The sequence below is a fragment of the Hyla sarda genome, chromosome 13, assembly GCF_029499605.1.
Source record: "Hyla sarda isolate aHylSar1 chromosome 13, aHylSar1.hap1, whole genome shotgun sequence".
Taxonomy (NCBI): domain Eukaryota; kingdom Metazoa; phylum Chordata; class Amphibia; order Anura; family Hylidae; genus Hyla; species Hyla sarda.
In genome coordinates, this window is record NC_079201.1 from 47131858 (window position 1) to 47708573 (window position 576716).

General features: G+C 43.4%; 1 protein-coding gene and 2 long non-coding RNA genes across 10 annotated transcripts; 1 reads left to right on the plus strand and 2 right to left on the minus strand.

Annotated features, from left to right (window-relative positions):
* Window positions 1–79596: 79596 nt before the first annotated feature.
* LOC130297576 (uncharacterized) lies at window positions 79597–90750 on the minus strand. Its single transcript, XR_008849596.1, has 5 exons — window positions 90662–90750; window positions 81577–81668; window positions 81274–81454; window positions 80803–80874; window positions 79597–79705 (listed from the first exon to the last, which is right to left on the minus strand). It is a non-coding gene; the product is annotated as an uncharacterized LOC130297576 (long non-coding RNA).
* Window positions 90751–91662: 912 nt separating this feature from the next.
* SEPTIN9 (septin 9) lies at window positions 91663–458098 on the plus strand. 8 transcript variants are annotated; one of them, XM_056549571.1, is made up of 13 exons: window positions 91663–91712; window positions 96924–97011; window positions 194290–194349; window positions 302462–303070; window positions 411129–411326; window positions 426069–426197; window positions 427203–427284; window positions 429358–429495; window positions 435869–435986; window positions 438452–438547; window positions 439576–439672; window positions 448365–448416; window positions 456491–458098. In XM_056549571.1, exons 2-13 carry the CDS (start codon window positions 96990–96992, stop codon window positions 456621–456623), a joined length of 1734 nt encoding a protein of 577 aa, XP_056405546.1. In that variant the 5' UTR covers window positions 91663–91712; window positions 96924–96989; the 3' UTR covers window positions 456624–458098. The 8 variants fall into 8 exon arrangements, with proteins under 8 accessions (XP_056405546.1, XP_056405549.1, XP_056405547.1 ...); XM_056549574.1 differs by lacking the exons at window positions 91663–91712; window positions 96924–97011; window positions 194290–194349 and adding an exon at window positions 217536–217572 and having other exon boundaries at window positions 456491–458096; XM_056549572.1 differs by lacking the exons at window positions 91663–91712; window positions 96924–97011; window positions 194290–194349 and adding an exon at window positions 260939–261236 and having other exon boundaries at window positions 456491–458096.
* On the minus strand, window positions 370315–375141 carry LOC130297277 (uncharacterized). Its single transcript, XR_008849462.1, has 4 exons — window positions 375118–375141; window positions 373977–374063; window positions 372960–373132; window positions 370315–370422 (listed from the first exon to the last, which is right to left on the minus strand). It is a non-coding gene; the product is annotated as an uncharacterized LOC130297277 (long non-coding RNA).
* Window positions 458099–576716: the final 118618 nt, after the last annotated feature.

Below are 576716 nucleotides of genomic sequence, written 5' to 3' on the forward strand. Positions count from 1 at the left end.
GACATAATCAGTGGCGTCTCCAGCTTTAAATTATTATTATTTTTTTTTTTTTTTTTGGGGGGGGGAGACAATATTAATACTACATCTATACACTACGAGCGCAAATTATCTATGAGCTGCGGGAAGCATGGGGGGAGCTTGACTCTGAAGCTACCATTGACTTGAAAGGCAGCTTCAGCATGTGTTTCCACGTTCAAAAAAAGTGATGTCACTTATTTTCTGTGCAGTGTCTTTTCAAACATTAGCATAGGTTAGACCATTTCCCAAAATAGACACATGTACCTGTAAAGAAAACCATAGAGGGAGAGATTCACCAAGTGTGCTGAGGAAAAGTTGACCAGTTCCCCATAGCAACCAATTTTTATTTTTTATTTTTTTGCTTTTTTTCTCTATTTTTCAGTGGCCTTTTCTATTTTCTAAAATAAAAGAAGCACTCTGATTGGATGCTATGGGAAGCTGGTCAACTTTATGCACAAGTTTTGGTAAATCTCCCCTGTAGTTACCAAATAACACCATTATAGGGAGGAATATTATCACCATACATATTACCATCATATTGTTTCTGACCAAATCCTGTATACTGAGACCAATATTACCAATAATACTAGTATACAAGGAGGAATATTATCACCATACAGTGACCATATAATGATAGATATCAGCTCTACACAGACCATATCAGTGATTACATACAGCTATATCAGGTGACTTGCAGGTGATGGGAGTCATTCACTTTCCTTTTTCTTTTCCATCTGATCCAGATGGTCATGACCATTTTTTCCAGTCACAATTTGTCTCACCAGAGCCTTCCAGATAAACATGCTAGGCTCCACACTTTTTCAACACCTATAAAGCTCAAAACTAGAGATGAGCGAATCGAAGCTGATGAACTCGAATTCGTTATGAATTTCATGAAATATAAATTGCTTCATTAAACTGCATTTTACAGCGTTCCAGGCTAAAGGAGACCTAAAATGGCGGATCCACATGTCACTACATGGGGCAGAGGATTATGGGAGGGCGGGAAAGTACGGCAGGAAGGGAGGTAGGCAGGATGACCCTGAATCACATGCGAGATGCATCCTTTCATCATTCATTGACCCCTGTGATGTCACAGCCCTATATAATTGGCAGCCATCTTGTGGCTGCTCTTTTCATGTCATATACACTGCAGAGATAGGACGGACTGTGTGTCTGTGTGTTACACAGACACGCTAAATTGCTTATACCACAGCATTCCACTGCCAACTGCTATTTACCTCAGCGTTGAGGACAGAGAGAAGTGCAGTGCTTTGCTTATTCTGACTGAGAAGGATTTTTACACCTCATTGCCTCATACAGATCAACAAGCTGCCTGAACTTCACGCAGTAGACGGTATAAAAACAAGTTCACACCATTTTTAATACTCTATGACAGAGTGCAATTTAGGATTTAATCCCCGTTTTTTTTTTTTTTGTTTTTGTTTTTTTGTGGTGCTGCACTGTTGTGTCCTGCTGCTGTGCAAAAATAAGTTTTTTCAGCGGACTGTAGTGCATTTGTCTGCCCTGATACGTGCATACCACATACCTACATCAAAGCAGTCTACTATTTTGTATCTGTAACAAGTCTAGATACATGGAAAGTCCAGGCAAAAGTAATCACCGGCTGGTGTTTTACAAAAAATACAGAGTTTTTTTGCGTATTGTAGTGCATTTTTCTGCCCTCATCAGTGCATACCGCATACGTACATCTAATTAGTCTACCATTTTGTACCTGTTAATCTGTCAAGGGTCTACATACTGTGAAAGTCCAAGCAACAGTACTCACTGGCTGGTGTTTTACAAATATACAGAGTTTTTAGGCATATTGTAACACATTTTTCTGCCCTCATCAGTGCATACCGCATACGTACATCTAAGTAGTGTACCATTTTGTACCTGTTAATCTGTCAAGGGTCTACATACTGTGAAAGTCCAAGCAACAGTACTCACTGGCTGGTGTTTTACAAATATACAGAGTTTTTAGGCATATTGTAACACATTTTTCTGCCCTCATCAGTGCATACCGCATACGTACATCTAAGTAGTGTACCATTTTGTACCTGTTAATCTGTCAAGGGCCTACACCCTGAGTTTTTAGGTTGTGGTGCATTTTTCTGCCCTCATAAGTGCATACCACATATCTACATCAAAGCAGCCTACTATTTTGTATCTGTAAATCTGTAACAAGTCTAGATACTGGGAAAGTCCAGGCAAAAGTAATCACCGGTTGGTGTTTTACGAAAATAAGTTTTCCAAGTGTACTATAGAGCCTTTTTTTCTGTAATATGTGCATACCACATAGCTATATCTAAGTAGTGTACTTTTTTGAACCTGTTAATTTGCAACAAGCCCACATACAGTGAAAGGTGTGTAGTGAAGCGTATTTTACTCCCCTTGTATAAGTATGTCAGGCAGAAAAGTGCCAGGACGTGCTTAGAGGAGTGGCAGAGGCCTCAATTTATCAGGCAGAGGTTGCAGCAGACTAGTGGCGAGTGGCGGCAGGAGTCGCAGCAAGAGGCCTGAGCTCCTGGTATCAGCTACCGGCCGTGTCTCTACCGACAACCCATCTGTCGTTGTCGATTGGTTGACGCGGTCATCCACTTCATCACAAGTAACATCTAACACCCCCAGTCAACAGTCCGTGGGTTCCTCATACACAACCCTCAGTTGGCATGGCCCGGGAGCAGTCCCTGTCCTTCCATTGCCTCTGTCCTATGCTGTTCCCACCCCTAAAGTATTATCTTACGCAGTGGGTTCAGCTCCACTATTCAGTGAGGAACATGTATTTGACGACAGTCAGCAGCTACTGCCCAGCCAAGAAGTGGAGGAGACATCTTCCGCTTCCTACGCTAGGTGGGCAATTATTGATGAGGAGGGTGACGTGGGAGATGGTGTTTGTAGCATTCAGGGTCCTGAATCATACACTATTGAGAAACCTGAGGAGGACATCAGTGATGTGCAGACAGAACTCGATGATGATGAAGCCAATCGCACTTGGTAGCCAGGTGCAGAGGGGGCTTCATCATCATCAGCAGAAGATCATCGGCATGGTTGCCAGTCAGCATAGTGGCAGAAGTGGAAATTCAGGAGCCAAACGTGCCCGGGGTAGGCCACCGGCTTCGCGGCAGTAGCAGTCAATTATTGCGCACTGTTGGTGTTAAAATTAGATACTCGACGGTCTGGCAATTTTTCATCAAGCATCCAAAGCAAGTTAACACAGCCACATGCAAGATATGTCGGCAGAAGGTGAAGCGTGGACAGGGTAGCAATGTTGGCACCACAGCCCTGCGTCAACATATTATGCGCCACTATAAAGCGGCCTGGGACAACCGTTGCTCAGATGTGGTGGTCCAGCCTGCGGCATCACCAAGTGGCATGCCACTCCCTCCTTCATCCAGCACCACCACCACCACCTCAGGTGAAGGGAGCTGTGTGTCATATCCTCTTTCTGTCACTACAGATGCTTCTGCTCCTCCTACTTGTAGTCAGCAATTCTGCCAACAATCCATAGGCGAAGCCATGTCCAAGAGACAACAGTATGCACCCACTCATCCAATGGCGTAGAAGATGAATGTCCTCCTGTCCAAGTTGCTGGTGCTGCAGTCCCTCCCATTAAAAGTGGTGGACTCTGCACCTTTCAGAGAATTGATGGCTTGTGCCGAGCCAAGGTGGAGAGTCCCAAGCCGTCATTTCTTTGCGAAGAAGGCAGTACCAGCCCTGCATAAGTTTGTACAAGAGAAGGTGTGCCAGTCCTTGAGCATGTCTGTGTGTTCAAAAGCGCATGGCAGAGCCGACGTGTGGAGCTGTAACTACGGGCAGGGACAATACATGTCTTTTACGGCCCACTGGGTAAATGTGGTTCCTGCCCAGCCACAACAGCAACTTGGACAGGTCACACCGCTTTCTCCTCCACGCCCTCGCTCTCAGGCAGTTGGTACTGTGACAGTGTACAACTCCGTCCCCTCATCCTCCACCGTGTCCTCGACCTCTACTGCATGTACAAATCTCAGTGGCCCTTCATCGTACCATGTGTGTAGGGCACGGCGGTGTCCTGCTGTTCTTCACATGGTTTGCCTTGGAGAACGGAGACACACAGGGAAGGAACTGCTAAAATTCATTCATCAAGAAATTGGAGTACGGCTTACTCCATGAAAACTGGAAATGGGAACCATGGTGACCAACAACGGTAAGAACATTGTGTCCGCGCTGCGACAAGGAAGTGTGAAACATGCGCCATGCATGGCACACGTGTTGAATCTGGTTGTCAAGCACTTCCTGAAGTCTTCACCCCATTTGAAAGACATCCTAACAATGGGAAGGAAACTGTTCATGCACTTCAGCCACTCGTACACCGCAAAGCACACCCTCCTTGAGCTGCAGCATCAGAACGATATCCCACAACATAGTCTTATTTGTGACATTGCCACACGTTGGAATTCCAACCTCCATATGTTGGACAGACTATACGAAACCGACAAGGATGGGATACAGACTATACGAACAAAGAAAAGCCATCACCGATTTCTTGATGATCCAAGCAGATAGGGGTACTCCTATGTAACTGTGTAACTTCAATGTGAACCAGTGGCAGCTCATACGTGACACCTGCCGTTTACTGAGGCCCTTTGAGGAAGCCACATTATTTGTAAATCGCCTGGATTACGGGATGAACAACGTAATTACACTCCTACATTGCCTACAACAAATGATTGAAACGATGGCTGGTCTTGGCAATGGACATGTTGCGCCTACATCTTAAGGCTACATGAGCCCTGTGGGGGCTGAACTGGAGGAGGAGGATGAGGGGCAGAGTGGAGCACAGTTTAGGTTTGATGAGATGGGCGGTGTTTATAGTCATCGGACAGGAGAGGAGGAGCATGATCTGCTAGAGGAGCTAGAGGGTTATTATGAGGAAGGCGAGACATGGGACCCAGACGGAGATGGAGGCAGGGAGTCCCTCTGAGTCACTGGCCAAATGGCACAATGCATGCTCAGTTGCTTGCGTAGTGACCCCCGAATCATAATAATTCGTCAGCGGGATGACTTCTGACTCTCCACCTTATTGGACCCTCGCTACCGTCACAGAATGGGGGCCTTTTTTACACCCACTGAGAGGGAGGACAAACTGACCTACTACAGAAAGATCCTATGTAGTTAGTTGGCCGATGCCTATCGGCGACATGGTCCATCCACTCGCAGGTCTGACTCGGGAGGCCCTCTGCGCTCACCTTTCACTGCCATGGCTGCTGGGGAGGTGAGGGGTGGCAGGAGCAGTACCAGCTCCAATATCAACAGCCTAAGTCTACAGTCGCATAGTGAAGCAACTCGTCAGCAGCAGGTAGACATAGAGCAGGACCTGAACCAGCAGGTGGTGGCATACCTTGACATGGCCATGCCAACAAACCTTGAAGATCCACTGGACTTCTGGGCAGCCAAACTTGATTTATGACAGCAACTAGCAGAGTTTGCTTTGGAAAAGCTGTCCTGCCCGGCCAGTAATGTGCCATCAGAGCGGGTGTTTAGTGCCGGGGCCATAGTCACCCCAAGGCGAACTCGTCTGTCCACGAAAAATGTGGAGATACTGAACTTTGTGAATATGAATCAGGCATGGATCAGCCAGGATTTCCAACCACCAATGCCAGATGCCTCAGAGTAGATTGACCATGCTGCTACACCAACACTTCACAATTATGGTTATGAAACCCTCTTGGGTTATCAATTAGGGTTATGAAACCCTCTTGGGTACTGTGAATGCCTGCTCCTGACTGATCCTCGGTCTTTTAGGAAGTACTTGCCTCACTGATGCTTCTGGCCTTGGGCCTTAAATTTTTGGATGTTTAGCAGTAGCTAAATACATGCTTAATGCAAATTTCAACATTGATCTTTAAATCTAAGGGGTTATGAAACCCTCTTGGGGACTGTGAATGCCTGCTCCTGACTGATCCTGTGTCTTTCAGGAACTACTTGCCTCACTGATGCTTCGGGCCTTGGGCCTTTAATTTTTGGATGTTTACCAGTAGCTAAATACATGCTTTATGCAAATTTCAACATTGATCTTTAAATGTAAGGGGTTATGAAACCCTCTTGGGGACTGTGAATGCCTGCTCCTGACTGATCCTGTGTCTTTCAGGAACTACTTGCCTCACTGATGCTTCTGGCCTTTAATTTTTGGATGTTTGCACTAGCTTCATACATGCTTTATTGAAATTTCAAAATTGATTGTGCAATGTAAGGGGTTATGAAAGCCTCTTGGGTACTGCTGATGCCGGCTCCTGACTGCTCCTGTGTCTTTCAGGAACTACTTGCCTTCATGATGCTTCTGGGATTGGGCCTTTAATTTTTGGATGTCTAGCAGTAGCTAAATACATGCTTAATGCAAATTTAAACATTGATTTTTAAATGTAAGGGGTTTACTTTCTATTAAAATTGGAGTGTCTGTCTGAATTTCTGAGATAGAATCTGCTATCTGGTGATCTCGAGTTCAATAATTAAAATCCTCGAATGAATTACTTGTTGCTTCTTTGGATGGACCTATTTCCTATGTATGTGATCCATAGTGGCTTCCCATTGCTTCAGCCACCTCAAGGATGTGGCATTCAGACACCGTATAGTCTAGAATCTGCTATCAGTTAATCTTGAGTTAAATAATTAAAATCCTCAAATGAATTAATTGTTGCTTCTTTGGATGCACCTATTTCCTATGTGTGTGATGCATAGTGGCTTCCCATTGCTTCAGCCACCTCAAGGATGTGGCATTCAGACACCATATAGTCTCCTCATACTGATGCCACATCCAGGCTCTGTCATTGTGCCACCATGTGACATGTGGCTCCTTGTTCGATTTGGTCCTTCGTAGCCACATGCTGGGTCCCGGGACACTTAACCTCTTCAGGACATAGGGCGTATGGATACGCCCTGCATTCCGAGTCCTTAAGGACCGAGAGCGTATCCATACGCCCGTGGGAATTCCGGTCCCCACCGCTAGCCGGTTGGGGACCGGAGCCGGATGCCTGCTGAAATCGTTCAGCAGGCATCCCGGCATATCGCCCAGGGGGGTCATTATGCCCCCCCATGTCGGCGATCACCGCAGATCGCTGGACAATTCAGTCCAGCGATCTGCGGCGATTCTGGGTCAATCGGGTCTCCAGTGACCCGGTGACCCGGAATTACTGGCTGTTCGGGGCCGTCTCTGACGGCCCTAAACAGCCAGAGCCTGCAGGGGTGAGGTGGCACTGGTGCCACCTCACGATTGCCCTGATTCATCGGCCGGATTACCGGCCGACCAATCAGGGCGCCTGCTGTGGGTGTCACTCCCGCACCCGCTCCGCCCCTCTTCCGGAGGACGTGAGCGGGTGCGGGACGTGCACCCCGTGTGCTGGGGACCCCGATCCCCGGAGTCAATGTTGGGATCAGGGCCCCAGGAGCAGCGGCGGCGGCGGTGACTACGAGGGACTGACCTGCGTGGCGAGGATCGTTGGAGGTGAGTGACAGCCTCCTGCTGTTGCTTAGAAACAGCTCCCAGCATGCAAAAAGGGCATGCTGGGAGCTGTAGTTATGCAGCAGCAGGAGGCAGACCCCCACAACTCCCAGCATTCCCTTATGGGCATGCTGGGACTTATGGTTTTGCAACAGCTGGAGGCACATTTTTTCTATGGAAAAGTGTACCTTCAGCTGTTGTATAACTACAACTCCCAGCTTGCACAAACAGCTAAAGTGCATGCTGGGAGTTGTAGTGGTGCATCTGCTGGTTGCATAACTACAACTCCCAGCATGCCCGTTGGCTGTCGGTGACTGCTGAGAGTTGTAGTTTTGCAACAGCTGAAGGCACACTGGTTGTGAAACTTAGAGTTTTTTTTATTTTTACCTAACTCAGTGTTTCACGACCGGTGTGCCTCCAGCTGTTGCAAACTCCAACTCTCAGCAGTCAATGTACACCATGCACCGTACATGCTGAGAGTTGTAGTTTTGCAACAGCTTGAGGCACACTGGTTGTGAAACACTGAGTTAGGTCACAAACTCAGTGATACATAACCAGTGTGCCTACAGCTGTTGCAAAACTAAAACTCTCAGCATGTACAGTCTGTCAGCGCATGCTGGGAGTTGCAGTTTTGCAACAGCTGGATGTCCCCCCCCCCCCCCCCCCCCCCAATGTGAATGTACAGGGTACACTCACATGGGCGGAGGATTACAGTAAGTATCTGGCTGCAAGTTTGAGCTGCCGCAAATTTTCTGCCGTAGCTCTAACTGCCAGCGAGAAACTACTGTGAACCCCCGCCCGTGCGACTGTACCCTAAAATCACTACACTAACAAAAAATAAAATAAAAAGTAAAAAAACACTACATATACACATACCCCTACACAGCCCCCCTCCTCTCCCCAATAAAAATTAAAACGTCTGGTACGCCACTGTTTCCAAAACGGAGCCTCCAGCTGTTGCAAAACAACAACTCCCAGTATTGTCGGACAGCCGTTGACTGTCCAGGCATGCTGGGAGTTTTGCAACAGCTGGAGGCACCCTGTTTGGGAATCACTGGCGTAGAATTCCCCTATGTCCACCCCTATGCAAGTCCCTAATTTAGGCCTCAAATGCGCATGGCGCTCTCACTTTGGAGCCCTGTCGTATTTCAAGGCAACAGTTTAGGGTCACATATGGGTTATCGCCGTACTCGGGAGAAATTGTGTTACAAATTTTGGGGGGTATTTTCTGCTTTTACCCTTTTTAAAAATGTAAAGTTTTTGGAAAAACAAGCATTTTAGGTAAAAAAAATGTTTTCTTTTTTTTACATATGCAAAAGTCGTGAAACACCTGTGGGGTATAAAGGTTCACTTAACCTCTTGTTACGTTCGCCGAAGGGTCTAGTTTCCAAAATGGTATGCCATGTGTTTTTTTTTGCTGTCCTGGCACCATAGGGGCTTCCTAAATGCGGCATGCCCCCAGAGCAAAATTTGCTTTCAAAAAGCCAAATGTGACTTCCGAGACCTGTAGTGCGCCAGCAGAGCACTTTTCACCCCCATATGGGGTGTTTTCTGAATCGGGAGAAATTGGGCTTCAAATTTTTAGGGGTATTTTCTGCTATTACCCTTTTTAAAAATTTAAAATTTTTTGGAAAGCAAGCATTTAAGGTAAAAATTATTATTATTTTTTTACATTTGCAAAAGTCGTGAAACACCTGTGGGGTATAAAGACTCACTTTATCCCATGTTACATTCCCCGAGGGGTCTAGTTTCCAAAATGGTATGCCATGTGTTTTTTTTTTTTGCTGTTCTGGCACCATAAGGGCTTCCTAAATGCAACATGCCCCCCAAAAACCATTTCAGAAAAACGTACACTCCAAAATCCCCTTGTCGCTCCTTCCATACTGAGCCCTCTACTGCGCCCACCGAACACTTTACATAGACATATGAGGTATGTGCTTACTCAAGAGAAATTGGGCTACAAATACAAGTAAAAATTTTGTCCTTTTACCTCCTGTAAAAATTCAAAAATTGGGTCTACAAGAACATGTGAGAGTAAAAAATGAAGATTGTGAATTTTCTCCTTCACTTTGCTGCTATTCGTGTGAAACACCTAAAGGGTTAAAACGCTGACTGAATGTCATTTTGAATACTTTGGGGGGTGTAGTTTTTATAATGGGGTCATTTATGGGGTATTTCTAATATGAAGACCCTTCAAATCCACTTCAAACCTGAACTGGTCCCTGAAAAATACCGAGTTTGAAAATTTTGTGAAAAATCGGAAAATTGATGCTGAACTTTGAAGCCCTCTGGTGTCTTCCAAAAGTAAAAACATGTCAATTTTATGATGCAAACATAAAGTAGACATATTGTATATGTGAACCAAAAAAAAATGTATTCGTAATATCCATTTACCTTACAAGCAGAAAGCTTCAAATTTAGAAAAATGCAAAATTTTCAAATTTTTCATCAAATTTACGGATTTTTCACCAAGAAAGGATGCAAGTATCGACAAAAATTTAACACTATGTTAAAGTAGAATATGTCACGAAAAAACAATCTCGGAATCAGAATGATAACTAAAAGCATTCCAGAGTTATTAATGTTTAAAGTGACAGTGGTCAGATGTGCAAAAAACGCTCCGGTCCTTAAGGCCAAAATGGGCTCCGTCCTGAAGGGGTTAAACTTGATATTTTTAAATTAAAGCTCTCTTATGTACGAATCCTCCTGCCAGATCCAGGCTGTGTCTTTCAGCAACTAGATTGTTTTGGGATGCAGCTGGGCCTGTGCCTAATATGTTTGAATGTTAGCACTACCTAACGTGAGTGCTTAATAGAAATTTCAACATTGATAGTTCAATCTTATTGCTTATTAAATACCCCGATGTACTGCAGATGTTTTTTCCTGACTTTTTGTTTCAGGAACTAATTTACTGGAGAAGAAAAGGTTTAGTCTAAAGGGGCGACACACCTTCTTTACCGTGAGGACTGTGAATTTATGGAACGGTCTACCTCAGGAACTGGTCACAGCAGGAACAATTAACAGCTTTAAAACAGGGTTAGATACATTCCTGGAACAAAATAACATTAATGCTTATGCAGAATTATAAAACTACATCCCTTTCCCTTATCCCCTTACACCCTTCACTTCAATTCCCTGGTTGGACCTGATGGACGTATGTCTTTTTTTCATCCATACTATGTAATGCTGTTTCTGGCCTTGGCCCTCAAATTTTGGGATAGTTAGCACTAGCTAAATATATGCTTAATTGAAATTTCGACATTGATCTTGCAATGTTAATGGGTTATGAAACCTTGTGAAGAACAGCGTGACACTTCCATGCCCTGCACAAATGGTATGCTGGAGGGGCACTGAGAATTGTCCATGCAGTGGAGGTTGAGGACACAGTGGAGGATGAGGAGGCGGAGTCGGAGTCGGACACTGTCAAAGGACCAAAGGCCTGAGGGCGAGGAGGCGGAAGCGGCTTGACCTTGAATGGAAGTTGCTGTTGTGGCTGTGCAGGAACCACATTTACCCAGTGGGCCGTAAAGGACATGTATTGTCCCTGACCGTAGTTACAGCTCCACACCTTGGCACTGCAGTGCACTTTGGTAAACACCGACAGGCTCAAGGACTGGCCCACAAAGTTGTGCAGGGCTGCTACTGCCTTTTTCGCAAAGAAATTACGGCTTGGGACTCTACACCTCGGCTCGACACAAGCCATCAGTTCTCTGAAAGGTGTAGAGTCCACCACTTGAAAAGAGAGGGACTGCAGCACCAGCAACTTGGACAGGCACATATTCAGCTTCTGTGCCGTTGGATGAGTGGGCTTCGCTGATAAATTGCTGGCAGAATGACTGACTCGAAGTAGGAGGAGCAGGAGCATCTGATGTGACAGAAGATGGGTATGACAGACAGCTCCCTTCGGATGAGGTGGTGGAGCCTTGGCTGGCTGAAACAGGGAGTGGCGTGCCATTGGGTGATGCAGCAGGCTGGACCACCGCATAGAGGCTACGGTTCTCCTAGGCTGCTTCATGGTGACACTGCAAATGTTGACGTAGGACCGTGGTGCAAACATTGGGACCAGGTTAACATCCTCTGGATACTTTATGAAAAACTGCCACACCGTCGAGTAGCAGATTTTCTCCCTAACAGTCCGCACTGATCGACTCCAGGAACCCCTGTTCCACTACCTCCCCAAAAGGTAGGCTGCCGCAAAACAGGTGGTCTACTCCGGGCATGTTTGGCTCCAGACTTTCCACTTCTTCCACCATGCTGACCAACCATGCTACCACATTTCTGGCTCAGCTGCTGCCTCACGGGCAATATGCAACCCTCTTCTCCTGATGATGATGAAGACCCTCCTGCACCCAGCTCCCAAGAGTGATCGGCTTCATCATCATCGAGTTGTGTCTGCACATCACTGATGTCCTCCTCAGGTTCCTCAACAATGTCTGCTTCAGGAGGCTGAACACTCACTACACCACCTTCCACGCCACTCTCCTCATCACTACTTGCCTGCCTAGTGGAGGAAGTGGTGGATGTCTCCTCTACTTCTTGGCTGGGCAGTGGGTGCTGACTGTTCTCTAGTAGAGCGTCCTCACTAAATAGCGGAGCTGAACCCACAGCATACGATACTTCAGTGGGGGAGGGAAAAGCATAGGACAGAGGCAATGGGAGGACAGGGACTGCTCCCAGGCCATGCCAACTGAGGGTTGTGTCTGAGGAACCCACCTACTGTTGACTGGGGTGTCAGACATCACTTGTGATGAAGTGGATGACCGAGTTAACCAATCGATGGTTGCTGGTCGAGACACGACTGCTAGCTGATACCGGGAGCTCAGGCTTCTGGCTGCTACTCCTGCTGCCACTCGCCACTAGTCTGCTGCGGCCTCTGCCTGATGATTCATTCCTTTGTCCACGTCCTGGCACTTCTCTGCCTGACATAGTTATACACCAACTGAATGCGTATATGTTACACTTATAAGACTACAGAAACAAGTGTGTAGCTTTGGCTGGCCTTTCACAGTAACTAGGCTGAAATTAGTTTAACAGGAAAATATATTAAGGACACCACGTAGGTGTATGTACAATTTACACTCATGAGAAGTGGACAATACGCTCCACTACAAACTGTATAAGGCTACAGAAACAAGTGTGTAGCTTTGGCTGGCCTTTCACAGTAACTAGGCCCAAATTAGTTTAACAGGAAAATATATAAAGGACACCACGTAAGTGTTACACTCTGCACTCCGGTCAGACACGCCCGCATGCGAATCTCAGCCCGTCACTCACCTACGTCCTCTGCTGCTTTCTCTGTCTCTCAGCTCTGGCGCACGTTCCCCCGCCTCCTAGGGCACGCGCGTGCTTGAGCTCTAAGATTTAAAGGGCCAGTACGCCCATAATTATGGTTTTCACCTGTTCCACTGTTATAGTTTCTGCACCTCCCACTCACCCCTGCCGGATCTTTGTTGCCCTAGTGTGTGAGAGAAAGCGTTATTTTCTCTTGCCTTGCTGTGTTTCTGACCTTTGTTCCGTGACCTGACATTTGCTCCTGTGCCGCCTGCCTACTGACCTCCTGCCATGATCTTGACTACACCTGTGCTGCCTGCCCTGACCTTCTGCTATCCTGACCACAAGTTGCCATATCCTTCCTGTACCTTGCATCACCTCAGCCACCTTTGTGGTTGAGTCATGCCAGGGGTAGCGACTTGATGCAGCAAGACCATACCGTTTTGCGGTGGGCTCGGGTGAAAACCAGCGGCACCTTAAACTCTGCTCCTTGGCATGGCCCGCATCATCTGCCACACAAGTCCAGCAGATCCACTACCTCACGAGAGTACAGTCACTTGCAGTAAGTCATTACAGTAAGATCCGGCCATGGATCCCACTGAGGGGCCTCTGCCTGAAGTCATTATCCTCTTCGACCGTCTCCGGGTACCCAAGATCTTTTCTAAGTTGGATTTGCGGGGGAGCATATAACCTAATCTGTATCCACGAGTGAGAGGAATGGAAAACGGCCTTCAATACCCGTGATGGACATTTTGAGTATCTAGTGATGCCTTTTGGCCTCTGCAATGCTCCAGCTGTTTTTCAGTAGTTTGTCAATTATATCTTCCGAGATCTTCTCTACACCTGTGTTGTCGTGTACCCAGATGACATCTTGATCTTCTCTACCAATTTAGAGGAACATCGTCCCCATGTTCATCTAGTTCTACAGCGCCTCTGGAAGAATCATCTCTAAGCCAAACTGGAGAAATGCCTATTCGAGAAATCGAATCTCCTGTTTCTCTGTTACATTGTTTGTCATCTAGGCCTGCAGATGGACCCAGAAAAACTGACTGCAGTATTAGATTGGCCCCGCCCTACTGGACTTCAGGCTATTCAACGGTTTCTGGGATTCGCCAATTATTATCATCAATTTATCCCCCATTTCTCTTCTTTGGTTGCTCCGATAGTGGCTAAAAAAGGGTTCTAACCCCAAGTCATGGCCTCCTGAGGCTGGACTGGCCTTCTCTCGCTTAAAGACTGCGTTTGCCTCTGCTCCCATGCTTACAAGACCTGATCCGGAGAAACCTTTTGCTTTGGAAGTTGATGCTTCATCCGTAAGAGCTGGTGCCGTACTTACCCAGAAAAACACCCAGGGCAAGACTGTAACTTGTGGTTTCTTCTCCAAGACTCTCTTACCAGCTGAGAAGAACTACTCTATTGGAGATCGAAAACTCTTGCTATTAAGCTAGCCTTGGAAGAATGGCAACATTTATTGGAAGGGTCTTCCCATCCGGTCAGCATCTATTCAGGGGATATGATAGAGACTTTTAAATACATAAAGGGAATCAACACAGTAAAGGAGAAAATACACAAGAGGACATAGTTTTAAATTAGAGGGGCAAAGGTTTAAAAGTAATATCAGGAATTATTACTTTACTGAGAGAGTAGTGGATGCATGGAATTGCCTTCCTACAGAAGTGGTCGCTGCAAATACAGTTAAGGAGTTTAACCATGCATGGGATAAGCATAAGGCTTCCCTTTATATAAGTTAGGGCCAGGGACTATTGATAGGATTCAGACTATTGGGCAGACTAGATGGGCCAAATGGTTCTTATCTGCCGACACATTCTATGTTTCTATGTTTCTATTCAGACCACAAGAATCTTCTGTATCTTCAGACTGCTCAGTGATTGAATCCCCGCCAGGCAATGTGGTCATTATTCTTTTCCAGATTTAATTTCTTCATTCACTTCCGTCCAGCTAACAAGAACATAAGAGCAGATGCTCTTTCCAGGTCCTCTGACGTCGTAGGTCCTCTGATGTCGTAGGCATATTATTCCTCCAGATTGTTTAATTTCTGCAGCTCCTGCCATACTTCAGCAAGTTTCTCCTGGAAAATCCTTTTTGTGTGCCAGATTGAGACGCAAGGTACTGAGTTGGGGGTCATGCTTCTTTGTTGCCAGGTCATCCTGGAGTACGAAAGACTTTACTTCTTGTGTTCCGGCATTACTGGTGACCGCATCTTGAATGCATTTTGTCTCCGATTTTGTCCGTTCCTGTGTTACCTGTGCCTGTGACAAATCTCCTCGGCAGAATCCTGTGGGACTCTTACAGCCATTGCCCATCCCGGAGACTCCCTGGTCTCATATTGCCATGGACTTTATTACCGATCTGCTTCATCCCGTAATAACACGGTCATCTGGGTCGTGGTTGATAGGTTTTCCAAGATTGCTCATTTCATCCCTCTACCTGGCACTTCTTACAACATATCTTTTGCCTACATGGTCTACCTAGTCATATCGTCTCGGATCGCGGAGTTCAGTCTGTTTCCAAGTTCTGGTGAGCTCTCTGTACACATCTTGACATCAATCTGCCTATCACACTCAGTCAAACGGTCAGGTGGAGAGGGTAAATTAGATTCTGGAGGCTCATCGTCGCCATTTTTTTTCAGCTCGTCAGAACAACTGGGTAAATCTTCTTCCTTGGGCCGAATTCTCCTATAATCATAAGGATTCTGAGTCCACGAGGTCTTCTCTGTTTTTTATTGTCATCATCTCCGTGCTCTTCTTCCAGTTTCAGTTTCCTCCAGAGTTCCAGCTGTTGATGAACTTGTCCGTGACTTCTCTTCCATTTGGCAACAGACTCGGCACTCTTTATCTCTAGCCTCTTCCCGCATGAAAACCCAGGCAGATAAGAAAAGAAGACCTTCTCCATCTTTCTCTCCCGGTGATAAGGTTACATTCGCTTCAAGATTCCCAGCTATAAGTTGGGTTCTTGTTTCCTGGGTCCATTCGAGGTCTTACAGAAAATCAATCCAGTCTCATATAAACTTTGTTTACCTTCTTCTCTAGCAAGGACCTCCAAACCACTAAGGGATTCTCCAGGTGCAAACAGCGGATAGCAGGAGTAGGTATGGCAGCAATAGGTATATGAAACAATCAGCAGTAATAAAAACCAAGGTGATTTATTAAGAACAAGAACAACGCATTTCAACGCAGGGACAGGCGTCTTCCTCAGGTTCACACAAAGTAATGAAACATATCAGATATATATACAAAAACATACCGTATTACAAAACACAATTGGCTCCAGGAGAGGGGCAGAAGTGAACCACAAGTCAGACGGACAGGAAGGAATCCGTCATCAAGACAAAAGGTAAGTAATATAAAATATACAAAAAACTTATAAGAATTAAAATAATATATTGATATATAGTGTGAGAAACGGTATAATTATGGTCCATAGGAAAAATGTTCACATTATGCAGTATACAGTAGGAAATACTCGCATTTCCTAACATATTCCTATTATATACTGCATAATGTGAACATTTTTCCTATGGACTTTAATTATACCATTTCTCACACTATATATCAATATATTATTTCAATTATTATAATTTTTTGTATGTTTTATATTACTTACCTTTTGTCTTGATGAAGGCTTCCTTCCTGTCCGTCTGACTTGTGGTTCACTTCCGCCCGTCTCCTGGAACCCGGTCTCATGGCGTGACGCGAGCCAATTGTATTTTGTAATACGGTATGTTTCTGTATATATATCTGATATGTTTCATTACTTTGTGTGAACCTGAGGAAGACGCCTGTCCCGGTGTTGAAACGCATTGTTCTTGTTCTTAATAAACCACCTTGGTTTTTATTACTGCTGATTGTTTCATATACCTATTGCTGCCATAACTACTGCTGCTATCCGCTGTTTGCGCCTGGAGAATCCCTTAGTGGTTTGGAGGTCCTTGCTGGAGAATTGAACACCACGAGGTGGTGGAAGGGATTGGCTGCACGTTGGATTCTAATATACACCTTCACCAGTGTTGTGCCTGCCTTGCTAGCACAACCATCTGGGTAAGCGCACCATATTAGCCTATGCGTGGTTTACTCTGTTAATTGCATTATGGAGCGCTCTTTTTGTGTTTTTTACTTCTTCTCTACACATTCCTAACTCTTTTCATGTGTCACTCATCAAGCCTGTGGTAATCAACAGTTACTCTCATAGTAAGACCACAGTATCCTCAAGAAATGTTTGAGCCTCAAAAAGAGGATGAGACCAAAGGAGGGGGTACTGTTACACTCTGCGCTTTTGCCAGACATGTTGGCCGTGAGCGCATTCCCCCTCTCTCGTCCCCAGCTGGCGGGGCTGGGATTCGCATCACAGGACATGCCCGAATGCGAATCTCAGCCCATCTTTCACCTGCTTCCTCTGTCTCTCAGCCCCAGCGCACGGCCCCCGACTTCTAGGGCGTGCAAGCTGGAGCTCTAAGATTTAAAGGGCCAGTGTGCCCAAAATTATGTTTTACACTGTTATAGTTCCTGCACCTTCCACTCACCCCTGCTGGATCTTTGTTGCCTTAGTGCCTGAGAAAAAGCATTACTTTGTCTTGCCTTGCTGTGTTTCTGACCTTTGTTCCGTGACCTGATCTTTGCTCCTGTGCCGCCTGCCTACTGACCTCCTGCCATGATCCTGACTATGCACCTGTGCTGCCTGCACTGACCTTCTGCTATCCTGACCACGAGTTGCCGTATTCTTCCTGTACCTTCCATCACCTCAGGCGCCTGTGTGGTCGAGTCATGTCAGGGGTGCCAGGGGTAGCCGCAGCAAGACCATCCCGCTTTATGGCGCACTCTGGTGAAAACCAGTGGCACCTTAGACTCTACTCCCTGCCACGGCCAACGTCATCTGCCACACAGGTTCAGCGGATCCACTACCTCCTGAGAGTCCAGTCACTTGCTGTAAGTCATTACAGTAGGTGTACGTACAGTTTAAACTTATGAGAGGAGAACTATGTGCTCCACTACAAACTGTATGAGGCTACAGAAACAAATGGGTAGCTTTGGCTGGCCTTTCACAGTAACTAGGACAAAATTAGTTTTTCAGGAAGAAAAAAAACCTACACCACTTAGGTATATCTACAGTTTACAACTATGAGAGCTGGACAATATGCTCAGCTTAAAACTGTATAAGGCCACAGAAACAAGAGTGTAGCTTTGACTGGCCTTTCACAGTAACTAGGCTAAAATTAGTTTTACAGGAAGAAAACGTACACCACTTAGGTGTACATAGAGTTTACACTTATGAGAGGAGGACAATAAGCTCCGCTTAAAACTGTATAAGGTTACAGAAACAAGGGTGTAGCTTTGGTTGGCCTTTCACAGCAACTAGGCAAAAGAAATTCAGGAAAAAAAATAACATACACCACGTAGGTGTATCTACAGTTTAAGCTTATGAGAGGAGGACTATGTGCTCCACTACAAACTGTATCAGGCTAAAGAAACAAGTGGGTAGCTTTGGCTGGCCATTTAACAGTAACACGTAGGTGTACATACAGTTTAAAGTTATGAGAGGAGGACTATGCGCTCCACTACAAACTGTATAAGGCTACAGAAACAAGTGGGTAGCTTTGGCTGGCCTTTCACAGTAACTAGGCCAAAATTCGTTTTTCAGGGAAAAAAAACCCTACACCACGTAGGTGTACGTACAGTTTACAACTATGAGAGCTGGACAATATGCTTAGTTTAAAACTGTTTGAGGCTACAGAAACAAGGGTGTAGCTTTGGTTGGCCTTTCACAGTAACTTGGCAAAAAAAAAATTTCAGGAAAAAAATTAACATACACCATGTAGGTGTACCTACAGTTTACACTTATGAGAGCTGTACAATACACTCAGCTTAAAACTGTATAAGGCTACAGAAACAAGGGTGTAGCTTTGGCTGGCATTTCACAGTAACTAGGCCAAAATTAGTTTTTCAGGGGAATTTTTTGCACCAGGCCCTGTGGTTTCTAGCTATGCCCTTACCCACAAGTGACACCTTTTTAAAAACTACACCCCCTAAAGTGTTCAATTGTATAATAGTGCATTCTTTGAGGCCATATTGTGTTAATGGCATTGCATAAATCAGTGTAAAATATTTAAATTTGCTTTTTTTTCCCTGTATGCACCATTTAGAAATAGCTTCTGCAATGAATAACATGCACCCCGAATTTTATTTTGCTGCCTGTCCCATGATAGGGAGTACTGTCGATTAAGCCATATTTGGTTACATGGCCACATGATGGGACCCAAAAGGAGAGGAGTGCCATTTGGCTTTCAGGATATCATTATACAAATTACAGGCCACACTTCATCTTGCAAAGCATTCTAGCTGTCAGAACAATATTGCACCCCCAGAAGTGACCGCATTTTCAAAACTACACTCCCTAAAGTATTTACCTAGGGCAGTAGTGAGTACATTGAGCCCTTATTGCGTGGCTGGAATTATTTCAAAGTCAGTGGAAAAAATCTGAAATTAGGTTTTTTTCACAAATGCTTAAAGGGGTATTCCAGGCAAAACCTTTTTTTTTATATATATATCAACTGGCTCTAGAAAGTTAATAGATTTGTAAATTACTTCTATAAAAAAAATCTTAATCCTTCCAATAGTTATTAGCTTCTGAAGTTTTCTGTCTAACTGCTCAATGATGATGTCACGTCCCGGGAGCTGTGCATGATGGGAGAATATCCCCATAGGAACTGCACAGCTCCCGGGACGTGAGTCATCAGAGAGCAGTTAGACAGAAAACAACAACTCAACTTCAGAAGCTAATAACTATTGGAAGGATTAAGATTTTTTAATAGAAGTAATTTACAAATCTGTTTATCTTTCCGGAGCCAGTTGATATATAAAAAAAAGATTTGGCCTGGAATACCCCTTTAATTTGTGGGACATCATTTTGATACATCGCATTTCCTCCATCCCCACTGAAATGGAGGAAATGCACCCATATTTTATTACGCTGTTTGTCCCGGGCTGAGCAGTACCTCCACTTAGGCCATATTTGGTTGCCTGACCGCCTGGTAGGACCAAGAAGGAGAGGAGCCCCCTTTGGCTTTCAGAACATCATTATTTATAGACCCCACTCCATGCCTGCAAAGGATCGGAGCAGGCAGTATGACACCACACCCCTACAAGTGACTCCATGTGGACTTCAAGATTTTTGTTTCAGAAAGAAATATGTGTTAACTGGACCAGGGACCGCTTTGAAGTTTCTCATGGATATATCCATCATGTTGTGGAAATAAGCACTCTCCATGTAATATGCTGCAGATGCGCTCCATATGATCCTACTTATTTTTATTTATTTACATATTTAATAAATGTATTTTTATTTTTTATTGTATATTTTTTTACTCTTTTTTTTTCAAAAACTTTTTTTTTAACACCCTGCATGTGAGACAAAGGGAGCTCCCTTCCTCTGTCAAACCACTTACAGCCCGTGGTCAGTAGCGTTGGGGTTAAAACTGCCAGTGCGGCAGGTTCCCGGCTTAATGATGAGCGGCATAGGCCATATTAGAATTTGAGATATTCTGCGAATATATGGACAAATATTCGTCATATATTTGCGAAATTCGCATATTCGTTATATTTGTTTTTTTATGCGCATATGCGCAAATATATGCGCATATGCAAAAATCGATATGCATATGTGCATATTCGCGCATATTGAGCCCTCCCTAATCTTTATAGGGAACTCATGGGCTAGTGCATTAACTCTGTGATTTTTTTGCCCATTAAAACCAATAGGCCTATTGTGGTCTATGGGGATCTCACGGTATGTAAAACTGTGAGATAAGCAGGAGGGTCTTGGCAGTATAGTGTATGGGAGACTTCTGGTGGTTCGAGTCCTCGGGTGGGACATAGTGCTGTGGTTAAACTTTACTTTCCTGGAAAATCTGCTGAGTTGCCCATGGCAACCAATCAGATCGCTTCTTTCATTTTTCACAAAATGAAAGAAGTGATCTGATTGGTTGCTATGGGCAACTGGACAACCTTTCCTTTGCACAGGTTTTGATAAATCTCCACTGTACTGCTGAGGCCATCCTGCTTATATTACAGTTTTACATACCGTGAGATCCCCATAGACCACAGTGGGCCTATTGGTTTCAATGGGCAAAAAAATCACAGAGTTAATGCACTAGTGCGGTGGTCTCAAACCTGCGGACCTCCAGATGTTGCAAAACTACAACTCCCAGCATGCATGGACAGCCAACGCCAGAGGTCTGCAGGTTAGACCACTACACTAGTCCATTAGTTCCCTATACCATTAAAGAAGGGAGGGCACAATATTCGTGAATATAGTATTGGAGCCTTCTTTAGACCACACAAGCTGGAAGCAGAGAGGGATGATCAGTGATCACTGTGATGTGTACTGTGAAAAAAAACGAATATTCTTCATTGCGAATATATAGTGTTATATTTGCAATATTAGTGAGCAACACTATCCCGGCTGTGTGTTACAGCCGAGACCCTGTTGCGATCTCGTGGGTACACTGGGCAGTACCCACAAGATCCAAGGATGAAAAATAAGGAAAAATAAGATTTATTTTGTCTAATCAGATATATTAGAACTAGAGATGAGCGAACTTACAGTAAATTTGATTCATCACTAACTTCTCGGCTCGGCAGTTGATGGCTTTTCTTCCTTAAATTAGTTCAGCCTTCAGGTGCTCCGGTGGGCTGAAAAAGGTGGATACATTCCTAGGAAAGAGTCTCCTAGGACTGTATCCACCTTTTCCAGCCCACTGGAGCACCTGAAAGCTGAACTAATTTATGCAGGAAAAGTCATCAACTGGCGAGCCGAGAAGTTTGTGACGAATCGAATTTACTGTAAGTTCGCTCATCTCAAATTAGAACCTTTCTTCTATCCGCTTGTACAACTGGTCTATGCAAAGTTTGTTGAAATGAGAGTCATCATCTAAACTTATAAAGACAATCATTTTTGTAAAGATAAATTGGCTTCAATAATCTGATGGGTCCAACTTGTAGTCATCAGCAGTTTTCACCATGGACGCTGTGGCTGGACCTACAGTATTTTGCAGCCATATTACATGCCCTCCATTAAAATGTAATACATGGGTGGGCCAGGTTCGTAACATGGAAAGGGCCCCTATGTAATGTATATATGCCCAGCTAAAAACTATAGCTGTCATCACAAGATAATCCTTTTAAAAGCAGTAAAATGAAATAATCTTCTGTTGTGTTGAGATACAGAGAATGAGAGCTAGTATAGACAGGAAGTAGAAATGTGTTTTTGAAGTATACCCTCATAGACCACAGTGTGAGAAACGACTTACATCAATATGCAAAGAATAATTTGTTTGCAACTCTGTAACCCTAACTGCATTTTCACATCTTTTTTTTTTTAACAATTAGGCATGAAGGTCAGTGGCCTATGTACCTCGTGGTTAGTGTGATATGGTTCATTATCTTGAAAAGAAAACCTCATGCTATGTGTGTTAGTAATAGCAAACATCTGGCCACAGCAGGAAAGAAACACTAAAAATGACCTTACCACTGTGGCTTTATGCACACTCAATTTTTGGTCTATATTTTCAGCCTTTTGAAAGCCTTTTTTTTACTACAGCTAATGCTACTGTACAATTGGTAAAATTAAAAAAGGCCAAAAAAAATTCCATAAAAAATATAGATTTTGAAAAGTTTGTATCGGCCAGAATTCATGTGCCGAGACCCCAAACTTATTGCTAAAATGAAGGGGCAGAAGTGAGCTCCTGCACACCATGGACTTCTATCGTAATTTTGTATGCAGCTCGCATTAGCTGAGAAAAGTGGAAATGAAGGGGCACAGGACATGCAGCCGTACGGTCTGTGATTCTAGTGATTGTGGGAGTCTTAGTGCCCAGACCCTTGCAGTGAAAAACTTCTGACATGTCACTATGACAAGTTGGTTGAAATGATAGGTACCCTTTAACTTTACAACAGCAAAATTTTACTGAATGGGAATTACCAGCTGTTTTTACCAATGAGTTTAAAGGAACTCAGCATTTAAAAAAAGTTAAATATTTTTTTGGCTAAACCGGGGTCGTTTTACGGCTAAAAACACAGGACAGTTTAGTGTTTGTATACATGAAGCCTGAGTATGAATCCAATATGGTTTCAAAGAATCATGTAGTATTGTCAAGTATTGAAGGCTAGGCTCAGCACCATGATCAGTGATGCTCGCGAATATTCGCAATGCAAATTTTTTTCACGAATCTCGCGTATTCGCAAATTCGCGAATATTCGCGAATATAGCACTATATATTCATAATTACGAATATTCGTTTTTTGTTTTTTTTTCCCCCACAGTACACATCACAGTGATCACCCCTCTGCTTCCAGCTTGTGTGGTGTAAAAAAGGCTCTAATACTACTGTGTGAGACTGGCGTGCAAATTTTTGCTTATGCAAATTTTTGTATATGCTAATTTTCGCATATGTTAATTTTCGCATACGCGAAAATAAAACGAGAATATTACGAATATGCAAATTTAGCGAATATATGACGAATATTCGTCCATATATTCGCGAATATTCGCGAATTCGAATATGGCCTATGCCGCTCAACACTAACCATGATGTGTATCAGCACAAGAATTAGACGGCAAAAATAACTGGTCTGCGTTATTATTTTGGGGTGTAGAATAACTGCAGGATCGATAACTGTGTGTGAAAATTGATTATTATTCTGGTTTTAGTAAAACACAGCAATTTAGCAGTTTGCAGTGACATTGCTGACATCTCTAGTCTCAGGTCAGCTTAATGTGGCTATAAATAAATAAATAACCAGTTATAAAACCTTTAACATGCATTATTAACTACTACAGTCATGGCCGTAAATGTTGGCACCCCTGAAATTTTTCAAGAAAATGAAGTATTTCTCACAGAAAAGGATTGCTGTAACACATGTTTGGCTATACACATGTTTATTCCCTTTGTGTGTATTGGAACTAAACCAAAAAAAGAGAGGAAAAAAAGCAAATTGGACATAATTTCACACCAAACTCCAAAAATGTGCTTGACAAAATTATTGGCACCCTTTCAAAATTATGGAAAAATAAGATTGTTTCAAGCAGATGAGGCTCCATTAAACTCCCCTGGGGCAAGTAACAGGTGTGGGCAATATAAAAATCACACCTGAAAGCAGATAAAAAGGAGAGAAGTCCACTTAGTCGTTGTGTTGTGTGTCTGTGTGTGCCACACTGAGCATGAACAACAGAAAGAGAAGAGAACTGTCTGAGGACTTAAGAACCTCCAGAGAGCTAGATTTGCCTTTGTCCACAATGCGCAACATTATCAAGAAGTTTGCAACCCATGGCACTGTAGCTAATCTCCCTGGGTGTGGATGGAAGAGAAAAGCTGATGAAAGGTGTTAACACAGGATAGTCGGATGGTGGATAAGCAGCCTCAAACAAGTTCCAAAGATATTCAAGCTGTCCTGCAGGTTCAGGTAGCATCAGTGTCAGCGCGAACTATCCATCGACATTTAAATGAAATGAAATGCTAGGGCAGGAGACCCAGGAGGACCCCACTACTGACACAGAGACATATAAAAGCAAGACTACATTTTGCCAAAATGAACTTGAGTAAGCCAAAGTCCTTCTGGGAAAATGTCTTGTGGACAGATGAGACCATGATAGAGCTTTTTGGTGAAGCACATCATTCTAGTGTTTTACGAAGGAGGCCTACAAATAAAAGAGCACAGTACCTACAGTGAAATATGGACGAGGTTCAATTATGTTTTGGGGTTGTTTTGCTGCCTCTGGCACTGGGTGCCATGAATGTATGCAAGGCATCATGAAAGCTGAGGATTACCAATGGATTTTGGGTCGCACTGTACAGCCCAGTGTCAGAAAGCTGGGTGTGCATCCAAGATCTTGGGTCTTCCAGCAGGACAATGACCCCAAACATACATGAAAAAGCACCCAGAAATGGATGTCAACAAAGCGCTGGAGAGTTCTGAAGTGGCCAGCCTGGTGAGAAGCACCACAAATCTCAAAACGTTAACAAGGCTTGAAAGGAGGATGCTGCACTCTCACACTAAGGCCAGCTGTTTGTGTTATACCAACTTCACAAGCTCAGTAAAGTGACGTGCTTCTGGCTGGCGGCCAATTTGGGGGAGCCTGCTATAAAGCCTGCAGCAGGACTCCACCCCTCAGATTTGTCTTGTGAGGAGAGAAGGAGGAGCAAGATGGAGCGCTCATGTGAGCAACTGCCACGAGGAAGCCCACAGCAAGTGGCGGCAACTGCCGCTGAAGCGTTCTCGGGCATTGCCATCGGCCTGAAGGACCATGTCGGCGATGCTAGTAAGCCACCGGGGACTCCACCGCCTGCCGGCAGTCCTGAAGTGAGCCCTCCTGCATAATCCCAGGTGCCATTGTGGATGAGACTTTCACCTCATTTCGCCTCGTGGGCGGAGCTATGCAGCAAAGCCTCCGAGGTCATGACCCCTTTCGGAATAGGTTCACCTCACCCTGTTCTAGTCCCGAACCGGTGTCAGCCACGATACCGGAACCTGAACGAGAGCTGGAATCCCCATTAAGGCCCAAGTTGCCTCCACTACCAAAATGGGTCTTCAGGGATGAGTCACAGTTCCTCCATTACATGGCATGCAGGAAGCCCTGGCTCTCTTGCCTGGGAAGAAGGAGTTGGCGAAAGCTCCCTTACCGGAAGCCACGGCAATGCAAAGGGAAAAGTTATGTTCCCCGACCACTACTCCACGGCCCCCTTGACTGAAGGTCTGGCCAGAAAAGCAGGCGCCAACTGTTTCAACTGCAGCCCCAGCAGTGGGTGCCGCATCCATCCAGGTGGTGGTCACCATGAGTCCCCACATTTCTGTCTCACGAATGTCAAGGGTCTCCTGGATCCAGAGCATTGTGACTCCGCTGGAGGCTCCTCATCTACCTCACCACCTGATGAAAAGAGAGAAGGAAGAGAGAGGTTGTCCACCCAAGTGGGAACCTCATCCTCCACCTTATTAAGAGAAATCTGCTATGGTGAAGGAAGGTGAGACACAATAACGCTCACCCCTTCATGTGCCTTATCTGCTTATTTGTTTTGTTTACCATCCTTTTGGTGACAAAGCCTAAGTTTTTAGTTCCTACTTTTGTCTACTACCTTATACCAGCCTGAGTAGGACATTTGGCATCAATGCCCCAAGACTGCTTTATGTTCTGTTCCAAGTTCTGCAATGTTCAAGTACTGTGCCTAGCCTTGGGCCATGAAGTAACCAAAATGCTTACATGTGCCTGACTTATGTCGAGAACTCTATTACATATCCTAATGCCTTCCTTGTTGGTAGCCACAAATGCTAGAGTGCCATTTAAAAAAATAGCATTTTTCTAGTTAGGATTGTCTAGTGGAGAAAATTTGTATAACCTGGATAGTCTTTAACTGTGTGTGACGAACAGTCTTGGGGATTAGCTCTGGGATCGTCCTGGTCACTTGCCACGGGACACGTTCCTCACAATAACACCACAGAAAGCAGTTCTGCATACAAGTCTGGCTCCTCGCCAGCTTTATTTCCACAGGTTGCAGGTAAAACAAAACATAAACAGGAACAAAATAAAGTCCTAGACCGTCTGGTCACTGACTACACATATCAGCATGCCCTGACTACGAACTGGTGAGCTACCCTCAGCCAGTTAAACATGTGTCTCCTGCAACCTGTTACTTACAGTTCACACCACTTCTTGGACCACTCGCAGCGCCTTCTGCGTGTTACCTAAACAGGGTCTGTGTGTCTCCCCCTCTAACAGCCAGCATACTGTTTCCCAGGGAGAGCCCCAACTATTCTGTTTCCTTTCCTTTTCAACACACTTTCCCTTCCTGATACCTCATTAATCAGGCCACAGGTGGAGCATTCTCCAGGGTTAGCAAGGGAAATACACCCTTTCCTTGCCACACTGCCACATGTGCTTATTCCAATGTCTCCTTTTATTGTACTTTCTTTAATTTATTGTCAGGAATAATGCTGAGTAGCCAGACAATTAGTAAAATGTCTTTTCATAATTAGTCAGAATGCATATCCTTTTCTCTATGTTTCATGTTGTCTTTCTTAAGTGTCTTCTGAAGCACATGAGGGCCCATAAATTCAAGGCAGCACCTTGGTAGTAAATTGCTGTGGACTCTATGGGGGAGATTTATCACAACCTGTCCAGAGGAAAAGTTCCCCAGTTGCCCATAGCAACCAATCAGATTACTTCTTTCATTTTGTAGAGGCTTTGTTAAAAATGAAAGAAGCGAGCTGATTGGTTGCTATAGGCAACTGGGCAACTTTTCCTCTGGACAGGTTTTGATAAATCTCCCCCTATGTTGTCTTTGTTTGTCCCAGGGTGTGGCCCCAGAAGAGGACTCAAATCTTTTCACGGGGAGAAGAGCTAGAAGCTAGTTCCCACAGAATTGTCCCGTTGAAGCCTGTGGAGTATAGCAAAGTCACATTTTATGTTTGTTTGTTTTGTGTATTTATCAGTCAGAGTGCAGTTACAAGGACATTAAACCCTACCACATACACCAGTTGGCACAACAGAAAAAAACACAACAAAAGCATTTGGCTTCATCATAGGCACCAACTGTACCAACGCAAGGAAGAATCTCCAATTCGCACTTTCTCCTACTTCAGGTCTGCCATTCACCATCCCTCAACTGCCGGGACTGGGCACCAAGGGCGACTGTGTTTTAGAGGGGGAGTTTGGGGTGTCCCAGCGCAAGTGGCTGTCCCGTGGTTGTGGACTGACTCGGGCAGCCTGGAGTGTTGGGCCCGCTGACGTTCTTTTGTATATTAATTATGTGGACAATGTAAATTAAGAGTAATGTATTTTCTTTAACCCCTTAAGGACTAATGTCATTTTGGACTTAAAGGGGTACTCCGGTGCTTAGACATCTTATCCCCTATCCAAAGGATAAGGGATAAGATGCCTGATCGTGGGAGTCCTGCCGCTGGGGACCCCTGTGATCTTCCATGCGGCACCCCGTTTGTAATCAGTCCCCGGAGCGTGTTCGTCCCCGTGTGACATCACGCTCCGCCCCTCAATGCAAGCCTACGGGAGGGGGCATGATAGCCGTCACGCCCTCTCCCGTAGGCTTGCATTGTGCGTGCAAGATCACTGGGGTCCCCATCGGCAGGACTCCCGCGATCAGGCATCTTATCCCCTATCCTTTGGATAGGGGATAAGATGTCTAAGCACCGGAGTACCCCTTTAAGGAGTCCAAGGAGAATTTTTTTGCACATCTGACCACTTTAAGCATTAATAACTCTGGGATGCTTTTACTTATGAATTTGATTACGAGAATGTTTTTTCGTGACATATTCTACTTTATCATAGTGGTAAATTTTCGTTGATAATTGCATAATTTCATTGAAAAATTCCATAATTTCAGGAAAAATTTGAAAATTTAGCATTTTTCTAACTTTGAAGCTCTCTGCTTGTGAGGAAAATAGACATACCAAATACATTATGTATTGATTCACATTTACAAATATGTCTACTTCATGTTTCCATCATAAAGTTGACTTGTTTTTACTTTTGGAAGATATCAGAGGGCTTCAAAGTTCAGCAGCAATTTTCCAATTTTTCACAAAATTTTCAAACAATTCCTCATAAATTACCACATTATAAAAACTGCACCCCTCAAAGTATACAAAATGATATTTAGAATGTTTGTTAACCCTTTAGGTGTTTCACAGAAATAGCAGCAAAGTGAAGGAGAAAATTTAAAATCTCAATTTTTTACACCAACATGTTCTTGTAGACCCAGTTTTTGAATTTTTACAAGGGGTAAAAGAAGAAAATGTCCCAAAATGTCTAACCCAATTTCTCTTGAGTAAGGAAATACCTCATATGTGAATGTAAAGGGCTATGTGGGTGCACTAGAGGGCTCAGAAGCAAAGGAGTGACAATGGTATTTTAGAGAGTGAATTTTGCTGAAATGGTTTTTAGGGGGCATGTCACATTTAGGAAGCCCATATGGTTCCGTAACAGCAAAAAAAAAAAAAAACACAGGGCATACTATTTTGGAAACTACACCCTTCAAGGCACGTAACAAGGGGTACAGTGGGCCTTAACAACCCACAGGTGTGTGTCGACTTTTTGTTAAAGTCGGATGTGTAAATAAAATTTTTTTCTTCTTTCACTAAAATGCATTTTTCCCAAATTTACCATTTTAACAAGAGGTAATAGGAGAAAATGCCCCCCAAAATGTGTAACCCCATTTCTTCCGAGTATGGAAATACCCCATATGTGGACATCAAGTGCTCTGCTGGTGCACTACAATGCTCAGAAGAGAAGGAGGCACATTTGGTTTTTTGAAAGCAAATTTTGCTGAAGTGGTTTTTGGGGGCATGTCGCATTTGTTTGGAATGGAAGTCGGGGGGCCATGTGTGTATACAAAGTCCCCATGCTACCATTACAGTGGACCCCCCCACACACATGTGACCCCATTTTGGAAAATACACCCCTCACGGAATGTAATAAGGGGTGCAGTGAGCATTTACACCCCACTGGTGTTTGACAGACTTTTGGAACAGTGGGCTGTGCAAATGAAAAAAAAAAAATTGTTATTTTCATGGACCACTGTTCTAAAAATCTGTCCGACACCTGTGGGGTGTAAATGCTCACTGTACCCCTTATTACATTATGTGAGGCGTGTAGTTTCCAAAATGGGGTCACATGTGGGAGGGGGGGGGGGGGATTCCACCACTCTGGCACCATGTGGCTTTGTAAACGCACATGGCCTTCAATTCTAGCCAAATTCTCTCTCCAAAAGCCCAATGGTGCTCCTTCTCTTCTGAGCCCTGTAGTATGCCAGCAGAGCATTTTACATCCACAAATAGGGTATTTATATACCCAGAATAAATGATGTTACAAGTATTGGGGGGGGGGGGCTTTTTTCCTATTACCCCTTGTGAAAAGGAAAAATTTGGGATAACAAAAGCATTTTAGTGAAACAAATACCAATTTTTCATCTTCAACGAAAATTCTTCAAACGCCTGTGGGTAGTTAAGGCTCATTATACCCCTTGTTACTTTCCTTAAGGGGTGTAGTTTCCAAAATGGAGTAACATGTGGGTGTTTTTTTTCCGTTTATGTCAGAACCGCTGTAACCATCAGCCACCCCCTGTGCAAATCACCTTAAATGTACATGGTGCGCTCTCACTCCTGAGCCTTGTTGTGCGTCCGCAGAGCATTTTACGTCCACATATGGGGTATTTCCATACTCAGGAGAAACTGAGTTACAAATTTTGGGGGTCTTTTTTCCTTTTGCCTCTTGTGAAAATGAAAAGTATGGGGCAACACCAGCATGTTAGTGTAAAAAATAAAAAATTTTACAATATCATGCTGGAGTAGGCCCCAACTTTACCTTTTCATAAGGCTTAAAAGGAGGAAAAGCCCCCATAATTTGTTAGGCAATTTCTCCCGTGTACGGAAATACCCCATATGTGGCCCTTAACTGTTGCCTTGAAAAATGACAGGGCTCCGAAGTGAGAGAGCTCCATGCGCATTTGAGGCCTAAACTAGGGATTTGCATAGGGGTGGATATAGGGGTATTCTATGCCAGTGATTCCCAAACTGGGTGCCTCCAGCTGTTGCACAACTCCCAGCATGCCTAGACAGTCAATGGCTGTCCGGCAATACTGGGAATTGTTATTTTGCAACAGCTAGATGCTCTGTTTTGGAAACAATGCCATACCTGATGTTTTTCATTTTTATTGGGTGGGGGGGGGGGGGGGACGGTAAACTGTAGGGGTATATTTAGTGTTTTACTCTTTATTTTGTGTAGAGTAGTGTAGTGTAGTATTTTTAGGGTACATTCACACGGATGGGGGTTCGCAGCCAGTTTCCCGCTGGGAGTTTGAGCTGCACAGCTGTTGCAAAACTATAACTGCTGGGACTTGTAATTATGCAACAGCTGGAGGCAAAACACTGATAGTTTGTTACTTAACTCATTGTTTCCCAACCTATGTGCCTTAAGCTGTTGCAAAACTACAACTTCCAGCATTCTGTCAGTGCATGCTGGGAGTTATAGTTTTGCAGCAGCTGGAGGCACACGGGTTGGGAAACACTGATTTAGGAAACAAACAATGTTTCCCAACATTATGCCTCCAGTTGTTGCAAAACTACAACTCCCAGCATGCCCAGACAGCTGAAGAGCATGCTGGGAGTTGTAGTTTTGCAACAACTGGAGGAGAACAGTTTAGAGACCAGATGTTGCAAAACTACAACTCCCAGGATGACCGGACAGCCAAAGTCTGTCTGGGCATGCTGGGAGTTGTAGTTTTGAAACTCCTAGAAGCAGCAGTAAAGATCCCTTTACAGCGATCTTCACTGCTGCCTCTGATGCCAACACCACCACTGCCTCCTGCACTTGCCTGCCGCAGCTGCCTCCTCCACTTGCCTGCTGCCGGTCCCGGGTCCCTGCTGCCTGCACGGCCATGCGGTATGTACCCCCCACAGCACCTGACTTCTAGGGGCGGGCAGAAATTAACTTTCACCCCCCAGTCAGCTGAGACACTGTGATTGGTCCACAGGGACCAATCACAGTGATCGCTGACCAGGACCATTCACAAATGGTTCTGGGGGGCTTGCAGAAGTTGTCTCCCGCTGGTAACAGTGGGACTTCTGCCTGTTAACCCGTGCAATGCCATGCATCACCGGGTTAACTTAATGACTTATATAAATGTCATGATGCGCGAACTACCAGCATAACATGACTTTTATATAAGTCATTCTGCAAGAAGGGGTTAAAGTAATTTTGTTATTGTTCCATGTATGTAAGTTTAATGTGAACCCATGTGACTATGTGAGCCAATGAGACCCCATAATGGGGTACAGGGGAGGAGTTAGTCAGTCTAGTACTGGACATTAGCCTGTCTAGTTCCATCCAGGCTCCTAAGCAACAGCTAAGCTCAGGGGTGCTGTGTCATGGCCGCAACAACCCTTTTTGGCACCACAAACAGGATAATTCCCTCATCGTGCACCGACGCCACAAGTATAGCCATAAAACAACTTTAAAAATACAAAAGGTAACACTTCATGCATGGATAGTACTTTATCATAAAACCATTACCCATCCATATAGTACACCAGCCCTGCTCTCAAACAATGTGCCACATTATCAAAACATATATTTACATATATATATATATATATATATATATATATATATATAGTGACACAAATGGTGCCTGTTGTATGTGGATACCAGGTTTCAGAAAGTGAGGAAGAGCATATTTCATTCAGAAACAGTGAAATCCCCAGAGATTTGAGACTTAACTTGCTAGAGACTTTGGTACGTCCTGCTATTGGGCCTGGAATTTGATGTAATGAAAGGCAGGTTTGGTAGTGGGTTCTTTTACACCCTCCCTGGGCCACTCCATGTTTTCAGACAAGCCCACATCAAGACAAAGGCAGCTCGTCACTGGCTTTAAAACTAGATGAGGGTCAGCCTGAAATGGTTTTTTTTTTTGTTTTGTTTTATGTTTTAAAGGGGAATTCCACCTTAGACATCTTATCCCCTATCCTTTGGATAGGGGATAAGATGTCTGCTGCTGGGGAACCCGCAATCTCTCCTGCAGCACACTGTGTCATCAGCCTCACGGAGCAAAGATCGCTCCGTTTCTTATGACTCACGATACCGGGGCCGGAGTATTGTGATGTCACGGCTCCGCCCCCTCGTGACATCATATCCCACCCTCTCAATGCAAGTCTATGGGCGGAGCCGTGATGTCACGATACTCTGGCTCCTGTATCATGAGTCATCAGACACGGAGCAATCTTCGCTCCATGAGGCTCATGACAAGTGGGCACTGCGGGAAAGATTAGGAGGGTCCCCAGCAGTGGGACCCTCGCGATCAGACATTTTATCCCCTATGCTTTGGATAGGGGATAAGATGTCTAGGGCCGGAGTACCCCTTTAACTTTCCTCCTAAAAGTGTTATTGTTCCCTGGCAGGAAGTAAAATGAGTGGGATGCATACAATGTACACATGACTACAGGAAGATCCAGGGCCTGTGCTTCAGATACAGCAGGGAGTGAGAAAAGGGATTGAACATCTACTGTATTTCCCTGCCTGACTTACACTGCAGCTGCCATATGAATTGAAGTGAGCGCCCCCTCCCCTGACTGGTGGAAGTGTTCACGACTGTGAATAAGAAGGAAGCACTCACTGAAACAGGAGGCTCGGACGCTGTGACAACCTGGCTGGATTGGAAGCACTAGGGGAATTCAGCATCTCTGGCTCTTTCTGTCCGCACCTGTACTGTATAGAGGTCTAAAGGCAGCTATGGCTTAAAGGGGTACTCCGGTGAAAATAATTTTTTTTTTTAAATCAACTGGTGCCAGAACGTTAAACAGATTTGCAATTATCTGGTGACCCCAATAACAGTAAATGGGAGTCACCGGGATCCATTGTTGCCTGTTGCTCCCTGTCATGAGAATGGCTGTTAAAGTCACCCAAAGAAGAAAAGAAAAAGAGACTTCAATGGCTGTTCTCAACGGGGAGCAATGACAGTGTGAAAGGGGCCTGAGACAGGGATCCCAGCTCTGCACAGATCCTCCTGTCAGTCCCGACACTGCAACAGAGACTACAAGTGAGGAGCATGGAAGGTGGTCTGTGTACAGTATTTTTTATTCAGTATCAGCATGCTGGTATTATCCAGTCACTATGTGGTCTTAGTGGTAGTGGTCAGGGTGTAGCACAATTTATCCCTTGTATAGTGGTGTTGTTGGTGATATTGGGCTGTGTATAGTGGTTTCTTTTCCCTTACAGTATGATGGTATTATTAGTCACTGCAGTAGTGAAATGTCACCTCAATCTATGATAAAATCCAGTGTTCTCCCCTGGTGAGCTACACTTCATGCATTGCATGCATCGCCACTTAATAGGGCAGTAGGTTATTGGGGGCGACTGGGCAATACTGGGCAGTGGGGCATCATTATGTTGCCATTGAAATAAAAAATTATGAGAAGTGCCCTTTTTTTTCCACCTCAGCCCCTCTTGTCCTTTTACCAAAACTGATTTCTGGAGAAACCTCATAGAACTTAATTGTAAAAGCTAAATAAAAACGTGAAGGCTTTTGCCTTCTCAGCTTAGTAATATTCGAATTCTACCCACTATAAAGCAGATATCTTCCAGATATCATAACAAAACCTACATTTTCTAGTGAATATTCCTCCACTCTATGTCAATGCACAACAACAGCCTAGAATAATAGGACATAGCAGCATTTCACAAGGTAAACCCTTTTAAAACAATATATCATATACAATAATAGATATTAAATGGATAACATGCCCTTTAACCTCTTCAAGACACAGAGCGTATGGATACGCCCTGCATACCGAGTCCTTAAGGACCGAGGACGTATCCATACACCAGTGGGAAATCCGGTCCCCACCGCTAGCCGGTTGGGGACCGGAGCCGGATGCCTGCTGAAATCATTCAGCAGGCACCCCGGCACATCGCCCCCCCCCCCCCATGTCGGCGATCGGAGAAAATTGCATGTCAATTCAGACATGCGATTTTCTCCAATTCCAGGCTGATCGGGTCTCTGGTGACACGATCACACAGAAAATAGGGCTGATCGGAGCTGTCAGCAACAGCCCCGATCAGCCTAAAGGATAGGAGTGAGGTCGCAAAGCTGCGATCTCCTCCTATCCCCTGCCATTACTCAGAACGGAGTTCTGACCAATGGCAGCGCAGGACAGGGGGTTGCCATGGCAACCCCCGTTCTGCCCGCCCCTGGATGTCGAGGGGATCTGGGAAGAAGATGGAGGCCGTACCTGCAGGAGAAGATGCCTGGGGACCTGGGATCTTCGCTGGAGCCTGCTGGATCTTTGCTCAGGTAGGGAATCGACAGTGGGGGGGGAATTGAAAGTGAAAGTAAATCGATCTTTACTGTGGCAACCACTAGAGGGGCCAAACTGCAACTCCCAGCATGCCCAGACAGCCAAAGGCTGTCTGGGCATGCTGGGAGTTGTAGTTTTGCAACATCTGGAGGGTCACAGTTTGGAGACCACAGTGTACTGTTACAGTGGTGCCCAAACAGTAGCCATCCAGATGTTGCCAAACTACAACTCTCAGCATGCCTCAACTGCCCAGGCATGCTGGGAGTTGTAGTTCTGTAACATCTGTCCCTTCAGATTTAGCAATTTTCATGACATTTTTGAAAATTGCTGCTCTACTTTGAAGCCCTCTAATTTTTCCAAAAAGCAAAAATATGTCCATTTTATGATGCCAACATAAAGTGGACATATTGTGTTTGTGAAGAAAAATAAAATGTATTTGGAATATCCATTTTCCTTACAATTAGGGAGCTTCAAAGTTAGAAAAATGCAAAATTTTCAAAATTGTCATGAAATTTTGGGATTTTTCACCAAAAAAGGATGCAATTAACGCTGACAATTTACCACCAAAATAAAGTAGAATATGTCACGAAAAAACTCTCAGAATCAGAATATTCGGTAAAAGCGATTTCGCGTTATTAATTCGTAAAGTGACGGTGGTCATAATTGCGAAAAAGGCCTCACACCTTAAGGTGAAAAAGGGCTGCGTCCTTAAGGGGTTAAGGGAGCCCGGGCACTGGGCAGGAGTCCTGTGGATAGTGGATAAATAGTTTTTTGTTGGACTACCCCATCCAGATTGCTGGACGTTTGACTCCTGCCAATCTGCTGACAAAAGGAGAGTGCAGTGTCTGCATTGTTTATCAGGCACTGTACAGAACACTGGTTATTACTTATATCTCAGATCAATTCTGATCACTTGTCTGGGATTGAGCTGCAACAGTTTATATCAAATGAAGTGCTGTGCATATAAAAAATATGGGGCAGTGCATACCTGACAGGTCAGGCACTCGGGCAGGGGTGGACTACCAGACCCATTTTTTTCTAAAGTTTAGGTTTAGCTATCGGCTGCTGACCTAGCATCCCCCCCCCCCACCCTGCCCGCTCAGCTCAACCGCCCACTCAACCATCCACTCAACCGTCCACTTGCTTCCTCACAAGTCTAGGCCGCTCACTCACATGTCTATAAAATGCCTTAAACAGGGCAGGGGCTGCTGGTAAAAAAAAAAAGTGCATACCGTGCACAGGCACGTCTGTTACCAGGAAAACATCAGTTACGTCACAAGGCTCAACCAGAGGGGAGCGCAGCAGAGTTTGCGCCTCTCTGCATCCTCTCTGCAACATTGCAACTTCAGACTGGCAGGCGTAACAGCCGTACAGCATATGCACCAAATGTTTTGGTTACGGTGCCTCACGGAAACTGGGGAACACTGATCAATACTGTGTTATAGCAAAGCATTGTTTAGTGTTTGCAATCAAAACACCTTATATAATAATCCCCTATGGAGACTTAAAAAAAAAAGTGAATAAAATATTTTTAAAAATGTTAGTAACTGTGAATAAGCCTCTTCCCTTTTCCTGTTTATCAAATAAAATGATGTAAACAAAAATAAACGTAAACATATTTGGTATCGCCACATGTGGAAATGTCCGAACTATTAAAGGGGTACTCCGGTGAAAAACCTTTTTTTTTTTTTAAATCAACTGGTGCCAGAAAGTTAAACAGATTTGTAAATTAATTCTATAAAAAAATCTTAATCCTTCGTGTACTTATTAGCTGCTGAATACTACAGTGGAAATTATTTTCCGTTTGAAACACAGAGCTGTCTGCTGACATCACGAGCACAGTGCTCTCTGCTGACATCTCTGTCCATTTTAGGAACTATGGAGGATGAGAAGAAAGGCTTCGGTGGAATGCCGGCTTTCAAATGGCGCAGGACATAGTCAAACCAACAGGTGGGTAAAGTGCTCGAGTCGTTTATTCTCCCAACATGCAACGCGTTTCACTGCTACAGCAGCTTCATCAGGCATCAATCACGATGCCTGATGAAGCTGCTGTAGCAGTGAAAAGCGTTGCATGTTAGGAGAATACACGACTCTAGCACTTTACCCACCTGTTGGTTCGACTATGTCCTGCGCCATTTGAAAGCTGGCATTCCACCGAAGCCTGTCTTCTCATCCTCCATTGTTTAGGATGAGAAGACAGGCTGCTGACATTACATGCGCTCACCATTGTTGTGTATGTGGTTACACAACTTCACCAGGTGAGCCTCTTTGCTACTTGCACTTATACCCCACGGGTCTCTCTTTTATTACACCATGGAGCTCTATATTTCTTATTTTTTATAGCCATTTTAGGAACTGTCCAGGGTAAAAGGAAATCCCCACAGATATGTCAGCAGAGAGCACTGTGCTCATGATGTCAGCAGAGAGCTCTGTGTTACAAAAAGAAAAGAATTTCCGCTGTAGTATTCAGCAGCTAATAAGTACAGGAAGGATTAAGATATTTTAATAGAAGTAATTTACAAATCTGTTTAACTTTCTGGCACCAGTTGATTTAAAAAAAAAAAAGTTTTTCACCGGAGTACCCCTTTAAAATATAAGGTTAATGAAACCCCGCAGTGAATGGAGTAAATGTAAAAATTGAAACAGCCTGTTGTCTCTACACTCCCCCCCGCATGCCTCTACCCTCCCACTGCACCACTAGTACTGTTTGAGGATCCCGTCCTCTGCCTAGGAGGGATGTACAGTTTTTTCCCTCAATAAAGTTAGAAGCCTGCATAATGGTGTGTGCACTGCGACTTTATTTTCTCCCTGTGTATGCAGGCCAAATGCAGAGGCCATATTCGAATTTGCGATATTTCACGAATATATGGACGAATATTTGTCCTATGTTCGCGGATTTTGCATATTCACTCCCTTTTTTTTCCATGCAAAAATTTGTGATAAAAGTCGCATAGTGTGCATGCATCATTATATCTTTCACACTACCCTGAGACAACTCAGCATATACAGAAGTGCAGGGAAAAAATACATATGTAATGGGGACATGGGGGTGTGATGTCAGACAAGTGTTAGGTAGCGCTGTTTCAGCAGTGTCTAGGTCTGTGATGGGAGTGAGCGGTCACATTAATACAAGTGGGGCTTACAGAGATACACATCAACTCAAAGGGTTACTTTGAATCAGCTGGTGCAAGAAAGTTAAACAGATTTGTGAAGTATTTCTGTAAAAAAAATCTTCATCCTTCCAGTACTTATTAGCTGCTGTATGCTCCACAGGAGGTTGTGTTGTTCTTTTCAGTTTGACCACAGTGCTCTCTGCTGCCACCTCTGGCCATGTCAGGAACTGTCCAGAGCGCTTGCAAATCCCCATAGCAAACCTGTACTGCTCTGGACAATTCCTGACATGGACAGAGGTGGCAGCAGAGAGCACTGCGGTCAGACTGAAAATAACTACACAACTTCCTGTGCAGCATACAGCAGCAGTACTGGAAGGACCAGGATTTTTTTAATAGTAGCAATTTACAAATCTGTATAATTTTCTGTTTTCCACCAGAGGACCCCTTTCAGATTTTACTTGGCAAACTTACAGCAGGCCAGACAAACAGTAGCAGATCTATCCAAACACAATACTTGAACAGTTGCAAACAGACTTCAAACAGAATGTGAATTCAAGTAGAGAAAAAAAAAGAAAGAAAAAAACAGACATGGTCGCACATCTACAACATGCACAATGATCTAAGACTTCTCAGCAACATACTTTATGATCATGAAGTGGAAGCCCGCTAGCCACGTCATGGCCACCTGTAAGTAGCGGGTCCCTAACATCCCTTGCATAAAATGGCACCAAACTGATTGGCGACCACCACTGCCGCAAAACACCAGTGCCCACAGGGGGAACGGCCAACTGGCAGAGCAGCCCCAATGCTGCCTGAACCAGTCCCTGGGCCGCGCCTTCCCAAAGACTTGGTGCCGTGGAAAAAATGGATGCCGCAACGTGCAGCACCAGTGTGAACAAGTGTAAAAGCTTACTTACCGTGTGCTCCCAGTCAAAAATGTGTTTGTTTGTTTTCTTTCTCTACTTGAATTCACATTGTGTTTTCTATCCCCATCTTTTTTGTTTTTGTTTTACTTGGTCAGCACTCTTCACCTCTCCCTCAGCCCTGGCCTATATAAATTGGCAGAAAGCCACAAAGGGCCCTATTCTTTCTGGCAGTCTCCCAGTCTATGCCTGGCAGCACATGGTAGGTGAGCTTTTACACCTGTTCACCCTGGTGCTGTGCGGTGTCCATTGCTGCCGCGGCACTGTGTCTGGGGGGAGGCACGGCCCAGGTACTGGTTCGGGCAGCATTGGGGCTGCTCTGCCAGTTGGCAGTTTCCCCTGTGGGCACTGGTTTTGCAGCAGTGCTGGTCACCGCTCAGTGCTGCGCCATTTTATGCTAGTAATGTTAGGGACCCAATACTTACAGGTGGCCGTGACGTGGCTTGCAGGCTTGCACTTCATGATCATGAAGTACACGAATGACCTGTTAGCGTAATAAATGTTGCTGAGAAGCCTTAGACCAAGGTGCATGTTGTAGATGTGCGACCATGTCTGTTTTTCTTTCTCTACTTGAATTTACAGACTTCAAACAGATCTCTTGGGCTGCTGTCCACTTGCTCAGGCCACTGAGCTTTAGGCCGCACTCTCTGTATAGCCAACTCTTGGCAGCTAAGATGTTATCCAACGATGCCCAAGTATCATCTTCCCTGATACAACAGAATCCAAAACAGTTCAAGGCTATAGTCAAATTTTCACTTTGCAGCTCAGCCAATTAATGGCTGAAGCAGGACACCACTAAGGGCAGTGATTGGCTGAGCGGCAACGTAATGTTTTGTAAAACAGCACTAAGAGATTGAACACGGCAGAGGCTATGGATATCTGTTCCCGTCCAGATCAATTATTATTTGATGCAAGCATCAAAGTAAGTGAATAACACACTGACACGTTGTTCAGTACAGAAATTCTTCCTTCCTTTTATTACAGTATTTCACAGGGGTTAATATAGACTTAAGAATTAACTTAAATTACCACTCACATTATTGATTCATTATTAGTGACGTGTGTGTGTTTAAGATACGTGTACATAGATTTTGTCATGCGCAATTTGACTTGTTTTGCTTTTAAGCACTAAGCAATTATTAACCTTGTTCTTCTACCCAAATATCCAAATGTCATTTTGACATTACTTTATCTCTCTGCAAACAGTTCAAACTTGATTGTCATGCTGCACTGGTGGGGAGAGGCTGATTTCTGTCCGGGCAGCTAATATTGAGCAAAGAACTATGCAGATGTAAAAGAAGTCATTTTATCAATTAAAATATATATGATTATATATATTAAATCCATTACAGTTCAAGGCTATGGTCAAATTGTCACTTTGCCGCTCAGCCAATTAATGGCTGAAGCAGGACACCACTAAGGGCAGTGATTGGCTGAACGGCAATGCAATGTTTTCACAGCACGTTTTGAGTATACGGCAGCCGCATCTGGCAGGAGAATTTCAAAACAGGCCCTGCCATATGCCATTAATTTCAATGAGCCGGGCAGAGTCAGCTAGTCACTCCGGTCGGCTAATTTTTGGACTGTATTTGGTTTTGTTGCCAGACAAGGAAATCGTGGCTGTAACTATAACATTGTGCAGAATCAAAGATGCTGTTGGTATTAGATCAATCACATGTAAAAAGGAATTTCCAGGACTATAATATTGCTCATCTTACCTTAGGATTGGTCAGCAGTATCAGACTCTTTGCACCACTGCCAATCAGCCAGGGAACGTTGCATCATCAACCAATGAAGAGGCTGATGCTGGTGGTGGTGTCTCCTCATTGGCTGATCCAGGCGGTAGGGAATCTCAAGATACAACTTGGGAAGGTGAGGCCGGTGCTAACCAAGTTGGAGACTTTAGGGGAGTTCTGAGCATTATGTGGCCACAGCCATAACTCACCAGCTTTGAAGCGAGCTCAGCTCCTGAAGTCCAGTAGCGTCCTCTAGGGGTTCAAAAAGATATGCTTGTTAAAACAGAAAATGAATTATAGAAATTACATTACAAATAGACTGAAAGCTGTCGTGCTATCACTTCACAGGTAACACTGTCATGAATACCTCCAAATATCTGCTGCAGCTTTACGGTCTCTGACTACATATTATCGAACATTAGTTTCCTGAACACTAGCATTGAGTCCACACTGTGGCATTAGTTAGTATTGTCGTTTGTACATTATTACTTTCGGTACCTTTTAGAAAGCATTAGTCCAGAAGAACCAAAACACACGATCACGTAGTATCTCTGTCTTTCTAATGGATTCATGTTGAAAAGTAACTAACTACTAATAGGAGTTTTTTTTTTTATTTTTTTTTATATATGATCACATTCTTTCCACTGTATCATGAAAAACAATATTCAAAATGCTGTACTGTATACTGTATCAATATAGGCTGGGATTTTTTCTGTACTGTAAATTGGCATAACATCCGTTCAAGCAGCCAGACTGAATGATTTTACTGACACCTACCTGCATTACACATAACAAGACTTGTGTGGGAGTCTTAAAAACATTTATTTTCCAATTATATAAATGTGATACTTCAAATTAAAGCTCTAAATCGGATACTGCACCATGGCCACTGGTGATGCGTTGTCCTTAACCAGGCAATGACATAAGGAATATTCATGTCAGTCATTGGCCTCAGCATGCATATGGACATGACAAAGTGGTACAGACTGAAACATAGTGGCAAAGTCAGCAATGGCCATGTAGGAATTGACTCCAGGCTTCCACAATATGTGAGAACAATGCAATGAGAATTACCTGTGTCTTGCCGAAACAAAGTAATAAATGAACAAAATAAAGGAAACCAAACTAGGTCTGTGAGTTCCTATTTAATTGCCATAAGCTTTATATCTATGTAAATACTGGTTACTGTCTGGAGCACGGTGGAACTGAAGGTGGAGTTGGCTGATTTGATTAGCAACACATATAGAAACTAGTGCACTAGTGGCATAGTTGTATAAGGCCTCAGCATTAATATACTGTAATATACATGCACCCAGAAACCAGTGATTGGCTGCAGTGCCATATGAACAATTATAATGAATGATAATTGCCGATAGGTCTTTGGTGTCCTAGAACGTAGTCATGTGACTGTGTTTCGGATGGTTCCTGTCCACTCATGTATTATCTAAGTGTTTTACAACTTTACATGTAGTGTTACTGTATTTTGCAATGTTTAAAGGGATTATCCAGGATTAAGAAAAAACAACACTACACCTATCGTCCGGATGTGTGTGGTTTTGTAGCTCATTTACATTGAGGTTAACAGAGCCAAGTTGTAATGCCACTCATAACCTGAGGACAGGTGTGGTGCTCTTTTTGGAAGAAATTAGCTCAGTTTTTTATTTCCTTTAAAGAGTACCTTTAACCAAACTTAACTTTTCATATACATTGACTAGTTTTAACTCTACTGTTGCCTAGTACTGGCCACTCTGCTACCTTTGTTTACCTCCCTGCACTGACATGCCTTTATACCAAGCAATCTCTGGCCTCAGCAATAAAATGCACGAGCCCAGAAGCCAATGATTGGTTGTTGGGTATATGGACAAAGGTTGAGTGGAGGACCAGAGAGACAGTACTAAGACACAGCAAGGTGAGTATAGTATATTTAAGTACCACTGAAGTCACTGTGACCTCTTTATTCATTTAATGATGCCACTGTGCCACTGACCACTATTGCACTGTGCCACCATACCCTAAAGAACTGTGTCTCAACCCTTAATGATTTGTGCCTATGTGCACTAATGAACTGTACCACTGTCCTGTAATAATCTGTGTCACAATGCTTTAAAGGGGTTATCCAGCAAAAAACGTTTTTTTTATATATCAACTGGCTCCAGAAAGTTAAACAGATTTGTAAATTACTTCTATTAAAAAATCTTAATCCTTTCAGTACTTATGAGCTTCTGAAGTTTAGGTTGTTCTTTTCTGTCTAAGTAATCTCTGATGACACGTGTCTCGGAAACCGCCCAGTTTAGAAGAGGTTTGCTATGGGAATTTGCTTCTAAACTGGGCGTTTACCGAGACACGTGTCATCAGAGATTACTTAGACAGAAAAGAACAACCTTAACTTCAGAAGCTCATAAGTACTGAAAGGATTAAGATTTTTTAATAGAAATAATTTACAAATCTGTTTAACTTTCTGGAACCAGTTGATATATATAAAAAAAGTTTTTTCCTGGAATACCCCTTTAATGATCTCTGCCACTGTGCTCTAATGAACTGTGCTGCTTCTGTCCTCAAATGATCTGTGCCACCCTAATGATCTTGGCCACTGTACTCCTAATGAACTGTGCCATCATGCTCTAATGATCTGTACCACTGTCAGTTTATAATCTGTACCCCTAATGAACTTCACCACCATGCCCAGATGAACTGTACCACCATGCCCTAATGAACTGTGCTGTAATGCCTATAATGATCTGTGTATGCCGCCATGCCCTAATGAACTTTGCCACTATGATACGCTACTCAATGGGGTCTGTCATGTTCCACAGGTATCTGATGTAGGATGAATCCAGCAATGTACCATCAATAAAAAAGTGTAACATGTTGTATTTATGATTTTATTACAAGACTGTAGGCTCACATTATGCTCAATCTTTTCTTTTTACTACTCCAGCAGCAAATATAGAACAATAATAGATATAAAGAAAAAATGAATCTGGACATGTGACATGTTTAGACAGGTATATCAAACTGACCAATCAGCAAGCAGTACAGGTAACATAACATATGATCAGTTAAACCGCGCCCTCTTTTCTTTGCTGCTCCGCAGGGATAAGTACACTATTAATTTACAATTCAGCATTAGACATATTATTATTATTGTTTATTACTTGTCTTTTATTTATTTAATTTATTGTTACATACTGTGTATCATAAACTGTTTAACTCATTTATTCTCATTATTTAACTTTTTCAGCAAATTATTTTTTTCTCATTACCAAATAGTTTTATTACTTCTCCCATATTTTTCCTTAATAAATTATCTTTATCTTATAAATTCTCTAGTATTTTATTTCATCTATATACACTTTTTCTCATCCTTCCCCGTTGCAGCGTTCCTGACATTTTAACTGGCTGTCCACCATCTTCTTACCTGTCACTATCCGTTTCTTTTATTCCAACCATCATTCTCCTTGCGCTGTGCACTGAAATATCGCGTGACGCGGGAACAGCTGGTTCTCTGCTGTCTTCCCGTGTCATTGAAAATCTCCTCACAGCGTCAGAGAGCTCAGTGACAGCAATCCTGTACTCTGTGTATGTTTATTCCTCCTCCGTCTTCTTCTCCCCTCTAGACGGTCTCCTAGCGCCACCTTCTGGCCATTTCCCTTTACTCCACCAAATAAAAAAATTCTCTATACAGTATAGATAGATATAATGGGGTATATATATCTATTGACATGCTCTCCTATATTGCCCTGTTTAATTTTTATTATCCATACCTAATAGTATAATACTGAATTTTATATTGCAATATTTTTCAATATTTATTTATATATATTTATCCATACCCCTCTGCCTTAATTATCATGGCTAATGAGGAGGCTGACATAATTCCCACTCCACAGAGCTTTGAAATTGTGGATAAATCCCTGATTCAATCCATGGTGGATCAATCAGTATCTAAATCTTTTCAAGCTGCCATGCTTTCAGCTATATCCAGCATACCTGAGGTGGTTGCAAAAACAGTTGCAAGGGCTATGACTCGCTGTTGCGCTATGCGCTCCGGCCTCACACGCTGAGTGCATGGTCCAATTACCTTCTGCTGATGCTGGGGCTGGGACTCGCATCGTGGGACGCGCCCTCTCCGGGTTCGTCACTCTCTGGGTGTTTCTCCTGCCTCTGCCTCCCCCTCTCTGCTCTGCACCACGTGTCTCTCCTCTGCCTCCGCCTCTCTGCTCCACACTGCGTTTCCCCGTCCCTTAGGGCGTGCACGTACCGGAGCTTTAAAATTTAAAGGGCCAGTACACTCATTAGTGTAATCCACCTGTGGCTTATTTATAAATTCCTCCACCCTCCGTCCTCAGTTCTCTGCTGGGTCTTTGTTGCCTTGTACCCTAGAGAAAGTGTTCCATTGTATTGCCTTGTGTGCTCCGCCTGCCTACTGAACTCCTGCTACATCCTGACTACGCTACTGTGCCGCCTGCCCTGACCTACTGCTATCCAGACCACGAGTTGCCTCATCCCTCCTGTGCCTCGCATATCCTCAGCTGCCTGTGTGGTCGAGCCGTGCCAGGGGTTGCGACATAGGCAGTGGCGTAGCTATACAGGTCGCAACGGTCGCAACGGTCGCCTTGGCATTATGGCCGGAACCGCCATTAATTAATCAGTATGACTGCAGCCGCTGCTACCAGACCTGTCCATCTGGCAGCAGCGCAGTCTACATGAGGAGGACCTGGGGTGGGACCTGAGTGACTATCCCACCCCTGCCTTTCCGCCGCATTGAGTGGAGGAGGAGGGGCATGGCACGTACGGCGCCAACAGGAAGCCCTGCCTCTCTCCTTCCGCAGTGACTGCCCGTAATCTCACCTAGTCACACCGCCTGCAGGACCGTCAGTCACAGCCCAGTAATCCGCCAGCAGGACCGTCTGTCTGACTGCTTCCCTTTCCTCCGCCCAGTATGAGTAAACCCTGCGCATTATAAATGAACGGCGCTGCAGCGCACAGCGCCATTCATTTATGGTAGTGTTCTTTAACCTGCGGACCTCCAGATGTTGCAAAACTACAACTCCCAGCATGCCCGGACAGCCGTTGGCGGTCCGGGCATGCTGGGAATTGTAGTTTTGCAACATCTAGAGGTCCGCAGGTTGGAGACCACTGATTTAAGGCATGCCTATGAAGTTAGCGCAGGAACTCCTGCGCTCTCTTCATAGTAGTTGCGCATAGTGACATCCTCTGATGTCAGAAGCCAGTGTTTTCCAACCATGGAGCCTTCAGCTGTTGTAAAACTGCAACTCCCAGCATGCCCAGACAGCCTTTGGCTTTCTGGGCATGCTGGGAGTTGTAGTTTTGCAACAGCAGGAGACACAAAGCTACAAATCCCAGCATGCCCAAACAACCTTTGGCTTTTTGGGCATGCTGGGATTTGTAGTTTTGTGTCTCCTGCTGTTGCAAAACTACAACTCAAGCCAAAGGCTGTCTGGGCATGCTGGGAGTTGTAGTTTTGCAACAGCTGGAGGTGCCATGGTTGGAAAACACTGGCTTACAGTAAATGTCTTAAAGGAGTACTCCAGGATGCAAAAATTGTCATTCAGACTGCCAACAGTAAAATAATAAATATACATACCTGCTCCCCCGGTGCGTCGGTGAGTCACACTGCCGCTCACAACAGCAATCTGCCACTAACAAGCAGCCACACAGGGACCTGCGAGTCACCGCGGGCACATGCTGTGTACTGGGAAACATCATGGAGCGGCTCGTAGCGGTGGATTGCTGCTGTATGCAGGACACTGGGGAAAACAGCTGGAGGCACACTATAGGGTCAAGTCATTGACGGATCAGCAGAGTAACATACACTACTGATCTGTTACATGTGACCCTAACCTAAGGGTGCATTCACATGTACGTATTTTTGCTGCAGATTTGCTGCTGTAGATTTGCTTCAGCAGATTTTGCTGCCCATTGACTTCAATGGGTAGCAAAATCTTCCACAGCAAATCTGCAGCAGAAAATTTATTGAATCTTTGGGGGGAGGCGATTTGTGGGCTGCACACTTTCAGCCATCCTGAATAATGGTATCTGCTTGTTCATGAGGTGATCATAGAATTTGGGGTCCGGAGACAGCGTGTGTATGTACTGTATGTATGATGTATGAATGATGTGTGTGTATAAATGATGTGTGGGTATGTACTGTATGTATGATGTATGAATGATGTGTGTGTATGAATGATAGATGTGTGTAAACAAGATGTATGTATGATGTGTGGAGATGTATTATGCGGGGGGGATCTGGAGGCGGCGGGTGTATGTATGATATGTGTATGCATGATGTGTATGTATGTATTATGCATGTGTGGGGTGGGGGGCGGAGGCGGCGTGTCTCTGATGGGTGTGTATGTACTATATGTATGAATGGTGTGTGTGTATGTACTGTATGTGGCAGTATTATATTTAGGGGGTACATTGGGTGGCAGGATTATATTCAGGGGGTACATTGGGTGGCAGGATTATATTCAGGGGGTACAGTATTTAGCAGAATAATACTGATTATTGTCTTTATACAGAGGATGAGGAGCCTATGATGTCCGGGCGTCAGACTCTGCAGAGAAGATAGAGCTGGAAGACGTCCTGACGTCTGAACCAGATGAAGAAGAAAAGAAAAGACAACGGAGAAGACATCACTAAGATTTTGCTACCCATGTGGGAACCAACGACAGAATACATGGTAGGTGGAGGTCCTTGAAGAATAATTACAAGGAACTAGGTGCCAAGCTGAAGGGAAGGACCTCTAAGGTTGTGTTCTCTGGAATACTTCCTGTACCATGCGCATCGCAGGAAAGACAGCGGGAGCTTAGGGAGTTAAATGCATGGCTTAAGTCGTGGTGTGAGGGGGAAGGGTTTGGGTTTTTAGAGCACTGGGCTGACTTTTCATTGGGGTACAAACTCTATTCTACGGATAATTTGCACCTGAATGGAAGGGGGTCTGCTGTGCTGGGGGAGAGAATCCTGGAAGGGGTGGCTGAGTATTTAAACTAGGTGAGTGGGGGGAGGATAATAAAGCAAAGAAAGCAGACAGTGGGATGGATAGGTTAGAGAGGGGTCAGGACATAATGGCGGGTGGAGAGGAGTCCTGTGGGGGGAGGTTAAGAGCAGTGGATAAGGAGATTCATGCGTTACAAACCAGCTGTAAAAATAAATGTAGCCCGAAAAATTGTAATCCCAATAATTCAAAAAATTCCATTAGCCCCAATAACTCAATAACTACAATAAGCCCCATTAACTCAAAAAATACCGTTAGCCCCAATAACTTAAATAACAATATTAGACGCAATAACTCAAAAAATCCCATTAGCCCCAATAACTTAAATAATAACGTTAGACCCAATAACTCAAAAAATCCCATTAGCCCCAATAACTTAAATAGTACAATTAGCCCTTATAACTCAAAAAATGACATTAACCCCAATAACTCTGAAAATCCCATTAGTGAGACTATATGTGTAAAACTTAATGGAAATGTAAAGTGTATGTTCACAAATGCCAGAAGCCTAGCAAATAAAATGGGGGAGCTTGAGGCCTTGATACTGGAGGAACATATTGATATAGTTGGGGTCACTGAGACATGGCTGGACTCCTCGCATGACTGGGCCGTTAATCTGCAGGGGTTTACATTGTTTCGCAAGGATAGAATGAACAGAAAAGGTGGTGGAGTCTGTCTGTATGTAAGAAGTGGTATGAAAGTCAATGTGAACGATGCCATAGTGTGTGATGATTCTGAGGAGGTGGAATCACTGTGGGTAGAATTACAAAAGGAGGGAAATACTGACAAAATAATATTTGGTGTAATCTACAGACCCCCTAATATCACTGAAGAGATAGAAGGTCGGCTGTATAAACAAATAGAGAGGGCCGCCCGGGCAGGTACAGTGGTAATAATGGGAGATTTTAACTATCCAGATATAGATTGGGGCCGGGGGTTGGCTAAAACTACAAAGGGGAGAAAATTCCTAAATTTATTGCAGGATAATTTTATGGGCCAGTTTGTGGAGGACCCAACAAGAAGTGATGCCTTGTTGGATCTGATCATTTCCAACAACGCAGAGCTGGTTGGTAATGTAACTGTGAGGGAAAACCTTGGTAATAGCGACCACAATATAGTTACTTTTGACTTAAAATGTAGAAAACAAAGACAGACGGGGAAAGCAAAAACATATAACTTTAAAAAGGCAAACTTCCCTGGGTTGAGGGCTGCACTACAGGACATAGACTGGGGGGAGGTGTTCTCAAATACTGATACAGAAGGTAAATGGGACATCTTTAAATCAACTCTAAATAACTATACAGCTAAATATATACCAAAGGGGAACAAATATAAACGATTAAAACTAAATCCTACATGGCTGACAAATGATGTTAAAAGAGCAATAAACAACAAAAAAATAGCCTTCAAAAAATACAAATCTGATGGGTCAGCTATAACATTTAAACAGTACAAGGAGCTTAATAAAATCTGTAAAAATGTAATAAAAACAGCAAAAATTCAAAATGAGAGACAGGTGGCCGAAGAAAGCAAAACTAATCCTAAATATTTTTTTAGATATATAAATACAAAAAAACCAAGGACAGAGCATGTAGGACCCCTTAATAATGATAATGGGGAGGTTGTCACGGGCGATCAAGAGAAGGCGGAGCTACTGAATGGGTTCTTTAGTTCTGTATATACTATGGAAGAAGGAGCTGACATTGGCCAGGTCAGTGCTGGTAACACATCATATAATGTATTGAACTGGCTTAATGTAGAGATGGTACAAGGTAAGTTAAGTAAAGTAAATGTAAGCAAATCTCCAGGGCCGGATGGACTACACCCAAGAGTTCTTAGAGAGGTAAGTTCAGTAATATCTGTACCCTTGTTCATGATATTTAGAGATTCTCTGGTGTCTGGTATTGTGCCAAGGGACTGGCGCAAGGCTAATGTGGTACCAATCTTCAAGAAGGGCTCTAGGTCTTCGCCAGGCAATTATAGACCGGTAAGTCTAACGTGCATTGTGGGTAAATTGTTTGAAGGACTTATAAGGGATTACATACAGGAATACATAGGGGATAATAGTATTATAAGTGATAGCCAGCATGGGTTTACTAAGGATAGAAGTTGTCAAACCAATCTAATTTGCTTTTATGAAGAGGTGAGTAGAAGCCTTGACAGAGGAATGGCTGTGGATATAGTGTTTCTGGATTTTGCCAAAGCGTTTGATACTGTCCCTCACAGACATCTGACAGGTAAGTTAAGGTCCTTGGGCTTGGAAACTTTAGTTTGTAACTGGATTGAACACTGGCTCATGGATCGTACCCAGAGAGTGGTGGTAAATGATTCGTACTCTGATTGGTCCCCGGTTATTAGTGGTGTACCCCAAGGTTCAGTACTGGGCCCGCTGCTGTTTAATTTATTTATCAATGATATAGAGGATGGTATTAACAGCTCTGTTTCTATCTTTGCAGATGACACCAAGCTTTGTAGCACGGTACAGTCTATAGAGGATGTGCATAAGTTACAAGATGACTTGGATAGACTAAGTGTCTGGGCATCCACTTGGCAAATGAGGTTCAATGTGGATAAATGTAAAGTTATGCATCTGGGTACTAATAACCTGCATGCGTCGTATGTCTTAGGGGGGATTAAACTGGCAGAGTCACTGGTAGAGAAGGATCTGGGTGTACTTGTAGATCACAGACTACAAAATAGCATGCAATGTCAGGCTGCTGCTTCCAAAGCCAGCAGGATATTGTCATGTATCAAAAGAGGCATGGACTCAAGGGACAGGGACATAATACTCCCCCTTTATAAAGCATTGGTACGGCCTCACCTGGAATATGCTGTTCAGTTTTGGTCGCCTGTTCATAAAAGGGACACTGCGGAGTTGGAAAGGGTGCAGAGACGCGCGACTAAACTAATATGGGGCATGGAACATCTTAGCTATGAGGAGCGATTAAAGGAGTTACAATTGTTTAGTCTTGAGAAGAGACGTTTAAGGGGGGATATGATAAACGTATATAAGTATATTAATGGCCCATACAAAAAATATGGAGAAAAACTGTTCCAGGTTAAACCCCCCCAAAGGACGAGGGGGCACTCCCTCCGTCTTGAGAAGAAAAGGTTTAGTCTAAAGGGGCGGCACGCCTTCTTTACCGTGAGGACTGTGAATTTATGGAACGGTCTACCTCAGGAACTGGTCACAGCAGGAACAATTAACAGCTTTAAAACAGGGTTAGATACATTCCTGGAACAAAATAACATTAAAGCTTATGCAGAATTATAAAACTACATCCCTTTCCCTTATCCCCTTACATCCTTCCCTTCAATCCCCTGGTTGGACTTGATGGACGTATGTCTTTTTTCAACCATACTAACTATGTAACTATGTAACTCAGGTCACTGATATCGTTGTGTGTTCTCCTGACTGTCCTATCAGCTGGAGTCACTTGTAAGTTCCACAGTGATGATGGGTGATGCTGTACCCTAATCTGGGGCTCTCCAGCTGGGGCTCTCCTATAATGCCGGAGGCTCTCCAGACATGATGGGAGTTATAGCTTTATAACAGCTGGAGAGCAACTGGAACGAGGGTGATTGGGTGATTGGTGGGGGTCCCAGCAGTTGGACCCCCACTAGAAAAATGGGCTGCTTATTCTTAAATGCCTGGGCATATGTTTTGTCTGTCTGGCCCTGCCTGTTAGTCCCTTATATAGTTGTGTATTCTCCTGACTGTGTCCCATCAGTGCTGTAGTCACTGATATGTTTGTGCGGCCGAGTAAGGGGTCCTTTGAGATTGGGGAAGCGGGTCGTCAGGTGGTAGGGGGGCCCAAGGCAATTTTTCGCACCCGGGCCCTTGGGTTTCTAGCTGTGCCCCTGGACCTGGGTGTCACCTGCAAGCCCATCCCGCTTTGCAGTGGGCTCTGGTGAAAACCAGCGGCACCTTAGACTCCGCTCCCTGGTACGGTCCGAGTCCTATGCCACACAGGTCCAGCGGATTCACATACACCGGAGTTCCTGTCTTTAGAAACGTGAGTGTTACACTCGCCCTCCTAATAACATCTTCCCTCACCCTGACCCTACTACCCCCTCAGACCAATTCTGCTCTGCAGAAGATTCTACCACTAAATTGGCTGGATGGAAACATATGGGCAAAGCCTCCCATAAAAGGGGTTTTTACTTCTACCGATCCTTCCACCTCCAAACATCACAAAAAACCCAAACGGGTTAAGGACCAGATTTCCAAAAATTATCATGATGCTGAAAAATTGCACCCCATACTCTCCGCCCGTAAGTAGGTCACTTTAAAACGGGCTTCTAAATTGTCTGTTAGACAAAAACCAGACTCTTATGACACCTCACCAGACCAATCTTCTGATGAAGATTTATATTTTTCTAACCATGAGGCCAGTTCTGGTTATGAGGATGTGTCAGATGGTGAGGAGGATGATACATTTCTTAATATAGATAATCCTGAATCAGTGATCTTGGATCGTTTTGGCAAACCCTTCTTTGTTCCAAGGAGCATAAAACACCCGAGATCGGGTGAGTGGATACCCATCCACAAGTCACAAAATTCTTTAAAATGTGGATCAAAAAACCCATGCACAAGGCTACGAGGAATAAATTTCACTCAGAATGTCCTCGTCCTACCCTCCTTGATAAATTGGCTAATACCCCTTACCTTGATCCAATCTTGGTCTCAAATCTCAATAAATCGGGGAAAAACCACAAAAAGGGAGTTGACCGAAGTGAGGTCCTTCCTCAACCCCCTGGTTTCGTAAGCAACCTGTTTTTAGTAAAGAAGAAAGACAGAGGCTTCAGACCTGTGATAAATCTGAGGACTCTAAACAATTTTATTTTATACCACCATTTCAAGATGGAAGGTATTCACATCCTCAGAGGCTTATTGTTACAAGACGATTTTTCAACCAAGATAGATCTTAAAGACGCCTACCTCATGGTGCCTATGCATAATCAATTTACCTCCAATTTTTATGGAAAGGTCAAAAATGACAGTTCACCAGCCTACCATTCGGTCTATTTTCAGCTCCGTGGTGTTTCACAAAACTCCTCAAACCTGTAGTAGCCCTTCTAAGAGCTTGTGGTGTTTGTCTCATCATATATCTAGACAACATCCTCATTATGGCTGAAACCTCTTCTCTAAGTCTTCTTCACACTCATTGGACACTCTCTTTACTATCCAACCTAGGTTTTCTAATCAACACAGACAAATCTATTTTAACTCCATCTATTGAGATAAAATTTCTCGGTTTCCTGATAAATACTCAATCAACTTTGAGTCTTCCTTCCAAGAAACTGAAAACTATCAGAAGAGAGATCCGATCATTACTAAACAAACATTTAGTTTCCCTTCGATCGATCGTTCGGATAGTGGGTTTACAATAGGCATCCATTAAAGCCATTTTCCCAGCTCCACTCCATTACAGAGCTCTACAACATCTAAAAGCACAACACCTCAGAAATGGACTGGGTAATACAGACAAAGTATTTCTTACTCCTGATACCAAAGAAGAACGTGTTTGGTGGCTTCAACACGTCAACAGGCACCCCGTGCAAACCCCTGGGTCTGTCGGGTTTCTGGTGACCCGGAAAAAAAGGGTGAATTGGGGCTGTCCGAGGTTTGTCCCCCCTTCCCCCCCCCCCCCCCCCCCGTGTGAATGTACAAGACGTTTTTTTTGTTTTTTTAATGGGGGGGGGGGGGGGCTGTGTAGGGGTATATGTAGTGTTTTACTTTTTATTTTGTGCAGTGTAGTGTTTTTAGGGTACATTCACACGGGCGGGTTTACAGCGAGTTCTGCTGCAAGTTTGGGATGCAGCAAATTTTCCACCGGAGCTCAAACTCCCATCGAGAAACTCACTGTAAACCCAACCATGTGAATGTACCCTAAAAAAACTATACTACATTACACTACACAAAATAAAAAGTAAGACACTACACTACACAGCCCCCCCCCCCCCCCCCAATAAAAAAACAAATAAGACGTCTTTTACGGCACTGTTTCCAAAACGGAGCATCCAGCTGTTGAAAAACAACTCACAGTATTGCCGGACAGCCACTGACTGTCAAGGCATGCTGGGAGTTCTGCAACAGCTGGAGACACCCTGTTTGGGAAACACTGCCATAGGGTATTTTTGTGGCGGATTCAAATCCCCAATTTAGGCCTCAAATGCGCATGGTGCTCTCTCACTTCAGAGCCCTGTCGTATTTCAAGGAAACAGTTTAGGGCCACATATGGGGTATCTCCGTACTCGGGAGAAATTGCGTTACAAAGTTTGGGGGGCTTTTTCTCCTTTTACCCCTTATGAAAAGGTAAAGTTGGGGTCTACACCAGCATGTTAGTGTAAAAAAAATAATTTTTACACTAACATGCTGGTGTGGCCCCATACTTTTAATTTTCACAAGCGGTAAAAGGAAAAAAAGGCCTCCAAAATTTGTAACACAATTTCTCCTGAGTACAGAACTACCCCATATGTGGGCGCACAACATGGCTCAGAAGTGAGAGCCTGCCATGTACATTTGACTTCTAAATTGGTGATTTGCACAGGGGTGGCTGATTTTACAGCGGTTCTGACATAAATGCAAAACAATAAATACCTAGATGTAACCCCATTTTGGAAACTACACCCCTCACGGAATGTAACAAGGGGTATAGTGAGCCTTAACACCCCACAGGTGTTTGACAAATTTCCGTTAAAATTGGATGGGAAAATGAAAAAAAACCTTTATTTTCACTAAAATGCTGGTGTTACCCTACATTTTTCAAAATGTGTAGGCCCATTTCCTCTGAGTAAGAACATACCCTATATATAAATGTAAAGTGCTCTGCGGGCGAACTACAATGCTCAGAAGAGGAGTGCCATTGGGCTTCTGGAGATGTGTCTGAAATTGAAGGACATGTGTTTACAAAGCCCCCATAGTGCCAGAACAGTGGACGCCCCCCCACATGTGACCCCATTTTGGAAACTACACCCCTCACATATTGTAATAAGGGGTACAGTGAGCATTTACACCCCACAGGTGTCTGATAAATTTTTGGAACAGTGGTCCGTGAAAATGAAATATTCAATTTTTCATTTGCACAGCCCACTGTTCCAAAGATCTGTCAAACGCCAGTTGGGTGTAAATACTCACTGCACCCCTAATTAAATTCTGTGAGAGATGTAGTTTCCAAAATAGGGGTCACAGGCTGGGGGTCCACTGTACTGGCACCACGGGGGGCTTTGTAAATGCACATGGCCTCCCACTTCTATTCCAATCAAATTCTCTCACCAAAAGCTCAATGGCGCTCCTTCTCTTCTCAGCATTTTAGTTTTTCCCGCAGTGCACTGTACATCCACAAATGGGGTATTTCCATACTCAGAAGAAATGGGGTTACAAATAAGGGGAAGCTTTTTCTCCAATTACCCCTTTTGAAAATGAAAAAGTTGGGGTAAAACCAGCATTTTAGTGAAAAAAAATCAAATTTTTCATTTTTACGTCCAAATTTAGCGGAAATTTGTCAAGCACCTGCGGGGTGTTAACGCTCACTGTACCCCTTGTTACATTCCTTGAGGGGTGTAGTTTCCAAAATAGTATGCCATGTTTTTTTTTTTTTTTTTTTTTTTTTTGCTGTTCTGGCACCATAGGGGCTTCCTAAATGCCACATGCCCCCCCAAAAACCATTTCAGCAAAATTTGCTTTCCAAAAGCCAAATGTGACTTTTTCTCTTCTGAGCATTGTAGTGCGCCCGCAGTGCACTTGACGTCCACACATGGGGTATTTCCACACTCAGAAGAGATGGGGTTAAACATTTTGGGGGGCATTTTCTCCTATAACCCCTTGTAAAAATGTAAAATTTGGGGGAAAACCAGCATTTTAGTGAAAAAAATAAATAAATTCATTAACACATCCAACTTTAACAAAAAGTTGTCAAACACCTGTGGGGTGTTAAGGCTCAGTGGACCTCTAGTTACATTCCTTGAGGGTGTAGTTTCCAAAATGGTATGCCATGTTGGTTTTATTTACTGTTCTGTCACCATAGGGGCTTCCTAAATGGGACATGCCGCCCAAAAAGCCATTTAAAAAAAACAAATTCTCCAAAATCCCATTGACGCTCCTTCCCTTCTGAGGCCTCTAATGCACCCACAGAGAACTTGACATTAACATATGAGGTATTTCCTTACTCGAGAGAAATTTTGGGGGTCTTTTTCTCATTTTACCCCTTGTAAAATTTCAAAAACTGGGTCTACAAGAACATGCGAGTGTAAAAAATGAAGATTTTGAATTTTCTCCTTTATCTTGCTGCTATTCCTGTGAAACACCTAAAAGGTTAACACACTTTCTGAATGTCATTTTGAATACTTGGGGTCATATATGGGGTATTTCTAATATGAAGACCCCTCAAATCCACTTCAAATCTGAACTGGTCCATGAAAAATTCAGATTTTGAAAATTTTGGGAAAAATTGAAAAATTGCTGCTGAACTTTGAAGCCCTCTGATGTCTTCCAAAAGTAAAAACATGTCAACTTTATGATGCAAATATAAAGTAGACATATTGTATATGTAAATCAATATATCATTTATTTGGAATGTCCATTTTCCTTACAAGCAGAGAGTTTCAAAGTTGGAAAAATTCTACATTTTCAAAATTTTCATGAAATTTGGGGATTTTTCACCAAGAAAGGGTGCAAGTAATGACAAAAATTTACCACTGTGTTAAAGTAGAATGTGGCACGAAAAAACATTCTCGGAATCACAATAATCGGTAAAAGCATGCCAGAGTTATTAATGCATAAAGTAACAGTGGTCAGAATAAAAAAAAAAGGGCTCAGTCCTTAAGGTAAAAAAAGGCTCAGTCCATAAGGGGTTAAACTCCATTTTACAGCATTTCAGGCTCCAGGACACCTAAAATGGCGGATCCACATGTCAGTACATGGGGCATGGGATGCTGGGAAGGTGGGAATAGTAGATATCTTTTCGTTGCCTCATACATATCAACAAGCCGCCTTAACTTCATGAACCATATCACAGGAGGCAGGAATGAGTTTTCATTGCAATTCTGTGTATTTTTTCCACAAGAAATCATCAGGTGCTTATACTGGTCTGTAGACGGTATAATAACCAGCAGTTCACTCCATTCTTAATACTCTTTGACAGAGTGCAATTTTGGGTTTCTTGCACATTTATTTATTTTTTTTTGTTGTGGTGCTTCACTGTTGTGTACTGCTGATGTTGTGCAAAAATAAGTTTTTCCAGCGGACTGTAGTGTATTTTCCTGTTCTCATACATGCACACCACATACCTACATCAAAGCAATGTACTATTTTGTAGCTGTAAATCTGTAACAAGTATAGATAATGGGAAAGTCCAGGCAAAAGTAATAACCGGCTGGTGTTTTATGAAAATACGTTTTCCAGGTGTACTGTAGCACATTTTTTTTGCCCTCATACGTGCATACCACATACCTACATCTAAGTAGTGCACTTTTTTGTGTACCTGTTAATCTGTAACAAGCCTACATAACATAAAAGGCCAGGGAAAAGTAATCACTGGCTGTTGTTTTATGAAAATATGTTTTCCAAGTGTACTGTAGTGCATTTTTTGCCCTCATACATGCATACCACATACGTACATCTAAGTAGCATACCATTTTGCACCTGTCAATCTGTCAAGAGCCTACATACTGTGAAAGTCCAAGCAAAAGTACTCATCGACTGGTGTTGTACTTTTTTAAAGTGTACTGTAGAGCATTTTTCTGCCCTCATCAGTGCATACCACATACCTACATCTAAGTAGGCAGTAGCTGACCCAGCAAGGCGGTAGCATGGTTGGCAGCCAGTGTGGTGGCAGAAGTGGAAATTCTGGAGCCAAACGTGCCCGGGGGAGACCACCTGCTTCGCGGCAGCCTACCTTCCCGGGAGGTAGTGGAACAGGGGTTCTTGGAGACGGCGGCAGTAGCAGTCAATTAGTGCGGACGCACCACGGCCCTTGCGTCAACATATGCTTCGCCACCATAAAGCAGCCTGGGAGAACCGTGGCTCCGATGTAGTGGTCCAACCTGCTGCATCACCCAGTGGCATGCCACATCCTCTTTCAGCCAGCCAAGGCTCCACCACCTCAGCCGAAGGGAGCTGTTTGTCATACCGTCCTTCTCTCACTCCAGATGCTCCTGCTTCTCCCACTTTTAGTCAGCCATTCCACCAACAATCCATCACCGAAGCCATGTCCAAGAGATAACATTATGCGCCCACTCATCCAACGGTGCAGAAGCTGAATGTGCTCCTGTCTAAGTTGCTGGTGCTGCAGTCCCTCCCTTTTCAAGTGGTGGACTCTGCACCTTTCAGAGAACTGATGGCTTGTGCCGAGCCGAGTTGGAGAGTGCCAAGCTGTCATTTCTTTGCAAAGAGGGCAGTACCAGCCCTGCACAATTTTGTGGAAGAGAAGGTGGGCCAGTCCTTGAGCCTGTCTGTGTGCACCAAAGTGCACGGCATGGCAGACGTATGGAGCTGTAACTACGGCCAAGGAAAATACATGTCCTTTACGGCTCACTGGGTGAATGTTGCTCCTGCTCAGCCCCAACCCCAACTTGGACAGTCACGTCGCTTCCTCCTCCATGCTGTCAGCCCGTTGGTCCTGTGACAGTGTGCGACTCTGCCTCCTCATCCTCCACCATGTTCTCAGCCTCCACTGCCCGGACAAGTCTCAGTGTCCTTTCAGCAGGGCACGGCAGTGTCACGCTGTTCACATGGTTTGCCTTGGCAAAAAGAGTCACACAGGGGAGGAACTGCTAAAAGTAATTCGTAAAGAAATCAGAGCATGGCTTACTCCACGAAAACTAAAAATGGCTTACTCTACGAAAAAAAAAAAAAATGGGAACCATGGTGACTGACAACAGGAAGAACATTTTGGCCGCGCTGCGACAAAGAAGGGGGAAACATGCTCCCTGCATAGCACACGTGTTAAATCTGGTTATCAAGCAGTTCCTGAAGTGTTCCCCCTATTTGCGAGACATCCTAAGAATGGCAAGGAAACTCTGCATGCACTTCAGCCACTCGTACACCGCAAAGCACACCCTCCTTGAACTGCAGCGTCAGAATGGTATCCCCCAACATAGTCTGATTTATGACGTTGCCACACGTTGGAATTCCACCCTCCATATGTTGGACCGACTGTACAAACAGAGAAAAGCCATCACCGATTTCTTGATGATCCAAGCAGATAGGGGTACTCTTCTGTGTAACTTCAATGTGAAGCAGTGGCATCTCATGCGTGACACCTGCCATTTGCTCAGGCCCTTTGAGGAAGCCACATTATTTGTAAGTCGCTAGGATTTCGGGATGAACAACATCATTCCACTGCTTCATTTCCTACAACAAGTGTTGGAAACGATGGCTGGTCAGGGCAATGGAGACGTTGCACCTACATCTCACGGCCACATGAGCCCTTTGGGGGCTGAACTGGAGAAGGAGGAGGAGGAGCACAGTGGAGCACAGTTTAGGTTTGATGAGATGAGCGGTGTTTCTGGTCATCGGACAGGAGAGGAGGAGCATAATTAACTAGAGGAGCTAGAGGGTTATGAGGAAGGCGAGGCAGAGGACCCAGACACACCGTGGCAGTATGCAGTGGAGATGGAGGCAGTGAGTCCCTCCGAGTCACTTGCACAAATGGCACGATGTATGCTCATTTGCTTGCTTAGTGACATCTGAATTGTCACTATTCGGCAGCGGGATGACTTCTGGCTCTCCACTTATTTGATTATCTCAAATTCCGATTCAGGCTTACGCCTTCCTGGGACTAAATTCCCAAAGCTCAGGAACCCTAACAAATTTTATTAAATTAAAATGTAACTTTTAAAAGTCTGAATTAGTGAGAAATCTAAAAATTGTGAATTAAAACTACAGATCTTGGGTCAGATTGCGGTTGTTATAAATCATTCCCCTTTCTCCTTTCCAGTTACCTGAATATATATTGTTCATTACATTAGCCGCCTTTATTATGATGGGATAGATCCCTATTGTTTCAGCTCTGGTGATTGTTAGTATGCTCTGGCCCAATTCTGCTGTTAAAATTGTACACACAACACCCCAACACCCCCACCCGAATTTTTCGCCGGCCGTAACCGGCTTTATCTAGGGTCGGAGTGCTAATGGTGTCCCCTGTCTGGATGTACAGGTTCAAAAAGCCTCTGTTTGTGGGTGGGAGCTCACTTCCACACTTCCGCTACCAATAAATTTCCACCACATCACAATCATGTTGCCTGCTCCTGACTGTGTGTTTCAGGAATTACTTGGCTTACTGATGCTGCTTGGCTTGGGCCTCACATTTTTGGATGTTAGCACTAGCTTACATGCATGCTTAATTGAGATTTTAACATTGATCTTTAAATGTAAGGGGTTTTGAAACCCTCTTCAGTACTGCTGATGTCTGCTCCTGACAGTGTGTTTCAGGAACTACTTGGCTTACTAATGCTGCTGGGCTTGGGCCTTAAATTTTGGGATGGTAGCCCCAGCTAACATGCATCTTAAATAGAGGTTTCAACATTCACCTTTTAATGTTAGGGGTTGTTAACCCCTCTTGTGTACTCATGCTGCTGCCTGCTCCTGTCTGTGTCATTAAGCAACTACATGGTTTAGCGATGCTGCTGGGCCTAGGACATTACCTATATATGTTTATGGTAGCACTAGGTTCCATACATCTTCAATGGAAATTTCAAAATTAATCTTTTATTCTTAGAGATTGATAGGCCCTGTTGTCTCCTCATCTGCCGCCAACTCCAGGCTGTGTCATTCAGCCACTATAGGGTCTTATCTCATGCTTTTTCCAACTCCAGGCTGTATCATTCAGCCACTATATGGTCTCCTCCTACTGATGCCACCTCCAGGCTCTGTCATTGTGCTTCCATTTGACATGTGACTCCTTGTTAGATTTGGTCCTTTGTACCCACACGCCGGAGCCCGGGACACTAAAACTTAGGAGTTTAAAGTTCAATTTCAAAACCCTCAATTTCAATTTAAAAATCTAAAATTTCTATTTAAAATTCTTAAATTTCAATGGTCTCTTCATGCTTCTGCCAACTCCCAGCTGTGTCATTCACACACCATATGGTCTCCTCATGCGTCAGCCACCTCCAGGCTGTGCCATTCAGCCATTATTGGTCTCTTTTCTCATGCTTTAGCCAACTCCAGCCTGTGCCATTCAGCCACTACTGTATATGGTCTCCTCCTACTGATGCCACTTCCAGGCTCTGTCATTGTGCTTCCATGTAACATGTGACTCCTTGTTAGATTTGGCCCTTTGTACCCACATGCCGGGGCCCAGGACACTAAAACTTGGGAATTAAAAGTTCAATTTCAAAATCCTTAATTTAAATTTCAAAATCTTAAATTTAAATCTAAATATCATACATTTAAATGGTCTCCTCATGCTTCTGCCAACTCCAAGCTGTGTCATTCAGCCAATATATGGTTTACTGATACTGCTGCTTGGCCTGGGTCTCGGAATAAAAATGTTCTTATGGTAGCACTAGCTTCCCCAAATCTTTGGTTTAAATTTCAAACTTACTCTGCTTTTTCTTAGGAATTGTGATTCCCTGGGGTCTCCTCATGCTTCAGCCAACTCCAGGCTGTGTCATTCAGGCAATATATGGTTTACTGATACTGCTGCTGGGCCTGTGTCTGGGAATAAAAATGTTCTTGTGGTAGCATTAGCTACCCAAAATCTTCGGTTTAAATTTCAAAATCCATCTGTTTTTTCTTTGGGATTTTGAAGCCCTGGTGTCTGCTCATGCTTCAGCCAACTCCAGGCTGTGACATCCAGGCAATATATGGTTTACTCATACTGCTGCTGTGCCTGGGTATAAAAATGTTGTTATGGTAGCACTAGCTATCCAAAATTTTCAGTTTAAATTTCAGAATTCATTTTATAATCTTAGGGATTGTGAAGGCCTAGTGTCTACTCATGCTATGGCCAACTCCTGGCTGTGCCATTCAGCCACTATATGGTCTCCTCATGCTGCCAACACCTCCACACTGTGTCATTCAGCCACTATATGGTTTCCTCATGCTGCCAATACCTCCACACTGTGTCATTCAGCCACTATATGGTCTTCTAATGCTTAAGCCTCATCCAAGCTGTGTCATTCAGCCACTATATGGTCTCCTCATGCTGGAAACACATACACGCTGTGTCATTAAGCCACTATATGGTCTCCTCATGCTGCCAACACCTCCACACTGTGTCATTTAGCCACTATATAGTCTATTCATGCTGCCAACATCACCACTCTGTGTCATTCAGCCCCTATATGATCTCCTCATACTGATACCACCTCCAGGCTCTGTCATTGTGCAGCTCTGCGGCAGTGATTCTAAAAGGGATGCTGGTAATCTGCATGTTATAACAGTATTATTTCACTACCCCAGCACACTCCATATGCGTGTTAGAACACAGCAACATGTTCTACACCACCAATTGAGGCTCTCTGTGGGCTAGAAATAGCCATTTTTAATATAGATTCACCGCAAATAAATTCGGATCATAACAAATTTTTCCGAAAAATTCGGCGAATCAGCCGAATCAAATTTTTTCAAAGGTTCGCTCATCTCTAGTGTTCACCATTGTTACCTCTGTAATGACTTTTATGAGACTTTGTTACCTTATCTACCAAAGAAAAGGGCGTGGTTTAACTGATCACATGTTATGTTATCTGTACTGCTTGCTGATTGGTCAGTTTGATATACCTGTCTAAACATGTCGCATGTCCAAATTAATTTTTTTCTATATATCTGTTATTGTTATAAATTTCTGCTGGAGTAGTAAAAAGAAAAGATTAAGCATAATGTTCGCCTCCTGTCTTTAATAAAAATCCATATTTTCCGTCATCAAAATTAGGAAAATCTCCAATTTTCTTGTCTTTTTTTTTTTTACTCTGCTTCTGATTGCAGTTGGGGTTGTAGTATCCCAATATATATTTGCCAAATAGATGGCTGAAAACAAACACAATTTTTTTGTCCACAAATGCACAAAACAACACCATACTCGCAGCATGGCATTTCTTAAGGCCAAAAGTGCTGCGGCCATATGTAAGATGGAAGTCAATAGGGAAATATAACACGCCATACCCTCATGGCTTTTTTATTTATGGTTGGCAATTTTTCAAATTTTTTGCATGCTCTGGATATGGCATTTTGTTCAGGAAATTGTGGCATTTTCCTCAAATAGAACTCAATATAAGGAAAAAAAGACAAAAAAAAAAACTAAATAAATATGAAGGTCTACATATATTACGCTGGGTTCACATTCCGTTTTCTCCCATACGGGGGCGCATACAGCAGGGGGGAGCTAAAACCTCTCGCTCCCCTATGCATTCATATGTACTCCTGTATGTAATTCATTTCAATGAGCCGGCCGGAGTGAAACGTTCAGTCCGGTAGGCTCATTTTTGCGCTGTATGCGCTTTTCCCCCTGATCTAAAACTGTGGTCAACCAGTTTTAGGTCAGGTTGTAAAAGCGCATACGACAACAAAAATGAGCCGACCGGACCGAACGTTTCACTCCGGCCGGCTCATTGAAATGAATTACATACGGGAGCACATACGAAAGCATACGGGAGCGCGAGGTTATAGCTCCCCCCTGCCGTATGCGCACCCGTATGGGAGAAAACGTGATGTGAACCAGCCCTAAATATGATTCTTTCAGATTTTTTTCTCTCTCCCAATTCTTCAATAGAAATCCTTAAGTCACATGATATAAGAATCACATGACTTGTAAGGAGCTGCTTAAGAGCATGGTCACATTTTGATAAACAATGAAAAGTGGTGGATAAAATCCAGGAAAACAGGAATTACCATACGGCGCTTTTACTCCTTGTTCAGATGCAGGCAACAGTCCATATGACAGGTTAATTCTTTATTGTGCAACTTCAAGTTTCGAGCTCGTGCTGAGCTCTTCGTCAGGCATATGATCCATGAGGATCCATGAGGATCATATGCCTGACAAAGAGCTCAGCACGAGCTCGAAACTTGAAGTTGCACAATAAAGAATTAACCTGTCATATGGACTGTTGCCTGCATCTGTCCAAGGAGTAAAAGCGCCGTATGGTAATTCCTGTTTTCCTTGATTTTATCCACCACTTTTCATTGCCCATCCAGTGACCGAGAGGAACCTGGAAAGGAAACCGTGGCTGCTGACCTCCATTTCTTCCTGCGAGTCTATATGCTTGAGGTGTTGTGCTCTTAGCACAACACGAATTGGTAAGCCTTCAATTTTTGTGCACATTGAAGCCACTCTGCTATACCGTCCACACTAGGAGCGCACCTTGTTGTTTTTCTGTCTTTTTCACATACATTTTGATAAACAGGCCGCTTGTTTCCCGCTGCATGAAATCCATTTACTATTGTGTTACTAATCAATTTAATGAGTACCTAGAAAATCAGCGATAGCGTCAGATTTGTAAATTGCCGGTGGACCCATTGAAGTGAATGGCAGCAAAACTTGCAGCGAATCTCCTGTAGCGGGAAACCCACTGCGAGTTATGAACGCATTACTCTTATAATGCTTGTAATAAAACACAGATCACAAAACTGCATAATGAAGGAAAAAAAAAGAAGGGGCAATGTTTTGTGGCTTTATTTTTGAGGCCCCAAAAAAAAAAAAAAAACCTAAAGGACATGTTTTTTGGGATACGTTGGGTAATAATAATAATTTATGGTCATTCCCTTGTTTATGTTAAGAGAGTTTCCAGTGTATATACACTAATCATGCACCTGATATATGATGAATTAAGCCTCGGTTGTTTTCTTTAAGGCACATTTTAACATAATTCTGAATTTCCCATGTGAAGTGTCCACAAAATGATCACATGCTGATATTTAGCCAATGATCAATAATGTTTTATATAAAGCATGGTAGGAATTAAGCAAGAACATCTCACACGCTGAGTGGTGTAGTCTCTTGTAGAACTACAAAGAGAACACGTAAGTGCTTCTAGAGATAACATGCAGTAATACATAGCAGTTGGACAGTCAGTCTTCTAGTAAGGGCAGGATGTAGAGACAGCTGCTGAAAACAGATATATCTCATTAACTGACCACACACCTACAAGAAACCACGATCACATCCGTCACATGGTTCCATATTCTCTTTCTTCAGCTTCCAGTTCTCACAGATATGAATGCAGGTGGATCACATCTGATGAAAGATTCCTAAGAGCTGATGACAAATACATCCGATAACATCAGAGGTTATACGGAAAAAGTGTAGGCAATTGATGAACAAATTCTGTCACATTGGACTTGTATACAATTTCAACTTTCCTAAGACCTCATTCACATCAAACTTTTGGGATATGTTGCTAGTTTAGTAGATTATGCTATAAAAGTAAAATCAAAAATAAAATCAATGAAAATATACGGTATGTTCAAGAATCAAGAAATAGGCTGAACATAGTCACTAGTTCAGCCCTTCTAAAGTCAATGGACCATCCATGGTATATGGGGGTATATGTTGTGCCGATATCCTGATATATTTAAGCGGTGCACAATGAAAACGTGAAGTGAATGGGGTCCTATATGTAGAATTTTTGTAATTTAGTTTGGAGTTGAATCCAAAGTAAATCAAACCAGATTTCATTTTTCTGTCCTTTGAAGCCTCATGGACCCTAGTGTTTATGACAAAAGAATTAACAAAGATGGTTCTCGAGTTTTTTTCTGGCATTTTTCAGCCAAAGTCAGAAGTGGATCCAGTAGGAATGAGAAATATAAGTATTTTCTTTGTATTTCCAATTACTTCTGAATACACTTTGGCTTTGGCTCAAAAACTTCAGTGGCAAAAAAAACCTGTATGGAAACCTAGCCTAACATTTGTCTAAAAACGTTGTCTCATGAATATTCCTATTGGTCTGACTGGATAGGGTCCCATGCTTACTGCAGTCCACATACCGCCTTCAGCTGAAAGCACAGATGTACGTTGTTTTTATTGTTTTATACACAGATATATACAGTACGTGTGTGTGTATATATATAATATTACATACAAGTTATGGTGGATAAGAGGTATGATTCATTGAGACTTCTAGCCTCAGTGACATAAGACGAGTTTGGGTCCAGGTTTTGGGAGTAACTGAAGGTTATACTCCAGTTCTATGATGTGTTGCAGTCTTGAAGCTGATCTCTCACAGGTGTGTGAGCATTACCAGAAAGCAGCAGACAGAAGCGAGTCTAAAGCAAGATAAGCTTGCCTTATGTTGAGTATGTTGGATAATGCTACACTGCACCCAAAAGGCTGACTTTGGGATTGGACCTGCCATATTTGGGAGAGAAGTTTATGTTTGTAAAGAGGACCCAATGTAAAGATTTTTTTACTTTTCTATTTTACTGTATGATGCAAGCAAAACCCATTGCGGTATGTTGCTTATTGCAATAAACCCAGGACTACTGAGCTGTAACACCTGCCTGTTTGGGTCTCTTTACTTGTTGGCAAGACTGTTTGAAGGGTCCCGCTGTACAATATATATATGTACATACTGTATTTTTTTTAATAAAAAAAACATAGGTAAAGTATATACCAGAAGTTCTCAACTGGCAGACCGTGGTCTAGATCCAGTCTTCCATAGTGCCAGCCGGCTCTGCCTGCAGCCTGGAGCAAGGGAGAACTCTGTTCCCTGCCAAGGGCTTCTTTTGTGATCCAGGCCACATGATTAGTGCTGCCTGCATAATTCTGCTCTGTCCAGGCCTGACTAGAAGAAGCCAGAGCAGAGGATCAACATGGGACCTGGGACTGGGAGCCTGTTGAGTGAATAGTTGTGTTCCCCCCCACCCGTGACTCTCCAGTTGTTGCAGAACTACAGCTCCCATCATGACCTTATATCTGTGCATGATGAGAGTTGTAGTTTGCAACAGCTGGAGAGTAACAGGAAATTAACTGGACAGTACATGTTGGGGCATAGTGGAACAGTTCATGTGGAGGCATAATGGCATCATTCATTGAGGAGGCACAGTGTTTGGTAACATTATATTTGGGACCAAAGCATGTGGCAGCATCAGCGTGTGACAGTATTATTCTCAGGGGCACAGCATGTGGCAGCATTATTTTCAGGGGCACAGCGTGTGGCAGTATAATTCTATGGGGCACAGTGTGTGGCAGTATTATTCTCAGGGGCACAGTGTGTGGCAGTATTATTCTCAGGGGCACAGTGTGTGGCAGTATTATTCTAAGGGGCACAGCGTGTGGCAGTATAATTCTTTGGTTTGGTGAATGATTTTTGGCAGCAGAAAACTCCACCTCTGAAATTCTGTAGTGTGCACTCTGCAGCAGAATCCCATTGATTGCACTGAAATTTTCTGCTGAGAATTTCTATAGTGTGCATGGGTCCTAAGTCTGTGTCCACACAATAGAATATTTGGGCGAAATTCTCCAGGAATATTCCCCACCGTCATTTCGTTGCAGCAGAGTCCCATTGATTTCAATAGGTTTCTGCTGCACAGGGCACACTGCGGAATTTCCACAGCAGATGTTCCTGCCACGAAAATGCCAATTTTGGTGTCTGTAAAAATAAGAGACTTGTCTATCCTTTCTGCTGATTGTGCTCAGAAATGCATTGCTGTCTATGAGAAGTGCGTTTCTAAGCAGTCCTAGAGCCTACCAGATCGTCAAATGCGCAGAATTCCACACATTTTTGGCCTATAAACCTGGTCTCAGGAGGACCTGTGGTATCTTAAGACCCTCTAGATGTCAAGTCATATATCCCCCCTGATCTACTGATATCAATCTTTTATTTTTCAATTTGATTATGCATGTGGTCACACAATTATGTTGTTTGCCTACAGCAACCACTTGGAGGAGCTCACTGCATGCTCACATAAATTGTACAGCTCCTTTTCAGTTGAACACTAGAGGCATACATTTGCCAACTATTTACTGAATACTATCTAGCTTTATAACTGTATAATACCGTGTTTTCCAACCAGTGTACAACATGCTGTTGCAAAACTGCAACTTCATGCTGCATGCTGGAAGTTGTAGTTTTGCAACTGCTGGAGGCCCATTGTTTGGAAAACACTGATGTAATAGATGATAATGGACATGTACTTTAAAGGGCTAGTCTCATTTTATAAAGTCACAGCAGATCAAGAAAACAATCCTGCACTCACCGCAATAGTACGAGTCACATGGCTCCTCATGGGACCTCCAGCAGACAGGCAGACTAAATCAGCGTGGGGCGCTCAGAGGTGACTGCCGGTGGTTTCACATACAAAGGTAATGCACTTCTTCAAGCCTCGAGGCCGGAGGCTCGTACTATTGGGGTGAGTGCAGGATTGCTGTCTTGGTCTGCTGTAATTTATTCCTGATTGTTCTTAATATTTGATGTCCTAGCACCACCGTTAGACGAGTATTGCCTATTACCTGCAGTGTGGATCCTTTATTCAGAAACGCAAACTATCGGTTGTCTATTTAATGGCAGTGCCGCTCTGATATCTACTGTTTGTTTATCATTTTATAAAGTGATGGCATGTTGCTTTATGGCATATCTCTTGTAGGGCAGTGCGATCAGTGGCTCGGACTGCTGTGCCCTTCCAAGTTATTGATATTCTCCCCTTTCCCATGACAGATAAGGGGCATGTGCCAGCTTGCAATGTAATGGCAGAACCTGCTATGCATGTTGGATGTCCTGTTTATGTATTGGTTTCTCCGCCAGAAAATCTTAAACATGTTATTGTTGGACCATATTGGCTTTTGGATTAGAATTTTTGGAAGAGAAATGGGCTGTCATGCAGACAGTCTTTTGGGAAGGTGTAGGACCTTTGTAGACGCACTGTACAGTAACATTCCACACAAAGATGGAATTGCTGCCTGCTTTCTGTTCCTTTCAGCCTAAGCCCACAACCGGAAATACAGCCCTCAAATCCTTACCAAACGCTTATTCATCCTCATACACAACTACTTCAGCTTTAACAGAAACATAGGTTTACAAATGATGGGCACTGCAATGGAGGCTAGGATGGCACAACTTCAAAAACCCCACAGATACTACCTCTACATTGATAATATTTTCATTATTTGGACAGAAGGAAAAGAAAAACTCAGAAAGTTTCAAGGAGCCTTTAACACATTTAATTCATTTATGAAGCTCAAAGTAGACTTTAAGGATGAGCGAACGATTGCGAATATTGCCGCGATTTGATTGTGCAAATCGCTTCATTAAACTCCTTTTAGTGCGGTCCAGGCTCCATGGCATCTAAAATGGCGGATCCACATGTGAGGGCATGGGGCAAGGAATCCTGGGAAGGTGGGAACAAGGGTAGGCAGGATGACCCTGAATCCCATGCAACATGCAGCTTATCAACAGCAATCCAGCAGCCCTATATAATCGGCAGCCATCTTATGGTCTGTCACTTTAGTTTTTCATTGCAGAGAGATAGAGAGGGACAGACAGCGTTGTGTGTTGCACAGAAAAGCATTTTTCCAGCAGCGATTCACCTCCCAGTCATATCAGTGTTGTGTTGCAAAGAGAGAGAGGGAGAGAGAGGGAGCACAGTGTGTTGCACAGAAAAGCATTTTTACAGCAGCGATTCACCTCCCAGTCACTACAGCATTCTATTACAGAGAGGGACAAAGAGCAGTGTGGTGCACAGTGGGTTGCACAGAACAGCAGCAATTCACCTCAAGCCCAAATCCTGCCTAGAAGCACTGATATGGAAGGGAGTGAGACTGAGAGAGAGAGTGCAATTTTGGGTGTAGTACACAGCCACCGTGTGCTGCAGCACTGGTGTGTTCTGTTGGTGTTGTACACAAATACTGTTTTAAGCATCCTGGGGTGCATTGTCCTCCCCTCATAAGTGCATACCACATACGTACATCTCAGTGGTGTACTATTTTGTACATCTCAGTGGTGTACTATTTTGTTTCTGTTAAAGTCTTAAGGGCCTAGATACTATGAAAGGCCAGGAAAAAGTACACACCGGCTGGTGTTGTACACAAATAATTTTTAAAGCATACTGGAGTGCATTGTCCTCCACTCATAAGTGCATACCACATATATACATCTTAGGGGTGTACTGATTTGTTCCTGTTAAACTCTTAAGGGCCTTGAGAATGTGAAAGGCCAAACAAAAGTACACACAGGCTGGTGTTGTGCACAAATACTTTTTTAAGCATACTGGAGTGCATTGTCCTCCCCTCATAAGTACATACCACATACGTTCATCGAAGTGGTGTACTATTTTGTTCCTGTTAAAGTTTTAAGGGCCTAGATACTGTGAAAGGCCAGGCAAACGTACACACCGGCTGATGTTGTACAGAAATACTTTTTTAAGCGTACTGGAGCACATTGTCCTCCCCTTATAAGTGCATACCACAAACGCACATCTAAGTGGTGTACTATTTTGTTCCTGTTAATGTCTTAAGGGTCTAAATACTGTGAAAGGCCAGGCAAAAGTACACACCTGCTGGTGTTGTACACAAATCCTTTTATAAGTGTACTGGAGCGCATTTTCCTCCCCTTATAAGTGCATATAACATACATGGGCTGTGTCTTTAAGGGGTTAAATGGGTACTCCTGAATACAACAGAATGCCAGCATGTGAAAAAGAAACAACAACAAAAAAACTGGACCTCCTGCCAGTGCCTTCAGTGTTCTGCTCCCGGCCTCCGCAGTGATTGCCTTCTTGCTTCTTGTTGTGACAATGCGGCTCAGCTAATCGCTATACGATACGATGTCCGGCCTCAACCTGGTGCCTGGGCCCAGGCACCAGGAAGAAGACTAGGGCCAGGGCTCAATACATCACACTGCCGCCAGGAAATCATCAGCCGAGATGGGACATCGCGGTGGCTGGCAATTAGCTGAGTTGCAGTGTGCTGAGAAGAGAACACACTGGAGGCACCAGGGGAGTTACAGGAGTTTTTTTTTTTTCTTACATGCCAGCATTCTCGGCTAAGTAAGCTTACAAGTGTATTCTGGAGCTAACAAGTTTATTCTTAAAGGATTAGATACCACAAGACACTTTAAGTGGTGTTTTAGGGTCCATGACTCAATGGGTCAGAGCTGTTATGAGAGCATAAAGGGGCATACACAATATTATGCAGGTGGCTTACTGGTGTAGGACTAGAGGCGTTATAGACAGAGCAATAGGCAAACAACTAACAGTTGTATAATAGTGGATGTACACTCTTCCTCTAAGTTAATGGAGATGCCTTTCCTAGAGATCAGCCAGTGTCATTTGGATCAGTGTTCACTAACAGTGTGTATATTGTACAGTGAGTGACCTTCTGTCATGTTCTTACCTGTGAACTTATAGTGTATGTAATTAGCTTGTATATACCTTGTAAGAAAAATAGGCCCCTACCTAAAGCAGCATCATTTTACATGATACCTCTCAGTAATAAGTATTATTACTGTGAATAAGCTACCCTGTGTGTTCAATGAGGTTTGGAGATGGGGCCATTGCACCAGTGTAACTGTGTCATGTGGGTCCAAAGCTCACTGCACACACAGGGATGCCGCCGGGTAGAATACACAGTAGATTTTGCACATCATGAAATGTGATGCGTACACACTGTGTGTGACCCTACCCTAAAGTTGCTAGTGGACAAAGTTTGCACATCATGAAATGCGATGCGTACGCGCTGTGTGTGACCCTACCCTAAAGTTGCTAGTGGACAAAGTTTGCACATCATGAAATGCGATGCGTACGCGCTGTGTGTGACCCTACCCTAAATTTGCTAGTGGACAAAGTTTGCACATCATGAAATGCGTACGCGCTGTGTGTGACCCTACCCTAAAGTTGCTAGTGGACAAAGTTTGCATATCATGAAATGCGATGCGTACACGCTGTGGGTGTGACTCTATCCTAAAGTTGCTAGTGGACAAAAAAGTTTTACTAGTTTTGAGATTAGCAGTAGGGTGTTTTCAAGGTAAACATCGATAACAAATTTTTAGATTTTTATTTTGCTAAACCGACCAGCCAGTCAGGAATTTAACATCATAGTAAAAATGACTCCCCCTTATAAAAGTCAGTATAATTAAGGAAATAATACTATTATATAATAAAAAGATCAAAATACAAAGTATGGTACTAATGTGCAAGGTCTCATTTTGAGAAAATGTAAGGCTCAAGTGGGATCAGATATGAAAAGGGAAGAATTATTTAATCTTCCTTCCTTCATTTTCTTTTTATTTACTTATTGCATTAAGGTTATCCGATGGGACTTTTTTTCTCTTTTTTTTAAACTATGCCTATTGTGCAGTATATAAAAAATAAACCTTTACTCACTACCATTGCTCCTGCAGTCTCCTGCTTCTGTCCCTGATGCAATTTTCTTCCTGCTTCTGGGGGGTGGACACTTCATGCTGCAGCTCAGCTTTCTACCGGCGGCAGCGATGTCCCGCCTTGGCTGGTGATAGGCTCGGCTGGTGAGCTGCAGATGGATGTATTAATCCCCAGAAGCTGGAAGAATATTACACCAGGGACTGGAGCAGGACATCGGATGCACCGTGTAGGTGCTGGAGATGAGTAGAGGTTTAACTTTTTTTAATACATACTACACAATGGGTATAGTTAAAAATAAAAATTAAACTCCCACCAAATAACACTTTTAATAACGCCTAATGGAAATCCTGCGCCTTCAGGAGGCTTTAAAGGGGTTATCCACCATAAGTCAATTTTAGTACGTACCTGCAGACAGTAATAAACATGCTAAGAAAGGATCTGCGCTTGTCTTGGGGCTACATGGCTATGTTGTGAGATTACCATAACATTGTGGCTAGCTTTTTGTGTACTGGTATTTCCTGTCCGACTTTTCTTTTTTTGACTACAAATCCCATAATTCCATTTTCCTCCCTCCCACACGTCAGCCACCCCACCCATTGAAACATAACTGAGCTGCATCCATTCAAAAGACCTGTGGTTTTCAATCAGGGTGCCTACAGCTGTTGCAATCCCTCCACCCATTGAAGCAGACAGGCTCCCTGTCATCAGCTGACTAGTGAGTCAGGTCTCGGCTGCATTGCAAGCTGGGAAAAATCTGAAACAGTCATTTTGTATGCTGTTAAAAATAAATAGTGGGGTAAAAACCACTTAAGAATCGTGAGAAAACCGTCACACACAGGTACAGACACTATATTATGAACTACATTAACTTTACAGCCCCTGTAGCACAGGAAAAAAAATAAAAAATCCTGGAATACCCCTTTAACTTTCCATTCTTTATTTTTAAGAACACAGCAGCATAAACAAGTTTTCAATTGGCTTAATTTAGCAAATGTTCCTGGTTCAGTAAATATCTCTTCTCCCCTCTTGTTGACAGCTGGTAGTTGTGGTTTCTATCCACCAGCTCTGCTTTAGAAACAGTGATGATGTCGCTACCTGTGGCCGAAGCTCCTGAGTTGAGCACACATCCGGCAATCCCAGGATTGTGAGCAGATGTCAGCAGAGTGAAAGTAATAAGGGGAGATGAGACAACCCCTTTAACTTATCACAGTTTGACCCTTTCACAAAATCATGGACAACCATTCATAGTTTAAATTCTGAGTAAACAGGGCCACTGCATGGCTGGAACCTAAGGGCCCATTCAGAAGGCAAAATATGTTTTCAGAATATGTTAGGCGTCACTCAGTTGGGGCTAGGACCACTCAGACATGTGTTGTCTCTATTTGACGGCAATTCACATCCAAGCGGATTCTGCTGAAAAAATTAATATGTCCGGAATTTTTCTTTCTGCAGCAGAATTTTCCACAGTGTACACGATCCAGCAGAATCCTATTGTGGTGTCCCCGTACCGTATTTCATACCGTACCTTGTGGTGAGGTCCCCAAAGTCAGAGTCCCTAGGAACAGTGGGGGTCCTCTTCTTTAGTTAACCACTCGTCACCCCTCAGTTAGCTAAAATTTGTATAAATAAAAGTGTAAATATGTATATTTAAGATGCCTACCTTGTTAGCGTTGCAGGACCTGCAGGTCATGTGACTTGGTTCACAGAACTCTATGGTTTGCTAAAGGACCTTTGGTGGTTCTTGTGTCAGGTGTTCACCCACAATGCAATGTAATGGTGAGTGACAGCTGTATGGATCAATCCAAAACCGCTCAGCCCCTGCCAATATCAGGGAGCTGCAGCCAATAATCGCTCTCTTGGGTTGCTGACTCTGGATGAGGTAGGACCTCCACAACTTCCAAAGACAATTACTAGGCCTAAGCCTTACGGCCTCAGCCTACGCTAAAGACTGTAAGTTCTTCTCATTCCCCGCTATATCCGCAAGATCACTGGACCTAAACCTACCCCTAAATCCAGCAGATCTATGCTACAAAAATCCTCCTAAACTAAAGAGAACTTACAAGATCCCAACCACCTGTCAATCGCTACTTCAGCTGTATATAGACTCTGTAAGGCTGGGTTCACACTACGTTTTTCAACTACGGTTCCCGCATACGTTTTCTATCAAAAACCGTATGGGGAAAAAACGGATGGAACAGTATAGGAAAAAGTAAACCGTATGAGTTTTTAAACAGTATACTGTTTTTAAAAGTACACCCTGTTCCATCTGTTTTTATAGAAAAAAAAAACATACGTTTTTAAAAATGTTGTCCATTTTTAATGGGAGGGGTCTTGGGTGGGGACTTTAGGATTCAAATGCGCATGTGCAAAGTAAAAACGTATACGTTTTTCCCGTATGGAACCGTATACATGTGCGTTTTCCCATTGACGTCCATGTTAAAAAAAAAGTATGCGGTTGCAGTACGGTTTTTAAACCGGAGTCAAAACCGTGGTTGACCACGATTTTGTCTCCGGTTTAAAAACCGTACTGCAACCGCATACGTTTTTTTTAACATGGACGTCAATGGAAAACGCACATGTATACGGTTCCATATGGGAAAAACGTATACGTTTTTACTTTGCACATGCGCATTTGAATCCTAAAGTCCCCACCCAAGACCCCTTCCATTAAAAATTGACAAAATTTTCAAAAACGTATGTTTTTTTTTTCTATAAAAACGGACGGAACAGTGTGCACTTTTAAAAACAGTATACTGTTTAAAAACGAATACGGTTTACTTTTTCCCATACTGTTCCATCCGTTTTTTCCCCATACGGTTTTTGATAGAAAAAGTATGCGAGAACCGTAGTTGAAAAACGTAGTGTGAACCCAGCCTTATCTGGACTGTTGTTACTGCTGCATGTTACAGAAAATCTTCAGTAAAGTTTCTACAAGTTTTCAGCTAAGTACTGGTTGTGGACAATCCATTATTCTACACTCACCTATCGCTCTTGGGAAGGGTGGCGATAGGCCCAGCATTACCTCAGAGTTTTAACCCTCACCCTGACAAGGGTTAAATTAACCCCTCATATACTACAGCAACACCCCCAACTACCCCCCCCCCCCTCCCCCCCAAGGCATACCACACTATTTAAAAAGTTTTTTTACTGGATTTTGCTCGGAAGTTCTGCCACGTGAATACAGGATTTTTTATCAAAATTCAGTAATGCAAAGTATAATTGGGGATATTTACTTAGCTGCAACAGCACTGCAACTCCTCCAAAGCTGCACATTTTTTGGGCAGAAATTGTAATTTTTGCACAAATATTGCCTTTTCTGCACAAAAATTTACGACTTATGAGGATTTGGCTGCTTGCTCCAAGGCTGATGGAAGGAGGCAGAGATGGGGCTGCAAGCAGGCATGGCTTTGCATGGAGGTGGCGTGTAGGGGGCGCACCCTCCTCACATGCGACCTGGGGGCTGACTTGTGACACCTAAAGTTGCAGCAGTATACATCAGCTCATGACTGGGCACCATGGTAGCCATGAGTCTGCTGAGTTTTATAATGGTGTGGCCTACCAAAACACTGCAGATGATAAATCCCTCCCAATATGTCTAGATGATGTAAGACTATATTTAGTCACTAGTAGGTTCATGCAATAAAAGTTTTCATAATTACTATTTGTAAATTTATCCAAGACCCTAAGACAGTGTTTCCCAACCAGGATGCCACCAGCTGTTGCAAAACTACAACTCCCAGCATGTCTGGACAGCCAAAGCCCATGGTTGGGAAACCTCTTGCCCACCAGTTGTTCTTCTCAAAGCTTCAGTTTTCATTTCCTTTTGTTCCTATAATGACTGTGATAACTCAGCAGCGTTCTATTTACAGTATACACATGACCTCAGATATTACTAGATCTCAGGGAACCGAATTTACAAAGTGTCCTCCTATTCCAGGAATACGGCTTCTTTATAGTTAATATTTTCCTTTAGACACATATACTGTATAGTTTTGTTTTCAAAGTTATTTTTTTGTTGAAATTCATCAGGCACTGAACAGGTTAGTAGCCATAGATCTCCGATTTTTTTCAGGAACACAGATTAAACTGTGTGCATCTCATCTACATAAATATATATATAATATGCACACACAACACTTGGCCTTTGACCCTATATGTAAACATAGAGTGTGTAGTACAGGAGACTGGCCAGGCAAATGCCAAGCACATGTGCAGACACTGCATAGCACAGTATACACAGAATTCCTCCTCCTCCGCAGATATTCTTTTTCAGACATCCTATTTCATGCGGTTCCTTTCTCACATCACTTCTTTTGTCCATGTGGCTTATTGAAGGATAGTGTGTAAATGTCAGGGTGTTATTTTATCTTAAAATATAGGAATGTGGGACAATTTACATAGGTCAAAGTTTGATGAAAACATTCATAATACATTCCGCATGGTACAGATACCATTGTAACAGGTGCTGACTTCATAAACTTTAGCTGCGTTGCAACTATCTAGCTGCAAAACAAAGATTCAATCAAATAAACTTGCAATAAAATGAAAAGTAAAAAGAGGAGGCTTAAATAAACAAAGCCTTCTGCAGCCATAGTAGCAGAGATCTATGGATATATATATATATACAACATTTTTAGATGAAACATTGGGGCGCGCTCTATCTCTAAGGCTCCTTTCACACTATGAATTTCTCCATTTACAAACTTCCGTCACATGTTCCGTCACTACAGCTTCAAAACCCGGCCATTACAAAACCCCTGACGGCCGTGACTAAATTGCATTGCAGCCTATGGGGTTTTGTAACTGCCCGTTTGCACCCGTATATGCCCATAATTCATTACGGGCGTTATAAATTGACGGGACATCGTGGACGCATGCAGTAATTTTTCCGCCACGATGTCCCGTCACTGTATAACGCCCGTAATGAATTACGGTAATATACGGGTGCAAACGGGCAGTTACAAAAAAAAACATAGGCTGCAATGCAATTTAGTCACGGCCGTCAGGGGTTTTGTAACGGTCAGGTTTTGCAGCTGTAGTGACGGAACATGTGACGGAAGTTTGTAAACAGAGAAATTCATAGTGTGAAAGGAGCCTAAGATGAGCATTCCACATTCATTGGTGACAATGCATAATCCAAGAGATTTTTCAAATGGGTTTGCGCCACGACCTAAAATGTTCCAACATTTGGTGCATTTCTTGTACAAAATGTTGAATCACATTTTAGACACAGTTATATAGTAAATGTACCAAAAAGAATAATCAATTGTGCCTATCTTGCCTGTTTTAGTTTCCTATGTCGGCAGGGAGCATGGCTTGGGGAGAAGGGTTATGGCTTGAAATGCAGCAATGTGCACTAAAATTGCATTAATATTTAACAAACACTGTTGGCATGAAGTAAGCAAACTAGTAAGCAATAGGCTGTGTAAAGTTAGATAAAGACTCTAACATATCTAGTAAGATGCACAAGTCACTGTATTCTTGGCACACCTTCACTCAACTCTAAGAGTCTCCTTAGTTGGATGCTTTGCCTTGGGTGCCAAACCTTGTTCCCCTCTTAGGGAACGTTTACATGGGTGTATTTCTCGCTGCGAGTTTAAAAATGGGTGGGGTCTCTGCGTGTTACCTGCATCAGATTTTCGCGGAATCTCTGCTGTTGAAAATCTACCACAGACTCTATTGACTTTAATATTGATTTCCCACGGCAAATTTGAAAAGAAATACGCCCGTGTGAACGTACCCTTACTCAAGATACATGAATACCATGTGGACCATATTCAGATGATGTCAGGACCCAGAGCGTCATACTGCCCCACAGCCAACCACTGGCTGTGGTGATGTTATTTTCCATCCAAATTATACTGTGTGGCTATTGTATCTTATTGTATCTTGTAGCAAAAGGATAATACAGAATAGTTCAAAATCGGATATGCCTTTTATAGGGTGACATGCCTGCTTTGGCTTTACAATTGTGAATATATCTAAATCATTATTGAATATACTACACTTTTTGCAGTTGTTTTATTCTCTTTTTCCTTCAATAAGCCCTTAGGATCTTCTCTTAGGTTCCAATTTATATGGCAACAATCTCACCAGTCATATATAAACACGAGCTGTTAAAAAAATACTTTATTTGTGTTTCTTGCACTTAGCAAATTGTTCTAAATTGGTGAAATCAGTGAAATTGGTGAATAATACCAGTATACAATACCATGTATATGTAATTTATTGTAATTTTTATATATATATATATATATATATATATATGCAAAGCAGCTCATCATACCACCTTATCAGGTAGCATACCCTAAGATCAGCTCTGGCTCATGTTACGATGTCTCAGAAAGCCCACGGAGTGCTAATGGCCTTTTTGAATCTTCGTTCTACACTGGAAGTGGTGATCCCCCCCTAAGGAGAATAATTAATATGTAATAACAGAATATATATGTAATAACGGTACCCACCAGGGAACCCTAGGCAGTTGCCAATTTCATCTACCACTTATCGTACTCTATTGGAAAAAGCACAAGATTCCACATCCTTAAAGCTTAGCCGCTTTTATAGTCCTGAATTGTATTTTGTATTAAGCCTATAAGGCTGTATTTGTGCGAGGGGTGCGAGTATTTATGGGCACAAATCTGACCGCCTTGTTAAGTTTAATGTCTTTCATTCAGGTAGGTATGTATTGTTGTAATCACGAGCACGAGTGTGAAGCCCCGAGCACAGGTATTAAGCCTATAAAGCTGTATTTGTGTGAGGGGCATGAGTTTTTTCGCCCCTGCACTTCTAGGCAGGGCGTTAAGGAGTTGTGGGTAGGGGTATATAACGCCCCTGCACCTACTGGTGGGGCGTACGTGGTGTTTTGCGGACCCCTCCCAACCCTCCCCTTTTTTCAAATTATTTCATTACAGGGTATGCTTGCCCTCTGTCGCAGTTATGGGCACAAGTCTGACCGCCCTGTTAAGTTTAATGTCTTTCACACAGGTAGGTATGTATCGTTTTAATCACGAGGACGAGTGTGAAGCCCCGAGCACAAATATATGTTCCACATTCCTGAAAATGCTAGACTAATGGTGGACCATGAGATCGTGTCCCCACTGATTCCCTTTGAGCTCCAAAGAATTGCATGAAAATTAATAAGCAGTGGTCTATTGAGTATACAGCTATAAGTAGACATGCAGACACAGTTAGTAGTCAATGCAGACAGTCCCAAATGTAAAGAGTAAAAGTAAAATCCCAATTACATAAAAAACCCTAGGATAGGACTACACTTGTAAGGCTGCATTCACACCACGATTTGAGTGTCCGAGGCACAGATACGTTCACAGAAGCTTAAATCGGCTGAAATGGTATCTGTGCATGGGCATGTACGGGGTCCATTAACTATTATGGGGCTGCGGACCTGATCGTAGTCTGCTAGTGACTACGATCTAATCATTTTGGTCTGCCATGATTTTCAGTCCGTGTGAAAAATCTGACATGCTGAGAAAATGACCAGATCGTAGTCACTAGCAGACTACGATCGGGTCCGCAGCACCATAATAGTTAATGGACCCATACATGCCCATGCACAGATACGATTTCAGCCATTTTCAGCTTCTAAAATCATATTTGTGCAGCGGACATTGAAATTGTGGTGTGAATGCAGCCTAACAAGTGTCACAAACAGAAACATTCAGGACTGGTATAATCAGCAATGTTAAAGGACACTATACTGACCACTCCAAGGGTTTCGCTGACGAAATCACAGCTCAGCAAAAGGATATCTGTAAGAGGCTCTGTTAGCAGCATTTTAGTTTATCTTGGTCATTATCCATATGTGTCTAGTTTAAGTTAAATTCAAGGTTTATCTTTATTGCCAGGGTTCTCGAGCTTCATACTGCAAACTTAAAATATTACAGATACCTTCAGGTCAGTACAGCACCACTGGGGCGGTGGCGGGTTAAATAACATCTTGCAGTACTACATCAGGGATCGCCCCATTGTTTTTTCTTTTTCCTTTTCTCTGAAGATCCCAGCACCTACTGGGTGAAACATGTTGGAACATGTACATGTGCTTGTTTTTGGTATTTTAGATGCCAAGTTATTTTTCTTTTCTATACTGGATGAATCATAGCTTTTTCCATGCTCCTACCATGTATTGGTCCACACTATAGATTACCTGATATTTGTCAGTGGTTATTTTGTTACATATATACAGTACCTATACATTCCAGGGCAGTGGGGCATTTGGTGTACTGTGCTGTGTTATTATTATTATATTATATATTATATTTATATTTTATTTTTATATATTTTTTATATATATAATATATATTTTTTTTATATATTTATAAATGTATATATTATTATATATTATTATTATTGTAATCCATTGCATATTACTTGGTTACTTTAGATAATATACCCAGTCCCCTTTGATATTTCCATTTTAGGAGCAGTGGAAAAAGTCCGGGATCTTCGGCGCGTACCGTACAAGGATGATCCTTGTACGGTACGCGCCGAAGATCCCGGACTTTTTCCCCTGCTCCAGAGACGTCCACAAGTCGGCAGGGTGTGATCCCAGCCAAACTCCCAGGAGGCAGCTCCGTCATAATTACTGAACTACGCTTCATGGTGGTTGTGTCTGGTACACAACCCCCTCAGGTTAGTACACATCCGCGTGGTGTGCATCTATTTTATCTGTGTATAATATACAGAATACTGTCCTTAGAGGAAGCTCTGCTCTATTTTTCCTACACCAGATTCTATTCTTTCCATTTTAGTGAGTACACTTAGTTTCTCTATTGAGGGTTTATTTCTTTTGTAATATTTTGAGTAATTCATTAGGAGATATATGTTTTAGGGCTGTGTTACAGTAATTTCTTTCTTCCTTGGCAGAGTATTCGCCTATTGGACCATTGCATAACCTTCTTATCTTTGTATGTAGGCTGAATGTAGGCTTTGTATGTAGGCATTCGAGTAGGATGCTAAAAAACGGACTAATTTGATTACTCTTTGCCAATATTGATAACCTAGTGAACAAATCTGCTGCCAATGGTTTAGTCCTTACAAACTACTTTTGCTCTACATCCTGAACACCAGTAAGAAGACACAAGGACTAAGATGAATAACTCACACAGTCATCAAGCTGAACTGCTGACAGAAAGGTGATTCCAGGGCCTAGATTCTGACTTCTGTGTCCACACCCCTGAAATTATTAGGACACAATGACAATAATTATCATGTTTAGTCTTTGCTTCAGGGGAACTTCTCTACTACACAGAAGATATATATGACAGAAGAATCCTACCTAAAGTTTAAGAATTTACCATAAGCAGATCAAAAACAGAAACAAGACTGCAACGTAGCACATGAAAAGGCAGTATATAAAGTACATTCTGAAAGTCTTATTTCACATTTTGGTATGTTACGCCTTTGTGCTAAAATAAAATAAAAAATCTAATCTTCCCCCATCATTTTGCACTCAATACCCCATAATGACAAAGTGAAAACAGATTGTTTGAAATCTTGTTGTTGAAAAGAAAAAACTAAAGAATTGCATTGACATAAGTATTCAGACCCTTTACTTAGTACTTAGTTAAAGCACCTTTGAAAGCCATTACAGCCCCCAGTGTTTTTGGGGATGAGGCCACAACGTCTGCACATCTGGATTTGTGTGGACCTTGACCTTCTGGAAGTTTCCATCTGCAGACAGGATTGGGTTCTTGGTCACCTCTCTTACCAAGGCATTTTCCACCCGATAAATTAATGTGGTGGGAAGGCCATGCCTGGAAGAGTTTTAAGTATTTAATTTAAGTATTAAATATTTCATACAATTCTAAGTATTTTATATATATATATTAAAAAAAAAGAGATATTAGCTGGAAGTCAATGTATAAAAAAGCTATACCGTTGCAAAGTCCTATGGCTGCATGGAGCTGACAGGTTAATGACTCGCTACGGAGTGTACAACAGTTTTTCAACTCTTCCAGGAGGTTGCATCTGGGTTTATAAAAGAAAGAAAATGTAGAACGAGCATGTTAGGTATAAGCTAATGCTTGAGTCACGCTGCCAGCCAAAAGCCAACATAGAGAGAAACAAAAGAGACTGAAGCTTATGTGAAAGCCACCAGAGTGAAGTTAAGGCCATTTTTCATTCTATTAAAAGGTGCATTAATCTGTATATCATACATGCATTTGGAAGGAAGCACTCAATTACTGTATGTGGTCCATAGACATGTTAGTAGAATAAATCCAACAGTTATGTATATATTTTATGGGTGGGTGTAGAATTTAAGAGGCCATGGTCAAAATTAAGAAGCATGTTTTTAATGGCCATGCAGGTGTGATATCCCTATGCAGAACACACCTGTCTACCTGCCCTGTCAGGTAGATGTTACTTTGCAGTGTCTGCTTTGGCCCACAGCTCCAAGTTTAAATGTTTTGTAATGTGCCAAGTATTTTCCTTTATTAAATGAACGACCTGCGCCGTAAATATATGGCACGGCTGTGTGGCAGGTCCATGAAGCAAGCTCAGGAGCTGAACTCGCTTCATATCCATTCGATCCGAGCTGCTATCAGCAGCCAGGAACCACGGCTAATGCTGGACACCGGCGATCGGACCGATGCCCAGCAAAAAGTTGATTGTGCCATCTAAAAAGCCGAAAATACACTGCAGGTAGCTCAGCAAAGCTGATCGAGATCATCGCGAGGAAATCGTGATGTCCTGATCAGCTGAGAGGATGGCGGGAGGGCCCTTACCTGCTTCCTCACCGGCCGATCGGTTATTCAAGGCTCCAGTCAGCCTCAGCAGGCTAGAGCAATGGAGCACTGATAACACTGATCAATGCTATGCTATGGCATGGCATTGAACAATGTATGCAATCTAATGATTGCATGTAATAGTCCCCTATGGGGACTAAAAAATTGTGTAAAAAAATAAGTTAATAAATGTGGTTCACCCTATTTTTATTCTCAGCCAGATACCAAGAAAGCAGCAACAGCCTGAGGTTACCAGAGTGGTTGAGGACCATTGTTATTTGCACTCCGCAGCCTAAATAATGGCAGCCTGTTACCGCCTAGGTCCAGGACCGCCATTGTTAACGCTCCAGGCTTGTTTGTACCGGGGGAATAATTGGGGGTTTGTGCTAGCTGTAATTGGGGCTAACGCTAAGCCCTGGCCTAGTAATGGACTCCGTCTATAAGACAGCTTCCACTACTAAGCCTGTAAAGTAAATTAAAACAAAACACAACACGTTTTAAAAACTTATTAAAAAAACACTCCCCCACAAGCCCTAATTAACCATTTTATTAATAGTAAACCAAAAAAGTGCAGGTCATCATCGTAGTCCACCGAATCTGAAGTAGTCCTCTGCATACATGGATCCAAAATGAGAAGAAGAAAAAAACAAAAAAAAATTGGTTAATACATTTATGGCACTCTCCCCTGGCGAGTACACCCATAAAGCAGGGTTTCCAAACAGGGAGTCTTCAGCTGTTGCTAAACTACACCCTCCATCATTTCCAGAAGCTTTTGGCTGTCTGGGAATCATGGGAGTTGTCATTTATCAACAGCGAGCCTCCAGTTAAGCACCAGCTGGAGTCTCACTGTTCTTAAACTACAACTCCCGTGATGGGAGTTGTATTTTAGCTGCAGCTGGAGGTACCCTGGTGTTAAAATGGCTCCCCGGCCACCCGCCCACATCTCCCACTTGCCCGCTAGCTGTTTCAAGACTACAACTCCCATCATGCCATTACAGTGAGGACCTGCTGGGAGTTAAAGTTGCAACAATTGGCGGGCAGTCGGGAGATGCAGGCAGGTGGTAGATGGGGGCAGGTGGGAGAGGTGGCTCACAGAAATATGAAAGTATGGCACTGTAATTTCACATTTATTTATATTTTTATTTAATTATATTTATTTAATTATGAAATTACAGCGGCCACGACTTTACAAAGAGTAGCACATAAGTCACAGTTTTTTGGGCAACTTTTTAAAAATTCTGTCAAAAGCAAGTTTTGTAATTCAGGTCTGACCTGGCTTTGACTTGCGACTTTTATTTGCTTACGTGCAACACTCACACATATGACATTGCTTACGTACGACATTCCCGACCACTGCAAAGTGAAAACTGAAACTTGCTTAAGCAGGGCTATTTGCAATTTATGTGTACTTAGTGGCACAAAAATTTGCTTTGGCGCACCTGCGACTTTTTGTGCGACTTTTGTAAGCAAAAACCCTCTATATCCCTTGATAAATGACCCCCAATGTGAATTTATCATCAAGTGTATGGTTATGCATGACTGTAACTGTTACGCCGAGCACTCCGGGTTCCCGCTCCTCCCCGGAGCGCTCGCTACACTCTCGCTACTGCAGCGCTCCGGTCAGATCCACTGACCCGGGGCGCTGCGATACCACCTCCAGCCGGGATGCGATTCGCGATGCGGGTGGCGCCCGCTCGCGATGCGCACCCCGGCTCCCGTACCTGACTCGCTCTCCGTTGGTCCTGTCCCGGCGCGCGCGGCCCCGCTCCCTAGGGCGCGCGCGCGCCGGGTCTCTGCGATTTAAAGGGCCACTGCGCCGCTGATTGGCGCAGTGGTTCTAATTAGTGTGTTCACCTGTGCACTCCTTATTTATACCTCACTTCCCCTGCACTCCCACGCCGGATCTTGTTGCCATTGTGCCAGTGAAAGCGTTTCCTTGTGTGTTCCTAGCCTGTGTTCCAGACCTCCTGCCGTTGCCCCTGACTACGATCCTTGCTGCCTGCCCCGACCTTCTGCTACGTCCGACCTTGCTTCTGTCTACTCCCTTGTACCGCGCCTATCTTCAGCAGTCAGAGAGGTTGAGCCGTTGCTAGTGGATACGACCTGGTCACTACCGCCGCAGCAAGACCATCCCGCTTTGCGGCGGGCTCTGGTGAAAACCAGTAGTGACTTAGAACCGATCCACTAGCACGGTCCACGCCAATCCCTCTCTGGCACAGAGGATCCACCTCCTGCCAGCCGGCATCGTGACAGTAGATCCGGCCATGGATTCCGCTGAAGTTCCTCTGCCAGTTGTCGCCGACCTCACCACGGTGGTCGCCCAGCAGTCACAACAGATAGCGCAACAAGGCCAACAGCTGTCTCAACTGACCGTGATGCTACAGCAGCTACTACCACAGCTTCAGCAATCATCTCCTCCGCCAGCTCCTGCACCTCCTCCGCAGCGAGTGGCCGCTTCTGGCCTACGACTATCCTTGCCGGATAAATTTGATGGGGACTCTAAATTTTGCCGTGGCTTTCTTTCCCAATGTTCCCTGCACTTGGAGATGATGTCGGACCAGTTTCCTACTGAAAGGTCTAAGGTGGCTTTTGTAGTCAGCCTTCTGTCTGGAAAAGCTCTGTCATGGGCCACACCGCTCTGGGACCGCAATGACCCCGTCACTGCCTCTATACACTCCTTCTTCTCGGAAATTCGAAGTGTCTTTGAGGAACCTGCCCGAGCCTCTTCTGCTGAGACTGCCCTGTTGAACCTGGTCCAGGGTAATTCTTCCGTTGGCGAGTACGCCGTACAATTCCGTACTCTTGCTTCAGAACTATCCTGGAATAATGAGGCCCTCTGCGCGACCTTTAAAAAAGGCCTATCCAGCAACATTAAAGATGTTCTGGCCGCACGAGAAATCCCTGCTAACCTACATGAACTCATTCATCTAGCCACTCGCATTGACATGCGTTTTTCCGAAAGGCGTCAGGAGCTCCGCCAGGATATGGACTTTGTTCGCACGAGGCGTTTTTTCTCCCCGGCTCCTCTCTCCTCTGGTCCCCTGCAATCCGTTCCTGTGCCTCCCGCCGTGGAGGCTATGCAGGTCGACCGGTCTCGCCTGACACCTCAAGAGAGGACACGACGCCGCATGGAGAATCTCTGCCTGTACTGTGCCGGTACCGAACACTTCCTGAAGGATTGTCCTATCCGTCCTCCCCGCCTGGAAAGACGTACGCTGACTCCGCACAAAGGTGAGACAGTCCTTGATGTCAACTCTGCTTCTCCACGTCTTACTGTGCCTGTGCGGATATCTGCCTCTACCTTCTCCTTCTCTACTATGGCCTTCTTGGATTCCGGATCTGCAGGAAATTTTATTTTGGCCTCTCTCGTCAACAGGTTCAACATCCCGGTGACCAGTCTCGCCAGACCCCTCTACATCAATTGTGTTAACAATGAAAGATTGGACTGTACCATACGTTTCCGCACGGAGCCCCTTCTAATGTGCATCGGACCTCATCACGAGAAAATTTAATTTTTGGTCCTCCCCAATTGCACTTCCGAAATTCTCCTTGGACTACCCTGGCTTCAACTCCATTCCCCAACCCTGGATTGGTCCACTGGGGAGATCAAGAGTTGGGGTCCCTCTTGTTTCAAGGACTGCCTTAAACCGGTTCCCAGTACCCCTTGCCGTGACTCTGTGGTTCCCCCTGTAACCGGTCTCCCTAAGGCCTATATGGACTTTGCGGATGTTTTTTGCAAAAAACAAGCTGAGACTCTACCTCCTCACAGGCCTTATGATTGTCCTATCGACCTCCTCCCGGGCACTACTCCACCCCGGGGCAGAATTTATCCTCTGTCCGCCCCAGAGACTCTTGCCATGTCTGAATACGTCCAGGAAAATTTAAAAAAGGGCTTTATCCGTAAATCCTCCTCTCCTGCCGGAGCCGGATTTTTCTTTGTGTCCAAAAAAGATGGCTCCCTACGTCCTTGCATTGACTACCGCGGTCTTAATAAAATCACGGTTAAGAACCGCTACCCCCTACCCCTCATCTCTGAACTCTTTGATCGCCTCCAAGGTGCCCACATCTTTACCAAACTGGACTTAAGAGGTGCTTATAATCTCATCCGCATCAGAGAGGGGGATGAATGGAAAACGGCATTTAACACCAGAGATGGACACTTTGAGTATCTGGTCATGCCCTTTGGCCTGTGCAACGCCCCTGCCGTCTTCCAAGACTTTGTTAATGAAATTTTTCGTGATCTCTTATACTCCTGTGTTGTTGTATATCTGGACGATATCCTGATTTTTTCTGCCAATCTAGAAGAACACCGCCAGCATGTCCGTATGGTTCTTCAGAGACTTCGTGACAATCAACTCTATGCCAAAATAGAGAAATGTCTGTTTGAATGCCAATCTCTTCCTTTCCTAGGATACTTGGTCTCTGGCCAGGGACTACAAATGGATCCAGACAAACTCTCTGCCGTCTTAGATTGGCCACGCCCCTCCGGACTCCGTGCTATCCAACGTTTTTTGGGGTTCGCCAATTATTACAGGCAATTTATTCCACATTTTTCTACCGTTGTGGCTCCTATCGTGGCTTTAACCAAAAAAAATGCCGATCCCAAGTCTTGGCCTCCTCAAGCGGAAGACGCCTTTAAACGGCTCAAGTCTGCCTTTTCTTCGGCTCCCGTGCTCTCCAGACCTGACCCATCTAAACCCTTCCTATTGGAGGTTGATGCCTCCTCAGTAGGAGCGGGAGCGGTCCTTCTACAAAAAAATTCTTCCGGGCATGCTGTTACTTGTGGTTTTTTTTCTAGGACCTTCTCTCCGGCGGAGAGGAACTACTCCATCGGGGATCGAGAGCTTCTAGCCATTAAATTAGCACTTGAGGAATGGAGGCATCTGCTGGAGGGATCAAGATTTCCAGTTATTATTTACACCGATCACAAGAACCTCTCCTATCTCCAGTCTGCCCAACGGCTGAATCCTCGCCAGGCCAGGTGGTCTTTGTTCTTTGCCCGATTTAATTTTGAAATTCACTTTCGGCCTGCCGATAAGAACATTAGGGCCGATGCTCTCTCTCGTTCCTCGGATGCCTCGGAAGTAGAACTCTCTCCGCAACACATCATTCCTCCTGACTGCCTGATCTCCACTTCTCCAGCCTCCATCAGGCAAACTCCTCCAGGGAAGACCTTCGTCTCTCCACGCCAACGCCTCGGAATCCTCAAATGGGGTCACTCCTCCCATCTCGCAGGTCATGCGGGCATCAAGAAATCCGTGCAACTCATCTCTCGCTTCTATTGGTGGCCGACTCTGGAGACGGATGTCGTGGACTTTGTGCGAGCCTGCACTGTCTGTGCCCGGGATAAGACTCCTCGCCAGAAGCCCGCTGGTCTTCTTCATCCTCTGCCTGTCCCCGAACAGCCTTGGTCTCTGATTGGTATGGACTTTATTACAGACTTACCCCCATCCCGTGGCAACACTGTTGTTTGGGTGGTCGTTGATCGATTCTCCAAAATGGCACATTTCATCCCTCTTCCTGGTCTTCCTTCTGCGCCTCAGTTGGCAAAACAATTTTTTGTACACATTTTTCGTCTTCACGGGTTGCCCACGCAGATCGTCTCGGATAGAGGCGTCCAATTTGTGTCAAAATTCTGGAGGGCTCTCTGTAAACAACTCAAGATTAAATTAAACTTTTCTTCTGCATATCATCCTCAATCCAATGGACAAGTAGAAAGAATTAACCAGGTCTTGGGTGATTATTTACGACATTTTGTTTCCTCCCGCCAGGATGACTGGGCAGATCTTCTACCATGGGCCGAATTCTCGTATAACTTCAGAGTCTCTGAATCTTCCTCCAAATCCCCATTTTTCGTGGTGTACGGCCGTCACCCTCTTCCCCCCCTCCCTACCCCCTTGCCCTCTGGTTTGCCCGCTGTGGATGAAATATCTCGTGATCTTTCCACCATATGGAAAGAAACCCAAAATTCTCTCTTACAGGCTTCATCACGCATGAAGAAGTTTGCTGATAAGAAAAGAAGAGCTCCCCCCATTTTTTCTCCTGGAGACAAGGTATGGCTCTCCGCTAAATATGTCCGCTTCCGTGTCCCTAGCTACAAGTTGGGACCACGCTATCTTGGTCCTTTCAAAATTTTGTGCCAGATTAATCCTGTCTCTTACAAACTTCTTCTTCCTCCTTCTCTTCGTATTCCTAATGCCTTTCACGTTTCTCTTCTTAAACCACTCATCATCAACCGTTTCTCTCCCAAACTTGTTTCCCCCACTCCTGTTTCCGGCTCCTCGGACATCTTCTCCGTCAAAGAGATACTGGCATCCAAGAAGGTCAGAGGGAAAACTTTTTTTTTAGTTGATTGGGAGGGTTGTGGTCCAGAAGAGAGATCCTGGGAACCTGAGGACAATATCCTAGACAAAAGTCTGCTCCTCAGGTTCTCAGGCTCTAAGAAGAGGGGGAGACCCAAGGGGGGGGGGGTACTGTTACGCCGAGCGCTCCGGGTTCCCGCTCCTCCCCGGAGCGCTCGCTACACTCTCGCTACACTCTCGCTACTGCAGCGCTCCGGTCAGATCCACTGACCCGGGGCGCTGCGATACCACCTCCAGCCGGGATGCGATTCGCGATGCGGGTGGCGCCCGCTCGCGATGCGCACCCCGGCTCCCGTACCTGACTCGCTCTCCGTCGGTCCTGTCCCGGCGCGCGCGGCCCCGCTCCCTAGGGCGCGCGCGTGCCGGGTTTCTGCGATTTAAAGGGCCACTGCGCCGCTGATTGGCGCAGTGGTTCTAATTAGTGTGTTCACCTGTGCACTCCTTATTTATACCTCACTTCCCCTGCACTCCCTCGCCGGATCTTGTTGCCATTGTGCCAGTGAAAGCGTTTCCTTGTGTGTTCCTAGTCTGTGTTCCAGACCTCCTGCCGTTGCCCCTGACTACGATCCTTGCTGCCTGCCCCGACCTTCTGCTACGTCCGACCTTGCTTCTGTCTACTCCCTTGTACCGCGCCTATCTTCAGCAGTCAGAGAGGTTGAGCCGTTGCTAGTGGATACGACCTGGTCACTACCGCCGCAGCAAGACCATCCCGCTTTGCGGCGGGCTCTGGTGAAAACCAGTAGTGACTTAGAACCGATCCACTAGCACGGTCCACGCCAATCCCTCTCTGGCACAGAGGATCCACCTCCTGCCAGCCGGCATCGTGACAGTAGATCCGGCCATGGATTCCGCTGAAGTTCCTCTGCCAGTTGTCGCCGACCTCACCACGGTGGTCGCCCAGCAGTCACAACAGATAGCGCAACAAGGCCAACAGCTGTCTCAACTGACCGTGATGCTACAGCAGCTACTACCACAGCTTCAGCAATCATCTCCTCCGCCAGCTCCTGCACCTCCTCCGCAGCGAGTGGCCGCTTCTGGCCTACGACTATCCTTGCCGGATAAATTTGATGGGGACTCTAAATTTTGCCGTGGCTTTCTTTCTCCTGCCAGCCGGCATCGTGACAGTAAGAAGTATAAGCATTATATTAGATTTCCCAGAAGGCCATGAGGTACCATCAGGATGACACAAAACAGACGTAGGCCATTTACATGCTAGTACCATGCCCATTAGTGTTGAGACTGCTACACAGTGAGGATTTAACCAACTATATGCTGGGTGAGTCCCAAGAAGCCTATTTGAACTATTCAAGTTGTAATAGTCCAGAAAAGGTGCTGGTATATAGAGAATAACCAGGCTCTTCATGTTTCTAGTTTTCTTTAACCAGGTCAAGTAATTTATCTGACCTCTTAAACTGGTAGCGGTCATTGTTTTTGTCTGAACTAAGACTAACACTGGAACTGTATGAGAAATCGTGCAGGAATTTTTTTCACTTCTGGATTTCCGTAAATGCAAGGGTTGAGGGTCAATAGGCCATGTCTTTACTAAACATTAACCTGGCCTTGAAGATATAAGGAAGTTTGTCCACAGCAAACAATTGAAATTCACTTGTAGAATCATCACAGATTCATGTATGTGGTAGTATACCATGAAACAGGAACGAAGAAGAGGGAAGTGGAGATAGATAGATATGCGATGGATTGATAGATATGTGGTGGATTGATAGATAGATAGATATTAAATAGATAGATATGAGATAGATAGATAGATATGAGATAGATAGATAGATATGAGATAGATAGATGTGAGATAGATAGAGATAGAGATAGATAGATAGATGGATAGATAGATATGAGATATTCCCAAAATACCAACAGAGCATCCAAAAGGGTAAATAAATAAGAGCGGTGCCAGCAGCAATATAGCCCGGTCCAGGCAGTCACACATCCAGGGTAGTAATCCGCAGCACTCCAGGGGTAGGTGCAAAAATAAAGGTGCTTTATTCCATACTAATACAGAGCAAGATATGAGATATATATGATATATGAGATAGATAGATAGATAGATAGATAGATAGATAGATAGATAGATAGATAGAGAAAGATAGATTTGAGATAGATAGAGAAAGATATAGATATATAGATATGAGATAGATAGATAGAGAAAGATATAGATAGATAGATAGATAGATAAAGATAGATAGATATGAGATAGATAGAGAAAGATATAGATAGATAGATATGAGATAGATAGATAGATAGATAGAGAAAGATATAGATAGATAGATAAAGATAGATAGATATGAGATAGATAGAGAAAGATATAGATAGATAGATATGAGATAGATAGACAACGATATAGATAGATAGATTGATAGATAGAGAAAGATATAGATAGATAGATAGATTGATAGAGAAAGATATAGATAGATAGATAGATAGATAGAGAAAGATAGATTGATATGAGATAGATAGAGATAGATAGATAGATAGATAGATAGAGAAAGATATAGATAGATAGATAGATAGATAGATAGATATGAGATAGAGAAAGATATAGATAGATATGAGATAGATAGAGATAGATAGATAGATAGAGAAAGATATAGATAGATAGATAGATAGATAGATAGATAGATAGATAGATAGATAGATAGATAGAGAAAGATATAGATAGATAGATATGAGATAGAGAAAGATATAGATAGATAGATAGATATGAGATAGAGAAAGATATAGATAGATAGATATGAGTTAGTGAAAGATATAGGGGGAGATTTATGAAAACCTGTGCAGAGGAAAAGTTGACCAGTTGCCCATAGCAACCAATCAGATCACTTCTTTCATTTTTCAGAGGCCTTTTCAAAAATGAAAGAAGCGAGCTGATTGGTTGCTATGGGCAACTGGTCAACTTTTCCTCTGCACAGGTTTTGATAAATCTCCCCCATAGTTAGATATGAGATAGATAGATAGAAGATATTGCAGATTGTGTTTTTCGTGTTTAACCCGATAACGACCACGGACGAGTATAGACGTCCAGGTTGGCGGCCGTTCCCGCACCTGGACGTCTATACTCGTCCATTATTCTCGTGGGTGCTGCCCAGTGCACCCACGAGATCGCGGCAGGGACTCGGCTGTATCACACAGCCGGGACCCTGCTGCACTGCCAGGACCGAAGTAAACTTCGGTCCCGGCAGTTTTAACCCTTACAGCCGCGGTCGGAAGTGACCACGGGCTGTAAGTGTTATGACAGAGGGATCGCATCGCGATCGCGGGGTGCTGTGTGTGTCCGCAGCTGGCCGGGACCTGCCGCACTGCCGGGAGTGAAGTTCACTTCACTCCCGGCAGTTTAACCCTTACAGCCGCGGTCAGAAGTGACCGCGCGCTGTAAGGAGTTCTGACAGAGGGAGGGGGCTCCCTCTGTCTCCTCTGCAGCACCCCGCAGCGCGATCGCGGGGTGCTGCTGCATACCTGGGCAGCCGGTGGTCCTACAAAGACCCCCAGGTCTGCCCTGGGTATTGCCTGAAAGGACGTGCCAAAAAACTATGGTGTTAAAATACTCACTGTACCCCCTAGCGAATACCTTAAGGGGTCTAGTTTTTAAAATGGGGTCATTTGGGGGGGGTTTCCTATGTTCTACTACCTTTTAATTTCTGCAAACCTTGCATAGCACACAAAAAAAGATGTACTTTTCAAATTTTCTAAATTTTCAAAATTTCAAGTTAAATTGTTAGGCTTCTAACTAATTTAAAATGTTAATTAAAAACAAAAAAAATGACGTCAAAATAAAGTAGACATCTGAAAGTATAAGTTTCATAAACTATTTGGTCAGTATGTATAAATATATGCAACCTATTAGTGTTAAAATAGCAAAAAATCGTAATTTTTTGTAAAAATTTCATGATTTTTTGCATTATAAAAAAAAACTACAAATGATATCGGCTTACTTTTACTATGTACATGAAGGACAACTTGTGACAAAAAAACAATGTCAGAATTATCGTGATTGGCAAAACGTTACCAGAGTTATTCTCTAATAAAGACAGACATCCCCGATTTGAAAAAATCCTGGTCTTTCAGGGGCGTACAGGTTTATTTGTATTGGTCCTTAAGGGGTTAATAGATAGATAGATAGCAATAAATATAGATACTGTGGTCCCTCAACATACGATGGTAATCCGTTCCAAATGAACCATCGTTTGTTGAAACCATTGTATGTTGAGGGATCCGTGCAATGTAAAGTATAGGACAGTGGTCTACAACCTGCGGACCTGCAGATGTTGCAAAACTACAACACCCAGCTGGCCCGGACAGCAAACAGCTGCCCGGGCATGCTGGGAGTTGTAGTTTTGCAACATCTGGAGGTCCGCAGGTTGAAGACCACTGGTATTGGAGGTTGTACTCACGTGTCCCCGCCGCTCCGGATTGTTGCCGCTCATCAATCGATGTCGGCGCGTCCACGGGGTGTCCCGGATGCTCCAGCAAGGCCGCTGCTTCCCCGGCATCCTCGCTCTCCGTCGCCGCCTTCACGGCGCTACGCTCGCCGCTCCTATTGGATGACGGGATGGCGTGCGCAGCGACGTGATGATGACAATGGAGAGCGCCGGTGATGCAGGGGATCCTGAAGAGGACGCACCGGAGCCCCGAGGACATGTAAGTGATCGACGGGACACACGGGGCACCGTAAACGGCTATCCGGTGGCAGCTGAAGCAGTCTGCGCTGCCGGATAGCCGTTTATGCGATGGCCCCGACATAAAAAAAGCATTGTATGTTTATGCTACCTTCAACATGCGATGGCCTCTGAGAAGCCATCGTATCTGGAAATGATCGTATGTCGGGGCCATCGTAGGTCGGGGGGGTCACTGTACTGTAGATATGAGTTAGATAGTTATCAGTCAGTACCAAGAAAACGGAATCATTATTGCATCTTATGGACACTGTAATAAGATCCTACAATGGGAATCTTTGTAATCTACCTGCTGTATGATATGCGCAGTCTCATCTTTGGTAATAAATCACAGTAAACCAGGTGGGTTAAGGGTTTCTTGTAGAACATTCCTTGTCCTATCCCCTGTCAGAATAAAGGAAACATATTGATGTCTTATGTCTGCAGAGTTAAAGGATTTCTCTTCATCTTGAATGACTGGCGGTCCTGAATGTGCATGTTTAGTTGGCGTCACCCCCTCCCCTTTACTTGGCTGAAATTGGATATGTTTACCCTCACAACTGCCTGGAAAGGAAAAAAAAGTTCCTTTTTGACAGAGAGCAGCACTTTGTACTGATAGAGATTACCTTGCTTGGACTATCCCCAACCAGCTGTACCATTGCTGGTAACATGGGGTGGAAAGGAAGAGCTGTTCTGCTATTCTGATATATTAGAAAGTACAGACCGTACTGACTAGTCGGCAACAATTGTCAGGACAGCTAACAAAATGTATGCAGGTGGTGTATGAACTCATAATACTGTCCAATCAGAAATAACAAGGACATGTTGTAGAAGAGGATATTTAAACGTAGCGTATTTGCTGTTGATTTATCCCTATAGGTGAACCCCTTCTGTGGGCATAGATGACATCTGGTACTTCCATTATGTCTAGAGAGTCATTTGATCTATAAATTGGTTAATGTCAGTGTGGTGTCCCGGTACCGTATTGCATACCGTACCATGTATGGTGGTCCCCAAAGTCAGAGTAACTTCGCTCAGGTAGACAGCCCCTAGTCACCTCTCTTCTATTCTATTTCTGTGATGTACACATGTACATATTTAATAATAATGTGTATATTTAATATAATGTATAGTGTGCTTACCTTGTTAGCATCACAGGACCTTCGGTCATGTGACCATGTTAATTCCTTTATGGTATGTTAGAGGACCTTTGGAGGTCCTTGGGTCCCATGTTACCCATAATCCTATGTAAAGGTGATTGACAGCAGTATTGGACTAATTAGCACTAGTCCAGCCCCTGCCCATATAAGGAAGCTGTAGACAATGATCGCTCTCTTGGGTTGCTGCTCTCGTGGATGCCGGACTAGCAGGACGGATCTGCGCAACTTTCAAAGACAATCTAGGCCAGAAAACCTGCCGGCTTCAGCTAAACTAAACCGTGAGTTCTAAACTAATCCCTGCTAAAGCTAGCGTTACTACTGGACCGCAACTAAATCCCCTAAATCCAGTGGAACAGAGCCTATCAGTCTAAGGATTCCAAATTGCTTAAGGTCCCAACCTTTGTCAATCTCCAAGAGACTCTGCATTTGTAGAGAATGTTCCTGTTATGAAGCTTGCATAAAACCTTCAGTAAAAGTTCCAACTGTTTTCAGCAAACTCTCCGGTTGTGGACTTTCAATTATTGCATACCTCCCTATCGCTCTTGGGAAGGGTGGCGGTAGGACAAGCATTACAGAGGAGCACTCACCCTGGCGTCACGAATAGAAAGGGTTAACCAGACACCCTTTAGTCACCGTACAGCTACAGCCCCATATACCCTACTCCCCCAGACTATCACATCAGGTTCAATATGTCCCATTGTCTACATATAACAAAATGTAATACACCCCCCTTTCCAGTCATTCCCACATTGTTGCTACCGTAGTTCCAGAGCCCTTTTGTTTCATAATGTATCAGTTTAGTTACTGTCAAGTGTTTCCTGCACTGGAAGCAATGTGGGTAATGGGGGATACAGCAATCTATAACTAAGCAGTCTAGGAAAGTTTTAAAGACGCTAAGCAGATGTGTCATTCAGCAGTCTAGGAAAGTTGAGTGGAAACACTTTAGTAACTTTTACACTGTTTGATTTGACACTGACAAACAAATGTAGCCACTATCAAGGTTTAGAAAAACAGACATGCTTACTTTTGAAAAGAGTGCCACATCTGTACTTAGGTTGTGTGTGGTATAACCACTCAGCTCCGTTCACTTCAATGGAACAGATCTGCAGTACTACCCACAAACTGAGGACAAAAGTGGCACTGTTTCTGGAAGAAGGCAACTATGTTTTTCTTTTCATGGATAAGCCCTTTTGACCCTTATTGCAGCATATTTACATTAATCCCCTAGTATAAACGCTATCCTGCAGACACAAAGAAATACAAAGTTTCCAATAAAATACAGTGGTCCCTCAACATACAATGGTAATCCGTTTCAAACGGACCATCGTTTGTTGAAACCATCGTATGTTGAGGGATCCATGCAATGTAAAGTATAGGACAGTGGTCTACAACCTGCGGACCTCCAGATGTTGCAAAACTACAACACCCAGCATGCCCGGACAGCCAACGGCTGTCCGGGCATGCTGGGTGTTGTAGTTTTGCAATATCTGGAGGTCCGCAGGTTGTAGACCACTGTTAGAGAAAGTTGTACTCACCTGTCCCCGCCGCTCCGGACCGTCACCACTGCCCGGGATGTCGCCGTCCATCGCTGTCGCCGCGTCCCCGAGGTGTCTCCGACGCTCCGGCAAGGCCTCTGCTTCCACGGCAACCGCGCTCTCCGTCGCCGCCATCACGTCACTACGCGCGCCGCTCCTATTGGATGACGGGACGGCGTGCGCAGCGACATGATGACGACGATGGAGAGCGCCGACGATGCAGGGGAGCCCCGAGGACAGGTAAGTGATCGTCAGCGGACCACATGGGGCACCGTAAACGGCTATCCGGTGGCAGCTGAAGCAGTCTGCGCTACCGGATAGCCGTTTATGCGATGGCCCCGATGTAAAAAAGCATCGTATGTTGATGCTGCCTCTGAGAGGCCATCGCATGTTGAAATTATCGTATGTCGGGGCCATCGTAGGTCGAGGGGTCACTGTATTATATGACTATTGGGAAGATGTGAACAGCAGCTGAACCTCTGTGCCAATGAACTTCAACTACAGCAACAAAACAAACAGAATATGAGGACATAGGACTCATTGTTTCTCAATCCTCAGATTTTCACCCTTTCAAGGGTTAACACTTTGCATGCTTGCAAATCGTGTTAAAGGGTTAAAAATGATGTCAGGTTTGAGATGCCAGTAGTGCCCTCTGCCTCCCAGCGCATTGGTGCATTCCAGAAGTGTGCACAAGTTCAGTAAAGGTGTGTTCCTGGGAACAAATGGGAGTGTACTGATGTGTATGTGTAATGTGCTCCCTTCTCTGCCCTCCACAGTCTGCACTTGTGTCTCCTGGGAGGTCAGAATTCCCTGAGGAAACGGCAGAAGAACCTTGGGGTGCCATGAGGAAGACATCTAGCACCGGTAAGGGGACCACATATCTCTTGCTTATTTGCTGTCACCCCCCAGTAGTGACTATTATGTATACAAAGCTCCATTTTAATATGTATTGTAATCAAAAAGACACTTAGAATTGTGACATAGAATAGTACAGTGTCCGAAAATAAAAAAGTCAACACTAAAACTATGAACAGACACATAAAATGTGCAGCCGACCTGCTACAGAGTGAAGGGAAAGTAGAAGAATCGGATTGTTTGCCCTCATTGTTTCCCAAGGGAAGAGACATATTAAGTGACCATTGTCAGTCAGAAATACCAAACAGGTATCCGTGTGACCTTACGGCTTTGTGGTTTGTAAATATCGGACGTAGCTACAAGAGCTTGGAGCAAAGAAAGCTGAAGGAACTTTGACCCACATTACGTCATCTAAGCAGCGCGCGCCAGTATATACCGTATACTCCAGCAGTATCATTCAGCAGTATATACCGTATACTTCAGCAGTATCATTCAGCAGTATATACCGTATACTTCAGCAGTATCATTCAGCAGTGTATAGTGTTTACTTCAGCAGTATCATTCAGCAGTGTATACCGTATACTTCAGCATTATCATTCAGCAGTATATAGTGTATACTTCAGCAGTATCATTCAGCAGTATATACTGTATACTTCAGCAGTATCATTCAGCAGTATATACTGTATACTTCAGCAGTATCATTCAGCAGTATATACTGTATACTTCAGCAGTATCATTCAGCAGTATATACCGTATACTTCAGCAGTATCATTCAGCAGTACATACCGTATACTTCAGCAGTATCATTCAGCAATATATACTGTATACTTCAGCAGTATCATTCAGCAGTATATACTGTATACTTCAGCAGTATCATTCAGCAGTATATACTGTATACTTCAGCAGTATCATTCAGCAGTATATACTGTATACGTCAGCAGTATCATTCAGCAGTATATACTGTATACTTCAGCAGTATCATTCAGCAGTATATACTGTATACTTCAGCAGTATCATTCAGCAGTATATACCGTATACTTCAGCAGTATCATTCAGCAGTATATACCGTATACTTCAGCAGTATCATTCAGCAGTATATACCGTATACTTCAGCAGTATCATTCAGCAGTGTATAGTGTTTACTTCAGCAGTATCATTCAGCAGTGTATACCGTATACTTCAGCATTATCATTCAGCAGTATATAGTGTATACTTCAGCAGTATCATTCAGCAGTATATACTGTATACTTCAGCAGTATCATTCAGCAGTATATACTGTATACTTCAGCAGTATCATTCAGCAGTATATACTGTATACTTCAGCAGTATCATTCAGCAGTATATACCGTATACTTCAGCAGTATCATTCAGCAGTACATACCGTATACTTCAGCAGTATCATTCAGCAATATATACTGTATACTTCAGCAGTATCATTCAGCAGTATATACTGTATACTTCAGCAGTATCATTCAGCAGTATATACTGTATACTTCAGCAGTATCATTCAGCAGTATATACTGTATACGTCAGCAGTATCATTTAGCAGTATATACTGTATACTTCAGCAGTATCATTCAGCAGTATATACTGTATACTTCAGCAGTATCATTCAGCAGTATATACCGTATACTTCAGCAGTATCATTCAGCAGTATATAGTGTATACTTCAGCATTATCATTCAGCAGTATATACCGTATATTTCAGCATTATCATTCAGCAGTATATACCGTATACTTCATCAGTATCATTCAGCAGTATATACCGTATACTTCAGCAGTATCATTCAGCAGTATATACCGTATACTTCAGCAGTATCATTCAGCAGTATATAGTGTATACTTCAGCATTATCATTCAGCAGTATATACTGTATACTTCAGCAGTATCATTCAGCAGTATATACCGTATACTTCAGCAGTATCATTCAGCAGTATATACTGTATACTTCAGCAGTATCATTCAGCAGTATATACCGTATACTTCATCAGTATCATTCAGCAGTATATACCGTATACTTCAGCAGTATCATTCAGCAGTATATACCGTATACTTCAGCAGTATCATTCAGCAGTATATACTGTATACTTCAGCAGTATCATTCAGCAGTATATACTGTATACTTCAGCAGTATCATTCAGCAATATATACCGTATACTTCAGCAATATCATTCAGCAGTATATACCATATATTTCAGCAGTATCATTCAGCAGTATATACCGTATACTTCAGCAGTATCATTCGGCAGTATATACTGTATACTTCAGCAGTATCATTCAGCAGTATATACTGTATACTTCAGCAGTATCATTCAGCAGTATATACTGTATACTTCAGCAGTATCATTCAGCAGTATATACCGTATACTTCAGCAGTATCATTCAGCAGTATATACCGTATACTTCAGCAGTATCATTCAACAGTATATAGTGTATATTTCAGCATTATCATTCAGCAGTATATACCGTATACTTCATCAGTATCATTCAGCAGTATATACCGTATACTTCAGCAGTATCATTCAGCAGTATATAGTGTATATTTCAGCATTATCAGTCAGCAGTATATACTGTATACTTCAGCAGTATCGTTCAGCAGTATATACCGTATACTTCATCAGTATCATTCAGCAGTATATACCGTATACTTCAGCAGTATCATTCAGCAGTATATACTGTATACTTCAGCAGTATCATTCAGCAGTATGTACCGTATACTTCAGCAGTATCATTCAGCAGTATATAGTGTATATTTCAGCATTATCATTCAGCAGTATATACTGTATACTTCAGCAGTATCATTCAACAGTTTATAGTGTATATTTCAGCATTATCATTCAGCAGTATATACCGTATACTTCATCAGTATCATTCAGCAGTATATAGTGTATACTTCAGCATTATCATTCAGCAGTAAATACTGTATACTTCATCAGTATCATTCAGCAGTATATACCGCATACTTCAGCAGTATCATTCAGCAGTATATACCGTATACTTCAGCAGTATCATTCAGCAGTAAATACTGTATACTTCATCAGTATCATTCAGCAGTATATACCGTATACTTCAGCAGTATCATTCAGCAGTATATACTGTATACTCCAGCAGTATCATTCAGCAGTATATACCGTATACTTCAGCAGTATCATTCAGCAGTATATACTGTATACTCCAGCAGTATCATTCAGCAGTATATACCGTATACTTCAGCAGTATCATTCAGCAGTATATACTGTATACTTCAGCAGTATCATTCAGCAGTATATACTGTATACTTCAGCAGTATCATTCAGCAGTATATACTGTATACTTCAGCAGTATCATTCAGCTGTATATACCGTATACTTCAGCAGTATCATTCAGCAGTATATACTGTATACTTCAGCAGTATCATCCAGCAGTATATAGTGTATACTTCAGCAGTATCATTCAGCAGTATATACTGTGTACTTCAGCAGTATCATTCAGCAGTATATAGTGTATACTTCAGCAGTATCATTCAGCAGTATTTACTGTATACTTCAGCAGTATCATTCAGCAGTATATACTGTATACTTCAGCAGTATACTGTATACTGTACCTTAGTGACAGACAGATATAGACCGAGCTATCAATATGCAAGACCTTATGAAGCAGAGTATATACCCATGTTATGCCTATATACTGACACCTGCAGATAACTTTTTTTTTGCTTTACAAACTGGTAACAAATTCCCGATGCAATCCATAATGTCCATTGTAATTTCTTGTTAGGACACCACTATTTGATGTGGCCAGACCCTGTATTGTTCCTTATAGACTCTCTAAATGTCAAAAATGCTATCCAATCTGCTTGTTATAGACTCTGAGAAGCATAGTAGATTAGTAAACATATATTTGGGAAGAGATTCAGCATAATTTGTAATTTATTCATCTAAACTTATTTTGGGGTTCAGTCCGAAAAAGTGATTGACAGTTATCTTTGTATACACACTCATTCAGGGAAGGCTGCATTTAAAGGGGTACTCCCGTGGAAAACTTTTTTTTTTTTTTAATCAACTGGTGCCAGAAAGTTAAACAGATTTGTAAATCCCTTTTATTAAAAAAATCTTAATCCTTCCAGTACTTTTTAGTGGCTATATACTAAAGAGAAATCCAAAAAAGAAATGCATTTCCTCTGATGTCATGACCACAGTGCTCTCTGCTGTCCTCTGCTGTCCATTTTAGGAACTGTCCAGAGCAGGAGAAAATCCCCATAGCAAACATATGCTGCTCTGGACAATTCCTAAAAATCCCCAAATTTCATGAAAATTTTGAAAATGTAGCATTTTTCTAACTTTGAAGCTCTTTACTTGTAAGAAAAATGGATATTCCCAATAAATGGTATTTTTATTCACAAATACAATATGTCCACTTTATGTTGGCATCATAAAATGGACATATTTTTGCTTTTTGAAAACGTTAGAGGGCTTCAAAGTAGAGCAACAATTTTCAAAAATGTCATGAAAATTGCTAAATCTGAAGGGACACATGTTACAGAACTACAACTCCCAGCATGCATGGGCAGTCTAGACATGCTGAGAGTTGTAGTTTGGCAACATCTGGAGGGCTACCATTTGGGCAGCACTGTAACGGTGGTCTCCAAACTGTGACTCTCCAGATGTTGGAAAACTACAACTCCCAGCATGCCCAGACAGCCTTTGGCTGTCTGGGCATGCTGGGAGTTGCAGTTTGGCCTTCCTAGTGGTTGCCACAGTAAAGATCACTTTACTTTCACTTTCAATCCCCCCCCACCGTCGCTTCCCTACCTGAGCCAGGATCCAGCAGTCTCCAGCAAAGACCGGGGGTTCCCAGGCATCTTCTCCTCCAGGTACCGGCCTCCACCTTCTGTCCATGTTCCCCTCGACATCCAGGGGTGGGCAGAATGGGGGATTGCCATTGCAACCCACTGTCCTGCTCTGCCATTGGTCAGAATCAGTTCTGACCAATGGCAGGGGATAGGAGGAGATCGCAGCACTGCGACCTCACTCCTATCCCTCAGGATGATCGACAGCTCCGATCATCGCTATTTTCCGGATTATCTGGAGACCCGATCAGCCCGGAATAGCAGAAGATCGCATGTCTGAATTGATATGCTATTTTCTGCAATCGCTGACATGGGGTGGGGGGGGGTCTCAGGACCCCCCTGGGCGATGTGCTGGGATGCCTGCTGAATGATTTCAGCAGGCATCCCGATCCGGTCCCCAACTGGCTAGCGGCGGGGACCGTAATTCCCATAGGCATATGCATACGCCCCATGTCCTTAAGGACTCGGGATGCAGGGCGTATGCATACGCCCAGCATCCTGAACAGGTTAAAGAAGTTATCCACCATAAGGTGATTTTAGTATGTACCTGGCAGACAGTAATGGACATGCTTAGGAAGGATCTGAACTTGTCTTGGGGCTAAATGTCATGAGATTACCATAACACGGTGGCAATCTTTTTGTGAACTTGTATTTCCTGTTTGACTTATGTTTTTTTTTACTACAAATCCCACAATTCCATTTTCCTCCCTCTCACACATGAGCCACCCTACCCATTGAAACAAAAGACCTGTGGTTTTCAATCAGGGTGCCTACAGCTGTTGCATTAGTTGCAGATTGATCTCTCCACCCATTGAAGTAGACAGGTTCCCTGTCATCAGCTGACTAGTGAGTCAGGTCTCGGCCGCATTGCAAGCTGGGAAAAATATGAAACAACAGTAATTTTGTATGCTGATAAAAATAAATAGTGGGGTGAAAATCACAGAAGAATTGTGAGAAAACCATCACACACAGGTACAGACACTATATTATGAACTACACTAACTTTACAGCCCCTGTAGCATAGACAAATAAAAAAAATCCTGGAATACCCCTTTAAGAGCTTATTGTAGGATGTGCCATCTTTGAATCAGGCAATATAAATGAGTATGATGTAATACAAACTACCCAAGTGTATCAGAGATATTCAACTAAACCTTTAAAGGTATGTTTGATGCCAGAAATGCTGACTGTGCGGACTGTTACCAATAACAACAAGCAGAATTCGGAATCTGGTTAGCAATAGTTTCTATTGTAGAATAAAACAATATAAAGTTCCTTTATTCTGCTCAGCAAATGTGTAGTTTTCAAAAATTGTCAGGCTTCAATCTGAGGCTAATATCAGTGGCACTTCTATCAGTGCAGGTGGAGCTATATAGCTGGCATCATATTTGTGGTTAAAGTGCAAGCCTGCAAAGGCGAAGGCATCATCAGCTAGGGCACAGGGAGATGTAAGAGGCCATACGTATGTAGGAAATTTGTTCCTCACCTGAAATTTCCTTTTCCTGGAGTCCATAGGCGGCACACCATGGGTTAACTTTCCTTCTAACCCCAGAAACAGAAGAGTTAGTAAGCAGTATGCTAATACAGAAACAAGGTAATTAGGCATAATTAGTAATTAGACAACTCCTAGCTAGGATACAAAAGACCCCACAAAACAGGGAACACTCGTATAGTTTGCAGCAATAAAGAAAAATTTATTTGGGAGGGATAAAGTTGTGCCGCCTATGGACTCCAGGAAAAGGAAATTTCAGGTGAGGAACAAATTTCCTATTTCCTGATCGTCCTACGGCGGCACACCATGGGACTTGTAAAGCAGTCCAGGTAACCAAAGATAACAGGGAGGGAACTAAATACTACCAGCTCCTTGAATCACACTTGTACCAAAAGCTGACCCCTCAGAGGCAGAGATGTCCAGCCGATAATGCTTCATGAAGGTCGTCGGTGACGCCCAGGTTGCTGCCCGGCAAATTTGATCTAAAGGAACGTGGAACTTCTCCGCCCAGGAGGTTGCAGTTGAGCGCGTTGAGTGAGCTCTTAGACAAAGAGGTGATGTTGAACCTTCAAACTCGTAGCAACACCGAATCGTGTCTCTGACCCATCTGGCCAAGGAGGCTTTACTAGCTTTCCTTCCTTTCTTCTCTCCTTGATATAGGACGAAGAAGGCTTCGGATGATCTGAACGAAGAGGTCCTTTCTAGGTACATCAGAACCGCTCTTCTCACATCCAGGAGATGTAGATCTTCACCATCCTTTTCCAGCAATGCTGATAGCACCAACTCCTGATTCAGGTTTTGGGCTGACGGAACCTTGGGAAGAAAACCTGGCATTGTTCTGAGGATTACCGCATTGGGTAGGACTCTCAAGTATGGCTCTCTACATGATAAGGCTTGTAGTTCGCCAATCCGCCTGGCTGAGGTGATTGCAATCAAAAAGAGTGTTTTCAGGGAAAGCCACTTCAGGGATGTGGAATGTAGTGGTTCAAACGGATCTCTACACAGTCCTTTTAGGACCAACGGTAAATCCCAAGATGGTAATGGGTGACAATACGGTGGTCGTAATTTCTTCAGAGCCCTGAAGAATCTGGAGACGATGCTGGAGTTTGAGAAAAGACCATTCAGATGTGCATTGATCGCTGTAACCTGCACCTTTAGAGTGTTGGGTTTCAGGCCTTTTTCAAACCCTTCCTGAAGGAAGAGTAAAAGAGTGGTTGTTTCGGAAGGAGGCAGCTGTTTCCTAGAACACCAACCTGAATAGAGGTGCCATATTCTTGCATAGATTTTAATCGTAGACGGTTTTCTGGAAGCCATCAATGTATCGATCACGCTGGAGGCAAAGCCTTGCTCTTCTAACCCTAGGCGTTCAAATTCCATGCCGTCAGGTCTAGGCTGCCTGGGTCTGGGTGAAGGAGGCCTCCTTGTAGGAGGAGATCTTCTATCGGAGGAAGCTTGAGGAAGTCTCCTTTCGATGTTTCCCAGGCGAGTTGAAACCATGCCCGTCGTGGCCAGAAGGGCATGATCACTATCGCATGGACTTGCTCGTCGAGGATCTTCCTGAGCACCCGAGGAATTAACGGGAGGGGAGGGAAGGCATAGATAAACTTCCCCCTCCAAGTTACCGACAGGCCGTCTACTGCGAAGGGGTGACCCACTGGAGAGAGAGAGCAGAACTTTGGCAGTTTCTTGTTCTCTTGAGAGGCGAAGACATCCATCGTCGGCGATCCCCATTTCATCACCAACGAACGGAAGACCTTCGGGTTGAGACCCCATTCTCCCGGCAAGATTTTCTTCCTGCTTAGCCAATCTGCCCTGCAGTTCTGTACACCTCTTATGTGGACTGCTGAGATGGAGAGCAGATTCTTCTCTGCCCAGCTCATCATTCGTGCACATAACTTCTGAAGTTCTCTGCTTCTGGTGCCACCTTGCTTGTTTATATAGAAAACAGTTGGAAGATTGTCTGTCTGAACTTGCACATGATGGTTCTTCAGGGTGTCTCTGAAGTTTTTCAATGCCAGGAAGACTGCTTTCATCTCCTTGAAATTGGAGGATTTCGCTGCTTCTTCCCTTTTCCAGACTCTTTGCACCCACAGGCTTCTGACATGGGCACCCCAACCGTAAGCGGAGGCATCCGTAGTGAGGACTATCGGTTGGGGACATATCAGACTCCTGCCCTGGAGGAAACGCAGAGGATTCAGCCACCACAGAAGATCTTTCTTGAGTCTCCTCGGAAGATGAATAGTAGAATCCAGGGACGATTGAGACTTGTCCCACCTGGACAGGATGTGTGACTGGAGACTCCTGATGTGTGACTTTGCCCACAAGACAGCCTCTATTGATGATGTTAAGAGACCCAGTATCTTCATAGCATGGCGAATTGTGCATGTCTGGAGACCTAACAGAGCTTGGAGACTCTGGGAGATGTTGGTTGACCTCTCTTCCGATAAAAACAACCTCATGCGGCTGGAGTCCACTATAAATCCCAGAAAGGTAATTCTCTGAGTGGGTATTAAGTGTGACTTGTTGTAGTTTATGAGAAACCCATGATCGTTCAGGACTTCTATCACTACCTGAAGATGGCTGATGAGGAGTTGTTTCGACCGGGCTTTGATAAGCCAGTCGTCCAGGTACGGTGTCACATGAATGCCCAATAGTCTCAGATGGGCTACCAGGACCACGACGACTTTCGTGAAGACTCTGGGTGCTGACGTTATCCCGAAGGGAATACAAGTAAATTGAAGGTGTCTGACATGACCTTGACCCTTCACTGCTATGCGAAGAAACCTGCGGTGAGATGGTCGGACTGGAATATGCAGATATGCATCCTGGAGGTCCAGTGATGCCATATAGTCCCCTTTCTGGATGTCTAGGACAGCCGACTTTATCGATTCCATTTTGAACCGCTTCTTCACAAAGAATTTGTTGAGATCTGACAAGTCTATGACTAACCTCCAATCGCCGCTGGACTTGGGTACCGCAAAGATGGGGGAGTAGAACCCCTTCCTTTGCTCGGCTACTGGAACTTCTTCTAAGGCTCTTTTGAGAAGAAATTGATGAATTAAATCCGAGACTATTGGAGAAGCTCGATTCACCATGTACTTGTCTGGAGGGATTGACCGGAGTTCTAGAGTATATCCGTTTTCCACTGTATCTGACACCCAGGCATCTGAGGAGGTTTGGGACCAGATATTCGCAAAGGCTTGAAGTCTGCCTCCCACTGGGTGCAACTGAATCCTGGCGTCATTGGTCCTTGTCTTTCCGCAGAAATGGCTTCTTCTTTGACGCTGCGGACTCCTGCCTTTTGGGGTACTGACGTCTTGCCCCGGTCTGACGAAAATTCCCCCTTTTCCTGTATGGACTCGAGTATCGACTCCTTCTACGTGAATTACCATATTTACCAGATCTTTTATCTTCATATGGAAAATATTCTCCCTTGTCTTTTCTCAGGGATTTTAATATGCCCTTTAATTGAGGACCAAATAAAGAGGAAGGGTGAAAAGGAAGCTTCACAAAGCTGTACTTGGAAGATATATCTCCCCCCCAGTTCTTAATCCACAGTGCCCTTCTTGTCGCGTTGGACAGCGCTAAGGTCCTAGAAGAAAACTTCATGACGTCCAGCAGGGCGTCACATAGAAACTCTGTTGCAGACTTGATCAGTGGGAAGCTTTTTAGGAGGTCCTTTCGGGACACCCCATCTTTAATATCCCGGGCCAGATCTGACACCCAGATCCGTAGAGCTCTAGCGACTGGTAGTGATGACGCTGCTACCTTAGCTGCTGCGGCTGCTGATCCATATGATTTCTTGCAAAGGAGGTCTGCCTTCCTCTCCATTGGGTCCGACAGTAAGGTCGATTCTTCGGACGGAAAGATGGCTTTCTTTGTCAAGCGGGCTGCTGCTAGGTCCACTTTGGGTGGATTTTCCCATTCTTCATAAGCCGCTGGAGAGAGCCTATAGGTGGAGCGTAGTCTTGAACCAGGATCAGTATACTTTTCTGGTTTTGACCAGTCCTTCCGAAACCAGTCTTTAATAATGGGGTGTGATGGTAGCAACCTATCATTAGATGGCGGAAAATAATATAGCTGGTCTCTCTGTAATTTTTGAGAGACATCCTCACTGCTCTCAAGGACCTCTTTAGTCGCCGCTATCAGTGTGTGCACCTTATCCTTATCCAACAGATAAAGGTCTTCTGGAATCTCAACCTCCTTAACTTCTACCAGCTCAGAGCTGCTTGAATCATTGGAGTCAGATGATGAGGATGAGGAGGGAGACGGCTGCTTATGAGATGTTTTGTGCTTTTTAACACCCAAAGATGCCTTAACTTCGGAAAAGGTGGAGAACAACTCTGTCCTAAACCATCCCAGAAAGGCTTTAGGATCCACTGAGGCTGAGGCGTGCGGGGGTGTGGCGCATAATGAACAGATGTCATCCTGCCACTCATCAGGTAAGGGCTGCTTGCACTTTGTACATTCCCTATGGTGGGATTTTCTGGATCTTTTCCTCCTAGATTGGGACATCTAAGGGAGAAAAAAACTTTATTAGGCTAAGAAGAAAGGTATAGGTACTCAGGGAGCTTTTGGACAAGCTTTGGAATACTCCTTACCTCTGCCAACTGAGAAGTCTGCTGCTTAGGCTAAGCGCAGCTTCCCAGTGGCAGGGTAGCGCTTTTATGCGCAGAAGGGATCGCACATGCACCGTGCGCACCGCCGCCGCGAGCTGTGCACTGACAGCCTATCGCAATTGCAGCCGGAAGTTCCCCTCCGCGCGCACGTCCGACATAGAAAACCTAGCAGGGAAGACACGTGGGACGCGCTGCGCAATGCCGGCATGAACCTTCGAGCGCTTACTTACGAATCACCGGGTGACCGGAGACCACAAACTCACCCCCACCGGCAGTTGACAGCCCTGGACATCTAGCGCTGGCGATCGGCATGAAGGAGGCAGGTACCGGAGGAGGGGGAGATAGTCGGAGAACTAGGGGAGCCCCCAGTACGCGACCTTATTTCACCCCAGGGACCCCAGAAGCCTGAGGGTTTGGGGCCTTGCTTCTGTAGGCTCTTCTGTCTTCTTTCAGAAGAAAATTAAATACGAGTGTTCCCTGTTTTGTGGGGTCTTTTGTATCCTAGCTAGGAGTTGTCTAATTACTAATTATGCCTAATTACCTTGTTTCTGTATTAGCATACTGCTTACTAACTCTTCTGTTTCTGGGGTTAGAAGGAAAGTTAACCCATGGTGTGCCGCCGTAGGACGATCAGGAAGTTTCATTTGCCCAGTTTGTAAACTCTTTGCACTCTTTTGAATTGCGGCCGAACAGACAAAGAGGCTTGCCGATTTGCAGCTAAACACAGCTTTTTTCTTCTCCAAGCAGACATCACTGCTTTGATGACTTCTCCTTTAGACTGCAGAGTGTACTACAAAAAACTTTGCTTCTAAAGGTATTTCTAGTCTCTATTGCAACACAAATAAATACAGCGTCTAGGCCAAACTACAAAATTAATTCAGACTCCAAACCAGACCCTTAAGTTATTTCAGTCCCCAGAACATACTCATATTGATAAGGATACCAAATCACATAACTAGATCAATTTACCATAAAGTTTTTTTTAAACCTGAATGGATTGGTTAAATTAACCCTTAAGCCTGATGACAGAGTCATTTTTGACTTACGTCCTCTTTGGCCAATTACAGGATAGCACCTCCTCATAAGCCCACCCTCCTCACTGCCATGCCATGACATTGTTTTGTACAGAATGATAAAGACTTAATTGGAGCAGAAAGGAGACGAGCAAGGAAGGGGTTACATGATAATGATAATATGATTACAAGCTACCAGACTAAAGGGATGGGAAGATTGAGGCTGCAAGAGATGGAATTCCCCTAACATCAGGCATTCCAACAGCAGTTTGTGGAGAACTGAGAAAACTAGTGGTGAAAATCTCAGTGCTTTTTTAGAGGGGTAAGTAATGTAACTTAAAAATATGTTAGAAGTCACCTAGGCCATCAAATGGAGGGAAGCTGTTTGAAGGGGTGATCATTTAAATATTTTTCTGTTTGTATTTGGACAAGGCTTAAGTACATAAAAAAAAAAGATACAATGATATTCTCTTACACCAAGGAATGATGAAGAAAGAACTTGGGCACTTTCACCAGTTAAATTGCATTAGTTCTACGACACAAAAAAATCCTTCAGGGTAGACTTTGGTAAAAAGTAATAATAAAGAAGAATATTCTCACTCTTTAAGTCACCACCACTCAAGTGCTAGTGCCACTCCAGTGTTCAATGCTGGAGGTCCTCAATGGTAGGTAGTAAACCCTATATTCAGGGCCACGCCATCCATGGGTAACTGTTCATTGTAGTTAAGTGGTGGTTTTTGCAACGAAAAAAAACACAAATCCGGCATGCACAATAATTGAGTCATATGTGGAGTAGCCAGATTGCAAAGGGGAAGACTAAGAGAGATGTAAGTACTGTGTAGGCGTGTGTGTAAGTCAAAGCATGTCCCCACCTTTAAAAGTCAGTAAACATTTGAACCACTTTGGCTATTATTTGGCTATTTCTCTAGACTTGATTGCCATTCTGTGCTATAATAGTGTATCTAAAGATATCATGCATGATACACGTACGTGTGATAAGCCATCCTATGTGATTATAGTGTATCTAAGTCAATCATATCTTACAACAGTGTTTCAAAACCAATCACATGTGATACCTAAGTCTGTCATATTTTATTCTCATGTACCCAATTCTATAGATGATGACACTGGTGTATCTAAACCATTCTGTGTAAAACTACTGTATAGATCGATCATGTGTGCATTTAGTATATCTAAGTTAATCGTATGGCAAGAGTGCCTGATTTTGATACTAGTACATTTTAGCATATCATGTGTGTTGCTAGTGTATCTAAACCTATCATGTGTCATACATTCCAAGATAGCAGTTTTGTAAGAAAAAAACAGAAATAGACCAATGCGCATCTAAGCGCGATTATCCTTTTATAGAAAAAAATATGGAAGATACAGGTGTAAAGTGTGCTAACCTTTAGGTGTTGTACTTTGAACAGAACACCATTGAGGGCTTGATACCACAATCTGTGGCGTAATGGAGGAGTGCAGCCTGCACCGTTCCCGTTCTCAGCTGGCAGAGGACGGTTTTAGAAAATGCAGATGGAGGAGAGAAAATTCTCCTGGAAAGTGGTGTCCTCTATGGCGCTCTCCTCTTAGAAGGTCTGAAGTATAATTCGAGCAACTAACCGGCAAAATGCGGACTTAAAAATAAAAAATATTTATTTAGAGCATGCAGATAAAATAACACGTTTCGAGGGGCGGGACCCCCTCTTCGTCAGGTTTTCTGATGAGAAAACCTGACAAAGAGGGGGTCCTGCCCCTCGAAATGCGTCATTTTATCTGCATGCTCTAAATAAATATTTTTTTTTAAAGTCTGCATTTTGCCGGTTAATTGCTCAAATTATATTTCAGACCTTCCAAGGGGAAAGCGCCGTAGAGGACACCACTTTCAAGGAGAATTTTCTCTCCTCCATCTGCATACATTCCAAGATAATATAACAACCTGACTCCTCATTCTTTTGCAGTGCTAGCAACTGTGTACAACAGCAAAGCACATTAGGGTCCCAACACACAGGAGTATTATAGCCTTATTTGTGCAACCATGTGCTGACCACGTATCTGTTGACTCAAATGTTGTTTAACAAAATCAGTTGGTGACCTATTTTTATCGTCTTGTTTCTACTTTCATTATACTTTATTTATGTTGACAACAATAGAAAAGTATGTGGCACTCACCCCCTGTGTATTCTTTATTAAGTCATCCGATCCTTTATTAAGTCATCCAAATCCAACAGAGTACGTGAACACTTGCATTCTGGTTGACATTTGTTGGATTCAGTTGACCGAGTAAAGGATTTATTTTAGGAATGCAAAAGGGGAATACAAAGGGTATAACTTAATTTTCTAGACGCTAACACTGGACCAAACTTTATTTTTACTTTAATGTTGTCATAGACTACAACAGAGACATGTTAATGATCTAACAGATTGGATTGATGTAGAATAGAAGCCAATTGGCTAAATGCTTTACAATACTACATACATTGTAGCCTATGACCAGTAGTGTGTCCTAATGATTTTACTCAATGAAACAAGAAAAAACAGAGCAACATTTCGTGACAACCGCGATTTTATTGGAATGCACCTGCCTGTGTATGACAATCCCCATGTTTCTAAGAAATAAAGCACCAATGGATATTTCTGATATTTTCTTTTTCTTCATCTATTGAGTTATTGTGGCATTGATCTGTTTGGGCAGAGCACCACCAGCCAGTGTATGGGGACTTTCGTTTGATTTTGGTGTCGTAGACTAGTGGCCATTGCAGCTTATCACCAGCACTCATTGCATGTAGTTGTGCGAGCTATATTCCTCTTCTTGGGACATAATGATTTTACTGTCTTTGTTACTACTATTTGTTGCGTTACATCATTTATAGGAAGCTTCCGAGTTTGAGAAAGTGTGGGCCTTATGGACAACAGTTGTGTTCTTTTGCCTCAATGGCATTTAACATGTTTCTGAAGGATTCATGAACACACACACACACATTTTCTAAGCCTTCCCCCACACTGTGCAATCATCGCCGTTATCCCTCCACTAAGATGTCAGGCAAGAGCTGGCATGCTGTGATGACACAATGTATAAGAAGAAAGGCTTTACTTGCACACCCTGAAGCGACTCCACCTCTGTGTCAGGAACGTGTCAGACCTGACAAAACTCATTGACCCAAAGAACAACGGGCCAGCTGAACTAGTTCGTATGGACTCACCTCCCAACCTACTGATACTGAGTTCAGAAGATCATCGAGTCACTTACTTGCGTTGGTGTTACTTTTCTCTAAACCTATATATCCATGTTTACTTTACCCTATTAGCCCATTGTCATATTTCCTGTATTATTATTCAGTCATTGCATAGCAATATATAATCATGAGGTCATGCTAGCAATTAAAGGATTCAATGGTATATTATATCAGCTTTAATAGTTTTCTCGGTAGTTTATCGTTGCTTAAGGATAGGATGATATGAGTATATTTTAATGCAGGACCATAGTTGTGTGTGCATGTAGTTTGGCCACATATAACTAAGAAGACATTTTAAGAGTGCAGTCATAACCACACCCGAAAACCGGAGGTACACTAGAGGCAAAGTCTATAGGATCAATGTGAAAATAGGAAGAAAGTTTAGGACTTTGGCCTTGATGAAACATTACTTTGTAATTGATTTATTCTCTATACTAGTGCTGTGCTTGTAGCTTAGAGAAAGGTGAAATGTGAAGCTTTCCCATAGGAATTAGTGAAACATTCTCACCTTGTATGGACAGCTATATATTGATGTGTAAGATGTTCATCTTCTAAGAAAGTGATTATCCTTTATCTCATTCCTACTGCCATAGACTATACACATGCAACATATAATTGGTTAAATATTATTGTGTAATCAACAATCATACCTAAGGCTGGGTTCACACCACGTTTTGTTAAATACGGCTCCCGTATATGGTTGGGAGGAGGGGGGTGGGGCTTAATCGCGGCACCCGCACTCAGCCGTATTCGGGAACCGTATTTAACGTATGTCTATGAGCCGACCGGAGTGAACCGCAGCCTCCGGTCGGCTTCGTTTTCGGCCGTATGCGGTTTCCCGACCGCAGGCAAAAACGTGGTCGGCTCATAGACATACATTAAATATGGTTCCCGAATATGGCTGAGTGCGGGCGCCGCGATTAAGCAACGCCCCCCCCTCCTCCCAACCGTATACGGGAGCCATATTTAACAAAACGTGGTGTGAACCCAGCCTAATACATGTTTCACAACAGTTATGTTTGTGTTGTAACCCTATAAATCTCTCTTTACTAATAGCTAGTAATAAAAATGATACATAGGAGAATGCTTGTGTCCCTCATGTGCATTCTGTTAGTGGGCCACACCTGTCACCCTGTCAACACCTTACCTGTAGAGGATTGAAGGGCTCATGATATCAAGATACTGACTCACTGCACACGGCTACATTAAAAATGTGTTTTGTACAGGTCCATAATATGCACACATAGAAGTCCCACCCCCGAGAGTTCTTGTAAATGCCTTCAGATATCCTCTTTTGTGACATGGTTCGAGATTTGTTTGAGACTGAATTACCAGAAAGCTGGATACAAACGCTATGAGACCTATATTTCCATCCATTCTTTACAGAAACAGATATCAGACATTGTTTATGGCTTCACGTGAGAACTAGACAAAACTATATTAATAGGAATATGCTTTTGTACATGACTGATGTAGGGTTATAAAAAGTATGGGGTGTTGCTAGACCCTCAATGCATGTCCCAACACCATTCGTCATTACACTTTCACTCTTGACTTTAAAGATCTTTTTCTCATACTCCACCCATGTCCTTGCTTTCTTAAGATGTAGTACAACCCTTTCACAAGCAGCTAAGGTGATGAGTGACAGAAAAGGGGTGACACATGGGTCACATTCCAAAATTATCAGTCCACAAAAATGCCAGTACAGTCCAGACAGGGTAACCTTGTCACCTCTGTGTGACCCAGACTGTGAATAAGAGAAGTGTTATTGTCATCTTTTGCTCTATTACCCACCCAAATACCAGGTCATACAGGAGATTATATAGAGTCAGGTCATTGGGATATTAGGTATTTGAGTTGAAAATAGAGCAAAAGATGACAATGACGTTTCTCTTATTCACCAGAGATTATCAGAGAATGTACCTCTCCTTGCAAGGGAAGAATCATAGAAAGCTATTTTATTTTTTTATTTTAACAAAGCAATTACAAGTATGGATAAAAAGAACCTCTATAAGGAGAAATGGGGTACATTCTATGTCTGAGAATGTAATATATGAATTGGATACCCAAGTTATGTTATATTATGATATAAAGATACCTAATTGTGCACCTTCCTCATTTTTGTGTTTTAAAATTAGTTTATAATTGTATTTTTGTTGGAATCATGCCTTGTAGGCCTTTGGTCTATGTCATACATATGCATAGGGCTAAGGGCCTAAGGGCCTAAGGGCCTATGCTGTACATTAGTAATCTGCCACTATATAAGGTCAATGCACTAGTAGTACCAAGTACATAAAAAATAAACAAAAATAACAGTAATAAAAAATAAACATTTAAAAAAAAAATGAAACCTATTTCATTCACCCTTTCGGGGAATACCGTCTACAGACTGTCCAGGATTGTTTTCTCTTGGCTAGAGTGGAAAGTAGTTACATACTGCATTTAGGGGATCTTGTCCTATCCTGTATGACACTGACAACCCATTTAGTTAAATAGGCACTGTGTAATGCTTAATTTTTACTGTGTTGGTACTGTACGGAACTTAAACAATTTTTGCCATGTTTCTCCTCACATGGTCCAAGCAAGGACAACAACTTATTATTTGGAGACCCTTCTAAGAAGTAGGGATTATCAAAAGAGAAGAACCCCTTTAGGATCAAGAATGTTGCCTTGCAAGTTACCATAACGGTTTTCCAATATGTTATGACATTGGGAAACATGGAACACTATCTTTGGAATTAAAGGGGTTCTCCGGTGAAAACCTTTTTTTCTTTTATATCAACTGGTGGCAGAAAGTTAAACATATTTGTAAATTACTTCTATTAAAAAATATTAATCCTTCCTGTGCTTATTAGCTGCTGAATACTACAGAGGAAATTATTTTCTTTTTGGAATGCTCTCTGATGACACCACGAGCACAGTTCTCTCTGCTGACGTTATTATGATAATAATAACGCTTTATTTATTGTTGTCCTTAGTGGAATTTGAACCCAAATCCCCAGCACTGCAAGGCAGCAGTGCTAACCACTGAGCCACCATGCTGCCCTTAGCATACATCTGCTATGCACGGTTGCTAAAATGGACAGAGATGTCAGCAGAGAGCACTGTGCTCGTGATGTCATCAGTGTTCCAAAAAGAAAGGAATTTCCTCTGTAGCATTCAGCAGTTAATAAGTACTGGAAGGATTAAGATTTTTTAATAGAAGTAATTTACAAATTTGTTTAACTTTCTGCCCCCAGTTGATTTAAAAGAAAAAAGGTTTTCACCGGAGTACCCCTTTAAACTGGTTTTCATTTGAAGAACTTTCTTTATAGTTTGGGAACCTCAACAACTTTGTGGCATCTGTCCGCACAGATGTTAAAGAGGTTACCCATCTGGTTATCCATCTGGTCATGGAATGGTGGGCATATGTGTTAATCTGGGTGTCTTTCAAAGGTACTGAGAGGCTGCTGTGGCCCTCCCAGATCCATACGATAACTGATAATGGAGCATTTCACAATTTCAAAACCTCTGGATGGCTCTGTATAAAAACAGAGGCACAAAAAGGTAAAGTATGAGTTCCTTGCATGTAAGAGTGGCTCCCATTTTACAATGACACAGACCTTTGCAGCTGAACAAATTACATTTATGTTCTTACTATGGCATGACCCCCTTGTGATACTTGAGAAGTTTGGGTGGCATTCAAAGTGACTGTTGACTTTGTACTATCCAGCAGCACCACCATAGGTTAGTGGGAGGCTACATTCTACCACTGTGTTTCAAGCAAGGTTGTATCAGTCATTCAGTTAACAAATTCACTATGCTTCTGTTAGTCCTCACAGACACAATGACACTGCCTTTAATGGATTGCCTGACTTCCCAGAGATGGGATTAATCAGCGAGCACATCACATAGTACTCAGTGTACACTAGAGTACAGACCCAAACTACAAAGTGGCTCACAAAATGTTAATCCTAGCCCTTGATAGAAAGGGGGTACTGTTTCATTAAGAACGACTCCAGTTAATGTATAATAGCAATTATAGCAGTAATAACAGTAGTGACTTCACAAAGGTCAACTTAAACTTGCAATATACAGTGCAACACTTGAACCTTATGTTAAGCAGGAGGAATGATGTACTATCTATAATTTGTTCTCTCCTTCTAGCCCACTGTGCCATGCTGAACCACTCCATCACTCCAATCATGATTTCTGTCACTCTGTCTCATCTTCAATCTACAGGGAGTACCTGCTTACTCAGCTCACACTAAGCAGACTTCTGTAGTACTACACACTCCATGCTCATTGCTCCTGTAAATGGCACCACGTCCATCTAGTCTCACCACCTGCCACAAGAAGGCTCCGGCTCCCATGGCATCACTCGTGGCTTGCACACTACACACTGTGATGCCGCTAACCTCCTCCTTTTCATACAGCATTGCTCCACAGAGAGCCATCATACACTATATTCCTCCTATCCTTACCAATACAGTGGGGATCAAAAGTTTGGGCACCCCAGGTAAAAATTTGTATTAATGTGCATAAAGAAGCCAAGGAAAGATGGAAAAATGTCCAAAAGGCATCAAATTACAGATTAGACATTCTTATAATATGTCAACAAAAGTTATATTTTATTTCCATAATTTACACTTTCAAAATAACAGAAAACAAAAAAATGGCATCTGCAAAAGTTTGGGCACCCTGCAGAGTTAATATATTGTACTGCCCCCTTTGGCAAGTATCACATCTTGTAAACGCTTTTTGTAGCCAGCCAATAGTGTTGCTCGCGAATATTCGCAATTCGAATATTATTTGCGAATATCGCATATTCGCGAATTCGCGAATTTCGCGAATATAGCGCTATATATTCGTAATTACGAATATTCTTTTTTTTTTTCTTCACAGTACACATCACAGTGATCATCCCTCTCTGCTTCCAGCTTGTGTGGTGTAAAGAAGGCTGTAATACTACTGTGTGAGACTGGTGTGCGAAAATTCGCATATGCGAAAATTAGCATATGCTACTTTTCGCATATGCGCATTTTCGCATATGCTAATTTTCGCATACGCGAAAATGAAACGATGAGATAACGAATATGCGAATATTCGCGAATATATGACGAATATTCGACCATATATTCGCGAATATTCGCGAATTCGAATATGGCCTATGCCGCTCAACACTACCAGCCAAGAGGCTTTCAATTCTTGTTTGAGGTATCTTTGTCCATTCTTCCTTACAAAAGTCTTCCAGTTCTTTGAGATTTCTGGGCTGTCTGTCAAGCACTGCTCTTTTAAGGTCTATCCATAGATTTTCAATTATGTTGAGATGGCATCAAGTTAGCATCCAAAATTTGCTGAAATTTTATTGAATCCATTTTCCTTCTAGTCGTGAGATGTTCCCTGTGCCACTGGCTGCAATACAACCCCAAAGCATGATTGATCCACCCCCATGCTTAACAGTTGGACAGAGGTTCTTTTCATTAAATTCTGTTCCCCTTCTTCTCCAAACGTACCTTTGCTCATTCCGGACAAAAAGTTAAATTTTAACCTCATCGGTCCACAGAACTTGTTTCCAAAATGCATCAGGCTTGTCTATATGTTAATTTGCAAAGTTCAAACGCTGATTTTTGTGGTGAGGACGTAGAAGAGGTTTTCTTCTGATGACTCTTCAATGAAGACCATATTTGTAAAAGTATCTCTTTATAGTGGAATAATGTACCACAACTCCAGTGTTTGCCAGATCTTTCTGGAGGGATTCTGCAGTCAAACGTGGGTTTAGAATAGTTTTTCTCACAATCCTGCGAGCTGTTCTGTCTGATATTTTTCTTGGTCTTCCAGATCTTGCTTTAACTTCCACTGTTCCTGATGACTGCCATTTCTTAACTACATTCCGAACAGAGGATATTGACATCTGAAAAGTTTTGCAATCTTCTTATAGCCTTCTCCAGCTTTGGGAGTGTCAACTATTTTCAGTTTCAGATTTCTAGACAACTGCTTAGAAGAACCCATGGTGCTGATTGTTGGGGCAAAGTCAGATGAGTCTGGGCATTTAAAACCTTTGAGATTGACATCACCTGGTCTTCCCAGATGATGATTGAGAACAATCCAGGACACTGGCAGGTCTCAGCTTTGCAAAGGAAGCAGTACATGCTATAAATTCTGCAGGGTGCCCAAACTTTTGCAGATGCCATTTTTTTGTTTTCTGTTATTTTGAAAGTGTAAATGATGGAAATAAAATCTAACTTTTGTTGACATATTATAAGAATGTCTAATCTGTAATTTGATGCCTTTTGGAGATTTTTCCATCTTTCCTTGGCTTCTTTATGCACATTAATACAAATTTGTACCTGGGGTGCCAAAACTTTTGATCCCCACTGTAGGTCTGGACTTATCTTTTTGTCCAGGTAGAGAAAGCGCTGACAATAAGGATGCTCCAACAGCTCGGAAGCTAACACTGCCCTACATATAAACCCAATATACACATAGTAGTACAAGCACAGGTGATCACTAGTGTCCATATGCAATATTGCTAGCCCAAGGCATAAAACCCACCAATGGAACCTTTATAATTTTAAGGGGCCCTTATCATTTCTAAGAGGCACTGTCAGCTCCTTGCAAGCATGTGTCACGATGCCGGCTGGCAGGTAGTGGATCCTCTGTGCCAGAGAGGGATTGGCGTGGACCGTGCTAGTGGACCGGTTCTAAGCCACTACTGGTTTTCACCAGAGCCCGCCGCAAAGCGGGATGGTCTTGCTGCGGCGGTAGTGACCAGGTCGTATCCACTAGCAACGGCTCACCTCTCTGGCTGCTGAAGATAGGCGCGGTACAAGGGAGTAGGCAAAAGCAAGGTCGGACGTAGCAGAAGGTCGGGGCAGGCAGCAAGGATCGTAGTCAGGGGCAACGGCAGAAGGTCTGGAAACACAGGCAAGGAACACACAAGGAACGCTTTCACTGGCACTAAGGCAACAAGATCCGGCAAGGGAGTGCAGGGGAAGTGAGGTGATATAGGGAAGTGCACAGGTGAACACACTGATTGGAACCACTGCGCCAATCAGCGGCGCAGTGGCCCTTTAAATCGCAGAGACCCGGCGCGCGCGCGCCCTAGGGAGCGGGGCCGTGCGCGCCGGGACAGAACAGACGGAGAGCGAGTCAGGTAGGGGAGCCGGGGTGCGCATCGCGAGCGGGCGCTACCCGCATCGCGAATCGCATCCCGGCTGGCAGCGGAATCGCAGCGCCCCGGGTCAGAGGACGTGACCGGAGCGCTGCCGCGGGGAGAGTGAAGCGAGCGCTCCGGGGAGGAGCGGGGACCCGGAGCGCTCGGCGTAACAGTACCCCCCCCCTTGGGTCTCCCCCTCTTCTTAGAGCCTGAGAACCTGAGGAGCAGACTTTTGTCTAGGATGTTGTCCTCAGGTTCCCAGGATCTCTCTTCAGGACCACAACCCTCCCAGTCCACTAAAAAAAAATTTTTTCCTCTGACCTTTTTGGCAGCTAAAATTTCTTTGACCGAGAAGATGTCCGAGGAGCCGGAAACAGGAGTGGGAGGAACAGATTTGGGAGAAAAACGGTTGAGGATGAGTGGTTTGAGAAGAGAGACGTGAAAGGCATTAGGGATACGAAGAGAGGGAGGAAGAAGAAGTTTATAAGAGACAGGATTAATTTGACACAAAATTTTGAAAGGACCAAGATAGCGTGGTCCCAACTTGTAGCTAGGGACACGGAAGCGGACATATTTAGCGGAGAGCCATACCTTGTCTCCAGGGGAAAAAACGGGGGGAGCTCTTCTTTTCTTATCCGCGAACTTCTTCATGCGTGATGAAGCCTGTAAGAGAGAATTTTGGGTCTCTCTCCATATGATGGAAAGGTCACGAGAAATTTCATCCACAGCGGGCAGACCAGAGGGCAAGGGAGTAGGGAGGGGGGGAAGAGGGTGACGGCCGTACACCACGAAAAATGGGGATTTGGAGGAAGACTCAGAGACCCTGAAGTTATACGAGAATTCGGCCCATGGGAGGAGATCTGCCCAGTCATCCTGGCGGGAGGAAACAAAATGTCGCAAATAATCACCCAAGATCTGGTTAATCCTTTCTACTTGTCCATTGGACTGGGGATGATATGCAGAAGAAAAATTTAATTTAATCTTGAGTTGTTTACAGAGAGCCCTCCAGAATTTAGACACGAATTGGACGCCTCTATCCGAGACAATCTGCGTAGGCAACCCGTGAAGACGAAAAATGTGTACAAAAAATTGTTTAGCCAACTGAGGCGCAGAAGGAAGACCAGGAAGAGGGATGAAATGTGCCATTTTGGAGAATCGATCAACGACCACCCAAATAACAGTGTTGCCACGGGAAGGGGGTAAATCAGTAATAAAATCCATACCAATCAGAGACCAAGGCTGTTCGGGGACAGGCAGAGGATGAAGAAAACCAGCGGGCTTCTGGCGAGGAGTCTTATCCCGGGCACAGATAGTGCAGGCTCGCACAAAGTCCACAACATCCGTCTCCAGAGTCGGCCACCAATAGAAGCGGGAGATGAGTTGCACAGATTTCTTGATGCCCACATGACCTGCGAGATGGGAGGAGTGACCCCATTTGAGGATTCCGAGGCGTTGGCGAGGAGAAACAAAGGTCTTTCCTGGAGGAGTCTGCCTGATGGAGGCAGGAGAAGTGGAGATCAGGCAGTCAGGTGGAATGATGTGTTGCGGAGAGAGTTCAACTTCTGAGGCATCCGAGGAACGAGAGAGAGCATCGGCCCTAATGTTCTTATCGGCAGGACGAAAGTGAATCTCAAAATTAAATCGGGCAAAGAACAGAGACCACCGGGCCTGGCGAGGATTCAGCCGTTGGGCAGACTGGAGGTAGGAGAGGTTCTTGTGGTTGGTGTAGATAATAACAGGAGAACTTGATCCCTCCAGCAGATGCCTCCATTCCTCAAGTGCTAATTTAATGGCTAGAAGCTCTCGATCCCCGATGGAGTAGTTCCTCTCCGCTGGAGAGAAGGTCCTAGAGAAAAAACCACAAGTGACAGCATGCCCGGAAGAATTTTTTTGTAGAAGAACAGCTCCAGCTCCCACTGAGGAGGCATCAACCTCCAATAGGAAGGGTTTGGAAGGGTCAGGTCTGGAGAGGACGGGAGCCGAAGAAAAGGCAGACTTGAGTCGTTTAAAGGCGTCTTCTGCTTGAGGGGGCCAGGACTTGGGATCAGCATTTTTTTTGGTTAAAGCCACGATAGGAGCCACAATGGTAGAAAAATGTGGAATAAATTGCCTGTAATAATTGGCGAACCCCAAAAAGCGTTGGATAGCACGGAGTCCGGAGGGGCGTGGCCAATCTAAGACGGCAGAGAGTTTGTCTGGATCCATCTGTAGTCCCTGGCCAGAGACCAAATATCCTAGAAAAGGAAGAGATTGGCATTCAAACAGACATTTCTCAAATTTGGCATAGAGTTGGTTGTCACGAAGTCTCTGAAGAACCATACGGACATGCTGGCGGTGTTCTTCTAGATTGGCAGAAAAAATTAGGATATCGTCCAGATATACAACAACACAGGAGTATAACAGATCACGAAAAATTTCATTGACAAAGTCTTGGAAGACGGCAGGGGCGTTGCACAGTCCAAAGGGCATGACCAGATACTCAAAGTGTCCATCTCTGGTGTTAAATGCCGTTTTCCACTCGTCCCCCTCTCTGATGCGGATGAGGTTATAGGCGCCTCTTAAGTCCAATTTAGTGAAGATGTGGGCACCTTGGAGGCGATCAAAGAGTTCAGAGATGAGGGGTAAGGGGTAGCGGTTCTTAACCGTGATTTTATTAAGACCGCGGTAGTCAATGCATGGACGTAGGGAGCCATCTTTTTTGGACACAAAGAAAAATCCGGCTCCGGCAGGAGAGGAGGATTTACGGATAAAGCCCTTTTTTAGATTCTCCTGGACGTATTCGGACATGGCAAGAGTCTCTGGGGCAGAGAGAGGATAAATTCTGCCCCGGGGTGGAGTAGTGCCCGGGAGGAGGTCGATAGGGCAATCATAAGGCCTGTGAGGAGGTAGAGTCTCAGCTTGTTTTTTGCAGAAAACATCCGCGAAGTCCATATAGGCCTTAGGGAGACCGGTTACTGGAGGAAGCACAGAGTTACGGCAAGGGTTACTGGGAACCGGTTTTAGACAGTTCTTGGAACAAGAGGACCCCCAACTCTTGATCTCCCCAGTGGACCAATCCAGGGTAGGGGAATGAAGTTGAAGCCAGGGAAGTCCAAGGAGAATTTCCGAGGTGCAATTGGGGAGGACCAAAAGTTCAATCCTCTCATGATGAGATCCGATGCTCATAAGAAGGGGCTCCGTGCGGAAACGTATGGTACAGTCCAATCTTTCATTATTTACACAATTGATGTAGAGGGGTCTGGCGAGACTGGTCACCGGGATGTTGAACCTGTTGACGAGAGAGGCCAAAATAAAATTTCCTGCAGATCCAGAGTCCAAGAAGGCCACTGTAGAGAAGGAGAAGGCAGAGGCAGACATCCGCACAGGCACAGTAAGACGTGGAGAAGCAGAGTAGACATCAAGGACTGTCTCATCTTTGTGCGGAGTCAGCGTACGTCTTTCCAGGCGGGGAGGACGGATAGGACAATCTCTCAGGAAGTGTTCGGTACTAGCACAGTACAGGCAGAGGTTCTCCATACGGCGTCGTGTCCTCTCTTGAGGTGTCAGGCGAGACCGGTCGACCTGCATAGCCTCCACGGCGGGAGGCACAGGAACAGATTGCAGGGGACCAGAGGAGAGAGGAGCCGAGGAGAAGAAACGCCTCGTGCGAACAGAGTCCATATCTTGGCGGAGTTCCTGACGCCTTTCGGAAAAACGCATGTCAATGCGAGTGGCTAGGTGAATAAGTTCATGTAGATTAGCAGGAATTTCTCGTGCGGACAAAACATCTTTAATGTTGCTGGATAGGCCTTTTTTGAAGGTCGCGCAGAGGGCCTCATTATTCCAGGACAATTCTGAAGCTAGAGTACGGAATTGTACGGCATACTCGCCAACGGAAGAATTACCCTGGACCAGGTTCAACAGGGCAGTCTCAGCAGAAGAGGCTCGGGCAGGTTCCTCAAAGACACTTCGGATTTCCGAGAAGAAGGAGTGTACAGAGGCAGTGACGGGGTCATTGCGGTCCCAGAGCGGTGTGGCCCATGACAGGGCTTTTCCGGACAGAAGGCTGACTACGAAAGCCACCTTAGACCTTTCAGTGGGAAACAGGTCCGACATCATCTCCAGATGCAGGGAACATTGGGAAAGAAAGCCACGGCAAAACTTAGAGTCCCCATCAAATTTATCCGGCAAGGATAAGCGTATCCCAGGAGCGGCCACTCGCTGCGGAGGAGGTGCAGGAGCTGGCGGAGGAGATGACTGCTGAAGCTGTGGTAGTAACTGTTGTAGCATAACGGTCAGTTGAGACAGCTGTTGGCCTTGTTGCGCTATCTGTTGTGACTGCTGGGCGACCACCGTGGTGAGGTCAGCGACAACTGGCAGAGGAACTTCAGCGGGATCCATGGCCGGATCTACTGTCACGATGCCGGCTGGCAGGTAGTGGATCCTCTGTGCCAGAGAGGGATTGGCGTGGACCGTGCTAGTGGACCGGTTCTAAGCCACTACTGGTTTTCACCAGAGCCCGCCGCAAAGCGGGATGGTCTTGCTGCGGCGGTAGTGACCAGGTCGTATCCACTAGCAACGGCTCACCTCTCTGGCTGCTGAAGATAGGCGCGGTACAAGGGAGTAGGCAAAAGCAAGGTCGGACGTAGCAGAAGGTCGGGGCAGGCAGCAAGGATCGTAGTCAGGGGCAACGGCAGAAGGTCTGGAAACACAGGCAAGGAACACACAAGGAACGCTTTCACTGGCACTAAGGCAACAAGATCCGGCAAGGGAGTGCAGGGGAAGTGAGGTGATATAGGGAAGTGCACAGGTGAACACACTGATTGGAACCACTGCGCCAATCAGCGGCGCAGTGGCCCTTTAAATCGCAGAGACCCGGCGCGCGCGCGCCCTAGGGAGCGGGGCCGCGCGCGCCGGGACAGAACAGACGGAGAGCGAGTCAGGTAGGGGAGCCGGGGTGCGCATCGCGAGCGGGCGCTACCCGCATCGCGAATCGCATCCCGGCTGGCAGCGGAATCGCAGCGCCCCGGGTCAGAGGACGTGACCGGAGCGCTGCCGCGGGGAGAGTGAAGCGAGCGCTCCGGGGAGGAGCGGGGACCCGGAGCGCTCGGCGTAACAGCATGCTTAAGCCATGGTATTATAAATACATATTCTTTACCTGTCTTTGCAGTTAACAATCTATTTTTATAGTATTACATTTCCTTGCTTCTTTTTTTGAGTTTTGGATTAGTTTTGTCCAGTTACACTGGAACATGACATATAGGCGCTGAGGCTGAAAGTTACATGTCATGCTTATGTTTATTAGCTTATTGTGTGGTAAATGACTGGTATGGCTTGCATATACTGTACATGCTAGATTTAGTGGTTTGCTGCCTACTAGGGCTATATATTGTGCCCATATTTGGCTATTAAATTGCAGAAAGTGTCAGCTGGGTTCTGTTTTAAGTGTTCCCTCCCTGCTGGGCTTTTTTGTTTAGCACAGTTCAGCTGTTGTATCTGGTTCTGGTTGGGATCTGTTTAATGGTTAAATTGTTGTCTGCCAGGGCAATATATTGTGCTAAAGTCTGACAATGAAAGGTTTATGATCATCCCATGAGTAACACATTTGTCTCCCACTTAAATTCATTTCTTCTTTGTAACTTAACGTGTAAAGTCTTCAGTGCCATGTTCTCATACGCAAACTACAAATATAAAGGTTCTATTCATTTTAGTTTGTCATTTCAGAAAAAAGGTTTCATTATTTCCTCTAATAAAATATTACAGAATATATATAAAGACGTTGTCTTTATAAAGAACATTTCCCCAATCTCTCCTGTTGTACAAAATAACATGATATTTATACTGAATATGTGTTTTTTGTTATGCATACAGTGGCCCTCATTTACTAAGAAAATCGGGTTGTAAGTCTATCTTGCTTTCTTACCCGACTGCTTTTTTCCCCTGGTATTTATTATTATGTTGCATCCTGTTTGTCGCACGTGGGTTTTGTTGGTTTTGGTTTCCAACTCCTCTGAGCTGTCGGGAAAAAATCCACAACAATACAACAAATTCGGGTTGGAAACCTTTATAAATACGTGGGAAAGCTCAGAAATGTCGGGTAACGCCCCTTTTTCGGGTTTGGGAGAATCCACATCGGGTCCGTCGGGAAAAAATGTTGCATCGTGTCGCAGACTGGCGCACGATGTCTGCAACATGGCGCAGACAAAGATGCGACAAAAAAACCCGACAAAAGAGGTCGGGTTTAGAATAGTAAATGAGGGCCAGTATGTTGCGCCAATGAGGAACCCTGTGGGCAGACTAGGCCTTGTAATGCCACAAGGGCTGTCCAGTCCCTTGATCTTAGGAGCTAGAGTAAGATTTCTGAAGCACTTACACTGTTGTGCAAAGTAAATAGTAGTGATGAGCAGCAGGTGCTAAATTCGAATTCGCGATATTTCACGAATATATGGACGAATATTCATCCTATGTTTGCAAAATTTGCATAATCGCTATGTTCATTCACTTTTTCATTAATGAAATTCGTATAGCGCGCATGCGCAATTATATCTTTCAACTAACTAACACTATACCCTACTCTAGAACCTACCCTATCTAAAGCTAAAAGAAGGGAGGGATCAGTGTCCTCTGAAAGTGTCGATAATCGCAATATATGCACATTCGCATATATGAAATATTTGCGCTCCACACCGACTCACACAGTGAATAATATTGGAGCCTTCTTTGGACCACAAGCTGGAAGCATGGAGGGATATTCATCATTCATCATATTCGAATATTCATCATTATGAATATATAGCGCTATATTCTAAATATTCACGAAATCGCAATGTGCCAATATTTGTGGCAAAAATTAGCATTTCGAATATTCGCGCTCAACACTAGTAAACAGCTGGACTCGAGGGCTGAGGATAAATAGAAGTAGTCTCTCTCCTTGTGTGGTGTCATGTCGGGCTGGGGTTATTGTATACTTGTGTGTGATATGACTGAGGTGAATGTTCCTGATGCCAGGAGTGTTAACCCACCACACTCGAAGGTAAAGTGGTTGCCGATGCCAAGCGGCAGGTAAAGAATACCTCAAATGCAAGGTTAGGGAAACCACTTTACTTTACTTCAGTAATTGCAGCAAGATGGTACAGACAGTACAGTTCAATAATATTTAAATTTGGCTGAAAGATGGAGTAGGAAACCACAGTTGCATCAATGGGCACTCTGGGACTTGTAGTCCTTTTCAATGAAAACGTGACTTATATTTGCATAGACTTGAGCTGGACAAACTTGACTTAGCCAGCCTTGACGTGACTAGATTTGACTGACTTAGACTTGACTGAATTAGACTTGACTTGACTTGGGAAATGACTAACACTGCCTTGTGGTGCTTCACAGTATGGAATCCAGACAGGATCCCTATCGCCAGGGTGGACTATAGTGGACAGTAGTGTCCGGAGGATCTTCACTCACTTTATCCACAGTTTGGCTATGGGGCCTGTAAGAATCTTCTATTCTCCCCAAAGCTTAGACTTGACAAGACTGATGACCTGATCAGCGGAATCCTAGTTAAGAGTGATGTTGCTTTGGAACAGGAATCGTTGCAACTGGGTCTTTGGGCCTGTCCTCATGTGGTGAGGAACAGGTCACACAGCAGTGGTCTTGACAGGACCTCCTACACTACTCTACTGACAAACTAACTCCTCCCCGTCTTGAAGGACCTGGGTGAAAAGGTGCGCATGTGATTCCCCATACATCCTCTTACAAATTTACAGTTAATTCTTAACAGAAAAAATAAAAGTACATTAACCCCTTAACGACGCAGGACCTATATTTACGTCCTGCGCCGGGACCCGCGGCTAATACCACACATCGCCGATCGCGGCAATGTGCGGTATTAACCCTTTAGAAGCGGCGGTCAAAGCTGACCGCCGCTTCTAAAGTGAAAGTGAAAGTATCCCGGCTAGTCAGTCGGGCTGTTCTGGACCGCCGCGGTGACAGCTTACAGGACACCGGGAGGGCCCTTACCTGCCTCCTCGGTGTCCGATCGACGAATGACTGCTCCGTGCCTGAGATCCAGGCAGGAGCAGTCAAGCGCCGATAACACTGATCACAGGCGTGTTAATACACGCCAGTGATCAGCATAGGAGATCAGTGTGTACAGTGTTATAGGTGCCTATGGGACCTATAACACTGCAAAAAACATGACATTTGACATTTTTAAACGTATACATTTTTCTGCATGTAGTTATGATTTTTTCCAGAAGTACTACAAAATCAAACCTATATAAGTAGGGTATCATTTTAACCATATGGACCTACAGAATAATTATAAGGTGTCATTTTTACCGAAATTTGCACTGCGTAGAAACAGAAGCCCCCAAAAGTTACAAAATGGCATTTTTTCTTCGATTTTGTCGCACAATGATTTTTTTTCCGTTTCGCCGTGAATTTTTGGGCAAAATGACTAATGTCACTGGAAAGTAGAATTGGTGACGCAAAAAATAAGCCATAATATGGATTTTTAGGTGGAAAATTGAGAGGGTTATGATTTTTAAAAGGTAAGGAGGAAAAAACAAAAGTGCAAAAACGGAAAAACCCTGAGGGGTTTAACAATTAAGAATACATTCAGAATACATCACAAAATACATGACAATGTAACCTGGAGGTGTGGGCCAGAACAGACAACAAAAAGTGACATCCACCTGACAGGGCAGGTGGACAAGAGTGTTCCACTCTGAGACACCAAACTTTCACTTAAGGCATGTCTAACAGTAGACAAATCACTTGAGGCATGGTAAAAAGTTGATTTGGTTTCTAGAGGTAGCTGATCAAGGTAACGTTGAGGTTCTCCAGGGAAAGCTGTCATCTCTGGTTGGCTATGGTCTTATCCGACCAAGGGTGGTCTCTGAAGAATAAACTCCTCCACGATCACGATATCCTCTCTAACCCTGAAAGGGGACTGGACTGAGCAGTGACTCTCCTACTTTCCATATTATTGTACAGTGCCTTGCATAAATATTCACCCATCTTGGACCCGTCTAGTAATAGTAGCACCCTTTAGGTGATAATAATTGTAACTACCTTTAGGTAGTGGTAGTAGTGAAGTACAAGAGTAAAGAAAACAAACAAACAAACTCATAGTCTGGGCATGGCCGCTTCTCTCCTCTTAACCTCCAGCGCATGATAATGTCACTCATACACTGGAGCATAAAGTGCAGAGAAAGGATGCTCAGGCCTCTTGTGGCTGCCTGCATATTGCAGACACTCACAAAAGTGATTGACAGGGCAAGCAACCAATGGCTCTTTGCAATGTCAAACAGCCAAGCCTGAGCACTGCTTTTAAAGGGGTATTCCCATGGAAAACACCTTTTTCATATCAACTGGCTCCAGAAAGTTAAATAGATTTGTTAATTATTTCTATTAAAAAATCTTAATCCTTCCAGTACTTATCATCTTATGTTTACTACAGAAGAAGTTGAATTGTTCTTTTCTGTCTGATAACAGTGCTTTCTCAGTGCTCTGGACAGTTCCTGACACGGACAGAGGTGTCAGCAGAGAGCAATTGTGGTCATACTGAAAAGAATAACTCAACTTCCTGTAGAGCATACAGCAGCTGATAAGTATACTGGAAGGCTTAAGATGTTTAATAGAAGTAATTTACAAATCTGTTTAACTTTCTCGCACCAGTTGATTTGAATAAAAGAGTACCCCTTTAACTATGGGCGCATCATTAAGATGTGCTTGTAATTATATGTAACCCGGACCTGGAACTGCGATGCATACATTATACCCATTGCCACTCATTTAGGGGGGCAAGTTAGGTGGCTGTTACGCCGAGCGCTCTGGGTCCCCGCTCCTCCCCGGAGCGCTCGCGGCGTTCACCTTGTCGCAGCGCCCCGGTCAGACCCGCTGACCGGGAGCGCTGCATTAATGTCACCGCTCGCGGTTCGCATCCCAGTCTCCTTACCCGTCCTGTCCTCTGTCGGCTCAGTCCCGGCGCGCGAGGCGCCGCTCCCTAGGGCGCGCGGGCGCTGGCTCTCTGCGATTTAAAGGGCCAGTGCGCCTCTGATTGGCGCCTGGTCCAATTAGTGATTACACCTGTGCCCTCTCTATATAAACTCACATCCCCTTCCCAGCATTGCCGGATCTTGTTGCCCTTGTGCCAGTGAAAGCGTTCCTTGTATGTCCCAAGCCAGTGTTCCAGACCCTCTGCCGTTACCCCAGTCTACGATCCTTGCTGCCTGCCCTGACCTTCTGCTACGTCCGACCTTGCTCTTGCCTAATCCCTTGTACCGCGCCTATCTCAGCTGTCAGTTGGGGTTTGAGTCGCTATCGGGTGGAACGACCTGGGGGTTACCTGCCGCTGTAAGTCCATCCCGCTTTGCGGCGGGCTCTGGTGAAAAGCAGTAACCCCTTAGACTCCATTCCCCTGGTACGGCCCACGTCATCACCCCACTGACACAGAGGATCCACCACCAGTATCCTCACAGTATCCGGATCCTGACAGTGGCAGCCATGCTCCCTGGAAGGCGAGGCCTTAGGTGGCCGCCTAACATGCCTAATAGGAGAGCCACTTGTGACTGACAGGCTGTTCACCAGCTCTGCTCCTCACAATAGCAAAGCACTTACGAGACTGCAGACTCTTACGTCGCTAGAACGTGAGAGTGAATATAAATAAATATTAAATAATGGATGCAATGCATACAGGAAGAGGCAGAGAAGCACTGCATAAAGGAGGAGGGAGGCTCAATTGCACAGCAAAGCTGCTCTGCATTTAAGCTATGGGTGGACCATAACTTCTAAAGTACTGGACAAATTTAAGTAAGTGATTCCTCATTTTGCTCCTGTTCACCCACACTATAATCCAGTGTATTGGGTTTAGTGCGGGTGACTAGCCTATCAGTTTCCCTTTAAAGGGGTATTCCGGTGGAAATTTTTTTTTTTATTCAACTACTGCCAGAAAGATAGACAGATTTGTAAATTACTTCTATTTAAAAATCGTAATCCTTCCAGTACAAATAAGCTGCTGTATGCTACACAGGAAGTTCTTTTCTTTTTGAATTTATTTTCTGACTGACCACAGTGCTCTCTGCTGACACCTCTGTCCATGTCAGTAACTGTCCAGAGCAGGATAGGTTTGCTATGGGGATTTGTTCCTGCTCTGGATAGATCCTGACATGGACAGTGGTGTCAGCAGAGAGCACTGTGGTCAGGCAGAAAAGAAATTCAAAAAGAAAAGAACTTCCGGTGTAGCATACAGCAGCTCATAAGTAGTGGAAGGGATAAGATTTTTAAATAGAAGTAATTTACAAATCTGTTTAACTTTCTGGCACCAGTTTAATAAAATTGTTTTCCACTGGAGTACCCCTTTAAAGGACCTTAAAATGTATAGCTTGTAAAAAAAGACCAGACAGAGGGGATATAAAAGAAACTCAATACAGAAAGGGAATGAACACGTAAAAAAGGAGAAAATATTTTTAAGAAGAAAAACTACCACAAGAGGACATAGTTTTAAGTTAAAGGGGCAAAGGTTTCTGCAGTAATATCAGAAAGTATGAGTAGTGGATGCATGGAATAACCTTTCAGTAGAAATGGTAGCTGTAAATACAGTGAGGGGGTAGAAGCGTGCATGGGATAAGCATAAGGATATCCTTCATACAAAAGAATTGTGGAGGAACTAGGGTGAGTGCATTATTGGAGAGAGAGAAACCCAGAATTGGGAGTATATTCATGTTATAACAAATCCAAGAAAACACTATCCTATATAATATATCCTATATCAGAGAGACTATAGTGCTTCAGTTCACCCCAGGTGCGCACGGACAGGGCGTGGACCTCGCCCAAAATTGCAGCAAGAAGAGAAAGGAGTCCAGCGTCCGATAACTCAGAGGATGATATTTATTTCACCAGATGGTCATAAATAGGAACACAAGGTACAGTGACACGTTTCGGCCTTAAAACAAGGCTAAGGCCTTGTTTTAAGGCCGAAGCGCGCCACTGTACCTTGTGTTCCTGTTTATGACCATCTGGGGAAATAAATATCATCCTCTGAGTTATCGGACGCTGGACTCCTTTCTCTTCTTGCTGAAATATATCATATCTCTATATCTCTATATATATAGAGAGAGAGAGAGAGAGAGAGAGAGATAGATAGATAGAGATGAGAGATAGAGAGATAGAGATATATATAGATATAAATATAGATATAGATAGATATAGATAGATATAGATATATGATAATTGGTGATAAGGAGATTATCCCATGGATAGAGGGTATAAAATACGAACCTTGCAGCATATCTGATCATACACCGCTAATGTTCCAAATGGTAAACACAAGAATACGCCAGACAAATATGAGAATAGACCCATTTTGGATAGAAGTATGGGGGGAAGATAGTGAGGTAGGGGGATAAAATAAAAGCATATTTTGAGATTAATGATGGAACAGCTTCAGAGGGGATGGTCTGGGATGCTTTTAAGGCAGTATTGCGAGGCATCTACAAAGAGAAAATTGTAAGGATGAAGAAAAAAATCTAAGATAGAGGAAGAAGAGATGAGAAGGGAAGTAGAGGAGGCAAAACAGCACTTCGTAGAAACAGGACTAGAAACATATAATGTTTCAGTCAGAGCAGAAGATATATTTAGAAGGGGGAAAGCCAGGAAGATGGTTGGCTAAGCTTATAAAAGAAGAAAAAGAAATAACATTAATATCAGCCGTCAAAGATAAAGGGGGACGGATTGTAAGAGAACAGGAAGAAATTACAAAAGTCTTTCTGGAATTGTATAAAGAGCTATATACCTCACAAATAAAAGTAGAACAAGAAGACATACAAAAAGATGTTGGTGAATATCAACTACCAAAATTAAAAAAGGAAGCTGATGAGATGCTGGAGAGCGAGATCTTAGAAAGTGAGATGTGGAAGGTGGTAAAAGAAGCACCCAGATCAAAAGCCCCAGGCCCGGATGGGATAGCATTCGAACTGTATAAATATATAATGTATAAACATATATAGTTTAAAATGATTTAAAAAAAAATTACAAAAAACAATCACATGAACAGCTTATTTAGTTTGACACCATTTAGTTTGACAGCCAAACTAAATAAGCTTTTCATGTGATTGTTTTTTGTAATTATTTTTTAAAATCATTTTAAACTATACAGTGATCCCTCAACTTACAATGGCCTCAACATACAATAGTTTCAACATACAATGGTCTTTTCTGGACCATTGTAACGTGAAACCAGACTCAACATGCAATGCTATGGGATCTGCGAAACGTGTCATTGGCTGGAATTACCGACCAGTCAGAATGGATATTTTTACTGGTAAAACCCCTGTATTCCTGAAGTGCATGCACTGACTGGTGTCTGGTAGCGCCCCCTACAGTACAAGGAGGTACTACATGTTCTGTACTCTTTACCTGTGCCAGGGATAGCTGCTCCTTTGGACATCAGGTGAGGGCGGCTCCATGTTACTTTTTTTAGGACACTGTGTGCTCTGTACAGGACCCTGAAGAAGCTCCTGTCCTCTACATAGACCAGTATTTCCCAAAGAGGGTGCCTCCAGCTGTTGCAAAACTACAACGCCGAAGGCTGTCCGGGCATGCTGGGAGTTGTAGTTTTGTAACAGCTGGAGGTACCCTTGTTTGGAAACACTGAAATAGACAGTGATTTACAGCTCCCAGCAGATCTTTCTGTGTAAGGACTTGCTTTATCTATATTAGTTATTTATTACTTATTTTTCTTCAATTCTCACTTTTTCCTATTTTTGGATGACATTTTGGTGGCTTCAGAGCCAATTACCAGGTTTCCATAGAGTTATGGTCTCAACATACAATGGTTTCAACATACAATGGTCATCCCAGAACCAATTAATATTGTAACTTGAGGGACCACTGTATATGGAAAGTGGAAGGATCCTGCTCTTCCATTTGATTGTTACTTTGTATTTAGTCAAATAAAACATTGTTGTACCTTGGACATAGACACTGTTTGATTCATTTGTTACAAACCTATACACTACATTATTAGTTAGACAGTGTATCCAGCTTTTCATTTACCCAGCTGCACCCTTATCTAACTACACCAAACAGACATATACCACATCTTTAACATTAGACCTACACCACATCTTCCAACAGTATTTTCATTTACTCTTATCCCATTATATCATCTTACATTTCCATCCCTGCACATTTCTCTTCTCATCCATCTCTATTCCCACTGACATTACTATCACATTTACATTTATTTCTAGCATATCTAGTCCTTGAAAAGAAGCCAAAACTGCAGTTTTTTATTTAAAGAATTACCCCGAGTGTTGAGAGGATACCACTCCTTGGCTAAATTCTCAGTCAGATTTTGTGGTAGATAGAGAACCTCCATATTCTAGTGGTTTTTAATTTACAAATCTGTTTAAATTTCTGGCACCAGTTGATTTAAAAAAAAAAGTTTTTCACCGGAGTACCCCTTTAAGGCCTTTGACAGGGTGGAGGGGACCTACCTCTGGCATGCGATGAGGGGATATGGATTTGGTGAAGATTTTATGAAATGGATGAGAATACTGTATGACGACCCCAGGGCAGTGGTTCTGGTAAATGGGGTTCAGTCAGAGGGATTTCAGTTAACCAGGGGAGCTAGACAAGGCGGTCCTCTGTCCCCTCATATCTTCGCCCCATTGGCAACAAGAATTAGAAACATGAAGATAGCGGAGGGGTTTGGATGTCGGGGGACAGGGGACAGAATATGACTTTTCGCAGACGATATTTAGCTTTATATCCGGAATACACAACAGGCGTTAGAGGGGATTATAGAGGAAATTGAGGAGTTTGGGAATAAATCGGGATTGAGTATAAACTGGAACAAAACTGTATTAAAGGGGTAGTCCAGTGGTGAAAAACGTATCCCCTATCCTAAGGATAGGGGATAAGTTTGAGATCGCGGGGGGTCCGACCGCTGGGGCCCCCTGCGATCTCTCTGTACGGGGCCCCATCTCTCCGGCCAGATAGCTGGTGTCGACCACCGCACGAAGCGGCGGCCGACACGCCCCCTCAATACATCTCAATGGCAGAGCCGGAGATTGCCGAAGGCAGCGCCCCAGCGGTCCACCCCCCCCGCGATCTGCAACTTATCCCCTATCCTTAGGATAGGGGATAAGTTGTTCACCACTGAGTCACCACTGGACTACTCCTTTAATGTCACTAGATAAACAAATATCCCAATGGGAGACTCAAGATAATAGGAGATGGAAAAAGTTTTAAGTATTTGGGCATAAATGTTGATGCAAATCAAAAAATGTTGCAGTATCTTGTAATACCTTTTTTTATTGGACTAACAGCATTTTGTAGAGAGAAGCTTTCGGGATGCCTCCCTTTATCAAGTCCAAAGCAAATCAAAGCTCACAAGTAGTGAGCAGGGGTTAAGAGTGCAGGGGTTAAGACAATAGATGCGGAGAATTCACACTAAGATGGGCCATAAATTGCTCTGTTATAGGAACACAGACTAAAATGTTGGAAGGCAAGTTTTAAAATATCTGGAATTAAATGTTTGGTCCACTTTGAGAAAGATAAAGGCAAAAATTTAAATTTGGATAGGTTTACGACTTAGCATGGCAGATAGGATTAGTCTATTAAAGATAATAATCCTGCCTCAGATCTTGTTTGTATTGACCAATAGTCTGGTATGGTTAGGAGAACAATTTTTTAAAGAAATCGGAGCTATGGAAAGAGAACTGGTCTGGTAAAGGAAAAAACCAAGAACGAAATTAGGTCATTTATGTAGGGAAATGAAGAATGGAGGACTAGCTGTTCCAGACTTCAGATTATATTACATAGCAGCACAGTTGAGGTACATAAAGAAATGGAAGGAAACATGGTAAAAGAAAAAAAGGATGCGTGTGAAGATATGGGAGAATTTTTAGAATCCAAGTTGGGTGGAAATTAGCCTATAGGGGAGATGATGAATAAAGTATGGGCGCAAATGAAAAAAAATAATGAAGGTTCACTAGATTGCACAAGACTATTTAATAACACAAAATGTAACCCCTTAAGGACCAAGCCCATTTTGGCCTTAAGGACCAGAGCGTTTCTTGCACATCTGACCACTGTCACTTTAAACATTAATAACTCTGGAATACTTTTAGTTATCATTCTGATTCTAACTTTGAAGCTTTCTGCTTGTAAGGAAAATGAATATTACAAATACATTTTTTTAAATTCACATATACAATATGTCTACTTTATGTTTTCATCATAAAATTGATGAGTTTTTACTTTTGGAAGACACCGGAGGGCTTCAAAGTTCAGCAGCAATTTTCCAATTTTTCACAAAATTTTCAATCTTGATATTTTTCAGGGACCAGTTCAGTTTGGAAGTGGATTTGAAGGGTCTTCATATTAGAAATACCCCATAAATGACCCCATTATAAAAACTACACCCCCCAAAGTATTCAAAATGACATTCAGTCAGTGTTTTAACCCTTTAGGTGTTTCACAGGAATAGCAGCAAAGTGAAGGAGAAAATTCACAATCTTCATTTTTTTACACTCGCATGTTCTTGTAGACCCAATTTTTGAATTTTTGCAAGTGGTAAAAGGAGAAAATTTTACTTGTATTTGTAGCCCAATTTCTCTCGAGTAAGCACATACCTCATATGTCTATGTAAAGTGTTCGGCGGGCGCAGTAGAGGGCTCAGAAGGGAAGGAACGACAAGGGGATTTTGGAGAGAACATTTTTCTGAAATGGTTTTTGGGGGGCATGTCACCTTTAGGAAGCCCCTAGGATGTCAAAACAGCAAAAAAAAAAAAAAAATGGCATACCATTTTGGAAACTAGATCCCTCGGGGAATGTAACATGGGATAAAGTGAGCCTTAATACCCCACAGGTGTTTCATGACTTTTGCAAATGTAAAAAAATAAAAATAAATTGGACCTAAAATGCTTGTTTTCCCAAAAATTTTACATTTTTAAAAAGGGTAATAGCTGAAAATACCCCCCAAAATTTGAAGCCCAATTTCTCCCAATTCAGAAAACACCCCACATGGGGGTGAAAAATGCTCTGCTGGCGCACTACAGGTCTCAGAAGAGGAGTAGTCACATTTGGCTTTTTGGAAGTAAATTTTGCTCTGGGGGCATGCCGCATATAGGAAGCCCCTATGGTGGCAAGACAGCAAAAAATTAAACACATGGCATACTATTTTGGAAACTAGACCCCTAAGGGAACGTAACAAGGGGTTAAGTGAACCTTTATACCCCACAGGTGTTTCACGACTTTTGCATATGTAAAAAAAAAATTTTTTTTGCCTAAAATGCTTGTTTTCCCAAAAATTTTACATTTTTAAAAAGGGTAAAAGCAGAAAATAGCCCCCAAAATTTGAAGCCCAATTTCTCCTGAGTACGGCAATACCCCATATGTGACCCTAAACTGTTGCCTTGAAATACGACAGGGCTCCAAAATGAGAGCGCCATGCCCATTTGAGGCATAAATTAGGGACTTGCATAGGGGTGGACATAGGGGTATTCTACGCCAGTGATTCCCAAACAGGGGGCCTCCAGCTGTTGTAAAACTCCCAGCATGCCTGCACAGTCAGTGGCTGTCTGGTAATACTGGGAGTAGTTGTTTTGCAACAGCTGGAGGCTCCGTTTTGGAAACAGTGGCGTACCAGACGTTTTTCATTTTTATTGGGGAGGGGAGGGGGGCTGTGTAGGGGTATGTGTATATGTGGTGTTTTTTACTTTTTCTTTTATTTTGTGGCAGTGTAGTGTAGTGTATTTAGGGTACAGTCGCACGGGCGTAGGTTCACAGTAGTTTCTCGCTGGCAGCTCAAACTTCCAGCCGGATACTTACTGTAAACCTCCGCCCATGTGAGTGTACCCTGTACGTTCACATTGGGGGGGGGGGGACATCCAGCTGTTGCAAAACTACAACTCCCAGGATGCGCTGACAGACTGTACATGCTGAGAGTTTTAGTTTTGCAACAGCTGTAGGCACACTGGTTATGTATGACTGAGTTTGTGACCTAACTCAGTGTTTCACAACCAGTGTACCTCCAGCTGTTGAAAAAGTACAACTCCCAGCATGTACGGTGCATGCTGGGAGTTGTAGTTTGCAACAGCTGGAGGCACACCGGTCGTGAAACACTGAGTTAGGTAAAAAAAAAAACTCTGAGTTTCACAACCAGTGTGCCTTCAGCTGTTTCAAAACTACAACTCTCAGCAGTCACCGACAGCCAACGGGCATGCTGGGAGTTGTAGTTATGCAACCAGCAGATGCACCACTACAACTCCCAGCATGCACTTTAGCTGATTGTGCAAGCTGGGATTTGTAGTTATACAACAGCTGAAGGTACACTTTTCCATAGAAAAAATGTGCCTCCAGCTGTTGCAAAAACTATAAGTCCCAGCATGCCCATAAGGGAATGCTGGGAGTTGTGGTGGTCTGCCTCCTGCTGTTGCATAACTACAGCTCCCAGCATGCCCTTTTTGCATGCTGGGAGCTGTTGCTAAGCAACTGCAGGAGGCTGTCACTCAGCTCCAGCTGCTGCTCCCCAGGTCAGTCCCTCGCCGCTGCCGCTGCTCCTGGGGCCCCGATCCCAACAGGGACGCCGGGGATCGGGGTCCCCAGCTGCCGGGGTTCTCTTCCCGCATCCGATCACGTCCTCCGGAAGAGGGGCGGAGAGGGTTGCGGGAGTGACACCCACAGCAGGTGCCCTGATTGGTGGGCCGGTAAACCACCTGTAATTCCGGGTCACTGGAGACCTGATTGACCCGGAATCTGCCGCAGACCGCTGGGCTGAATTGTCCAGCGATCTGCGGCCATCGCCGACATGGGGGGACATAATGACCCCCCTGGGTGATATGCCGCGATGCCTGCTGAACGATTTCAGCAGGCATCCGACTCCGGTCCCCAACCGGCTAGCGGTGGGGACCGGATTTCCCACGGGTGTATGAATACGCCCTGCGTCCTTAAGGACTCGGAATGCAGGGCGTATCCATATGCCCTGTGTCCTGAAGAGGTTAAAGAACATGAGGGACAAGAGTGGTGATTTAGGGGTAAATACAATTTAAAATATGTTGCACAATTTTTTGAAGGGGAGAAACTCAGATCATTTGAGGAGCTGAGTGCACAATATAAAATTCCTAATAATATGATGTCGCTGTTAAGATATGCACAGTTAAGGGAGGCAGTGAAAAAAATAGATAAGAAAGTGGAGGTAAGAATTCACAAGTGTTTGATAATGAAGGTTTTAAGGGAAGGCACGGATAAAAAAAATTATTTTTAAGATGTGTAAAATAATAGTGGATGTTAAAAATTAGGGAGTGAGGCACTTCAGTACAAGGAATAGAAAAAGGAGAAGGTAACAGAGAAGGAATGGAGGGGGATTTGGGAAGAGAGTTTGAACACCATTAAAAATAGTTCACATAGGATTACACAATTTTTTATAACACATAGATTAGATTAAATGCCACAACTATTGGCAAAAATAGATAAATCCTAAAAATCTAAGTGCCCAAGATGTGAGAGCGAAGGAACGCTTCAGTATTAGGACAGTATTATGACTGTCCGATGCTTAAGGAATTTTGGTTGAAGGTGATAAGGATGACGGAGGGAAGGCTGGAGTTGGAGGAGGGAGATAAATTGGTAACCTGGTAATTAGGGGGAGGAAGAACGTAAGGAAGAAGGTTGGATAAGATTTTACGAGGGAAAGTGCAATTTGTAACCAGACTATTGGTAGCAAGAAACTGGAATGCCAAAGAAGTTCCAAAAATTGATGAATTTAACGCTATAGTATGTAAGATGATGAATTTTGAGTTTTTTGTTGGGCAGCTAAGGCTGGATGTTTGTAAACATTCCATGCAATTTGGGATAAGTGGATTAAAGGTACGGCGGGGAGAGAGATTGTGTCTAGTGGAGAGTCTAAGATAACAGTTTTTTCTCTCCCTTCTGCCATGGGGTGGGGTGAGGGGGGTGATGGTAGGTGATTATGTCTCTGTAAGGGGAGGTGCTCTGTCCAACTAAAACCAGAAATAATCTTAATTATATGATATAGTGGAATGGAGAGGCTGTAAGAAGATGGGGAGGGATTATTATTGGTTTTTTTTTTCTTATTTTTTATCATTTTATTTTTCTTTTCTCTCTATTTTTTTTCTTTTCTCTTTCTGATCTCTCTCCCTTCTTCTTTCTCCTCCTCTCTTTGGTTACTTCTTCCCTTCCCTCTCTCCCACCTCTCCTCTCCCTCATGTTAGAATGGACGTTGAGTGATTGTGGCCCGTCCCCCTTGATTTAGTGAATGAATGAAAGATGAAGAGTCTCCATTCAAGGGAAAAAGAAGAAAAAAAAAGGGCCTATAACAGTTAAGTCTGTAAAATAACATGAGTTGACTAAAGAATGAGTAATGGCTACTCCTCGAACTTGTTGATCCTGGAGGGTGCCTAGTAAAGGCACCGGCAGTAGAACACGAGATAGACAGGGAGGAATGGGGCGCGGAAGCTCAGCATCCCTTGCTGGCAAGGAGAGTAGGCCAAGAAAGAAAAAAAGATGGAAATATAAAGGATGATATATACCTTAAAAATAATAGGCAGCAAAGAATGGGAGGAAGAGAATGGTTGAATAAATGAGAGGAAGAAAAATGAGAGATGTGGCAGGGCTGAGACTGCAAGTTGGAATTGGGTGATGGGGGGTGTGGGGTGGTCGGGGGGGGAGTTGGAGGAGTTAATATCAATTCTTTTAGTATAGACAGGTGGTGTTCTTTTTAATTTCTTTTGTCCAACAATTGGGGGGGGGGGGGATATGGTAGGGGGAGGGGATTATTGAAAATAGTAATAAGAATGGATGTGGGTGATGTGGGTCAGACAGGGCACTGGAACCAGACTTGAGAAGTGTATAGGGGTATAAGGTTCTTATCTTCACACATTCTATGTTCTATGTTTCTATGACTACATTTTGTATAGGCCAAGGGTCCATACACTTTTCTGTTTGGATGTGTTGTGTACACATAGCTATTTTTTCATAAAATCAGTAACAGTTTTGTGACATTATTGCAATTTACAACTTAAATGACACATTTTTAATTACAGTTTATTTAGTTTGCTTCATCAGCAAATATAGCTGTTATATAAATGTACATATTCCATATACAGTTTTAAGGTTTTTGTGAGTACAAATGTAGGGAACATTCACTACCTTCTTTGTACTGATTAAACACAACTTCCAGCTCAGAGGATACAATGACACTGGCAGGTATTGTATAGATAGTGGAAGGACAAGATATTCTGCCGCCCAAGGCAAAAGTGGAGAGTTGCTGCCATAAGTATGTGTGCCAACTACCATTGAAAATGTTCTATTTTACTTCATACATAAGGCTTTTTTCAGAAACACTATTTTCCAGCAGATATAACCCCTTCCATTCCCAGGACAGTGTATGTTCCTGCAAATGGATGTATGCATACATCCTGCTGATCTCCTGCTCACTGCAACGCGCTGTCAATCACAGCTGGGATCCCGCCACAGCTGCGCAATGTTTTTGCATAATTCAGTGTGAACATTCCGCCGTGTGAGCATGTCGCTGTCTGCACAGAAACGTGGACGCTTAGCCGATCACTGATGGCAGGAGTCAGAAGAAGCTAGTCAGCAAGGACTGCCAGTCCCATAGTGCCTAAATGCAAGCGAGCTTTGCACTAAATACTGAACTGTTCCTGATTAACCTGCAAGTCCTTGAGTAAAGTAAAATCAGTTTCCGTAACCCTGCATCTGTGGTTGTTATTGTCTCAGTGCTTGGCTCAAGAAGCTGCTACCCTTTGAGTGTAGAGGTTAACACTGCCCTGGTGTCACATACGGTGTCTGTTTGTTACCCACAATGACCGCCAGCACACTTCACAATAGTGATCACCACACATATACTTGACATCAGCCCTGCTTATTATCACACAGTATATATATATATATATATATATATATATATATATATATATATATATATTCAAAATTGTATTGTTCCCCTCAAAAAATGTGATTTGTAGAAAATTGAAAAAATGCTCATAGTAATATAAGCCTTCTAATGTCATAAAAAAAAAAGTTAAAGAATGTTTAACAAATGATGCCAATGTCAGGATCCGGGTACTGAGAGTATACTGGTGGTGGATCCTCTGTGTCAGTGGGGTGATGACGTGGGCCATACCAGGGGAACGGAGTCTAAGGGGTTACTGGTATTCACCAGAGCCCGCCGCAAAGCGGGATGGACTTGCTGCGGCAGGTAACCCCCAGGTCGTTCCACCCGATAGCGACTCAACCCCGACTGACTGGTGAGATAGGCGCGGTACAAGGGATTAGGCAAGAGCAAGGTCGGGCGTAGCAGAAGGTCAAGGCAGGCAGCAAGGATCGTAGTCAGGGGCAACGGCAGGAGGTCTGGAACACTGGCTTGGGACATACAAGGAACGCTTTCACTGGCACAATGGCAACAAGATCCGGCCATGCAGGGAAGGGGAAGTGATGTTATAAAGGCGTGGAGCAGGTGGGAGTTAATTACAGTGATTGGGCCAGGCACCAATCAGTGGTGCACTGGCCCTTTAAATCTTAGAGAGCTGGCGCACGCGCGCCCTAGAGAGCGGACCCACGCGCGCCAGGACGTGACAGCCGGGGACCGGGACAGGAAAGTAGCTTGGGATGCGATTCGCGAGCGGGCGCGTCCTGCTTTGCGAATCGCATCCCCGCCGGCAGTGTCAGTGCAGCGATCCCGGTCAGCGGGTCTGACCGGGGCGCTGTAGAGAGGAGAACGCCGCGAGCGCTCCGGGGAGGAGCAGGGACCTGGAACGCTCGGCGTAACAGTACCCCCCCCCCCCTTAGGTCTCCCCCTCTTTTTGTCTGCTTGTCCCTTCAAATGAGACGAGAACATTGGAAACGCACAGTGCAGTCCAATTTTACTCCGTTGACCGAAGAAATGTAGAGCGGCTTGAAGAGACGGGTCATTGGGATGCTGAACCTATTAATAAAAGAGGCCAAAATAAAATTTCCCGCAGAACCAGAGTCCAAGAAGGCCACAGCTGAGAAGGAGGAATTGGCAGAAGGAGAAATCCGCACGGGCACAGTGAGACGTGGAGAAGCAGACTTCACACCAAGAGACGCCACTCCCACGTGAGCTGGGTGCGTGCGTGCGTTTCCCAGACGTGGAGGACGAATAGGGCAATCCACTAGGAAATGTTCGGTACTAGCGCAGTACAGACATAGGTTCTCATTGCGGCGGCGTGTCCTCTCTTGTAGGGTCAGACGAGACTGGTCTACTTGCATAGCCTCCACGGCAGAAGGCACAGGAACAGATTGCAGTGGACCAGAGAAGAGAGGAGCCGGGGAGAGAAATCGCCTAGTGCGAACAAAGTCCATATCCTGACGGAGCTCCTGGTGTCTTTCGGAAAAACACATGTCAATGCGGGTGGCCAAATGGATAAGTTCATGCAGGTTGGCAGGAATTTCTCGTGCGGCCAGCATATCCTTGATGTTACTGGATAGGCCTTTTTTAAAGGTCGCGCAGAGGGCCTCGTTGTTCCAAGATAATTCAGAGGCGAGGGTACGAAATTGGATGGCGTATTCGCCTACAGAAGAATTTCCTTGGACCAGGTTCAGCAAGGCAGTTTCGGCAGAAGAGGCTCGGGCTGGTTCCTCGAAGACACTACGAACCTCAGCGAAGAAGGACTGAACAGTGGCAGTGACAGGATCATTGCGGTCCCAGAGTGGTGTGGCCCATGACAAGGCCTTCCCAGACAGGAGACTAACCACGAAAGCCACCTTTGACCGTTCAGTGGGAAATTGGTCCGACATCATCTCCAAATACATGGAACATTGCGAGAGAAAACCACGGCATAGTTTAGAGTCCCCATCAAATTTGTCCAGCAGGGACAAGCGGAGGCTGGAAGCGGCCACTCGCTGCGTAGGATGTGCAGGAGCTGACGGAGGAGATGGTTGCTGTAGCTGTGGTAAAAGCTGTTGTAGCATAACAGTCAGTTGAGACAGCTGATGGCCTTGTTGCGACTGCTGGGCGACCACCGTGGTAAGGTCAGCGACAACTGGCAGCGGGACCTCAGCGGGATCCAGGGCCGGATCTACTGTCAGGATCCGGGTACTGAGAGGATACTGATGGTGGATCCTCTGTGTCAGTGGGGTGATGACGTGGGCCGTACCAGGGGAACGGAGTCTAAGGGGTTACTGGTATTCACCAGAGCCCGCCGCAAAGCGGGATGGACTTGCTGTGGCAGGTAACCCCCAGGTCGTTCCACCCGATAGCGACTCAACCCCGACTGACTGCTGAGATAGGCGCGGTACAAGGGATTAGGCAAGAGCAAGGTCGGACGTAGCAGAAGGTCAGGGCAGGCAGCAAGGATCGTAGTCAGGGGCAACGGCAGGAGGTCTAGAACACTGGCTTGGGACATACAAGGAACGCTTTCACTGGCACAATGGCAACAAGATCCGACCATGCAGGGAAGGGGAAGTGATGTGATAAAGGCATGGAGCAGGTGGGAGTTAATTACAGTGATTGGGCCAGGCACCAATCAGTGGTGCACTGGCCCTTTAAATCTTAGAGAGCTGGCGCGCGCGCGCCCTAGAGAGCGGAGCCGCGCGTGCCAGGACGTGACAGCCGGGGACCGGGACAGGTAAGTAGCTTGGGATGCGATTCGCGAGCGGGCGCGTCCCTCTATGCGAATCGCATCCCCCCCGGCAGTGTCAGTGCAGCGCTCCCGGACAGCGGGTCTGACCGGGGCGCTGGAGAGAGGAGAACACCGCGAGCGCTCCGGGGAGGAGCAGGGACCCGGAGCGCTCGGCGTAACAGCCAACATAAAGTAGATGTCAGGATCTGGACTGATATGCGGGGAGGACACGGGTGGCGGATCCTCTGTGTCGGTGAGGTGATGGCGTGGGCCGTACCAGGGGAATGGAATCTAAGGGGTTACTGGTTTTCACCAGAGCCCGCCGCAAAGTGGGATGGACTTGCAGCGGCAGGTAACCCCCAGGTCGTTCCACCCGATAGCGACTTAACCTCACTGACGGCTGAGACAGGCGCGGTACACAAGGACAAGGCAAGAGCTAGGTCGGACGTAGCAGAAGGTCTGGGCAGGCAGCAACGGTTCGTAGTCAGGGGCAACGGCAAGGGTCTGGATACACAGGCAATGGAACACACAGAAACGCTTTCTCAGGGCACAAGGCAACAAGATCCGGCAGGGACAGAAAGGGGAAGTGGGTTTATATAGTGTAGGGAGTGCTTGGAACTAATTGGACCAGGCACCAATTAATGGTGCACTGGCCCTTTAAATCTGAGACACCCGGCGCGCGCGCCCTTGAGAGCCGGGCCGCGCGCACCGGGACTGAGCAGGAGGACGGGGCAGGTGAGAGACACGGGGCGCGATCCAAGAGCGGGCACGTCCCGTACCTCGGATCGCGTCCCCTCCGGAGACATGGAAGCAGCGCTCGCGGTCAGCGGTGCCGACCGGAGCGCTGCATATGGAGCATGCGCTGCGGGGAAACAGCGGGACCCGGAGCGCTCGGTGTGACAGTAGACATGTTGTAGATGTGAATTAATAACTAAATTTATTTGACATGATTATTTATCTTACAAGTAGAGAGTTTCAAACATGGAGAAGAGAACATTTTTCCAATTTTTCACAATATTTTTGAGTTTTTCACAAAAATCGCTTCATGTATCAACAAAAATGTTACCGCTAATATAAAGTACAATATGTCTCGAAAAAACTATCTCTGAATCACCTTGCCAGGTAAAAGCAGTTCAAAGTTATTACCACTTAAAGAGACACATGTCAGATTTGAAGAAACGGACTGGGTCATGAAGGCCAAAACTAGCTGGGTCATGAAGGGGTTAAACTAACAGGCCTATGTAGTATCAGAGTAAATGTTCAGCGTGGCAGGCGATGCCGTTACCCTTAAGTGAGCCAGATTGTTTGCCAGCAAGGTAGGAAATTTTATTGTTGCTAAAATTAATAAGGCATGGATCAGTAAGGAGTTTAAAACTTCAGTGCCAGATGCCTGATTACAGTACTACCACCCCACTGGCTACTATAACTCCCACCAGTCCTCCATTGCCTGCTGTCCACTGGCTACTACAACCCCAACCAGTCCACCACTACATGCTCTCCGCTGGATAGGTAGTCCTCCACAGCCTGTTGTCTGTTGGCTACAACCACCATTCCATCACTCTTGCTGCAGCTACTACCTGCCAGGCCTACACATACACAAACCATGATCCCATGAAAAGGGATCATTTTTTGGCTTTTCTTACAAAAACTAAGAGAGAATTGTTGGGAAAAAGTAATTGCCTCTTCCAATAAGCGTATGCATTTTAACACTTGCAGGTATCTGCCAACAAAATGGGATACTTTTATTTTCATTTTATTTATTTTGTTTATTTTAGTGTTTAAAAGGCACCACTAGTGCAGTGTGTTTTTACATTGTTACCATGTGTGACCACAGTTTGCCGTAACTTTGACATTAACTTAGCCCTCAAACCACTTTAAAGCTACTTAAATATATTACTTGGTGACCTTAGCCGTGTTATACAAACTGCATAAATAACATAAGATAAATTAAAACAATTGTGCAAAACAGACAGCTGTACAGACTCAAAGAATAAGGATTGAGCCAGGGGGTGGGTAGCTTCAGGGTGCAGGTAAGCTACAAAATGTGGGAGAAGGGGAGGGTAAGGGGTCTATATGCAGGGAGGTGAAGTGCCCCCACCTACAGCACCACCACCTTTCACAACTACCCAACCCTGCAGCCAACCCACCATCCCAATCCCCTGACCCCTTATAATAAGAAAAGTGTGTGTGTGGGAGTTAACCCAAGGGACCATGACCAGGTTGGGTCCTTAACCCCTTACTCCCTGCACCTACTGTCTCCCTACCTGTCCACACAGGTCACAGTCAATACCGGGGCCTAAACAGCCAGGTATTGTGCAGAACTTTAGAGCTCTTAGACAATGTAATACATGTGGTTTGGGGCTTATTGAATTACAGCCGCAAGCCTGTACACCTTGAACCCAAATATTTCTAAAAGTTCAGTGAGCCTGGCAAGCCAAACTTTTAAAAAGCATTATCAAAGAGGCATATACTTTACACCAGTCGTCATTATCAAAGGGGCATATACTTGACACCAATTGTCATTATTAAAGGGGCATATACTTGACACCAGTCCTTATTATCAAAGGGGCATATATCAACACCAATCCTCAAAGGACTTCAGAGGAAGACAAGATCAACCGGCGCTGTCTGGAACAGGAGAACAGGAAAAGCGGAGCCACGGATACTTCAGGTGAGTAGCTTTATTATAGAAAACCCGAAGTATCTGTGGCTCCGTTTCTCCTGTTCTCCTGTTCCAGACACCACTGGTTGATCCTGTCGTCCTCTGAAGTCCTTTTCTACTCGATACTACCTCTTGACAGGACGGCTGCAGTCAGAATCTGTTGTATATGTGCTTTCCATTGTTGTGTATGTTACACAACCAACTTTGGTAAAAGGCCATCTTCCTCCTTCCCCTCCTCCTTGTGGGATTACTTGGAGTCCTGCACATGAGAGCGCCTCCTCCCCTTTCTATTTTCATTATCAAAGGGGCATATATCAGCACCAGTCCTCATTATCAAAGAGGCATATACTTGACACCAGTCGTCATTATCAATGGGGCACATATATCGACACCAGTCCTCATTATCAAAGAGGCATATACAGTGGGGCTAAAAAGTATTTAGTCAGCCATCAATCGTGCAAGTTCAGATGTTGGCCCTTTAGATGTTGTCGAACTACAACTCCCAGCATGCCTGGACAGTCTGAGCATGATTGAAGTTGAAGTATTGCAACATCTGGAGGGCTACAGTTTGGAGACCACTACACAGTGGCCTCCAAACTGTTCACCTCCAGTTGTTGCATAACTACAACTCCCAACATGCCCTTTGGCTATCTGGGCATGCTGTGAGTTGTAGTTTTGTAGTCATTTTCATGTCCAACTTTATTGAAAATTCGTCAAACACCTGTGGGGTTTTAAGGCTCACTGTTCCCCTTGTTATGTTCATCGAGGGGTGTAGTTTCCCAAATAGTATGCCATGTGGGGTGTTTTTCTTCCTAAATGCAACATGCCCCAAACAAAACAATTCATCCACATATGAGGTATTTCCTTACTCGAGAGAAATTGGGTTACAAATTTTGGGGGGCTTTTCCTCCTTTTACCCCTTGTAAAAATAAAAAGTATGGGTCTACAAGAGCATGTTAGTGTAAAAAATTAAGATTTTGAATTTTCGCCTCAATTTTGCTGCTATTCCTGTGAAACAGCTAAAGGGTTAACAAACTTTCTGAATGTAATTTTGAATACATTGAGGGTGCAGTTTTCATAATGGGGTCCATTATGGAGAATTTCTCACATAAAGACCCTCAAATTCCCTTCAAAACTGAACTGGTCCCTGAAAATTTCAGATTTTGAAATTTACTTGAAAAATCGGAGAATTGCTGCTATACTTTGAAGCCCTCTAATGTCTTCAAAAAGTAAAAACATGTCAACTTTATGATGTCAACATAAAGTAGACTTATTGTATATGTGAATCAATATATCATTTATTTGGTATGTCCACTTTCCTTACCCAGCAGAGAGCTTCAAAGTTATAAAAATGCAACATTTTCAAATTATTCATGAAATTTTGGAATTTTTCACCAAGAAATGATGCAAATATCGACAAAAATTTACCACTATCATAAAGTAGAATATGTCACAAAAAAACTCTCTTGGAATTAAATTCATAAGTAAAAGCATCCCATAGTTATTAATGCTTAAATTGACAGTGGTCAGATGTGCAAAGAATGCTCTAGTCCTTAAGGTAAAAATGGGCTTTGTCCTTAAAGGGTTAAAAATGGGTATTTCTGGCCTATAGAGAGCCTCAATAGGGGTGTAGAACACTTTGCGTTGCTGTAAAATACATAGGGTGTGTGCTCAGTTAGTGAAATAATACTGTTATTCAGTATGACATGCAGATCAGAGGAGTCACTATTAGATTCACTGTCGCAGAGCAGCACAATGACAGAGCTGGGAGGTGGCGGCAGCATGAGGAGACCATATAGTGGCTGAATGACACAGCGTAGAGGTGACAGCAGCATGGGGAGACCATTTAGTGCCTGAATGACACAGCGTGGAGGGTGCAGCAGCATGAAGAGACCATATAGTGGCTGAATGGCATAGCCTGGAGGTAGCAGAAACATGAGGAGACCATATAGTGACTGAATGACACAGCCTGGAGATGCTGGCAGCATGAGGAGACAATATAGTGGATGAATGACACAGCCTGGAGTTGGCGGCAGCATGAGGAGAGTATATAGTGGCTGAATGACACAGCCTGAAGTTGGCGGCAGCATGAGGAGACCATATAGTGGCTTAATGACACAGCCTGGAGTCGGCGGTAGCATGAGGAGAACATATAGTGGCTGAATGACACAGCCTGGAGTTGGCGGCAGCATGAGGAGACCATATAGTGGCTTAATGACACAACCTAGAGTTGGCGGCAGCATAAGGAAAACATGTAGTGGCTAGATGACACAGCGTAGAGATGGCGGCAGCATGAGAAGACCATGTAGTGGCTGAATCCCACAGCCTGGGGTTGGAGGCAGCATTAGGAGACCATATAGTGCCTTAATGACAGTCTGGAGTTAGCATCAGCATGAGACCATATAGTGGCTGAATGACACAGCGTGAATGTGGGACCCGCATGAGGAAACCATATAGTGGCTGAATGACACAGCCTTGAGTTGGCAGCAGCATGAGGAGACCATTTAGTCGCTGATTGACACAGCGCAGAGTTGGCTGCAGCATGAGGAGACCATATAGTGGCTGAAAACTCCATCCAGGAGTTGGTGGCAGCATGAAGAGACCATATAGTGGCTGAATGACATAGCGTGGAGGTGTCGGCAGCATGAGGATATCATATAGTGGCTGAATAACACAGCCTGGAGGTGGCGGAAGCATGAAGAGACCATATAGTGGCTCAATGACACAGCCTGGAGTTGGCGGTAGCATGAGGAGACTATATAGTGGTTGAATGACACAGCCTGGAGTTGGCGGCAGCAGGAGGAGCCCATATAGTGGCTTAATGACATAGCCTGGGGCTGGCGGCAGCATGAGGTGAACATATAGTGGCTGAATGACACAGCGTGTGTCACGATGCCGGCTGGCAGGTAGTGGATCCTCTGTGCCAGAGAGGGATTGGCGTGGACCGTGCTAGTGGACCGGTTCTAAGCCACTACTGGTTTTCACCAGAGCCCGCCGCAAAGCGGGATGGTCTTGCTGCGGCGGTAGTGACCAGGTCGTATCCACTAGCAACGGCTCACCTCTCTGGCTGCTGAAGATAGGCGCGGTACAAGGGAGTAGGCAAAAGCAAGGTCGGACATAGCAGAAGGTCGGGGCAGGCAGCAAGGATCGTAGTCAGGGGCAACGGCAGAAGGTCTGGAAACACAGGCAAGGAACACACAAGGAACGCTTTCACTGGCACTAAGGCAACAAGATCCGGCAAGGGAGTGCAGGGGAAGTGAGGTGATATAGGGAAGTGTACAGGTGAACACACTGATTGGAACCACTGCGCCAATCAGCGGCGCAGTGGCCCTTTAAATCGCAGAGACCCGGCGCGCGCGCGCCCTAGGGAGCGGGGCCGCGCGCGCCGGGACAAAACAGACGGAGAGCGAGTCAGGTAGGGGAGCCGGGGTGCGCATCGCGAGCGGGCGCTACCCGCATCGCGAATCGCATCCCGGCTGGCAGCGGAATCGCAGCGCCCCGGGTCAGAGGACGTGACCGGAGCGCTGCCGCGGGGAGAGTGAAGCGAGCGCTCCGGGGAGGAGCGGGGACCCGGAGCGCTCGGCGTAACAGTACCCCCCCCCTTGGGTCTCCCCCTCTTCTTAGAGCCTGAGAACCTGAGGAGCAGACTTTTGTCTAGGATGTTGTCCTCAGGTTCCCAGGATCTCTCTTCAGGACCACAACCCTCCCAGTCCACTAAAAAAAAATTTTTCCCTCTGACCTTTTTGGCAGCTAAAATTTCTTTGACCGAGAAGATGTCCGAGGAGCCGGAAACAGGAGTGGGAGGAACAGATTTGGGAGAAAAACGGTTGAGGATGAGTGGTTTGAGAAGAGAGACGTGAAAGGCATTAGGGATACGAAGAGAGGGAGGAAGAAGAAGTTTATAAGAGACAGGATTAATTTGACACAAAATTTTGAAAGGACCAAGATAGCGTGGTCCCAACTTGTAGCTAGGGACACGGAAGCGGACATATTTAGCGGAGAGCCATACCTTGTCTCCAGGGGAAAAAACGGGGGGAGCTCTTCTTTTCTTATCCGCGAACTTCTTCATGCGTGATGAAGCCTGTAAGAGAGAATTTTGGGTCTCTCTCCATATGATGGAAAGGTCACGAGAAATTTCATCCACAGCGGGCAGACCAGAGGGCAAGGGAGTAGGGAGGGGGGGAAGAGGGTGACGGCCGTACACCACGAAAAATGGGGATTTGGAGGAAGACTCAGAGACCCTGAAGTTATACGAGAATTCGGCCCATGGGAGGAGATCTGCCCAGTCATCCTGGCGGGAGGAAACAAAATGTCGCAAATAATCACCCAAGATCTGGTTAATCCTTTCTACTTGTCCATTGGACTGGGGATGATATGCAGAAGAAAAATTTAATTTAATCTTGAGTTGTTTACAGAGAGCCCTCCAGAATTTAGACACGAATTGGACGCCTCTATCCGAGACAATCTGCGTAGGCAACCCGTGAAGACGAAAAATGTGTACAAAAAATTGTTTAGCCAACTGAGGCGCAGAAGGAAGACCAGGAAGAGGGATGAAATGTGCCATTTTGGAGAATCGATCAACGACCACCCAAATAACAGTGTTGCCATGGGATGGGGGTAAGTCAGTAATAAAATCCATACCAATCAGAGACCAAGGCTGTTCGGGGACAGGCAGAGGATGAAGAAAACCAGCGGGCTTCTGGCGAGGAGTCTTATCCCGGGCACAGATAGTGCAGGCTCGCACAAAGTCCACAACATCCGTCTCCAGAGTCGGCCACCAATAGAAGCGGGAGATGAGTTGCACAGATTTCTTGATACCCGCATGACCTGCGAGATGGGAGGAGTGACCCCATTTGAGGATTCCGAGGCGTTGGCGAGGAGAAACAAAGGTCTTTCCTGGAGGAGTCTGCCTGATGGAGGCAGGAGAAGTGGAGATCAGGCAGTCAGGTGGAATGATGTGTTGCGGAGAGAGTTCAACTTCTGAGGCATCCGAGGAACGAGAGAGAGCATCGGCCCTAATGTTCTTATCGGCAGGACGAAAGTGAATCTCAAAATTAAATCGGGCAAAGAACAGAGACCACCGGGCCTGGCGAGGATTCAGCCGTTGGGCAGACTGGAGGTAGGAGAGGTTCTTGTGGTCGGTGTAGATAATAACAGGAGAACTTGATCCCTCCAGCAGATGCCTCCATTCCTCAAGTGCTAATTTAATGGCTAGAAGCTCTCGATCCCCGATGGAGTAGTTCCTCTCCGCTGGAGAGAAGGTCCTAGAGAAAAAACCACAAGTGACAGCATGCCCGGAAGAATTTTTTTGTAGAAGAACAGCTCCAGCTCCCACTGAGGAGGCATCAACCTCCAATAGGAAGGGTTTGGAAGGGTCAGGTCTGGAGAGGACGGGAGCCGAAGAAAAGGCAGACTTGAGTCGTTTAAAGGCGTCTTCTGCTTGAGGGGGCCAGGACTTGGGATCAGCATTTTTTTTGGTTAAAGCCACGATAGGAGCCACAATGGTAGAAAAATGTGGAATAAATTGCCTGTAATAATTGGCGAACCCCAAAAAGCGTTGGATAGCACGGAGTCCGGAGGGGCGTGGCCAATCTAAGACGGCAGAGAGTTTGTCTGGATCCATCTGTAGTCCCTGGCCAGAGACCAAATATCCTAGAAAAGGAAGAGATTGGCATTCAAACAGACATTTCTCTATTTTGGCATAGAGTTGGTTGTCACGAAGTCTCTGAAGAACCATACGGACATGCTGGCGGTGTTCTTCTAGATTGGCAGAAAAAATTAGGATATCGTCCAGATATACAACAACACAGGAGTATAACAGATCACGAAAAATTTCATTGACAAAGTCTTGGAAGACGGCAGGGGCGTTGCACAGTCCAAAGGGCATGACCAGATACTCAAAGTGTCCATCTCTGGTGTTAAATGCCGTTTTCCACTCGTCCCCCTCTCTGATGCGGATGAGGTTATAGGCGCCTCTTAAGTCCAATTTAGTGAAGATGTGGGCACCTTGGAGGCGATCAAAGAGTTCAGAGATGAGGGGTAAGGGGTAGCGGTTCTTAACCGTGATTTTATTAAGACCGCGGTAGTCAATGCATGGACGTAGGGAGCCATCTTTTTTGGACACAAAGAAAAATCCGGCTCCGGCAGGAGAGGAGGATTTACGGATAAAGCCCTTTTTTAGATTCTCCTGGACATATTCGGACATGGCAAGAGTCTCTGGGGCAGAGAGAGGATAAATTCTGCTCCGGGGTGGAGTAGTGCCCGGGAGGAGGTCGATAGGGCAATCATAAGGCCTGTGAGGAGGTAGAGTCTCAGCTTGTTTTTTGCAGAAAACATCCGCGAAGTCCATATAGGCCTTAGGGAGACCGGTTACTGGAGGAACCACAGAGTTACGGCAAGGGTTACTGGGAACCGGTTTTAGACAGTTCTTGGAACAAGAGGACCCCCAACTCTTGATCTCCCCAGTGGACCAATCCAGGGTAGGGGAATGAAGTTGAAGCCAGGGAAGACCAAGGAGAATTTCCGAGGTGCAATTGGGGAGGACCAAAAGTTCAATCCTCTCATGATGAGATCCGATGCTCATAAGAAGGGGCTCCGTGCGGAAACGTATGGTACAGTCCAATCTTTCATTATTTACACAATTGATGTAGAGGGGTCTGGCGAGACTGGTCACCGGGATGTTGAACCTGTTGACGAGAGAGGCCAAAATAAAATTTCCTGCAGATCCAGAGTCCAAGAAGGCCACTGTAGAGAAGGAGAAGGCAGAGGCAGACATCCGCACAGGCACAGTAAGACGTGGAGAAGCAGAGTAGACATCAAGGACTGTCTCATCTTTGTGCGGAGTCAGCGTACGTCTTTCCAGGCGGGAAGGACGGATAGGACAATCTCTCAGGAAGTGTTCGGTACTAGCACAGTACAGGCAGAGGTTCTCCATACGGCGTCGTGTCCTCTCTTGAGGTGTCAGGCGAGACCGGTCGACCTGCATAGCCTCCACGGCGGGAGGCACAGGAACAGATTGCAGGGGACCAGAGGAGAGAGGAGCCGAGGAGAAGAAACGCCTCGTGCGAACAGAGTCCATATCTTGGCGGAGTTCCTGACGCCTTTCGGAAAAACGCATGTCAATGCGAGTGGCTAGGTGAATAAGTTCATGTAGATTAGCAGGAATTTCTCGTGCGGCCAGAACATCTTTAATGTTGCTGGATAGGCCTTTTTTGAAGGTCGCGCAGAGGGCCTCATTATTCCAGGACAATTCTGAAGCAAGAGTACGGAATTGTACGGCATACTCGCCAACGGAAGAATTACCCTGGACCAGGTTCAACAGGGCAGTCTCAGCAGAAGAGGCTCGGGCAGGTTCCTCAAAGACACTTCGGATTTCCGAGAAGAAGGAGTGTACAGAGGCAGTGACGGGGTCATTGCGGTCCCAGAGCGGTGTGGCCCATGACAGGGCTTTTCCGGACAGAAGGCTGACTACGAAAGCCACCTTAGACCTTTCGGTGGGAAACAGGTCCGACATCATCTCCAGATGCAGGGAACATTGGGAAAGAAAGCCACGGCAAAACTTAGAGTCCCCATCAAATTTATCCGGCAAGGATAAGCGTATCCCAGGAGCGGCCACTCGCTGCGGAGGAGGTGCAGGAGCTGGCGGAGGAGATGACTGCTGAAGCTGTGGTAGTAACTGTTGTAGCATAACGGTCAGTTGAGACAGCTGTTGGCCTTGTTGCGCTATCTGTTGTGACTGCTGGGCGACCACCGTGGGGAGGTCAGCGACAACTGGCAGAGGAACTTCAGCGGGATCCATGGCCGGATCTACTGTCACGATGCCGGCTGGCAGGTAGTGGATCCTCTGTGCCAGAGAGGGATTGGCGTGGACCGTGCTAGTGGACCGGTTCTAAGCCACTACTGGTTTTCACCAGAGCCCGCCGCAAAGCGGGATGGTCTTGCTGCGGCGGTAGTGACCAGGTCGTATCCACTAGCAACGGCTCACCTCTCTGGCTGCTGAAGATAGGCGCGGTACAAGGGAGTAGGCAAAAGCAAGGTCGGACGTAGCAGAAGGTCGGGGCAGGCAGCAAGGATCGTAGTCAGGGGCAACGGCAGAAGGTCTGGAAACACAGGCAAGGAACACACAAGGAACGCTTTCACTGGCACTAAGGCAACAAGATCCGGCAAGGGAGTGCAGGGGAAGTGAGGTGATATAGGGAAGTGTACAGGTGAACACACTGATTGGAACCACTGCGCCAATCAGCGGCGCAGTGGCCCTTTAAATCGCAGAGACCCGGCGCGCGCGCGCCCTAGGGAGCGGGGCCGCGCGCGCCGGGACAAAACAGACGGAGAGCGAGTCAGGTAGGGGAGCCGGGGTGCGCATCGCGAGCGGGCGCTACCCGCATCGCGAATCGCATCCCGGCTGGCAGCGGAATCGCAGCGCCCCGGGTCAGAGGACGTGACCGGAGCGCTGCCGCGGGGAGAGTGAAGCGAGCGCTCCGGGGAGGAGCGGGGACCCGGAGCGCTCGGCGTAACAGCGTGGAGGTGGCGGCAGCATGAGGAGACCATATAGTGGCTAAATGACACAGCCTGGAGTTGGCGGCAGCATGAGGAGACCATATAGTGACTGAATGACACAGCCTGGTGTTGGAGGCAGCATGAGGATGCAGGTAGCCAGAAGAAAATGGTCTCTTTTGTAAAAGTGTTAGTGTGCTCAAGTAAGTATTGAGAATATGCATTGCATAAAACTTATCTTTTAACAATATGCTTAGGATAAAATATATGAGCCCCAAATTTTTTTGAAATCAAACAAAAGGAAACGTGTGCAAAAAACACCATGTGCCATCTACACCACCAAGTATTGATTTGATGCAAAGAACTCTAAAAGGTGGAAGGAAACAACGTATGGTCCATTGTAACCGTTGGTAAAAACTTCCCCTGTAAGGCCCTACTCTCGCATTATTAATTCCCTTCTTGGCAAGTGTTACTCGCCCTAAAAAGGGCAGCCCCACACAGGAACCTCTCCCTATTTCAACCTACAAACACTGCCATTTCTCAGGGTTTTTAGTTGGAAATAGGGATTGGTTCCTGTGTGGGGCCGCCCTTTTCAAGACAAGTAAAACTTTCCTCAAAAACTTGGAACAACGTCTTGTCCATTGTAGCCGGTGGGGGTAAAAACTTCCCCTGTACGGCCCTATTAATTCTCTTTTTGGCAAGTGTTACTAACCCTAAAAAGGGCGGCCCCCAACACAGGAAACTCTCTCTATTTCCACCTAAAAACCCTGTGAAATGGCAGTGTTTGTAGGGGGAAATAGGGAGAGGTTCCTGTGTGGGGCTTGCCAAGAAGGGAATTAATAATGCGAGAGTTGGGCCATACAGGGGAAGTTTTTACCCCCACTTGTTACAATGAACCATACGTTTTTCCCTTCCACTTTTTAGAGGTCTTTGCATCACAATACTTGGTGGTGTAGGTGGCACATGGTGTTTTTTGCACTTTTGGCTGCCCAGGAGTCCAGCGGATCTTCAAGGTGTGTTGGCATGGTCATGTCAAGGTATGCCATCACCTGCTGGTTCAGTTCCTACTCCAGGTCTACCTGTTGCTGATGAGTTGCCTCACTATTCGGGTGAAGAAAGCTACTCATCAATGACTGTAGACACAGGCTGCTGTTGATGGAGCTGGTACTGCTCCTGCCACCCCTCCCCAGAAGCCATGGCAGTAGAAGGTGAGTGCAGAGGGCCCCGAGTCAGACCTGCGAGAGGATGGATGTTGGCACAGATAGGCATCGGCCAACTGACTACGTTGCATATCTTTGTAGTAGGTCAGTTTGTCCTCCCTCTCAGTGGGTGTAAAAGATTCCCCCATTTTATGCCGGTAGTGAGGGTCCAATAAGATGGAGAGCCAGAAGTCATCCCGCTGCCAAATGGTGACAATTCGGCGGTCACTACGCAAGCAAGTGAGCATGCATCGTGCCATTTGCAAGTGACTCGGAGGGACTCCTTGTTTCCATCTCCACTGCATACTGCCACTGTGTGCCTGGGTCCTCTGTCTCGCCTTTCTCATAACCCTCCAGCTCCTCTCGCTGCTCCTGCTCCTCTACTCCTGTCAGATGACTGCCCATATTGCAAAACCTAAACTGTGCTCCACTGTGCCCCTCCCCCCATCCTCCTCCTCCAGTTCAGCCCCCACAGGGCTCATATATCCGTGAGATGTAGGCACCATGTCTCCAGTGCCCTGACTAGCCATCGTTTCCAACACGTGTTGTAGTAGATGAAGCAGTGGAATGACGTTGTTCGTCCCGTAATCCTGGTGACTGACTAATAATGTAATAATGAGCAAACGGCAGGTGTCACGTATGAGCTGCTACTGGTTCACATTGAAGTTACACAGGGGAGTACCCCTATCCGTTTGGATCATCAAGAAATCGGTGATGGCTTTTCTCTGTTCGTATAGTCGGTCCAACATATGGAGGGTGGAATTCAAATGTGTGGAAACGTCGCAAATCAGATTATGTTGGGGGCTACCGTTCTGACGCTGCAGCTCAAAGAAGGTGTGCTTCGTGGTGTATGAGTGGCTGAAGTGTATGTAAAGTTTTCCTTCCATTGTTAGGATGTCTTGCAGATGGGGGGAACACTTCAGGAACCGCTTGACAAGCCAAATTAAACACGTGTCCCATGCAGGGCATATTGCTCAGGATTCCTTGTCACAGTGGAGACAAGCTGTTCTTCCCGTTGTCGGTCACCATGTTTCCCATTTCCAGTTTTCGTGGAGTAAGCCATGATTCGATTTCTTGATGAATGACTTTTAGCAGTTCGCCAAGGCAAACCATCTGAAGAACAGCGTGACACCGCCGTGCCCTGCACACATGGTATGCTGGAGGGGCACTGAGACTTGTCCATGTAGTGGTGGCTGAGGACATGGTGGAGGATGAGGAGGCAGAGGCGCACACTGTCACAGGACCAACGGCCTGAGAGCATGAAGGAGGAAGCAGGCGTGACCTTTCTAAGTGCTGTTGTGGCTGTGAAGGAACCACATTCACCCAGTGAGCCATAAAGGACATGTATTGTCCCTGGCCTTAGTTACAGCTCGACACGTCAGTGCTTTGGTACACTTTCCAGGCTTAAGGACTGGCCCACCTTCTCTTCCACAAAATTGTGCAGGGCTGGTACTGCCTTCTTCGCAAAGAAATGATGGCTTGGGACCATCCACCTCAGCTTGGCACAAGCCATCAGTTCTCTGAAAGGTGCAGAGTCCATCACTTGAAAAGGGAGGGACTGCAGCACCGGCAACTTGGACAGGAGCACATTCAGTTTCTGCGCCATTGGATGAGTGGGCGCATACTGTTGTCTCTTGGACTTGGCTTCGCTGATGGATTGCTGGCAGAATTACTGACTTGAAGTAGGAGGAGTAGTAGGAGCATCTGGAGCGACAGATGATGGGTATGACACACAGCTCCCTTCGGCTGAGGAGGTGGAGAACTTGGCTGGCTGAAACAAGGAGAGGCGTGCCACTGGGTGATGCAGCAGGCTGGACCACCACATCAGAGACACGGTTCTCCCTGGCCGCTGTTGGGTGACGCTGCATATGTTGACGCAGGGCCGTGGTGCCAACATTGGGATCCTGACCACGCTTCACCTTCTGCCGGCACAGCTTACATGTGGTCATGTTAACCTCCTCCGGATGCTTTATGAAAAACTGCCACACCTCCGAGTAGCTGATTTTCCCCTCAACAGTCCGCACTGATTGACTGCTACTGCCGCCGACTCCAGGAACCCCTGTTCCACTACCTCCCAGAAAGGTGGTCTACCCTGGGCATGTTTGGCTCCAGACTTTCCACTTTTTCCACCATTCTGACTTCCAACCATGCTACCACCTTGCTGGCTCAGCTGCTGCCTCACGGGCAACCTGAAACCCTCTTCTCCGGATGATGATGAAGCCCCTTCTGCACCCGGCTCCCAAGTATGGTCGGCTTCATCATCATCAATTTGTGTCTGCACATCACTGATGTCCTCTTCAGGTTCCTCAACAGTGTCTGCTTCAGGAGCCTGAACTCTCGCAACACCACCTCCCACGCCACTCTCCTCATCACTACTTGCCCACCTAGCGGAGGAAGCGGTAGATGTCTCCTCCACTTCTTGGTTGGGCAGTAGCTGCTGGCTGTCCTCTATTGGATCGTCCTCACTAATAAATAGTGGAGCTGAACCCACAGCATAAGATATTATTTGACCACAGTCCATATACTAGCTACATAGTAGCCACATTTAACTGATTACTGGATCCACATTGGATTATAATTATTGAGTCTTTAGCGGTATTAGATGGATTGCCTTAGTGGGACATTTTTTATGGACTCATTTTAGAATTGTTTCATCATTTATCGTTGTTGGTGTTATTTTTCTTACTACTACTGAATTTAATATTTTATCCAGCATATGTACTAACTATAGCATTAGTTGGACTGGGATAGTATCCAATGAAAATGAATAGGAATTGCGTGGTTACACACTATGAGAATGAACGCTGTTTACAAGGTACTGAGTTGCACCCTACCCAAAGTTTCCAAGGAAATAGAAGTGCTCAAAAATAAGTGGAATCAGCCTTCTAGGTGTGGACAGGAATTAAATGTTGTGAGTACAGGGTTTAAAAAATGTTTTGTTTTTTTTTTATTAAATTTTCTCCAAAAAATGTTTTTTTAAATTCTCTAAAAAAATGTAATTTTTTTTTAGAAAAAATTAGGATATAGCTGGTTCTCTGTCATAAAAGGCATATTTAGTAAATATAATTGAACAGATTTATAAAATAAGCATATAAGACTAGAATTTGAGCAGGGCCCTTGCTACAGATTCAAATTGTTAATATCACAATAAAACATATAATAAAATGCAATGAATATGCTGTTTAGTGAATGCAATCTGCTGCCTTACTGAACTTAAATCCAAATGGTAATTCTGGTACTAGGATCGTAACATGGGATGTGTATATGTTGTTAAAACCGGTATAATTACAATATAAGGGCGTCTTTGAAGGAAAAACAATGGGCCTCATTTACTAAGCTGAAACCGACCAGTTTTTGTCTGGTTATTTTGGCGCAGAGTGTCTGCGACATGTCTGCGCCAGTGTGTGCCTGGAAAATCCGACAAACCCGACATTGCACTGTGAAAAGCCGAAAATGGGGCATGGCCTGTTGCAAAGGGGGAGTGACCGGTCCAAAAATGGGTGTGGTTTCACAACCCGGCTGATTTACTATTGAATTCACAGAAAATCCTGTGGTTAAATGGCTGGAAATATCGACCTAGAAAAAGCTGGTCAGAAAATGTTTCCAACTTTTCCCAATAGTAAATAGAGAGGAATCCTGCAAGTCTGAAACAACTTTTCCCACTAGTAAAAACCAGACACTCTTAGTAAATGAGGCCCAATATCTTAGATAGTGCCGAGTGCTGATTTGGAACAGTTTATGGCAGTCTGTTAGTACTACAGTACAAGCAATTTTAGATAGCAATAAATCCAGTTGGAAAGAAAATCGTTATGACAAACTACTCATCTGTAATAGTTATACCCCACAGGTTGGCACAGGCTGCTCCCTGCCCAAAGTTGTCTTTTACCTGTGGTCCCAAAGTAGAGATCATAGCTGTATACGGGTGATGCGAAGATCGTAGCTGTGAGAAGATAACAGTGAGAAGTGCTGTTTGTGTTGTACAGCGTGCAGGTGCCAGCTCCCTAGGCTGCTCTGTGACACGGAGCGGCGACCGGCTCAGGATGATGGTAGTTGAGTAGCACAAGTAGCGCTGGCAAACCTGATCAGAGAACTATCCTTGAGCAGCAGTTAAAGGGGTACTCCGGCCCTGAGACATCTTATCCCCTATGGGGGTCCCGCCGCTGGGGACCATAAGAGTTCTGATCAGAAGAATTTGCAGAAGCTGTAGGGTGGCAATGGGAGATTGTTTATATGAGTGTCACAATAGTGTATGATAAATGTATATCATACATGAATAACCTGGATACTAATCTTGATGTTCATATAGTGAAGTGTACATCAGAATAGAAAAATAAGTAAATATGAAGATATAAATACGTGGAATATAGATTATTGAAAATAAATAAATATAATATGGTAGAATAGGATGGACATGGTAAAAATTAGCATAGAAATAAAATAATGAAAATAAAAATATTAATAAAAATAGAATAAGTTAAGAAAAAAATAATAAATATAAAAAAAATATATATAAGTAAAACTAAAAATCAAACTGCGGTAAGAAAAATGGACATAAAATGTACACTGCTGATAAATGATAGTGAAACTTGCTAAAAGGAAAGTCCTGTGTGCCAGGGTCTGGACACGTCCAAGAGCTGGGTGACAGCCTGGCATGGGATGGGGAACAGATCTGAGCCCAACAGGAGTTCTAAAGGAATCCAAATAACTCCAACTCTGAATTCAGACCTTTGGGTTCTAATGATTCTAATTCGTAGATCTTGCGTGATTCGGATCTTGACATTTTTGCTAAGAAATTGCCTCCCCTCCCGTCTTTCCTGATGATCTGTATACCATAAAATTTTAGTTGTGACGGATCCTGATTGTGATGTCTGAGAAAGTGAGCAGAAAGTGGGTGTTTTTCATTGCCTTTTTTAATATTGTATATGTGCTCTGATATTTGTGTTTTTAATGATCTTTTGGTCCTCCCTACATATTGTTTGTGGCATGTGCACTGCAGGATATAGATAACGTGTTTTGTGTTGCATGTAATGGTTTCTTTTATAACCCACTTAAAACTGTTTGATGTGGGTTGAATGTCTGTGGCAGTTCTTGAAAAATTTGTTAGTTTGCAATTAGGACAGGTTCCACATCGGTGGAAACCTTTGATGGCTAACAAAGAATAATTTCTTTCTGTGTGTGAATTTTGAATGGTTGGAGCAACTGGGAGACCTAAATTTGAGGCTTTAGTGAATATGATTTTCGGGACAGGTGGTATAATATGATGTAGTGATTTATCTTGATGTAAAAGGTACCAATTGTTGCATATGATTGTTTCAACTTTCTTATGTGCCTTATTATAAGGTAATTGTAACGCCGAGCACTCCGGGTCCCGCTGCTTCCCCGGAGCGCTCGCGGCGTTACTCTGCTTGCAGCGCTCCGGTCGGCGCTGCTGACCGAGAGCGCTGCTACCCTGTCACCGGAGGGGATGCGATCCGCGGGATGGGACGTGCCCGCTCACGGATCGCATCCCATGTCTCTTCTCACCCGCTCCGTCCTTCCTCTGTCTCTGCCCGGTGCGCGTGGCACCGCTCTCTAGGGCGCGCGCGCTGGCTCTCTGAAATTTAAAGGGCCAGTGCACCACTAATTGGTGCCTGGCCCAATCTAATCCAATCACTGTTCCCTATAAAACATCACTTCCCCTTCCTGTCCCTGCCGGATCTTGTTGCCTAGTGCCTAGTGAAAGCGTTCCAGTGTGTCCTTGCCTGTGTTTCCAGAATCTCTGCTGTTGCCCCTGACTACGAACCTTGCCGCCTGCCCTGACCTCTCTGCTACGTCTGACCTTGCCTTGCCTTGTCCTTTTGTACCGCACCATCTCAGCCGCCAGAGAGGTTGAGTCGCTACTGGGAGGAACGACCTGGGGGTTACCTGCTGCAGCAAGTCCATCCCGCTTTGCGGCGGGCTCTGGTGAATACCAGTAACCCCTTAGACTCCGTTCCCCTGGTACGGCCCACGCCATCACCTCTCTGGTACAGAGGATCCACTTCCAGTGTCCTCACCCTCCGCCAACCCGGATCCTGACAGTAATATGAGGCAAATCTCGTTATCAGTGTGATCTTTGATTTTTGGGATGTCTTCGAAATATGAAGATCTCTCTTGTGAAATCTTGGACATTGAATTCTGGAGGATTCTATATGGATCACCTCGTTCTTGAAATTTGGTAGTGAAGTCTTGCGCTTCCATTACAAATTGCGCAGTTTCAGTGCAATTCCTTTTGATTATTCTATATTGTCCCTCCAGAATATTAAGAAGCCCTCTGGGTAAATGACAACTGAAAAATAATATAAAATGGTTTGTAGAAGTGGGCTTGTTTCTCTGTTTCTCCCTTGGCCATGCCCCCTTTTCAGGTTTTTCTTGCAAAATGGAGGAAATGTATGGTTTTGGGTTTTTTTGGTCGCAAATTGTGTCGCATGGAAAGTGTGACACAATTTGGGTGCAAAACCAGTCAAAAGGTCGGGATCACGTTAGTAAATAAACCCCAATATGTAGGGAGGACCAAAAGATCATTAAAAACACGAATATCAGAGCACATATCAGATAGAGGATAAGTTATTTTACACTACCAATGTCCTTTAACTGCAGCAGCAGCTGGTTCTTAGAAGACTAAGATCAGCTCTGCAATGAGTGTCTGCAGTGAGTGTCATGGGTTGTATTCCCCTCGTAACTGTGGCTTATACTGTATGTTGGCTAAAGTTACAAAGGAAATCTGTAGCGTTGTGTGCATAATTGTCTAAACTATAAAATATTACGTATATTTAACCCCTTAAGGACCGGGGCTTTTTCCATTTTTTCATTTTCAATTTTTTCTCCTTAACTTTAAAAAATCATAACTCTTAAAAATTTTCACCTAAAATTCTATGTGATGGCAAATTTTTTGCGCCACCAATTCTACTTTGTAATGACATCAGTCATTTTACCCAAAAATCTATGGTGAAACGGAAAACAAAATCATTGTGCGACAAAATTTGAAAAAAAATGCAATTTTTTAACTTTTAGGGGCTTCTGTTTCTGCGTAGTACATTTTTCGGTAAAAATGACACCTTATCTTTATTCTCTAGGTCCATACGGTTAAAATGATACCCTACTTATGTAGGTTTGATTTTGTATTACTACTGAAAAAAAATCATAAATATATGCAGGAAAATTTATACGTTTAAAATTGTCATTTTCTGAGCCCTATAACTTTTTTATTTTTCCATGTTCAGGGGGCTATGAGGGCTCATTTTTGGTGCCGTGATCTGAAGTTTTTGTTGGTTCCATATTTGCATTGATCGGACTTTTTGATCGCTTTTTATTCATCTTTTCATGATATAAAAAGTGACAAAAAATACGCTATTTTGGACTTTGGAATTTTTTTGCGCGTACACCATTGAACGTGTGGTTTAAAAAGTGGTATATTTTTATAATTCGGACATTTCCACACGCGACGATACCACATATGTTTATTTTTATTTACACAGTTTTTTTTTATTCTTGGAAATGCCGGGTGATGTAATTTTTACCATAAAGTGCACTGTGTAAAAAGAAAACCCCCTCAAAAGTTGCACAATTGTGGTTTTCTCTTCAATTTCCCCACACAAATAAAAAAAAATTTCAATAGAAATATGAAACGCTGGCAACTCACCGATTCTTCTCAAATCTTCTTTATTGACGTAAATACTCACATACAAGTGACTATCGGGGGGGACACATACCGGGGGGGGTACAAAAGGCGACAGCTGCAGCCGAAACATCGGCTGCTGCTGTCGCCTTTTGTAACCCCCCCGGTATGTGCCCCCCCCACCCCCGATAGTCACTTGTATGTGAGTATTTTGGTCAATAAAGAAGATTTGAGAAGAATCGGTGAGTTGCCAGTGTTTCATATTTCTATTGAATAATGCTTTCATCTGCTTGCTAAGCTAGAGCACCACCACATCTCGTTACGTGAATACCTTCCGCACAGAAAAATTGACATCTCTATATACACAGAGCTAGCAGTGCCAGTTCTATCTTGTGCTTTTTGAATATTTTTTTTTGTTTAGCTGTAAATTTTATGGTAAAACATCATGGTCATTAAAAAGTACAACTGATCGCATGAAAAACAAGGCCTCACATTGGTCTGTAGATGAAAAATTAAAAGCACTATGGCAAGGAGGAAAAACAAAAATACAAAAATTTGACCTTAAAGGGGTACTCCACTGGAATTTTTTTTTTATTAACTGGTGCCAGAAAGTTAGACAGATTTGTAAATTACTTCTTTTAAAAAAGAAGCAGGATAGGCTTGCTATGGGGATTTGCTCTGGAGAGTTCCTGACATGGATAGAGGTGTCAGCAGAGAGCATTGTGGACAGACAGAAAGGAAATTCAAAAAGAAAATAACTTTTTGTGGAACATACAGCAGCTAATAAGTACTGGAAAGATTAAGATTTTCTAATAAAAGTAATTTACAAATCTGTTTAACTTTCTGGCATCAGTTGAAATAAAAAAAAAGTTTTCCAGCGGAGTACCCCTTTAACCTCTTGGGGACACAGCTGTACGGACATGAGGAGGGTCCCTACCTGCCTCCTCGTTGTCTGGTCGTCGAATGAATGCTCTGTGCCTGAGATCCAGGCAGGAGCAGTCGAGCGCCGTAAACACTCAGTGTGGGCAATCAGTGTAATGCATGTTATAGCCCCTTATGGGAGCTATAACATTGCAAAAATAAAGAGAAAAAAAGTTAATAAAAATGATTTAACCGCTTCCCTAATAAAAGTTTGAATCATTCCCCCTTTTTCCATAAAAAAAAACCTGTGTAAATAAAATTAAATATAAACCTATGTGGTATCGCCGTGTGTGCAAATGTCTGAACTATAAAAATATATTGTTAATTAAACCACACAATCAATGGCGTACACGTAAAAAAAATTCCAAAGTCCAAAATAGCTTATTTTTGGTAACTTTTTATACCATAAAAAAAATAAAGAAAAAGTGTCCAAAAAGTCTGATAAAAACAAAAATGGTACTGATAAAAACTTCAGACCAGGGCACAAAAAATTAGCCCTCATGCATCCTCGTATTCAGAAAAAAAATAATTATACGAGTCAGAAAAGGACATTTTTAAACGTATTCATTTTCGTGCAGGTAGTTATGATTTTTTTCAGAAGTAAGACAAAATCAAACCTATATCAGTAGGTTATCATTTTAATTGTATGGACTTACAGAATAAAGAGAAGGTGTCATTTTTACTGAAAGATGCATTGCGTAGAAACGGAAGACCCCAAAATTTACAAATTTTTTATTTTTTTTATTTTGTCACACAATGATTTTATTTTTTGTTTTGCCACAGATTTTTGGGTAAAATGACAGATGTTATTACAAAGTAGAATTAGTGGTGCAAAAAAAAAAAAGCCATCATATGTGTCTGTAGGTGAAAAATTGAAAGCGTTAAAAGCTGAGGAGGAAAAGCGAAAGAGCAAAAACGGAAAAACACTGAGTCCCCAAGGAACTTAAGGGGTTAAATGATTGCAGCATATAAGAGGTAGGTGAGCCTTCACTCGCCATCTACAAAGCGAGCATAGCTCCTTTGCTTGCTTCATAGACTCACTGTACAGGGCGCAATATATGTACATCGCTAAGCGCCAGGTTTGTCTTTGATCGTAAGTAGCATGGGAACAGATCAGATCATTTGTTTGTATATTCAAGGAACTTTACAAGTTGTGTCTTGTAGCTGTAATGAAAGGATGGATAGTTATTCAAGAGCATCATACATTAGAGCAAGATCTTTTAAAACTTTAATTGACTCAAGACACTCATATAGACAAGCGTATTCTGATCTTCCATCTTTAGAATGTTTGGGTATAAGGCAGGATGTTACATACAGCCTGTACTGTTCCAAAGCTGCTTGATACCTTTCAAATGTCTGAAATACAACCACATTTTGTCAGCTGAACACTTAACGAAGCTGCAAACTTTTGGAAGTGATTTGTTTTTTCGAGATTGACTGTAACCTATGTATATGCCTTTGATAAAAGCCTTAAAATGGTTTATTCCATTTATATATACAATAGTGGCACGACATGACAATTATAATATGTCAATCAAAGGGGTACTCCAGGGTAGTTAAAGTGTACCCATCAGATCCAACAAAAAAACATTTTTTTTATTTATCACTCAGTACCTAATTCTGACCATGTACATGTAATTTTTATGTGTGTAGCACCTTTATTTATTTTTTCTATTACACTTTTAATTTAGCTTACTCGCCTGAATTCCTCTCAAAGGGAGGGGCGTGGCCTCACTGTGCAGGTCTCCGCCCCCTCCCTCAGTATGCTGTCTTCTCACATCTCCCCTAGCATTAGCAAAACTACAACTCCCAGCTTGTCCTCACTGACAGTAGCGGGACACAAGCTGACAGTGAGAGGATTTTTCCTCAGCTGTGAGCCCTGCGCTCACAGCTGTCAATCAAGGAAGTGTGTCCATGACATAGGTGATGACGCATGGACACAGCAGTACTAGCATGTGTCCAAGCAGGCAGGGGGGCAGTTGTTTGACTGGCTTTTTCAGCATGAAATACTGAAAATTTTCTAATGAAAGCAATTTCAAAACCTATTGGTTTTGCATGCTTTACAACATATGAAAAGTTTTTGTATCTGACAGTGCCTATTTAACTTATCCCCTATCCACAGGATAGGGGATAAATGTCTAATCGGGGGAGTAGGAGGGGGGGGGGATCCAGTGTCCAGATTCCCCGTGATCTCCTGCACAGGGCCCAGCAACTGACCTATCCTGGGAGTGATGGCCCATTACTACACTCCTGCTTTGACCAATTGACTCGACTTGTAAAGTTGTTACTGTTTGCGGGAGTAGGCTAAGCTTACAGATTCTGCGGCCTCTGATCTAAGATTCAGACAACTGTAGATCCATTACTTTTTTCCTGCACCTGTACTAAGAGCAAATATGGCCCCCACCAGATCAGCTTCCTGACTTCCTTAAGCATTTTTCTCTCTTTTGAACTCACAAGCTCTCTGGCTTTTTCCAGTGATGTCTTATAAGGACCCACTGTGCTCTCCCTAACAATTCCCCAAGATGCACTGGTCCCAACAGCATACACAGGACTTTACCACAACAGTTTTATGCTCGCAGCTTTTCCCAGGCTCTCCATCACTCTCTCAACCGAATGGCATGTTTTTCTATGGCTGACTGACCCAAACCTCCGTGCAATCCCATAGTTGGTCTCTCTATTTTGCCTCTGCATTTCTGCTCACAAACTTACTCATAGTGCAACAACAACAACAAAAACTCCTATGGTTGCGTCTAATCCATACCCACAAATGTTATTGTGCAATGGTCTCAGTGCACCAACATTCACTGTCACATCAGTACAGGCAACCAAGACAATGGACACCAACTAAATGACACCATCCGACTCTATCAGGATGACCCCAGGAAACCTTGTTCCTACTGTCATTACCTTAAAAAGTAGGCGTTGATATTAATGATGCCAAAGGTTCTTCAGATGTTCCCCAGAAAAGTTGCCTGGACTCTGTGAAGTGCAATTTCCCATCAACATACAGTAAAACATAATATGATATGGCACATAAGGAAACCATCAATAAACATTCGAAGAAGTTCATATCCCTTGCAGAGGGAGCAATAATTTACACAGCAGGTGGCCCAGGTGCTTACACAACACTAAAGAGGGGTTTCATATTGTGGCCTTCCACATTGTGGGTTAAATTGCAAAGGTGAAACAGTAAAGATTAAGAAGGATAAGCATTTTTTTCTGTATTGTACTCCTTGGTAAGTTGCAGGTCTCAGCCTGTAACAGATGTTAAAATCAATATTTGAAGCACATACTGGGCTTACATTCCAAAAACCTGTGGATAAATAGCATAGGGTTTTGTTAAAGAGGGTGTGTAAAATGTGCCAAGGTAATAATAACAAACTATTTCAAGGGTTTCTTTACACAAAAGAAATAGACAAAGTAATAACCTTTAGGGATATTTCAACGAGCTGGTATAACCAGCAATGTGCAATCCAATTACCAGATTTAGAGGTAGATGAAGCAGCATGCGGAGCTTCAGAGACTAAAAGGATACTTTGTGGCGCCAAGCTGGTGGGATATTATGATGTACTAAAATTGTCAAAGTGAAATAATAAAAGGATATTTTTATTTCAGGTGGTGGACGATGCGTTTCAAGGGGGACTCCCCTCTTCATCAGGTCATATTAGTAGATTTAGAAGCCCTAATGTTTCCTAATAGCAGTTAAATGGATTTTTAGCTGTAGTTTGGTCATCCATACAGTGTCGGAATGAGGTGCCAAGGTCCCAACTGTAGAATTGATTCTGGGGTCCCACCCCCAAAATGACCATACATGAAAATATTATCTTATCACTTTTAGGTATCAAGCACATAAACACATATTCCTGCTATCATTGATTGCATGAGCTCAGTGGTAACCATGACCAGGCGATAATAGCAAGTCATGGTGAGCTTACTATCTATGGAACTTGTGATACTGTTATGTCAAGGTGTGGTTAGGAGTTACCCCCTTAATGATGCAGCCAATTTTTGGAAAACTGCCACTGCAGTTTTTGAGCCAAAGCCAGAAGTGTATTTAAAAGGAATAGGACATATAAAGGAAGGACTTATACTTCTCCTGCCTTATGGATCCACTTATGACTTTGGCTCAAAAACTACAGTGACAGTTTTCCAAAAACGGCCATAAAATATCCAAAAGGAAACTTAGCCTAAGAGCCATGGCTCTTAGAACTCACCACGGTCTCTTTCTCATGCTTTATTACAAAAACGGGTGCAGGTTTACATTCAGCATCTTGCTAGACGTGGTTCAGATGCTAGTGTGCTACGCTTTACAGGTAACAATTGTTTTGCATGAGATTGTGCCTCAACAGGGTGTAGCACACTAGCATCTGAACCACGTCTGGTAAGATGCTGAATGTAAACCTGCACCCGTTTTTGCAATAAAGTGGGAGAAAGAGACTGAGGTGAGTGCCTTTTATATTTTTTTATCCTATCTATGTGGATTTACAGGGCTAGCAGTGCCGGACAGCTGACTCTGAATTTGTGTCTTTAATTTTTCTGTCGATTTTTCTGTCAATACTGTCTGAACTCACAGTGACACCAGTGAGTTAATTGCATGTCACTGTGAGTACAGGAGAGGGGCCCAAGAACATGAACCAGCTGGTATGCTAGCAGGACTCAAATGGCAAGATAACCACTTACCACTAGAGACTAGCCACAGAGACACAGTGAGTGAAAAACTAAGCCCAAGAGGGCCCCATTCTAGGTCAGGGGCCCCTCATATATGTGGAAAAGAATAAAGGGACAAAAAGTGTACGGATACTGTAGATGGGGATGCGCTCACCTCTGGTGTTGTACTGCGAGCACAACACCATAGATAGCCTTATGCCACAATATGTGGTAATTTACTGCGGGGGGCTGCCAGCATCACCCCCGTCTCCTCAATCGCAGGGACGGTGGAAAAACATGTAGTAAAGGCAAGTCTTCTTCTTAGAATATAATAATGTAATCATTATTTATTATTTTGCTGTTTTAACCCGTTACTTCTAATTTATGTTCACAAATGGGTGAACGCAGTTTTAGCATCTCCATTCTTTTCTTCTGGAGAAGAAGACTTGCCTTTACTACAGGGGCCCACCAAAGGCAGTCAACTGCTCCCTAATGGGCGTATCGTATTTGGTGCAGATTTAACCAAGCTTACACAAGTGGGGTTGGTTATCATGGTATATGGGTTTACAGCTGGGTCCTGGAGACTTAAAAGTTCTGGTTTTGTTCTGTCATTTAAAGGGACATATAGTGAACAGATCGACAATCGTATCACATGACATAGGCTTCATCTTGGCTGGAGCTGCTGGTTGTTCACAGGCATCTTGGTAGTCCAGGGTGGTCCAGGGAGTGGTATCTAAGTTCATAAAAAAAGGTAGAACAATGTATGAGACAGGCAGGGTCCTAAGGTGACAAGAGACTCAGACACATGAGATGCCACCAGACCAGAAGCGGCTTATTGGAGACAACGCACCAGGAAATTCTCCATTGTTATGTATATTTTATTGAGACCAGAGATCCATGAAAGAAGTGCCCAGGGAACCCTTAAGCGGTGAAGGCCGCTTGAGAGCTCCTTTTTCTTTTCAGTGATTGAAAGATATTGGCCCTCATTTACTAAGAGTGGAGTGTAGTTTTCTTTGGGGATTTTAATTCCCTACAAGTATTTTTCTACGGTATTTACTAATGTTTCCCTATGTTTTGTACTTTTACCTACATTTTGCTTTTTTACACATGCTCTGATCTGTTGGGGTTTCCTCAGCTCAAATCCACCCCATTTTCTGTGGAAACCTTAGTAAATATGTTTTTTTTTTTTTTAAATGTCCAGGACACACCCCTATTCAGTGGCCTCACACCCCTTTTCCCGGCAGTCATGACCCTTTTTCGGGTTTTCTTTGTAAAATGGAGAGTTGTTCGGGTTTTCACATTTTTGGGTGAAAATTCTGGCACAAATTCTGGCGCAGACACAATTTGTGGCACAATGTACCAAATTCTGGCACACAAGGTTTACAATAGAAAATCAGGGCCATTGTCTTTGATAACATATTTGACTTGTGCACAGAGCAGGTAGGCAAGAATAGCAGTAATGTTTGGGGAACATTTATGTTTGCCACCTATTTGTCCAGTTGAAGTTCTACGGTAACAACTCTTGTGGCACTTTGTGGCACTCCCTAAAACTGGGCTCACTGGCTGGTGGTTCCAAAGGGTATTCTGCCCTGCCACTACCTAATGCCTGGCAATACCCTCCCTAAAACTGGGCTCACTGGCTGGTGGTTCAAAAGGGTATTCTGCCCTGCCACTACCTAATGCCAGGCAATACCCTCACAAGCACATGACCTCTAAGGCGAATTGTTTTATTAATAAATATGCAGACAATGAAGAGGACGGTACTGTCTTGCATGATGCTCCTTACGGACCATAAAAAATAATCTAGTCCCGTGAATAAGTATCCTATTTGCCTATGTTTACGTTTGTCACCATATTATTACCTCAGGTTTGCACAATTTATCCTCAGGAGGTCAATGTGTTGATAAACTGGACCTCTAAGGTAATAATGAATATTATTATTATTTTTATTATTATTACTAGTTATTCAGCAGCAACATACTCTTGGACTATGTGCAATCAATATGAATTTAGAAGAAATATTTAACACACCATTTTTATCCAATACTATAATGATATTGAACTTAGCTTTTGAACTTGGATGCATTATGTGTCCAGTATCAAATGCGAAGAATCCTTCAGTTTTTGCAATTTAGTATGACTTGTGGTTGGGTGGAAATCCAAACCAAGTTAAGCACAGAGGTCTTTAAGTGGAGCTGGAGAAAGATTACTGTTTGGATTATGGAATCTTGTCATACTGGATATCAAGTTTTTTTTTCCAGTATGGCATCTTTATATAGGTGAAATCTTGCCTCTTACTGTGCCCTGACTTGACTGACAGGAGGTAGCACTTGGACAGATATACAGTCCATCCCTACAATTTCCCATCTACCATTTGGGGAAGGGGGTATCCATTCTGGTAGTAAAATTATTAAAAGTGTCATGTGTACAATAGGGCTGTATAAAAGTTCTCTCTATAGGATTGTGTGGTAGGTGGAGTTAAAGTGGATAACTCAATGGCAAATGTCAGGCTCATGATACCAGAAGTAGGGTTGTGTTGGTAGTAAATGATGGATGGTGAGGGTTGTAGTGTCACTTGGCAGGTGTGGCGCAACCCCATATTTAGGGTTGTATACTTGTGGTCAGGTTTACTTATGGAAAATCTAAATGAAAAACAGGGCCTCCTACTGTTATAGGTTTAGCAGAACACCTAAAAATAGAGGGCACCACTGTGAACACCACCAGAATTCACAGTCTATGAGATTGTTGTGGATACACAAAGTCATTTCTGTCACTGCTAACATAACAGCATGTAAATCGCTTGTAGAAAGACTGACTCAAACTCAATTCACAGTTTTCCAGGCAATGACTCGCTGTTGATTTAGTACAAAGCAAAGGATAGACAAGATCACAGAAGCAATGTAGTATAACAATGCTTATTAAACACCTGAATGACAGGTATACATTTTACCTGGACCCTGACTAACTGCATGTAAACTGGATATGCATGATTTTTTATATTTAACTGTGTGAATACTTGTGTGAATACTTTTGCAGGTGCCTCTAGGAAAATGGGGGCATCAGGAAGTAGGTCAAGATCAAGACCTATAACAAATATTTACAATATTTATTCATTTATGGCCTAGTCATGGCTCTTAATCATACCCAACCAGCTATGGAGTTAAATAGGTACTCCTAATTTCTAAATGTATTCTCCATGCACAAGATAGGAGATAACAAGTTGATCGGGGGAGGGGGGACCCTCACCAGTCTTCACAATGAATGAGAATTTTTCACTGAATGTATGGAGTGCAGTGCTCATATACTGCAAGCCTTGCAAATGATACAGGACGGAGGACTCCTATTAAAGATATTTTGAACTATGAACTCTTTTTTTTCTAGTAAAAACCACTGTTCCCTATAATGGAACGTGGTTAATATAATTTTTGGCTTTATTTATCATGCACACAGCTAACCTTGTCATATGGATTGTCAGTGACACTTCTGACCTGCACGAAGTCTATGTGCAGTTCCTCAATGATTGTTGTAAAATAAAAATACCTTCATAATTTGGCATAGAATAGTAGATAAAAAAAGTACAGAATGGGTTTTTAGTGGCCCATGAGTCGTATTAAAGATCCGTGTTGTGCGGCTTCATGCATCAGGCCTATTATAACAGCATAGAGACCTCAAGAGAAGGGTCAGTCTGTTCAACTACTGCTCATTTTTTTCTCCACAGATGCTAATTTCAAATATTGACTCAACATATAATTCCTGTTTTAAAGATCGTGGTAGAGGGCGATTACATATAAATTTCAGTATTCAGGAGATGTTGATATCGGGAGGAACAATAGTCCAGTGGAACCAAGTTTTGTCAGCAATTGTTGACTTCTTACAATTTATTAGGTTAAGATGGAGGATCAGGGGGGCCTCCAGCGAGCTGGGACATAGGCCTTTGTGACATTTAATTCATCTATGAGGAAGGACTTTTCATATCTGCTAATTGCTATCTGACAATATAGTAACATAGTTAATCAGGTTGAAAAAAGACCAGAGTACATCAAGTTCAACCTATATCCCTAATGAGTCCCTACTGAGTTGATCCAGAGGAAGGCAAAAAGCCCTCATACTAGAGGTAAAAATTCCTTCCCGACTCCAAATATGGCAGTCAGAATAAATCCCTGGATCAACCTTCTGTACCTATAAATCTAGTATACATAACCAGCGATGTTATTACTCTCCAAAAATGCATCCAGGCCCCTTTTGAATTCATTTACCGAGTTCCCCATGAGCACTTCCTCTGGCAGAGAGTTCCACAGTCTCACTGCTCCCATTTGTGCTGGTGTAGAAACCTTCTTTCCTCAAGACGTAGAGGATGCCCCCTTGTTATAGATACAGTCCTGGGTATAACTTGATCATGGGAGAGATTTCTGTATGGTCTCCTGATATATTTATACATAGTTATTAGGTCTCCCCTAAGCCTTCTTTTTTCTAAACTAAATAACCCCAATTCTGATAATCTTTCTGGGTACTGTAGTCCTCCCATTCCGCATATTACCCTGGTTGCCCGTCTTTAAACCCTCTCCAGCTCCACTATATCTTTCTTGTACACTGGTGCCCAATACTGTACACAGTATTCTATGTGTGGTCTGACTAGAGATTTGTACGGCAGTAGAATTATTTCCTTGTTGTGGGCATCTATGCCCCTATTGATGTACCCCATGATTTTATTTGCCTTGGTAGCAGCTGCCTGACACTGGTCACTACAGCTAAATTTACTGTTAACTAAGACCCCTAAGTCCTTTTCCATGTCAGTCGTCCAAAAAGTTCTTCCATTTAACCCCTTAAGGACACAGCCCATTTTCACCTCTAGGACGCAGCCCTTTTTTGCACATCTGACCACTGTCACTTTAAACATTAATAACTCTGGAATGCTTTTACTTATCTATCTGATTCCGAGATTTTTTTTTCGTAACATATTCTACTTTAACATAGTGGTAAATTTTTGTGGTAACTTGCATCCTTTCTTGGTGAAAAATCCCCAAATTTGATGAAAAAATTGAAAATTTAGCATTTTTCTAACTTTGAAGCTCTCTGTTTGTAAGGAAAATGGATATTCCAAATATTTTTTTTTTTGATTCACATATACAATATGTCTACTTTATATTTTCATCATAAAATTGATTAGTGTTTACTTTTGGAAGACACCAGAGGGCTTCAAAGTTCAGCAGCACTTTTACAATTTTTCACAAAATTTTCAAACTCGCTATTTTTCATGGACCAATTCAGGTTTGAAGTGGATTTGAAGGGTCTTCATATTAGAAATACCCCATAAATGACCCCATTACAAAAGCTGCACCCCCCAAAGTATTCAAAATGACATTCAGTAAGTGTTTTAACCCTTTAGGTGTTTCACAGGAAAAGCAGCAAAGTGAAGGAGAAAATTCAAAATCTTCATTTTTTACACTTGCATGTTCTTGTAGACCCAATTTTTGAATTTTTACAAGGGGTAAAAGGATAAAATTTATACTTGAATTTGTAGCCCAATTTCTCTCGAGTAAGCACATACCTCATATGTCTATGTAAATTGTTCGGCGGGCGCAGTAGAGGGCTCAGAGGCTAAGGAGCGACAAGGGGATTTTGGAGAGTACGTTTTTCTGAAAAGGTTTTTTGGGGGCATGTTGCATTTAGGAAGCCCCTTTGGTGCCAAAACAGCAAAAAAAAAACACATGGCATACCATTTTGGAAACTAGACCCCTTGAGGAACGTAACAAGGAATTAAGTGAGCCTTAATACCCCACAGGTGTTTCATGGCTTTTGCATATGTAAAAAAAAATAAAAAATTTCACTAAAATGTGTGTTTCCCCCCAAAATTTCACATTTTTGCAAGGGTTAATAGCAGAAAATACTCCCCAAAATTTGTAACCCCATCTCTTCTGAGTATGGAGGTACCCCATAAGTTGACCTGAAGTGCATTACGGGCGAACTACAATGCTCAGAAGAGAAGGAGTCATATTTGGCTTTTTGAGAGCAAATTTTGCTCAGGGGGCATGTCGCATTTAGGAAGCCCCTATGGTGCCAGGACAGCAAAAAAAAAAAAATGACATGGCATACCATTTTGGAAACTAGACTCCTTGAGGAACGTAACAAGGGATAAAGTGAACCTTAATACCCCACAGGTGTTTCACGACTTTTGCATATGTAAAAAAAAAAATTTTTTTTTTACCAAAAATGCTTGGTTTAGCAAAAATTTTACATTTTTAAAAAAGGTAATAGCAGAAAATACCCTCCAACATTTGAAGCCCAATTTCTCCCGATTCAGAAGACACCCAATATGGGGATGAAAAGTGCTCTGCTGGCGCACTACAGGTCTCAGAAGAGAAGGAGTCACATTTGGCTTTTTGGAAGCAAATTTTGCTCTCGGGGCATGCCGCATTTAGGAAGCACCTATGGTGCCAGGACAGAAAAAAAAACACATGGCATACCATTTTGGAAACTAGACCCCTTGGGGAACGTAACAAGGGGTAAAGTGAGCCTTAATACCCCACAGGTGTTTCACGACTTTTGCATATGTAAAAAATAATAATGTTTTTTTACACTAAAATGCTTGTTTTCCCCCAAATTTTACATTTTTACAAGGGATAATAGCAGAAAATACCCCCCAAAATTTGTAACCCCATCTCTTATGGAAATACCCAATAAGTGGACGTGAAGTGCACTGGGGGCGAACTACAATGCTCAGAAGAGAAGGAGCATCATTGAGCTTTTGGAGAGAGAATTTGGCCATGTGCATTTCCAAAGCCCCCCCGTGGTGCCCCCATTTTTAAAACTACACCCCTCACGGAAGGTAATAAGGGGTGCATGGAGAATTTTCACCCCACTGGCATTTGACGGATCTTTGGAACAGTGGGCTGTGCAAATTAAAAATTTTATTTTTCATTTTCACAGACCCCTGTTTCAAAGATCTGTCAGACACCTGTGGGGTGTAAATGCTCACTGTACCCCTTGTTACATTCCGTGAGGGGTGTAGTTTCCAAAATGGGGTCACATGTGGGTATTTATTGTTTTGCACTTATGTCAGAACCGCTGTAAAATCAGCCACCCCTGTGCAAATCACCAATTTAGACCTCAAATTTACATGGTGCACTCTCCCTTCTGAGCCTTGTTGTGCGTCCCCAGAACACTTTGCGCCCACATATGGGGTATCTCCGTCCTCAGGAGAAATTGCGTTACAAATTTTGGAGGCTTTTTTTCTTTTACCACTTGTGAAATTTTAAAGTATGGGGCAACACCAGTATGTTAGTGTACAAAAATGTTTTTTTTTTACACTAACATGCTGGTGTAGACCCCAACTTTACCTTTTCATAAGGGGTAAAAGGAGAAAAAGCCCCCAAAAATTTGTTAGGCAATTTCTCCCGAGTACGGCGATACCCCATATGTGGCCCTAAACTGTTGCCTTGAAATACGACAGGGCTCCAAAGTGAGAGCGCCATGCGCACTTGAGGCCTAAATAAGGGATTTGCATAGGGGTGGACATAGGGGTATTCTACACCAGTGATTCTCAAACAGGATGCCTCCAGCTGTTGCTAAACTCCCAGCATGCTTGGACAGTCAATGGCTGTCCGGAAATGCTGGGAGTTTTTGTTTTGCAACAGCTGGAGGCTCCGTTTTGGAAACACTGCTGTAGGATACGTTTTTCATTTTTATTGGGGGGGAAGGGGTGGTGGTGGTGGGGGGGCAGTGTACGTGTGTATATGTAGTGTTTTACTCTTTATTTTATGTTAGTGTAGTGTAGTGTTTTTAGGTTACATTCACACTGACGGCAGATTACACTGAGTCTCCCGCTAGGAGTTTGAGCTGCGGCTGCTGCAGCTCAAGCTTGAAGCAGGGAACTCACTGTAATCTTCCGCCAGTGTGAATGTAACCTGTACATTCACATGGGAGGGCGGGGGGGGGGCAAAACTACAACTCCCAGCATGCACTGACAGAACGTGCATGCTGGGAGTTGTAGTTTTGCAACAGCTGGAGGCACACTGGTTGGAAAATACTGAGTTAGGTAATAGAACCTATTACCTAACTCGGTATTTCCCAACCAGTGTGCCTCCAGCTGTTGCAGAACTACAACTCTCAGCATGTACTGATTGCCAAAGGGAATGCTGGGAGATGTAGTTATGCAACAGCTGGAGGCACGCAAGTACAACTCCCAGCATGCCGAGACAGCCATTTGCTGTTCCTGAATGCTGGGAGTTGTAGTTTTGCAAGATTTAGAGGGGTTCAGGCTAGAGATCACTGACAGTGGTCTCTAAACTGTGGCCCTCCAGATGTTGCAAAACTACAAATCTCAGCATGCTAAGACAGCAAACTGCTGTCTGGGCATGCTGGGAGTTGTAGTTTTGTAATATCTGGAGGGCTACAGTTTAGAGACCACTGTCAGTGATCTCCAGCCTGAACCCCTCTAAATCTTGCAAAACTACAACTCCCAGCATGCCAACACAGCAAACAGCTGTCAAGGCATGGTGGGAGTTGTAGTTTTGCAACATCTGGAGGGGGACAGTTTAGAGACCACTCTCTAAACTGTCGCCCTGCAGATGTTGCTAGGCAACAGACTCCCGGACACGCGGCGTCATACTCACCTCCACCGCCGCCGTGATCACAGCCTCTGCCGGGTAAGTGACCGCCGCTGCCGCCGCCGCCACTGCTACACGGTTCCCCCCGCTGTGCCCGGACACCGATGGGTGGGCATAGCGGGGGGAGCCGAACTTTAACCCCCCCCGCCCCCAGTCTGCTATTGATCGGCCGCTCCGCCGATCAATAGCAGGGATAGGAAGGGTGGCAACCCTGCCACCTCACTCCTATCTCTTCAAGGGGGATCGAGGGTGTCTTGGACACCCCCGATCCCCCTTATTTTATCGCGGCGCCGCTGTTGATGGGCAGGGGGAGAGCGCTCCCCCTGCAAACACCGTAGATGCCGTGACCAGAACTGATCACGGCATCTATGGGGTTAATGCTGCCGGGACCGGCGCGATTGCGGCCCCGGCAGCTGCGGTGGGACTCCGGCTGTGATTGACAGCCGAGTCCCAACCGCGATCTCCTGCGCTGCCCGCGGCAGAGCAGGAGATCGCTTGGACGTATGCATACGTCCATTTTCGCGAACGTGTAATTCACCTGGACGTATGCATACGTCCAATAGCGGGAAGGGGTTAATGCATAATCTCAGACCAGATTTTTCTTCCCCATGTGCATTACCTTACATTTATCAGTGTTGAACCTCCTCTGCCACTTCTCATCCCGAACCTCCAACCTATCCAGATCCATTTGTAACAGTGCACTGTCCTCTATAGTGTTTACCGCTTTTCAGAGTTTAGTATCATCTGCAAAGATTGCTACTTTACTATTCAACCACTCTACAAGGTTATTAATTAATATATTAATAGAACAGGACCCAAGACTGACCACTGTGGTACCCCACTAGTAACAGTCACCCAATCAGAATAAGTACCATTAATAACCACCCTCTGTTTCCTATCATTGAGCCAGTTACTTACCCACTTACACACATTCTCCCCCAGCCCAATCCTTCTCATTTTATGCACCAATCTTTTATGTGGCACCGTATCAAATGCTTTGGAAAAATCCAGATATACGACATCCAGCGATTGCCCCATGTCCAGTCTGGAGCTCACCTCCTCATAAAAGCTGATGGTTTGACAGGACCGATCCCTCATAAAGCCATGCTCATATGGAGTCATACATTTATTTTTATCAAGATACTCCAAAATAGCATCTCTTTGAAAACCCTCAAACTATTTACATACAATTGAGGTTAAACTAAGGCCTATAATTCCAGGGGTCACCTTTTGACCTCTTTTTAAATATTGGCACTACATTTGCCATGTGCCAGTCCTGGGGAACAGTCCCTGTAGCGATAGAGTCCCTGAATATTAAAAATAGGGGTCTGTCTAATACATTACTTAATTCCTTTAGAACACAGGGGTGAATGCCATTTGGACCTGGTGATTTGTCTATTTTGCTTTTTGTAGGCGACACTGTACTTCTTCCTGGGTTAGACAGGTGACCTGTACAGCAGCATTCACCTTATCTTGCTGTATTTCACCTGGCAGTTCATTTTCCTCTGTGAATACAGTGGAGAAGAAATTGTTTATTATATTTGCTTTTTCCTGATCCCTGTTTATCATTTCTTCTTTATCGTTTTTTTTAAAGGGCCTACACTTTCATTTTTAACCTTTTTGCTATTTATATAGTTAAAGAACATTTTGGGATTAGTTTTACTCTATTTGGCAATGAGTCTTTCTGTCTCTATTTTTTCAGCTTTTTACATATTCTACATTTTTCTCTATAGCTTTTTAATGCTTCTTAACTGTCGTCTTGTTTTAGTAGTTTAAATGCTTTATTTTTGTCATTTATTGCACCCTTAACATTTTATTCCTGATCCTTTTGATCCCATAAGGTACAGGCATCTTACAGTGAGAATTTAAGATATTTTTAAAAGTCTCCCATTTAGTGTCAGTATTCCTGTTTCTGAGGACATTATCCCATTTTATATTGTTAAGGGCTTCTCTGAGTTGATCACTTTGCCTTCCTAAAGTTCTTGTTTTTGTGGCCCCCCTGCAAGATTCCCTTATTGAAGAACAAGCTATAATGTATTATATTATGATCACTATTTTCTAGGTGTCCTTCTACTTGCACATTAATTACTCTGTCAGGTCTGTTGGTTAATATTAAGTCCAGTAGGGTGCCCCCTCTGGTTGGGCCCAGCACCATTTGGGACAGATAATTGTCTTTAGCTATAGTCAGAAACCTGTTTCCTTTATGAGATTCACAGGTCTCAGTCTCCCAGTTTATACCAGGATAGTTAAAGTTCCCCATTATTATCACCTTGTTCTGATTTGCTGCCATGTTTATTGTAGAGCTGGTATCCGACAGTGAAGTCGGCCCAGTTCTCCATGAACCCAAACCCCTCTTTCCTTCACTAGCTTCTGAACCAATTGTTTACCTCCCTAATCTCCCACTGCCTCTCTAGTGGGGCAGCCTAGTACCTAGGATTTGTAAAAATAAATTGGCATACCTGTCTGTATGGCAAATTGCTTAATAAACTGAACATAGGGCTGGGTCCTTGCCATCTTTAAGGAGAACCTGTCATAAAACCATATTTTCTAAACTAACAAATTATATTCCCTAACTACTCCTAACACCCCTCAAAAAAACATTTCCGAGCTTTAAAAAGGTCTGTATCATACCTTTCCCCATGCTCACATTGTGTGAGCTCCTGGCAGGAAAAGTGGGCGTTCCCAAGCAGGCGCAACTTCACTGAAGCATGCAAAAGCTGTGCCTCGCCATGCCTCGAACGCACTTTTTTTGAAATTGGTCTCCTGCCAGGGTGGGAGGACACCAAGCTAACCGTTTGACTTGCGCAGGGAACAGAACAGAGCCACCTAGTGTCTTTTTTCTTCTTAAATCATATTAAAAACATATAAAGGTTGAGAATTTTAACATCAAGTAAATAGTAAAGTGTCTTATAATTACATAAGGAACAATATATTAAAAGTTAGTTTAGTTACATATTTGTACTTGCTGGTCCCCGATTCAGGGATGCTCATTTTGCTGTAAGTACACTTTTCCTGTGCTTTCACTAAAACTATTTTGTTTGACTCTAAAAGTTTAGATTTAAAGGTACTCTTTAAAGGGGTACTCCGGTGGAAAACTTTTTTTTTTTTTAATCAACTGGTGGCAGAAAGTTAAACAGATTTGTAAATTACTTCTATAAAAAAAATCTAAATCCGTCTAGTACTTATTAGCTGCTGAATACTACAAAGGAAATTCTTTTCTTTTTGGAACACAAAGCTCTCTGCTGAATCACGAGCACAGTGCTCTCTGCTGACATCTCTGTCCATTTTAAGAACTGTCCAGGGTAGGAGAAAATCCCCATAGAAAACATATGCTGCTCTGGACAGTTCCTAAAATGGATGTCAGCAGAGAGCGCTGTGCTCGTGATGTCAGCAGAGAGCACTGTGTTCCAAAAAGTAAAGAATTTCCTCTATTCAGTATTCAGCAGCCAATAAGTACTGGAAGGATTAAGATTTTTTTTTAATAGAAGTAATTTACAAATCTGTTTAACTGTCTGGCACCAGTTGATTTACAAAAAAAAAGTTTTCCACCGGAGTACCCCTTTAAGGATAACAACCAAGTGGGCTTTTTAAGTACCAGAAGGGAGTTATATGTTTCCAGAAGATGAGCAAAAAGTTGGAGAATAGGTTAATTACTAGATTATAAATAGCCTGCCAGGACCCATAGCCTTGCTGGACGATTCCTCCTTCATGACATCCATCCCAATCAGAGAGTCTATCTTTGGTTTTTCAGAGCATTTTTCAGTCCCTTTCCAATTTTGTTTCTTTTGCTAAATATGTAAATGGGAAGATATCATTTCTTATTTCTGTGTTCTTTCTTCTTGGTCCTATAAGTATTGAAGGGGAGGGAATTATGCAGTAATGCTCTGCGTCTCTATGATAAATTAAAATTAGCTTATTTTCCTGGGCAAGCCAAGGATAACCCAGAATCTGGAAATAAGAAAGGTTGTAAGGATGATTGAGACCACAGCATCATCTTGAAAGCTAAAGTGGGCCTGACATGTTCCTTAGATTCTGTGTAGCTATAAGTAGGTTGGAGCCATATTAGTGGTCTGTAACCTATCTGGGATGTTGCAGTCTCAATATTAATACGATCAAAAATGCTAGGGGTACATAGAAATGACCAAAAGATTAAACCAGAAGTAGACTTTTAGTGTAGGGGTCTGTTACAGTAGTAAGTATAAGGAACAGCAATTGGGAGATGTTTCATAGGTGCACTCCACAATGTTGAACATTCAAAGTGATGAAGAGGGGTCAAGGAGTCAGTGTCTCAGGTCTTGCCTGCTGTGTTGGTTATATTGAGACAAAGGAGGACATAGGCCCCTTTGACTACCTCAGAGTAACTGGTCAAATCTGTACCAGTAATGTTTGAATCTGGTCTGAGACATCTATAGGTGGGAAGCCAAGAAAGTAAAAAATGAGAAGAACAAAGAGACTGCACATGGGACTCTATGCTCTAAGCATTTTTTGTGTTTTTTCCATTTTGTTATTCATGTTGTTGGAAAAATCTTTTGGGTCTCTAAGAAGGCCTGCTTTGGAGGCAGGCCCATCGCTACAGGACAGGCAAACTAAGCATTTGCCTGGGGCCCCGAGTGGAGCCGGAGCATGCCGTCCGCTATCCTTCTTCGTCAGGTCGCCCTGTCGGCTGGCCGGGCCAGCAGTGCGAGAGCCTGGAGCCTCCCGCTCCAGGCTCTCTCACTGCTCTCGCACTGCTGAAACTAAAGCCACTCGGCCTCCGGCTCCTTTTTTTGTGCCCGCCCCGGCTCACCTGTAGTTTTGTCCCCGTCTCCAGTGCCATACAGCTACGCTTGTGACGCGTCGGCTTCGTATTGACATCATGTCATGCTCCCAGAATTCAAGGGCCGGCATCACTACGTCCTTACGCCGGCCTAGGTATTCTGAGAGTGTGACGTGCGCAGCGCGAACATCATTACCATGCCACGCAGCTGTTCAACAGTGCAAGCAAGGTCCTGCCCTGGCAACTGTCTGAAGCAGCAGAGGTACCAGCCGGCACCCCTGGGGGGGGGGTCTAATCTGGGGGTACTACCTGCCTACTGGGGTTAACCCCCTCCCCCCAGTAGGCAGGTAGGTACTCCCAGATTAACCCACCCAGGAGGAAGGTAGTACCCCAAGATTAACCCCCCCCCAGTAGGCAGGTAGTACCCCCAGATTAATCCCCTCCTGGGGTACTAGGGGTACTACCTACCTACTGGGGGAGGGGGTTAATCTGGGGGTACTACCTGCCTACTGAGGGGGGAGGATTAGTCTGGGATACCTACATAACATGCCTACTGGGGGGGGGGAGGGGGTTAATATGAGGGTACTACCTGCCTACTGGGGGGTCTAGTCTTGGGGTACTACCTACCTACTGGGGGAGGGGGTTAATCTGGGGGTACTACTTGCCTACTGGGAGGGAGGGGATTAATCTGGGGGTACTACATAACATGCCTACTGGGGGGGGGAGGGGGTTAATCTGGGGTTACTACCTGTCTACTGGGGGGTCTAATCTGGGGGTACTATCTACCTAATGGGGGGAGGGGGTTCATCTAGGGGTACTACCTACCTAATGGGGGGAGGGGGTTAATCTAGGGGTACTACTTGCCTACTGGGGGGGAGGGGATTAATCTTGTGGTATTACCTGCCTACTGGGGGGTCTAATCTGAGGGTACTACCTGCCTACTGGGGGTTAATCTGGGGGTTATACCTGTCTACGGATAGGGGGTCTAATCTGGGGGTACTGATAATATTGGTCTCAGTATACAGGATTTGGTTAGTAACAGTATACTGGTAATATGTCTGGTGAGAATATCCTCCTTGTATACTGGCATTTTTTGTAATATTAATGTCAGCAACAGTATGATGGTAATATGTATGGTGATAATATTCCTCCTTACATACCGGTGTTAATTAGTCACTGTATGATTTATTTATAGGTACTTGTGTTTATAATAGGAAATTGTCCTACCTATGTTAATGTGTGTGTTTGTGTGTATATATATATCTATATAAATTTTTTTATGTACCCTATTATAACCAACTATGATTGACATTTGGCCCCTCCCTTTTTGGCTCCGCCTTCACATAGCCACACCCATTTAGTTTGGGGCCCTGTTTGGAGGGTAGTGCATTCTCCTGCAGGAGGCCTGGTGCTGCTATTATGAGGGCTTGGGATCATATGTCAGAAAAGACTGAGAACTCCTCTTCATAAGCGACTGTTCTAATCTCAAAGTTGGGATGAATGGCTGGAGGACTAAATGTCTGATATTGCCAGTATAGTTCAGAGGTGAGTGCTTTCTCATCTTTTTGGGCATACCTCATTTATAGGGTGATTGGGAAGCAGGAAGGATCAGTACTGGTTAGTTTTCTGATCTGTATGGCAGGAGGTGAAAGAATTTGTGTCCGCTCTCCACCACATGCCCAGTATTGTGTTACCCTTAATACACATTAATAGGACATGTACCAAGCTATTCTCTTTGATGTGTACCAGGTAAAAGCTAATTTTATTACAATTTGGACTGTTATACATATAATGGCCACTAGATGACCTCAGAATACTGTTTATAAAGTATTTCCAAGCAGTAAAGCAACTAATTTAAATAGTACACTGCTCAAAAAAATAAAGAGAACACTAAGATAACACATCTTAGATCTAAATGAATGAATAAATCGTATGAAATACTTTCGTCTTTACATAGTTGAATGTGCTGACAACAAAAGCGCACAAAAATTATCAATGGCAATCAAATTTATCAACCCATGGAGGTCTGGATATGGAGTCACACTCAAAATCAAAGTGGAAAACCACACTACAGGCTGATCCAACTTTGATGTAATGTCCTTAAAACAGGTCAAAATGAGGCTCAGTAGTGTTTGTGGCCTTCATGTGCCCTTATGACCTCTCTACAGCACCTGGGCATGCTCTTGATGAGGTGGCAGATGGTCTCCTGAAGGATGTCCTCCCAGACCTGGACTAAAGCATCCGACAACTCCTGTAAAGTCTGTGGTGCAACGTGGTGTTGGTGAATGGAGCGAGACATGATGTGCCAGATGTGCTCAATCGGATTCAGGTCTGGGGAACGGGCGGGCCAGTCCATAGCATCAATGTCTTCCTCTTGTAGGAACTGCTGACACACTCCAGCCACATGAGGTCTAGCATTGTCTTGCATTAGGAGGAACCCAGGGCCAACCGCACGAGCATATGGTCTCACAAGGGGTCTGAGGAACTCATCTCGGTACCTAATGGCAGTCAGGCTACCTCTGGCAAGCACATGGAGGGCTGTTCGGCCCCCCAAAGAAATGTCACCCCACTCTATTACTGATCCCCCGCCAAACCAGTCATGCTGGAGGATGTTGCAGGCAGCAGAATGTTCTCCACGGCATCTCCAGACTCACGTCTGTCACATGTGCTCAGTGTGAACCTGCTTTCATCTGTGAAGAGCACAGGGCGCCAGTGGCGAATTTGCCAATCTTGGTGTTCTCTGGCAAATGCCAAATGTCCTGCACGGTGTTGGGCTGTAAGCACAACCCCCACCTGTGGATGTCGGACCCTCATACCACACTCATGGAGTCTGTTTCTGACTGTTTGAGTGGACACATGCACATTTGTGGCCTGCTGGAGGTCATTTTGCAGGGCTCTGGCAGTGCTCCTCCTGCTCCTCCTTGCACAAAGGCGGAGGTAGCGGTCCTGCTGCTGGATTGTTGCCCTTCTACGGCCTCCTCCACATCTCCTGATGTACTGGCCTGTCTCCTGTTAGCGCCTCCATGCTCTGGACACTATACTGACAGACACAGCAAACCTTCTTGCCACAGCTCGCATTGATGTGTAATCCTGGATGAGCCACACTACCTGAGCCACTCAATCTCATGCTACCACTAGAGTGAAAGCACCGCCAGCATTCAAAAGTGACCAAAACATCAGCCAGGAAGCATAGGAACTGAGAAGTGGTCTGTGGTCACCACCTGCAGAACCACTCCTTTAATTAATTAATACAAATACCATACAAAGCACAACAGTACAACATACAGGACAGGTGCCCCTTTGTTATTTATAATACCACATGCTACACTAACATGCCTTGACTCATTATAAAACAAAGTAAAACAATAAAGTATTACAGACAATGTCCCTGATGAAATAGCCTCTAAGCAGGCTTCAGAGTAGCAGCAGCAGTCCTGGATGGTCATCCTCACCAAGTTTATAATCAGACATCTCCTGGAAAACCATGAAGCATCCTTATAATAGTTCATAAGGACACCAGGCATCCTTGATGGCCCCAAGTGTGTGATCCCCAGGAAATAGCCCATAAAGCACTTGTGGTGTCCCGGTACCGTATCCTATCCGGTACCTCTGTGTATAGGTCCCCTTAGCCAGAGTCCCTAGGATGTCGGGGTCCTTATTGTCTAGTTCACCCCTAGTCACCTCTCATCCAGATAGTAGTTATCCAGTAACCATTTAGGTAGATTTATATATATATAGCATTGTATAAATGTAAATAAATAGTAAATTACCTGTCCATAGCGTAGCAGGAACTGCGGGTCACGTGATCAGGTAAACTCTATAGTTTTGTGCTTCAGGACCTTTGGAGGTCCCTATGACGTGTATCTCCCATCACTCCTTGTAACGGTGAGTGACAGTTAATTGGACCAGTGAGAGCAGCTCTGCCCATATAAGGGAGTGGCGGCCATTGCTCGCTCTCTTTGCTCCTGCGCTCCTGACGAGGAAGGACTTGTACAGCTATCTCCCGCAGTGAGTTAGGCCCGAGCCTTGCGGCAACGGCTGATCGATTCTAAATTGAGAGTGTATCAATCCCTAAGCACTCTGCATGATCACCGGACCTTATCTATCCCCTAAATCCGGAAGGATCTGCAAAATTACCCTAAATTCAGAGACTATATCTAAAGTCAAGGTCCGCAACAACTGTCAGTCATTGCACTATATAGAGACTGTATTCCTGTAACTGTTATTGTGCATTGGATGTTACATAGTTACATAGTTAGTATGGTTGAAAAAAGACATACGTCCATCAAGTTCAACCAGGGAATTGAATGGAAGGGTGTAAGGGGATAAGGGGAAGGGATGTTGTTTTATAATTCTGCATAAGCATTAATGTTATTTTGTTCCAGGAATGTATCTAAAACCCTGTTTTAAAGCTATTAATTGTTCCTGCTGTGACCAGTTTCTGGTAGACTTCCATAAATTCACAGTTCTTATGGTAAAGAAGGCGTGTCGCCCCTTTAGACTAAACCTTTTCTTCTCCAGATGGAGGGAGTGCCCCCTCGTCCTTTGGGGGGGTTTTAACCTGGAACAGTTTTTCTCCATATTTTTTGCATGGGCCATTTATATATTTATATACGTTTATCATACCCCCCCCTTAAACGTCTCTTCTCAAGACTAAACAAATGTAACTCCTTTAATCACTCCTCGTAGCAAAAATGTTCCTTGCCCCATATTAGTTTAGTCGCACGTCTCTGCACCCTTCCCAGCTCCACAGTGTCTGTTACGATTCGGCAGGCTGGATGTGGATCCGTTCTGTCCTTGCGAAACAGTGTAAACCCCTGCAGATTAACAGCCCAGTCATGCGAGGAGTCCAGCCATGTCTCAGTGACCCCAATTATATCAATATGTTCCTCCAGTATCAAAGCCTTGTACCGCAAGCCTTTCAGTAAAGTTTGTTCAAGTTCAATTACCTTGTGGACCTTCAGTCATTTATGTATGCACCTATCGTTACTGGGAAGGGCGGCGATAGGCCGGAGAATCACCTCAGAATACTAGCCCTCAGCCTGGCGTCACAAACTATAGGGTTAACATTAACCCCTTATCTACCACAACAACACCCCAACTACCATACACCCCCCAGGGCTACCACACACTGAATGATGTGGTAGGCTACTCCTGGGAACAGAGTCTCTAAGTTTATATTCCGAATAGACAAAAAGAAAAAGAGGCCGGTGCGCACATCGTGCAGGTACATGAGAACAGTGAGGTATAGGGTTAAATAAATGGGGCCAGCAAGATGGACCCTCACCTTAAGGTGTTATGCTAAGAGCATAACACCTAATACGGCATGTAGAATATGTCGGCTGGCAGATCCAGTGAATAAAGGACAGAAGGAGTTGATCAAGTGGATCATCAAATGGAGGAACATCGGAAAGGAGCGCAGACCTCTTGGTATTAGTATTTCTTTCATTGACAAAAATCGGTGCAACACAAAATTAAAAGGCGTTTCTAGCCTGTACCGGACTCTTCTTCAGGCAGTAATGCAGTGGTACATAAACGTGCAAATTTATGATGGCACAGTGGTTTAGCCTCCAGCCGCACCAAATCCGGAAGTAAAACCACTGTACCATCATAAATTTGCACATGTATGTACCACTGTATTACTGCCTAAAAGAAATACTAATACCAAGAGGTCTGCGCTCCTTTCCGATGTTCCGCCATTTGATGATTCACTTGATCCACTCCTTCTCTCCTAAGTTTATATTCCAGGGCATTTAACAGGGACAGGGCTATGGGAGGAGGCATGACGGCTGCGACGCCCCTCCAATAGACTTGAATTAAGGGGTGTGGTGTGACATCACAAGGGGTGCAGCCACGCATCCCGCACTCAGCGTTTGGCACTGAACTGTGACTGGTATTGTTGGAGGGAGTATTTTGACTGACTGACCTTGTCAGGAGAAGCAATATGACACACTGCAAGGGGTTAACCTAATAATGCGTAAGCACAAGTGGTTAGTAACTATTAACCTCTTTCCTCTTTGATAGACTTCCTATGTGCAGTGTTTTCGTAGCAGTACTGCTACTCATTCATCCTTTAGGGTTCTGCAACTGGAGGATGTTCCCATGCATATGGACCTTTATAAACAGTACTTGTGTACCCCTGCTATAGACTGAATGCTAAATTTTCACAATTGTTTATTACAAATAAATGGACTTTAAATGTTGTACTTCAAATTGCTATCAAATTAAATATGAATACATACATTGTTTTTAAGAGGCATTTATTTTGTTACATGGAAATGACACAATGGCACAAAGGCCTTTTTATATAATAGTAACATTGCTACATAGCTATTGTGACCAACTTAAGGCTGCTCTTCAAGACTAAGCCAAACATCTTAAACCTTCTACGCTTCTTTAAAATTAATTTAAAAAGTGTAAAATGCTAAATAAACTATATTTCTTAAATGATTGTTATTTTTTCATTTAGGAGTCAGGAACTTGTTTTTATTCCAATCTATACTATTGCCTTTTTGGATACTATTGGTGAGGGACTCAGGGAACAGCTTGGCAGCCAATCTGACGTGAGACGTAATGGAGATGCTGCAGTTCTGGTCTGAGTAGCATGAGAGTTGGTGCCTGGCTCTCATGCATGGTGGCACTGTAGGCTGTAGCCTGTTCACAATTCTTTGTGTCTCTATTATAAGTTGTTTTATAATTTATTGCAAGTCTATTGGAGGGGCATGGTAGCTGTCATGCCTCCTTCCATAGACTTGCATTGAGGGGGTATGATGTCACAAGGGGCGTTGCCGTGCTGTCACGGCCACGCAGCCCGCACCCAGCGTTCGGAGCAAAATATTCGCATACCACTTAGTTTTGTAACAGTATTACAAATAGTCTTCATGTCAGTAACTTTCTACCAAATAACCCCTTGTGCTGCAACACATTTTATACAAATTCCTAATAAAGATGGAGGAGACAATTGTATCAGGGGAGGCTCTACCTTGACGTGGACACTTACATAAGGGTGTCTATCTGTCTGTAGCTGTCAATCACTGTGTGCCAGAAAAAAGCCCTTTAGACTTGTAAGTGTTGTAAAGGGCAGTTAAGTAACCCATGATTTATGTAAGCAATAAAACACTTGTACTCCTTTGTTAGAGATAACAGTGATGATGACTTAACTTATCAAAGCTCTTTATGTGTCACGTGCTGCCCTCAGATATCAGGCCTAGTGATTCCCCAGTATCCTGTTATTTTAAGAATAGTTTCTGATGCCCACATAGCGGCCAGAAACTATTACAAGCGTAATATACCATCAAGGAATTTTAACTTACCAAATCTATTTGGTATATATTTTCTTTAAGGCGGAGTTTTGCTTTAGGCATCATTTAACCGAGTCCATTAAATGATGATGGTGTAATATCACTAAAACGAAGCATTACTTGATATCAGTTATATCCCCATTGATTTAAAAACGTACTATGCCATTTGTGACTTGATTGAAGTGCCAGCACTATATAGGAAATATATGGACCATTGCCCGAGCGTGTACTGATGTCCTGTTCATTTGGCAGACAACTGACCACCTTAAAATACTTACTTTTTTTTTAAAACATTACTGTCAACTAAACAAAGAAGTTTAGATCAGTAATGATCCCTAAGGCCCCCTGTGATTGTTATATATAGTCAGATGAAGTTAGCAGCTTTGTGCTTTACGCTACGGTTTGCTCCATGCTTATATTGGAGCCCATCTCCTACAATCAGAATGAATGAAGGGCACTGACCTCCCAACCCATCTAAACTTTTAACATGTCTGTGTCACATGTCAGAAGTTTATTTAAATGGCAATAATGCTTAAAAGTAAGGTATGTAAGTTAAAATCAAGGCACATAGGGTTCATGTTTAAAATATATATATATATATATATATATATATTGTGATGACTCGCTCTTGCAGATAGGTGCGGTTGGAGTATAGAGGCAAGGAATCAGTATTTTCCAAATCAAAGTTCAGTGTTTTATTTACACTTGTCACACAGCAAACAGTCTTTAAATGCAGAACAAAGGAAAACGTAACAAAAGTCCACCTGTATTCGTTAGGTGTTTGTTCACACCTGAGTCCATGCCATGCAGCATCAAGCAAGTCTTTGCCAGCAGTTTAGCAGCAATTTTTAAATGTTTCACAGACATTTCAAGTCCGAATTTTTCAGGGAACAGTTCAGTTTTTAAGTGAATTTAAGGGTCTTTATGTTAGAAATCCTCCATAATTGACCCCATTATGAAAACTGCACCCCTTAACGTGTTTAAAATGACATTCAGAAAGTTTGTTAACCCTTTAGGTGTTTTACATAGCAGCAATGTGGACGAGAAAACTCAAATTCTCCCTTTTTTACACTAACATGTTCTTGTAGCCCTATTTTTTGTTTTTCATTTTTACAAGGGGTAAAAGAAGAAAAAGCCCCCCAAAACTTGTAACCCAATTTCGCTTATGTAAGGACATTCCTCATGGCTGACATTTATCATTGTAGGTGTAAGTGAAGCATTTTTCTACACCTTTTTTTGTGTGCTGATAATGTGAAGGAGCACCAAATTTATTAATTGTTCACAGAGCGTCTTAGAAATTTTGTACAGGTCACATTATCTGAAAAGTCTTTCTTCACATACACCAAAAAGCTAAGCTAAGTCGGGGCTGGTGTAGTTTTAGAGACTTTTCAGTGGCTTCGCGCTTTTTCACAAAAAGGCGCAGTTCATAAAACACTTCCATATCATGTGTATTGCCAAAATCAGTGGATTGCAACTCAAAACCAGCAGAAATATGTAAACCAAAAGGCGCAAAAAAGACGCAAATAAACCCTGCTTGCGCCTTTTCTTGACACAAAAAAACTGTCTAAAGACAATGATAAATGTCGGCCCATATGTGGATGTAAAGTGCTCTGTGGACGCACTACATGGCTCAGAAGGGAAGGAGCAACATCGGGCTTTTGGAGAGCAAATTTAGCTGAAATAATTTTTTGGGGGGCAATGTCGTATTTTGGAAGCCCCCATGGTGCCAGAACAGCGAAAAAACACTCATGGCACACTATTTGGGAAACTACACCCCTCAAGGAACGTAACAAGAGGTACATTGGTCCTTAATACCAAACAGGTGATTGACGAACTTTCGTTAAAGTGGGACTTTAATGAAAATGAAAAAAACAGATTTGTTTCACAAAAATGCTGGTGTTACCTAAATTTTTTTCATTTTCACAAGAGATAATAAGAGAAAATGCCCCCCAAAATGTGTAAAGTGTTCTGTGAGCGCACTACAATACTTTTGCTTTTGGAGAGCGGATTTTGCTGAAATGGTTTTTAGGGGGCATGTCGCATTTAGGAAGTCCCCATGGTGCCAGAACAGCAAAACAAATAAAGAAAACCCACATGGCACATTTGGTAAACTAAACCCCCCAAGGAACGTAATAAGGGGTGCAGTGAGTGGGGTGTAAATGCTCACTGCACAACTTGTTGCGTTCCTTGGGGGTCACATCTAGGTGTTGTTGTTTTTTTGCGTTTATGTCACAACTGCTGCAACTATTATTCATTCCAATGAAATCACCAATATAGGCCTCAAATGTATATGGTTCTCTCTCACTCCTGAGCCTTGTTGTGCGCTCGCAGAGCACTAAACGTCCACATATGGGGTATTTCTGTACTTGGTAGAAATTGTGGTACAAATTCTGTGGGTCTTTTTCTCTTTTTACATCTTGTGAAAATATAAAGTATGAGGCAACACCAGCATGTTAATTTAGCCCCCAACTTTTCCTTTTCATAAGGAGTAAAAGGAGAAAAAGCCCCCAAAATTTGTAACGCAATTCCTTGTACGAAAATACCACATATGTGGCCCTAAACTGTTGCCTTAAAATACGACAGGGCTTCACAGTGAGAGAGCGCCTCGCACATTTAGGGCCTAAATTAGGGATTTGCATGGGGGCGGACCATGGAGGCACACTGGTGGGGAAACACTGAGTTACTACAACTCCCAGCATGCACAGTCTGTCAGTGCATGCTAGGAGTTGTAGGTTTGCAACAGCTGGAGGCACACATGTTGGGAAACACTGAGTTAGGTAACAGACCCTAACTTAGTGTTTTCCAACTAGTGTGCCTCCAGCTGTTGCAAAACTAAAACATCAGCATGTACTGAGAGTCGAAGGGCATGCTGGGAGTTGTAGTTATGCAACAGCTGGAGGCACACAACTAAACTTCCAGCATGTCCAGGCAACCATTGGCTTTCTGTGCATGCTGGTATGACCCCAAAACTGTGGCCCTTCAGATCTTGCAAAACTACAAATCTCAGCATGCCCAGACAGCAAACAGCTGTCTGGGGATGCTGGGAGTTGTAGTTTTGCAAGATATTGAGGGCCACAGTTTAGAGACCACTGCACAGTGGTCTCCAAACTGTGGCCCTCCAGATGTTGCTGAGCAAGCTACTCACTGGATCGCTGCATCATGCCGCTCGGCCGCTGCATCACGCTGCCGCCTCCAACCGAAGGTAAGCCGACGCTGCTGCTCCTACCGCTCCCCCACTCTGCCTGGACTACCATGGGGTGGGTTAGGGGGGTGGGGGAATAACTGAACTTTAATACCCCCCCCTCCCCGATCTGCGATTGACCGACCAATCGCAGGGATAAGAGGGGTGGCACCCCTGCCACCTCACTCCTATCCTTCAGGGTGATTGGTGCTGTCTTGGCAAATCACAGCAATCGCTGTTCTGGGGGGTCTCAGGACCCCCTAGGTGATTCGCTGGAATGGCAGCTGAGAGATATCAGCTGTCATCCTGTTCTGATCACTGAACGGCGAGCGGCAATGATTGGAAATACAGGTACGCCCTTGGTCCCTAACTACTGGGACGCAAGGGTGCACCTGTATGCCCTTTGTCTCCAACAGGTTAAACCATATATGGCTGAAAAATGATCCAAAAACAACAACAACAAAAAAACATCTGAAAAAACTGTGAACAGAAAAATGGCAGAAAATAAGGGTGAAAAATGAGGGTCAGTCAGAAAACAGTATGTAAACATAGTATTAAGCTTTTGCATCAGGTCTCTCAACCCTTTGCATGCGAGGGGTAACAATAAAAAAAAAAAACATGGGTAACAATTATAAAAAAATCTTAAACAGCCCACCCCCAACCCCACGGAAATATTTCTGCTCTACATATACATATATAATAGGTTATCATTGTTTATGTAGGCTATCCTTACAACAGCAGTCATAGAGCTGCAGTTTCAGCCAAAATATTTTGTGCTTTTCAGCTGTGAACTTTTCCAAAATTTAAAAATAAAACAGTAACAAATTCTAAAGCAGTGTCATCCAAGTTTTTCCATGAAGAGAATCACATGTGCTGGCATCATGTGCCAATAGTTTGAACTCTATTAAAAATGATGTTTTGTTAACATTTCAAAACTCATTCAACCTTAATTTATTCTAGGTGCCACAAGGACGACCAGTGGGCGACTACGCAAACTCAGCAGTGATGTAATAAGCCCAAGTAAGTGCCCTTTTATTTTTTCTACTTCCATATATAAAACTTCCATATATAAAACATAGAAGTATTTAAAGAAAACATGACAATAAAGGAGAGGTTCTACTTAAGGGTGGTTTCACACCACGTTTTGTACTTACGGTTCCCGTATACGGCTGGGTGGAGGGAGGGGGCTTAATCGCGGCACCCGCACTCAGCCGTATAGGGGAACCGTATTTAATGCATGTCTATGAGCCGACCGGAGTGAACCGCAGCCTCCGGTCGGCTGCGTTTTCGGCCGTATGCGGTTACCCGACCGTAGGCAAAAACGCGGTCGACCACGTTTTGGCCTGCGGTCGGGAAACCACATACGGCCCAAAATGCAGCCGACCGGAGGCTGCGGTTCACCCTGGTCGGCTCATAGACATGCATTAAATACGGTTCGACTATACGGCTGAGTCCGGGCGCCGTGATTAAGCCCCACCCCCCTCCTCCCAGCAGTATACGGGAACCGTAAGTACAAAACGTGGTGTGAAACCACCCTTACACAGGTAAATTACTTTTTATTTTTATTTTATTTTTCCAAAAACACCAATACTTTCCCCCAAAGGTAAGTGTTAGGTGACAGCCAAGATATTGTATCTAGCCAGCAATTCAAATTATGAAGGATTTATATTCAATATGTTAGGTCTGTCTTTGGTCTTAGAGCTTACTATCCCTCCCGTCCTCCTTTTGATGTTTGTGGGTCCTATGGGTCCCTTAACTAAACATTATCACATGACAATATTTAACAAATTGTTGACTGTGTTTTCAAGTTAAATAAATTGGTTTTACAAGCCAGTTTCATGTCAAACTTGGATGTCCATAATGGGTGTTTCCTTATAGACCCACATTGCCTAGCTATGTTGTAAAACAATATTACCATTCATGCCATAACTGAAACAACTTATTCATGACTAAAGTTAATTTCCCATAGTAAGACTCTGGATTTTCAAGTATGTCTATAGGGGTGTTTCTATGCTACTCCTTAAAGGGGTACTCCAGTGGAAAACATTATTATATATATTTTTTTTTTTCAAATGAACTGGTGCCAGAAAGTTAAACAGATTTGTAAAATTGTTTTTTTTTTTCTTTTAAATCTTAATCCTTCCAGTACTTATCAGCAGCTACAGGTGGGGGTTGATTAGACACAGGCACTTGCCACAGAAAGGCGTAAAAGTGATTCCCCTACTGCACTATAAAAAGGTTATCAGAAGCTACAAATGGGTAGTGTACCTCTTGGTGAGAGATCATTGACTGCTAGACATGCTTCTACGATGCATTCAAACATATTTTGCCCAGTAGACAGAATTTGAAAGGGGGGCATCAGTGGACTGAGAGAAGCAGAAAGGTTGTTTTGCCAAATGTCCTGCTATCTACACTGTAGGCCATTCTGCCCAAATTTTGGGAGTAGTGGTAATGTGTAGGCAGGCACACATGGCAAACAGGCCTGGTGGACTGGAACTCTCTTTAGTCATTAATCCAAGTTCTGTTTGGGATCTGATGACAGTCGGGTTTGAGTATGGAGGCCTCATGGTGAGTTTGTCAATCCTGTCTTTGCTGTAGAGCGACACGGTGTCCCAACTGCTGGTGTCATGATCTGGGAAGTCATCATATATCATGTCTCTCATCCCTAGTAGTCATTCAAGGGATAATAACAGCTCAGCAATGTGTGCAGGATGCCCTGCAGCCACATGTGTCTACCTGGTTACTAGAGTTATCGCAATTTGCCAGCAACCATATGTGTACAGGATCTACAGGCCCAGATGCAACATCTGTTGGCAAATTTGCTGCAAATGCCATATGGAACATGTATGCCTCCATACCCAACCATTTGTTATGTTTTATCCTTGCTAGAGGAAACCCAACAGGGTACTAGAGCCTCCTTTCAATTGTAATGTTTTCCATAGCAAACATTTTCTTTCGCTCTCTCTTCTTGAAACCACTACATATATATCATCATTACAGTCACACATGCAAAGTTTTGTTTCAAACAACTCCTTTTTGAGGTGGTATTTTTTTTTGTCAGTGAGTATAACATGTGCTAAAGTAGAATAGCAAGGATCCTCCAAATGCAAAACAATTTCTGGACAATGATACTGGATATTATTTCTTATTTTGTAAATATTTTGATGAACAAACATTTGACTTGCATTTTAATGGTAATAAATTCAAAATACTAAATACAGTAAAATACCTAACAACAACTAATGCAAATATGTTTTTTTTTATTTGTGTGGATTCTTGCATATAAGAATGAAAAATCATTTATGGAAACAAAGTATTAAACACATGTAGGTTTGCAAAGACTGGTATACAATATTGGCCCTAATTACAATTGTGTTACTGACTGTTTTTTATTGGGTTGTGCACCACAATTGTGTCTGCGCATGAATTTGCACCATAAAATAATCAGACTTCCGCACCACAGTCACTAGAAAGCCCAAAAAGTAGCATGGCTTAATAATATCAGACCAACCCGACCTATTAAGTACTAAACCCCAAATCATATGTAATTCTCATTTAAAAAAGATGGTCAGACAAAGACTGCACCACATTTTACCCTTTTATTTAGTTCTATTTTTATTATTCTGCTCTACAACGCACTCCTAATTGTTCACGGACAGTTGTATAGCAGCATCACGAAAACCATGTGATTAGGAAACATGGTTGATGATGGTATGAAAGCACCACACCTCCCCCAGCAGTACTAGAATGCATTGGCTACACAAATGGCAAAGAAGTCATTCAAATTTATAGTCATGTGATCAGATTTTCTGCCAACTGGACGGCAGAGTTTTCCTTGTCCGCATCCTGTTTGGCTGAAGACAATAAGCATTTGCCAACAGGAATCATCAGCCAACCAGATATTCTGTTTCTCTTGTTTAAATTGAAATTGACAGGATTGGAACAGTTTCTAAAAATACTATAATCTTTTCCAGCAAAGATTAATTTGTGTAAAAAGATGACTACATTTTTCAAACCATCAAATACACCAAGCAGCCATAATATTAGGACAACGTGACTCGTGAAGGTCTTTCTTGTGCTGGTATAATAGCCCTGACTCATTGAGACTTAGCCACCTGGTACCTGGCACCAAGACATGAGTAGTAAACTGTTAAGTCTTGTAAGATGCACAGTGGAGCCTCCATGGCTTGGACGTGTTTTAAGCAACACACAGATGTGGCTTAGTATTGCATAGGCACTTCTCTTGCCATTAAAACATTTCAGACCAGTCAAGTCCTGTGGCATCTGGCAGCAATATGTTAGCAGCAGGCTATGAACACATTTGCAATAACATTATTTGTATTTTTTATTTGTTTCCTAAATACTATTTCTTAATAGTCTTCATTAAAAAATCGACTACCATTTAGCTGCTACTGAGATATAAATCCGTAAAAAAAAGAAAAAAAATCAGTGCAGAAAATAAGCAAAATCTTGAATAAATATCTATGTACACTGATGAATTAGCTAGTTGGCTTTTGATTTTAGGGTAACCTTTATGTCCTGAAAGTAATGCTGTGAGGCCTTAATGGATCCTCTATGTGGCTGACTTGTTTTTCCTACACATATACTTCATCAGAATGGGATCCAAGGAATTTGGAGGCATAACTTTTTATTGTGTTCCTAAGACCATTCCTGAAAAATCTTTGCAAAATCATGTTATCTGTATGGATAGAGGATCACATTGCCTCCTTCCAGTGGTGTTCTCTCCTCCCCGGGATCCTAATGGACTCCCAAAAATGTTCAAATATTGTAAAAGAATATTTGATTCATCAGACTAGGTTACTATCTTTTATCCATGGTCCTCAATCTCTCCCTCTCAAACATAGACCAGCTGTCTACAAAACCCAACATGTGGTAGCCAAATGACACCTTACATTGACTGCGATCACCCACAGAATCTCAATGCTTGCTCAATAACATTTCATAGACCTATTTTAAACATTTCTTCATTAGGATAAGACCAAAACACTGTATCAAGAACTAAATCCAAGTATCCAAAACCCCCAAGCATTCCTTCCTAGTAGGGGGTCACACACAAAGCGTTAATGAGCCCTGCAGAACCCTATCTAGGAAAACATATATCCTGTACCACCCAAAATTGTGGACTTCCAGGTCAAGGCCCAGTGTCTGTGTCCGCTTGAACAATCCTCCAGGCACCAATATTGCTCTGCACTCTTCCACTTAAACCTAAATGACCTGGACTATAACCTAAGAGATAGGGGATAAGATGTATGATTGCGGGTGTCTCGGCTGCGGCACCCCAGACATCCGGTGCACAGAGTGAACTGGTATTGCAGGGCAGAAGCTCGTGACATCACAGTAATGCCCCCTCAATGCAAGTCTATGGGAGGGGGCATGACGGCCGTCACGCCCCCTCCCATAAACTTGCATTGAGGGGGCATTACTGTGACGTCATGAGCTTTTGTTGCTGCACCCAACGCACTAAACGAACATTGGGAGCAGCAGGGAGAACATGGGGGTCCCCAGCGATGGGACCCCTGGGATCAGACATCTTATCCCCTATCCTTTGGATAGGGTATAAGATGTCTAGTACGCCTTTAAGCGGAAATCTAGCATGAGTTTCCACTTTTTTTTCCCCCAGGACTTGACCCCTGGTGGGCTCCAATGATCAAGAACCTGTGGATCTCGTGAGAGTACGATACTGGATTAATAGACTTTTAAAACTTCCCCACAGAGGTATCCCACAGAGTGGACATGCCATGGCTATAGTGTCCATGGATGGGACTTGTCATTGCATCCACCCTTTACCAAGTCATTCATAGTGTTTGGAAGAGTGATGGCTCAAGCAATGGCAATCTTGTGAAACTAAGCATGGTTAAACAGGGACTGAGGGTATGAACAACTACTAGGCCATCAACTGTGTTTTGTTGTGATGCCCACTTGTTTGTGTATACTGTATCTTTTGCTGTTGCTTTCTCAAAACTTCTAGAATTGTTGTCCATCTTTGAAAATGTGTCACAAATGTTGGGCTATTATTTACCAAACAAGAGGAAGTATACTGAATAGAACCATTATAGAACCCTTCCTTTCAAAAGATTTTGTGTTGTATTAAGAGATGCAAACAAGGCTGACATAAAGGGGTATTCCAGGCAAAAACTTTTTTTTATATATCAACTGGCTCCAGAAAGTTAAACAGATTTGTAAATTACTTCTATTAAAAAATCTTAATCCTTTCAGTACTTATGAGCTTCTGAAGTGAAGGGTGTTCTTTTCTGTCTAAATCCTCTCTGATGACACCTGTCTCGGGAAACGCCCAGTTTAGAAGCAAATCTCCATAGCAAACCTCTTCTAAACTGGGTGTTTCCCGAGACAGGTGTCATCATAGAGGATTTAGACAGAAAAGAACAACCTTAACTTCAGAAGCTCATAAGTACTGAAAGGATTAAGATTTTTTAATAGAAGTCATTTACAAATCTTGTATATAACGAAGCAAGCTCGGCACCCCTCTCTGTATCTTGAGGACAGGAAAAGCTGGGACCCTTGATGACTTCTCCCCTGGCAACTGCTGGAGGTACATACAGGTGCGGCTACGCTGTGAGACAGTGTGAACAGGTATCCAATAGGAAAAAGAAGCAGAGCACTCACCAGACCTTGAATGCAGATAGACTTTATTGACTGGAACGATCAAAGGCACATCGGGGGGAGGTGGTACAGACAGGGGAGTGTAGCTTAGAGACGCGGGGGTATCCGAGAGGTATTCAAGGTCTGGTGAGTGCTCCGCTTCTTTTTCCTATTGGATACCTAATTTACAAATCTGTTTAACTTTCTGGAGCCAGTTGATATATATAAAAAAGTTTTTTCCTGGAATACCCCTTTAATATATGTGCTGTTATGTCTGCTTAGTATAAGGAAAAGCTGATCTTCAGATTTATTACACTAAACACAGGGCAGAAGAAGTTTTTGGATAAGAAATATATCTCTAAATATAGTGTGGTGACTGGGGTGTTGCAGTATGTAGCAGGGTCTGATGGTATTAACCCTGGGGGCAAGATGTTGTTAACCCCTTGGTGTTTGTGACGCCAGGATGTGGTTATTCCGGTATGGTAACCGCCGTCAACCAACCCAAAAACGGTTTGTAATAAAGGAATGTCCACAGCAAGAATTCTGAATAAACTGGAACTTTTGCTTGAAATTGTTAGGGAACAGTCTTTACAATTATGCAGTTCCTTTAGAGGCAACAGGGACACAGGATACCTCGCAGGCTTGCTTGGACTTGTAGTTATTGAGATATTTAGGCAGGCCACTGTGCTATTGATATATTCCTTAGCTGAGTAGTAGTCACTGGATTTGTAGAGAGAATTGTAACTCACGTTTTAGAAGTGGCTGTGTTTCTTTAGTCTTTGGCCTAGATGAGATGGATTTGCAGTATACAGGACTTTAAGCTTTCTTTAGGTCCAGGAACTAAGAAAGCTAACTGAGAGACTACAGCCCCTTATATACTAGGGGGCTGGACTAAAGCCCATTGGTTGCTAATGCCTGGGGTTCCTGTGCCCTTGGAACTCTGGGTATATCACATGACAGTAGATCACATAACCAAGGAAGGTCCTCTACATTTTATACAAACTGTACAACTTTACACATAAGAACAATTATGGACATTTATCAATGGGTTTAGTCAGGTTTTCTTTACTATAATTGTAGCAAAATTGTTGCAACTGCGACTACGCGCTTTTTCGTGCGACATTTTGACTGGAAAGCGAGAAAAGCAAGTTTTCCAAAAATTAACTACGTAGTAATAATTTAAAAATGGACTACTGGTAGTCAGGTATTTATTAACTGCGACAGTCGCAACTGCGCAAAAAAAAGTCGCAACAGGGTTAAAAATTGACTACATTTACTCCAGCTCAAACATGGAGCAGAAAAAGCTACTACCAAAGTAAAAAAGGAAAAATTGCTTACGTGAAAGAAAATTATCAACAGGCTGAAACCAGTTGATAAATAAGTCACACATAAGCAAAAAAAAAGTAAGGAAAAAATTACTAAAAAAAAGAATACATAAGCAAACATTGATAAATGTCCCTCAATATGTGCACAATATAGAGCCCTGCAGGAGAGCCCTATGGACTCAAGGGAATCTTCATGAGGGGACTTAGGGAGGGCCCAGGACTAGGTCCTGTACTGGGACACCACGATAAATTACAGTGATTTCTATTTTGAACCAATATAACGCAGATCTCATATAACCCTCTGCAGGTGTAACATCAAAGTCCAATTTTTAGGCTTTTTCTGCTAGGATCAGGCAGCATCAAATGGTTTTCCCCAAACTTAACCCTTGTTGCCACAAGTTCCTGTAGCACAATAAAAAAAAAAAAAAAACAACATACTGTGTTTAAGTGGTTAAATAGCAAGCGCCCAATGTAATCCCTGCATTCTGGCCAAGGATTTAGAAATGGAACAGTATAATTGCTAACAGGTACAGCAGGATCCCTCACTGTAACAATGTATTACACATTGGCAGACTGTGCAGCGATTTGGGCTGGAGAACCAGCTTTTCTGAGAGGGGGCGGGATATGTGGATCTCTATGCACTGACACAAACACACATATACAGTACATACACTACACACATGTGTGAACAGTGCAGACAATGGATCACTATAAGTTCTAAACACAAGGAGCTAAGGCACTATTCATGCAACAGTATGCTAGGGTTTTAAGTAACGCTTGGACTAGATGGTGGTCATAGCATTGCTGAGCTGGCAACAGGACTGAAAGAGTGAAAAAGAAGAGAAGAGGGAGAGGTGGGGAGGGGTGAATGGAGTAATATTAACATTGAAAGGAATGAAAACTAGAGAGTTGGGAGAGAAACAATAAGGAGAGAAAGGAATAAAGGTCGAGGGAAAGACGGTAACAACAGCTGTAAATAAAAAACGGACATTAAAGGGGTATTCTTGTTTAAAGTTTTTCCTTTCATAATCTGTTTGAATATTATGGGGGAGATTTATCAAAACCTGTCCAGAGGAAAAGTTGCTGAGTTGCCCATAGCAACCAATCAGATCACTAATTTTATTTTTGCAAAAGGCCTCTGTAAAATGAAAGAAGTGATCGGAGTCCCAGAAATGTCACCTTATGGATACAATAAAGGGTCCGTTAAATTTGTTACTCAATAGAACAGATGTGGAGCAGTAAAAAGACTAGTAGAAATAAATAAGTAAATAAAATCACATAAAAAGTGGTAGGAGAAAAGAAGAATGAAAAAGAAGTGGCAGTTGTAAGATCGGGGAGAGAAGTGTCATGCCAAGAGAAAGCTACTTCAGACATGGTATTTAGATATTTCAGACATGTTTAAGGGTGTCAGGGTAAGAGATGAGAATTGGCATATTTTAAGTGACAGGTAAACCAGTTGTTGGCAAGTAGGAAGCTCAGAGCAGAGGGCAGGAGGGAGAAGAAGAAGCACAGTCTAATCTGAGGAGAGAAGGAGAAGAAGCACAGTCTAATCTGAGGAGGGAGGAGAAGAAGCACAGTCTAATCTGAGGAGAGAAGGAGAAGAAGCACAGTCTAATCTGAGGAGGGAGGAGAAGAAGCACAGTCTAATCTGAGGAGAGAAGGAGAAGAAGCACAGTCTAATCTGAGGAGAGAAGGAGAAGAAGCACAGTCTAATCTGAGGAGAGAAGGAGAGGAAGCACAATCTAATCTGAGGAGAGAAGGAGAAGAAGCACAGTCTAATCTGAGGAGAGAAGGAGAAGAAGCACAGTCTAATCTGAGGAGAGAAGGAGAAGAAGCACAGTCTAATCTGAGGAGAGAAGGAGAAGAAGCACAGTCTAATCTGAGGAGAGAAGGAGAAGAAGCACAGTCTAATCTGAGGAGAGAAGGAGAAGAAGCACAGTCTAATCTGAGGAGAGAAGGGGAAGAAGCACAGTCTAATCTGAGGAGAGAAGGAGAAGAAGCACAGTCTAATCTGAGGAGAGGAGGAGAAGAAGCACAGTCTAATCTGAGGAGAGAAGGAGAAGAAGCACAGTCTAATCTGAGGAGAGAAGGGGAAGAAGCACAGTCTAATCTGAGGAGAGAAGGAGAAGAAGCACAGTCTAATCTGAGGAGAGAAGGGGAAGAAGCACAGTCTAATCTGAGGAGAGAAGGAGAAGAAGCACAGTCTAATCTGAGCAGAGGAGGAGAAGAAGCACAGTCTAATCTGAGGAGAGAAGGAGAAGAAGCACAGTCTAATCTGAGGAGAGAAGGAGAAGAAGCACAGTCTAATCTGAGGAGAGAAGGAGAAGAAGCACAGTCTAATCTGAGGAGAGAAGGAGAAGAAGCACAGTCTAATCTGAGGAGAGGAGGAGAAGAAGCACAGTCTAATCTGAGGAGAGAAGGAGAAGAAGCACAGTCTAATCTGAGGAGAGAAGGAGAAGCACAGTCTAATCTGAGGAGAGAAGGAGAAGAAGCACAGTCTAATCTGAGGAGAGAAGGAGAAGAAGCACAGTCTAATCTGAGGAGAGAAGGAGAAGAAGCACAGTCTAATCTGAGGAGAGGAGGAGAAGAAGCACAGTCTAATCTGAGGAGAGAAGGAGAAGAAGCACAGTCTAATCTGAGGAGAGAAGGAGAAGAAGCACAGTCTAATCTGAGGAGAGAAGGGTGATGAGAAGATAATACATTCTGTACCATGAATATTACATTGAGAAGAAGCAAGAGAGGGTGAGGTGATGAAAGAGGGTAACTCTGGCCTTGACCTTAATGTGGAATGCATGGAGTTCAGCTGAGGTGTATACAACTGTAGAAATGTAAAGATTTTAACCCTTGGGTTGCAGAGATCCAAAAGGAAACAATCAGTTCAAATTCATCATATATTCTACATTAAAGAGAAACTCTGCTACATATCATCAACAGTGCTATTTATATGGGTCACTGCATACAGATGTTGTGAGTAGCACCATTTTTTGTCATTGGCAACATATATATTTCATCTTTATTGGCTCTAATGTGTACTCCTGGCAGCAGTTTTAGTGCTTGCCTAAGTATTTGTCGATGCCAGTTTGGCTTCAGATAATTCTTTAAGGCTGGCCAATTAGAAATGAGTAATTGTCTCCTGCTGCTATAAGCCTTAAAGGGGTTGCACTGTGAGCAAGACATTGGGGGATGTTTTGCATAACTGTCATATCACAGAAAAAAACAATGCTTGTGTATATTACTTACTAGGTCATACAAATTCTTTACATGTCTTTTTTGTGTATTTGGCTCACAAATCCCTCTCTTCTGCTGTTCACTCATTCTGACATCCACTGCTTATGGAAAGGGTGTGTCCCAGACAACCACTGAGCTTGCCCTCACTCACCATGCATTCACTTCCTTCCTGAGTCTGCTGTGCTTCATCCAATCACTGCAGGCTGCTCTCTTATCCCTTCCGCTCGGTTTTAATGCTGCAGTCTGGTAGACAGGACCGAAGTGAGCACAGAGGAGTGCTAGACCCCCCTTCTCTTCCCGGACTTTTTCCAAGCATGTGTTTCAGCAAATAATGCTACAGCTGGACAGGATTATGTTCTGGACGATATGGGGACTCCCAGTGGTCTTTTTATAAGCCAGGATTTCTATAAAAAGGAGATAACATTCTTTTATGAAGTATATTTAAAATGTTAATGTTTGCCAAGATGTACAACATATAAAAAGTTCTTGAACAAGCAAGATTGTGATAATTGTGTCTGAATTATAACTGCTTCCAGTCTCTGCCGTGATCCACTTCCTGGTGCTAGTGCCTAATATGACAATAACTGGCTAAGGCAGGACACCACTGTGGCCAGTGATTGGTTGAGAAGCAAACTGACATATTGGGCCCCAGCACCAGGAAATCAAGGTCTCCGGAGACTGGGTGCTGGGATCGGTGTGATACATTGCCACTTAGCCAATCACTGTCTGTAGCGGTGTCCCGCCTCAGCCAGCAATTGGCCTGGTGGCACTCTGACTCATTGAGCCCCAGCACCAGAAAATTAGCGGCAGTGACTGGGAGTAGTGATTCCAGAGGCTATGGGGTCCAAGTGAGGTAAGTATAGTTTTTTTTTTAGTTATTGTTTAGGCAGGCAGCCTGGGCATGTTTTGATAATGACCATGCAATCTCTTTTATGTTTCTTTAAGTTTGGTTTGCATGGCTTATCTATGTCTTGTCCAAGCTGTGTCATATTGGTTTTAATTCTGTTGTTAGTGCTCTCTGCTACCCACATCATGTTCAGTCTTTCCCATGTGGGTTTTGAGCATTTGTACTGGAAGTTCCTCTGGTGTAATGCAGAGATCCATCAATGAAGGTTTCTGGTCACGCTGTTGTTAAATATTTCCTTTTAGTCTGTGTGTTTGTTGTTTAGACATTCTCTTCCCCATTCTGCAAGGCTTCTACTTCCTGCAAGGCTACTACTTCCATTGGTCAGTGACATCTAGTGGTGAGTTGCCATATACTGTAATTCTAACTTTTGACATGACTTTATATACGTTTTCCTGTGTGACTGCTGCCCTACCATAATTCCTGGGGATATCTGAATACTGTGAGCAATTGTTAGGACCCTGGAAAGGTGTCTGCTAAAGATAAGGCATGGTTCTATAATCTAGCCACCTGCAAATGTCCTAACATGGACATACTAATAAACTCCCCTATGAACCACTTAAGAAAAAACAGTGTAGTGTTAAACAATTCTTTTTATTGCTACTGGAGGTGACTCTTTCTCCACTTATTGCTCCTTCTCTCTCTCTTTCTCTCCCCTGCCTTTTTTTTTTTCTTGATCCCGTACTTTTAATTGCTTCTTCTCCAGTGCTGGTCTCACAGTGACACTGTTCATTACTGCTGTATATTGTTCTCTGAGGGAGATATAGAGGAATATGATCTAGGGACAACTGAGGCATTACAGAATATTCTACAAGTATACTTAGTAATCGCTAAGCCACTCAATAGAAAAAGTGTAATGCAGTACATATAGAAATTTGCCAAATTGGGCATGATCAGGAATGGAGGGAATGAAGGGGGAATCTATCTCTGTTGTGGGCACAGCACACTAGGAAACCCCACTGCATTTGCCCATCATACAATAGGATTCTGGTGGCATGTATTCATATGCCAGCTAGGAAGATGGTGGAAGTGGATGGTGGCTAGGACCCCAGGCTGGTCTTGGATTTTTCATTTCTACCAATGGAATTGAAAAAGAAAAATCAGGGACTCCATGTCCTTTCCATTCCCCTGCCGAACTACAAGTACAATAAAAACTTCTGTTTAGTTTTACTATTAAGAAGCTAAATGTGATTATGGTCGTAACATTACACTACCACTAATTCTGCCTGTGTTGTGCCACCTTCTCTAATGTCTACAAGAATGAATTGGACTTTATACATTATTCATAGGGTCATCTTTCACAATGGTAAAACAACATTTTTGGAGGATGATGATACTAAGAAGCTTTTGCTGATATTATATGGTGATATTTATGAATGATCACCAAACACAGGTAACAAAGCAAAATCAGATGCAGCCACGCAGCAGCAGAGAGTGAAGAGACATTATATGATAAAACAATCCACAATGTTATCTCACTTCTATGGACATGCATAGATGTTGAAACCTGGAGAACACATTTAAGGTTACTTTCACTTGCTAGTAACTAACAGCGGGTTTCCCTGTGTGGAAAATCCACTGCTAGTTACGCTACCATTCATTTCAATGGGTGCACTGGCAGATCTGCAAATCTGCCACTATTGTGGACTGTCCACAGACCAATACAAGTGAATGGTAGAATTACTTGCAATGGATTTCCCGTAGTGGGAAACCTGCTGCTAGTTTCAAGCATGTGAACATACCCTAAAATGTATTCCAACCACTGGGGAATGCAGACAAGCTGGTAGGGAGGAGTTGTTAAAGCATTACAGTCATGGAAATTAACTTTTGACATGTGAAAAGCAAAGATCAGTCAGGGTCATCTCCGATCACGAGTGATGGCCAAGTGAAGCATGTGACAGTAACGCTTTAAAGGGGTACGCCGCCCCCTAGACATCTTATCCCCTATCCAAAGGATAGGGGATAAGATGTCAGATCGCTGCGGTCCCGCTGCTGGGGGGAGTTCGCTCTGCACGTAATGACGGGCAGTTCAGGGGCCAGAGCATCGTTACATCACGGCCCCGCCCCTTGTGATGTCACGGACCGCCCCTTTCAATACAAGTCTGTGGGAGGGGGTGTGGCGGTCGTCACGCCCCCTCCCATAGACTTGCATTAAGGGGACGGGCCGTGATGTCACAAGGGGCGGAGCCATGACGTCACGCTGCTCCGTCCCCCGTATCGCCCGTCATTACGCACAGAGCGAACTCGCTCTGTGCTGTAATGAGAGCGGGGTGCCGCAGCGGGGATCCCAGGGCTCCCCAGCAGCGGAACCGCAGCGATCTGACATCTTATCCCCTATCCTTTGGATAGGGGATAAGATGTCTAGTGGCGGAGTACCCCTTTAAGGCCATGGTCACACTTCTAGAATTTCCGTGCAGAATTACGCATTGGAATTCCGCCGGAGATTCTGCAGCAGCAGAGTATTCAATGTGATTCAATCAGATTCTGCTGCGCTGTGCACACTGTGGAATTTCTGCACTAGAAACTCTGGTGCAGAAATTCCGATTTCCATGTTCGCTGAAAGAATGATCCTGTCCATTCTTTCTGCCGAATGTCTGCATGGAGATTTTCCATGCAGACATTCCGGACGTGTCAACATAGCATTGACAGAGTGGCTGCCAAGTCGATGTTCTGAAGCTCTATACAACTTTAAAGGGGTATTCTGGCGCTTAGACATCTTATCCCCTATCCAAAGGATAGGGGATAAGATGTCTGATCGCGGGGGTCCCACCGCTGGGGACCCCTGTGATCTTGCACGCCGCACCCTGTTTAAAATCAGTCCCCGGAGCGTGTTCTCTCTAGGTCTGATTACTGTTGATCACGGGGCCAGAGTGTTGTGACGTCGAGGCTCCGCCCTGTGTGATGTCACGCTCCGCCCCCCTCAATGCAAGCCTATGGGAGGGGGCGTACAAGCTGGAGTACCCCTTTAACCCCTTAAGGACACATGACATACTGGAACGTCATTTGTCCGCTCCCGATCTATAACGCGTCTAAAGTGAAACTGAAACCATGCCGGTTAGCTCAGTGGGCTGTTCGGGATAGCCGCGGCGAAATCGTGGCATCCCGAACAGCTTACAGGACAGCAGGAGGGTCCCTACCTGCCTCCTCACTGTCCGATCGCCGAATGACTGCTCAGTGCCTGAGATCCAGGCATGAGCAGTAAAGCAGCAGAATCATCGATCACTGGTTTCTTATGAGAAACCACTGATCAATGTGAAAGATCAGTGTGTGCAGTGTTATAGGTCCCTATGGGAGCTATAACACTGCAAAAAAAAAAAGTAAAGTGAAAAAAAAAAGTGAACGAATATCATTTAACCCCTATTAAAAGTTTGAATCACCCCCCTTTTCCCATAAAAAAAACACAGTGTAAATAAAAATAAACATATATGGTATCGCCGCGTGTGGAAATGTACAAATTATAAAAATATATCGTTAATTAAACCGCACGGTCAATGGCGTACACGCAAAAAAATTCCAAAGTCCAAAATAGTGCATTTTTGGTCACTTCTTATATCATGAAAAAATGAATAAAAAGCGATCAATAAGTCCTATCAATGCAAAAATGGTACCGTTAAAAACTTCAGATCACGGCGCAAAAAATGAGCCCTCATACCACCCCATACACGGAAAAATAAAAACGTTATAGGGGTCAGAAATAATTAATTTTCCTGCATGAAGTTATGATTTTTTCCAGAAGTACGACAAAATCAAACCTATATAAGTATGGTATCATTTTAACCGTATGGATCTACAGAATACATTTCAGGTGTCATTTTTACCCAGAAATGTACTACGTAGAGACGGAAGCCCCCAAAAGTTACAAAACAGCATTTTTTTTTCAATTTTGTCGCACAATGATTTCTTTTCTGTTACACCGTAGATTTTTGGACACAATGACTGACGTCATTACAAAGTAGAATTGGTGCCGCAAAATATAAGCAATCACATGGATTTTTAGGTGCAAAATTGAAAGAGTTATGATTTTTTAAAGGCAAGGAGCAAAAAACGAAAATGCAAAAACGGAAAAACCCCCGGTCCTTAAGGGGTTAAGTGTGATACAGAAAGAGCTAACTGAGATTAATGTACTTACATCAGTCCCTGTTCCCAGTGTGGCCACCAATCTAATTTCCATTTGTCACGTGTGCATACATATAGCACCAATTCTTAAAAATATCAATACAGAAAAGAAAAAATGTTTAATATCCTTTTGGAAATCCTACTAAAAACACACAGACAGCAAACATCCTGTACGCTGGTTAGAATAAATTGTCTTCTGCAGCTGCTGCTGCACCTCTTTTGTTACAGTGAGAATAAACTCCACTTTACATGTCAGTCGATCAGCTGTTGGCGTAAGAGAATATATTATATGTATATTACAAGTATTTCATATAAGTGTAAAGAAAAAGCCACAAATGGCTTTCATATGATATGATTAAAAGTGATTTCACATTAGCTAATTTCTGATTTAAAAAAAAAAAATGTTCTGCTTCATGCATTTCCCCTTAGTCACAATGACTCATTACTTGGTCAAATCTAGTCGACTGCAGACTGATAACAATCCTATATATACTGCAGAAGTCGCCCAAGAGAACTGCTTAGAGAGGAGGAGGAGATCTTTCTCCATTCACTGTTGTGTTTATTTCCTGCCACTCTCCATGGAGATAAAAACCAGAGCATAGCAGCATTATGCAGAAATCTGAGCATTACTTACCACAACTTACCACAACTGAGGAACATACACAGTGGAGAGCCACACTTTTCATATATATATATATATATATACTGTGCATATACTTAAAGGGGTTGTCTGATGGCCGGGATGACAAGTTAACCCCTTTATGACCCCCCCCCCTCCATTTGATTTATGGCTTAGGTTATCTTCCTCTTCTTGTTCAAAGACTCATACCTTTTTTTTTATTTAGTTATTTATTTAGTTATTTAGTTATTTTAGAGTCAGATTTTTTGCGGGACAATTTGGCCTTTTCAATAGAACCCTTTATTTAACCATATAATGTATTACAAAGCCATAACAAATCATTTGGGGACAGTTTTGTGGGGCAATATCTTTTTTAGGAGTTTACCATGTGGTATAACTGACATGGTAACTTAACACGACGGGTCAGTACGATAAAACATTTTTTATTTCAAAATAACTGATAATAAAAACTGATAAAAACTTGATAATATTTATGCATCGCCATGTTTTAAGCCCTATAACGTTTTTCTTTTTACACTTTTGGAGCTGTATAAGTCCTCTTTTTTTAACAGGGTACTGTTGTTTTTACTGGTGCCCCTTTTCCATAGTATTGACTTTTTGATCACATTTTATTTTTTTAAAGATGGTGTGTGACAAAAATTATTTTTGGGTGTTTGGAATTGACCATGCAGAATCAGAAATGTAATCATGTAATAGGTTGAACAATTCCGCATGTGGCGATATCAAATGTGTTCATGTTATTATTTTCACAGTGTTTTCTCTTAAAACTGGAAGAAGGAGGTGGGGGGGGGGGTGTTTACATTTTTAAAACACCTTTTATAACTTTTTTTTACACTTTTTTGGCCACCCTAGGGACCTATTATAAGCAATCAGCTGAATGCTTATAATGGATCAATGTAGTGCTAATGCATAAGTTCTCCTAGTAGGGGAAGACCTAGGAGAGATGTTGCTCTGGCCTTAGTCAGACTATAAACTGGCTAAGCTCTGGGTAAAGATGATGGTTGGACTAGGGAGTCCTCCCTGAGCCTTTCTGTAAACTTCTACTTAGAAGCTAGCTGGAAAGTGTATCATGTGAACAATATATCACTCGTTGCATACAAGGTATGCAAATATTTAACCTTTACACAGTTGTGAGACCTCATGGCAGTGTAATGCACACAACATTTTTGGCAAGGTTTTTGTAGGTTTGTGATGTTTTTATGTGCAACTTTTGCGCTACATAAATTCATGACCATTTCGAAGTCGCAAAAAAAGTGCTTAGGCTCACGTGCTACATTTTGTGCGCTCGGAGTAAATCAAAAAAGCTATAAATGCAATGATTAATCTCCCCCTATATTGGGAGACTAAAATGAATAAGGGGAGGAAGATTGCATATGCAACATTATATTTAGGGTAACCCTTTAAAGTTAAACAGACAGTTGTCTAGGTACCTTTTTATATATATATATATATATATATATATATATATATATATATATGTATATATCTGCTTAGGGAGGGCTTGGTTAAAAAAAAAAAAAGAAGAAACACCTCGCTCCTGTGCCCCTGTGAGGTGCAGAACTGTGTCCTATGTAGTTCTGCGTTCCCCCTCCTGTCCGAGGATTGCTGAAGATGCAGCAAGGGGAAGGCAGAGCAGGGTAGGATGCAATTCCCACAGCTTCGTACAAGCAACTCTCAGCTCTGTTCCTATCAGCGGTCATTGTATAGTTTATGACAGGAGAGATGTAGATATGCACAGTAGTGTTCATATATATAGGTCCTCCTGACATGAGGATGAGGTGGAGAGTTGCGTCCTGCCCTGCTCTGGCTTTCCTTCCCCTTGGACTGCTAAGGGGAGGAGTGAACGCGGAACTGCATAGAGCACCGTTCTGCACCTCACACCACCACTGGTATTAAAGAGCTCCAGTCCCTGCTGTGCACACATGCTTTACCAATGGCATTATCTAGAAAAGAGCACATTTTATATTATAGAACATTAAATATACATTATGTCCATCGCAGATGCTAAACATCCAAAACCTAAATGCTTCATAGCAGGGAACCTTGGCCTGTTCCTGGATCCGGACAATTTGAAATAAAATAGTCTGATTCTGCCCATTTTGCTGCCTAAAATCATCCATGCTTATCCATGCTTATCCATGCTAATTGTCATCCAGTCCCTCCAGTCCAATAGCTTGCAGAAAATTCCTGTTGATCCAGCGACTGACATCCACATAGTCGTCTTCATTTATAAATAACACTGACAGCAGATTTCTTGGCATCTGAAGTAGATTTTATTCTGATAATGCTCTGGATCCAATTTGTCTGCTTTGTCAGCTTTGAGCTTTCTATATACAACTTTTATTAATGGGGGTTCATGTGTGTTAGAAGTAACTAAAATATGCAAAGTTTTTATTTAAATCTTGAGAAATAACTACAGTAAGGCTGGCTTCACACCACGATTTGAGAGTCCACTGCACAGATAGGATTTCAGAAGCTCAAATTAGCTGAAATCATATGTGTGCAAGGACATGTGTGGGCCCATTAACTATTATGGTGCTGCAGACCCGATCATAGTCTGCTAGTGGCTATGATCTGGTCATCTTCTCAGCATGTCAGATTTTTGACACAGAGTGAAAATCGTAGTCTGCCACGTATCAAGCGTCCATGCCCAAGTGGTCATCGTGGCGGCCACTTGGCTCTCTATTCTGTGTGTGTGTTTAGGTGTATTTCTTAGTTTTGTGTGTCTCCAGCTGTTCCCTACCTTTGTCAGTTTTTGTAGTTTATTGTTTTGACCAGTGACTGCCCATTACTTATCAGAGGAAAGGACCGGCACCGTGGTTGTGGACCTGCTGCTTAGGGCGGGTACGCATGTAGGTAGGGACATGGAGTGGGCAAGTTTAGGGCTGCACCTTATCCCTGTCCGACATTACATTTTCACAGGCCCAACTACTGCATCTGTTTAGTTGTTAGTCATGGACCCCATGACAGCTCTGGTTGGTCAGATGCAGAACCTATCTCAGTTGGTCCAGGATTTAACTGAGAAGGTACAGCAGCAAGAGTCGTCTCAATCTCAGTCTAGAATAAACCAGGAATTGATTGAGAGCCCGAACATCAGGAGCAGGTGATTCAGAGGTTGTTGTCCAGAATCCTGGAGCTTGAGTGCTACTGTCCCTAATTCTCCTCCTTCAGCTCCTTTGGATCCTCAGGTTAATCTTCCAGAGCATTTTTCGGGGAACCGGAAAGAATTTAAAACTTTTTGTGAACATTGTAAGCTATATTTTTGGTTAAAGGAGATGTCCGGCGCAGACTTTTTCTATTCCGTCCTGCCCGGGCTGGAAAAATAGACAAAACAAACTTTCACTTACCTCCATATGTTGCCCCGGAGCTCCGCAACAGCTGATCGGTCAGCTGGGCTGTCTGCTTCCTACTTCCTACTTCCTTTTGCTCGGTACGTCACACAGCGCTTCAGCCTATCACCGGCTGCAGCGATGTCCCTCTTTGGCTGATGATAGGCTGAAGCGCCTTGTGATGTACCGGGCTAAAGGAAGTAGGAAGCAGACAGCCCGGCCAACCGATCAGCTGTTGCGGAGCTCCAGGGAAACATATGGAGGGAAGTGAAAGTTTGTTTTGCCTTTTTTTGTAGCCTGGGCAGGACGGAAAAGTCTGCGCTGGACATCTCCTTTAAGACCCCATTTGTCTGGTACTGAGGCCCAAAGAGTTGGTATTATTTTGCCCTTTTGCAAGGAGGTCCCCAAGAGGGTCCATTTTCTCTTGATCCTGATGCCCCTGAGTTGTCTTCTGTGGACTCTCTGTTTGCTGGTTTGTGTCTTTTGTATGCAGAACCTGACCGAGCTGCATATGCTGAGTCTCAGCTGCGTACATTAAAACAGGGGCGTAGACCTGTCGAGAAATATTGCGCAGACTTTAGGAAGTGGTGTGTAGCTTCCAAATGGAACACCCCAAATGATTTGCAAGTTCAGACTGGGTTATCTGACATCCTAAAGGACATGCTGGTGACCTACCCAACTCCTGACACCTTAGACCAAGCTATGACCTTAGCGGTACATTTGGATAGATGTCTGCGTGAATGCAAATGAGAATGTTGTTCTTTCTCTGTCTCTCCATTTTTGCCTGTCTCCTCTTCTGTTTCCAATCATCAACCGGTGTCTGAGGAGGAACCCATGCAACTTGGCTCCATATGTACTCGAGAGAAGCATAAAAGGTTCCAGTATCTCAACGGTCTGTGTTTCTATTGTGGAGAGGATACCCATTTTATCAGGATTTGTGTCAAGCGTCCATGCCCAAGTGGTCATCGTGGGGGCCACTTGGGCGCACAGGTATTTTCCGATTCCCAAAGATGTAAACCTGCTACTTTGTCTCTGGGTGGAATTGATATGTCTGTTATTTCTACTAACATATCATCTGGGAGTTCTAAGAAGCCAGCTAAAAGTGTTCATATTGAATCTGAGTCTGAGAAATGTGATGATTGTGAGCTAAATTACACCAATGAATGGTGTCATATTGAGGATTAGGACACGATAGAGGAGATCGATCGTCCTTCCAAGGTTAAGTCTGACTTTCGACCTTCTAAGATATGTAAGGGTCCGGAGGCCCCTCATAAAAGGGGGGGGGGGCAGTACTGTGATGACAGAACCTGTAAGGTTTATTCTGTCTAGTTCTGTTTTTTATTCTGTTCCTGGGACTACGCCTCTGTGCTCTGGGTGTGGTTCAGCTTGCTGAGCCAATTAGAATCTTCCTGCTAGCAGCACAGGGATATATAAGGAAGTCTTTCTCAGTTATGCCTTCCCTGTGAAAGTTCTTGTGACTGAAACTAGCAACTTCTGAATATTTATTGTCTATCTGGTTGTGTGACTTTGTGGCTCTCTGATATTGTACTCTGTTCCCTTCTGGCTTTGACTCAGCTTGTTGACTTCGCATTCTGTGTGTGTTTAGGTTTATTTCTGTTAGTTTTGTGTGCCTCCAGCTGTTCCCTATCTTTGTCAGTTTTTGTAGTTTATTGTTTTGACCAGTCACTGCCCATCACTTACAAGTGGAAGGAACTGGCACTGTGGTTGTGGACCCGCTGCTTAGGGCAGGTACGCAAGTAGGCAGGGACAGAGGGAGTGGGCAAGTTTAGGGCTAAATGTAAATGAGTAAATGATCCCGAGGCCTAACCTCAATCTAATTTTTTTATAATCCAATGTCCATTGTTCTCACAAGTCAAATACAATTATTACATTCTAATATTATTTATGAATGCACCCATAATAATTGCTTATAGCACCAAAAGGGAAGCTTCAAAAGAACTTATAACTGGGTTGTCCTATTATTGTGTCAGAATCTAGGTGCACCAGATGTGACGATGCCTATGAAAATGACACAACGATGGAGCATTGAGTTTAATAGTGCTAATGGCTCATCAGACTACAGAACCAGGTTTCATTTTTAGCAGTCACCTATTTGTTGCCACTCGCCCATAACGTTCTTGCCAACTTTCCCTTATGTCCCTTTTTTTCTTATGAACCGCCCCCTCCCTTTAGCTTGTCTTTATTATTATCATCATCATCAATATCATCAATTGCAGCAGCAGCAGTTCACTGCTTACACTAGAGCTGCTTTTGTAATGTAACCCCTACCATGCTGTGATCCTGTTGCAGTTACTCTTTCCGCTCACTTACAACCTAGTGTATCAATAACTCACTCCTTTCCCCATATGCCATTTGAAACATCCCAGCACAATACCATGTTGTTCAGTCCAGTGCACTTTTTTCAGTACTATGCCATGGCATAGCAGAGATGAGAAGGTGCTGCCCTGTGATTAGCCAGAGAAGAGAAGGAAAGTCCAGGTGTAAGTGTGACTGTGCACCATGGAGGTGACTCTCAGGGGCTCAACAGTAGTAAGAGCAATAAAATTACATTGTCATCACTCTAAAGGGTTAATGTAGCTATATCATGCAGAGTTTTAAATTCTGTAGAAATGATAAATACATTTTAAGATAAGACTATGTTGATCTGCCCTAACTAAAAATGACCGCTTGCATTTCAGCCACTTTACAACTATTTAAAGTTTTTGTTTTTTAACTAAAAGTCAGTCTATTTTTAGTTATATGAGGCAAGGGGTTGAAAAGAGAGGCCTCCTATTTCGCCCCCTTGCTGATTACCAAAGTCATTTGTGTTTTCCATAGCACAATGAAGGGTATTTATAAAAATTCTGCTGCTTAACATCAGTCAGCAAAAAAAAAAGTTATGTAAAATGAGTCGGGGAAAGTTATTGAGCGATGGCTAAAAAAGTTAATTTTTAAGAAGAGGATGTCACCAGGCATCTGACAGGCACATGCCTACAGTATCAAGATTGCTGAAGGCAAGGACAGTGAAAAGTTTTATAAGCAAAAAGCTAGTCAGCTACGTAATAACTGAGGCGTACACAAGGACTGAACATCCATTATACAGAATAATGGTGTTTTCACTGCTACAGGGAACTAAAACTCAAATGTATGGGTATATCTTATTGCTTACCTACGTTCAGTCTTCTGTTTCTGTACTTTACATCTGTGGGGAAAACAAGTGCCAGACTATCAGACTTTCTGGATTATCAGATTTTTTGTCAAATGTATAGTAAAAGTTCCTTTAATCTGGCCTGGGCTTCATCTATATAGTCTGATAAGCTAGCATTTGTGTTCAGTCTAGTCCAGAAACAGAGGGAATCAGGTAGAAAACACCTCTGGAAAGAGAATATTTATTTACAAAATGTTGTGTTTATGTATTGCTGCAGTCTTTGTTTCTGAAGATTCTTTAGTTTTACATGTGATTTTATACTTTTTTCTGACCATATGATCATGCAAAATACTTTGAAATCTGGCACTCCTCAGGTCCCATTGATGCTTAATAGATAGATAGATAGATGATAGATAGATAGAAAGATAGATATGAGATGGATAGATAGATATGGGCTAAATAGACAGATAGAAAGATAGACATAATATTAGAGAGTTAAAGAGCTAAAAAGTAAAGCTAAAGAGAAGTAAAAAGAAGTGAGGAAACAAATGGTTAAAAGATTAAATAGGAAGGAGGAGGGCTGAAAATAGAGAAGTGCAGCTCTAGAAAGAAAACGTAGAAGGAAAAGCAGAGTTGGAAAAATAATTGGTGAGAAGCAGACAAAGGAAAAGCTGGAAAGAAAACGGACGAGGAGGGAGGAGATAACCAGATACATAAGTGTAATGGGTGAAGAGAGAACATTAGAGGGTGAATGACAAAAGTAGAAAGAGGGAGTGAAAGAAGGAAAAAGTGAGAAGCAGAGAGCAATACAGAAGACAGAAGGAGTGGAAAGGGGAGGACGGAGCAAGTTACCACCTCCCAAACAGGGGCAGAGAGGCCGGGCTGCAGATAAACTGATGCTGGGGGAGTGATGGACAAGGAGCGCATTTCAGGTAGGGAGTATTTCTCCAAAGTTTATTCTGCATTTACAGTTTTTTTAACATGTTAACCCTAGCTACCTATGTAACCCTACGAGTCCTAATGGGGAGGTAGGTCACCTCAGGACACAATCAAAGGACAACATCCCTAGTCTGTTTAACACATTTGGTGTCAGTAGATATTTAAATGAATGCATTAAGTCTTTTAATGTGAAAACCAGCAACTTGCATGAAAGTATTATGTATACAGTATATTTGTGTATATGTATGTGTATATATATATATATATATATATATATATATATATATATATACATATGTGTGTGTGTGTATATATACAGTCAGAATTTAGATCTGCCATTTTTAGCTCTTTGATATACAAAGTTTGAATGGGACCCAAAGCCTATTTATATCTTTACAATCTCAGACCTTTTTCTGGTTGCAGTTAGTTTACTCCGATTTGTCTGAAGAGAACAGAGATGACCTTATGAGTTGGAAAGATGTTGTTTTAAGATGTCTTCAGCCCTCTCCTTCTCATTCTTTATTTTTCACAAAGTTTCTTCCTCTTCTTGCGGCACTTCCTAACTTCCTCATGGCTTCTGGTAATTGGGATATGAGGGAGGAGTGACTTGAGACCCTATGTGAACCCACTCACTATTCCCTTTCTTTTCCTTTGGGGCTCTCATTTTCATTGACTGACCACCCGATAAAGAAACGTTGGAAATCTGCTTGCTTTGCCAGCCATAACTTGGCATGGCAACTGAACATGCTACAGAGTATAGGCGTGCTGAGTAGGACTGTACACTCAGTGTCCTACAAAGCTCCTTCTGTTTGAAAGCTGACCAGCCTAACCTACTTCTGACTGTACCAACAGGGCTTTTTTTCTCTACAACCAAGTGCGTTCCTTTTTTACTTGTTGATGTGGGTTAGGGCGTTAAATCTTTTTCTGTACACACAGACATGGGCACTGTCACGAGTAACTTTCCAGTGGTTAAAGGTTTTTTTGAAAGGGGAGGTCCAGATTTTGTCTGCCACGTGAGCAGATAATACTGATAATCTAAACTGTGAAGAAGGACGGACCTTGTCACCGACTGGATCATCTCAGTGTCATTGTCTGGGTGTTTGTTCCCTTGTAGGATTTTGTCATTTTTGTGTTAGTCACTCTAGGCTATTGAACTCGGAGATCAATGAGGAAAGATGATAGCGGAAAGGAAACAGATGTCATTGAATGGGCTTTAAAAGAACAATGCAGTAAGGCTGGACAACACTAACATATACTTGCAACACCGAGTTTTCTATTCATTGCCATCAAGCTATGACCAATAGAACAAGGCTGCTAAGTGGTTAATTCCATAGAACCTACTGTAGACCTTATTAAATTCCATGTGATAACTACAAAGGTCAGAAAAAGAAAATCAGCATGTGCAGACCAAGCCATCACCAGGAGGATGTGGTCACCAAGGAATTGCTGTCAGCACATTACTCACAGACAGGCAGAGGGCGGGGGCTCACCACGTACAGCTCAGCTATGTCACAGGCGTAGAGTTGGAGATTCTCAGTCCAGCCAACAATGAACTGATTTCTGCTTACCGTGGAATATCAGTTACCTATAGTAAGGTATGCACACTGCTAAAACATATAAGCTGCTTTAATTCTTTTAAACATAGTCACATGCCTAATCCACTTTAAAGCAACTAAATCTGTCCGACTCAAGCTACAGGTGGTTTATATGGTTAGAATGGGATATGAGGCTTCTTTCCAGGAAGTTCTACCGTGTTTCTCCGAAAATAAGACCGGGTCTTATATAAATTTTAGTCACGAAAAACACACTAGGGCTTATTTTCAGGGTAGGGCTTATTTATTTACGGTATGTACATTGAACAACATACCGTACATTGCCCCCTAACTACTCTGTATTCCTGTACCCGGGCTGCAAATATTAAAAAACAAACTTTAACTTACCTTCGTCCTCCGTTCCCCTCTTGCTAAGGAACCGGCCTCATGGTCCCTCCGCTGTTCTTGCTGCTTCCTGGGGATGGGAACGTCACAGAGCCTTCAGCCTATCACCGGCCGCAGCGATGTCCCGCCTCTGCCGATGATAGACTGAGCCCACTGTCATGTAAGAAGCCGGCCGGCTTCTTACATGACAGTGGGCTCAGCCTATCATCGGCAGAGGCGGGACATCACTGTGTCCGGTGATAGGCTGAAGGCTCTGAGACGTCCCAACACCAGGAAGCAGCAAGAGCAGTGGAGAACAGTGACGCCATTCCTTAGCAACAGGGGAACGGAGGACGAAGGTAAATTAAAATTAGTTTTTTAATATTTGCAGCCTGGGCATTGCCTTAATCCAGATAGGGCTTATTTTCGGGGTAGGGTGTATTTTTGGGGAAACAGGGTACAGATAGGAAGACTTACAGGTCTAATTCCCAAATAAATAGAAGATATTAAGGCATTCTTGAGTCAGTTAAAAATTCTTCTTGAATCACACGTGAATCCTAAATGCCACATTTAGTAATGAGAAATCAGAAGATATCCCCTTACAAGGTTCATAGGAAAACACCCCTTAAGTGTATTGTACTTTAAAGAAGAAGGGTTCTCTCCATGTAACATAACAGTAGTTGGATGTAAAGTAACTGATGAAGTAGTGCTCACCTGTTTGTGCTTGCGTCCTTATGGACCTGACAAAGTGTATTGTATTACACAGATGCGTTGTCCAAATAAAGTTATTCTTTCACTCAAATTGATACCAGGAGGTGATAGCTGCATGAGTACCACAGCATTCAAAACCAGCAGGTTATTGCCTCCAGAGATACACGTTTGTTATAACTTTTAGCTGTATACAACCACTAAAACTTCTAACTTCCAACTTTCAGATTTAAGAAGTTACATATTTTTCCTGATCCTGTTTAATTTAGTTCTATTTGATATATTTCTTGAAAATATGGCAAATGTCATCTCTTGTTATTTTCACACACCATCATAAAGGGCCATATGAATCCTATTGATTAGACCTGCCTATTCTTGGTTTTAGACGTAAACAGTGGTTGTCTGCTGTGCCTGTGGTTTACCTGTGTAGAGTATCTGCATTGAGTCAGAAAGGCACAGGAGAAGACTGTATCAGAACTGTGGTGTCGTTACAGGTTGACATACTGTATTTGCAGGTAAGGGGGGCACTGCCACCTTAAAAGGAGCCAGCAAACTTCTATTCTTAGACAAAATCTTGGGAACTTAACTCAAGATAGGCCTCAGGTTAATTGCTACTCCGTGCAGTACCATCTTAATGTCTCCATACAGTATGGTAAAAAAAAGTGGCTGAACACTTCGACTTCAATGGAACCAACAATTGTCTAAAGTGTATGGGGGCTCTTTCAGACATTATTTGGGAAAGATTAGGTACTTAGAATTTTCAGAGTCCTTTTACAGAAAACAAGTGCCAATATTGTGAGGTTATCACAAGGCTCAAACAATTGTGCCGCTGTGCAATATAAACACTCACTGGATCATTCATGCAGCCCTTCAAATCCATTATTATGAGCTGCACCTCACCTGTTTACACAGGGTCATGTGCAGCAATAAGGATGTATTTATAGGCCACACAGAAGATGTGATAAACAAGCAAAAGCTCACTCATCGGTTGATTACTGGCCCTTTAACACAGGCCAATTATTGGGAACAAGCTTATTTACCCAATAATCAGGCTGAGTAAATGGGCCATAACTGCCCGACTCTTTTGTTTTTAGAGAGATATGTCACTGCTAAAGCTGTCTAGCAGTGCTTACCCAATTACTTTCTCTATTAAGAATACATAATTGTTTGGCCAAACATACTTTTCCCCGATAGCTATTGGAGGTGAATGGCCACTTTTATTGTGTACTAGATAGCACCCACATAATACATTGTATAGTATTCAAATGACAAAAACAATAAACCTAATCTATAAAATAGGAAATAAAACTGTGGTTACCAGGTTTGCGCTCAATGGGGGGCATTTACTAAGGGGTTTAGTCATTTTTTTCTGACTATTTTTGGCGCAAAATTGTGGCAATTGCGCCTACCCTATAAATTGTGCGACTTTCCCTAGCAAGAGCTAGAAAGTCAAAAAAAAAATTCCCGCTTAATTTACGCAAGTTTTCAGTTTTGACTTGCAGTGGTCAGGAATTTATTAACTGAGACAGTCGCAGTTGCGCAATAAACTGTCGCAACGGCCATAAAAATTGACTAAATTTACTCCAGCTCCAACATGGAGCAGGAAAAGCTACTGCCGCCCGGGCTCCGACATACTTTCTCCCCGCTACCCTCACTGCGCTACCGGGACACTACAGTGATTTATATCCCCCCCTCTCACCTGCCAGCGCCACACAACTCCCATCTGTCTGCTGTTGCAAGACTACAAGTCCCAGCATGGCCTTACAGTGAGGACACGCTGGGAGTTGTAGTCTTGTAGCAGCGGGAGCTGAGCGGCGGGGGCGGGAGACAAGGGGGGGGGGGGGTAGCGGGGAGGCCGTATGAGGAGCCCAGACGGGAGACAAGGGGGGTAGCGGGGAGACCGTATGAGGAGCCCGGGCGGCTGCACTGTAATGTCAGCCCGGGCTCCTGCCCTGAGAGCCATAGGCTTTGGCTGTCAGGGCATGCTGGGTGTTGTAGTTTTGCAACAGCTGGAGGGCCACAGTTTGCAGACCACTGGTGTGTGGTCTGTAAACTGTAGTCCTCCAGCTGTTGCAAAACTAAACAGCTGAAGGGGACCGGCGAAGAAGTTCACTTACCCTTCCGAGGCTCCAGCGACGATCGCTGTCGGAGATCGTCGCGCGCCAGTGTCGCGCGCCAGTGTCGCGCGGCAGTGTCGCGCGGCAGTGTCGTGCAGCGCTGGATCCTACGGAAGCCGGTAAGTTGCGCAAGCTTCCCAACCAGGGTGCCTCCAAATGTTGCAAGACTACAACTCCCAGCATGCCTGGACACCCTTTGGCTGTCCGGGCATGCTGGGAGTTGTAGTTTTGCAACAGCTGGAGGCACCCTTGTTGGGAAACACTGGCCTAAAACAGTGCCTCCAAATGTTGCAAGACTACAACTCCCAGCATGCCTGGACACCCTTTGGCTGTCCGGGCATGCTGGGAGTTGTAGCTTTGCAACAGCTGGAGGCACCCTTGTTGGGAAACACTGGCCTAAAACAGTGCCTCCAAATGTTGCAAGACTACAACTCCCAGCATGCCTGGACACCCTTTGGCTGTCCGGGCATGCTGGGAGTTGTAGTTTAGCAACAGCTGGAGGCACCCTGGTTGGGAAACACTGGCCTAAAATAGTTGGGAAACACTGGCCTAAATCAGTGTTTCCCAACCAGGATGCCTCCAGATGTTGCAAGACTACAACTCCCAGCATGCCTGGACAGCCTTTGACTGTCCAGGCATGCTGGGGCTTGTAGTTTTGCAACATCTGGAGGCACCCTGGTTGGGAAACACTGTTTTAGGCCAGTGTTTCCCAGCCAGGTTGCCTCCAGATGTTGCAAAACTACAACTCCCAGCATGCCTAGACAGCCTTTGACTGTCCAGGCATGCTGGGACTTGTAGTTTTGCAACATCTGGAGGCACCCTGGTTGGGAAACATTGTTTTAGGCCAGTGTTTCCCAGCCAGGTTGCCTCCAGATGTTGCAAAACTACAACTCCCAGCATGCCTAGACAGCCTTTGACTGTCCAGGCATGCTGGGACTTGTAGTTTTGCAACATCTGGAGGCACCCTGGTTGGGAAACACTGTTTTAGGCCAGTGTTTCCCAGCCAGGTTGCCTCCAGATGTTGCAAAACTACAACTCCCAGCATGCCTAGACAGCCTTTGACTGTCCAGGCATGCTGGGGCTTGTAGTTTTGCAACATCTGGAGGCACCCTGGTTGGGAAACACTGGCCTAAAACAGTGTTTCCCAACCAGGGTGCCTCCAGATGTTGCAAAACTACAAGTCCCAGGTTGGGAAACACTGTGCCCGGCCTCCGCCCCACCTTACTGTAAGGGCATGCTGGGAGTTGTAGTCCTGCAGCTGGGGGCAGGGGACAAGCTTGTCACTTGCCCACACATCTCCTGCACCACACAACTACAACTCCCAGCATGTCCTTACTGTAAGGGCATGCTGGCAGTTGTAGTCGTGCGGGGCGGGAGATGTGTGAGCAGGTGATAATAAATGTACTAACCCATTTTTTTTGTTTTCTTCTCATTTCAGATCCGTGTATCCTGTGGACTCCTTCGGATTCGGTGGACTACTTCGATGACCAGCGTTTTTCTTTGTTTGATTTTAATAAAATGGTTAACGAGGGCTTGTGGGGGAGTGTTTTTTGTAATAAAAATTTTTTAAAACCTGTTGTGTTTTTTTCTTACTTTACTAGACAGGCTTAGTAGTGGAAGCTGTCTTATTGACAGAGTCCATTACTAACCTGGGCTTAGCGCTAGCCACAAAAACAGCTAGCGCTAACCCCCTATTATTACCCCGGTACCCAACGCCACAGGGGTGCCGGGAAGAGCCGGTACCAACAGGCCTGGAGCGTCAAAAATGGCGCTCCTGGGCCTAAGCGGTAACAGGCTGGCGTTATTTAGGCTGGGGAGGGCCAGTAACAATGGTCCTCGCCCACCCTGGGAACGTCAGGCTGTTACTGTTTGGTTGGTATTTGGCTGAGAATGAAAATAGGGGGGACCCTATGCGTTTTTTTTTTTTAAATAAATAATTAAATATATTAAAAAAACGCATAGGGACCCCCTATTTTTATTCTCAACCAAATACCAACCAAACAGTAACAGCCTGACGTTACCAGGGTGGGCGAGGACCATTGTTACTGGCCCTCCCCAACCTAAATAACGCCAGCCTGTTACCGCCTAGGCCCAGGAGCGCCAATTTTGACGCTCCGGGCCTGTTGGTACCGGCTCTTCCCGGCACCCCTGTGGTGTTGGGTACCGGGGTAATAATTGGGGGTTAGCGCTAGCTGTTTTTGTGGCTAACGCTAAGCCCGGCTTAGTAATGGACTCAGTCTATAAGACAGCTTCCACTACTAAGCCTGTCTAGTAAAGTAAAATAAAAATAAAACACAACAGGTTTAAAAAAGAAATTTATTACAAAAAACACTCCCCCACAAGCCCTCGTTAACCATTTTATTAACATCAAGCAAAGAAAAACGCTGGTCATCGAAGTATTCCACCGAATCCGAAGGAGTCCACAGGATACACAGATCTGTAGAAGAAGTAACCAAAAAAAAAAAAAAAAGTGTAAGTACATTTAGGGAGAAAAAAACTGTGTTAAAAAAATGTAATAAACACACACACTAAACGCCGTTTACCACTTCTGAGCCATGACTACAATTTACAGTGATCCCTCAACTTACAATGGCCTCAACATACAATAGTTTCAACATACAATGGTCTTTTCTGGACCATCGTAAGTTGAAACCAGACTCAACATACAATGCTACAGACAGTCCAGATCTGTAAAACGTGTCAATGGCTGGAAGAACCAACCAATCAAAATGGGCATTCACTGGTAAAACCCCTGTATTACTGAAGTGTATGCACTGACTGGTGTCTGGTATTACATGTTCTGTACACTTTACCTGTATCAGGGTTAGCTGCTCTTTTGGACACCAGGTGAGGGCGACTCCATTACTTGTTTGGGACATTGCCTGTACTGTACAGGACCCCTGAAGAAGCTCCTGTCCTATACATAGACCAGTGTTTCCCAAGCAGGGTGGCCCCATCTTTTGCAAAACTACAACTCCCAGCATGCCCGGACAGCCTTTGGCTGTCCAGGCATGCTGGGAGTTATAGTTTTGCAACAGCTGGAGGCTCCCTGCTTGGGAAACACTGACATAGACAGTAATTTACAGCTCCCAGCTGATCTTTATTACTTTTATATGGAAGGATTTGCTTTATCTATATCAGTTATCTACTTATTTTTCTTTGTCACTTTTTCCTATTTTGGATGACATTTTGGTGCCTTTAGAACCAATTACCACGTTTCCATAGAGTTATGGTCTCAACATACAATGGTTTCAACTTACAATGGTTTTCCTGGAACCAATTAATATTGTAACTTGAGGGACCACTGTAGTTATTGAATTATTTAGATGTGGTGAAAAAGCTAAAAAAAAACTCAAAAACAAAAGATCCAGAAGGAAACCAGCAGCCAAACCTAATCAGACAGCAGGAAAAAGGAACAGACTATTTTTTTCTACTACATGAAGTAAATTTCCCACTTTTGCCTATGTGTGCCAAATTTATTAATGCCGTGCAACAATTTAGTAAATTTGTCGCACATAGTCAAAAATGAAGTAGAAAAAAACAGGGTAAAAACCAGACTACATAGTAAAAGATTAGTAAATGCCCCCCAATGTAGTTGTAAGCTCTGGAGTCCAGTGGTGACCCCTTTTTAGATGACATTTAAAGCGCCCAGTTTGCCCACCATTATGATCAATATTGACAGAATTGAGTAATTTCATAGCTAACAACTGGTGGATTGTGAGAAACACATAAGGGTTGCTTTATGATTAACTATTGGAAAGCAAGGAGCACGTACAAGCAGAAGAGCTGTTTGTTTCCTTGTCCTGTGTACTGTGCGGGTTCGGGATCCCTATAAGTTGTATGGCATTGTCATGCAATAAGTTGAAAAGACGCAATCACTTTTAAGAATAGAAGGTGACCATGGCCCTAGAAGCAAGCCAAATTCTTCTGCCTATGACAATACCTGTCTGTGTGCTCTTCCTGAGTATGAAAGGGCCTTTGTCACCACAGAGATACTGATGGCAGAAACAGGGCTTCTCACCTTGATGCTATGTCACTAACTCATTACTATCACGCTAAAAATTCTGATAGAAGACAAGTGAGAAATCTGTACTGGTCGCTGAAAGGAATGTATATATGTATATAATCATATATGTATATATGACTGTATATATGTATGAAAAACAGTGTTCTCAACAAGTCACATATTTGTACCTGAAAATGGTACTAATTGCATTATTATACATAAATTACTGATGTGGAGGAATTGAAAGTTTATTTATAGATTAAAATGGTCTGAGGAATGTTCTGCCATGTTAAATACACTTGGCTACGGAGACCATCTGCTGCTGGTAGATCCTTGTGTAATCTCTGTTTAATAACTTCCCAGATATGCTTACTGGGATACAAGTCTGCAGATGCTGCATGGTAGCGCATTTAGGCCATACATGCTGCTCACAGTAGCACGAGCAACACGGGGCCTGGCATTGTCTTGTTGAAAAATGTTTCCTAGGGCATTTTAGAAAAATGGCCGTACCACTGGTTTAATGACAAAATCAATGTAAGGTTGAGCTCTAAGTGTACTGGAATAAACACTAGAGGGGTCCAGCTATCATACATTATGCCACCCCACACCATAAACCCAGGAGTAAGACCATTGTGCTGCAGAGCAAGACGGCAATGGAGGATGGAATGGAGGTCTATACTCTTTAGCATTTGTCTTAGATGCAATTATAGCCAGAGAATAGTCTGGAGACAACATGGGCAACATCATTAAAAGGCTTTAAAAAGGAGATCTCCTATGATGGGGGTGTGGCATAATGAATGGTAGCTGGACCACTCTAGTCTTCATTCTAGGTACATGACATTACAATTATTTGGTTGTGAAACCAGTGTTATGGCCATTTCTGCAAAGTCTCCAAGACATGTAAGTGCATGTATTTCTTTGGGTGGCGAGCATACTCGATACTGAATAATTTGAGATGTTTTGAATCTCTTTTCATCATTTATATAACATTAACATGCTTATCCATCATGTAAATTTTGATAATTCCACAACTTTCCCTTTTTGGGGTTTAAATTTCAATGTTGAGGAGTGTAATAATATATTGTTCCTGGGACGGGTGGCGGTAGGACATATACATAGAGGAAGCCCGCACCCTGGCGTCACGACAAACAAGGGTTAATGCTACACCCTGCATCACTACTCTGCAACACCCCTGCTACACCCCTACAGCTTATCACAGTATCAAGCCACATATTTACAGCAGGAGCAACAGTTCACTGCATGGACCAGGGCTACTATTGCCAGTCAATCCACAACCCCTTCTCCCCCCTTAGGCCATCTATAGAAGTGTACTGCAAATTATGCCAAATGCAGTGCCAGCCTGTTCAGTTAAAGGGGATAAGATGTCAGATTGCCGGGGTCCCGCTGCTGGGGACCCCGGGGATCGCTGCAGCAGCACCGCGCAATCATTACTGCGCAGAGCGAGATCGCTCTGTGCGTAATGACGGGCAATACAGGGGCCAGAGCATCGTAACGTCACGGCTCCGCCCCTTGTGACATCACGGCCCGCCCCCGTCAATACAAGTCTATGGGAGAGGGCGTGGTGGTTGTCACGCCTCCTGCCATAGACTAGCATTAAGGGGACGGGCCGTGATGTCACAAGGGGCGGAGCCATGACGTCACGCTACTCCGGCCCCTGTATCGCCCGTCATTACGCACAGAGCGAACTCGCTCTGTGCAGTAATGATGGCGGGGTGCCGCAGCGGCGATCCCCGGGGTCCCCAGCAGCGGGACCGCGGCGATCTGACATCTTATCCCCTATCCTTTGGATAGGGGATAAGATGCCAGGGGCGGAGTACCCCTTTAAGGGCACTTTCTCTAGCATAGCACTGTGTCATGGCAGAGCAGAGGTGCCATCCTATAATAGGTTAGAGAATTAAAAGAAGGAAAGTGTAAGTACTGCTAGCAAACAGTCCACATGGACTGGAGTTGTAGTTTTAAAGCATCTGGAGGGCCATAGTTTGGGGACCACTGCTGTAAATGATGAAATAGTTCTGCTGTGCTATTTATTACTGTAATTGCGTAGATCAGGAAACCAGAGCAGAGTACACAGACATCAAGCACAAGGGATTCAGAGCTCTTCAATTAGATCAGTGGAATATCATTGCTTCTTCCCTTCCTGGTGGAATGATGCAGAACAAATCACTGAAATGTTTTTCTTCAATTATATTTGATCAAATCTTGTTTACTCTGCTTTATTAGATAACACTAAACTAAAATGAGGAATAAAGAGAGCACCAGCACCCTGAATACCATGTGAACTCTTCTCGTGCTGCGTATTTACCAGTCAGTCTTAAGATCAGCTGGTGAGGGCACAGTTGGCCCTCATCCACAATACTAAAAAACATGAGTATCCTAGTCACACCCTATCATCTTCTCATGGTGATAGATAGCACCTTTGTGTAAGGGCCCGATTACACCTCCAATTAACAGCCAAACAGGCCGATATCGCCATGTGTTTAGGACAATATATCCATGTACCATGTACTAAGGCCCAGCGATCAGCAGTCAAATGAATAAACGCTTGTTTGCCAGCTAATCGCATCGTTGTAGCAGGTTAAAAACCCTTAATTCGCCGGCTGCATGTCTCATCGTGCAATACGAGATATGCGATCAACGAATGATGGAAGCAAAGGGCTGCACACATGATCCAGCGATCATTCATGCACACTGATGCATGCTAGTTAAGCAATGTGAAGGCTCATTAAACAAGGGCTAGTCATATAGGAAAGGAGGTTGGCCCATCTAAAAAAGGCTCTAATAGTGTAATAATGTGCGGCACATAGCAGCAAGGTTCTTCGGATTTTAAATGGGCACTCTCATTAAAACTAATTTTTGCTATTGCACTCCTTATAGTAAATAAAAATCTTTCTAATGTACTTTGTTTTAAAAAAGGAAGTTTTCTATGTTTTGATTGTGTTTAAAAAATCTGCCATTAGGTGTCTCCCTACTTGTCCAGAGCACATTTTCCCACATCTCTTGCACAGACTTGGCCTGGCAGAATTCCAAAATTCAGGAAATGCAGTCTGGAGTGCTGAGGGGTGTGTGTGCAGCCTTAGCCAATCATAGCTCATCTCACACACTGAACTGTTCCGGGCTGTGTGTAGCAGAGTGAAAGAGGAAGTTCTCCCCTGTGGGGCTTCAGATGATGTCACGATGCTGGATAACGCCCCTTCCCAGTCTGTGAATCTGACTGAGCAGAAAATACAGAGCAATATCAAGGTAGAAAACTAAAAAAAATAATGAAAATAAAGGCAGGGGGTGGTTTATCATGATGGGGGCAGTGAAGTGGGAGGGTTATAAAATGTAACAAGATCGTGACAGGTACTCTTTAAAGAATGAAACAAAGATAAATCATGTCAGAACTTTTTCCACCTACAACGTCAACAATTTAATCGCAAAACAAACTGAAATCTTTGAGAGGAAAATAAAAAAAATACCACACTTTAACCTGGTTGCATAAGTGTGCACATCCTCTTATAACTAATAATGTTCAGAATTGACGTCAGTACACACCGGCCATCATTTGACATCGAGTGACCCTGAATAATCATAAATAATGTTCAGCATTTGCAGTAGCATTTTCCTGACATTCCCTTAGTTGCATCTCAGAACAAATGGCATGGGGGGGGGGGGGGGGGTTAACAACCGGTTTAAAAAAATTTTTGGTGTAGAAAAGTCACAGGAATGTCTGTGTCGTGCAAACTTTGTGCGACTTTTACTAAAGTAAGTACACTTTTGATTGAGTTCAATGTTCTGGCAGAACCTTTCGAGGGAATTTTCCGAGCAGAAAGTCCACCTCGGAATCTCTGCCGTGTGCACTGTGCAGCACCTGAATTTCCTAGCAGAACGGAATTCCGCTCAGATTTATCAATCAGCCTTAAACCCTAATTGTCTGTTTTTTCCCATAACAACCAATCACAGCTCAACTTTCACATCTTAATGAGCTCTTGTAAAGTGAAAGTTTTGCTGTGATTGGTTGCTGTGGGCAAACCCAGACACATAGGGTTTCAGGTTGATTGATAAATATGGGCCAATGTGTATAGATATTTGGTTGGCCAAGGCATGGCCTATTAAGAGAATGGTAATAATTGGTGCCTAAATAGGACCCAGGGGAGATGTGCACTTCACCAACTGTTAAGCAGCAGTATGTCTTCTCACCTCACCCCGGCCCCAGATCATATTTCTTTAAGAAATTATATATTCCAGATAGTGTGGTGCCAGTGATGTCATTGTGTCCTATGTAGACCTCCTACAGTTTTGTCTTGATATATGTTGCACTGTTTGTCAATAAATTGTGTCAGTTGCTGTCCAGTTTTTGGGATAATGAAAGAACTACCATGCTGCCTACGATCTAAAGCAGTGGTTCTCAACCTTTTTCGTGACTGTACCCCCAAAGGGTGAAAATATTTCTGTGGGTTACGCGTGAGGGGTACAAGACATAATAGTACATCATTTCATAATGGCATGTGCTTACCTTTCTTATGCGATACTTAATCCCCTTGTGCCATTATTACCCCCTCCATCTTAATCCCCTTATGCTATTATACCCCTCTTCCTCTGATCCCCTTTTGCCATAATCAAAAGGAAATCAGAGGGAGGGGAGAATAATGACACAAGGGGATTAAGATGGAGGGGGTGATAATGATTACCCCCCCCCCCCCCTCTATATTAATCCCCTTGTGCTATTATTCCCCTCCCCTTCCTCCCCTAATCCGGTTTTGCCATTATCCCCCCTCTCCATCTTAATCCTCTTGTGCCATTCCCCCCCCCCTCCGATCCCCTGGGCCAATATATGAGATGCATACAATAACACCCTCCCATACTGCTGTGTTACACTTAGTTTGACATGCTTACCAGGCCTGTGTCTATCCCGTTTGGTGGGAGTCTGAGGGCCGCACTGACGGGTGACATCCTTCGGTGCTTTGCCGGCACCTCCGCGCAACATCAGGGACGTGACACGTCAGGCCCGGCAGTCACAGCAGCTCACGGCCGCAGCTCCGGCGTCCAATCCCCGATTTGCGCTGACAAATACTGGCCAATGAATGGCTAGTGTTTGTCAGCGAATTGCCGAACCCCTGCATAACCCTTGGCGTACCCCTGGTTGAGAACCCCTGATCTAAAGACTCCTGGGGAAGCAGAGGGGGAATTCTTCTTGTAAGATTTAAAGGGGCATATCCGGTATCAGAAAATTGTATTTAAAGAGGTTCTCCACCTTAAGGTGATTTTAGTACATACCTACCAGACAGTATTGGACATGTTTAGGAAGGATCTGCACTTGTCTTGGGGCTAAATGGCTATGTTGTGATTCCACCATAACACTGTGGATAGCTTTTTGTGAACTGGTATTTGCTGTTTGAGTTTTTCTTTTTTGCCTACAAGTCCCATAATTCCATTTTCCTCACTCCCACACATCAGCCACCCAACCCATTGAAACATAAATGAGCTGCATCCATTCAAAAGACCTGTGGTTTTCAATCAGGGTGCCAACAGCTGTTGCATTAGTTGCAGATTGATCTCTCTTCCACCCATTGAAGCAGACAGGCTCCCTGTCATCAGCTGACAAGTGAGGTCAAGTCTCGGCCGCAGTGCAACCTGGGAAAAATCTAAGACAACAGTCATTTTGTATGCTGTTAAAAATAAATATTGGGGTGAAAATCACATAAGAATTGTGAGAAAACCGTCACACACAGGTACAGACACTATATTATGAACTACACTAACTTTACAGCCCCTGTAGCATAGTCAAATAAAAAAAATTCCTGGAATACCCCTTTAAATAAAACTATCACCCCAAGATGTATACATTACTAATATAGTGCTATCACAAATTGTATGGATTTTAGCATATTTTTTCTTCAATTACCCCTGACAGGAAGTTGTGTAGTCCATTCATTTTCAATGTTGTATTGAGCTCAACACAACATTGCAGCTTCGTTCACATGAATGGGGCTGCGTTGTAGCCCTCTGCCCAGATTGTGGCTGGGAGTACTGCTTTCAGGAGCAGTCATACCATTTGTGCAACCGGTGCAGTATGTAAATTAGTTCCAATTCTACCATAAAGGCAGCTAGGAGCTTCCTAATGTCTCAGTGGTTAGCAATGTTGCCTTGCAGTGCTGTGGTCCTGGGTTCAAATCCCACTAAGGACACCATATGCAAAGAGTTTGTATGTTCTCTCAGTGGTTGTGTAGGTTTCCTCGAAAACATACTAAAAAGGCTAAATTGTGAGTCCCGACAGAGACCATTTTGAGTGTACAGTACTGCTGAATCTGTGTGTGCTATATAAATAAAGAGTTGTTATTCTAAGGGGTACTTTATAATAAGCTTCTGGAGAGCCATCTAGTGCCCCATAAATGGTGTTTACACCTGGGCCCTCTGGTTTCTGTGTCCATCCCTGACTGTTTTGCAGGAAAGACTGTGAAGAGGCTGTATAGCTTAACTATTGCTGAGTGCTCTTGATTCGGAGGATCGTAATAAGCTATGACATCACTTTCTATGGTGGGAAATCTTTGACTGTTCAGTTGAAAACAGTTTAAACAGTGGTTCCCAATAGAGAAGAAATTGATAGCTTTAGCAGTGCTGTAGGAAAGATCAGTCATCTACCATTGCCTCATGAATTCAAGCACAAACTACATTCTGAATTCTGTCATTGTACTAAAGACTGCATGCTGTAACAAATAGTTTTGGTCTTTTACAGGGTTGGCATCAGAGCCGGGCAAACCTAGGCAGATACTAGGGCAAACCATGCTTAAAGGGGTACTCTGGTGGAAAACTTTTTTTTTTTTTTTAAATCAACTGGTGCCAGAAAGTTAAACAGATTTGTAAATTACTTCTATAAAAAAAATCTTAATCCTTGCAGTACTTATTAGCTGCTGAATACTACAGAGGAAATTCTTTTATTTTTGGAACACAGAGCTCTTTGCTGACATCATGAGCACAGTGCTCTCTGCTGACATCTCTGTCCATTTTAAGAACTCTCCAGAGTAGGAGAAAATCCCCATAGCAAACATATGCTGCTCTGGACAGTTCCTAAAATAGACAGAGATGTCAGCAGAGAGCACTGTGCTCGTAATTCAGCAGAGAGCTCTGTGTTTTAAAAAGAGAAAAAATGTTCTCTGTAGTGTTCAGCATCTAATAAGTACTGGAAGGATTAATATTTTTTTAATAGAAGTAATTAACAAATCTGTTTAACTTTCTGGCATCAGTTGATTTAAAAAAAAGAAAAAAAGTTTTCCACCGGAGTACCCCTTTAAAGGACCTAAAGCCACCTGGTTAATCTGCAATGGCCTCTTATATACTTGAAGCCAGCCTTGGTTTTTTGGAGTGATTTGAGCAATAACAGTAACAGAGAATGTTAGGCTTATCATGTCACCAGCAAGTTCCTAGTTACAGAACCCGAATGCCTGCAAAAAACGGCGCTTCTGCCACATGAATTGCCATGTACAACTATGAATTGATAAAGAGTTAAAATCTCGCTTGGCTATGAGATTTCTAGCATGTGATGTTCCTCTATATTTACTCTGCACCAGCAGGTCCATGGAAACATGCAGTGATATATTTAACCTGCAATATATGAAACAACCAGCAGGTGGCGGTCATTGCTAAAGTAAAAAAAGATCTAGGTCATATTTAATGACCGGTGATCAGTCATCATTCATGAAGAGCAGTTTCTTCCACCGGATGTTAGTATCATCTTCCATTTCTTAATAGGAGTGGTCCGGTTTATACCTACCCAGTGCCATTTCTCCTTTAAGACTTGATTTACATTTAGAATGTCTTTGCAGCAGTGTGTTATGTCCTTACCTAAGTGTTAGCGTTACTCACATTATAGGTGCACAGTATTGTCATCACAGATAGAAGATATTGTACAAGTAGCTGTGCAGATCATACATAAGCTATAACGTCACCAGTCACTGCTCAAATCCTGCATGTCCAAAGGTGTCCTTGAAAAAGGTACAAGGCAGAGCATCTGAATCACTTGCCATAAAATGAAGAAAATGATCTGTATTTTCCAGCTTGTCTGCTTGAGACATAAAGAGAGACGGAAATACCTTAGCCAGCAGCTGGTAAAATCTTCAATATCTCCCTGAATAAAAGACAGTCTGCTAAGAATTATGTTGCATTCTCTTCGAGAGGTACTATATTTCAAAGAACAGTGGGCGGTGATCCATAAGAAATTGCATGAATTTTTTTTTACAACTTAAAATTTTACCTCTTCATTCTTAGCCTAAAGAGTACCTGTCACCAAATGAAAATGTTACTATATTCTTCCTTATGTAATTATGATACACTTTCCCAATTACTTTCTGTTAAAATTTGAAACCTTTATGTATTGAAAATGCAATTGAAAAAACGGCCAGCGAGGATAGGGCAGAGGAGAGGGCGGAAGTGGTCCCCCAGCAGGCTTCAGTGACGATGCTCCTGCTGGGGAGCGCCCACACTCTCCTGCCAGCAGCTCACACTATGTGAGCAAGAATAAAGGTATGATACAGAGCTTTTTAAAGCTCGAAAAAAATGTTTTAACCTCTTAAGGACCAAGGACGTACCGGTACATCGTGAGTCCGCTCCCGGCATGGCCCCTACATCATATCGGGTCGGGCTCGGCACCTAGCAACGGGCGAGACCCATGGCTAATAGCGCGCGGCACTGATCGCCGCGCGTCATTTGTCCTTTAGACGCGGCGTTCAAAGTTGATTGCCGCATCTAAAGTGAAACTAAACTTCCCCCGGCTAGATCAGCAGGCTGTTCAGGATCGCCGTGGTGAAATTGCGGCATCCCGAACAGCTGTAGAACAGCAGGAGGGTCCCTACCTGCCTCCTGTTGTCCAATCGCTGAATGACTGCTCAGTGCCAGGCTTGAGCAGTCAAGCGGCAGAATCATCGATGAGTGGTTTCCTATGAGAAACCAGTGATCAATGTAATAGATCAGTGTGTGCAGTGTTATAGCCCCCTATGGGAGCTATAACATTGCAAAAAAAAAAGTGAAAAAAATAAGTGAATAAAGATCATTTAACCCCTTCCCTAATAAAAGTTTGAATCACCCCCCTTTTCCCATTTAAAAGGGGGGTACTTTGACTTCTCCTGGCTTTGACACGGTTAGTTGACTCTTAACTATTGTGTGAGTGTGTAGTCGTATTTTGTTAGTCTGTCTGTTATCCCACTGTTCCCGGACCTAGTCAGTGTCATTGTAGTTTATTATTTTGACTATTACGGCCCTCACGTATACAGGAAGGGATTGTCTTTGTGGTTACGTACCTGTCGTTTAGGGCAGGTATGTAAGTAGGCAGGGATAGGGGAGCGGGCGAGATTAGTGTGCACTCCTTCCCAGCCCAGTACCTGTCGTTAACAAAAACTTTTTATATAATGTAGATAGAAATAATAAATATAATATGTATATTTGTAATATTCATTGTAATATTCATTCAATGTGTATATTTTTGGGTGAAAAAATGCTGTTCCTGCAGCTATTGCCTGTGTATCTCTATGAGGAGTCCAAATACAGGAAGTGAGGGCAGGACAAGCAGGGATCTATGCAGGCTCCTTGCTTGTCAATCATCCTGATGTGTGAGCTGGGGCATGTCACAGAGCCTCACTGCACAGAGCCCCGCTTGTCCTCACTGCACAGAGCCCTGCTTGTCCACCCTCACTTCCTGTATTTGGACTCCTCACAGAGACACACAGACAATAGCTGTAGGGACAAAAATATACACATTTTTAACTAATGTATATTATAAATATATATATATATATATATATATATATATATATAGGTACAGGTACAGGTACACTTTAACTATTGCTTACAGATGAGGACCATTGTTTTAGACTGAATTTCCCCTTCATCTTGTATAGAATGTCTTGAGTTGACCTCTTTTACTAAACATTTCTTTGCTACATATGTTTTTTGATGACCATCAATTAAAGCTCCTGAAAAGGAGTACTCTAATGCCGACTAATCCTCCTCCGTTGTGCCCGGGCTGGAAAAAAATGAAAATAAACTTTCACTCACCTTTCTGCATTCCCCTGGAGAGCTACAGCTGATTAGTCCTCCGGTCCCGTCTGCTTCCTTCTTCCGTGAGCATGGATCGTCACACGGCGCTCAGCCTATCACCAGCCGAGACAGGATATCGCTCTGGGGAACGCAGGAAGGTGAGTGAAAGTTTGTTTTCATTTTTTTTTCAGCCCGGGCACAAGAGAGGAGGAGTACTCCTTCAACTACCTTTACAGGAGATTCAATCTATGGTCATCCTGAAACATACGTAACAAAGAAATGTTTAGTAAAAGAGGTCATCTCAAGACATTCTTTACAAGATGAAAAGGGGAAATTCAGTCTAAAACAATGGTCCTCATCTGTATGCAATAGGTAAAGTGTACCTGTCGTTAACAAAAATTTTTTATATAATGTAGATAATGCCATTTTATATATATATATATATATATATATATATATATATATATATATATATATTTGTAATATACATTGGTTAAAAAAATTGTATATTCGGCACTAGAGTACTCCTTTAAAGAAAGCCAAGATGCATACAAGGGAATACCATAATAAGAAAAGGACCCAGTAAAGCACAGTGTAAGCCATCTTGAGAGCGGGAAACATGCTGATAAATTGTAATACAGTCTATAATGCAAAATATCTGTATAACACATTATGCAGCAAGAAAAAACACTTCACTTATACAAGTCAGTATTTTAAAGCGGTAAAAAATATTTTCAAATCAACTGGTGCCAGACAATTATACAGATATGTCAGTTATGTCTGTTTAAAAATCTTAAAGGGGTACTCCACTGGAAAATATATATATATATATATATATATATATATATATATATATATATATTTTTTTTTTTGTTTAGTTTTTTTTGTTATATATATCAACGGGTGCCAGAAAGTTAAACAGATTTGTAAATTACTTCTATTTAAAAATCTTAACTCTTCCAGTACTTATCAGCTGCTGAATACTACAAAGGAAGTTCTTTTCTTTTGGAATTTCCTTTCTGTTTGATCACTGTGCTCTCTGCTGACACCTCTGTCCATGTCAGGAACTGTTCAGAGTAGGAGCAAATCCCTATAGCAAACCTATCCTGCTACATACAGTTCTTGGCATGGACAGAAGTGTCAGCAGAAAGCACTGTGGTCAGACAGAAAGAAAATAACTTCCTGTGGAGCATACAGCAGCTAATAAGTACTGGAAGGATTAAGATTTTTATATAGAAGTAACTTACAATTTTTTTTAACTTTCTGGCACCAGTTGATTTAAAAAAAATGTTTTCCAGTGGAGTACCCCTTTAATCCTTCCAGACAAATCAGTTGCTGTATGTTCTAGAAGATAGGGGAAGTTGTGTAGTTCTTTCCAGTTTGATCACAGTGCTCTCTGCTGCCACCTCTGTCCGTGTCAGGAACTGACCATAGCAGGAGAGGTTTGCTTTGGAGATTCGCTCCTGTTCTGTACAGTTCCTGACACGGAAAGATTTGGCAGCAGAGAGCACTGTGGTCAGACTTGAAGAAACTACTCAACTTCCACTGGAGCATACATAGCTGATAAGTACTAGAAGACTTAAAGGGGTACTCTGGGTAAATAAAACTTATACACAGGATAGAGAATAAGTGTATGATTGCAGGGTTCCCACCACAGCTGGTGATTGGCTGAGTGAGCCCTCACTTCTGCATGTTTCCAAGGGTGGGAGCCGCTCTCCTCTGAGGACAGATGAGTTGCTGGGGCCCATTCAAGAAATTGTGGGTGGCCCCAGTGGTCAGACCCCCTGTGGATAGGGTATACATTTTCATTTACCAGGAGTACCCCTTTAAAATATCTAAAATAAAATTCACCTGGAGTACCCCTTTAATCGTGGTGGAAGTAACAGGGGCTATAGAAGTTGGTGTAGCACTTGAGCTCTGATGCTTTATGTGTCAGTATTATAAGGGAACATAATAGGTCAGGGGTCCTACCCATGGTTTACTGGATCTAGGTGTTTTATGTTACACCTCTTGCTTTAGTCATTGGAGATCCCATATTCATACAGAAATATCTATCCCATCACTCTAAGGCTATGTTCACACTGCAGAATTTATGTGCAGATTTCTGCGGAAGAATTCCGTCGGAAATTCTGCCGTAATTTACTACCTATTGTTTTCAAGGGGATTCTGCATCCCATTCAGACAGCGGAATTTCTGCTTTCCACAAAAATATAAGACCAGTCTTATATTTTGCAGAATTCCAAGGCAGGTCAATGGGGCTTGAATTTCGAGAACACAAAAATTTCACTGGAATTCTGCCAGAATTTCGGAAATCCTGCCATGTACGCATAGCCTAAGGCTGGCCCTTGGCTTATCATGACATTCACTGTACTGTATTTTTTTTAGCGTCAAATGGTTTTTATTGAATTTTTCAAGAATTTTTACAATACAATAAACCAAAAAGACCAAAAAAAGAAAACAGTAGAAAACAAATAAAATTATAACATATGTGTGTACATATGATGTTTATAGCCAGTTTCAACTACAGACCATGCATGTAAGTACTGTTGGCGGCTGTAGTCATATATCAGGTGAGGCAGGGGGGTCTGACTAATCTGATGAGTTCCCTTGTGGACCTGTACAACTATTTTGCACAGTATACAGAGTCCTTGACTCCAGTGTACACGTAGCAAGATGTCTGGGGATGTATCATTGGTGTTATGCGCAGCAAAAATACTCCAAACAAATATGCAGTTTAACTGAAGTCATCTGTGCAGAATAACGTTTATATGGTTACCATTCCCCTGGCAGTTGCTTTGTAAGCAGTTGTGCTGACTAGAGTCTCTAAATTATGCTTTAAAAGGGTACTCCGCCCCTAAACATTTTATCCCCTAACCAAAGGATAGGGGATAAGCTGTCTGATCATAGGAGTCCCAGCGAACTCCACTCCGTGCCGGATGACTGCCACCACAGTCGCCACACCCCCTTTATTTGAGGCGTGATGGCTATGTACAAGCTGTCATGTCCCTCCCATAGATATGAATGGAGTGAGGTCAGGAACCCTTAAAGGGGTACTCCGGTGAAAAACTTTTTTTTTTTTTTTATCAACTGGTGCCAGAAAGTTAAACAGATTTGTGAATTACTTCTATTAAAAAAATCTTAATCCTTCCTGTACTTATTAGCTGCTGAATACTACAGCGGAAATTCTTTTCTGTTTGAAACAGAACTGTCTGCTGACATCACGAGCACAGTGCTCTCTGCTGACACCTCTGTCCATTTTATCAACTGTCCAGAACAGCATATGTTTGCTATGGGGATTTCCTTTTACCCTGGACAGTTCCTAAAATGGACAGAGATGTCAGCAGAGAGCACTGTGCTCGTGATGTCAGCAGACAGCTCTGTGTTTCAAACGAAAAATAATTTCCACTGTAGTATTCAGCAGCTAATAAGTACAGGAAGGATTAAGATTTTAGAAGTAGAAAAAAAAATATTAATCCTTCCAGTACTTATTAGATGCTGAACACTACAGAGAAAAACATTTTCTTTTTAAAACACAGAGCTCTCTGCTGACTTACGAGCACAGTGCTCTCTGCTGACATCTCTGTCCATTTTAGGAACTTTCCAGAGCAGCATATGTTTGCTATGGGGATTTTCTCCTACTCTGGACAGTTCTTAAAATGGACAGAGATGTCAGCAGAGAGCACTGTGCTCGTGATGTCAGCAGAGAGCTCTGTGTTCCAAAAATAAAAGAATTTCCTCTGTAGTTTAATAGAAGTAATTTCCAAATCTGTTTAACTTTCTGGCACCAGTAGATTAAAAAAAAAAGTTTTTCACCGGAGTACCCCTTTAAATCGCACAAAGAAACCTACACTCCACTCTTAGTAAATCAGGGCCACTATGAGGCTTCTCTGTGGCCCCATTGTCTATCATCACTCTGCTCCAGCTTGGTCGCCCTTCGTCACCCGCTCCTCCATAAGTAGCCATGTATGAACGATGAGCCGTCATGCTGACACGGGACCGTTTCGGAGCTGAGTGCTGAAAGAAAACGGGCCACAGAGAAGCCTTATAGTATGTGTAAGTGATAGCTTCATAATGACAGCAATACATTATTTAAAAACTTATTAAAGGTGGCCAACCCCTTTAAGGTTTTTCGAGTGTGCTTACAGTCATATTTCCTGACTTGCAGTCGTCACAACAGAAAACCAGCAACCACAAGGTGCACAATGTCTATAAAAGAAAAAAAAATCACACATATAGCTACAAATAACTGCAACCACAAAAGCTATTCTACATATGCTAGAGCTCAGAACTCATTTTATTGTGATAAAGACATTGGAGAATTTTAAGTACTGTCTAAAATCTAGACAGCATAAACCTAGATGAAAAAGGCAGAAGATTTACCCAAAGTATTACAGTGACCCACACTGTGTGGTATATATTTGTTAGTCATGTTCGACACTTCTTCTCTCCTTATATATCTCTATTGCCTTTCAATGATGGCAGTCTGTGCTCCTACAAGATTATGGTCAGGATCTGGGCTGTAGTACAAAGCTCTGTACCTGATGCATCCATCTGATAGCTGAAATCCCAGAAGTCTACCACCTTGATGCCGCAGCAAGGACTAATGCATCTAGGTGGCTATATAAAGGAAGAGGACTCCCTATTTCATTCCATCAGCACCTTTGAAACAATAGCAGGGGCCTGTAACACTCCCATCTTTTTTTTTTAATAGAAACACAATTTGCTTCCAGCTCAAACTCCTCTCTCCCTCTGTGACCCATAAAGTCCTGTAGGGCACTGCAGTATTGCCAAGATCTATGTAATATGCAAAAATGGTGGCTAATGACTTGGATAGACTAAGTGTCTGGGCATCCACTTGGCAAATGAGGTTCAATGTGGATAAATGTAAAGTTATGCATCTGGGTACTAATAACCTGCATGCGTCGTATGTCTTAGGGGGGATTAAACTGTCAGAGTCACTGGTAGAGAAGGATCTGGGTGTACTTGTAGATCACAGACTACAGAATAGCATGCAATGTCAGGCTGCTGCTTCCAAGGCCGGCAGGATATTGTCATGTATCAAAAGAGGCATGGACTCAAAGGACAGGGACATAATACTCCCCCTTTATAAATCATTGGTACAGCCTTACCTGGAATATGCTGTACAGTTTTGGGCACCTGTCCATAAAAGGGACACTGCGGAGTTGGAAAGGGTGCAGAGACGCGCGACTAAACTAATATGGGGCATGGAACATCTTAGCTATGAGGAGCGATTAAAGGAGTTACAATTGTTTAGTCTTGAGAAGAGACGTTTAAGCGGGGATATGATAAACGTATATAAGTATATTAATGGCCCATACAAAAAATATGGAGAAAAACTGTTCCAGGTTAAACCCCCCCAAAGGACGAGGGGGCACTCCCTCCGTCTGGAGAAGAAAAAGTTTAGTCTCAAGGGGCGACACGCCTTCTTTACAGTGAGGACTGTGAATTTATGGAACGGTCTACCTCAGGAACTGGTCACAGCAGGAACAATTAACAGCTTTAAAACAGGATTAGATACATTCCTAAAACAAAATAAGATTAATGCTTATGAAGAAATATAAAATCTCATCCCTTCCCCAACATCGCGCCACACCCCTACCCCTTAATTCCCTGGTTGAACTTGATGGACATATGTTTTTTTTCGACCGTACTAACTATGTAACTATGTAACTATGTAATGCCAAAAGAGAGTCAGAATAACCCCATACATATTAGATAAAATGGTCAACATTGCCAAATATGAACAAGGTTAAAGGAGAACTCCAGAATATAAAAATTGTCCCCCATAGTGCCGGCAGTAAAACAATAAAGATGTACATACCTTCATCCGCTCCCCCGGGGCTTCCGGTAACCGGCTCAGGCCCCCCGCCATGATCCTCTTCCTGGTTGCTGGTGGTCGGAGAGTCTTGCTGCGCTCAGCCAATCACCGGCCGCAGTGAAGTCCCAACTCGGCCGGCGATAGGATGACTGGCAGTGTGACATTTTCGGCCCCCACAGCAGGTGCCGGTGTAGTGAATAATTTTGTGTCCTGAGGTGTTCTCACACCGAGTCGGGACTTCACTGCGGCCGGTGATTGGCTGAGCGCAGTATGACTCGCCGACCACCAGCAACCAGGAAGAGGATCGCAGCGGAGACCGGAGCCGGTTACCGGAGGCCCCGGGGGAGCGGAGGAAGGTATGTACATCTTTATTTTTTGTACTGCCGGAGTATGGGGGACAATTTTTATATTCTGGAGTTCTCCTTTATTTAATGCAACTTAAAGGGAGTCTGTCAGCACTATTAGCTACTAAGCACTGCAAACACCTTTAGGGTATAAAAGAAGAACTTATAAAATTGCATTTTTATTTCTCAGCAAAGTGTCAAGGAGGCAGAGACGAGCTGCTTAGGTGTCACAACCTGGCACACCTCCTCGTCTGCCCTTACTTTCCAGCCCCTCATTGACTGGCATACAGGACTCTGTTTATTAATCTGAGGGCCTGAAGGATAAGGGAAAGTAAGGATGTGTTTCTGTGGCACTTAAGAAACTTAGCTTTTCCTTCTTGTTCCTGAAAAATAAAAAGGAAATTTTCTATGTTTGGCAACTTTCATTAGCCACAGGAAAAGGACAGCTATCCATTGATTTCTGTAGCTATTAGTAGAAAATAGAGCTGACAGATTCCTTTTATTTTATTGATGGCAGCCAAAAAGTAACTTTCTGAGGCTAGGAACTTTGTCCTCTGCACCAAGGTAAGTTCCAAAACTAGCTGAGAGTCCACATTTAGTGTTGCTCACGAATATTCGCAATGCGAATTTTATTCGCGAATATCGCATATTCGCGAATTCGCGAATATTCGCGAATATAGCACTATATATTCGTAATTACGAATATTCGTATTTTTTATATTTTTTTTCACAGTACACATCACAGTGATCATCCCTCTCTGCTTCCAGCTTATGTGGTGTAAAGAAGGCTCTAATACTACTGTGTGAGACTGGGGCGCGAATTTTCGCATATACGAAAATTTGCACACGCTAATTTTCACATATGCGAATTGCCTCTTATACTGATTTTCGCATACGCGAATATTCGCATATGCGAAAATAAAACGAGAATGTTGCGAATATGCGAATATATGATGAATATTCGTCCATATATTCGCGAATATTCGCGAATTCGAATATGGCCTATGCCGCTCAACACTATCCACATTATAATACTCAAGCTATCACCAGATTATCACTAGCTCAGTATATATATATATATATATATATATATATATATATATATTTACAATAGAAAAATTCTGGCTGTCCATGTTTGGGCTATCTTAACATTGCAAAGCCGCAGTCTCCACATGCAAAGCATGCTAGATGGCAGTGGCAATGGCCATGTGATTCACCAAAGAGGTCTATTCCTTAGGTGCCATCCTCTTTTTGCACAGTAACTCAAAGCACTAAGGACATACACACACATATAAAAGATTCTGGCTCAGAGGACTATCAGCAACACCACTAGTCCCCCAGATGAGCATGTTGTAACAGTTTTCTCTCTGAGGCTACCCTCTACTACAGCCTGCCTACCTGCTACTTTCCACGTGTTTTCTTTCCCTTGGCATCTAACACTTGCACAACCAGAGTACATATCCTGACCCTTCACTCATCATACCTACTCAGAAGCTTTTGGAAAGTATGATAACATTGGTTTATATGCCTGCCAAACAGTTTGGGGCCTTTTAGTAAACATTTATTTTTATAAATAACCAACACTTTTTCCTGATGATGGAGTAGGGTTGTGGGTAATAAGGATGACACCATGAAACTATGAAAGAATCAAGACTTTCATAGTCTCGATCTCAATTTGGAGAGGTCACAACTTGCTCCATAATACACTGATTCTCCCTCCGGAGAAGTATCTCCCAAAGGACAGACCATTTGTGCCCCCAACCTGCCATTTAATCATTCAGAGTTTCCCCCCCTCTTCAAGCTGACAGCTCCCATTTGCTTTGGCTTATGGGTTAACCCTACCTTTTAGCCAAGAGAACTATATGTTGTGCCATTCCTCTCTTATACCTCCTAAATATTTATAAATAGATTGGCAACTGGGTGTTACCATTCTCAGGGAGTGCTTCCCAATCTGAGCATTATCTGGACAGTGTCAGAGTTTATAAGAACACCCCTCCTCCCAACTGATAACACCTACTTGTTAATTTATTTAATACATTTCTAGGAGTAATTAAAAAGGAATGGTGATTTAAGAAAAGATGTTCTAGAATTGTTATTTCATGGGGAAAAGAAACATGACAGGAGAACTGACAGATCCTCTTTAAGGCATATGGATGTAATCAAAAGAATTCCTCCTCTTAGGAGCCACCCTCAACTGGAAAGGAGTGCTGCTGCATGAGGTGTCTATAGCATATCACTGTGGAAATAGCTTTTTCTTATTTTTCTACTTGCTTTAGGTTTGGCATCAACAGATATATTTTCTACTAGCTGAGTACCCGGCACTGCCTGGTTTTTCCTACCTTATCCTTGTGGGGGAGGAAAATCGACAAAGGAGGAAGCTTTTGTCCTCATATCCCATCCCTAAATCCTGACCCCATATCCCCTCCTCATATCCCGACCCCAAGTCCCCTCCTCATATTCCTACCTCATATCCTGTCCTCATATTTTGTTCTCATATCTCAACACCATATCCCGTCCTTATATTCTGTCCTCATATCCCATCCCTATATCCTGTCCTCATATCCCGCCCCATATCCGGCCCCCATATCCCATCCTCATATCCCGTCCCCATATCTAATCCTCATTTCTAATCCTCATATCCCGTCCTCAGGTAGGGATGTGTTGTGGTAAAGATATTGTAAAATGGAAATAAAAGGGGTGTGGCTTAAAGGGTGGGCGTGTCTTTGCAACATGTGGCATGGAATGCAGGGAGGGTGTGGCTTGCCAGCTGGACTGACACATTCACCAGGAGATGCAGAGCGGAGCTTGTGGAGTATAGTACCAGAAGTCCTATATACAGTACTTGCATGTACTTGAAACAAAAACCCAATCTTTCACATATGGGGCCGGTTAGGGGTTAATTTAACTATTATATAATTTTGTTTAACATGTAAGTAACATGTGACCAAGTATTATCAAAATATCTCCAGCCGTTTGGAAGTTATGCAGTAACATATATTTCCCATAGACTTGTATGGCACTTTGGCACTTTAACCCCTTAAGGACGCAGGGCGTAAATGTACGTCCTGGTGAGGTGGTGCTTAACGCACCAGGACGTACATTTACGTCCTAAGCATAACCGCGGGCATCGGAGCGATGCCCGTGTCATGCGCGGCTGATCCCGGCTGCTAATCGCAGCCAGGGACCCGCCGTCAATGGCCGACGCCCGCGATCTCGCGGGCGTCCGCCATTAACCCCTCAGGTGCCGGGATCAATACAGATCCCGGCATCTGCGGCAGTTCGCAATTTAAAAGAACGATCGGATCGCCCGCAGCGCTGCTGCGGGGATCCGATCATTCATAACGCCGCACGGAGGTCCCCTCTCCTTCCTCCGTGCGGCTCCCGGCATCTCCTGCTCTGGTCTGAGATCGAGCAGACTAGAGCAGGAGATGACCGATAATACTGATCTGTTCTATGTCCTATACATAGAACAGATCAGTATTAGCAATCATGGTATTGCTATGAATAGTCCCCTATGGGGACTATTCAAGTGTAAAAAAAAATGTAAAAAAATGTAAAAGTAAAAGTAAAAAAAAAAAGTGAAAAATCCCCTGCCCCAATAAAAAAGTAAAATGTCCATTTTTTCCTATTTTACCCCCAAAAAGCGTAAAAAACATTTTTTATAGACATGTTTGGTATCGCCGCGTGCGTAAATGTCCGAACTATTAAAATAAAATGTTAATGATCCCATACGGTGAACGGCGTGAACGAAAAAAAAAATAAAATCCAAAATTCCTACTTTTTTAATACATTTTATTAAAAAAAAAATTATAAAAAATGTATTAAAAGTTTTTTATAGGCAAATGTGGTATCAAAAAAAAGTACAGATCATGGCGCAAAAAATGAGCCCCCATACCGCCACTTATACGGAAAAATTAAAAAGTTAGAGGTCATCAAAATAAAGGGATTATAAACGTACTAATTTGGTTACAAAGTTTGTGATTTTTTTTAAGCGCAACAATAATATAAAAGTATGTAATAATGGGTATCATTTTAATCGTATTGACCCTCATAATAAAGAACACATGTCATTTTTACCATAAATTGTACGGCGTGAAAACAAAACCTTCCAAAATTAGCAAAATTGCGTTTTTCGTTTTAATTTCCCCACAAAAATAGTGTTTTTTGGTTGCGCCATACATTTTATGATATAATGAGGTATGTCATTACAAAGGACAACTGGTCGCGCAAAAAACAAGCCCTCATACTAGTCTGTGGATGAAAATATAAAAGAGTTATGATTTTTAGAAGGCGAGGAGGAAAAAATGAAAACGTAAAAATTAAATTGTCTGAGTCCTTAAGGCCAAAATGGGCTGAGTCCTTAAGGGGTTAAGCAAAAACCCCGACCCTGACAAATGGGGGCAAGTAAGGGTTAAATTACTATCCTATGTTTGTTGTTGAAATATAAGTAACATGTGTGTCAAGTTTATTGTTAATATCTTTAGCCGTTTGGACGTGATGCTGGAACATACACACATACATACATACACACTCACACACATTGAGTTTTAAATATATAGACTAGCTGAGTACCTGGCGTTGCCCGTTCTTTTCTTCCTAATCCTTGTTGTGGAGAAAAATCAACATAGAAAGCTTTTGACTTCATATCCCATCTTCATATATTATTGTCATATCCCAAACCCATTTCCCGACCTCCTTTCCCGTCCTCCTATACTGTCCTCCTATCCCGTCCTCCTATCTCTACCTCCTATCTCGACCTCCTATCCCGTCCTCATTTCTCATCCTCCTATCTCGACCTCCTATCTCAACCTCCTATCCCGACCTCCTATCCTGACCCGAAATATGTATACCAGGTATTGAAATATCTCCAGCCGTACGGAAGTTATGTGGGAACATAAATTTCCCATTGATTTGCATGGGACTTTAAACAAAAACCCCGACCCTCACAAATAGAGGTATTTAAGGGTTAAATTAACTATCCTATATTTTAAGTGGACAAATAAGTAACATGTGACCAAGTATTATCGAAATATCTCCAACCGTTTGGAAGTTGTGCAGTAACATATATTTCCCTTAGATTTGTATGGGACTTTAAATAAAAACCCCGACCCTGGCAAATGGGGGTGGGTAGGGGTTAAATTACCTATCCTATGTTTGTTGTTGACATATAAGTAACATGTGTGCCAAGTTTCATGTTAATATCTTTAGCCGTTTGGACGTGATGCTGGAACATACACACATACACACACACATTGAGTTTTATATATATACTAGCTGAGTACCCGGCGTTGCCCGGTTTTTCCTTCCTAATCCTTGTTGGGTAGGAAAATAAACAAAGGAGGAAGCTTTTGACTTCATAACCCGTCCTCATATATTGTTGTCATATCCCAACCCCATATCCCGTCCTCATATCCTGACCTCCTATCCCGTCCTCATATCCCGTCCTTATATCCTGTCCTCCTATCCCGTCCTCTATCCCGTCCTCCTTTCTCGACCTCCTATCCCGTCCTCCTATCTCGACCTCCTATCCGGTCCTCCTATCTCGACCTCCTATCCCAACCTCCCATCTCAACCTCCTATATCAACCTCCTATCCCGTCCTCCTATCCTGACCTCCTATCCCGTCCTCTTATCTCGACCTCCTATCTCGACCTCCTATCCCGGCCTCTTATCCCGTCCTCTTATCCCGTCCTCCTATCTCGACCTCATATCCCGTCCTCCTATCTCGACCTCCTATCCCGACCTCCTATCCCTTCCTCCTATCTCGACCACCTATCCCGACCTCCTATCCCGACCCGTAATATGTGTACCAGGTATTGAAATATCTCCAGCCGTACGTAAGTTATGTGGGAACATACATTTCCCATTGATTTGCATGGGACTTTAAACAAAAACCTACCCGGCGTTGCCCGGTTTTTCCTTCCTAATCCTTGTTGGGGAGGAAAATAAACAAAGGGGGAAGCTTTTGACTTCATATCCCATCCTCATATATTGTTGTCATATCCCAACCCCATATCCCATCCTCATATCCTGACCTCCTATCCTGTCATCATATCTTGACCTCATATGCCATCCTCACATCCGTCTTCATATCCCGACCTCCTATCCCAACCTCCTTACCCGTCCTCCTATCTTGACCTCCTATCTCAACCTCCTATCCTGACCTCCTATCCCGTCCTCCTATCTCGACCTCCTATCCCGACCTCCTATCCTGTCCGCATATCCCGTCTTCCTCTCTTGACCTCCTATCCCAACCTCCTAAACCGACCTCCTATCCCATCTTCCTATCTCGACCTCCTATCCCGACCTCCTATCCCGTCCTCCTATCCAGTCCATCTATCCTGACCTCCTATCTCGACCTCCTATCCCGTCCTCCTATCCTGACCTCCTATCCCGTTCTCATATCCCGTCCTCCTATCACGACCTCCTATCCCGACCTCCTATCCCGTCCTCCTATCTCGACCTCCTATATCGACCTCCTATCCCGACCTTCTATCCCGTCCTCATATCCTGACCTCCTATCTTGTCCTCCTATCCCATCCTCCTATCCCATCCTCCTATCCTGACCTCCTATCTCAACCTCCTATCACCCTCCTCCTATCCCCTCCTCCTATCCCCTTCTCCTATCCCCTCCTTCTATCCCGTCCTCCTATCCCGACCTCCTATCTCGACCTCCTATTCTGTCCTCCTATTCCGTCCTCCTATCCCGACCTCCTATCTCGACCTCCTATCCTGACCTTGTATCCCGACCTGTAATATGTGTACCAGGTATTGAAATATCTCCAGCCGTACTGAAGTTATGTGGGAACATACATTTCCCATTGATTTGCATGGGACTTTAAACAAAAACCCCGACCCTCACAAATGGGGGTAGCTAAGGGTTAAATTAACTATTACTATATTTTAAGTGGACATATAAGTAACATGTGACCAAGTATTATCAAAATATCTCCAGCCGTTTGGAAGTTATGCTGTAACATGTATTTCCCATTGACTTGTATGGGACTTTAAACATAAACCCCGCCCCTGGCAAATGAGGATCAGTAAGGGTTAAACTACCTATGTTTTTTGTTGACATACAAGTAACATGTGTGCCAAGTTTCATGTTAATATCTTTATCCGTTTGGACGTGATGCTGGAACATACACACATACATACATACATACACACATGTTGAGTTTTATATATATATATATATATATATATATAAATATATAGATACTAGCTGAGTACCCGGCGTTGCCCGATTTTTCCTTCCTGATCCTTGTTGGGGAGGAAAATAAACAAAGGAGGAAACTTTTGACTTCATATCCTGTCCTCATATATTGTTGTCATATCCCAACCCCAAATCCCATTCTCATATCCCATCCTCCTATCCCGACCTCCTATCCCGACCTCCTATCCTGACCTTCTATCCCAACCTCCTATCCCAACCTCCTATCCCGTCCTCCTATCCTGTCATCCTATCCCGTCCTCCTATCCTGACCTCCTATCTCGACCTCCTATTTTGACCTACTTTCCCGACCTTCTATCCCGTTCTCCTATCCTGTCCTGCTATCTCGACCTCCTATCCCATCCTCCTATCCCGTCCTCCTACCTCGACCTCCTATCTCGACCTCCTATCCCGTCCTCCTATCCCATCCTCCTATCCCGAACTCCTATCCCGTCGTCCTATCCCGTCCTTCTATCTCGACCTCCTATTCTGTCCTCATATCTCGACCCTATATCCCGACCCCCTATCCTTACCTCCTATCCCGTTCTCCTTTCCCGTCCTCATATCTCGACCTCCTATCCCATCCTCCTTTCCTGTCCTCCTTTTCCATCCTCCTATCCCGACCTTCTATCCCGTCCTCCTATCTCGACCTCCTATCTCGACCTCCTATCCCGTCCTCCTATCTCGACCTCCTATCCCGACCTCCTATCCCGACCATCCCGTCCTCCTATCTTGACCTCCTATCTCGATCCGTAATATGTGTACCAGGTATTGAAATATCTCCAGCCGTACGGAAGTTACGTGGGAACATACATTTCCCATTGATTTGCATGGGACTTTAAACAAAAACCCAGACCCTCACAAATGGGGGTAGTTAAGGGTTAAATTAACTATCCTATATTTTAAATGGCCATATAAGTAACATGTGACCAAGTATTATCGAAATATCTCCAGCTGTTTGGAAGTTATGCAGTAACATATATTTTCCATAGACTTGTATGGAACTTTAAACAAAAACCCCAACCCTGGCAGATGAGGGTGAGTAAGGGTTAAATTACCTATCCTATGTTTGTTGTTGACATATAAGTAACATGTGTGCCAAGTTTCATGTTAATATCTTTAGCTGTTTGGACTTGATGCTGGAACATACACACATACATACACACACACACACACACACACATATACACACACACACATATACACACACACATACACACACACATTGAGTTTTATATATATAAATTAAATCAAATATACAAACATTTATTAGAACTCTTTACTCTTTTTTTAAAGGGGCTACACAGAATTAGACAAACACAGCTTATTTATTTCAGGAACAGTACAGTTTTATGTGCGGTAATACAATTCAGTCCTATTCATTGCCATGAAGCTCAACTGTATTACCATGCTCAACCCATGTACAGATGAGGCATTGTTTCGGCAAGGAAGCAGCCATGCTTTTTATCCTAAATGGACATGTCCAAATTTTTGATCGGTTTAAGGTTGTGACCGATTGTTAGAATGTACGTAGAAAAAAGAACAGCTGACCTAGAAAATTCCATAGGCTAACATGCTCTTCTCTATTCCTTTTTCTAATAACAGTGCTTACTTAACTGAATTGCTGCACTACACAATACAGTTAAATTTTGAATGAATCAGTCCTAATAATAACTTAACATGAACAAATGTGGTATATAACCAGACATCCTTTTCCTGATTTTTACATACCTTGCAATGACTGAGATGCTTTTGCAGGTAGAGTCATTTGATGCCATGTGTATTGTGAAATCTTTATTATTGCAGCTTCTATTTCTGAATCTCATAAAAAGGATATGTACATCTTCCCATACACTTTATCTACACAAAATAACAATAAAACTTTGCAATAGGTCTTGTTTTAAAATCTCCTATTGTTTTCTTTCTGCAGCGCCCATGCAGACCTATACATTTCCATAATCACTATGACAGGGAAAAAGGAATAAGACTGAAGGATCAGACTCTATATGATTTGTTTTAGTCTATTACAATGGAGACACATACAGTATCTCCCATAAGTAAGTGCACCCCTCACATTTTTGAAAATATTTTATTATATCTTTTCATGTGACAATACGGAAGATTTTACAGTCTGCTACAATGTAAAGTAGTGAATGCCCAGCCTGTATAACAGTGCTTAATGTTGTAACTCAATACACAGCCATAAATGTCTACACCTTGGCAATGAAAATGACTACACCCTTAAGTGCAAATGTCCAAATTGGGCCCAAAGTGTCAATATTTTGTGTGGGGCTGATTATTTTCCAGCACTGCTTCAGGCCTCTTGGGCATGGAGTTCACCAGAGCTTCACAGGTTGCCGCTGGAGTCCTCTTCCACTCCTTCATGATGACATTACAGAGCTTGTGGATGTTGCACTCACCCCTTCAGTTTGAGGATGCGTGACACCATCTGAACCAAATAAGTTTATCTTGGTATCATTGGACCACAGTACATGGTTCCAGTTATCCATGTACTTTGTCCTTTTGTCTTCAGAAAACTGTTTGCGGCTTTCTTTGCTTCATTTCTAGAAGAGGCTTTCTTTTGGGAAACAGCCATGCAGTGTGTGTACTATGGTCTAAGCACTGACAGGCTAACTTCAACCCCTTCAGCCTCTGCAGCAATGCTGGCAGCACTCTTACATCTATTTCCTGAAGAGAACCTCTGGATATGATGCTGAGCACATACACTCAACTTCTTTGGTCAACCGTTGCAAGGCTTGTTCTGAGTGGAACCTGTCCTTTGAAACTGCTGTATGTTCTTGCCTTCCGTGCCACAGTTTAGTTTTAGGGTCTTGGCAATCTTCTCATAGCTTAGGCCATGTTTATGTAGATTCTTTCTTCAGATCCTCAGAGAGTTCTTTGCCATGTGGTGCCATGTTAAATTTCCAGGGACCAATACTCGAGAGCATGAGAGGAATAATGCCAAATTTAACTGAAAACACAAGAAAAAATAGGAGCGCAATCCTAGTGCATGATATCTGGTGGAAAAAATATTAGAGAAAGGTGTAGTTTTGTTATGCTCACCAATGTGGGTTATGTTAAGAGCATAACATCTGTGATAACGTATCAGGAGTGGGTCAGCAGCCTTGGAATACCCGATTTTCGGTGGATCTCAGCAGATAAACAGCAGCATTATTTCAGAACAAAATACCTCCAAACTCGGCGCTTCTCCCAAGAATAGTAATACTTTATTGGATAAATATTCATACAGGATGTGGTGTGCACTGGTCGACACGTTTCGGGCAAGGGTTGAGCCCTTTCTCAAGTTGTGCATGGTATAAATCATATATAGCTCTTATTTTATACTCGTGAATAGGTACACAGGTAAAACTTCCGGGTGCAGAATTGCCCGGAAGTTGCTTACGCCCAGCCCTCGGCTTCAGTATTAAAAAAAACATCCCCATTCAGTTAAAATTAGTAAAAAGTCATAAACATTATCAAAATCACATTTTGTTAAAACATTGTTCATAAACATCATGTTAAAAACAAGGAAATCATAATCCCTTCATGTTTGCGGGGATGGATCGCAGCTATAGTAAAAGCAGTAGCTTCGCGGCTGCTGTGCGCATAGCAGGCTTAGTGTTGCAGACAACTGCTGAGGACAACCTCTGAGAAGAACGGGGCTTGTCTGCAGCTGTATATGGAAATCCAGGAGTTGTCTGCCTCAAGATGTTACAGTGTTCGGGGGGAAGTTAGACTGTGACAAGTACAGGTATCCACTACATGGGAGCGCTGATCCCTGTGTTGTTCAAAGTGTCAGAGGACACTGAGTATGATAGTGATGCGTGATTCAGATTTCTGTTGCGAGGGAGAGCACTGATCGTGGTATTAGGCTGGGTTCGCACCACGTTTTTCAAGTACGTTTCCCGTATAAGTTTTCATTACTGAAAATGTATGAACCGTATTGAAAACCGTATACATAGACAAATAATTGGTTGCGTACGGTTTGCTTGCAATACGGTTTTCTCCCGTACTCAAAACCGTGGTTGACCACAGTTTAGTCTCCGGTTTAAAAACCGTACAGCAACCGCATATGTTTTTTTTAACATGGACGTCAATGGGAAACGCATATGTATACGGTTCTATACGGGAAACCGTATACGTTTTTTACTTTGCACATGCGCATTTGCATCCTAAAGTCCCCACCCAAGACCCCTCCCATTAAAAATGGACAAAATTTTCTAAAACGTATGTTTTTTTTTTTTTATAAAAACGGAAGGAACTGTATGTACTTTTAAAAGCAGTATACAGTTTAAAAATGCATGCGGTTAACTTTTTCCCATACTGTTCCGTCCGTTTTTTTGCCATACGATTTTCTTTAGAAAAACGGATTGACAACAGTATGGCAAAAACGAGATGTGAACCCAGCCTAAGGCTGGGTTCCCATTATGTTTTCTCCCATACGGGAGCGCATACGGCAGGGGAGAGCTAAGAACTTGCACTCCCGTATGCCTTTCTATGCCCTCCCATATGTAATTCATTTCAATGAGCCGACCGCCCCATATGCGCTTTTACAACTGAACCTAAAACCATGGTCGACCAACGTTTCACTGTGGCCGGCTCATTGAAATGAATTACATACGGGAGCGAATAGAAAGGCATACGGGAGCGCAAGTTTTTAGCTCTCCTCTGCCGTATGTGCTCCCGTATGGGGGGAAAACGTAATGGGAACCCAGCCTAACTCGGAGTGCCAGAGGACAGTAAGTGTGATGATAATAAGACAATATCATTTGTGTGCCATTGATGATAATGAGAATTCTTCAGTTATCAGATATAAAAGTGCGGGAGATGATATAGAATATTGTTAGTAGTCCCCTTCTTTTTTCTTGCAGCATTTTTCTATGCATAAATAACAGTGATTGTGGCACGATTGTATGGAGCTAATGTTAGTATAAAATCATTAGTATAATAGTGGTTATATTGTATATATTCAATATATTCATAGGTTATTAGGAGGTTAAATTGAATGACAGTTTAGGTATATTAGACCATAGTTAGTAGTACTTGATTAGTGAGTGGTTGTGAATAATTTCATATTGCAGCCTGATGATACATATTAGGCTGGTTTTATATATTCATAGATTAATAGGAGGTTAAATTAAAGTCATCCCACCAGTTCCAATAGCCCCTTTCAGAAGGGCACCAACCCTAAAAAATATGTTGTTGCCAAGCCAGCTTAAGCAACATAAACAAAACAAACCAGTGGGAAAAGTTCTAAATGTGGGAAAGCGCGCTGCCACTGCTGTAATGAAATCCATCATGGAGTAACCACCTTCTCCTCTTTTTCCAATAATATTTTGTGCCCAATAAAACATTGACTATCATGTGCCAAATCCTATATCATCTACTTGTTGGATTGCTGTTGTGGCCAACAGTATATTGGGAGGACAGTACAACCTTTACGATGTAGGATTAATAAAGCACAGGCAAAATGTCAGAAATGGATTCCAGCTACACCCCTTTTCAAGACACTGTGCCCTAAAACATCCGGATAACAAACGACCCTTCCAGGTCACCCCCATTGATCATATTCCAGACACTGCCTCCGACAGATTTGAGCAACTGAAGAAACAGGAGGTCTTCTGGATATATAAAATGGGCACTTTATCCCCGGAGGGACTCAATGAAATTTCCTACACCATTATCAACTGAACTGATACATAAGCAGCTAGTGGTGTCCCTCTGAAGCTTTTTAGGTGACATCCTACTCCTAGTATTGTCCCCATAACACTTGCTCTCACAAAGTAGAGACGAGTTGTACTAAACCTAACTTAAAAATCTATTTAATACACTTGCTCCTATAATTGTCCTCATAATTTTGAGACGAGTTATAAATTCTGCAGGGTACCCAAACTTTTGCAGACACCATTTTTTTGTTTTCTATTATTTTGAAAGTGTAAATGATGGAAATAAAATCTAACTTTTGTTGACATATTATAAGAATGTCTAATCTGTAATTTGATGCCTTTTGGAGATTTTTCCATCTTTCCTTGGCTTCTTTATCCACATTAATACAAATTTTTACCTGGGGTGCCCAAACTTTTGATCCCCACTATACAGTATATGATTTATACCATGCACAACTTGAGAAAGGGCTCAGTCAGAGCCCAAAACGTGTCGACCAGTGCACACCACATCCTGTATGAATATTTATCCAATAAATGTATTATTATTCTTGGGAAAAGCGTCGAGTCTGGAGGTATTTTGTTCTGAAAAAACGCTAATGTCTAATTTAAGACATCTGCTCCCCATTCTCACCTGAGACCTTCTAACACTAACAAGTAACACTGTCAGGATTCGGCAGGCTGGTGGTGGATCCTCTGTGTCAGTGAGGGATTGGCGTTAACCGTACTGGAGGATCGGTTCTAAGTTGCAAAGCGGGATGGTCTTGCTGCGGCGGTAGCAACCAGGTCATGTCTTCCGGTAGCGGCTCAACCTCACTGACTGCTGAGACAGGCGAAGTACAAAGGAGGAGGCAGAAGCGTGGTCGGACGTAGCAAATGTCAGAGCAAGCGGCAAAGGTTCACAGGCGAGAGGACAATAGCAACGGGTACGGCAACGGGCAAGGCAATACACAACTGTAGGGAACGCTATCAAAATGTCTTAAATAGGCAGGGACACAGTGGGGGAATCAGGAACCAGCGCATCAATTATTGGTGCGCTGGCCCTTTAAATTTACCATAGACGGCACGCGCGTGCCCTGGGGAGCGGGGCCGCGCGAGCCGGAATGCCGGGGATGGGGCCGCAGCATGCCGGAGCGCAGGTGAGAAGGAGGGGGACGCGGCGCGTGAGGGATGGCCAGCCGCCACGCGAGCCGCGTCCCCTGGACAGTAGGACCCGCGCTCCCGGTCGGTGTCTCTGACCGGGAGACGCCTGGGACCGGGGGCAACGGAGGTAGGCAGCGGGCGCTCTGATCCGGAGGCGGGGATCGGAGCGCTCGCTGTAACACACATGACACCTGGGAGGAAAATGGATTATTGGACCCAATTTGGACAATGCCAAGGTTTAGACATTAATGGCCGTGTGTTGAGTTATTTTGAGGGGACACAACATTAAACACTGTTATACAGGCTGTGCACTCACTACTTTACATTGTAGCAATGCGTAATTTATTCAGTGTTGTCACATAATAAGATATAATAAAATATTTACAAAAATGTGAGAAGTGGACTTACTGATGTGAGATACCATAGATCTGCATAGGAGTTATACTGTAGATGCAAGATGGTAGAACATTGTTGTCAATGCTTTATGCAATAGCATTTGCAAAAGTGGATCTACCTTTTAAAGCAACCAATGAATTCTTAAAGTGTTCCTGTCTGCTGGTCAAAACTTTCAAAATATCCTAGCGACAGAGGCCATTTAAACATGTGATGTAATCACTCCGTGTTAATATAGAGGGGAAGCTTTGCAACTTATGCCATGGGAAATCATGATGTTTGTTTATGCCTGTGGAAAGAGATACTCATGACCAAAGTGCAATGATCTTATAATATAGAAGGGAAGTCTTAGGACATTTGCACAAGGGCAAAAACCTTGATCGTGCACAGCACTACACTGCGACTTTCTCCGAGTCGTGATCAGAGCAGGGTGGTTCCCATTCATTTCATTTGGAGCTTCATGTCATGTCACTCCCTTATTGCATGGTTCACCATCATCCATTGCATCCCTGGGAGATGTTTTTATTGTATAGTGATTTTTTTGTATGTTTATGATGTGAATTAGCAAGGTTTGCACATCGAAAACCACAGGGTAATGGCGATGTGAACATACCTCTAGGAGGTTGAAATACACTGTAAGTTCTTTGACAGCCCTCAGTCACCAGTGTCTGTTGCTCTACTAGCAGTCTGTATTCATATTCACATATGTGTCACAAATATGTGTTCCTTGTAGCCCTATCAGTTTACAGTATGCGTCTTCGGTATGCACACTACAGAATCTCCGGAGACTCCATCTGCTGTGGGTGCCACTAAAATCCTTCAGAGATAGGATTGCGCAGACATGCATCGTCACCATTGACAGCAATGCAGTCCATGTGGATGTCTACTGAAAGAATGAGCATGTTTATTCTTTCGGCAGGTCCTGAGAATTTCTGTCACAGAAATTCTGCATTGTGAAAGGTGTAGCAGAATCACATTGAAAACAATGGAAGGCTGCTGCACCGGAATTTCTGAATGGAGTTTCTGAGCGAAGTCCCCTCAGAAATTCTGTAGTGGGAATGTACTCTTACAGAATTTTCATGCTGAGAAATTCCAGAGCAGCAGTCTCCCATTGTCTTCAATGGCATTCTGCTGCATTGTGCACACTGCAGAATATCCGTGGAGGAATGTTTAAATTCCAGAGATATTCTGGGAAGACATTCCGTCAGCTGCAGGCAGCACCAAAACCCATTGCACTAGGACTGCATAGATATATGTCCTCACTATTGACATCAATGAAGTACACGAGGATGTCAGCAAAAAAATGAATATACTTATTCTTTAGGTGGAGATTCTCAGCTACGAAAAATCTGCAGTGAGCACAGTGCACCAGAATCCCATTGAAGACAATGGGAGGCTGCTGCACCAAAAATTCTGTAGTGTGACGGTAACTGAACACGTTTTTTTTTTTTCAGACATCGCACATTGTATTACACATTTTAAAATTCAGGAGCTTTGCTTACACTATGGAGATATTTCATGGGGAGACTCCATCAGCTGTGGATGCCATTGAAATCCTGCGGACATGTGATATCAACATTGACATCAGTTCACAAGGCCCCAGCACCTTTCAAACAAGTAATATGGTGTGCCTTTTATGCTTTCAAATCAGATGTGTAATCTTACGGTCAGACCAGGACTTGCAGGCACAATATATACCGAACATGGAGCCCATATTACACCTGTGTAATACTGTCCTCACTTTTAATTTGGGAACGGTATGGTCAAACATGCATTATATTGTTGTTTCAAAGTAACAGGTGCAGTTTCACATACCTCCACTACATCAACCTGCAGGCAGTTCTGTCATGTTGGCTTCTCAACTATCTTAGACAGAGGACACCAAGTAACTGGACACGGGGTCTGGCATTAGAATGAGTACAAACAAGAACTTAAAGGGATTTTTTTTACATTTAGACATTTAAACTCTCAAGACATACCTTGTCTGATAGAGGGTATGTTTGATGCAATAAGTCTGCAGGGCTATTCTTAAATGGGCTCTTTCAGTAAAAAATTTTTTTTGCTATTGCACTCCTAATAGTAAATAAAAAATAAAAAATCTTTCCAATGTACTTTGTTTTAAGAAAAATGAAGTTTTCTATGTTTAATTTGTGTTTAAAAAAGCTGCCACTAGGTGTCTCTCTACTTGTCCAGAGCACATTTTCCCCAATCTTTGGCACAGACTTTGGACTCCTGCTGGTCTGGCAGAAGTCCAAAACCAGGAACTGGTGAGAGTTTTTTTTTTTTTTGCAGCCTTATCCAATCAGAGCTCATCTCACACACTGAACTGCTCTGGGCTGTGTGTAGCAGAGTGAGGGAGGAAGTTCTCCCCTGTATGGCTTCAAATGATGCCACACCTGCTGGGTAACGCCCCTTCCCAGTCTGGCTGAGACTGAGCAGAAAATACAGAGCAATTTCCAGGTAGAAAACTAAAAAATAATAAAAATAAAGGCAGGGGGTGGTTTATCATGATGGGGGCAGTGAACTGGGAGGATTATACAATTTAACAAGATCACGAGATGTACTCTTTAAGTAGAATGCAAAAAGTTTGTCTTTTCTACTGTTTACAACACAGTGTTTTTTTTTTACAACTTTCCCTATTACTTAACAGTATGGATTAGCACTGTAAACAAGTGGCCAGATGCTGAATATTAAAGGAGTACTCCGGCGCGCACTTTTTTCCTTTTATCCCGTCCGGGCTGCAAAATAAAAGAAAACACACTCTCTCTTACCTGCCAACGAGCCCCCGGAGCTCCGGTACACTCCGCTACAGGTGTTCGGTCCCCGGGCTGTATTCTTCTTACTTCCTGTTAGCCCGGCACGTCACACAGAGTTTCAGCCTATCACCGGCCGAGGCGGGACATCGCTGCGGCCGGTGATAGGCTGAAGCTCCGTGTGACGTGCCAGGCTAACAGGAAGTAAGAAGAATACAGCCCGGGGAACGAACACCTGTACTGAAGTGTACCGGAGCTCCGGGGGCTCGTTGGCAGGTAAGAGAAAGTGTGTTTTCTTTTATTTTGCAGCCCGGACGGGATCAAAGGAAAAAAGTGTGCGCCGGAGTACTCCTTTAACTTTCTATGAAAGTGTGCCAATGTGGCATTCACCACTTTCAGCTCAAAAACAGCAGCATATACTGTAAATATGAGTAAAGACGTCTAAGAATCCTATGGACAAGCAAACCATGGGATAATACTTGGGCTACTGTCATCACAATAGGAGCCAGGCACATTTACTACCCACAAAAACTGGCCTAGTGAACATATGTCAAAGCCGGTACCCCCCTGTGCGTGGCTGGCTTCCTGTTGACAGCTGGCCTTTCCTCTTGCTTGATATTTCGGGAGTTCCTGCTGCCTATCAATCCAGCAGCAGGATATGGTGACATCATCACTGTAACCCCTCATCTGCTAAACTACATGCTTTACAATGCTGAGGATGCAGAAAGAGATACTGGGAATGTTACAACTTGTGGAATTAGGGAAGGAAATGGAAGTTTGGAAAAACATTAATGACAGCAGAGGGGAAAATGAACTGGTGGTGGGGAGTGACACAATTGTCTGCTTAATTCAATGTACAGCTTAATGTAAAATGAAGATCATATTGCAAAATGACACAGATATATATGTAGATGATGCAGATTTGAACTTGGCATTTGTCCCATTGTATTATCTGCCCTCCTTAGCCAATACAGTTTTCTAAATGCACAGTAGGCTCAGCCCTCAAGAGATAAATGACAAAGTTCCCAGAAGGATTGGCTACGAGATACGAAATTTGTGTCGTATAAAGGGTTACAGACCATTGCCACAAGCCACCCCAGTGCAGCTGGGAAGCCTAGGGAATGTGAGATGTGCGAGCAGTGTGAGTGTGTGCGAGTCTGTGTGTGTGACATGGGTGGAGTTTAAGGCTGCCTTTGCACCATTGATTCAAATCAGCCTTCAGGGGCTGTGTTCTATCCTCAGCTTCAAGTTAGGGAGAGAGTGAGAGACAAAACCCCACACGCATTAAAGGGAAAAAGTTTAGAATCACAGTCATAACAGGAGGATCCTTCCCCCTCTCCCTCTCCTCCTTCCCCCTTTCTTGGCGGCAGCTTCTGATGTGAGCCAATTTTTTCCAAATTTGGGATTTGTTGTTTTGAGGGGGAAAACAAATCACTGCTGGGATCCAGGCAGATTCTGGAATTGTGGACGATCCCAAAAATGTCGGATCCTACAGTAAATGCGCACCTGGAAGGTATTATATCCGATTTTGAAGGTATGTGAGTACCAGGATTCTGTTTTTTTTGCTATGGTGTTCTTTTACAGCTGTACGTGTGCTTGTCAGAGGAGAGAATTAAGATGCATGATGTAACACGTAAGATGGAAGGATAGAATTCAAAATAGAGAAAATGGTGTGCAGAACGTATATGGGTTTCTAGATAGATGTCTCCAAAAATGTGAAATTACACATATGGTCAGGAAATAGAGGCTGTATGGAGGGACAGGTAATGAGCGAGAGAGAGAAAGACATGGTGGATAGGGGGTGAAGGAGAGCTGGCTGCAAATTACTCAGAAAGAGCAGAAAATCTACTGGTGAGTCACATAGAGGGGGAGGAAGTATGAGACATAGAACAGAATAGAGATTTTATGGCAGCACATCTGTATGAAAGGCTAAATTATGCACAGTACAGATAGGGGTGAGAATGGATGAATTCTAGGAGGTTTCCAATGCAGTTTGACGTGCATGAACAGCGTAGCGTCTAAAGAGATTCTAGAGAAATGAGCCAAGTAGTCCAACTCCCAGCAGAGTATTAGGGAATCACTGACAGATGGAGTTGATTCACAATTCTGCCTTTGTTCACTATTAGTCTTGCAGCCCAGAATGGAGGACAACCTAAAACTTACAGGTCTACAGGGTTAAAGTCACTTGCGCCAACCTGTCATCATAGCATCTATAGAATGGCCTTATGTCCCCGAGTGTCCCTTGGGTTATGTTCCAGATGGCACCCCAGGCTTTCATGTGATCTCTTTTTTTTCTCCTGAGGGGCCTTCTTCATCCTAATATTTTGCTGGTCCTTTGTAGTAGTAGTCAAATGGTATTTTGTCACATCTCAGCCCAGCTAAAAGAAAGCCTATGCCTCTCATGTTTCCTTCTTTTTGTTGGACGGGGTCAGCAGCTGAGCATGTCACATCCAAAAAGTGTCAAGCCTGAAAGATGGGGAGCAACTTGAGATTCGTCTCCATTTCCTTTTTAGACTGATCATAGTGGAGGGTGTTACTTCAAGATGTTGTTCAAGTTATAAAAAAAATTGTTCTCCCACTTGTTTTAGTGTGAAGATATATTAACATGTTTAAGCCCCTTTGGTTGTGTGTTTATATGACTGTAGCGATTATATGCCCACTGACCCTTACAAACCATCATGTCCAGTAGTGAACTGTCAGTAATTCTAAGCCTACTCTATAAGCCACTGCCAGTAAGAACTAGTGATGTCACAGACCACATGGTGCACTGACAGAAAATAGGAAAACATTATATAGTTACCAATAGAGATTCTTTTTGTTTTGTTTTTTCAATTAAATTAGAAATCCTCTTTAACCTCTTAAGGATGCAGCCCTTTTTCACCTTAAAGGAGTACTCCGGCGCGCACTTTTTTCCTTTTATCCCGTCCGGGCTGCAAAATAAAAGAAAACACACTTTCTCTTACCTGCCAACGAGCCCCCGGAGCTCCGGTACAGGTGTCCGATCCCCGGGCTGTATTCTTTTTACTTCCTGTTAGCCAGACACGTCACACGGAGCTTCAGCCTATCACCGGCCACAGCGATGTCCCACCTTGGCCGGTGATAGGCTGAAGCTCCGTGTGACGTGCCGGGCTAACAGGAAGTAAGAAGAATACAGCCCGGGGATCGGACACCTGTACCGGAGTGTACCGGAACTCAGGGGGCTCGTTGGCAGGTAAGAGAAAGTGTGTTTTATTTTATTTTGCAGCCCGGACGGGATAAAAGGAAAAAAGTGCGCGCCGGACTACTCCTTTAAGGACTGAGCGCTTTTTCGCAATTCTGACCACCGTTGCTTTACAAATTAATAACTCGAAAACGCTTTTACCAAATTTTCTGTTTCTGAGTTTGTTTTTTCGTGACATATTCTACATTATTTTGGTGGTAAATTTCCAGCGTTACTTGCATCCTTTTTTGGTGAAAAATCCCCAAATTTCATGAACATTTTGAAAATTTAGCATTTTTCTAACTTTGAAGCTCTCTACTTGTAAGGGAAATGGATATTCCCAATACATTTTATTTTTATTCACAAATACAATCTGTCCACTTTATGTTGACATCATAAAATGGACATATTTTTGCTTTTAGAAAAAATTTGAGAGCAGCAATTTTCAAAAATTTCATGAGAATTGCAAAATCTGAAGGGACAGATGTTACAGAACTACAACTCTCAGCATGCCTGGGCAGTCTAGGCATGCTGAGAGTTATAGTTTGGCAACATCTGGAGGGCTACCGTTTGGGCACCACTGTAAGTCTCCAAACTGTGACCCTCCAGATGTTGCAAAACTACAACTCCCAGCATGCCCAGACAGCCTTTGGCTGTCTGGGCATGCTGGGAGTTGCAGTTTGGCCTTCCTAGTGGTTGCCACAGTAAAGATCACCTTACTTTCACTTTCATTCTCCCCCTCCCCCCCACCGTCGTTACCCTACCTGTGCCTGTCTCCAGCGACGATCCGGGGTCCCACGCATCTTCTCCTCCAGGTACCGGCCTCCATCTTCTCCCCATGTTCCCCACGACATCCAGGGGTGGGCAGAATGAGGGGTTGACATGGCAACCCACTGTCCTGCGCTGCCATTGGTCAGAATCAGTTCTGACCGATGGCAGGGGATAGGAGGAGATCGCATGTCTGAATTGACGACATGGTCGCCGAAATGGGGGGCTCTCAGGACCCCCCTGGGCGATGTGCCGGGATGCCTGCTGAATGATTTCAGCAGGCATCCCAGTCCGGTCGCCAACCGGCTAGCGGCGGGGACCGGAATTCCCACGGGCGTATGCATACGCCCCACCTCCTTAAGGACTCGGGATGTAGGGCGTATGCATACGCCCGGTGTCCTGAAGAGGTTAATGAAGGCCTCTGGGCTCTCCTGACTAGCCTGTTTCATTAAATTCTTGTATTCCCCATAAAATGACAATTCTGGAACATCTTTTCCTATAGTTCTTTGTTGTGCCATTACCCCGGTATTATTACTAGAAATGTAGTGCAGAGACAACCCCCCAAATAGTAGCACCCAGTTGACCATTTAGTCAGACTTTGTTTTGGTAAATATAGCATAGAAGCAGCACAACACAGAGCTACAAGAAGAGATGCACTAGATTTGTAATTTCATTGGCAATACAAACATTGACTTGAACAGACAGGTCAGGAGAGGCCACAGGTCCTCCTTAAGGTTTTTGTTATGACATGTTGTATGGTGGTAGGATTTGTAGGGTGGGGAGCTGCTACTGTCAATTATACAGCTGTTCCTATTTAGCTTTATATAGGAATGTAAATGTGGACTAGTGTCTTAACCTAGAAGAGGTCTTGGCCGCCTCACTTGTTCATTGTATAATTGTAATTGGTTGTGTAACTGTTTCAGATAGTAAAACAGTGTGAATTTGAGGACTAAGGCGGCCATTACTAAAGACTTTGGACAAGGATGTTATAGAGTATTTTCACCTAGTACTGGCTTCTTTTTTGACACAAATAAGTATGACAGATTCCTACTGATGAGATTGTTATACAGAATATATACCGTATTTTTCACCGTATAAGACGCACTTTTTCTTCTCCAAAACTGGGGGGAAAAAGTCGGTGCGTCTTATACGGCGAATACACCCCTATCGCGGCGGTCCCTGCGGCCATCAACGGCCGGGACCCGCGGCTAATACAGGACAACACCGATCGCGGTGATGCCCTGTATTAACCCTTCAGACGCGGCGATCAAAGCTGACCGCCGCGTCTGAAGGGAAAGTGACACTAACCCGGCTGTTCAGTCGGGCTGTTCGGGACCACCGCGATTTCACCGCGTCGGTCCCGAACAGCCCGACTGAATAGCCGGGTTAGTGCTTACAGGACACCGGGAGGGACCTTACCTGCCTCCTCGGTGTCTTCTCCGTTCAGGGAACCCCTGTATGGCCGGCATTCTCCTTCCTCGTCATCACGTCGTCGCGTACGTGCGTCGGCGTGCGTAACGACGTGATGGCGGCGACGGAGAGCGAGGATACCCGGCCGGCAGCAGAAACGTTCCGGGGCAACGGGGACGCGGCAACATCGATGGAGCGACATCCAGGGCAGCGGTGACGGGTCCGGAGCGGCGGGGACACGTGAGTATTACCTCCTATGCAGTGGTCTTCAATCTGCGGACCTCCAGATGTTGCAAAACTACAACTCCCAGCATGCCCGGACAGCCGTTGGTAGTTGTAGTTTTGCAACATCTGGAGGTCCGCAGGTTAAAGACCACTATTGGGTTCAAAATCTTAATTTTTTTTGATTTTGCACCTAAAAATTGGGTGCGTCTTATACGCCGGTGCGTCCTATAGGGCGAAAAATACGGTATATATTTTTTTCATTGTCAAGTGTTTTATTTTATTAACGGAAGTCCAGACAAGGGCACAAATCATAGTAAAGATTGATCGACAACAAACTTCAAAGGCCAATACTGCACAACAAATCATATAGAAAATGGACATCTGAAATCCCTAATGTATAGCCATGTTATCTCAATGGAACACAACCCCCACATCACACCTACAAGGATCCAGGAATAGACACAATATGGGCAGAGATATGGGTGGGTAGGTGGTTTATTGGGGTCCTAACACTAGAAAGCTCCTTAACAAATTCATGGCATATGACATGGAAGAAACAAGGTAGTCACGAAGGAGGTAAAGAAAATCAATGGTGACCACAGTGTTTCCTCCATGTGACAGACAGTGAAAGGATTCCACCAAACAACTCTGAATGTCTCTGCTTCCTGGGCCCATGTAAAATAATGGGGTAATCTTCAACCACAGCCGTTGGCAGAGCCGGATTAAGGGCACCATGGGCCTGGTGCTGAAGAGTTTGATGGGCCTAAAAGTGGCCGCAACCCGGCTGATGTGGGTCACAGTGTGACTCTATTTACTTTTTTTAGTTATATTAACTTTATTTTAGTGCGTATTTTGCTGCAGATTTTCAGCTACTTATTTGATACAGCTTTTTTTTCTGGAGAAAATAAGCGTCTGAATATAAGCAGCATAAAATAAAAAGCAGTAGATTCCGTAGTGATGAGCGGCAGGTGCCATATTCTAATTCGCAATATTTTGCGAATATATGGACGAATATTCCTCCTATGTTTGCGAAATGCGCATATTCGCTATGTTCGTTCTCTTTTTTTTTTTCCATCTGAAAATAAGTAATAAAATTTGCATAGTATTATATATTTTACCTAAAAGAAAGGAGGGATCAGTGTCCAGTCTGGAAGTGCTGATATTCGCATAAATATTTGCATAAATTTGCATTAAAAAAATGAATATTCGTAATTACGAATATATGTAACTATATTCTAAATATCTGCAAAATCGCGAAGTGCTGATATTTGCGGTAAAAATTTGCATTTCGAATATTCGTGCTCAACACTACAGATCAGCAGCGGAAAATCCACAAAAAAATGTGAATGAGCCCTTAGGGTACGTTCACACGTGTATATTTTCTGCTGCAGATCAGCTGCAGATTTGCTTCAGCAGATTTTGCTACCCATGGAAGTAAATGGGCAGAAAAATTTGCAGCAGCAAATCTGAAGCAAAAATAAGCACATGTGAAAATACCCTTATTGACACGAGCGCATTTCTTTCAAACTCGAAGCGGATCTTCCACTGTAAGTTTAAAAAGGGCAGGGTCTCCGCATGCTACCCATAGCAGATTTTTGTCAGTGGAATCTCCCCTATTAAAAATCTGCCACAGACCCTATTGCAGGGGTCTCAAACTCAAATTATCCAGGGGCCACTGGAGGTAGCAGCTGGGTGAGGCTGGGCCGCATGCGCCCCTTACATATAATGCCCTCATCATACGCCCCTCATCATCCACCAGCAACACCCCCCACCAGCAGTAGCACCCCCATCATCCACCAGCAACCCCCCCATTCCCCCTACCCCGTGTAGTAATAGCATGAGCTGACGGATGATGGGGGTGCTACTTCTGGAGGTTCGTCACATTATGTAGTAGCAGGTTCCTCACATTAGGTAGGCAGCAGGTTCTCCACATTAGGTAGGCAGCAGGTTCCCCACATTAGGTGGGCAGCAAGTTCCCCACATTAGGTAGAAGCAGGTTCCCCACATTAGGTAGAAGCAGGTTCCCCACTTTAGGTAGTAGCAGGTTCCCCACATTAGGTAGTAGCAGGTTCCCCACATTAGGTAGGCAGCAGGTTCCCCACATTAGGTAGGCAGCAGGTTCCCCACATTAGGTAGTAGCAGGTTCGCCACATTAGGTAGAAGCAGGTTCCCCACATTAGGTAGTAGCAGGTTCCCCACATTAGGTAGTAGCAGGTTCCCCACATTAGGTAGAAGCAGGTTCCCCACATTAGGTAGTAGCAGGTTCCCCACATTAGGTAGAAGCAGGTTCTCCACATTAGCATTGTCGATCCCCCCCCCCCCCCGACTCACACACACACACACACAGACACCCACACATGCACACACACACACATAGACAGACACCGACACATGCACGCACACACACACCCACACAGACAGACACCCACACATGCACACACAGACATAGACAGACACACACACAGACATAGACAGACACACACACACACAAACACACACACAGAGACACCCACACATGCACACACACACACATAGACAGACACTGACACATGCACGCACACACACACCCACACAGACAGACACCCACACATGCACACACAGACATAGACAGACACACACACGCACAGACAGACACCCACACATGCACACACACATAGACAGACAGACAGACACACATGCACACACACACATAGACAGACACCCACACATGCACACACACATAGACAGACACACACACATGCACACACACATAGACAGACAGACACACACACATGCACACACACATAGACACACACAGACAGACAGACACTCACACATGCACACACACATAGACAGACAGACACATACACACACACACACATAGACACCCACAGACAGACACTCACACATGCACACACACATAGACACACACAGACAGAGACACACACAGACAGACAGACACCCACACATGCACACACGCATAGACAGACAGACACGCACACACATAGACAACCTTACCTGTCCTACGCTGCGCTTCTCCTGTAGTGAAGAAAACTGTGTCTTGAAGCGTTCTGTGTCCCGAACAGCTGAGAAAATTGCTGAGTCACTGTGCTGAGTGCTGAGACACTGTGATTGGTTGATGGGGGTGTGTGTGCAGTCTGAGTCACTGTGCTGAGACGCTGTGATTGGTTGATGGGGGTGTGTGTGCAGTCTGAGTCACTGTGCAGAGACACTGTGATTGGTTGATGGGGGGTGTTTGCAGTCTCGCTCTGCTCAGAACACAGAACTGCTTCAAGACACAGTTTTCTTCACTACATACCTGGCGCGGGCCACAAACTTTCGTTCCACGGGACGGGAGTTTGAGACCCCTGCCCTATTGACTTCAATGGGGCCTGCGGCGGATTTTCAACAGCGAAGATTCCGCTGGCAAAAGTCTGCTGCGGGTAGCATGCGGAGACCCCGCCCTTCTTGAAACTCATTAATAACTACAACTTCCAGAATGCCCTGATACAGCCTATGGCTTTTCAGCTGACCCAAACTAAAACTACAACTCCCAGCATGTTGCACTATAACTTATACTATACTACCATATAGTGCAACTTGCTGTGTCATAGGCTGTGTCAGGGCATGCTGGGAGTTGCAGTTGCAGTTAGATACAAACCTCAACTCCCAGCATGCTCTGATATTGCTTATGGCTCTGCAGTTGACCCCAAACAACAACTCCCACCATGGTGAACTTCAACTTTACTAACCTTAATGAGTGTCCAGCTGATGCTGAAAATTCCCGATGCACGCATAGCAAGCCACACCCCTTCTGTGTAGCCACGTCCCTCTCTGAAGCCATGCCCAGTATATATCGGCCTATTTTCCGGAAGGGGCCTGGAGATGCAGCTCCATCAGGTCCTATGTTAATCTGGCCCTGGCTGTTGGGACCCTTTGACACCAGACCCTGGGTGTGACGATAGTTTCAACTCTGTATCTACAGACTGCTTTGTTATGAAGTTTTCATGGCAGTGTAGGGCTTTACTTTTTAAAACAGACTATTTAAAGGGAACCTGTCTCATTACCAATTTGCAAGTATCATGTTATAGAGCAGGAGAAGCTGAGCAGATTGATTTACAGTTTTGTCAAAAAAGTTCCAGGACAACTTGTCATTTATTCATGTAAACCTCTCCTTATTCTGGGCAAAGTAGTCTAGTGGGTGGTCCTCCTGAGTTACTGATAGCTGTCTGTGTGTAAGTGTAGATATAGAGAGAGCTGTCAATCATTAAGTAGGACCACCTACTAGACTACTTAGCCCAGAATGATGAAATTTACATGAATAAATGAAAGTTATCCTGAAAGTTTTCCGTCAAAACCCTATACAGTGGTCCCTCAACATACGATCGTAATCCATTCCAAATGGACCATCGTTTGTTGAAACCATCGTATGTTCAGGGATCCGTGCAATGTAAAGTATAGGACAGTGGTCTACAACCTGTGGAACCCCAGATGTTGCAAAACTACAACACCCAGCATGCCCGGACAGCCAATGGCTGTCCAGGCATGCTGGGAGTTGTAGTTTTGCAACATCTGGAGGTCCGCAAGTTGAAGAACACTGGTATTGGAAGTTGTACTCACGTGTCCCCGCCACTCTGGAGTGTCACCGCTGCCCTGGATGTCGCCGTCCATTGCTGTCGCCGCGTCCCCGGGGTGTCCCCGACGCTCCGTCAAGGCCTTTGCTTCCCTGGCATCCTTGCTCTCCGTCGACGATGAAGTGCGCCAACGATGTAGGGGATCCTGAAGAGGACGTGTCGGAGCCCCGAGGACAGATAAGTGATAGTCAGCGGACCACACGGGGCACCGTAAACAGCTATCCGGTGGCAGCTGAAGCAGTCTGCGCTGCCGGATAGCTGTTTATGCGATGGCCCCGATAAACAAAAGCATCGTATGTTGATGCTGCCTTCAACATGCGATGGCCTCTGAGAGGCCATCGTATGTTGAAATGATCGTATGTCGGGGCCATCGTAGGTCGGGGGGTCACTGTATCAATCTGCTTAGCTCCTCCTGCTCTATAACATGATACCTGCAGATTGGACAACATTTTCAGTCTTACAGGTTCCCGTCATGTAATTGAAGTACATTAGAGAAAAATAGAGAGTAAGTTTCATCATACCGCAGTGAATAATAATGGTCTCTTTAGTGTTGGTGGTTGGATCTGCTTACAAATCTAGTTTTGTCTCATCAGGTCCTTTAAACATCTAAAATCCCACCACCATAATACCAATATAATTTTCTTTGAAATTAAGGAATGTTTGTCACTCAAAGGCTTGCCCTGTTTGAATAAGCTTTTTTCAATAAGCTGTTTTGGCCTAAGGAATATTGATTTCGATGAATTTAACCTCATCAGGATACCGGGCATATGCATACGCCTTGCATCCCGAGTCCTTAACCCCTTAAGGACGCAGGATTTTTCCGTTTTTGTTTCAAATAAATTTTTATTGAATTTTCAAGAAATACAAAGAACTAATAAAAATGACATATAACCAAAACAAAAATAACATATCTGCATATCAATAATAAATCTCAGACAATCTGTAACACGTTTTTGCATTTTCATTTTTTCCTCATCACCTTCTAGAAATCATAACGCTTTCAATTTTGCACATAAAATTTCATATGATGGCTTATTTCTTGCGCCACCAATTCTACTTTTCAGTGACATTAGTCATTTCACCCAAAAATCCACGGCGAAATGGAAAAAAAATTCATTGTGTGACAAAATTGAAGAAAAAATAAAATTATGTAGGTTTTGGGGGCTTCCGTTTCTACGCAGTTCATTTTTTGTTAAAAATAACACCTTATCTTTATTCTGTAGGTCCATACGGTTAAAATGATACCCTAATTATATAGGTTGGATATTGTCGTACTTCGGAAAAAAATCATAACTACATGCAGGAAAATTTATATGTTATAAATTCTCATCTTCTAACCCCTATAACTTTTTTATTTTTCTGCGTATGGGCTGGTATGAGGGCTCATTTTTTGTGCCATTTTCTGAAGTTTTTATGGGTACCATTTTTGTATTGATTGAACTTTTTGATCACTTTTTATTCCTTTTTTCATGATATAAAAAGTGACCAAAAATACACCATTTTGGACTTTGGAATTTTTTTGCGCACACGCCATTGACCATACGATTTAATTAACGATACATTTTTATAGTTCGGACATTTCCACATGCGGTGATACCACATATGTTTATTTTTATTTTTATTTACACCGGTTTTTTTTTATGGGAAAAGGGGGGTGATTAAAACTTTTATTAGGGAAGGGGTTAAATGACCTTTGTTAACTTTTTTTTCACTTTTTTTTTTGCAGTGTTATAGCTCTCATAGGGACCTATAACACTGCACACACTGATCTCCTATGCTGATCCCTGCAAAGCCATAGCTTTGCATGGATCAGCGAGATAGGGGCTTGATTGCTCAAGCCTGTAGCTCAGGCTTGGAGCAATCAATCGACGATTGGACGCCGCAGAGTGAGGTAAGGAGACCTCTGTCTGCTTCCCAGCTGATCTGAATATCGCGATTTTATCGCGATGTCCCGATCAGCCCGACTGAGCTGCCGGGAAGCGTTTACTTTCCATTTCAGATGCGGTGGTCAACTTTGATCGCCTCGTCTGAAGGGTCAACAGTGTGCGGCACAACATTCGATGCAGCGCGCTGTTAGCCCAAGGTCCCGGCTATGATTAGCAGCCGGGACCAACCCGGTGGGATGCGGGGTCACGGCGTGACCCCGTTTTAAACACCGGGATCGGGCGAAGGGCGTACAGATACGTCCTTAAGGAGTTAAGGACGTGGGGCGTATGCATACGCCCGTGGGAATTCCGGTCCCCGCTGTTAGCCGGTTGGGGACCGGACCGGGATGCCTGCTGGAATCATTCAGCAGGCATCCCAGCACATCGCCTAGGGGGGTCCTGAGACCCCCCCCATGTTGGCGATCGCAGAAAATCGCATGTCAATTCAGACATGCGATTTTCTGCTATTCTGGGCTGATCGGGTCTCTGGTGACCCGATCGCCCGGAAATTAGGGATGATCGGAGCTGTCAGTGATAGCCCCGATTATCCTGAGGGCTAGGAGCGAGGTCGCAGTGCTGCGATCTCCTCCTATCCCCTGCCATTGGTCAGAACTGATTCTGACTAATGGCAGCGCAGGACAGTGGGTTGAAAGTGAAAGTAAAGTGATCGTTACTGTGGCAACCACTAGGAAGGCCAAACTGCAACTCCCAGCATGCCCAGACAGCCAAAGGCTGTCTGGGCATGCTGGGAGTTGTAGTTTTTCAACATCTGGAGGTCAAAGTTTGGAGACCACTGTTACAGTGGTGCCCAAACGGTAGCCCTCCAGATGTTGCCAAACTACAACTCTCAGCATGCCTCGACTGCCCAGGCATGCTGAGTTCTGTAACACCTGTCCCTTCAGATTTTGCAATTTTCATGAAATTTTTGAAAATTGCTGCTCTACTTTGAAGCCCTCTAATTTTTTCAAAAAGCAAAAATATGTCCATTTTATGATGCCAACATAAAGTGGACATATTTTATTTGTGAATAAAAATTTAATTTATTGGGAATATCCAAGTAGAGAGCTTCAAAGTTAGAAAAATGCTACATTTTAAAAATGTTCATGAAACTTTGGGATTTTTCACAAAAAAAGGATCCAAGTAACACTGAAAATTTACCACCAAAATAAAGTAGAATATGGCACAAAAAAAAACAATCTCAGAAACAGAATATTCGGTAAAAGCGTTTTCAAAGTATTAATTCGTAAAGCGACGGGGGTCAGAATTGTGAAAAAGGGCTGCGTCCTTAAGGTGAAAAAGGGCTGCGTCCTTAAGGTGAAAAAGGGCTGCGTCCTTAAGGGGTTAAGAGACCCTCAAGAACTGAGTGTTCTCTTTGACACAGCTTTAAAATCTAGCTAAAAGCCATTAGCCTTATTCCATGTACAAATCCATTCCTTATATGAGCAACAATATTTTAGATCTATGCTGATTTACATGACTAAATTATCTTGCAGGGCTTCCTATATAATTCCTGGATCACTCACAGCCTTATTCTTGACCGCACATCCTCCGTTTGCTCAGGGTGATTTGTATTCCAGCAACAACAATGTGATCAGTCAACAAATAGGCATTTACTCGTTTGTCAGCTGATTGGTGGCAATATCTGCCTAATCGGCCTAAAATCTTGAACTATGCCATCCTTTACTGAGCATAACACAGTACAGAGCAAGAGTTTGTTTAAAAAGTTTCCCCCTGTATTGTCTTGGTCTATTCTAACCAGCGTCTTATAAGATTAATGGTGTTAAACATGCTAATTTATTAGGGTGCAAGTAATTTATTACTTTATTAGTAATCTATTAATAGTATGGTTAAAGGGGTACTTCGGGGAACTAAACTTATACCCCACCCTTTCCCTCTCACCAACCTATTTACAGTTGTGCTCATAAGTAGTGATTAGCGGCATAGGCCTATTCGAATTTCGCATATATTTTCACTTTTTTTTCCATGTGAAATTCGTAATTACATTTGCAACATGCACATGCACGATTATATCTTTCAACTAACTACTTTCCTATTGGTTGCTAGGGATGTTGCTAACATCTGACAACTCTATTTGCATTCTTCTCATTGGCCCACAAGCTAAAAGAAGGGAGGGGTGAGTGTCCTCTGGAAGTGCCGATATTTGCATGATTTTCACATTCACTTATTCGCCTTCTTTGGACCACAAGCTGGAAGCAGGGAGGGATGATCACTTTTTATTTACACAGTACACATTATTGAAAAAAAACAGCCCCGTCCATAGGCTTGCATTGAGGGGGCGGAGCGTGATGTCGCACGGGGGCAGAGACGTGACGTCACGATACTCCGGCCCTGTGATCGTGATTCATCAGACCCGGAGCGATGTTCTCTCCGGAGGCTGATGATAGCGGGGTGCTGTATGAAAGATTGTGGGGGTCTCCAGTGGCGGGACCACCGCAATCAGGAATCTTATCCCCTATTCTTTGGATAGGGAATAAGATGTCTTAGGGCTGGAGTACCCCTTTAAGATCTCCCCAGAGTGGCTCAATGATATTGAGGTCTGGAGACTGAAATGGCCACTCAAGAACCTTCACTTTATTTTTCTGTAGCCAATGACAGGTCGACCTGGCCTTGTGTTTTGGATCATTGTCATGTTGGAATGTCCAAGTACTTCCCATGCGCAGCTTCCTGGATGATGAGTGCAACTTGTCTGCCAGTATTTGTTGATACAGCACAGAGACAAGCCTCAAACCTTCTCGCACAAAGTCATTTGGAGTGATGAGACTAAAATTGAACTGTTTGGACACAACCATAAATGCTACATTTGGAGAGAAGTCAACAAGGCCTATGATGAAAGGTACACCATTTCTACCTTGAAACATGGTGTTGAATCGCTGATGTTTTGGGCATGTGTGAGCTACAAAGGCACAGGAAATTTGGTCAAAATTGAGGCATTGTGAATGCAGTAATGTATCAACAAATGCTGGCGGACAATTTGCACTCATCATCCAGGAAGCTGCGCATGGGATGTACTTGGACATTCCAACATGACAATGATCCAAAACACAAGGCCAAGTCGACCTGTCATTGGCTACAGAAAAATAAAGTGAAGGTTCTGGAGTTGCCATCTCAGTCTCCAGACTTCAATATCATTGGGGAGACCTCAAACATGCAGTTCATGCAAGACAGCCCAAGAATTTAGGGACACTGGAGGCTTTTTGCCAGGAAGAATAGGCAACTTTACCATCTAAGAAGATAAAGAGCCTCATCCACAACTACCTCAAAGGACTTCAAGCTGTCATTGTTGTTAAAGGGGACAATGCACAGTATTAAGACATGGGGTATGTAAACTTTTGATCAGGGTCATTTGGGTAGTTTATGTTGTGATTATGATTTGAAAAGAGTAAACACAGTTGTTGGACAATAAATGGCTTCAGCCAACAACGAACCATGAGTGAAAGTAAAGTTTTTGTGTTATCATTCATATTCTCTGAACAATGGTTAAGAAATCATAAATTCTGCAAGGGTATGTAAACTTATGAGCACAACTGTATTTATCATATTATTCATTAGCTATATAGAACAGTTTCCCTCTTTGAGCAGGGAGTGAGAGAAAGACGTCATAATCAGATCCCCCTTGTCTCTGTGCAAAGGCCTCACTGAAACTAGCCCCCACCCTCCTGGAAGACAAAGATCATGTGATTTCTCTCTTGTTCACCACCACACCTTCCCTCCGCTTCCCTGTGTGAGGATCTTGCAAAACAGCTCAGTGTCTCCTCAGCACATAACACTGCTCTTTCCTGCTGTAGATCTTATCACTGATTGCTGCCACTGAGAGCATAGCATAATTTATTGCTGGGGGGGAAGGAAAGTTTGAAAGAAAAGACTTGTACATTGCATGCTGCTCACTGTGTTTACAACACAGCACGCACACAGATAGTAAAAGCAATTGGCTAGCAGTCATTACACAGAGCTGCACTGACTGATGGGAGTTGTAGTCTGGGCAGCAAGCAAGCGGGTTAGTCAGGGTAGGTAAGTATGGCTTTTTTTTTACTATTTTTATGGGCCTCTGCACCATATGAATTTTTATCCCAGTGACAAAATATCCCTTTAAGTATTTATTTAAGTCACCCAGACTTGTTCCATACTTCAGATTTATTACACCCTCAATGCTTTTAGCATAGATCTTAAATTAATTTACATTGGAAACGTGAGTAAGACTATACATACTTACAGTTTTATTGGGCTCTGTTCAGGTTATTTTGAGGCCTTTGATATGGTGCCATACATGTGGTAACTGTATTAATTATAAGCTTGAACTCATTGTGAATATATTTGCACTTGAAGCACAATTCACATGATCTTGGGCCAACAATGGGTGTAACTGCAGTTTTGAAGCACTCTATCTCAAACACAGGAGCTGTATAACTTTAACTAGAGTAACCAATTTGTGTTAGGCCATTCTCACTCTGCATTAACAGGGCCTATCTACGTCATGCATGGGGAGGTCTCTCGACATATATGGTAAATCTATGCTTGCTGTATGAATAGATGCTGCACTATTCCATAGAGAAGTATACAATAAAAAAAATTGTATACCATGTGGTGGTAGCTTTTTTTTTTAACAAGAGAGCCTATGTATAAAAAGATAACAATCGGTTAAAGGGGACACTCCGGCCCCGTGATCGACAGTAATCAGACCTGGGGCGAACACGCTCCGGGGACTGATTATAAATGGGGTGCAGCGTACAAGATCCCGGGGGACCCCCGCGATCAGGCATTTTATCCCTTATCCTTTGGATAGGGGATAAGATGTCTAAGCGCCGGAGTACCCCTTTAACACTGTGAGACGCTGTTTGAAATAAGAGGTGAATTCCAAATTTAGTTGCTAACATTCTAGACCTATGTTCACACCCCTTATTTTGACACTTAATTTTACAGCTCAAAAACTGCTGTTTTTTAAAACAGTAATTTCAGTCTTTTTTATCTGGAATGTTTTTTTAATTTAAAAAAATATATATATTTTTTGGGCTGTTTGTTTAGTTTTCGTCCACTGCTTTCGTAACTCCAGAAGTTGTTTGTGTGCACAGTCAGTGGCAGAACACAACAATTGCACATAAATTTGCACATAAATGGGAGTAAAGTTTTAGAGACCGTGTCCACACTTGATTTATTGACAACTTACAAATTCGCGGAATAAATATTCTATAAATAGTCTATTATTATTATTATTATTATTATTTTTTACTTTTTAAGGGGAGCGTTTATGCCAAATATTTGATCCGCCCTGGTGCCAAATACTGTAGGTATGCCTCTGCCAATATTTAGCCCACTTTGTAAAAGACAACCATCTCAAAACATGTGACCATGATTCAAAGGGAGTATGGTGATATAACTTAACACATATTCCTGTGCTTAGCAGAATATATATGTATGTACTCTGAGGAGCCCCCAGCGTACACAGAACCTCTTTCACTATCTTAATGTGCATGACCAATCTATGTCGGCCCCAAGCATGTCATTCTTTGTAGGTGATGACTGCCAGCATGTTAATCCATGACTACACTTCCTTTGAATGAATACTTCCTTAGCCTCAGAGCATGGCTTTTCCTCTCAGCAACTTGTGACACACTTGTAATAAATCATTAACGGTGTTTAGTTAAACAGTTCTGTATGACTTTGTATTATTTGTAGTGGTGTTCTGCAGCTTCATAAGATGATAAATTGCATGTCCCTCTAATTCTAACATGAGCCCCGGGATGCTGCACATAGTAGTGCGGTGCTATAGTGTTTGGAATGTGTTAGTTCTGCCCAGGTGTTCAGGACACAGCCTGGGGCTTATGGCATTTTATTCCACCAGGTGAGTTTACTGGACAGAAAAGTTACAGATCCTGGAATTCCTTTTCTGACCCATTCAGCATTACCCTCAAACACAATGATCTTCACCTTGTGACTTTCCAGCTGTTGCAAAATGACAACTCCCAGTCTGCGGCTGCAGAACTACATCTGTTGAGTAAACTTGCACGTTTGCACGCCTGTTTACCTGAAAGCCTGCATGGTTCTATATCTGTGAATCAGGGATTAATATTACCCATAGAAACAAATCAGATGCCTTCTTTCTTTCTAAACTGGCCCTAAAAATAAGGCCCCTTTCACACTACCATTATGACACGGTAGAGTGACGGCCGTCAGGACCACCAGGGAGAATAGCGGGAGAAAAAGTAGTGCATGCACCATCTTTTTCTCCCGCTATTCTGTCTGAAAACAGCGGTGCCCGACAGACCCCATTGACTATAATGGGGTTCATCGGGACCCATTATTGCCCTTTGCGCTCCATCAAATTCCAAAAAAAAGAGAGAGTTTCTTAATGGTAGTGTGAATGTAGCTTAATCTGGAAGGACACCATTGAGAAACTGTAATCTAAAAATTAATAAATACATATTTTTTTTTAATCTATACTGCATCCTATAATTCCTTCTATCCGACTGTAAACATATTAGCTAACCACTATTGTACTCTTTTATGTATGAGTTTATGAAAGACCAGATTTGAGGAAAGTGTCCCCCCTTTCTTACTATATATTATCAGGTCGCAGAGAGTACGCGACTTTATACACTAGTACTCATCTGGCATTTTATACGTATATCATCTTGTTCTTGGGGTTTGAACCACCTCTCTTGTACACTAATCTAAATATGCCTGAGGTTTGATAAACTGTATCATCTCCCTTCCTACTCATCTCACAGTTATAGTAGCCTCTTACTTCCCCAAACAGTAATAGTACTCCATAGTGCCCCCTATTGCCTTTTCTCACAATAATAGTTCCATATTTTGGCAGACTTTTTCGAACAAATATTCTGTCTGGAATGTCTGCCTCAAAAACACTGCAGTCTGCACTATGCAGTGGAATTCTATTGCCAGCAACAGGACTGGAAATTCTGTAGTGTGAACCCAGCCTAATAATGCCGCACAAAGAAGAGAAACCACCCTGAGGCCCTCTACACATTAATAAAGCTTCATTAGTGACCACTTCACTGTTATAATGCCCCCTCACTGCTCAAACACAGTGATAGTACCTTCTACTGCCCCATACATGTAATAGTGCTCCCTTACTGCCCCTACCCAGCAATAGTAAGACCTAAATGCCTTTTTCAAAGTCATAATGTGCTCGCCCAAAAAAAGTTACCACTTAGTGTACTCATAGTGTCCCCACACAGTTCCCTCTTCACATAGAGCCTTTTTCCTGCCCTACACATTGCTATTGCCCCTAAAAAGTTGAGAACTTGCCGGTCTATGTCAAGTTTAGTAGTATAGTACCTTCAGCCTACAAATGTGTATGATGGGGCAGTTAGTAGATGGCTTCTTGCTCCACCATATTGTTCCACTACTTCCATGGTGCCACCATATAAGTGGTCCAGGGGTGTCTTCCCCTCTGCTCCCTGCTATCTATGCGTCTCTTGGGAGCTCTTATTACCAACTAGTAACACTTCATAAATGTCTTATAGAAGTAATTGTTTGAAGTATCTCTGTCTTAAGACCATAATAATGATGTGTAACCATAAATGGCCTTTACAATCGTCAATTTCTCAAAACGTTTTTCTTTATTGTCAAACTGCTTTGAACCCTCCCCTGAATGTATTACCGTTCACCTAGGAACATCCTTTATAATAGTTATAATAGCTTCTAGTGTTAGAAAAGCAGCAAAATATGGAACCTGGAAGGATATCATATCATATAAAATGTAGTCAAGTGTACAATGCAATGTTTTTGCATGAGCATTTCAGTTATTTTAGCTGGTAAGTTACATTTGCAGGACAACAGTAGGAAAGTCCTACAATGCAGTCCTGTTACTGGATCTCTACCTCTTGTAATGGAAGTGATTAGTAGTTATATTGCTATTGAAATCCTATAATGTAAAAGGTCAACTAAAGATGAACTTTTACAAAGTTGCATTAACTAGGCCAATAAAATATTGTTTAGCAACAAAAATTGACCTTAATCTTAGATTGTTGGGAGAACATATGGACAAGCAGAAGCTTGGTAAGGTGCAGCATAAACTTTGGTGTCCTATATTTACACCAGAAAGAATTCTGCTTTGAAAGGGAGGTCATGTCATGTCAGACCACCCCCACCCTATCCCCATGCCCTCACTTTTATGTGTCTATCATCATCCTAACCTTATCACCCTTCAAAACAAGATGGGATTTCCACTAGCAGTGCAGGAAGTGACAGTAGAAGTTCACATTCATTGTTTTTTTTTCCATCCTGTGTGATCATTTTGTAACGCTGTAGCCATGAACATTATATGAAGTTGGGAACCATGTCAAACTGTTTACAGAAGACTTGTTTTTATGACCAAATATGGAACTCTATTTAAAAAAAAAAAAAACTTGACAAAACTTGACACACAAACCAATGATGCCAATGATTTGTTAGGACTATTTGTTAAGCTATTAGAGCTGGAAATTTGGCATGCCCACTTACTGTACTTTTCACTACAGGAGATGTTGTTAGAGTATATTCTAAATTAGGGTCAACGAACAGAATACGTGAAAGAAAATGCGCCCCTGAGGAAGTCACCATTGGGTGACGGAATGCGTGGGGACTCTGGGGGGACACTCGTTCCAATGACTGTATTGTGATTCATTTATGGTGACTGACCTACTGGACCCTGTGCAGACTATTAGGTTATATAACCTGAATCAGGATGGGTATTGTATATAGCTACTTTAAGGATTTACTATTGTGATTGTATACCTGTTTCTGCATGGGGATATTTGTATTATTCTTCTATTTATAGTAGGGAGTTTTTGGTGTCCCTGTGGGGAGGTCCCATTTGTCCTGGGATCCCCTCCGTGGCTGAGGGATGGGTGTTAGAGTTTTTCTTGCCCTCCTTGTGTTTTAATTGTTTTTACTCTGTGTGCTTTGTGCAATATTTACTATTTATCTATGTTTTTTCTGGTTTTCTTTCCAATGTGAATGTGAAAGCAAGTGTTATTATCTTATTGCTCTAAGCCTTCTCATCATCTAGTACTGTTAAAGGGGTACTCCGGTGCTAAGACATCTTATCCCCTATCCAAAGGATAGGGGATAAGATGTCTGATTGCGGGGGTCCCAGCGCTGGGGACCCCCGTGATCTTGCACGCAGCACTCCCATTACAATCAGTCCCCGGAGCATGTTCGCTCCGGGTCTGATTACTGGCGATCAATGCAAGCCTATGAGAGGGGGCGTGGCAGCTGTCTCAATGCAAGCCTATGGGAGGGGGCGTGACATGCTCCGGCCCCCGTGATCGCCAGTAATCAAACCCAGACCCAGGGGTGCTGCGTGCAAGATCACGGGGGGTCCCCAGTGGTGGGAACCCGGCGATCAGACATCTTATTCCCTATCCTTTGGATGGAGGATAAGATGTCTTAGCGCCGGAGTACCCCTTTAAGGCTCCTTACATACAACATTTTATATTGGGTTTCCTAAAGGTAGAGGTTTGCAGTTGTAAGTCCCTGGATGCATGTTGCCACAAATACGGTATTTGTACCTCATTGATAAAGATGGCGAGAGGAGAAAAAAAAGGAGCACTGGTTTGGTGCTGCTCTTAATATACCCACTGGAATCATTCTTTATTGTAAATGATGTGTACATTTATTTGCACAATAAAAACAATAAAATAAGATTAATAAGCAGTGATGTGTTTTGGGAATTTAATTTCCCTTCCTCAGATTGCATGGGTTATAAACAAAGAAGATACAGTGTAGTTTAAATGCCCCCACGGGTCCCGGGTCAGGGGGCATGGCCATAGAACCAGACTATAGTAGTGATAACGAAAACAAAAAATAAAAATAATAAATATAATAACATTTGTTTCTTAGGGTAAAATCACACAGTACTGAATCACACAGTAGAATTCAGTGCAGAGAACATTACTATTAGTGTGGATGGGTCTTCCGTGAGACCTGCTCACTCTGCGGAATTTTAGCGCCAGACAATTCCACCACTGAAATTGTTCAGTGCAAAGAAAGAACATGTTCATTCTTTGCACGGAATTTCTTGAGTACTGCTTAGCCATCAATGGTGACGGTGCAGTGCCCTGCAGTTTCGGCGGCCGCCTGACGGAATCTTTCAGTGTGAACATACCCTTACTAGGTACACATATATATGTCATACAGATAAAGGAAGGTTGGTATATATATATATATATATATATATATATATATATATATATATAAAATATATATATATATATATATATATATATATATATAATGTATATTATCCCCATAGGGACTCAGCCCATTTTCACCTTAAGGACTCTGCCTTTTTTTTTTGCAATGTCACTTTATGCATTAATAACTCTGAGATGATTTTACCTTTTATTCTGATTCCGACAGAGTTTTTTTGTGACTTTAATATAGTGGTAATTTTTAATTGTTACTTGCATCCTTTCTTGGTGAAAAATAGCAAAATTTCATGAAAATTTTAAAAATTTAGAATTTTTCTAACTTTTAAACTTTCTGCTTGGAAAATGAATATCCCAAATAAGATATATATTGATTCACAAATACAACATGTCTACTTTCAGGGACCAGTTAAGTTTGAAGTGGATTTGAGGGGCCTTTCTGTGAGAAATTCCCCATAAATTACCCCATTATAGAAACTGCACCCCTCAAAGTATTCAAAATGACATTTAGAAAGTTTGTTAACCCTTTAGGTGTTTCACAGGAATAGCAGCAAAGTGAAGCAGAGAGTTCAAAATCTTCAATTTTTACATGCAAGGTACATGCTAAGTCCTTAGGGAGTTAAGGTAAGTAGCCCCCTTTAGGTAGTAAAAGCAGTAGTCCCCTTTAGGTAGTAGCATCAGTAGTCCCCTATAAGTAGTAAAAGTGGTAACCCCCTTTAGGTAGTAAAACCAGTAGCTCCCTTTAAGTAGTAGTTGCAGTTGCCCACTTTATGTACTGTAGTAAAAGCAGTAGTCCCCTTTAGGAATTAGTAGTAGTAGCCCCCTTTAGATAGAAAAAGCATTAGCCCCCTTTAGGTAGAAGTAGCAGTAGCCCCCTTTAGGTAGTAAAATCAGTAGTCACCTTTAAGTAGTATAAGCCAACAAAATAGAGCCAAAGTGTCTAGCAACTATAGGACAGTTGTTCATTGCAAAATACACTAATAATAATTACTATCAAAAAATGGCACCAAGCATGAATGCATATCAAATGAAAAATCTTTATTTGACACACATAATTACATAAAACATAATTACAAGGATCAACAACAGTCATAAAAAATATGCAGAGATCAGATATGTACTATTCTCTCAAAACGCCAAAAATACTATCAAGGTATGATGATAATAGCTACAGTGCAATATACACAAAAGGGTATAAAGTACCAAAAGATGCCACAAAAGTGCACAGTAAACGAAGGTGAAAAAATATGAGCAACAAGAGAAAAGGAGTGTAACAAAACAAATGTCACTGATGTGGTGTGGGAGCTGGAACAGAGTCATGCTGTTATACTCACTGGATCTGGTCACACACTACCCCTATGTCGTTTCGCTACTCGCTTCATCAGCTGATGAAGCGAGTAGAGAAGCAGCGTAGGGGTAGTGCATGACCAGATCCAGTGAGTATAACAGCATGACTCTGATTGTGATGTGGCAGATTGTTATTTGGTGTTTGCCTTTGGGGGACATTATAGTAAGAGGGTATTAGTGGCTGTATAAGCGACTCCACCCATGTGCACCTCTTGTTTCCCCCCCCTTTCCAGCTCCCGTTTTGTTACACTGCTTTTCTCTTGTTGCTCATGTATCTTCGCCTTAGTTTACTGTGCACTTTTGGTACTTTATACCCTTTTGGGTATATTGCGCTATAGCTATTATCATCATACCTTAACAGTATTTTTGGCGTTTTTGAGACAATAGTGCATATCTTATCTCTGAACATTTTTTTGACTGCTGTTGATCCTTTCTAATTATGTTTTATGTAATTATGTATGTCATATAAAGATTTTTCATTTTATATGCATTCATTTTTTGTGTCATTTTTTGATAGGTGATTACCTTTAAGTAGTAGTTGCAGTAGCCCACTTTAGGTAAGTAGGCCCCTTTAGGTAGTAAAATCAGTATCTTCATTTAGGTAGGAAAAAAAACATATTCACCAGGCTCCGGCGCGGTCCACGGCCTCTTCTCTCTTCAGCTCTCCTCCTGATGACGTCACACATGCACCAGATCGCAGAGGAAGGACCTCTCACGTTTGCCTGCCTATTCGGGCAGCCACAAGAGAGATTGACACCCTAAAATATGATATTATCATATTTATCGTTTTTATTGTGCAAATAATTGGGCATATAATTAACAATAACAAAAGATTCCAGTAGATTTATTCTGAGCAGTTCAACGATCTGTACCTACCCCAGGAGAGGGGTAATATGCACAAAACTAAGGCGATAGCAGGTGTGAGTCCATTCTACCTGGGTGTCTTAATTCAGCTGACTATTTACCTATACCCACAGTATTACATGATGTACTGTCCTCTTTGTGTTTTCTATTATCTCTTTTCTCTAGTTACTGAAAAACTTGTCAACATAAGTACATGACACCGGTTACCCTGACTGTGCCATTAAATTCATCGATTCCTGTGGCTATTCCAGTCTGTTAGTTCGGCAACCATTTCTCTTATCTACACAAGTAGACTAGTACCCTATATTTTTGGCACCTCTCCCTGGGCACAAATTGCTCCATTCAGCACCATGTTCCAAACTAGATTCATAACTGAAAAACAAAGTGTGATGTATACAAAAGCAAGAGCATTAAAATAATATCAAAGTTGTGGTACTGGGTGGGAATTACTGAAACACTAAGCTTTTAGAAAGGTTAAAAATACAAGTTATATGTATTATTGTTGCACTGCTATGAGTTACATATTCAAACACAATTGGCTCACTGTGTTTGTTCGTAGCCATTAAAAAGTTGGACGAAGGAAGTGACAGGATACCTTCCTAGTCCCCACCCTTATTGTATAGTTATCATAGGAAGACCAAGCAGCATCTGGTCACTGATAAGGGATTTTATTACTGCGGGATTGACGTGAATGCCAAAAATTCTCTATGTATAGACATTAACAGTTAAATAGTAAACAGACTAGGGGCTTCTGAGTGCACAGATGTATTTATAGGAGCCGATCCATTGTCATGGCCTGTTTCTCGGCTTTCATGGCTGCTCTGACCTATCTTTTGCTACATGCCTATGGCAGCCTGTAACAATGGAATACCAATCTAATAGATTAGTGTAATACAATAGTACTACATTGATGTGTATGAGCAATAGAAATATTTCTCTTTAAACTCCCCTAGGGCAAATAAACAAGTGTAAAAAAAAAACAAAACAAAAAAACTTTTTGATTTAAAGAAAATTCCTCCTTTTCCCATTTTTCTAATTAAATTATGTAATAAAGAGACAATATAATATTAGGTATCGCTGCGTGTAAAACCATCCAAGCTATTAAAATATAATATTATTGATCCTGCAAGGTAAATGGTGTAATCGTCACTTTACATACCAGAAAAAAAATATTAAAAATAGATCAAACAATCAGATCAACGCAAAATTGGTAAAAACTTCAGATCACGGCATAACAAAATGAGCCTCAATGCAGCTCCACAGGTGGGTAATTGTAAGCATACTTTTTTAAATTAAAATTTTCAATGCTTGTTAATCATACAAAAACTATATAAATGGGGACTGTTGTAATCGTACTGACCTACTCAATCAAGATAACATCAATTTGACCACATTGATTTTGCAGTATATTTTATGGAAAGATGAAAGGTCCCATTACAAAGTACAGGCAGGCAGCAGGGAGAAGGCGGGGCCCGAGCTCCTTACATGACAGTGCGTTCAGCCTATCATTGGCCGAAGCAGGACATCACTGCGGCTGATGATACGCTGACCACAGTGTGACGTTCCGAGGATAAGAAGCAGGGACCCGAGCAACGCAAGTTGTGCTATATAATTGGTGTGGATATGGTATGTACACAGAATGCTGCTCAAGGGCCCTATCCACATATGATAGCGTGCGGAATGAAGCATAGGTATAAAGAAGGAAACAAAAACGGCTGTTGAATGAGCGCTGCTGTCTGTTTCACACAAAATGATTTTTTAGCCACCACAGTTGCGACGAGCATTTAGGTTTATTTGGTTAACATAAAAATGGACAATGCATTTTGGCACTCACTAGTGCCTTCCTTAGGTCCAAAAACAGTCGATTTTTAGCATGCTGGATCGATTGGAGCTGGTTAGAAAAGGCGCCTGGATTTGACTGCTACCTGAAAAGACGTTACCATTTCTGGAGAGTAATAATGTGTTGACGGGTATGAAGGGTAGATGTCATTAACCCTTTGTGATCGTGACGCCAGGGTGTGGTTTAGCGATTTCACCACCCGAGATATAGCTGATTATTTCTGGGCCAGTCACTCCGACGCAAGGTTACGAAACAATGGCTCTTTACTGAGGCAGACAAGGTGTTACAGTCTATGCAGCTCAGTTCAGCACCAAGGAGATGCAGGGTGAACTTAGGGAAGCTTATTGGCTTGCTGACTCTTGTAGTTGTAATTGATTTGACTGAGGCAGCCACGCTTGAATTAAGTAATTGACAGACTTGACTATCTTGACTGGACTTGGAGTTCTGTAGTTTCCCCACTGGTTTAGTTCCTACCATGCAGCTTTGACTTTCACTGCAGGTGCAGGCTTTAACTTACAGTGGAAGCATGGTTGCAGGACCTTTCTGGATCACACAGACTCCTCAGCTCCTCACTACACTGTACCTCAGCTAAGACTGAACTAGGCTAGCTCCTACCAGGTCTGGTAGCAATTTAGAGATCCATTGGCCAGATAATTCACCTGGTTCACCTTGCATACCTCACCTTGACAACAGGGTTACGAAGAACATTATTTAAAGTGAAAAACACCTCAAAAGATTAACCAACATATAACCTGAGATTTTATAATCCTAAGGAGGGATGTGGACTCAGAGGAACACTGGAATAGAAGCCGCCACACAGGACGGATAGGTGTACAGAATAACAGATTCTGTACTGAGCTACCACAAACTCCCCCTCTTAAAAGATGCCATCCTTGGCGTAACATCCTGGATGGTGGATGAAATAAAGTGACTGCTGGGTTATAGGCCCAGATTTATTAAAATTTATAGGCCCAGAATTGAAATCAAACTATGTGAGAAAAAAAATGTAGTCGTTTTCCCACAGCAACCAATCACAGGTCAGCTAAAGTGAAAGTTGAGCTGTGATTGGTTGTTGTGGGAAAATCACTCAATTTTTTTCTCTCACATAGTTTGATAAATGTGGGCCATAGTCTCTAAATACTAAACAAGCGTGGTTGATCCAGGGATTTAATTTGATTTGGAGTGAGGAAGATTTTTTTTCCCCAAATGGAGTTTTTTTTTTTTACCTTCCACTGGATTTACACTGTAGATGAATAGATTGCATTAATGGATAGATGTCTTTTTTCAGCCTTACAAACTATGTACCTGTTAATAACAGCACATGATAGTTAGGATGCCATTATAGAAAATTCTATAATGCACTTCTGAAAAACTGCCGAATAAATAGCACTATCAAAAGGCCATGGAAGTAAAAAATTCTGAATGTTTTCTTGCAAGGAGTGAAAATGGAAACACTTTTTCGTCTCACAACATAATCATTCAGTACAACTTAATCTCCTGCAAAATAGAAAGAAACAAAGATCAGGCCATCAGTGAATGCCAAGGAACACATTTGTCATTTTTAGCCCTAATACACTTTATATGACCATTTGTTTTAGTCCCGCAGCAGCACATCTGTTTACCATACAACCTCAATTTGTTCACAGAAAATACTTTTGATGGGGGAAAATGTTTCTTGATTCTTGGATGACACTACAGTCTACGGAATACATGGATTCTTTTTGTACTTCAAATAATTTGCTTTGTTTGCATGTTCATGAATTGTCTCAGCTAAAGGTAGTATACACTTAAAGGGTACATTCACACGGAACTAATCCACTGCAGGTTGTCCACGGCGAAGTGAAATTTCAGCTGTGGGCAAACCGCTGTGATTTAATTGCGCGTGTGCATACCCTTAGAGCTCTATAATAGTAAAATGTTCACCCATTTAAAGGGGTACTCTGGTAGAAAACTTTTTTTTTTTTTTTTTTAAATCAACTGGTGCCGGAAAGTTAAACAGATTTGTAAATTACTTCCATTAAAAAATCTTAATCCTTCCAGTACTTATTAGCTCCTGAATACTACAGAGGAAATTATTTTCTTTTTGGAACACAGTGCTCTCTGCTGACATCACGAGCACAATGCTCTCTGCTGGCATCTCTTCTCTTCATCCATTTTAGGAACTGTCCAGAGCAGCATATGTTTGCTATGGGGATTTTCTTCTACTCTGGACAGTTCTTAAAATGGACAGAGATGTCAGCAGAGAGCACTGTGGCGATGATGTCAGCAGAGAGCACTGTGTTCTAAAAATAAAATAATTTCCTCTGTGGTATTCAGCAGCTAATAAGTACTAGAAGGATTAAGATTTTTTAATAGAAGTAATTTATAAATCTGTTTAACTTTCTGACACCAGCTGATTAAAAAAAAAAGTTTTCCCCCAGAGTACCCCTTTAACCCCTTAACGACGCAGGACGTATATTTACGTCCTGCTCCGGCTCCCACGATATGAAGAGGGATCGCGCCGTGATCCCGCATCATATCGCGTCCGTCCCGGCGCTCATCAACGGCCGGGACCCGCGGCTAATACCACACATCGCCGATCGCGGCGATGTGCGGTATTAACCCTTTAGAAGCGGTGGTCAAAGCTGACCGCCGCTTCTAAAGTGAAAGTGACCCGGCTGCTCAGTCGGGCTTTTCGGGACCGCTGCGGTGAAATCGCGGCGTCCCGAACAGCTAACAGGACACCGGGAGGGCCCTTACCTGCCTCCTCGGTGTCCGATCGGCGAATGACTGCTCCGTGCCTGAGATCCAGGCAGGAGCAGTCAAGCACTGATAACACTGATCACAGGCGTGTTAATACACGCCTGTGATCTGTGTAAAAGATCAGTGTGTGCAGTGTTATAGGTCCCTATGGGACCTATAACACTGCAAAAAAAAAGTAAAAAAAAAAGTGTTAATAAAGGTCATTTAACCCCTTCCCTAATAAAAGTTTGAATCACCCCCCTTTTCCCATAAAAAAATAAAACCGTGTAAAAAAAATAAAAATAAACATATGTGGTATCGCCGCGTGCGTAAATGTCCGAACTATAAAAATATATCATTAATTAAACCGCACGGTCAATGGCGTACGCGCAAAAAAATTCCAAAGTCAAAAAAAGCGCATTTTTGGTCACTTTTTATACCATTAAAAAACACACAGGTGATGTCTTCTCTGATTGGAGACTTTTATTTTTCATTTTATTCTCTTTTTGGGTCAGACCACCATGACACTTTCATCCAGCCACAACTTGTGCCTGCAGAATTTCCTGTGCAGATTTCTTTGGCTCCCTGTGTCTCCAGCACCCTCCCTTCCTGTTCTTTACCCCCAACACAAATTTACCATTCTACTGCCCTTTAGCATTACTATATTGTGCCTGCTGCTGCCCCCACTGCCAAAATAATCAGTCAGTTCTATTAAAATAGTGCCCAAGAGGGTAATAGGGCACCATACAAGAGCTCCTCAGTGGCATCATCACAGTAATTTACTGCAACCACACAGTAATAGTGCCCCATATTTACATAGAAACAGTGTTTCCTTTTGTGTCTGCATACATTAAAGGGGTATTCCAGGAAAAAACATTTTTATATATATCAAGTGGTTCCAGAAAGTTAAACAGATTTGTAAATTACTTCTAGTAAAAAATCTTAATCCTTTCAGTACTTATGAGCTTCTGGAGTTAAGGTTGTTCTTTTCTGTCTAAATCCTCTCTGATGACACCTGTCTCGGGAAAAGCCCAGTTTAGAAGCAAATCCCCATAGCAAACCTCTTCTAAACTGGGCGTTTCCCGAGACAGGTGTCATCAGAGAAGACTTAGACAGAAAAGAACAATCTTAACTTCAGAAGCTCATAAGTACTGAAAGGATTAAGATTTTTTAATAGAAGTAATTTACAAATATGTTTAACTTTCTGGAGCCAGTTGATATATATAAACAAGTTTTTTCCTGGATAACCCCTTTAATACTGCTCCCAACACAGTTAAAGTGCACCCTTAGTGGCCCACATACAAAGTACCCCTTACTGTCCTCCCCACACACATTAGGTGTCATTTACTGCTCCAATAGAGTAAATGACCCTGGTGCACCCACACACAATAAGCGAACCCCTTAATGCCCCCACAGACAGTAAGTGACCTTTTAGTGACCCGACACACGGTTTAGTGTCCCTAAATTAATTCCCACAAAGAATGAATGTGGCTGTGGGGCCTTTTCTCCAATTGATAAAAATTGGTAAGTCCCCCTGAAATCTGTAGAAACCAGCTTTAGGCTGGGTTCACACCACGTTTCTGCAATACAGTTCCCATATCAGGTTTTTGATAAAAAACAGATTCCTCAAAACATGACTAACCTGCATCAAAACGTGTGTAAAAATTTTTATCTGTATACGGTTTAAAACGGTATACGGTTTGAAAAAAAATGTCCGGTTGCATCCATTTTTTAAGAAAGAAACTTATATGTTTTTAACTTTTCACTCCATTATGAAAAAAGTTTTACTTGTTTGATTGAAATTCCAAGAAAAAAAACTGAGCAAAGCCAAAAACCGTATGGTGAAAACCGGATGGAACCGTACGCACATACGGTTCTGTATGGTTCCCATTGACTCCCATGTTAAAAAAAATGTATATGGTTTCATACAGTTTTTCACCCGGACCAAAAACCGTGGTAGGCCACGGTTTTCTGTCCGAAAAAAAAAAGGAAAAAACTGTATGGTTTGAAAAAACGGAGACAACCGTATACATTATGGTGCATACGGTTTGGAATAGAAAGTCTATGGGCACGGTTTTCTGTATGGTTGCATGCGTTTTTTTTTATGAAACCGTACACCTAAACTGTTTAGTAAAATCGTGGTGTGAACCCACCCTTAGCTAGACAGATAGCTTTATCGAGACAAGTAGCTGTCAGGATTCGGCAGGCTGGAAGTGGATCCTCTGTGTCAGAGAGGGATTGGCGTGGACCGTGCCGGCGGACCGGTTCTAAGTTGCTACTGGTTTTCACCAGAGCCCGCCGCAAAGCGGGATGGTCTTGCAGCGGCGGTAGCAACCAGGTCGTATCCACCGGCAACGGCTCAACCTCTCTGACTGCTGAGATAAGCGCGGTACAAGGGATTAGGCAAGAGCAAGGTCGGACGTAGCAGAAGGTCAGGGCAGGCAGCAAGAGTCAGGGGCAACGGCAAGAGGTCTGGAACACTGGCTTGGGATACACAAGGAACGCTTTCACTGGCACAATGGCAACAAGATCCGGCAAGGAAGTGAAGGGGAAGTGAGGTAATATAGGGAAGTGCACAGGTGAACACACTGATTAAAACCATGCGCCAATCAGTGGCGCACTGGCCCTTTAAATCGCAGAGAGCCGGCGCACGCGCGCCCTAGGGAGCGGGGCCGCGCGCGCCGGGACAGCACAGACGGGGAACGAGTCTGTAAGCGGGTCGGGATGCGCACCGCGAGCGGGCGCGTCCCGCATTGCGAATCGCATCCCGGCTAGGGACATTATCGCAGCGCTCCCGGTCAGCGGGTCTGACTGGGGCGCTGCGAACAGGAGAACGCTGCGAGCGCTCCGGGGAGGAGCGGGGACCCGGAGCGCTCGGCGTAACAGTAGCTGCCTTTAGGAGATGTTTATGAAGTATTAGACTAACCATTGTACAATGTCAGGCGAGTCTGTCTGTTCGGTGGTTAATAAACTGATTGCCTCTTTAATAGTGTTAGATCAGACCGTGAGGTATCATTGTAACATTATCATTGATTTTTCCACATAGTTTCCAGATGATGTACTTTAAATAAGGCATGAACTGTTCATTCTGCTTAGTTTTAATGCCTGCTTGCAAGAGATACATTTAGATTCTTGTTAATGCAGCATATGAGTATTTCAGTTGGCTGTCCTTTCGACCATAGTACAGTCTCTGAAGTGTAAATTGACTAAAGATGTCCAGATATGAAGACCCGATGGGGAGATAATTAAGAACGTCTCGAAATTTCTCAAGTTCTTCTATTTATGTTTCTCCTTAGAATCATTTGTCTGCAGAATCTATATTTCTAGGGATGAGTTGTCACCATATGGCTAGTGAACTGTCACTGTATGGCTTACTACAACTATGCCATATAACTAACAAATAAGTGGTGTTAATGTAGCCCCCCCAGACTGAGCTATCCCATAAGTGCTTTCCAATGGGGTCAGATATGTTGAGACAACAATGGTGCTGTGTTTGCACCTCTTATCATACTTGACCAGGCCATGCCTCATGGTATCTAAAGAGGCCTTTACGGATTTAATAGCAGCCTACGGTGCAACAACTATTTAAATGTTGCCATTGCTGTAGAGGTGAAGTCTCCAAAGTGATTCCTTTTCATCACGCTGTGAAAGCATACCAACATTTATTGTCTTGCATTAGTCCTTGTTTCCTAAATGGTTAGCAGAACAGTCTTGAAGGAGTTGTTAAAGGGTAGCTCCCACCATCCTATTTTTTTTTTTTTTTTTTGCTAGACCGTTCCCCCCGCCCCGCTACGGCACTAGCCCGTTCACTCCTCACCCCCCCCCCCCCCCCGCCCCGCATACCCCGTTCCCTCATTACACTTGCAGTTACTGCAGAGTCCGGCAGCGGGCGTGCAGGGACAGCGGCGGCAACGGGGTTGCGGCGATGTGCGGGAGGAGTGGCCTCCCAGTCAGTGGCCGGGGAGCCAACGCGCTCACTCCCGCCTGTCTGATTGACAGGCAGGGAGCAAGTGCAGCCTAACTGAAAAAGGACTGATTGCCACTCCAAAATCAGTCCTTTTTCAGTAGCTGGTTTAAACCTTTTTAATGAAAAAAAATAAAAATAAAAGTATATTAGAGATATGTTGTAGTACATAAGTACTACAACATATAAAAAAATAAAGTTGGTGACAGTGCCCATTTAAGCTTGCTAGTTAAGTTTCATATCATTCTTTCCTGTAGTTAATTGGTTTAGTTCTTGGATGGTGAAAATTTTAATCCCCTAGCACTGAACAGTTTTCATTGGGCTCCCAAAAGAAATTGGTGCAAGGTTTGTGGACCGGTTAAAGTGAGACCTTTTATTGGCTTGTAATGGTAAATTGTGGCTCTATGTTGAGATAAAAAAACTGCCATAGAAAGCCTTATATGCCAGGCATTGCTCCCTGGGGAAAAAAAAGCAGCTATTCTCTAGAAGAAACAGAGCTGACCCTCTAGTGCTAACTCTTGAAGATACTAAATAGAGATGAGCAAATTGAAGCTGACGAACCCGAATTTGTTATGAATTTCATGAAATATTCAATTTGCAACGAATGCGAATATCGCCGCGATTCTATCTCGCTTCATTGAACTCCATTTCCTGCGATCTAGGCTTCAGGGCATCTAAAATGTCAGCACATGCTGGGAAGTTAGGAAGGTGAATCACATGCAGGATGCAGCCTATCTGCGGCCAGTCACCCCTGTGATGTTACAGCCCTATATAATCGGCAGCCATTTCGCTGTTCGTCATATCATTCATTACACTGCACACAGATAGGACTGAGATCGCTCTGTGTGTGTTACACAGAAAAGCTCATTCCAGCAGCGTTTCACATCCTAGTCACATCAGCGTTCTGGTGGACAGAGAGCAGTGTTTTTTTTCACTGAAAGGGATTTTTACTGCAGCCATTAACCTTCCAGTTGCTTTCTTCAGCATTGTATTAAAGAGAGGGGCAGAGAGCTGTGTTATACATTTCAACAAGCTGCCTCAACTTCATAAACCTTAGCAGAGGAGGCAGGAAGAATTTTTCAGCACAATTCTGTGTCTTTGTTCCACAACAACTCATCTGCTGGTTATACTAGTCTGTAGACGGTATAATACCCAGCAGTCCATTCCTAACAGTCTAATACACAGATTTTTTGTGCTGCAGCACTGTTGTGTTCTGCTGGTGTTGTGCAAAAATAAGTTTTTTTAGCGTACTGTACCTCATTTTTCTGCCCTCATAAGTGCATACCACATACATACATCTAAGTAGTGTACTATTTTGTTCTTGTTAATCTGTCAAGGGCATGTGAAAGGACAGCCAAAAGTAATCACTGGCTGGTGTTTTACTAAAATACGTTTTTTTTAAGCGTACTGTACCGCATTTTTCTGCCCTCATAAGTGCATACCACATACCTACATCTAAGTGGTGTACTATTTTGTACCTGTTAATCTGCCAAGGGCCTAGATACTGTGAAAGTTCAGGCCAAAGTAATCACCAGCAGGTGTTTTACAAAAATAAGGTTTTTTTTAAGCATACTGTACTGCATTTTTCTGCCCTCATAAGTGCATACCACATGCCTACATCTCAGTGGTGTACTATTTTGTGCCTGTTAATCTGTCAAGGGCCTACATACTGTGAAAGGACAGCCAAAAGTAACCACCTGCTGGTGTTTTACTGCAATACGTTTATTAAGTATACAGTAGCGCATTTTGTTGTCCTCATAAGTGCATACCACATACCTACACCTAAGTAGTATACTATTTTGTACCTGTTAATCTGTCATGACCTGACAAAGCAAGGGACCCCTCATGAAACACGTAGTCTTTTAAGTTGAATAAAGAAAAGAATTCTTTCACAATACAACGCTTCCAGTATTCTTACTGTCCCGTACCCCTACCTGGGATACAGGACCACTGCTCCCAGGTGCCCAGATCTGCATCCATCTTTTTCCTGCCGGACCAGAGACCCTGACGTCCAGATCCAGCACAACCTCCATTGTTTGCAACTGACATAATAGATGATCGGACTGATGCACGTCAGCCACGGGAGAATCTGACAGTGTATTATACACTCTAAGGTGATATCCAGTGTTCTGCCTGTAGTGCAACATAAAAAGGTGAGCATGCTCATCCCACCCCACCATTCCTTGTTGAATCCACCACTTTTGCAGACCACAGTAACGGCACTTAGATAGCGCCCTTTCTTTGTTTCCTTTTTTTCTCCATTATATACAAGGGCCTACATACTGTGAAAGGACAGCCAAAATAATCACTGGATGGTGTTGTACCCCAGTATGTTTATTAAGCGTACTGAAGTGCATTTTTCTGCCCTCATAAGTGCATACCACATACGTACATCTAAGTAGTGTACTATTTTGTACCTGTTAATCTGTTAAGGGCCTACATACTGTGAAAGGACAGCCAAGAGTAATCACCGGCTGGTATTTTACTCCAATACGTTTATTAAGCGCACTGTAGCACATTTTTCTGCCCTCGTAAGTGCATACCACATACCTACATCTAAGTAGTGTACTATTTTAAACCTGTTAATCTGTCAAGGGCCTATATACTGGGAAAGGACAGCCAATAGTACACACATGCTGCTGTTCTACACAAATACTGTTTTAAGCGTAGTGAAGCATATTGTACTCCCCTTATAAGTATGTCCGATAGAGTAGTGCCAGGATGTGCACAGAGGAGTGGCAGAGGCCTAAATTCATCAGACACAAGCAGAGGTCACAGCAGAGTAGGGGTGTGTGGCAGATGGAGTGGCAGCAAGAAGTCTGAGCTCCCGGTGTCAGCTAGCAGTTGTATCGCGACCAGCAACCCAGCAGCCATGATTGATCGGTTCACTCGGTCATCACTCGGTCATCCACTTCATCCCAAGTGACATCCGACACCCCGAATCAACAGTCGATGGGTTCCTCAGACTAAACCCTCAGTTGGCATGGCCCTCATGCTGCTGCTGCCACCTCAAGGCTCTTTCATTGTGCTGCTCTATGGTCTTCTCATGCCAATGCTACCACCTCCAGGCTCTGTCATTGTGCCGCCATATGGTCTCCTCAAGCAGATGCTGCCACCTCCAGGCTCTCTCGTTCTGCTGCTCTATGGTCTCCTCATGCTGATGCTCCCACCTCCAGGCTCTCTCATTGTGCTGCTCTATGGTCTCCTCATGCTGATGCTAACACCTCCAGGCTCTGTCATTGTGCCACCATATGGTCTCCTCATGCTGATGCTACCACCTCCAGGCACTGTCATTGTGCCGCCATATGGTCTCCTAGTGCTGATGCTGCCACCTCCAGGCTCCCTAATTGTTCTGCTCTATGGTCTCCTTATGCTGATGCTGCCACCTTCAGGCTCTCTAATTGTGCTGCTCTATGGCCTCCTCATGCTGATGCTACCACCTCCATGCTCTCTCATTGTGCTGCCATGGATACCACAAAACATAATTAAGGTGCTGGTCCCCAGTTTCAGAAATTCCTTGTATTTGGTTCACTTTCAGGACTCCTGATGCCACCTCCAGGCTGTCTCCAGGGCTGCCATTAGAAATTTTCAGGCCCCTTACGCAGCTCAAGGCCAGCCCTCCCCCCCCCCCCCCCCTTCCACCACGTGGCCGCCCCCCCCCCCGAATCTGCCCCCAGGGCCTGTCCCTAATCTTATTTTATTTTCTAATTATATATTTCTAATTAGATTAAAGCAGAGTGCAGTGCAGTAAGACATTGTACTGCACAGTATTTTACTGCACTGCACCCTGCTATGTTCTAATACACCCTAATCTAGTTACTGTGAAACTTCCCTAAAAATTCAACAATAGTGCCACATACTGATCATACAGAGGTCGATACTAGCAAGGGCTCTGCAGCCATTATAAGGGATTACAGTTACATTTACTGACTCACAAGCTACGTCTTTGTCTGACTCAATAAACAAGTTCAAGAGGGTCCTGGATGTTTTTCTGGAAAAATATAATATTACAGGTTATGGATACTAGATTTATGGGAATAGAACGTTATTCATTTTGATTGCCATATTGGGGTCAGGAATGAATTTTTCCTATTATGGGGCAATTGGTATCCGCCTTATGTTTTTTTTTTTTTTTGCCTTCCTCTGGATCAACACAATAGGGTTTTAGGTTAAGCTTTATGGACTCTAGTCTTTATTTCCACCTTACAAACTATCAAGGGAATTAATTGATACTTGTCTGCTATTTTAGTCATGAAAAGTCGTCTTGTTTTTTAACTCTCTTCGCCAAATTCATGAACAGTCACACGCTCAGGAACATCACTGAAAAATTACCTCACAGTTTTCCTACCTGTTCAGGCACGGGGAGTAATCTGTCCCTGTCTGGGGACCTTATGGGATGAGCTAATCAAAACACAGTTTACCAATACTCTGTGCCACTGGTACTCAGTATAAGAAGTGCTAAGATTTTAAATGGGGGTTCCATGTTGAACTTTAAGGTGACATTCTGAAACAGCTTTGTGAACTAAGAAGCAATGGCACAGAGGGTAGATCGACTGTATTTTAAGGAGCTGATCCCATAAGGTCTGGGGTTAAAGGGGTTCTCCGGTACTTACACATCTTTTCCCCTATCTAAAGGATAGGGGATAAGATGCCTGATAGCTGTCACGCCCCTTCCCATAGGCTTGCATTGAGGGGCGGAGCGTGATGTCACACAGGGGCGGAGGCGGGACGTCACACACCACCGGCCCGGTGGTCGCCTGTAATCAGTCCCGGAGCGAACACGCTCCGGGGACTGATTACAAACGGGGTGCCGCGTGCATGATCCCGGGGGTACCCAGCGGCGGGACTCCCGCGATCAGGCATCTTATCCCCTATCCTTTGGATAGGGGAAAAGATGTGTAAGCACTGGAGAACCCCTTTAAATCCCCAGATAATTACAGAATAATTTTTTTTCCAAAGTAGTTTAATTAGGGATCTGGTGGCATGTTGGGGGCGGGCGGCGGTTTAGAGTACTTTTCAGTGCTGAAGTAAATTGGTGTGGGTTATTGTGTAGATGATGGGAGCTGCGACTTTTTTGCGACTTTTAGAGAATCAGTGCCCACTGCATAAAACTAGCCTAAAGCACTGCACATGGTAGTTCACTTTCAGATATGATCTATAGCAAAAGTTGCAGGAGAAGTGGCTGAGACTTTTGATGCAACTTTTGTAGATAGTCAAAATAGCTTGATGAATTCCCCTCTATGTAACTAAATGTTGTTCTAAAGTTTGTTCATTATCACCTGATTTCTGTGTAGTATATGCATCTGAGATATATATATATATATATATATATATATATATATATATTTCAAGACTGACCTGCCAACCCGACCCAAAGATGTGTTCTCAAAATTCCATAATAAGTTTTCCAACAACTCACCGTGCTGCCCCAAAAATCTGCTCAATCCACAACATAACAGATTTTTTTTATTGCACTTGGCCATGTGTCATTTTTTTTGGTCCTGGAAGTAGATTTGCTGATGTTGGATTTTGCTTTAACTGTTTCCTGACTGCTTTAGAGAATGAATAGGAGTATAGAACTAGAGTGTTACATCTGGGCGTAGGATGTTGTTAGCCTTTGTCAGCAGAAGTGAAACAAAGTGAAAATATTAATTCTTTCACTGCTTTATTGCAGTTAAAAACTTTAGGCCTACCAGTACCAAAAAATAGTCATAATTCCTCTGATCTATAATCCCCTAGTAATTATTAGGGATTCTGTATATATACAAAATACAGCAGAGTTTCTTATGTGATAGTATGTCTGCACCTTAAATGCACAAAAATATTGTATAGGGGTTTTGCTCACCTTTTGTGGTTATATATCAGACACAACTACCTATTCAAGCTGATAATGGTGCATCCACCCTGGGATCGGTATTCGGAAGCTCCTCACCGATGGAAGGTATATCTAAGCATATATCCAAAAAGTCCAGGTATCATTGTTGCAGACTGTCCTAAGAAATGTTGTGGTATACGGAGTATAATAACTCTGTACCTTTATTAAATAGCCAATAAACAAACGCATTTCAAGACTATGGCGGTCTCTTAAACTGGCATATCACATTGAGAAAGAGACAGCCATAGTCTTGAAACGTGTCTGTTTATTGGCTATTTAATAAACGTACAGATTTATTATACTCTGTGTACCGCAACATTTCTTAAGACAATCTGTGCCGATGATACCCGTACTTTTTTGATTTATGCCTAATTTTTATTAGAAATGTAATTGTAATATTAGATATAAACTATTACACAAGACGAGGGCCCAGCTGCTTCTTATAGTTCTTTTCTGTTAAAGCAGTCATAATAATTGAGGTAAACATAGACAAATCATCCGGCAATACAGTTATTCTTCTGGGAATACACGTTAGAAATCCGATTGTCATATAAGGCTTCTTTCACACTACAAAATTACTCAGTTTTAAAGTTCCATTCGAAGTTCTGTCTGAAAATCGGCTGTAAAACGGCAGTTACAAAATCCTATACGGCTGTTAGAAAATCCCATTATAGTCTATGTGATTTTTCTAATAGCCGTTTTAACCCGATATCACCCGTTATTAATAACGGCTGTTATTTTGTGATGGGCGATAGTAACGGGAGAATTAGTGCATGCACTATTTCTCCCGTTCAATCCCCCGTCACAAAATAACGGCTGTTATTAATAACGACGATGACGTGTTAAAACGGCTATTAGAAAAATCCCATAGACTATAATGAGTATCTCTTGCTCTCTGGATTACCTGTTCTGTGCTGCATTACAGAAATGATTACAACCCATGTAATTCTTCTCTCCCTGTGGTGTTGCTGTAGGGAAATCTAACACTTACTGCTAGGTTTCCCACACATAAGGCTGCATTCACACCACATTTTTGCAATACAGTTCCCGTATACGTTTTCAATGTGAAAACTGTACGGAACCTATTGGAAAACGTATGCTCTGACTCTCCATTGAAAGCCGTATGCCAAAAGATGCATCAGGTTGTGTCCGTTTTGTACTCTGTACGGTTTTGTCAGTTTTCTTACCCGTACCTAAAACCGTTGTCTACCACGGTTTTTGGTCTGGGTGAAAAACTGTATTAATCCGTATACGTTTTTTTTTTTTTTTACATGGGAGTCAGTGGGAACAGTACAGAACTGTATGTGCATACGCTTCCATCTGGTTTTCACCATACGGTTTTTGACTTTGCACAGTTTTTTTTCTTGGAATTTCAATCAAACAAGTGAAACTTTATTCAAAATGGAGTGAAAAGTTAAAAACGTATATGTTTTTTTCTTACAAAACGGATGCAACCGTTTTTAACTGTATACGGGTTGAAATTTGTACACACGTTTTGATACAGTTTAGTCATGTTTTGAGGAATCAGTTTTTCCTCAAAAGCCTGATACGGAAACTGTATTGCAAAAACGTGGTGTTAATGCACCCTTACAGTTGAATGCTGGTGGTCCGAGCAGGGGGACACTTTGTGATCTGCTTATTGTCAAGGGACGCTTTAAATAGTAGGGATTGTCCAAAGCAGAGGACCAGATCACCCTGGTAATCAGCTAATCATTGAGCGTCCAGATTCTGAAACCCCGGCCATAAGATGGGTTAGTTGCAACCTACCATACATTTTAACTGCAATGGTGATAAATGAATGAATCCGTGTAATGCATTGACATTCAGGTCTGGCAGAGTGGGGTTTTTTTTTGTGATACTTTGGGGCTCTACACTTTGGCTTATAGAGTAGATGTCCCCTTTAACAAAATAATGCATGTCTTCCTTTGTTACACAAGTAAAACAAAGTGCATATTAAGCAACATTGTCCCAGTGGTAAAAAGTATTTACCAAATTATAGTAATGGTCTAATGCCCATGGGATGTTTCCTTTACTATTACTAAGGGTTATTTGGCACTGAAGAAGAGATTTTGGTCACTAGCAAATCTTTTTGTAATTACCGGTAGCTAAGACTTGGGAAGCAACAGATCAGCATTACTCGATTTTTCTTTGTAGTTTCAAGTTAAGGTCTGTAAGCATATGACATTTTTAATCATTCTGAAATAGAATAAAATAGTACTAGAGTTGTGAACCTAGAACTTACTTGACTTTACTCCTCACATTCCAAAAACACACTAAGGTTACAACAATATCTCAAACAAAAAAGAGAAAATATTACCTCGGTCATTGGTCTTCAACCTGTTGCTCTCCAGTTGTTACAAAACTAAAGATGCCACCATGCTCTAGCTATGGAAGGCTTTAAAGGGGTACTCCAGTGGGAACATTTTTTTTTTAATCAACTAGTGATAGATAGTTACATGGATCTGTAAATTACTTGTATTTAAAAATCTTAATCCTTCCAGTACTTATCAGCTGCTGTATGCTCCAGAGGAAGTTCTTTTCTTTTTGAATTTTTTTCTGTCTGATCACAGTGCTCTCTGCTGACACCTCTGTCCATGTCAGGAACTGTCCAGAGCAGGATAGGTTTGCTATGAGGATTGGCTCCTGCTCTGTACAGTTCCTGACATGTACAGAGGTTTCAGCAGAGAGCACTGTGGTCAGACAGAAAAGAAATTGAAAAAGAAAATAACTTCCTGTGGAGCATAAAGCAGCGGATAAGTACTAGAAGGACTAAGATTTTTAAATAGAAGTAATTTACAAATCTGTTTAAACTATCTGGCACTAGTGTTGAGCGGCATAGGCCATATTCGAATTATGATATATATGGACAAATATTTGTCATATATTCGCTAAATTCGCATATTCGTAATATTTGCATTTTATTTTCGCATATGCCAAAGTTAGCATATACCAAAATTTGCATATACAAACATTTGCATATGCGAAAATTTGCATGCCAGTCTCACACAGTAGTAATAGTCTTCTTTACACCACACAAGCTGGAAGCAGAGAGGGGTGATCACTGTGATGTGTACTGTGAAAAAAAAACTAATATTCGCAATTGCGAATATATAGTGCTAATAAGATTCGCATTGCCAATATTCGCACCAGTTAATTTAAAAAAATAATAGTTTTCCACCAGAGTACCCCTTTAAAGGGGTACTCCGTCTGCCCTGGAGTGAAGGTATGTGGTGAAATCTGATGAATTTACATAGATATTCACTTAATTCTGCAGTGGATTTGCAGAAGAAAAATCCACCACATGTCCACTTGCCCCTACAATTATCTCACTTATCCCAGTTAAAACTAGGGCAAAATAGCCATTAACTATACACAATTTAATCAATGGACACCTACATTCATAGTAAGCTAATTTTAAGCAGAGTTTAATTTAAAAAAAAAGTTTAAAAAAAATAGATCCATCACTACAACTTTAAAGGTAATATTTTATAGACTGTTTTTCTATGCTCTGTATTTAACAAGCTCTAAATAACATCCTAGAACCTTATACATACAACACTAACCCAGCCGAGAAGGATTATTACATAAAACATGTAATTTTTTAGAAATACGAAGTATATGCGCCAAAGTGAATGGTGTTATGTTTAAATGGACGGAGAGGAGTTATTAATCTTAAAGCTAGGCTAATGGTGAAGTTGGCGTGAATCTTGCCTATGTATCCAGCAGCCTGATTTCTCTGTTCCTAATTATGATTCAGTCCCTATGTTTGTCTATGACCACATGGTGTTTATTAGTGAAAATGTCATAAAAATTCAATGTTGTTTTTCTATTATTCTTAGCACTGAAGAGGTCTTTTGAGGTGGAGGAGGTCGACCAATCTCCAAACCCCTCTGTCCAACCACGCAGAACCCCAAACCCACTGCTAAGAGGTGCAGCTGCACAAAAATTCCAGGACCCAAGTACTAGAAATGAGCCACATTTGAGGCATGCAGATATTGGTGGTCAGAGGTCCCCTAAATCATCTCTAAGACGTATTGAATTGTCTGGATCCCGGCACCCAGAACCTATGTCAAGACGAACAGAGATTTCCATTGACATCTCATCCAAACAAGTGGAAAATTCTGCCCCAGCGATGTCAAGGTTTGGTTTGAAGAGGGCTGAACTGTCTGGACATAAACCCCCAGAACCACCAAGAAGAGCAGAGATCTCTCTGGGAAAGCCACATGATCTACGAGGAGAGTCCCCAAGTTCTAAAATACCTGAATTAAACCAAAGAAAAATAGAAGAATCCAATTCCAAACGAATTGAGATCCAGGTCCCTAAATCTCCAGAAGTCCCTCCAGTCAAACAGGTTGAAAACTCCATTCCAACACCGGCTGTGTTTCACCATCAACAAGAACCCAAACCACAACCTGTCCAGATAGAGATTCAACAGAGAACCCCTGAGGGTAAGTGATGTCTTCTCTATCCTTTTAAACATAAAAGTGATGCTATTATTGCCTATCTTGTTGTTTGGTTTGAGGAAGACACAGATTGGAAAGTCATTGTACCAAAATTAATTGTGAGCTGTAGAATTTCATTAGCTTTATCCTTACATGCAAACTAGTAGACCGTAGGAAGTATTACTGCATTACTATGTATCAGCTTTTTGGCAAAAGAATTGTTTAAAGGGTTAACAGGAGACCGATGCGGGGTCTCGGACTGCTATACCTACCTGCAGTCCGGAACTCCGATCCTACAAAGGTCCACCTCTTTCAGCGCTGACTTGCGCTCTAGAGGAGGGTTTAGCCGACTGGATATAAATACTCATAAGCATTGGTCACGAGAGCGCTCAGTAGGCATGAGCGCCCACGTGACCAGTGCTTAGGAATATTTAAATCCAGCTGGCTAAACCCTCCTCCAGAGCGCAAGTCAGTGCTGAAAGAGGGGGACCTTTGGAGGATCGGAGTTCTGGACTGCAGGTAGGTTTAGCAGTCCGAGACCCCGCATCATTCTCCTGTTCACCCGCACTATAACTCGGTGTATAGGGTAATAGGTGACCGTTTTCCTTAAAGCATGTTGAAGAGCGAGTCCTCTTTCTGACAGTAGGATGTAGACTCTTTTACTTTGGCTCATGTGCAGTTATGTACATATGTTATAGGGGTACTCCGGTGGAAAACATTTTTTTTTTTTTATCAACTATGCCAGAAAGTTAAACAGATTTGTAGATTACTTCTATTTAAAAATCTTAATACTTCTAGTACTCATCAGCTGCTGTATAATACAGAGGAAGTTCATTTCTTTTTTAATTTCTTTTCTGTTTGTCCACGGTGCTCTGTGCTGACACCTCTGTCCATGTCAGGAACTGTCTAGACAAGGAACAATTCCCCATAGCAAACCTCTTCTGCTCTGGACAGTTCCAGACATGGACAGAGGTCTCAGCAGAGAGCACTGTGGTCAGACAGAAAAGAAATTCAAAAGGAAATGAACTTCCTCTGTATTATACAGCAGCTGATAAGTACTAGAAGGATTAAGATTTTTTAATAGAAGTAATTTACAAGTTTGTTTAACTTTCTGGCACTAGTTGATTTAAAAAATAATAATTCCACCGGAGTACCCCTTTAAGTCCACCTTTCCCCCTTGGCTGTTACGGAACGTGATGGCCCTGTGATAAGTTGTACAACTTCAACTTTATTTGATTGCTGCCATTAAAGGGGTTATTCAGCAATATGTCAATGTCTGTGTCAAGAGAAATCAGGAAGTAGAGAACATCAGCTCCCTGGAAAGCATTGTTGTGATAGTAGTGGTTGATCAGTAAGGTAAGGATGATAGTGGCCCTCATTTACTATTCTAAACCCGACTTGTTTTGTCGGGTTTTTTTTTTGGGCGCATCTTTGTCTGCGCAGACATCGTGCGCCAGTCTGTGGCACGATGCAACATTTTTTCCCGAAGGACCCGATGCGGATTCTCCCAAACCCGAAAAAGGGGTGTAACCCGACATTTCTGAGCTTTTCCACGTATTTATAAAGGTTTACAACCCGAATTTGTTGAATTGTTGTGGATTTTTTCCCGACAACTCAGAGGAGTTGGAAACCAAAACCAACAAACACGTGCGACAAACAGGATGCGACATAATAATAAATACCAGGGGAAAAAAGCAGTCGGGTAAGAAAGCAACATAGACTTACAACCCGATTTTCTAAGTAAATGAGGGCCAGTGTTGTTATTTTCAACATTCTGAAAATGACCAGACATCCCCTTTAAAGTGACCATAGCCATGAGAGAACAGTAATCCATACCTGCTGATTTCAATGAGATTGACTGATGCTTACGTGTGTGGGAGACACCCAAACTTTCCAATCGATACTCATTTTTTTTTTCTCATAAGAGACAAACTACTGCCAGTAAATTGAGAAGAGGAAGCAAAAAGGAGAGGCGCGCTCCCTGGTGTGATAGTAAAAAGGCTGTTTGGTTTCCCATCACCTTACCGCAGGTGTATAATCAGGAAGACACAACACTACTGGAGATGCGAGTACTGGACAGCTGCTGCACTCCTGACCTTATCTACTCACTGCCACGTTGTAGTCAAATTGCAAGTCAGTGGTTGGAAAGAACAGGTCTTTGATGGAGGCGCTGCTGTTTTGTTTGTCTTATGTCCACAGATACCACAGAGATGATATCATTGAGTTGTGCGAGTCTGGGTCTCTATGGAGTCTCCTCTACAGGGCCCAAGACACGCTCAACTCTCAGGAAGAAATCCAATTCTGGATCTACTTACCGAAACAACAGCAGCACCTCCATCAAAGACTTGTTCTTTCCAACCCGCGACAAGCCATTGCCAGTGGGGTCTGACCCTGCTGAAGCTCTAACATTAGTAAAATGTGTGTTGTTTATTTTTTTTATTTTTTTTTACAATCGTCTGTATACATAATATGACACTAAGTTTTTGCTATTATTAGTTTTGTAGTGCCAGACTGATTGAAACCATTGTTTACTTGTCTTGTATTTACTTCATTACTACATACAAGGACTTGAGCTCTATGAGATTCGTGGCATTATATTTTTATTGTGGCTGTTTTCCTTTTTATTAAAAGTTTGCATTAATCTGGCAAAGGTAAAGGTAGATCATGTAAAACATAGAATTACATAGTTAATAGGGTTTAATGTCAGCTTAATTGTAGGATAGACTAAAGTTTCTGTTTATCCTATTTTTGGTTAGTATAGCTAAGCAGGTATGAGTATTTGTCCGATATTTTACATGTAGTAGATCTTTGCACATATTGCATCATATGATTAATGAATAACCTTCAAAGAATGCCGTGCCCACACTTCCAAAATGGTCTCATTGTTCAGCTCACATATCACATGACTCTTTCACTGGTTTTCAATAACATATAGAGCTCATTTTAGCCCCATGACCTCAAAGAGATGGGTCACTGATAGACAAAAAGTGTTTTTTTCATCAATACTTCTTCCTCTATAGTTTTAGTAATTAAGATAATATACAGCGGTGTAAAAGGCCTCAAATGCATCACTTAAAGGGCTAAAAATAATAAAAATAGCAAAAGCTGCAATGCCGTAGCATAGATTGTTCCTTTGACCCTACAGCCAATCACTTGTCTTAGCAGCTATGTGCGGTACATGCAGAGAGCGCTGAGTCCAATGAATGGCTTCACTGTTACGCGCACTATGTATGGGACATCTTCACAGCACTACTAGTGGGGGGCCCCAAAGCAGAGGCAGTGCCAAAGCTGCAAGAAATAAAAAAAAAATTAAATCTTTAACCCTACTCCCAGCCAGTAGGAATTATTGCAAAATTAATGGAAAGTCCTTTACATCTATAAAAATGGTACAGTTAGGTTTTTCTTAAGGGTAAGGCTGCTGGAGTGCTGTAGCAACTTAAATGTTTACCCAGTAGGTAACCAGTATGGTGGCTGAGCCTGGTTCTGCTGCTAAGCCCTATTCACTGTCAGTACCAGGCATAGCTACAAATAATGAAGTAATAAACATGCTTAGGAAGGATCCGCACTTGTCTTGGGGCTAAATGGCTATGTTGTGAGATTACCATAAAGCTGAGGCTATATTTTTGGTGAACTTGCTATTTTCTGTTGGAGTTTGTTCACTTAAACTACAAATCCCATCATTCCTTGTTTGTAAGTGTGAGGTCACTTTTCTCCCTCCCACACATCATCCACCCCACCCTTTGAAACACACCTGTGGTCCCTTCAATGCAATAGACCAGTGTTTTCTGACCAGACTACCTTCCGCTGTTGCAAAAACAGAATGAGCTTCCTCCCAGCCAGCGGTCACTCCACCCATTGAAGCAAAGACACGCTCCCTCTGATCACCTGACTAGTGATGTAATGTCTCAAGCCGCACAGCAACATGGGAAAACCTGAGACAACAGTAATTTTGTATGCTGTTAAAAACAAACCCTGGGGCAAAAATCACAGAAGAATTGACCACCAGGAAACATAGGTACTGACCCTATATTATGAACTACACTAACTTTACAGCCCCTGTGGCATAATAAAAAATAAAAAAATAGAATACTCCTGGCTGTGGACTAGATACAATCACACATTCAATCTCTAGGCTGTATTTATGGCATAGAGCAGGATACTAGTTATCTAATTGTCTCTCACAGTACTAACACATCACAACCTAGCTCAGTTTAGCTTTAGTGTGTCCAAGTTACCCCAAACTGGTACTGTGGTAGCCCATATTATGTAACCATAGGCCTATACCAATTGTGGCTAAACCTTACAAGGCCAAATCACTACTGATTGTTGATTAACCTGCAGTCTATTTGAGACAGATAAGGTCACAGATTGGCAGAGCAGCGGAACTATACTCCAATCCCAAATATCTTCATACCTTCTGGGGTTACTTCACACCTCTTCAGAACCATTCCACAGTTTTGTGGCTGATCAATGTATAGATATGTTATGGTCTCTGTTTTAGATTTGTGCTCCGGTGTTTGAGCGAAACATATGTTGGGGTTGGAGTAAGACTTGCTTACTCTCCATAGACTCCAGGATATCTATCTACTAGATCAGTGATGGTGAACCTTTTTGAGCCTGAACCATAATGCACGCCAACTTTTTTCCCCTCAAAGTGCCAGCACAGCAATTAAATCAGAATACACATTAGCTTGGCAGTATAGTTCCCCTACATTAGGTGCAGTATAGTTCCCCCACATTAGGTGCAGTATAGTTCCCCCACATTAGGTGCAGTATAGTTCCCCCACATTAGGTGCAGTGTAGATCCCCCACATTAGGTGCAGTACAGTTCCCCCCACATTAGGTGCGGTATAGTTTCCCCACATTAGGTGCAGTATAGTTCCCCCACATTAGGTGCAGTATAGTTCCCCCACATTAGGTGCAGTATAGTTCCCCGCACATTAGGGTTGGCAGTATAGTTCCCCCACATTGGGTGCAGTATAGTTCCCCCACATTAGGGTTGGCAGTATAGTTCCCCCACATTAGGGTTGGCAGTATAGTTCCCCCACATTAGGGTTGGCAGTATAGTTCCCGCCACAAGGTTGGCAGTATAATTCTCCTCAAAAGGTTGGCAGTATAATTCCCCCCACAAGGTTGGCAGTATAATTCCCCCCACAAGGTTGGCAGTATAATTCTCCCCAAAAGGTTGGCAGTATAATTCCCCCCACAAGGTTGGCAGTATAATTCCCCCCTCAAGGTTGGCAGTATAATTCCCCTCACAAGGTTGGCAGTATAATTCCCCCCACAAGTTTGGCAGTAAAGTTCCCCCCACATTAGGCAGGCAGTGTTCCCCCACATTAGGCAGGCAGTGTTCCCTCACATTAGGCAGACAGAGTTCCCCCACATTAGGCAGACAGAGTTCCCCCACATTAGGCAGACAGAGTTCCCCCATATTAGACAGGTAGTGCTCCCCCACATTAGACAGGCAGTGTTCCCCCACATTAAGCAGGCAGAGTTCCCCCACATTAGGCAGGCAGAGTTCCCCCACATTAGGCAGGCAGTGTTCCCCCACATTAGGCAGGCAGTGTTCCCCCACATTAGGCAGTCAGAATTCCCCCACATTAGGCAGGGTTCCCCCACATTAGAAATGCAGTGTTACCCCACATTAGACAGACAGTGCTCCCCCACATTAGACAGGCAGTGTTCCCCCACATTAGATAGGCAGTGTTCCCCACATTAGGAAGACAGAGTTCCCCCACATTAGACAGGCAGTGTCCCCTCACAGACATACGGCCTCCAGCCATATACAGTGTATGGCTGGAGGCTGTATGTCTGTGTCGGAACACTGAAGATTACGTCCCGCTGGTCTCTTACCATGCGCGCGTCATCCTCGATCCTCCCCGATGCTCCGCTCTGCTCTCCTTTACGGGCACACGCATGGGATGTCAGTGACGTGACATCCCTGCGTGCTCTACCTCCCGGTGGTCCCTGCATTTTTAAAGCTAACGCGGGACCGCAGAGCGGTAACCGGGACATCCTTGTGTCCCAAAATGACCTTTCGGGACACAGGGATGTCCAGAACGTGACGGGGGCCTGTGGCCGCGTGCCCACAGAGGGGGCTCGGCGTGCCACCTGTGGCACGAGTGCCATAGGTTCGCCATCACTGTACTAGATGTTATATGATAGCTAGTTTTCATGCACTAGGCACTTTATATTAGATGTGATAACTATACATCAACTTGATTTACTAGCTGCTCTATAATTATTTATTATACTTCCTGTTAAGAGTCTTTGTTTCTGATATATACTTACCTATCGTGCACTACCAACTGTGATCGTATGTATGTGCCCTATTACTTTATATAATTTGTTTTTATCATTATATTTGTATTTAATAAAATGTTGTACATTATTCTGGTAGTAGTGTTTAATTTTGGGGTATATTAATGTGGTGAAAAGGTCAATTAAAATAAAATAGATGCAAAACAAGCTTATATTTCTGGAAACCCCATTTAAAAAACTAAAATATTTACAACCATGGGGCCATCATAATGTGATTACAGTACATACATATCCTTTATTCCTTTTTTTAAAGGTGTACCCAGTTAACTCCCAGTAAACAGTAAAAAACACACAGTAAGTACAAAGTTGGTTGAAGAATATGGGGGGAAATTTATCAAAACCTGTGCCGAGGAAAAGTTGACCAGTTGCCCATAGCAACCAATCAGATTGCTTCTTTCATTTTTAAAAGGGCCTCTCAAAAATTAAAGAAGCGATCTGATTGGTTTCTATGGACAACTGGTAAACTTTTCCTCTACACAGGTTTTGATAAATCTCTCCATTGTCTCTTGCGAAATGAGCTATGTCTAATGGACTAAAGGGGAGGGGGTGTGCAGGGACATCTGACCTAGTGAGTCATGAAACATACCCAGTAATCTGGGAATTCTGCTGCTCTGGGAGGATATTGGAAACTTGGCTGTATTCTTCAATCTAAACCCTTTCCTGACCAATTATGGCCTAAATGCATCTTTTCACATTACTTTGTATTGTATTGTTTGGCAGATCGTAGTGGAGTGGAAACATTATTTTATTATCATTGCTTTGGATAACTTTAATCAGTAGTTAGAATATTAGACATCCGAAAACATTGGGTTACTTGTTTTTCGAACGGCAAATCATCGAGCCAGCTTTGCCATGTAGCTATATTCACAAACAATAATTGTAACTATATAAGTCATTGTAAATGACCTATTTGGAATCTGTTAAGACTCCAACCCGGTCATTAAATACTGCAGTGTTCCTCAGTCTGTGGCTCTTCACCTCTCAATCATTATGGGAGTTGTAGTTTTACATCAGATGGAGAGCCATAGGTAGGGAAACAATGATCTAGTGGCTAATTATTTTGTGGAATACCCCATTATGCTCTTTTACCTATAGACATACTTGCATATTTCACATTAAAGGAGTTTGTAAATACATTTTTAGATATCTATAGATTTTTTTCATTCCAGTGCATCTTTATCAGGTGAAGTAGGTGGCATACAAGGCCTCGTCCACACTGCTGAAATGCAGCCAGAGTCCTGTTGATTTCAATGGTGATTCTGATGCTCTGTGCACACTACGGAATGTCCGCCAGAGAAAACTGATGTCCACCTAAAGAATTAACATGTTCATTCTTTGGCCAGAATTCCGCTGGACTGCATTGCCTTGCATTCTATAGAGATGGCGCAGGTCTACACAGTCCTATCAGCGATCATTTTGGCGGCACCCACTCCACTCAGTGTGGACGAGGCCAAAAAATGGAATATGATTTTAGGATCAACAGTTTGTTCATAGTCTAACCATGGGGAATATGTCCGCATAGGAACTGTGCATACATTAGGTGCAAAGACGGACATATCCTTTAGGGTATGGTCCCACGTACTGCTAATGTAGCATATTTCACAGCACATTTTGCACAGCAGGAAATATGCTGCATATCCTGCAATTAGCATAAACACATGGCTGCCACGCCCCCTCCCATATACTTGCATTAAGGGGGTCAGTGTGACGTCACGAGGGGGCGGGGCCATGACCTCACGATACTCCGGTGTAGTGCCAAATTTTGTGTTTTGCCGTGGAATGTGTTACATTGTGTCCATTGGCCGACACGCGCACACCAGCCCCCTACCATTGGTTCCTGGGGGGCTGGGGGGGGGTGTGCGTGTGTCATGTGACCACAAATATGCTGTCTCAAACACCATTCCCTTCAGTGTGAGTTCGGCTACCACAGCAAGAGGATGTTTCCTGCTGTGATAGTCCAATGAATTTAATGTCAGCTGCAGTGCTGAGATCCCCCCCCGCGGGCGCACGGTCCCCATAGCGGGGAATGAATGTAATGTCAGCCGCAGCGCTGAGATCCCCCCGCGGGCGCATAGTCCCCGTAGCGGGGAATCAATTACATTACAGCCGCAGTGCGAAAACCATTGCAGCTGCAGCGCTTTGGCTATCACAGCAGGAGACATCCTCTTGCTGTGGTAGCCAAACTCACACTGAAGGGAGCGGTGTTTGAGAGAGCTGTGGTGGCCCAGTACAGGAGTTACACCCCTGTACCCCTGCTGCCCTGTAAGGCAGACTCCATTCAGCGACCCCTGCCCCCCCCCTTCACATATGTTCCATAAATAGTACTAAGTGCCTATGTTGTTCACTGTAACGTGTATATAACTTGTCATATACCTTTAAATACTGTTGTCATGCCTTGTAACCAAGGGAGGTAACAGTGGCCATGTGACGTATGGGACCCCTCCAGAGTCTCCCCCATATAAGCCCTGGGTAGAGTTAGTTTAGTCTCTTTGAGTATTTGCTGATATTCAGTACAGTCAAGTCCCGAGAGAGTTTCTGGTGTCCTGAGGAGGCCCAAAGTCTACCACGTAGTCACACATCCACAAGTCCACTACCCCACAGGTGAACATCAAAACCTGGTAAGCTACATACGGGGTGAAGTCTGAAGACAGTCTAGTCAAGTCGGTCAAGATTACAGTGGGGATCAAAAGTTTGGGCACCCCAGGTAAAAATTTGTATTAATGTGTGGAAAAATCTCCAAAAGGCATCAAATTACAGATTAGACATTCTTATAATATGTCAAAAAAAGTTAGATTTTATTTCCATCATTTACACTTTCAAAATAACAGAAAACAAAAAAATGGCATCTGCAAAAGTTTGGGCACCCTGCAGAGTTAATATCTTGTACTTCCCCCCTTTGGCAAGTATCACAGCTTGTATACGCTTTTTGTAGCCAGCCAAATGTCTTTCAATTCTTGTTTGAGTTGTCTTTGCCCATTCTTACTTACAAAAGTCTTCCAGTTCTTTGAGATTTCTGGGCTGTCTGTCACACACTGCTCTTTTAAGGTCTATCCATAGATTTTCAATTATGTTGAGATCAGGAGATTGCATGGCAAAACCTTCAGTTTACGCCTTTTGATGCAATCCCCCATGGATTTTGATGTGTGTTTAGAATCATTATCCATTTGTAGAAGCCATCCTCTCTTTAACTTCAGCTTTTTCACAGATGGCATCAAGTTAGCATCCCAAATTTTCAGAAATGTTATTGAATCAATTTTTCCTTCTACTCGTTAGATGTTCCCTGTGCCACTGGATGCAATACAACCCCAAAGCATGATTGATCCACCCCCATGCTTAACAGTTGGACAGAGGTTCTTTTCATTAAATTCTGTTCCCCTTCTTCTCCAAACGTACATTTGCTCATTCCGGCCAAAAAGTTCAATTTCTAACCTCATTTGTCCACAGAACTTGTTTCCAAAATGCATCAGGCTTGTCTGTATGTTCATTTGCAAAGTTCAAATGCTGATTTTTGTGGTGAGGACGTAGAAGAGGTTTTATTCTGATGACTCTTCCATGAAGACCATATTTGTACAAGTATAGTGGAATAGTGTACCACAACTCCAGTGTCTGCCAGATCTTTCGGGAGGGATTGTGCAGTCAAACGGGGGTTTTGAATTGTTTTTCTCACAATCCTGCGAGCTGTTCTGTCTGATATTTTTCTTGGTCTTCCAGATCTTGATTTAACTTCCACTGTTCCTGATGACTGCCATTTCTTAATTACATTCCGAACAGAGGATATTGACCTCTGAAAATGTTTTGCTATCTTCTTATAGCCTTCTCCAGCTTTGTGAGCGTCAACTATTTTCAGTTTCAGATTTCTAGACAACTGCTTAGAAGAACCCATGGTGCTGATTGTTGGGGCAAGGTAAGATGGGCTGGGCATTTAAAACCTTTGAGCTTTGCAAAGGGGGCAGTGCATGCTATAATTTCTGCAGGGTGCCGAAACTTTTGCAGACGCCATTTTTTTGTTTTCTGTTATTTTGAAAGTGTAAATGATGGAAATAAAATCTAAATTTTGTTGACATATTATAAGAATGTCTAATCTGTAATTTGATGCCTTTTGGAGATTTTTCCATCTTTCCTCGGCTTCTTTATGCACATTAATACAAATTTTTACCAGGGGTGCCCAAACGTTTGATTCCCACTGTAATCTGTGTCAAGTCAGCGTGGCCCTGCATCAAATTGTCCAATTCCACTACAAGTCCCAGCAAGCCCTAAAGTCTCTAAAGTCACTGGTCACCTCCTTGGGCCTGGCTTAGCTGTTAAAACTGTTTCATCTGTCTATCTCAGTAAAGCTGCCATTGTTCCATAACTTGGCATCAGAGTCATTATTTGCCCCTGTGCCTAGCCCAGGATCCAGCGGTATACCTTCAGGTGGTGTAGAGGTTAAACCACGCCCTGGCATCACAAACACTAGGGGTTAATGCCCCTAGGGTAATAACATCTGCCCTTATCACACCCTCACCACACTGCATATTTGTGGTCATGTTACATGTGCGCACACACACACCCCAGCCCCCCCAAGAACCAATGATAGGGGCGGGTGTGCACCAGTGTGATGGCCCAGTATGGTAGATGTTATCCCGTACCCTTGCTGCCCTGTCAGGCAGCCTCCTTCAGTGTCCCCAGGGCTCCTTGCACCTGTTTCCCCCTGTACATATGTTGTACAGTGTATTGTATTATAAAATGTGTTGTATCTTTAAGAGTTATGTCATGTGATTGTTACCCAGGAGGTATCAGTGACCAGGTGATGCCAAGAGTGGCCTATGTGCTCCCTGCTAGTCTCCCCATATAAGTCCTGGGTTGAGCTAGCTGCTCTCTCTTGAAGCTTAGAGCTCTTGCTTCCTGCTGAGGTCCAGTGCAGTCATGCCTAGTGTGTGGGTCCAGAGTGTTGGAGGCCTCAAAGTGAAGTCCTGCAGCCACCATCAATTCAAGTAAGATAAAGTCACAGCTTTACGAGTAAAGTCAAGTCAGTCCCTGTCATCTGTCAAGTCAGCTTGGTCTGCATTCAATTGTCCAGTCCTACTACATGTCCCAACAAGCCCTTGAGGTCTCTGCGCAACTGGTCACCTCCTTGGGCCCTAGCTGCACTGTATAGACTTTACCGACTGTCTACCCTCAGTAAAGCTACTGTTCTCTGTAACTTGGCGTCGGAGTCTTTATTGCCCTTCGTGCCTAGCCCAGGATCCAGCAGTATACCTTTGGGTGGTTTTAGGCTAAACCACGCCCTGGCATCACGAATAATAGGGGTTAATGCCATCTGCCCCTAGGGTAACAACATCTGCCCTCATCACATCCTGCTACCACACGTGTCAACCAATGGAGCTGTCTTAGTCCAGCACTGGTAAGTGCTGAGTCATGTAACACATTCCATGCCAAGACACAAAATATGGCACTACAAAGGCCCCTGTATCGCCCATCATCAGGCATGGAGAGAAATTCGCTCTGTGCAGCAGATGACAGGAGGTGCTGCAGGAGAGATCGCGGGGGTTCCCAATGGCGGGACCCCCCCGATCAGACATTTTATCCCCTATCCTTTGGATAGGGGGATAAGAAGTCTAGGTGCAGAGTACTCCTTTAAACGCCCTGATCATTACATCCTTAACGCCTTTCCCTTATTTTTATTTTGCCTGACAGTCAGATGGGCATAAACATATATTTAATAATAAGAGGGAGTAGCAGGTGATGGGTGGGATTTTATAGTCAGGGGTGTGTATTTTGCACATGCCCTTCAGTGTACAAATTTCCCACCCCTTGACTGGGTAAGCCCACCCATCACCTAAAATCTAATTTCTTATATTAAGCTGACGCCCATCTGACTGATTCAATAAATTGTCAGGCAAAATATAAACCCTCTCAGTAAATCTCAGGAACGGGAGGCAGTATCAAGAAACTGTAAAAACGTGTTTGAGCAGGGTACCCTAAGCTATTTAATGACATCTATTTCATGACAGTAAAATGGAGGAGAAAAAACAGTGGGGCGCTCCCTGTGTGGTATTTTATGGAAAAGTAAAAAATGGAAATACCCGTCACCAACACCTATGGTAGCGTACTGACCTCGAGTCTATAGTACACAATGGTGGTGGGAAGGAAAAGGCGACAGTCTGCTGCTCTCACCCCTTATTGTTCCGTCTTTCCAAGGAGGACGGACAAACATGCAAAGTAGGAGGAGTAAAAATGGGGGGTATGTTGAGAGCGCTGCTGTCAGATGGCGAAGGTTGGAGTCAAGAAACGGTATGAGCCAGCACTTATGCAGGACTAACTTTTATTGAAAAAAGAAGTCAAGACAGTAAAAACAGGACAACGCGTTTCGTCGCTCGTTGGCACCTTCCTCAGGTCCACAATTATAACTACAGAAGAAACATATATATAGAGTTTCAAAAATACATCAATGGAAACTCAAACCAACTGGTTGGGAGAGTACAATAACACATAGAAAATAAATAAGATAAAATAAAAATGAAATAAACATGATAAATAGTGGTGATCAGGATGATTGTGGTCTAAAAGCAGTGAGGTGTTGAGCAAGACAGTAGATAAAACCACTTGTAAAATATAATAAAATCAAAACCAAGTGGTTTTATCTACTGTCTTGCACAACACCTCACTGCTTTTAGACCACAATCATCCTGATCACCACTATTTATCGTGTTTATTTCATTTTTATTTTATCTTATTTATTTTCTATGTGTTTTGTACTCTCCCAACCAGTTGGTTTGAGTTTCCATTGATGTATTTTTGAAACTCTATATGTATGTTTCTTCTGTAGTTATAATTGTGGACCTGAGGAAGGCGCCAGCGAGCGCCGAAACGCGTTGTCCTGTTTTTACTGTCTTGACTTCTTTTTTCAATAAAAGTTAGTCCTGCATAAGTGCTGGCTCATACCGTTTCTTGACTCCAACCTTCGCCATCTGACAGCAGCGCTCTCAACATACCCCCCATTTTTACTCCTCCTACTTTGCATGGCAGTAAAATGTAATTTTTTGGGGGGTTGGCCACAGGTCCTCTTGAAGTATATAAATTGCCCAATTCCACATATATTGGGAAAAGCATTTTTAAGTAAAACCCCCACAAAAGACAAGAGGGCACCTGAACAAATTAAAGTTACCTATATTCCTTGCTTGGTTGTACCTGATGGATATTTGTCTCTTTTTTCAACCATACTACTAATATTAATAACATAAATCATTTGTTTATACATATTTATAGAGATTGCCGCAAAATAAAACATCAAAGACAATGTGGTTGTGGATAGAGATGTTTTCTTCTAGATAGTCAGCTTCCTGTGCTGTACTTTTCATAAACGACACTGCTACCAGATACCAGAAAAGTCAACAAAGGAAATAGATGATTAAAAAAGAATTATAACCACTTATGCAGGACAGAACACAGGAGTTGGCCAAATAAGTAGAGATGAGTGAACTTACAGTGATTCGATTCGGCTCGGCTCGGCGGTTGCTGACTTTAGCCTGCATAAATTAGTTCGGCTTTCAGGTGCTCCGGTGGGCTGGAAAAGGTGGATATAGTCCTAGGAGAGAGTCTCCAGCCCACCGGAGCACCTGAAAGCAGAACTAATTTATGCAGGCAAAAGTCAGCCACCGCCGAGCCGCGAAGTTCGTGACGAATCGAATTACTGTAAGTTCGCTCATCTCTACAAATAAGGTTGATCTTACATTTCGCAACAAACGGTATAAAACTCACAGTGACCAGTTTGTATATGAATTCAATTTTAGAACTACCAACTAATACATTTTGTGTTTATGTTGTATATCTCACTAGATGCCCACCTGTTGCAAAGTTTACCTAGATTGTAGGCTGATCTTGCCAAAACCATTGAGTTTGCTCAACTTTAATGTGCGTGGCATGATCACATATTTGAATGAAACATAGCAACCAATGTTTGCTCTTCTTCTTGGCATTTTTGAAAAAATAGCCACCTCAACAAAGCAAAAGAATATCAGTATCACTGTAGGTGGAGAAACAGAATAACTAAACTATGGCTGTTACCCTAGCTCAGTGTTTCCCAAGTAGGGAGCCTCCAGTTGTTGCAAAACTACAACTTCCAGCATTCCTGGTTGCTGCCTATTGCACTGACTCATCTATGTATTATATAGTCAGCTCTAAAAGGGGTACTTCGGTGCTTGGACATCTTATCCCTTATCCAAAGGATAGGGGATAAGATGCCTGATCACAGGAGTACCGCCGCTGGGGACCCCCGTGATCTTGCACGCGGCACCCCATTTGTGTTCGCTCCGGAACTGATTACCGGCGACTACTGGGCGGGCAGCATGTGACGTCACACCCCCGCCCCCGTGTGATAGCTGTCACGCCCCCTCCTGTAGGCTTGCATTGAGGGGCGGAGTGTTACATCACACGGGGGGGGGGGGGAGCGTGACATCACACGGGGGCGGGAGCATGACATCACACGCCGCCCGCCCTGTAGTCGCCGGTAATCAGTCCTGGAGCGAACACGCTCCATGGACTGATTACAAACGGGGTGCCGCGTGCATGATCCCGGGGTCCCCAGCGGTGGGACTCCCGCAATCAGGCATCTTATCCCCTATCCTTTGGATAGGGGATAAGATGTCTAAGCACCGGAGTACCCCTTTAAGGCCTCCATACACATTTAAAAAAAGTTGGCTGAACCCACTTATTTTGTATGACGGTCTCCTGATTTTCCCCAACAGATGATCACCTGCCCGATCCATTTGTGCTCAAAGAGATAAGCTGCTGCTAGAGCTATCAGGTAGCAGCATTCTCTTTCTCTCTCCATTCAGAGCACATGAAGAATCGACTAAGCTGAACATGCATGTGTATGAAGGAACCGGGAGAGATGTTTGCTGTGGGGTCTTGTACCCAGGGCAGGCAGTTAATTACCCCAGTGCCTGTCATATTAAGGGGTCTGCCAGTAATGAGAGAATACCCTTAAAGGGGTACTACGGTGGAAAACAATTTTTTTAATCAACTGGTGCCAGAAAGTTAAACAGATTTATAAATGACTTCTATATAAAAATCCTAACCCTTCCAGTACTTATCAGCTGCTGTATGCTCCAGAGGAAGTTCTTTTCTTTTAACATTTATTTTCTGTCTGACCACAGTGCTCTCAGCTGACACCTCTGTCTGTCTCAGGAACTGTCAAGATCAGGATAGGTTTGCTATGGGAATTTGCTCCTACTCTGGTCAGTTCCTGAGAAAGGCACGATCTAAAATGTTAATGGCCACCCGCTGCGATCCCGCATGTCGGCTTTTAATGCCGGCCCCCAGTTACAGGAATCGGCTGGGGCAGGCAACTATGATGCAGGCTCGAGTTGGGAGCCCGCGCCATACCTGGTTAATGGCACATGGATGAGTATAGACGTCCATGGTCGTTAACCGGTTAAGTACCAGGCCAATTTCCGTTTTTGCTTTTTCGTTTTTTCCTCCTTTCCTTCTAAAAATCATAAGCTGATCGGAACATCTTGGTTTCTCCTCCGCTCAGCTGCCAGGACACTTTTACTTTAGTTTTAGCTGTCGCAGTCAACTTTGATCGCGGCATCTAAAGGGTTAGTGCCCGGCATTAACGCTGGGTCCTGGCTGCTGATAGCAGTCAGAACCAACAGGGTTTGAAGCGTGCTCAGCTCGTGAGCACACTTCGAACCCTGCTTACGGGACCAGTGCGTACAGGTACGGCCTTGATCCTCAAGTACCGGGACGCAAGGGCATACAGTACTTGTATGCCCTTGCTCCCCAACATGTTAATTACTTATATTTCCAATCTGGCCTGTAAGTACCTGTGTGTGGTATGCATTGCCTGCACTCCAGGCAGCTCGTAACTATGCATTAGGAGAATTCTATGTCACTTGGACCAGCACTAGCTATGGGCGCTTTAAAGACAGAACAGGGTGCTCGGTCTCCTAATGCATAGTTATAAGTGGTGGGGGTTACGGGATAGGGTCACTCCGTACAGGTATTATTATTGTGCACAGTGCTGCACTATAATAATTTGTATCTAACTTTACAGCTATACTTTACCTAATGTTGCGTAGTTTATAGCTAAAACAGGATTTTAATATTTAATGACCATGAAAAACTTTAGGAAGAATGCTACATTTCACAACCTAGTGAACATCCTAAATATTTTAATGTTCTATCTATACATGTATTTTTCATACCTTTTTTATTCATATTTTTTTCCAAAAAAAAGGGAACAGTTATTATTAAAGTAATATATTTCCTACTTTCTCTGGCATCTTTACTGTTTTGTTACTCACAAGTGCTCAAGTGGTTAAATCCTGATTCCCTGTCCCAGCCAGCTGTCTAAGAACATGGTACTCACTGGCAGCGAAATGACTTGTCCCAATCAATCCATTAGTGAGAGCCAGTGGGTAAGGAAGGATATAATCTCTGGCGTCTCGTGGGGGTCTGCAGATCCTGCAGACGTTTGTTTAGGATTTGGGGGGGATGAACCTTAAGCTCAGGACGCAGCCCAGCAGCTGTTTAGATGGCAATGGTGAGGAGGTGTAACTGAGGTTTCACAGGGGGCGGGACAGCTGCTTTGGATAGGGCTAATTAAATGCCAACAGCTGCCCCGGGGCATTGATGCACATACAGCATTAGATATGATTTTACCATGAAGTATACACAATGCATAATCCATTGCTCTTGTCTTTTCTCAGAGTTACATCTTGACCTAAAAGATATTTTGTTGAAGCTTCTCCAGGAGGACATAATATCCTGTCTGTCATGTAGTTCATCTCTATGATCAGAATAAGACCAACTTCTATACCATCTATAATTCGTAAAAAGAATGTTTAAAGTGACCATAGAAAGCAGCAGATGTATATAATGGAGTTACATTGGATAGCCACACTGCCACCAAATCCATCTCATCAAGTGTCAGGGCAAGTAGTGCAAACATTTTAGGCCTCAACCAGAAAAAATCAATTAAAAAAGGAAAAGCATAAATCATGTTTCCTTTAATCCTTCAGAAACACTTCCAGTAGCAAAATATGGTATGTTAGAAAATCATCCCTACCATGAGCTTTACCTAATATGTGTTACCACAGGTCAGAAATCTATCGCCTGTAAGGCCCCTTTCACACTGCCGTTGCTCCCCGTCGAGAACGGCCATCACAGTCTCTTTTTTTCTTCTTTTTTCTCTGACTTTAATAACGGCTGTTCTCATGACATGGAGCAATGGGCAACAAGGGGTCCCGGCGGCTCCCATTTACTATTATGGGGCACCGTTATGAATAGCGGGAGAAAAAGACGGCACTTGCAGTCATTTTTCTCCCGCTATTCTGTCCAGCTCTTCCGACAGCCGTCACACTGCTGTGTACTAACGGCAGTGTGAAAGAAGCCTTAGAATGTTTATTGCAATAGGGAGAGGAGGATAAACCGCAGACAGATATTTCTGTCTGCACCAATCTTCTGGGGGAACTAAAAAGTTATTCAAGGAGATAGCCTAGATTCACTCTTCGTTTATACAAAGGGGGGGGGGGGGGGTACAGGAGCATTTATCAAACCTGTGTAGAGGAAGAGTATTGCAGTTACCCATAGCAACCAATCAGATTGTTTAACCCCTTTACAACAATGGACGTAAATGTACGTCATGGCGCCGTGGTACTTAAAGCACCATGATGTACATTTACGCTCTGCCAGGACCGCGAGCATCGAAACGGGGGAGCTATCAGCAGCCAGGGACCTGCCGGTAATGGCGACATCTGTGATCACGCAGATGTCCACCGTTAACCCCTCAGATGCCGTGATCAACACAGATCACGGCATCTGTGGCATTGGGGTACTTTAAATGGATGATCAGATCACCCACAGCCCTACCGAGGGGATCCGATCATCCAGCATGGCAGCCAGAGGTCCCCTCACCTTGCTCCGGTTGTCTCCATATGTCTTCTGCTCTGGTCTGAGATCGAGCAGAACAGAGCAGAAGATGACCGATAATACTGAGCAGTGCTGTGTCCTATGCATAGCACTGCACAGTATTAGCAATCAAATGATTGCTATAAATAGTCCCCTATGGGGACTATTAAAGTGTTAAATAAAAAAGTTTAAAAAAAATTGAAAAATCCCCTTCCCCAATAAAAAGGTAAAACTTCAGTTTTTCCCATTTTACCCCCCAAAAAAGCGTAGAAAAAATAATTAATACACATATTTGGTATTGCCACGTGCATAAAAGTCTGAACTATTAAAATATATTGTTAATTATCCCGTACGGTGAACGGCGTAAACATAATTATTTTTTTTTTAAAGTCAAAAAATAATTGTCACATTTTATTCCAAAAAAAGTGTATAAAAAATGTATAAAAGTAAAACCTAGGTAAAAGTGGTAGTGATAAAGACTACAGATCATGGCGCAAAAAATGAACCCTCATGCCGCCCCATATATGGAAAAATTTGAAAGTTATAGGTGGTCACAAAAGGGCAATTTCAAACATACTCATTTTGTTAAAATGGTTTGAGATTTTTTTTAAGTGGTACATTTATAGAAAAGCATATAGCATGGGTATCATTTTAATCATATTGGCCCACAGAATAAAGAAAACCTGTAATTTTTACCATAAAGTGTACAGCATGAAAACAAAACCTTCTAAAATGTGCTAAATTGCGGTTTTCTTTTCAATTTTCCCACATAAATAATATTTGTTTAGTTGCGCCATACTTTTAATGGTAAAATAAGTGATGTAATTACCAAGTACAATTGATGACACAAAAAACAAGCCCTCATAGGGGTCTGTGGATGGAAGTATAAGAGAGTTATAATTTTTAGAAGGCGAGAAGGAAAAAACGGAAATGCAAAAATTTAATTGGTCTGGTCCTTTAAGGGTACTACACTCCTAGACATCTTATCCCCTATCCAAAGTGTAGGGTATAAGATGTCAGATCGCCGGGGTCCCGCTTATGGGGAGCTTCGGGATCCCCGCTGCAGCACCCCGCTATCATTACAGCACAGAGCGAGTTCGCTCTGTGCATAATGACGGGTGATACAGGGGACGGAGCAGCATGACGTCATGGCTCCGCCCCTCGTGACATCACGGCCCGTCCCCTTAATGCAAGTCTATGGCAGGGGGCGTGACGACCACCACGCCCCTCCCATAGACTTGTATTGAAAGGGGCGGTCCGTGACGTCACGAGGGGCGGAGCCGTGACGTAACGATGCTCCGGCCCCTGTATTGCCCGTCATTACGTGCAGAGTGAACTCGCTCTGTGCTGTAATGATAGCGCAGTGCCACAGCGGGACCGCGGCGATCTGACATCTTATCCCCTATCCTTTGGATAGGGGATAAGATGTCTAGGGGCGTAGTACCCCTTTAAGGCCAAAATGGGCCTGGTCCTTAGGGGGTTAATTCATTTTTTTTTTTTAAAAGCCCTCTGAAAAATGAAGGAAGCGATCTAATTGTTTTTTATGGGCAACTGCACCACTCTTCCTCTACACAGATTTTGTAAAGTCTCCCCCTATGCCACTGCTATCTATCAGCATCCTAAAGGCATGTCAACATATACTGTGATGTACTGGAGCCGGCCCCATTAATTTCTATGGTCCAAACATAGTCATCTGGTGACTACATTCAGGCCACTTCCACTGATATAGGCTAAGTTAACAAGGGCCAATGGAGCCCGAAATACATCAAAGTTAGTCTGTCTGTGTGAACTGTGAAGTGGATCTTTTCCTCAATAAATGCAATTTTATTTGCAACAGAATAAAAGCTGGAAACTTGTTTACTCATTGACTTTAAGTGTCCCTCCCTGCCCTTTAGTAGCCGAGCTGGTAAACCAAGAGGGGTTCCACAAATGGGTCTACCGCACTAATGTGTCCTGTTAAAGGAAGTGACCTGAACGTAGTCATTAGGTGACTATGTTCAGGCCATGACATGAATAGGGCCCACTGTCATATGCCACAGTATATGTTGGCATCTCTTTCTTGGTGGGATGCCAATGGATAGCCGTGACTTGCTTACTGTCATTAGTATACACTGCAGAAATGAAGAAACCTGGGTTAACCTCACCATTTGACATTGTTCCCCAAATACAACACTCAAACAAACTAGTACAAAGATATATCAGGGCCCAAAACCAGGAGTCTTGACTAAAGCTCTGATCACAAGGAGGTTGGTTGATACATCTCTTATTTTAGTATAGGCCATCAAATTAGAGCGGTATGGGTTCAACTCCAAGCACCCTAGGTGATCTGCTGATTGGATGGGCTATGGAGCTGCAGCCTATTCTGCATTTACATTGGTCTGAGAATGGTTAATACTTTGCAAACACCATACTTTGTGTGTGTAGTGATGATGCAAATTTACTTATTTCCTATCCACAGGATAGGGGATAAGTAGCTGATAACTAGCTGATCTCCTCTCAGTGAGGAGCGCTTGTCATCTACCGGTAGACGGCATGCGCTCCATTCATTTCTTTGGGAGCACCGAAGATGCCTGAGAGTTGTACTCAGGTCTTTTTTGTGCTCCCATAGAAATAAATGGAGCACTTGCCGGCTGCAGCACACACTCCTCACTATCCTGTGGATAGGAGATAATTTTATTTTCACCAGAGATCTCCTTTAATGTTGTCCCATTTGCTTGAATGGTGTTTGCAAAGTGTGCCATTTAAAAAGTACGTGCTAGCCTGAAACCAAAGTAAACATTAAGAGGCTTTGGCACCGGAAGCTGCTTGGCAATAGTCTTATAGCCCATTCCAGGGTTGTATAGGTCTACAATCTTGTTCCTGACTCTTGTGGACAGCTCTTTGATCTTGGCCATGGTGGAATGTTAAAATCTGATTGACTGCTCCTGTGGACAGGTTGGTTTTATGCAGGTACAAGACAGAAATCTTGCTGATTTATAGGGGATTAATTCATAACTTATTTAAAACCTTTTTTGGTTGTTATTTTGTCTCTTACTGTTCAAATCAACCTATCATTAGAGTTATAGACCGATCATTTCTTTATCAGAAAGTCAAACAAATAAAATCATCCGGGGATAAAAAAAAAAAAAAAATTGTGCATTGTCTCTGATGAAGCATAATAATATAGCCATAAAGAAATATGGATATGTGAATAGTTCTATAGAAATACATTGTATTGATAAGTGCCATAAATATAAATAGGATAGGTATTCAGGCCCACCATGCCCTTCTAATAAAAAGATATATATTATCTTTACTTTGTACTAAATTTTTCGTACGAGATGTTGGATCCAAGTCTATTCATCCTTCGCCAGAATCCAGATGTCAGATTTTCATTCCTACCTTTAAATAACTGACCCATTATGTAGAACGATTCCTGAACCTTCCACGTTAAGATATGGCAAAAGCTATAACACTGGTTAAATTCTCAACACACTGTGCAAACCACAGTGAACAATTCAGCAAATTATTACTCAGGTGGTACTTTACCCTCATACCACTACCGTCTATATTTGAAGGTCATTCAAATGAATGCTGGAGAAAATTCCCGCTATCCCTTAAAAAACCAGTCATCAATAAATGTAAAATTATACTTAAATATATGCAATCATTTAAAGTCTTGTTGAATTACATTTTTGTTGATGTAATTTTAGATGATAAGTCCAGGATATCACTTTATGGACCATCAATTAGATAACAACGGTGCTCTATATGGAGGGGAAAGCCCCTTTATTATTACTATCAATAGCACCTCTGAAGGCTCTTTTACATAGGCTGACAGGGGGAGGATAACTGATTATTTTTTACTTTCGGGAGGAGAGCTTGAAGGGGTACTCCACCCCTAGACATCTTATCCCCTATCCAAAGGATAGGGGATAAGATGTCAGATCGCCGCGGTCCCGCTGCTGGGGAGCCCAGGGATCCCCGCTGCGGCACTGCGCTATCATTACTGCACAGAGCGAGTTCGCTCTGTGCGTAATGACGGGTGATACAGGGGACGGAGCCGCGTGACATCATGGCTCCGCCCCTCATGACATCACGGCCCGTCCCCTTAATGCAAGTCTATGGGAGGGGGCGTGACGTCCGCTACGCCCCCTCCCATAGACTTGTATTGAAAGGGGTGGGCTGTGACGTCACGAGGGGCTGAGCCGTGACGTAACGATGCTCTGGCCCCTGTATTGCACTTCATTACGTGCAGAGCGAACTCGCTCTGTGCTGTAATGATAGTGCAGTGCCGCAGCGGGGATCCCGGGGCTCCCCAGCAGCGGGACCGCGGCGTACTGACATCTTATCCCCTATCCTTTGGATAGGGGATAAGATGTCTAGGGGCGGAGTACCCCTTTAAAGGAGTTATCCAAGAATTGAAATACAGAGATAAGTTCTTTCTAAAACAGCTCCACGTCTGTCTCCAGGTTGTGTGTGGTATTACAACTTGGCTTCATTCACTTCAATGGAACTAAGTTGCAAAACCACACCCAACCTGGAGACAGACATGGAACTGTTTTTGAAAGAAATTAGCTCTGTTTTTCTATTCCTGGATAACCCATTTAATTTGTATTAGCACGTATCAAGAATATGTCTTCTCAGTTACTGACTGGTTTATACTGTAGCAATGGCCAATAAGTAACTCGTATGCACTCCTGCCTGCTTACTGGCAATTACTGAAATTATATGAACTGATGTAAAATGTCCAAACAGCCTGAGTCCCTTTTAAAAATCTTGCACAATCTTAGACTGTTTAGTCTTAGTAAAATAAGGCAAGTTTTTGAATACATCCCCAGCAGTAAGTATAGAGAATTGTACACTTGCCCGCCCCTCAGAGAAGTTGTGATCTCTTTCTTCAGTCAAGAGAATTCTGTATACAATCTTACAAACTGTTTATATTCTACCGACCTGGCCAAGTTCGGATAATATGATGAAAGGGGGCAGGGTCCTATGTCCTCTGCTATAATGAAACAACAGTCTCTTACAGATCCAGCTTCACTTTCTGGTAAATTATGTTTCCTTTTTTGCCTTGCATTGGCATTTACCTACTTCTTTATCCACCTTTTTTCATCTCTGCCATTCACACTCCCTTGTTCACCATTGCTCCCCCCTTTCTCGCTCTCTTTTCTGTCAGGATGCTTTTCTCCTGATCACATCTGTTCCAAGTGTGTGCGAGGGTTGTACAGGAGAGGTGTTACCCAGGGGAATTCTGGAACTATTTCTGCTGTTTGGAGCAGAGAACGCTCTTGGGGAGGAGGGTATGTTGGAAAACATTGCTCACTAAGTATCCAGAAATTCATGCTGTTTCTTTCTTCTATTCAAATCATTCCTATGCCAGGAGCTCATACAAATCCTGTATTTATTGTCATGGATACAGCACGTTAGTTAATTTAACAGTTTACAGTGTGCTAACAAAACAAAACATGCAAACATTTCAGCAGAAATAAACACAGTTGTTAACTTTTTCCAATAAAGGGAATGTGTCATCTATATTTTATAATAATCATAAAATCCGGCAGTTTCCATTCTGGCCACTAGGCATACAACTAAGCTAAGACTTCCTGTTTTGTACAGATAATTTCCCAGTAAAGCCTTTCTTCTAAACATTGACAGGTGTTCAGTGAAAGGTGACACCAGTGTGTAGAGGACACTGGATCCACCACCATTCACAGCAGAGATCAACATTGCCCCTCCCTGTAGAATACCTCTATAAAGTTAACACAGAATGGCCAGTGACTAAATGCTGTTATAAACAGCTCAGTCAATATGGCAGCACCCCTAATAAGGTAAAAAAGAGAAAGTGAAATTCATCACATAACCAGGACTGATGTAATGAGCTGTGTACCTGTGTGCCCATCACATGATCAGGACTTATGTAATGACCTATGCACCTGTGTGTCCAGTACATGTTTAGGACTGATGTAACAAGCCGTGCACCTGTGTGTCCATCACATGACCAGGACTGATGTAATGAGCCGTGCACCTGTATGTCCATCACATGACCAGGACTGATGTAACGAGCCGTGCACCTGTGTGTCCATCACATGATCAGAACTGATGTAACAAGCTGTGTACCTGTGTGCCCATCACATGATCAGGACTGATGTAACAAGCCGTACACCTGTGTGTCCATCACATGACCAGGAATGATGTAACGAGCCGTGCACCTGTGCGCCAATCACTTGACCAGGACTGATGTAACGAGCCGTGCACCTGTGTGCCCATCACATGACCAGGACTGATGTAACGAGCCATGCACCTGTGTGCCCATCACATGACCAGGACTGATGTAACGAGCTATGCACCTGTGTGCCCATCACATGACCAGGACTGATGTAACCAGCTGTGCACCTGTGTGCCAATCACATGATCAGGACTGATGTAACGAGCCGTGCACCTGTGTGTCCATCACATGACAGGACTGATGTAAAGAGCCGTGCACATGTTTGCTCATCACATGACCAGGACTGATGTGACGAGCCGTGCACATGTGTGCCCATCACATGATCAGGACATATTTTTATATGCTGGAAGTGAACAATAAAGGTTGTTGAGTGGTAAGAAGCAGTCATCAATCCAGAAGTATATTGAAAAATTGTGTAACTTTTATTCTATTAGGAATATCTTTTATTGACACCATAGTTACTTTTTAAATTTTAATATGTGAAGTTTGTGGACCATTTCTTCGCAAAAAAATATCTGAAAACCAATTTAATGTGAATGAGCCTAAAGTAATATATAACCTGTAGGCCAAAGTGTTTTTCTAAGAACATTGCAGAATGCCTGCATAGCACCCCCTGGTGTTAATTTCTGTCTTTACAGTTTTAATACTGGCTTATATACAGAAATACATCTATGTTTCCCAACCTATAGCTCTTCAGCTATGCAAAACTACAACTTCCATCATGACCTCACAGCTGGTGGTTTTCAGGACATCATGGAAGTTGTAGTTTAGCGACAGCTGGAGAGCTATAGGTTGGAAAACATTGATCTACAGTATTTCTGCATATAAGAAATATTAAAACTGTACAGAAATTAACATTAACTATGGGTTGGGGAAGACTGCTGTACATACACTAATGCCATCACATGGCAAATATAATCAGTTTGCACTACCAGAGTAACAAAGGGCAAGTAGTGGGTGCAAGCGGTCACAGGGTCCAACAAGGCAGATAGCAAGAAAGGTTGACTCCAGCACACCAGCGTATCCAATAAAGATTGTAACTTTATTCCATAGATACAATGACTATGTTTCTGTGGTCTCACACCATCATTGTCAAGTCAAAGTGCAAGTGATCCAATGGGGTTTAAATACATATAATCATGTGACTCATAAAGCTTAAAATCACAATAATGTACAGAACGGGGTGTAACCACACTTAAATATATATTCCAGAAATATCCAATAGTATGCGGCATGGGGTGGTGGCAATCCAAACTTACCCTGTGGAGGACAAACAGACGCCAAATGAAGTGGCGGGTTCATTCACGCCAAAGCGGCGCTTCCGTATCCACAGTGTTGAGCCAATGAATTAGCAGATGTAAGGTCTACGTGAGGGATCACATGATGTGTTTTTCCGAGCATATGCATCAGGAGAAAACACACCGTGCTGCCATTAAGGAGCCGGGCACAGTGTGTGAGCATATCCAATACCCGGCCATATATGGGCGGTCACGTGGCCAAACAATAGCCCTTGGCTAGGCAGTTACGTGCGGGACATAGAGAAGACGCAATATATCGCCATACAGATGCAGATAAAGTAACTCATGAGAGGCTAAAACGGGCAATAATAACGTAATCATTAGAAAAGAGTGAAATGAAAAAGGTGGAATATAGATAAATAAGTGGCAAATTAAATAAAATAAAGAAATAAAGATCATGGGGTCACAGTCACAGTCTACAGACACATTGGACGTGTTAAATAGACCCACCCAAGGTAGCCCAACCGCAAAAGAGGGGGGGGCACAGGCGGTGACCGGGTTTGGGGTCCAACATCTAAGTGTTGGTCCCCAAAAAAGAACCGGGGGGACCACGGGTATATGGGTTGTATGTTATGAAGATAAAGCCCCACATGCATAAATCAAGTACGCTGCAGGGATCCCAGACCATAATGGTTATAATAGATCAATGTATTATTATATAAGGCCCCTCGGAACAAAATAGGCTCTCATACAATCAAACATATCTACATTTCATTGGCTTAACACAAGTCCATGGAAAAGAAGAAAAAGCAAAAAAAAAAATTGCTATATAAGAAAAAATGATACATAATAAAAATAGTAATAAATGTGCTAATTCCATGAAAGGCTTGAGCCCATATTCAGGGGTTGTTCAGTTTAGCCACCGATCCACACTCATCACTAAAAAAGATAAAAATAAACAATGTATCAATTAGTAAAGATCTTAGTGCACTATCCTAAAAGTGGGGGAATGACTGGGGGGGGGAAATTTCTGCACAATACTAGGCTTTATAAATCTGATGTGTCAACATTAAGCCCCCTAGGTTTCAGGGCGTAAATCCATTTCAGCTCTCTCTTTTTAAGAATACTGCCATGGTCCCCACCTCGTTTGAGGGTAACTGAACATCAGGGTAACAGGTTTTTACAATGTTCCAGTGTTTATTTAGAGCACCACCAATGGTAAGAAATTGTTTCTGTTTCTCAATGAGGCGCTCAAAATCATTGTGGTTAGCAGTAGATAAGGCGTGTTCAGTCTTAGTGTTCAGTCTCAGTGGTAGAGACAATGACAGACATTTATCAAGCGATTTAGTTACATTTTTTCTACTAAAAATGTCGCACAAATGTCGCACCTGCGACTACGTGATTTTTCGTGCGACATATTGACTGGAAAGCGAGAAAATTCCAGAATTACTGGAAGTTCGCACATCTCTACTCCCGGAACCCGCTCTCGCCCTCCAGAATAGGAGCGGAGTGGGTGCGGTTAGGGACACCCCCACAGCAGGAGTCCTGATTCGGTGGCCGGTAACTCCTGCTGCTAAAGGGTGATAGGTGCCGGGCACCCGATTGACCCGGAATTGCCGCAAATCGCCGATCTGAATTGATTGGCGATTTGCAGCGATCGCCGACATGGGGTGGTGTGCATGGGGTACCTGCTGAATGATCGCTGCAGGCATCCCGGTCGTGTCCCCGCCGCTCACCCTTGGTCCCTAAATACCAGGACGTCAGGGCGTACCTGTACGCCCCTGGTCCTTAAGGAGTTAAAGCACATTTCCAGTTGTTCAGAAAATCTTAAATTATTTTTTTTAATTCAAACACTTTCAACTTTGATAACTTATTTTAACTTCTGTAACCAACTATACTGTGTTTCTAGTATTGCAAATAGCAAAAAGGAACATAGGGGGAGATTTATCAAAACCTGTGTAGAGAAAGAGTGGTGCATTTGCCAAGAGCGACCAATCAGTTTGCTTCTTTTATTTTTATAAAGGCCTGTGAATAATGAAAGAAGCGATCTGATAGGTTGCTATGGGCAACTGCTCCACTCTTCCTCAACACTGGTTCTGATACTTCTCCCCAATTGTGTAGGGTTTCGGGCAGTGCTACAGCCTGTGGACATACATCCTTTGACACCTTTACAAGTGTTCTCAACTTTTGTATAATCCCTACTTGACAAGAAGCTGATCACAAACTGTGCCCCCCAAAGAATAGCTGTGATCCATTGAGAAGTGGCCAACTTTCTGGCAGCGCCACCACAGGGAAAACTAAGCATTACACTGTGACATTCATTGCAGGACAGGACAGAGTTGGAGACATTCTTTCAAGCCATTCTCCTCTCTGGTGAAGAGAATTAATATATAATTCTCTAAAAGGGTATATTTAACCCCTTCAGGACCAAGCCCATTTTGGCCTTAAGGACCAGAGCGTTTTTTGCACATCTGACCACTGTCACTTTAAACATTAATAACTCTGGAATGCTTTTAGTTATCATTCTGATTCCGAGATTGTTTTTTCGTGACATATTCTACTTTAACATGGTTGTAAATTTTTGTGGTAACTTGCATCCTTTCCTTGTGAAAAATCCTAAAATTTGATGAAAAATTTGAAAATTTAGCATTTTTCTAACTTTGAAGCTCTCTGCTTGTAAGGAAAATGTATATTACAAATAAAAAAAAATTTTATTCACATATACAATATGTCTACTTTATGTCTGCATCATAAAAGTGACGAGTTTTTACTTTTGGAAGACACCAGAGGGCTTCAAAGTTCAGCAGCAATTTTCCAATTTTTCACAAAATTTTCAAACTCACAATTTTTCAGGGACCAGTTCAGGTTTGAAGTGGATTTGAAGGGTCTTCATATTAGAAATACCCCACAAAAGACCCCATTATAAAAACTGCACCCCCCAAAGTATTCAAAATGACATTCAGTCATCATTTTAACCCTTTAGGTGTTTCACAGGAATAGAAGCAAAGTGAAGGAGAAAATTCACAATCTTCATTTTTTACACTCGCATGTTCTTGTAGACCCAATTTTTTAATTTTTACAAGGGGTAAAAGGAGAAAATGTATACTTATATTTGTAGCCCAATTTCTCTTGAGTAAGCACATACCTCATATGTCTATGTAAAGTGTTCGGCGGGCGCAGTAGAGGGCTCAGAAGGGAAAGAGCGATAAGGGGATTTTGGAGAGTTCGTTTTTCTGAAATGGTTTTTGGGGGCATGTTGCATTTAGGAAGCCCTTATGGTGCCAGAACAGCAAAAAACCCTCACATGGCATACCATTTTGGAAACTAGACCCCTTGAGGTACGTAACAAGGAATAAAGTGAGCCTTAATACCACACAGGTGTTTCACGACTTTTGCATATGTAAAAAAAAAAATTTTTTTTTCACTAAAAATGTGTGTTTCCCCCCAAATTTCACATTTTTCCAAGGGTTAATAGCAGAAAATACCCCCCCAATATTTGTAACCCCTCCTCTTCTGAGTATGGAGGTACCCCATAAGTTGACCTGAAGTGCACTATGGGTGAACTACAATGCTCAGAAGAGAAGGAGTCATATTTGGCTTTTTGAGAGCAAATTTTGCTCGGGGGGCATGTCACATTTAGAAAGCCCCTATGGTGCCAGAACAGCAAAAAATACCCACATGGCATACCATTTTGGAAACTAGACCCCTTGAGGAATGTAATAAGGAATAAAGTGAGCCTTATTACCCCACAGGTGTTTCATGACTTTTGCATATGTAAAAAAAAAAAAAAAAATTCCACTAAAATGTGTGTTTCCCCCCTAATTTCACCTTTTTGCAAGGGTTAATAGCAGAAAATACTCCCCAAAATTTGTAACCCCATCTCTTCTGAGTATGGAGGTACCCCATAAGTTGACCTGAAGTGCACTATGGGCGAACTACAATGCTCAGAAGAGAAGGAGTCATATTTGGCTTTTTGAGAGCAAATTTTGCTCAGGGAGCATGTCGCATTTAGGAAGCCCCTAAGGTGCCAGAACAGCAAAAAAAAAACACACATGGCATACCATTTTGGAAACTAGACCCCTTGAGGAATGTAACAAGGGGTACAGTGAGCATTTGCCCCCCACTGGTGTCTGACAGATCTTTGGAACAGTGGGCTGTACAAGTTTTCATTTTCATGGACCACTGTTCCAAAGATCCGTCAGACACCTGTGGGGGGTAAATTCTCACTGCACCCCTCATTACATTCCGTGAGGGGTGTCGTTTCCGAAATGGGGTCACATGTGGGGTTTTGTTTTTTTTGCGTTTGTCAAAACCGCTGTAACAATCAGCCACCCCTGTGCAAATCACCTCAAATGTACATGGTGCACTCTCCCTTCTGGGCCTTGTTGTGCGCCCCCAGAGCACTTTGCGCTCACATATGGGGTATCTCTGTAGTCGGGAGAAATTGCGTTACAAATTTTGGGGGGCGTTTTTCCCTTTTACCTCTTGTGAAAATGTAAAGTAAAGGGCAACATCAGCATGTTAGTGTAAAAAATAAAAAAATTTTACACTAACATTCTGGTGTAGACCCCAACATTTCCTTTTCATGAAGGGTTAAAGAAGAAAAAGCCCCCCAAACCTTGTAACGCAATTTCTCCCGAGTACAGCGATACCCCATATGTCGCCCTAAACTGTTGCCCTGAAATACGACAGGGCTCCAAAGTGAGAGCGCCATGTGCATTTGAGGCCTAAATTAGGGATTTGCATAGGGGTGGACATAGGGGTATTCTACGCCAGTGATTCCCAAACAGGGTGCCTCCAGCTGTTGCAAAACTCCCAGCATGCCTGGACAGTCGACGGCTGTCCGACAATACTGGGAGTTGTTGTTTTTCAACAGCTGGAGGCTCTGCTTTGGAAACAGTGGTGTACCGGACGTTCTTATTGGGGGAGGGGGGCTGTGTAAGGGTATGTGTATATGTAGTGTTTTTAACTTTTTATTTTATTTTGTGTTAGTGTAGTGTAGTGTTTTTAGGGTACAGTCACATGGGCGGGGGATTACAGCGAGTTTCCCAGCGCAAAATTTGCTGCATCTCAAGATGTGAGAAACCCACTGTAAAAGCCTCGCCCATGTGAATGTACCCTGTACATTCACGGGGGTGGCGGGGCGGGGGGGGGGGGGGGGCTTGCATCAGCTGTTGCAAAACCACAACTCCCAGCATGCATGGTCTGTTAGTGCATGCTGGGAGTCATAGTTTTGCAACAGCTGGAGGCACACAGGTTAGGAAACACTGAGTTAGAAACAGACAATGTTTCCCAACCAGTGTGTCTCCAGTTGTTGCAAAACTACAACTCCCAGCATGCCCAGACAGCTGAAGGGCATGCTGGGAGTTGTAGTACGGCAACATCTGAAGGGCCAGATGTTGCTGAACTAAAACTCCCAGCATGCCTGGACAGTCAGTGCATACTGGGAGTTGTAGTTTTGCAACAGCTGGAAGAGCACAGATTGGAGACCATTATACAATGGTCTCCAAACTGGGGCCCTCCAGATGTTGCAAAACTACAACTCCCAGCATGCATGGTCTTTTAGTGCATGCTGGGAGTTATAGTTTTGCAACAGCTGGAGGCACACAGGTTAGGAAACACTGAGTTAGAAACAATGTTTCCCAACCAGTGTGTCTCCAGCTGTTGCAAAACTACAACTCCCAGCATGCCCAGACAGCTGAAGGGCATGCTGGGAGTTGTAGTTCGGCAACATCTGAAGGGCCAGATGTTGCTGAACTAAAACTCCCAGCATGCCTGGACAGTCAGTGCATACTGGGAGTTGTAGTTTTGCAACAGCTGGAAGAGCACAGATTGGAGACCATTATACAATGGTCTCCAAACTGGGGCCCTCCAGATGTTGCAAAACTACAACTCCCAGCATGCATGGTCTTTTAGTGCATGCTGGGAGTTATAGTTTTGCAACAGCTGGAGGCACACAGGTTAGGAAACACTGAGTTAGAAACAATGTTTCCCAACCAGTGTGTCTCCAGCTGTTGCAAAACTACAACTCCCAGCATGCCCAGACAGCTGAAGGGCATGCTGGGAGTTGTAGTTCGGCAACATCTGAAGGGCCAGATGTTGCTGAACTAAAACTCCCAGCATGCCTGGACAGTCAGTGCATACTGGGAGTTGTAGTTTTGCAACAGCTGGAAGAGCACAGATTGGAGACCATTATACAATGGTCTCCAAACTGGGGCCCTCCAGATGTTGCAAAACTACAACTCCCAGCATGCATGGTCTTTTAGTGCATGCTGGGAGTTATAGTTTTGCAACAGCTGGAGGCACACAGGTTAGGAAACACTGAGTTAGAAACAATGTTTCCCAACCAGTGTGTCTCCAGCTGTTGCAAAACTACAACTCCCAGCATGCCCAGACAGCTGAAGGGCATGCTGGGAGTTGTAGTTCGGCAACATCTGAAGGGCCAGATGTTGCTTAACTAAAACTCCCAGCATGCCTGGACAGTCAGTGCATGCTGGGAGTTGTAGTTTTGTAACAGCTGGAAGAGCACAGATTGGAGACCATTATACAATGGTCTCCAAACTGAGGCCCTCCAGATGTTGCAAAACTACAACTCCCAGCATGCCCAGACAGCCAAAGGCTGTCTAGGCATGCTGGGAGTTGTAGTTTTCAGACTCCTAGAAGCAGCAGTGAAGATCTTCACTGCTGCCTCTGAGGACCACATACTTACCCGTCGCTGCTCGTCCACGTGGCCGGTCCCGCGCTGCTCCTCGGTCCCGCCGCTGGATCAGGTAAGTCCGCCGGTCCCCACGTGTTCCCCCCGAATGCCGCAGGTCCCCGCGAGCCCCTGCAGCCTTTGTCCCCCGTTCTGCCCGACTTCCAGGGGCGGGCAGTGCGGGGGATCTGAACTTTCACCCCAGATCACTGTGATTGGTCCACAGGGACCAATCACAGTGATCGCTGACCAGGACCAACCCCTTTAAGTAGACAACCCCTTTAAGTGCTTCTTCTAGTGAGAGAACGGAAAAAAGCAATATTCTACACATTTCTACCTACCTTATGTTGTATCATCTTTTTACATTCTTTGTTTATTGTTACAAATAAGCTATATATAAGAAAGCAATGTGAAGCGCTATATACATCTAAGGATGCATTCACACCACGTATTGTACATACGGGTGCCAGATCCGACGGGGGAGGGGCAAACCGGGCGCTCCCGTACCCCGGCCGGATCAGCCCGTGACTCCATTTACTTTAATGCACCGACCGGAGTCAAACAGTGGCTCCGGTCGGCTCAGTTTTGACCCGTATGCGGTTTCCTGACCTGACCTAAAACCGTAGTTTACTACGGGCTGATCCGGCCGGGGTACGGGAGCGCCCGGTTTGCCCCTCCCCCCGACGGATCCGGCACCCGTATGTACAAAACGTGGTGTGAATGCACCCATATATTGATTAAGAATCTTAACCCATTATGAAATACATGACCCTCCCTGGTGGGTAAAGGGTGCAATAAGGTTTTTCTTTCCTAATGAGATCAGTCCTAGAAATGACGCAATACATTGGCCCTCATTTACTAAGTTTTCCGGGTTGTATTTTTTCTTTTTTTCCACTGCTAGCTAGGGCTTTTCACACATATTTACTAATGTGTCGCATGTGAGTGTCGCACAATACGAGCTATAGTGTCGCAGCAGAATCCCTCTCGGATTCTGACAAGAATACTGTCAGAATTCATTCCATTCAGAAGCGCGGGAGAGTGAGAAAAGAACTGCTTTTCTGTTTGCTGGAGATTATGGCTCCAGCAAACAGAAAGCACATTCCCAACCCCCCCCCCCCCCTCCTGTCACATTCCCCCCTTGTCACATTCCCCCCCCCCTCCTGTCACATTCCCCCCCCTCCTGTCACATTCCCCCCTTGTCACATTCTCCCCTTGTCACATTCCCCCCTTGTCATATTACTCCCCTCCCCCTCCTGTCACATTCTTGTATTCTTGTACTGCAGTAATACACTGGGTTTCCCGGGCGGATTTCAAATCTTCCGCGGGACCTGGGAAACCCAGTGTATTACTGCAGAACAAGTCTTTTCCCCATCAGCCAATCACTGGCTTGACACGTGACACCACTGCGGCCAGTGATTGGCTGAAAAGGGAAAGGTCCTACTGTACCGAGAGGAAACTCCAGAACACACGGAGACGAATCTTTAGGGACCGTCACTAGGTGAGCAAAATTTTTATGTTTTATTTTTCTCCCTGCACACTTTGCTCAGTGTTTTTCAAGCAGGGTGCCTCCAGCTGTTTTGAAACTACTACTCCCAGCATGCCCGGACAGCCTTTGCCGGTTCGGGCATGCTGAGAGGTGTAGTTTTGCAACAACTGGAGGCACCCTGGTTGGGAAATAGTTTGCACAAACTTGAACACATTTTTTGCAACAGCTGTCGGTTAAAAAGCAACACAAAACCCGAGTAATGTGGTCGGGAAAATTGGTAAATATGTGTGAAAGTAAGGTTTTTTTCGGGGAACGCCCCTTTTTAGGCTTTTCAGCAAGCGCAACATTATGTGCGACAACATAAACCCGACAAATGCTGTCGTCTTGGCCATAGTGAGGGCCATTGAAGGAAAACATTTGATCCCTGACTTTATTCGTTTGCCCTCTGACAATGAAATTATCAATCTGTTATAATAATAATAACTCTTTATTTAGTCTATAATTAAGACAAAATGTGATCATTTCTTTGTCAGCGGACAAATGAACAAAAACAGCAGGGGATCAAATACTTTTTTCCCCTTCACTATATAACATGGGGCCCTTTTACTGATTTTGCATTGGGGCCCAGCATATTGAAGTTGCGTCAAGTTGTGCTCCTTTCTATTAGTGTATTTTTGCCTCTATTGCAAAAATAACAACAAACGCCAACACCGTAAAGAAATGTATGTGAACACTACTGGTATAACACTTCTGTATCTAAATCAGGCAATGCACATTAGAGTCATATTTTAGGAATACGCCAACAATGTAATATGAATGAGGGCCTCTTGACTGAACCTCGGTGGCAGATGACAGCAGCCGCTGGCAAAATTGTCTGGGAGCGACTTGTCTCCATTGACATGTTTATCGGAAGGTCAGAGAAGATACAGTAGGTGTCAGACAAACTTTTTTAGTCAGTATTAGAGATGAGCGAACTTACAGTAAATTCGATTCGTCACGAACTTCTCGGCTCGGCAGTTGATGACTTATCCTGCATAAATTAGTTTAGCTTTCCGGTGCTCCGGTGGGAAAGAGTCTCCTAGGACTGTATCCACCTTTTCCGGCCCACGGGGGCACCTGAAAGCTGAACTAATTTATGCAGGATAAGTCATCAACTGCCGAGCCGAGAAGTTCGTGACAAATCGAATTTACTGTAAGTTCGCTCATCTCTAGTCAGTATGTCTGAAGTGACATAATCCATTCCAGATTTCTGAATCATTTGCAAAAAAGAAATGAAAGTTTTAGATTTTTAGATCTTTTTTGGGGAGGAATATTACTGTAATGTTTACCTGCCATCAATTCTACTGAAACTATAGCAACTGTAAAATAATCTGAACATAATCTTAAAATAAAATCCTTTACATGTGGTAATAGTAATAGAGTGCTGCTAAGTGCTAAATAAGGGGGTAAGCATTTTACAGTGATATGTATATTTAAACATATGTTTGGTTAAGCTTTTTTTTATATGTACAAATCCTCTATTAGTACCATAGTAGGTTTAAAATCTTTAAAGGGTTAGAAAAGAAAGGTCTGCCTTTCCTTCTGTCCGAGGACTGATATGACAGCTCAGCCTCATTACTTGCTGCAATACCATATACAACCTATTGACAAGAGTGGTGCAGTTTCTGAAAGAAAATAGACACTTTTATTATGTCATTTCAGTTGCAAGAGCTATACTGCTGTATATAGGCTTACCATATATATACCGTATTTTTCGTGCTCAAAACGCCCCTCTCGGCTTATACTCGAGTGAACTCTCTGCCTGTCAATCCCTTCTCAGTGGTCTTGGACCTGCGGACGTCCAGATGCTGCAAAACTACAACTCCCAGCATGCCCGGACAGCCATCGGCTGTCCGGGCATGCTGGGAGTTGTAGTTTTGAAACCTCTGGAGGTCCGCAGGTTGAAGACCACTGCGGCCTTCGTCATCATCCAGACCCGCCCTTTAGTTTTCTACTCACCTCCCCTCGGTGGGAAGGAAGGGTGAGCTGGTCCGGGCCATCTATGCTGCAGGGACCGTCCGGTGGGGAGGGTTCGTCGTTCCGGGCTGTCCATTTTCACCGGGGGACACACAGGGACGTTCATGCGCAGGGAGGCTGCGCATGGACGTCCCTGTGCGGCGTCGTCAAGGCAACATTACTAGTCCGGGGCAGGCCCGGAGCGCGGAGAAGAGGCCCCCCCCCCGGTGAAAATGGACAGCCCGGAACGACTAACGCTCTCCACCGGTCCCTGCAGCATAGATGGCCCGGACCAGCTCACCCTTCCTTCCCACCGAGGGGATGTTAGTAGAAAACTAAAGGGGGGGTCTGGACGATGACGAAGGCCGCAGTGGTCTTCAACCTGTGGACGTCCAGAGGTTTCAAAACTACAACTTCCAGCATGCCCGGACAGCCAATGGCTGTCCGGGCATGCTGGGAGTTGTAGTTTTGCAACATCTGGAGATCCGCAGGTTGAAGACCACTGATGAAGGGATTGACAGGCGGTGATGATGAGGGGGGGGGGGAATGATGACGGGGGTCTGGATGATGACGGGGGTCTGGATGATGATGGGGGTCTGGATGATGACATGGGGGGATGATGTATTTCCCACCCTAGGCTTATAGTCGAGTCAATAACTTTTCCTGGGTTTTTGGGGTGAAATTAGGGGCCTCAGCTTATATTCGGGTCGGCTTATACTCGAGTATAAACGGTAATGACAGCAGACACCTTATGCTCTTTGTACGCATCTAACATTCATATATAAAAATGACATAATACTACCTGAAGGGAACTGCTTTATGTGAAAACGGTTAACACCAGACAGATCAATGATTTATGTCTCTTTAAGAGGAGTAGAGTTGATCTCTGTTGGTCAGCTCTGTCTCTCCCATTCTGCTCTTAGTAACCTGAGAGGGAAACAGATGAGGCCTGTGATAGAAACTGGGCTAGGGGGACTAAAACACTCCTCTCTTAGACAAAAGGACTGTTCACAGCATCCAGCCCCACCCCAAACATTTGCGAGTAACCCCATACAAATATTAAGAATCTGTGCTTTGCCAGGGAGAATCTTCACCATAACACAAAATCAAGAGGAATTTTTTTTCTAAGAGGCTCAGTGCGGCTGCAAAGGTTCTCTATATAAATGACTGATCCTTTTGTAAGATTTCTATGTATTTTAAGCACATTGCATTGTGCTGTGCTGATGTTTATACATTATGGGGGAGATTTATCACAACCAGAATAGAGGAAGAGTGGTGCAGTAGCCAATAGCAACCAATTAGATCGCTTCTTTCATTGGTCAGGACGCTATAAAAATAAAAGAATCTGATTGGTTTCTATGGGCAACTGCATCATTTTTCCTCTTCACCGGTTTTGATAAATCCCCCCCTATGTTTTTACATCTTTTTTTGTACTGTTTAAGTGGTTATTTTTGAATTACATGTTAGGAGATTTTGGAGTTTAAGGAGTACTCCGGTGCACACTTTTTTCATTTTATCCCGTCCGGGCTGCAAAATAAAAGAACACACACTTTCTCTTACCTGCCAACGAGCCCCCGGAGCTCCGGTACAGGTGTCCAATCCCCGGGCTGTATTCTTCTTACTTCCTGTTAGCCCGGCACGTCACACGGAGCTTCAGCCTATCACCAGCCGCAGCGATGTCCCGCCTCTGCTGGTGATAGGCTGAAGCTCCGTGTGACGTGCCGGGCTAACAGGAAGTAAGAAGAATACAGCCCGGGACCAAACACCTGTACCGGAGCTCCGGGGGCTCGTTGGCAGGTAAGATAAAGTGTGTTTTCTTTTATTTTGCAGCCCGGACAGGATAAAATGAAAAAAGTGTGCACCGGAGTACTCCTTTAATACAAATGAACAACGATGAGCGTATTGATCTGACACAAATTCGTTTAATTCTGAATGTTTCCATCTGTTGTGAATGAACTCACCGTGCTCCACTGTTTTCAGACCTGAACTGGTGTCTCTAGTGACCACTAGAGTGATTACTTGAGTACTGAATTTTCTCTGCAGCCTCTAGTGATGGTCCATGCCAGACAGGAGTGTGGTACAGTAAGTACTTTCACAACACCCTGCAGGAGAAGCAGGTTCTCCTGTCACTTTTAAAGGAGTTATTGCCCCTCTAAATTAGCAATGTTCTATGCACCACTGTGTACTGTATTTACTGAGCAGAAGTAATACAGCATATGCCTCCTGCTCAGTTAATCGTTTATTTGCACAAAAAAGTTTAAGTGCTGTAACGTTTTTTCTATACATATATATGTGTGTGTATCATATAGCAGAATTATATAGTGTATGTGTGAGGTAAAGTAGCACAATGTGGAGTATAGCTGCACTATGTGTGTGTGGTTTAGTGGCACTATGCATGTGTGTGGTATAGTAGTATAGCTCAACTGTATATGTATTTGAGGCTATCCAAATTGTAGCTATAGTCCTGCCTTTGTAGAAAAGAAATGCATTTTAAACGCTTGTAACTTTGTGTTACATTTCTAAAAGAGATAGATAGATAGATAGATAGATAGATAGATAGATAAACTCGACTTTAACAATCAGCGCCAGACAGTGGCTGCCAAGGCTAATAAAGTCATGGACAAAAGGACATAGTTTTGCCTCTGTATAAATCATTAGTCAGACCACATATGGAGTATTGTGTCCAATTCTGGGCACCTGTATATAAGGACATGGCTGAACTGGAGAGGGTACAGAGGAGGGCGACAAAGATAATTAATGTTATGGGAGGATTACAGGACCAAGACAAGTTATCAAGTTTGGATTATTTAGTTTAGAGAAAAGACGTCTTAGGGTTGATCTGATTACAATGTACAAATATATGAATGGACAGTAAAGAGATCTTTCTAGTGATCTTTTTATACCTAGGCCGGTAACCATGACAAGGGGGCATCCTCTACATTTAGAGGAAAAAGGTTTCACCATCATCACAGACAGAGATTCTTTACTGTAAGAGCAGTGAGACTATGGAACTCTCTGGCGTATGATGTTGTTACGCCGAGCGCTCCGGGTCCCCGCTCCTCCCCGGAGCGCTCGCAACATCCTCGCTACTGCAGCGCCCCGGTCAGATCCACTGACCGGGTGCGCTGCGATACCGCCTCCAGCCGGGATGCGATTCACGATGCGCACCCCGGCTCCCGTACCTGACTCGCTCTCCGTCGGTCCTGTCCCGGCGCGCGCGGCCCCGCTCCCCGCGCGCCGGGTCTCTGCGATTTAAAGGGCCACTGCGCCCCTGATTGGCGCAGTTGTTCTAATTAGTGTGTTCACCTGTGCACTCCCTATGTATACCTCACTTCCCCTGCACTCCCTCGCCGGATCTTGTTGCCATCGTGCCAGTGAAAGCGTTTCCTTGTGTGTTCCTAGCCTGTGTTCCAGACCTCCTGCCGTTGCCCCTGACTACGATCCCTGCTGCCTGCCCCGACCTTCTGCTACGTCCGACCTTGCTCTTGTCTACTCCCTTGTACCGCGCCTATCTTCAGCAGTCAGAGAGGTTGAGCCGTTGCTAGTGGATACGACCTGGTTACTACCGCCGCTGCAAGACCATCCCGCTTTGCGGCGGGCTCTGGTGAAAACCAGTAGTAACTTAGAACCGGTCCACTAGCACGGTCCACGCCAATCCCTCTCTGGCACAGAGGATCCACCTCTTGCCAGCCGAATCGTGACAGATGTTGTGATGTCTGACTCAATAAACAAGTTCAAGGGGGGCCTGGATGTTTTTCTAGAGAGTAATAACATAAGAGGTTATGGATACTAGACTTATGGGGACAAAACATTGATCCAGGGATTTATTCTGGTCGCCATATTTGTGTAGGGAAGGAATTTTTCCTCTGTCATGGGGCAATTGGTGTCAGCCTCATGGGGTTTTCTAGCCTTCCTCTGGATCAACACAGTAGGGTTTTAGGTTGAACTCGATGGCCTCTTGTCTTTTTTCAACCATACAAACTATGTTACTATTTTATTATGTTACCAATAAGACCCCTTTATGTGGTGGTGCAGCCATACTTGAAAGACGACCGGTACCATCATTTTCTGAGGACCTTTTTCAAACCACAATAGCTGCACTTCCTGTTGTCACCTTAGAAAATGATTTCCAGAAGCTGAATTAAATTTTTTTAAATATATATATAAAAAAACACATTACTGATATATGTCTGATTTTATATTTTATTTTGGAGGGGATGAATCCCTTGTAAAAGCTTGTCTCAATATAAATCCTAAATATGAATGGTGATTGTAAAATGGGCACTATGAATAGAGATAAGGCACCAGCTACAGTGTCAGAAAATTCAGAAGCTTGGACCTAACTAAAGGATGCAGAGGTTGCAGTTGCATCCATAGTCTTGAGCCTCAAGAGTGAAAAGAGCCTTCTGTCCATATGAGATTAATGATACTTCATAGTATCGGTCTCATCGGTCTCAAGGACTCTGCTCTCGCCTGGTTTTCCTCCTATATCTCTGGCTGCTCCTTTAGCGTCTCATTTTCTGGCTCTACTTCTTCTCCTCTTTCCCTTGCTGTCGGGGTTCCCCAGGGATCGGTCCTGGGTCCTCTACTCTTTTCACTCTACACATCCCCCATTGGAAAAACAATCAGTAGATTTAATTTCCAGTACCACCTCTATGCTGATGACACCCAACTCTATACCTCTTCCTCCAACATCACCCCTGCACTCCTACAGAATACCAGTGACTGTCTCTCTGCTGTCTCAGACATCATGTCCTCTTTATATCTGAAACTAAATCTTTCTAAAACAGAACTTCTTGTCTTTTCTCCATCAACTGATACTGTACCTAACCCTGACATTTCCATCTCGGTATGTGGTACTACCATAACTCCCGGGCAGCAGGCTCGCTGTCTTGGAGTTATGCTTGACTCTGATCTGTCTTTCACTCACCATATTCAGTCTCTTTCACGTTCTTGTCACCTGCATCTCAAAAACATTTCCAGAATCCGCCTGTTTCTCACTACTGAAACTGCTAAAACTCTCATTATTGCTTTGATTCACTCCCGCCTCGACTACTCTTTACTAATAGGCCTTCCTTTCTCCAAACTCTCTCCTCTCCAGTCCATCCTTAATGCCGCAGCCAGACTCATCTTCCTCTCCAGCCGCTACACCGATGCCTCCTCCCTGTGCCAGTTACTACACTGGTTACCAATTCAGTCCAGAATACAGTACAAAATCCTCAGTCTCACACACAAAGCTCTCCACAATGCTGCACCTCCCTACATCTCCTCTCTCATCTCCGTCTACCATCCTACACATTCTCTACGATCTGCTAATGATCTCACACTTACATCTTCTATAATCCGAACTTCTCACTCCCGTCTCCAAGACTTCAGTCGTGCTGCACCGTTTCTCTGGAATGCTATCCCTCAATCCCTCAGACTCAACAACAACACCCATAGTTTCAAACGGGGCCTAAAAACACATCTCTTCAGACAGGCCTATAACATTCTCTAATTGGCCTCAACATATCCCCAACATATCCCCAACATATCCCCAACATATCCTCAACATATCCTCAACATATCCTCAACATATCCCCAACATATCCCCAACATATCCCCAACATATCCCCAACATATCCTCAACATATCCTCAACATATCCTCAACATATCCCCAACATATCCTCAACATATCCTCAACATATCCTCAACATATATAGTTACATAGTTAGTAGTTACATAGTTAGTACGGTCGAAAAAAGACATATGTCCATCAAGTTCAACCAGGGAATTAAGGGGTAGGGGTGTGGCGCGATATTGGGGAAGGGATGAGATTTTATATTTCTTCATAAGCATTAATCTTATTTTGTTCCAGGAATGTATCTAATCCTGTTTTAAAGCTGTTAATTGTTCCTGCTGTGACCAGTTCCTGAGGTAGACCGTTCCATAAATTCACAGTCCTCACGGTAAAGAAGGCGTGTCGCCCCTTGAGACTAAACTTTTTCTTCTCCAGACGGAGGGAGTGCCCCCTCGTCCTTTGGGGGGGTTTAACCTGGAACAGTTTTTCTCCATATTTTTTGTCCCCAACATATCCCCAACATATCCTCAACATATCCCCAACATATCCCCAACATATCCTCAACATATCCTCAACATATCCCCAACATATCCCCAACATATCCCCAACATATCCCCAACATATCCCCAACATATCCCCAACATATCCCCAACATATCCCCAACATATCCCTAACATATCCCTAACATATCCCCAACATATCCACAACATATCCACAACATATCCACAACATATCCCCACACCTCTTGTTTGAATAGTTATTGTGTAATTTTATGTCTGATACTTGTCTTTGTTTGTACCCCATAATTGTAAGCGCTGCGGAATCTGTAGGCGCTATATAAATACATAAAATAAAATAAATAGTATGAGCCTTGATATAGATTTTGAACTGGAATCCTGGAGCTTCAGGTTACCCCTATGAGTGTGAGTGAAGAGCTTCTTCTCATGGTGGACCTGCAGCAGTAATCGTCTTGGACAGCCATAGTATTTCCTGCAGATTTCAGTATCCCTGGAATTTTGTCTAAACTAACTCATAACTTATATTTTTTGTCTAACAAGAACAAGTCCCAAAAAATTTATAGTGTACATCTGCTGCGATTACATACATTTTGGCAACCACAATAACAGCAGAGCCTGGGTTACAAACATGTTTGAGGTTATCAGTCAACTATTTGTAACCCAGCAACTCAGGTTCATACACTGGTTTCTTCTTTTCAATCTGTGATGTATTTCCTGCTGCTTACCGAGCACCAGGGCTCAAGTCCTACAGGAACGTGTGGGAACTGGGTTCCTGCCCTTTTTCCACAGCGGGAACACCGTTCCCAGTAGCTGTACCAGCCCTTGAGTGGAAATCTTTGGTGAGTACCCACACATTTTTTTCCTAGGACTTGACCCCTGCTTAGCACCAATATATAGAAATGATAACTATTCAGATAAAAGCCTGCCCCAGTGGGGCTCACAGTCTAGTTTCTATACAGCATGGTATATTTTATTTTTATGTATGTATGCTACAGTTAAATAAAAATAAAAAATGTATCCCAATGTATACCGGCCCAACAATCACCAAAATGACCCTCTTTTCACCTCCATTAAGTGAATTGGCCTATGGATTGAGATATCTATCTTTCTCTCTACCTACAAAGAGCTTTCCCAGTATATTGCATATACCAAATGTCATTTACAAACATCATGTGATCTACCCCTGACCCACCACCAATTTCTAAAACTCAAAGTGAATATCTTATGAAGTCTCTAGAACCCCGGCCTGACCGTCAGAACATGATTAGCATATTGTGAATACTACTCTATCTATACCACTTATTATATTATACATAATATTCAGCATTAGGTTGTATATATCTCTCTTCCTTCTGATCTGTAGGTGGGTCCAGCTATTGCTTGGCTTCTATAGAGTGTGGTGGTGGTTTTTCGCCTACAGGCAGAAGTAGATAGGGTTGTGTTTGCACAAACTTTGGCTGAACTCACTTCCTCTACTGGGAGAGTAGCAGATACAGGAACTTGGGAAATGACTTCAAAAGTGTCAGAGGTCTATCCTGAGCATCATCAGTGTGTGTGTCGGATTTTTAGTGGCCTCACCCACCCTCCCACTGCCTGTCAGATCCCACAAGTCCTTGCTCTTCATTGATTTTATCATCTGGACCTCCAAGATATAGAAGAAAGAACGTGATGCTAGTCTTAGTAGGGTGAGTGCTACAAAAATGAAAGAATCTATAAGACATCAGTTTTGTTCTCTGCACATGGCATTACCATATTAGTACAGTCACAGTCTTCATGTTCTGCTGTACAGGCCTATTATGTGATATTCTCCTCTAGAAGTAATGCTTCTAGATAACACCTCAAAACACACAGCATTTGATGGAGCTTGTTACTTTTGTCTAATTCGTACACAATCCAACTAAATACCACCACATACAATCTAATGAAATAAGGACCTCTAAGGCCGCTCTATTATAGCTCCATATAAAATGAAGCCATAATATGGCTATTATCTGTACTCAGCTACCTATGTCAGCCCCATTGCAGTAGGGTGCATACTTAACTGCTGTGTACCCCTGAACACCACTGATAGCGCCTATAATGGGCATATAAGCATCAGAACTGGACTGCGATGAATCATATTTTGTAAATATTGGATTTCTGGCCGCATATACATTGCTTAAAGGAGTACTCCGGGATAAGAAAATGTATCCCCTATCCTAAGGATAGGGGATAAGTTTTGGATGGAGGGGGTCCGACTGAAGCTCCCCCCTGCGATCTCCCATACGGGGCCCCGGTAGTTAGCGGCAAGGGGGCGTGCCCCACCACCGCATGGCGCGGCAGCTGACATGCTCAATTAATACATCTCTATGGAAGAGCCTGAGCGCTGCATTTGGCAGCCTCTGCCATAGAAATGTATTGAGAGGGCATGTCGGCCACTGCATTATGCAGTGGTCGAAACGCGATATTTCGGTAAAAAGATGAGGGCCCCGTATGGGAGATCGCGGGGGGCCCTAGCGGTCAGACCCCCCGCGATCTGAAACTTATACCCTATCCTTAGGCTAATGGACACGTTTTCTTATCCTGTGAGAACTCCTTTAAGTGAGGACAATTGGAGTCCATGCCCTGATGGGTAAGAGTTGTTTTGGTGGCACAAGGGAGGTCTACACAGGCAGGTAGTTTTAATGGTAAGACTGATCGGAGTCTGCATACATTGTAATGCACATTGGCATATAATAGGATCAAGAAACAATGACCAGCCTGTGTGTGAGTGTATGAAAGTCTATATAACTCTATTATATGACAGGTAAGAAGGGTAAGGGAAGAATATGTGTGATCAGATTGAGCCTACCCCTTTCAGTCTGCAGGCGGATCTACTGCAAAATCTGCAACTCTGGATTTAGAAACATAATTTTTTTTTACAAAAATGTACTGTATGTACAGAAGTAGGGACTCCTGTTTATTCCTAGGTCCCTGCTCCTGTACAGTAGTGAGCATTGATGTATATGCATATCTGCTTACTTTACATTCAACAGGCCCAGAGTGTGTAGTAATCAGTGATGCATACAGTACAGTATGCATTGCTGCTCACTGCTGTACATTCCCTTGGCTTGATGCATTGCTGCTAACCACCGTACAGGAGAAAAGGATAAACTCAGAAAATCTGCAGTCATGAGTGGCTATAGTCTTAAAGTCACAATAAGGAAAATCTGCAGCATTCCTGTTACGTGGGGCTATAGCCAGGGGTGGGATTCAGCCAGTTGTCCCCAATGCGCAGGAATCGGTTGTTTAAAGCCAGTTCCTATATGCTACCAGTTTGTAATTCTGTTTTGGATGTATCTTACCCTCACCAATGTTTGTTTCTATGTTTTTGAAGCAAAATTCAATAAAAAGATGATTAAAAAAAATAGCAGTAACAATCTAACAGTTTTGTACATATTGAAAAACTACAATTCCCAGGATGCCCCGACACCTGAAGGCTATTCGGGCATGCTAGGAATTGTAGTTTTGCAACAGCTGGAGGCACACTGGTTGGGAAATAATGACAGACTATAATGGAATAATTCTTTTCATCATTATATAATAAAAAGTGTATCTTTTCCATAAGCATAGTATTTCATACCCAAAATTCCATGATGTCTGTTAAGAGTTGTTGGTAAATCCAATAACAACTGGCTTTCTGTACTTGGAGAAATGTTAGTCATATGAAACCTCAGTGTGATGGTCAGATGATGCCGCAGAATATTAGGCATGATGAATAAGCTCTGTGTATCTACAGGGACAGATGCATACTTTTCCGTTTGTAGATATCGACCTAGAGTTTCATCCCTTTAGTTGGTGTCCCTCGGGATTGGAAATCATCTTAAATTTAGTCAGTTTAATCTAAGTTTATACAATATCCCTATTGACATTTATAAAACAGACCTAATAGTTGGGTCACAAAGAGCCTGTAATATATTAATGTACTATTTGCCTCACTCTGGTGCCTTCTAGAGGACTCTCCGTGCACTGCAGAATTGCTCCGACAGGATGTTTGTTTGTTTTTAAAGGGTACCTCTCATCAAATAAACTTTTGATATATTTTAGATTAATGAATGTTGAATAACTTTCCAATAGCATGTTAATGAAAAATATGCTTCTTTCTATTGTATTTTTCCCGATCAGTCCTGGCAGCAAGCATTTCTGACTCATGATGGAGTCCTAAACACTCAGAGCTGCCAGCCTGCTTTGTTCACAGCCAAACAGGCTGTGAACAAAGCAGGCTGGCAGCTCTGACTGTTCTCCTTTGTGAACAAAGCAGACTGGCAGCTCGTAGTGTTTAGGACTCCAGCATGAGTCTGAAATGCTTGCTGCCAGGACTGGTAGGGAGACCCCTAGTGGTCATTTCTTCAAAGTGGAAAATTAAATAGAAAGAAGCATATTTTTTAATAACATGCAATTGTAAAGTTATTCTGCATACATTAATCTATAATATATCAAAAGTTTTTGATGAGAGGTACCCTTTAACTCCTCACTTGAAGGGATACTCTTTCAATTAATATGCCCAGGCTAAATGCATAAACAATAAGCCTTTACTTACCTCCCCCAGTGCCCAGGGCACCAGTCTACTTCCTGATGCCCAGGCTCAATACCTCACATTGCCCCTTGGGGGGGGGGGGGGGGACACCATTACAGCCAGTGATTCGCAGAGCTGCTCTGTGGTGCGTTGGGCACCAGAACCAGGAAAAGGATTTCACCATTGGCTGGGGCAGTAATAAAGACTTAATGGGCCTCCTCTTGCTCCATAGTTTGGGTTTTACCACAACCTTATAGTTATATACTATAATACTCATACTAATGGGAAAAAAAAAGGGGAAAATCCATGCAGCTCTTCCAAAAGTCTCCTTTTTAGTCACCCATGTTCACATGGACATTACCAGCTAAGGCCCACTTACTCGTAACTATTCATTTTATGATTGGTACAAGTGATCAACACTATGATATCACCAGGGGTAGACAAAAAAAACTATAAAAAATAGAATTTACTTCTAAAAATGACTACACAAATTGTGTTTTTTGAATAAGGTTGAGAAAGTAGGTCAGAAAGACTGATGGAAGATGAAGGGGTTGTTACATGTATAATGATGCTTATAGGCACCAGGGGAGGGCATTCAACCTGGGCATATTAAAGAAAAAAAAATTTCACCGGAGTACCCCTACTGGCCGACCATCTAATGTGTATAAGATCCCCCTTAAAGCAGATGGTGGAGGGGAGATTTGGTTTGGGAAGGATTGGTCAACAATCTAATATGTATGGTTACTTCAATTGGTGAAAATTGGGGAAAGAAGGATTGAACATATTGAACGGAGATGAGCTCTGTATGCATACTTAAAGAGGGATTAAAGGTAAATGAGTGTTCAGTCATGTAATGTGTTTAGCTTCATATATGTGTCTATATATTAAGGGTTGGCATAATAAGATGCAAACAGAACTCTTTGGATCCATTCTTTACCACCATGTGCTTCCAATATTGCACTAAGGCTGATATGATTATGATCTACATATAACTATGCTGCATGGGAGAACAGAGTACAGTGATCCCTCAACTTACAATAGTTTTAACATACAATGGTCTATACTGGACCATTGTAAGTTGAAACCAGACTCAACATACAATGCTACAGACATTCCAGATCTGTGAAACGAGTCAATGGCTGGAAGAACCAACCAATCAGAATGGGCATTCCACTGGTAAAAACCCCTGTATTACTGAAGTGCATGCACTGACTGGTGTCTGCTAGCGCCCCCTACAGTACAGGGAGGTATTACATGTTCTGTACACTTTACCTGTCCCAGGGTTACCTGCTTCTTTGGCCACCAGGTGAGGGAGGCTCCATGTTACTTTATTGGTACACTGTGTGTACTGTACAGGACCCCCCCCGAAAAAGCTCCTGTCCTCTACATAGACCAGTGATTTCCCAAGCAGGGTACCCCCAGCTGTTTCAAAACTACAACTCCCAGCATGCCCGGACAGCCAAAGGCTGTCCGGGCATGCTGGGAGTTGTAGTTTTGCAACAGCTGGAGGCTCCCTGCTTGGGAAACACTGACATAGACAGTGATTTACAGCTCCCAGCAGATCTTTCTTACTTTTATATGTAAGGATTTGCTTTATCTATATTAGTTATCTACTTATTTTTCTTTAATTCTCACTTTTTCCTATATTTGGATTACATTTTTGTGCCTTTAGAACCAATTACCAGTTTTCCATAGAGTTATGGTCTCAACATACAATGGTTTCAACATACAATGGTCGTCCCAGAACCATTTAATATTGTAACTTGAGGGACCACTGTATAGGTACCAGCATCACCAGACATGATCTAATAGTCCATAATACGCAGAGGCATAACATGAAGATTTTAGGCTTCAATGCAAAATTTGCAATAGGGTGCCCAGTAATATATCTATATACTATATACTAATAAAAAAAAAAAAGGGGAAAATCAAGGCAGCTCTTCCAAAAGTCTCCTTTTTATTCACCCATGTTCACATGGACATTACCAGCTAAGGCCCACTTACTCGTAACTATTCATTTTATGATTGGTACAAGTGATCAACACTATAATATCACCAGGGGCAGACAAAAAAAACAATAAAAATAAAAATTACTACGCAAATTGTGTTTTTTTTTAATAAGGTTGAGAAAGTAGGTCGGAAAGACTGATGGAAGATGAAGGGGTTGTTACATGTATAATGATGCTGTTACGCCGAGCGCTCCGGGTCCCTGCTCCTCCCCGGAGCGCTCGCGGCGTTCGTCTCCGTGCAGCGCCCCGGTCAGCAGGTCAGAGCGCTGAACTAGTGTCACCGGCGGGGATGCGATCCGCGTAGCGGGACGCGCCCGCCCGCGGGTCGCATCCCAATCTCCTCACCTGCCCCGTCCTCTGTCTGCTCAGTCCTGGCGCGCGCGGCCCCGCTCTCTAGGGCGCGCGCGCCGGCTCTCTGAGATTTAAAGGGCCATTGATTGGTGCCTGGCCCAATCAGTACCTGCACCTGTGCCTTGCTTATAAAAACCCATTTCCCCTTCCTGTCCTTGCCGGATCTTGTTGCCTTGTCCCCTATGAAAGCGTTTAGTGTGTTCCCAAGCCTGTTTACCCAGACCTTCTGTTGTTGCCCCTGACTACGACTCTTGCTGCCTGCCCTGACCTTCTGCTACGTCCGACCTTGCTCTTGCCTTGTCCTTTTGTACCGCGCCTGTCTCAGCTGTCAGCTGGGGTTGAGTCGCTATCGGGTGGAACGACCTGGGGGATACCTGCCGCTGCAAGTCCATCCCGCTTTGCGGCGGGCTCTGGTGAAAACCAGTAACCCCTTAGACTCCGTTCCCCTGGTACGGCCCACGCCATCACCTCACTGACACAGAGGATCCACCACCAGTGTCCTCGCTGCATTCCAGTCCGGATCCTGACAGATGCTTATAGGTAAGAGAGTATATAGTTATAAAGAATATATAGACTGTCACTCTGTTAAATTGGCATCACATATTTTGGGGCAAAGAATTCACCAGGACTTTAAAGAATGCATTGAAACCTCATATTTGAGCTATCCTCCCACCTCCATCCACTCACCCAGAGAAATAATTCTCATTCCTACACAGTGTCAGGCACAGCTGGACATACATGTAACTCTAAGATTTCTATTTACAACCTCTAGTGGGGGCTGTTGTTGTTCAAGGCTGCTCTGTTCAGTTGGCAGAGTGGTACCAGCCGCTGAGCTACAATGAACAGCCTGTTCTGACCCCATCCACCCAGCACTTCCCGGTCTTTGATCTCAGCATCTAGCACAAACTAATATTTGTCCCTGGGAATATTTTCTCATAGAAATACTCAGCTCTTCTTACTGCAGGCGCTGCTACATGCTGTAGGGCTTGTCTTATATTTATATGTAATAGATATATATCTATATATATATATCATAATGCTCCTAAGTGGGGGGCCAGCTGATGCCTACAATAAAGAGATGTCTCAGTGATCAGTAAAATGAAATCTATAAAGTCAATAAAAGAAGGTTATTTAGGATAAAGAGACATTGTAAAAAGGTCCTCCACTCAGGACTTCAGAGTAAACCTGTCATCACGTTCACTTTCATGCTGCCTGAACCACAAGATCAATGAATCAAGGCTGGTGGGAAGGGGAGAAGATGCCAGGGACCACCCTGATGACTTGTGGGTCAGACAGCATGAAAGAGATGACAGGTTCCCTTCAAACCAAAGGAGAGAGCAGACAAACAGCAGTTAGGGTATGTTCACACTGTATATTTATCCTTATGGGTAAAATATACAAAAAAAATCAAAATACTGCAGAATTTGTACATCTTAGCTATGAGGAGCGATTAAAGGAGTTACAATTGTTTAGTCTTGAGAAGAGATGTTTAAGGGGGGATATGATAAACGTATATAAGTATATAAATAGCCCATACAAAAAATATGGAGAAAAACTGTTCCAGGTTAAACCCCCCCAAAGGACGAGGGGGCACTCCCTCCTTCTGGAGAAGAAAAAGTTTAGTCTAAAGGGGCGACACGCCTTCTTTACCGTGAGGACTGTGAATTTATGGAACGGTCTACCTCAGGAACTGGTCACAGCAGGAACAATTAACAGCTTTAAAACAGGGTTAGATACATTCCTGGAACAAAATAACATTAATGCTTATGCAGAATTAGAAAACTACATCCCTTTCCCTTATCCCCTTACACCCTTCCCTTCAATTCCCTGGTTGGACTTGATGGACGTATGTCTTTTTTCAACCATACTAACTGTAACTATGTAATTTCCCAGGGTAGCCTTGGATATCTGCATCTTATGTTGACATTTTGGACCAGGTTTTGGATGCAGATTAGCTTATCTACAGCCAACTTCTCTGCTATACAATACACTTGGAATGAGTGACACTTATTATGGTGTATTTACAATTCATGCACACTAAAATATGTGTCACAATGCACTGTTTGGAGCATTGAGAGCATTAAAAGCATTGAAGCAATGGCCCACATTAACTGCGCCAGAAATTTGGCTCCACATGTGGCAGAATTCTGGCGCACAGCAGCTCAGGCACATTTATGATGCTGTCCCCCCCCCCCCCCCCCCCCCCAAAAAAAAAAAAACACGAAAATGAGCCATACTTGACAGGAAAAATGGAAATGATTGGGAAGGGGTCTGGCTTAAAATTACGTTCCATGCACCAAAATAATACATCAAAATTTTAGTGCATTACCGTTGCCTGAAGTAAGCCGACTACTAGTCGGTACAGGCTAAAACTCATCTGAGCAAACCAGTTTCATGCTGCCCAAACTGTGGACAGCATAAAACAGGTGAAGGATAGAGATGTCACGAATTGTTCACCGGCGAACTTAGCATGTACGCGTTCGCATCGCCGGGCAAACATATGTGAAGTTTAATTCGCCCCCTATACTTTAACATTGCGGTAAACTTTGACCCTGTGAGTCAGAGTCAGCAGACATATTACAGCCAATCAGCAGAAGTCCCTCCCTTCCAGACCCTCCTACCTCTTGCACGGACGCCATTTTACCCTCATTCGGCATGCTGCAGGCTTAGAAAGTGGAGGGACAGAGAAGCTGCTCCTGCTGTATAGAGAAAGCGATAGCTAGATTGCTGCTAGGTGGTGTATTCAGGGTCCACTTTACTCCTAAAGCACTAGTCTAACATCTGCTTTAAGGACAACACCCAAAAATGCCCTTTTTAGGGCTCAAATATCAGTCTTGCAACAGCTGGAGGCACCCTGGTTGGGAGGGAACCGCTGGTTAAAAAGGGGTACTCCAGTGTAAAACTTAAGTCCCTTCAAGCAACTAACTACAGCGTTAAAAGGGCAATAAGGTCAGTCCGTGTGTCTTGCAACAGCTGGAGGCACACTGGTTGGGAGGGAACCGCTGGATAACAGGGGTACTCCGGTGTAAAACTTAATTTCCTTCAAGCAACTAACTACAGTGTTAAAAGGGCTATAAGGTCAGTCCGTGTGTCTTGCAACTGCTGGAGGCACCCAGGTTGGGGATCTCTGCTTAAAAGGGGAACTCTGCTGGCAACCTTTTTTGCTCATTGTCACACTAGTGCAAATCACATTTGGTGTGACAGTTGTTCAAATAAAATAAAAATAAATACCTTTTTTGGCTGTGAAATAAAACCATTGCTACCTAAAGGGTGGCTCTAACTATGTGCTGCCTAATATGGAAGAATCTATGTGCTGCCTAAGGGGGGGATATAAATATGTGCTGCCTAAAGGGGGCTCTATGTGCTGCCTAAAGGGAGGCTCTAACTATGTGCTGCCTAATATGGGGGAATCTATGTGCTGCCTAAAGGGGGGCTCTATGTGCTGCCTAAAGGGGGGCTCTAACTATGTGCTGCCTAACATGGGGGAATCTATGTTCTGCCTAAAGGGGGGGGGATCTAACTATGTGCTGCCTAAAGGGGGCTCTATGTGCTGCCTAAAGGGAGGCTCTACCTATGTGCTGCCTAAAGGGGGGCTCTACCTATGTGCTGCCTAAAGAGGGGCTCTGACTATGTGCTGCCTAATATGGGGAAATCTATGTGCTGCCTAAAGGGGGGATCTAACTATGTGATGCCTAAAGGGGGGCTCTATGTGCTGCCTAAAGGGGGCTAAAGCACGTTATTCCAAAGAATTTAGAAATAATGGGTGATTTATGCCCTTTATGGATTAAAACCAGATCCCCCTCCGGCACACCACAGTCCAGGTATTAGTCCCCTTGAAACAACTTTTAAATCACTATTGTGGCCAGAAAGAGTCCCTGTGGATTTTAAAATTCGCCTGCCCATACAAGTCAATGGTGGTTCGCCCGGTTCGCGAACATTTGCGGAAGTTCGCGTTTGCCGTTCGCGAACCGAAAATTTTATGTTCGCGACATCACTAGTGTAGGAAGCGTGATCCCGACACACTATAATTTACTCTGAAACACTTGGGGTTTCAGATAAATCATAGTTTAAAAATGCAGCCGGGTCCTGGCTAATAAAAACATAAAAAGCATTTATGACTTAAAATAAATAGAAACATTTGCAACTTTTTTATGCTAGTTTTCTGGTGTTCCGTGAGTTGTCCTACTAAAGGAACTCCACATCTTCTTCTAAGTACCTTTACATGATTGTCATACTGGAAAAAATGTAATTCTTATGCAGTTACAACATCATCTCCTACTGTTATGCTTAAAGGGGTACTCCGGAGGGGGAAAAAAACTTTTTAAATCAACTGGTGCCAGAAAATTATACAGATCTGTAAATTATTTAAAATTAAAAAATCTTAATCCTTCCAGTTCTTATCAGCTGCTGTATGCTCCAGAAGAAGTAGTGTAGTTCTTTTTAGTCTGACCACAGTGCTCTCTGCTGCCACCATTGTCCATGTCAGGAACTGTCCTAGAGTAGGAGCAAATCCCCCTAGCAAACCTCTCCTGATCCAAATAGTTCCGGACACTTGCAGAGATGGCAGCAGAGAGCACTGTGGTCAGACTGGATAGAACTACACAACTTCCTCTGGAGCCTACAGTCGCTTATAAGTACAGGACGGATTAAGATTTTTAAATAGGAGTAATTAACAAATCTGTAAAATTTTCTGCCACCAGTTTATTAAATTTTTTTCCCCTCCGGAGTACTCATTTAAAGTATTCAGTTCATGAGTTCAGGAGTATCTGTGCATGAAGGATGGGCTTTGCTCAGGGTCCTGCTAACAAAGGAGACTGATACAATGGATGCGGTGCAGCCGGCTATTTTAGGTATAAATTCCATCGTAATTCAACTGAAGTTATATGGACAGTGGAAAGTTACAGTCAATGGCAGAAGCTAACTTATCTGTAGCATTAAATATCCAAAATTATTTTAATCTGTAGGGGGCGCTTAAAAGACATAACTAACCAACTAATGTTTTGATAATAAAGTTGTGTAGTAAAAAGTTAAGCAACATTCTAATAATGTATTAAAGTTCCTCAGCAATTTCAAGAGCTCTTATTTCTGTCAGTGCATGGAAACATTTAATTTGCTGTGGCTAAAAGAACTTATATAGACCTAGTTCAGATGCCTTAGAACAATGTACCTTGAATAAAAATAATATTATGCTAATGGGATTTAAATGGGCCCTGTCAGATCCAAAAACTTTTTATATGTTGTTACTAATAAAAATTAAAGACCTTTTGTAAACTATGGTTGTATACATTTTTTGGAATATTTAAGAAAGAAAACGGACCCTGAAAATCCCACCAATAGGGGTCCTCATAAATACCAGTGTCAGGATTCGGCAGGCTGGAGGTGGATCCTCTGTGTCAGAGAGGGATTGGCGTGGACCGTGCCGGCGGACCGGTTCTAAGTTGCTACTGGTATTCACCAGAGCCCGCCGCAAAGCGGGATGGTCTTGCAGCGGCGGTAGCAACCAGGTCGTATCCACCGGCAACGGCTCAACCTCTCTGACTGCTGAGATAAGTGCGGTACAAGGGAGTAGACAAGAGCAAGGTCGGACGTAGCAGAAGGTCAGGGCAGGCAGCAAGGATCGTAGTCAGGGGCAACGGCAAGAGGTCAGGAACACTGGCTTGGGATACACAAGGAAACGCTTTCACTGGCACAATGGCAACAAGATCCGGCGAGGGAGTGCAGGGGAAGTGAGGTTATATAGACAGGTGCACAGGTGGAAGCTAATCAGACTGATTGGGCCAGGAACCAATCATAGGTGCACTGGCCCTTTAAATCTTAAAGAGCTTGCGCACGCACCCCTAAGGAGTGGAACCGCGTGCGCCAGGACATGACAGCCGGGGACCGGGACAGGTGAGTGACTTGGGATGCGATTCGCGAGCGGGCGTGTCCCGCTATGCGAATCGCATCCCCGCCGGCAGTGTCAGTGCAGTGCTCCCGGTCAGCAGGTCTGACCGGGGCGCTGCAGAGAGAGGAACGCCGCGAGCGCTCCGGGGAGGAGCAGGGACCCGGAGCGCTCGGCGTAACAACTAGGACACTAACCAGTCCAGCAGCAGCATCAGGCTTGTCCATGAGTCAGAGACAAGAGATGACTCATGGACAAGGCTGCATGAGCAGACACACCAATCATCTCCCATCACCACAAGGGAGGGACACGCCCCTTTCTCCTAAGAGGATTTCTAATACTATGAGATAATGAATAGAGGCATTTTATAATAAATATTGGTTATAGATGTTCATGGTCAGGAATAGGTACTGTTACATCTTCTTTTTTTTTTTTTACGCGGGGGGGGGGGGGAGATCTGACAAGTACGCTTTAACATCAGTGATGCATTGTCATACTAGATTATTATAAAAGGGAATAAGGGAAACCTACCTTTACTCTACTTCTTTCTACTTAATGTTGAGACTTTAAGGCTCCTTTCACACTATATGTTGCTCCGTTTTAGAGACCCGTTACAATGTCCCGTTAAGAAAACCCTTAAAAATGTCTGTTAAATGTTAAGATTATCCGTTATCACCTGTTATAGTCCGTTATGAATAACGGACGATATTTGTGATGGGAGAAAAAACATTACATGCACTAATTTTTCTCCCTTTTTCATAACGGGCTAGAACGGGTGATAACGGATAATCAAAAAATCCTTGAATGGGATTTTGTAACGGCCGTTTAACAGCCATTTTTAAGGGTTTTCTTAACGGGACATTGTAACGGGTCTTTAAAATGGAGCAACGTATAGTGTGAAAGGAGCCTTAGAAGCATTGACAAGAAATGCGATCATTGTATTACCTGGAAATGTATAATAGCATATAATGTTGAACAGTGTTCTCATGCAAGGAAAATGTGGATCATGTTCTATCACTGTCATCTATTCTGTTGACAGAAAGTAAAATGTATATGATACGTTGTAGTAGAAAGCGGTGAGGGTAGCTTATGCAGGAAAGTTGTAGAAGACCCTTGTTCTGGGAACTAAACACATAAAGCTACATCTGGCAGCCATCTGTCCTGCAGTAATACATTACAGCCTCCTAAAATCTCAGCCAGAGAGCAATGACCAGGCTCATGTCACACTCCGCCTTGGAATAAGACCCCCTTTGGGACAGGAAGATCAATCCCCAGTGTAGATTTACTAGAGGAAATCCCAACCACCAATCTGTGTGATATTTCCCATGCACAATCCCCTATATTCTGTTGTGTGGGACTGTATAACTGTGATAAAAAATTGAAATTATCATCTTGCACCTGAAAAAGGTGAAAGCATGAAAATGCATGGAATCTTCTAATTCTTTTAGGCTACATTCATAAATATAAAATAAATTTGGTATGCCTAATGTACACACACATTAGGCATACCAAATGGCACACATACACACATACACACACACACACAAATACACTGTTACTTGCATGCACACATACATAAACAGACCTGCACTCAAAAGTCCCCACAGTATAAGTCCCCGCACATTAGGTTGGCAATATAGTTCCCTGCATATTAAGTTGGCAGTATACTTCCCCGACATTAGGTTGGCAGTACAGTTTCCCCACATTAGGTTGGCAGTACAGTTCCCCCACATTAGGTGCAGTACAGTTCCCCCACATTAGGTGCAGTACAGTTCCCCCACATTAGGTTGGCAGTACAGTTCCCCCACATTAGGTGCAGTACAGTTCGCCCACATTAGGTGCAGTTTAGTTTCCCCCACATTTGGTGCAGTATGGTTCCCCCCCACATTAGGTGCAGTATAGTTCCCCCCACATTAGGTGCAGTATAGTTCCCACCAAATTTGGTGCAGTATGGTCCCCCCCACATTAGGTGCAGTATAGTTCCCCCTACATTAGGTGCAGTATAGTTCCCCCCACATTAGGTGCAGTATAGTTCCCCACATTAGGTGCAGTATAGTTCCCCACAGACATACAGCCTTACAGTGTATGGCTGGAGGCTGTATGCCTGTGTACTGCTCCACTTCAGTGCTCTGACCACCGCTTCTCCGGTCCGGTGGTCAGAGCACCGAAGATGACGTTCAGGTAACTTACCTTGCCCGCGCGTCCTCCTCGATGCTCTCCTCTTCTCCTATTGGCGCAAGCACGGGACGTGCGGCCCCTGCATTTTTTAAAGTTAATGCGGGGCCGCAGAAAGATAACTGGGACATCCTTGTGTCCTGAAAAGATCTTTCGGGACACAGGGATGTACCGAATGTGACGGGGCCCCCTGTGGGCTGCTCAGTGGCAGATCCCCCCCTGGGCTTGATTAGGGTGTGCCCAGGCACACCCGGCACAACCCGTGCGCATGCCTATAACTGTTCTTACTCCATGTTTTTATTTAGTACTTTGAGTGCACAAGGGTGAAGTAAACAGTCAACAGAGAAACATATGTTTAATGCGATGATTGTGAAATTCATCTTGTGTTGTGGGCACCGATTCATTGTATTGAGGCACTGATGCAACTGAGAAAAGGAGAAGCCTTCCAATTTTTCAAAAGGAGAAGCTTTCCAACACTGTCCCAGCACTGAGCAATGTGGGTCCCCACAGGTGAAGCATGGGTTTAATGGCTACGTTCACCATTTCTGTTAGGGAGACCCATTTGGACATATTCATTTAGACAGTATTAAATACCTTTTACCAGTCAAGGGGTTATTCTGACAATCATTTTTCTTTTTTTTTTTACTTATTCACCTGCCCTGGTCACCCCTCTACTGCTGTTCTGATGACTCCGGCTGCTCTCTGCTCCTTCCCGATTCCTGCTCAGTCAGTCAATGATGCAGTCAGTGATTGGCTGACCAGGCAGTTCTAATGGGGACAGCACATCCCAGACCGGAAACAGCAGAGAGAACTGGGGATTGGAAGTCATCAGATTGACAGAAAGGGGATGAAGGCAGTCGACGATGGTGCCTTTTTATATATATATATATATATATATATATATATATATATATTTGCTGACATACAGCTTATTGTGTCTGGAATGTCCTGTGTGAGTTTACAATAAGCAGCACATTATTGGGTAAAGATGTGTCCGTATCATGTGCTCTCCAGAGACATCTGAAAGGCCAAAATGATTTCAAACAACTCCACCCCTATCACTCTTGTAATGCAGCGTGGCACACGTACTGTGGAAATCTAGCCACTCTTGTTCCAAAAGTTACTTCAACTATACTGGTAGTTACAGTCTTGGTGTCATGGCTTGCTTACCTCATGCCAAATATTCTGCTGTGGACTAAGATCAGATGACTGTAGAGACAGGTCCTGGAAGTAGTCAACATCTGCCATAATGTTATCACATTTTATATTGCTGAAATTTTTGACTTGCATTGTGTTATCGCATGTGCTACTTTTTATTGTCATGCCAGATGGGGTACAGACCATGTCTTCAGGGGTTACCTGCCTAGCTCTTAGACTGTACCTCTCAGGTCCACCCAGTATGTGTGCTTTGGTGTATTTTTTTAAAGAAAAGGTCTAGGTTCACAATCTCCAGGACATGTACACTAGAATGTGCATCCCATATCTCAGGAATCAGTAAAAACATTTCCTGGATATATATATATATATTTAATGTAATATGTGGCACTAGTATTATACTATTCATACTAAACAAGTTAACACGTTGGCATTGTTTGGGTGTTTATTGTTAGTATACAAGGTGATAACTCAGGACTCAACTACCGTATATTTCGCCGTATAAGACGCACTTTTTCTTCCCCAAAACTGGGGGGAAAAAAAGTTGGTGCGTCCTATACGGCGAATACACCCCTATCGCGACGGTCCCTGCGGCCATCAATGGCCGGGACCCGCGGCTAATACAGGACATCACCGATCGCGGTGATGCCCTGTATTAACCCTTCAGACGCGGCGATCAAAGCTGACCGCCGCGTCTGAAGGGAAAGTGACACTAACCCGGCTGTTCAGTCGCGATTTCACCGATTTCCCCGATTTCACCGCGGCAGTCCCGAGCAGCCCGACTGAATAGCCAGGTTAGTGCTTACAGGACACCGGGAGGGACCTTACCTTCCTCCTCGGTGTCTTCTCCGTTCAGGGATCCCCTGTATGGCCGGCGCTCTCCTTCCTTGTCATCACGTCGTCGCGTACGTGCGTCGGCGTGCTTAACGACGTGATGGCGGCGACGGAGAGCGAGGATACCCGGCCGGCAGCAGAGAAGTTCCGGAGCGACGGGGACACGGCGACAGCGATGGGGCGACATCCAGGGCAGCAGTGACGGGTCCGGAGCGGCGGGGACACGTGAGTATTACCTCCTATGCAGTGGTCTTCAATCTGCGGACCTCCAGATGTTGCAAAACTACAACTCCCAGCATGCCCGGACAGCCAACGGCTGTCCGGGCATGCTGGGAGTTGTAGTTTTGCAACATCTGGAGGTCCGCAGGTTGAAGACCACTATTGGGTTCAAAATCTTTATTTTTTTAGATTTTGCACCTATAAATTGGGTGCGTCGTATACGCCGGTGCGTCCTATAGGGCGAAAAAACGGTAATAGTCAGAGGCTTGAACTAGAAGATTAGGGTAGGGTTACAAGAGCCATATTTTGCCGCATATTTGCTGCAGCATAATTTTTAAGTCATGGGGTAAGAAACTACACAGCAGCGAATATGCAGCAAAATACGGCACGTGTGACCCTAACCTAAAGGGCCCTCCACTTTAATGCTTCCATTATAGTACTAGTTTCCTCATATGGGGATGATGGGTTCTATGGGCCTCAGCCTCCTGGGCTCGAGTGCAACTTGAACCATCTGCACCCCCTATACTTACTGGTGGTAGTCTTGGAGGTATTTGGACATAATGTATTTGAGTACTTTGCTGTACATTGTGACCCGATGTTGTAAATAATTGAGCAGTCATAAAAAAGTATTTAAACATTGAAGGTGAATGACAACTTTAAGTAAGAACGCCCAAAATATAATATTAATACAAAGTCTAAATACAAAAATTTAGTTTTAAGGCAAGTGTTCCTAAATCGTTTTCTCTGCTCTTCAGAAATTCCATATTATATACAGGAGTCCTGTGCTGGATCTACCTTAAAGGGGTACTCCCGTGTAAAACTTTTTTTTTAAATCAACTGGTGCCAGAAAGTTAAACAGATTTGTAAATCACTTCTATTAAAAGTTTTAATCCTTCCAGTACTTTTTAGGGGCTGTATACTAAAGAGAAATCCAAAAAAGAAATGTATTTCTTCTGATCTCATGACCACAGTGCTCTCTGCTGACCCCTGCTGTCCATTTTAGAAACTGTCCAGAGCAGCATATGTTTGCTATGGGGATTTTCTCCTGCTCTGGACAGTTCCTAAAATGGACAGCAGAGGTCAGCAGAGAGCACTGTGGTCATGACATCAGAGGAAATGCATTTCTTTTTTGGATTTCTCTTTAGAATACAGCCCCTAAAAAGTACTGGAAGGATTAAGATTTTTTTAATAGAAGTGATTTACAAATCTGTTTAACTTTCTGGCACCAGTTGATTTAAAAAAAAAGTTTTCCACGGGAGTACCCCTTTAAGTACTGGAGTATAATATTATAAAACCTTCTCGTATATCAAATGATGGATTAAAGGAACTAGTAGTTCAATTGTTTTAATAATGGAGTACTCCAGTGAAAAATAACTTATCCCTTATCCACAGAATAGGGGATAAGTAGCTGATCGTGAGGGGTCCGATCGTTGGAGTCCCACCCTGATCACCGGGACGGGAACCCTGCGATCTCAGTGAGGAGTGTGTGACATCTACCAGTTGACAGCACACGCTCCATTCATTTCTATGGGAGCGCCAATGATCCCCGAGAGCTGTTCTCTGGTCTTTTTGCCACTCTCATAGGAATTAATGGAATGCAGCTACAGCCGGCACGCACTCCTGAGCGCTGGGTCCCGGTGATTGCGGGAGGCCCCAGTGGTCGGACCCCCCGCGATCATCTACTTATTCCCTATCCTGTGGATAGAGGATAAGTTATTTTTCACTGAAGATCTCCTTTAAGCGTTTAACTGCTTTTAAATAATAACTTAAATCATCCTAAAAGACAAATGATACGATCAGTAGAGAACACTCATTTTCATATACCTTATTAGGTAATTTTGAATATAACAATAATAATTCTTTATTTATATAGCACACACAGAATTCGCAGTTCACTATTCACCAAATTAGCCCATGTCCCTCTGGGACTCACAATCTTTATTTACCTATCAGTATTTTTTACTGTGTGAAAAAAAAACAATGTATCCACTGGAAACACACGAAAACATGGGAGAACATACAAACTCATTGCAAATCTTGTCTCTGATGGGAATTAAACCTACAGAACTACAAGGCAACAGTGCTAACCACTTTAATATGGAAGGCCTATTCATGACCTATCATCAATATCGGATTAGCAGGAGTCTAGGCACCACTCTGGAAATCTTCTTGTGGCTGTGCCTGGTGCATTTCATTTTAATAGGACCGAGATACAGAGACCTGCAAAAACAGATACCGCCACAAAGTCATCAGTCCTGATCATGTGATGAGCACACAGGTGCACGGCTCGTTACATCAGTACTGATCATGTGATGAGCACACAGGTGCACAGCTCGTTACATCAGTCCTGATCATGTGATGAGCACACAGGTGCACAGCTCGTTACATCAGTCCTGATCATGTGATGGACACACAGGTGCACGGCTCATTACATCAGTCCTGGTCATGTGATGGACACACAGGTGCACAGCTCGTTACATCAGTACTGATCGTGTGATGGACACACAGGTGCACGGCTCGTCACATCAGTCCTGGTCATGTGATGGACACACAGGTGCACGACTCGTTACATCAGTCCTGATCATGTGATGGGCACACAGGTGCACAGCTCGTTACATCAGTACTGATCATGTGATGGACACACAGGTGCACGGCTCGTCACATCAGTACTGATCATGTGATGGGCACACAGGTGCACGGCGCGTTACATCAGTCCTGATCATGTGATGGACACACAGGTGAACGGCTCATTACATCAGTCCTGATCATGTGATGGACACACAGGTGCACGGCTTGTTACATCAGTCCTAATCATGTGATGGACACAGGTGCACGCCTCGTCACATCAGTACTGATCATGTGATGGACACACAGGTGCACGGCTTGTTACATCAGTCCTGATCATGTGATGGACACAGGTGCACGCCTCGTCACGTCAGTCCTGATCATGTGATGAGCACACAGGTGCACGGCTCGTTACATCAGTCCTGGTCATGTGATGGGCACACAGGTACACGGCTCGTTACATCAGTCCTGGTCATGTGATGGACACACAGGTACACAGCTCGTTACATCAGTCCTGGTCATGTGATGGGCACACAGGTGCACGGCTCGTTACATCAGTCCTGGTCATGTGATGAGCACACTGGTGCACGGCTCGTTACATCAGTCCTGGTTATGTGATGAGCACACAGGTACACAGCTCGTTACATCAGTCCTGGTCATGTGATGGGCACACAGGTGCACAGCTCATTTCTTCAGTCCTGATCATGTGATGGACACACAGGTGCACGGCTCGTTACATCAGTCCTGATCATGTGATGGACACACAGGTGCACGGCTCGTTACATCAGTCCTGATCATGTGATGGACACACAGGTGCACGGCTCGTTACATCAGTCCTGATCATGTGATGGACACACAGGTGCACGGCTTGTTACATCAGTCCTGATCATGTGATGGACACACAGGTGCATGGCTCGTTACTTCAGTCCTGATCATGTGATGAGCACACAGGTGCACGACTCGTTACTTCAGTCCTGATCATGTGAGCAGCCTACAATGATATACGTAAAGGGGAAAACATGGGAGAACATACAAACTCATTGCAAATCTTGTCTCTGATGGGAATTAAACCTACAGAACTACAAGGCAACAGTGCTAACCACTTTAATATGGAAGGCCTATTCATGACCTATCATCAATATCGGATTAGCAGGAGTCTAGGCACCACTCTGGAAATCTTCTTGTGGCTGTGCCTGGTGCATTTCATTTTAATAGGACCGAGATACAGAGACCTGCAAAAACAGATACCGCCACAAAGTCATCAGTCCTGATCATGTGATGAGCACACAGGTGCACGGCTCGTTACATCAGTACTGATCATGTGATGAGCACACAGGTGCACGGCTCGTTACATCAGTCCTGATCATGTGATGGACACACAGGTGCACGGCTCATTACATCAGTCCTGATCATGTGATGGGCACACAGGTGCACAGCTCGTTACATCAGTACTGATCATGTGATGGACACACAGGTGCACGGCTCGTCACATCAGTCCTGGTCATGTGATGGACACACAGGTGCACGACTCGTTACATCAGTCCTGATCATGTGATGGGCACACAGGTGCACAGCTCGTTACATCAGTACTGATCATGTGATGGACACACAGGTGCACGGCTCGTCACATCAGTACTGATCATGTGATGGGCACACAGGTGCACGGCGCGTTACATCAGTCCTGATCATGTGATGGACACACAGGTGAACGGCTCATTACATCAGTCCTGATCATGTGATGGACACACAGGTGCACGGCTTGTTACATCAGTCCTAATCATGTGATGGACACAGGTGCACGCCTCGTCACATCAGTACTGATCATGTGATGGACACACAGGTGCACGGCTTGTTACATCAGTCCTGATCATGTGATGGACACAGGTGCACGCCTCGTCACGTCAGTCCTGATCATGTGATGAGCACACAGGTGCACGGCTCGTTACATCAGTCCTGGTCATGTGATGGGCACACAGGTACACGGCTCGTTACATCAGTCCTGGTCATGTGATGGACACACAGGTACACAGCTCGTTACATCAGTCCTGGTCATGTGATGGGCACACAGGTGCACGGCTCGTTACATCAGTCCTGGTCATGTGATGAGCACACTGGTGCACGGCTCGTTACATCAGTCCTGGTTATGTGATGAGCACACAGGTACACAGCTCGTTACATCAGTCCTGGTCATGTGATGGGCACACAGGTGCACAGCTCATTTCTTCAGTCCTGATCATGTGATGGACACACAGGTGCACGGCTCGTTACATCAGTCCTGATCATGTGATGGACACACAGGTGCACGGCTCGTTACATCAGTCCTGATCATGTGATGGACACACAGGTGCACGGCTCGTTACATCAGTCCTGATCATGTGATGGACACACAGGTGCACGGCTTGTTACATCAGTCCTGATCATGTGATGGACACACAGGTGCATGGCTCGTTACTTCAGTCCTGATCATGTGATGAGCACACAGGTGCACGACTCGTTACTTCAGTCCTGATCATGTGAGCAGCCTACAATGATATACGTAAAGGGGAAAACATGGGAGAACATACAAACTCATTGCAAATCTTGTCTCTGATGGGAATTAAACCTACAGAACTACAAGGCAACAGTGCTAACCACTTTAATATGGAAGGCCTATTCATGACCTATCATCAATATCGGATTAGCAGGAGTCTAGGCACCACTCTGGAAATCTTCTTGTGGCTGTGCCTGGTGCATTTCATTTTAATAGGACCGAGATACAGAGACCTGCAAAAACAGATACCGCCACAAAGTCATCAGTCCTGATCATGTGATGAGCACACAGGTGCACGGCTCGTTACATCAGTACTGATCATGTGATGAGCACACAGGTGCACGGCTCGTTACATCAGTCCTGATCATGTGATGGACACACAGGTGCACGGCTCATTACATCAGTCCTGATCATGTGATGGGCACACAGGTGCACAGCTCGTTACATCAGTACTGATCATGTGATGGACACACAGGTGCACGGCTCGTCACATCAGTCCTGGTCATGTGATGGACACACAGGTGCACGACTCGTTACATCAGTCCTGATCATGTGATGGGCACACAGGTGCACAGCTCGTTACATCAGTACTGATCATGTGATGGACACACAGGTGCACGGCTCGTCACATCAGTACTGATCATGTGATGGGCACACAGGTGCACGGCGCGTTACATCAGTCCTGATCATGTGATGGACACACAGGTGAACGGCTCATTACATCAGTCCTGATCATGTGATGGACACACAGGTGCACGGCTTGTTACATCAGTCCTGATCATGTGATGGACACAGGTGCACGCCTCGTCACATCAGTCCTGATCATGTGATGGACACAGGTGCACGCCTCGTCACATCAGTACTGATCATGTGATGGACACACAGGTGCACGGCTTGTTACATCAGTCCTGATCATGTGATGGACACAGGTGCACGCCTCGTCACGTCAGTCCTGATCATGTGATGAGCACACAGGTGCACGGCTCGTTACATCAGTCCTGGTCATGTGATGGGCACACAGGTACACGGCTCGTTACATCAGTCCTGGTCATGTGATGGACACACAGGTACACAGCTCGTTACATCAGTCCTGGTCATGTGATGGGCACACAGGTGCACGGCTCGTTACATCAGTCCTGGTCATGTGATGAGCACACTGGTGCACGGCTCGTTACATCAGTCCTGGTTATGTGATGAGCACACAGGTACACAGCTCGTTACATCAGTCCTGGTCATGTGATGGGCACACAGGTGCACAGCTCATTTCTTCAGTCCTGATCATGTGATGGACACACAGGTGCACGGCTCGTTACATCAGTCCTGATCATGTGATGGACACACAGGTGCACGGCTCGTTACATCAGTCCTGATCATGTGATGGACACACAGGTGCACGGCTCGTTACATCAGTCCTGATCATGTGATGGACACACAGGTGCACGGCTTGTTACATCAGTCCTGATCATGTGATGGACACACAGGTGCATGGCTCGTTACTTCAGTCCTGATCATGTGATGAGCACACAGGTGCACGACTCGTTACTTCAGTCCTGATCATGTGAGCAGCCTACAATGATATACGTAAAGGGGAAAACATGGGAGAACATACAAACTCATTGCAAATCTTGTCTCTGATGGGAATTAAACCTACAGAACTACAAGGCAACAGTGCTAACCACTTTAATATGGAAGGCCTATTCATGACCTATCATCAATATCGGATTAGCAGGAGTCTAGGCACCACTCTGGAAATCTTCTTGTGGCTGTGCCTGGTGCATTTCATTTTAATAGGACCGAGATACAGAGACCTGCAAAAACAGATACCGCCACAAAGTCATCAGTCCTGATCATGTGATGAGCACACAGGTGCACGGCTCGTTACATCAGTACTGATCATGTGATGAGCACACAGGTGCACGGCTCGTTACATCAGTCCTGATCATGTGATGGACACACAGGTGCACGGCTCATTACATCAGTCCTGATCATGTGATGGGCACACAGGTGCACAGCTCGTTACATCAGTACTGATCATGTGATGGACACACAGGTGCACGGCTCGTCACATCAGTCCTGGTCATGTGATGGACACACAGGTGCACGACTCGTTACATCAGTCCTGATCATGTGATGGGCACACAGGTGCACAGCTCGTTACATCAGTACTGATCATGTGATGGACACACAGGTGCACGGCTCGTCACATCAGTACTGATCATGTGATGGGCACACAGGTGCACGGCGCGTTACATCAGTCCTGATCATGTGATGGACACACAGGTGAACGGCTCATTACATCAGTCCTGATCATGTGATGGACACACAGGTGCACGGCTTGTTACATCAGTCCTGATCATGTGATGGACACAGGTGCACGCCTCGTCACATCAGTCCTGATCATGTGATGGACACACAAGTGCACGGCTTGTTACATCAGTCCTGATCATGTGATGGACACAGGTGCACGCCTCGTCACGTCAGTCCTGATCATGTGATGAGCACACAGGTGCACGGCTAGTTACATCAGTCCTGGTCATGTGATGAGCACACAGGTGCACGGCTCGTTACATCAGACCTGATCATGTGATGGACACACAGGTGCACGGCTCGTTACATCAATCCTGGTCATGTGATGGGCACACAGGTACACGGCTCGTTACATCAGTCCTGGTCATGTGATGACACACAGGTACACAGCTCGTTACATCAGTCCTGGTCATGTGATGGGCACACAGGTGCACGGCTCGTTACATCAGTCCTGGTCATGTGATGAGCACACTGGTGCACGGCTCGTTACATCAGTCCTGGTTATGTGATGAGCACACAGGTACACAGCTCGTTACATCAGTCCTGGTCATGTGATGGGCACACAGGTGCACGGCTCATTTCTTCAGTCCTGATCATGTGATGGACACACAGGTGCACGGCTCGTTAAATCAGTCCTGATCATGTGATGGACACACAGGTGCACGGCTCGTTACATCAGTCCTGATCATGTGATGGACACACAGGTGCACGGCTCGTTACATCAGTCCTGATCATGTGATGGACACACAGGTGCACGGCTTGTTACATCAGTCCTGATCATGTGATGGACATACAGGTGCATGGCTCGTTACTTCAGTCCTGATCATGTGATGAGCACACAGGTGCACGACTCGTTACTTCAGTCCTGATCATGTGAGCAGCCTACAATGATATACGTAAAGGGGAACCCAAAAGGTGCAGTGATCATTTCTGCTCCCTGTCTGCACAATAATTTAGCCGCTTACCTCACAGCCAACCAACTAATGGCCAAACCTGGGTGTGAAATCTGCCAAAAGACAAAATCTTCAGCATGTCCTGAAATATACCCCAAACTTACGTGAATGTGTTTTGTTAATAATTAGTTTGTAAATAATAGAGTAAATCTGCAGCTTGTGATAGTCCCTATTCAATGACAGTAAGCAGAGATCTTGAAAACAGTAAGGAATGGATACAGACAGCAGATTGTAACTTTACATTCTATAAGAATGTCAAGTTTTAAATGGAAACGTCACATTTTTTGACCTGTAAATTACAAGGCGTCTGAAATTTACAAATTACTGGTTAGTGGATACTTGAAAAAGCGTACCCGTCATTTCAGGTGACTTTTCAGGATAATCTGGAGAAGTAGCATTATTTCTGGCCACATAATAACTTGTATATGGTACTTTTCAGCAAATTTCTGCTCTGCAGGCTTTATCTATATTTTACAGTTCCCCTAGTGCTGTTGGGCAGAGCTCTGTCCTTGGCCCCCCATAGGCTTGTATTGCTTGTCTTGCAAATACAGAACAAAGTTGAGGAGATTTTAGGAGAAGAAGATTTGAGCATCAGGAGGGGGGGGGGGGGGATAAAGAGAAATAAAATATAAGAAAAAAGGAAAATATAGAAAGATAGATAGAGAAATATAAAATAGGTAGATAAATAGATGTATATGAGCTCGAGAGCGAGAGATATGAGAGAAATAGATGGATAGACAGGTAGATAAGAGAAAAATAGATAGATAGATATGTAGATAGAAATAAGAATCTTATATCTATCTATCCATCTATTTCTCTTATATATCTCTGTCTCTCTCTCTCACACACATATCTGTCTATATATCTACCTATCTCATATCTCTCTTTCTATCACATATCTATCTATCTTATTTCTATCTATCTTATAATAAGATAGATAGATAGATAAGATATGGAGAGATAGATATATAGGAAATAGATAGATAGATAGATAGATAGATAGATAGATAGATAGATAGAAAGATAGATATGAGATAGATGATAGATAGATAAATAAATAAATAGATAGATAGATATGAGAGATAGATAGATATGCGAGATGGATAGATAGATAAATGACCGCCGGCGTAGACAAATTTACGAGCTAAGTGCCTCACTATTTCATAGTTTCACATTTGCATCTATTACACCATAGCTGTATAGCTCTCCATGTTTTAACTGCATATTCATGTTTCACCTATATCCTTGTGCTGGCAATGTGCTGCTGCATTTTTTTGTTGCTAGATAGATAAATAGATAGATAGATAGATAAGATATAGAGAGATAGATAGATGTATAGGAGATAGAAAGATAGATATGAAATAGACGGATAGATAGATAGGCTTGAGGACGGCCACGTGAGGTGGTTGAAACGTCGCTATTGCATCTTGGTGATAAATAAAAGTCACTATTCTCACTACGCTGGAGTGCTGCTGCGTCTACTTGGTTGCTGTATCTAATTGGGGCTCGAGGACCAGGGCCCATCCACAGCTTGCACCCACTGCATCTATTCCCATTCGTGAGTGCTGCTCCATTTGCTTTTCTAGATAGATAGATATGAGATAGATAGATAGATAGATAGATAAATAGATATGATATAGATACATAGATATGAGATAGAAAGATAGATAGATGAGATAGATAGATATGAGATAGATAAATAAATAGATAGATAGATAGATAGAAAGATATGAGATAGAAAGATAGATAGATAGAAAGATATGAGATAGATAAATAGATATGAAATAAAAAGATATATATGAGATAGATAGATAGATAGATAGATAGGATATAGAGAGATAGATAGATATATATGAGATAGATAAAAAGATAGATAGGATATAGAGAGATAGATATGAGATAGAAAGATAAATAGATAGATATGAGATGGATAAATAAATAGATAGATATGAGATAGATAGATACATATGAGGTAAAAAGATAGATAGATAGCAAAAAATAACGGAAGAGCAGCACAACCGAAGGGAAAAATAGATGGGTGCAAGCAACTAGTTGGCCACGGTCAAAGGCCCAAATTCAGATAAAACAGCAGAAGATAGTCGCAGCACTCCAAAAAATAGTGAAAAAATAAGGTGGCTTTATTCCATATCACAACTACAAGAGCAACGTTTCGGCTTCCTGTGCAGCCTTTATCAAGCCTGTCAAGTGACCAAAGTAGGTGGTTTAAATACAACATCCAAGGTGATTGAGTGTACATACAGTGTAATAGACAATTAGTACAAAAGATAAAAAATCTGATATCATATAAAGTGCATATATAAGAAGGTGCATCATGTCTGGGTAATAGTGCAAAATGATACTGTGTAATAGTGAAATTCACATGAAAAAGATGCAAAACAGCTCAATTTCTAAAATATAAAACATTAATAACCTAAGTGGGGGCAGGGGTCACGGCAGGACACTCACCGGATACAACTGTAAACATGGAGGAAGAATCGGTGTCGTCCAATCAGCTCTCAGGAGACCCGGTCACATGATGAGCAGCGATGCAAATTTGTGGCGCATGCGCACCACGGACCAGATGGCCCTCGGACCCATCTTGGAACAGGGAAAATTACCAAGTGGACAGTAAATCAATGCTGGATATCCGAAGAAGTGGAAAATCCACATATAAAAGCAAAAGTACAAGAGAAGAGAGACATAATGTAAAAAGAGACAATAAACAGGAGAAATAAATAAATAGAAACGATGGATTAGCCAAACTAGAGAGAAAAAAAACAAACAAAAAAATCACAGAAAAATATAGATAACAAAAATAATAAAAAATGAGAAAAATAATAAAAAATAAAAAAAATTAATAAATAAAAAAATAGAAAAGGTAAATAAGGGATCAAAAAAAAGAATAAAATAAATAAAAAAAATTAAAAAAAATTAATTGAAAAGGAAATATAAACTGATTGTAGTATGTGATGGACCGCCCAGTCTAATATATTCATGGAATCCGCCTCTGAGGTGACATTTTGGTCTGCCCATACTCCATCGTTCCTACCAGTGTGGAGTGAACTACACTAGTCCAAACGTCTGGCGGTGAAGCCGACGCATATCTTGCATCAAGCCGCCAGCCAGAAAAATGGAGCAGTGGCCATGGACCGTGCATCAGTCACCTATCAACTCTGTGCAGAGCCCAAGACTGGGATGACATCCAACGATATGAAGGAGCCATTAACAAAAAATGGTCACCACCTCCTGGTCGCTAGGCAGCGACTGCAACAGATTGCAACAGACTACAATGACACTGGTCGGAACGATGGAGTCTGGGCAGACCAAAATGTCACCTCAGAGGCGGATTCCATGAATATATTAGACTGGGAGGTCCATCATATACTACAGAAAAATAACCAGGGAGCGCTGCTGTCAAAACAACCAGATGTTAGAAGGCAGTGAGAATCAGGAATAGGGAGAGGTTTATAGGTTTTGACTCACCTGGTGTAAGTGGGGATCTCTATACCAAGAAGACCACCACAAACACCTCCAGAGCCACGTTCGCCTTAATTCAATCAAATGTCACTCCTCCCCCAGACCGGGATCCATATAGGAGATCGCAGGGGTATCCAGATATACCACAGGTAGATCCATAGTTAATGTACATATAGAAAAAAGAAAAAAATCCCCAAGCGCTCAGAGAAGTGTTGGAATATTATACACAATTCATATAGATAGGGACTTACTCCACAGTGGGGGGGGGGAAGTGTTAGTTTATAACATATCCCCCCCTCCTCGTAGGCATATCTCATAGACTCAGGAGCAAAGCAATAACAGGCATCCACCCGGGCAGTAAACCAGTTCCAGAGCAAAGGGAGCGAACCACTGGACCGACTTCGTAGGAAGTTGTCATAGTTTATTGTATATATGTGACGCGTTTCTGAGGTAAAATTGGCTCACGCCACCTCCTTCATCAGGCATCCTGGACTTTTTGAGGCCTAGACTTTTTAAGGCCTTATGCAAAAATGTATTTCAGACCCCCCCAAGCGCGATAAAAAGGAAGAAAAAAAAATTTACATTTTTTTTTAACGCAAGGCTCCCCTACCGAGAATGACGAGCAAAAAAAAAAAAAAGGATAAAATGGTAGAAAAAAAAACCAATGCACTATATCTATTTATCAGTGGGTATGTAATCTTGAAAGAAGAGATCGCAGACGGCACTCACGGAAACAGCAAGAAGTTTTATTCGGGATCGCTGGTCCACGCAACAACAACGACAGGTAAGTCGACCGTTTTCGCGCTACACAGAGCGCTTACACGTGACTTCTCGTGAAGTAACGTGTAAGCGCTCTGTGTAGCGCGAAACCGGTCGACTTACCTGTCGTTGTTGTTGCGTGGACCAGCGATCCCGAATAAAACTTCTTGCTGTTTCCGTGAGTGCCGTCTGCGATCTCTTCTTTCAAGATTCTCTACGCTTATGCTTATGGCGGACTGAGCACCGGATTTGTGGCATTTGGACGTGTAGGTGCAGTGATCCAGTAACTCCGGCAGAATCGTGAGTGCGGCAGTGCCGACTTTCCTTCCTCTACATGTGTTCGTCAGTGGGTATGTAGTTTAAAGTGCTGCTTCATACAGCAACTCACCAATGATGTCTTCTCTAATTTGCTTCGTTGCCTTCTCTTCTACATTTGGTCCGGGCCATCATGACAATTTCTTCCACCCACAATTCTTCACCGTTAAACCTGCAAAACAAACCTCTTAGGCTCAGCACTTTTTTTTTCCATGGGTGACAGAGGGGTGTAGAAGAGTGTACTTGGGTGACAGAGGGGTGTAGAGGAGTGTACAGAGGGGTGTAGAGGAGTGTACATGGGTGACAGAGGGGTGTAGAGGAGTGTACATGGGTGACAGAGGGGTGTCGAGGAGTGTACAGAGGGGTGTAGAGGAGTGTACAGAGGGGTGTAGAGGAGTGTACATGGGTGACAGAGGGATGTAGATGAGTGTACATGGGTGACAGAGGGGTGTAGAGGAGTGTACAGAGGGGTGTAGAGGAGTGTACATGGGTGACAGAGGGGTGTAGAGGAGTGTACAGAGGGGTGTAGAGGAGTGTACATGGGTGACAGAGGGGTGTAGAGGAGTGTACATGGGTGACAGAGGGGTGTAGAGGAGTGTACAGAGGGGTGACAGAGGGGTGTAGAGGAGTGGACAGAGGGGTGTAGAGGAGTGTACATGGGTGACAGAGGGATGTAGATGAGTGTACATGGGTGACATAGGGGTGTAGAGGAGTGTACAGAGGGGTGTAGAGTAGTGTACATGGGTGACAGAGGGGTGTAGAGGAGTGTACAGAGGGGTGTAGAGGAGTGTACAGAGGGGTGTAGAGGAGTGTACATGGGTGACAGAGGGATGTAGATGAGTGTACATGGGTGACAGAGGGGTATAGAGGAGTGTACATGGGTGACAGAGGGGGTGTAGAAGAGTGTACATGGGTGACAGAGGGGTGTAGAGGAGTGTACAGAGGGGTGTACATGGGTGACTGAGGGGTGTAGAGGAGTGTACATGGGTGACAGAGGGGGTGTAGAAGAGTGTACATGGGTGACAGAGGGGTATAGAGGAGTGTACATGGGTGACAGAGGGGGTGTAGAAGAGTGTACATGGGTGACAGAGGGGTGTAGAGGAGTGTACAGAGGGGTGTACATGGGTGACAGAGGGGTGTAGAGGAGTGTACAGAGGGGTGTGCATGGGTGACAGAGGGGTGTAGAGGAGTGTACAGAGGGGTGTACATGGGTGACAGAGGGGTGTAGAGGAGTGTACATGGGTGACAGAGGGGGTATAGAGGAGCGTACAGAGGGGTGTAGAGGAGTATACATGGGTGACAAAGGGGTGTAGAGGAGTGCAAAAATCCCTGCTCTAACTATACGATTTAGTAGGCCACGAGGCCCCTTTTAGCGCGAGGCCTTAGGCGGCTGCCTAAGTTGCCTAATTAGAGAGCCGCCTCTGTTGAGCTGTTTTGCATCTTTTTCATGTGAATTTCACTATTACACTGTATCATTTTGCACTATTACCCAGACAAATGCTTTTGTCTCATATATGATGCACTTTCTTATATATGCACTTGACATGTTGTCAGATTTTTTATCTTTTGTACTAATTGTCTATTACACTGTATGTACACTCAATCACCTTGGATGTTGTATTTAAACCACCTACTTTGGTCACTTGACAGGCTTGATAAAGGCTGCACAGGAAGCCGAAACGTTGCTCTTGTAGTTGTTATATGGAATAAAGCCACCTTATTTTTTCACTATTTTTGGAGTGCTGCGACTATCTTCTGCTGTTTTTTCTAGATAGATAGGATATAGAGAGGTAGATAGATAAGTGATAGATAGATATGAGATAGATGGATATGATATATAGATACTGTAGATAGATAGGATATAGAGAGATAGATGATAGATAGATAGATAGATAGATAGATATGAGATAGATAGATAGATTGATAGATATGAGATAGATGATAGATAGATAGATAGATTTGAGATAGATAGATAGATAGATATGAGATAGATAGATAGATAGATAGATATGAGATAGATAGATAGATATGAGATAGATGATAGATATGAGATAGATAGATAGATAGATAGATATGAGATAGATAAATAGATATGAGATAGATATGAGATATAGATAGATAGATAGATATGAGATAGATAGATAGATAGATATGAGATGGATGATAGATATGAGATAGATGATAGATAGATAGATATGAGATAGATGATAGATATGAGATAGATGATAGATAGATAGATAGATAGATAGATAGATAGATAGATAGATATGAGATAGATGATAGATAGATATGAGATAGATGATAGATATGAGATAGATGATAGATATGAGATAGATGATAGATATGAGATAGATGATATATATATAGATATGAGATAGATAGATAGATAGATATGAGATAGATGATAGATAGATATGAGATAGATGATAGATAGATATGAGATAGATGATAGATATGAGATAGATAGATGGATAGATATGAGATAGCTAGATAGATAGATATGAGATAGATAGATATGAGATATATAGATAGATATGAGATAGATGATAGATAGATATATATGAGATAGATGATAGATAGATATATATGAGATAGATGATAGATATGAGATAGATGATAGATAGATATGAGATAGATGATAGATGAGATAGATAGATATGAGATAGATAGATATGAGATAGATAGATGATAGATAGATATGAGATAGATGATAGATATGAGATAGATAGATGGATAGATATGAGATAGATGGATAGATATGAGATAGATGATAGATAGATATGAGATATGAAATAGATATCAGATAGATATGGGATAGATGATAGATAGATAGATAGATATGAGATAGATGATAGATATCAGATAGATATGGGATAGATGATAGATATGAGATAGCTATGAGATGATAGATATGTAATAGATGATAGATAGATAGATGGGATATAGATGGATAGATAGATGATAGATGGGATATAGATAGATATGAGATAGATAGATACATAGATAGATAGAAGGTAGATAGATAGATATAAGGCAGATAGATAGAGAAAGATAGATGGGATATAGCTAGATAGATAGAAATGAGGTAGATAGATAAAGATAGATGGGATATAGATAGATAGAAATGAGGCAGATAAAGATAGATGGATATAGATAGATAGATATGAGATAGATAGAGAAAGATAGATGGGATATAGATAGATATGAGATAGATAGATAGATACATAGATAGATAGAAGGTAGATAGATAGATAGATAGATATGAGGCAGATAGATTGAGAAAGATAGATGGGATATAGCTAGATAGATAGAAATGAGGTAGATAGATAAAGATAGATGGGATATAGATAGATAGAAATGAGGCAGATAAAGATAGATGGATATAGATAGATAGATGTGAGATAGATAGATAGAGAAAGATAGATGGGATATAGATAGATAGAAATGAGGTGGATAGATATAGATGGGATATAGATAGATAGAAATGAGGTAGATAGATAAAGATAGATGGGATATAGATAGATATGAGATAGATAAAGATAGATAGATATGAGATAGATAGATAGATAGATAGAGAAAGATAGATGGGATATAGATAGATAGATATGAGATAGATAGAGAAAGATAGATGGGATATAGATAGATAGAAATTAGGTAGATAGATATAGATGGGATATAGATAGATAGATAGATATGAGATAGATAGATATGAGATAGATAGAGAAAGATAGATAGATATGAGATAGATAGATAGATAGAAGATAGATAGATATGAGATAGATAGATAAAGATAGATGGGATATAGATAGACAGACAGGTCAGTGTTCTCCAACATGTGCCCCCCCCCCGCAGCTGTTACACATCTACAACTCCCCCTCTCCCCTGACAGCCATGGATTGGTATACAGAACTGTGCTGCACCAGTGAGAACAAATACTGATGTGATGTAAACTGCTGTGGAATATGTTGGCGCTATATACACAAAGGAATTCCTATATAGATCTATAGATCACTGTTCTCCAACCTGGGGCTCTCCAGCTGTTGCAAAACTACAACTCCCATTATGCCCTGGCAGCCCATGAAAATTGTCAACAGCTGGAGAACCCCAGAGACCGATGAGGAGTGTATGTACAGGTGACATGGCGTCCTGCGGTACTGCACAGTGTGTACACAGCCGTTCTCCTCAGTCACACCTCCCCAGCCCGGGATCAGCCCGGAGGCCACCGCAGCCCTTTAACCCCTTCCGCGCCGAGGCCCCGCCCCGCCACCCCACGTGACAGGGGGTGTGGCCGCGCGTCTCCTCGGCGCTCAGCTTCAGATCGCAGTCAGTGTTCGGTGTGTGCTCCGTGGATCGTGTACCGCAGCCTCTGCCCGGGGGTGATTGTTCCTTGCAGGTGGGTTGGCAAAGCGTGTGCTGGGAGAGGGCACGTACTGTGCCATGCACCGAGAACTGTAGTGAATGGCCGGTGTAGTGGTCCGACCATCTGCGGGGGGTGGGGGAGCTGCTGTTACCAGCCAGACTCTGCAACTTGGTGGGTTTACTGAGCCCCCCTGGTGCAGGAATGGGGGCGGGGGGGTCTCTGTAGGGCATACATCTGGCGAAGGCATTGCATCTCTTATAGCTTGTCCTATTAGTAACCCATTCATCCCTAGTGGTTTAACAATGGGACACTGGGCAGTAATCAATGTGGTGGTGCAATCATCTATTGGCATATGGTTACTTCATATATATCCACAACATGGTGACATCATCCTTATGGTGGCACTTGGCATCATTGCCTGGTAGGTGGCATAGCTTATGCACCAGGGCCCAGTGAATTCAGCCATCAGCACCCAACCATTACTTTTACTGACACCTCTTCTAATGGGAAACTGTAACCCTTTATGGAATATTGTACATAGCAGAGATTACATTATGTAACAGTAGAGGGGACCCATCAGTCTGCAGCCCTAGCCATACCAATCTAGGCCTATTGCAGTAGCTGTCTGTCATCTGGATCACATTGATGTTTTTACGGTGCAGCAATGATGGGGTTAAATGCATGTATTACATTTTTCTTCCAATCCTGTGAAAAGCAACTTCCGCCTAAACCTGTGTATAAACCTCCGGGGTAGTCAGCTTCTCCATAACTTGTTTTGGTTTGGAGAATGTATTTGTAAGAATCAGGGCTTCGGGGTGAGGAGTCTTAGCACCTGCAGCTGACATCTGTCCACACAGGAGGCTGCGGCACAAAGTCATGTCAAAAGTCTAAATAGGCCGGCATTTATCCTTGTAGGTGTAAGTGAAGCATTTTTTTTACACCTTTTTGTGTGTGCTGGCAATATGTAGGAGCACCAAATATATTAAAGGGGTTGACGCTCACAGCGTCCGAAAGTTCATTACTCCGAAAGCTGTGTGCGGGCCTCCGTGTTCGCAGCTGCCGGGCGTGACGTCTCGCCCGGCCCCCTCGTGACGTCTCGCCCGGCCCCCTCGTGACGTCTCGCCCGGCCCCCTCGTGACGTCTCGCCCGGCCCCCTCGTGACGTCTCGCCCGGCCCCCTCGTGACGTCTCGCCCGGCCCCCTCGTGACGTCTCGCCCGCCCCCTCGTGACGTCTCGCCCATCCCCTCTACAAAAGTTTATGGGAAGGGGGCGCGACCGCTGTCACGCCCCCTTCCCATAGACTTTGGTAGAGGGGGCGGACGTGACGTCACGAGGGGGCGGGCGAGATGTCATGAAGGGGCCGGGCGTGACGTTACGCCCGGCGTCCACGAACACGGAAGCCCCCACACAGCCTTCGGAGTAATGAACTTCCGGACGCTGTGAGCGGAGCTCCGAACTGCAGGGCAGCGCACAACCCCTTTAAGTGGTCACAGAGCATTTGGTAAATTTTGTGCAGGTAAACATCTCTTTACATACACCAAAAAGCTAAGCTAAGTCTAGGCTGGTGTTTTTTAGGGTACGTTCACACGCGTGGATTTTCGCAGCGTATTTAGCTGTGGATCCGCTGGTGAAGGCCCTGCTCCATGCTGGCTTTACATGTGCCTGCTGGTAGCGGTAATACGCCGCTATGAGCAGACACACTGCAGCGATGTGCGCGGCGTACTCGTACATTGCGGCCGCTCTCCCTGCTCTGAGCTAGACAGAGAGCTTACGCGATGTGCGAGTATACTGCGACTTGCACATTGCAGTGTGCCTACTGGTAGCGGCGTATTACCACTACCAGCATGCACATGTAAAGCCTGTAAAATACGCTGTAAATCCGCGCGTGTGAACGTACCCTTAGAGACTTTTCAGTGGTTTTGTGCCTTTTTTGCGCCTTTTTATAAAAAGGCGCAGTTCATAAATCCCTTCCATATCATGTGTATTGCAACTCAAAATCAGCAGAAATGTGTAAACCGAAAGATGCACAAAAGGCGCAATTAAAGGAGATGTCCGGCGCAGACTTTTTCTATTCCGGGCTGCAAAAAAAGACAAAAGAAACTTTCACTTACCTCCAAATGTTCTCCCGGAGCTCCGCAACAGCTGATCGGTAGGCCGGGCTGTCTGCTTCCTACTTCCTTTAGCCCGGGACATCACATGGCGCTTCAGCCTATCACCAGCCGCAGCGATGTCCCACCTCGGCCGGTGATAGGCTGAAGCGCCATGTGATGTCCCGGGCTAAAGGAAGTAGGAAGCAGACAGCCCGGCCGACCGATCAGCTGTTGCGGAGCTCCGGGAGAACATATGGAGGTAAGTGAAAGTTTGTTTTCTCTTTTTTTTTTTTGCAGGACGGAATAGAAAAAGTCTGGGCCGGACATCTCCTTTAAACCCTGCTTGTGCCTTTTGTAGACACAAAAAACTGTCTAAAGACGATGATAAATGTCAGTCATAGTCAAACCCAGGGCTCATCCTCCGTAGCGTCAGGCCTAAGCCACCATACCCATAGGTAATCCTAGAAGTCTGTCAGGTGGTGGGACATTTTGAGGCAGGTGGCTTTTGTGATTTATGGCGCGGGAAAATATTTCCATCTGAAACAGTCGAATGATTCTGTGTGCGATTTGCACGGAATCTGACCTGTCAGAAATCCTAATGGATTTTAACCCATAACTTTGGGTGTTACCAGGTTCCCCCACTATAGTTCCAGCATAGCCTAATAAAGGGTGTGGAGCCTGTAATAATCTATTATGTCAATGACAAATAAGGTTTGACAGGTACATTGATACATTGTGTCCCTTCTCTCTTCCCCCCCCCCCCCAATCCCTCGTTGTTTCTCGTTCCGGTAGCGCATCTTCATTCAGTATGGAGTCAGCGCTATTGTGAAGTCTCTCACCTCCATGGCACCTACACTGCAGTGCACAGAGAGCTTCCCTGCAAGCTAATGAGGTCCGAGCCACCGCGATGGTTTATAGCACGGAGATGCTGCTTGTATGGATCTCGCCTCCGATACTGCATACTGTTGTATGGGTTTCCTCCTCACTGCTGAGGGTGGACTCTATATATCTCAGATATATGTTGGTTTCCTGTTCAGCTAGAGAAGACACAGACATCACCCTCCTCACCCCCTCCCCTTCTCTCCCCACCATTCTCACATTCTCTCCTGGTTAATCTCTGTAATCTGCCAAAGACACACACATCCTTCTCCAGATCTATTCTCTCTCTAACCTCTTCCAGGTCATGCTGTTCTGCTCTGGGTTTATGATCACTGCAGTACATTCTACACCAGTGTTTCCCAACCAGGGTGCCTCCAGCTGTTGCAAAACTACAACTTCCAGCATGCCCGGACAGCCGAAGGCTGGGAGTTGTGGTTTTGCAACAGCTGGAGGCACCCTGGTTGGGAAACACTGTTCTACACATACAAATTAGGGATCGACCGATATCGTTTTTTTAGGGCCGATACCGATAATCTGTGGAGATTAGGGCCGAAAGATAATTTATACCGATATTCCGGTATAAACTATCGGCTATTTACCCCCCGGCCCACACCGCTGCAGATCATTGATTTAAAGTGGGTGCTTTAAATCAATGAACTGCAGCGGCTTTTGCGGTGCCATAGACCTCCGCCGCCACCCGCTTCTCCCCCCCTGCCTGTCCGGGGATCCTGAGTCCTATCACCGCCACCACGACCAAACCTTGATTTTTGGCCACAAGTCGCATGTGACTTTGCCAGCATTGACCTTACCTGCTCGCCATTTGTGTGTGATCTGTGATTTAGCTTTTTTTTATTTATTTACACAAATCGCAACTGTAATAGAGTTGCACAACCAAAAGTTGCAGACAAATTGCACTAATAATTTGGTTATGTGACTTGCTGTTGTGTGACCAGCCACCAGAAAGCCCTAGTCTAAGGGAAGGACCACACACAACATTGCGTATGTATATATGTCGTGCAACGTCATTACAGGTGCAATTTGTCTGTAAAAAGAGGGGACCCTCACCATGATCTCCTGCCCGACACCCTAGCTCTCTCCTTCAACAGAACGACCTCCGCTGCGTGCATGGATTACTGCAGTGGCCAACACCCTCTTCATGTATCTCTATGGGAGATACACAAGCTGGGGTGCCTGGTAGAAGATAGCTGGTGGTCCAAGCGATCAGACCCCTCTCGATCAAACACTTATCACTTATCCTGTGGATAGGGGATAAGATTTTTGTTTTGTTTCCTTAAAGGGGTACTCCGCCCCTAGACATCTTATCCCCTATCGAAAGGATTGTGGGGGTCCCTCCGCTGGGGACCCCTGTGATCTCTGCTGCAGCACCCACCTGTTGCGGCTTCCGGCAGCGCTGGAGGCTCTCATCCTAACGCCTCACGACCCCTCAATGCAAGTCTATGGGAGGCGGCGTGATGGCTGTCACGCCCCCTCCCATAGACTTGCATTGAGGGGCGGGACGTGACGTCACACGGGGGCGGAGTCGTGACATCACAATCTCACGTCACCGTGGTTGGGAGCCGAAGCCTCTAGCGTTTCCGGAAGCCGCAACAGGTGGGTGCTGCAGCCGAGATCCTGCAGGTCCCCAGCGGTGGGACCCCCGCACTCTGACATCTTATTCCCTATCCTTTCGATAGGGGATAAGATGTCTAGGGGCGGAGTACCCCTTTAAGAAAAATAGGGCTAAACTGGTGTATTATGTGAAACTGCACATATTTCAAACATAAAAGTATTTCTGAAAATGCACTTCAGAGATCAAGATTTACTAAACCACCATGGGGAGATTTATCAAAGCCTGTCCGGAGGAAAACTTGCTGAGTTGCCCGTAGCAACCAATCAGCTCGCGTCTTTCATGTTTTGAAAAGGCCTCTGAAAAATGAAAGAAGCGATCTGGTTGCTATGGGCAACTCAGCAACTTTTCCTCTGGACAAACACAAATCTCCCCCCTTGGGTTTGCATTGTTTTAATTGTTGCCCTTGGTTACAACACACTGACATTGTCTCCACTGTGCATAAAAGCAAGGGGGATTGTGGGAAAGCATGTGCTCAGTTGCTTGGCAACAAGAGGGTCATAGTTCAGAGAGAGACAACCAGGAAGTGAGGTAGATCCATGAGGTAGAAAACCAGTATAGGGATGAAAGTTACTTTACCTAAAAACAGCACATTGCACTCCTTTAATTATATGTACATTGGACCAACTTTGCTTCATGGGACATCCCCTTAAAGGAAGTTGTGCTACATGGTATTAGGCAAGTTGTGTGACCCAAATAATGGTATGACTGTATAAAAAATAAATAGCCAAATCTCAGCTAAGTTGCAGACTGGTCACAGCCATGTGGAACTTACCTTGAGGTCAGTACTGGCAAAGTTGTGTGGATACTGCGACCAAAAATCCAACAAAGTTGGATTTTGCGTGACTGTCGTGTTACTGTCATATCTCAAGTTGCATTGCTACTGCATGGAGAATCATTTTATGTAATGTCACCGTACAACATCGCTATGTTGTGTGACTGAAGTCGCTGTGTAGCTGTAGCGTTCCGCACATTGCCCCTGCTCTGACTGCTGAACCTTTTGGTTGTTGTAGCAGCTGCACATTGTAATAGTAAATGTTACACTCCTAACTCAATCTGTGTTATCCGTATGTATTAAAGGGGTACTCCTGTGGAAAGTTTTACAGATTTTTATATTACTTCTATAAAAAAAATCTTAATCCTTCCAGTACTTATCAGCTGCTGTATACTACAGAGGACGTTCTTTTCTTTTTTAATCTCTTTTGTCTGTCCACAGTGCTCTCTGCTGACACCTCTGTCCATGTCAGGAACTTCCCAGAGCAGTAGCAAATCCCCATAGCAAACCTATACTGCTCTGGACAGTTCTTGACATGGACAGAGGTGTCAGCAGAGAGGACTGTGGACAGACAGAAAATAACTTTCTCTGTAGTAAACAGCAGCTAGTAAGTTTTTTTTTAATGTAAAGAGGAAATAACGAAAGTGCAAAAACTAAAAAACGCTTAAAGGGGTACTCCGCCCCTAGACATCTTATCCCCTATCCAAAGGATAGGGGATAAGATGTCTGATCGCAGGGGTCCCACTGCTGGGGACCCCCGGGATCTCTGCTGCAGGACCCACCTGTTGCGGCTTCCGGAAACGCTGGAGGCTTCGGCTCCCGACAACGGTGACGTGAGATTGTGACATCACGACTCCGCCCCCGTGTGACGTCACGACCCTCAATGCAAGTCTATGGGAGGGGGCGTGCCAGCCGTCACGCCCCCTCCCGTAGACTTGTATTGAGGGGGTGGGGCGTGACGTCACACGGGGGCGTGACTTCACGATCTCACGTCACCGTGGTCGGGAGGCGTTAGTATGAGAGCCTTCAGCGCTTCCGGAAGCCGCAAAGGTGGGTCCTGCAGCCGAGATCCCGGGGATCTTATCCCCTATCCTTTCGATGGGGATAAGATGTCTAGGGGTGGAGTACCCCTTTAATAGGGGTCCTCCAGCTGGGCCACCCCGTCTCTAGTAAACTTGGCATGCTGGCCGGCAGTTATATGGCTGACACATATCATTTTTGGTCATTCCCATTGACATGTGTTGTCTTGGGAGGGAGTATAAGTTGCAAGCTGACAACTCATCTCAGGGGGGCGCAGTAGAGGACTGGTGGGAAAAATTTACCGTAGCAAATCCCGCAGTTATTGTGCTGGGAAAGTGTTAGCCACTTGAATGATGTGAATTATTTAACACTGGAAACTTTGCTGGCTGTATAAGAACACTTCTTATCAGAGATGTGAACGGAGAAGCCTTGGTCTTGTTCTGTAAGGAGGGGGAGGATTCGTTTGACGACCAAATGGTAACAATGCAGTTGTTTTAAAATCCTCAAGGACACATTGGGGCAACTTTAAGATGGTTCTCTTGCTTTTATCATTTCCTGGCCCAGAGCATTACAGTTGTGTTCTGTTACTATTTGTAGCTACATGAGACCAATGTATAGAGGGGCCCTGTGCCCTGAGGACAAGCGGGGCCCTGTGCCCTGAGGACAAGCGGGGCCCTGTGCCCTGAGGACAAGCGGGGCCCTGTGCCCTGAGGACAAGCGGGGCCCTGTGCCCTGAGGACAAGCGGGGCCCTGTGCCCTGAGGACAAGCGGGGCCCTGTGCCCTGAGGACAAGCGGGGCCCTGTGCCCTGAGGACAAGCGGGGCCCTGTGCCCTGAGGACAAGCGGGGCCCTGTGCCCTGAGGACAAGCGGGGCCCTGTACGAGTGAACAGTGAACTCCGACGTGGCGTTGCTGCGCTTAGACGTGAGGTCACATCACCCCCACGGTGACGTTACCTCACGTCTAAGCGCAGCAACGCCATGCCGAAGTTCCTAGCACCTCTCCCAGGCAGCCACTGCGGTTCTCTTACAGGGCTGCTGTGGCTGTGTGGGAGATGCAAAACAGCAGCCAGCAGCACCGTTCTCCGGGCCCGGGCGTCGCGGGCAAGACACATTATCGGCAAGGTTAGATGCCGATACCGATAACTTACAAAATCGTGAATATCGGACGATAATATCGGCCAATCCGATAATCGGTCGATCCCTAAACAAAATGTGAAAAATTTCCGAATGCACTGTTTGTTTTTTTCATAAGGAGATTTTAGATCTGTAAATTCACGGTGATTGCTTGACATACATACATCATTCACACTACAGAATTTCCAGGCCGAGATTTCAGCTGGCGCTAGGGCCGCTCAGAGATGCCTTCAGAACAAATTTTGTTCAACGAAAGAATAAACATTCACATGTTCATTCTTTTGAGTCTGGGGTTCAGAAATTCTGTAGCGTGAATGTTGCAGTACAATGGGAGGCTGCTGCACCAGCTTGGTTTTTAAGCAAAATTCCACTCAGAAAATACGTAGTATGAATGGGCCCTTAAAGTTCCCAATTGTCTCTGAATTCCAGTCCTAGCACATCTGGCCAACAAAAGGAAACTTCAGTTAGAAAAGCAGTTTCCCAATGACTTCTGTTGGGAGATGTTGCAGCATTGTACTCTCATATCTGTGCTACATGTTCCTGTCTGTGTGTAACATTTTTGTTAACCCAGCACAGGATTTGATCTTCATATAAGGAAAAAAAATTTAAAGCGCGTTCCCGGCAAAAGCTCCTAAGTGGGTTTTGGCAAAATCATGGAATCAGCTAACATAAAGAACATTTTATTTTAACAGGATACTTATCGGCCATTTAGCACATCGCGATTGTGCGACCCTTAAAATTGTTGCCTGGCTGCACGTTTCTCTGCATAAACCGGGGGGGGGGGGGGGGTGACGACGGTGTTATTGGAGGACAGCAGGGACGATCCAGTGATCTTTCATTCTGCTCTGGCTGTACCCTCACTTAGCCAGCATTAAAAGATGATGCTAGATCTGCGCTTTTATCGGGTATGGATCGGTCCATCTAAGTGGACCCTAAACGGTGCCGATTGACTTGTACATAGTTGGTCTATGCTCATATTGGGTAGCTGTCTGCCCATGTAAAATGACCCATACTCTACTTCCGTATAAAGATGTGCCAAGATTGATTGTCAGACTCATAGGGGGGGGCAGGATCTTATGATGCCATATCACACAGAGAGCCCACCGCTTTATAGTAGGGATTCCATGTGACTTTAGACGCGGGTTTACATGTACAGATCCTGGCACCATTAAGGCACCTACCCTAATCACACATAGGTATATTTTGGTTATATAGGATATTTTACATGTAAACTTGTTAACATAAAGTCATTGTTGCAATAAAGGGAAATGGACCTAAAAATGGAGCAAGTCTATTGGTCAGGGAGTGACTAAATCCGATGGATCCCAGTAGATAAGCAACCACGTTGCTACGTTTATACTTTATTCCAAAATAGGAATCTGATCCCAGTAAAGGGAAGTAGAATAATTGTCCTGTTAGTAACACTTTCCTTTTTTTGTGTGCGGTCCTGTTTTTGGTCACAAAATCTAGAGTGGGAATATTGGGGGAGATTTATCAAAACCTGTTGTCACGATAACACCCTATCGGTCCAGCCAAGACGCAAGAGAGAGTGTGATAGTGCAAGGGTTAAAGCCACCAGACCTCTGGGTAACCACTACTAGTCTCAGCAAGTCACCAAATTAACACTTTGATAAACGTGTTTCACCAGAGCTTCCTTCAGAAAGCTGAGCTCCTATACTTAGAGATAAAAGACCAGAGCGGATTAATTAAACATTTAATCTGATAAAAAGGTATCACAGTGCTATGTATAAAATAAACAAATGACATAGAGGTACAAAAATATGAGTTTGGCAAGACAAGTTCAGAAAACAAAAAAAGTCCTTACAGCATAATGGTATAGCAGTCCTTATGAGTGAGAGTCCAGCTGTATCTTAGGATGTCTTGTCAGCTTTTGCCCCAGGCTTGAACAAAGATTTGTCCAGCATCTCGGTTTTAGGGTACGTATTTTACGCTGCGGATCCGCTGCTGAAGGACCTCTGTATGCTGCCTTACATGTGCCTGCTCGGAGGGGCAATACGCTGCTACATGCAGACACACTGAAGCGATGTGCGAGTCATTGCACTTGCGTGGCGTACTCGCACACATGGCGGACGCTCCCCCTGCTCTATGAGCTAGGCCGAGAGCTGCCGCGATGTGCGAGTATACTGCGCATGCGCGCGGCGACTCGTACATCGCAGTGTCTGCTCGTAGCGGCATATTGCCGCTCCGAGCAGGCACATGTAAAGTCCGCACGCAGAGGTCCTTCAGCGGCTGATCCGCCGCGAAATACGCGCTGTAAATCCGCTCGTCTGAATGTACCCTTTTAGTGACTTTTTAGGGGGGAAGAGGGAATTAATTTGAGGGGGGGCATCCCTCTTTCCTGGTCCCTTATCTTAGTTTGTTTTATGATGGCCAGAGTGCCTGACTTTAAAGGAGGTATAACACAGATAGACAGACCCCCCCTCCCCCCCACCCCAAGAAAACTGTAATACACACAGTCTGAACCCTCACCCATGTCCCAGATTATACATTATACACAAGTACAATTATAATACACATGTATGATTCCATAATCAGGCCTTGGGCCTGACACATGTCCAGAGGAAAAGTTGCTGAGTTGCCCATAGCAACCAATCAGGTCGCTTCTTTCATTTCTTTTTTTTTTTTTTTTTTTTTTTTTTTTTTTAACAAGGCCTCTGCAAAATGAAAGAAGCAATCTGATTGGTTGCTATGGGCAACTGGGCAACTTTTCCTCTGGACAGGGTTTGATAAATCTATATATTGAAAAATATATTGTCCTAAAATTGTGTACATAAAGGTCTAACAAGAAGCTCATGTTCTAGTTCTCTTCATTATGTTGAGACATCAGGATCTCCTCACTGCTTTGGTCACCCCACAGGCTGTTCTGTAGCATTTCTTTCTTCTCCTTTAAGTCTGGTATGTACGAATGTATAGATATACAAAGATCGCCGCTACCTCTGAACACATGTTTGCACTTATATCTATAAAGTTTCACAGGCCTGTATAAGGAAGTGATAAACCTCCCTGCTGTGTGTCCCCTCTGCCTACAAGTTCTCCCCCCAAGGGCCTTTTTATTCTTCCTTCCCCAGGGCAAGCCTCTCGTTCCCTTCCTCCCCAGGGCAAGCCTCTCGTTCCCTTCCTCCCCAGGGCAAGCCTCTCATTCCCTTCCTCCCCAGGGCAAGCCTCTCGTTCCCTTCCTCCCCAGCACATCCTCTCCTGGACCAGCTGGCGTAGGATAAGGAAAGGTCACCATTGTTGGTCTTTAGATGGTGTTACTTCAGGCCTTGTACTTGGGTGTTTACAAGAGTCATGTATATCAAACTCTCTTAGTAAAGGGTATACTGCCCATCCGAGTTAGTGTTTTTTTTGTTTTTTTGTTTTTTTTAGCTATTTGCCATCTTTGCAGGATTGTTGGAATTAAATCTTATTCTTGCAACTTCTTGAACACAGGCAAACATGTTTTCTTATGAATTTCTAACTCTGTGACCATTTGTGTTGCCCCAAGGGTTTATGTCATCAATGTATTTCTGCACACAACCCTCTTCAGAAACACTATAACCCCAGCTAATCTTCTACCTACAGGCCAGTGAGACATTCTGAGGCTGGTTGCGCACTCAATTTTTAGGTCCATATATTAAGCCTAAACAAATACACAAAACAAAAAAATACTGAAAATATCAGCCATTTTTAACGGTTTGGTATGCTTTGGTCCGTATTTTAAGCCTAAACAAAAAGCAAAAAAAACTGTTAAAGGGGTATTCCAGGCAAAAACGTTTTTATATATATCAACTGGCTCCGGAAAGTTAAACAGATTTGTAAATTACTTCTATTAAAAAATCTTAATCCTTCCAATAGTTATTAACTTCTGAAGTTTTCTGTCTAACTGCTCAATGATGATGTCACGTCACGGGAGCTGTGCATGATGGGAGAATATCCCCATAGGAGCTGGACAGCTCCCGGGACCTGAGTCATCAGAAAGCAGTTAGACAGAAAACAGCAACTCAACTTCAGAAGCTAATAACTATTGGAAGTATTAAGATTTTTTAATAGAAGTAATTTACAAATCTGTTTAACTTTCCGGAGCCAGTTGATATATAAAAATAAGTTTTTGCCTGGAATACCCCTTTAATTTAATTTAAGATAGTAACATAGTTTATGAGGTTGAAAAAAGACCAGTCCATCAGGTTGAACCTATAACCATCAAGTTCAACCTATAGAAGTTGTGGGCTTACTGGTCTCCCAAACCTTCGTAACTTCAGCGACAAGCTCATGCTCCTTGCACCTTCCCAGGAGGAGCGGCACAAGAGCTCACCTCAATCATTAAGGCGTCCTGTAGTTGTTTCGAATAGCATTTTCCAGCTGTCATTCCATTCTTTACTGTTATGAAAACCATTTGCAAATGGCCATTACCGCAAATTGAGCTTATACTGGATCCCCTTCACCAATTGTAATTTTTTTTTAAAGGGGTACTCCGGTGAAAACCTTTTTTTCTTTTAAATCAACTGGTGGCAGAAAGTTAAATATATTTGTAAATTACTTCTATTAAAAAATCTTAATCCTTCCTGTACTTATTAGCTGCTGAATACTACAGAGGAAATTCTTTTCTTTTTGGAATGCTCTCTGATGACATCACGACCACAGTTCTCTCTGCTGACGTTATTATAATAATAATAACACTTTATTTATTGTTGTCCTTTGTGGGATTTGAACCCAAGTCCCCAGCATTGCAAGGCAGCAGTTCTAACCACTGAGCCACCATGCTGCCCTTAGCATACATCTTGCTAAACTAGACAGAGATGTCAGCAGAGAGCACTGTGTTCATGATGTCATCAGTGTTCCAAAAAGAAAGGAATTTCCTCTGTAGCATTCAGCAGCTAATAAGTACTGGAAGGATTAAGATTTTTTAATAGAAGTAATTTACAAATATGTTTAACTTTCTGCCACCAGTTGATTTAAAAGAAAAAAGGTTTTCACCGGAGTACCCCTTTAAGACCTTCAAATAATCCGGCAGTATATTTAGAATGTACAGCATTGAACATCTGGTCCTACCTCAGCATTGTCTCCTTGCTGTGTCTAGGACATGTACAGTACATTTAATAATGCAGTAGACTGTTTCTATGAATAACCAATCCCCAAAAACAAAATAAGGGGGATATGTATTATACGTTGAAAATGTCACAACAATTTAATGTTTTAGTAAAGAAATAAATCTACACCTATCTACTGCATATCAGCGTATTTGCCCAAAGACACAGGAAAACAGCAAGACATGTATGTCAGCGCACCATCTGTGTTCTGGGGGCAGCGTTGGGGTTGTAGGAGAACATAGGGCTGGGCGGTATGACCAACTGTGTGTATCACGGTATTTTTTAAACTTTTGGCGGTTCCACGGTATATACCGGTATGCCCTAGCCCCCTCCCCCCCCCCCCATATTAATTATCAGCCCACATCCCCATCGGGGTACTACTCACATGTCACCCGCAAGCGCTGCCCTCCTCGTCCTGTTTGTTGCGGCCGCCGGCGCTGGCACTCTATACTGCGCTGTATCCCTATGCCCGGGCTGCAAAAGGTAAACAAAATAAACTTTAACGCACCTACGTCGGCCTTACGCTGGGGACGGGAACGTCGGACAGCTGTCGGCCTATCACCGGCCGCAGCGATGTCCTGCCTCGGCCGGTGATAGGTTGAGCGCACTGTCATGTAAGAAGCCGGCTTCTTACAGGACAGTGGGCTCAGCCTATCACCGGCCGAGGCGGAACATTGCTACGGCCGGTGATAGGCTGACAGCTGTCCGACGTTCCCGTCCCTAGGAAACAAGTGGGGCCGGTACCTGACCAACGGGAGGTGGGTTAAAGTTTTTGTTTATTTTTTGCAGCCCGGGCATAGGGATACCGCACACTATAGAGCAGTGGTCTCCAACCTGCGGACCTCAAGATGTTGCAAAACTACAACTCCCAGCATGCCCGGACAGCGGCTGTCCGGGCATGCTGGGAGTTGTAGTTTTGCAACATCTGGAGGTCTGCAGGTTGGAGACCACTGGTATAGAGTGTAAGCGCCGCAGCCGCAACAAACAGGACGAGGAGGGCAGTGCATGCGGATGATATGTGAGAAGTAACCTGATGGGGGCAGCGGTGGGCTGATAATTAATTGGAGGGGGCGGCAGAACAGCGCTCGCAGGTCACTTAGGATTAGTTCCCCGATGTGGGGACAGCGCAGTGCTGGGCTGATAATTCATTCATTCCCGAGGGGGAGGGGCCAAACCGGTATTGCGGTATGGGTTAAAATTCATATCATGCAGCACAAAAATTTCGGTATTCAGTATGCACCGGTATACCACCCAGCCCTAGGAGAACATGACCAAGCTATTAGCTTGGCCAGGGACGTGCCAGGGACATAAAGGGGGTGTGAGATGACATAGGGAGCTGTATATAGGAGGCAGTGTGTGGAGTCGAGGAGGGGTCTTTTGGATTGATTTGGGGTCTGTTTCCCAAGAATAACAAAGCCCTAAAGCCCTTTATTTTTTTTTATTTTTTTATTTTTTTTGTATTTTCATTTTTCTCCCACACATTCTAAGAGCCAAAAGTCCTATTTTTCCATCTAAAGAACCATATAAGGGCTTGTTTTTTTTTTTTTTTTTTTTTTTTTTTTTTTTTTTTTTTGCAGAACCATTTGCACTTAGTGACACCTTTCATTTTACCATAAACTGTGTGGCGTAGCTCTAAAAATATTATTAGTGTGGAGAAATGGAAAAGAAAGCCGCTGTTTTCTTATTTTGTGAGGCTTTGTTTCTATGTAGTGCACTTTATGGTAAAACTGCCATGTCCTGTTTATTCTGAAGGTCAATGAGATTAGAATACCGGAGGAAAAAGCCGGCTTTGAATGGCTGCAAGTGTTGTACAAGTTTTTAGGAGTAAACCAAACCTTATACCTTTTATTGTGGATTATAAATAGTTTCTGGCAGCGCCCAGTATTGGAGATATCACTTGCAATACGATTAAAGTGATTGCCATGTTTACATGACTTTGTTATCCTACTGCTTTTAAAGAAAAACCTCAAACTTTTTAGACAAAATAAGTTTGTTTACAAAACGCTCGATTCTGACCAGTATAACGTTCTTATTTATTTATATATGGGGCTGTATGAGGGTCAGCTTTTCATCCATGATCTGTAGTTTTTATCTGTACCATTTTTGTTGCACTTTATTAATTTCTTCTAACATATGATGTGACTGTGCTGTACTGTGACACCACAGTGAATTATCCCTGTACTGTGACATCACTGTGTGTATTATCCCTGTACTGTGACATCACCGTTCGTTATCTCTGTACTGTGACATCACTGTATATTATCCCTGTACTCTGACATTACTGCGTGTATTGTCCCTGTACTGTGACATCACAGTGTGATGTCACATCCCTGTACTGTGACATCACCGTTCGTTATCCCTGTACCGTGACATCACTGTGTATTATCCCTGTGCTGTGACATCACTGTGTATTATCCCTGTACTGTGACATCACTGTGTGTTATCCCTGTACTGTGACATCACTGTGGGCATTATCCCTGTACTGTGACATCAGCGTATTATCCCTGTACTGTGACATCACTGTGGGTATTATTCCTGTACTGTGACATCACTGTGGGCATTATCCCTGTACTGTGACATTACTGCGTGCATTATCCCTGTACTGTGACATCACCGTGCGCATTATCCCTTCACTGTGATGTCACTTTGTACTTTGAAATCCCTGTGCATATTAACCATGTACTGTATTGTCACCGTGCACATTATCACTGGACTGTAATATGCACAGTCGTTTGAAGGGATAATACACACAGTGATGTCACAGTACAGGGATAATACACACAGTGATGTCAATGTACAGGAATAATACACAGTGATGTCAATGTACAGGAATAATACACAGTGATGTCACAGTACAGGGATAATGCACAGTGATGTCACAGTACAGGGATTATTTACACAGTGATGTCACAGTACAGGGATAATTTACACAGTGATGTCACAGTACAGGGATAATTTACACAGTGATGTCACAGTAAAGGGATAATTTACACAGTGATGTCACAGTACAGGGATAATGCACACAGTGATGTCACAGAACAGGGATAATGCACACAGTGATGTCACAGAACAGGGATAATGCACGCAGTGATGCCACAGAACAGGGACAATGCACGCAGTGATGTCACAGTACAGGGACAATACACACAGTGATGTCACAGTACGGGAATAATACACACAGTGATGTCACAGAACAGGGATAATACACACAGGGATGTCAATGTACAGGAATAATTTACACAGTGATGTCACAGTACAGGGATGATACACACAGTGATGTCACAGTACAGGGATGATACACACAGTGATGTCACAGTACAGGGATGATACACACAGTGATGTCACAGTACAGGGATGATACACACAGTGATGTCACAGTACAGGGATGATACACACAGTGATGTCACAGTACAGGGATGATACACACAGTAGTATACCGGCTGGAAGAAGCGCCCGAGTGGCGTGAAACAGTCTGTCCCGGTCCCACCCCACCTGCCTCCACCCCCCACAAGCCTGTTATGCCTGACACGAAGAAATAATTTACTTTGGATGGTGAGTGCAAGCTCTGTTTTCTTTGTCACTATTTCTGCTCGCTGCCTTCAAGCTTAGCACCACCGAGACCAGAGTCCCACATATAGGAGAGACGGCACTATCCACACCACATCTGCTGCCGCTCACCTTAGCCTAGCAGTAACGGACAATCATCTTTTGACATTTCTTCTTATTTTGATAATGTACACAGTGATGTCACAGTACAGGGATAATACACACAGGAATAATACGAAAAGTGATGTCACAGTACAGGGATAATTTACACAGTGATGTCACAGAACAGGGATAATTTACACAGTGATGTCACAGTACAGGGATAATACACAGTGATGTCACAGTACAGGGATAATTTAAACAGTGATGTCACAGAACAGGGATAATTTACACAGTGATGTCACAGTACAGGGATAATTTACACAGTGATGTCACAGTGCAGGGATAATACACACAGGGATAATACCCAAAGTGATGTCACAGTACAGGGGTAATACACAGTGATGTCACAGTACAGGGGTAATACACAGTGATGTCACAGTACAGGGGTAATACACGGTGATGTCACAGTACAGGGGTAATACACGGTGATGTCACAGTACAGGGATAATTTACAGTGTTGTCACAGTACAGGGATAATTTACACAGTGATGTCACAGTACAGGGATAATTTACACAGTGATGTCACAGTACAGGGATAATTTACACAGTGATGTCACAGTACAGGGATAATTTACACAGTGATGTCACAGTACATGGATAATTTACACAGTGATGTCACAGTACAGGGATAATTTACACAGTGATGTCACAGTACAGGGATAATTTACTCAGTGATGTCACAGTACAGGGATAATTTACACAGTGATGTCACAGTACAGGGATAATTTACACAGTGATGTCACAGTACAGGGATAATTTAAACAGTGATGTCACAGTACAGGAATAATTTACACAGTGATGTCACAGTACAGGGATAATTTACACAGTGATGTCACAGTACAGGGATAATTTACACAGTGATGTCACAGTACAGGGATAATTTACACAGTGACGTCACAGTACAGGGATAATTTACACAGTGACGTCACAGTACAGGGATAATTTACACAGTGACGTCACAGTACAGGGATAATTTACACAGTGACGTCACAGTACAGGGATAATTTACACAGTGACGTCACAGTACAGGGATAATTTACACAGTGACGTCACAGTACAGGGATAATACACAGTGATGTCACAGTGCAGGGATAATACACACAGGGATAATACCCAAAGTGATGTCACAGTACAGGGGTAATTTACGGTGATGTCACAGTACAGGGATAATTTACGGTGATGTCACAGTACAGGGATAATTTACAGTGATGTCACAGTACAGGGATAATTTACACAGTGATGTCACAGTACAGGGATAATTTACACAGTGATGTCACAGTACAGGGATAATTTACACAGTGATGTCACAGTACAGGGATAATTTACACAGTGATGTCACAGTACAGGGATAATTTACACAGTGATGTCACAGTACAGGGATAATTTACACAGTGATGTCACAGTACAGGGATAATTTACACAGTGATGTCACAGTACAGGGATAATTTACACAGTGATGTCACAGTACAGGGATAATTTACACAGTGATGTCACAGTACAGGGATAATTTACACAGTGATGTCACAGTACAGGGATAATTTACACAGTGATGTCACAGTACAGGGATAATACACGCAGTGACGTCACAGTACAGGAATAATACACGCAGTGACGTCACAGTACAGGGATAATATACGCAGTGATGTCACAGTACAGGGATAATATACGCAGTGATGTCACAGTACAGGGATAATACACGCAGTGATGTCACAGTACTGGAATAATACACGCAGTGATGTCACAGTACAGGGATAATGCACACAGTGATGTCACAGTACAGGGATAATGCACATTGTGAAGTGGGCCTTTTTTTTTTTTTTTTTATAACCTTAGGCCCTGCCTTCCAAAATGTCTGTGCCTGTCCCTCAGCTCGACTGAAAAGACCATAAGGCAATTGTTAGCACAGGTATGAAGTCCTTGTCTCTGCACTTGCCCCAATGACTCGGGTAAGATCAGGGTTGCTTACTTGTCATGGTTTTGTTTGACTGGCAAGTTATAGAATATCTTTCTGAGAAGTGACTGTCATGTACGCAGCTACGGGTTAAGAACTGTAGTGTTTGCGGTTGTCAAGTCTGGTCTCTTGACACTCCATGAGTAAATAAAACTGCACGTATTGTACTTGCACCCATCATTACTCTAACGTGGCCAGGTCAGATTATCTGGTCATGGGAAATAGAAAAGTTACATCTGGAGACTGCCCAAAGGACTGTTACAGTACAGCACCGGCATTATCAGTCACTCTTAGATGAGCCTATTTTAATACTGTTGCCTAAATGAAATGGAGCATGTAGTTGGCTGTCCTTGTGCTATACTTTTAGGTTGGGTTCACATATGTCTAGAACTTTTTATTCAAAAACTGAGGCCACAACTAATGCACAAATGCATCCGTCAGATAGGAAAGCACTGCAAGATGGGGTGTCTGCACCAGTCTGTTACCACTGGGGGGGATCCCAGCGCCCGTGCCCCCTGTGATTAGACCTCTTATGCCGTATCCTTTGGCTAGGGGATAAGATGTCTAGGGGCGGAGTACCCCTTTAAAGAATCAGGCATGTTATTTACCATCCATTCATGACTTTGTGAGGTTACAGCCACTGTGGGGCACTGTAATGGGGGGCGGCATTTGTTACTGCATTACAAAGCGGAGAGACCTGGCATAGATGTTTCATGGATCTGATGAACGCGAAGCATAAAGGTGTCTTATGGCATTAGGTTGTCCAACATTCCTGTAACCGGACACTTCCCGGTAAAGAACATTGTACTTTACTGCTTTATTTTGTCACAGATTATTACAGTAGTGGAGGGCAGATGGGGCAGGTTTCTCATGGTTAGACCCCACTTAACAATGGGGAAACAGCAAATACTTTGGACACAGGTCTGTGTAAACCAAAAATGAACTTTGAAGAGGCTCAAACAATTCTTGGCGGTTAAAGACTTGATTGCACAACGCTTGTCGGTTTCACTTCGATGAGGCATTACTTGGTCAGAGTGGTTTATAGTGATGACACTTGTCAGTTTCGTTTGTGGTGGTGGGGGGTGGGTGTGTGAGTGTGTGTGTGTGTGTGTGTGTGGGGGGGGGGGGGGGGGGGCTGGGGGGCTGCGGGTCATTAAATCCAGGGCAGCTTCGCCCTTCTCAGAACCTTTCACAGCAGTTTCTGCCTTGTTTGGATTTTTGCCACCTTTCTGACCGACTCTTCTCAATAGGACATGTAGCTTCTTGTCTCTTTTTTTTTTGCCTGACTCGGGCATCTCCTCAGGTCACCTGCGTCACCGCACAACCATGTACTGACGACAAACTGAACTCTGCTTATCCCATCTGTCAACTCTTCCCTAAGGAGCAGGAATCTCCATATTACAAACTAACCTCTGACTAGTAGCTGCTATTGCAGTGTCCCTTATACGTTTACCACACTACAGTACAGTGTAATACAACTCATGCCAAAATACATAAAACAAAAGATTTACTTATTTCTTAGTAACACAATACTGCCAGCACACAACTTGCATACGTTTTAGATCACCAGTACTCTTAAAGGGAACCTGTCACATTGACAATGCAGTCCAATCTGCAGAAATGATGTTATACAGCAGAATGGGCTCTATACTGATATATAGTTTTGTGGGGAAAGGCTTGTCATTTATGCTTATTCGGGGCCAACTAGTAAAGTGGGTAGTGCCAATCTGTGATTGTCAGCGCTCTGTATATAAGTGAAGCAAAAACAGATCCCTCCAGGACAGCACAGGATAGAGCTGGCGCACAAGCCTTCAAGGTAAAAGCAGATTTATTTTACCCGGCATGCAACGCGTTTCGCTGGATAACCAGCTTCATCAGGCATCATGTATAGTGCATATAGAAAGTTGTCAGTAACTGAGAAGGACCGCCCGCATAACTACTTAGCCCTGAATGAGCAGAGAGAGATTTACATGAATTAAAGACAAGTTATCCTGGAACTTTTCCTATAAATCTGCTCAGCCCGCCTGCTCTATAACTGCAGGTTAAACTGCATTTTCTATGTGACAGGTTTCATTTTTTTTTAAATAGTTTTATGTGTGTATGTATGTGTAATATATATATATATATATATATATATATATATATATATATATATATATATAGTGGAATTGCTTTGCAAGCGGTTTGTAAATTTTTATATTTCATATAGACCATTTTATTACATTGCTTGTCTATAAATAAAAAAACGCATTTAAAGGAAAACGGTCAGATATTTTCTCCCGCACTATCCACAGTACTGGTGGATAATGCGGGAGACGCTGATTAAAACGAGCCCTACCTTACCCGGATCCGCCTGGCCGTTCGCCTGCAATTGTAGTTTTATTCTATGTGTATATCAGGAGGATAACTGGCAGTGACGTCAGTGCCGCTTATGAGTATTCATCCCCCTCCCTCCAGTTCTCCCTCTCTTTGCTGCTCCTAACAGGAGGGAAGTGGGATGAATATTCATAAGTGGTGCTGAGGTCCGTACCAGTTAGCTGCAGAAGCCCCGCCCGTGCCAGTTAAAGCAATATATAGACATAGAATAATACTACAATTGCGGGCGAACTGCCGGGCGGATCCGGGTAAGGTAGGGCTCTTTTTAATCAGCGTCTCCCGCATTATTCACCAGTACCTGTGGATAGTGCAGGAGAAAATTTCTGACAGTTTTCCATTTAAAGAGTGACATTTTACCCTCTGTAACCATTAGTAACAGGTTCTAAAACAATAAGTGTTCCTACCATGTTCTATAATAGGAACAGAAGGCACTCCAATGTGAAGGAAAACCCGTACAACGGTAAGGGGAATAATGAAAACCGCTTACGGATAGATTTGTGTAACCACATGCAAAACAATGGAACATGTGTATATAGTAAATGGGATCCTGTCTGCAGCCTTCCTGTACGAGAGTGATATCGCCGGTGCAACTTCAGAGGAAAGCAGGAATTCTAGTGGCGCTAACGGTGATAAAGGTGAGTAACTTAACCAACATGCAACGCGTTTCACTGTGCATGCGAAACAAAACGGGTTGCATATTGGTTAATAAAGTTGCTCACCTTTTTATCGCCTTTGATGTCCTGCTCCTGGTCAGTGCCGCTAGAATTCCTGCTTAACTCTTTTGTTCTGAAGTTGCACCGGCGATACCATGTTCTATGTTTGTTCATGATGCCATCAATCTTCACAAAACAATGTATAAATACGTTCTGCGCGGTATGCAAATTCTCATCAAGCAGTCACCTGGGCAGTGTTTAGAAGTAGTCACTGCGCTCAGGGCTGTTATCACTCTTCTCCTGCCCTAATCACACCTACATAGCCCTGGGCGTGGCACAATTCTCATACGAAAAAGCATGAACTATATTGTATTTCATCTTATGAATAAATATTCAGACACTCACTGTTTGATCATTCATTCTTGTTTTCTTTTATTTCATCTGTTCTGTAAAATTCAAAGCTTGTAAGATAGTAATAGGCATACGTCCATACTGGCAGAGGTCTTATTCACACTAGTTGGGAGCCATCAGGGTCTGATGCGACGATTCGGGGGCATGAGTAAGGGGGTGTTCCCCCGAAACATCGCGTCAGACCCTTATGGCTCCCAACTAGTGTGAATAAGACCTCCTCCAGTATGGATGTATGCCTATTACTATCTTATAAGCTTTGAATTTTACAGAACAGACGAAATAAAAGAAAACAATAATGAATGATCTAACAGTGAGTGTCTGAATATTTATTCATGAGATGAAATACGTGTTAGATGTCTATAGTGAAGTCGGTGGATATCCACACCTGAGCAATGTTAAGGGTCTATAGAGACTTGTTTATTTGAAGATGGCAGAATTCCCCCCTGCTGTCGTGTAGTCCGGAGCGCAGCATCAGCCTGAGGACACACCCTCTTTTTACAATGTTCCCCACAGAGCGGTGCACATGTCTAGAGCACATATGCTTTTGGGCCTGCATGAGAATTGCAGGGGAATTCCGCAGTCCTTGGGCACAGTGACTACTTCTAAACACCACTGCAGCTAGGGGACTACGTACTCGAAATCTGCATACAGTGCAGTATGATTTTAAATACTGTTTTATGAAGATTGGACATAGAACATGATAATGCTTTGCTCTAGAACCTGTTGCTAATGGTTATGCCATGACAGGTTCCTTTTCATTGTACAAGGGAAGTAAGCTGTCTCTACAGATCCTATTGCGATGTGGTTACCATCTCGTACAGCACAGGGCATTGTATGCTTTATTAGAAAGAGACTAGTGTCAGGCCAGTAATAGGGTCCTCACCCCTCCTCTGTCTCCCCTGTAGGGAGATAATGTGCGCCAGCTCCCCTCTCGCTTATTCTTTCTGAAGTCCCAACATAAACAGGAAGCTCTTAACATCTCATCTGTCTGTCGGGCAGCGAGAAGATGGCAGAGGGTTGTACTCACACCCTCCTGAGCCCGCACAGGAAGCTCTGCGCTCTCAGCCGTATAAAGTGACTTTGTATTTAGCTCTCACATTGGCCACCATACAGAAATATCAGTACTGTCAAGTATATTGTACCATTTTACTGTTACCCCCCCCCCCCCCCCCCCCCCCCCCGATACTAAGGAAGTTCACAGGAATAGCTCCGTGTTTCCCATGGTAACCAATGCAAACTTAGGGGGAAAGTGTATTGCGCTGTGTTTAAGTAAAATTATCTTTGTTACCAATAGCAACCAATCGTCGGAGCTCAGCTTTCATTTCGCATATTGCTTTGTTATACCCCTTGGTTTATCCTTTACTCTGAGACATAGGTTGGGGTGCAGCACGGGAGAAAAACACCTTTTGAGGCAAGGTAACATGTTTACAACTGTGGAGGAGCACCCTAAGCACATTTAGCTTGTTACAGCTTCCTTATTACAGACCTAATTACCTGACGTCCGGTCATTAGAAACACAGAAAAAACCAACCTGCGATAAGTGACTGCTGGTCCTGCTTGTTCCGCCCGCACTTACTGTATTTTGTCTTTACACAAAAATGTGCAGGCAATTGCTGCAAGGATAAGGCTGGGTTCACACCACGTTTTTCAAATACGGTTACCGTATACGGTTTTCCGCTAAAAACGTATGGCAAAAAACGTATACAACCGTATGACTCCAAATACGGTTTTTCCCCGTATACGGTTCCAAAACGTATGTACGGTTCTATCCGTTTGCATCCGTTTTTGCCAACGGTTTTGCTATTTTGTTGGAATTAGTTTTCAAGCAATTTAATAAAGTTACTATTGTTCTATTGAAATTCCTTCTGCGCATGTGTCAACTCCAAAAACGCATTAGAAAAACCGTGTGCAACCGTATTCTGAAATTCTGTGTACGGTTCTCATAGACAACAATGTTAAAAGAACCGCATACGGTTCGCATACGGTTTTCCAACAGCGTCGACAGCGTTTTTGCCTACGGTTGAAAAATCGGCAAAACCGTAACCGAGGCAAAACGGATGCAACCGTACACAACATTTGGAATACGGTTTACAATGCATTCTCTATGCATACGGTTTCGTATACGGTTACCGTATTTGAAAATCGTACTGTGAACCCAGCATTTTTTTTTTTTTTTTTAACCCTAAAAGGACAGGGCCTATTTAACATTATGCACTCTTTTTATGTATGTAATAAGGGAAAAAAGAGGAAAATTTTTTTTGTAAAATTAAGTTGAGAAATGTTATAATACAACGGTATACAGTGTACCAATCTGCTTAGTTTTTCCTGCTCTATAACAAGATGCTTGCAGATCATATACTGCATTTTGGAGGTGACAGGTTCTCTTTAAAAGGGGTACTCCAGTGGAAATAATTTTTTTAATTTTTTATCAACTGGTGCCAGAAAGTTAAAAAAAATCTTAATCCTTCCAGTACTTATTAGCCGATGAATACTACAGAGGATATTATTTTCTTTTTGAAACACAGAGCTCTCTGCTGACATCATGACCACAGTGCTCTCTGCTGACATCTCTGTCCATTTTAGGAACTGTCCAGAGCAGCATATGTTTTCTATGGGGATTTTCTCCTGCTCTGGACAGTTCTTAAAATGGACAGAGGTGTCTGTAGAGAGCACTGTGGTCCTCTGTAGTATTCAGCAGCTAATAAGTACTAGAAGGATTAATATTTTTTAATAGAAGTAATATACAAATCTGTTAAACTTTCCGGCACCAGATGATTAAAAATAAAAGTTTTCCACCGGAGTACCCCTTTAAATTGCAGAACGTTTTGAAGCCACACCCTGATCTAACCTAAGAACATATAAAACTATGTCCCAGAAATGCATATAAAATTCTAAATTTGTATAAGGCACCCTTTTGCACTCTAGTCTATCCGAATGTGTGAATCCATTTCTGTAGGTAGGTTTAATACTTGAACACTATTTTTTGTGTATGAGCAGTGACTGTAGTCTACTGTAATATGATGAGATCATAAGATAATGGGGGGGGTATCATTTATCTATTAGGAGCCAAGCACTGACACAAGGTCACGTATATCCTCTGCAGGAGAGAAGATCCCAGAACAATCTGTGGTTTGCAAAAGCAGGTAGTGGTCAGAGCCCTGAGTCCATTTTTGTCTTCTTTAAGATCAGCCATCTACCCTTGGCCTAACATTGTCCTCCAATTTCAGGTCTTTTTCTGCGCTCAGTCATCTGGTCTTGCAGGATGGAATAGTAAAGATTTGTAGGAGGAGATGTACCTCATTCTTACACTTCCTTTACATGTATTGTCTCCAAAACACCCCCCTCCCTTCAGAACCTCTTTCTTCCTCTGCGGTGGTGTCTTGTCATCCAGACACACTATATATAAAGTGGGAGGCCCAGCATAGTAACTTCTTACAGGATCTCCTTTAGACACAGCATCTTCTTAACATTAGCCAGAAGATTTCTTATGTCAAAGGGGAATGGGAGTCCTTAATTATTTTACAATAAGCGTCTAAAAGGATATGTATGTCATTCTTAAAGTCTTGCTGCAATGAATATATACTCTTAATATATACTATCTTCTACTTCACAAACACAGAAGAGGGACACTTCTATGTCTCTATAATGCCGGAAGGAAGTATCGGCAGCATGAAGGACATTATAAAGCAATACTGAACAGTCTAAGGCTACTTTCACACTGCCGTTGCTCATCGGCGAGAACGGGGAGCAACGGCAAACAACGGGTCCCGGCAGCTCCCATTTACTATTATGGGGGCCACTGGGACCTGTTATGAATAACGTGAGAAAAAGACGACACATGTTGTAATTTTTCACCCGTTATTCGGCCCGGCTCTCCCAATGGCACTAACGGCAGTGTGAAAGGGGCCTAAGCTGTAAATCAAACCCTGGGTGAGACCCATACTAAGCTCTGTTACAGTCCTGTTTGCTTCTGGCTCTCTCGACTCCTATTTCTCTCCTCATCCTTTTTCTCTTCATAGACTTCTATGGACAAGGCATGTAACTGATCCCTCTGATAAGATATGTTACCTATATGTTAAGTCTCTTATATTCTGTGTGCTATTAGTTTATGCAGATTTTCTTGAGACAGTGTCCATTTGAAGCACTTGTTTATATCTGCCATATACAATTTAAAATACTTAGTTGTTCCTTAGCACATGAAAAACTATGTGATGTTAACAATGCATCCGATGCAGGGAAGCAACTATCTACCGTATTTTTCGCTGTATAAGACGCACTTTTTCTTCCCCAAAACTGGGGGGAAAAGTCGGTGCGTCTTATACGGCGAATACACCCCTATCGCCAACGGCTGTCCGGGCATGCTGGGAGTTGTAGTTTTGCAACATCTGGAGGTCCGCAGGTTGAAGACCACTATTGGGTTCAAAATCTTTATTTTTTTAGATTTTGCACCTATAAATTGGGTGCGTCTTATACGCCGGTGCGTCCTATAGGGCGGAAAATGTAAAACAGCATACAGCAAGTCTTAACAAACATGGATTTCTGGGCACGGTTACACTCCTGACTTGACTCCTTTGGTTTCCTACAGGAATCTGTCTTTGAAATAGTTAAACTATTCTGGGGCAGATGTCATGCAGTCATGAATGATGTTTCCTGTGAGTTTGGGCCGATTGTTAGGCCCTGAAAGAACTTTGGCAGCATTAGTGTGCATCCGAGGAGATGTGATTCATCACCATTAAACGTGACGGAGGAGATCTTAACACTAGTTTTTAAGTCATAATTGTTAAAAGGTTGAAAACGAATGGGGAATGCATATTACAAACCCTAGGAGAGACTAACATGCGATTTACTTGTACGTATTTTGATGGCAGATATTGTTTCCCAATGACACTGGCTTAAAGGGTACCTTTCATCAAAAAAACTTTTAGATATATTATAGATTAATGTATGCAGAATAACTTTCCAATAGCATGTTATTAAAAAATATGCTTCTTTCTATTTAATTTTCCACTTTGAAACAATGACCACTAGGGGTCTCCCTACAGTCCTTTTTTTTTTTTTTATAGATTTCAGACTCATGCTGGAGTCCTAAATCTCAGGCTGCAGCCGGGACACAGACAAACTCCCTGGCAGGTAGCAGTGCTGAGTTTGTCTGTGTCCCGGCTGCAGTCTGAGATTTAGGACTCTAGCATGAGTCTGAAATCTATAAAAAAAAAAAAAAAAAAAAAAAAAAAAAAGACTGTAGGGAGACCCCTAGTGGTCATTGTTTCAAAGTGGAAAATTAAATAGAAAGAAGCATATTTTTAAATAACTTACTATTGAAAAGTTATTCTGCATACACTAATCTATAATATATCAAAAGTTTTTTTGATGAAAGGTGCCCTTTAAAGGGAAAATCCAGAGATGAAATTTTATTGGTACAGGTAAAAAGCTCACAGATCATGCTGGTTTGCTGAGATTAGGATCTGCGGAACATTCAAGCCCTTATGGTTCTGCTAAGACCCTCATAGTTTGACTGACACTTTGCTTGTTTTGTCAGGTTCCAGTAAAGAAAACATCAAGGCAGTACCAAAGGGGTTGGAGCCCTCTGTAGAACTATTCTAGAAATTTGTGGCAGATGAGAACAGATCCTTCCAGTTTGGACATATGAGTTTCTGACCGGATTAGCCATTTATTAATAGATCTCTAACACAATTGTCATTGGTATAACCTGAAGTAGTGTACCTCAGCCTGTGGCTCTACCACGGTTACTAAACTACGAATCCCAACATGATGGTTGGGAACACAACATCATTAATCAGGAATCCCATTCATATAGGTTTCCTGTTATTTAGATGGTATTCTCTGTAACAGTACCCACAACGTCTTATCCCCCACCTTTGTGACAAGCTACCTCAGTATTGTTTGCACTTACAAGATGGCTGCTTTATTTTACCAGTACAGGGTGCAGTATAAGAGACCTGTGAGAGTGCATGTCCGCCTTCACCGCAGCCCTTTTTGGAGGATTGTAAATGTCCCTGCATCTGTTTTGTAGCTATGTAAGATTTGCAGTGCTGTTTCCGGTACACCCATGACCACCCTCAGTTTGTACTGCAGCTGTTATAAACCGTAAGCCCTACAAAACGTAGTATAGGAAGTGGGGAGGGGGTGTCATGCAAAGCTTTGTGCTGGTCGTACTTTGGAGATAAAGTTGTGTGTAGAATGTTAATGCTCCGTGGTTCCTACATTCCCTACAGTTTCTAAGGGCGCCTATTGTGAATATAGTATATTTTGGGATTGCCCTCCCTTACACGCTGATCTATGCCTGCTATATACAGTACCTCCACACCCTCTTTTTACATTGCTTCCAGATTGTGCCGTCTTCCTCCCAGCTTCCACATTTCCTACCTGACTCATGCTCTCAGCTTTCAGGGCTCCAAAGCATGACTTTTCATTTCTCCCTCCTTCTATTGTATGCTGCTTACAGGGTTTCTTCTGCCCTAGCTGTGATGGCTATCCGCCAGCTTGGTGCATCTAAGGAGCAGGGTCTGGGGAATGGCATGTAAGTGTTCTACATAGGGGCTCATAGAATGTGTCTGTGTGCATACTTATGAACTTGTGTGATTGTGTTTTTATACAGTGTTTTCCTATAAAGTGTGAATTCGGGTAGAAAACGGACACATCAAGGCCACCTATTTAGAGTGGGTCCCTAACGTCCCTAGCATAAAATGGCGCAGCACTGGGCGGTGACCACCACCGCCGCGACACCAGTGCCCACGGGGGGGAACGACCCACTGGCAGAGCGGCCCCAATGCCACTCAAACCAGTCTATGGGCCGCACCCCCCCCCCCCCCCCCCCACAGACACGGCGCCATGGCAGCAACGGACGCCTCACAGCACCACACCAGTGTGAACAGGATGTTACAGCTCACTTACCATGCTCTCCCAGTCAGACTGGGAGGCTGCTAGGAAAGAAATGGCCCTTGTGTAGCTAACTACTGCTTATATAGGGTTGGGCTGAGGGGTTGGGGAAGAGTGCAGACACATGTTCAAACAAAAAAAAAAGCATAATATCAAAAACTAACAGGTTGTTAGTATACATTTATGATCAAAAAGTACAAGCCCACTTGCCACGTCAAGGCCACCTATTTAGAGTGGATGGCGTAGCACTGGGCGGCGACCACCACCGCCGCGACACCAGTGCCCACGGGGGGCGGGGTTGGGGGGGGGAACGACCCACTGGCAGAGCGGCCCCAATGCCACTCAAACCAGTGTATGGGTCGCACCTCCCCGCAGACACGGCGCCACGGACATGTTACATAATATTCAGAAAACAGGCTTTGCTTTCTTCAAGGTTTCCCAATAAGTATAAGAAAATCTTAATCAACACTATATTTTTTTGTAGAACTAATATGGTTCCCATAAAAAAAAAAAAAACCTACATGAGTTGTCCTGGAATTATAAAAATCACATCAGTATGCCTACCAGGCAGTAATGTGGGCAAAGGGGCGACTCTCCACTGCTGATTGTAATTGAGTGATCATTTTGCCACCCAGCTTTCCTAGAAACATAAGCTGGATAGCATTGTTACCTACATGTTTAGGGTCCAAGGCTCTCTAAACTCTTGTTGTCTTCTTGACTGGCTTCTCTTGTATTTATCTATACGATTTGACAGAATTAAATCGTCTATAATCTATTATTAATGAGTTGGGTGTAAAATGTAACTGTTAGATGGAAGGCCGCTCGTTTCCGTCATTCGAAAGCTGCTTCACATACAGTCAAATGTTGATAATGGTATGTAGGGGAGAAAAAAGACAGATGTGGCGCTAATATAGTGCGTTTCGGAGGGGCTCCCTCCTTCGTCAGGTCCGCATTGCGGACCTGACTAAGGAGGGAGCTCCTCCGAAACGCGTTGTCCATCCAAGTACCGATCCTTTAAATGATAATACAATAAAAAGATATCACCATCCTCTGCACCCTCTCCGATTGCTATTTTTACCCCGCCAGTGTAGCGCTGCAGCGCCGAAGTAGTCACCCACGGGAAGGTTTAGGAGAACCGTGCCGGGACTCCTACCTCCCACATCTGCTAAATGTTGGTAATGGACATAGGTTATAGGGTAGTACAGGTTTTCATTTTACTTTCTCCTGGTAAGATGTATTACTCGGGCTCTTGCTTGGTTGGGGTCCCCTAATGCATCCATCTTGCTGCCTGCTGGTAACTTTTGATTCAGGAATTGTCAGGTTCCACAGAAGCTACATGATCCTGCCCTGTCCTATCTTTAATAAAGACCAATGGGGGAGATTTATCAAAGAATTTAGACAGATTTTTCCCATCTAAATTTGTCGCACAGAAAGTCGCAGTCTAAATATGTGCGACTTTTTTGCGCCTTTAGCTTTAGAGGATTTTTAAAACATAGTTACATAGTTACATAGTTAGTATGGTTGAAAAAAGACATACGTCCATCAAGTCCAACCAGGGAATTGAAGGGAAGGGTGTAAGGGGATAAGGGAAAGGGATGTAATTTTATAATTCTGCATAAGCATTAATGTTATTTTGTTCCAGGAATGTATCTAACCCTGTTTTAAAGCTGTTAATTGTTCCTGCTGTGACCAGTTCCTGAGGTAGACCGTTCCATAAATTAACAGTCCTCACGGTAAAGAAGGCGTGTCGCCCCTTTAGACTAAACCTTTTCTTCTCCAGACGGAGGGAGTGCCCCCTCATCCTTTGGAGGGGGTTAACCTGGAACAGTTTTTCTCTATATTTTTTGTATGGGCCATTAATATACTTATATACGTTTATCATATCCCCCCTTAAACGTCTCTTCTCAAGACTAAACAATTATAACTCCTTTAATCGCTCCTCATAGCTAAGATGTTCCATGCCCCATATTAGTTTAGTCGCGCGTCTCTGCACCCTTTCCAGCTCCACAGTGTCCCTTTTATGTACAGGCGACCAAAACTGAACAGCATATTCCAGGTAAGGCAGTACCAATGATTTATAAAGGGGGAGTATTATGTCCCTATCCCTCGAGTCCATGCCTCTTTTTATACATGACAATATCCTGCCGGCCTTGGAAGCAGCAGCCTGACATTGCATGCTATTCTGTAGTCTGTGATCTACAAGTACACCCAGATCCTTCTCTACCAGTGACTCTGCCAGTTTAATCCCCCCTAAGACATACGACGCATGCAGGTTATTAGTACCCAGATGCATAACTTTACATTTATCCACATTGAACCTCATTTGCCAAGTGGATGCCCAGACACTTAGTCTATCCAAGTCATCTTGTAACTTATGCACATCCTCTATAGACTGTACTGTGCTACAAAGCTTGGTGTCATCTGCAAAGATAGAAACAGAGCTGTTAATACCATCCTCTATATCATTGATAAATAAATTAAACAGCAGCGGACCCAGAACATGATGCGTTCTAGTCTATTTTAGACGGAAAAATGCATTGGTGCTGAATTTATCAAAAGTGACTTTTCAGTGACAAGTCGCATCGGCTGAAAGTATGCCGAAATGCCAGTCCATGCTGGAGCAGGTTTAGATACAGTCTAAAGCATAGAGCCCGAAGTCTGTGCACAGAATTTATCAAGGGCCTTGCGCCTTTTGATACATTAGGTGCATGATAGACCAGCCTAACCCTCTGTAGTTTGGTCTATATTGATGCGGGACATAGACAGCTTTGATAAATCTCCCCCAATGTCTTTGAAATCCTGCAATATATAGAGCAAGGAGCAGTTGAGGGTTCAAATATCGAAAGTAAGGGCAACTGCTGTTATTTCTACAACCCAGGTGTAATGTGCCAGTATGTGTGCTATTGTTCAATCGGCTTTGTTGGCAGCGAACTAGTTGTGCACCTAATAACCTTCATCTACCTCCCTTGGTTACCTCAACAGCGGGCAGCATGCAGATTATGTACTCCTGATAAGAGACTGTGTGTAGCCCAGATGTCACTGAAATGTGTTTAGTCAACACGTACACTTTGCTTCTACAGCTGACATGAATGCATTCTCTTTCTTTTTTCTGCAGTTATTGAGGACACCCAGCCATACAACGTCACTATGACAGACATGATCAGGGATGCAGGGGTGAAACAGCCCCTTCCTACCAGGGGAGTGGGCGATAAGCCAGCTACGGATTTCGGATACGTGGGGATAGATGCCATTCTGGAACAGATGAGGAAAAAGGCAATGAAGCAAGGATTTGAGCTGAACATCATGGTAGTTGGTATGTACCCATAAATGCTTTGTTTAAAATGTAGTCCTCTTGTACGCTGCACCTGGTTCAATGCATAACACAACATTTAGAATGTAGTAAAAAGACTCTGGGAGGTCACCGGAAAAACTAGTACCAGTACACTTGCCTTCTTCAGTCTTCTCCAAGCACGACACAACAGCAGGCATTGAGCCCAACTAATTGGTAGGGTGCCGCCTGTACCGCCTAAGTTCTGATGGGTTTCCCTGCTGTGAGTTTCTACAATAGATGATCCTCAAGGTCCGTGGAGAATAAGGTGCTCAACCAACCCGGGCCCAAGAAGAGAGTTCCTCCCTCAAAATCCCTGGACTTTTTCTTGTTTGGAAAACAAACAACACCTATCTTTTATTTATCTAAGTGTTCTTGATCTAGTTATTATTGCACAGTTACAAATCAGTAGTATATCAGGGATTGTGCTGGCCAAGCACCTTTATTTTACGTAGACCTTGGGGAACAGCTTATGCAAAATGTAGAATATGGTTGACTTATATAGCGAATCTATATAAACCTCATCGAGTTATAAGCCCCATGCCCGAGTCCCGTGCCATTCTAGTGTTCTCCTCAGCTGTGCACATATACAGGTCATTTCTTTATATCAGGGTGAATTCACATTTTTCCATGCTGAAAAACAAGTATATTGTTGTTTTTCTGATCCTCAGGGTCCTCATTCTGTTGCCAGACATTGACTTACTGGGTATAAGTTGTAAGGTTATAAATAGTTTTCAAAAGAAATAGAACGTAAAAATTACACAACTAAGGGTTGTACAATAGAGGCACAAAACCAGTAATAACTTTTCATTAGACAGCTGCAGCCAGACATCCCTCACCTAGGGTCCCACCCTAGAACCCCCGACAAAGGATGTCCTGAAGCATTCTGTGAGTGGTGTATTAACCCAATTGAGGAGTTGGTTCAACCCTGAAACGTTCTTTCTGTGCACATAAAATAAAAATCAACAAATTTAAATATTTTTTTTTTCTTAAAGCGTCTGGAATCTTAAAGCAGTTCTCTATTTGCATTAAATAGCACTATGAGTCTGTAGACAGGTTTCTTCCTTCTCATGGTAAACTATTAATCTTTTAGTGACGCAGCTATCTTGAGCTTTGAGGTGACATGACTTTTTATTTATTTTATTTAGTTTTGTTCATGCATCACTGTATTTAAAGAGCATTAACATTGTGGGCTTGTTTAACCCTTTAAGGACCCAGCCAATTTTCACTGTAGGACCCGGCCATTTTTTGCACATCTGACCACTGTCACTTTAAGCATTAATAACTCTGGAATGCTTTTTCCTTTCATTCTGATTCCGAGAATGTTTTTTCATGACATATTCTACTTTACGTTAGTGGTAAAATTTTGTCGATACTTGCATCGTTTCTTGGTGAAAAATTCCAAAATTTGATGAAAAAATTGAAAATTTTGCATTTTTTTTTTTTACTTTGAAGCTCTCTGCTTATAAGGAAAATTAATATTCCAAATAAATTATATATTGATTCACATATACAACATGTCTACTTTATGATAAATGAAGAAAGGTGATCAAGAACGCGCATGCGTTCGAAACGTGTCCATAGGAGTTGTTTGCTGACCAGGTGAAGGTGGATGGTGTGTGCTCTGTATTTTTAAAGAAAAGTGAAATAAAGGATCTACGTTTTAAGGGACTGCTGGACTACCTTTCTTCATTTACCTACAAGTTTCAAGCCTGGCCGGGCTCGGGTCCTTGCAGACCGTGGAGGAGGTGAGCTGAGAGAACTTTATTTCTTATCTACTTTATGATTGCATCATAACGTTGACATGTTTTTACTTTTGGAAGACACCAGAGGGCTTCAAAGTTCAGCAGCAATTTTCTAATTTTTCACAAAATTTTCAAAATCTAAATTTTTCAGGGACCAGTTCCGTTTTGAAGTAGATTTGAAGGGCCTTCTTATTAGAATTACCCCAAAAATGACCCCATTATAAAAACTGCACCCCCCCAAAGTATTCAAAATGACATTCAAAAGGTTTGTTAACCCTTTAGGTGTTTCACAGGAATAGCAGCAAATTGAAGGAGAAAATTCAAAATCTTCATTTTTTACACTCGCATGTTCTTGTAGACCCAGTTTTTGAATTTTTACAAGGGGTAAAAGGAGAGAAATCTTCCTAAAATGTGTAGCCCAATTTCTCTCGAGTAAGGAAATACCTCATATGTGTATGTCAAGTGTATGGCGGGCGCAGTAGAGGGCTCAGAAGGGAAGGAGAGACAATGGGATTTTGGAGAGTGAGTTTTTCTGAAATGGTTTTTGTGGGGCATGTCGCATTTAGGAAGCCCCTATGGTGCCAGAACAGCAAAAAAAAAAACACATGGCATACTATTTTAGAAACTACACCCCTCAAGGAACACATCAAGGGGTACAGTGAGCCTTAAAACCTCACAGGTGTTTGACGACTTTTTGCTAAAGTCGGATGTGTAAATGAAGAAAAAAAATTTTTTCACTAAATTGCTGGTTTTCCCCCACATTTTATATTTTTACAAGGGGTAATAGGAGAAAATGACCCCCAAAATTTGTAACCCCATTTCTTCTGAGTATGGAAATACCCAATGTGTGGACATCAAGTGATCTGCTGGCGCACTACAATGCTCAGAAGAGAAGGAGCGCCATTGAGCTTTTGAAGACAGAATTTGGTTGGAATAGAAGTCGGGGGCCATGTGCGTTTACAAAGCCCCCCCCGTGGTGCCAGAACAGTGGACCCCCCCACGTGACACCATTTTGGAAACTACACCACCCGCAGAATTTAATAAGGGGTGCAGTGAGCATTTACACCCCACTGACGTTTGACAGATCTTTGGAACAGTGGGCTGTGCAAATGAAAAATTTAATTTTTCATTTTCACGGATGCTCACTGTACTCCTTATTACATTACGTGAGGGGTGTAGTTTCCAAAATTGGGTCATATGTGGGGGCTCGATTGTTCTGGCTCTATGGGGCTTTGTAAACACACGTAGCCTTCAATTCCGGACAAATTTTATCTTCAAAATCCCAATGGTGCTCCTTCTCTTCTGAGCATTGTAGTTCGCCCGCTGAGCACTTTACATCCACATATGGGGTACAAATTTTGAGGGGCTTTTTTCCTATGTTTCCTTGTGAAAATGAAAAATTTTGGGTAACCCCAGCATTTTTTTTAAAATTTTTTTTTTTTTCATTTTTCCATCCAAATTCGTCAAACACCTGTGGGGTGTAAAGGCTCACTATACCCCTTGTTACTTTTCCGTGAGGGGTGTAGTTTCCAAAATGGGATCACATGTGGGTATTTATTTTTTTGCGTTTATGGCAGAACCACTGTAAAATCAGCCACCCCTGTGCAAATCACCAATGTAGGCCTCAAATGTACATAGTGCGCTCTCACTCTTGAGCCTTGTTATGCGCCCGCAGAGCATTTTACGCCCACATATGGGGTATTTCTGTACTCAGGAGAAATTGCGTTACAAATTTTGGGGGTCTTTTTTTCCTTTTAACACTTGTGAAAATAAAAAGTAAAGGACAACACCAGCATGTTAGTGTAAAATTTTTTTTTTTTTTTACACTGACAGGCTGGTGTAGCCCCCAACTTTTCCTTTTCATAAGGGGTAAAAGGAGAAAAAGCCCCCCCAAAATTTGTAACGCAATTTCTCCCGATTACGGAGATACCCCATATGTGGCCCTAAACTGTTCCCTTGAAATACGACAGGGCTCTGAAGTGAGGGAGCGCCATGCGCATTTGAGGACTAAATTAGGGATTGCATAGGGGTGGACATAGGGGTATTCTACGCCAGTGATTCCCAAACAGGGTGTCTCCAGCTGTTGCTAAACTCCCAGCATGCCTGGACAGTCAGTGGCTGTCCGGAAATGCTGGGAGTTGTTGTTTTGCAACAGCTGGAGGCTCCGTTTTGGAATCACTGCCGTACAATACATTTTTCATTTTTATTGTGGGGACAGTGTAAGGGGGTGTATGTGTAGTGTTTTACCCTTTATTATGTGTTAGTGTAGTGTTTTTTAGGGTACAGTCACACTGGCGGGTTACAGTGAGCTTCCCGCTAGAAATTTGCGCTGCGGAGAAAAGTTTGCCGCAGCTCATACTTGAAGCAGGAAACTTGCTATAAACCCGCCCGTGTGAATGTACCCTGTACATTCACATGGGGGGGGGGAAACCTCCAGCCGTTTCAAAACTACAACTCCCAGCATGTACTGACAGACCGTGCATGCTGGGAGTTGTAGTTTTGCAACAGCTGGAGGCACACTGGTTGGAAAACCTTCAGTTAGGTTCTGTTACCTAACTCAGTATTTTCCAACCAGTGTGCCTATAGCTGTTGCAAAACTACAACTCCCAGCATGTACTGATCGCCGAAGGGCATGCTGGGAGATCTAGTTATGCAACAGCTGGAGGGATCACAACTACAACTCCCAGCATGCCGAGACAGCTTTTTCGGCATGCTGGGATTTGCAGTTTTGCAAGATCTAGAGTGCTACAGTATAGAGTTCACTGTGCAGTGGTCTCTAAACTGTAGACCGCCAGCTGTTGCAAAACTGCATCTCCCACCATGCCCAGCAGCTGTCTGGGCATGCTGGGAGTTGTAGTTTTGCAACATCTGGAGGGCTACAGTCTCAGACTGTAGCACTCTAGATGTTGCTAGGCAACTTACCGGCTTCCGTCGGATCCAGGGAGTCGTCCTCTTCTACTGCACGACATCGCCGCCCGCTCCGATCACCGCCACCAATCCGCTCCCGCAGCTTCCACCGACGGGTAAGTGGATCTTCGGCGTTCGGTCCCCGTCATTTCCCCGTCCTGCCCGCCTATTGTGGGTGTGCAGAACGGGGAAAATGAAAGTAAACCCCCTGCCCCTAATCTGCTATTGGTGGTCGCATCTAGACCACCAATAGCAGAGATAGGAGGGGTGGCACCTCTGCCACCTCACTCCTATGGCTACAGGGGGATCGTGGGTGTCTTAGACAACCGCGATCCCCCTTCTATTCTGGGTCACCATAGACCCGAATGACCCGGAATCGGCGCAAATCGCAAGTGTGAATTCACTTGCGATTTGCGCCAATCGCCGTCATGGGGGGGTCTGATGACCCCCCTGGGCATTTGCACGGGGTGCCTGCTGATCGATATCAGCAGTCACCCCGGCCCGGTCCCCGCCCGGCACGCGGCGGGGACCGAAATTCCCACGGGCGTACAGGTATGCCCTGGGTCCTTAAGACCCAGGTACAGAAGGCGTATCCATACGCCCTAGATCCTGTACGGGTTAACTTCAAGATGAGTTTTTTTTTTCATAGCACAGTTTAGGATTACATACTTTAGGGCAGATATTTCATCTGTAGTGGGCGACGCCAATACAAGCTGGCGCTAGGGCTGCTCGTAAGTGTGCCGTCTAGATAGCAGTGCAATTTCAGAGAGTATTCCAATGAAAGAATGAATATGTTTATTCTTTCGGCAGAGTCTGGGTGCCAGAATTTCCTCATGAATTCCGTAGTGGGAATGGTGCAGCAGCATCCCATTGAAAACAATAGGAAGCTGCTTTAGGGTATGGTCACATGTAACAGATTCGCAGTGTATTTTACATTATGGATCCGCAAATGACCAACCCTTGTTGTGTGCCTCTTTCTGTGCCCATGTGTCCTGAGCAGCAACCGGCCACTACAAGCAGACACACAGGGACCTGCGAGTTGCCACTACACCGCCTGCAACCATTGTGCTGACTCGAGAGGTGATCTCCCTGTTCAGCGGCACCATTGTGTGCTTTTCCTTCATGTTACCCACAGCAGCAAGACTGAGCAGCTATGATCAAGGGTCACATTGTCCTACATTAGGGTATTAGGATATTGTGAGTAACCCTTAGGGGGCAGTGTGACTGTATTTATGCATTGATTCAGTTTTGATTCTATGGAAGCCTATTTTGATTACACACTAAGGGGCCCTTGTAAATCACTCTGATGTGTAGTATGTTATTTTTTGTGGACACATACATTTCACTGACCAGCAGAAACTTGCATGTCTGCTACAATGTAGCTATATCAGTTGAGGACATATACTGAATGGCTACCCTAGGACTCATAATGCTTTTACATTAAGCAAAGCTGTACATATTTTCCCTAAAATTATCTTATTTTGTACTCTATTTGCATATATTATTCCCTGACTAAGCCCCTGAGGATTCTACTGATATGGGTAGTTGAAACGCGTAGGGAGTCTTTAGGGTACAATAGGGAGAGGTTCCTGTGTGGGGATACCCTTTTCTGGACGATTAACGTTCACCAAGACGGAAGTATGAGGGCGAATGATTAGGGGGATCTAGACCATATGTATGCCTATAATTTCCCTGGTGGCTTCCTCACACCTGTTTCTACAGACAATTGTATCTGCATAGCTATCAGTAATTTGTTGTGTATGTATAACATTTGGTGGATTTATGTTGCACCTTTTTGAGTCATAATTAGTAGGTTTGATATTGGCCTTTTAGGCTCTTAACCCTTGCCTATCTTCAGATTTGGTTATTATGCGGAGGATACTACTAAGTGGGAACACCACCCAACAACAATTGTAGCATTTTGGGTTTTTGGCACATACACAGTGCACTCACAGACATTGCAGTCGTTCCCCCCTACTCTTTGAGCTAGGCTGAGCGGCCGCAATCCGCGCGATGACCTGCAGGTCCCTGTGTGTCTGCTTGTAGCAGCGTTGAATTGCTACTACGAACAGGCACAGCAGGAGATGCACAATAGGGCTTGGTCATTGGTAATATACGATGTGGATCCGTTACATGTGCCTCTACCCTACTGTCATTTCTGAGTGGAAATCCACTCGGAAAATACATACCGAGTGAGTGGGCCCTTAAGGTCCCGGACATTTTTTGAACATCTGACCACTGTTTATTTAAACATTAATAACTCTGGGATGCTTTTACTTTTCATTCTGATTCAGAGATAGTTTTTTCGTGACATAGTCTACTTTATGTTAGTGGTAAAATTGTGTCGATACTTGCATCATTTCTTGGTGAAAATATGAAATACCTCATGTGTATGTCAATTGTTCGGCGGGTGCAGTAGAGGGCTCAGAAGGGAAGGAGCGACAATGGGATTTTGGAGAGTGAGTTTTTCTGAAATGGTTTTTGGGGGGAATGTCATATTTAAGAAGCCCCTATGGTGCCAGAACAGCAAAAAAAAAAAAAAAAAAAAAAAAAAACACATGGCATACTATTTTGGAAACTACACCCCTCAAGGAACGTAACAAGGGGTACAATGAGCCTTAACACCCCACAGGTGTTTGACGACTTTTCGTTAAAGTTGGATGTGTAAATTCTCTAAAATGCTGGTTTCCCCCCAAATTTTACATTTTTACAAGGGGTAATAGGAGAAAATGCCCCCCAAACTTGTAACCCTATCTCTTCTGAGTATGTAAATACTCCATGTGTGGACGTCAAGTGTTCTGCGGGCGCACTACAATGCTCAGAAGAGAAGGAGTCACATCTGCAAATTTTTTTCAAAAATGGGGGGGCATGTCGCATTTGGGAAGCCCCTATGGTGCCAGAACATCAAAAAAAAAAAAAACACATGGAACGTAACAAGGGGTCCAGTGAGCCTTACCACCCCACAGGTGTTTGACTACTTTGGATGTGTTAATGCTTTTTTTTTTTTTACTAAAATGCTGTTTTTTCCCCAAATTTAGATTTTTAGAAGGGGTAAAAAGAGAAAATGCCCCCCAAAATGTGTAACCCCATCTCTTCTGAGTATGGTAATACCCCATGTGTGGACATCAAGTGCACTGCGGGCGCACTACAGAGAAGGAGTCACATTTGCAAATTTTGCTGAAATGGGGGGAGGGGGGCATGTTGCATTTTAGTGCCAGAACAGCAAGTGGACCGGTCACAGAAGAACAGGACTGCAGTTAGGGGCCTTGAGCTTTGAAATCGCTACCTGTTGAGCCAGAGCAGTGGGACCCCCCCTCAAGGGGCATTACATGGGGTAATTAATAAAGTTACATGGGGTAAGTTGCTAAAATGGGGTACAGTGGGACATAAAATTATAAAACAGATTATGTTCCCAGAATGATGACCCAGAGCATAGCCAAAAATAAAGAAAATGCCCACCCCAAACCCTATGCTCTGAATCATCATTCTGGGAATGTGATGTGTGTGGCCGTCCCTCACCTGTTGCCTCAAATGTGCACCCCGCTCAGGTGGAGAGAGAGCGCTGCGCATTTGAGGGAACATAAAAAGTCCCCGATGATAGTGACTGTGACCCATGACCCATTTTTTTTTTAAATACCCCCAGAGGTCTAATATATTTATTTATATATATTTATATTTATATATATATTTATATATATTTTTATATTTATATATATATATATATATATATATATATATATATATATATATATATATAAATAATATTATTATTATTTTTTTTTTTTTTTGCTGAATATTTTTTTGGGGCAATTTAGTGGTTTTATGGGGTTAAAATTTGGAATGTACTCTGGACTTGGTGCATTGGGGTCAAATTATGGAAAATTATTGTACCGCATGGAAGTGTGATACTCCCTGAGCAGTTTTTAATGCAGAGGCCCGGATGATCGGGGCTAGTGTCACATTGATAGGTGGTATCCTTCCGTATCCCCCTCCTGTGACACTGCATTTTTTTCTGGGTTCGTCCCTTCTTTCCAGTGTGGGGGATCTCACCTGGAAAGTGTTGGCCTGGGACGATCCTGGCACCTATATTTCCAGTTTCTTGGGAAATCCGGCCTGCTCTTTCCCGGTCAGCAAAGATCAGGGCTTTTAGGACTTCTTCTTGGAACTGGAGGAATGTCCCTGTGCTGCCAGCGTTCTGGTACAGTACAAAAGAGTTGTACATGGCAACCTGTACCAAGTAGACTGCAACTTTCTTGTACCATACACGTGTTTTCCGCATGGCATTATATGGCTTCAGGATTTGATCAGAAAGATCAACTCCCCCCCCCCCCCCCCCCCAATATGCTGATTGTATTCCAGAATACAATCGGGCTTGAGGAACGTTTTTGTGTTACAGGGACAGGTGAGCTGCCGTTACCATGAATAGTGGTCAGCATAAGGACATCCCTCTTATCCTTATACCTGACCAGCAACAGGTTTTCATGGGCAAGTGCACGGGACTCACCCTTGGGCTTAGGTGTCTGGATAAAATTTAGAGGGAGGCCTCTCTGATTCTTCTGCACGGTCCCACAATCGGATGTGGATCCTGGCGGCAAGGGATGTGAAGAGAGGGATGCTGGTATAAAAGTTGTCCACGTACACGTGGTAACCCTTATCCTGCAATGGGTACACAAGGTCCCAAACGATTTTCCCGCTAACACTGAGTGGGGGAACAATCTGGGGGTTCAATACGGGAATCTGGTCCCTCATACACCCTAAACTTGTAAGTGTACCCGGAGGTACTCTCACAAAGTTTATAAAGCTTCACGCTTCGAGGGAATATACTGGCGGAAGATGAGTCTCCCCTTAAAACTGATAAGAGATTCATCTACAGAGAGCTCCCTCAGCGGTACGTAGGCCTCTAAAAATTTGGCCCCAAAGTGATCAATGACCGGCCTCATTTGTAAAGCCGGTATTAGGTGGGATCACCTCGGGGTGGACATGCCTCACTATCTGCATAATTAAGGCATTTCTGAATGGCCTCGAACCACTTCCGTGCCATGGCCATACTGTAAAGCGGGGTCTAGTATAGGATGTCCCCGCTTCAGTACTGCCTGGCACTTGGCTTTTTCGACCAGGCCCATTTGCAGCACGAAGCCCCAAAATGTCCTCATTTCGGCTGCACTGACGGCATACCATTCATTGGACCTGGCCAAAAAAAGAATCAGGGTGGTGGGCGATGAACGGCCTGGCGTACAGATTCATCTGCTCCACCATTAGATTGACCAGGCTGTCACTGAAAAAATAACTGAAATAGTCAATTTCAGTGAACCCAGCTGTGACAATCCGGATTCTGGAGTAGCCAACAAACTCCGGAATCCGTGGCTGATAACCCTCGGGGGGTCTACAGACAGGTTCACTGAAAGGGAGCTCCGGTAAAATAGCCTGGGGGGGTCGTACTCCTAGTACGAGCGGCATTGTCGTTCGTACTAGTGCCGACCACTGGGCCACTTTCATGGGGGATGTGTGGCCTCGCCTGGCAGCGTCTCCGCAGCGTGCAGGGGGCTCATCATCACTGCTAGATGATGAGGAGGACGATAAAGAACACAGGAATGTAGGATCTTCATCGTCCTCACTGACAGATTCGGAGTCGAATGCAAGAAAAGCATATGCCTCCGCTGCCGAAAATGCCTGGTGAGCCATCGGTGGCGGGTGCGGGGAGGGCGTGTGTGTGTCCTTAAGTACCAGAAAGCCAGGGCATACGCCCTAGGTCCTTAAGGGGTTAAAGGGGTTATCCACCATGAGGTTATTTTAAGTACTTACCTGCCAGACAGTAATGCACATGCTTAGGAAGCATCTGTGCTTGTCTTGGAGCTAAATGGATGTGTTCTGAGTCTACCATAACAGTGCTGCTATCTTTTTGTAAAATGGCTATTTCCTGTTTGAGTTCCCTCCTTCCAACTAAAAGTCCCATGTTTCTTTGGTTGTGTGAGTTCAGTTTTCTCCCTCCCAAACATCAGCCATCCCACCCAGTAAAGCACACCTGAGCTCCCATGCTATGCTGTAAACAATAGACCAGTGTTTTCTAACCATTGTGCCTCCAGCTGCAAAACTACAATTCACTGCAGAATGATCTCCCTCCCCCCCCCCCCCACCCAGGGGTTGCTCCACCCATTGAAGCAGACAGGTGCCTTTGAACACCTGACTAGTGAAGTAATGTCTTAGGCCGCACAAGAACCTGGGAAAACCTGAAACACTAATTTTGTATTCTGTTAAAAATGAACATTGAGGCAAAGATTACATAAGAATTGCAACACCAACCATCAAACATAGGTACAGACACTTTATTATGAACTACACTAATATTACAGCCCCTGTAGCATAGTCAAATAAAAAAAATCCCATTTAAGAGATTTTGTGGGGGAATGGAAAAACTTAGCAATTTTTTGAGTTTTTGATTTATGTTCAGTGTGGGCTGTAACAATTTTACAGGGAACCTGCCATAAGTTTCATGCTGTCCACACCACGGGTAGCATGAAACCGTGTCATGTTCCCACTGTACAATAATGTAAGATTCACTCTGAAACACTGCAGAATTCATAGTTATGATGAGATATATATGAGTATGGGGAGAGATGAATTAGTAAGGGCCATCAGCACTGGAAAAGCTGCCTGGGAAATAAAATATGCTGACAAATGTTCTGATGCATAGAGGAACGGTCTTTAACCCCTTAAGGACACATGACGTACTGGAACGTCATGTGTCCGCTCCCGATCTATAACACGGGGCCATGGCGTCTAACAACGGCCAGGACCCGTGGCTAATAGTGCGTGGCATTGATCGCGGTGCCGCGCGCTATTAACCCTTTAGATGCGGTGTTCAAAGTTGAATGCCGCGTCTAAAGTGAAAGTGAAACTATGCCGGTTAGCTCAGTGGGCTGTTCGGGATAGCCGCGGCGAAATCGCGGCATCCCGAACAGCTTACAGGACAGTAGGAGGGTCCCTACCTGCCTCCTCGCTGTCCGATCGCCGAATGACTGCTCAGTGCCTGAGATCCAGGCATGAGCAGTCAAGCGGCAGAATCATCGATCACTGGTTTCCTATGAGAAACCAGTGATCAATGTAAAAGATCAGTGTGTGCAGTGTTATAGGTCCCTATGGGAGCTATAACACTGCAAAAAAAAGTGAAAACAAAAGTGAATAAAGATCATTTAACTCCTCCCCTATTAAAAGTTTGAATCACCCCCCTTTTCCCATAAAAAAAACAGTGTAAATAAAACTAAACATATATATGGTATCGCTGCGTGCGGAAATGGACGAATTATAAAAATATATCGTTAATCAAACCGCACGGTCAATGGCGTGCGCGCAAAAAAATTCCAAAGTCCAAAATAGTGCATTTTTGGTCACTTTTTATATCATGAAAAAATTAGTCCGATCAATAAGTCCTATCAATGCAAAAATGGTACCGCTAAACACTTCAGTTCACGGCGCAAAAAATGAGCCTCATACCACAAAATACGCAAAAAAAGAAAAAAGTTATAGGGGTCAGAAGATGACAATTTTAAACGTATACATTTTCCTGCATGAAGTTATGATTTTTTCCAGAAGTACGACAAAATCAAACCTATATAAGTAGGGTATCATTTTAATCGTATGGACCTACAGAATAAAGATAAGGTGTCATTTTTACCGAAAAATTTACTATGTAAAAAAGGAAGCCCCCAAAATTACAAAACTGCGGGTTTTTTTTTTTTCAATTTTGTCTCACAATGATTGATTTTTTTTCCGTTTTACCGTAGATTTTTAGGCAAAATGACTGACGTCATTACAAAGTAGAATTGGTGGCGCAAAAAATAAGCCATCATATGGATTTTTAGGTGCAAAATTGAGAGTTATGATTTTTTAAAGGCAAGGAGCAAAAAACGAAAATGCAAAGACGGAAAAAAAACCCGGTCCTTAAGGGGTTAAATGCACCAGATTTATCACAGTTGCTGTTTGCTGTAAACTGTCTGGTTTTCACTAGACAGATAAAGTTTACACCAACTTTTAGTTGCCATGCTTTACACAAAGATGATGCACCAAAATGTTGCCGCATATTTTAGGTCATGCCCCCTTTTTCTCAGTGCTGGACCCCTTTCCCTATAAGACATGCACTCTTGTCAGGCAAGGCACATTTTATTCTTTTTTGGCAAAATATGCGTAGTTATGTCTCAATTCATATGCGCCACAAGTGTGGTGCAACAGCCATAGTAAATGAGGGTCGTTCTAATAAAATTCATGAAAAGATCTACTTTTTCTCCAAATCCTGAGACAAATAACATTTAGTCCCAGTTGGGAACTTAAACATGTCATCCTCTGATTGCAATACACAATACTCTGATACAATACACTTTAAAGGGGTTCTCCAGCATAAGGTGATTTTAGTACGTACCTGGCAGGCAGTAATGGACATGCTTAGGAAGGATCTGCGCTTGTCTTGGGGCTAAATGTGAGATTTCCATAACACTGTGGATAGCTTTTTGTGAACTTGTATTTCCTGTTTGACTTTTTTTTTTTTTTTTTACTACAAATCCCACAATGCCATCTTCCTCCCTCCCACACATCAGCCAACCCACCCATTGAAACATAAATGAGCTGCATCCATTCAAATCAGTGTGGTTTTCAATCAGGGTGCCTACAGCTTTTGCATTAGTTGCAGATTGATCCCTCCACCCATTGAAGCAGACAGGCTCCCTGTCATCAGCTGACTAGTGAGTCAGGTCTCAGCCGCATTGCAACCTGGGAAAAATCTGAAACAGTCATTTTGTATGCTGCTAAAAATAAATATTGGAGTGAAAATCACGGAAGAATTGTGAGAAAACCGTCACACACAGGTACAGACACTATATTATGAATTACACTAATTACAGCCCCTGTAGCATAGTCAAATAAAAGAAATTCCTGGAATACCCCTTTAATACTTCTGCATTGCAGTATATGTGCCTTTCAGCATATTGTTGGCGGGCATCCTTTTAGGGATGAGCTAAGGACTGGCACTGTGTTCCGGTTGAGCAATATTAGTTTAGTCACATACAGTCAGCAGCAGGTTTGTGCTTGATGTCATTCTGGGTCTTCATTCTCGGTGAGGGGGAGAGCTGCCTCAGTCACAGGACCATAAGCTGTGGAGTACTGTATTTTTCGCCCTATAGGACGCACCGTCGTATAAGACGCACTCAATTTATAGGTGCAAAATCTAAAAAAATAAAGATTTTGAACCCAATAGTGGTCTTCAATCTGCGGACCTCCAGATGTTGCAAAACTACAACTCCCAGCATGCCCGGACAGCCGTTGGCTGTCCGGGCATGCTGGGAGTTGTAGTTTTGCAACATCTGGAGGTCCGCAGATTGAAGACCACTGCATAGGAGGTAATACTTGCGTGTCCCCGCCGCTCCGGACCCGTCACTGCTGCCGGCCGGGTATCCTCGCTCTATGTCGCCACCATCACGTCGTTACGCACGCCGACGCACGTACGCGACGACATGATGACGAGGAAGGAGAGCGCCGGCCATACAGGGGATCCCTGAACGGAGAAGACACCGAGGAGGCAGGTAAGGTCCCTCCCGGTGTCCTGTAAGCACTAACCCGGCTATTCAGTCGAGCTGTTCGGGACCGCCGCGTTGAAATCGTGGTGGTCCCGAACAGCCCGACTGAACAGCCGGGTTAGTGTCACTTTCCCTTCAGACGCGGCAGTCAGCTTTGATCGCCGCATCTGAAGGGTTAATACAGGGCATCACCGCGATCGGTGATGTCCCGTATTAGCCGCGGGTCCCGGCCGTTGATGGCCGCAGGGACCGTCGCGATAGGGGTGTATTCGCCGTATAAGACGCACCGACTTTTTCCCCCCAGTTTTGGGGAAGAAAAAGTGCGTCTTATACGGCGAAAAATACGCTACTCCTGAATTAGAAGGAAAAATTTTACTTGAAAGTATTGCCCACAAATTCATTCATTCATTCATTCAATTTTTCCAGCAGTTTGGAAATAAAATAAAATTGTTGTTTATAATTTTATTTTTAATTATTATTTTTGTCTTTTGTCTGTTTTTTTTTTCTCTAAGGTCAGAGTGGTCTTGGAAAATCTACTTTAATAAACACTCTCTTCAAATCCAAAGTCAGCAGGAAATCTGTGCAACCCACGCCCGAGGAACGAATTCCCAAAACTATAGAAATAAAGAGTATTACCCATGGTGAGATATGAGTAGCAATGAAGACTAATGAAATAGAGAAGATCTTTTTTTTTTTTTTTTTACCAGTCCTATAAACATTTATTAACCAATAAGGAATTCAGAGGGAGGGGAGATTGTAATAAGTTAGGAAAATATTGTGGAACCAATGTGAAGGGAAGAGAAATGGGAAGGATGCGAATGACAAGGAGCCTCAAGTGGATGTTGCACCCTCACGCATTTGGCTCGGGCATCACTTTTATATACAGTGGTCCCTCAACATACAATGGTAATCCGTTCCAAACGGACCATCGTTTGTTGAAACCATCGTATGTTGAGGGATCCGTGCAATGTAAAGTATAGGACAGTGGTCTACAACCTGCGGACCTCCAGATGTTGCAAAACTACAACACCCAGCATGCCCGTACAGCCGTTGGCTGTTCGGGCATGCTGGGTGTTGTAGTTTTGCAACATCTGGAGGTCCGCAGGTTGTAGACCACTGTTAGAGGAAGTTGTACTCACCTGTCCCCGCCGCTCCGGATCATCACCACTGCCCAGGATGTTGCCTTCCATCACTGTCGCCGCGTCCCCAGGGTGTCCCCGACACTCCGGTAAGGCCTCTGCTTCCCCGGCATCCGCGCTCTCCGTCGCCGCCATCACGTCGCTACGCACGCCGTTTCTATTGGATGACGGGACGGCGTGCGCAGCGACGTGATGACGTCGATGGAGAGCGCCGACGATGCAGGGGATCCTGAAGACGACGCGCCGGTACAGGTGAGTGATCGTCAGCGGACCACACGGGGCACCGTAAACAGCTATCCGGTGGCAGCTGAAGCAGTCAGCGCTGCCGGATAGCCTTTTATGCAATGGCCCCGACATACAAAAGCATCGTATGTTGATGCTGCCTCTGAGAGGCCATCGCATGTTGAAATTATCGTATGTCGGGGCCATCGTAGGTCGAGGGGTCACTGTACTGCTCTTTAAAAATATTTACTGATCCTAAACTAGTATCCTTGGAATTTCTTTCAGACATTGAAGAGAAAGGAGTGCGTATGAAGCTTACCGTTATTGACACTCCCGGATTTGGAGACCACATAAATAATGAGAACTGGTAATGGAATGAATATTACTTTTGTTTTATATACTGCATATAACTGTGTGCACATAAGCATGATAAAAACTTCTACATAACAAGTTGAATAAAGTTGCCAATATTTCATTGTACTTACATGGTATAGTGTATATAGTAATTCTGAGTTACAAACAATATTAAAGGGGTTCACCCGTGGAAAACTTTTTTTTTTTATCAACTGGTGCCAGAAAGTTAAACAGATTTGTAAATCATTATATTAAAAAATCTCAATCCTTCCAGTACTTTTTAGGGGCTTTATACTAAAGAGAAATTCAAAAAAGAAAGTCATTTCCTCTGATGTCATGGCCACAGTGCTCTCTGCTGTCCATTTTAGGAACTGTCCAGAGCAGCATATGTTTGCTATGGGGATTTTCTCCTTTTCTGGACAGTTCCTAAAATGGACAGCAGAGGTCAGCAGAGAGCACTGTGGCCATGACATCATAGGAAATGCATTTCTTTTTTGGATTTCTCTTTAGTATACAGCCCCTAAAAAGTACAGGAAGGATTGAGATTTTTTTTATAGAAGTTATTTACAAATCTGTTTAACTTTCTGGCACCAGTTGATTTAAAAAAAATTTTTTCCACAGGAGTACCCCTTTAAAACCAAGAGCTGCATTCTTAATTATGCTATTGGAAATACTAAACATCCTCTTAGCTCCTATGATGCAGTGCTCTCTGTCTCTATATTAAAGAGGTACTCCGGTGGAATTTCTTTTTTACAAACCAACTGGTGCCAGAAGGTTATATAAATTAGTAAACTACCTCTATTAAAAATCTTAATCCTTCCAGTTCTTATGAGCTGATAAATGCTCCAGAGGAAGTTGTGTAGTCCTTTCCAGTCTGACCACAGTGCTCTCTGCTGACAGCTCTGTCCGTGTCAGGAATTGTCTTGAGCAGTAGAGGTTTGCTATGGGGTTTTGCTCCTGCTCTGGACAGTTCCCGACACACACAGAGGTGGCAGCACAGAGCACTGTGGTCAGACTGGAAAAAACTACACAACTTCCTCTGGAGCATACAGCAGACTGTAAGTACTAGAAGGATTAAGATTTTTAATTGTAATTTACAAAACTATATAACTTTCTGGCACCAGCTGATTTGAAAACATTTGTTTTCCACTGGAGTACCCCTTTAAGTACAGTGCCTGTTGAAAAGCCCACACTTCCCACAGTGACAAATCTTAAGCCCACAGTAAATGCTGGGAGAGTTCAGTTTAGAAGCGAACAGAGCTGCAGCTGTTTCTTAGAACAGGCTATAAAGCAGAGGGTTATTCGGTAACACTGCAAGTATGGGTGTAGCTAGTCTTGTTGGCCCTGGTGCAAGGGGTCCCCCCCCCTATTATGTCCCAATCCATGCTCCCTCAGCATGTCCCCATACACCTATCCTGTGCCCCCCTCATCTACATGTCTTCAGATGGGTAAGTATATCTTACACATATAGGATGCGCTGGATGTCCCCAGAATCTGTAGCACACCTTGTGGCTGGGCCCTCACCCGGGCTCCGGCTGTCCATCCGGCACTTTTACAAGTTTTTGCACCTTTAAGCTTGGGACTCCCGGCAGAGCTTCTTCAATGTGTTTGTGTGTCCCAGCGATGCAGCTATAGGAAGCAAGAAGGCAGTCAGCCTGGCAGCAAATAATGTAGTGGCAATGCCTAAGGGGCCCTGTTGTGTTTGCAACCTCTTTAGCTGCGCCACAGGTGCACAGATTCTTCTTTTTTCTTTTCTGGGATGAGATCTGAAGTTTTCTGTAATACAATATAGGTTTTTCTGGGAATGGGGGTAGAAAATGAGAATAAAATAAACACGGTCCCTCCGCTCCTGGACGGTCCAGTGCTGCAGTTCCCTATTCTCATTGTAGGAGAAGGTAATTGTAGCAGTAAGTTTTTTACAAAGCTTGGGAAATGCTAATATTCCATGCCATAAGTCTGCAGAGCAGAAAGCTTGACCATGACATGCTAACCAGTGTTCTTATTGCTGCCTACCTTGTTAATGCAAAATAGTCTTTATATAATCTACCTTGTATATTATATGTTGTTCCCTTAATTGTCTTGTCAGCTGGCTGCCTATCATGAAGTTCATTAATGACCAATACGAGAAGTATCTACAGGAGGAGCTGAATATTAACCGCAAAAAGCGGATTCCTGATTCCCGGGTCCATTGCTGTATATACTTCATCCCAGCTACAGGACACTCGTAAGTGACACTTACTCTAAACTAAGAAGACGTTTCCAAGTTGTTTCTTCCATGATCAGTGGCTATTGATTTTCTTCAGTAATATAGATCATTATTAATAAAATATCATCCCCCCAAAAATATACGGGAACGACCAGTAAATTGATGTAAAGCTTTGAAGTCAGATGAAAATATATTCCTAACAAATAACCTTTAAAAGGGAGCCTGTCATACTCATGTTATAAGGCAAGAGAAGCTAAGTAGGTTAATATGTAGTGTTGTGGGAAATCGTTAAGGATAACCATATTTGATTCCTTTACTTTTGTCATCCTGGGCATAGGAGTCTAGTGGGTGGTCCTTACTCAGACGGACACCTCTCTCTATGCATACTTATATTAGTCACTGATCAGACCGCCCTCTGGACTCTTGAGAATGAGCAGGGAGTTTAGTCAATAAGTTACAAGTTATGTTTAATATTTTTACACCATATTATATAAAAGTTATCTCGGCTCATGCTGGTAGACAAGAAAGCATTTTTATTATGACAGGTTCCCTTTATGTCCTTAAAGGGGTACGATACGAAAAGATGTTTGATCGTGTGGGTTCTGTCTCTGTGACCCCCGTGATCTCTCTGCAGCAACCGATGTTCTAAATAGCATCTTTAGAATGCAGGGTTCCCACTGCGGGGGTCGTGACGTCACGCCCAGCCCCCTCCATTCATGGTGTGGTGTGACGTCACGACCCCTGCCACGGGAACCCAGTGTTCTACATGTACTATTTAGAACACCGGGCGCTGCACGAAGATCGCCGGGGTACCAGCAGTGTGACCCCTGCGATCAGACCTCTTATCCCCTATCCTTTGCATAGGGGATAATAAGTATAGGGGCGGAGTACCCTTTTGGTCTTGAGGACACAGCCAATTTTCATTTTTGCGTTTTCCTTTTTTACTCCTCGCCTTTTTAACTCCTTAATGACGCAGGATGTAAATGTATGTCCTGGTGAGCTGGTACTTAACGCACCAGGACGTACATTTACGTCCTATGCATAACCGTGAGCATCGGAGCGATACTCGCGTCATGCGCGGCAGGTCCTGGCTGCTGATAGCAGCCAGGGACCCGCCCGTAATGGCGGACATCCGCAATCACGCGAATGTCCACCATTAACCCCTCAGATGCTGTGATCAATACAGATCACAGCATCTGCTGCAGCATCGCGGTCACTAAAATGGATGATCGGATCGCCCGCAGCGCTGCCACGGTGATCCTATCATCCAGCATGGCAGCCGGAGTTCTCCTCATCTGCCTCCGCTGCCTTCCATGGGTCTTCTGCTCTGGTCTGCGATTGAGCAGACCACAGCAGAAGATCACCGATAATACTGATCAGTGCTATGTCCTATGCATAGCACTGAACAGTTTTAGCAATCGAATGATTGCAATTAATATTCCCCTATGGGGACTATTAAAGTGTAAAAATAAAAGTAAAAAAAATGTGAAAAACACCCTCCCCCAATAAAAAGTAAATTGTCCCATTTTCCCTATTTCACACCCAAAAAGTGTAAAAATAATAAATAAATAAATAAAAAAATATATATATTTTATATACGTATTTGGTATCACCGCGTGCATATATATCCCAACTATTAAAATAAAATGTTAATGATACCGTACGGTGAACAGCATAAACGTTTAAAAAAAAAAAAAGTCCAAAGTGCTTTTTTATAATATTTTATTCCCCCCAAAAATGAATAACAAAAAGTATTAAAAGTTTTATATAAGCAAATATGGTATCAATAAAAAGTACAGATCACGGCGCAAAAAATGAGCCCTAATACCGCCGCTTATACGGAAAAAGGAAAAAGTTATAGGTCTTCAAAATAGGGGGATTTTAAACGTACTAATTTGGTTAAACAGTTTGCGATTTTTTTTTTTAAGCGCAACATTAATAAAAAAGTTTGGGTATCATTTTAATCGTATTGACCCAAAGAATAAAGAACACATGTCATTTTTACCGTAAATTGTACCGCGTGAAAACGAAACCTTCCAAAATTTGCTAAATTACGGTTTTCTTTTTAATTTCCCCACACAAATTATATATTTTTTGGTTGCGCCATACATTTTATGGTAAAGTTAGTGATGGCATTACAATGGACAACTGGTCGCGCAAAAAACAAGCCCTCATACTAGTCTATGGATGAAAATATAAAAGAGTTATGATTTTTTGAAGGCGGGAGGAAAAAACAAAAACGTCCTTAAGGCCCAAATGGGCTGAGTTCTTTAGGGGTTATGAGGCATCACCACCTGCAGACCCATATGAGGGCTTGTTTTTTGCGTGACCAATAGTACTTTGCAATGACACCTTTTATTTTACCATAAAATTTACGGAAAACCAAAAATTTTAGATTTTTGGGTTGAAATCGATAAGAAGCTTTTGTTTTTTACACAGTGCACTTTATGGTAAAAATGACATGTTCTTTTTTTTATCTGTAGGTCAATGTGATTAAAACCAAACCCAATTTATAGTTATTGTACCCCTAAAATTGTATTTTATTTTTTTATATGAGGGCTAATATTTTGCACCGTGATCTGTTGTTTTAATTGGTACCATCTCTGGTGGTACTCATGTATTATGAATCAGAACAAAAGAAAAAAGAAAGTTGCCTCCAGCTCTTCCAAGGATAACGGTGCTTGTAGTATTAAAACATCAAATCTTTAATCTGTATGCATTAAAAATAGAAAAAGGTGGACATCATAAAAGAAAAGTGAAACTCCAGTGCGTTTTGGGCTACATATAGCCATGATTAAGAGCTACATTTTGCTCAAAACGTGTTGGCGTTTCGCTTCTCTTTATGATTAATGTCCACCTTTTTCTATTTTTAATGTATACAGATTAAAAGCAACTTTCTTTTTTCCTTTGTTCTGATACACGGGACACGGCCCACTCTCTGTAGTCCGGGCTCTTCTACCAGAGAATATACTAAAAACTACTACAGCATCGACCCGGTAGCTGAAATAACTTTTTTTTTTTTTTAATGTATGTATTTTATATTATGTATGTATTATGTACCCAATCCCCCACACAGCACCCATAGCACCCCTCAAACACACACATACACACACACACACACACACAACCTCTCACACACAGCACCTCACACACACACACACACAGCACCCCGACACACAGCACCCATCAAACACCCACACACAGCACCCCTCAAACACCCACACACCACCTCTCACACACAGCATCTCACACACACATCACCCCTCAAACACAGCACCTCACACACACACACACACACAGCACCCCGACACACAGCACCCATCAAACACCCACACACAGCACCCCTCAAACACCCACACACCACCTCTCACACACAGCATCTCACACACACATCACCCCTCAAACACAGCACCTCACACACACACAGCACCCCCCAAACACACACACATCACCCCCACACTCAGCACCTCAGACACACAGCACCCCTCAGGCAGATACACAGCACCCCTCAAACACACATCACCTCTCACACACATCACCCCTCAAAAACACACAGCACCCCTCAAAAATACATCACCCCACATACATCAGTATTCTGATTTAATTGCTGTGCTGGCACTTTGAAGGAAAAAAAGTTGGCGTGCGTTACAGTTTGGGCACTCTGGCTCAAAAAGGTTCGCCATGACTGGCCTATGACATAGCATTACACAGTGAAATCGGCAATCCACTGGCTTAGCCAGGCTGCATCAGTGACTTGGCCATCAGAGGCACGTTGCAGGGGTGCGATGAATTCCAGTGAGCTACCGGCAAATTTTAGTTTCACTTTAGACACTGTGATCGGCATTGATCACAGCATCTAAAGGGTTAACGACTATTGTGGTCTAATAAATATTGGATTTTCAAAGCCCCACTGGAGCTGTCAAGGAGCCTTCCACAGACCCTGATACAGCTCATTGCTCTTTGTTGTTTTTGTTTTGTTTTTTAATAGACTGAGACATGTTCTGTCATCACACAGATCCTCAATATAAACTTGTGTATGGAGTGCTGTCTATGGGATTATGTTAGACACATTGTGATAGGTTGGCTGTATATTGTGCCTACCCAATATTTCCATTTTACATAGCTGGCATTCTAGTAGTGTGTCTGTTTCTAATACGTGTTCCTTGCAGACTGTTCCTTGAATCCACTTTCCTTTTGTGTATTTTTCACTGACCATTCCCTCTAAACAGTCTTCATACTAATGTATATGTAAAGTTGCATAAAAAGTAATGCCCAGGAATAGAAGTCTAAGTGAAGTTGTTCCCTGTTCCAATTGTGATTGGCTATTATGGGCATTATCACTTATTCTTGGTCTGAAGTAGATTTAGGAATCTTTTCTCTAGAAACAGACCTAAATGTTTAGATTACATGCCTTATCTATGAAGAGAGAAATGTGTCTGTATATTGTATAGGAGAAAGCGAGAGCCTGTTCATAAATATAACACAAAAAAATCTCCTGTTTAAAGAGGAGCAATTCTGGCAACAGTGAGGAAGCCACATTCCCTGTGGCAAATGTTCCGGGTTTGTTGGCTTAATTTATGGAATAAACGGGGTCCGACTCTAAGAGAGGAGCGTGTGTGGTAGACGGCACACGCTCCCTTGATTTCTATTGGAGCTTCGAAGCGACCCATGTCCAGCACTCGGAAATTATCGGCACTTCGGTAGACTACACTCTCCTCACTGAGCGAGTCAATTTCCCGTCCGGGAAATCACGGGGATCCCAGTGGTCGGACCCACCGCAATCAGATACTTATCCTGTGGCTAGGGCATACATAAGTTTATTTCGGCTGCAGTACCTTTAAGTCCTTCTCTATGTTGCAGAATGCAGGGGGCTGCTATTTATTATATGTGCCTCACGTTCAATCTAGTTTGTAATAATTAAAACCCCCATTTAAAGGAAAACTGTCACATGTTCACTCCCGCACTAACCACAGGTTCTGACGGATAGTGCGGGGGACCCTGATTCATATGATCCCTACCTTGCCTGGATCCGTCTGGCCAATCGCCCGCAATCTTAGTTTTTCTATATATGCAAATGTGGCTCTAACTGGCACGGGCGGGGTTTTCAGGAGCCTAGTGGCACTGTGGCGTCAGCGACGCCCGCTTATGAATATTCATCCCCCCTCCCTCCGGCTCTCCCTCTCCGCTCCTAACTATAGAAAAACTAACAGCCAGACGGATCCGGGCAAGTTAGGTATTATATGAATCAGCGTCCCCAGCACTATCCGTTAGTACCTGTGGTTAGTGCGGGAGTGAACATGTGACTGTTTTCCTTTTAGGATTTGTGTGGCTGATTGCCAGTGGAGTACTTGCTTTGTTCTGTTAATAAGAATATTGTTAATATTTAAGTGTTCATGGTGGGATTGCGGAGAGTTATTTACTCACCTGCTGCTGATACCTTGCCAGAGCCCGACCAGCCGCTGCCGAGCACTTCCTACTTGTATCTCCATACATTAAGAATACATGCTCAGCCAATCACTGGTAGAAGTGGTGACCCACCATAGTCACTAATTGGCATAAAATAATTCTCCAGGAAAACCCTTTAAAGGGGTACTCCAGTGAAAACCTTTTTACTTTTAAATCAACTGGTGGCAGAAAGTTCAACATATTTGTAAATTACTTCTTTTAAAAAAATCTTCATCCTTCCTGTACTTATTAGCTGCTGAATGCTACAGAGGAAATTCCTTTCTTTTTGGAACACTGATGACATCACGAGCACAGTGCTCTCTGCTGACATCTCTGTCCATTTTTAGCAACCATGCGTAGCAGACGTATGCTAAGGGCAGCCTGTTGGCTCAGTGCTGCCTTGCAGTGCTGGGGACTTGGGTTCAAATCCCACTAAGGACAACAATAAATAAAGCGTTATTATTATTATAATAACTTCAGCAGAGAGAACTGTGCTCGTGATGTCATCAGAGAGCATTCCAAAAAGAAAAGAATTTCCTCTGTAGTATTCAGCAGCTAATAAGTACAGGAAGGATTAAGATTTTTTAATAGAAGTAATTTACAAATATGTTTAACTTTCTGCCACCAGTTGATTTAAAAGAAAAAAGGTTTTCACCGGAGTACCCCTTTTAAAGTAACATCACTGGTATTATTCCTTCATTTTTCCTAAGTTGAAAAACAATAGTATTTGGCTCAATAGTTCCACTGTAACAAGAGCTAACATTTGGCTTATATACAGCTAGATGAATCAACCCCTAAGGGGAAATTTAGAAGAAAATAATAGCTTTTATAGAGCAGCACAGATTGATTTTATCTCAGTCACCAGAAGACTCTCTTCTATTTTATGTGACTTTATAGACTGTACAGAGAAGTTTTATTAATCTGGCTTAAAAATATTATTTCACAGACTACGACCTTTGGACATCGAGTTCATGAGACGTCTGAGCAAGGTGGTGAACATTGTGCCAGTTATTGCCAAAGCGGACACCCTAACCCTAGAAGAGAGAGACTATTTTAAGCAGAGAGTAAGTTTCTATCCTTGATGATTATGGGACATAGAGAAATATTTGCAGTCTTCCACCAGGTAAATATTGGAAGAATAGCACTTATGTTGGCTTCAAACAGGGTATTTGTCTGGTATATTTGTTATGCAGAGTGCCGTACTAGAAGGATTCTTTATGCAACCAGGTATCACAGCAGAGCAATGAAGCTGAGCTGCAATACCACACTTAACCCGTGGATAGGTGTGGCACTGTTTTTAGAATAAAATAACTATGGGGGAGATTTATCAAAACCTGTCCAGAGGAAAAGTTGCTGAGTTGCCCATAGCAACCAATCAGATTGCTTCTTTCAGTTTTGGAAAAGGCCTCTGGAAAATGAAAGAAGTGATCTGATTGGTTGCTATGGGCAACTCAGCAACTTTTCCTCTGGACAGGTTTTGATAAATCTCCCTCTTTGTCTTTCTAAACTTTGATATCCCCCTATACTGTATATTGTGACTCATTTATGCAACAATCAATCACAGGTGCCAGGATTACAATTAGAGACAGTCATAGTCATTAGAGATGAGCGAACTTACAGTAAATTCGATTTGTCACGAACTTCTCGGCTCGGCAGTTGATGACTTATCCTGTGTAAATTAGTTCAGCCTTCAGGTGCTCCGGTGGGCTGGAAAAGGTGGATACAGTCCTAGGAAAGAGTCTCCTAGGACTGTATCCACCTTTTCCAGCCCACGGAAAGCTGAACTCATTTATGCAGGATAAGTCATCAACTGCCGAGCCGAGAAGTTTGTGACGAATCGAATTTACTGTAAGTTCACTCATCTCTAATAGTCATAGTCAAAGAATAAGGAGCCTACTTTATTTCCCTCCAGAAACAACATCACTGTATGTAGTGTATGGTTCTGCAGTTTATGAATGGACCTGGCATTTTTTTGTTGGGATAAATAAGCAGACTTTTTTTTTTTTTTTTATCTTGGACATTCTCTTTTGAGGTCATTCTTTTTTATTTACAAGTTATAGTTCCATTTTTAAGCTTATTATTCATTACTGGAGCAAAGATGAGAACTTTGATGTGGTCATGAATCGGCATAGAAGATGGTTCAGGACAGGAAAGAGGAGGGGACACAACTGTTGTGATCTGAGGTTGTAGAACTTCCACTTCTACAACCTTTTTGTTTTGATATATTACGAAGTAAAACATTAAATAAAAACCAATTGCAAAAAGAAAGTTAAAACAAATAGTAAAAAAATGCATTTAAAGGCATCCACAGCATTTTAGGAGGTCATACAATTTAAAGGGGTACTCCGCTGTTAGACATCTTCCAACACGCCCTCTCCCATAGACCTAAATAGAGGGGGTGTAGCATGATGTCACAAGGGGGCGTGGCCGTGACGTCACGATCCTCCGGCTCAGAGCGTTTTAAATAAAATGTTCACAACGCAGGAGCCCTGGAGTACCCCTTTAAGGTATTCTGTCAGCTATGTTTGCTGCCAAAGGCTACAGACACTGTTGGGTAGCTGTTAGGGTATATATGTACATTAGTCGAGGAGGGGCTGGAAGGTAGGGAGGGAAGCAAGGAGTCATGCCAGACTGGCATTTGGGCAGCTCAGCTCTGCCTCCCTTACACCTGGATGAGAAATAAAAAGGTAATTTTATAAGGTATCCACCATCAGCTACATGAATGGTACTGGTTGCTTTTATACCCTAGCATATCCAACGGTGTCTGCATCTCATAGCAGCAAATAGAGCTAGCAGATTGCCTTTAAATTCACAAAGATCCGTAAAAATAAGAATTGGATATGTTAGCTTTTGGCATGCCTAAATCGTTGTTTCTGTGATAGATTAGCCATTGCCAGAAATTTGGTTTTGAAGCCCCCAAAATGTCATCTAAAATAGAAAAGAAGGGAGGATTAAAGAAAAATAAGTAGGTAAATAATATAGAGAAAGCCAGTTCCTTCATAAAAAAAAAGTTAGAAAGAGCAGCTGAAATCTATAAATCACAGTCTATGTAGAGGACAGGGGCTTCTTCAGGGTCCTGGACAAGTACACACAGTGTCCCAAAAATGTAAAATTGAGCCGCCCTCAACTGGTGTCCAGAGTAGCAGGTAACATGGCACAGGTAAAGAGTAGTACAGAACATGTAATACATCCCTGTACTGTAGGGGGCGCTACCAGACAGCCAGTCAGTGCATGCACTTCAGTAATACAGATGCTTTACCAGTAAAATGCCCATTGTGATTGGTCAGTTCTTCCAGCCATTTCGCAGATCTGTAGCATGGTGTGTTAAGTATAGTTTCAAGTTACAATGGTACAGACCATTGTATGTTAAAAATATTACAACCATTGTAAGTTGAGGGACCACTGTATTATCTCAACTATGCCTGTGACTTCTTGTTTGCAGTATGCTATACTTCTGTATAGTTCACGATGTATTCATGTAGACCTTTGTGCAAAGGATCCCTAAATCACTTCTCCTCTTGACCCATAGATCCGTGCTGATCTCCAGAACAATGGAATAGATATCTACCCACAGAAGGAGTTTGATGAGGATGCAGAAGACAGACTGGTAAACGAGAAGATCAGAGTAAGTCACTGCTCAGAATGGTCATTCAGTGCAATGTGTTAGGTAGAATAGACCCTTAAAGGTGATATATAAATGTATTTATATTTTTAGCTGATGTCATTTGTTTATAGCATTGTCAGCCATGCAATGGTCCTACACTTGGTTTGGGAGTGGTGCAATCTGTTGTGGCTCTCAGACCAGAATTTTTTTTTCTGCACCCCTAAACTGGAGGAAAGCAAAATGCTAACACCCTGTGCGTATAGTGGCTCAGTAGTCTTGCAGCGGTGGAGTCCTGGGTCCTTATTTTACTCGGTCCTTATGAGGGTCTGTTGTGAATAATGTAAATCTCTGTAGATCACTGTGGATTAGGTTGGCCCTATATGAACATATCGCTTGACCAAATTTGCCAAATTAGCTCAGTTATGTATCATTAACTGCTGAATTACTAGACCTCTCAATGTCATCTGTCTTTGTGGAATTTTATACAAGAGCTAGATGTTTCTCTAGTTTCACAGCTGTATCTATAAAGGACTCCTTCCTGTATAGATAAAATCTAGAGATAAAATGAATAACAACAAAGCTTACAGTCATATTGGTCATCATCTGTTCAGATGTCACTGTTTTATGGAAGTCTAATCTGTGTGGTAGAGGTGCTCGCTGTCGCCCCCATGGCATAACATTAAGGTTGTCCCATGATCATAAGAGCTGTGCAATTGTTTTTGCATGTTAAACATATGCAAGAGATGAATTATTATTCCTTTGGAAAATTGTCCATATAAGATGAAATATCTTACTTTTGCTTTATATGTATATTACGTGACCATAGTAAACACTTCTTTAGTACTGTAGATATAAGAACTATTGTTAAAAATCTGTCTGTTGCCAGCTGGATATGCAGAGGGTTGGCTCTACATGTCATGCTATTTAAGTACTAGATGTTTAATATAAGGCTTAGGCTAATACCTAAGGGTGACACATGGATCTCTATATAAAGTAAATTAGTTCTGGATGGATTCTTTTCCAAAATAATTATTTGTCTATTTTTTTAGGAAATGATTCCCTTCGCTGTGGTAGGCAGTGATCAAGAATACCAGATCAATGGCAGGAGGATACTGGGTCGGAAAACAAAGTGGGGGACCATTGAAGGTGAGGTAGAATTCATGCAATATGGTCTTTTACAGTGACGTGATCGGTGTCAGACTTTATATTATATCTTCCCTAACAGGTTCCCTTTCTCCTATATTGTAATATGGAGCCCTTTCTGAGACTGATTTCCATCTAAATACAGTTGACACCTTGCCTAAACTGAGGAGGTGGGGCTGCCAAGGGGTAAAGGCTCAGAGGTGCTGGTCTCCTATTGCACACATAGCAGTGGTGGTGGACTCTTTCACAGCCAGTTTTTTTTTAATTATCTGGGGAACAAAAAACTGTATTTTACCTCACTCCCAGTGCCCCAAATCTTAGAAGTATAACTACTGAGGCAAGAAAAGGGATACTTTATTGAGCTCATGGCTTGTGGGCGAAGCTACACCTACAAGTTTGGCCAACAGCCGCACAGTGTTGCCAATGTTGAGGTATGGAGGTGTGGTATCTGAGACAAAACTGAGGGTAAAGCAGAGTACCATAAAGCGAGTAAAGGTAATACTAAGGATGTGGCTTGATGTATCTAGAGCCATGTGCCTCTTAATAAAACCACTACGACCCTACACTGGCAGGGGTTTACAAATGCCCTTTTTGACGAATACAATGCATTTGGAAAGTCTTTAGACACTTTTTTTTTTTAAAGATTTGTGCTAAAATAAAAACAAATGATTCCCCCCACCCCCTTTTCACCATTCTGCACAAAAAACTTAAATATTGACATAAGTATTTAGATTCTTTACTAACTACTTAGTTGAAGCACATTTGGCAGTGATTACAAACATCAGTTGTCTAGGGTATGATGTCATAAGATCTGCACTTGGGTTTGGGCATTTTCTGCCATTCTTCTCTGCAGATCCTCTCAAGCTCTGTTAGTATGGGTTCACGCCTCGTTTTGCAATTACGGCTCCCGTATACGGCTGGGAGGAGGGGTGGGTGGGGCTTAATCGCGGTGCCCGCACTCGTATTCGGGAACCGTATTTAATGCATGTCTATGAGCCGACCGGAGTGAACCGCAGCCTACGGTCAGCTGTGTTTTCGGCCGTATGCAGTTTCCCGACCGCAGGCAAAAACGTGGTTGACCGCATTTTTTTGCCTACGGTCGGGAAACCGCATACGGCCGAAAACGCAGCCGACCGGAGGCTGCGGTTCACTCCGGTCGGCTCATAGACATGCATTAAATACAGTTCCCCTATACGGCTGAGTGCAGGTGCCGCGATTAAGCTCCGCCCACCCCTCCTCCCAGCCGTAAACAGGAGCCGTAAGTACAAAATGAGGTGTGAACCCAGCCTCAGCTTTGGATTGGAACCTTTTGGTGGAAGCCATTTTCATGATGGATGATCTTCTGGATGTTTCTCCCATCTGCACACAAGATCATTGACGTACACACAGTGACCATTTGGTTCTAGGTAGGGATCGACCGATTATCTGTTTGGCCAATATTATCGGCCGATAATCGGGATTTTGGACATTACCGGTAGCGGCAATTACCTTGCCGATAATGCCCCGCCCCGAGACGACCATTGCCGCCGCTGCCCCATCGCCTCCCCCGTCCCCGATGTTATAATTACCTGTTCCCGGGGTCCGCGATCATTCTGGCTCCTGCGTTATTGCTGTGCACTGCGCTGCCTAATGACGAGTGACGTCCCCAACGCGACGTCACCGTCAGTACGCACAGTGACAGCGCAGGACGCCAACGGAGCCAGAAGGATCGCAGACAGGTAATTATAACACTGGGGATGGGGGGGAGGCGATGGGGCAGCGGCATATGTGGGCAGAGGATGGGGGGGGCGATGGGGCAGTGGCATGTGGCCAGAGGATGGGGGGAGGCAATGGGGCAGCGGCGGCGGTATGTGGGTAGAGGCGGCGGTATGTGGGCAGAGGATGGGGGGGGGGAGAGGCGATGGGGCAACTGTGGTGGTTAGACTCAGGACAGGCAGGGGGAGAGAAGCGGGCAGCGGCGGCGGTCTCTGGCACCGTAAAAGACGCTGCAGTTCATTGATTTAAAGTGCCCACTTTAAATCATTGATCTGCAACGGCTTCTGCCCCGCCGGGGGTTGAAATAGCCGATAACTTATATTGGAATATCGGTATAAGTTATTGGCTATCGGCTTGAAAGGCCACAGAATATCGGTATCGGCCCTAAAAAATCGATATCGGTCGATCCCTAGTTCTAGGTGTCCTCACATACCAAGACCGTTCGCCCCTAATTACCGTATTTATCGGCGTATAACACGCACTTTTTAGGCTAAAATTTTTAACCTAAAGTCTATGTGCGTGTTATACGCCGATACACCCCCAGGAAAGGCAGGGGGAGAGAGAGGCCGTCGCTGCCTGCTTCTCTCCCCCTGCCTTTCCTGGGGTCTAGAGCCCTGCTGCCAGCCCTTCTCTCCCCCTGGCTATCGGCGCTTGCTATGCGCTGCATGGCGCGGCGCATGACGTCAGTGCGCCGCGCCGCGCCGTGCAGTGCATATCAACGACGCAGGGGATGCACATTGGAGGCCTGAAGCAGCGCGGACCCGACCCCGGCAACAGGTAATTATGCAACCGGGGATGGGGGGAGGCAACGGGGCAGCGGCGCCGGCAATGGGTGCCGCTGCCCCTTCTCTCCCCCTGGCTGTCGGTGCCGCTTCTCTCCCCCTGGCTATCGGCGCCGGCACCGATAGTCAGGGGGACAGAACGGGCAACGGCGCCGATAGCCAGGGGGAGAGAAGGGCCGGCAGCAGGGCTCTAGACCCCAGGAAAGGCAGGGGGAAAGAAGCCGGCAGCGACGGCCTCTCTCCCCCTGCCTTTCCTGGGGGTGTATCGGGGTATACACGCGCACACACGCACCCTCATTTTACCATGGATATTTGGGTAAAAGTGTTTTTTTATTTTTTATTTAGGCGGTGTGCACGTCTGTGCACAATAAAATCTTTATATACCATGAATCAAATTTAATCAACTTGTATACAGACAAGCACAAATAAAAATAACAAAAATTTACATTACATGGAATTATGGTTTGCATTATGCGGGCATGAATACCACTTACATTTTTTGGTTGGCATGCATGCTAGTGCACAATAAAATAGACATTTTAATTCGTTGTGAATCAAGGGATATTTCTCTTGAATTCACATTTGACTATATGAAAAATAAAAACCAAGGAATCAAAAACAATCAAAAATATACACAGGGATGTGGAATTCCTATCGCCCGATGCCCGGGACAAGCAGTTTTGGGCGCCGGGCAGGTGAATTTGTCGGGTAAGCAGGGCCGGACCTGACAAGCGCGGTGGCGATCTGCAGTGTGTATGGAGCGGGCTCCGACTCCTGCCCGCTCCATACTCTGCAGCCTGTGTCCTCCGAAGCAGAGCAGGGGAGATGAGAAGCTGTGTACAGTATTTGTCTCCTCTCCCCTGCTCTGCAGACGTGCGGGGGGAGATGGGGGGGGGGGCGTGGCTTCTTTCTCCCCGTGCAGACCTGCGTCCTCTGCCTTCACTCCCCCCAGCTGTAGATTCGGAGAGCTGAGGGGAGGAGGCGCGTCTGCATGGGGAACTGCATGCGGCGCTCACAGGGGAGTATGGAGCGGGCTCCGGACTCGTGCCCCCTCCATACTCTGCAGCCCCCGGCTGTTCTCGGTAGCCGGGGGCCGCCGCTAATAGCCAGCATGCGGCGATTGCCGTGGCTGGCTATTAACCCTTTAGATCGCGTCTAAAGGGAGATTTGAATGCTCCCTGATGGGCTAGTGGGGTGGATCGCAGCGCGATCGCGGGGGGAGATCCACTATAGAGGTATCCGGAGGGCTTACCTCTGTTCCCAGCTGTCCCGCTCTGTCATTGATAGATCCTGTCTGGACCAGGCTCTATCAATGGATCACAGAGCACACAGATTAATATAGTTCAATAGAACTCTATTAATCTGTATGAGGAATCTAATGATTCCTCATATAAGTGTAATAAAGTATTAAAAAAAAAAAAAAAAAAAAAAAAAGTTTAATAAACGTTTGAAAGACACACATTAACCCAGTGGTCTTCAAACTGTGGCCCTCCAGATGTTACAAAACTACGGACAGCCGTTGGCTGTCCGGGCATGCTGGGAGTTGTAGTTTTGCAACATCTGGAGGGCCACATATTGAAGACCGCTGCATTAAAGGAGAACGGGATTGAAAAATTTATCACCTAACTTAGAGTACCTGTCATCATCTAAACTTTCCCTGATCCCCCTCCCCATCTGTTCTGTCCCTTTCTCTAACTATGCCTATCCCTGTGTTTATTGAGGTTTAAAACGCTGTGGAAATACCTTTTTTTATCCCTCTTCATTAGCTCAGGAGCACTGTCTTTCTGAGAGGTGGAAGGAGGCGGGTCCCGGCAGGCATGATGTCACATGAAGCCTGGTTGGGTCTCTGCTTCTGCCAGTCTTCCTGTATGCTGCTCTCCCTCTGCAACAGTGTTTCCCAACCAGGGCACCTCCAGCTGTTGCAAAATTACAACTCCCAGCATGCCCAGACAGCCAACAGCTGTCAGGGCATGCTGGGAGTTGTAGTTTTGCAACAGCTGGAGGCACTCTGGTTGGGAAACGCTGCTCTGCAGCGTGCATACAGACTAAGTACAGGGGAGGGACGGCAGCCTGCCTCTCTCTCTCCTGTGTCTCCCTGCACTAAAAAGTCAATGCTGAGAACCAGGGGCGGTGGGAGCAATTACAGAGGCAGTGATTAAGATGAATGTCGGGGGGGGGGGCACTGAGCAGGGAGCGCAGTGAGATAATACAATGTATAAGATAATGTGTGGTGAGGGGCAGGGAGAACACAGAGCAGGGGGGAGGGGGAGGTGACTGGCCTCTGTTATATGAGAGGCATGTGTAGGCTTGTAGCTCACAGGCTGGGAGGGAGTCCTGAGCTGAGAGCACTGAACTTCCGGTGGAAGGACCAGAGCCCTTTCAGCATTAGTCCTAAAAGCTGTACACTTACTATGAAAAGCATAGGATGCTGCTTGCAGACCAGGCATAGAAGAGTGACCCCTAGTGGCCAAAAGTATAAAATGAAAAATCTGGTATACATATTAATATTTTTTAATGAAGATATATTATAATATCTCTTCATTAATGATTATGAACAACATATTAAAAGTTTTTGTTGATGACAGGTACTCTTTAAGGATAGGGGATAAGTTTCAGATCGCGGGGGGTCCGCTGGCATTACAAAAAACAGATTATGGCGCAAAAAATTAGCCCTCATACAGCCTGGTATGTGGAAAAAAAAATAAAGCTACAGGTGTTAAAAAATGGCAATTACATTTTTTTTTTAAAAGTCCAGAATTAGTAAAACATGACGGAAACTATACAAATCTGGTATTGCTGTAATCAGGCGGCCTAAAATATAAAACTAACATGTTACCTCAACCACAAGGTAAATGGTGCAGAAAAGAAATGCACCAAATCTGCAAAATTATCTTTTACTATTTCAATATCACTTCCCTAAATATATATATATATATATATATATATATATATATATATATATATATATATATATATATATATATATACACACACAGTGGTCCCTCAACATATGATATTAATTGGTTCCAGGAGAACCATCATATGTTGAAACCATCATATGTCGAGTACATATGTCTATGTAAAAATGGTAATTGGTTCTGGGGCCTCGGAACCATTGTATGTTGAATACATATCTCTATGGGAAACTGCTAATTGGTTCTGGGATGACCATTGTATGTGGAGTGTATGGGGAGTGTTTAACAAACCAGGGTGCCTCCAGCTGTTGCACAACTACAACTCCCAGCATGCATGTACAGCCATTGACTGTCTGGGCATGCTGGGAGTTATAGTTTTGCAACAGCTGGAGGCACACTGATAGGGAAACATTGATGTATGGGGTGTATTGTGTGTATATGTATTGTATGTGATGTGTGACATCGCATACAGTACAGTTCTTTAAATACCTTCAGGGGAGACAGAATGTCCTCCATTACGATCCTGCCGACTACAGCTCTATAGGAAAGGAAGGGGAGGGCAGCCAGCAGCTCATTGGATGCCTGCAGCAAGATGCTCCAGGCTATTGGCTATGGCTGCACTGGGGGGCGGGGCTTACACGGAGCTCACAGTGGAAGCCTGCGTGAGTTAGCAGGACAGCATGTGAGTAACAGGAGGCAGAACGGGGCACACGGGGACATTAAAGAACTATCTGTCAGATGCTGAAGTTGTCAGTGCTGTCAGATAGCTGTTTGTACGATGGACCCGACACACAGCAGCATCATATGTCGATGCTGCCTTCAACATACGATGGGCTCTGAGAGGCCATCATATGTTGAAATGATCATATGTCGGGGAAATCATAAGTCGAGGGGTCACTGTATGTGTATATATATAAATATATATATATATATATATATATATATATATATATATATATATATATATACATATACACACATATACATTTTTTTGTTCAGAGAATGTTATTGAAAAATTAAAAGGTGTCATTATAGTAGGTAGTTATGGCTGTTATAGGGCGAGGAGGAAAAAATCAGAGTGTAAAAGCGAAAATTGGCCCGGACAAGTGGATCGTCATGAGGGACAAGTAGATTTTGCTCCATTTTAGTCCCGTCGACAAGTAGTTTTTTATAAAATTTCCACACCCCTGTACACACCACCTCTATTTAAACTCTGCATCTTGTGTAAACATATTGTGTGACATATGGATATGTGTTGTATAAAATCACACGTGTTTTTAATTATTTGCCCAAGACATAACGCAGGTTTCTAAAGAGTTAATAAGATCCCTTCCCACCTTGATTATCATGCCTGATGAAGCCGCGCAAGTGCGGTGAAACACGTTGCATTGTTTTAATAAAACCCTTTTGTACCTACCTGACGTGCCTGTCCTTGGTCAGCTCTGTGTTAACCCACCACTTTCTGGAAGTCGACATCTACTAAAACAAACAGTAAGCATGGTGCAAGTCAGTAAGTCTTCTAGTGTATTTGAAATAGTACAGTTTAGCCAAAAGTGGTGGGAGTATGAGAGCACTGGCACTACTACTGATCGCAAGAATGGATATCCCGTGTCACTTTGGTTGAATTGAGTGGCAGTGGACATGGGTGCTTCCACTCCATTCAACTGTATGAGACTGATAAAGATATCTGTGTGCAGTGCTTGGTTTTTAGTCACAACTTGTGCTAAGGAAAATTTTACCAGTTGCCCATAGCAACCAATCAGATTGCTTCTTTAATTTTTCAGAGCCCTTTTTAAAAATGGGGAAAAAGCTATTTGGTTGCTATGGGCAACTGGTCAACTTTTCCTCTGCACAGGTTTCGATTAATCTTCCCCGAAGAGTTGAACAGAGGGGTAGTGCAATGTGTCCAACCTCCACTCCTTTTAACCAGTGGGACACCCCCTCAACCCATTTTAGTGACCTGTGTGGGTCCTGTCGGAAGTACCACTTATCACATTGAGCACCCCAATCAAATGTTTGCATGCTTCCACTTCATTGTAGTCTTTAGAATATCATATTTTAAAGTAGCATTACAGTTTAAGCAAATAAGTCTTTATTTTTTGTTGTTGTTTTTTTTTCCAATATACTTTTCATATCAGTTATTTTTCTTCTAGCTGTCATTTTGTTGGATTTGGGGTATTTACATGTATGGTAATCACATCCCCAGAACAGATTACCACATGGTAGTAAACAGTGTAATTTCCTGTTGGATGGAAGGAAGCAGAGCTCTTTAAAACTTTATTAAGAAAGTGTATTCAAAAATGATATAACTTATTTGCCGAAATGGTAATACCCCTTTAAGGAGATAAAATGCAGGGCCTGCTCACACAAACTTTGAAGTGTAGAGATGTAATATCATAGATACATGTACGAGTTCCATCTGTAAATCCATTTGACCCTCTGCCCTCATTTCCACCTTAACCCGCTTTCATCATTTTCATATTGCAGATTTGACGGTATCAGCATTGTGGCTTTTCTATACACCATGCTTTGTGCTGTAACCAGCCTAACACATGATCTCGTGAATGCATCTCCTGCCACGTCTGTACTTTTCAATTCAGATCGAGGTTACTTACGCACCCCTCTCCTCCCACAACCCCCTCTTTCCATCCTGCAGGCTCACGTTGTTCTTTGGCCTCAGACAAGCAGCGTGTCCAAAACTGAAGAGGATGCTTTAACTCTGAATTAAACAAAATCACGGACTAAAATGTGTATGCTAGAATAACGAGACAAATAGTTTTTTGTTTTTGTTTTGTGAACACGTCAGAATGTTCTAGAGAATGTTTGTTTTTGTTAGTTCACAATTCTTCTGTGCTCCAGGCTTTATTAGATTTTATGGGGTTTTTGTCTTAGCTTTAGCTTTCATGTAATTCTCGGCTGCCACCTGGTGGTTACAAAGACAAATTGTTTTTTATTTCTTTTTATTTTTTTTCCTTTTTGGTAATTCTTTTTTCTCTTTGGTTGGAAAATATAAATATTTATCCTAAATAAACTGGTCCATACAGCCAACGGATACAGTGCGCAACTAAAATAGTTCCTGGCTGCTTAGGTACTGATGCGTGTGTCAGCATTGTGCACTGGTGTACTCAGGCTTCTATTTTAAAATGTTATTGCACAGATTTAAATTATTGAAATGATACTTTCTATGTGTTTTATATGCTGCACCAGCTCATAGTAAACCTTGTATTTTTTGTATCCTTTTAGTTGAAAACATAGCTCATTGTGAATTTGCCTGCTTGAGAGATCTTCTGATCAGGTGAGTGTTTTAAAGGTATCTTGGTTAGATTTTGGGGTTAGCCTTTTGACAACCTATTTAGTCCTTGTCCTGGTATGTTTGGAGGCTGCTTGTCCCTCAATCAGGATGTGCTATTGATGCGGACATTAGTATCTATTTTGCAAACAAATGATTCCTGTGTTTGTTCAGAAACCTGCCTTGATTGTTGCCAACAGACAAAAGGCTCAGTTTGAATTATCAATTAGCTGACAGTAACAAGTGATCTTGGAGGATTTGAAATGCATAGTATATTAACCCCTTAAGGACACATGACGTACTGGAACGTCATGTGTCCGCTCCCAATCTATAACGCTGGGCCACGTCATAGTGGGTCGGGCCCGACCTCTAACAACGGCCGGGACCCATGGCTAATAGCGCGCGGCATTGATCTCAGTGCCGTGCACTATTAACCCTTTAGACGCGGCGTTCAAAGTTGAACGCCACGTCTAAAGTGAAAGTGTGCCGGTTAGCTCAGTGGGCTGTTCGGGATAGCCGCGGTGAAATCGCGGCATCCCAAACAGCTTACAGGACAGCAGGATGGTCCCTACCTGCCTCCTCGCTGTCCGATCGCCGAATGACTGCTCAGTGCCTGAGATCCAGGCAGAATCATCGATCACTGGTTTCTTATGAGAAACCAGTGATCAATGTAAAAGATCAGTGTGTGCAGTGTTATAGGTCCCTATGGGAGCTATAACACTGCAAAAAAAAAGTGAATAAAGATCATTTAACCTCTTCCCTATTAAAAGTTGGAATCACCCCCCTTTTCCCATAAAAAAACAAAACAGTGTAAATAAAAATAAACATATATGGTATCGATGCGTGCGAAAATGTCCGAATTATAAAAATATATCGTTAATTAAACCGCATGGTCAATGGCGTACGCGCAAAACAATTCCAAAGTCCAAAATAGTGGATCAATAAGTCCTATCAATGCAAAAATGGTACCGTTAAAAACTTCAGATCAAGGCGCAAAAAATGAGCCCTCATACCGCCCCATACGCAGAAAAATAAAAAAGTTATAGGGGTCAGAAATGACAATTTTAAACGTATAAATTTTCCTGCATGAAGTTATGATTTTTTCTAGAAGTACGACAAAATCAAATCTACATAAGTAGGGTATCATCTTAACCGTACAGACCTACAGAATACATATCAGGTGTAATTTTTACCGAAAAATGTACTACGTAGAAACGGAAGCCCCGAAAATTTACAAAACAGTGTTTTGTTTTTTTCAATTTCGTCTCCCAATGATTTTTATTTCCGTTTCACTGTAGATTTTTGGGTAAAATGACTGATGTCATTACAAAGTAGAATTTGTGGCGCAAAAAATAAGCCATCATATGGATTTTTAGGTGCAAAATTGAAAGAGTTATGATTTTTTAAAGGCAAGGAGCAAAAAAACGAAAATGCGAAAATGGAAAAAAAACCCGGTCCTTCTGTTGCTCATTGAGCATAAACGTATTTTGCAGAGCTAAAGAGATTGACAACACTTGCATTTGTCTGTGTCCTCTTAGGGGCTCATAATGTTCATTATTTTCCTGAAACGCACTTACATGGGCCTGTCAGTATGTTTTTAGTTTGTGGAACGAAACTAGAGTACTCCAGTGATAATGATAAATATTGTATTGGTGTGAGTGCAACCATTGGACCCTCAACAAATTAATAGAATTCAAGGGCAGGGTTATTTCCCTCACATAGTTGTATTGATTATGGTTTCTACTCCATGCTACTCTTCACCATAGCCATAGGTATCCTAGTGGTCACGTTATACACTAACCAACTGAACATGTATCACCTATCCTGTATCGCACACTTACAAGGCTCATTTCCTTCTTGCTTCCAACATCATATCTGTTTATCATTAAGGGGAATCCAACTTCAGTACAATAAATACAATCTGGATACACTGCCCATAAAAGTGTATGGAGAGGAGAGATGTGGGGGATGAGTGGGGGGCTAAGATGAAGTACTGGGAAAAACCCAATTTTTCTGTATGTTTGTCACTGTTTAGATTGCTCAAGTTTCCCTCTATAATGCCCTTCATGTTGCTGCTACTTTTGAAGGTTTGGAAACAAAGATTGTATGGGGAGGGCTCACTTATGCTGTATGTAATTTACCCAAGAAGGCCAAACAAACACTCACACCTAAGGTGAAAAAACTAGCAATTAAAGTGATGAAAGATTTTTGGCGCTCAAGGGTATATGGATATGGAGGTCGAGTGTACAGATAAAAATGTGAAAAACACTGTACCATTAGGGACTGGATGAATAATAGTTTATTATACCGCAATATAAAAAAAAAAAAACGAGGTAGTGTAATCCCAGGGCCCTTGTGACACACCCCTGATATACCGTGTTTCCCCGAAAATAAACCCTACCCCGAAAGTAAGCCCTAGCAGTATTTTCAGGGTGGGCTGCAATATAAGCCCTACCCCAAAAATAAGACCTAGGCCAGGGGTAATCAACTGGCGGACCGCGGTCCAGATCCGGACTGTGGCTGCCAGTAATGCCCGCAAAACCGACCCGTTATTCTCAGTTCCTTATATCAGTAACAGTGTTCAGTATTCTTTACTGATATACATCCAAATGACGGCAACCCTGTCAGTTCTCAGTTATGGTATAGTCAGTTAATGCTCGTAGCAAACTTCTCCAGATTATATTGCAGTTGTGCCTGTATTAGTAGTTAGATTAGATCTTACCCACTCACTGGTGGCGTGTGGTACCTCACTTCCCCACTGCCAGGATCACAATGAAGTCTTTCTGCCGGTGTCGGCCGCTCTATTGTCTCTTGCGTGCAAGACTTTGTGCACAGTGAGTGCGGAACACTTCGTTAGATGAGGTATACTGCGAACTGTACCGCATACCTGGTTATGATCGCAGACTGCGCCGCTTGCAAACTGTTAGAATGCAGACTGTGCCACTCAAGTGCCACTCACAGGGCAAATTTGAAAAGAAAAAAAAGGGTGATAACAAATGTGTTGATATTATTAGCAATAAATAGTCTATAATAATTCAATGGCTGGGCGCATTTCAGGACCACCCCTAGGTCCTTTCTTCAGCAGCAAATAGATATGATGGCACAAGGGTTGTTTTTCATCCTAAATATATATGTTTTTGAGGTCCCACAAGGATCTTCCTAATCATTAGGGCTAATTGGGTTTGTGAAAAACCACGGCATGGATTAAAGCAAACTTTCTATGTTTCTCAGAGAGGAAAACACTCAATGGATCACACACATATTACCTGCAGTCTGTATCAACGTAGATATATGTATAATTTACATATAGATCTGACCTGAGAATATATAGCATGGTCAGAAATAGCTACAATAATATTAAAAGGTAATAAAATTAATAATAAATAACAATGAATACAAATATCTCTAAAAATGTTAATAGAAATTTTAAAGGTATAAAGATAAATAAATAATGAAAAAAAAAAAAAGTAAAAAAAAAATTTTGCAGAGCTGCCAATTTTCCCAAAAACAAAAGTGGTGAGTAATGCCAACAACTACAAACACACAATTAAAGAATTTCTCAACTGTCTGCGCAAAGGGGTAATTTATGTCAGAGTGTTCCGCAAAAATACATAGGTAGGACATCACGAGTAGAGATGAGCGAACTTACAGTAAATTCGATTCGTCACGAACTTCTCGGCTCGGCAGTTGATGACTTTTCCTGCGTAAATTAGTTCAGCCTTCAGGTGCTCCGGTGGGCTGGAAAAGGTGGATACATTCCTAGGAAAGAGTCTCCTAGGACTGTATCCACCTTTTCCAGCCCGCCGGAGAATCCGAAAGCTGAACTAATTTATGCAGATAAAGTCAACTGCCGAGCCGAGAAGTTCGTGACGAATCGAATTTACTGTAAGTTCGCTCATCTCTAATCACGAGCTTTAAAAACCTGCATACTAGAGCATAGATATAATGTCAAAAAGAGAAATGATAAGCATCCTCTTTCATTACATAATAAAGAACATCATGAAAGTAATCCTAACCTACTGAGAAATACTGCCATCATGTCTGTCAAAAAAGACTGGCACGGAGGGAATTAAATAGGCAAGATGTCTAGGACGGAATCTAGAAAGATCTTTGAATTTGAGTCTCTGGTGCCAAAGGGTTTGAACACAGACTTTAAAATTTTTGGTTTTCTGGAACCCTGAAGGGGGAGTTGGTTCTCCTCGACGACCGGTTGGAGGCAGGCTGTGTTACCAGCGCTCCGACTGGTCCTTGGGGGGGGGAACCCCTCCTATCTTGAATCATCTCTTTGAGTTCAACTGCCTACATGTACCCTACTATTTACGGTCAACATATAATAAATAAAAATAAATACACTAAATATATTCATTTTTTTTTTCCATTTATGCTTTTTTCTATTTTTATTTTCATCATTATTTCTCTATATACCTTTTAACATTTCTATTAACATTTTTAGAGATATTTGTATTCATTGTTATTTGTTTTTGATTTTAATATTATTGTAGCTTTTTCTGACGGTGCTATATATTCTCAGGTCAGATCTATATGTAAATGATATATACATCTACGTTGATACAGTCTGCAGGTAATATATGTGTGATCCATTGAGTGTTTTCCTCTCTGTTTGAGAAACATAGAAAGTTTGCTTTAATCCATGCCGTGTTTTTTCACTAACACAATTAGCCCTAATTATTAGGAAAAGCCTTATGGGACCTCAAAAACACATATACAGGATGAAAAACAACCCTAGGGCTATCATATCTATTCGTTGCTGAAGAAAGGACCTAGGGGTGGTCCTGAAATGCATCCAGCCTTTGAATTATTATATAATATTTGCTGCTAATAACATCAGCACATTTGTTATCACCTTCCTTTATTTATTTTTCAAATTTACCCTGTGAATTGCTGATCTCCCGCCAGCGCTGCACAAGGACGCTACTTACAGCTGTCCCATCCTCTATCTCCTACTGCCCATCACACTTGAGTGGCACAGTCAGCAATCCAACAGTTTCCAAGCGGCGCAGTCAGCGATCATAACCAGGTAAGCGGCGCAGTCCGCAGTATACCTCATCTAACTAAGTATTTCGCACTCACTGTGCTCAAAGTCTTGCACGCAAGAGACAACAGAGCGGCCAACACCGCGAGCGGGTAAGATCTAATCTAACTACTAATACAGGCACAACTGCAATATAATCTGGAGAAGTTTGCTACAAGCATTAACTGACTATACCATAACTGAGAACTGACAGGGTTGTCGTCATTTGGATGTATATCAGTAAAGAATACTGAACAGTGTTACTGGTATAAGGAACTGAGAATAACATACTTTTGAACTGTATTACGGCAACTATAAGTCCCAGCATACCTTGTAACTACAATGAAGGATTTACCATTTCCAAGCCATATACTAGACTTTATGGGAGGACTACAGATCCCAGTTTACTATTAAGGACTTATTTTTTACATATAGCAATATTACAGGCACCAATTAATAGGTCTTTTTTATATGTGAATAATATTGTATACTATTTTTATATCTCTAATTTATATCTATTAGGAGTGTGTCGCAAAGGGCCCTGTGATTACACTACCTCATTTTATTTGTTAATATTGCGGTATAATAAACTGTTATTTAACCCCTTAAGGACCAAGCGTTTTTCTGTTTTTGCACTTTTGTTTTTTCCTCCTTACCTTTTAAATATCATAACCCTTTCAATTTTGCACCTAAAAATCCATATGAGGGCTTATTTTTGCGCCACCAATTCTACTATGACATCAGTCATTTTACCCAAAAATCTATGGCGAAACGGGAAAAAAATCATTGTGTGACAAAATTGAAGAAAAAAACACCATTTTGTGTGTTTCTACCCAGTACATTTTTCGGTAAAAAATGACACTTTATTTTTATTTTGTAGGTCCATACAATTTAAATGATACCCTGCTTATATAGGTTTGATTTTGTCATACTTTTGGAAAAAATCATAACTACATGCACGAAAATGTATACATTAAAAATTGTCCTTTTCGGACCCTTATAACTTTTTTAATTTTCCGAGTACGGGGTGGTATGAGGGCTCATTTTTAGTGCCGGGATCTCAAGTTTTAATTGGTACCAATTTGGTTTTGATCAGACTTTTTGATCGCTTTTTATTCTTTTTTTATGGTATCAAAAGTGACCAAAAATACGCTATTTTGGACTTTGGAATTTTTTGCGCGTACACCATTAACCGTGCGGTTTAATTAACGATACATTTTTATAGTTCGGACATTTAAACACACGGTCATACCACATGTTTATTTTTATTATGTTTATATCTTTCTTTATATGGAATTTGGGAAGGGGTTAATGTGTGTTTTTTTTAACTTTTTTTTTTTTAAACTTTGTTGAAATTATTCCTCCTGAAAGTCCCCTAAGGGGACTAAAATCCCCTTAGGGAACTTTTAGTAGGAATCATTTGATTCCTCATACAAATCAATGTGGTTCCATAGAGCCTAACACAGGAGGAGAGGTAAGCCCTCAGACTACTTCCGCACTGGATCGCCCTAGGGGCGATCTAAAGGGTTAATAGCCTGCCGCGGCGATCGCCGCATGTCTGCTATTAACGCCGGCCACCAGCTACAAGAATCAGCCGTTAACGGCACATGGACGAGCATAGACGTCCATGGTCATTAACAGGTTAATATTCATCCATTCCCTAATGGTATGGTGTTTTTCACATATGTTTATCTGTACACTTGACCTCGATATCAATATACCCTTGAGCACCAAAAATCTTTTATTACTTTTGAAGGTTTTCTGCAGACAGGTAGGGATGTAAAATGCCCTGTTTTCTTTATATATGTAGAATATGGCAGCCATCAGAGGCTTGTCTTCATCCACTCTGCAGCTGAGCACAAAGATAGCTGACACAGTCTGCAGGGGGGGGGGGGGGAGGTTAACTATGGGGTAATTAATATTAGGGATCGACCGATTATAGGTTTGGCCGATATTCACGATTTTGGACATTATTGATATTGGCAGTTACCTTGCTGATATGCCGATAATGCCCCGCCTCCCCGGCCAGAGACCTCCGCCCCATTGCCTCCCCCTTCCCCGGTTTTATAACTACCTCTTCCCGTGGTCCGCGCTACTTCTGGCTCCTGCGATGTCCTGCACTATTGCTGTGCGCTGCGCAGCGCAAAAAAAAGTGACGTCCTCAACGTGACGTCACCGTCAGTGCACACAGTGAAAGCTCAGGACGCTGCCGGAGCCAGAAGTAGCGCGGACCCCGGGAACAGGTAGTTATAAAAACTTGGATGGGGGAGGCAATGGGGCAGCGGCGGTAGTGGTTGGACTAGGGAGGACCCCAGGACAGGCAGGGGGAGAGAAGAGGGCGGCTGCCGTCTCTGGCCCCGCAAAAGCCTCTGCAGTTCATTGAATTAAAGCACCCGCTTTAAATCATTGATCTGCAGCAGCTTCTGCGGGGCCGGGGGAGGGTGGGGTGGGTTTGGAAATAGCTGATAAATTATACCGGAATATCGGTATAAGCTATCGGCCTGAAAGGTCCCAGATTATCGGTATCTGCCCTAAAAAATCAATATCGGTCGATCCCTACTTAATACCATGTAAAAGTTATATAATGTCCAGAAATTGTGCTTCTCCTCATGTACACAAAGGACAGCTTATTCTAAAAAGTTACATAAAATGGCACTTACACTTTAATTTCCCCCGCATGTTTTTTCTGACACACTTTATTCATATGGAAGTACTGGATATTGCAGTGGAATTGTTGTTTTCTTTTATCTTTTTATTAGACCAACTGTAACAAATTACATATTCTCATTTCACAAGTAACAATAGTTCAGCCCTGCATAGAGCTCATTTACACCCACCGCTTCCTTCCTTGCTTCCTATGATGATGTCACTTATTTCTTGAGTGATATTTCGCCGCATTGTTGGTTAACCAGTTATAGCTGTGAGCTATTTACCCTCTCACCACTGACAGACTGAAGAATTTGTTTTTGAGTAGAATTTTATATCCTCTGTACATAATTGCACATTGCAGTTCAGTTTAATAATAGCATTGTATTTCATGTATTGTAGGACGCACATGCAGAATATTAAAGACATAACAAGCAGTATTCACTTTGAGGCATACCGTGTCAAGCGGCTTCAAGAAGGAAACATACTGTCCAACGGCACTGCGGAAAAAGACTACTCCTCCAACGAGATGTAATTCTGAGGCCTAGCACTCCCTTTATTGATCCATCCTGTCTTTCAGTTTCCTTTCATGTGTCTTCTGCTCCTGTGACATTACGGGAGAATTCTTGGAAAGAATGACCAGGAAAGCTAGTCCATAAATTTTCAGAGGCCCCCTTTCCCCCCATTCTGCCTGGTCTTTGATCTGCAAGGATGTGCCATACAAGTGAAAGGGTATTAATGCAGTTGAAGATGGTGGTGGGGAGACTAGGAAATTGTGAAGTCACAGTTTTTTACAGTGTGAGTTTTTAAGCCATTTAATGGCCTGTGGTGCTTTATTATAGCCACAGTTCAGTAGATATACAAAAAGTTAACCCTATAGATGTATTGGTGGCTGTGGTGCCTTCTCTTTCAGTGAGGCTGAGGAACCTACGAGAAGAAGCCAAGCATTTCCCAGTTACCTTTCATTTACATTGCCAAATTCGGACGTGCTGAAGGTGAACCATGAATGTGAAAGTGTTGCATCCCACTGCTGAATTATAGGTTAGATACAGTATTTATTACACCTGTAAGTATGAATAGGGAGGCAGAGAATGAAGTTGGAAATAAGAATGTTAGTTAAATGGTATGTAAAGCCTTAGTTTATTGTTTTTTAACATATTGCTAAATTCCTTGGCAGTTCCTCCCTTACCAGGTTGTTAACGGACTAGTAACACTTTTTTTGGTGGGGCATTTTCCCCCTCACATTTTCTCCTCACATTCCGCTCCCTTACCTGTTTTAGTTTTAACTTATGTCCCTCAGCTTTCACTTACTGGCCCACTTTTATGTATAACATTTCATTACATTATAATGCCCTTCCCGGTCTATTGACACATCTTTATTACTGGAAGTAATGGATGATTAATACACATAGTGCAAAACTGTTGCGCTCCCTTCCAAATGAAAGGTTATAAATTGTGTCATTAACTTGTGTATTTAACTTTTTTCCCTGTCATTTGTGAATTGTCATTTACTGTAATGATCTCCAGCTTATTCCTTTCTTTAAAAGCCTTCTATTTGCTAAGCTGCATTCGATTAAACAAAAAAAGTTGAAAAAGTTTAAAAAAATACTTTTTGAGTTGCTATATTTTAGCAAATAAAAAACTATATCAACTGAAAGATATATATTTCACATACTAAGGATTAAGGTATGAAGAGGCAGGATACTTAATGCACATTTGAAAAGATGCCACCCTGTCTGTGATGTTATTGTACTGTCCTTTTAAGAGGAAACTAAATGTGTTTTTTTTTTTTATTGTTTTTGTTTTGTTTTTTGTTGCTTATTTGTGAATTTTTTTTTTTAGGGCTAAAAAGATCCAAGATTTCCTAAAGTGGCCTTTTATTTGATTTATATGCATTATGATAAACTAGTCTTTTTTTTTTTTTTTTTTTTTTGTATAAATAATAAAGATGTGTTTTAAAATGTATTTCCTAAAATAAATGTTACAAATGCAGGTGTTTTGCTGTCTCTTTACACCTTAACTTATCCTAGTTTAGATGGCAGAAAATAAAGATGTAAATCCTAAAAACTAATTTTTTATTTTAGAGTTGCCTGATGGTCAAAGATAGTAAATGGGTTGATGTATGAAGCTTGTTCAGCACACTTCACACTTTCTATCAGCGCTTTGCTACCAGACTCTTAAGGCCATGTAGACACGACAGAATTTCCAAGCAGAATTCAATGGGATTCTCCTCCTGCACTGTGCACATGGTGAAATTTCCACTGCAGAAATCACAATTCTGGCCTCCACCAAAATAATTCACATTAATTCTTTTGACAGAATCCGCTTGAAAATATATTGCTGTCTATGGTGACTCTGGTATATATTTTCATTCTGGTCATCGAATTTGATATACAGTACATACATCAATGCCTAGTAAACCATTTTGCGTCACCTGCATTCACGGGCCAACGTACTTCCTTGTCACTAAACATATAACTTACGGTAACGCATACAATCATACTGTAGTTTAAAATCCTGAAATAAAACAACCATGACAACATCTGTTAGAAGGTGCAATTGACCAATGTGCGTGATTATTTTAACAATCCAATCAAGCAATATTTCACAAGGGGTCTCTTCAATACAACTCGAGAGGAATGACTGATCAAATTTCTAAAGAGAATTGGAGTACTGTAAACTATCTTTAATCTGCATAACTGGCATTTGACGTTTCCCGCATTAAAGTGGGTATCCCAAAGACAGTCTTATCGATTATCTACAGGATAGGTCACGTGTCTGATCGGTGGTAGTCTGCTGTAGTTACAGGAGAACTCTGGCAAAAGTAAACTTATCCCCTATCCACAGAATAGGGCATAAGTCACCAAAGATATATATAACCCTACATATATAGTAGGTGAAGGTATGTATTTGTAATTATAACACCAAAAAGAGAACCATACCACAAATTAAACAGAAAAGTAATAGAATGTACAAAATCAACTTTATTAATACAATTTAGTAATAAAAAATAGATATTAAAATTAAAACAAAAATGGATAGGCACTAGTGGACATACAAAGATATAGGACAATGGTAGGACCCAAATACGTAAAAGATACAAGTAAAAGGAGTAAATGCCACAGTGGCTGGTAGGATACAAGAATAATACGTGCCAAAAGTATGCAATAAAGGGTGCCAAACCATACCTACACCTGAACCCCAACGATCGTTTCGCTATTATGCCGCTTCTTCAGGGGGCGTGACTAACCTGAGAGAGTCTGTAACCTTTATATCCTGCCCTAACCAATGGGATCCTCAATATTATGATCGGCATCTATACACACCAATTGTAGCATAGCCCATAGTTAACAGACAGGTGCTACCTCTAACCTCACTTCCTATTGTACCTGAGAGCACATACCTCAGTGGCGTGCTCTCCAGCGTGGAACGCAGGGATCCCTGTAGTGCGCAGGCGCAACCGGAAGTCTCTAGTGCGTCCGATATAGTGACACGTCACATGATCGCAATGTGTGGTCACATGACGTGTCAACACAAGATCGCTGGAGGCACACACCAGGAGCAGGCGCTGCCAGAAATCTCCAGCGAGGCTGCATTGACAACATGTCACGTGACCGCTAAGTGTAGTCACATTGATAGAGTCTCAGCCGAAAAAATAATAATAACTTTATTGATAACAGACAGTAGTCGCAAGCGCAGAAACCTGGCACCAACAATACAGCAAACCACCAGGTGAGTAACCAAACAAACGTGAATAAGTGGAGGTGACTAAAAGTGACAAGTGATAGGTGAATAAATAATTACAGCATACATATATAATATATAATGGCCCACAACCTAAGAAAATTAAACAAGGTAAATAGAAGAAAAAAAAATGAAACAATAAATATTCGAAAACAATAATGAAAATAAAATAATATTAAACATAATCAAATTATTAAAAAATTATAATTAATAAATAATTAATAATAAATAAATTGAAAATATATATATAAATAAATAGTCGAAAAATATATTATATATATATATATATATATATATATATATATATATATATATATATACAAATAATGAAAGAAAACATATGATTAACTCAATAGCAGATAAGGAACAATAGAACCCTATCATATGTGCAAATTGTGTATTATAGTGCATATAAATGTATAAGATAAATAGATGCATTAGTAACTGAATTCATGACTCAGAAAAGGCATAAAGGGGTGTAAATGATATATACAAATTAAAATTAAATAGATTTAAAAAAAAAAAAAAAGGGGGGGGAAGAAAAATGGAAAAGGAGCAAAATCAATAGTTAGAGGATGTATAATTAATTATGTGAATACGCAGCTAATATGTGTGTGGAAATATAAACCTGTATATAAATAGTATACATGAATAGTGTGCAAAAAGGCAAATGTGAATAATTGAGTGTAAATCATAACGTAGAGTACATAACTCGTGTATATGTGGACAACGTGTGCAATAAGAAGCATATATAATAAAATTCACAATATATATCATATAAACAAGATTAAAAATATCAATATAATAGATTTAAATAGTGAGGTTATGGTCTGGCACCCGTTAGAGATATTATTAAGCAATATTAAAGGGTGGGGGGGAATATAATAGATATGTGCGATCATGATGGACAGAACAAGAAGGGCAGGATTCCCAGAGGACGGTTATTCAGGACAGGCTCCCAACTCTCGAGACTAAACAAAAAAGGAAAAAGAATAGGAGGTTAAAAACAAATAATTTAGGATTAAAAAGTGAACAACCAAACGGTTAGTCACTAAACTAGGAGGTACCCGATCAAGAGATATATAAATACTTAATTCAACAAGCGCATGAAGGAGGATGGAATCAGACATTATAGAAATGGAGCAAAGGACATATTCTCATTCAGACCAAATGGGTGTAAAGTTTTCAAACGGTGGATCCACTGTGTTTCTCTTTGGGCTAAAAGTTTTTTCCAGTTTCCTCCACGTGGGCTTAAGAAAATCTTGTCTATGCCTCTTACCTGTAGATTTGTGGGATCACATGAATGCTGAAGTTTGAAATGGCGTGGAATTGTGGTAAGTCTGGATATCCTCTGGGAATCCTGTCCTTCTTGCTCTGTCCATCATGATCGCACATATCTATTATATTTCCCCCCCCCCTTCTTTAATATTGCTTTATAATATCTCTTAACGGGTGCCAGACCATAACCTCACTATTTAAATCTATTATATTGATATTTTTAATCTTGTTTATATGATATATATTGTGAATTTTATTATTATATATGCTTTTTATTGCACACGTTGTCCACATATCCATATATTTGCACTCTTTGCACTTTATTCATGTTTATTATACATGCATATGCGTGTATGTTCACATATACACGAGTTATGTACTCTACGTTATGATTTACACTCAATTATTCACATTTGCCTTTTTGCACACTATTCATGTATACTATTTATATACATGTTTATATTTCCACACACATATTAGCTGCGTATTCACTTAATTAATTATACATCCTCTAACTATTGATTTTGCTCCTTTTCCATTTTTCTCCCCCTTTTTTTTTTAATTTAAAAAAAAAAAATCATTTTAATTTGTATATATCAATTACACCCCTTTATGCCTTTTCTGAGTCATGAATTCGGTTACTAATGCATCTACCGTATTTATCGGCGTATAACACGCACTTTTTAGGCTAAAATTTTTACCCTAAAGTCTGTGCGTGTTATACGCCGATACACCCCCAGGAAAGGCAGGGGGAGAGAGGCCGTCGCTGCCCGCTTCTCTCCCCCTGCCTTTCCTGGGGTCTAGAGCGCTGCTGTCGGCCCTTCTCACCCCCCTAGCCAGGGGGAGAGAAGCGGCGCCAACAACCAGGGGGAGAGAAGGGGCAGCGGCACCCATTGCCGGCGCCGCTGCCCCGTTGCCTCCCCCCATCCCCGGTGGCATAATTACCTGAGTCCGGTTCGCGCTGCTCCAGGCCTCCATCGTGCGTCCCCGGCGTCATTGCTATGCGCTGAACGGCGCGGCGCATGACGTCAGAGCGCCGTGCATAGCAACGACGCTGGGGACGCACGACGGAGGCCTGGAGCAGCGCAGACTGGACTCGGGTAATAACCAGGGGGTGAAAAGGGCCGGCAGCAGGGCTCTAGACCCCAGGAAAGGCAGGGGGAGAGAAGCGGGCAGCGACGGCCTCTCTCTCCCTGCCTTTCCTGGGGGTATATCTGGGTATACCCTCATTTTATCATGGATATTTGGGTAAAAAACTTTTTTTACTCAAATATCCTTGGTAAAATGAGGGTGCGTGTTATAGGCCGGTGCGTGGTATACCCCGATAAATACGGTATTTATCTTATACATTTATATGCACTATAATACACAATTTGCACATATGATAGGGTTCCTTATCTGCTATTGAGTTAATCATATGTTTCCTTTCATTATTTATATATATATATATATATATATATATATATATATAATATATTTTTCGGCTATTTATTTATATATATTTTTTCAATTTATTTATTATTAATTAATTATTAATTATAATTTTTTAATAATTTGATTATGTTTAATATTATTTTATTTTAATTATTGTTTTCGAATATTTATTGTTTCATTTTATTTCACTTTCTTCTATTTACCATGTTTAATTTTCTTAGGTTGACGGCCATTATATATTATATATGTATGCTGTAATTATTTATTCACCTATCACTTGTCACTTTTAGTCACCTCCACTTATTCACTAGTTTGTTTGGTTACTCACCTGGTGGTTTGCTGTATTGTTGGTGCCAGGTTTCTGCGCTTGCGACTACTGTCTGTTATCAATAAAGTTATTATTATTTTTTCGGCTGAGACCCTATCAATGTGACTACACTTAGCGGTCACGTGACATGTTGTCAATGCAGCCTCACTGGAGATTTCTGGCTGCGCCTGCTCCTGGTGTGTGCCTCCAGCGATCTTGTGTTGACACGTCATGTGACCGCACATTGCGATCATGTGACGTGTCACTATCGCGGACGCACTAGAGACTTCCGGTTGCGCCTGCGCACTACAGGGATCCTTGCGTTCCACGCTGGAGAGCACGCCACTGAGGTATGTGCTCTCAGGTACAATAGGAAGTGAGGTTAGAGGTAGCACCTGTCTGTTAACTATGGGCTATGCTACAATTGGTGTATATAGATGCCGATCATAATATTGAGGATCCCATTGGTTAGGGCAGGATATAAAGGTTACAGACTCTCTCAGGTTAGTCACGCCCCCTGAAGAAGCGGCATAATAGCGAAACGATCGTTGGGGTTCAGGTGTAGGTATGGTTTGGCACCCTTTATTGTATACTTTTGGCAGGTATTATTCTTGTATCCTACCAGCCACTGTGGCATTTACTCCTTTTACTTGTATATTTTATGTATTTGGGTCCTACCATTGCCCTATATCTTTGTATGTCCACTAGTGCCTATCCATTTTTGTTTTAATTTTAATATCTATTTTTTATTACTAAATTGTATTAATAAAGTTGATTTTGTACATTCTATTACTTTTCTGTTTAATTTGTGGTATGGTTCTCTTTTTGGTGTTAGAATAGGGCATAAGTAGCTGGCTTGACCCTGGCTATCTCAGTGAATAGAGAGTGTAGTCTGCTGGTAGACGGCACACCCTCAATTCTTTTCTAAGAGAGCACGATGATGCCGGAGTGCTGTACTTGGGTCTTTTTGGAGCTCCCATAGAAATGAATGGAGCGCCTGCCGTCTGCAGCACTCACTCCTCAGTGAGCATTGGGTCCCAGTGGTCGGACCCTTTGCGATCAGATATAGGTTTATTTTAGCCAGATTTCTCCTTTAACTTCAGCAGTGTGTTAGCATTTAAATGTTTTGGTACTGTACATTCTTGACCACCGTTTCGTTAAAATGGCATTAAAAAGGTTATCCGGGAAAAGAAAAACAGCTATTAATTTTTTTTTATTTTTTTTTTAAACCGCACCACATCAGTCCTCAGGTTGTCTGTGGTGTTATTCCTTGGCTCCAATCACTTTATTAGAACTGGGCTACACACCACAAACAACCTGAGGACAGGGTGTGGTGCTGCATCTGAGCAGCACCACACCCCTGTCCTCAGGTTGTGTGTGGTTTGTAGCCCAGTTCTAATAAAGTAATTGGAGCCAAGGAATAACACCACAGACAACCTGAGGACTGGTGTGGTGCTGTTTTTTGAAAGAAAAATAAATTAATAGCTGACTCTTACCATTCAGACACTTAACACATATTTTATGTGGGGGGTTGGGAGGGTTAATTCCAAATTAGGCAGCTCACTCATCACCTTGGTCCCCTTCCGACTTCTGCGAAATCAAAGACACCTAATGAGTGTATGAGACTGATATGAGAAAAAGTACTTTAAAGCTCACCATGGAGACCACACCTGAAAATATTTATTATACAGTCTATCAGCCCAGCTGACTAACTTCTCAAATATGCAAGTCTGTTTTCTTTTGTTGATCCATTCAAGGAAATCCAGGGGTGTTGTAAGTTTCTATTTTGAGAGGATCCACATCTTAGCGGACGACAGAAGGTGCACCCGAACGGTTAAAATTAGAAGGATGAAAATACTTTGAAGGTCTACCCATTGTGACCATATTTACTGTTAAAATGAAAATGGTAGTTTAACAGTACTTAAAAACCTCTAGTATTTTCTTCCAAAACTCTGTGATCAAGGCACAAAAATGGCAGAAAGAGCCCACTCCTCTATTACAGCGACAACATTAGTTAGAGGTGGACAGTTTGTATGCGAAAGAGCCACTTGTGTTTTATACCTCCTCATGAGCAGTTATAGGCTCCTACAATGTGAAAACCCATGGGAAGACCTCAATATGACACACGCCTCTGAGTCTGATAAAGAAATCCCTTGTTCTCTTTCCCATCATAATAAATAAGTTGATTTGTAAGGGAGAGAGGGAGTGAGCGTTTTAACAGTTTTTTTGTTTTGTTTGTTTTTTACAGACATTCAAAAGAAGCGTTAATTTATAACGTAAAGTTTTCCCTTAGTCCAAACAGCAGCACAAGTGAGGTGTTTCTCCACTGTGAAGCTGGCAGGACAGGCAAAAATTTATTGAAATTAATTAAACAACTAAGGTCCCCCTCTATAAAAGAGCCCCCGCCCGTAGCCTGGTGCTTTCTAACAAGTAGTATGCAAGGGTGGGAAGTTTGTGTGCTACTGTAAGGACTAAGGGAAAATAAATTTGTTAAAAATGAACGCTTCTCTTTTGTCCTAACCAGCAGCAAAAATGGGGACTAAATGGGAGGGTACTAAGAGAGGGCGTCACTTAAGATGGAATGCCCAAAGGAAACCTCTTCAGACTGCATGGCATCAAGACTGTAAGGGTTATTAAAAGTGAACTGTGTACCTCATAAGGCAGCAGCACAGATTTGCTCCAAGGGAATTCATCTTTTATCAGCAAATTAGGTAGAAAATGCCCTGGTGGAATGGGCAATGACAAAGGAAGTAGGAGCCAAATCTCTTTTTGAGCTAAAATAGCTTCACGGATTGCCTCCTTTATTCACCTACTCATAGAGGGCTTAGAAGCTTTAAGACCTTTGTTCTTCCCCAAAAAGGCGACATTGAGGTTTTTTAGATCTTCTGAAGTCACTAACCTAGTTCATAGGGTTGAAAAAAGACCAGAGTCCATCAACTTCAACCTATAACCCTAATGAATCCCTACTGAGTTGATCCAGAGGAAGACAAAAAAAAACTCATACTAGAGGTAAAAATTCCTTCCTGACTCCAAATCTGGCAGTCAGAATGAATCCCTGGATCAACGTTCTGTCCCTATAAATCTAGTATCCATAACCAGCTATGTTATTACTCTCCAAAAATGCATCCAGCCCCTTTATGAACTCTTTTACAGAGTTCACCATGACCATCTACTCAGGCAGAGAATTCCACAGTTTCACTGCTCTTACAATAGGTCTCCCCTAAGCCTTTTTTCTAAACTAAATAACCCTAATTCTGATAATCTTTCTGGGTACTGTAGTCCTCCCATTCCCCGTATTACTCTAGTTGCCCATCTTTGAACCCTCTCCAGCTCCACTATGTCTTTCTTATACACTGGTGCCCAGTACTGTACACAGTATTCTATGTGTGGTCGGACTAGTGATTTGTACAGCGGTAGAATTATTTCCTTGTCGTGGGCATCTATGCCCCTATTGATGCACCCCATGATTTTATTTGCCTTTGCAGCAGCTGCCCAACACTGGTCACTACAACTAAATTTACTGTTAAGACTCCCAAGTCCTTTTCCACGTCAGTCGTCCCAAGTGTTCTCAAATTTAATACATAATCCCAGGCCGGATTTTTCTTCCCCATGTGCATAACCTTACATTTATCAGTGTTGAACCTCATCTGCCACTTCCCAGCCCAAACCTCCAACCTATCCAGATCCATTTGTAACAGTGCACTGTCCTCTATAATGTTTACTGCTTTACATAGTTTAGTATCATCTGCAAATATTGCTACTTTACTATTCAACCCCTCTACCAGGTCATTGATGAATATATTAAATAGAACAGGACCCAAGACGGACCCCTGTCGTACCCCACTAGTAACAATCATCCAATCAGAATAAGTACCATTAATAACCACCATTTGTTTCCTATTACTGAGCCAGTTACTTACCTACTTAAATGCATTCTCCCCCAGCCCCATCCTTCTAATTTCATGCACCAACCTTTTATGTGGAACCGTATCAAATACTTTGGAAAAATCCAGATATACGACATCCAGCGATTCCCCCAGGTCCAGTCTGGAGCTCACCTCATAAAAGCTGATCAGGTTAGTTTGACAGGACCGATCCCTTATAAAGGGACCATATAGTGGCTCTTATTATTAAACTCTGGAGATATCCAAGGAATGCATTGCTTCTTCTTCAGGCAATGAAGGTGATTGACACAAAACCGATAAATATAGGACCTGGTTGGTATTCCTAAAGGATGGCACCTTTGGGACAAAGATTCACAGGTTTCTCAACAGGACCCTGTCCTGGAGAAAAAGTATATAAGGCTCAGAGGCCGATAGGACCTAAAGTTCTCCAATCCTTTTGGCTGATGTTATAGCCAGCAAAAGGGTGACCTTCAAAGACAACAATTTGAAGTCTACCTGTTCCAAAGGTACAAAGGATGGAGAGTATAACCCCTTAAGAACAATGCTGTGGGATCGGTCTCAGGATACTAGGTTGAAGTCTCTCAGATCTCTTAAGGAACCTCCTGATTAGGGGGTCTTAAGACAAAGGACTGCCTAAACAGGCTGAGAGAGCAGAAGTATGAACTCTCAGTGTGGATGGGCTTAGATCCTTGTCCAGGCTGTCCTGAAGAAACTGTAATATTGCTGAAAGAGGAGGATCTGAGGCTACTACCTCTTTTCCAGTGCACCACTGAAGGAAGATTTGGTTTATTCTGGAATAAGCCCTGTTGGTTGGAGTGTCTAGTAGGGACTTGTCAATCTCCAGGCTGGCAGATTGTGTCTTCCGATCTTGGCAGGAACCCTAGTTCCTGATACACTAGGGGAACTCATCTTCATGAGGTAGGGGGAACCACAACGTCTTCGGCTAGAATGGTATGATGGCGATCACTGAGGTCTGTCTGATTTTTATCAATACCCTTAGTATCATAGAAATTGGAGGAAATCTGTAAGACAGGCTGAACCTCCATAGAATGGACAGGGCATCTATCAACACAGAATTGTCTTCCTTGTATAGGGCACAAAATCAGTCAACTTTGGTATTTAACAGAGTCGCCATGAGATGATCTCTGACATAACTCACTGTTGAGTTATATTTGTTAAGATGTTTCTGTTCAGTGACCTCATGTCTGGGACTAGAAGGCCTCGGCTAAAATGATCTGCAACTATGCTGAGATCCCCTCTTATGTGGACTACTGATAGGTGGGCTAAGTTGCTTTCTGCCCAGGAGATAATAAATCCTGCCACCTTGAGGAGCAGCTGATATTTTGTACTTCCTGTCTGTTGATGTAGGACACTGTTGTTCGAGCTGACTTTTACTTCTTTCCCTCGGATAAGAGGAGCAAAGTGGCTGAGAACCAACCTAACTGCTCTCAGTTCTCTCATGTTTGAAGAGAGAAGTGTCTCCTGAGGGTTCAAAGTACCTAGATGTGCAAAAACTAGGGCTACAACCTTTCTAAAGGGCAGTAACGCAAACTGGAGGTGTCTTACCATATGTTTTATGGAAACAGCAACTCTCAGATACTTTCTGTGTGCAGGATAGATCAGAACATGAAGGTATGCGTCCTTCAGATCCACAGTGACGATCTACATGACCCAGCCTGGAGTTTGTAGCAGCATGAGGAAAACATAGCGTGGCTGAATGACACAGCCTGGAGGTGGAGGAAGCATGAGGAGACCATATAGTGGCTGAATGACACCATGGAGTTGTAGCAGCATGAGGAGAACATATAGTGGCTGAATGACACAGCCTGGAGTTGGCTCCAGCATGAGGAGACCATCTAGGGGCTGAATAGCACAGCCTGGAGTTAGTGTCAGCATATAGTGGATGAATGACACAGCCTGGAGGTGGCATAAGCATGAGGAGACCATACAGTGGCTGAATGACGCAGCCTGGAGTTGGCAGCAGCATGAGGAGACCATATAGTGGCTGAATGACATAGCATGGAGGTGGCAGCAGCATGAGGAGAACATATAGTGGCTGAATGACTCAGCCTGGAGTTGGCGGCAGCATGAGGAGACCATATAGTGGCTGAATGACCCAGTGTGGAGGTGGCAACAGCATGAGGAGACCATATAGTGCCTGAATGACACAGCTTGGAGGTGGCGGCAGCATGAGGAGACCATATAGTGGCTGAATGACACAGCATGGAGGTGGCAGCAGCATATAGTGGCTGAATGACATAGCCTGGAGGTGGCGGAAGAATGAGGAGACCATATAGTACCTGAATGACACAGCATGGAGGTGGCAACCGCATGAGGTGACCATATAGTGGCTGAATGACACAGCTTGGAGGTGGCGGCAGCATGAGGAGACCATATAGTGGCTGAATGACACAGCGTGGAGGTGGCAGCAGCATATAGTGGCTGAATAACATAGCCTGGAGGTGGCAGAAGCATGAGGAGACCATATAGTACCTGAATGACACACCATGGAGGTGGCGGCAGCATGAGGAGAACATATATAGTGGCTGAATGACACGTCCTGGAGTTGGCAGCAACATAAGGAGACCAAATGGTGGCTGAATGACACAGCCTGGAGTTGGCAGCAGAATATAGTTACATAGTATGGTTGAAAAAAGACATACGTCCATCAAGTTCAACCAGGGGATTGAAGGGAAGGGTGTAAGGGAATAAGGGGAAGGGGTGTTGTTTTATAATTCTGCATAAGCATTAATGTTCTATTGTTCCAGGAATGTGTCTAACCCTGTTTTAAAGCTATTAATTGTTCCTGCTGTGACCAGTTCCTGAGGTAGACTGTTCCATAAATTCACAGTTCTTATGGTAAAGAAGGCGTGTCGCCCCTTGAGACTAAACCTTTTCTTCTCCAGACGGAGGGAGTGCCCCCTCGTCCTTTGGGGGGGGTTTAACCTGGAACAGTTTTTCTCCATATTTTTTGTATGGGCCATTTAAATACTTGTATACGTTTATCATATCCCCCCTTAAACGTCTCTTCTCAAGTCTAAACAATTGTAGCTCCTTTAATCGTTCCTCGTAGCTAAAATGTTCCATGCCCCATATTAGTTTAGTCGCGCGTCTCTGCACCCTTTCCAGCTCCGCAGTGTCCCTTTTATGGACAGGCGACCAAAACTAAACAGCATATTCCAGGTGAGGTCGTACCAATGCTTTATAAAGGGGGAGTATTATGTCCCTGTCCCTTGAGTCCATGCCTCTTTTGATACATGACAATATCCTGCTGGCTTTGGAAGCAGCAGCCTGACATTGCATGCTATTCTGTAGTCTGTGATCTACAAGTACACCCAGATCCTTCACTACCAGATCCTTCACTACCAGTGACCAGTGACAGTTTTATCCCCCCCTAAGACATATGACGCATGCATGTTATTTGTACCCAGATGCATAACTTTACATTTATCCACATTAAACCTCATTTGCCAAGTGGATGCCCAGACACTTAGTCTATCCAAGTCATCTTGTAACCTATACACATCCTCTATAGACTGTACTGTGCTACAAAGCTTGGTGTCATCTGCAAAGATAGAAACAGAGCTGTTAATACCATCCTCTATATCATTGATTAATAAATTAAACAACAGCTGGCCCAGTACAGAACCTTGGGGTACACCACTAATAACCGGGGACCTGCAGTTTGCGGCAGCATGAGGAGAACATATAGTGCCTGAATGACACAGGCTAGAGGTGGTGGCAGCATGAGGAGACATATAGTGGCTGAATGACACAGCATGGAGTTTGCGGCAGCATGAGGAGAACATATAGTGGCTGAATTACACAGGCTGGAGGTGGCAGCAACATGAGAAGAAAATATGGTGGCAGTATGAGACAGCTTGAAGCTGGCATCAGCATGAGGAGAACATATGGTGGCAGAATGAGACAGCGTGGAGGTGGCATCAGCATGAGAACATATGGTGGCAGAATGAGACAGCCTGGAGGTGGTAGCAGCAGCATCAGGAGTCCTGAAAGTGACCTGGTGACAGAGTGGTGCAGTTGGTGGCAATACCGGTACCCGGTGACAAAGGTGGGTGAAAAAAGGAGAACTTGGCATCAGATGTGTGGCATCAGGTGGGTGGCAGGATCAGAATAGTAGCTGAGGCAGGTAGGCAGAAGAAAACGGTCTCTCTTTAAAAGTGTTGGTGTGCACAAGTAAGTGTTGAGGATATGCATTATGTAAAACGTAACTTTTAATAATATGCATAGAATAAAATCTATGGACCCAAACATTTTTTGAAATCAAACAAAAGGAAAGGTGTGCAAAAAACACCATGTGCCACCTACACCACCAAGTATTGATGTGATGCAAAGACCTCTAAAAGGTGGAAGGGAACAACGTATGGTCCATTGTAACCCGTGGGGGTAAAAATTTCCCCTGTAAGGCCCTACTCTCGCATTATTAATTCCCTTCTTGGCAAGTGTTACCTAAAAAAGGGTGGCCCCACACAGGAACCTCTCCCTATTTCCACGTACAAACATTGCCATTTCCCAGGGTTTTCAGGTGGAAATAGGGACTGATTCCTGTGTGGGTTTGCCCTTTTTAAGACGAGTAACAATTTCCTCAAAAAGGTGGAAGGGAACAACTTATTGTCCATTGTAGCAGGTGGGGGTAAAAACGTCCCCTGTAAGGCCCTACTCTCGCCCTATTAACCGTTTAAGGACTCAGGGCATACCTGTACGCCAGGGGTCCGCTCCCTTGCCATAAAGTGGGGCCATGGCATGGCCCTGCATAATAGCGGGTCGGGCCCTGCTTCTAACAACCGGGACCCATGGCTAATAGTGCGCAGCACTGATCGCGGTGCCGCTCACTATTAATCCTTTAGAGACGGCATTTAAAGTTGATCGCTGCGTCTAAAGTGAATGTAACCTACTCCCGGCTAGCTCAGTCGGCTGTTCGGGACCACCGCGGCAAAATCGCGGCATCCCAAACAGCTGGAACGCACAAGGAGGGCCCCTAACTTCCTCCTGTGTGTCCGAATGACTGCTCAGTGCCTGAGATCCAGGCATGAGCAGTCAAGCAGCAGAATCATTGATCAATGTTATCCTATGGGATAACAACGATCAATGTAAAAGATCAGTGTGTGCAGTGTTATAGCCCTCTATGGGAGCTATAACATTGCAAAAAGTGGGAAAAAAAGTTCCCTAATAAAAGTTTGAATCACCCCCCTTTTCCCATTAAAAAAAAACTGGAAATAAAAATAAGCATATGTGGTATTGCCACGTGCGGAAATGTCCAAATTATAAAAATATATCGTTAATTAAACCGCACGGTCAATGGCGTATGCGCAGCAAAATTTCTCTGTTCGTATAGTCGGCTCAACATATGGAGGGTGGAATTCCAACATGTGGAAACATCACAAATTAGTCTCTGTTGTGGGATACTGTTCTGACGCTGCAGCTCAAGGAGGGTGTGCTTTGCGGTGTATGAGTGGCTGAACTGAATTCAAAGTTTCCTTCCCATTGTCAGTATGTCATGCAGATGGGGGGAACACTTCAGGAACCGCTTGACAACCAGATTGAACATGTGTGTCATGCAAGGCGTATGTCTCAGGCTTCCTTGTCACAGCGCAGACCATAGTTCCCATTTCCTGTTTTCATGGAGTAAGCCATGATTCGATTTCTTAATGATTGACTTTTAGCAGTTCCTCCCCTGTGTGACTCTGTTCGCCAAGGCAAACCATGTGAAGAACAGCGTGACACCGCCGTGCCCTGCCCACATGGTATGCTGGAGGGGCACTGAGACTTGTCCGTACAGTGGAGGATGAGGAGGCGGAGTCGCACACTGTCACAGGACCAACGGCCTGAGAGCATGGAGGCGGAAGCGGCATGACCTGTCCAAGTTGCTGTTTTGGATGTGCAGGAGCCACATTCACCCAGTGGGCCGTAAAGGACATGTATTATCCATGACCATAGTTGCAGCTCCACACGTTGGCGCTGATGTGCACTTTGGTACACAATGAAAGGCTCAAGGACTGACCCACCTTCTGTTCCACAAAATTGTGCAGGGCTGGCACTGCCTTCTTCACAAAGAAATGACGGCTTGGAACTCTCCACCTCAGCTCGGCACAAGCCATCAGTTCTCTGAAAGGTGCAGAGTCCACCACTTGAAAAGGGAGGGACTGCAGCACCAGCAACTTGGACAGGAGCACATTCAGCTTCTGCCCCATTGGATGAGTGAGTGCACACTGTTGTCTCTTGGACATGGCTTCGCCCATGGATTGCTGGCGGAATGACTAACTCGGAGTAGGAGGAGCAGGAGCATCTGGAGAGACAGAAGATGGGTATGACACACAGCTCCCTTCGGCTGATGTGGTGGAGCTTTGGCTGGCTGAAACAGGGAGTGGCGTACACCGCCGAGTAGCTGATTTTCCCACCAACAGTCTGCACTGACTGCTACTGCTGCCGACTCCAGGAACCAGTTCCATTACCTCCCGGGAAGGTAAGCTGCCGCAAAGCACTTGGTCTACCCCGGGCATGTTTGGCTCTAGACTTCTGCCACCATGCTGACTGCCAACCAATGCACCACCTTGCTGGCGATACCACATAGGGTCCAGCTCAGCACCGAAAAGTCTCCCTGGGTCATATGGCAATACACAAAGATTTAGATGTTTTGTCTGCAACCCAGGGTGGCGGTACCCTAAGCTCTGAATCTTTGTCCTGTAAGGGAAAAATTATCTTGAACCTCTTAGTGAGCATTGGAGCCTTCAGCTTCCACTTGGTCTGCATTCATTTCTTTAGAGACTCATGCACTTTGAATGCCCTGGGCCCCAAAGAGGTGGATTCTTGAGCTTCCCCCAGCTCAACATCCTGGTCGCTTGACCGGATGGATTACATGGTTTTATCAGCCAGAAAAAGGAATGTAACATCCTCCTACTTGGAACTGGCAAACTGATCCTTCACAGAAACGACATCTTCTGACATAGGGACAGGCCTCTGCGATGTCTGGTTGGACATCTTAAAGAAAAGGGAATATTTTATTTCCTCAATGGAGTTCACTATGAACTCCTTCATTCAAATAAACATATCCAGGACCATAGGTTCAGGATTAGGAGGGGGGGGAACATCTATTGTTTTTGAAGGTGTCTGGCAGCGATGTATCACAAGCTGCATATGTAAGGTGTCTCCTCTTGGATGTTGTCTTATGATCAGGATGCTGGTCCCCAGATCCAGGAGACGCCATCTAAGAAAAGAAGAAATTAGAGATAATAAAAAATGCTCTTAGAGCACCGAAATTCCAGGTGGCAAAGAAGTAATACTTAGCAAAAGCGCTAGGAGGTAGCAAAAACAAGAAACGGTCAAAGACTAGTATTCTGGGAACAGCACTCAAGAGCCAATATATAGCAGCAAGAGGCAGCTAAAGGGTCAGGCCTTGTTTGAATAACCAGAAGGGAACCAAAATTCCAATAGGCCCTGTCCCTGGAAGTGACATCAGCCACCTGGAACTCTAAAAACAGCCAACCAAATTTATTTTGTGGTTGTACAGGAATCATTCTCATATGGAGGGAGATGTATATTGGGATTTTGAAACTTTTATTAATAAGGGAAAAGGAATTCTCTTAAAACATCCAGACCGTTTTTTTTCCAGATGATGTACTCACGGTCTGTGGCTGCCAGCGGCAGCGGGGAATGCCGTTGGAGAGAGAGAGAGCCAGCAGAAGCGCTAAAGGCAAAACTCAGCATGAAAAAAGGTACAACATGTATATAAAAAATTTGCAGGCTCCCAAAAAAACATAGGGGCCTGCGCCTATCCTGCTGTCTTCAAAAAAAGCACCAGGCTAGGGGCGGGAGCTCCTTTCCTTAATTGTTTAATCAATTTATACTTGGGCAAAATTAAGAAAAAATTTGCTTGTCCTGCCGGCTTTACAGGGGAGAACCACTTGTGCTGCTGGCACTAGGACCACCGCCTCCGTAGACTGCAACATATTTCCGAGCGGAATTCGACGAAACAATAAACAGGTTCTTTGTTTCTGTGGATGCTGAAATTGGGATTTACGAGGCAGAAACATCTGCCGTGAAAGATTCCTCATTGTGCACGATGCAGAAGAATCCCTACTGCAGCGGAATTTCAGAGCGGAATATTTCCTCAGAATTCCGCTTGGAAATTCTGTCATGCAAACTTGGCCTAATGCTACATTTTCTAAAGAAAATTAGCAAAGCTACAGGAAGCATCTCTAAAAGACTAGTAGGGACCAGACTTTATCGGCACTTTGTGATTTAGCGAATATTTAGAATATAGTTATATATATTCGTAATGACGAATATTCATAATTTTTTTTCAAAAATATGCAAATATATGCGAATATGCAAATATTCACATATATCTATCTGCACTTCCAGTCAGAGGACACTGATCCTTCCCTTCTTTTAGGTGAAAGATATAATTGCGCATGCACACTATGTGAATTTCATTACGAATTTTCTCATGGAAAAAAATTAAGAGAACGAACATAGCGAATATGCTAATGTCATGAACATAGGACGAATATTCATCCATATATTCGCGAAATATCGCAAATTTGAATATGGCCCCTGCCGCTCATCACTAGTGGTCATGAATTTCTACACCCCTAATGTTAATCAAATCTCGTTCCTCCTACATCTGGTGGATGTGGTCCTTCCCCTACTTCGGGGCACTGTGATTTTTTGAGGGGACTTACCCTGGACCCCACTCTGGACAACTCCTCTGGTCGTTCATCCATTTCCTATGCATCCATTAAACACCTTAAGTGCGCTTTTGCCCTGTTGCAGCTCTGCGATACATGGAGCTTGCTTCATCCCTCGGACAGAGATTATAGCTTTTAATCGCCCTCACACAACTCTTACAGATTATATCTTGCTGTAGCATAGGGCCCTTCCCTGGTTGATATCGTCCACTATTGGTAACATACTCTGGTCGGACCATGCCCCTGTGGTGTGTATGTTGAGTTTGCCATCTCTCGTTAGGGGGAAGTGGACTTGGCGCTTGAATTAATCCCTTTTGCTAGATCCTGTCTGCGCTACTGATGTAGACTGTTGCGAATTTTCTCTTGGATCATGCAGAGAATTCCACTTCCCCCCTTGATGAAATGGGAAGCTTTTAAATGTGTGGTCCGCCGGGTTTTCATTAAACATGGTACCCGGCCTAAGAGAGAGAAGGCCCATGCTTTGAAATGCGCCCTTAAATATGTGGCAGACCTGGAACTGGCCCACAAGCATGCACTCTCTGCCCCTGTTTTAGGGGACCTTTTGCTGGCACGCCAAGAACTAGGCACTTACTTGATGCCTCTTCCAAGCATGCTCTGCACTTGTGCCGGAGTAGGTTTTACAAGTTTGGCAATAAGAGCAGGCGCATGTTGGCCAGAGCTCTCCGGGAACGGATGGCTAAATCTCATATCCCTTGCCTTAAGCAGCGTACTGGCACATGGGTTCACACTACCCCGGAGACAGCTGTTGAGTTTTGCCCATATTACACGGATATGTATAACCTCCCCACTCCCGCCTGCCCTGGAACTGACTCTTTCCCCCTACCTGATCTTCCCAGACTCTCAACCGATTCATCAGAAAAGCTGGATGCCCAGTTTTCTATGGAGCAGCTCCTTGAAGTTATCTCCTCTTTGCCTAGGGGCAAGAGTCTGGGTCCAGAATGGCTCGCCCCCTGATGGTAGTCTCCTTTAATGCTGTTGGCCCGGAGAGACCTTTTCCACCTCAATCTACTATAGCTTATGTCGTGGTCCTCCCTAAACCAGGTAAAGACCCACAGATCTGCTCCAGTTACAGGTCCATCTCTTTACTAAATGTGGACCTGAAGATATTTTCTAAACTCATTGCAAACAGGCTTGGCGCTCATTTGCCCCAGCTAATTCACCCGGACCAGGTGGACTTTGTGCCGGGGAGGGAGGCCTGCGACAATACCCTTAAGACCCTGGATATTATGCATTATGCCCAAACTGGATATTATGCATTATGCATTTTATCTCTCAACACTGAAAAAGCGTTTGACTGCCTTTCATGGTCGTCCCTCCGGGACATGTTGCATGCCATTGGTCTAGATCCTGTCCTTACTGCGAAAATGATGTCCCTTTATCAGCTTCCTACTGAGGATGAATGGTTCTCCGTCTCATCCCTTCCCCATCCATAATGGCACCCGCCAGGGGTGCCCTTTATCCCCTTTATTGTATGTCATTTTAATGGAACACCTCCTGACTTCCATTCACCGTAATCTAGACATTTTAGGGATTAGGATTGGAGATACTGAGTATGTGTTCGGCCCTTGATGATAACCACTTGGTCTATGTTACTAATCCTCACATATCCCTCCCTTCCTTGATGTATGTGCGGTCTGGATTTGGGGACTGGTCCAACTTTAAGATTAATATGTCCACATCTGAGGCGCTAAATTTTTCCCTCCCTTCATCAGTTGGCGATTTGCTTAAGGCTAATTTCCCCTTTGCTTGGACAGCCCTGGGGATCACATACCTGGGGATTGTGGTCCCTTCAGACTTATCCCTCCTTTATCAGCATAATTTTCCCCCTCTCCTCTCCTAATTCTCCTCCCACCTAGACCGATGGCATGGCAAGCGTTTCTCGTAGTTTGGTAGAGTAAATGCCCTTAAGATGTCCCTCCTACTCAAATTGTTATATCTCCTACAGACCATACCGATTGCTCTCCCTGCTACCTATTGGCATACTCTGCACAGCCGGTTTGGGTCTGTCGTGTGGACTGCAGGGCATCTGCGCCTCAGTCGTGGTGTGTTGTTTTGCCAGAAGGAGGCGGGGGGGGGGGGGGGGGGGTGTTAGTGTGGGCTTTCCGGATTGCCGTCTGTATTATTTGGCTGCTATGCATGCCAGATTATTGGACCTGTTGCATAATTCTGCTTCTAAACTCTGGGTGCAAATTGCACACGCAATCTCCCCTATTGTACTGGCTGGGCTCCCCTGGACCTGGCCTCCATCCTCCTCATCCTTATTGTCATTTACATCCCTGCGGATGTTTTCGGCCTTGTGTAGACATGGGTCACGGGACTCCTTAGTGGATCCTGGCGGTCTCATGCTCCCTATTCCTGCCTTCCCTCCTGGGTTGTCCCCTGGGAATTTTTTAGGTTGACTTGGGCATTCTCCTTTACGGTTTACCCATGTTCTTTCTTCCATTGACCTGTTGCCCCTTGCCACTTTCTGTCAGGATGCGACTCCTTGGGACTGTGGTTCCTTTCACAGCTCTAGCATTATTATGCTTCTGTTAAGGGCAACTTGAAATTGCATAGGGAGCTGACCACCTTCGAGTAGCTGTGTCTTATGCCCCCTGTACCCCCTCATACTATACGTCTCTTCTACTGCTTGTTGCTATCTCGCCACACTTCCTCCCTGCCCCCTTTTTGCGCAGCTTGGGAAATTGAACTGGGAAAAACGTTTACCCCTACTCAGTGGTCGAAATGTTTCCGTCTTTCCCACAAGTCTGTCATTGCCAATAAAGCACAGAAGACTAATTATAAGGTTATGTCCCGCTGGTATTGTACCCCGGCTCAACTTCATCACTGGTACCCATTGGTTCCGGATGTGTGTTGGCGATGTGGGGTCTCCGTAGGCACTATTACATATGGTGGGGTTGCTCTATATTAGCTCCCTTCCGGTCCACGGTACTCTGTGTGGCCCGTGAAGTCACAAGGATTTCTGTACCCAGCTCTCTGGAGGCTGTCTTACTATTTCAGTTTCCTTTATCCTCTACGTCTTTCCAAATGTCCCTCCTTAGTCACATTCTACAAGTGGCTCAGATGGTCATTCCCCGCAGGTGGCGTTCCTTGGAACCCCCCCCTAATATTGGTGAGTGGTTGGTGGAAATTGCACTTTGCTTGCTCTAATCCCTGCGGAAAATGAATGTTACATCAAGACTTGGTTTGACTGGTTAATCAGAGATTAGAAAAGAAAAAGCAGAAAGTGATAGCACACCAAAAAAATATATATCAAAGTATATCTTTATTATGCAAAAAATAGCCATTATAAAAAGGAGGTCCACAAAACATTTCGGACCGACCTAAAGCCATAGGGAGGGATCCCAGACTTACTCTGGTACTCCCCCCACAAACAAAGACACCCGTCTAATATCTATATGTCTAAAAAAATGAGATGCAATAATCCCCCTGTGACTTCTGGCCCCAACACAGTATATTCTAAGGTGCACACATAGCAGCTCTTATGGGTAAACAATATATACAGTCTAGCTGCAAAAAGTGCAGTTTCTAAGTCAACCAAGTTTAACAATCCATGCACTGCTGCTGCAATAATAAGTAATTCAAATAACCAAGTCACATGATACAATCAAGGGAACAAATACATATACATCACACTATCATGTAGAGAACAGGTGTCATCACGAAGTCCCTAACTCCCCACGCGTTCCGTCACTCTTGGTGACTTCCTCAGGGCCACACCAGTTAGTTTGACTGGTGGACATTCCAGTCTTCTCCTCGTTACCGGGCTCTGCTTACTCCCACTACTTCTATTAATCCCCAGGACTGTCTCTCCTTCCTTCCCTGGTCCCTCTTTGTTGTTTTTATCCCCTGTGCCCCCTCTTATGTCTTTGTCATCCTTCCTTGTGTTTGTCTTTTGGCCCTTCCCTTTTCTTTTTTTGGTCATTCTGCTCTGCTCCTATTATTTTCCTTTGGTCTCCCTCCGCTAGCCTTTTTCTGCCTTATTTCTTCCCTAAATTTTTTTCTTGATTAATTGCACTTGGACTGTTCTGCTAGGACGTCCTGCTGATACTGTTTAATTATTTGTTCTCAGCTGATGTAGCATTATTTGGCATTTATCCACATGCCCTTACCACGCTTTTGATGCCTTGATATTACTGTTTGTTGCCTTATGAATCTTATATTGTACCTGTACGGTGTGATTTGACATTTATCTACCTGTCCTTGCTATGTTTATGTTATGTTTCCTTTGTTTGTTTCTATTTTATAAAAAATAAAAACCTTCTAATATAAAAAAAAAACTGCAACAACGAAATGAAAAAAGCTCTTTATAGCACTGCAAAATATGTAGGCACTATGAGGGACATTTATCATTGTTGCTTTGTGGGACATGTTTATCATATTATCACGGGGTTTATTTACAGGCTTAGTAGTGGAAGCTGTCTTATAGACGGAATCCATTACTAAGCCGCGGTTTAACGTTAGCCCGAAAAACAACTAGCGATAACCCTCAATTATTACCCCAGTACCCACCACCACAGTGGTGCTAGGAAGAGCCTGTACCAACAGGCCCGGAGTGTCAAAAATGGTGCTTCTGGGCCTAGGTGGTAACAGGCCGGCATTATGTAGGCTGGGAAGGGTCAGTAACAATGGTCCTCGCCCACCCTGGTAACGTCAGGCTGGTGCTGTTTGGTTGGTATTTGGCGGAGACTAAAAATAGGGGGAACCACACAGGTTTTTTCATATTATGTAATTATTTATGAAAAAAACACATAGGGTTCCCCGTATTTTCATTCACAGCCAGATACCAACCAAGCAGCAACAGCCTGACGTTTCTAGGGTGGACGAGGACCATTGTTACTGGCCCTCCCCAGCTTTAATTGGGGCTAACGCTAAGCCCTGACTTAGTAATGGACTCCATCTATAAGACAGCTTCCACTACTAAGCCTGTAAAGTAAATAAAATAAAATAAACACCAAAAAACACTCCCACAATCCCTCATTAACCATTTTATTAACAGTAAACAAAAAAGTGCATCATACCGAGAAGGCGTTTGATCGGGTGGACTGGGGTTTCATGGAGGCTTCGTTGGCACAGATAGGCTTGGGCCCTACCATGATGAGTAGGGTGGCGGCACTATACAGAGACCTTCAAGCCCGGGTGAAAGTCAATGGCTCTCTCTCTTCCCTGATCCCCATCCGCACCGGCACGAGACAGGTATGCCCGCTTTCCCCCCTCCTCTACGTGCTTTGTATGGAGCATATTTTACTAGCGGTCCGACAAGATCCCGACATCAGGGGATTTACCCTAGGGGGGGGGGGAAGTGCATCTCTATTCTGCGTTCGCGGATGACCTCCTCCTCTACCTCTCCTCTCCCCACACGTCCTTACCAGCTGTCCTGCAGACTCTTCAGATTTATTCCCACTTTAGCAATCATAAGATCAATATGTCCAAGAGTGTGGTACTGCCGATCGCCCTATCTGCCGAAGATGTGCCCGCATTCGGAGAGAGCACCCATTCCAGTGGGCCATGAGGTCATTTAAATACCTGGGGGTCCACGTCCGGTCAGACCTCAATGACACTTTTTCCCTTAACCTTTTACCCTTACTTTCCACCCTTGAGGGTGATCTGGTGAAGTGGTCTACTTGCACCTTCTCATGGCTCGGTAGGGCCAATATCCTTAAGATGAATATACTTCCACACTTGCTCTATCTCTTCCAGGCTGTCCCTGTGGCCATCCCTCCTTCTTTCTTTAGTAGACTGGACAAACATACATTCATTTGTGTGGGCGGGCCGTCCGTCTAGGATATCCAGGTCTGTACTGACTAGACGGAAGCAGGCGGGTGGGCTGGCGATCCCTGACTGCCATGCATACTATATAGCTGCCACACTGGCAAGATTCCTGGACTTTCTGCATGGCCGGACCGCGAAAAGATGGGTGGTGGTTCAACTACTTGACACTTTTTTCGAGATGGCAACCTACCCCTGGCTTCCCAGAGGATCTCCCCCGGTAGACACCCTCCGTACCCTACCGTGGGTGTCCAAGGACTCTAAGACTTTACTTACCTGGAACGCAATTGTTCTCCCCCAATGGCCCTCTAACTCCTGTCCTCAGCAATTCTCTGATCCCACTGGGACTGACCTGCTCTTCATTCCTTGGCCTTTCCACCCCCTTGACCATCCCTTTGAGAAGACTTCTCACAGGGACAGTGCTACTATGAGGATCTGGTACCCCTACACCTCCGCACTCCTGTTAGGCATATGCAATACCGCCAACTTAGCCACTTTGTGGAGACCACGGGTTGGACACTAAACTTGACCAGACCCCTCCTCCCATTTGAGCAGCTGTGTGCCTCCGCCTCCCAGGTATCCAGGGTGGTATCTCAACTCCACGGCCTCCTACTGGGAGAAGCTGCTCAGCACCCGCCGGCATTTGTGGTGGCCTGGGAGAGGAAGTTACGCACCTCTTTTGCTTCGTCTGATTGGTTGGTGCCACAAATTTTCCATATCTTGTAGAGCCCAGGAAACCAATTACAAAATGCCGTCCAGATGGTATAGAGTCCCCGCACTGTTACTTGTGTTGATTTGTGTTGGCGCTGTGGGAGCGACTGTGGCACCATGGCTCACATATGGTGGTCCTGCCCATTGCTTGAACCGTTTTGGGCGGCTGTGACCTCCCGCATAGCTACGGTTACAGGGGTGACTTATCCCAATGTCCTCCTATTGTCCATTATGCCAGCAGCTAGGAAATCCCCGCCGAAAATCTTAGCCCAATTCATGTTAATGGCCGCAAGGTCTGTGATCGCGAGACATTGGAAGGATTCCCTTCCCCCCACTGTCTCTGAATTGTACCATGAGATCCTCTTCATTTGCCGTATGGAGGAGCTCATGGCTGACTCCTCAGGTCGCAATGAGGTCCTGGAGTCCTTGGCTTGACTTCCTTGAAACCCCACTTTACAGGGAGGGGTGATCCCCTGAACCCCGCCTCACATGGTTGACCTCTTCTCTGGACCCGCTGAACAGTTCGACAGGGAGCCAACACCCTGGTGTTAAAATGTCTCCCCGGCCACCCGCCCGCATCTCCCACCTGCTGGTTCAACTACAACTCCCAGCATGTCCTCACTGTAAGGGCATGCTGGGAGTTGTAGTTCTGCAACAGATAGCGGGAGGGTGGCCAGGAAGCGGAGCTGAGCTGTGCAAAGAGTTTTTAAAAATTGCATTCAAAGGCAAGTTTTTTAAGCCAGGTCTGACCTGGCTTAAACTTACATCTTTTTGAAGAGGTTTGCTTAGGTGTGACTTTCCGACCACTGTAAAATAAAAACGGAAAATTTCCCCCTATATAAATAGAGTAATTATTATAAAGTAAAATAAACACAGGAAAACTGCTCAGAATAAAAGGGTTCAGTGCACAAAAATAGTGTTGTGGCAATAAAGAACATTTCTAGATGTGTTTTCGGGGGAGCTTAATATAATGATTGTTCAGCCATCTTTTAGCTACGATATGTTTATTCCAATACAGGAAGGGCAATAAGTGTTACCATTCTATAGGCATATTGCTATCAGCTTATGATGAGCACTGTGATTGTTATAGGGCAGGCACTATTCATAATAACACGTGTCGAAAAGATGATGGAGGCACTCACCAAATAAATTAAATGCTGTACTTTATTCCGTGGAAGACAAACAAAAGGCAGGTGCAGACATGTGGGACACCAAGTAGGTGATAGCTATTTCATGCTGGTAGCGCTTCCTCAGACCACTCGCGCTACCAGCGCGAAATAGCTATCACTTACTTGGTGTCCCAAGTGTCTACACCTGCCTTTTGTATGTCTTCCACGGAATAAAGTACAGCATTTAATTTATTTGGTGAGTGCCTCCATTAACTTTTCTACACATGATGTTGCATTTCTACGCTATTCTGGATTGAACACCACCATATATGCACTTTCTTCACGGACTGCATGCCGCTTCTACGCCCAGGAGCTAACTTATACATCTATAATAGCCAGTGCCGGCTGATGCTGTTTCTACATATATTTGCATGGACTATTCATAATAGTATCCCCAAGTAAAACGCAGACTTGTCTAATAAGAGACTGTGCATGTGTGGGAGATGCTGCATACAGAGTACTGTGCAAACATGGCGGCAACTAGATAATATTGTGCCCCATAATAGCAAAACAACTATATTCCATTGCTTATATATAATTAGGAAGCCTTTAGGCTGAATTTGTGCTAGGGGGCGTGAATTCCCAGGCCCCCCCCCCCACCTACAGGCGGGGTCATGCAGGAGGTACCACTATAAAACGCCCCCGGAACGTACAGGCGGGGTGTACGTGGTTTTCAGGTACCCTCCCAACCCTCCCTTATTCTTATCAATTCACCATAGGGTATGCCCTCTATAGGCGTGCCCTCATACGCGGTTATGGGCACAACTCAACCGCCTTGTTATATAGGTACACAGGTTTGTATGTAGGGTGCAATCTCAAGTACTGAACAACTCAAACAGCTTGGTAAGTCAATGCAGGGTTTGCATAGTTGTGTATTCAGCGCTTGCTACCACAAGCTCGAATGTAAGCCATGAGTACAAATATATAACACCACCACAACACCACTCCAGTGAACTTAAAGCAGATATTGCTTTTTGCTAGGTTCAGACCTAGAACCCCACTGTTAGGCTATGTTCACATGGGGGAATGTCCGCACGGAAAATGTCAGCAAAACATGCCTTCTCTAGGACTGCCTAGAAATGGGCCATCTCATAGACGGCAATGTGTGTTTTCCTATCCAGCATCAACACTTGTCCTCTACCAAAATACAAAGAGATAGAAGGTCGGCTGTATAAACAAATAGAGAGGGCCGCCCGCGCAGGTACAGTGATAATAATGGGAGATTTTAACTATCCAGATATAGATTGGGGCCGGGGGCTGGCTAAAACTACAAAGGGGAGAAAATTCCTAAATTTATTGCAGGATAATTTTATGGGCCAGTTCGTGGAGGACCCAACAAGAAGTGATGCCTTGTTGGACCTGATCATTTCCAACAACGCAGAGCTGATTGGTAATGTAACTGTGCGGGAAAACCTTGGTAATAGCGACCACAATATAGTTACTTTTGACTTAAAATGTAGAAAACAAAGACAGACGGGGAAAGCAAAAACCTATAACTTTAAAAAGGCAAATTTCCCTGGGCTGAGAGCTGCACTACAGGACATAGACTGAGGGGAGGTGTTCTCAAATACTGATACAGAAGGTAAATGGGACATCTTTAAATCAACTCTACATAACTATACAGCTAAATATATACCAAAGGGGAACAAATATAAACGATTAAAACTAAATCCTACATGGCTGACAAATGATGTTAAAAGAGCAATAAACAACAAAAAAATAGTCTTCAAAAAATTCAAATCTGATGGGTCAGCTATAACATTTAAACAGTACAAAGAGCTTAATAAAATCTGTAAAAATGTAATAAAAACAGCAAAAATTCAAAATGAGAGACAGGTGGCCAAAGAAAGCAAAACTAATCCTAAACATTTTTTTAGATATATAAATACAAAAAAAACAAGGACAGAGCATGTAGGACCCCTTAACCCCTAAAGGACCCGGGCTTTTTCCGTTTTTTCATTTTCAATTTTTCCTCCTTAACTTTAAAAAATCATAACTCTTAAAAATTTTCACCTAAAATTATATATAATAGCTTAATTTTTGCGTCACTAATTCTATTTTGTAATGACATTAGTCATTTTACCCAAAAATCTACGGTGAAACGGGAAAAAAAATCAATGTGCGACAAAATTGATGAAAAAACACTATTTTGTAAGTTTTGGGGGCTTCTGTTTTTACGCAGTACATTTTTTGTCAAAGATGATACCTTATCTTTATTCTGTAGGTCCATACGGTTAAAATGATACCCTACTTGTATAGGTTTGAATTTGTATCACTTCCGAAAAAAATCATGAATACATGCAGGAAAATTTATACGTTTAAAATGGTAATCTTTTGACCCCTATAACTTTTTTATTTTTCTGTGTTCAGGGCGCTTTGAGGACTCATTTTTTGCACCGTCATCTGAAGTTTTTAGCGGTACAATTTTTGTTCTGATCAGACTTTTTTATCACTTTTTATTCACTTTTTTGTGGTATAAAAAGTGATCAAAAATGCGCTATTTTGGACTTTGGAATTTTTTTGCGCGTACGCCATTGAACGAGCAGTTTAAAAAGCGGTATATTTTTATAATTCGGACATTTCTGCACGCTGCGATACCACATATGTTTATTTTTATTATTATTTACATAATGTTATTTTTTATTTTTGGAAATGCCGGGTGATTCAAACTTTTATTAGGGGAAGGGATAATTGAAAGGGTTAATGATTTGTTTACACTTTTCTTATGCAATATTATAGCTCCTATAGGGGGCTATAACATTGCATGTACTGATCTTTTACACTGATTGATCCATCTCCATAGGAATGGATCAATCAGTGTTTTCGGCGATTGAATGCTCAAGCCTGGATCTCAGGCTTGAAGCATTCATTCGGCAATCGGACAGCACATGAGAAGGTAAGAAGACCTCCTCCTGTGCTACAGCTGTTCGGGATGCCGCGTTTATACTGCGGCGATCCCGAACAGCTCCCTGAGCTAACCGGCACATTTTACTTTCGTTTTTAGCCGCGCGGCTCAGCTTTGAGCGCGCGGCTAAAGGGTTAATAGCGCACGGCACAGCGATCAGTGGCGCGCGCTATTAGAGGCGGGTCCCGGCTTCACTATGACGCCGGACCCGCCGCGATATGATGCGGGTTCACCGTGTGACCCCGCGTTATATCGCAGGACCGGGACTCATGACGTACGCATACGTCATGGGTCCTTAAGAGGTTAATAATGATAATGGGTAGGTTGTCACGGGCGATCAAGAGAAGGCGGAGCTACTGAATGGGTTCTTTAGTTCTGTATACACTATGGAAAAAGGAGCTGACATTGGCCAGGTCAGTGCTGGTAACACATCATGTAATGTATTGAACTGGCTTAATGTAGAGATGGTACAAGGTAAGTTAAGTAAAGTAAATGTAAGCAAATGTCCAGGGCCGGATGGACTACACCCAAGAGTTCTTAGAGAGGTAAGTTCAGTAATATCTGTACCCTTGTTCATGATATTTAGAGATTCTCTGGTGTCTGGTATTGTGCCAAGGGACTGGTGCAAGGCGAATGTGGTACCAATCTTCAAGAAGGGCTCTAGGTCTTCGCCAGGCAATTATAGACCGGTAAGTCTAACGTGCATTGTGGGTAAATTGTTTGAAGGACTTATAAGGGATTACATACAGGAATACATAGGGGATAATTGTATTATAAGTGATAACCAGCATGGGTTTACTAAGGATAGAAGTTGTCAAACCAATCTAATTTGCTTTTATGAAGAGGTGAGTAGAAGCCTTGACAGAGGAATGGCTGTGGATATAGTGTTTCTGGATTTTGCCAAAGCGTTTGATACTGTCCCTCACAGACGTCTGACAGGTAAGTTAAGGTCCTTGGGCTTGGAAACTTTAGTTTGTAACTGGATTGAACACTGGCTCATGGATCGTACCCAGAGAGTGGTGGTCAGGGATTCGTACTCTGATTGGTCCCCGGTTATTAGTGGTGTACCCCAAGGTTCAGTACTGGGCCTGCTGTTGTTTAATTTATTTATCAATGATATAGAGGATGGCATTAACAGCTCTGTTTCTATCTTTGCAGATGACACCAAGCTTTGTAGCACGGTACAGTCTATAGAGGATGTGCATAAGTTACAGGATGACTTGGATAGACTAAGTGTCTGGGCATCCACTCGGCAAATGTGGATAAATGTAAAGTTATGCATCTGGGTACTAATAACCTGCATGCGTCGTATGTCTTAGGTGGGTTTAAACTGGCAGAGTCACTGGTAGAGAAGGATCTGGGTGTACTTGTAGATCACTAGTGTTGCTCGCGAATATTCGCAATGCGAATTTTATTCGCGAATATCGCATATTCGCGAATTCGCGAATATTCGCGAATATAGCACTATATATTCGTAATTACGAATATTTTTTATTTATTTATTTATTTTTCACAGTACACATCACAGTGATCATCCCTCTCTGCTTCCAGCTTGTGTGGTGTAAAGAAGGCTCTAATACTACTGTGTGAGACTGGTGTGCGGATTTTCGCATATGCGAAAATTTGCATATGCTAAATTCCGCATATCTTTTGTAAATTTATGTAACTATATGCTAATTTTCGCATATATTAATTTTCGCATACGCGAATTTTCACGTATGCGAAAATAAAATGCGAATATTTTGAATATGCGAATATTCGCGAATATATGACGAATATTCGTCCATATATTCGCGAATATTCGTGAATTCGAATATGGCCTATGCCGCTCAACACTATAGATCACAGACTACAGAATAGCATGTAATGTCAGGCTGCTGCTTCCAAAGCCGGCAGGATATTGTCATGTATCAAAAGAGGCATGGACTCAAGGGACAGGGACATAATACTCCCCCTTTATAAAACATTGGTACGGCCTCACCTGGAATATGCTGTTCAGTTTTGGTCGCCTGTTCATAAAAGGGACACTGCGGAGTTGGAAAGGGTGCAGAGACGCGCGACTAAACTAATATGGGGCATGGAACATCTGAGCTATGAGGAGCGATTAAAGGAGTTACAATTGTTTAGTCTTGAGAAGAGACGTTTAAGGGGGGATATGATAAACGTATATAAGTATATAAATGGCCCATACAAAAAATATGGAGAAAAACTGTTCCAGGTTAAACCCCCCCAAAGGACGAGGGGGCACTCCCTCCGTCTGGAGAAGAAAAGGTTTAGTCTAAAGGGGCGACACACCTTCTTTACCGTGAGGACTGTGAATTTATGGAACGGTCTACCTCAGGAACTGGTCACAGCAGGAACAATTAACAGCTTTAAAACAGGGTTAGATACATTCCTGGAACAAAATAACATTAATGCTTATGCAGAATTATAAAACTACATCCCTTTCCCTTATCCCCTTACACCCTTCCCTTCAATTCCCTGGTTGGACTTGATGGACGTATGTCTTTTTTCAACCATACTAACTATGTATGTAACTATTTCCGTGCAGAGTCTGCAGAAAAAATAGACATGTATATTCTATCTGTGGAAACAGGAATTAGAATTTCCACGCCAGATGTTTCCAGCTCGGAAATTCTGTTATGTGAATAGCCCAGCAGAGTCCCATTAAAATCATTGGGACCCTGTTGCAGTGAAATTTCCATCGTGTGAACATCGCTTCATAAGGTAACAGTGCTGCTAACCATTGTATGATGCTACAAGCAGAATTACTATGTTTACTTGAGCAGCAACTAGTGATTGGATAATGATGTCATACATTAGATCTTCTTTCCTTCCTAGAAAATTCTGAATTTTAATACTTAATAGCAAAATAAAAGTGTATTTCCTGATCTGTCCACATGGAGGCAGCAATGCCTCAAATTTCTGAACATTGATTTAAATTTCTTATACATAATACATAAAAACAAATCTTTGTTGTTCTTACTAAAATAAGGGGGGGGGGGAGACTATGAGAAAAAGTGTGAGCAAACAAATTTTGCTGTTTCTTATAAAACTACAAAGCTACTTCTAGTTCGCAAAAAGCATCTGGTTTGGTTTTAGGGGAAAAAAGGGAGTATTTACCTAGGGATTTCATCCCCAAGGGGTTTTCAGGGCCCAGGCTTTTGTCTACTGCCCTTCGGAATGCTCTTAACACTGAAATCTATGGAAAAGCAATAGTTTCTAGGTATAGTCATTCTCTAGACCATTCTGGGCCCCTGGCTAGAGTTGTCACCTTTCTCACCTAAAAATTCCAGCCAAGTGAAAAGAAAAGTTTTGGTGTGTTTATCAAAAATAACTAGAGATGAGCGAACTTTTCAAAAATTCGATTCGGACGGTTTGCCGAATTTTCCGAAAAAGTTAGTTTTGATCCGAATTTTTTTGTGGCGAATCTATATTAAAAAAGGCTATTTCTAGCCTACAGACAGCCTCAATAGGGGTATAGAACACTTTGCTGTGTTCTAAAACGCATATGGAGTGTGCTGGGGTAGTGAAATAATACTGTTATTCAGAATAACATGCACATTACCGGCATCGCTTTTAGAATCACTGCCATAGAGCGGCGCAATGACAGAGCCTGGTGGTGGTATCAGGGTGAGGAGACCATATAGTGACTGAATGACACAGCGTGGAGGTGTTGGCAGCATGAGGAGACCATATAGTGGCTGAATGGCACATCGTGGAGGTGTTGGCAGCATGAGGAGATCATACAGTGGCTGAATGACACAGCTTGGACGAGGTTGAAGCATGAGGACACCATATAGTGGCTGAATGAAACAGCGTGGAGGTGTTGGCAGCATGAGGAGACCATATAGTGGATGAATGGCACAGCCCGGAGTTGCCAGCAGCATGAGTAGGCACTAGGCCTTCACAATCCTTAAGATTAAAAGATGAATTTAGAAATTTAAACCAAAGATTTTGGATAGCTGCTACATACCATAACAAAATTTTTATTCCCAGACCCAGGCACAGCAGCGGCATCAGTAAACCATATATTGCCTGAATGACACAGCCTGGAGTTTGCAGATGCATGAGTACACACCAGGGCTTCACAATCCCCAAGAAAAAACACAATAATTTTTTAAATTTAAAATGAAGATTTTGGATAGCGGTTGCTACCTATGATAAAATTTGAATTTCCCAGGTCCAGCAGTGGCATCAGTAAACCATATATTGTCTGAATGACACAGCCTGGAGTTGGCTGAAGCATGAGGAGGCCATTGAAATGTCTGATTTTTTTATTTGAAATTTAAATAAAAGTTTGAGTGTCCCAGAACCCAGCGTGTGGGTACAAAGGACCAAATTTAACATGCCCCCACAGGGCTCATGTGGCCGTGAGATGTAGGCGCATCGTCTCCATTGGGGTGGGGCTTGTAACCTGTATCCCCCCCTCCCATTATATGTGTGCTTAGTCCACATTGGAGGTGACTGGGGAGCAGTCTGCAAGTTGGACCTAAGGATGCTGTAATTTGGTTCCTGGTTTTATGTATCTGGACAGGTAGGTTAGTGGATAGGTCCCGCATCACTTGAGAAACCTTGGCGTGGTGTGCGGGCTCAGGTATGTCCTTCATATAAGGATATACTGGCTAATGTCTCAATTTTACATCAGTTTTGAGGATTAGCTAATATCATTGTATATATTTACCACAGGAGTGAACCCACATTGTGGTCCTTAGGTGCAGGTCCTCTACTCCAATGTATGTGCACAATTGCACTTGGGATTGAGCACCTGTTATCACCTCGAGACTACGTTTATGTAATTGTTTAAGGTTAGTCATGTTGTATGCATCCACGTACATGTTTATCAGGTGTCAGGAATTGATTGTGGTACTTGTGACCATCTGCAGGCATCCTCCATTGTATGCAATTTTTGCTAGGGATCGCCCATAGCAAAGGTTAACAAGTGCAGGACCTCCACCCCAGCAAAGGTGCACAATTGCACTTGGGGTTGAGTTTCCTGCTATAGCCATGTCCATGCAAGTATAAGCCGGCAAGCGTCTTTTAAGGCTTATAAAAATGCGCCCTTTTATCTTATCGGGTAGCATTGGGGTTTCACCTGTGAGGCCCACTATGAATGAACCAGCAAGTGTGGGGCTTGTAACCTGTCTCTCCCTTTCCATTGTATGTGTGCTTAGTCCACACTGGAGGCGACTGGGGAACAGTCTGCAAGTTGGACCTAAGGCTGCTGTAATTTGGTTCCTGGTTTTATGTATCTGGACAGGTAGGTTAGTGGATAGGTCCCGCACCACTTGAGAAACCTTGACGTGGTGTGCGGGCTCAGGTGTGTCCTTCATATAAGGATATACTGGCTAATGTCTCAATTTTACATCAGTTTTGAGGATTAGCTAATATCATTGTATATATTTACCCCAGGAGTGAACCCACATTGTGGTCCTTAGGTGCGGGTCCTCTACTCCAATGTATGTGCACAAATGCACTTGGGGTTGAGCACCTGTTATCACCTCGAGACTACGTTTATGTAATTGCAACGTCTCCATTGCCCTGACCGCCCATTGTTTCCAAGACTTTTCGCCAAGGCAAACCATGTGAAGAACAGCGTGACACCGCCGTGCCCTGCACACATGGTATGCTGAAGGGCCACTGAGACTTGTCCGGGCAGTGGAGGCTGTGGAGGTGGAGTCGTACACAGTCACAGGACCAACGGGCTGACAGAGTGTAGCAGGAAGCAGCATGAGTACACAAGAGGGGTTCACAACCCCTAAAAGTTAAAAGGTGGACTTTGAAATCTTAATTGAAAATGCATGTTAGGTAGTGCTATCATCCAAAAATGTAAGGCCCAAGCCCAGAAGCATCAGTAAGCCAAGTAATTCTTGAAAAGACACAGGCACAGGCATCAGCAGTACACCTGAGGGTTTCATAACCCCTTTACATTGCAAGATCAATGTTGAAATGAAATTTGCATTAAGCATGTATTTAGCTATTGTTCAGCATCCAAAAATTAAAGGATCGAAGCATCAGTGAGGCAAGTAGTTCCTGAAAGAGACACAGGATGAGTCAGGAGCAGGCATTCGCAGTACCCAAGAGGGTTTCATAACCCCTTACATTTAAAGATCAATGTTGAAATTTGCATTAAGCATGTATTTAGCTACTGCTAAACTTCCAAACATTAAAGGCACAAGGCCAGAAGCATCAGTGAGGCAAGTAGTTCCTGAAAGGCACAGAATGAGTCAGGAGCAGTCATTCCCAATACCCAAGAGGGTTTCATAACCATAATTGTGAAGTGTTGGTGAAGCAGCATAGTCAATCTACTCTGAAGCATCTGGTATTGGTGGCTGGAAATCCTGGCTGATCCATCCCTGATTCATCTTGACAAACGTCAGTCTCTCCACATTTTTAGTGGACAGACGAGTTCGCCTTGGGGTGACTATGGCCCCGGCCGCACTAAACACCCGCTCTGATGGCACACTACTGGCCGGGCAGGACAGCTTTTCCAGGGCAAACTCTGCTAGTTGCGGCCATAAATCAAGCTTGGCTGCCCAGAAGTCCAGCAGATCTTCAATGGTTGTTGGCATGGCCATGTCAAGGTATGCCACCACCTGCTGGTTTAGGTCCTGCTTCATGTCTACCTGCTGCTGATGAGTTGCTTCACTATGCAGGTGAAGAAAGCTACTCATCAGCGACTGTAGACTCAGGCTGCTGCTGATTGAGCTGGTACTGCTCCTGCCACCCCTCCCCTCCCCAGCAGCCATGGCAGTGGAAGGTGAGCGCAGAGGGCCCCCCGAGTCAGGCCTGCGAGTGGATGGACAATGTGGCTGATAGGCATTGGCCAACTGACTACTTAGAATCTCTCTATAGTAGGTCAGTTTGTCCTCCCTCTCAGTGGGTGTAAAAAAGGCCCCCATTCTGGGACAGTAGCGAGGGTCTAATAAGGTGGAGATCCAGAAGTCATCCCGCTGACGAATTTTGACAATTCTTGGGTCACTATGCAAGCAACTGAGCATGCATCGTGCCATTTGTGCCAGTGATTCGGAGGGAATACCTGCCTCCATCTCCACTACATACTGCCACGGTGTGTCTGGGTCCTCTGTCTCGCCCTCCTCATAATCCTCCAGCTCTTCTGGCTGCTCCTGCTCCTCTTCTCCTGTCCGATGACTAGAAACACCGGCCATCTCATCCAACCTAAACTGTGCTCCGCTCTGCCCCTCATCATCCTCCTCCTCCAGTTCAGCCCCCACAGGGCTCATGTAGCCTTGAGATGTAGGCGCAACGTCTCCATTGCCGTGACCAGCCATGGTTTCAATAATTTGTTGTAGGAAATGTAGGAGTGGAATTATGTAGTTCATGGCGTAATCCAGGCGACTCACAAATAATGTGGCTTCCTCAAAGGGCCTAAGCAAACGGCAGGTGTCACGTATGAGCTGCCAAGGGTTCACATTGAAGTTACACAGGGGAGTACTCCTATCTGCTTGGATCATCAAGAAATCGGTGATGGCTTTTCTTTGTTCGTATAGTCTGTCCAACATATGGAGGGTGGAATTCCAACGTGTGGCAACGTCACAAATAAGACTATGTTGTGGGATACCGTTCTGACGCTGCAGCTCAAGAAAGGTGTGCTTGGCGGTGTACGAGTGGCTGAAGTGCATGCACAGTTTCCTTGCCATTTTCAGGATGTTTTGCAAATGGGGTGAAGACTTGAGGAAGTGCTTGACAACCAGATTCAACACGTGTGCCATGCAGGGCGCATGTTTCACACTTCCTTGTCGCAACGCGGACACGATGTTCTTCCCGTTCCCATTTCCAGATTTCGTGGAGTAAGCCATACTCGGATTTCTTTACGAATGAACTTTAGCATTTCCTCCCCTGTGTGACTCCGTTTGCCAAGGCAAACCATGTGAAGAACAGCTTGACACCGCCGTACCCTACACACATGGTACGATGAATGGCCACAGAGATTTGGACGTGCAGTGGAGGCCGAGGACACGGAGGAGGATGAGGAGGCGGCGTCGCACACTGTAACAAGACCAACTGCCTGAGAGTGAGAGCGCGGAGGAAGAAGCGGTGTGACCTGTCCAAGTTGTTGTTGTGGCTGTGCAGGAACCACATTTACCCAGTGGGCCGTAAAAGACAAGTATTGTCCCTGCCCGTAGTTCCAGCTCCACACGTCGGCGCTGCCGTGCACTTTAGAACACACCGACAGGCTCAAGGACTGGCCCACCTTCTCTTGTACAAACTTATGCAGGGCTGGTACTGCCTTCTTTGCAAAAAAATATGACGGCTTGGGACTCTCCACCTCGGCTCGGCACAAGCCATCAATTCTCTGAAAGGTGCTGAGGTGGTGGAGCCTTGACTGGATGAAGGAGGGAGCGGATGGCCACTGGGTGATGCAGCAGGCTGGACCACTACATTGGAGCCACGGTTCTCCCAGGCCACTTAATGGTGACGAAGCATGTGTTGACGCAGGGCCGTGGTGCCGACATTGGGACCCTGGCCACGCTTCACCTTCTGCCGACAGATCTTGCATGTGGCTACGTGAACATCCTCCGGATTCCTTATGAAAAACTTCCACACCGCCGAGTAGCTGATTTTCCCACCTGCAGTCCGCACTAATTGACTGCTACTGGCGCCGTCTCCAGGAACCACTGTTCCACTACCTCCTGGAAAGGTAGGCTGCCGCGAAGCAGGTGGTCTCCCCCAGGCACGTTTGGCTCCTGAATTTCCACTCCTGCCACCACGCTGACTGCCAACCGTGCTACCGCCTTGCTGCCTCAAGGGCAACCTGCAACTCTCTTCTCCTGATGATGATGAAGCCCCTTCTGCACCCGGCTCCCAATTGCGATCTGCTTCATCATGATCAACAGGTGTGTGCATGTCACTGATGTCCTCCTCAGGTTCCCCAACAGTGTTTCCGTCAGGACCCTGAACCCTGGCAGCACCGCCTCCCACGTCACTCTCCGCACCACTACTTGGCCACCTAGCGGAGCAAGCGGCACATGTCTCCTCCCCTTCTTGGCTGTCCAGAAGCTGCTGACTGTCCTCTATTAGATCGTCCTCAGTAAATAGTGGAGCTGAACCCACAGCATAAGATACTTCTCTAGGAGAGGCAACAGCATAGGACAAAGGCAATGGGAGGACAGGGACTGCTCCCGGGCCATGCCAACTGAGGGTTGTGTCTGAGGAACCCAACGACTGTTGACTGGGGGTGTCAGATGTCACTTGTGATGATGTTAACCAATCGACGATGGCAGATGGGTTGCTGGTGGAGACACGACCGCGTGCTGATAACGGGAGCTCAGGCCTCTCGCTGCGATTCCTGCTGCCACTCGCCACAAGTCTGCTGCCAACTTTGCCTGAAGTATTTAGGCCTCTGCCACTCCTCTGTGCACGTCCTGGCAGTTCTCTGCCTGACATACTTAGTGCATTTATGAGGGTTTTACAATACGCTACACTACTCTTTAAACAGTATTTGTCTAGAACAGCAGCAGGTGATTACTTATGGCTGTCATTTCACAGTATGTAGGCCCTTTACAGATTAACAGGTACAAGATGGTACACTACTTGGATGTACATATGCGGTATGCACTGATGAGGGCAGTAATATGCGCAACTATAGGCAGAAAAAATAAGTATTTTTAAAAACACCAGCCGGTGAATACTATTGTTTGGAGTTTGACAGTATGGAGCACCTTGACAGATTAACAGGTACTAAATGGTACAATACTTGGATGTACCTATGCGGTATGCACTGAGGAGGGCAGTAATATGCACAACTATACGCAGAAAAAACTCTGTATTTTTTTTTAAAACACCAGCCGGTGAATACTATTGTTTGGACTTTGACAGTATGGAGCACCTTTACAGGTTAACAGGTACGAAATGGTACAATATTTGGATCTACCTATGCAGTATGCAATCAAAGAAAAAACACAGCCTGCACTCACCGCACAGTATGGGTATCGCGGCCTCGGATTCCGGACCTCCTCGAATGGCGTGGGAGCAGCAGCCGCCGCTGACAGCGCTCAGAAATGGGCAACAGCCGGCGGTTTCGCGTTACAATCAACGCTTCTTCCGGCCCTGTTCTTTGGAGAAGTGTACCTATGCAGTATGCACTGATGAGGGCAGTAATATGCGCAACTATAGGCAGAAAAAAACTCTGTATTTTTTTAAAACACCAGCCGGTGAATACTATTGTTTGGACTTTGACAGTATGAAGCACCTTGACAGATTAAGAGGTACTAAATGGTACAATACATGGATGTACTTATGCGGTATGCACTGATGTGGGCAGTAATATGCACAACTATACGCAGAAAAAACCTCTGTATTTTTTAAAAACACCAGCCGGTGAATACTATTACTTGGACTTTGACAGTATGGAGCACCTTGACAGATTAAGAGGTACTAAATGGTACAATACATGGATGTACTTATGCGGTATGCACTGATGTGGGCAGTAATATGCACAACTATACGCAGAAAAAACCTCTGTATTTTTTAAAAACACCAGCCGGTGAATACTATTACTTGGACTTTGACAGTATGGAGCACCTTGACAGATTAAGAGGTACTAAATGGTACAATACTTGGATGTACCTATGCGGTATGCACTGATGAGGGCAATAATATGCGCAAGTATACGCAGAAAAAATAAGTATTTTTTAACCCCTTAAGAACTGGTTTTTTTTCCGTTTTTGCATTTTCGTTTTTTGCTCCTTGCCTTTAAAAAATCATAACTCTTTCAATTTTGCACCTAAAAATCCATATGATGGCTTATTTTTTGCGCCACCAATTCTACTTTGTAATGACATCAGTCATTTTGCCCAAAAATATACGGTGAAACAGGAAAAAAAATCATTGTGAGCCAAAATTGAAAAAACCTGCCGTTTTGTAACTTTTGGGCGCTTCCGTTTCTACGTAGTAAATTTTTTGGTAAAAATGACACCTGATATTTATTCTGTAGGTCCATGTGGTTAAAATGATACCCTACTTATATAGGTTTGATTTTGTCGTACTTTTGGAAAAAATCATAACTTCATGCAGGAAAATTAATACGTTTAAAATTGTCATTTCTGACCCCTATAACTTTTTTATTTTTGTGCATATGGGGCGGTATGAGGGCTCATTTTTTGCGCCGTGATCTGAAGTTTTTAAAGGTACCATTTTTGCATTGATAGGACTTATTGATCGCTTTTTATTCATTTTTCCATGATATAAAAAGTGACCAAAAATGCACTATATTGGACTTTGGAATTTTTTTGCGCACATGCCATTGACCGTGCAGTTTAATTAACAATATATTTTTATAATTCGGACATTTCCGCACGCGGGGATACCATATATGTTTATTTCTATTTTTATTTACACTGTGTTTTTTTTATGGGAAAATAGGGGTGATTCAAACTTTTAATAGGGAAGGAGTTAAATGATCTTTATTCACTTTTTTTTTCCACTTTTTTTTTTTGCAGTGTTATAGGTCCCATAGGGACCTATAACACTGCACACACTGATCTTCATCATTGATCACTGGTTTCTCATAAGAAACCAGTGATCGATGATTCTGCCGCTTGACTGCTCATGCCTGGATCTCAGGCACTGAGCAGTCATTCGGCGATCGGACAGCGAGGAGGCAGGTAGGGACCCTCCTGCTGTCCTGTAAGCTGTTCGGGATGCCGCAATTTAGCGGCGGCTATCCCGAATAGCCCACTGAGCTAACCGGCACACTTTCACTTTAGACGCGGCGTTCAACTTTGAACACCGCGTATAAAGGGTTAATAGCGCACGACACTGCGATCAATGCTGCGCGCTATTAGCCACGGATCCCGGCCATTGTTAGAGACTGGGCCCGACCCGCTATGATGCGGGGCCACGCCGTGGCCCCGCGTTATAGATTGGGAGCGGACACATGACGTTCCAGTACATCATGTGTCCTTAAGGGGTTAAAAACACCAGCAGGTGATTACTTTTGCCAGGAGTCAGGACTTTCCCTATATCTAGACTTGTTACAGATACAGAATAGTAGACTGCTTTGATGTAGGCATGTGTTATGCACGTATGAGGGCAGACAAATGCACTACAGTCCGCTGAAAAATAATGTATTTGTGAACAGCAGCAGGACCCAACAGTGCAGCACCACAATAAAAAAATATACAGGGATTAAACCCTAAATTGCACTCTGCCACACAATTCTGGGCAGCAGATGATTTGTGGAGCAAAAAATAAATAAATAATGAATTGCGCTGAAAAATGAGGTGGTAAGATGGTTGATAAAGTTCAGGCAGCTTGGAGATCTGTATGAGGCAGCTGACAGCTATCTGCCCCTCTCTGCTGCAATGCTCAATAACGTGAATAGGAGGTTTAGCTATCAATGATCCTTCTCAGAGTAACAGCACAGCACTCTGCACTCCTGTCTTTCCCCAATGCTGATGTGACTAGCAGTTGCAGTGTAACGCTGTGGTATGAGCTAGTCAGACACACGCAGTCCCGTTCTCTCTATCTCTGAGTGCATAGAAGAAATGAAGAGAGGCAAGATGGCTGCCGATTACATAGGGCTTTGACATCACAGGGGTCAATGAATGCTGATAGGCTGCATCTCACATGTGATTCAGGGTCATCCCGCCTACCTTCATTTCCGCCGCTGTTTCCCGCCCTCCCATAATCCCCTGCCCCTTGTACTCACACGTGGATCTGCCATTTTAGGTCTCCAATAGCCTGGAACACTGTAAAATAAAGTTAATGAAGCGATTCGAGCGATCGAATCGCGGCGATATTCGCATTCGTTGTGAATCGAATTTTTCATGAAATTCTTAACGAGTTTGGGTTCGTCAACTTCGATTCGCTCATCTCTAATGTCCTCCTCAGGTTCCCCAACAGTGTCTGCTTCAGGACCTTGAACCCTGGCAACACCGCCTCCCACATCACTCTCCGCATCACTACTTGGCTGCCTAGCGGAGCAAGCGGCACATGTCTCCTCCCCTTCTTGGCTGGGCAGTAGCTGCTGACTGTCCTCTATTAGATCGTCCTCCCAATGGGAGGACAGGGACTCAGAAAATTGTATTTTTACGTTTTTGTTTTTTCCTCCTCGCCTTCAAAAAATCATAACTCTTTTATATTTTCATCCACAGACTATATGAGGGCTTGTTTTTTGCGTGACCAGTTGTCCTTTGTAATGCTGTGACTCCTGCTGCCACTCGCTGCTAATCTTCTGCGACCTCTGACTGAAGGATTTAGGCCTCTGCCACTCCTCTATGCACGTCCTGGCACTCCTCTGGCTGACATACTTAGTGTGTATATGAGAGGAGTACAATACGCTTCACTGCGCTTAAAAACAGTATTTGTCTAGAACAGCAGCAGATGTGCACTTTTGCCTGGCCTTTCACAGTCTCTAGGCCCTTGACAGATTAACAGGAACAAAATGGTACACTAATTAGATGTACGTATGCGGTATGCACTGATGAGGGCAGAAAAATGCTCTACAATACGCCAAAAAACTCTGTCTTGGACTTTCACAGTATGTAGGCCCTTGACAGATTAACAGGTACAAAATGGTATACTCCTTAGATGTACGTATGCGGTATGCACTGATGAGGGCAGACAAATGCGCTACAATGAGACTAAAAACTCTGTAATTTTTATAAAACACCATCCGGTGAGTACTATTGATTGGACTTTCACAGTATGTAGGCCCTTGACAGATTAACAGGTACAAAATAGTACACTTATTAGATGTAGGTATGCGTTATGCCCTTAGGAGGGCAGAAAAATGCCCTACAATGAGCCTAAAAACTCTCTAATTTTTGTAAGACTTTCACAGTATGTAGGCCCTTGACAGATTAACAGGTACAAAATGGTACACTTATTAGATGTACATATGTGGTATGCATGTATGAGGGCAATAAAATGCGCAACAATACGCAAAAAAACTCTGTATTTTCATAAAACAACAGCCGGTGAGTACTGTTGCTTGGACTTTCACAGTATGTAGGCCCTTGACAGATTAACAGGTACAAAATGGTACACTAAATAGATGTACGTATGTGGTATGCACGTATGAGGGCAAAAAATGGTCAACAATATGCAAAAAAAACTCTGTATTTTTGTAAAACACCAGCCGGTGATTACTTTTGCCAGGACTTTCCCTGTATCTAGACTTGTTACAGATACAAAATAGTGACTGATTTGATGTAGATATGTGGTATGCACGTATGAGGGCAGACAAATGCACTACAGTCTGCTGAAAAAACATATTTTTGCACAGCATCAGGACACAACAGTGCAGCACCACCAAAAAAAAAAAAAAAAGGTTTAAACCCTAAATTGCACTCTGTCACAGAGTATTAAGAATGGTGTGCACTGGTTTTTATACCGTCTACACACAATTATAAACAGCAGATGATTATTTGTGGAAAAAAAGCACAGAATTGCGCTGAAAAATAAGTTGATAAGGTGGTTCATAAAGTTCAGGCAGCTTGTTGATATGTATGAGGCAACGAAAAGCTATCTGCCCCTTTCTGATGAAATGCTCAATAACTTGAATAGGAGGTTTATGACGTAAGATCCTTCTCAGTGAGAACAAGCAAAGCCACTGCACTTCTGTCTGTCCACAATGCTGATGTAGCAGTTGCCAGTGTTACGCTGTGGTATAAGCAATTCACACACACACGCAGTCCGTCGTCTCTCTCTGAGTGCATGGATGAAATGAGCAGCAGCAAGATGGCTGCTGATTATACAGGGCTGTGACATCACAGGGGTCAATGAATGTTGATAGGCTGCATCTCGCATGTGATTCAGGGTCATCCCACCTACCTCCCTTCCCGCCATACTTTCCCGCCCTCCCAAAATCCCCTTCCCCATGTAGTGACATGTGGATCCGCCATTTTAGGTCTACTTTAGCCTGGAACGCTGTAAAATGGAGTTCAATAAAGCGATTTGCACTATAGAATCGCGGTGATATCCGCATTCGTTGCAAATCTAATATTTCATGAAATTCGTAATGAATTTTAGTTTGTCAACTTCGATTTGCTCATCATCATCATTATTTGCAGCTCCCCTTCCCCCATCCCGTCACCTTGCCTCCCCTGCTCTGCTGAAGCCAGGATGAATAAAAAAAAAACTTTTGCTCACCTATTTCCCAGGCAGCGATCTTGCTGTGTTCTTCTCCCACTACAGTGCAGGCGCCGATGAGTGACACCATCGGCGCCTGCACTGCGTGGGGGCAAAGTTCACAGGTCTCCTCTCAGTGAAGCCGCAGGTCCTGCAGCTCACACTGAGAGGAGGCTTAAGCTGTGTGTGCATGTGTGCACACAGCTTAAAGCGGCGCTAGCTCACCTGGAGATCCGGTAGAAGTGTCCTGGATCCCCATTAGTGGAGTGAGTGCCTCTCACCCAGAGCCAGCCCCGCGTGCCACTCAAAAGCACCCCGTGTGCCATGAGTGGCACTCGTGCCAGGGGTTGCTGACCCCTGGCCTAGGGTCTACTCATGCTGCTGCCAACTCCTGGCTGTTCCATTCAGCCACTATATGGTCTCCTCATGCTGCCAACACCTCCACGCTGTGTCATTCAGCCACTATATGGTCTCCTCATGCTTCAGCCACCTCCAGGTGGTGTCATTCAGCCAATATATCGTTTTCTGATGCTGCTGGGATTGGGATATTAACTCCAAATATGTTATGGTAGCACTAGCTAACATAAATGCCTAATTGAGATTTCAAGCTTGATCTTTCAATGTAAGGGATTTTGAAACCATCTTGGGTACTGCTGACGTCTGCTCCTGTGTCTTTCAGGAACTACTTGGCTTAACCTCTTAAGGACTCAGGGCGTACCTGTACACCCTGAGCCCGGTCCCGCTGTTTAACCCCTTAAAGGGTACCTCTCATCAAAAAAACTTTTGATATATTATAGATTAATGTATGCAGAATAACTTTACAATTGCATGTTATTAAAAAATATGCTTCTTTCTATTTAATTTTCCACTTTGAAGAAATGACCACTAGGGGTCTCCCTATCAGTCCTGGCAGCAAGCATTTCAGACTCATGCTGGAGTCCTAAACACTACGAGCTGCCAGTCTGCTTTGTTCACAAAGGAGAACACTCAGAGCTGCCAGACTGCTTTGTTCACAGCCTGTTTGGCTGTGAACAAAGCAGGCTGGCAGCTCTGAGTGTTTAGGACTCCAGCATGAGTCAGAAATGTTTGGTGACAGGACTGATCGGGAAAAATACAATAGAAAGAAGCATATTTTTCATTAACATGCTATTGGAAAGTTATTCAACATTCTTTAATCTAAAATATATCAACATTTTATTTGATGAGAGGTACCCTTTAAGGACCAGGCCATTTTACACCTTAGGACCAGAGCGTTTTTTGCACATCTGACCACTGTCACTTTAAACATTAATAACTCTGGAATGCTTTTAGTTATCATTCTGATTCCGAGATAGTTTTTTCGTGACATATTCTACTTTAACATAGTGGTAACATTTTATGGTAACTTGCATCCTTTCTTGGTGAAAAATCCCAAAATTTTATGAAAAGTTAGAAAATTTTGCATTTTCCTAACTTTGAAGCTCTCTGCTTGTAAGGAAAATGGATATACCAAATAAAAAAAAATTTGATTCTCATATACAATATGTCTAGTTTATGTTTGCATCATAAAATTGACGTGTTTTTACTTTTGGAAGACATCAGAGGGCTTCAAAGTTCAGCAGCAATTTTCCAATTTTTCATAAAATTTTCAAACTCATTATTTTTCAGGGACCAGTTCAGGTTTGAAGTGGATTTGAAGAGTCTTAGTATTAGAAATTCCCCACAAATGACCCCATTATAAAAACTGCACCCCCCCCCCCCCCCCAAAGTATTCAAATTGACATTCAGTAAGTTTGTTAACCCTTTAGGTGTTTCACAGGAAAAGCAGCAAAGTGAAGGAGAAAATTCACAATCTTCATTTTTTACACTCGCATGTTCTTGTAGACCCAGTTTTTGAATTTTCACAAGGGGTAAAAGGAGAAAATTTATACTTATAATTTATACTTATAATTTCTCTCGAGTAAGCACATATAGTGTTGCTCGCGAATATTCGCAATTCGAATATTATTCAGGAATATCGCATATTCGCGAATTTCGCGAATATAGCGCTATATATTCGTAATTACGAATATTCGGGGTTTTTTTTGTTTTTTTTTCTTCACAGTACACATCACAGTGATCACCCCTCTCTGCTTCCAGCTTGTGTGGTGTAAAGAAGGCTCTAATACTACTGTGTGAGACTGGCGTGCGAAAATTCGCATATGCGAAATGCAAATTTTCGCATATGCGAAATTTCGCGTATGCTAATTTTGTATATGCTAATTTTCACATATGTTAATTTTCGCATACACGAATTGTCGTATATGCGAAAATAAAACGAGAATATAACGAATATGCGAATATTCGCGAATATATGACGAATATTCGTCCATATATTCGCGAATATTCGCGAATTCGAATATGGCCTATGCCGCTCAACACTAAGCACATACCTCATATGTCTATGTTAATTGTTCGCCGGGCGCAGTAGAGGGCTCAGAAGCGAAGGAGCAACAAGGGGATTTTGGAGAGTAAGTTTTTCTGAAATGGTTTTTTGGGGGCATGTTGCATTTAGGAAGCCCCTATGGTGCCAGAACAGCAACAAAAAAAAAACACATCCCATACCATTTTGGAAACTAGACCCCTTGAGGAACGTAACAAGGAATAAAGCGAGCCTTAATACCCCACAGGGGTTTCACGACTTTTGCATATGTAAAAAAAATTATAATTTTCACTAAAATGTATGGAAATACCCCATTAAGGAGTATGGAAATACCACGTGTGGACGTCAATGGCGCACTACAATGCTCAGAAGAGAAGGAGCGCCATTGAGCTTTTGGGAAAAAAATTGTTTGGAATGGAAGCCAGGGGCCATGTGCGTTTACAAAGCCCCCCGTGATGCCAGAACAGTGGAACCCCCCACATGTGATCCTATTTTGGAAACTACACCCCTCACAGAATTTAATAAGGGGTGCAGTGTGTATTTACACCCCACTGGTGTTTGACAGATCTTTGCAACAGTGGGCTGTGCAAATGAAAAATTACACTTTTCATTTTCATGGACCACTGTTCCAAAAATCTGTCAGACACTTGTGGGGCGTAAATGCTCACTATACCCCTTATTACATTCCGTGAGGGGTGTAGTTTCCAAAATGGGATCACATGTGGGTATTTATTTTTTTGCGTTTATGTCAGAACCGCTGTAAAATCAGCCACCCCTGTGCAAATCACCAATTTAGGCCTCAAATGTACATGGTGCGCTCTCACTCCTGAGCCTTGTTGTGCGCCCGCAGAGCATTTTACGCCCACATATGGGGTATTTCTGTACTCAGGAGAAATTGCGTTACAAATTTTGGGGGTCTTTTTTTCCTTTTACCGCTTGTGAAAATAAAAAGTAAAGGGCAACACCAGCATGTTAGTGTAAATGTTTTTATTTTTTTTACACTAACAAGCTGGTGTAGCCCCAACTTTCCCTTTTCATAAGGGGTAAAAGGAGAAAAAGCCCCCCAAAATTTGTAGTGCAATTTCTCCCGAGTACGGAGATACCCCATATGTGGCCCTAAACTGTTTCCTTGAAATACGACAAGGCTCCGAAGTGAGAGAGCGCCATGCGCATTTGAGGACTGAATTAGGGATTGCATAGGGGTGGACATAGGGGTATTCTATGCCAGTGATTCCCAAACAGGGTGCCTCCAGCTGTTGCTAAATTCCCAGCATGCCTGGACAGTCACTGGCTGTCCGGGAATGCTGGGAGTTGTTGTTTTGCAACAGCTGGAGGCTCCGTTTTGGAAACCCTGCCATACAATACGTTTTTCATTTTTATTGGGGGGGACAGTGTAAGGGGTGTATATGTTGTGTTTCACCCTTTATTATGTGTTAGTGTAGTGTAGTGTTTTTAGGGTACATTCGCACTGGCGGGTTACGGTGAATTTCCCGCTAGGAGTTTGCGCTGCGGCGAAAAATTTGCCGCAGCCCAAACTTGAAGCAGGAAACTTACTGTAAGCCTGCCCATGTGAATGCACCCTGTACGTTCACATGGGGGGGGGGGGGGGTGGCAAACCTCCAGCTGTTTCAAAACTACAACTCCCAGCATGTACTGACAGACCGTGCATGCAAGTTTTGCAACAGCTGGAGGCACACTGGTTGGAAAACCTTCAGTTAGGTTCTGTTACCTAACTCAGTATTTTCTAACCAGTGTGCCTCCAGCTGTTGCAAAACTACAACTCCCAGCATGTACTGATCGCCGAAGGGCATGCTGGGAGATGTAGTTATGCAATAGCTGTAGGTACGCAACTACAACTCCCAGCATGCCGAGACAGCTGATTGCTGTCTGGACATGCTGGGATTTGCAGTTTTGCAACATCTGGAGGGCTACAGTTTTAGAGAACACTGCAAAGTGATCTCCAAACTGTGGTCCTCCAGCTGTTGCGAAACTACAATTCCCAGCATGCCCTGACAGCAAACAGTTGTTTGGGCATGCTAGGAGTTGTAGTTTTGCAAGATCTGGAGGGCTACAGTTTAGGGACGACTATATAGTGGTCTCGAACTGTAGCCCTCCAGCTGTTGCAAAACTACATATTCCCGCATGCCCAATCAGCTGTCTGGGCATGCTGGGAGTTGTAGTTTTGCAACATCTGGAGGGCTACAGTTAGAGACCACTGTATAATGGTCTCAAACTGTACCCTCCAGATGTTGCTAGGCAACTCACCGGCTTCCGTCGGATCCAGCCGCACGTCATCGCCGCCCGCCGATCTCCGTCGCCCGCAGCCTCCGTCGCCCGCCCGGATCGGTAAGTGGATCTTCGGCGCCGGTCCCCGTCATTTCCCCGTCCTGCCCCGCCTATTGTGGGAGGGCAGGACGGGGAAAACTAAAGTAAACCCCCCCGCCCCCGATCTGCTATTGGTGGTCGCGTCTAGACCACCAATAGCAGGGATAGGAGGGGTGGCAACCCTGCCACCTCACTCCTATCGCTTTAGTGTCTTAGACAGCCGCGATCCCACTTACATTCCGGGTCACCGGGTCACTATAGACCCGTAATGACCCGGAATTGCGCATATCGCAGGTGTGAATTCACTTTCGATTTGCCGCGATCGCCGACATCGGGGGGTCTGATGACCCCCCTGGGCATTTGCACGGGATGCCTGCTGAATGATTTCAGCAAGCATCCTGCTCCGATCCCCGCCCGGCGCACGGCGGGGACTAGAACTTCCCATGACGTAAATGTACGTCCCTGGTCCTTAAGACCCAGGGTGTCGGGACGTACCGTTACGTAATGGGTCCTGTAGGGGTTAAAACGGGGTCACGCCTATGGGAGATATAGCACTGCAAAAAAAAAAAGTAAAAAAAAGGTTAACAAAGGTCATTTAACCCCTTCCCTAATAAAAGTTTGAATCACCTCCTTTCCCCCCAAAAAAAAACTGTGTAAAAAAAAAAAAAAAAAAAAAAATTAAATAAAACATGTGGTATCGCCATGTGTGTAAATGTCCGAACTATAAAAATATATCGTTAGTTAAACCACACAGTCATTGGCGTACTCGCAAAAAAATTCCAAATTCCAACATAGCGTATTTTTGCTCACTTTTTATATCATAAAAAATGAATAAAAAGCGATCAAAAAGTCAGATCAATGCAAAAATGGTACCGATACTTCAGAACATGGTGCAAAAAATGAGCCCTCATACCGGCCCGTAAGCGGAAAAATGAAAAAGTTATAGGGGTCAGAAGATGACAATTTTAAACGTATATTTTCCTGAATGTAGTTATGATTTTTTTCAGAAGTACGACAAAATCAAACCTATATAAGTAGGGTATCATTTTAATCGTATGGACCTACAGAATAAAGATAAATAACATTAAAAATGACATTTTTTCTTCAATTTTGTCGCACAATGAATTTTTTTTCCATTTCGCCATGGATTTTTTGGTAAAATGACTAATGTCACTGCAAAGTAGAATTGGTGGCGCAAAAAATAAGCCATCATATGGAATTTTATGTGCAAAATTGAAAGCCTTAAGATTTTTAGAAGGTGATGAGGAAAAAATGAAAATGCAAAAATGGAAAAACGCTGAGTCCTTAAGGGGTTAATGATGCTTCTGGGCTTGGGCCTTAAATGTTTGGATGTTTAGTACTAGCTAAATTTATGCTTTATAGAAATTCCCACATTGATCTTTAAATCTTAGGGGTTATGAAACCCTCTGGTTTACTGCTGATGCCTGCTCCTAACTCTGTGTTTCAGGAACTACTTGACTTAATGATCCTTCTGGGCTTGGGCCTTAAATTTTTGGATGTTTAGCACTAGCTTAATACATGGTTAATAGAAATTTCCACATTGATCTTTCAATCTTAGGGGTTATGAAACCCTCTGGTGTACTGCTGATGCCTGCTCCCGACTGTGTGTTTCAGGAACTACTTGGCTTAATGATGCTTCTGGGCTTGGGCCTTAACTTTTTGGATGTTTAGCACTAGCTAAATACATGCTTAATAGAAATTTCCACATTAATCTTTCAATCTTAGGGGTTATGAAACCCTCTGGTGTACTGCTGATGCCTGCTCCTGACTGTGTGTTTCAGTAACTACTTGGCTTAATGATGCTTCTGGGCTTGAACATAAATTTTTGGATGTTTAGCACTAGCTAAATACATGCCAAATTGAAATTTCAACATTGATATTTCAATGTAAGGGGTTATGAAACCCTCTTATGTACTGCTGATGCCTGCTCCTGACTGTGTGTTTCAGGAACTACTTGGCTTAATGATGCTTCTGGGCTTGAGCCTTAAAGTTTTGGATGTTTAGCAGTAGCTTACATACATGCTTAATTGAGATTTCAACATTGATCTTTCAATATTAGGGGTTACGAAATCCTATTGTGTACTGCTGATGCCTTTTTCTGACTGTGTTTTTCAGGAACTACTTGGCTTACGTATGCTGCTGGGCTTGAGCCTTACATTTTTAAATGGTAGCACTAGCTAACATACAATAGAGATTTCAACATTCATCTTTTAATTTTAGGGGTTGTAATTTTTTCAAGACTGAGGCCCTTTGGCCGTTGCCATCATATTACCTGTGGAATTATTACAAGAATCCCATGATACATGTTGAAGCAATAGCAATGAACCATAACTGATTAAATGAAATATTCGTACTTTCATAATCAGGGGGGCACTGAGAGGCAGGGGTTGGAACAGGTGGTGTCTCGCCTGGCGGAAGACCGCCAGCTCGAAGCTCACCCGAATGGGTAATGAAAACATTTTCACATCAAATTACATTAAATATGACATAAAAGATCTCTTTATCCTCTTCAATTTTGACACCTTATAGTCTCCCTGCTGCCACATAGATGCTCTGCAGCAGTGATTTTAATGGCAATGCCTGTAATCTGCATGTCATAATGAATAATAGTATGATTTCACTAACCCAGCACCCTATTGGGGCTCTCTGTAGGCCAGAAATAGCCATTTTTAATACAGTTTGGCCACAAATTTATTCGACCCAAAAGAAACTTTTTGAAAAAATTCGGCGAATCGGCCGAATCAAACTTTTGAAAGGTTCGCTCATCTCTAGCTGTAAAGTTAGTGTAGTTCATAATATAGTGTCTGTACCTGTGTGTGTGACGGTTTTCTCACAATTCTTATGTGATTTTCACCCCAATATTTATTTTTAACAGCATACAAAATGACTGTTGTCTCAGATTTTTCCCAGGTTGCAATGTGGCCGAGACCTTACTTACTAGTCAGCTGATGACAGGGAGCCTGTCTGCTGCAATGAGTGGAGGGATCGCTATGTGGGAGAGAGAGAGATCAATCTGCAACTAATGCAACAGCTGTAGGCACCCTGATTGAAAGCCACAGGTCTTTTGAATGGATGCAGCTCATTTATGTTTCAATGAGTGGGGAGGCTGATTTGTGGGAGGGAGGAATATTGAATTATGGGATTTGTAGGCAAAAGAAGAAAACTCAAACAGTAATTACCAGTTCACAAAAAGATAGCCACATTGTTATGATAATCTCACAACATAGCCATTAAGCCCCAAGACAAGCGCAGATCCTTCCTAAGCATGTCCATTATTGTCTGGCAGGTACCTACTAAAATCACCTTATGGTGGATAACCCCCTTTAAAAAAATATCAATTAACCCCTTCCCTAACAAAAGTTTGAATCACCTCCCTTTTCCCAAAAATAAATATATGTGGTATTTCCGAGTGCGTAAATGTCCGAACTATAAAAATATAATGTTAATTAAAGCACACCGTAAATAGCGTACACATAAAAAAAATTCAAAAGTCCAAAATTGCGTATTTTTGGTCACTTTGTATACCCTAAAAATATTTATCAAAAGCGATCAAAAAGTCCCATAAAAAATTGTACCGATAAACGGCAGAAAAAAATTTGCCCTCATACAGCCCAATATGGAAAAATAAAAAAAAGTTATAGAGGTCAAAAGAAGACAATTTTAAACATTCAAATTTTTGTACAAAAAGTTATAATTTTTTAAAACAAATAAAACAAAATCAACCAGTTGGGTATCATTTTAATCGTGTGGACCTACAAAATAAATCTAAGGTGTCATTTTTACTAAAAAGTGCACGTTGTAGAATCAGAAGCCCCCCAAAATAAAAAATAAATGTTTTTTTTTTCCAATTTTGCCTCACAAATATTTTTTTTATGGTTTTGCGGTAGATTTGGTGGGTAAATGATTGACGATATTACAAATTAGAATTGGTGGTGCAAAAGACAAGCCTTCATGTGGGTCTGTAGGTGGAATAGAAAGTGTTATGATTTTAAGAAGGGGAAAAGGTAAAAATGAAAGTCCAAATATGAAAAATGGCCCCATTCTCAATGTAAAGATAGCCACTCTGGCCAAAAAGTGTTAAAAAAATTGTCAACTTGAGATTCACAAATATGGTCTTCATTCACATGTCTGACGCTTTTTCCTGTGATGTTTATAATCATGGTTCATCAGGTACATAAAGTGTAAGATAGCTGTCCAAAATTAATGAATATTTGAGTCAATGTGGACCGACTCAAAGCATCCACAAATGTGTATTGGGAGCCACACAAATAACAGATGTTCAAAATAATTTATATTTTAGATGAATATATATAATTCTTGATGTACTCTAATGATTGTGTTTGTCAGCTCTAAATCCTCTGCATAGACAAAGAAATAATCATGGCTTCCTGGGTCCTCCACTAGAGAGAGCCTACTCCGTACTGTACTATTGTGTCATGACCGACTAGGTGGACAGGAAGAGTGAGCCCTAAGCTCACTCTCCTTGCCTACTTGCTCATCCGCCCTAAATGGCGGATCGACAACCAGGGGGCTGGTCTCTTCCTGCGCTAAAGTGCATTGGGCATAACAAATAATACCATACATAGTCGGGCACACAACCAAACAACCAGATAAACCAGACAGGATATAAATATATAAATAGGGCAGGATAAAGCGTAATAACATACAGTTCAGAAACCGGAATCAAGATAAACAGCAAATATGAATAAGTGAACAAGACTAGTTATGGAAAAAGTATACAGCAGGGAATGAACAGATGAACTGAATGTCAAACTCTAAACAGGTCAGGAAACATAGAACACAGTTCACACTGGACACCGAACACTCAACACAAACAGATAAAGTTCAGAGGACACAGATCAGTGAAAATGCACAGATTTGTTATCTTGTACACTACCGTGTTTCACCGAAAATAAACCCTACCCCGAAAGTAAGCCCTAGCAGTATTTTCAGGGTGGGCTGCAATATAAGCCCTACCCTGAAAATAAGACCTAGGCCAGGGGTAATCAACTGGCAGACTACGGTCCAGATCCGGACCGTGGCCACCAGTAATGCCCGCAGGGCCCGCTCGGGCTTATTTTCGGAGAAACACGGTATGATCAGTGCATGTACTAAAAACACTTAAGATCTGAAATCATGAACTCTCTAAACTCCCCACTTCAAACATGGAGGGACATCAATACTAAAGCCAAATAGACTTCTAGACAGTGGGCACACTCCCCCGTGTGATCAGGATACTGGCCTAGAAAGAAACAGAAATAATACACGGAACACTAGACTGAGAAACGAATGAATCTGAACAGACTCCACAAAACCAAACTCCAAAACATGGAGGAATACAGGTCAGGATACAAAACAGGAAAATACAAAACCAAACTCCATAACATGGAAGAATACGGATCAGGACTCTAAACAGGAATACTAAATACAGAGCACAGTACACACAAGACTCCCAGTGTGAACACAGACTAAGATAACAAGCTTAAAGCAGAAGGGACATACATAGCCTAAAAACTGATAGATGTACTTAAAACCAAGCAGACTAATATCTATCATAAACAGGCATAATAACCATGGTTAAAACTGAGATAATAGCAGACAAACTAAAACAGTCATAGTCAAAATAAGAACTAATCACCAGCCCAGAATTCCAAGAGAGCCACACCCGAGCTGCAATAGGGTGAGAGCATTAACTTTTCCAACCCTAGGAAGAATTAGCACAGAAACTGCTCAGACATAAAAACAAAGTCTGAACAGGACCGAAAATGGAAAAATGCAAAGATATAAAAACAGACATTACACATGGAATTCAAAGTCTAATCAGCATGCAGTAAACCCATAAGCCTCCTATAATGACCTCCATAATTGGCATGATATGGCATTTAAAACATAAGTGGTTTAATCTTCAAAATGTGTCTCATGGTGTCTGTCCGAAGTAAACATTGCTTTTGTTTTCTCTAACGTACATTCAACATTTTTTATATTTTTGTATTGCATTCTTCTCTATGTAATAGCACAGCCCTCTGCACAATTACTTACTACCCAAACGGGAGGCCAAAATTACCCTTTTTTAGCCTCTGTTGAGCAATGGGGGGGGGGGGGGTCTATAGATACATTGGATATTTTCCTAGTGAATGGCACAGTAAACACTGTGTGTAAATTATCTAAAAACATGTCCACATTACTCAGCAAAAAGTCACATGTACATACTCAGTTTTTAGGGATTTTTTTGCTAAATGAAAAATGTCTCAGCTGCACCAAGTGCATTTGTGTTGTCCCAACCTACTACATATACTGCAGCTTACTAACCCCTTAAGGACCGGAGGTTTTTCCGTTTTTGCATTTTCGTTTTTTGCTCCTTGCCTTTAAAAAATCATAACTCTTTCAAATTTACACCTAAAAATCCATATGATGGCTTATTTTTTGCGCCACCAATTCTACTTTGTAATGACGTCAGTCATTTTGCCCAAAAATCTATGGTGAAGCGGGAAAAAAAATCATTGTGCGACAAAATTTAAAAAAAAACGCTGTTTTGTAACTTTTGGGGGCTTCCGTTTCTACGTAGTACATTTTTCGGTAAAAATGACACCTGATATGTATTCTGTAGGTCCATATGATTAAAATGATACCCTACTTATATAGGTTTGATTTTGTCGGACTTCTGGAAAAAATCATAACTACATGCAGGAAAATTAATACGTTTAAAATTGTCATCTTCTGACCCCTATAACTTTTTTATTTTTCCGTGTATGGGGCGGTATGAGGGCTCATTTTTTGCGCCGTGATCTGAAATTTTTAACGGTACCATTTTTGCATTGATAGGACTTATTGATCGCTTTTTATTCATTTTTTCATGATATAAAAAGTGACCAAAAATGCACTATTTTGGACTTTGGAATTTTTTTGCGCGCACGCCATTGACCGTGCGGTTTAATTAACGATATATTTTTATAATTCGGACATTTCCGCACGCGGTGATACCATTTATGTTTATTTTTATTTTTATTTACACTGTGTTTTTTCTTTTATGGGAAAAGGGGGGTGATTCAAACTTTTAATAGGAAAGGGGTTAAATGATGTTTATTCACTTTTTTTTTGCACTTTTTTTTTGCAGTGTTATAGGTCCCATAGGGACCTATAACACTGCACACACTGATCTTTTACATTGATCACTGGTTTCTCATAAGAAACCAGTGATCGATGATTCTGCCGCATGACTGCTCATGCCTGGATCTCAGGCACTGAGCTGTCATTCGGCGATCGGACAGCGAGGAGGCAGGTAGGGGCCCTCCCGCTGTCCTGTCAGCTGTTCGGGATGCCGCGATTTCACCGCGGCTATCCCGAACAGCCCACTGAGCTAGCCGGCATGCTTTCGGTTTCACTTTAGACGCGGCGTTCAACTTTGAACGCCGCGTCTAAAGGGTTAATAGCGCGCGGCACAGCGATCAATGCCGCGCGCTATTAGCCACGGGTCCCGGCCGTTGTTAGAGGCCGGGCCCGAACCGCTATGACGCGGGGCCACGCCGTGGCCCCGCGTTATAGATCGGGAGTGGACACATGACGTTCCAGTACGTCATGTGTCCTTAAGGGGTTAAATGAGAAGAGAAAACCAAAATGCATGGCTATTTTGTCTTCGTCATTGCCTAATAAAGAGACTGAAAGCAACTTGAAATAATCACACATTTCAGAGCAATATGAACTTGTCTTCAATCCAGGGTAGGCGTCCTTTTTTCCCTCTTAATATTCTGTCCCCCTCCTCCCCTTCCTAACGTGACCCGATTTCCCACGCAACCACATCACTCTTCCAACTCCTGATGCACTTACCATTTCTCTTCACACCGGAAGCAGAACACTGCAGCTGCCAATCCTTCCAATTGTCTCTGGACCCCAGGATTTTTAGCCGGCTAATGAGGGAGAGAGGAAAAAACCTAAAAAAAAAATCAAAAATGATAATAAAGCGTGCGGAGGAAGGAATAGACTGACACAAATATCAGACAAGACAATTTTAATAACAGACGAACAAAACGGCGTGATTTCCTTCAGCCGCTGTCATATCGGACGGAGGCAATTTCATGCTAATTAATTAGCGTTGGTAAGCGGGGATTTATTTTTTTAAATTAAGCATGTGGTCTTTTTGTTTTGTCTCGCTCTTGCAGCTTTAATTTATTCTGACAACTAAAAGCATTTTAGAGGGCTGGAGGGGGGGGCGATGCTCCTGATTAGTCTAGAGCTGTTGAGAAGCATAGCATGTGACAGTAGATAAGAATAGTACGGCCCACCCAGTCCGCGTATTCCTACATTACCTGCTTGATCATATAACAGTTAAGCTTTAATTTGGAAAATGCATTCAACCAAACTACTAAGCCACCTGGATCAAACAGTAAATATGACTTGCATTTATGTATTGACTTACATACAAATGTAGCAGAATTAAATTGCCAATTAACATTTTGGTGTAACATTGCTTTTTACATTGTTAATACAACACGTTTTGCTGCTGCAGTACAATGTAAAAGTTGTACCAAGTGTTGCTCTTCTCCATAGATTAGCTATTTACTCATAAGCTTACTCAAGCTTAGAGAAGTATCCTATGTGAAAAGCCTCTTCACCTTCACAGAATACAACCTGGAGTTGATTTAATAGAACTGTGGCTGAGCAGTACAATGTAAAATGCTGGAATCTGGTTTTCTATCTTTAGCTCTTTAGTGCCCCCAGTCGTGGCTTTTTGATATTGCCAAAGATTTCTGCATCAAGCATTATTATTTTAAAATATGCATAAACCTTTATTGTAACACTTTATTGTGATGCAGATTTTGATGATTTTGTTGTTCTAATCTGTTCTCCTGACTCTCTCTTTCTTGTGCTACAATGGTTTTTATTTCCCAAATGTACCTGCACCTTAGTCAATGTCATCTGTATTTCTGATGGAGCTCCTTCTCCTTTCACATACATTGTTACTGTGCCCTATGTGCAGACTCCAATGAGCTCTTTGTTTTGTGAGTAGGCTCTGACTATTTTATTCTTGGCGTCTGTGCTCTGGGTTTGAGAACAATAGTGGAATATCAAGAATGTCAGTCTGCAGCATGCCAGGGGACCTATGATGTGCAGACAGGGCACCATGCCAGGCTCAGCAGACAATAGGGCAGCCGTCTCATGCAGACCCTGATGGTTGTTTAGGCAGCTGCAGAACAGAAGGTTGTGAGCTAGGAAAGGGTGTACTGTAGAGAATATATAGTTTCGTGCCATTTTGGCATTTAACATTTTATTAGCCAAACTAGATTGCAAAATATTAAATCATCGATCCTGCTATATATTTATTTATCTATCTATCTACTCCAATTAGATGACTTCTTTTATATTTCAGATACATTTTTAAAGCAATCACATCACAGAAAAAATAATGCTTATTCAGGTTACTCACTAGGTCATGCAGATTCTTTACATGTCTATTTTATGTGTCTATCTTTTGTATTTAGCTCACAAATCCCTCAGTTCTTTTGGTCACTTATTTTGACAGCCACTGCTTAGGAAGAGTATGTCCAAAGCAAGTACTAAGCCTTCCCTCACTCACCATGCATTCACTTCCTCCCTGAGTCTGCTGTGATGTGCTAGATTTCTTCATCCAATCACTGCAGCTGTTCTCTAACCCCCTTTTTCTGTTTTTATGCTGCAGTCTAATAGACAGGACAATAGCAAACACAGAGGATTGCTAATTCGTCCTGGACTTCGTCCAAGCCTGTGCTTCAGCTGAGACAAGGAAGATAATGCAGTTAGACAGGATTATGTTTTGGATGGTATAGGGCCCCTAGCGGTCTTTTTTCAAGCCATGATTTATCAAAAAAGAAGATAACTGTCATGTTGGGCAGGGATTGAGTGCAGCCCTAGTCTTGCCCACTCCCTCTGTCCCTGCCTACTTGCATACCTGTCCTAAATAACGGGTCCACAACCACGGAGACGGTCCCTCCTTTGATAAGTGAGGAACAGTCAAAAAGTCTAAACAATAAAATACAAAACAGTAGGATGTCGGAGAACAGCTGAAGGCACACAAAACTAACAGAAGAAAAACTAAACACACACAGAAAGCGAAGTCCTAACAAGCCAAGTGTAAGTCAGGAGATAAGGGTGTACAATAACGGAGAGCCAAAGAAAAGTTTAGAGACGAGCCAAAAGATCAGAGAACCAGATAAGACAATAAGATGCAGAGAATGCTAGCTACAGTATAAGAACAACTTTCACAGGCAAGGCATGAATGAAAGAGGCTTTCTTAATCATCCCTGTGCTGCTAGCTGGAGAATCCTAATAGTTTCAGCAAGTAGCACAGATGCTTAGTCCCAGCAACCCAAAAAAAAAAAAAAACAGGCTAATAAGCATTAATCCTACGGGTTCTGGCAGAACCAGCCATCACAATAACATTTTTTATGATATTAGAAAGGCTATTTTTTTTTCCAAAGATGTACAACATATAAAAAGTTTTTGATTCCAACAGTGCCCATTTAAAGATAAAAGAAGTGATCTGACTGGCTGCTATGGCAACTGTCTTTCTTTTACCCTGCACAGACTTTAATTAATCTCCCCCACAGTTTTTTGCTATTGTTACAATGTGTAACCTAAAAAAAATTAAGAAAAGGAAACTACTAAGTACTGCACAAATATCAATAAGCTACAAAAAGAATCACATACTATGTGACAACATGACAACAATATATATGAAAGTACATGAATTTTATTAAATGACATAAAAATAATACAAACGCTTTCATTAGTAAATCACAAAAACAATGTTAAAAAGAAGAATCACCACAAGGAGAAAAGAGGAAAGGATCACTGAGGCACAGTGGTTAATAGGGCTATATGTACACATACTGTACATCTGTATGCCCCAAAATGCACATGAAAAAGAATAGGTTAGAAAGGACAAAAAAGCCCTTTAGCTCCTTGGGGACAGAGCCCATTATAACCCTAAGGACAGGAGCATTTTTTGCAATTCTGACCACTGTCACTTTAAGCATTAATAACTCTGGGATGCTTTTACTTTTCATTCTGATTCCGAGAATATTTTTTCGTGACATATTCTACTTTATGTTAGTGGTAAATTTTTGTCGATACTTGCATCATTTCTTTGTGAAAAATCCCCAAATTTGATGAAAAAATCGAAAATTTAGCATTTTTCTAACTTTGAAGCTCTCTGCTTGTAAGGAAAACAGACATTCCAAATACATTATATATTGATTTACAAATACAATATGTTTACTTTATGTTTGCATCATAAAGTTGACGTGTTTTTAGTTTTGGAAAACATCAGAGGGCTTCAAAGTTCAGAAGCAATTTTCCAATTTTTCACAAAATTTTCAAAATCTGAATTTTTCAGGGGCCAGTTCAGTTTTGAAGTGGATTTGAAGGGCCTTCATATTAGAAATACCCCATAAATTACCCCATTATAAAAACTGCACCCCTCAAAGTATTCAAAATGATATTCAGTAAGTTTGTTAACCCTTTAGGTGTTTCACAGGAATAGCAGCAAAGTGAATGAGAAAATTCAAAATCTTCATTTTTTACACTCGCATGTTCTTGTAGACCCAGTTTTTGAAATTTTTACAAGAGGTAATAGGAGAAAAAGCCCCCGAAAATTTGTAACCCAATTTCTCTCGAGTAAGGAAATACCTCATATGTGTATGTCAAGTGTTCGTCGGGCGCAGTAGACGGCTCAGAAGGCAAGGAGCAACAATGGGATTTTGGAGAGTGAATTTTGCTGAAATGGTTTTTGGGGGCATGTTGCATTTAGGAAGCCCCTATGGTGCCAGAACAGCAAAAAAAAAAAAAAAACACATGGCATACTATTTTGGAAACTACACCCCTCAAGGCACGTAACAAGGGGTCCGGTGAGCCTTAACACCCCACAGGTGTATGACGACTTTTCGTTAAATTCGGATGTGTAAATGAAAAAAAAAAAATTTCACTAAAGTGCAGTTTTTCCCCAAATTTACCATTTCTACAAAGGGTAATGGGAGAAAAATCCCCCCAAAATTTGTAACACAATTTCTCCCAAGTACGGAGATACCCCATGCGTGGCCCTAAACTGTTGCCTTGAAATACGACAGGGCTCTGAAGTGAGAGCTCCATGCCCTTCAGATGTTGCAGAACTACAACACCCAGCATGTCTGGACAGTCTGGGCATGCTAGGAGTTGTAGTTATGCAACAACTGGTGAAGAACAGTTTGGAGACCGCTAAGTAGTGGCCTCCAAACTGTAGCCGTCCAGATGTTGCAAAACTAAAACTCCAAGCATGCCCAGACTGTCCAGGCATGCTGGGAGTTGTAGTTATTTTCCGGCTGAATTGACCTGCGACTTGCTGCGATCGCCAACATGGGGGGGGGGGGGGGGGTCTCAGGAACTCCCTAGGCATTGCCATGGGATGCCTGCTGGTAGATATCAGCAGTCATCCCGGTCCGATCACCGCCCGGCGAGCGGCAGTGATCAGAAATTCCGAGGGCGTATGGTTACGCCCTCCGTCCTTAAGTGACGGGACGAGATGGCGTATGCATACTCCCTTCGTCCCCAAGGAGTTAAACATAGCCAAGGTATCAGCTATATACCAAAGTGGTAAAAATAGCAATTACACTTTATAATACAAATCCATGTTGGTATACTTGGAAAAGTAAAGTGCTCAGTGCAATAGAAATACAGAGTGTACACAATACTCAGTGCATATCATAAATAAGAAAAACTTACGAGTACATACGGCGTGAGCCAAACCAATCAATTTAGCCGCTCTGTTGATTGCAGCTTATGATATCTCAGATACGAAGACGGTAACCTGTGGAGAGGTTGGAATGATGTTTAGAAGCAAAGATGCCAGATTAAATAGGAAACTGAGCATTTCCAAATTTGTGGTAGCTTTTTGTATGTTCCGTGACGTAGTGTGTTCGGTAAGACCAGAAAGGAGTCAGGAGTTGGATACTTATCTATTCAACGTAGCGGATCTAAACATGAATTATGGCGGTAATATGTTTTATGATTACCACAAGTCCTCTTCTTTCAAAGCAGTGGCAGCTTTGGTTCAGCATAACAGGGACTGGGTGAACATTGATACTGGTCTGTTCTGTTGGCACTTTGCTGGGATGAAAGCCCCAGCGTGTGGGTATGGGTATTGTCAATCCATTTTGCACATTACAGCATGGTGTCAGTTGGCAAAGGAGGAAGTGGCTAACTCCAAAGGTCCAGCTGTAGCGGGTCTGTCTGGTCAAAGAGCTGCCGGCACAGCGGATAGGTTGGGTAGGCCGATCAGATTGCTAGGTCGCAACCAGATATGCAACAACTTCAATCTATCCAACTGCGGTTACAGTCAGTGCAGGCTGCTGCCCATCTGTTTTAACTGCTTCAGAGCAAATCCTCGGTCAGCCTGTACGCAGAGAAATACACAGTACTGACTAGGCGGGTGGAGGTCAATGTTCTGGGGTGCTTATTGAGCTCCCATGCTGAGCCTGAGTGGGTTCAATGGTTACTGGATGGCTTCACTAGTGGCTTTCCCACAGGCCTAGTGGCACTACCACAAAGCACTCACAAGTGCAAGAACCTCCCGTCTGCAGTCAATGATCCGGTCACAGTAGCAACACTTCTAAACACAGAGGTCGGGAAGGGGTTCATGATTGGTCCATTTACCATGTCACCATTCTCCTCCTGGAGGGTCAGTCCAATTGGTATAGCCTCTTGAAAATTTTATAAAAAGAAGATATTAATCTATGACTTGTCAGTGCCTCATTCCTCCATTATTCCCAGTTTAAATTTGCTGATCCCCTCAGAAGAGTTCAGCATGAGGTAAGCTTTGACTGATGAAGCAATGCAGATGGTCTTAGAACTAGGTCAAGGGGCCTGGTTGTCAAAAGCGGACATTGCTAATGCTTTTAAATTGTTACCGGTAAGAAGGGAGTTGTGGCAATGGTATGGAGTAAAGTGGGAGGAGTCATATTACTTTGCAGTCAAGTTGACCTTCGGATCCAAGAGCAGCCCATAGTTGTTCAACCAACTTGCGATAGCTCTCCAATGGATCTTGGAGAATGTAGTGGGGTGTAGGCACATCATTCATTAGAGGATTTCTTGTTACTAGAAGAGTCAGCAGCAGTGCCTCATCAATTGTCTGATTTACTCAGTTTGTTCCAGCAGCTAAGGGTCCCGGTTCTCACCAACAAAGGTAGAGGGCCCTTCTCACGTTTTGACTTTCTGGGTATAGTTTTAGACACGGTGAGGATGGAGGCCTGGTTGCCACAGGACAAATTAGTCAGAATCAGAGAGACCATAGTGAATTTCAACAGAATTTAGGTAGGTAACAAGGTAGAACGTCAGTCTCTCTTAGGGATGCTACCGTTTGCAATGAGGATCATACCGCAAGGTAGGTCATTCATGGCCAGGCTACTTGAATTATTGTCCTCTGCAGCAAATCAGAATAGTTTAATCTTCCTTGGGGCACTGGCTAGGTCAGATTTAGCAATGTGGCAGCGCTTCCTCAATGACTGGGACGGCATCTCAATTTTTCTCTCTGAAGGTCTTTACTGACGCTTCATCCAGCACAGGGTTTGCAGCAATATATAACAACAAATGGGTAGCTGATGTCTGGCCAGATCAGGTCAAGTATTTTTCAGGTTTTAGACAGTCCACGGCTGTTTTTGAAATATTCCCAGTGGTGGCAGCTGCAGTAGTATGGGGTCAGACTTGGACCCATAAAACTGTCATGTTCATTTGTGATAATCAAGCCACAGTAGAAAGGGCGGTCCAAGTCAGAGTTGGTCATGAAGTTTCTAAGGAGGTTGGTGTGGTTAGCCTTGTTCAATAATTTTCACTTCATGGCAGTGCATATTCAGAGGTCTAAGAATTTGCAGCTGATGCTCTATCTAGGATGAAATTTTCAGGTAATGCCAGGAGCAGACTTGGTGGGCAGACCAGTTCCAGCAGTGACCGCCTTAATGATGGATTAAGACTGTACAAAAATTGGCAGAGGGTCTTATCTGGAAGTCTCTGGCTGCCAACACCAATAGGTCATATAATCTAAGCTGGGATAGTTACCAGAACTTTATCAAGAATTATAAGGCAGCTGGCGCTGACCACATTGAACAACTAATTTGTTGCTTTTTGCCACCATAAAATAAAATGATCTGGCAACACCATTAAGTTATATCTGGCAGGGGTACAGCATCATCTGTCTATACAATTTCCAAGTAGACCTTCCTTATTTATGGCTCATCCCATTAATGCCGTCCTCAGGGGAATACTCAACACAACAGTTAGCAAAGCCCCAGCCAGGGTACCACTTTCAGGGGAAATGTTTAGGAACATGTCAGATCTACTATATGGGTCTCCTTTTGGGTTGCTTATCAGCCTAGTAATCAAGGCAGCCATGTATCTAGCCTTCTATAGATCTTTAAGGCCAGGGGAGTTTTCCAGTTCCAACACTAAGTCTAGGTCCCAGGTCAAGTCTCAATTAGTCCTTCAGGATCAGGTGTATGTGCTAACCTTGGTCTCTACCAAAACTTCCACAACCGAAGTACAGGTCTTTTATTTCCCGACGGGGCACAAATGGTGTCCCGTTCAAGTTACTCATTGCAATCGCAGGGAGACCTGACAGTGCACCTTTACTATCCTTCAACAATGCTTTCCTATCCACCAGCAATTTTGTAAAACACATACGCATGCTAGCTAAATCATTGGGTCATAATCCCGCTTCTCTGTCAGGGCATTCTTTTCGTATCGGGGCTGCCTCAGCAGCATCACAGCATAAGGTTCCGGCCCATATCATCAAGTCAATGGGCATAGTTACATAGTTACATAGTTAGTACAGTCGAAAAAAGATGGTCCATCAAGTTCAACCAGGGAATTGAAGGGTAGGGGTGTGGCGCTATATTGGGGGAGGGATTGGATTTTATATTTCTTCATAAGCATTAATGTTATTTTGTTCCAGGAATGTATCTAATCCTGTTTTAAAGCTGTTAATTTTTCCTGGTGTGACCAGTTCCTGAGGTAGACTGTTCCAAAACTTCACAGTTCTCATGGTAAAGAAGGCGTGTCACCCCTTGAGACTAAACTTTTTCTTCTCCAGACGGAGGGAGTGCCCCCCTCGTCCTTTGGGGGGGGTTTAACCTGGAACAGTTTTTCTCCATATTTTTTGTATGGGCCATTAATATACTTATATACATTTATCATACCCCCCCTTAAACGTCTCTTCTCAAGACTAAACAATTGTAACTCCTTTAACCCCTTAAGGACTCAGGGTTTTTCCGTTTTTGCACTTTCGTTTTCTCCTCCTTACATTTTCAAAATCATAACCCTTTCAATTTTCCACCTAAAAATCCCTATTATGGCTTATTTTTTGCGTCGCCAATTCTACTTTGCAGTGACATTAGTCATTTTACCCAAAAATGCACGGTGAAACGGAAAAAAAATCATTGTGCGACAAAATCGAAGAAAAAACGCCATTTTGTAACTTTTGGGGGCTTCCGTTTCTATGCAGTGCATATTCCTGTAAAAATGACACCTTATTATTATTCTTTAGGTCCATACGGTTAAAATGATACCCTATTATATAGGTTTGATTTTGTCGCACTTCTGGAAAAAATCATAACTACATGCAGGAAAATTTATACGTTTAAAAATGTCATCTTCTGACCCCTATAACTTTTTTATTTTTCCACGTACAGGGCGGTATGAGGACTAATTTTTTGCGCCGTGATCTGAAGTTTTTATCGGTATGAATTTTGTTTTGATCGGACTTTTTGATCACTTTTTATTAATTTTTTAATGGTATAAAAAGTGACCAAAATACGCTTTTTTGGACTTTGGAATTTTTTTGCGCGTACGCCATTGACTGTGCGGTTTAAATAATGATATATTTTTATAGTTCGGACATTTACGCACGCGGCGATACCACATATGTTTATTTAGATTTTTTTTTACACTGTTATTTTTTTTATGGGAAAAGGGGGGTGATTCAAACTTTTATAAGGGAAGGGGTTAAATGACCTTTATTAACACTTTTTTTTTTACATTTTTTTTTGCAGTGTTATAGGTCCCATAGGGACCTATAACACTGCACACACTGATCTCTCATCCTGATCACAGGCGTGTATTAACACGCCTGTGGTCAGTTTTATCGGCGCTTGACTGCTCCTGCCTGGATCTCAGGCATGGAGCAGTCATTCGCCGATCGGACACCGAGGAGGCAGGTAAGGGCCCTCCCGGTGTCCTGTCAGCTGTTCGGGACGCCGCGATTTCACCGCGGCGGTCCCGAACAGCCCGACTGAGCAGCCGGGTCACTTTCGCTTTAGAAGCGGCGGTCAGCTTTGACCGCCGCTTCTAAAGGGTTAATACCGCACATCGCCGCGATCGGCGATGTGTGGTATTAGCTGCGGGTCCCGGCCGTTGATGAATGCCGGGACCGACGCTTCATTTCGCGGGAGCCGGTGCAGGACGTAAATATACGTCCTGCGTCGTTAAGGGGTTAATCGCTCCTCATAGCTAAGATATTCCATGCCCCATATTAGTTTAGTCACACGTCTCTGCATCCTTTCCAGCTCCACAGTGTCCCTTTTATGAACAGGTGACCAAAACTGAACAGCATATTCCAGGTGAGGCCGTACCAATGCTTTATAAAGGGGGAGTATTATGTCCCTGTCCCTTGAGTCCATGCCTCTTTTTATACATGACAATATCCTGCCGGCTTTGGAAGCAGCAGCCTGACATTGTATGCTATTCTGTAGTCTGTGATCCACAAGTACACCCAGATCCTTCTCTACCAGTGACTCTGCCAGTTTAATCCCCCCTAAGACATACGATGCATGCAGGTTATTAGTACCCAGATGCATAACTTTACATTTATCCACATTGAACCTCATTTGCCAAGTGGATGCCCAGACACTTAGTCTATCCAAGTCATCTTGTAACTTATACACATCCTCTATAGACTGTACTGTGCTACAAAGCTTGGTGTCATCTGCAAAGATAGAAACAGAGCTGTTAATGCCATCCCAGGCAGATAGAATTAATTTTGCTACGCTAGATATGTCCCAAACCCCAGGCTTGAAATGTCACAAGTATTTAAGCTGTTGGTGATGTAATCATATGTAATGTACAAATAAATTATATTAATACTCACTTGTCTTGCTTTTTGCCTTCTATAGGCGTTCCCTCGATCACAGTTATGGCACACCTCAGCCGGTTAATATATATATATATATATATATATATATATATATATATATATATATATGGTATTTATGTATTGTTGTGAGATGTTCCAGGTAAGTACTCACGGTTGAAGCCCAGAGCACAAGTGATTAAGCCCGTAGGGCTGTGTTTGTGGGAGGGGCGTGGGCTATATAACACCCAGAATCCCCTACCTCGGGGCGTGTGTTGAGATTGTGCACCCACCCAACTCTCCCCTTTTCCCATCATTTCTACACAGGGTATGCCCTCTATAGGCGTGCCCTCGATCACGGTTATGGCACACCTCAGCCGTTTATTATGAATATGGAATTTATGTATTGTTGTAACATGTTCCAGGTAAGTACTCACAGTTTAATCCCTAGGCACAAATTGAAACTTGACATTACTCTGCGACATGTCAAGCATGTTTTCTAATGAAAAAGACACTCTAAAGGCTTAGGGGGTCATTTATTAACAGGTGCGACTTTTGTTATTTTTACCTGTGTGGCACATTTGTGTTCACCAGGTGCAGCTGGTCGGCATTTGTCAAGATGCCTGCACCTTTTGATAAATGCCAGCTAATGTTTGCACATGACTTGGAGCTAATGTGGAGCACACTTACGACCAGCACAGCTGCCTGTGTCAAGTCCCGCCTGGATTGGTTTTTGCAGAACCTTACATATGTAGTGCCTGACAGGGATTAGTAAGGGAAACTTTAGAGAAACGTGCACCAACACTTAAATTACAGCCATCGCTTGTGCACGACCCCTAGAGGGCAGAACAGTAACTGCCGCAATGGTAGAAGCTGCAGAAATTAGTCCATAGAAGAGGCCCAGAGTCTACAGTGAAGACATGAAGCAGAGAATTTGGCTCGGCGCCAGTGAGAGCCAGGACACACAGTGTGTTGGCGGATACCAATCGCTGGCAGTGTTACGGATGCATATATACTATCCATTATATTAGTTGTTACCTTTATGGTATTAAAGCAGAACAACCACAAGGAATTTCAAAGGGCTGCCTCGTCACAATGATATTAAGATTTATCATTATCTGGCAGCCATTCAGATGAATGCATGCTTGCCCATAGTCAAAATTTTGGCAGGACAATCTTGCAAACCAGACTAAAAGGAACATGATTAAAACAAACCCTAGGGCCATTTCCAGACATGGGGCAGAACTTAATGGAGAAGTCCAACCAAATGAAATTACCTCTATATAGCTGTACATGTTAAATTTATATAACTTTGCAACATAAGTGTAATCTTTGCTGATCACATTTGTTTCTCTCAGCTTTTCCACGAGGCAGTAAGTCCAGTAGATCTTATCACACATGATGACCAGCATCTACTTGAAGACTACAAGTCACACACTGTTCAGAGAGCAAAGCTTTAGTGTGCCATGTGTGATTGTCCCTGATTGGCTAAGGTTCACACAACTTCCTCATTAATATGCACTGCATATCTAACCATGTGACCTGCTCACTCTCTGAAGCAGCCCCTCCCTGCAGCTCACACAGGAAACAAGCAGCAGAGGCTCATGGTCTATGTCGTTTTTTTGCCTCACTCAGCTGGATTTTCAAAGGCTGCTTCTGGGGACCATGGAGGTCCATTTTTTAAACAAATCAGCTGGAATGCCTTGCAGAATTATGGTGAGCATATATATATATATATATATATATATATATATATATATATACCTTTAGTTAAAACATTTTTTTTACCACTTTTGGCTAGATATCTCCTTTAAAGAGGCACTGTCATTATGGAAAACTTTTTATATTTTGTAGAACTACTGATAAGATGACTTTTTTAAATATACATTTTTTTTTATATGTAAATTTTACTAAAAAATCAAAAATGAAAATAGCCGCCACTAGGGCTCATCTGTCTTTATGCAGACAGACTACTCTGTATTTCGCAGCATATTGGATATGGGCAGTAAAGTCTTTTGGTATCCAGTATAGGAGATCACCATTGCACCATTACAGCCTTCAGCTCTTCCTAAACTACAACTCCCATGATTGGAGTTGTAATTTTGCAACAACTGCGGGTGCAATCTTTGTAAAACTCTGTTTTAGAGCTATGTATTCTCCAGCTGTGGGCCTCCAGCTCTTGCAAAACTACAGACAAAGGATGTGTGGGCATGCTGCAAGTTGTACTTTTGCAACAGCTAAAGGCAACAGTGCTCTAACACAGTGTTTTAAAAACACTGCAGCTCCAGCTGTTGCAATGCAAAACTACAACTCCCAGTATGCTTGAACAGCCAAAGCTTTCTCTGACTCTTATATGAGAAAGAAGCTGATCAGACATTCAAGAGTCTGTGAAAACTGAATGACACACATAGGGACAGCTATGTTGATTAGCATCCAACTGTACTAGGAAAAGATAGAAAATGTATGCATAAAAACTACTGTGCAGGGATTTTCAGACTGTCAGGCTGCTCCCAGACTCAGACTAGATGAGTCATCCACAGTGAGGGAGAGAGACGGACACACCCCCTCCGTAAGGCAAGAACACAAAGCAAGTGAGCAACATATAAATGCTATTTGTTAGGGATATATAGGTCCTAGATGCATAAAAATGATATGTACATGATCAGGATTAGGTACTGAGATTTTGACAAGACGGAAAGTGTTCTGGCCAAGAACAGAGACCGCATGGTGGCCAGAAGTATACAGACAAAAAACTAACATAAAAGTTATTTTTTATTTTTTAATGGAAGCCAATTACAAAAGTTATGTATTTGGCATAAGGAATCAAATATTAAAAATCATGTTTAATGACAGTGCCCATTTAAATGTTGATAAAAAGGTGAATGTCCATCAATGTGATACATGAATAGAACCTTGGTCCTTATTAGTATCTCTCTCCTCTGGCTCATAAAAGCATATCAAAGTGTAGGCCCTTTTATAATGTCTTTATAGAATTATTGGGATTATATGATGACAGGCTACCCTTAGGCTCTATTGGCAGAATACAAGTGATTATTCTAGCAGCCTGCAATCTGAGATCTAAGAGAGCAGAGTGGCTGTCATGAAGACAATGGACAGCAGAGTCATTGTGAGTCGCCTGTTCATCTCAACCTCATAAACCAACTTACTAAGTGCACCTAAATGCTGTCTTGGTGCACTGTTAATCCTTCTTGTAGGGGGCTGAAAGGCATGGGATATGCTGGTCCAACATACTAAGTACTTCTAATAACAGTTTAGACATTTGCATCTGATCTACACAGAAAAAAGTTCCCATGTCAAATAATAATTCCCCCCACCCACATTTATGGTGCTAGTTGTTAGTTTTTCCATTCACTCGCTTTTCATCACAGGTGGACCATTGAACTGGTGAACTAATGGGGAACCAGTGATCTTGTTTCTTGGCACTAATTCTTAGGTTATAGCAAAGGGAGTCCTCTGTCTCCAAGGATCTAATAGCATCTGCATGCACACTGGCACATCGGGCAATCAGACAGTGCCCGAGGGACCAGGTCCCCGGTGGCGGTGGAGGGGGGGGGGGGGGTATTTGGGCGCTGCTGCCAGCTTCTTCTTCTTTTTTTTTTTTTTTATTGGTTTATCAGCTTCTTCTTTTTTTTTATTTATTTATTTTTTATTGGTTTATCAACAACTCCTCCTGAACCCCTGAGCCTATGGTTCTGCAGTTGCCCCAAACTACAACTCCCAGCATTTTGCACTTTATAAAAGCATACTATAGGTTATGGTGCAACACAACTGGGAGTTGTAGTTTTGGGGTAGTTGCAGAGCCATAGGCTATATCAGGGCATGCTTGGCGTTGTCGTCAGTAACTGCCACTCCCAGCATTCCATGACACAGCCTATGGCTCTGCAGCTGCCTTAAAACTACAACTCCCAGCTGCATTGCACCAAAACCTACTGTATACTGTACTTTTATATAGTGCAACATGCTGGGAGTTGTAGTTTTGGTTTGGGGCAACTGCAGAACCATTGGCTGGATCAGACATGGGAGTGGGAGTTGTAGTAAGTTAGTAACTAATTGCAACTTCCAGCATTTCCTGACAAATTACAGCAAATAAAATAAAGTATAAAATGCGCCACAGAAGATTGAAAAACAGAGCGTGCCACCAATAACCCTGATCAATACTGTGCTGTAGCACAGCATTGTTCACTGTTTTGCAATCAAAAGACTCCATACACACTGCTAAAAAAAAAAATGTAAGGGAACAGTAAGATAACACATCCTAGACCTGAATGAATGAACTAATCGTACAAAATCACACAAAAATTATCAATGGAAATCAAATTTATCAACCCATGGAGGTCTGGATATGAAGTCACACTGAAAATCAAAGTGTAAAACCACACTACAGGCTGATCCAACTTTGATGTAATGGCCTTAAAACAAGTCAAAATGAAGCTCAGTAGTGTGTGTGGCCTCCATGTGCCCGTATGACCCCCCTACAATGCCTGGACATGCTCCTGATGAGGTGGCGGATGGTCTCCTGAGGGATGTCTTCCCAGACCTGGACTAAAGCATCCACCAACTCCTGGACAGTCTGTGGTGCATTGGTGGATGGAGTGAGACATGATGTGCTCAATGGGATTCAGGTCTGGGGAACGGGCAGGCCAGTCCATTGCATCAATGCCTTCCTCTTGTAGCAACTGCTGACACACTCCAGCCACATGAGGTCTAGCATTGTATTGCATTAGGAGGAACCGAGGGCAAAACGCACTAGCATATGGTCTCACAAGGGGTCTGAGGATCTCATCTTGTTATCTAATGGCAGTCAGGCTACCTCTGGCAAGCACATGGAGGGCTGTGCGGCCCCCCCAAAGAAATGCCACCCCACATCATTACTGATCCACTGCGAAACCGGTCATGCTGAATGATGATGTAGACAGCAGAACGTTCTCTATGGCTTCTCCAGACTCTGTCACATGTGTCACATGTGCTCAGTGTGAACCTGCTTTCATCTGTGAAGAGCAAAGGGTGCCAGTGGCGAATTTGCCAATCTTGGTGTTCTCTGGCAAATGCCAAAAGTCCTGCAAGCACAACCCCCACCTGTGGATGTCGGGCCCTCATACCACCCTCAAGGAGTCTGTTTCTGACCATTTGAGTAGACACATACTGGAGGTCATTTTGCAGGGCTCTGGCAGTGCTACTCCTTGCACAAAGGCAGAGGTAGCGGTCCTGCTGCTGGGTTGCTGCCCTCCTACGGCCTCCTTTACGTCTCCTGATGTTCTGGCCTGTCTCCTGGTAGTGCCTTCATGCTCTGGACACTACGCTGATAGACACAGCAAACCTTCTTGCCACAGCTCGCATTGATGTGCCATCCTGGATGAGCTGTACTACCTGAGCCACTTGTGTGGGTTGTAGACTCCGTCTCATGCTACCACTAGAATGAAAGCACAGCCAGCATTCAAAGGTGACCAAAACATCAGCCAGGAGGCATAAGAACTGAGAAGTGATCTGTGGTCACCACCTGCAGAACCACTCCTTTATTGGGGTGTCTTGCTAATTGCCCATAATTTCCACCTGTTGTCTGTTCCATTTGCACAACAGCATGTGAAATTGATTGTCAATCAGTGTTGCTTCCTGAGTGGACAGTGTGATTTCACAGAAGTGTGATTGACTTGGAGTTACATTGTGTTGTTTAACCCCTTAAGGACCAAGCCCATTTTAACCTTAAGGGCCAGGCCAATTTTATTTTAGCGTTTTCGTTTTTTCCTCCTCGCCTTCTAAAATCCATATATTTCCATCTACAGACCCATATAAGGGCTTGTTTTTTGTGTGACCAATTGTACTTTGTAACGATACCTCTCATTTTACCATAAAATGTGGGGCGAACCCAAAAAAATGATTTCTTTTAGGGAGGAAATTTATATGAAAACCACAATTTTGCACCTTTTTGAGGGCTTCATTTTCACACTGTACACTTTACGGTAAAAAATGACATGTTTTCTTTATTCTGTGGGTCAATATGATTAAAATGATACCCATTGCTAGACATTTATATATTTTTGTTCCTCTTAAAAAAAAATCTAAAACTTTTTGTACAAAATCAGTAATCTAAAATCGCCCTATTTTGACCACGTATAACTTTTTCATTTTTCCGTATATAGGGCGGTATGAGGGCTCATTTTTTTCACCATCATCTGTACTTTTTATCGATATCCCATTTGCTTATATAAAACTTTTAGATAATTTTTTATAAATTTATTGAGTAATAAAATCTAAAAAAGCAGCATTTTTGGCCTTTTTTTATTTGTTACTTTTACGCCGTTCACTGTATGGGATCATTAACATTATATTTTGATAGTTTGGACTTTTACGCATGCAGCAATACCAAATATGTTTATTTTAAAAATGACACTTTTTGGGGGTAAAATGGGAAAAACTGACAATTTTTATTGGGGGAGGGGATTTTTCACTTTTTATTAACTTTTTATTTTTACATTTTTCTACTTTTTTTTTTTTTACACTTTTTATGTCCTCATAGGGGACTATCTATAGCAATTATTTGATTGCTAATACTGTTCAGTGCTATACATAGTACATAGCAGTGATCAGTATTATCGGCTATGGACGGAGGCAGGTGAGGGGACCTCCGTCTGCCATTACAGATGATCGGATCCCTGCGGCAGTGCTGCGGGCAATCCGATCATCTATTTCAACATGCGTACTGCTGCAGATGCCGTGATCTGTACTGATCACGGCATCTGAGGGGTTAATGGCGAACATTCGAGCGATCGCAGATGTCGGCCATTACCGGCGGGTCCCCTGCTGCTGCTAGTAGCCCGGAACCTACCGTGTATGACACGAGCACTGCTCCGATGCTCGCGGTCATACAAAGGACGTAAATGTACATTTAGATAAGGGGTTAAATGGTCGTTAAGGGGTTAAGTGTTCACTTACATTTTTTTGAGCAGTGTCCCTATGGAGACTAAAAAAAAAAGTAAATAAAATATTTTAAAATAAGTTAATAAATGTGAATAAGCCCCTTACCGAATATAAGTTTATATCATCCCCTTCAAAAAATTTTAAATAAAAATAATATAAACAAAAATAAACATAGGTGGTATCGCTGCATGTGAAAATGTCTGAACTATAAAAATATAATGTTAATTGAACCATAGAGTGAACAGCGTAGATGTAAAAAATAGTCCGGAATTGCTGACTTCAAATATGAGGGAAAAAAATTAATAATGATACCAATAAAAACTACAGATGACGGTGCAAAAATTAGCCTTCATTCTGTCCTGTATACGGTAAAAAAAAAGAAAGTTTTTGGGGGTCAGAATTTTTTTTATTTCCCCACGCAAATAATATCTATATTTTTTGTGCCATACATTTTATGGTAAAATGAAAGGTGTCATTACAAAGTACAATTGGTCGCTCATGGATCTGTAGCTGGAAAAAAAAAAGTTATGCCTCTTAGAAGGTGAGGAGGAAAAACAAAAATGCATAAATTAAATTGCCTGTGTCCTTAACCCCTTAAGGACAATGGACGTACTCCTACGCCCCCGTTTCCGAGTCCTTAAGGACCGAGGACGTAGGAATACGTCCTGTCCATTCCCAGCCCCCCGCCGCTAGCCGGAGGGGAGCCGGTGCCCGATGCCTGCTGAAATCGTTCAGCAGGCATCGCGGCATATCGCCCAGGGGGGTCATTATGCCACCCATGTCGGCGATGGCCGCAGATCGCTGGACAATTCAGTCCAGCGATCTGCGGCGATTCCGGGTCAATCGGGTCTCCTGCAGGGGTGAGGTGGCACTGGTGCCACCTCACGATCGCCCTGATTCGTCGGCCGACCAATCAGGGCGCCTGCTGCGGGTGTCACTCCCGCACCCGCTCCGCCCCTCTTCCAGAGGACGTGAGCGGGTGCGGGACGTGCACCCCGGGTGCTGGGGACCCCGATCCCCGCCGTTAATGTTGGGATCAGGGGCCCCAGGAGCGACGACGGCGGTGGCGGCAGGACTGTTCTGCAGTGTCGATCAGCAGCAGCAGGAGGTGAGTGACAGTCTCCTGCTGTTGCTTAGCAACAGCTCCCAGCATGCAAAAAGGGCATGCTGGGAGCTGTAGTTATGCAACAGGAGGAGGAAGACCACCACAACTCCCAGCATTCCCTTATGGGCATGCTGGGACCTATGGTTTTGCAACAGCTGGAGGCACATTCTTTCTATGGAAAAGTGTACCTTCAGCTGTTGTGTAACTACAACTCCCAGCTTGCACAAACAGCTAAAGTGCATGCTGGGAGTTATAGTGGTGCATCTGGTGGTTGCATAACTACAACTCCCAGCATGCCCGTTGGCTGTCGGTGACTGCTGAGAGTTGTAGTTTTGCAACAGCTGAAGGCACACTGAGTTAAGTAGCAAACCAGTGTGTCTCCAGCTGTTGCATAACTACAATCCCCAGCATCCCCAGCCAAAGTAGTATGCCTCCCGCTGTTGCATAACTACAAGACCCAGCATGCCCTTCCGCTGTCTGTACATGCTGGGGGTTGTAGCTTTTGCAACAGCTGAAGGCACACTGGTTGCAAAACACTGAGTTTGTTGCCAAACTCGGTGTTTCACAACCAGTGTGCCTCCAGCTGTTGCAAAACTTCAACTCCCAGCATGCACTGATAGACCGTACATGCTGGGAGTTGTAGTTTTGCAACAGCTGGATGTCCCCCCCCCCCCCAATGTGAATGTACAGGGTACACTCACATGGGCGGAGGATTACAGTAAGTATCCCGCTGCAAGTTTGAGCTGCGGCAAATTTTCTGCTGCAGCTCAAACTGCCAGTGAGAAACTACTGTGAACCCCCCGCCCGTGCGACTGTACCCTAAAAACACTACACTACCACAAAATAAAATAAAAAGTAAAAAACACTACATATACACATTCCCCTACACAGCCCCCCTCCCCAATAAAAATGAAAAACGTCTGGTACGCCACCGTTTCCAAAACGGAGCCTCCAGCTGTTGCAAAACTACAACTCCCAGCATGCACTTATAGACCCTACATGCTGGGAATTGTAGTTTTGCAACAGCTGGATGTTCCCCCCCCCCCCCAATGTGAACGTACAGGGTACACTCACATGGGCGGAGGATTACAGTAAGTATCCGGCTGCAAGTTTGAGCTGCGGCAAATTTTCTGCCGCAGCTCAAACTGCCAGCGAGAAACTACTGTGAACCCCCCGCCCGTGCGACTGTACCCTAAAAACACTACACTACCACAAAATAAAATAAAAAGTAAAAAACACTACATATACACATTCCCCTACACAGCCCCCCTCCCCAATAAAAATGAAAAACGTCTGGTACGCCACTGTTTCCAAAACAGAGCCTCCAGCTGTTGCAAAACAACTACTCCCAGTATTACCAGACAGCCACTGACTGTCCAGGCATGCTGGGCTGGAGGCACCCTTTTTGGAAATCACTGGCGTAGAATACTCCTATGTCCACCCCTATGCAAGTCCCTAATTTAGGCCTCAAATGCGCATGGCGCTCTCACTTTGGAGCCCTGTCGTATTTCAAGGCAACAGTTAAGGGTCACATATGGGGTATCGCCGTACTCGGGAGAAATTGTGTTAAAAATTATGTTTTTTTTTTTCTGCTATTACCCTTTTTAAAATTGTAAAATTTTTGGGAAACCAAGCATTTTAGGTAAAAATTATTATTTTTTTTTTACATATGCAAAAGTTGTGAATCACCTGTGGGGTATTAAGGTTCACATTACCCCTTGTTACGTTCCCCGAGGGGTCTAGTTTCCAAAATAGTATGCCATGTGTTTTTTTTTTGCTGTCCTGGCACCATAGTGGCTTCCTAAATGCGGCATGCCCCCAGAGCAAAATTTGCTTTCAAAAAGCCAAATGTGACTCCTCCTCTTCTGAGACCTGTAGTGCGCCAGCAGAGCACTTCTCACCCCCATATGGGGTGTTTTCTGAATCGAGAGAAATTGGGCTTCAAATTTTGGGGGGTATTTTCTGCTATTACCCTTTTATAAAATGTAAAAATTTTGGGAAACCAAGCATTTTAGGTAAAAAAAAATGTTTTTTTTTACATATGCAAAAGTCGTGAAACACCTGTATGGTATTAAGGTTCACATTACCCCTTGTTACGTTCCCCGAGGGGTCTAATTTCCAAAATGGTATGCCATGTGTTTTTTTTTTTTGCTGTTCTGGCACCATAGGGGCTTCCTAAATGCAGCATGCCTCCAGAGCAAAATTTGCTTTAAAAAAGCCAAATGTGACTCCTTCTCTTCTGAGACCTGTAGTACGCCAGCAGAGCACTTCTCACCCCCATATGGGGTGTTTTCTGAATCGGGAGAAATTGGGCTTCAAATTTTGGGGGGTATTTTCTGCTATTACCCTTTTTAAAAATGTAAACATTTTGGGAAACCAAGCATTTTAGGTGAAATAATTTTTTTTTTTTTACATATGCAAAAGTCGTGAAACACCTGTAGGGTATTAAGGTTCACTTTACCCCTTTTTACGTTCCCCGAGGGGTGTAGTTTCCAAAATGGTATGCCATGTGGTTTTTTTTGCGGTTCTGGCACCATAGGGGCTTCCTAAATGCGGCATGCCCCCAGAGCAAAATTTGCTTTCAAAAAGCCAAATGTGACTCCTTCTCTTCTGAGACCTGTAGTGCGCCAGCAGAGCACTTTTCACCCCCATATGGGGTGTTTTCTGAATCGGGAGAAATTGGGCTTCAAATTTTGGGGGGTATTTTCTGCTATTATCCTTTTTAAAAATGTAAAATTTTTGGGAAACCAAACATTTTAGGTAAAACATTTTTATTTTTTTTACATATGCAAAAGTCGTGAATCACCTGTGGGGTATTAAGGTTCACTTTACCCCTTGTTACGTTCCCCGAGGGGTCTAATTTCCAAAATGGTATGCCATGTGGTTTTTTTTTTTGCTGTCCTGGCACCATAGGGGCTTCCTAAAGGTGACATGCCCCCCAAAAACCATTTGTCGCCTGAGCCCTCTACTGCACCCACCGAACAATTAACATAGACATATGAGGTATGTGCTTACTCGAGAGAAATTGGGTTTCAAATACAAGTAAAAATTTTCTCCTTTCTACCAATTGCAAAAATTAAAAAATTGGGTCTACAAGAACATGAGAGTGTAAAAAATGAAGATTGTGAATTTTCTCCTTCACTTTTCTGCTATTCCTGTGAAACACCTAAAGGGTTAATACACTTATTGAATGTCATTTTGAATACTTTGGGGGGTTTAGTTTTTATAATGGGGTCATTTATGGGGTATTTCTAATATGAAGACCCTTCAAATCCACTTCAAACCTGAACTGGTCCATGAAAAATAGCGAGTTTGAAAATTTTGTGAAAAATTTCCAAATTGCTGCTGAACTTTGAAGCCCTCTGGTGTCTTCCAAAAGTAAAAACTCATAAATTTTATGATGCAAACATAAAGTAGACATATTGTATATGTGAACCCAAAAATGTTTTATTTTGAATATCCGTTTTCCTAACAAGCAGAGAGCTTCAAAGTTAGAAAAATGCAAAATTTTCATTTTGGGATTTTTCACCAAGAAAGGATGCAAGTTACCATAAAATTTTACAACATTCTCAGAATCAGAATGATAACTAAAAGCATTCCAGAGTTATTAATGTTTAAAGTGACAGTGGTCAGAATTGCAAAAAACGCTCTGGTCCTTAAGGTGTAAAATGGCCTGGTCCTTAAGGAGTTAAAGAGGTACTCCGGTGGAAAACCTTTTTTTTTTCTTCAAATCAACTGATGCCAGAAAGTTAAGCAGATTTGTAAATTACTTCTATTAAAAAATCTTAATCCTTCCAGTAATTATTAGCGGCTGAATACTACAGAGGAAATTCTTTTCTTTTTGGAACACAGAGCACTCTGCTGACATCATGAGCACAGTGCTCTCTGCTGACATCTCCGCCCATTTTAAGAACTGTCCAGAGTAGGAGAAAATCCCCATAGCAATCATATGCTGTTCTGGACAGTTCCTAAAATGGACAGAGATGTCAGCAGAGAGCATTGTGCTTGTGATGTCAGCAGAGAGCTCTGTGTTCCAAAAAGAAAATAATTTCCTTTGTAGGATTCAGCCACTAATAAGTACTGGAAGGATTAAGATTTTTTAATAGATGTAATTTACAAATCTGTTTAACTTTCTGGCATCAGTTGATTTAAAAAAACAAAGTTTTCCACCGGAGTACCCCTTTAACCTGCTAGGCACCACGGGTGTATTGGGTACGCCCTTGCATCCTGGTACTTAAGAACCAAGGGCGTACCTGTACACCCGTGGGAATTTCCATCCCTGCCGAATTTTGGGGATCGGAACGAGATGCCTGCTGAAACCATTCAGCAGGCATTTTGTGCAAATGCCTGGGGGGGTCCTGAGACCCCCCATGTTGGTGAACGCCGCAAATCGCCGATCAATTCAGATCAGCGATTAGCGGCGATTCCAAGCTGATCGGGTCTCTGATGACCCGATAGCCCTGAAAATAGGGATAATCGGAGCTGTCAGAGACAGCCCCGATTATCTTTAAGGATAGGAGCGAGGTCGCAGGGCAGGGGCGGGGGTGAACGTTCATTTACCCCGATCTGCCCGCCCCTGGATGTCGGGGCAGAGCGGGGGAAAGATGGAGGCGATGTGCGGGAGCTGTGGATGCAGTGGGGACCGCTGGCGTCGGTTACCTGGGTTCATGCCGGGACCAGGGATCATGGACCTGTGGCTGACAGGAGGCGGCAGGCAAGTGGAGGCAGTGGTGGTGTCACAGATGCTGCAGTGAAGATTGCCGTAAAGTGATCTTCACTGCTGCTTCTAGGAGTTTCAAAACTAAAACTCCCAGCATGCCCAGACAGCCTTTAGCTGTCTGGGCATGTTGGGAGTTGTAGTTTTGCATCATCTGGAGGGCTACAGTTTGGAGACCACTGTCCTTCCAGATGTTGCAAAACTACAACTCTCAGCATGCCCAGACTGTCCAAGCATGTTGGGAGTTGTAGTTCTGTAACATCTGGCACTTCAGATAATGCGGAACTACAAACTCCCAGCATGCCTTGACAGTCTCAGCATGCTGGGAGTTGTAGTTTTGCAACATCTTCAAGGGCACTGTTTGGAGGCCACTATCAGGGCCGCCATCAGGAAGGTACAGGCAGTACCCCCGTACGGGGCCCGGGCTCCGTGACCAAACCCGCCCAGCCGGGTTAAGGGCCCACCGCCGCTACTGAGGATCCGGGACACTCGCACCAGATCCCCAGAAGACAGTGCTACATTCTCCTGTATGCGTGATACAGGAGAAGGCGTCCCCTCTGTCTAAGCCGCATCTGCAGCTTACACAGAGGAGACGTGACCTCCGCCTCCACGCAGCACGCAGTACAGGCGCAGATGACATCACTCATCCGGCGCCTGTACTGTGGAGGGGAGAAGATGCGGGCCCCTGCAACTGAGGAGATCGCTGCATGGGACATCATGTGAGAATCATTTTTTTTTTTTTTTTTTTTGTCAACTCTGCCTATACCTATAGGGAAAGGGGGGTAACTTGAGCTGTGTAAGGGGCCCCGAAATTTCTGATGGCAGCCCTGCCCACTATACAGTGGTGTCCAAACTGTAGTGCTCCAGATGTCAATTCAAAGCATGCTGAGACTGTCCAGACATGCTGGGAGTTGTAGTTCGGCAACATGTGGCCCTTCAGATGTTGCCGAACTACAACTCCCAGAATGCCTGGGCAGTCTGGGCATGCTTAGAGTGGAAGACTTGCAACATCTGGAGCGCTACAGTTTGGAGACCACTACACAGCGGTCTCTAAATTGTTCTCCTCCAGTTGTTGCATAACTACAACGCCCAACGCCCTTCAGCTGTCTGGGCATGCTGGGAGTTGTAGTATTGCAACAACTGGAGGCACACTGGTTGGGAAACATTGTCTGCTTAACTCAGTGTTTCCCAACCCATGTGCCTCCTGCTGTTGCAGAACTATAACTCCCAGCATGTACTGACAGACCATGCATGCTGGAAATTGTGGTTTTGCAACAGCTGGAGGCACATAGGTTGGGAAACACTGAGTTAGGAAACAGACAGTGGTGTGGAAACACTCCGGTAGTCTGTTACCTAACTCAGTGTTTCCCAATCCCAGCCAGTGTGCCTCTAGCTGTTGCATAACTACAACTCCCAGCATACATGGTCTGTCAGTGCATGCTGGGAGTTGTAGTTTTATGCCCCCCCCCCCTAAAGGACCACAGGTGAATGTATGGGGTACATTTACATGGGCGGGGGTTTACAGCAAGTTTACGCGGCAAATTTTCCGCTGCAGCGGGAAACTCACAGTAAACCCCCGGCCCGTGTGAATGTACCCTAAAAACACTACACTACACTACACTAACCCTAAATAAAGAGTAAAACACTAAATATACACTACACCCTTACACTGTCGCCCCCTCCCCCCCCCCCCAATAAAAATTTTAATTGTCTTGTACATCAGTTTTTCCAAAACGGAGCCTCCAGCTGTTGCAAAATAACATCTCCCAGTATTGCCGGACAGCCATTGACTGTCGAGGCATGTTGGGAGTTTTGCAACTGTTTGGGGAAAACTGACGTAAAGTATTTTTGGTGGAGGAGGCAAGTGTAATGCTTGCATCCGGGTACACCCCTATGATAATCCCTAATTTAGGCCTCAAATGTGCATGGCGCTCTCTCACTTCAGGGCCCTGTCGTATTTCAAGACAATAGTTTATGGCCACATATGGAGTATGTCTTTACTCGGGGAAAATTGCGCTACAAATTTTGGGGGCTTTTACCCCTTATGAAAAGGTAAAGTTGGGGTCTACACCAGCATGTTAGTGTGAAAAAAAAAATGTTATACTAACATGCTGGTGTTGCCCCATACTTTTCATTTCCATAAGAGGTAAAAGGAAATAAAGACCCCCAAAAATTTGTAACACAATTTCTCCCAAGTACGGAAATACCCCATACGTGGGCGTAAAATGCTCTGTGGGGGCACAACAGGGCTCAGGAGTGAGAGCGCACTATTTACATTTGAGGCCTAAACTGGTGATTTGCACAGGGGTGGTTGCTGGTTACAGCGGTTCTGACATAAACGCAAACAAAATAAATACCCACATGTGACCCCATTTTGGAAACTACACCCCTCACGTAATGTAGTAAGGGGTACAGTGAGCATTTACATCACACAGGTGTCTGATTTTTGAAGCAGTGGTCCGTGAAAATTAAAAATGTAATTTTTCATTTGCACAGCCCACAGTTACAAAAATCTGTAAAATGCCAATGGGGTGTAAATGCTCACTGCACCCCTTGTTAAGTTTCTTGAGGGGTGTAGTTTCCCAAATAGTGTGCCATGTGATGTGCTTTTCGCTGTTCTGGCACCATGGGGGCTTCCTAAATGTGACATGCCCCCCAAAACCATAAACCATTTCAACAAAATTTGCTTTCCAAAAGCCCAATGTAGCTCCTTCCTTTCTTAGTCCTCTAGTGCATCCGCAGATCACTTTACATACACATATGAGGTATTTCCTTACTCGAGAGAATTTCAAATTTTGGGGGACATTTTCACCTATTACCCCTTGTGAATATGAAAAATTTGGGGTAACATCAGCATTTTAGTGAAAAAAATAAAATTTATCATTTCACGTCCTACTTTATTGAAAATTCGTCAAATGATAAATTTTATCCAGGGGTTATCCAGGAAAAAAATTTTTTTTATAAGTCAACTGGCTCCAGAAAGTTAAACAGATTTGTAAATTACTTCTTTAAAAAAATCTTCATCCTTTCAGTACTTATGAGCTTCTGAAGTTGAGTTGTTCTTTTCTGTCTAAGTTCTCTCTGATGACACGTGTCTTGGGAACTGCCCAGTTTCGAAGCAAATCCCCATAGCAAACCTATTCTACTCTATGCAGTTCCTGAGACAAGCAGAGATGTCAGCAGAGAGCACTGTTGCCAGACAGAAAACAACAACTCATCTTTAGCAGCTGATAATTATTGAAAGGATTAAGATTTTTTAATAGAAGTCATTTACAAATCTGTTTAACTTTCAGGAGCTAGTTGATGTATAAAAAAAAAAAAGTTTTTTCCTGGAATACCCCTTTAACCCCTTAAGGACTCAGCCCATTTTGGCCTTAAGGACTCAGACAATTTAATTTTTACGTTTTCATTTTTTCCTCCTCGCCTTCTAAAAATCATAACTCTTTTATATTTTCATCCACAGACTAGTATGAGGGCTTGTTTTTTGCGCGACCAGTTGTTCTTTGTAATGACATCACTCATTATATCATAAAATGTATGTCGCAACCAAAAACACTATTTTTGTGGGGAAATTAAAACGAAAAACGCAATTTTGCTAATTTTGGAAGGTTTCGTTTTCACGCCGTACAATTTCTGGTAAAAATGAAGTGTGTTCTTTATTCTGAGGGTCAATACGATTAAAATGATACCCATGATTATATACTTTTATATTATTGTTGCGCTTAAAAAAAATCACAAACTTTTTAACCAAATTAGTACGTTTATAATCCCTTTATTTTGATGACCTATAACTTTTTTATTTTTCCGTATAAGCGGCGGTATGGGGGCTCATTTTTTGCGCCATGATCTGTACTTTTTTTTGATACCACATTTGCATATAAAAAACTTTTAATACATTTTTTATAATTTTTTTTTAATAAAATGTATTAAAAAAGTAGGAATTTTGGACATTTTTAATTTTTTTTCGTTCACGCCGTTCACCGTACGGGATCATTAACATTTTATTTTTATAGTTCGGACATTTACCCACGCGGCGATACCAAATATGTCTATAAAAAATGTTTTTTACGCTTTTTGGGGGTAAAATAGGAAAAAACGGACGTTTTACTTTTTTATTGGGGGAGGGGATTTTTCACTTTTTTTTTACTTTTACTTTTACATTTTTTTACATTTTTTTTTACACTTGAATAGTCCCCATAGGGGACTATTCATAGCAATACCATGATTGCTAATACTGATCTGTTCTATGTATAGGACATAGAACAGATCAGTGTTTTCGGTCATCTCCTGCTCTGGTCTGCTCGATCACAGACCAGAGCAGGAGACGCCGGGAGCCGCACGGAGGAAGGAGAGGGGACCTCCGTGCGGCGTTATGAATGATCGGATCCCCGCAGCAGCGCTGCGGGCGATCCGATCGTTCATTTTAATCGCGAACTGCCGCAGATGCCGGGATCTGTATTGATCCCGGCACCTGAGGGGTTAATGGCGGACGCTCGCGAGATCGCGGGCGTCGGCCATTGCCGGCGGGTCCCTGGCTGCGATCAGCAGCCGGGATCAGCCGCGCATGACACGGGCATCGCTCCGATGCCCGCGGTTATGCTCAGGACGTAAATGTACGTCCTGGTGCGTTAAGTACCACCTCACCAGGACGTACATTTACGTCCTGCGTCCTTAAGGGGTTAAGGCTCACTGTACCATTGTTACGTTCCTTGAGGGTTGCAGTTTCCCAAATAGTATTACCATGTGGTGTGTTTTTTGCTTTTCTGGCACGAAAGGGGCTTCCTAAATGTGACATGCCCCCCAAAAACCATTTCAGCAAAATTCACTCTCCAAAATCCCATTGTCGCTCCTTCTCTTCTGAGCCCTTTAGTGCGCCTTACTTGAGACAAATTGGGTTACAATTTTTGGTGGACTTTTTCTCCTTTTGCTCCTTGTAAAAACAAAAAATATGGGTCTACAAGAACATGTTAGTGTAAAAAAATCTGAAAGATTCAGAATTTAAAAGAATCAGAATTTTCGCCTCCACTTTGCTGCTATACCTGTGAAACACCTAAAGGGTTAACAAACTTTCTGAATGTCATGTTGAATACATTGAGGGGTGCACTTTTCATAATGGGATCTATTATGGGGTATTTCTAACATAAAGACCCTCAAATTCACTTCAAAACTGGTCCTTGAAAAATTCAAATTTTGAAATTTACTTGAAAAATTTGAAAATTGCTGCCATACTTTGAAGCCCTCTGAAAAAACATTCAAACTTGATAATGCAAGTATAAAGTAGACATATATGTGAATCAATACATATTTTATTTGGTATGTCTATTTCCCTTACAAATAGAGAGCTTCAAAGTTATATAAATGCAAAATTTTCAAATTTTTCATGAAATTTGGGAACTTTTCACCAAGAAATCATGCAAGTATCAATGAAAATTTACCACTAACATAAAGTAGAATACGTCAAGTAAAAACTATCTCGGAATAAAATTCATAAGTACAAGCATCCCTGGGTTATTAAATGGGTTATCCACCATAAAGCGATTTTAGTATGTATCTGGTAGACAGTAATGGACATGCTTAGGAAGAATCTGCGCTTGTCTTGGGGCTAAATGGCTATGTCATGAGATTACCATAACACTGTGGCTAGCTTTTTGTGAACTTGTATTTCCTGTTTTACTTTTTTTTTTTTTTACTACAAATCCCTCAATGCCATTTTCCTCCCTCTCACACATCAGCCACCCCACCCATTGAAACAAAAGACCTGTGGTTTTCAATCAGGGTGCCTACAGCTGTTGCATTAGTTGCAGATTGCTCTCTCCACCCATTGAAGCAGACAGGCTTCCTGTCATCAGCTTACTAGTGATTCAGGTCTCGCCCGCATTGTAAGCTGGAAAAAATCCGAGACAACAGTCATTTTGTATGCTGAAAAAATAAATAGTGGGGTGAAAATCACAGAAGAATTGTGAGAAAACCGTCACACACAGGAACAGACACTATATTATGACCTACACTAACTTCACAGCCCCTGTAGCATAGTCAAATAAAAAAAATTACTGGAATACCCCTTTAATGCTTAAAGTGACAGTGGTCAGAATTGCAAAAAATGCTCTGGTCTTAGGGTCAAAATGGGCTCGGTACCCAAGGGGTTAAAGGAGTACTCTAGTGCAGACTATTTCTCCTCTGTTGTGCCCGGGCTGAAATAAAAATATGAAATATAAAAATAATCACCTTCCTGTATTTCCCTGGAGCACCGCTACAGATGATCGGTTCTCAGATCCCATCTTCTTCCTTCTTCCATGTGCACAGATTGTCACATGGCTCTCATCCTATCACCAGCAGCAGCGATGTCCCGCCTCGGCCTGTGATACGCTAAGTGCCGTGTGACGATCCCTGCACAAGGAAGTAGGCAGCTGTAGCGGCACTCCGGGGGGAATGCAAGCAGGTGAGTGATAGTTGATTTTTTTTTTCCAGCCTGGGCAAAAAGGAGGAGGAATAGTCTGCACTCTAACACTCCTTTAAGGCCAAAATGGGTGGTTTCCTTTAGGGGTTAAATGTAAGTTTATTTTTCTATATTTTCTTTATTGTATGTGGGCAGAGCATCTGTACGGGTGTGGCTACCATGGGTGGGCACACGGGGGCTCTTTGATAATTTTTTGTGTCGGGACCCCTATGAGTTGTCAGTTCACCCCTGATAGCAGCTTTATATAGGCCACATAGAGGAACAGGTGCATTCATGAGAATGTGGATGCTATATAAGACATAGCCTATAGGCAGTTTTGCAGTTATTTTTGGAAAAAATAATTTTTACATTTTATTCTAACCCTAGACCAACCCACCCCCATCTTTATATTATATAACTCTTTTTATACAGGCTGGAGTAGCATTTCTCAAGTCTGCAACAGGCAATACAAGAATTGGCTCTGAGCCACCTAATATATAGGTCGAATAAAGTGTCTATAAATTGAATTCCAACTTACGCTTCCAACATCACCACGAGGGGGTAACTTGGACAAGGTCCTCTTGCAACGGGAAACGAGGTGGATCTTTAAGTTAAAATCCATGTCCCCAGGAGGACTGAATGAGCAGTTGTCCTTTGCTCCATTTTTGTAAAACCATTGCCTAAGTATAAACACACTCTACTTTAATTTTACCCAGTTAGTATATATCAACTATATTACGGACCTCCTTTCCCTTACGGGTGGCATGATAGGTAGTTAGGGACGGTTGTAGCTGACCGACTGGTCTAGTACCACCCATACCTAGGGCGCAACAGGTCTTTATAGGAGGTTCCAGCACCACAGTACCGCCCTTATCAGGGCGTCCATGCTGTCTAGGTATAGGGTTCTTTATAGGGGCTAATAGGGTTTGGTAGACCCGTGGGGCCCTGCTACTCCCCTAACACCCTACTATCAGTGTAGATGGAGGTCCGTATACACATGGTTGGCATGTGCATAATTGGTATATATACTATGTGCACATAACTCACTAATGCTAATTGGTAGACTATGGGAATATCTTTATATTTATTTTTATTATTGTTTTGTGTTGTTTCTGGCCATATGTACTACAAGCTCCTGGTCCCGTCCCCCGAACCAGCTCTTACCACAGGACATGTTACCTCTGTTGGACTTTATTATTGTTTTAGGGTGACCCCTTAGGGTCCTGCTTGTTTATAATATATAATATGGTATAATTTAGTTCCCGATACTATATACATATGTAAGATGTTTTAAACATTGTTCATGTCCGGCTGTGACATTGTAAATAAATCCTATTATTTTTATGGATAATAATCGCCATTGAATATAGTTTCTCTAGTTATACATTGTTCCTGCACTTACCTCTCATAGAAGCCAGCCCCATGTAATTAGTTACTGGTTGTAACCAGCGCTCCCCGTCAACATTCGGCAATGTCCGGAGCTCTTCGGCTCCGGGGGTAGAGTCATGCCCATGTACAGAGTCACAAGCGTGGTGCTCATGTGACGGGTCCCAGAAGCACTGGATTACAAAAAGACGCCGGCGTGCATACAGGGCGCGTGTATCCCGGCAGACAGACGGGTCTCCTGCCACTGCAGGATTTGCGTGATTGTCCGCATCGAACACTGTAAGTACAAGCCCTCTCTATAATGTTTTGCTTTTATAAATGAGTGAGGCTTTTCTATGTGTCAGTTGTCTATAATCAAGATGTGTCCTGGTCTGTTTTTAGGCAGCTCAGGTCTGGCCTCCTATAGTTCACTGTAAGTATATCCACCATTAACCCTTTGATGAAGATAGGGTAAGCTCTTTTCTTTTCTTTATGATGTATACTTAGCATCTGCATCTGGGGTTTTTTCAGGGTAACTGGTACATCTATTTACAATACAGTGGACCTGGAATTGTTCCTATATGAGGCAATCGTTAGACATTCCTGTGTAACTATTGGTATCATTCCAGAGTGGGTTTATCATTGCCTACAGGGAAAATGTCCTATATTAGATTTTTTATAAATTATCTGTTTTGCTCCACTTGGAGCGGCCTAGAGCTGCAGTGTTGTGCTAAATAATCTATGGTCATATAAGTTTGTGACCATTCATAATATCTCTATATATGGATAATTAACCCTTTGTGTTCTGTAACCCCTGAGGTAGCCTGGTTGTAATATGTAGCAACGGACTAACCAAACCAGACATAAACGCGTTGGGTGAATTTAGGGTTACCTCTATGCATACTAACTATAATCTGAATGTATTTTGAATGGTTCGCATAAACATACCAGGCGATCAGCATAAGTAGGATACATATGGTTTTGCGTATTCTCTTTAATTATGATTTGGTGATAGTATCATTTTCTGCACTATTATTGTGGTGGATTTTTATCTAGCTATATAAAGAAATGCTAAGTTTTACGGCACCTTTATAATTTTCTTAAAAGTCTTGATCCGCAAGGTGAAGTCATATAGATAGACGTGAGGCCCTTATTACTTACGTAATAAACACAACTTACACTTGTTAAGCGGTAATTCAGTGCTACTCATAAACGAAAACAGCCTTAATTCAATTCCTGTTAACCACATCTATCCCTCTGAGTGGACCTTCAATCTGCCAGATAGGTATAGGGCATAAAACACAAAAAGAAATAAAAGAAAAAAGGAACATTTTAAAAAGCATCCTAATAGGCAATAGAAATGCCAAAGCATGATTGTCAATCATGTGACCTGAGGGGCGGGGCTTAACATCCTGTTGAGCAGAGCAGTTGGGAGATAAGAGGGAGCTAAAAAGCCTGTCCGTTCCCTGCCGGTTATTGTAATAGCCCATTTTCTGACCAAGAGGAGAGCGCCTCTGATTGCACCATCTTCAGGAGACTGCATCTCCCAAGCTTTTGGACTATATCAGAAGATAAGGAGTAACATTTGGCTTTTGGAAAGCAAATTTTGCTGAAATGGTTTTTGGAGGGCATTTTGCATTTAGGAAGCCCCTATGGTGCCAGAACAGCAAAGAAAAACACATGGCATGCTATTTTGGAAACTACACCCCTCAAGGAATGTAACAAGGGGTCACAGGTGTTTGATAACTTTTTGTTAAAGTTGGATGTGTAAATGAAAAAAATTTTTTTTCACAAAAATGCTGTTTTTTCCCAAATTTTACATTTTTACAAGGGGTAATAGCCCATGTGTGGACATCAAGTGCTCTGCTGGCACACTGCAATGCTCAGAAGAGGAGGAGCGCCATTGAGCTTTTGGAAAGAAAATTTGTTTGGAATGGAAGTCAGGGGCCATGTGCATTTACAAACCCCCCCCCGTGGTGCCAGAACAGTGGACCCCCCCACATGTGACCCCATTTTGGAAAATACACCGCTTTTGACAGATGTTTGGAACAGTGGGATATGCAAATAAAAAATTTAATTTTTAATTTTCAAGGCCCACTGTTCCAAAAATCTGTCAGACACCTGTGGGGCGTAAATGCTCACCATACCCCTTATTACATTACATGAGGGGTGTAGTTTCCAAAATGGGTCACATGTGGGGGGTGGTCCATTGTTCTGGCACTATGGGGGCTTTGTAAACACACATGGCCTTCAATTCCGGACAACTTTTTTCTTCAAAAGCCCAATCGCGTTCCTTCTTTTCCGAGCATTGTAGTGCGCCAGCAGAGCACTTTACATCCACATTTGGGGTATGTTCTTACTCAGAAGAAAAAGGGTTACAAATTTTGGGGGGCTTTTTTCCTATCTTCCCTCGTGAAAATGAAAAATTTAGGGTAACACACCAGCATTTTAGTGAAATTTTTTTTCCATCCAACTTTGAAGAATTTTCATTAAACACCTGTGGGGTGTTTAGGCTCACTATGCCCCTTGTTACGTTCCGTGCAGGGTGTAGTTTCCAAAATGGGGACACATATGGGTATTTATTTTTTGCGTTTATGTCAGAACCGCTGTAAAATCAGCCACCCCTGTACAAATCACTAATTTAGGCCTCAAATGTACATAGTGCACTCTCACTCCTGAGCCTTGTTGTGCGCCCGCAGAGCATTTTACGGCCACATATGGGGTATTTCCGTACTTAGGAGAAATTCTGCTACAAATTTTGGGGGTCTTTTTTTCCTTTTACCGCTTGTGAAAATAAAAGGTATGGGGCCACACCAACATGTTAGTGTAAAATGTTTTATTTTTTACACTAACAGGCTGGTGTAGCCCCCAACTTTTCCTTTTCATAATGGGTAAAAGGAGAACAAGACCCCAATATTTGTAGTGCAATTTCTCCCTAGTACGGACGTACCCCATATGTGGCCCTAAACTGTTTCCTTGAAATACGACAGGGCTCTGAAGTGAGAGAGCGCCATGTGCATTTGAGGACTACATTAGGGATTGCATAGGGGTGGACATAGGGGCATTCTACGCCAGTGATTCCCAAACAGGGTTCCTCCAGCTGTTGCTGAACTCCCAGCATGCCTGGACAGTCAGGGGCTGTCCGGAAATGCTGGGAGTTGTTGTTTTGCAACAGCTGGAGGCTCCGTTTTGGAAACACTGCCATACAATACATTCTTCATCTTTATTGCGGGGGGGGGGGGGGGGGGGGGTGACAGTGTAAGGGGTGTATATGTAGTGTTTTATTCTTTATTATGTGTTAGTGTAGTGTTTTTAGGCTACACTCGCACTGGCAGAGGTTTACAGTGAGTTTCCCGCTAGGAGTTTGCGCTGCGGCGAAAAAAAATTTGCCGCAGCTGAAACTTCAAGCAGGAAACTTACTGTAAACTCGCTCGTGTGAATGTACCCTGTACATTCACATGGGGGGGGGGGGGGCAAACCTCCAGCTGTTTCAAAACTACAACTCCCAGCATGTACTGACAGACCGTGCATGCTGGGGGTTGTACTTTCGCAACAGCTGGAGGCACACTGGTTGGAAAACCTTCAGTTAGGTTCTGTTACCTAACTCAGTATTTTCCAACCAGTGTGCCTCCAGCTGTTGCAAAACTACAACTCCCAACATGTACTGATCGCCGAAGGGCATGCTGGGAGCTGTAGTTATGCAACAGCTGGAGGTACGAACTACAACTCCCAGCATGCCGAGACAACTTTTTGCTGTTTGGGCATGCTGTGATCTCCAAACTGTGGCCCTCCAGATGTTGTAAAACTACAAATCCCAGCAAGCCCAGACAGCAAACTGCTGTGTGGGCATGCTAGGAGTTGTAGTTTTGCAAGATCTAGAGGGCCACAGTTTAGAGATCACTGCACAGCGATCTACAAACTGCAGCCCTCCAGCTGTTGAAAAACTGCAAATTCCAGCCTGCCCAAACAGCTGTCTGGGCATGCTGGGAGTTGTAGTTTTGCAACATCTGGAGGGCTAGAGTTTAGAGACCACTAAACTGTTGCTAGGCAACTCACCGGCTTCCGTAGAATCCAGGGAGACGCATCGCCGTCCTCTGCTGTTGCCGATCACCGCTGCCGATCGTCGCCTCCGCCGCCACCGGTGGGTAAGTGGACCTCTGCCACCGGTCCCTGTCGGTTTCCCCGTACTGCCCCGCCTATTGTAGGTGAGCAGAACGGGGAAACCAAAAGTTAAACCCCCGCCCCCGATCTGCTATTGTTCGTCGCTTCTAGACGACCAATAGCAGGGATAGGAGGGGTGGCCACCTCACCCCTGCCACCTCACTCCTATCCCTACAGGGGGATCGTGGGTGTCTTGGCCAACCCCGATACCCCTTATTTTCTGGGTCACCATAGACCCGTATGACCCGGAATAGCCGCAAATGGGGGGGGTTGATGACCCCCCTGGGCATTTGCTCGGGGTGCCTGCTCATCGATATCAGCAGTCACCCCGGCAGTCACCCCGGCACCCCGCACGGCAAGGACTGGAATTCCCACGGACGTACCGTTACGTCATGGGTACTTAAGACCTAGGGTCCCATGACGTAGCGATATATCCTGGGTCCTGAAAGGGTTAAAGGGGTATTCCAGGAATTTTTTTTATATGACTATACTGCAGGGGCTGTAAAGTTAGTGTAGTTCATAATATAGGGTCTGTACCTGTGTGTGACCGTGGTCTTCCAATTCTTCTGTGATTTTTGCCCCAATATTTATTTTTAAAAGCATACAAAATTACGCAGGTCTCGGGATTTCCCAGGTTGCAGTGAGTCGAGACATGACATCACTAGTTAGTTGTGCAAAGGCAGCCAGTCCTGCTTCAATGGGTGAAGCAACCACTGGGTCGGAGAAATTATTTTGCAACAGCTGTAGGCACCCTGATTAGAAAACACTGATGGGGAGATTTACCAAAACCTGTACAGAAGAAAAGCTGTTCAGTTGCCCATAGCAACCTATCAGATTTCTTTTATTTTTCACAAGGCCTCTACAAAATGAAATTAGCAATCTGATTGGTTGCTATGGGCAACTCAGCAACTTTTCCTCTGCACAGGTTTTGATAAATCTCCCCCTGGGTCTTTTGAATGGATGCAGCTCATTTGTTCTGCAATGGGTGGGGTGGCTGATGTGTGGGAGGGAGAAATGTAACTTCACACTTACTGTATAAACATGGAACTATGGGATGTGTAGTTTAAGAGATCGAACTCCAACAGGAAATTCTCAGTTCACAAAAAGATAGCCTAGCAGGTATGTACTAAAAATCACCTTATGGTGGATAACCCCTTTAAAGGCAATGCAATTAACAAACAATATGTCATTGTAAATAATAAACAAAAAAATTAAGGTAAAATGTAAAAGAACAGACCCGAAAGAGAAAAGGAAAAGAAGAGAAAGCAGAGAAGGGACAAGAAAGTAATACCAAGAAATCAGTGAGTAACCCTCAGTGCTTTCAAGGAACCCCCAATGTCCGTTTCCAAATACCACGTGGTATGCCAAAATGGATACACAAATGTCCGAACCTGGTCCGCCAAGTAGTGAGTTGTCAAAAACAATCGTCATTTACAGAAAAAAAAAAGTTTTTGCTTTTGGCGCTCAGTATGGAATCTGTCTCTTGACATGTAAAGTTTCAAGTCTTCCAATATCTGAGAGGTGCCAGGAGCGATAGGTTTGAGCCATTCACATAAAAGAACCCTTTTGGTCACCAAAAGCACCATATGTATCAGTGTAGGAACTGATCGAAGCCCCAAGGCCTCAGCACAGGAAGAGTCTATGCTTTTAAAAAGCAATGCTAAGTCTTTTTGAAGTGACATCTTCTCATATAGTGTGTCCTTCACTATATGAGAAGATGTCACTTCAAAAAGACTGAGAGGAAGTGCAGGCGTGGTGTTTCAGCACCAGTGGCTGTCCCATGGTTTTGGACTGTCTCGGGCAGCCCACTAGAGTCCTATTGTTCTATTAATTATGTGTATATTGTGATATAACAATAATATAATTTTTCTAAATTAATTTGTTTTTGTTCTATGTATGTTTGTTTAACATGTTACTGTGCCTTTAAAATGTGAGCAATGAACCCCATGTGACCATGTGAGCCAATGAGACCCCAAAAGTCTCCCTCTGTATAGTGAGGTACAGGGGAGGAGTTAGTCAGTTCACCCCAGTGTGTGCTCCTTAACAGCAGCTAAGCTCAGGTGTGCTGTGTGTTGTGTGTCCTAAGCAGAGGCCTACTTCAGCTGTAACCTTTCTACTGGTCATCCTACAAGTGTCACTCGCAGGAGAATTACATGCCCTGCAGAATAGTCTACAGTGCCTTGGAAGGACCCGAGCAACCTGAATCTCAATCTATAGTCTACAATTCTGTCCGGTGAAAAGCACCACAAGTCTCAGAACGGAAACAAGGCTCGCAAGGGGTACGCTGCACTCTCAGTAAGACCAGCTGTCTTTGTAATAACATCTGCACAAGCTCAGTGTCTGGGTCTTTTGTCCTGAAGATAATATGTGGTATGGAGGAGTGTGAGGTGCAGGACAGATGTTATTACCCTAGGGGCAGATGGCATTAATCCCTTTAATTCATGATGCCAGGGCATGGTTTATTGTTAACCACCCAAAAGTATTCCACTGGATCCTGGGCTAGGCATGGGGGTAATGAAGACACCGATGCAGGCTGGGAAGACAGATGACTTGACTTGACTGATTGTGACTGACAGGACGGCGACTTTAGCTTACTTGCACTTGACTTGTGGCTGCAGGACTTTACTTGAAACCTCCACTACTCTGGACACACATTCTAGGCATGACTTGACTGGACCTCAGCAGGAAGCAAGAGAGAGAAGTTAGCTCCACCCAGGGCTTATATGGGGGGGAATGGCAGGGAGCCCATAGGTCACCCTTGGGGTCAGCTGGTCACTGGTACCTCCTGGGTAACAATCACATGGTACATTTTATTAATGGTATAAAACATATTAATATACAACATATGGGGAAACAACTACAGGGGGCCCTGGGGACACTGAGGAACAGTGCCTGACAGGGCAGGAAAGGTACGGGGAAACACCATCACGTACTGGGCCACCACAAACTCCCCCTCTTAATTACAGTCACCCTCGATGCCCAGTCCTGGAGGGCGGAGGAACAAAGTGACCACTGGGGCCAATGACAGTTCCTGAGGCATTTTTTAACACAATGTCCTTTCCAGGTCTGATAAGAAACAGCATGGTGAATGTCCATACATGCTCTTAATACATGCAGGGAATTTTGGCCTTGTAATTCTTTTATTGACACTCTCCAACAACAATATGCATAACAATGATATGAGTCTTTTCGGATTGTGCTGCCGGAGGCTATCTACCCAATGCCTTGGCTACTGGGGTCCCTTGGTTTTACACACTTCCCCCCAGAACTCTATACATATTACTCTAGACATTAGTGTTACTTTGACATTTGGTTACCTCTGTCACTGTACGTGTTTTGTATAGCTATCTGGAATACCTTCTGGCCAGTAAAGTATCCTGGACACTTGGACAGGATGAAATGTTAGAGATATATACACATTTGATACTTGTGGACTGGGACTACAAATAATGTTACAGTCCTAGCTTATATATTTACAGGTATGTGGACTACTTTTACCATATGACTGGACTATGTGTTGTACATAACTTTTTCAGGTTTTAGTGTGAGTTAATCTTTGTACCTTGCTGGGAGTTGTCATGGCGGTGAGGCGATAGTTACACGTTTCCTGACTGGATCAGGATACCTTCCCCATATATTGCCATTAACAAATACACTGTACACTTTTGCCATTTCTGTACAAACACATCATTCACATTTTTTTTTACAACAAACCACCATGAGTATTTACTCGTTCTAGAATTTTGATGATATATACATATTTTCATGGTACCGCTCTTCAGTTCAGGTACATTTTGGAGTTCTCAGTAAAGGGTCATGGCTGAAAGCAGGGCAGGAATACTTATGCATTTGGTTACAAGTAAACTTCTTGAAAAGTTTGTCAATCACTTCTTCTTGAACATTACAGGAACCTATAAACAACAACAATGCTTTCTGAACACAGTTAGTCTCACGACCCAATAGTGGTAAACATCTGGTAATTAAACACTATGGTCTGGCAAATTTCTATCCCAATCTCAACAGTCACCTTGCTTTCTAGGCTGGGACATGTACCCAGGACCACGAGACTGTGTCATCTCCATGGGACTGACATGAGTATCCCACAACATATGGGACAAACTGGATTCAGTGATGGTCAGGCTCACGGTGACCACCACTTGAAGAGCAGCAGCTTGCCCCACTGGGGGATCACGAGTAGGTGCCTGTTGGGCCGGCCAAACCTCCTCCTTAGCAGGAGTAGGCCGAAGCACTTTAGTTGATGCCTGTTGGTTAGGACAAACCTCCTCAACAGCAGGAGTAGGCCTGGGCACATCTATAGAAGACCCTAGATGCAGATATCTGGGGTCCATAACAGGTGACTCAGGATACCATTCTTCTTAGACAACCTTCCCCTTGACGCTTGGTGGCAGGAGACCAAATGGATCTGAGTCCCAATCTTCAGAGGGGAAATAGGCGAAGGGGCTTTGTGTAGGATTCTTGGGCCTGGTGACAGCTGCTGCCCATTCCCCTCGTAGGCTCTGTACAGGGGTTTATTCTACAATCACCCCGCTCTCAGAGTGTAGAGGTGGAGGGAGGTAGTCTCTCTTCACCGCTCTCCTGTTGACTTGAATAGTACCATCGTGGTGGCAGTCCATTAATGTGCCATACCCCCTCACTCTGTCGAATTTGATGACTGCAGCTCTCCGCTGCTCTAGGGGTGGCTCTCCCTCTAGGGGTTGTTCTAGCCTTCTGATGTAAAAGACTGCAAGGCTCTTAGTGTCCTGCTGCTGGACTTGTCAGACTTCATAAGGCATGGCTTGGGGAACATACTCTCTTCTCGTCTGTGCCCTTAATTCATCCATGATGACAGCCACTTCGGTCTCCCGTTTAGCCTTCTCAGCCTGGGCAGTAGGGACAGAAGGATGTGACTTCCCTGGCACGTGTAGGAGATGATCCCTCATGAACTGGATAAGTGCCAGCTCGTCGCAAAATAACCACTTGGTAGTGGTGGGGACTGGGGACATGCTGGGGGCTGCGTGACCTGGGGCACTAGCTCTGGACTGGGGGTAGATGGAGGGGAAGAAAATGCAGTCTTGTACGGGGTACTCACTTCTGACTCCTCCATGTAGATCTCCGCCCAGGATCCCCTGGTCCGATGGTGGGGTGACAGTCTCACCGGCGACGGCTCTCGTTAAGATATCGGCGTACCTTCCGCCGGGGTTGCAGGCCAGTTTCCGTCGTCCTCGGGCAGTGGGACTGTCAGGATCCGGGTACTGTGAGGATACTGGTGGTGGATCCTCTGTGTCAGTGGGGTGATGACGTGGGCCGTACCAGGGGAACGGAGTCTAAGGGGTTACAGGTCTTCAACAGAGCCCGCCGCAAAGCGGGATGGACTTGCTGCGGCAGGTAACCCCCAGGTCGTTCCACCCGATAGCGACTCAACCCCAACTGACGGCTGAGATAGGCGCGGTACAAGGGATTAGGCAAGAGCAAGGTCGGACGTAGCAGAAGGTCAGGGCAGGCAGCAAGGATCGTAGTCAGGGGCAACGGCAGAGGGTCTGGAACACTGGCTTGGGACATACAAGGAGCGCTTTCACTGGCACAAGGCAACAAGATCCGGCGATGCTGGGAAGGGGAAGTGAGGCAATATAGGCTAGGACACAGGTGTATGCACTAATTGGGCCAGGCGCCAATCAGAGGCGCACTGGCCCTTTAAATCGCAGAGAGCATGCACGCGCGCGCCCTAGGGAGCGGGGCCGCGTGTGCCGGGACTGAACTGACGGAGGACAGGTCGGGTAAGAAGACTGGGATGCAAACCGCGAGCGGGCGCGTCCCGCTTCGCGGGTCGCATCCCCCCCAGTGACATTAATGCAGCGCTCCCGGTCAGCGGGTCTGACCGGGGCGCTGCGACAAGGTGAACGCTGCGAGCGCTCCGGGGAGGAGCGGGGACCCGGAGCGCTCGGCGTAACAGTACCCCCCCCCTTGGGTCTCCCCCTCTTTTTGGAACCCGAAAATTTGTGAATGAGCTCCTTGTCGAGGATGTTATCCTCGGGTTCCCAAGACCTCTCTTCAGGTCCACAATTCTCCCAATCTACGAGAATTTATTTTTACCTCTGACTGTCTTGGACGCGAGAATCTCTTTAACACCTAAGACATCGGAGGAGCCAGAGACAGGAGCTGGAGCGACAACCTTGGGAGAGAAGCGGTTAAGGACAAGCGGGTTGAGAAGAGAAACATGAAAAGCGTTAGGAATACAGAGAGAAGGGGGAAGAAGAAGTTTGTAGGAGACAGGATTGATTTGACTCTTGATTTTAAAGGGTCCAAGATAACGTGGTCCCAGCTTATAGCTGGGGACACGGAAGCGGATATACTTGGCAGAGAGCCACACTTTGTCCCCAGGAGCGAAGACAGGAGGAGTTCTTCTCTTTTTGTCGGCATGCTTCTTCATACGGGATGAGGCCAGTAGGATGGACTTTTGAGTTTCTTTCCAGATGATGGAGAAGTCCCGGGTAACTTCATCAACAGCCGGCAATCCAGAAGAAGTGGGAATGGGGAGGGGGGCAGAGGGTGACAGCCGTACACCACAAAGAACGGGGATTTGGCGGAGGATTCAGAGTTTTTGAAATTGTACGAGAATTCAGCCCAGGGTAGAAGATCGACCCAATCGTCTTGGCGGGAGGAAACAAAATGTCGCAAATAGTCACCAAGGATCTGGTTAACTCTCTCTACTTGCCCATTGGATTGGGGATGATAGGAGGACGAGAAATGTAATTTGATTTTTAATTGATTACAGAGAGCTCTCCAAAATTTCGATACAAATTGAACGCCTCTATCCGAGACAATATGCGTGGGAAGCCCGTGAAGGCGAAAAATGTGCACAAAAAATTGCTTCGCCAACTGTGGCGCTGAAGGAAGACTTGAGAGCGGAATAAAATGTGCCATCTTGGAGAAACGATCAACAACCACCCAGATGACTGTGTTGCCATGGGATAAAGGCAAATCCGTAATAAAATCCATGGCAATTTGAGACCATGGTAGCTCAGGAACAGGTAAAGGATGAAGGAGTCCAGCAGGCTTCTGGCAAGGAGTCTTGTCCCGGGCGCAAACTGTACAGGCCTGAATGAATTCAGCGACATCAGCCTCCAGGGTAGGCCACCAATATAAACGGGAAATGAGTTGGATGGACTTCTTGACGCCAGCGTGGCCAGCGAGGTGCGAGGAATGTCCCCACTTGAGGATCTTGAGGCGCTGGCGTGGAGGGACGAAGGTCTTTCCAGAGGGAGTTTGTCTGATAGAAGCTGGAGCAGAGGAGATCAGGCACTCAGGAGGTACAATGTGTTGTAGAGGGGCTTCAGATTCGGTAGCATCAGAGGAACGTGGGCGTGGGTTCAGACGTTGGGCAGACTGGAGATACGAGAGATTCTTGTGATCCGTGTAGATGACAATGGGATGTTTGGAACCTTCCAGTAGATACCTCCATTCTTCGAGATCTAGTTTAACCCCTTAAGGACTCAGGGTTTTTCCGTTTTTGCACTTTCGTTTTTTCCTCCTTACCTTTTAAAAATCATAACCCTTTCAATTTTCCACCTAAAAATCCATATTATGGGTTATTTTTTGCGTCGCCAATTCTACTTTGCAGTGACATTAGTCATTTTACCCAAAAATGCACGGCGAAACGGAAAAAAAATCATTGTGCGACAAAATCAAAGAAAAAATGCCATTTTGTAACTTTTGGGGGCTTCCGTTTCTACGCAGTGCATATTTCGGTAAAAATTACACCTTATCATTATTCTGTAGGTCCATACGGTTAAAATGACACCCTACTTATATAGGTTTGATTTTGTCGCACTTCTGGAAAAAATCATAACAACATGCAGGAAAATTTATACGTTTAAAAATGTCATCTTCTGACCCCTATAACTTTTTTATTTTTCCACGTACAGGGCAGAATGAGGACTCATTTTTTGCGCCGTGATCTGAAGTTTTTATCGGTATGATTTTTGTTTTGATCGGACTTTTTGATCACTTTTTATTCATTTTTAATGGTATAAAAAGTGACCAAAAATGCGCTTTTTTTGACTTTGGAATTTTTTTGCGCGTACGCCATTGACCATACGGTTTAATTAATGATATATTTTTATAGTTCGGACATTTACGCACACGGCGATACCACATATGTTTATTTTTTATTTTTTACACTGTTTTATTTTTTTTATGGGAAAAGGGGGGTGATTCAAACTTTTATTAGGGAAGGGGTTAAATGACCTTTATTAACACTTTTTAAATTTTTTTTTTTACAGTGTTATAGGTCCCATAGGGACCTATAACACTGCACACACTGATCTTTTAAAAAGATCACAGGCGTGTATTAACACGCCTGTGATCAGTGTTATCGGCGCTTGACTGCTCCTGCCTGGATCTCAGGCACGGAGCAGTCCTTCGCCGATCGGACACCGAGGAGGCAGGTAAGGGCCCTCCCGGTGTCCTGCCAGCTGTTCGGGACGCCGCGATTTCACCGCGGCGTTCCCGAACAGCCCGACTGAGCAGCCGGGTCACTTTCACTTTCGCTTTAGAAGCGGCGGTCAGCTTTGACCGCCGCTTCTAAAAGGTTAATACCGCACATTGCCGCGATCGGCGATGTGTGGTATTAGCCGCGGGTCCCGGCCGTTGATGAGTGCCGGGACCGACGCTATATGATGCTTCATATCGCGGGAGCCGGCGCAAGATGTAAATATACGTCCTGCGTCGTTAAGGGGTTAATGGCCAGAAGTTCACGATCACCAATGGAGTCATTTTTCTCCGCCGGAGAGAAAGTTTTAGAAAAGAAACCACAAGTAATATTATGTCCAGTAGAGTCTTTTTGGAGGAGTACGGCTCCGGGTCCGACCGAGGAGGCGTCCACTTCCAGCAAGAAGGGTTTTGATGAATCAGGTCTGGAGAGTACTGGAGCAGAAGCGAAGGCAGTCCAATTTTTCTCCATTAACTGAAGAGATGTAGAGTGGTCTGACGAGAATGGTCACTGGGATGTTGAACCTATTAACGAAAGAGGCCAAAATAAAATTTCCTGCAGAACCGGAATCCAAGAAGGCCACAGCTGAGGAGGAGTTAGCAGAAGATGAAATCCGCACAGGCACAGTAAGACGGGGAGAAGCAGAGTTCACACCAAGAGCTGTCTCACCTTTGTGCGGAATCGGAGTCTGTCTTTCCTGACGCGGAGGACGGATAGGACAATCCTTCAGGAAGTGTTCGGTACTAGCACAGTACAGGCATAGATTCTCATTGCGGCGGCGAGTCCTCTCTTGTAGGGTCAGGCGGGACTGGTCTACTTGCATAGCCTCCACGGCAGAAGGCACAGGAACAGATTGCAGTGGACTTAAGAAGAGAGGAGCCGGGGAGAGAAATCGCCTGGTGCGAACAAAGTCCATATCCTGACGGAGCTCCTGGCGTCTTTCGGAAAAACGCTTGTCAATGCGGGTGGCCAAATGGATAAGTTCATGCAGGTTGGCAGGAATTTCTCGTGCGGCCAGCACATCCTTGATGTTGCTGGATAGTCCTTTCTTGAAGGTCGCGCAGAGGGCCTCATTGTTTCAAGATAATTCAGAGGCGAGGGTACGAAATTGGATGGCGTATTCGCCCACAGAAGAATTTCCTTGGACGAGGTTCAACAAAGCAGTCTCGGCAGAAGAGGCTCGGGCTGGTTCCTCGAAGACTCCTCAGCAAAGAAGGACTGGACAGTGGCAGTGACAGGATCATCACGGTCCCAGAGCGGTGTGGCCCATGACAAGGCTTTCCCAGACAGGAGACTAACCATGAAAGCCACCTTAGACCGTTCTGTGGGAAATTGGTCCGACATCATCTCCAAGTGTAGGGAACATTGAGACAGGAAACCACAGCATTGTTTAGAGTGCCCATCAAATTTGTCCGGCAGGGACAAGCGGAGGCTGGAAGCGGCCACTGGCTGCGGAGGAGGTGCAGGAGCTGGCGGAGGAGATGATTGCTGAAGCTGTGGCAAAAGTTGCTGCAGCATGACTGTCAGTTGGGACAGCTGATGTCCTTGTTGCGCTATCTGTTGAGATTGCTGGGCGACCACCGTGGTAAGGTCAGCGACAACTGGCAGCGGGACCTCAGCGGGATCCATGGCCGGATCTACTGTCAGGATCCGGGTACTGTGAGGATACTGGTGGTGGATCCTCTGTGTCAGTGGGGTGATGACGTGGGCCGTACCAGGGGAACAGAGTCTAAGGGGTTACTGGTCTTCACCAGAGCCCGCCGCAAAGCGGGATGGACTTGCTGCGGCAGGTAACCCCCAGGTCGTTCCACCCGATAGCGACTCAACCCCAACTGACGGCTGAGATAGGCACGGTACAAGGGATTAGGCAAGAGCAAGGTCGGACGTAGCAGAAGGTCAGGGCAGGCAGCAAGGATCGTAGTCAGGGGCAACGGCAGAGGGTCTGGAACACTGGCTTGGGAAATACAAGGAACGCTTTCACTGGCACAAGGCAACAAGATCCGGCAATGCTGGGAAGGGGAAGTGAGGTAATATAGGCTAGGACACAGGTGTATGCACTAATTGGGCCAGGCACCAATCAGAGGCGCACTGGCCCTTTAAATCGCAGAGAGCCAGCGCGCGCGCCCTAGGGAGCGGGGCCGCGCGCGCTGGGACTGAAATGACAGAGGACAGTGACATTAATGCAGCGCTCCCGGTCAGCGGGTCTGACCGGGGCTCTGCGACAAGGTGAACGCTGCGAGCGCTCCGGGGAGGAGCGTGGACCCGGAGCACTCGGCGTAACAGAGACTCTTAAAGAAGAAGTTACAGAACACTGAGAGCCATAAATCTTGCTTGTTTGTAGGTGACCAAATACTTATTTTCCACCACAATTTGCAAATAAATTCTTTAAAAATCAGACCATGTAATTTTATGGATTTTTTTTTCTCATGATGTCTCTCATAGTTGAGGTATACCTATGATGAAAATGACAGGCCTCTCTAATCTTTTTAAGTGAGAGAACAATCGGTGGCTGACTAAATACTTTCTTGCCCCACTGTATATTCAAATGGGAAAACAACTACAGGGGGCCTTAGGGACACTGAGGGTCACTGCCTGATAGAGTGGGGAAGGTGTGGGGCAACACCATCCCATACTGGGCAACCACAAATACATATGATTTAATGTGGCTAAGTTAAAATGATCAGTGTGATTTACCCTGCACACTCAGAACTGCCCCCAATGTTGTATTCTGCTTTGAGCAGAAAGCACAGAGCCCTGCTTGTCCTCAGTGTACAGAGCCCTGCTTGTCCTCAGTGTACAGAGCCCTGATTGTCCTCAGGGTACAGAGCCCTGCTTGTCCTCAGTGTACAGAGCTCTGCTTGTCCTCAGTGTACAGAGTCCTGCTTGTCCTCAGTGTACAGAGCCCTGCTTGTCATCAGTGTACAGAGCCCTGCTTGTCCTCAGTGTACAGAGCCCTGCTTGTCATCAGTGTACACAGCCCTGATTGTCCTCAGTGCACAGAGCCCTGCTTGTCCTCAGTGCACAGAGCCCTGATTGTCCTCAGTGTACAGAGCTCCGCTTGTCCTCAGTGTACAGAGTTCCGCTTGTCCTCAGTGTACAGAGTTCTGCTTGTCCTCAGTGTACAGAGCCCTGATTGTCCTCAGTGTACAGAGTCCTGATTGTCCTCAGGGTACAGAGCCCTGCTTGTCCTCAGTGTACAGAGCTCCGCTTGTCCTCAGTGTACAGAGTCCGGCTTGTCCTCAGCGTACAGAGCCCTGATTGTCCTCAGCGTACAGAGCACTGCTTGTCCTTAGTGTATAGAGCCCTGATTGTCCTCAGTGTACTGAGCCCTGCTTGTCCTCAGTGTACAGAGCCCTGTTTGTCCTCGGTGTACAGAGCCCTGCTTGTCCTCAGTGTACAGAGCCCTGCTAGTCCTCAGTGTACAGAGCCCTGATTGTCCTCAGTGCACAGAGCCCTGCTTGTCCTCAGTGTACTGAGCCCTGCTTGTCCTCAGTGTACAGAGCCCTGCTTGTCCTCAGTGTACAGAGCCCTGCTTGTCCTCAGTATACAGAGCCATGCTTGTCATCAGTATACAGAGCCCTGCTTGTCCTCAGTGTACACAGCCCTGATTGTCATCAGTGTACACAGCCCTGATTGTCCTCAGTGCACAGAGCCCTGCTTGTCCTCAGTGTACAGAGCCCTGCTTGTCCTCAGTATACAGAGACATGCTTGTCATCAGTGTACAGAGCCCTGCTTGCCCTGCTTAATGACAGGTACATGTTGAGATTTGCTGTTAAATGATATAGTATGTCTACCTTATTATTTGCACTTTTTAGATGCTATATTGTTATAAATAATATACATTACTATTAATGTAGTGCTTGATGGTTGGGGTTGTGTCTGGGTCTTATGTCCTGAGATAATATATAGTAGCGTGTTCGGGAGGGAGGAATCCCGGCAGGGGTCTCCTATTCTTCCCGCGGGTAACAGTTTCGACGCTGCAGTGCTACACCGGCGGAGTGGAAATTAGCAGTCGGAGAAGGTGCTGAGGTTAATGATCACTTTTTATTATATAGTCATAAAAAGCGGAAGCAGACTTGACGAAGGAGGGAGCCACTCTGAAACGCGTGGTCCATACCTGATCCTTTTTATGACTATATAATAAAAAGTGATCATTAACCTCAGCACCTTCTCCGACTGCTAATTTCCACTCCGCCGGTGTAGCGCTGCAGCGCCGAAACTGTTACCCGTGGAAAGAATAGGAGACCCCTGCCGGGATTCATCCCTCCCGAACACGCTACTATATTGCTACCAACCGTTTCTGACGGGACCGATGGCCAGCGGCTCCCGGCACACCTACAGAAAATATACCTGCCCAAGGCCTTCTATCAGCGTTGCGCCTGAATTTTGCGCAACCAACACAGGTAAGCAGGCTCATATCTACCTATCTACCATCTGTTATCCACGGATAACCGGCACTATTAGCGCCGCATGTGTCTCTCTTTTTTCTCCCCTACATATCACTGAGATAATATATATGATTTAATGTGGCTAAGTTAAAATGACCAGTGTGATTTGCTCTGCACACTCAGAGCTGACCTCTAATGTTGTATTCTGCTTTGAATTTCCCTTACTCTCTGCCTAGGCTGCTTCCTGTAGGTTGGTAACAGAAATCCCCCAGCTGTTGTCAGCTCATCGGCAAGATGCTATCGCCTCTCTACACAGCAACGCTGCAAATGATCATATAAGAGACTGATGCTCCTGGACACGTCCCCTGTTCCTGATTTGCATATGTAATGCAGCCATACTTAATGACAGTGAGTAATTTTGCTAATCTTTCCTTGCTGCAGAATTCCACAAGGGGGTAATACAAGGTGATGAGGAGCGAGGGTGGTTAGCACACACATTAAGGGATGTGATCTTCAGACGTGCCAGAACCTATATTTCGTCGGTCTGTCTACAACGAAATTGCAATTGTAATTTCATTATTAATGTGTCTAGACTACAAGATAAAACATTTTAAAGAGGAAATATTTAATGCTCTGCATTGTTATCAATGTGAATTCTGTCTAGTAGTATGTAGACTAATAAAACTTGTTACATATCTTTTATTTCAGTTAATTTTAGACTAAGTATTGAAATTAGGATTGCATTCAGAATTTGGCTTGAATAAGTACCAGTGCCATCAGTGCTGGGCAAGTGTTGTGGCACAACGTGGCCAGTCATTCTATTACAGGAGGACACTGTTTTATTTAGTAAAAAAACAGGATTAAGAGTCTGACTAATCCACTTAAAGGAGTATTGTGGTGCTTTTTTTTTTTTAATTAACCTTCTGTGCCATGTCTGCAAAACGAGACATAACAAACTTTAACTCACCTTCCTACGTTCCCCCATTGTGACGATATTGGTGTCCTGTTCTCCGGTCCCTGTCTACTTTCGCTTCCATGGGTATAGATATTTTTACATTGAAGGGGTAATGCCATTTTATGACGTGATGGTATATTTCAAAGATACATATGCCATAATTTTATAAGATGAGAAACCCGAATAAAACCAATGGGACCACTGATTGATATTTTAACTAGAGATGAGCGAACTTTTGAAAAATTTGATTTGGCCGAATTGCCTATTTTTTCGAACAAATTTGTTTTGATCCAAATTTATTTGCGGAGAATCTATATTAAAATGGCTATTTCTGGCCTACAGAGAGCCTCAATAGGGGGTGTAGAACACTTTGCTGTGTTCTAACACGCAAATGGAGTGTTCTGGGGTAGTGAAATAATACTGTTATTCAGAATAACATGCAGATTGCCGGCATCGCTTCTAGAATCACTGCCGCAGAGCGGCACAATGACAGAGCCTGGAGGTGGCATCAGTATGAGGAGACAATATAGTGGCTGAATGACACAGTGTGGAAGTGTTGACAGCATGAGGAGACCATATAGTGGCTGAATGACACAGTGTGGAAGTGTTGGCAGCATGAAGAGACCATACAGTGGCTGAATGACACAGCGTGGAGATGTTGGCAGTATGAGGAGACCATATAGTGGCTGAATGACACAGTGTGGAAGTGTTGGCAACATGAGGAGACCATATAGTGGATTAATGACACAGCGTGGAGGTGTTGGCAGCATGAGGAGACCATATAGTGGCTGAATGACACATTGTGGAGGTGTTGGCAGCATGAGGAGACCATATAGTGGCTGAATGGCACAGCCAGGAGTTGGCAGCAGCATGAGTAGACACTAGGCCTTCACAATCCCTAAGATTATAAAATCAATTCTGAAATTTAAAACGAAGATTTTGGGTAGCTAGTAATACCATAACAAAGTTTTTATTCCCAGACCCAGGACCGACAGCAGCATCAGTGAACCATATATTGGCTGAATGACACAGCCTGGAGTTGACTGAAGCATGAGGAGACCTCAGGGCTTCATAATCCCTAAGAAAAAAAGGCGAAGTTTGAAATTTAACCCCTTAAGGACTTAGCCCATTTGGTCCTTAAGGACTAAGAAAATTTTATTTTTACGTTTTTGTTTTTTCCTCCTCGCCTTCAAAAAATCATAACTCTTTTATATTTTCATCCACAGAGTATATGAGGGCTTGTTTTTTGCGCGACCAGTTGTCCTTTGTAATGCTGCGACTCCTGCTGCCACTCGCTGCTAATCTTCTGCAACCTCTGACTGAAGGATTTAGGCCTCTGCCACTCCTCTATGCACGTCCTGGCACTCCTCTGGCTGACATACTTAGTGTGTATATGAGAGGAGTACAATACGCTTCACTGCGCTTAAAAACAGTATTTGTCTAGAACAGCAGCAGGTGTGCACTTTTGCCTGGCCTTTCACAGTCTCTAGGCCCTTGACAGATTAACAGGTACAAAATAGTACACTACTTAGATGTAGGTATGTGGTATGCACTGATGAGGGCAGAAAAATGCTCTACAGTACACTTAAAAAACGTATCTGAGAACAACACCAGCCGATGAGTACTTTTGCCTGGACTTTCACAATATGTAGGCCCTTGACAGATTAACAGGTACAAAATGGTAAACTACTTAGATGTACATATGTGTTATGCACTTATGAGGGCCGAAAAATGTGCTACAGTACACCTAAAAACTCTGTATTTTTGTAAAACACCAGCTGGTGATTATTTTTGTCTTTCCTTTCACAGTATGTAGGACCTTGACAGATTACAGACACAAAATAATACACTACTTAGATGTAGGTATGTAGTAAGCACTGATGAGGGCAGAAAATGCTCTACAGTACACTTAAAAAAGTATCTGAGTGCAACACCAGCCGGTGAGTACTTTTGCCTGGACTTTCACAGTATGTAGGCCCTTGCCAGATTAACAGGTACAAAATGGTACACTACTTAGATGTACGTATGCACTGATGATGGCAGAAAAATCTGCTACAATACGCCTAAAAACTCTATATTTTTGTAAAACACCAGCAGGAGATTACTTTTGTCTGTCCTTTCACAGTATGTAGGCCCTTGACAGATTAACAGGTACAAAATAGTACACTACTTAGATGTACGTATGCGGTATGCACTGATGAGGACAGAAAAATGTGCTACAATACGCCTAAAAACTCAATATTTTTGTAAAACACCAGCAGGAGATTACTTTTGTCTGTCATTTCACAGTATGACAAGTACAAAATAGTACACTACTTAGATGTACGTATGCGGTATGCACTGATGAGGACAGAAAAATGTGCTACAATACGCCTAAAAACTCAGTATTTTTGTAAAACACCAGCAGGAGATTACTTTTGTCTGTCATTTCACAGTATGACAAGTACAAAATAGTACACTACTTAGATGTACGTATGCGGTATGCACTGATGAGGGCAGAAAAATTAGCTAAAGTACGCCTAAAAACTCTGTGTTTTTGTAAAACACCAGCTGGTGATTACTTTTGTCTGTCCTTTCACAGTATGTAGGTCCTTGACGGATTAACAGGTACAAAATAATACAGTACTTAGATGTAGGCATGTAGTATGCACTGATGAGGGCAGACAAAATGCTCTACAGTACACCAGCCAGTGAGTACTTTTGCCTGGACTTTCACAGTATGTAGGCCCTTGACAGTTTAACAGGTACAAAATAGTACACTACTTAGATGTATGTATGCGGTATGCACTGATGAGGGCAGAAAAATGCACTACAACATGCCTAAAAACTCTGTATTTTTGTAAAACACCAGACGGTGATTAGTTTTGACTTTCCTTTCACAGTATGTAGGCCCTTGACAGATTAACAGGTCAAAAATAATACACTTCTTAGATGTACTGTTGCGGATCTAGGGTGATTATTAGAGATGAGCGAACTTTTCAAAAATTCAATTTGGCCAATTCGCCAAATTTTCCGAAAAAGTTTGTTTCGATCCGAATTTTTTTTGCAGCGAATCTATATTAAAAAATGCTATTTCTAGCCTACATACAGCCTCTATAGGGGTATAGAACACTTTGCTGTGTTCTAAAACGCATATGGAGTGTGCTGGGGTAGTGAAATAATACTGTTATTCAGGATAACAGTCTTTTCTGAAATACTACAGGATAACAGTCTTTTCTGAAATACTACCAGTACCACGAGCCGCACCAGAGAGGCAGCGGGAGATCAGGGAGGTAAACAAGTGGCTCAGAAGCTGGTGTAGGAAGGAAGGGTTTGGGTTCATGGAGAACTGGGCTGACTTCGCTGTCGGTTACCGGCTCTACCGTAGGGACGGGCTGCACCTCAATGGGGAGGGTGCAGCTTTGCTTGGGGAGAAGATGGCTAGAAGGGTGGAGGAGTGTTTAAACTAGGGACTTGGGGGGAGGGAACCTACAGCAAAGAGGGGGAAGATAGTGTAGATAGAGAGGTGGGAATTATAAATGTACCTGGGGGTGGAGCGGAGGGAGGGGTTAGAATAGTTAATAGGAATAAGCTTCATAGGAAAATAAAACTTACACCCTTGAATCCCATTAACCCCAATAACATAAAGGATGGAAATGTAAAGTGTATGTTCACAAATGCCAGAAGCCTAGCAAATAAAATGGGGGAGCTTGAGGCCTTGATACTGGAGGAACATATTGATATAGTTGGGGTCACTGAGACATGGCTGGACTCCTCGCATGACTGGGCTGTCAATCTGCAGGGGTTTACATTGTTTCGCAAGGATAGAATGAACAGAAAAGGTGGTGGAGTGTGTCTGTATGTAAGAAGTGGTATGAAAGTCAGTGTGAACGATGCCATAGTGTGTGATGATTCTGAGGATGTGGAATCATTGTGGGTAGAATTACAAAAGGAGGGAAATACTGAAAAAATAGTATTTGGTGTAATCTACAGACCCCCTAATATCACTGAAGAGATAGAAGTTCAGCTTCATAAACAAATAGAGAGGGCCGCCCGGGCAGGTACAGTGGTAATAATGGGAGATTTTAACTATCCAGATATAGATTGGGGTCCGGGATTGGCTAAAACTACAAAGGGGCGACAATTCCTAAATTTATTGCAGGATAATTTTATGGGCCAGTTTGTGGAGGACCCAACAAGAAGTGATGCCTTGTTGGATCTGATCATTTCCAACAACGCAGAGCTGGTTGGGAATGTAACTGTGCGGGAAAACCTTGGGAATAGCGACCACAATATAGTTACTTTTGACTTAAAATGTAGAAAACAAAGACAGGCGGGGAAGGCAAAAACATATAACTTTAAAAAGGCAAATTTCCCTGGGCTGAGATCTGCACTACAGGACATAGACTGGGGGGAGGTTTTCTCAAATACTGATACAGAAGGTAAATGGGACATCTTTAAATCAACTCTAAATAACTATACAGCTAAATATATACCAAAGGGGAACAAATATAAACGATTAAAACTAAATCCTACATGGCTGACACATGATGTTAAAAGAGCAATAAACAACAAAAAAATAGCCTTCAAAAAATACAAATCTGATGGGTCAGCTATAACATTTAAACAGTACAAGGAGCTTAATAAAATCTGTAAAAATGTAATAAAAACAGCAAAAATTCAAAATGAGAGACAGGTGGCCAAAGAAAGCAAAACTAATCCTAAATATTTTTTTAGACATATAAATGCAAAAAAAACAAGGACAGAGCATGTAGGACCCCTTAATAATGATAATGGGGAGGTTGTCACAGGCGATCAAGAGAAGGCGGAGCTACTGAATGGGTTCTTTAGTTCTGTATACACTATGGAAGAAGGAGCTGACATTGGCCAGGTCGGTGCTGGTAACACATCATGTAATGTACTGAACTGGCTTAATGTAGAGATGGTACAAGGTAAGTTAAGTGATATAAATGTAAGCAAATCCCCAGGACCGGATGGACTACACCCAAGAGTTCTTAGAGAGGTAAGCTCAGTAATATCTGTACCCCTGTTCATGATATTTAGAGATTCTCTGGTGTCTGGTATTGTGCCAAGGGACTGGCGCAAGGCGAATGTGGTGCCAATCTTCAAAAAGGGCTCTAGGTCTTCCCCAGGAAACTATAGACCGGTAAGTTTAACGTGCATTGTGGGTAAATTGTTTGAAGGACTTATAAGGGATTACATACAGGAATACATAGGGGATAATTGTATTATAAGTGATAGCCAGCATGGGTTTACTAAGGATAGAAGTTGTCAAACCAATCTAATTTGCTTTTATGAAGAGGTGAGTAGAAGCCTTGACAGAGGAATGGCTGTGGATATAGTGTTTCTGGATTTTGCTAAAGCATTTGATACTGTCCCTCATAGACGTCTGACAGGTAAGTTAAGGTCTTTGGGTTTGGAAATTTTAGTTTGTAACTGGATTGAACACTGGCTCATGGATCGTACCCAGAGAGTGGTGGTCAATGATTCGTACTCTGATTGGTCCCCGGTTATTAGTGGTGTACCCCAAGGTTCTGTACTGGGCCCGCTGTTGTTTAATTTATTTATTAATGATATAGAGGATGGTATTAACAGCTCTGTTTCTATCTTTGCAGATGACACCAAGCTTTGTAGCACAGTACAGTCTATAGAGGATGTGCATAAGTTACAAGATGACTTGGATAGACTAAGTGTCTGGGCATCCACTTGGCAAATGAGGTTCAATGTGGATAAATGTAAAGTTATGCATCTGGGTACTAATAACCTGCATGCATCGTATGTCTTAGGGGGGATTAAACTGGCAGAGTCACTGGTAGAGAAGGATCTGGGTGTACTTGTAGATCACAGACTACAGAATAGCATTGAATGTCAGGCTGCTGCTTCCAAAGCCGGCAGGATATTGTCATGTATCAAAAGAGGCATGGACTCAAGGGACAGGGACATAATACCCCCCCTTTATAAATCATTGGTACGGCCTTACCTGGAATATGCTGTTCAATTTTGGGCACCTGTCCATAAAAGGGACACTGCGGAGTTGGAAAGGGTGCAGAGACGCGCGACTAAACTAATATGGGGAATGGAACATCTTAGCTATGAGGAGCGATTAAAGGAGTTACAATTGTTTAGTCTTGAGAAGAGACGTTTAAGGGGGGATATGATAAACGTATATAAGTATATTAATGGCCCATACAAAAAATATGGAGAAAAACTGTTCCAGGTTAAACCCCCCCAAAGGACGAGGGGGCACTGCCTCCGTCTGGAGAAGAAAAAGTTTAGTCTCAAGGGGCGAAACGCCTTCTTTACCATGAGAACTGTGAACTTATGGAACAGTCTACCTCAGGAACTGGTCACAGCAGGAACAATTAACAGCTTTAAAACAGGATTAGATACATTCCTGGAACAAAATAAGATTAATGCTTATGAAGAAATATAAAATCTCATCCCTTCCCCAATATCGCGCCACACCCCTACCCCTTAATTCCCTGGTTGAACTTGATGGACATATGTCTTTTTTCGACCGTACTAACTATGTAACTATGCAGATTACCAGCATCGCTTTTAGAATCACTGCCGCACAGCAGAACAATGACAGAGCCTGGTGGTGGCATCAGTGTCAGGAGACCATATAGTGGCTAAATGACATAGCGTGGAGGTGTTAGCAGCATGAGGAGACCATACAGTGGCTGAATGGCACAGTGTGGAGGTGTTGGCAGCATGAGGACACCATATAGTGGCTGAATGACACAGCTTGGATGAGGCTGAAGCATGAGGACACCATATAGTGGCTGAATGACACATCGTGGAGGTATTGGCAGCATGAAGAGACCATATAGTGGCTGAATGACACAGCATGGAGGTGTTGGCAGCATGAGGAGACCATATAGTGGCTGAATGGCACAGCGTAGAGGTGTTGGCAGCATGAGGACACCATATAGTGGTTGTTGCCAGCAGCATGAGTAGGCACTAGGCCTTCACAATCCCTAAAATTAAAAGATGAATTAAGAAATTTAAACCGAAGATTTTGGATAGCGGGTGCTACCAATGAGAAAATTAAAAATTCCCAGACCCAGGCCCCACAGCGGCATCAGTAAACCATATATTGCCTGAATGACACAGCCTGGAGTTGGCTGATGCACTAGTACACAGCAGGGCTTCACAATTCCCCCCAAAAAACACCACAATTTTAGAAATTTTTGAAAAAGATTTTGGATAGCGGGTGCTACCTATGAGAAAATTTGAAATTCCCAGACCCAGGCCCAGCAGCGCCATTATTTTTTATTTCACATTTAAAACAAACTTTGAGTGTCCCAGACCCCAGCGTGTGGGTACGAAGGACCAAATCCAACAAGCCCCCACAGCAACATCAGTAAACCATATATTGCCTGAATGACAAAGCCTGGAGTTGGCTGATGCACGAGTACACAGCAGGGCTTCACAATCCCCCCCAAAAAACCACATTTTAGAAATTTTTGAAAAAGATTTTGGATAGCGTGTGCTACCTATGATAAAATTTGAAACTCCCAGACCCAGGCCCCACGGCGGCATCAGTAAACCATATATTGCCTGAATGACACAACCTGAAGTTGGCTGATGCACGAGTACACAGCAGGGCTTCACAATTCCCCCCAAAAACACCACAATTTTAGAAATTTTTTAAATAGATTTTGGATAGCGGGTGCTACCTATGAGGAAATTTGAAATTCCCAGACCCAGGCCCAGCAGTGCCATCATTTTTTAATTTGAAAATGAAAACAAACTTTGAGTGTCCCGGACCAACTTCAGCCGCAGCTCGGCTCTCATTTTTGGGATAAACCCCTAAATCAAGCTTCAGAGCCATATCTCCTATCTCATCCCCCATCTCTGGGTAAACCGGTGCACCACAGCGTACAAGCTTTTCTGCTATAACACTCCATTTAACCATAGTGGTAGCCCAATGTGGCACAGCCCCAAATTTGGGCCTTCTCTCCTCTCCAGATGGTGGGACAATAACACGTGTTTGCAGTAAGCCTTACTAGTATATATTGTACCACTAACACATACACAAACAGGCTATACTGGGATATCTCGCACAAGCGTGTATGCCCTCTCACCCTGGTTAAACACGGAAAATATAGTGTAGAGTTACAGCTTACACAACTAAGGGTACAATCAAAATCTAGCCATACATGTACAACAAGAGACTTTCAATATGCTTTACAATCTGTGTCTAATAACTATCATGTATGCTATACAACCAGCCATTCCCAATAAAAGCAATTCTATTGATTACCAGTGACAAATCACTAATGCAATACAAGTTACCCTTAAATAAGGAACACAAAGCAACAGTCTATGAGGATCCTGTATAACTAGTACAGTGCTACACGTGATAACCACATCTAAACAGATTAACCTATTGTATCATACAACAAAATCTGTAAGAGCTTCCTCCCGTCTAAGGCAATAATCCTTAGGTCACAGTTTAACCCCTTAAGGACATAGGGCGTATCCATACGCCCCCGTTTCCAAGTCCTTAAGGACCGAGGGCGTATGGATACGCCCTGAGCATTTCCGGCCCCCGCCGCTAGCCGGAGGGGAGCCGGGGCCGGATGCCTGCTGAAATCGTTCAGCAGGCATCCCGGCATATCGCCCAGGGGGGTCATTATGTCCCCCCATGTCGACGATTGCCGCAGATCGCTGGACAATTCAGTCCAGCGATCTGCGGCGGGTTCCGGGTCAATCGGGTCTCCAGTGACCCGATGACCTGGAATTACTGGCTGATCGGGGCCGTCAGAGACGGCCCCGAACAGCCAGAGCCAGCAGGGGTGAGGTGGCACTGGTGCCACCTCACGATCGCCCTGATTCGTCGGCCGGATTCCCGGCCGACCAATCAGGGCGCCTACTGCGGGTGTCACTCCAGCAACCCGCTCCGCCCCTCTTCCGGAGGACGTGAGCGGGTGCGGTAAGACGACCCCCGGTGCTGGGGACCCCGATCCCCGGCGTCCCTGTTGGGATCGGGGCCCCAGGAGCGACGGTGGCGGCGAGGGACTGACCTGTGCGGCGGCATCGTGGAGCAGCAGCAGGAGGTGAGTGACAGCCTCCTGCTGTTGCTTAGCAACAGCTCCCAGCATGCAAAAAGGGTATGCTGGGAGCTGTAGTTATGCAACAGCAGGAGGCAGACCACCACAACTCCCAGCATGCCCTTATGGGCATGCTGGGACTTGTAGTTTTGCAACAGCTGGAGGCACATTCTTTCTATGGAAAAGTGTACCTTCAGCTGTTGTATAACTACAACTCCCAGCTTGCACAATCAGCTAAAGTGCATGCTGGGAGTTGTAGTGGTGCATCTGGTGGTTGCATAACTACAACTCCCAGCATGCCCGTTGGCTGTCGGTGACTGCTGAGAGTTGTAGTTTTGCAACAGCTGAAGGCACACTGAGTTAAGTAGCAAACCAGTGTGTCTCCAGCTGTTGCATAACTACAATCCCCAGCATCCCCAGCCAATGTAGTATGCCTCCGGCTGTTGCATAACTACAAGACCCAGCATGCCCTTCCGCTGTCTGTACATGCTGGGGGTTGTAGCTTTTGCAACAGCTGAAGGCACACTGGTTGCAAAACACTGAGTTTGTTACCAAACTCGGTGTTTCACAACCTGTGTGTCTCCAGCTGTTGCAAAACTACAACTCCCAGCATGCACTTATAGACCGTACATGCTGGGAGTTGTAGTTTTGCAACAGCTGGAGGTATTTCCCCCCCCCCCCCCATGTGAACGTACAGGGTACAGGCCCACTGTACCCTAAAAACGCTACACTAACACACAATAAAATAAAAAGTAAAAAACACTACGTATACACATACCCCTACACAGCCCCCCTCCCCAATAAAAATGAAAAACGTCTGGTACGCCACTGTTTCCAAAACGGAGCCTCCAGCGGTTGCAAAACTACAACTCCCAGCATCCACTGATAGACCGTACATGCTGGGAGTTGTAGTTTTGCAACAGCTGGATGTTTCCCCCCACCCAATGTGAACGTACGGGTACACTCACATGGGCGGAGGATTACAGTAAGTATCCGGCTGCAAGTTTGAGCTGCGGCAAATTTTCTGCTGCAGCTCAAGCTGCCAGCGAGAAACTACTGTGAACCCCCGCCCGTGCGACTGTACCCTAAAAACACTACACTAACACAAAATAAAAAGTAAAAAACACTACATATACACATACCCCTACACAGCCCGCCTCCCCAATAAAAATGAAAAACGTCTGGTACGCCACTGTTTCCAGAACGGAGCCTCCAGCTGTTGCAAAACAACTACTCCCAGTATTGCCAGATAGCCACTGACTGTCTAGGCATGATGGGAGTTTTACAACAGCTGGAGGCACCCTGTTTGGGAATCACTGTGGTAGAATACCCCTATGTCAGTCCCTAATTTAGGCCTCAAATGCACATGGCGCTCTCACTTTGGAGCCCTGTCGTATTTCAAGGCAACAGTTTAGGGTCACATATGGGGTATCGCCGTACTCGGGAGAAATTGGGCTTCAAATTTTGGGGGGGATTTTCTGCTATTACCCTTTTTAAAAATGTAAAATTTTTGGGAAAACAAGCATTTTAGGTAAAAAAAAATTTTTTTTTTTTTACATATACAAAAGTCATGAAACACCTGTGGGGTATAAAGGTTCACTTAACCCCTTGTTACGTTCCCCGAGGGGTCTAGTTTCCAAAATGGTATGCCATGTGTTTTTTTTTTTTGCTGTCCTGGCACCATAGGGGCTTCCGAAATGCGGCATGCCCCCAGAGCAAAATTTGCTTTCAAAAAGCCAAATGTGACTCCTTCTCTTCTGAGACCTGTAGTGCGCCAGCAGAGCACTTTTCACCCCCATATGGGGTGTTTTCTCAATCGGGAGAAATTGGGCTTCAAATTTTGGGGGGTGTTTTCTGCTATTACCCTTTTTAAAAATGTAAAAATTTGGGGAAACCAAGCATTTTAGGTAAATTTTTTTTTATTTTTTTTACATATGCAAAAGTCGTGAAACACCTGTAGGGTATTAAGGTTCACTTTACCCCTTGTTACGTTTCCTGAGGGGTCTAGTTTCCAAAATGGTATGCCATGTTTTTTTTTGCTGTCCTGGCACCATAGGGGCTTCCTAAAGGTGACATGCCCCCCAAAAACCATTTGTCGCTCCTTCCCTTCTGCGCCCTCTACTGCGCCCACTGAACAATTAACATAGACATATGAGGTATGTGCTTACTCTAGAGAAATTGGGTTTCAAATATAAGTAAAAATTTTCTCCTTTTTATCCCTTGCAAAAATTCAAAAATTGGGTCTACAAGAACATGCGAATGTAAAAAATGAAGATTTTGAATTTTCTCCTTCACTTTGCTGCTATTCCTGTGAAACACCTAAAGGGTTAATACACTTACTGAATATCATTTTGAATACTTTGGGGGGTGTAGTTTTTATAATGGGGTCTTTTATTGGGTATTTCTAATATGAAGACCCTTCAAATCCACTTCAAACCTGAACTGGTCCATGAAAAATAGCGAGTTTGAAAATTTTGTGAAAAATTTTAAAATTGCTGCTGAACTTTGAAGCCCTCTGGTGTCTTCCAAAAGTAAAAACTCATAAATTTTATGATGCAAACATAAAGTAGACATATTGTATATGTGAACCCAAAAAAAAATTATTTTGAATATCCATTTTCCTTACAAGCAGAGAGCTTCAAAGTTAGAAAAATGCAAAATTTTCATTTTTTTCATCAAATTTGGGGATTTTTCACCAAGAAAGGATGCAAGATACCACAAAATTTTACCACTAAGTTAAAGTAGAATATGTCACGAAAAAACAATCTCGGAATCAGATTGATAACTAAAAGCATTCCAGAGTTATTAATGTTTAAAGTGACAGTGGTCAGAATTGCAAAAAATGCTCTGGTCCTTAAGGTGAAAAAGGGCTCGGTCCTTAAGGGGTTAAGAATAAGTCTCTTGTAGACTCACTCAATTACACTGGGAACATATACTAATTTTATCAAAAAGATACACCAAATTAGAAAGGTACTTAAACTATTTTTGTTAATATGGTTATTAACTGCCAATACTCAATTTCCGGCAAAATCCTGCCGACTACGCCATTTGTTGCGGTTCTAGGGTGATAATCCTGTCTGCAGCTCCACTTATTGTGGAGAATCCTGCATACTACACCAATTGTGATTTTAGAATTAGAGTAAAACAAACATTCCCCTCCCCCAACCATGTGCTTTCTTTGTTTGAGTCAAAATGGCCACCAACTATATGAAAACGGAAGCAGGAAGTTCAGGCTAAAACTATAGGTCCTAAATATGTTTGTAAAAAACACCCAGAAACACTGATTAAGTTTTGTACAACTATATTATAATTGTACAAGGTATTTTGGCAGAAATGTCTTGTACCAACAGTGTATACCCACCAAATTAACAATCACTCGGTAACCAGCAAAGTTGATAATATTCAATAAAACATTAAGTGATACATGAATATTTAGTTTAGAAATGATAGAATCAATATACTTATCCATCCCAGGCTTAAGGAGCAGAAAAATGCTCCCCTCTTCAATGAAGATCCCAAAGCAAAGAGACCGAGGGCCATATGGTTTCCTGTGAAATCCCCTAATGCCCCACCCATTTGGCCTAGTGTCCGCCTGCTCTCCTTAAATAACCTGGAAAATCAGGTTCCTTAGCCCCGTCTACTGTGGCTGTATGTGACTAAGCTTTAGACCGTGGGGGCAGGGAAATCTATACTAAATGATGGATGTAAAAACACATAATTTCAGTGTCCATAACATGTATGTATATGGTATGCACTGATGAGGGCAGAAAAATGCACTACAATACGCCTAAAAACTGTTTATTTTTGTAAAACACCAGCAGGAGATTACATTTGTCTGTCCTTTCAAAGGATGTGGGCCCTTGACAGATTAACAGGTACAAAATAGTATACTACTTAGATGTACGTATGCGGTATGCACTGATGAGGGCAGAAAAAATGCGCTACAATATGCCTAAAAACTCTGTATTTTTGTAAAACACCAGCTGGTGATTACTTTTGTCTGTCCTTTCACAATATGTAGACCCTTGACAGATTAACAGGTACAAAATAGTACACTACTTAGATATAGGTATATAGTAAGCACTGATGAGGGCAGAAAAATGCTCTACAGTACACTTAAAAAGTATCTGAGTACAACACCAGCCAGTGAGTACTTTTGCCTGGACTTTCACAGTATGTAGGGCCTTTACAGATTAACAGGTACAAAATAGTACAATACTTAGATGTACGTATGCGGTATGCACTGATGAGGGCAGAAAAGTGTGCTACAATACGCCTAAGAACTCTGTATTTTTGTAAAACCCAAGCCGGTGATTAGTTTTGACTTTCCTTTCACAGTATGTAGGCCCTTGACTGATTAACAGGTAAAAAATAATACACTACTTAGATGTACGTATACGGTATGCACTGATGAGGGCAGAAAAATGCGCTACAATATGCCTAAAAACGCTGTATTTTTGTAAAACACCAGCAGGAGTTTACTTTTGTCTGTATGTTCACAGTATGTAGGTCCTTGACAGATTAACAGGTACAAAATAGAACACTACTTAGATGTACGTATGCGATATGCACTGATGAGGGCAGAGAAATGCGCTACCGTACGCCTAAAAACTCTGTAATTTTTATTAAAACACCATTCGGTGATTACCTTTTACTGTCCTTTTACAGTATTTAGGCCCTTGACAGATTAACACGTACAAAATAGTACACTGCTTAGATGTATGAATGCGGTATGCACTGATGAGGGCAGAAAATTGTGCTACAGTTCCCTTAAAAAATATATATTTTTGTAAAACAGCAGCAGTACACAACAGTGCTGCAGACAGAAAAAGCTGTGTACTAAACACAAAATTGCACTCTGTCACAGAGTATTAGGAATGGACTGCTGGGTATTATATCGTCTACAGACAAGTATAACCAGTAGATGATTTTTTTGTGTGCCTCCTCTAATAAGGTTTATGAAGTTGATGCAGCTTGTTGAAATGTATGAGGCAACACACAGCTATGTGCCCCTCTCTGTAATACTATGCTGAAGAAAGTGACTGGGAGGTTAATGACTGCAGCTTTAGTAAAAATCCTTTTCAGTGAACTAAAAAATGCTCT

What these genes read in the sequence shown, in the direction of transcription:
- SEPTIN9 (XM_056549571.1), top strand. Translation starts at nt 96,990, where the DNA reads ATGAGGAAGACATCTAGCACCG. An exon ending in CACATAAATAATGAGAACTG is followed by an intron (nt 427,285 to 429,357) that starts GTAATGGAATGA and finishes TTGTCTTGTCAG; the next exon opens with CTGGCTGCCTATCATGAAGT. An exon ending in GAGACTATTTTAAGCAGAGA is followed by an intron (nt 435,987 to 438,451) that starts GTAAGTTTCTAT and finishes CTTGACCCATAG; the next exon opens with ATCCGTGCTGATCTCCAGAA.